The sequence below is a fragment of the Pinus tabuliformis genome, chromosome 8, assembly GCF_031772625.1.
Source record: "Pinus tabuliformis cultivar Carrire ecotype Pingquan chromosome 8, CPIR1, whole genome shotgun sequence".
NCBI classification, from domain to species: domain Eukaryota; kingdom Viridiplantae; phylum Streptophyta; class Pinopsida; order Pinales; family Pinaceae; genus Pinus; species Pinus tabuliformis.
This window is the reverse complement of record NC_142294.1, coordinates 1,172,698,510-1,173,275,225: the sequence shown is the minus strand read 5'-3', so window position 1 is coordinate 1,173,275,225 and position 576,716 is coordinate 1,172,698,510. Positions and strand designations below refer to the sequence as shown.

The following is a 576,716-nucleotide window of genomic DNA, read 5'->3' as shown; positions in this document are numbered from 1 at the left end:
TTGTCTAAAATTGTCCTTTTTGTTGTAGTCCTCAGAGAGATATTTACAACGGCTATCATGCACGTCAAACGAAGATAATATGACCAAGTCACGACCCCTCGAAGTTGGCTGTCCAACTCACCCCAACGGGGTCCATAATCACTTGGTGTTACATCTCCTCGGGTTAGGGTTTTGGTTTTTTAGTGTTTGCTCTTATTGTTCAATAACAAAAAGGCCCTTGAGCCTCATTGTAAGGTAGTTCAGAGGAATGTAGCCACCACATCTCTTCTCAGAGATAAGCTACAATTGCCCTAGCTAGTTCATTTCCATTCCTGTTTGTAAGCATATTTCAGTATTTTACATTAATGAAATAAAGTATTATTTCCACTACATCTCTGTGTTTATGGTTATCTCTATAATTTGTTGCGTTCCTATTTAAATCTCGATCAGTGGTATCAGAGCGGTATGCTTTTTTTATCTATTTTTCTTTGCATGTCCCCAATGAGATTGGGATATAAGGAGTTAGGGCTTGAACTGGTCGAACCTTTGCAAGACCAGCCTCGTAAATCCCTACAGCCTCCCATGGCAGATGAAAAGAAAGGCGAGGGGGTAGGAGATCTTATAAAAATCTTTCTCGAAGAATCCATTGAGCAACAAAGGAACGTGATGATGGACAACTTTTCCCAGATCCTTTAGCGGCTACCCAGGGGTGATGCATCGACTTCCAACAGCTACTTTGGAAATGCCACACCGTTTAAGGTACAAGTTAATTTTGATATCCCCATATTCAAGGGTTAGATAGATGCAGATGTCGTCGATAAATGGTTAAATATACTAGAGGGTTATTTTTCTGTTCATGATTTTTCCAGTCAGGAAAAGATTATTGTCGCTCTTCTCAAAGCAGCCCCGCACGCCGAGGATTGGTGGGAAACCTACTGCAAGCAGAAGGATGAAAGTACAATCTCACTATTTTTAGCCTCACCCACTTGGAATTCCTTCCGGGATGCCATCAAGGAGCAGTACTACCCTGTTGGAATCTATGAGGATCAATACATAAAGTGGAGCACGTTGCAGCAGGGAAGGGACCAAGACGTGCCGAAGTTTACCAATATTTTTCATACCCTTCGCATAAAGTTGGGTATCAAGGATACTGAGCAGCAATTGGTAATCAAATATGCAGCTACCTGCACAAGTACATCCAGGAAGAAATATAATTCTTGAACATCTCCTCACTCGGAACAACATATCGATATGCCGTCAAGGTCGAGCAAAAGTTTAAACAAAAGAAGTGAGACTTTGGATCTGTGAATCCGAAGCAAGGGAAAGGTGCCCCCAAACTACAGAAAAAAGGAAAAAGCCAAGGCAGGGTATCCCAAGACAACCCACCAAAGTTGCAAGCAAAGAATAGTGCCACAAAGCCGAAAAAGGACACAGGAAAGTGGTGTGAGTTCCATAAGAGCTCCACTCACAACATGAGTGTCGGGCCAAGCAATCATTGGTGACCGAGCTAAAGGTTTCAGAATCAGACGGTTCTGACTCTGAGTCAGAACCCGACAAGGGGAATGAAAAAGGGAAGTAGATTATCGATGCGGAGCCCAACGCCACCATTGCCACCATGAAGATCCAGAAGGAGGAACCTGAAGATCCAGAGGAGGAGGAGCATCTCTTACACTCCCATATGTGAGTAAAGGGCTCCCCGCTATAGTTCATTGTCGGCAGCGGGAACCAAAAGAACATCATTTCAGTAGAGGTCATGAAGCGGCTGGGCTTACCAACCATATCACATCCACAACCGTACACCATCAGGTGGCTTCACCAAGGACGGGATCTTCACGTGAGCCAGCAGTGTCGCCTTCCATACAACATCAAGCCCTTCATAGATGAGGTATTATGTGACATTTCTCCCCTTGAATTTTGTGATGTATTATTAGGAAAACTATACTTGTGGAAGCGACATGATGTGTATGAATCAAGGCCTCGTGTTGTTATTGTTACTTTGGGAAATAATTTGTACAAGATACCAGAGGCAGCACCGCCTACCACCATCTATTTGGTTATTGCAAAACAATGCAGTAACCTCATTTCCAAAACCGATAAATTTGTTTTCCTGATGATACACCCTCAAGGAAAGAAGAAGATGGTGGCCACGACCTCTAGACATGGCCCCTCTGCATGACAACTATAGATGGAAAAGGTCGTGGAGGAGTATGAGGGCATCTTCACCTCCCCCGCAGAGGTTCCTCTGCACTGTCACTTCAAGCACTCCATCGATCTAACCCCAGGTGTGCTGCTACCCAATGGACCAATCTATCAGTGCTCCATTCTAGAGAACAATGAAATTAAGAGGTAGATTCAGGAGCTTCTACAAAAAGGTCACATCCGTCTGAGTTCATCACCCTGTGGGAGCCCAATCATGTTGGTACAGAAGAAGGATGGGACTTGGAGACTCTGTATTGACTATCAGGCACTGAACAAGATCATTTTCCGTAATAAGTACCCGATCCCATGGATTGATGACCTCCTGGACCAATTGAAAGGGGGAAAATATTTCAGCAAGATTGATTTGAAGTCAGGATATCACCAGGTACCAATCGAACCCTCCGATGTGTGGAAGACTACCTTCAAAGCCAAGGAGGGCCTTTTCAAATGGTTGGTTATGTCTTTCGGATTGATGAATTCTCCTGCAACCTTCATGAGGCTAATGGAAGACATCTTGCAGCCATTCACCAACTCATTTTTAGTGGTATACTGGGATGACATCCTGATCTTCAGCCAGAGTTGGGAAGAGAACCTCCACCACATCCAACAGGTTCTCCAAACACTGCGGCAACACAAGTTATGTGCCAATTTGGAGAAATGCACTTTTGGCATGACCGAGGTTCAGTATCTGTGATACATTATTAATGAACAGGGGGTGCATGTGGATCTAGACAAGATCCAAGTCATTTGGGATTGGCCATCTCCAACCACTCTGACAGAGCTTCACAGCTTTCTAGATCTTTCCAACTTCTGCCACAGTTCATGTTGGGATTTTCTCATATCACTTGGCCCTTGAGTCAAGTCACCAAGGGAGGAGCGAAAGCAAAATTCTTTTGATCTGAATCTCAATAGAAGGAATTCATAGAGTTGAAAGATCGCCTCTTCTTGGCACCAGTGCTCACATTATAAGACTTGCAATAACCATTTGAGCTCAAGACATATGCCTCTGACTATGCTATTGGGGCAGTCCTTACTCAACACGGGCATCCAGTGGCATATCATAGTGAGACACTTTCAGACACAGTCTAGAAGTATCCCACTTATGACAAAGAGATGTATTCCATTGTGCAGGCTTACCGACAATGGAAGCATTATATTTTGGGGAAGGAAACGGTCATCCACACAGACCACCTACCCCTGCAATTAATATAGACCCAAGGGAAATTGTAGAATGATCACCATTAGAAGTGATCCACATCCCTGCAACAGTTCCATTTGAATATCAAGTATAAGAAGGGAAGCACCAATAATGTTGCAGATTGCCTCAGTCAACCACCGATCATGGCGTTAACCACTGTGCTCAACTCTTGTGGGCACAAGACCTCTGGTTGGCCACTTCTCTACAAAAGTGACCCAGAATTTGGCCACACATACCAGACACCCTTGGAGGGTCATCATGTTCCAGATTTTCATCTCCAAGGTGCCCTGTTATGCCACCTAGGTCACCTTTGTGTTCTTTCTAGTGAGCGTGCCAAGATGATTTCGGAAGCTCACTACAATCAGGCTGCTGGACATTTCAGGGTCGAGAAAATGGTGGCAACACTGCAGAAGTACTTCTATTGGCTGAATCTTCGACATGATGTTGGGAAGTACATCAGAACATGCACTGCCTACGCCATTGCCAAACCAACCATCAAGAAGCAAGGCCTCTACACCCTGCTACCTACCCCTAGACGACCTTGGGAATCCATCTCCATGGATTACATGTCAGGTCTTCCTTCCACTAAGCATGGAAACGACTGTGTTTTTGTGGTCGTCGACACGTTCTCGAAGATGGCAATTATGGTCATCTGTAAGAAGAATATCACAACAGAAGCCACTGCTAAACTCTTATTTCAATGAGTGTGGGTACACTTTGGGATCCCACAGTCTATCATCTCAGATCAAGATAGCAGGTTCCTCAGTACATTTTGGTCTAGTCTCTGGTCAATGCTCCACACCAAACTCACTAAGTCCACATCCTTCTATCCTCAAACTGATGGCTAGACAGAGGTTGTCAACAGGATGATCGTACACATTCTGCACATGTACAACTCAAAGCATCCACGCACATGGGACGAGAACCTCCCCTATGTCCAACACATCTATGACCGAGCTCTCCACAACTCGACTAGCCACAACCCTTTTCAGGTGGGCTTGTGATTTCGGCCACTATGTCCCATTGATGTGGCCATGCCATTTGCAGCTACTCACACAGATTCAGCTCATGTCCAGTCCGAAACAGATAAGGAAAATTGCTTCATTGAGCACATCCAACATATTCGCCAGTAGGTCCATGAAATTCTGGAGAAACTAAATGCCAAGTACAAGCAACGACATGATCAGCATTAGGTGCCACACAAGTTTCAGGTGGGCGACAAATTCTGGTTACATTTGCAAAAGGAACGCCTTACCAGAGTCTATCGGAAACTCAGACCACTCCGATATGGTCCTTACATGATTACGAAGGTTATGGGAGACAATGCATTTGAGCTCAAAATTCCCACATTCCTTGGCTTGCACCCAGTGATCAATGTGGACCACCTTTAGCCATACTTTCCACCATTACTAAACACATCCGACATTACATAATAGCTCACACCCACAGAGTTAAATCTAGATTGAATGGAACAAGTTGCAACTGATCAGATCATGGACACATATATCAAGCACACTCACCAGTAGAATATCCAACTGTATCGATTTTTCAAGGTAGGCCAACTCCTTCACCAGGGCAAGTGACTCACCAGGGACCAAGTTCAGCAGAAGTTCCCTCATCTCATGGAGGAACTCAACGCAATGGGGACCATTGCTTCCTAAGGGGGCAGGAATGATCCAGGTGGATATTGTGGCCACACACCAATTCCACTTGGACCCCCACCATTTCTTCTTTTAGTTTTTCAGCTTCCTTAATTGTAGCACAATTTACTATTTTTAGTAGTTTTTCAGGTCCTAAACTTCTAGAATCGTTTTAAGGCCCTAAACGACGTTTTTTTGGAAATCTACCACCTATGATTTTTGGTCCAAAGTCATCTTTTCTGTCATAGTACTCGGAGAGATATTTCCAACGTGCTATCATGCACGTCAAACAGAGATAATATGACCAAGTCACAACCCCGGGAAGTTGGTTGTCCAACTCACCCCAACGGGGCCCATAAACTCTTGGTGTTACATCTTCTCGGGTTAGGGTTTTGGTTTTTTAGGGTTTTCTCTTATTTTTAAATAACAAAAAGGCCCTTGAGCCTCATTGTAAGGCAGTTCAGAGGCATGTATACACCACATCTCTTCTCAGAGATAAGCTACCATCGCCCTAGCTGGTTTATTTCCATTCCTGTTTGTAAGCATATTTCAGTTTTTACATTAATGAAATGAAGTATTATTTCCACTGCATCTCTATGTTTATGTTTATCTCTATAATTTGTTGTGTTCTTGTTTAAATCCAGATCAATTAGTTTGAGCAAATTCGACAACAGAGGCAGAATATTTGGCAGTAACTGAAGAAACAAAGGAAATTGTGTGGCTCAGGAAAATTCTGGAAGATTTTCAAGTGAAACAAGTGCATTCAACTCCACTCATGATTGACAACAATTCTGCAATAAAGTTGGCCAAGAACCCAAAGTTCCATGATCAAACAAATCCCATCAATATAAAATACCATCTGATTCGACATCATGTTGATGCCAAGAAGATCCATCTATATCATTGTTCCACAAATGATCAAATTTCATACATCTTCACCAAACTTCTTGGAAGAGAGAAGTTTGAAAGATTGACAACAATGAGAATGATGCCTTAACTCACCAACATCACTTCATATTAAAGAGGGGGGGAATATTGACACCTAATAATTGGGATTGGGTGAATATGTGTAAATAGAAAATAAGGAGAGTTGAAATGTGAAGGGACACTAGGAGATGAAGCCCAAGAGTCTCTCCCTCCATGTATATATCTATGATAAACCTTAATGTAAAATCATAATTCATTTAAGGATTTACCTCCTTGTATGAAACATCAATATGTCCATACCATGCTCTAGGAGATTTCTTGAGCTCATATAGCACTCTCTTCAACCCACATACATGGGTTTCCCTCCCATGCGTCTTAAACCCATCTAGTTGCTTGATGTACACCTCAGGTTCTATGACAACGTTCAGGAATTTCGTCTTTACATCCATCTAATGAATCATCCATCCCATTTGTGTTGCAAGTGAGATAAAAACCCTAACGGAAATATACCTAGGCATGAGAGAAAAATTTTCCTCATAATATATTCCCTCTTTTTGAGAAAAAACCATTGATTGTGAACCTGACTTTTAACTTCTTTATGCCACAATCTCCAGTGTGCTTGATCTTGTAGATCAAAAGGGAAACAACTAGTGCCCTATCCAATGGTTTAAGCACCACCTACTAAACATCATTCAACGTGATGGAATTGTACTCCTCCACCATAACCTCCTTCCACACATGGTATTATCAAACCTATTCATAGTTGTAAGGCTCACTATCAATGAGCTAATTCATAAATGCCTTTTACCTTGAATATCTCTCTAGTGGTATCTTGTGTTTGGTGCTTGATATAGGAGCTCGTATAATCTCATGTGCATCTCTCAATGTTTGAAGCACCTCAAAATTTCTTCTCCCAACTTAAGTGGGTGGAGAATCAAGCTCCTAATCATGTTGTTTATCCTTATTCTACAAACTCTCCTCTATACATGTACTTATACTAGTCATTGTATTTGTACTCATGTCATGTGCCTAATATTGTTTTTCAACCTTTGGAGCTTCTGCTTGCTAACTCTAATCAACTATTGGAAACTCGTGAGATCTCCTAAAGGCTTTCTCCTCATGAAATTTAATGTCCCATCTCATGATGATCTTTCAAGTCCCTAGAATATAGATCATGTATGCCTTGGATGTTTCATTGTGTTATCCTCCACAATGTCCCAGGCTGAGAGGAATCGACGAAGGTAACCACAGACCAAGATTTCAGTTTGGTAGCTAGCCCTACCAAACCAGAGAGGGCTCTCTATGTGAGATCACAGCCAAAGAATTGACTGGAATATAAAAGGATTTTAGGCTAGATATGCTAGGCTTAGATAGGTTTTGAAAATTTAGGGTTTTGATGTTGGACAAGGGATGAAAACCAGGTAACTAGGTCAAAGGATCAAAAGGGTAACAACAGCAAAGATATAAAGGAGCAAGGTAGAAATAGTTTTGTGATGGTTTAAGGTTTTTCAGTGTAGTGTAGTGTTCAGAAGAAATAAGAGGTCTTAATGAGCATATATATCATGAATTCATTAAGCAAGAAAGAAAATAACACATAATGATATTCCCATCAAAACAGAGCTTTATGAAAAGAATTATGCTTATAAACTTAAGGAAAAACCACTGAAGAACTAATGAATGGAAAGAGAAGATGAATATATTTCATATGAAACTATAACAAAGAAAATACAAGATCACAAACTCACTACACATGAATTCCTAGATAATAGCTACAACTGTTTCTTTGATTTCCTAAAAATGCTCAAGCACAAGCTACAAGATTTCTCTCCTAAAATGTCCAAACCTTCTCTCTGACTGAGGAAATGATACATATAGGCCAAAATAAATAGTTTCCCCACCCTTAGGGGTCGAATCCATGAGTGGTGGAACAGTTCCCAAGAATATCTCAACCAAAAAGTGAGACTGAGAAGGTTGAATACAAACTCTTCATTTAGACTTTGATTTGAGTTTTTCCTCATTAATGAGGCCTAAGTTATCATAAAAACAACTTACTAAGATAATTTACCCATAATTACATCATCTAGACATCAAAATAGTAAAATTACACCACCCTTTTGACTTTTACCAAAGTCTAACAAGGAATTACAAAACATTACAGACTGAAAATTTTACAAAAATCTCAGAAATATCCAGGTGCACAGTGAGTTGTTGGAGGCCATTTTTTAGTGCCTTGATGAAGTCCAAATATAGATATGAAGTCGGTTATGGAAATACGGGAGATTTTAGATGTCTTTACAATATTTGTGCACTCAAAATGACCCATATTTGGCTGAGACATGGCCATTCTCCCAAGGTGTCTCCGGGTGCGCAGTGAAATGAAAAAAGAGAGGCAGAAACGTGATTTTTGGCCTCTTTTTTGCAAATTTCTAAAAAACAGAGCCATAGACCAGGAAAGTGGGAAAATGGGTTTTGAGAGGGGGTCATAATATTTCCAAAAATTTTGAGTTTCCATCATTTTGAGCCCTGAGGAAGAAGCGCAGCATGAGCTCGATGCGCTCCTAGATAGAAATTGCCAAAAATTACAAGTCTGCACCAATCTGCACCAAAACACAAAATTTTCTTCAAATCATCCCCAAATTTGTCCAGAGACGCCTGATGAGGTATGTTATGCAATCATGGATTCGTCAACAAGAAAATCTAACTTACCCTTCTCCTCTTGGCTGATTAGGATTTCATCTAGTTGGCCTTCAACTCCTTGATTTTTCCCTTGCAAAGTTGATTTTCCTTGTAGTAGTGGATGACCATTTTCCTTTGCAACTTATTATCCCTATTGGCATTTTCAAGTATCTTCTCAAGGTGGAAATTAACTTTGTCAAGCTGAAACTCCCTGTCCTCATTTATTTCCATGGTAATCCTCTCTTCAAAGGTCAATTCTTTGATTGGTGGCTTTTGCTCTCTTTCCCTCTTAAGTGCCTTCCTAAGACCCATTGTCCTTGGTCTCTTCCTTGCCACATTTCCTTCATGCTGCTCAGTGTCCTCATGGTCCACCACTACCTTTCCTTTCATCTCTTTTTTCTCCGCTTTCAAATTTCTCTTTCTCCATGACTAGTTGTTTTTCCTTAAGTTGATTGTTTTCTTGCTCAAGGAATGAAATGATGAATTTGGCACTTGCCAAATTGTCCTTGAGCTCCACGATCTGAGAATCCTTCTCTTTGATTAATTGTTGTAGGTTTTGATGCTCATCTTGTGCCTCCAAGTCAACTACGTCAAAGACATGATCAATGGGCTCCTCATCATGTAAAGAAACCTCATGATGTGATGGTGATCCTTGTTCTGTCGATGTAGTAGGCTTGGCCCCTTCCTCAACTTGAGGAGAAAACACAAGCCTTCTGCCTCTCTAAAATTTCTTGGTCACCTCAAGTCTAGGTGCCTTGGAAGCCTAATCATGTTTTCTTAATGACCCCACCTCCATGGGTTGTGCTGACATGGTTTGGTGATGGCTTGGTGAAGTGGTTATATGCATTTTCAAGGCCGCCTCAATGAAGGTGTCCCATGTCATGTTCTTCTCTACCAACTGATGGAGTACTATAACCTTTATCAACCTATGGTGAAAGAGGCTGGGGTAATTCTCTTTTCCTTTCAATTTCACCCTTTTAGACATTTTGGTTAGGCTCCTATAGCAGTAGCTGCACAAATTGAGAGACTTGGTAGCTCTAAAGTGCATGAGCAGCCTTATGTGGTATTGATATGTCCTGGAAAATTTGCCCTCACATGTGAAGAATTTCATGACAAGCTTCATAAATGGTGCATATATCTCCAACAAGTATCTAAATGGGAAAACATGTGAGTGAGCTCCTTTGTATTGTGATTTCAAGTAGGGTTTGTACTCTTCTCGGTCTAGTTTCATGCCTTTGAACCAATTTTCACCATGGTTTGGTATGCCTGTAGCTTGAGAGATGGCATCCACTGAAAACATGAAATCAATCCCTGCAATGGTTATATTGTATTCTTTCAAGGAGAGGGCAAATATACTTGTAATATTCTCATGATAACCTACTTCCTGCACTCTTTGAAAAAACCCTAAACAATTGACAACTTCAAAGCATTTCATGACAAATGGGGAGGAGGTGATTTCATTGCAAATAGAGGGCTCGAATCTCAGTATCTCTCCCCCCTTGTTGTACTTCCTCTTCTCTGATGGTGATGAGTCAGGCTCCATATTTCAAACCCTAGGTGAAAAGCAAGCAAAAATAGTGAAATTTTTTACTGTGAGGGAATGAGGCAGTATGATGGATTTAGGAGTTGCCTAATTTTTTTAAGGAAATTTAGGAGGGTAGGGGATGATGTCAGTGAGTAGGGGAAGAAGTAATTTTGGGAAATGAGTGAAGGGAGGGGATGGTAAAGGAAAAAACACAGGCCTACCCTAGGAAGAGATAGGGTAGACCAGGGTTTAGAAGAAAATGATAGAAAATGAGGGGAAAAGGTTTTGTGATGAATAGAGATGGTGTATTAGCTGCAAATAGAGGTGTATGGATAAGGAATCTAGGGTTTAGGGTAGAAATTCATCATTTGAGGATAAAAACTATGAAAATCATGTAAATACTACGAGAAGAAGTATTTGATCAATTTCTTGACATATGAGGAAAAAGATGGCATGAAAATGATTAAACTTACTTATTATAGAGCTTGGAGGATGAAATGATTAAAGAGGAGCTTTGAAAAATGGATTTTGGTGGTCGAACACCAATTTTAGACAAATATGCCCTGTGCACAGTGAAGGCATCTTGTGCACAGCATGGTGTCCAGGTGCATAGTGTGGGCTCTTTGTGCACACCGAAGGCCTCCTATGCACAGCGTGTTGTCCAGATGCATAGCGTGGGCTCTTTGTGCATAGCGAGGGCCAATTTTCGCCAGCGAGAGCGATGGAATCATAATTTTTTGCAAAGGAGAGGGGGGAGCTTGATGCTAGGATGGTATACAAGTGCAAATGAGTGTGAATGATCTCCTCCATGTGCTTTTATAATTTTCTTTTTGTGTCTAAGTGATTAATGAGGTAGGATAGCCCACCTCACGAATTCACTTTCTTTTTAGTTTTGTAGCCTTATGAGCTCTTCTTGTAACTTTAGAACCTTAGGAACATTATTACATATAAAAACATAAATTACATTTGAAATCAACTGTTATTAACAAATTTACCTATTTCCACTCCTCATTTGCCAAATTTATACATGAAATGACTGATTTTGTGACCTTAACCCTAATGACCTAATGGTGACACTAAGTTGAATGGAGACCATGATGATGTGACTGAAGTGATGTTAATGATGTTTTCATGTTGGTAAACTCAACTGAGTGATGAAAGTGACTGGCATATGAAATTCTTGAGAGAGTGGAAATAGCCCTAGACACACTAGCCAGTGACCACATTTAATTCTAGAAACCTAGTGACATGATAAAATTTGACCTCGAGACCCTAACAAACCTTGTAAGAGCATATTTGATCACTGGTGACTGACATGACTGACAGGAACTAACACATTATAACTAGAAAAACATCTCCTTTATAGTAAAATCTAGCTTGGCACATTTATCATTTGGAATGTGAAAATAAGTGATACTGCAAAAAATCTTAAAACGACTAGTCTTTGGCTTATTCCCTATAAATGCCTCCTCGAGTATCATATTTCCCAACACCTTATGTGGGACAATATTCTAAATGTAAATTGATGTGTGACATGCTTCTACCCAAAGATATCTAGGCATGTCCTAATCATATAGCATGCATTAGAAAAATTTTGAGGTCTAAAATGGGCCTCCTAAGGAAAACTATAAAAGAATGGTGGAAATAATAAAATAAGATTAGCTTACCTCATTAAATTTTGGAGTGAAAAAAGAAAAATTAATTTTTCAACTTATCTTCTTATGATTTTTCTCAAATTTTGAGCAGGGGCACTCATTAGATACATAATTTAATTTCACATCCAAGGAGTACCCATGTTGACTACTTTCAATGGATATTGCTACACAAAAAATGAGAAATACATTAAAGAAAACATGATTACAATTAGGTTTTTCATGTATTCCAAATTTTTCATGCAGTTGGATCCATTGAAAGTATTCAACATGGGTACTCCAATGAAAAAATAAATTATGTATCCAACAAGTTCGCTTGCTCAAAATTTGAGTAAAATTGTACGAAGATAAGTTGAAAATACAAGTTGAAAAAGTAGTTTTTTCCTTTTTTTATTTTTTTATCATTTTATATTTTTATGGTTGACATCATCATATTCAATTCTATTAGTTCTTAAAAATTTTATTTTGGTTGTAGATTTTTGTTTTGAGGCCCATTTTTTGACCTCAAAATTTCTCTAATGACCCTCACTGCTCCAACTATTGTTATTTTCTTTGGTTCTACAACCCCATTCTGCCACAAGTTATATGGAGTTTTCCATTCTCTCTTGATTCCCTCAACATATAAATCCTTGAATCATTTCTTGATATACTTTCCCCCATTGTCTTCCCAAAGAAGCTTTATCTTCTTTCCTGTCGATTTCTCCACAAGAACCTTAAAATCTTGGAAGTGACTGAATACTTCATTACTTATCTTCAAGAGGTAAATCTAGGTCTTCCTGGAGAATTCATAAATAAAGGTCACAAAATACTCATAGCCTATGAGAAAAATTGTGGGAAATGGACCACAAATATCATAATGTAGCAAATCTAACACACCCTTGGCTCTACTTTCACTCCTTGGAAATGTTTCTTTTGAAAACTTTCCAAGCATGCACCCTCTGCACACGTCATCATGTTTTGTACTTGCCTTTGGAATACCTATAAAGGTCTCTTTGATAAAAGTAATTGATCCATGATGGATATGACACATCCTCCTATGCCATAGCTCTCCCATATCTTTGTTACTATTGCTACTAACCAATGCCTTTGGACATCTAACTGAAACTTATACAACTTGTTTCTTCTCAACCCAATCTCCTTTACTAGCTTCCAATCTTGATGTTTCAGATACACCCATTTTCCTTGAAAGTATGCATCATACCCCTTATCCTAAAGAGAAAAAATTGAAATCAATTCACTCCCATATCTAGCATGTGCAACACATCTATATATGGATACTCTTTCCTAACTCCCTTTGAAATGTTATTGTCCCTCTCCCAACTAGAGTACACTTGGAATTGTTTCCTATTTGTATTTGGAGGCCTATCTCCTCTAATTTGTAGTTGGAGAGATACTCTCTAACTGCTATCATGTGACATGGAACCCCACTATAGATGTAACAAACTCATATGGTGGTCGAGCTAGATAGGAAGTCTATGAGTGAACTCACCCTCAAGTATTAAAGATAGTTCATCAATGTTTGTTGAAGTTGTTGTCTAATACATATTCATATTTTCACCCTTCTTTTTGTTCAAACATTAGCTGACATAGTGTCCCTATTGACCACAACTAAAACAGTTGATTTTACTCAAGTCTTTCTTTTTCTCCTCTCCCTTAGAGTTAGCCCCTTTACTTGAGCCTTTAGTGGATTTTTACTTTCCATCAATAGTAATATTCATGTCATCCTCACCCTTCTGCCCTTTACTATTTCCTCCACTCACAAGCTTCAACCTAAGTTCTTCCTGAGTGAAATCGCTCCAAAGATGATCCCATCCAAGCAGGTCTTGTCATCCAATAATCACTTGGAAGAAGATATCCCACTACTTTGAGAACCCATTCAACGCAGTGCTCACGATCGCGTTATCATGTATTTTCCCTCTAACAACTACTAACTTGTCTTTCACTTGTCTAACCCTGGTGAGATAACTAACAATTACTTCTCCCTTATTTTGTCTGGTATTTCGTAGCTTCTCTCTGAGGGTCAATTTCTTTTTCATAGTTGCACTCTAGGAAAAATTCAAGATGGCATCCAACATCTTCTTACACGTATCCATTCTACAATATGGGGAACAATGTAATGTTTGACCTTGTCTTGGATAATACATATAGCTTTGGCATTCTCCTTGTGGTAGGTCACTAAGTGTGTTGGATCTGTCAGTACGAAAACAACATATGTTGCATATTCCTTCAGTTTGTGCTCCTCCAGCAACAAAAGTATCATGGATTTATAGATACCAGAGTTTGATGCATCGTCAAGTCTATCTTAATTCCTAAAACCTATTGATGCTATATTTGAAACCCTCAAACAATAAACCCCAATAAATCTGAAGAGATTTAAAAATCAACCTGTGTGAAAACCTTTCATTTCTCTTTTAAAAACCCCCATGCTTAGATGAACAATAACCTCAGAGCACTACCATGTGAAACTTTCTAGTTACACTAAGTTGTTATTAACCCAATTAATTATTTTGATTACTTATACACAAAAAAAAATAATTTATCAGATTAAAGTAATGAATAAAAACATGAAAAACATAATTCACCAATTTAAATTTGCATTGGAATACACGAGAAACCAATCACACAAATATTTTCAGATAAATGTCCCTGGAAAAACTCCAGTGTGGGGAGAACTAGTCTTTATTCCAAGGGTTTATATTATTAATATTCAACAAATATTCTATTGATAAATTGCATCAACTACTTGCCTAACACTAGCGAAGCTCTGACAAATAAATAATTTTCACCTATGCTAATCAAATCAACTAGGAAAACCACACAGCTTCCCTTTTGCAAGTCGCACTACCTTTGGAAAATTATCACAAGCCATGGAAATTCATTCTATTAACTCATAGTGACTCCAACAATGCACACTATCTAATATGGAAATTCATACTGCCTTTAGGAAATTTGCAGTGCCTCCAAAAAACAGGCCTTCTTTGCAAATAATAATATGGTCAGAAAAACTCCTTCTAAAACTTAGAAGTTTGAAGTCTTCTCTGATTAAGAATAAACCTGATCTGGATTGGATCATTATAGTTTTTTCATATATCTTGATGCATTTAGAGTGGAAAAAAGTGGAGGAATCAGCTCATAGGGTCATTTTTACTAGCGAGCCCGAGAGCATTTTGAGGCATCAAATGATGATTTTTTGGGGGTAAATGTTTTATGATTTAGTTTTTCACCTTTTCATGCTATTATACACATATAGATATTTCCAACAGTGCAGGAAATTCATCAATCGGATTCCATATGCAAAATTTATGCCACTCAGAAGTTGACCTTCATGTTTTCACATCTATAATTCAAGAGGATGTCACATCAGCCCCCATTAGTCATGGAACAGGGGCTAGCAACTTGTTTGTGATGTAAAATACTCTAGAAGTGTATATATTATAACTTTAGTTACGATTTTATGTAGTCAAACTTAACCACTAGTAGGCTATTGGGTTGTGTTATAACCAGGCCACTAGGTAGAATAGGAATTCCATTCATTCGAGAGAATTTTGTTCCATAGCTGAGCAAAGATAGTCAAGAGAGATAGGAGGTAGAGAAAAAAAAGAGAATTACTTATCTCTTTGTACCTGCAGCAATATTTCCAGACAGAGAAAGAGGGCAAAGCAACCTCACCTTCCAGTTGGGTTTTCTCCCGAAATGGTTTCCAAGAGAGCATATATTATGTCTTATGTATGTGTGTGAGCTTATTTTGTCTTTCTCTAATTTTCTAAATAATTTATATTTGCATGCATGTCCTATTTACAATTAAATTTGTGGATCTTAAAGTTTTAGTAAAATTGTAATAGTGTAGAAATTCAAAATTTTAATATATTATTATCATATCTATTGTGAGGAATAGTTCAGTGGAATATCAGCGGTATTTTATGGATCATTTGGTGTCAGAGAAGGTTTCTTTGGGAATTTGTGGATATTTTCAAGGGATCTAGGTCGACAGAGTCGAAAATCGCAAAACCCTAGTCATGGCTGACGAATCTATAAACAAACCTCGTCATCCTATAGAGGTGAGGTTTTCACGGCTTGAACAACAAGTCGCAAATGTAAGCTGCAATGTAAACCTCCTCATGGTGGCCCTAAGCAATAAGTTGGGGATATTTGGAGAATATGGGGGTTTGAATGTAGAGGACAAATCAGAAATGGCATTGGGAGATTGGGAAGGCATGGAGAACCAACTGAAGAAAGAACCTGGAAAATATCAACCTAGTTCAAGTGTTTTGAATCAATCCCTATTTAAAATGGAAGCAGAAGTCAATATTAAGTTGTACCACAACGAGATAAACACCCTAAAGTTGAACCATTGGTTGTAATAACTAGAAGTTTATTTTAGTGTCCACCAGACTGAGGAAGGGAAAAAAATCTCATTCGCGCAGCTGAAATTAGATGGCCATGCACTGACTTGGTGGGAGAGCCAATAAGAAACCTTGAGGTTGGAGAGAGAACCTCCAATGACTAAGTGGGAGGATTTCAAAACCCTCATTAATTCATAATTTTATCCCATTGGGTACGTGTAGGACCAGTGGATCTGATGGCATTAGTTTAGGCAAAAGTCAGGCAAAAGCATGCAGGAGAACACCACAGAATTCAGAAAGATGGCTATAATGTTGGGTATCTCTCCAAATAACCCATATGTACTACTTAAGTATTTGAGGGGTCTACACCTCCATCTCCATGAGAAAGTGATGTTCAAGCTAAAATCTGTGGACGAGGCTTGTGTATAGGAAAAGTACTTGGAAAACATAGGGCTAAAAAGAGCACAATCAAGTGGATCGAAGCCAAAGGAGCAACAAGAATATTCTAAGGAGGGGAAGCAGAATAAAAAAGGGTGAAAAGATAAAAAGGAGGCAGCTACAACACACCAATACAAAGATCCTAGCAACCACTGCAACATGGATGGCCATACATCGAGAAGTGTTGGAAGTTGCATCTCGAGCTAAACCTGAAGAACAAGAAGAAAGATAATAAGAAGAAGAATATCATGGCTACAAATTTGAGCAATCAAGTTGGAAGAAGCTCTAATATGGATGAGAAGATATTTTGTACATCAATGTAGAAGGAGGTGAATCTGAGCAACCTTCAACAGTAGGAAGAGAAAGAAATGACCAAACTCTTCCATATAAAGATACAGGTCAAGAAGACAAAGATTCATGCTCTATTTGACTCGAGATCGTAGGCAAATCTCATTGCAACAAAGTTGGTCAATAAGTTGGGGCTGGAAGTTCTTGATCATCCAAACCCATATCCATTGGGATGGGTAAATAAGGATGCAGAGATGAAGGTAACTAAATAGTGAAAAAATAGATTTTCTATTAGTGCTTATTTTATTGGTGAAGTATATCTAGATGTGGTTCCCCTTGATGTATGTGGATTCATGTTTGGGATTCCATATATGTACATGGGAGATGCAATATTCATGAGGAGATCCAACCAATACCGACTCGTCAAGGATGAAAATGTGTTCATCATCAATGCGCACAAAGGCAAGTCAAAAATTTCACTGGTAAGTGCCAACCAAGCCAAGAAATTGATAAGTTCCAACAAGAAGTATGTTTTCTTGTTTTTAGGAGAAAGTCAGTCTGAAGAGGAGTCAATAAGAGGCAAGGCATCCCTAGAGGGGTGTACTAAGAAATAGAAAAAAATGGAGCAGTTGTTACATGCATAAAAGGATGTGTTTCAAGGGCCTAAATGATTACCACCTAAGAGAGAAGTGGAACAGGAGATCCAAATATTGTCAGACTCCCCACTGCCAAAAATTGGGTTCTACAGGTAGTCTATTATAGAAGTAAGTGAGGTGAAGAAACAGTTGTAGCAGCTTCTGGAATAGGGTGTCATTTGACCGAGTACATCACCATGTGGGTCACCCATCATCGGTGTGCCAAATAAGGTTGGAACTTGGTGGATGTGTATAGATTGCAAGGCATTGAACAAATTCATGCTTAAGAACAAATACCCCTTTCCTAGGATAGATGATCTATTGGATCAGTTGCAGCAAGCAAAATACTTCACCAAGTTGGAATTGAAGTTTGGATATCACCAAGTTCGAGTCAAAGAAGAAGATACCTAGAAGACCACCTCCAAAACCAAGTAAGGTTTGTATGAGTGGTTAGTCATGACATTTGGCATATGTAATGCACCAACTACATTTATGAGATTAATTAATGATGTACTTCACCCTTTTATAGATTCATTTGTTATTATCTACTTAGATGATATATTGGTATATAGTGCTACTTGGGAGGAGCATATTTCACATTTGACACAAGTGTTGGAACATTGAAGAAGCACTAGCTACTAGAAAATATCAAGAAGTGCGAGTTTTCATAGCAATCCTTGGTGTATTTGGGGTATGTGATTGGTGGAGGATAACTGAAGATAGATCCTTCCAAGATGGAGGCCATCATGAAATGGCCAGTGCTTGCTAATGTTTCTCAAGTTAGGAGTTTCATTAGGGAATCGCAATACCTGAGGAAATTCATAGCCTAATTTTCAGCGATAGAAACACCGCTCCATGCCATAACACCAAGTGGAAAGAGTTTCCAATGGGGAAAATGTCAGCAAAAGGCTTTCAAGGAGCTAAAGAAGAATACTAGTCAAGAACTAGCTCTAGCATTACCAAACTTGTAGCGACCCTTTGAAGTGGAGACAGATGCAAGTGGGTATGTTATGGGAGTTGTCTTGATGTCGAGAGGAAGGCTTGTATGCCACCATTCTGAAGTATGTCATGGGTTTGTTCTTAAGTACCCTACCCACGATAAGGAGCTCTACATTATAGTGCAAGTTGTGAAGAACTGGGAGCACTATCTGATGGGAAAGGAGACATTAATCCACATGGATCACTAGCCGTTACAGTACTTGTAGGCCTAGAGTAAGATACAATAGACCATGCATTACAAGTGGATGGGTTTTTTATAGCATTTTCATTTGGTGATCAATTATCATAATGGTAGCACCAACAAGTTGGTCGTCATGCTTTCAAGGCCACCAACATCAAAGACTACATCTTTGGGGACTCTTATGCACATGGATCCATTCACCCATGATGCATACAGAGAGGCATATTCACAGGATGAGGACTTCAAGGAGGTGTATCAACAATTGTAGAGTCAGAGTCATGTGCATGATGGTGACAACACAGTTGGATTCCATCCCCATGATGGGTTACTCTACAGGATGGATAAGCTATGTATTCTTAAAGGTGAGAAACTGTAGCTGATCAGAGAGGCTCACACCTCCAAGGTTGCAAGGTACTTCAGTTTAGGAAAGACCGTGTCTAATTTGCAGAGGTATGTGTATTGGCCCAATATGCAAGAGTAGGTAGTTAGGTTTGTAAGAGGATGTGTTCTTTTTTGTACCATAAATCCTAGCAACTGGAAACAGGGTCTATATCATCACTTACTTGTACCTACTCATCCTTGGGAAAGCATTTCCATGGACTTTTCTAGAGTTTTATTGACAACTAGGAAGGGACATGACTACATGTTCGTGGTAGTTAACAGGTTCAGAAAGATGTGCGTTCAGATGCCTTGTAAGAAGACCATCAACAAGCATGAAGTAGCAAAGTTTTTCTTTGGATAGGTCTGAGTGCACTTTGGGATACCAAGGAGCATCATTTCATAAAGGGATGCAAGGTTTCTCAATGCATTCTGGACTATATTTTGGGAGAAGATAGACACGAAATTGAAGAGATCTACAACATTCCATCCACAGACAGATGGGTAGACAAAAGTAGTCAATAGGAATTTGGTGCATCTTGTGAGGAGATACAACTAGAAGCATATGAAAACTTGGGATGAAAATATGGTATATATACAACATTCTTATAACAGAGCATCCACACTTCTATATAAAAGTCACCATTTTAAACTTGTTTTGGATATTTTCCACCTTCACCTTTATATATTTCATATGGTCACTGAAGGAGGCGTTGGGGAAGATTTTATAAGAGATGCTTTGAGGGCTAAACATTTTATAGAGAAGATCAAGAAGATCCATCTATAGGTACAAGAAACACCGTAAAAGTTGTGGGAGAAGTATAAGGCTAGGAATGATCGGCACAGAATAGAGAAATCATTCAAGGTGGGAGACAGAGTATGGTTACAGTTGAATACGAAGAGGCTGCAGGGGCCTGGTAAGAAAATCAAGGATCTAAGGTATGGTCCCTTTGAGATACCGTAAAAGGTGGGTGATAATACATATCGACTCATTTTACCACATATGTGCATTTACTCAGTTGTGAATATAGAAAATTTGAAACTCTATGCACCTTCCATGATAGATCAAGAAGAGGAACATGCCTTACGTTTTGTGGAGGATTCAGCACCAGATGCTAAAGCAGAGTTGACAGAAGATGCAGTTTTGTATATGAGACCCAGAACTATAATACAGGTGCAACATGACCTTTGGCAGATTGGGTTGAAAGGACAACTTCTAGGCAAAGCTAAATGGTACACCAAATAGAAGGTGGAGGAAAAATTTCCTCACCTCATTTAGTAGAATCTTTTGGGGACCAAAATCCTCCCAAAATTGGAAGGTGTGATATAGATTGCATCATTGTATTGTTTTTCATCCATCTCTACATATTCGGAGTGGAAAAGAGTGGAGGAATCAACTCATGGCGTTTTTTTTGCTGGAGGGATCCAGTTTGGTAAAATGGGGTTTGAAACCTTTTAGGAGCGTTTTGAGGCATCAAACGAAATATTTTTGGGGTTAAAAATTATCACTTTAGCATAACAAATTTTCATGCCATTCTATGCACAAATATATTTCCAACGACACAGGAAGCGTGTCAATCAGAGTCTGTATGAAAAAGTTATGCCACTCATAATTTGACCTTCTTGTTTTCACACCTATAATTCAAGGGGATGCCACATCATCCCCTTTATTCATGGAAAATGGGCTAGCCACATGTTTGTGATGTAAATTACTCTAGAAGAGACTAGATTATAACTCTAGTTAAGAGTTTACGTAGTCAAACTTAACCACTAGTAGGCTATCAGGTTGTGTTATAACCGGGCCACTAGGAGGAAGAGGCATTCCATTATTTCGAAATAATTTTGTCCTATAGTTGAGCAAATATAGCCAGGAGAGATAGGAGGTAGAGCACACAAAGAGGATTTTTTCACTGTAGCGGCTCATAGGCTGTAGGCATTGCTTCTTTGTACCTGCAACCATATTTCCAGACAAAGAAAGAGAGTGAAGTGGCCTCACCTTCCAGCTGAGTTTTCTTCCAAATGGGTTTCCAAAAGAGCATATATTGTGTCTTATTTGTGTGTGAGAGATTATTTTTTCAGTCTCTAATTTTCTCCATAATTTATATTTTCATGCATGCACTAATTACAGTTAAGTTTACAGTTCTTAAAGTTTTAATAAAATGGAAATAATGTATAAATTCATAATTTTAATATATTATTATCAGATCTATTATGACGAACTGTCCAGTGGATTATCCATAGCAGTTTACGGATCAAAACCCTACAAAAATTTCCTTCATTACTGCTATTAAAACCCTCCTAGTGTCTTATTGAAAACTCACCCAAATTGAATTATCTTTGCGATTTGATCTATCTCCAATGCTACACAAAAATCTCCCTTTATAATCTCTTATTAAAAAATGAATGGCCAATATGAGAAGTTAACTTGATCCAACCAATGGCTAAGATCAACTAAGAAATTTTCTACAAGCTTCTAGAGGTAAATTGATCCTATCTCAACTAATGTCAACTAATTATCCACTTTTTCTAAGTTTCAAGTTAGGAAATATTTAGAAATCACTAATTGAAATAATTAAGATATTTAAATTACATGGGATTCGAGATAATTAATTCCTTTGTCTTCCTAGCCTCAATGACACCTCTCAAGGATATAACACCTATTTGAGATACAATACTTAACAAAGATTAAGGATATTTGAGGGAATTTTAGTCAACATAGGTGGCCAAACTAGATCATGGTGAAGAGGATCATTAATCATTAGTACAAAATGGCTAATTAGTTACTAAAAGACGACTAAAATTTGCATATAAATGACCATTTTCTGTCGGTGACCATTATTAGTTAATTTACACTATCTTATAATGCGACCAACTTTTAGTCATTTTTAGCTTAGTCATTAATTTGTTGTTTCAATTTCATCATCTAGTAGTACATTTAGTTATTAATTTGGTCATTAATTTGATCATTAATTTGGTCATTGATTTAATCATTAATTGCAACAACTAATGACCAAATATACAACAAAATATATTCTATATGATCACCTAAGATTACGAATTAATGACCAAAGAAATATGACCAAAATGTTGGTCGTGTTATAAGATACTATAAATTAGCTACTAATAGTCATATATATGAAAATTTTAGTCATCGTTTGAAACCAATTAATGACCAAAGAAATAAGACTAAATTTTTTTGTATTATAAGATACTGTAATTAGCTACTAATAGTCATATATATGAAAATTTTAGTCTTCATTTATAGTAGTCAATTATCTTTTTTTGGTAGTTTCATATTCATTATATAAATGACTAATTTAGTAGTTTATATTCATTTCATTTACTTTCATTAATAATCATTATAAACAACTAATTTAGTTGTATATCCATTTTATTTGTGTTCATCATTAGTCAAAATAAACTACTAATTTAGTAGTTTTAGATTGATTCTAGGTGTTCATTATTAATCAACATAAATTAATTAGTATGATTTTGTAACTAAAAAAAAAATCATACAATGTGCATGTTTATCTAATATAAAAACACAAACTTACATATGTTAATTACAATACTAAACAATATTAAGTGAAACTATAAATAATTTCAACCAAATAAATTATATTATATGAAATGTCAAGTATTACAGTATGACTTTCCAACTTAATATTGGTTGGACTAAAATTTACACATGAAATGTTGTTTCATTACTTCAAAACATTATCATTGTGTTTCCAAGGTGTTGCAGGTGGATTCAGCAAATCTAAATACTTGACCATCAACCTTTATGTGTGTGTCTTATGCGGTACATTGGCTTTAAGGGTGTCACTAGAATGATTCTCTTCTCTCTCTCTTTTTTGTGTTTTTCGCTCCAGTCTTATTGTTCTCCTCTTTCTTCTGTTATTACTTCTTACCATCAATATTGAGTTCCTTTTCTGAAAATAAAAGAAGATACAGTGCAAAGTGTAAGCCATGAAAGACGATGAACACTATAATTGGTTGAAGGGAAAGTACCCCTAGGGTCCTTTGGGCTAAGACTCTACCAGACTGAAAATTGCTTATTCAAAGAAACACACACACAGCCATCATTTTTACTTTTAAGCAAATTCTAATGTTAAGGGTACGTACCTAAGGTCCTACGTTCGAGAAGGCCTTTAGGGTCCAAACCCTTCTTGGAGTTCCCTTCTTCTTCCTTTGACCTGCAAGACAAACAAATCAAAGAACACAACAGTACATGTACAAATACCTATGTATAAACCATCTTTATGCTATAAAGTTAGTTATAAAAATCTTTAAGTAACCACTTGCATAAGAATTCAAAATAAGAATCTCATAAGCATAAAGAAAGATTGTTTCGGGAACAAAGACGTGTTTCTTTATATATGAAGGCAAATAAAGTACATATAATGGAAAGATATCACCTGAACACCTTCAGCAGGCTCCAAGCAAAGCTTCCTCTCGGATTCGTTCCAGCCTCAAGCCTCCAACAAGAGCTCCTTCCAAGTCTTACTCAATGATGATATCAAGAATGAATGATCACCAATACACATGGAAACAAGGGTTTCCTATGCAAAATGGGGGAAGTGCAGAAAGCACCAAGGACTTCAGACTTGGTCTAAGGGGAAAATCTCAGCATAATAATCTTGCTCTCATTTCTCTCCTCCTTAGGCCTTCCCTTTGATGTCTTTTTATACCATCTCCAAAGTAGTTTTTTAGTTAGGAGTTGGTTGGGAACAGTTGGGCCACGGGCACTAACAGGTGATCCAGCAGGTAAAACCCGCGATCTCCGCCCGAAAATAAGGAATTATATATTTTTTTAAGTGTTTTAATACATACACGCGGGTTGGGTATACACAGACCCGCGTGTACACGCGTTTAACTCAGGGCAATGTCGCGTATAGGGAATAAAACACTGTGTTTTTTTTTAATTTTTGGACCAGGTCTAGAAGGAGGGGTTGCCCTAGGCCATGAGTGCAGCATCACAAACCATAAGAGTGAGATTTGGAGCTATAACAATAATATAAACTAAAGTAGACTATAAGGGATTTATACAACATATACCTCATCATCAGCAATGTCAAAACCATTTTTACCCATAAAAGCAAGAAACATGAACAAGTTTTCTTCAGTTGGGTGATAGTGGCACTATGTGGCCAGATGACCTGTATAAACAAAGAAAATAAAATAACACCATAGAAAAGAACACCTTAGTAACCTAGTATTCAACCTTCAAGGAAATATTAGGCACAATCATGTCAACTAAGTTACATGCTAAAAAGCTCAAGTTGTAGATAACTTGGGAAAACAAATAATCTAAGATGTGATGTTTAATCCTTGTCTTTTTATTCGCAACAACATTTCATTCTATAATGCATGAACTCGGTCAAGCATATAAACAAGATGTGCTCAAATAACAACATGAAAGTAAACTTTTCTAATAGCCATAAAAATATTTTAACACAAACCAACTAAAAGGATTTCAATCAATATGGTGTAATACTGATTTCATCTTCAAGATTTTGTTGTTGTTTAAATGGACATGATATGAATAATTTTTTAATTTCATAGTTAAAAGACAAAAAAATCAAAAGAAATTTTCAAAATACAATCAAACAATAAAAATAAGATAACATGGAATTGGCATTGCAATTATAAAAAATTGTTTACCTATCCACCGATGTCTTGTTTGGCATTCCTAAAACATTTTCTTACCCAAAATAACCAATGAGCTGAAATAATCACAACATTAAAAACAATAGGAATCTCTACTTGAAACATTTCCAAATTTGATGGCTCAGGTGCCTGAAGGATCTCCAACAACAAATGAATCATATCCAAGTCATGCTCTGCATTGTATCCCCGTCCTTTTTCAATCACATTTCCTGTAACTTGCCCACACCAGATTCAAGTAACAATCAAACAAAGGCATTGACATTTGTTTTTATCTTTTATATCTATACATTTTCATTCTAAAAATATTTTAACACAAAACAACTATAATACTAATATTATCTTCAAGTTTTGAATGTTGTTTAAATGGATATGATACCAAGTATGTTCAATTTTATAGTTAACATACAAAACAAAATCAAAGTAAAAGTTAAAAATACAATAAAAAAATAAAGAGAAGATATCATGGAATGGGCGTTGCAATTACAAAAAGAGATTTTACCTGTGCACTAGTATCTGGCATTCCTAAAATTTCTTTCCCAAAATAACCACGAGGTGAAATAATTACAAAATTAGAAAACCTAGGAATCCTTCCTATAAACATTTCCATAGTCGATGGATCAAGTGCCTGAAGGATCTCCAACAACAAATGAATCGTATCCAAGACATTCTCTGCATTGGTCTCCCCATCGTTTTTCCAATCCCATTTCTTGTAATTTACCCACACCAAAGTCTCTAACATTCAAACGAAATATTTACATTTTGTAGAAAAAAATGGAGATTTGTAAAGCATGCTAACTGCATGGTACAAATACTCATAAATATTTGCAGAAAATAATATTAAAAGATTTTATATTTTTGTAAAAATAAAATTGGATATTTTTCAAGTAGGTTAATTGCATGGTACAAAAATTGTTTCCACAAATGTATCCATAAATACGATGGATCTTACTCATAAATATTTGTAGAAGATTTTTCAAGCATGAAACATGTATGGCTTTGGATTCCTAGTTGTGTGAACGTTTGACATATTTGATGCAGATTTGGTTTTGTTCTTATTTATTTGAGAATTGAAGGCCCTTCATCTAGTGAGCCTATAATAAGAGTACATCTACCACCATAAGCCTTACACAAAGTTGGTGGCTAACTGCTTCCATTCCTACAACTTGCTATAGATGAAAAACAATGGAGGTCATACCCAAAGAGTATAAATTTAGAGACTTCGACTGTTAACCCAAACATTGTGAGTGTGAAAGGAACTTTTACTTTTTGGAGCATTTGGAGGGCCTAGAAGGTTTCTCGGAATATTGAAATGGAAATTCCAAGGCTTTAAAGTTGGTTTATTTTGAATGATCACTCTTTATGGTGGCCTCATCCTAATTTATGAAGTAAAAGTCAAGACGACATGGTTCTTGGTCCTTTAATTTTTCAAAAGAGGCATTAACAATATCAAAGACATTTTTTATGCTTAGATATGGGAATGTGTCTCTTTCCCTAAGCTAAAAAAAAGTTCAAGGTAGTCAATCTTCATACAAATTTCATCGAGAAGGTCAAGGTGATCATACCAAACTTACTCTTCATGAAATTAGTCTTGCAATCTTCTACAACCTGGTGGATGGAGTTGAATTGGAACAAGATGGAGGCCTTTAAAAAATGCATGCCAGTGAATAATGCTCACTAGGTTATGCCAACAAATAAAATGGGATAAATTTTTCCTCCTAGAGGTTATCCACTTGGGTGTGTAATACTCATTACACCCATTTCCTAATAGGTTTCTCTCTTAGGGTACAAAGTGTCTTAGGCCATCAACTTCCCTAGAGATCAATAGATTATTAGAGCTAGAATTATATTTCTTGTGTGTAAGAAAAGAAATAATTCTTGTTTAGAGTTTAACAAGGGCCAAGATGCTCAAATTTTTACTTGGGAAAACAAAGAACTTATGTTTTTCTTTAATATTTAGATGCAAATTATTTTTCAAATGAAAAATTTAGTGGGATGTGCCACATCTATGCCAATTGCAAGAATATTTAGGGGATATCTTTACATTATGAGCAAGAAACATTATATTGGCTCTCATACTCCCTCTGCTTTCACTAGGGAATCACAAAGTTCTAGTAGAAGGCCAAGGCATGGAGCTAGTTGTGTTGATCGCTAAAGGTGAGCATCACCATAGCTAGACCATGTAGCCCTCCACCACTACCCCAGATTGATAAGTTGCTAACACTTGCCCTTGTTATTTCAAAGAACAAGAAGCCAACCAAAGATGTTTATCATGTTAATGATGGTTGAATTTACATTATCACAAATTTTTAGGCAACTAATGATGGTTGGGGGCCATTCCTAATGACAAAGAAGATACCCCTTTAATTGCAAGTTTCATCATGATAATTAGTGAATTGTTTGGAAATGTGTGAACACTACTTTTGTGTCTTTATGGAAATACTTTTAGTTTTTTTCATTTATGTCAAGTGGATTTTAAGAAATGTTGCTTCTAAAATGTATGTCCATGTGTCAATTTTGATAGGCTTTATGTTTTTGGGCAGTTTTTATAGATACTAGGGCATTTCACACCATTATATTCAATTGTTGAGGCTACCCAACTGCGCACCATTTTGTGTGACATTACTAATATGTAACATATTTTATTGATAGTTAAAGGAAGCATTTTATACAGAAAAATAATTAGAGAAAAAAACTTTCAACATTACAACTAGGATTCATAATGTTCAAGCATTCTGCCATTGAACATCCATCACATTAGAACTATAGAAATCAATAGGAAAAAATATATGGTAGGACATAATGTCATGATCCTCATTATGCTTGAACATTGAAATTGATGCATATTAACTGCCCATTACTAAAACTCTTCATGATTTTAAGCACGAAATATGTAGTATTATTCCATATGTCATCTGTTATCTAGGTACCAACTAAATGGCACAAATTATTTCCTATCTTGTGGACTTTTAATTCTATCTTATTCAGCACCTTATCGTTTATATATTTTTTCGTTTCCTGTGGATTCCTTGAAGTTCAGAAACTGGTTTTTATAACAAACATATACAATATTTTTGCACAAGTACTTCACCTTGTTGACCACTATCTCAGAACATTCAGTCATAAAGGGGCCTTGCAATTTTGAAAAATAGAGTCAATATATTGCAGTTATATGGGGGGAATTTATATGTATTGGGGGTTCTAAAAAAGGTATCTAGTAAAAATAGGGGACACCTAGTAAAAAAGGGTTTTTTTATTGGAAAGATGTATTGGGAATGGGGTTCAATAGAAGTCTTTTGGAAAAATGTTTGGTGTGAATATGTGACTCTACCGATTTCCTATGGGATAATGTTACTAAGTTGAATCCCATCTAGAGCTACAAGAATCTATTCACAGTGGTAAATGAGGGTGAAGCCTCTCAAACTTATGTGATTTACTAGCACATTTTATACATGAACCCTCTCAATCACATTTTGAGGTGCATGAACCTTCTCAATCACATTTCGAGGTGCATGAACCTGCTCAATTGCAATTGTGCTTTTGGCTCTAAAAGTAGTGACCCAGAAGACTGATAAGACTTTTGTTGCAATTCTATTATCTAAGGAAACACCCAAAATTCAAACACTACATTAGAAGTGGGAGGTTGCAGATGTGTCCATAAAACAACTCAGTGCAGTACACAAGTTCATGACAAACATATCAGGATGGTGCAAATGTGGCCAATCAAATGGTTCTTGATGATATATTTTATTTTCTTAGCTGATACAATTGTCATTAATACTCATTTCCAATTTTATTCTTATAATATTCACTACCAATGTATGCTTTTGTGGCATTATATATTGGATTAGATAATATTTCAACTCCTTGGTCAGAAAAGAGAGTTTGACCATATTTATTCTCTCCATATTATGGATTGTTCAACCAATTTGTGCTCCTACCATCTCCCTGGAATTTAATTCTATTGTACTAATGACCTCTCTCACTCCCCAAATCATTGTCATCAAACATGCCCCATTGAGGATCTAGAGCAATGCTTGCACCATACTCAGAATTGTCATTATTGTTAATTGAAATTGGAGAGTCATGTATACTAGATTGCTTTCTTTTGGTGGATCTTTCTTGGACAATATCCTGAGAGGAGTTCAACATGATTGGCATATGAGGGTAGAAGCTACTTGGTGTAAAAAAAAAAACAAACAAACAAACAAACAAAACAAACAAAACAAACAAAAAACAAAAACAAACAAAAAACAAAAAACAAAACAAAACAAAACATAACAAAACAAAACATAACAAAACAAAAAACAAACAAACAAACAAACAAACAAACAAAACAAACAAAAAACAAAAACAAACAAAAAACAAAACAAAACAAAACAAAACATAACAAAACAAAAAACAAACAAACAAACAAACAAACAAAACAAAACAAAACAAAACAAAAAACAAAAACAAAAACAAAAACAAAAAAACAAAAACAAAAAAAAACAAAAACAAAAAAAAACAAAAACAAAAAACAAAAAACAAAAGCAAAAAACAAAAAACAAAAAAAACAAAAACAAAAACAAAAACAAAAACAAAAAAAACAAAAACAAAATAAAAACAAAAACAAAAACAAAAAAAAACAAAAGCAAAAAAAAAAAAAACAGAGTAGAAATGTCATTTTTTATCAATTTTTATTGAAGCTTTTGCATACAACAGACATTTTCACAAATGTAACACAAGAATGTTACATCAATATGAATTACAAATGTTGCATGCCAAATTGCAAGGAAAATTGCATTCATTTTAGGCAAAAGAAGAATATGAAATTAAGGTCCAGCCAGGACAAATTATGTAGACAAGGTTGTTTAGTCAATACTTAACATGTGCTTCAGAGTGATAGCCAAGGCTAGCTTTGAGAGTGTCCTCCCAAATCTAGTGCTCTCTTGAGATGACATTGAATTCACTGTCTCTTAGGGTTGCAAGGTGGCATTGAAAAACTTAGTTGATTGATTTACTATACTTTGAGAGAGATATCTCCTTTCATCTATACCTTTCTCTACCATCTTGCTACCAAGTGAAATGGGCATTGTCACACTGTGAATGCCATTACCATGTAGTTTTGTAGTCTGCAAACTAGACCTATCACCAGTAAGGTTGTCATACCAAACTCTTTCTCTTGCTCTTCTCGGTGACCATGACTGTCTTCTCAGCCTACTTACAGTAGGAGCTTCAGTTGTACATTGCACAAAGTTGGGGGCTCTAGGTCTACTCCTATTAGCTAAAGTCGTCTTTTATGGCATTGTGGTCCTTAAATTTGGAGGTGTTTCACCTGAAAAAGTAGGTATTAAAGAAGGTTGCAAAGGATTTTTTTTCACTTTAAGAGAATTCCTTGTGGCATTACTAAATTTCTAGATGACGTGAGGCTAGCTTTGCTCACAGAAGAAGGTTCTGGAGGAGGAACTAAATTATTCTGACTTAGTTTTGGCATGGAAGATTGACACAGTGGTTTTGATGACTGCATGGATGACCTTGGTTAGGACTTTGATGTAGACAATATTGACTTTGAAGATGGGTTAGAAGACCTTGAAGAAGCTGCAGAGTTTGGTGTTGTCACTAAAAGTTTCTTTGTTGTTGGCTTTGATCCAGACATAATTGACCTTAACAAGGGGATGAAGACCTTGAAGAAGCTACAGAGTTTGGTGTTGTCACTGAAAGTTTCTTTGTTGTTTGCTTTGATCCAGAAATAATTGACCTTAACAAGGGGATTGAAGACCTTGAAGAAACTTTAGATTCGGTTGGTCTCACTAAAGGTTTTCGTTCGGTTGTGTTTCTTAAACCATTCTTTCCATAGGATGTCTTTGGTGCATAGATTCTTGACCTTGATGAGGGGATGGAAGACCTTGAAGAAGCTACAGATTTTGGTTATGTCACTAATGGTTTCTCTATTATTGCATTTTTTAAAACTTTTATCCCAGAGGAAGGTGTTATCCAATGTGAATTTGAAACCCCCTGTCAAAGTTTTAAATGAAGTTTCTATCTAAAGATTAGGGATTTTCACATTATAGAAAGCCAATCTCGTGTACCAAAAACTTCACAGACATCCAAAAATAGAAACAACCTATTATATGTCAACGTAGAACCAACAAGCAATATGGTAAAATCTAAAATTACCAATCCCTTCAACTAGTAAAGAAAAACAAGAAGAAAACACCCAGAGGACCACAAATAGTAGTACAATAGAGAAAAAGAATAGTATCTTAGAAACTATAATTGCAATGCATAAATTAATATCATATATTCCAATTGTAGCACTGAAAGAAAATTCAAAATAACATAAAAGCATAGACAACACTGTATTACAAAAGTAAACATGCCCCATTGAGGATCTGGAGCAATGCTTGCACCATACTCAGAACTACCATTGCTTCTAATTGAAATTGGAGAGTCATGTATACTAGATTACTTTCTTTTGGTGTCTCTTGTTTGGACAATATCCTAATATGCATTTGACATGATGGTCATATGAGTCTAGAATCTACTTGGTGTAATTTTCCTTAAATTCTTAAAACAACAGAGCATAAATGTCATTGTTTATCAAATTTTTAATCATTTTTTATCAATTAGACTTTATGGCACATGAACTTATCATTTATTTGAAGACAAGAAATACATACCTTTGATTATATGGCTCATGAAATTTTTTTATTTTGTGGGAAGCAATATTTTATTCTTAAATTTTCTGTCAGGGATAGCTATAATATCCAACTTTTGGAGGAGAATTTTTATGATGTATATGACGATTATCCAAGCTTTAGAGATTGTTCAAACTTCGAAGGCAGCAAAAACTTTCTTAGACTGTATGGCACATGAAGATAACATTTATTTGAAGACAAGAAATACATACCTTTGATTATATGGCTCATGAAAGATTTTTATTTTGTGGGAAGCAATATTTTATTCTTAAATGTTCTGTCGGGGATAGCTATAATACCCAACTTTTGGAGGAGAATTTTTAATACCAAGCATGGCTAAAGGCCTTTGTTTGGACTGTTTTGAGCTTTCTTATCTTCTATTATAGGTCAGAGGTTTGATATGAAGTTATCATTGTGTATAAAGGCTTATCTAAGGATCTTTGGGCATGATTTCTAGGTGAATCTCTCCTAAAAGCAAGCCGCACTTGTATGGGTCATCTACAGCTAGGCTGCGGGCCTTATGTACCATGTTTTGGAGGCTGAGAATCTACTTCTAGGAAGCCATAGTCTGTCATGTCTCTTCAGGGGGTTGTGTAGTTGGTTTTTGAATCCTAGAAGAAGGGTTAAGGACAACTAGTATTTGGAGGTTATGTTTGAAGGGAAGCCATAGTCAATAGAAGGTATAGGAGGCAGTGAATGGGGTGTTGTAGCAAATTGTGATTATGCCCTAGCCAGTCCTACCAGAATTGTGTACTTGAAGATTTAGTTTTGGCCCTTCTAGATTTTCACAAAGAGGTTGAGTGTGATATCTCAGGTTTGTCTCTTAGCGTTATACTAAGTCAAGCAGGACATCTAGTAGCTAATTAAAGTTACAAATTTAACAAAGCAAGAAATAATTTTTCTCTTATACAATTCTATAATCTTCAGATCATTGGAGGCATTATCTAGTGCCTAGCGAGTGCATATTGTACATAGATTGTCAAGCTCTGAAGTATATGCAAAGCTGCAAACAAAAGACAAGTTAACTGCGGATTGTGCCAACCAACGAATTTTCTAGCAAAACCTCACCTTTTTATTTATCAAGCACAAGACGAGAAAGGTTAATGTTTTGAAAGATGCATTGAGTGGATGAAGGATGTTGTTGGCTTTAATTAATTATGATGTATATAAGGATGATCCAAGATTTGGGGATTGTTCAAACTTTGAAGGCAACAAAAACCTTCTTAGATAGTATGGCACATGAAGATAACATTTATTTGAAGACAAGAAACACATACCTTTGATTATATGGTTCATGAAAGATTTTTATTTTGTGGGAATAAATATTGCATTCTTAAATGTTTCATTAGGGATAACTATAATACCCAACGTTTGGAGGAGAATTGTTAATACCAAGGATGGCTCAATAGGCTTCCAAATATGTGGATATTGGTCATTTACTTAGTTATCAAGTGGGAACAATGAATATACCAATCCTTATTAGTTGCAGCTAACCAATGGCAAGTTGCAACACATAATAATAGATTTTGTATTGGTTCCACCTAGATATCAAAGAGATAATGACACTAGTGATTATACCTATTTTGGATAGCTTCTCCATGAGTAATGGGGGGGCGTGATTAGATTCTCTCCAGCTATCTAAGTGATGATTCTTGTCAACCGTTGTTTCTTTCATTGAGATCAATATTGCTAAATCTCTATGGAATGAAGAATTGGGCATATTAGTGGTCGATGAGTATAAAAGGAAAGGGATAGGTTATTGTCTTGGAAGGGTTGTTTGATGGGCTAAATTCCTTAGCCAGAAGGTTAAGCCTCCTACTGACAAGCTTGGGCCTTTGTGTGGACTTTTCTAAGCTTTCTTATCTTCTATTATAGGTCTGAGGCTTGAGATGAAGCTGCCACTATGTATAAACATTGATCTAAGGATCTTTGGGCGTTATTTTTATGATGAATCACTCCTAAAAGAAAGCCACACTTTTTTGGATCATCTACAGCCAGTGCATAGGACTTATGTGCCCTATTTTGGGATCGAGAATATATAGCTAGGAATCCATAGTCTTTCATGCATATTCAGGGGGTTGTGTAGTTGGTTTTTGAAGCCTAGAAGAAGGCTTAAGGGTGACGAGTATTTGGAGGGTATGCTTGAAGGGAAGCCATAGTCAATAGAAGTTCTAGAAGGCAATGAATGGGGTGTTGTAGAAAACTGTGTTTATATCCTAACCATTGCTACTAGAATTGCATAGATGTCAATAGTCCTTGGAGCCTGCTCCAAATGCCAAATTTACAACGTTGTTTGTGCCATCTCCTTGTCTAAGGGAAGTGGTATTAGACCTTCACATTTGAAAGTGATTTTGACTTTGAATTATTGTATTCTCTCTCTGTTGAAAATTTGATATTAATGATAAGAATAATTTATAAAGGGTTTTCCCCATCTTGGAGTTTTTCCCTGGCTTGAGCCATATCCTTTTGTTCTCTTGTCTTAGCTTGTCTTCTGCTTCTATCGTTTATGTTCTTTCTTCGGTTACTGTTTATATGATAATGAGTAATGTGATTGATAATGGATTGATAAATGGACTAATATGGATCAGTGAAGTAACTGAGTAGAGAACATTTACCAAACTTTAACATGGTATTAGAGCTAGGTGAGGACAAGCCCAAGAAAGAGAAAATGCAATTAGTAAGAAACTTGTTGACAAGTCTCCATCACATCGAAATTAATAGGCATTCCCAGGCCAAGCTCGTTGAGGAATTAAATCAAATTTTTGGGCATAGTTACAATGAGTAGGTCAAATCTATGATCTTTTGAAAGTCTAATTCTTTATTCTTGTCTGAATTTAGAGACACTCATGTGCATTTGTCTGTGGAAAGCTATTCTATTTTTACATGTTGAAATCTTCTATGACTTTGGAAATAGGGCCGAGCCACCATAGTATCTTGTTTGAAAAGTTACAGTACTTGTTTTGGAGGGACAAAACACTAATCATATAAATGGAGTGATGTCGTACATTCCAAAAGGGATAAAACTAAAAATAAGGTAGTTTCAATAACTAGGTTCAAGAGCATTACCTATCCTGTCGAGATTCATCAGAAAAAAGACACAAAACTGTGACCCAAAAGGTATATTCATAACTTTAGGTATTTTTTCTAGGGATAGAAAAAAAATTATGATGTCTTATGTTAAAGGTCCATGTCCCTTAATCTTTAGTTCTTCTGATAATGAAGATTGGACAAAATTTTAATCATTGTAAATACAATGTTTGGATAGTGTTTAAACATTCATAGCAATAATGTAACTATAATTCATGTCATCTACATCAAATGAAAATTGTGCCCTCGATTGTGAGACCCTGTCGAAAATTTCGAAGTGAGTTCTAGTTTTTGAAATGATGGTAAGATCGAGTCCTAATATGAGTAGAAAATAGTAATTGAAGGAGCCTCCAAGGACCTCAGGTCAGTCTTTGTAAGTTCTTGGTAAGGGTGATTTTCTAAGGCTAACAATTGAAGCCTAATCTGGAAACATTCTAATTCAAAATAAAAACACTACAACAAAGAAGATAGTGGGTCATTGGATTGATATGGTCTTTAATCAATATGAAATCATGCTTGAAACATTGCAGCTCTAAATGTATAGAGGCGTGAAGCAAACAACACTCATTTGAGATATTATCCTAAAGAAATCATTCTACCCTCCTGAAGAACATAACTTTGTCCTAATCTGATGTGAAAACATTTGTGTACATAAAAATTTTGTGGTAAATATGTCCCAAACATTTCAAAATATTTCAATAGAATCAGGCTTATCCTCTCACAAACAAAAATTTCATAACCTTTCTCTCAGTCTCCTACTATAAGAAGAGTATTTTCTAACCTGCGGAGATAGTATGAGTCTCGGTAAAATAAGAATAATGACTTTAGCTCGCACAAACACACACACACACACACACACACACACATATAATATGATCTACTTGAGCCTGTGGAGAATTTTTATTTATAGTATCAATATCGTGATTAAATAAGAGCCTATAGAAAATCCCTAGGTTGTTCATCAAAGAACATTTGGTTATGTTGGAAAGAAGGAAAACTTCATAAATTGGAATCATTTTTGAATTCATCTTGATGCCCTATATCAACCTCATTGAAAGAAGCAAACCTGGAAGATAATCTCAGGCTTGTATAAAGAGGTGTATAGGTTGATAGTGAAGTATAAATCAACAGTCTTGTGGGAACTATTCTTGGTAGGCATCTTCAGTGGCACATTTTTCATGAGTAGACATATTCAAGGATTACAGGAGTACATCACCAGTCCTGAGGACTTGATGAGAAACTGGTTAAATTATTGATTATGAGCTTATGATGCCAATAAATATATATAATACTTCTCCTAATAAACTAAATAAATCAGTTCAAATCCTCCATTGACTTGAGAAATAAGTCAATGGTTGTATTATCTCCATATCACTGACTGTTGGAAACTATAACTGTTCATCATCCAATATCAAATTCTAGAGTATGGTTGAAGATGTTAGATCAGTAAGGACCAGGACTCTGGATCAAAAACCTTGTCATAATCAGATTTGAAGTTGTCTACATCAGTATGTCCTATCAAGAATCTGGAAAGATCTATGATATTTTTGTTTGGAGTCTAACCAAAAGGAAGTCTTGAAGCAATAAAATATTGTAATGAAGGATTGCAACCTTGGAAATTTCTTTGTTTTTTTAAGGACATGGACCAATCCCTTGCAGTAACCTCTATAAACATAAAGAATAGTGGGAGGATCATTGACTTCATGAAGAATGGTTGCATGGATTCAAATGCCTGGATGAGAAGGACCTTCCTGTGATGGATTGGTAGCTGTTATGAATCATCTGGTTGATTGGATGATCTCATGGGAGGAATTCTTCACCCTGGGTGAAGAAGGACCATGATGCTAATTTTCTCTCTGATTTGGAGTAAGGGGATTTACATATGCAATTGTTGTATGATATATATTCATATTAAAATTGAGGAGAAGATTAATGAAGACTTGATGTCCAACTAAAACAAGACTTCTGAGGGAGCTACAAAATCCCTGGCAGAATGTCTTATGCTTAACTTTGATGATTAGCTATATCTCCAAAGTTGCATTATGATTCATTAACTAAAAGAAAAATCTTGGCAAACGAACCAAAGGAATAATGTAGGAAATATAGCATGTTGCAGACAACTCAATATTTAGAGGAAGCCATGGTCTCAGATGCAACCAATATCAGATGATGATCCTCTCATTTATCAAAATGGCAGGGAGATGACTTTTAAAGTCATAGTCCTAGCCTTGATGCACTTCTTCCTTAACATAGATGATTTGTGGAGATCCTGGTGTTCTGATTAAACATTTGATCAAATATATACCTTACTATAAGTTAGGTATGCCTATCTATCTATGACGTACATTTCCTGGAATATGAGCTATCTATGAGAAGAATGAAAAGAGCACATTTAAGCATTGGATCTCTTGGCATCCACCTTTATTTCGTGGATGAATCAAAGATTGAAGATTGTTTCTCTAAGAGCACCATTTAGGTTGAATGTATAAAAAAACATGCATGATTATGAAGCCAGTGGGTTGGGGAAGCTCTTCAATAAACCATTTGAGCATGTGCTGGTAAACCCCGTTGTATATTGTGATTCATATTTTAGAGAATGCACGACAACTCCTTATATTGGGTACCTCTATTTGGATATGGTATAGAGAAAATAAATCAAGATCTATTATTTCTAGTTTCATGTGAATTTTATTGTCATCCATGCATAACCTCTTGGTAAGGAAAAAATTATCTTCCTTTATAGAGAGGCTGGGAGTCATGGATAGACCCTATTAAGAGAGTCTCGATTGAACATTGAGATCTGGGAGCTCCTGGGGTCCTAAGGTACTTCTTGATGTTATGAGTGACCATAGGGTGAGTGGTTCACCTTTCCCTGTAGGTATGCTAGGTACAGGGTGAGTAATCCACCTTCCCCTATGATACCTCATGATGATATATGACACATAGAGTGAGTGGTTCACCTTCCCCTACGATTGATGAGATATTCATAGGATGAGTGGTTCAATTTCTCTTATGGCATATGAGAAGGATGACTGGTTCACCTTCTCTTATGGCATATGAGAAGGATGAGTGGTTCACCTTCTCCTATAGATACCCCAGTGAGAGATGCATATAGGCATCTGCTTGTTGTCACATGTGGACATGTTGGTGGGACATGTTTCGTCCTTTCCCACATGTAGGATGTTAATTCCATAAGATCGATACTTGACATGTCTGTGGGATGTGGTTCACCCTTTCCCCACATGTAGGATCCCTCCTATGATTGTTGGTTGGCATGCATGTAGGACGTGGTTCATCCATTCCCTACTCTTGGTGATTTTCATGTGTGTAGGATGTGGTTTATCCTTTCCCTATGATGTTTGTGATATGTGACTGTAGGATGTGGTTTATCCTTTCCCTACAATGGTTGTGATATGTGACTATAGGATGTGGTTCATCCTTTCCCTATGTGTGGTTGTGAGTAGGATTTATTCTTTCCCTGCTATTGCTCCAGTTTTATCCTACCCATGTAGTCTAGGACACATGGGAAGTGCCTCTCATATGGCCAATGAGTTGGTAAAAGTGGATAGCGACCATAGCACTACCGATGGACACATCGTGTATTGTCATACTCACTATGTCTAGGATGCATGATGCTCAATAACTTCATCACTTGGAATCAATTTCAATTGGGGTTCGACTCCTGGTTATGTGGACTGACATTTTTCAGTGGAAAGTGGCAAGGTATTGTGACTCACACTCGATCAATTCTTCTTCATTATCTATATCAGTGTTCAACAAAGATGAGACGAGATGTGATGAAAGGAGATTTTGGGGGTAAAGCAAAATCCCTTTCACATCAATTTTTTGATCCTGAGGCCTGTGGGTTATGGCCCACAAAACTATCGGAAACGTTCATTCGTGCTTAGGCCTCGAGCCTTTAAAATTTGGGACCATACTTCATATCAGGATAACATGAGAAACACAATGACAATGCACCCGAACACATAAGCCGAATCTCAAATACTATCCACCCACATCTATAACTTCATCGAGTCTGGTTCATCGAGCTACCTCTGCAACGCTCCTCCTCCGATCTCCAATCGTCAATCAGCGCTTATCGCTATCGGCATATCGTAATGTCGCACATCGTCATTCCACTGCCGCTGTCATTTGACTTTCTGATTTGCGATCAGTGATGAGATTGCAACCGTCGATCCTGACTCTTGATCCGACAGTTGACGATTAATTGCACGATCGCAAATCACATTGTTTCAAGGGCCGGTTCCGATAACTCCAGAAGGTTTCTTCCGTTGCGATAAATTGTGATCACTCATCGTGATTAGATCTGGACCGTTGATCTCTGAGATCCAACGGATCCTATACATACTCGTCTATTTCCTCCTTAACTTATTCTCGCTTATTTTGATGGATTTACGCCTTTCTTAGGTTTCCTACTATACTCTGTTTTAAACACACGACACTCATATATCCATATCACTGGATCGCCATCAATCCTACAGTGATCGATGGTCAATCAACACACTTAAAAATGGGATTAAACCATCAACGCATATATATATACAACAGAACTGAAAAGGACATAATACACAGACACAGAAATCCACAGAATACATAATCTATTCACTATACAATATTGAACACAGGCTAAGGCATTTCAGCCTTAGAAAAAAACTCCCTCACGACTACATTTTAACCACTCTAGTTTACACAAGTTTTATTTGTTACTCTCTATCTCTCTCTCTCTCTCTCTATTGAACACACAAGTTCATCATCATCATCATCATCATATATATATATATATATATATATATATATATATATATATATATATATATATATATGTATGTATATATATGTATATATATATATATATAAGGAAACATTGGATCGGATCACTAAAAGGATCCAATCAAATCCTCTCCATGAATCACTCAACTGTCCCTAATTCTCTCTACATGCATACATATGTGGCAGATTACATTTAATTAATTCTTCGAGAGACTTTATCTATTCCATCATTTAAGCTCTGTTTTAAGAGAAATTTCCCTAGTTTTCTCTGATGGTCCATGTCCTCTCGTTCTTCACTTTGGATTCCTCTTTTGATTAAGAGGGGGTTATATGCCCCTGCATCAGACTCCTAAGGCACAAAAATTTATGACCTCCTGGTCATATGCTTCTCCTTGTCCTTAGCAATTCTACCCACTTCTCAGTGGAACTGCCTTCATGATCTTCTGTGAGCTACAACCAACCTCTGCAGTAACAGTCTTCCTCTGCTACATGATACCTCACCAAGCTTTCTCCTGAGCTTAGTATTTTGGCATCCTTCTGGTTCTCTCCTTTGGAACCATTTGAGCACGCCATGCTCTAGGCTTGCTGCAAGTTTTCTCACCCTCTACTACCATTTTCTGCACGACATTAATGACCATAACTCTCCATACTTTATCAACTGTACCTCTTTTCCCTTCTTCCTTCTCACAGGAAAACTTTCCCTGCTCTGATTCCAAATGATGAAAGGAGATTTTGGGGGTAAGGCAAAATCCCTTTCACATAAATTTTTCAATCCTGAGGCCTATGGGTTATGGCCCACAAACCTATCAAAAGTGTTCATTCTCACTTAGGCCTCGAGCCTTTAAAATCTGAGACCATACTTCATATTGGGATAACATGAGAAACACAGGAACAATGTGCTCGGACACATAAGCTGGATCTCAAATACTATCCACCCGCATCTATAACTTCATTGGGTCTGGCTTATCGAGCTACCTTTGCAATGCTCCTCCTCTGATCTCCAATCGGCCCGATCTCCGATCGTCAATCGGCGCTTATCACTATTGGCATATCGCAATGCTGCACATCACCATTCCACTGCTACTGTCATTTGACTTTTTGATTTTCGATCAGTGATTAGATCATGACCGTTGATCCTGACTCTCGATCCAATGGTTAATGATTAATTGCGCAATCGCAAATCGCATTGTTTCAAGGGTCCGTTCCAATAACTCCAGAAGGATTCTGCCAATGCGATAATGTGCGATCGCTCATCGTGATTAGATCTGGACCGTTGATCTCTGAGATCCAATGGATCCTGTGCATACTTGTCTATTTCCTCCTTAACTTATTCTCGCTTATTTTTATGGATTTACGCCTTTCTCAGGTTTCCTACCATACTCTGTTTTAAACACACAACAGTCATATACCGATATCATTGGATCACTATTGATCCTACAGTGAACGATGGTCGGTCAACACACTTACAAACAGGATTAAACCATCAATGCATATATATATATATATATATATATCTATATATATATATATATATATATATATATATATATATATATATATATATATATATATATATATACAACAGAACTGAAAAGGACATAATACACAGACACGAAAATCCACAGAATACATAATCTATTCACTATAAAATATTGAACATGGGCTAAGGCATTTCAACCTTAGAAACAAACTCCCTCACGATTACATTTTAACCACTCTAGTTTACATAAGTTCTATTTGTTACTCTCCTCTCTCTCTCTCTCTCTCTCTCTCTATTGAACATGCAGGTTCATCATCATATATATATATATATATATATATATATATATAAAGGAAACGTTGGATTGGATCACTGAAAGGATCTGATCAAATCCTCTCCATGAATCACTCAATTGTCCCTAATTCTCTCTACATGCATACATATGTGGTAATTACATTTAATTAAGTCTTCGAGAGACTTTATCTATTCCATCATTTAAGCTCTGTTTTAACAGAAATTTCCCTGGTTTGCTCCAATGGTCCATGTCCTCTCGTTCTCTGCTTTGGATTCCTCTTTTGATTAATGGGGGATCATATGCTCCTGCATCAAGATGTAAATATGGTTCATGATGATAGGATGACACAATGAATAGTTAGGTGGAATTCTCCCTAGTTGAGAGGGAGTGTTGAAATTGGAAACTAAGGCCAAATTCCACTTTGGGTAGCTCCTTCAAAGAAGATAATTGTGGCATTGAATTCCTCTTTTCAAGAGGACCAAAATCGACCAAAAGATCACTATATTTGAACGATGAAAAATAATTTTTTGAAATTCAGTTGTTTCCGGGAAAACTAGTGTCTTTTCGATCTACTAGCCCTCTAGGATTGGCAGCTATCCTAGAAACAAACAATCAAAGAAATTTGTGATTTCCTCTATGTATAATAGATACGAGAGATACAAAGTAACCAACCTGGATCTTCTGCTTAACTCCTTGCTTGATCTCTCTCCCCTTTGACAAAGCTTGCAACTCCTCTCCGTACTTATCCCACTTGGAGAGTACCTGTAGAAACACAGTAAAAAAGAACTGTCAAAGCATCTCAATCTATTATATCATAAGCAATGCATAATCAGAAATACAATGGACATAAAATGGCATTCACAAATACACGATTGTATGGAGGAAAACTCAAAGAACTTTATTAAAATAGAGGGGAGAATTACAACCCAGTTGTCTGATCCAACATCATCCTCCTAGAATCAAAGCCCTCTTCACCTCATGAAAAGCAAGATCACCCAACAATACAATGTTCTTTCTCAAAGACACACTATCGGCACTTCCTTGCAAATTACAAAATTCCAAACTCTAGATCTCTTAGATGAGGGATCCATTTATAGATGTCTGCAAGGGTGTGAGTCATCTTTGGTTTTTTGATTAGTGTCATTCCAATTGTTGTTCTTGGTTCCACTTGGAGATTTCTTAGATCTCTTACTCATCCCTGGGCGAATTCAGAGAGGCAAGTGTCATACGAGAAGTTTCTAGAAGATTCCATGAGCATCCACTTAGCAAACTGTCTCAGACATTTGTCCATTCTCACTCATCGCACCCAAAAGAAGGCCTCTTCATTATGCATCACACCTGGCTAGTGTAAGATTCAGTATGCATTGCACCCTCACAGTGGAGCAGTCAATATGGTCCATTTTTGGCCAGTGCTGAGTGAATTTTTAGGTGGAACTTCTAGGGAATGATGTAATCAGTTGACCATGATCCTTTAGGGTATGAAATAACACTTTTAGGGGTTAAAGAGCCCTTGGTTTATCGACATATAAGATTAGGGTTGAAGTGCCCAAATATGTCTATAACAGTTGCCCCCTAAAGCATGAAGTCATAAATATTTTGATGTCGGGTGAAATGCTTTATCATGAGGATCTGAGGTATTCGAACTGGAAGGTGACCTGTATAAGATACAATACAATACATCATTATCATATTATTTTCATGATATAGCTAAGGCGAGAATTCCCATGCTCAGCTTTATAAATTCATTTTCATGCACATAGAACAGATAACCATCTGCGGTTGCAGACTAGTGATTCTTTATATGTAGAGTCATCATCCCTAGCTTGGATGATCATTGTGTAGCTTCTGTGTACATTTGATGTCTTTATATTCCTGAATATATCGCAGCCCAGATGGATGAAACTAGATTCGGGGTCTTCAAACTCGTTCAATCTTCTCCCGATGTACAAGTCGATCCATGTGAAAATATGTCTTGAAGTCGAACATGGATAGACATTGCCTAATTACCAGCCAATAATGTAAGCTATTAAAAAACGTGAGAGGAATCACCGATAATGATAAAGACCCTCAAGGTACTATAGTACAATTCATGTGGTGTGAATTTATGATCTAATGTCGAACACCATAAAAAATCTTTTGGCTGAAGGCCATTGATGTATACTTGTCGCCGGTAGTGAGAAACTTGCCATTGAGGCATGTAAGCTTCAAAGTACTGAAAGGGTTGTTTCTAAGTCAACTTCTTGGATAATGAGCTAATGTAGGCAAGAAGTGACCCGTCGTAGGAGGGCCTTAATGTATCCCACATCAACGACACGAAACGAAGCAAATGATTTTCTGGAGGTGAAAAATGATCTGATGATACAAGGTTCAGGAATGGCGGTCATGAAAAATGGAGGGTGAGGGTATTGCAGTGGATGAGGCATTAACTGGATGGTGAGTTCTATGAATGACTTCTCTTAAACATATTGGCGACACTGAGATGGATTGGTAGCGTTAACCCTGAAAAATGGATGGTATGGAGGACCAATGGTGATATGACCAGTGAACAGAATAACCCAACCCGACTCAATCATGGTGATGGAGTGAAAGTGTCATGTTCAAGAGCGACCTGCTACCAATAAAATTCTTCAAGTTTTCTTCCCTTTTCCCCAGTCATTGCTGACTAGTACCTCTTTATTTTTGTCAAGCTTGAGGAGGATAACATATGCTTGTTCTATAATTTGCCCTTCGAGCAAACCTGTCGCTATGTTTTAGTGAGCCTAGTGACAGTGAAACTCATTCTTGTCTGGGTGGACAAGTTTGTCGCTATTTTTTTAACGAGTTTAATGACAAGGATAACTCGATCCTTTTCATGTTTAGAGAGTTTGAAAAGGGACGAAAAGGAAACTCCAGCAGTTCTTTTTCGTAGCATAATCCCTTAAGTCTGAAAAAGGATAAAATAATACAAAAGGGATGTTTTTCGATAACTTTAGCAAGCCGAAAAGACAAGCACTCAAACTTTTTTGTGAGATAATCCCCCCAGTCCAAAAAAGATTAAAGTATACAGGAGGGATGGCACTTCCAATCACTTTAACGAGCTGGAAAGGCCAATTGCTCGACAATATTTTCATATTTAATGAGTCTGAAAAGAGTTTAAAGTAGACTCGTTTTTTAGGAACGAGTGGTGTTTAGGGTAACAACTGGTTCCGGGTAAGCTTGGAACTTCTCAAAACATGGTGATGTGAAGAGGCTGGCTAACAGGACCACTCATCGCAGCTGTTCCTCAAAAAGGTAAACAATCAAGTGGAAGCATATGATTGGCCAAAAGAATGGAGGTGATGGAAGGAACACAACCAAGGTTCAAAAGGCTGATATTATGGCAATCACAAAGGTTATTTACCAAAGGTAGGTTCATTTTTTAACGAGCTTGAACTCTAGGGGAACATATGCTCAATGGCGGGTTTATTTTTTAACGAGCTTGAACCTTGCGGAAACATTGCTCATGGGTAGTTTTATTTTTTAACGAGCTTGAACGATGCGATAACATTGCTCATTTTCCTTTTTATGTAAGCTAGAAACGCCAAAACTAAAAAGCTAGAAAGCTAGAAAAACTAGAAAGCTAAGGAACTACTGAGGTTAGGTAGGATGGTTTCATCAATAGCTAGACAAAACACTTCCTTTGATTTGTCTATGGTGTAGACAAAGGTGAATGGTTGATTACACCAATCACCTAACCTAAGAAGTTGAAATAGTAAAAAACTAAAAAGCTAAAAAAACGTTAAAAAGCTAAAAAATGAAATTGGTCGTTTTTAGCTTGCATAAAAAGGTTTGCATGCCCCCAGGCATCGAGAAAAGGAGAGTTTCCGATAACCATATGGAAATCACTGTGGTTAAGCAGGATGGTTTTAGTCAGTGGTTAGACAAAACACTTCCTTGGCTTTGTCCGCCAAATAGACAAAGGTGAGTGGTGTGTCAGACCAATCACTTAACTTACAGGGAAATTCATATCTTTTCAGCTGGGTTCGTCCGCCAAATGGACAAGGGTGCATGCCCCCTAAGCTTCGTTACATTCACCGGACTACTCGCAGTAATTAGGTGGATGGAATGAAGGTTGAATAGATATTCTCGACCATTTAGGGATGATGTTTGACTTGAAGTTGTGTTTGAACCAGAAATGAAAGCTGGTCAATAGTGACAATTTTGCCTTCATGCAGGAAACACATCACTCGAAAGAGTGTTGAAACAATAGCTTCCATGTTGTAAACATAGTCATGTCTGAGGAGTAGATTGTAATCTAATGGTCCTTGGACTACCATCACATTCAAGTGAACGGTTTTCCTTCTCAAAGTTATCAGCAACTTAGGAAGGATCCCTAACAGTCGAGTGGTTCCTTTGTTAAAGCCTGAAAAATTCTGTGTAACAGGCATAAGCGATGGCGAACCAAGCGCTTTCCAAGCAGTTGAGGAAAGGATACTCACTGAAGCCCCTTCATCTATGATAGTGCTAGACACGATCATTTTGTAAACTTGTACTATGATCTGGAATGGTACGTAAGAAGGAAGGCGAGATCTCGCTAGTCGATTCCAATTGAAGGAAGTGACTAGACTGCTTGGAGGGGGTACCAAATAAATGGTTGAATTGACCCCTTGAGTAGTAGGAACTGGGGGATTTTCCTCCTATTGTGAAGGAACGACCGGATTGCCCCCAAGTTCATTGAACAATATCGTTCTCACTCTCTTTGGGAATGGTATCATCTGAAGGTGAACTTTCTAAGGTAAAACTGGGTCGATTTCCATCTCGACCTATTGACCTTGGTCCGGTATGGACTCAGAAGATTCACTTTCAATGATAGGCATTTCAACTGATGATTGAGTCATGTCAATTGGATCTTCAACTAGTAAAGGACTTGGGGAGAGTTTCTTGTATCCAGGTGGAAGCCGCTGCGGTGAAGCAGGACGGTTATGCAAGATTCTCTTGGCCTCATCCAAAAAAGGACAACGGGGGAGGGTATGATCCCCTTCACATAACTTGCATGGAATTTTGACCTTTCCTTTTTCCCCATGAACTTCATTTTCACTAGTTGATGGTGTGCTGTCAACATGATCACCAGAGGTTGATGACACTGGACAGTGCGAACGGGGAGACGAGTCTCTCAAGATCCACGGAAGGCAAGGACAATCTTGATGAAAATGGTATCCTCTAGAAATTACACAAGGAAATTTAGGAGATTTAATGTGTGGATTTTCACCAGATGATTCATGGTTTCCCCCTTGCTTAATTGGCTTCTTCTTCTTCTCCTCCTTCCCTTTCTTCTTCTTCTCAGTAACTTGGTTACTAAAATCACTATTTTCACCAAGCGAAGAGGAAGAAGGGGAGGGAGAAACAAATGAAGAAGAAGGCAAAGGGTCAACTTCAATATTAACTGGTTGTTGATTCGATTGTTGATGAATTATGGTGTTTTGAATGATAGAGGTTGAGAATAGCCATACCGATAGACGAATTGTGATTCCTGGAAGGGACAATGAGGCCATATACGTAGCACCAATATTTCGCCAAGAAGAAAAAGGACTAGGATTCCCCTCAAGATGGATTCCTTGATTGGTAGACTCCATTATCTCAACCTAATATCAACGAAGGAACAAGGATGTTATTCCGAATTAAATAAATTTTAACGATGCTTTGACACAACTTTGCTTTTTCAATTTTTAAGAGTCAAGAGAAAGCTAAAGATGACTCTAGTCCCCTTCAATTTTTAATGAGGCTGAAGTGAAAAATGCTCAGATGGACCTTTTCTTTTAAGGAGTTGAAAAGGAACGAAAGTGACTACTCTGGAAATCTAGACTGAGGGATTACCAAACCAATCAAAAAACTGCAATATACACCTTGGTGATAAATTAAAGAGAAATTACCAAGGATTTATGTACGGTAGTCAATCTTCCCAAATGTTATGTTCAGTGCATTGCAATCGATAGGGCGGCAGACATGGCTTCCTATGTATAAAGGATATAAGCCTATTGTGGCCTCCCAATATATACTCGACGGTACAGGGAGCACAAGTCCGTGCTAGCACTTGTCATATCAAAGAGAGGAATCACCCAACCTTTGATGAAAATGATAGTTACTAGATTTTACGACGCTGGAACACGTCTCTAGCCTAGACCTCTAGATGTGTTGCGTTAGGTTCCAAAGTGTTGTTAAGTTCATTGAAATTTATTTTAAAGTTGATCTTGTTTAGAAGTTTGCCTTTCAATGGTTCACCATGTGATGTAGATTAAAATTCCTAAATATGCAATCTACAATGATAAACAATCGTTGTTTATTTTTATCAATGAAAATCCTAGCTACTAAGGAAAGAAGATTATGATTCTTTCAAAGAAAGAGCAAAGAGCACACACTAAATGCACTTTCCTAAATCATTTTTCGCACACAGTCTAAATGCAAATGAAAATGCATGTATTTGTTTTTTGTTCCCCTTAATGTGAATAATGCCAAAAAGGAAAACTAAGTAGAGCAAAGGTCTGAAGTATTTTTACTCAAAGCGACATTTCGACAATTTCTTTTTCAAAATGGAAAGGAAGACTAAACGACATTTTTCAATTTCGAATAGAAAATTCTATAGACACTTCAAATATTAACAAATCAAATCAAATGCATGACAAAAAGTTCAATCGAATATCCAGGGAAGGAAGACTCAATGACACTTCTCTTTTTGACACAAAACGACAGTTACGACACTTTTTGTACCAAAATGACAGATCAATTTAAGTAATGTTTTGACAAAGGATTGTAAATTATGGAAAAATACATAAAAAAAATTACTAATCCTAATCAATGGAGGCTTACCTATATAATGCAAGCAGGCTTCAGTAATGAGGTATTGTTCATAAGCAGCAAAAACAACTAAACAGAGCTGAAAACAAGGACAAAAAACCCCAAATTTCAAGAAGAGAAATAGGATCATTCAGTCATCGCACCTATGCTTCATAGAAACAAGTATGAATCACACTTTCTACACTCGAGAAGTGTGATGCATACTGGTTGAAAGTGACAGATAGTGTGATGGGCCAGGGAGCACAACTGAGGTGGGTTTTGGCTCAAATTTGCAGCTGATTTTAGTGATTTAAGTTGAGCTATGATGGACAGTAAAGAGAAAAGTACAGATGAATGATCTCAAGAGGTTACTAAGCTACCAAAGGGCATCTAGAATGTTTGTAAGTCAGATGTTTGACTCATAAACTAAACCAGAGATTGACTGAAGCAGCATTCATCTACTTTGCAATTGCAGAGCAAGATCATTTTGAAGGCTATCTGGCTAACTTCAGGCTCCGTCTATAGCTTATAAAACCAACAATAAACATCTATTCGATCCCTAGTGGAGTCACCATTTTGTTTCCAAGAAAACTAGTGTCTTTTCAATCTGCTAGCCCTCTAGGATTGGCAGCTATCCTAGAAACAAACAATCAAAGCAATTTGTGATTTCCTCTATGTATAATAGATAAGAGAGACACAAAGGAACCAACCTAGATCTTCCGCTTAACTCCTTGCTTGATCTCTCTCCCCCTTGACAGAGCTTGTAACTCCTCTCCATACTTATCCCGCTTGGAGAGTACCTGTAGAAACACAGTAACAAAGAACTATCAAAGCATCTCGATCTATTATATCATAAGCATTGCAGAATCAGAAATACAATGGACATACAATGACATTCACAAATAACAACATTCACAAATACACGATTGTATGGAGGAAAACTCAAAGAACTTTATTAAAATAGAAGGGAGAATTACAACCTAGCTATCTGATCCAGCATCATCCCCCCAGCATCAAAGCCCTCTTCACCTCATGAAAAGCAAGATCACCCAGCAATACAATGTTCTTTCTCAAAGACACACTATCAGCACTTCCTTTCAAATTACAAAATTCTAGCCTCTAGATCTCTCAGATGAGGGATCCATTTATAGATGTCTGCAAGGGTGTGAGTCATCTCTGGGTTTTTGATTAGTGTCATTCCATTTGTTTTTCTTGGTTCCACTTGGATATTTCTTGGATCTCTTACTCATCCCTGGGTGAATTCAAAGAGGCAAGTGTCGTAGGAGAAGTTTCTAGAAGATTCCATGAGCATCCACTTAGCAAACTGTCTCAGACATTTGTCCATTCTCACTCATCGCACCCCACAGAAGGCCTCTTTAGTATGCATCACACATAGCTAGTGTAGGAGTCGATATGCATCACACCCTCACAGTTGAGCAGTCAGTATGGTCCAGTTTTGGCCAATTCTAATTGATTTTTCAGGTGGAACTTCTGGGGAATGATGTAATCAGTTGACCATGATCCTTTAGGGTATGAAACAAAAATTTTAGGGGTTAAAGAGCCCTTGGTTTATCGACATATAATATTGGGGTCGAAGTGCCCAAATATGTCTATAACATCAGCCCCCTCATGTGTAATTTATCAAGGTTGGCTTGGGGATAATTTTACAAGTGGAACCCCTCTCCACCTCCTATAAAAGGAAGTGTCCTCCAACATAATTTGATCATATCACACAAATTATTTACTCTCTAAAATAGTCGCAAGAGGAAGTTGTTTCTAGCGAAGGAGAAAGGACTAAGTTGTTATCTTGGCAGGGTTGTTGGATGGGCTAAATTCCTTAGCCAGAAGGTTGAGCCTCCTAAGGACAAGTCTAGGCCTTTGTGTTGATTGTTCTAAGCTTTCTTATCTTCTATTACATGTCCAAGGTTTGAGATGGAATTTCCCTTGTGTATAAAGGTTTATCTAAGGATCTTTTGGGTGTGATTTTTATGGTGAATCTCTCCTAAAAGCAAGCCGCACTTGTATGGGTCATCTACAGCCAGGACGCAGGTCTTATGTGCCATGTTTTAGAGGCTAAGAATCTACTTCTAGGAAGTTGCAGTTTGTCTTGTATCTTCAGGGGATTGTGTAGTTGGTTTTGGAAGCCAGAAGAAGGGTTAAGGGAAACTAGTACTTGGAGGTTATGTCTGAAGGGAAGCCATAGTCAATAGAAGGTCTAGGAGGCAGTGAATGGGGTGTTGTAGTAGATTGTGTTTATGCCCTAGCCAGTCCTACCGGAATTGCATAGAAGTCAACAGTCCTTGGAGCTTGCTCAGAACGCAAGATTTGTAGCTTTGTTTGAGCCATCTCCTTGTCTAAGGGCAGTGGTATTAGACCTTCACATTTGCAAGTGATTTTGACTTTGAATTATCATCTTATCTCTTTGTTGAACATTTTATATTAATGATAAGAAGAATTGATAAATGGTTTTCCCCATCTTGGGGTTTTCCCTGGCTTGAGCCATATCCTTGTGTTCTCTTGTCTTGGATTGTCTTCTCATTCTATCATTTATGTTCTTTTGTTAGTTACTGTTTATATGATAATGAGTTATGTGATTGCTAATGGAATCAAATTTGATTGATAAATGGGCTAATATGGATCAGTGAAGTAACTAAGTAGAGAACATGTCCCAAAATTTAATAGAATTTATTGATCTTCTAGTCCCACAAAATTCATGTGTTTGAACCAAATGTCATTTCCCTCAATGAAAGATTTATTTGTTGGTGAATGTATTTAATCTCATTGAGTACTAGATTAGGAGTTCAATCTTGCCATGTTATATCATTTAAGAAATAATTAAGGTCATTTGGGAGGTTCCAAAAATCACCCCCATATGCCTAGTATCTCTTCCTATCAAGTCCCTTCTTTAACAACCCCTAATCCAACTGTTCCCATATAAAGCCTCTCTGTAGTCCTAGTGTGGAATGAATGTTTCCTTTACTATTTCCAATGCTTTCATATCCAAATGTGTTAAAATTGGCAACTAGGGCCGAATTCCACCTTGGGAAAGTTCATTTGATGGAGATGATGATTGCATTAGATTCATCTTTTCGAGAGGTCCAAGATTGATATAAAGATCATCTCATTCAGACAAGCAGAAGTGTGATTTTTAATTTATGACCACCCATGTGCAAATTGTTCAGGTAGGCCTCAGCTAAATGTAGGCTCAAGAAGACCAATGGATGTGTCTCTTCACCCACAACGAATTGTTTAAATAGAAGAGACCTCACACCTCATTTAGACATCAATCCCTCATACATTATTATCTCTCTCTTCATCAGATCGGTTCGTACAAATTGGGCAGCCTCTCTCTCTCTCTCACATGTGGTAAGGAGGACGATTTTCTGGGTAGAAAATTACAAGTTGAATTTCAGAATTCAAGGCTAGCGTTGACCTAGGAGATTTTGACCTATTTTGACTACAGCTTTGAGGAAAGAATTTTAGTTTCTTTAAGTTGCATTGGCTGGCACAGAAATCAAGGATTTTGGAGTTGTTTGATCTGTGTTGACCATAGGTTGGCCGAGTTTGACCAAAGTTTTTGTGACTTCTTTGGGTTTACTTTGACCACTAATGGAGGCTGAATTTGATTTCCTTTGACCAAGCTTCAAAGGAGGTGTTTTACTATTGTTTTGACTAAATTTTACTTTCTAGTCAGGGATAAAGTTTGACTGCAATTGACTGTAGAATTTGACAGGGCTGATTTGATTTTGTATTGGGCTAGTTTATTTGACTTTTGTACTTTATCTCTTTGTTGAACTATTGAATAATAAGAGGAAGATTCGATCAAAGGGTTTTCCCCTGGCATCCGCCAAATATAGTGTCCTCTTGTCTTGGCTTGTCTTCTACATTTGTTTCATGTTCTATCTACATTTACTGTCAATGTAATTAATGGTTAATATGATTGCTATTGGGAATAATTGCAAATTTTTATTGGGCTACTAAAGGAAAATTTACGTAAATTTTGCTAAGCATAGAACATGCCATTGTTATCCAAACTTAACAAGGTGGCCCTACATTGTTGAATATTATAGCCACACATTTTGAAAATGATCTTCTCATGTTGCCCATCAATTGTGTGTCACAATGGTTGTTAAATGTAGGTATCTTAATAGTAACCACATCTCCATATGGCAGGTTATTAATTTATGGCTACCCATCAATCTCTATAGTATGGGGAACATAGCAGGCCTCTTTATTCAAAGCAAGCTTCCCAACAATTTTTGAATCTGAGTCTTGGTCATTACATGTTCTTTTATCTTCGGGTCTGTAAATTCCCTTTCTCCTTGCTTCTTATGAGGATGCCCATGCTTCCATTTTCTTTATCACTTTCATGAAGGTTTTGTTATAAACTTCAAATTTTTTAGCAAATTATCCCTGTCTTAGAAAAAAATTTCCTAGTTACCTTAAACCTTTTGATTTCAATTCGATATTACTTGGTTTTAATCCCACAACCAACCAAGAGCATGGATCTGATACCACTAATATTCCATCTCAAAATTTATTCCAAATGTCATTGTGTCTTTTGAGTTTGTTGGTTTTTCTTTAGTGAGTCTTTGTCAAACATTTTTAGAGTAGATTGATGTCGGAGTATTTCTTGTTTTTCACACATTAATAAGGAGAGAGGAACAAGAAACTTATTACATGAATAACCCAACTCATAAATATAAATTATAGGGAACCCAACATATTACTTTTCCACTGAGAGATGCATGTTGCAGCCCTTTAAAGCATTATTCGTCCATTAATGAAAACCCAGAAATACATAACAACAAGATATAAACAAGAGCATAATGCATAGGTAATATAGAGGAACCTAGAAGGAAGTGGTTGCTAACACAAATGTCAACACAAAGTCATTTTATAAGAATATTCCAGCTCTAGATTGTAGAAATGTGTTTCCTAGGTACACAAACAATACTCAGTCATATAAATCATGACCAATGCAATACATATTAGTCCATAAATGACGAAATTTGTTGTCCCTGGGGTCAATATAGTGCCTGGATAATCAATGTTGGAGTTCTTTGATTGGAAAACAAATTCTAGGAGGTTAGTGGCATATAATTGTAGCTTTAGATTAGTTACTTTCACAAGGGATTTAGCCCACTAGCTAGAATAAATATGGCCTCAATGTTCGGTCCCAGATTCTAAAGATGATTTTTGGCACTAATCCCTAGAATTGCAAGATAGCTCAACCCTCCAGTAAGTTAAGAAACTCGATCCTTAGCAGTACAACTCTCCTTGGCACCTTGAGACCTATAAATCAAATCTAGGAATAGTAGCAACTTCTTCCTTGATTTCAAAGCTCAACCCTTGGAGATACTATAACCTTGCAACCCAAATTATAATCATGATATCGAAGCTTCCTGCAAACAAATATGATTAGATATTCATGAAATAAGCAAACCAAATTCCCTAGGGTGGCAGATGAGATCCATTAAAGAAGGACATATCTAGCTAGGGTGGCAAGGGTACCACTGAAACTAGAGAGAGGTACTTTTTCCTGAAACCCTCAAAATAGAAACTTTCTAGCAAACAATAGAAGAAGATACAAAGTCAGTATTGTCTCCCTGAAACCCTCAAAATATAGGTACCCAGAAAAATTCATTGAAGATGACTGGGAAGCACAACTAAAACCCCATATGTCAAAATTTCTCATATGTTGTTTGAAGATGATGTTCTCTTTAGAGTGGCAGTAGTTAGTGAACTTAGAGAAGCAAACAAAGTACATAGGGGTAGCACTCAATCTTATGTTGAGAAAGGATAATGGAAATCAATCTAGAGAAATCTACCATAGTCATGTATCACAATAGTGATGATAGAAGGGAAATGGATTTAGGCTTTACTACCAAGTTTAAAATATTGAAATTTTCTATGAAGCCCTGGGTTTCCACCTAAAAGAGATTGACTACTCCAATTATTACTTTCTAAAATGATAGAGAAAATAATCTATTGGTTGTGCAATAGGGGAATATCCAAAGGATTCACACTAATATTAATCAAGATTATGAGTGACATCAGTTTATTATATGATAATGGCATGTGTGCTTAAAAGGAATCCACCAAAAAAAAAAAATCTGAAACTATATTTTAGATATCTATGGGAAAGAAAAAGAGACAAAGTAGATATTCACCTAGTAAAAGTAGAAGAAGATCGTAACACCAAAAAAATGAGGAGATTGGGCCCTGAAGGTAATGCCCAATTTTTCAAATGGTCTTGCCTCAAAAGGAGTCTGGAGCATCATGTCCATAGAAGGGATGTGCCAATTAGCTATGATAAAGAAATATATTGATCCCAAGTATATTGAGCCTGAAAACAATTCCAAAGTTATCTAAATCATAGCAAGTTTCACCATTTTACATCATCTCCATTGCACATCATGGAAAGGCCAAATTTCATGGGTCAAATGGATCCCTTCCTTGCCAAAGTCACAAGGGAATCGAGCTTCGATATCACGTACTCCACTGGCTTCAAAATCCCTGTGGCTAAAGGGTTGTATGCAATTGATGCAGACAACAGTACCAGCTTCAAAATCCCTGTGGCCGAAGGGTTGTATGGACATGATGCAGACAACAAGGATGAACCCGTGGCTTCGACCATAGACAATGAAAATGTATGCATAAAAGTCGTAGGTGTTGTATGGAATTGACACAGACAATGAGGATGAACCCGTTGCTTCAGCCATATTTGATGCAAATGTATGCATCAAAGTTGTAGCTATGCAAGCACTTATAGGAATTAATGTCATTGTAAATCTACTATTTCTCACTACAAAAATTAACCCCGGGAACAAGCAGTCAATTAAATTAGAGTTTGGACATATAAAAATTTCAGATTTCACAAAAGCTCTACACCTTTAAACAATTGCTTCGCCATTTTTCTCTTTTGGTTATAATAATAATAATAATAATATTTTTTATTATAATAATAATAATATATAATAAGAGGGTTTTATGGCCTTTACAATGGAAAACAAGATCCTCAATCTCTAAACAAAATTTCTCAATTGACATGAATAAGGATTCAAACCACCACACATATTTTATCTAAAATATATCTAAACTTTAGGTATGTTATGGGTGCTATTTGAGGTTTTTTATATCATAGTTGGGTCTTGGGCCTCTAAATTTAGCCTCAATATAATTAGGAGGATTTTTGCACCATGTATGGAACTTGGAGCCTTAACCATGGTCAAGGAAGGATCATAAGGTGTCTGGGTCATATTTGAATCTTCCCATGATCAATCTTCTTGAACAAGTATTTGAATTTCCACACAGGACATCTCTAGGGAATATTTGACCTCTACGGGAGATTTTTGTCGCCATTGGTATGGTTTACATGTTAACAATGGGTCTTGGGGAATGTACTATCTCAAGGGGAGGAGAAAATAGGGCCTTAGGCCCTAAATAAAGCTTCTATAATTCAAGGAACATGAAGTAACCCTCAAACAACCACATAGATACTCTCTAAAGCATATTAGGATTTCAACTTGGATATGGGAGTCATGGCATGTTATTCTAAATAAAAAGCCACAAGGATTGTTAGTATGTATGGTTTTCTAATAATAGTGTGTACACATTCTAAAAATGTGAATGTTCTATTAGATTTTGTGCACATTTTTGTAATGCATGTATCTTTAGAATTATTTATAAAACAATATGGCTTTAGAGTAATTTAAATGTATATTGGTTGACCAAGTTTAAATGAACATACATTGAATTCAAATTAATAAAATCATTTTCTTTATGAATCTAGTGAAATAATCAACCATGCTATGTAACAACACCACAAAAACCCCATAACAAATAGGGTGTTGTCTCTCTAAGATGTGAGGAACAAATTCCCACTAACCCTTAAAATCGTTCTATATCAATAACTCTCTTGTCCCCTCATCTAAAGGGAATATAAAACTATTATATAAAACTTATACTCTATATTGTATAAAATTGTTATACTTTTAACATTATAGATGGATTCATAGACCCATTAAGGGGGTAGTTGAATCCATCTACCTAAATTTTAACATTGCAGATGGATTTATAAATTTTAATACTATAGATGGATTCAAAGACCACTTTTCCACTAAATTTCAACACTGTAGATGGATTTAGAGACCCCATCTCTAAATCCATCTACAGTGTTAAAATTTAGTGAAATGTAATGCACTTCATAATCAAAATTGCAATTTTCCATTTTCAAAGTGACATAATTAAAAATGACTAGCATAAATGACTAATTCATATACTTGTTGTACTTATTATTTGGTCATATTTTTATTCTTGGACTATAGTAGTCATTTACGTTAATCATTTTTAATTTTGTCACTTATTATCTAGTCATATATTTTAGACATGGACTAAATTAGTCATTTAAGTTAGTCATTTTTAGTTGGGTCACTTATTATCTAGTCGTATATTTTATCCCTAGACTAAATTAGTCATTTAAGTTAGTCATTTTTAGTTGGGTCACTTAAAATTGCTCAAATTTAGTAGTAATTCACTTGAAATAATTGTGGTGACTAACGTTTTTAGTCACGTAGTCACTAATCTCTCATTTTGTACTAGTGAATGATCTAGCTCAAATCTGGTAAGTTTAAGCCAGCTATGTAGGCAAGAAAAGGTTGTGTTACAATGTTTCCTTGGGGTGTTTGTGTGTTACCTCTAAGCGGCGGACCTGCATTATTAAAAAGTTTCGATCGACATTTTCTCTGATATTGCCTCCCGCATTGGGACCAACTTTTCCACCAACACTTATTCTAGCCATGGTAACATGTGGCGGTTCAAAGATTTCATATACATAGGATGAAATGGATAACTGAGAAGAGCTAGAGCCTGAATATGGACTAGGGGGGAGAACCCTGACTCGTCAAGTAGGCGTAAGTAAATGTCCTAAAGGAAAATGCGGATGAAGACCTCGTAGTCTTTACAAATGACCATGGAAAATTTTAGGGGCTAATGTTTCCCGAGTGGACTAATTTTCCATGATTTTTCCACAAAAAAGATTTGCCAATTTCCAATTTTTAAAAAAGATGATTCACCCAATTTTTAGAATATAAAATTATTTACCTTAAAAATCATCAACATTATATAGAGACTATATATAAAATCATTATAAATTTGAATAATTTTCAAATATATCCATAAATATTTTATAGTTTGCATATTGGGGATTATTAAGATTCGCCAATTCCATCCTTAAAATTTTCCTTCCGAATGATGCATGTGGGGCACAATGATGTGCAGACAATAATGGATCTAAGAGGCTAGAGGATAAGAAAGGTGAAAAAGATTAACAAAGAGAAAGCACAACACTAAGTGTAGTGGTGCAAAGTTTTGGAAAATGTAACTGCGTTTGGTCTTCAATAATGTACTCGAGTCATCATGCAATGCACTTTTCAAAAGAATAAAGAAAAGAATTTTTAATATTATCAATGTGACTTATTAAAGCATGGGTTTCATGCTTGGGTCACCTTGCTTTAGGTCAAAGTCTCATTCAGGACTTCTAGGATTTATTCTGAGTCTATAGAGTTATTGTACATTTAAAGAGACCCTTCTTAGGCTTTTGAATCATGTAAAAAGGTTTAGTGTAAATATGAATTATGGAACCTCCACACCATGTTGGCCTAAGAGAAGATATAGTCATCATAAGGACCTTATTTGACCTGAAAAGAAGCCTATAAAAGGAATCTCATCGAATTCATTTGGAGCATAATTCTCACACAAATTTTGAATTCTCTTGTAGCTGGGAGGAAGTGCGAAAATCTCTTGTTTTGGGGAAGAAGTACGAAGTTCTCTTGTAGCTGGGAAAAGGTGCGAAGTTTGTTGCTAGGAAGCCAAAGTGAATGCGAGTTTGGGGATGTCTAAGGAGACAAGGAAAACAGAAATTTTGGTCTCTCTCCCTCTCTCTATTTCATGTCTTGGATTGGTAGATCGAAGTCCAAGTTACTCGAAATAGGTCAAAATTTTTGGAGGTTGACTTGGTGTGGAGGGAAGGTCTGGTCTTGGTATAGGGTGAAGAGTCTCAAAGAACATTATTGAAACGAAGAATTATCTTGACTTGGTTTTCCCCTCAAGGGGGTTTTTCAGTGGCATGTGCCTACTTCTAGTGTCTATTGTTTTATGTGCTACTACTTTTGGTAATTGTTTGATGAACTAAAGAAAGAAGATATAAAGAATCATAATAATAAGAAACATCACAAGTAATTATAAAGAATAAAAAAATATTTACTACCTTTTTGATTCTCTAACATGGTATAATAGCTTTGGTGAAGAAGGAAGAAAAACATAGTCTCAAGCACTTGATCCATTCATAGGTACTATTCCAGGAAGGAGTTTATTATATTCAAGTAAGATGTATAACTTAATTAAGGTTGAGAACAAACTTGAAGGATCCTATAACTTCAGGTCCTAGAAGCAGGCGATTGACCTAATCATTAGATGAAATTTAAGCCTAAAAGTTGCCTCCTAAGGAAAAATAATAAAATAATAGATAAATAACAAAATAAGAGTTATGAATTTTGGAGGGAAAAGAAAAACTATTTTTTCTAATTGTATTTTGGCTTATCTCCTTATATGTTTACTAAAATTTCAAGTGTAGACACTCGTTGGGTGCAGAATTAGATTACAAATCCAACGAGTACCCATTATGCATACTTTTGAGAAGACCCACATTGATAAAAATTGAACATACATTAGAAATGTGTGTTGAACATGCGTTTTTAATGTATATTCATTTGTTATCAACGTGGGTCTTCTCAAAATTGTGCATAATGGGTACTCATTGGATGCGGAATTTAATTCCGCATCCAACAAGTGTCTACACTTGAAATTTGAGTAAACCTATAAGGAAATAAGTCAAAAATACAATTAAAAAAAAAAAAACTTAGTTTTTCTTCTTTTCCCTCCAAAATATTTACATGTACCTTTTTTAAAATTTAAAGGATTTTGATTGGTTTACATATTATGACATGAAAATTTCATGGGAACTTTTAGGTTGAAATTTCCTCTAATGCCTCAAAAAAAATAAGATGACGGACTTGGTAAGAGGAAATGTAAAGAAGCCTACAGAAGAAGCGAGTGATGCCGACAAAGCGAAATACAGGGAATTACAATTGGTGGCCATGACTTTGATGGTAGAAGGGACAAAGTACAATCTTGTCCCATTCATAGCCAACATCGATCATGCTCAGGAAATGTATGAAGCCTTGTCAAATATGTTTACTATTAAGTGTAGAAATTCCCACTATAGATCAACAGATTATGCAATATACTAAAACACAATACAAGATCTACTTCTACAACACTTTGCGGAAGCTTAATCGAATTGAGCAAGATCAAGAGAACACATATAACTAAGAATGAGAAATAAATCACACATAACACAGAAGATATAACCCGGGGAAAGCCTCAACCTAAAACCCCAACTCTGTATTATCATACAAGTGGAAATCTTGTTCAAGTTACAAAAAGAATCAGCTCTCAAGCTATCCTGCTCTCTCTGTAATCAAACAATACAGATCACAGACTGAAGAGACATTGTATATGTCCTCATCAAGCCCTCCAAGCCTCCTATTTCCTTGCGCGGTTTTTCTTGGGGTCCAGTGAAGCCACATGTGTGAATTTGCCTCATCACACTCACTAAACCTAAAGAAGTAGTTGCACAATCCTCAAGGAAAGAATTCCTTCTGCATGTAAGGAATATTCACAATGGAATATTCTAGCAACTGATAGTACACTGCCCCTCCATCTGATCTCAACTGGGTCTCTGTCTGAACTGACATGCATGAGTTATTTATGAGAGAATACTCAGTTATCTGAAGTGCAATAGTTACATGCATGCAAGCATTAACTAACTGAACTTACATTAATTCAACAAACTGTTTGAATTAATCTAACTGGACTTGACTCAGTTAACTAAGTCAACTAATTACAACTCAATATTACAACTCATCCTTATCTCTTTAACTAATGGATAAATTCCTCAATTAATGGAGAAATTGTTGCATGTCCCCACATAGACTTCATGTTTGATTTTCCTTAACTAATTAACTCAAGATGAATTAATTAATTAATTTACAAACAGCTGCTAAGATCAAATTCGAATTTTACTTCACTATTTTAGTTTAGGGACTAACTAAAATAGGAAGGTATCTCGAAATGCTATTTATAGAATGTTATTTTAGCACTTCCATTTTTCTATCCATTGTTGCTAAGATCAACATTGGCTGAACTGCTATTTATAACAGTGCTAGTTTTAGCAATTCTATTTTTAGCATTTTTTGTTGTTATTTTCAACACTCCCTCTCAACAAGAAAGGGATTATTAGTAACCCCAATCCTGTCTCTGTGGAACTCGAACTTCCATTTTGACAATGCCCTAGTCAAAATATCTGCATCTTGTTCCTCAGTCGAAACATACAGCAACAACATGATCCTCTTGACCACACAGTCTCAAAGATGGTGATATCGGATATCAATGTGCTTGGACCTGTCATGGAAAACTAGATTCTCAAAGAGTTTGATACTCTGGTTATTACAGTAGATCGTTGTAGGATCCATCATCTAACCAAACAATCCCACTATAATCTTCCACATCTAAATGGCCTCACATGCAGCCTGACTAGCAGCCATGTATTCAGCCTCTGCTGAGCTAAGTAAAACTGATCTCTATTTCCTGTTGTACCAAGAAACTGCGGCTGAACTAAGGTTGAAGATTCCTCCAGAAGTTCTCTTCCGATCTGATGGACTCCTTGCCCGATCCACATCTGTGAAGCCCTGAAGCTTCACTCCCTCTGTCCATTTGTACCACAATCCGAACTTAGATGTGCCTCTGAGGTATCTCATAACATGCTTCGCTGCCTTCCAAAATAGCTTGGTAGGCTGAACAATAGCTTGACTCAGTTGGTTCACTGCAAAGCATAAGCCGAATCATGTGTTCACTAAATACATAAGTGAACCCACCAGCTGTCGATAAATAGTAGCAGCTACTACCTCACCTAAAGTAGCATCCTCCTTCCTCCAGTTCCCAGCTAGAGGATTTTGCATGGGCTTGCACTTCTCCATGTGAAAGTGCTTGAGTATCTCATTGGCATACTTTCCTTGAGACACAAATACTTCACCATATTTCTGCCACACCTCCATGCTTAGAAAGTAGTGCATAAGTCCCATGTCCTTCATCTCGAACTCTCTTGCAAGGTCCTCCTTGAAGACTGTATCAGCTGATCGCCACCTGTCAAAATCAAATCATCAACATAAAGAACAATGATCAATGGTTTACCTTCTACCATGATGTGGTAAAGGTTCACATCTTCTTCACTCTTGGTGAAGCCCAAACTAGTGAAATAGTTGTTGATCCTAGTGTACCAAGCACAGGGTGCTTGCTTCAGCCCATACAAAGCCCTCTTGAGTCTACACACATGTGACTCACGATCGAAGGTCTCGAAACCCTCTGGCTGCTCAATGTACACCTCCTCCTAAATCTTCACATTGAGGAATGTTGTCTTCACATCCATTTGGTGGATCTTCCACCCCATCTGAGCTGATAGTTCCAACATCGATCTAATCGATGAGTACCTTGCTATGGGAGCAAAAGTCTCATCGTAGTCGATCCCCTCGACCTGTGAGAAACCCTGGGAAACAAACCTTACCTTATGTTTCTCAACACTGCCATCAGCTGTCTGCTTTACCTTGTAAAGCCATCTGGAACTCACCACTGACTTGCCCTGGGGCCTTGGGACAACATCCGACACATTGTTCCGAATGATAGAGTCGTACTCCTCTACCATTGCATCAACCTAGACTAGTTGCTACACTACCTCCTCAAATGAAGAAGGTTCAGTATCTACACACTCCCCAACTAGGGCCATGTACCCAGTGTACCGCTCGGGCGACCTCCTCTGTCTGTGCTAAGAAGATGGTTGTCCCACATTCTCCTGTGCATCCAACATCAACCTGTCAACTTCCCTTGAGCGTTTCCGCCCATATCTAGAAGTATCAACATTAGTGGATATCTCCACTCCCGGATCCTCTTCTTGTGGCTGCTCCGCATCAATCTGAGGCTCCTCATCCTTAGGAACTGAAAGTTCCTCATCTGCATGCAACTCGAGCTCCCTCTCAAGTGATAAGTGCATGGCTTTCTACTCGTCGAACTTTAGATCCCTGCGTACCACAATCCTCTGAGTGGAAGGCAGGTACACCCGATAGTTGTGGGGTGTATCCGTGTACCCCATAAGTATTCCAAACTCAGCTGTTGGGTCTAGCTTCTTCCTCGCATCTTTGGTCACATGAAAGTAAACTAATGATCCAAATATTTGGAAGTGACTTACATCAGGTCGCTTCCCAGAATAGGCCTCCATAGGTGTCTTCATCCCTAGTATACGGTGCAATATTATGTTCTGCAAGTATACTGTTGTATTGCATGCCTCAGCCCACAAATGCAGTGGTATGCATTGGTCATGCAACATCTCTCGAGCTGCTCCCACAATCGATCTGTTCTTCCTTTCGGCCACCCCGTTCTGTTGTGGGTTATGGGGTGTTGTCAATTCCCATTTAATTATTTCTGCAGCGCAGAAATCTTTAAAATGTTGGGAGACATACTCTCCACCATTATCGCTACGCAAGGCTTTTATTTTCTTTCCAGATTCTTTCTCTACCAAGGCTTTAAACTCACAAAACCTCAAGAAGGTCTAATCCTTATTTTGCATAAAGTAGATCTAGCATCTACAAGAAAAATCATCAATAAAAATAACATAGTACCTTTGTTTAGTGGTGGAGGCTGTAGAGAAAGGTCCACATACATCTGAGTGAACTCGCTCCAGGATTGCTCCAGCTCTACTATCTCGATCCAGAAAGGAAGATTTCGAATACTTACCTAAGGTACAACCTTTGCATGTAGTCGTCTGCTCAAGTTTTCCCTTGGGTAATCCAGTAGAAATTTACTGCATGATCTTCAGGGCTCCATGGTGCAAGTGGCCCAGTCTTCTATGCCATAGCTCACCAACATATTGGCTATGCACCATCTCCACTTTGGAACTCAAAGTAGCACAGTCATCTACCTCCAGCTTGTAGAGATTCTTGACTCGAATCCCTATTCGCTTTGTCTGTCCAGTACCAATATGCCTCGGGAATACCATTCCTTTACTAAAGGCTACATCATAGCCTTTATCTTCTAGCCACAAGATTCTTCTTCAGACCTGGTACATACTTTACATTAGTTAAGGTGAGGGGAGCTCCATGCTTCCTCTAAAACACAACCGTAGCTTCACTTGAAACATGGTACTTTCCATCATCGCCCATCTCAATCCACATCTGGAAATACTTCTCCTCCAAGGTACTGAAAAGATTCTTATCACCTGACATGTGGAATGAAGCTCCACTGTCCAAGTACCACACACATCCCACCATGGATGAAACCATGCATGTGATAAGCACGAAATCCAGCTCAAACTGTGAGGTCAGTGCCTCACCATAATATCCCTTTGAGGAACCCTTGTTGGATTCCTTCTGTGGACAGTTTGTAGAATAATGGCCCACTTCATGACAATGAAAGAATCGCACTTTCGATTTGTCAATCTTCTTCCCACCATGGGAAGACCTGGATTTGGGATGGGACGCCATCCCTTTCCCTTTCCTTGCCTTACTAGCTAAGGCTAGTTTTTCCTCATCATCTTGCTTCGATGAGGATACATCTCTGGTGCTTCTTCTTATTTCCTCTTGCATCAAATCTGACCAAAGTCGTTCCCAATCTAGCAGTTTTTCTCTTCCATTAACCGAGCCTTGGTAGCTATGCCATCTCTTAGGAAGACCAAGGAGTGCAAGACTCGCCATGTCATCATCAACGGTCGCGATCCCTACACTTCCAAGCTCATCCCTGCAGGTGGTGAGATTGTTTAGATATTCGCCCTTTTCACACTTGATCTTATGAATCTTGTCTTTCAGTGCCAGCTTCCTATGATCGCTATTGTTCTGATATAAATCTTCAATGTTTTCCACATCGAAAACGGTGTCTCCTTCCCATGGAGGCTTGAGACAATATGGTCTTGAACTCCCTCCAAGAGGATTCTCCTTGCTCTAGCCACACATTTCTTCCATTCCGCCAGTTGAGTAACATTAGTCGGGTTGGGGACTTCTTGATCAATGAATTCCTTTAGACCGTTATCCTATAATACTGCCTACATGTGATCCTTCCAGGCTATATAATTCGAGCTGCCATCAAAGGCATACTCAAGTCTTAAACCATTGAACGCCATAGGTGAAATTGGGATCTGATAAGAACTCGATTTCTATATTCATGAACCACAAAATTCAAACTCCTCCTTCTTGTATACTGTTCTTCTCCTTGATCACCTTTGCTTTGATACCATGTAGAAATTCCCATTGTAGATCAACAGATTATGCAATATACTAAAACACAATACAAGATCCACTTCTACAACACTTTGCGGAAGCTTAATCGAATTAAGCAAGATCAAGAAAACACATATAATTGAGAATGAGAAATAAATCACACATAACACAAAAGATATAACTCGGGGAAAACCTCAGCCTAAAACCCCAACTCTGTATTATCATACAAGTGGAAATCTTGTTCAAGTTACAAAAAGAATCAGCTCTCAAGCTATCCTGCTCTCTCTACAATCAAACAATACAACTCACAGATTGAATAGACACTGTATATGTCCTCCTCAAGCCCTCCAAGCCTCCTATTTCCTTGCGCAGTTTTTCTTGGGGTCCAGTGAAGCCACATGTGTGAATTGGCCTCATCACACTCACTAAACCTAAAGAAGTAATTGCGCAATCCTCAAGGAAAGAATTCCTTCTGCATGCAAGGAATATTCACAATGGAATATTCTAGCAACTGATAGTACATTGCCCCTCCATCTGATCTCAATTGGGTCTCTGTTTGAACTGACATGCATGAGTTATTTATGAGAGAATACTCAGTTATCTGAAGTGTAATAGTTACATGCATGCAAGCATTAACTAACTGAACTTACATTAATTCAACAAACTGTTTGAATTAATCTAACTGGACTTGACTCAATTAACTAAGTCAACTACTTACAACTCATCCTTATCTCTTTAACCGAGGGATAAATTCTTCAACTAATGGAGAAATTTTTGCATGTCCCCACATAGACTTCATGTTTTATTTTCCTTAACTAATTAACTCAAGATGAATTAATTAATTAATTTACAAATAGCTGCTAGGATCAAATTCGAATTTTACTTCACTATTTTAGTTTAGGGACTGACTAAAATAGGAAGGTATCCCGAAATTTTATTTATAGAATTCTATTTTTAGCACTTCCATTTTTCCATCCATTATTGCTAAGATCAACACTGGCTGAACTGCTATTTATAGTAGTTCTACTTTTAGCAATTCTATTTTTAGCATTTCTTGTTGCTATTTTCAACATTAAGAACATTGGTCAAGTTGCAAGTTTGAAGAATGAGCTAAGGTCTACGAAGATGACTAAAGAAGATACTGTAGAAACCTTCTTTGTGAAGATAGCTAGAATAAGGGATGATCTCTTAGTCATTGATGAGATTGTTTCAGACAAAGAACTTGTGATCATTCCTCTATTAGGATTTCCACCCTCTTGGGTTGCCTTTGTTGCAGTCTCAATAGTTGGAAGGTAGCTCCCACCTTTGAATAATTATGGACCACCTGTAGTCAAGAAGAATTAAGGATCTCAATGGTTGCCAATCCTGAAGGAGTATCAAATGCTTATGTTTCTCATCGTAAAGGAAATAGATTGAAGGGACCGAGGGACAAATTTGACATGTCAAAGATATAGTACTATCAATGTCATAAGAAAGGTCACTTCAAAAGTGGTTGTCCTGAGAATCCAAAGAATAAAAAGAGAGGAAAGGATGGAGCCAAACTTGCTATAGAAGGAGACTCAAAGAAAGTCAAACACGAAGAACCCGACATTTGGGACTTACACTATCAAGTCCTTTGCTTGTAGTTTTATATATCTTATTTTATATGTTTTAGAATTTATAGGTTTTTAACATAATTTGGAAAAGAAATTCTTTGTATTGTTTTTATAAGTTTGTAGGTATCCCTCAAGCTTTGGAGGGACTCCCCAACAACTCCCAAATATAATTATCTCATGTCCTTTTAGTTTTGGGTTCATGTGCTCATTTAGTTTTGATTTTATTAAATACTAATCACCTTTCTCCCTTTATTGTCTTGAATAGGAAAAACATATGCAAGAAAGAGGATCTCTCAAGACAACACTAGTCAAGAAACAAAGGAAACACATTTGCAAGAAATATGATCTCTCAAGACAAGGTTAGTCAAGAAACAAAGGTATGCTTTAAATATAGTGATTGAAAGGATTATTTATTTGATGATCTATTACTAACCTTATTGTGACTAGCTGTATTGAATCTTAGTTATTCTTGTTTGAGTGATTCATCTCTTGATAAATATACCTACCCCACTCTTAACAGATTTTGTAGAACCCTAGACAGGTTCTCGAAAACCATAACCAAAGGGTATGTTATTGTGAATTTTTGAAATCCTGGGCTGATTAGGGATATTGTGAAAAACTACTTGAAGTTTTTTATTGATGATGTCATGTTTATGATTTTGGTATGATCGGGAAAACCTAACTCGTTAGGGTGGAATGATAAGGTCTAAAATCCTAAATCTTTGAAGTTTTGGTTATGTTGGGTTTTCTATGTTTCTACATTGGAACCCTAGCTCATTAGGGTTTGGTGTAATGTGTGAGCAAGACCCTTATATTGTATTATAAATGACTTCCTTGGTATGGGTGTGTTTGTTTGATCAAACCCTAGTGTAATCAAGATGTTTGTGTGTGTAACTCTTATTGATATTTGTGAAGTTGGGTTTGACTAACACATGATATGAAATGTATTTAAATGATGAAATCTAGGCATATATAAATATATGTCATTTTGGTTGAAACCCTAGTTTAGTCTAGGTCATACGTATTAATGTTGTTGGACATATGATATTCTTATGAATTCCTAGATACATGTGTTGACCTAGTTATTGACGATCATAAGGATTTAATGGAAGTCCTTGTCTGAGATTCTAGGATGATGATATTGGGAAGCCTGAGGTTTTATAGCTAAACCCTAGTGAAGTTAAAATGTTTGGTATGTGTGATATAAAAATCTGAAATCTATTTAAATGATTGTTGGAAAATGAAAAGCTAGGGTTTTTAAGTTAAATCCTAGTAATGACATTGTCTAATGTGTGTTATATAACAATATGAAATGTATGTATTTAATGATTGTTGAGATTATGAAAATAGAATTCTAGGGTTTTTGAATTGAAACTTAGTCAAAGTAAAATCTCTGAAATATGATGATTTGAAATCTAGGTAAGATCATTAAAATTGTGAAAATGGAATTCTATAGTTTTGGAGTTAAACCTTAGGTGAAGTAGAAATATCTAATATATGATGAGTATATGATAATTTGAGATTTGTGAAAGATTGTTTAAATTTGAATTTTTGGTTGAGATTGATGATTGATCAGAAATATAGGGTTTGCAACTAACCCTAGTGGTAGCTAGTCATGTTAGTGACTAATTGATGGTTGATTGAAAATCTAAGGGTTGGAACTAACCCTAGTGGAAGCTGGTCAGGTTAATGACTAAGTTGTGATTGACTTTGATTGATTCTTTTGTATGAAATCTAGGATTTGTATGAATCCCTAGTGAGAAGTCTAACATATGTATTTTGAAAGGTTGTTAGATGCTTTGTAGATCTATATTTGTGTGAATTGTTTCTAGGGTTTGCTATATGTTGAAGGAAGGTATGTCATACCTTTGGAAGAAACATTGAAACCCTAGATGGAATGAGAAGTGTTATGAAGTAGTCTAGGGTGTGTGACAAAAGTCCCTAGAAAGATGTTGAAGAGTATATGTCTCTTGTTTGTAATTGAGTTTGGGTATATTGTATGTATAATGATGAAATGCTTATGTGATACTGATATGGATAACATCATGTTTCTATAGTTTTGGTTGTACTTTCTATAAGTTTTGCATGTACACAATCTTCAACTTGGTGAAGATACTCATTGATTTGATAAGAATGATGGGGATTATGATAACTCTGATATAGTCGGAAGCCATGAAAGATTCTCCGATGACAAAAAGAAGAAGTTGTTATCCTGAAGAAAGTGTGAATAGAATAGAACTTCCTAAGATTAAGAGGGAGTCTGGATAGTGAGATGCTTTCCAGTTGAGAGGGAGGGCATAGCTTCATGTTAAATGAAGAACAAATTTTGGAGGATATATTGTTGCATGGGAAGTAGGAAGGAAAACATATGATTGAGGAATATTCTAGCAAAGACTCGATTGATAGTCCTACTATGGAAAGTTGAGAAGTAACATCAAAGTTTTTTGGAAAACCCCGAAGGTTTTTATTTGATTATGTACATACGAAATCATATTATTGATTAGGGTTGTGTTTGTACAGATGAATCTCTCAAAGCATGCTGGTTAACAATTAATTTGATTGGGAGAGATTGGTCATTCTTGATCTGTTTGATCAAGGGGTGTTGAGGCTTTGTGAGTGAATCATTTCCTGGTAAGACATCTAGCTGACACTTTGTGTTGATGTCTGAGTCCCAAAGTTGTAAAGATGGTGTTGGTTATTGAGCTTTGTTTCGATAAACACCTGGAGTTTTGGGTTGACAGTTAGAAAGTAAGCCTGAAGGTACTTAAAGGGGATGAAATCTTGAGTCCACCTTAGTCCCACCTAGATAGATTTCCTTGGTCAGGAATCTAGTCCACAAAATTGCAGTGCCTAAACTATTGAGTGACTATTTGGATAGATTTACCTAGTCAGGAATCTAGTCCATGGCATTGCGGTTTGTTGAAAAGTTTGCAACAAGAAATGTAAAAATAGAAATTGCTAAAAATAGAAATTTGGACAGTGTGGAATTTTGGCCACCTTGGGTGAGAGGTGAAACTGCTAAAAATAGAATCTTCTAAAAATAGCATTTCTGGGTTCCTTCCTATTTATAGTAGTCCCTGGTCTATCTATAGGAAGTAAATTCGAATTTGGTCTTACCAGCAGTTTGGAATATTAATTAATTAATTCTCCATGAGTTAATTAGTTAAGGAAAGAAGACTTGAAGCCTTTGTGAGAACATGCAATTATTTCTCCACTGGTTGGGGAATGTGTCCTTGATTTGCTCCACTGATTGAGGAATTAAGGATGAGTTCTATATTGAGAGGATCAGTTGACTTAGTTTAACTTAGTAATGTTCAGTTAGATTAATTTAAAAAGTTTTTAAATTAATGAGATACAGTTTATTGATGCTTGCATGCATGTGACAACTATTACTTTCAGATAATTGTGTATTCACTCATGGATAATTGATGCTTGTTAGTTCTATCAAGAGACCCAGTTGAGATCAGATGTGGGACAGTGTACTATCAGACGCTAGGATATTTCTAATAATTATTCCTTGCATGGGGAAGGAAGCTTCTTCCTTCTATGACTGCGTAGTTGGACCTGAGGTGACAGCAGGTATGATCAGGCCAATTTACATGTGTTTTGTAATTGGACCCCAATCAAAATTGCACAAGGAAATAGGAGCTTGGACTTGAGGTGCAACCTTTATATACAGGGCTAGGTAGTCCATGAGCTTTATCATCAAAGTACAGAGAGAGCAGGATAGCTTTTGAGCTGATTCTTTTTGTATGTTGTTGAGGATTTCCACTTGATTGATAATACAGAGATGGGGTTTTAGGCTGGTGCTTTTCCTGGATAAATTATTCTGTGTTATGTGTGATTGATTCCTTCTTATCAATTATATGTGTTCATGCTTGATGTTGCTCATGTTCAATTAAGCTTCTGCTAAGTTTATGGTAGATGTAGATCTAGTATTATGCTTTAGTACATTGCATATATCAGTTGGATCTGCAAGTGAAATTTCTACATGATATCAGTGAGCTAGCTGATTTGTAGAGAAAATTCTACATGGTATTAGAGCACAGGTGATCAAGGAAGAATAGTATACAAGAAGGAATTCGAAGTTTATTATTCGAGATATAGATCTCAAGTTCTTATCACATCTATTTCATCGATGGCATTCTATGGTTTGAGGCTTGAGTATGCCCTTGATGGCAACTCAAACTATATAGCTTGGAAGGATCGCATGGAGGCAGTATTGGAAGATAATGGCCTTAAGGACTTCATTGATCAAGAAGTCCCTAAGCCTACTGATGCTACTCAACTGGCGGAATGGAAGAAGTGTGTGGCTAGAGCTAGGAGAATTCTCTTGGAGGGAGTGCGAGATCACATTGTCTCGAGCCTCCATGGGAAGGAGACTCCGTTTGTAATGTGGAAAACATTGAAATATTTATATCAGAATAGCAGTGATCAAATGAAGCTGGCACTGAAGGACAAACTTCAAAAGATCAAGTGTGAAAAGGATGAAACGATCTCTATGTATCTGACCAAGCTCATCACATGCAGTGATGAGCTTGCAAGTGTATGGGCCATGACAGCTGATGATGATATGGTGAGTCTAGCACTCCTTGGCCTTCCTAAGAGCTGGCATAGCTACGAAGACTTGGTTAATGGAAGGGAGAAACTGCCAGATTGAGAAAGACTATGGTCGGATTTGATGAAGGAGGAAATCAGACGGAGCACCAGAGACGGTTCTTCATCCATGGAGGATGAGGAGAACGGTGCCTTAATGAGTAAGGCAAAGAAGGGGAAGGAGAAGGTTTCTCTTTCTAAATCTAGTTCTTCCAATGGTGGGAAGAAGGTTGAAAAATCGAAAGTGTGATGTTTTCGTTGTCATGGGGTGGGCCATTATGTTGCAAATTATCCACAGAGGAAATCAAAGAAGGGATCCGGGGAAGGATCTGAAGGTGAGGCACTTGCTTCATAGTTCGAGTTGGATTTCACACTCTTCGCATGCATGGTTTCATCCACGGTGGGAAGTGGTTGGTTTCTTGATAGTGGAGCTTCTTTCCACATGACCGGCGATAAGAGTTTGTTCAGTACTTTGGAGGAGAAAGATCTCCAGATACTCATAGCGATGGGTAATGATGAAAAGTATAATGTCTCAGGTGTAGGCACAGTTATTTTTTAGAGGGAGCATGGAGGTTGCCTTACCTTGACCGATGTCAAGTATGTACCAGGACTGAAGAGAAACTTGGTGTTGATCGTGATGCTGGAAGACAAAGGCTATGATGTAGTCTTTAGTAAGGGAAAGGTTTTCCTTAGACACATCATCACTAGACAAGTGAAGCAGATTGGTTCTCGGGTCAAGAACGTGTATGCTCTTGAGGTTCAAGATGCATGCAAAGCCTTGAGCAGTAAGGCAACTGATGGAGACTTGGTGGTTGAGAGGGAGGGTATGTTACCTCTCAACATGCAATGCCAGAAGAAGTCTCACACGATTGTGGAGGAGCCATGATTGGTGCAGTAGCTTCAGGAGGTTGTGGAGCAACCATAATAGGGGAAGCTCAAAGGAGATTGAGTAGAGACATCTACTCATGCAGAGACCTCTAGTAGGGGGAAACTTCGAGCCAGGTGGGCAGAGGGATCACATGCAGCCATACCTCCAGGTAGGAGGTGGGGCGATATAGAGTGATCGTCCCAAGGAGGAGGGGCAAGATCCTTGAGGTACCCAACCTCTTAGATGAGACCTTGCTATGGGAGCCCTGATGAGGAGTAGTAGGAACTGACTGATTGGGTAGAAACAGATGCGGATGGAGTGGCAGAGAGAGCTACAGTGCAGGGAATCCCAAGACAGTGCAAAGCATACAAGCTGCAACAATGTAAGAGGCACAAGTGTGTTGCACTGTGCAGGGTAGCACAGAGAAGGGTGCAACGGTGCGAGATGCATGGAGATGTTGTTGTAGCACAGAGGTCAGAGAGGGAGCACTTGTTAACAGCAGGTAGAGCTTCAGCATCAAAGTATGTTTCTAGCCCAACAGAGTGGTCAGTTGGGAGTTTTTTTGTTCTGAGTGTTGCTGGAGCAACTGCACTTGGTAGATGTGTTGCATGTAGAACATTCCAGAGTTACAGGATCAGGTTCGAGAGGAATCCTTTCTTGTTGAGAGGGAGTGTTGAAAAGTGTGCAACAAGAAATGTAAAAATAGAAATTGCTAAAAATAGAAGTTTGGCTAGGGTGGAATTTTGGCCACCTTGGGTGAGAGGTGAAACTGCGAAAATTAGCATCTTCTAAAAATAGCATTTCTGGGTTCCTTCCTATTTATAGTAGTTCCTAGTCTATCTATAGGAAGTAAATTCGAATTTGGTCTTACCAGCAGTTTGGAATATTAATTAATTAATTCTCCATGACTTAATTAGTTAAGGAAAAGCAAACTTGAAGTCTTTGTGAGAACATGCAATTATTTCTCCACTGGTTGGGGAATGTGTCCTTGATTTGCTCCACTGATTGAGGAATTAAGGATGAGTTCTATATTGAGAGGATCAGTTGACTTAGTTTAACTTAGTCAAGTTCAGTTAGATTAATTTAACAAGTTGTTAAATTAATGAGATACAGTTTGTTGATGCTTGCATGCATGTGACAACTGTTATTTTCAGATAACTGTGTATTCACTCATGGATAATTGATGCATGTTAGTTCTGTCAGAGACCCAGTTGAGATTAGATGTGGGACAGTGTACTATCAGATGCTAGGATATTTCTAGTAAGTATTCCTTGCATGGGGAAGGAAGCTTCTTCCTTCTATGACTGCGTAGTTGGACCTGAGGTGATAGCAGGTATGATCAGGCCAATTTACATGTGTTTTGTAATTGGACCCCAATCAAAATTGTGCAAGGAAATAGGAGCTTGGACCTAAGGTGCAGCCTTTATATACAGGGCTAGGTAATCCATGAGCTTTATCATCAGAGTACAGAGAGAGCAGGATAGCTTTTGAGCTTATTCTTTTTATATGTTGTTAAGGATTTCCACTTGATTGATAATACAGAGATGGGGTTTTAGGGTGGTGCTTTTCCCGAATAAATTCTTCTGTGTTATGTGTGATTGATTCCTTCTTATCAGTTATATGTGTTCATGCTTAATGTTGCTCATGTTCAATTAAGATTCCGCTAAGTTTATGGTGGATGTAGATCTAGTATTATGCTTTAGTACATTGCATATATCAGTTGGATCTGCAGGTGAAATTTCTACATGATATCAGTGAGCTAGTTGATTTGTAGAGAAAATTATACACGGTGCCTAAAGTTAATCATGGTTCATATAGTTTGAGATCTTCCATTATATTTCTACATTATTAATACCTCCCTAGTTAAGATGGAGTGTTGGAAAATGTAACTATGTTCGGTCTTAAATAGTGTACTTGAGTCAACATGCAATGTACTTGTCAAAAGAATAAAGAAAAGAATTTTTATTATTATCATTGTAACTTATTAAAGCGAGGGTTTCATGCTTAGGTCAACTTGTTTTAGGTCAAAGTCCTAATTAAGGACTTCTAGGATTTTTCTGAGTCTATAGAGTTATTGTACATTTAAAGAGACCCTTCTTGGGATTTTTAATCATGTAAAAAGGTCAAGTATTTATTCAAATACAAATTATGGAACCTCCACACCATGTCATCCTAAGACAAGATATAGTCAGCCTAAGGACCTTATTCGACCCCAAATGAAGCCTATAAAAGGAATCTCATCAAATTAATTTGGAGCATCATTCTCACACAAAGTTTGAATTCTCTTGTAGCTGGGAAGAGGTGTGAAAATATCTTGTTGCTTGGCAGAAGTGCGAAGTTCTCTTGTAGTTGGGAAAAGGTGTGAAGTCTGTTGTTGGTAAACCGAAGTGAATGCAACTTTGGGGAAGTCTAAGGAGACAAGGAAAATTAAAATTTTGGTGTCTCTCTCTCTTTGTTTTGTGTCCTAGATTGGGAGATCGAATTCTTCCAAGTTTCACTATTGCCGGAAGCTTCCAGTTGCCGTTAGTTTCTATCTAGTCGAAGATGCTAGAAAGAGGTCGAAATTCTAGGAGGTTGACTTGGTGTGGAGGGAAGGTTTGGTCTTGGTCTAGGGTGAAGAGTCTCAAATAATACTATTGAAAAGAAGAATTATCATGATTAGCTTTTCCCCTCGAGGGGGCTTTGCCCTGTCATGTGCCTACAAATGGTGTCTATTGTTTTATGTGCTACTACTTTTGGTAATTGCTTGATGAACTAAAGAAAGAAGATATAAAGAATCATAATAATAAGAAACATCACAAGTAATTATCAAGGAAAAGAAAATCTTTACTGCCTTTCTGATTTTCTAACACAAATTGGATTCTAACTATCATTTACTACTAATCTAAGTGAAGAAGTTTCATCCTATAAAAAGAAAATATGACTCCTAGCCTAAAATATAAGCTACACCTTATACAAGCCCTAATTTATGTTTTGATGGCTTTCCAAACAATGTGTGACAACATAAAACATAAACAATAACAATGAAGCCTATTTGGAAAATATGTTTTTATTATAAAATAAATAGAAGTAGATACACCTATGGAGTAGAATATATTGACTTGGGTTGTTATGTTCTCCTTCGTGGGAGGCTCTTATTTTCGTTGGTTGTATGTTGTTGCGGCTTTCCTTTCTCCTAACATGCAAGTGGGAAGAAAATGGAGATGAACTCAGATGGAGATTTCAAATGGCTTAAGATCATAAGTTCCATGATAAAAAATGGCCATAGTTCAATGGTGGAGAAAAACCTCTCTATATATAATAAAATTAGGGTATCTTTAAGGATTCAAATACTATGCCTATGTATATTATTATAGGCGATTAATTTGGTTTGAAAATTCATACATATAGAATGTAGGCAAATATTTAATAAAAAACCTGTAATTTACTATTAAAATTGGTATTTTTCTGGCAAATATCATCCATTTAATCATATATATGTAAACAATAGGCAAATTTTTAACCAAATGGGCAAATGTTTTTTTTTTTAATGTCCAAAAAAAATCAATTAGCGAAATTTCATCCCTAAACTTTGGAATAAATTGTTATATCAGTCTTTGTATGGTCAAATAATAAAATATTTGGTAACCCAAATCAAGAGCTAATCATGTGTATTTATATTTTTGGGAGAGGAAAAGATTAAATAAATGCTCAATAATCTTCATTTAGTTAACTAACTCAAAAAATAATGAGTAATTGAGTTAGTTAAGAAAATTGGGTGGAACAATTAATAAATAAAAATATGTTTGTTAATTATTTCTAGGTGATATGGTCAAATGATATTTTCCCCCAAGGAAAAATCGTAATTTCATCAAAAAAAAATTACATGTTGCAGATGCACTTGGTGCATTCATAAAAATCCCTAATGGATCCCAACATAAACAATCAAATACAATTATTTATTGTAATAGTATTCTATTTTCCCTTTCTTCCCCTTCTTCTTTTTTACATCCTTCCATACCCCTATGGCAGGTTGGATGATGTCTAAATCCAAATTCCTCGAAATAGAGGCGATCTCCTTTTTTGATTTAGAGCTCTCAGATACATGAGTTATTTTAGTTCCCAGAATCCTTTCATTCTTTCTTTCTATTGTTTTGAGTACTAGAGGAGTTGGCATGACTACCATTTTTGTGTTATGGTTGAGTTCTGTTGACTCTGAATGGTGATATGTTAGAGTTGTCATTAAGGGAATTTTTAGGTCTAAAATGGGCCTCCTAAGGAAATTATAAAATAATAGTGGAAATAATAAAATAATATTAGATTACATCATCAAATTTTAGAGGGAAAAAAGAAAAAAACTATTTTTTCAACTTGTATTTTCAACTTATCTCCCTATGGATTTACTCAAATTTGAAGCGGGAAAACTCGTTGGATGCAGAATTTGATTCCTCATCCAAATATTACCCATGTTTCATACTTTCGATGGACCCTACTACACGAAAAATGAGAAATACATGAAAACACATGATTGCAACCATATTTTTCATGTATTTCTCATTTTTCGTGTAGCAGGGTCCATCGAAAGTATGCAACATGTGTACTCCTTGGATGGGGAATTAAATTTTGTATCCAACGACTACTCTCACTCAAAATTTGAGTAAAACCTTAGGGAGATAAGTTGAAAAAGTAGTTTTGTTATTTTATTATTTTTTAATCTTTTTACTTTTTTACCCCAAAAATGGTGAATCATCCCCCATGGCTGACATCATCATCTTTAATCCTATTTGTTCTTATAAAGTTTATTTTGGTTGTACATTTTTCTTAGGAGGCCCATTTTAGACCTCAAAATTTCTCTAATGTGTTTTGTTACTTTCCTCTTCTTCTGTAGTTTGGGGATTCTTTTCATTCACCACTTTCTTAGGGGGCTCATAAATTTGTCAATGCTTTGATTTGGATTGTTGTCTCATCTTCTTATACAATCAAATGAGTTAGAAATAATGATTCAATAATATTTCCTAAGAGAAAAATGAAATTATTAAGGAATAACAAATAAATGATTTATTTAATTATTCCTATGGAAATGGAAAAAATAGGTGAAAATCATTTTAATTATTTTCACATAAACATGAGAATAACATGAAATTAAATGAATTTTTGTGTTATTTCCATGTGGCTAAAATATATGAGAATAATAGGAAATTAAATAAATTTATGGGTTATTTTCATGTGTAAATTAATTAAATGGAAATAATTTAGGAAAAGTGGTTCACTAAATTATTTCCTAGGGTGAAAGTGGGTTTTAATGTGTGAAATAGATACTACATGGTGTATTTTGATCAACATAATGTAAATAGGCTAGGTGATCATTTTTTAGGTGATAACATTCTTATTTATCAAACTCTTGTTTTCTTTTTATGTTTTTTTTTTGCATTGTATTGTTAATATTTTATGTTATGTTTCATTACTTTGCTTTTTATTTTGTTTTCATGTGTATTAATCAAATTCTGCTTACTCTATGTAGGAAACAACTTTTATAGAATGGGTTTTAGAATACCTTTACTCCAAAAAGCCAATAGCAATGTTCCAAAAGTGAATTGAATCTTCAACAATCTTGTGTAGCCCCCACCTTCCTTTTAACTAGTGATTTTATTATATTTAAAAATCCTACTACTATCCAATGTGTAACTTGAATTTTCCCATTTATTTTCTACAGATTTTGAAGAAAATTAATTCTATCCCTTGGAATGTTTGGTCCATAAATATTAGTGATATACCCGCATGTTATTGATCCTAAATTCTACTCTTTTTTTCAAATTTCTTTGAGTGGACATGAATTTTGATAGAGTTATTTCCTCAAGATTCCATAATATAGCTAGACTTCCATAGGCCACACATGCATCTACTTCAATAACTTAATTATTATTCTAGACTACACCTACTATGTTGTCAATCCTTATGCCTCAACCCCTTGTTTTCCAAATCATTACTATTATTGGTCCTTCTTGTAAATTTTTAGTTTTAAGAAGTTTGTGCATGGATTTCCATTTAGACCTCTCATATTCCATTAAAGAACTTTCATCGATAACATTGAGGGGTTCATTGAAAAGATTCCTTCACCAGACTTCACCCTTCTAGAGTTGACCAAAAACTCTCCCATTTCCTAAACCAATTGCTTATTACTCTCTTTTCCTCTTCTCTTTTCTACTTCTCTTTTCATCCTTTATGAATTTTATAGTTTCCGTGTTATTGTGACTTTTGAATTCTAATGAAGAAGAAGGTGGATTCATCTTACCTTTGTGGTTTTGATGTATATTTTGCTAAGACTTTGTGGAGGCATTTTAAATTAGTTCCTCATCCTTTTTTGGGATTGATGGTGGTCATTGTTTCTCTAGGATGTTGTTATCGCTTAGAGATTTAGATTCTTGAGGTCCAATTCCTCAACCTCCTCTATGTTAGTGGGTTCCTCCTATTCTTGGGCTATGTCCACATCCTCTCAATGTTGGTCTTCATTTTGATTATGCAACTTCCTTCAACTAGATCCTCCTTTTTCCTGTTTGGTTCCTTTGTTGGGTTCCTTTTCTCTTCATCATTTTCCTTTTCATTGTTTCTAGAATAGTTTTTAGGTTCAATAGGGTTGAGTATATATATATATATATATATATATATATATATATATATATAGTGTTTTCCCCTGATATGACACCATTTATTTTTATATTCAATATTATTTTATTGGTAACCTTTTCAAACCCATCTTGATCTTTCTTTGTTTGAGGCTTCAACTAATTTTGAATTCGGTAGAGTGGAAAGTCTCTAAATGTATACCAATGCTCGCAAAATTTTAATCATCTAAAAGGAATATGTTCATAATCTATGGGTTGATGTCACATATTGTCTTTATGACTTAAGCATATGTTTCTAGGAAGTGGTTGTGACACATTCATGTACATGAAAATATATGCATACGACATATGCCTCCCTTGTTTCATGGCTTCTGAGCACATGCCAAATGTTCCAAGAGCATTTTTAATACCTTCAAGTATTTCTTGGTCCAAATATTCTTTGGAAAAATGAAACAATTGAATCCATATCAGTGCTACAATGAAATCCTCTTTATCAGGGATGAACCATTTTGTCCAAATCTCGTATATGGTTTGGTTGAATGAAAATTTGTGAAGCATCTTGAAAGACTTTAATTTTGTCTTCCAGAGTATTGAAAATTGTTGTGAAAAATATTTTGGATGCAAGCTTGAGATCTACATCTCCTTTAGGCTACCAGTTCATTCAAATCCACCACATTAGAACTCTCTCTATTGGTTAAATCCCTATAAATTTTCGTATTAGGGCACGGTCTTGCATATATTGGATCTTTTTTACTGTTCTCATGGATGTTATCTCATATTTGGGTGTTTTTTCTGCTTAGGGGATAAATGTTCCTGATTTCTTTTGAAACCCTTTATCTTATTCGATTATTGATTGATTTGATGACCCATTAGAGGAACCCATACTTCCATCTTATTTTAGGATTTGTTCCTTCTCTGGTTCTTTACTTGCACTAATATATTGGGTTTATCATTATTGTGGCTTGGGTAGCCTCTAGCCACTGCAATTTTGTAGGAGGCCACTCCCCCTCCTCCAGGGGAGCATGGTGTATCATGGGAGCATATTGAACTATAAATTGAAACCCTCACACCTTTCTTAAAACCCTAGTTCCACTCCTATCAGTTTGGAAGTAACACAATGTGCTTTTCTCATAAATTATAAATTCACTATGATCTCTGTATACTAAGAGTGTAAAATAGTTGAATATATAGTATTTACAATAACTTAACACTAATAAGAGTAGGGTGATTATGAGTAAATTTTATAGAGTGATGATTGAAACATATGTAGATGTTATTAAGAATGTTTGTAAGGTATAAAAGAGTGAAGATATTTGAGAAATATGGGTAATGATCCATAATATCAAAGAGAACAATGACTACATGCAACAAAAACTAGATGTGTGGATAACCACCATGAAGGTCCACAAAACGTTTGGTGGATGTTATTAAAGATGATGTTATTGGGAGGGCCATTAGGATGATTTACGAAGTCTTTGAAATGGATAATGCTAGCACATTAATGATAGACTGGATTTTCTCGGTCACTAAAGTTTACATTAGTGTCAACTTACATTATAGAAGAGAAAGTACATCAGTTGTTATCAGTAAGTACTAAAAAAAATTATGATTTTTCCATACACATTTGTTGTAATCATATTTCATTTTGGAGCTAGAGCTATCAATCTAGTGGTATGGGAATGAGGGCTTACTCAAACCTTTTCATTATTCCTTTATGTGGAGACAAGAGAATTCAATGTAATATTGAAATATTACTAGAAAAAAATGTCCGTGAATGTTATATATGTTTATATGTTTATTTACTTCATTTATGTTTATGCAAATCAATAACATTTTGTTATGTTCATACTCATAAACAAAATCCTTTTCACATTGGATATTTTTTTTCCAAGATGTTGCAGGTACTAGGTTGATGTGATAGATACATCCTCCCTTAATCTAATATTCAATCATTAGTGGTTAGTTATGTGGTGTAGTTGCACATTTTAGGTGTTTGGGTAGGTACATAGATTAGGTGTGTGAGTTATGTATGTGAATTAAGCATGGGTTAGTTTTGTGGTTTAGCTATGCAAGTTCGATGCATCGGTTTGGCATGGGAGTTGGGTGCTTGGACTATGTATGTGAGTTAGGTGCTTATGCTAGATGCATGTTATTTGCCAACATGGTTTAGATAAATGGATTATATGCTTTGGTTAGGTGTGTGGGTTATTTATATGGTTAGTTGCATGAGTTAAATGCATAAGTTAGTTATGTAGGTTAGGTTTCACAACTAACTACATGGTATCTGTGTGTTAACATTATTAATACCCCTTAAAAACCTGTGTCTGTGTGTTAGCATCATTATTATTATTACTCTTCTTATAAATTATGTTTTCATGTTAACATTAGTATGGTTGTGTGTTATAAATGATCCCATATATGTACCAATGGTGGCATGTATGTGTATATGTATGTGTATGTGTGTGTGTATATATATAGATATATAGATATCCACAACAATAGCTTTTCCATTTCAATAGTTTACTTTGGGCAGAGTTTTTTTTGTGTTATAGATTATGTATATGGATTAAATGAATGAATTACATGCATGTGTTATAGTTGTTTGTTAATTATGTGGATTAGATTATTTATAATCATGGATTATGTGTGTCCATAGCGAGACGCATGACCTGCATCTGTAAGCATATTATTTAATAAATAATTATTCTCATTTAATGAATATTTATTTTTGTTCATTATGAGTAGAATGATCATGTGTCTTAGGAGCATTATAGTTGTGTGTATTATAAATTATCCCCCACACACCAATGGTGGGATATATATATATATATATATATATATATATATATATATATATATATATATATATATATATATATATATATATAGCATCACCCACATTAATAGCTTTTCCACTTCAATAGTTTTTTTTTTTTGTTAGTGTTATAGATTAGGTGCATGGATTAAGTGGATGGTTATATGTGTTGGTATGTCCATGGGTTAAGTGTACGGATTGCATGTGTAAGCATAAAATTTAATACACAATGATTGTCATTTAATGAATATTTTTTTTTGTTCATTGAAATATAATGATAGTGTGTCTCAAAAATAAATTATATAGGTTGTCATTACACATTGTCTTTTAAATTATTTAATTTCAAACAATTCTCAATATTGACTTCATTTTTATTTCATTTTATGATCATGTGAGAAATTAAAAGGTCAAATGTTGCTATTTAATGTTGTTTTTATATTGGTTTTTAAGTTTGCTTGACACAATTTGAATCAATGTGCCTCGAGAAATTAAAAGTAATAATAATAAATAATTTGAGTTAATGTGCCACTTTTTCTGGAGGGTTGAAATATGGCATGCAAGTTTAAATGTGGAGGATAATGAGTAAGTTCCCTATGTGCACAATGGTTGATGTGGAACCTTGTCTAAATGTTGATCAACAAATTATTGTTGGCATATCTCATGGAGGGCATGCTTGCATCTATTATGGTTTATAAAGATTGCAGGGAAACTTAGCTTTGGTGTAGTATTCATCAAAAAACTGTCATGCATGGAAGTGTCATTTTTTACAACTTTCACGTTTCCCAAGGTAGTACATGGCTTCCAATGCTAAGTGGTTCAGGTAATCAAAAATTCAACTTGGTCTTAGAATGCTTATTTTGATGATAGGATTCCATGCTGCATTGAATAATTCTAATCAGAGGTGGAACTGACTCATGACAACTTAGTCAAACTTGGTCAATAGGTGAAACAAGTTTCTAGGTGGTAGAACAGGGGAATATTTTCATAGAATTTGACATGTAATATGTCAAAATTGGTCTTAGGAATGAGAAGAACAAACCCATGTCCCAGTTTATCCAAATTCCCAATGACATTAAAGTCCCAATACAAGGAATGCTGACATATCTAATAATAACGATGTCACAATGCAAGACATAATTTGGTCGGATGAAGAAAGACCCAGATGAAATCAGGTTGAGTTACATCGAACCCACATTGTAGAATTAGAAAATTTATTGAGGCATTAGAGAACTAGAAAAAGGCGGTCAAGTTTGAGTTAGTAAAAGAAAGAATCAATTGAAACTAGCCATTTGACAAGTCAACTAGCCATTAAAGGGTTTGGCTAGTCATTGGAGACTTCATGGACCAAGAATTTGGATAATGGACCAATCAAGTAGTCATTAGAAACAAATTATTCGTCCAAATGACTAAATTGAATTTCCTCCAAGGAAAATAAGTAGAACATTGAACTACTATTATGTATTATTTTTCTTCTTTGACCAAATTGGGCCATCAACAAAGGGATTCATGGGCCAAATTGGGAAATATAGTCAAGTTGACCCCTTGGAGGACAATTAAAAAAATTTAATGAAATATTTTAAGGGAAAAATTATTAAGTTTCCAACTTGTGCATGACTTATAAAGTAATATTTTGAGGGAGAGTCCAACTAGCTATTAGCTAGAAAAAATCTAACCATTGCAAATTTTTCTATAGAAGGTTAGTCTCCCCTCATTGTATTGTTATTTTAGTCATATGATATTGTGTGCCATCAAATAATAAAGAGCTCATTTTTGCAAATAATTGTATATAATTTCTATATACATTGTGTGGAGTCGTTTTTATCTTCATTTTTTTCCTTGATCTTACGCTATTAGGGTTTAATATAATAAAAGTAATAATCAATAAAACTACAAACAAGTTAACAAATCACGCCATTAAGGGGATACATAGTCACATGAAAGGGGTGAACTAGGGGGTAACCCCACTTGGAATTTGTATTTTTTAGGTGGACCAATCTAAATAACTAGACCATTTCAAATCTAAGATTTTAGTCGTGTCGGATTTCATATTTATCTTCACACGCAATCTGAAGATCGAAGATGCCACATTGAAGGGGCCACTTCTAGCTAGGCTAAACTTTATTAAGGGTGTTAAATCAATAATGTGGACAACTTATTTGAGACAAAACCCACTCCCTTGATTTATCAAGCTCGATCAACTTAAAAAGGTGTTGATTTCACATTCCCTCAAGGGTGAGGTAAGTTGGACACAGGAATAAACTAAACAACTTTTCTACAATTTTCAAAATATTTTTCTACACCTTAAAAATATTTCCTTTGATTCTATCTTGTTTAATATTGTTCATTTCACTATTCGAAGTTGAATTTATTTCATTTCCAACCACATTTAAAGTTAAAATTAAAATATAGAAATTCTTGAGCCATTTTCCCAGAGGGTTTTTCCCAAATTCCCAAAAAAAATCAATTTCCATCTTGCTCGAAATTGACTTTTTCAATTGTTATATGTTTAGGAGAGACCTCATAAGTCTCTATTTTTATACTCGATCCTCTCCACCCATAGACATTAAATATAGAAGTGTTTAGGCACTTGCAAGGTCACTGATTTGGGCTTAACAATCACTAATTTTACATAGAATTTATGATATGGTTTTATAGGACACAAACTATTTTGAATCATAAGTCTCTAATAAGTGGTCCAAACTAAAATATAATTACATGTTTGGTTGGATTAAATTTCCTAGACCCAAATCAACTAGTTACATTCCATATTTTTTGTATTTTGGTACTTCTAATTTCCTTGTTTAGTTTTCTATTGTACATCAACATTAAAAACTAGCTAGATAATTTCGAGAGATTAACACCTACACTCCAAGTGACCCCATCTAAAGAACTCATCTTACTTGGGATTATTTAGGGTTATATTTGGGACTCCTCCCTTGGCCATTTAAGTAGTTATTGGATGAAAACAATAGGGGGCTTGAGCCGTGGTGACAATGGATTCTTGCTCTATGTGTGCCCATCTAGTGGTTTCGAAGACCTTAACAACATTTCTAATCAAATCGATAATCATTTTTGGTGTCATTGCTAGGGAGAAGGTCATTTAACCCTAGTTGTACACAACAACACATCTAGTAAGCATTTTATTTTGTATTTGTACTTGATGAGATATTATTTAAGGATTAACTTGCAATATCTCATCCAATGACTTCACTTCAAGAAAACATAAAAATGTATGGCACAAAAGGTTTCTCTCTAAGGTAAAAATTAAAATAAATATTGATGACTCCACACTTATGATTTTATTATTGGTAAGCAAATTGTCCATTTGAGAAATCGAAATTTTAATGTATGAAGTATGGGTTTTAATAATGATTCATATTTTGAACGTATATGTGTTTATTTGGATTTATCATGTGTTCCAAAATATCCACATTCTTCCATAGTTGATTTGTATGTGCATGTCCCTAAGTTTGATGGAAGTCCATGGCTAGCTCTAGATTTCTTAAAATCTTGTATGAATTATATTATTGATACTAACCTTGTCTTTGAGAATGAATTAATGAAATCCTTTGCATTATCAATGCAAGGATATGAAACATAGAAATTGTAATGTATCTTTAAGCCCAAATAGATAAAATCAATCCCCTAATGCATCAAAAGTTTTCAAAGGTGGTGGATCTATGATGGTTATAAGGATGATGATAATTCTTATGATTTCATTTACTTGCAAGGAAGACTTTAGGAAACTATTAATGACTTTATTGCAACATATCGTGAGCTTCCCTCTAATGATATAATTGAGGAAATATAAACAAAGAGGATGCACTCAGTTTCATGTCATGTCAAAGAAAAATATGTTAAGCCTTATGCACAAAATTTAAAGGATATAATGACCATAAAGGCTTTTCCTAATCCTATAACAATCCTGACTCAATAGATGAAGGAATTACAAATGATATTAACTACCATGACTCAAACTAAAAATGCAATGCACCAAAGGTTCTTAGAGATAGAAGAGGATTATGAGGTGAAGAAGAAGAAGATTTCCATGAAGATTCTCAACATTCTCCTCCCTTCCTTGAATAGTTATTGCATGATTTAGAGGAATATGATGAATGGATGACTTACTTGAAAAGGTTCCAAGAAATGGATAAGGTAGATAAAAAGGGAGACATTGTTGAAGAATGAAACCAAGAAACTATTTGTCTCCATCCCTAGAGTGAAGAAATTAGTAAAGAGAGCATGACAAACCCACATTAGAACAAAGAATGGCTCATTTACCTTCAATGTCTCAAAGAACTCAATGAAAAAGAAAACCCTACTATAGATTTGAGTGTCTCACTTCAAGAAGAAAACAATATTAATGAGTCCCACTTCACTGAGGAAGACAAAGTGGTGGAATTAAAAGAACACAAACATTGAGGTAGAAAACAATAGAGAAGAATATCCTTGTTCTTCCAATAAGAATAAACAAATAATTGAAGAACAAAGAGATGAAGAGAGCAATGATGACAAGATCATTCAAGAACCCACCCTGCCTCCTCCATATGAAATCACGGGTTCAACAAGTTACACCCATTTTCAAGAAATTGATTTGTTATGTCACATCTACTAGTGATATGGAAGAGGAGGATTCAAAAAACAAGCATACTTTTCAAGAGGATTGTGACCATGGAGAGATGGACTAAATTTATCATTCCTTAAGGTGGAAAAATGTAAATGGGACTTGAGTTTTTCTCCATTCACAAGTAATCATATCTATGACATAGACACCAAAGAACATCAAACTGTGAAATTTGGGCCACATGATCAACCAAGTTATTCTATGGATAAAATATATCCACTCATATAGGAGCATGAATATGTACCAATGCAATTATTGGGACTTCCATGTTCAAGATACAAAAGAAAATTTTCACCAATTAATATCCCTAACATGTGATTCTTGGTTGTATAAAGATCCGCTTAACAAGGGAACATCTCAACCTTGTTGTAGCGGGTAATCCATAATACATTCAATGTTAAACATATTTCATGAATTCTCAATCTCCCTTGCTAAAGTGGTTAACTATAAGTTGTGAGTTTCAATGTATATTCAATTTTTGTGGATTTCCTATCATTGGTGTGTGTATGTGAATAGAGGTATCCAAGAAAGGAAACAATTTATGCATAGGTTCTAGTTAGAGTCACCGTCAAATCTCTCTTGCCTCTTGATTTCACAAACAACATTAATGAATGGCTTTATGCACACAATGAAAGATGTCAATATATTAGCCCCATTGATTTGTGGATCGAAAAAGTTTGTAGTAGAATAGAGAAACCTTAGCCCTTCTTCAATTTTATTCTACATGATGATCATCCCACTACAAGAGTCTTCCAAGTAATGAATGAGGTTTAAACATATGCCTTTTGCAAGTTTTATGTTTCATTGTTTTGGTTAGAAACCAAACACACAAATAAAATCAATGGTAATGATAAATTCACCTATTTGTTACATTGGTTATATGATTTCACTTAACATGTTTTGCTTCTTTTAAGTAGATTATGATATGATAAATAATCTCTTTACCATGGATAGATTAGATTAAATACTTTGTAGTTTCAATTTTTTCTTGTGTGATTTCATTTCATTGATGTGATGTTTTTACATGCTTTAATCTAGTTACACACTTTTCCATGTCATTTTTATTTATGCCAATTATTTTAATTCCTAGTTTAGTTGTCATTTCATTTTTATTTTTTCCATGTTAGGAAGGTATAGGACTTCAAGTTAAATCTCTCCATATATTTTGTGTCATATTGGATGATATTTTCAAGTGATAGGTAGAAAATTTTGAGTTTCCCACATTCCCTAAGTAGAACATGTGTCTTATAGTTGGAGCCATTTATTATTTTGCATGTTAGAAAGGGTACATAAAATCTCTTACAACATTTTATCACCACCATTGTAAACACAATGTCATAAGTCAAAGTATTGTAACAACCGTGTGAGGTTTAGTTATCCCAGGCCTATGTCTTATTCTTGAGTTTGTATCTTGTTGTCTTGGTCGGACCATGGCTCGTCCCATGTAGTTCACTTTGGGTGAATCTCATCCTACATAATATTGAAAAGCATTCAATAATGTTATGTTGATGGTGCTAGACCCTCCAACATGTTAGGGGATCTCTCCAATAAGAATTCCCAATTAGACCTCAGACCGTTTGGTGTAGGAGCCCCAGCAGTGAGTTGTACGGTAATGCCTTGACTGCGATTTCGCATAGAGGCAAGTAAGATGTCCTTGTTGGTAGCGAGGATGTGATAGCTGCAGTAAGACAAGGAAGGTGCATGAATGGCTCTAGCACGTTGACAGTTGGATGAGTGTGCCCCTTGGAAGCCTGTAATAGTACACGACTGGGAAGGGAACACATGGTTGAAGATGCATCACAAACTTGAAAGCAAGTTAGCTAACAATCCAAAGTGACGGTTAAACCAATCAACACATTTCGGTAAGATTCATACATACTTATACAAAATAGTCCATACATGCATGCGTAAGGAAACATATACATATACCATTTAGAGTAAACAAGATAGTTGAAATACAATATGACATATGCATGAAACGTGCTAGCTTCTTATATTAAGAAGTGTAAGTTCTAGTCATACAATACATCCATGTCCAACCACTACAGTCACAACCGACTGCTCCTCCAAAGAGATATACTAGCTCTGCACAGTGGAGAAGCCAAGGCTCATTACAATACTGTCTAAGCTCTCTTTAAGATAGTCTTATCAAAATCTTGGCTGACTAAAAGCCTCTACAATGAGTTATGAGGGACTATTTATAGCAAAGCGTGGGGTGGCCCTTGACATTCCCCTTTGTGACAGTTCATCTACCCTCATGACTCTTCATCTACTCTATGATTGTTACATCCAACTATTGAACTTATACTTGACAAAAAGTTACATTAAAATGCACATGTACCCATGTGAGACAAAACAACTTGAGCAAGGCATAAAAGACATCACTAACACTCGGACTGTTATGGTGAGACCAACTCTTTGACATCCTTATGATGGTCGATGGTGGCGAACTGATGCCAAACTTGGTCGTCCGTGATGGTGTCTATGCGCTCAATGGTGACATCTTGTTGAAGTGAACTCTTGCCGCCTTTGCATCCGAGTACACTGATATGGCTCCTTCGTCCCACTCGTCTGATAGCCGCATGGTATTCTTTGGTGCAGTCGAACCGGCAACATACTGATGCATAGAGTCCATGATGATCTTCAAGTGTGTGTTGGTGGTCATGTGCACCAACTGTCAAACTACATGTTCAACCCCAGTCAGACTTTCTTTTTGTCTTCGCCTCGATGAGTGTGCCAAATGGGTGGATCGCATGCATGGGCACAATGACATGCATGCTGCTGAATTCTCTTACATGTGATCAACAACACTGCTCACCTTGTCTACTTCATGCGCAGTTTCATCCGTCTGTGCATGTTACGCCCCCTGATGTACATGTTCCTGCTATAACTCATTCTCATGTTTGTGCAGCTCCTGTTCTTCCTCGAGTTGTTGCTTCAACACATACAAATCCTTCTCTTTTACTTTCTCTACCTTTGTGTGATCTTCATGTCGTGTTGTCACCTCATAGCCTCAATCTCCAAAGTTTCTTTCATCACAAGTGGATCTCCTTGAGCTTGCAACTTTGTTCCACCTCTATGTTCTCAACGATATTCCTCTTGCGTTTGTTGCATGCAAGTATGCTACCTTTGGCTACTGCTGATGGTGCTTCTTGCTACGATGTTGCTACCATCTTACCTTGATTTCCTTATCTACAAAAAACTTGATGTATTCGTGGGTAGGCAAGTTCATAGACACTCAATCGACTGCATCCTCAAGTGTGCTCTGAACAGTGTCTTCGACTCTCCTCTCCTAGAAACCATTGGTGCTGCTGGGAGATAGATGACCACCTGCGATACTTAGAGACATGGCAACACTCATTGCAAGCAATCTGTCAGTCGAAAACCAAAATGAACTTCAGAAATGACATGCAGCATACCTGTGTGACTGATCATGAAGGTTGCACAATTTCTACTGGGAGGTCGGGAGACTGACTACCAAAACTGCACAAGGCACAGTCCGAGTTTTTAGGAGGCTGACTCACTGCTGGAAATGTGCAATGCATAGTCTAGCCTGGCATGCTGAGGACTGAAACTGCACAATGCACAATTTCAGTTAGCAATGACATGCAACCAGCAAATTGCGTTGCGCAGTTTCTGGGCTAGCAGGACACTGCCTCCAAGAATTGTGCAATGCAAGTCTGGAGGTCAGTTCTTGGACAAGATTGCGCAATTTTTGGAGGAAAGGGAGAGCCTTCGCTTCTGGAAATGCACAGTTCTAGCCAGGAAAGGCACAGTCTGAGCCAAAGAAACCCAGTCCGGCCGATGGGCAACTGAAAACATGATAAGTCTGAATGCATGGTGAGATGAGTGCAAACGAGAGTGAATGATCATTCATGCAAACAACAAGTGCAGGATTCAGAAAATGGGAAAGCATACATGTGTATGAAGTGCGTCGCCACAACAGCGACTGTCTGTGCAAAACAATGTTATGCGTGCGACAAGAGTGAGATGTAAACGAAAAATGAAACGGTGCTTATACAAGCTAACATACATGCAAATGACATCAAGCGCTCACTGAAATCAAGAAGACAACACTCACACGAAGCGATACACAAAAAGCGACAGAAATGCAACGCAAGACATGAAAAGCAGGTTTATCCCAAAATAGTTGAGTTGAATGTGCCGAAGACTTCTAGATGCAATGTGGGGTGTCAAAGTTGCAAGGTCGATGTGAGGAATGATTTCTGCAGCATTCAGTTGATGAGTTTCGATAAAATTGAGGTTGTGACGCGTATAGCACAAATCTATGAAAAGCGACACTTGGTGGGAGGTTTCTGAAATGATCCTTGCATGTAACCTCTAGATGCTAAAAATAGATCCTTGAATCAAGGGATGCCTTTGAATGCTGCCTTGGGAGAAGCATTCCATGCATGCAAATCAATTTTTCTCAGTCCCAAAGGGAACCAATCAACCTGAAGGCACATGCATCGGTCTGCTCAGCTGAGGGGAAAATATGTACATTTCTAAGAGGGATCCAGGTTGGATGTTGTTGTCTTAGGGGGTCCTAACCCAGGTTCAGAGTTAGTTTTGCCAAATAAATCCCTACACTATTGGCCTTTTCAACATCAACTCGCGGAATGCAGACTGAAGTCTCACCCGAAGCAGTATGGGGGGATGTTGGAACCAAATTTCCACACCCAGAGATGAGTGTGATGTCATTTTATGCCCTAAATCTGCCTTTGCGCAAATCGATAAGCTTTTAAGGCTTATCGATGTAACTCCATTTAATTATTTTATATACCTCTGCGAACGGTTATGACTGTCCATTGTGGACCCTGAATAGGTGGATCAAATACTTACATGCATCAAAGATGACTTATAACTAGTAATTACTCCAATCAGCTTAAGTGTTCAATAACTTCAACGTACAACAAGATATTCTTCGTGTAACCAGTAACAGTAATTGCATTCATGTATTAATATAAATCAGGTAAAGTCATGCATCAATACATCATTATTTCATATACCCATTATAACATAAGGCGCATTCATATAATAGAAGTAAATATATAACACAAGTATTGCTACAACAATATTCTTTATTGATAGTCAGTTCAATCTTACAGACTCAAGGCTTCCTTGCGCACTTAGCTGCAGGGGTCCGCGCACTCAGCTGCAAACTCTACTCTAGACCTCTACGCACATAACTGCAGAGCCTTCCTTCGACTCTAAAACTTCTTTTCTCTTACTCTTACGGACCCATTACATCCATCTTCATCAACAGTACTTGCCTTAAACATCCTAAGACACACCTATTTATACAATCCCATGGTCTGTGGACCATGGATAGATCTTCAAAAGCTGACTCAACTTACATAAAATAAGGGTAAAACCCTTTATGACACTTTAACTATCTACGCGCTCCGCGACCACAACTTGTGGAGACTTTACATTTTATACAACAAAACTTGGGCTTTTGCCCCAAAATTGACCCTAGGAGACCCCATCCCAATAGGCCCCCAACACAAAGATCGTGACTCACCCTCGAGTCACTCTACTGGCATAGAGATCTTACTACGAATACCACCCAACTCTACTTGTGCCACTACTACTTCAGTCACGCTCTGTGTGGCTGCCTGTTTGATCTACTCCGCCAGCTGCTCTGTTGTCGGTCCTACACTATCTTCTTTGAGTTTATGTTGTGTGTTTTGTAGGCTCGCCAACTTCTCCTGAATGTTGGCAAAGATAATGTAGGCCTCATCCAGCCAAGGTCCTAATCTGGCCTTGAGGACCACCTCTTTCTTCTGCGCTGCTTCCACCTATAGATGCTGCTACCTAGCCTCCTGCAACTTAGCAATGCATTGTGCGGCAACAACGGTGCATGTCGTTGCTATAACTTCATCATACTGTTGCTGGAGTTTGCAAGCTTGTGTATTCAAGGCTTGCAGGGTGGGATCTTCCTATAGAGTCGTGACTACCTCCATTGCTTGCTCAAAGAGTTCGGTGTAGTCTGCCACCGTGACATCCACTCTCGCAACTCCATCCTTCACAACGGCTTCACGTTGTTCCATGATCTCTGGTGGAGTTGAAGGCTGTGACTTCAACTCTAACTTTGTGATCTTCAATTTCATCTCAAACTAAACTCTAGCCATTTATGTCTTGGCATCGCACATGCCTGCAGCCAACTTTTTGATTTTCACCTCCAACGACGCTTCCTCTGGTATATGCAGCTCAGGTACGATTTTGCAGGCTTCTGCCACCGTGGCTGCAAGCTGGTCATTTTATGCTTGGACTTTCTTTTGTGCCTCTAGCACCTCTGATTTCTCAATGAATATATGTTTGTTGTTGAATCTGTACTCGCTGATAAGGCTCGGTGCTCCCGGGCCTTAACTTATGCTATCACACCTGCTTGCAGCATGTGAAGAAACTCGCTAGGGAGTGCAGCCAAGTTGAGGCCAATGTTATTCAAAGAGTTGACAATAGCCTTGTTAGAGGCCGCCTCCACGCTCTAAGATCCATTTGTTAGTGCAACTACCCAGAGATCTACTAACTGGACCATCTCGGCCGCTTGAGTGGTCCCTGGTGCCAATCTTCTTGAGGCGGCACTGCTCTACCCTACGCCTACCTGAATCCTATTAGCCTGGATCTGTAGCTCGCCCAAATCCTTCTCGATGTTGCCCAGTTCCTGCCTTTGTTTCCGCTCAAACTGCTGCAGCATTTTTGCTATAGTATCCCACACCTTGTTGTCTATCTCATCCAGGTCGTTGTCTGTTAAAGTGATCGAATCCGGTGACGGCTTTTTCGCCTTTGACTTCTTTTGCGGTCCTTCCTTCCCTTGGTCTCTGTGTCTCTTCATCTGGAAGGGAGTTCTCTCCTACTCCTCCTGACCACCGCCACCCTGCTCTGACCATTCTTCCTCCTCCGTTTGGGGCAAAGGGGACTTATCACTTCGCTCGGAGTTGCACTCTTCCTTCTCTGCCTGCTTCTTTGCGACGCTCTCGTCTTCTACCCTTGCCTTCTCCTCGACCTCTTTCCTCCTTTTCTTAGCCAACTATTGTACCTTCTGTTTGGCCGGGTCCTCCTTCTTCTTCTCCACGGACTTACTAGTCCCTACTTCTAGATTAGAAGGAGAATGCCAATCTATCAGTCAACACTTGACGACCTCCTCAATAACATCATCTCTAGCAAGGTAGGGTAGGTTGAACCATTTTTGCTTCAGATCCTTTTCCGCCCAGATGTATACGCGGTGGAAGTTGGCTTTGATCTCCGCGTACCTTGAAACCTGCTCAAACACGTTTGGTGAAAACCACGGCTTATGGTTGATGGCCATGTGAATGCTCGCCTCCATTAGCACCCAAAATAATTTGGTCTTTGTGACCAGCACAACATCTTTTGTGGCCCATAAAGATGAAAATTTTGCAGCCTCTAACAAATCTTTCTCTACAAGAGGAAATTGGTTGTCCTCCAGCAAATCCCAGGCGACCAACACAATCGAGAGAAACAACCATGAATAGTGGAATGCTTTACTCTCATCCTATGCCTCTCTGTAGTTCGCAAGGAACTCACTACATAGGTAGTGTGCCTAGTTGAACTATATGCCCTCTGCGCACTGTGCTGCCAAAGAAACCATTGGTGCTCACACCTCATCCGCGCGGCACTTTCTCGTAATCTTGCTAGCCAAAATCTATGTGGCAACCTTTACCGCGGGGTCAGTAACTGAGGTAATCGAGTACCCATGCAGCTTCTTCACAAGTTTGAACTTGTCCTTCATCTTCTCTGCAAGGTCACGCTTGCTTGTCTTTCTGCCAAGCTCCTTGGCTGGATTTAACCCTGATTGTGGCAATAGCGTGATCCGATGGGTCAGCATATCAGTGATGGGGATCGGCGCGTTCAGCCACAACCAATCGTCATGCACCAAAAAAAACAACTGCAACGAAACCATTTGTTGGCTTAGGGGGTCCTGACCCAGGTTCAGAGTTAGTTTCGCCAAACAAATCCCTACACTATTGGCCCTTTCGGCATCAACCCGTGGAGCGCAGACTGAAGTCTCACCTGAAGCAGTATGGGGGGATGCTGGAACCAAGTTTCCACACTCAAATATGAGCGTGATGTCATTTTATGCCCCAAATCTACCTTTGCATAGATCGATAAGCCTTTAAGGCTTATCGATGTAACTCCCTTTAATCAGTTTCTATACCTCCACGAATGGTTATGACTGTCCTTCGCGGACCCTGAATAGGTGGATCAAATACTTACACACATCAAAGATGACTTATAACCTAGTAATTACTCTGATCGGCTTAAGTGTTCAATAACTTCAACATACAACAAGATATTCTTCGCGTAAACAGTTAACAGTAATTGCGTTCATGTATTAATATAAATCATGTAAAGTCGTGCATCAATACATCATTATTTCATAAACCCATTATAACATAAGGCGCATTCATATAATAGAAGTAAAGACATAACACAAGTATTTCTGCAACAATATTCTTTATTGATAGTCAATTCAATCTTACAGACTCAATGCTTCCCTGCGCACCTAGTTGTAGGGGTCCGCGCACTTAGCTACAGACTCTACTCCAAGCCTCTATGCACACAGTTGTAGATCTTTCCTTCTACTCTAAGACTTCTTCACTCTTACTCTTACTAACCCATTACATTCGTCTTCATCATTAGTACTTGTCTTAGACATCCTAATACACACCTATTTATACAATCCCATGGTCTACGAAACATGGGTAGATCTTCAAAAGCCGGCTCAACTTACATAAAAGAAGGGTAAAACCCTTTATGACACTTTAACTATCTATGTGCTCCGCGACCAAAACTTGTGGAGACTTTACATTTTATACAAAAATAACTTGGGTTTTTGCCCCAAAATTGACCCTAGGGGACGCTATCCCAACAGCTACCCAGAAGGTTTGTGCAATTTCTAGGATGAGCGACTGATTGCTGCACAGAAGGTTTGCGCAATTTATAGGATGAGCAGCTGACTGCTGCCCAGAAGGTTTGCACAATTTGTGGGCTAAGCAGCTGACTGCTGCCCAGAATTGCACAATTTCTGGGCTGAGCATCCCTGCTGGGAGGAATTTACGCAATTTTCTCAATGAACAGTGACAGGCAGATTTGCTCAATTTTGGAGCCCTGTAGGCTGCCAAACAAATTGCACAATTTCTGGAGGGAAGGCTGTTTGCCCTCCAGAATTGTGTAATTTCTCGAGCGAGTTACTCAGCCTGTAGCTGGACCAAGTCCGGTGAAACAACCTGTGAGGGGGATGCAACAAGATTTGATGGGTAGGCTGTCAATCTGCAAGAAAATCACTGAAGCTTGTTGTTGTAGCAGCTACAACCACCCTCCAAAATTTTGGCCTGCACCAATTTCAGAGCCTCCCTTGGAGAGTTTCACTTAATGACTGCACACACTTAGGTTCACTCCGTGATCGTGTGTGAGTCTTTACATTCATCTTGCTTGTTTATTGCACTCAAGTCTGTGCATGTTGATGTCTAAGTCATGCCTGCAAGTGTTTTTTGTTTATGCTCAAATTCTTTGCTTCATATGTGTTTGTTGTGTTCGCCATGAAGGCATCTGTTGCACTCACACACGGAGTCATATTCACTGTCGCGCAAGCATCATCTCGATCATGAACAATCAATCACAAGTGTCGCGCTTGTTTCTTGCATCGTTGGTCAGTCATGTTGAACATGTGTGTCCAGATGGTTTGGTTGTTTCGTCATCAAGTCATGCGAGTGTGTGTCTGTATGATCATTTATGCATATTTTGATTTTTCACACACTTAATATGTTTTGCGGACGTTCTGACGACCAGACTCCTCACTGACAGCCAGACCATCACCCTGCTTTCGACTCTATCGACTGTCAACTAGAACAGCGCAGAAGTGTAGGTTTTAACCCTATACAGAAATTACCTGCATATGAATTCTAAAACATAGAAAATAAACAATGCAAGAGAAAAACACATATACACAGAGATTTTCCCATGGATCCCAAAACCGGGACTACCAGCTTGATTTTTTATTATGTTTCTTTCAATGTTACAATACATATTTATACATGCTAAAGCATCCAATACCATGGACCGAAAACCATCGCATCCAAAACCATGGACCAAAAACCGTCGTGTCCAAAACCATGTGCGAAAAATCATGCACAAAACCATAGGCAGGTCCGCCCAACCTAACATAGGGTCCAAAACCAAAATTTTCTGGGGCGCTACTCCAAACCCCATAAAGTGGGGTTACATGCACCCGTCAAACCCCTTGTGACTCCCCCCACTACGCAATCGGCGCAACGAAGGGGGGCTTTGCCCCCCCTCTAACCCCCCAGTTAACTACGTGGGCTAGTCGTGGAAATAATATAACACAACCCAACATTCTCCCACTTGTTGTTTTCTTTCCACAGGGGGCCACAAGAGAGCTTAGTCATTTATCCAACCCTGCAACACCCATTGTTTCTCTACACCAAGAGAACTTCTTAGAGCTCACAGATTTTGTTAATGCATCTACAGTATTCTTCAAAGTGTCCACCTTTACCAGCAACACCTTTTTTTCTTCTATCATATCCCTCACAAAGTGATACTGAACATCAATGTGCTTTGTCTTTGAATGATATGCAGGGTTCTTTGCCAAGAAAATTGCACTTTGGCTGTCACAGTCTATCCTTATAGCTCCCTGTACTAACCCCATACTTGAACACAATCTCTGTAATCAAACTTCTTCCTTGCTTGCATGAGTGGTTGCCATGTATTCTGCCTCTGTAGTTGATAGTGCCACTACAGTTTGTTTCTTACTCATCCAACTGACTGCACCTCCAAATAGGTTAAACACATACCCACTTGTAGATCTTCCCCGATCCATATCTCCAACCCAATTTGCATCAATAAAGCCACGAATATCCAACACTCTGTCCAATGCTAGTCTTCCTTGGTAGCACAAACCCTAATCACTAGTGCCACACAAATACCTGAAAACCCACTTCAATGCTATTCAGTGCTTCTTTCCTGGTTTTGACATAAACCTGCTCAATACTCCCACTGCATGTGCAATGTCTGGTCTAATACAAACCATTGCATACATCAGGCTATCGAATGCACTTGCATATGGAACATGGGACATGTCCTCTTCCTCTTCTTGTGTCTTGGGACACTGTTCAGCAGATAACTTTACACCTACAATAATAGGAACATTCACTGGTTTACTATCCGCAATATTAAACCTCTACAATGTTGTCTCGACATACTTCCAATGGTTTAACCAGACCTTCCTCTTTGTCCGATCTCTTTTAATTTCCATGCCCATAATATAGTTTGCAGCACCAAGATCTTTCATGTCGAATTTGGAGGAAAAATGGGTCTTTAAATCCTAGATAACTTCTTTGTGATTCCCAACCAACAACATATCATCCACCTACAAGACCAGATAAATAACGCAGTCATCAATTAATTTAAAATACACACAGTGATCTACTTTGCATCTGGTGAAGCCAAGTCCTCGTATAAATGTATCAAATTTCTGATACCACATCCTTGGTGACTATCTTAACCCATACAGAGACTTCTTTAACTTGCATACCAGTTCTTTCTTACCCTTCACCGCAAAACCTTCAGGTTGTTTCATGTTGATCTCCTCTTCTAGATCCCCGTGAAGAAATGTTGTCTTCACATCCATCTATTCTACCTCAAAATCAAAAGCATCAGCAACAGATAAAAGTAATCTAATAGAAGTTACCTTGGCAACAAAAGAAAAAATATCACCAAAATCAATTCCTGGCACCTGGGAATAACCTTTTACTACCAACCGAGCTTTGTATTTCTCCACTTTTCCTTCTACATTTGTCTTCTTCTTGAACACCCATTTGCTGCCAATGGGTTTCCTTCCAGCCAACAACTCCACCAGATCCCAAGCCTCATTTTTGTGCAAAGATTCCATTTCATCAACCATGGCCTCTTTCCAGAGTTTTCCATCCTCTGAATCTACTGCTTCCTTCACAGTTCTGGGATCATCATCAATGATAGATAAAGCAAAATTTGAACAGAAAGAAGATGGACTATACCTTTCGAGTTGCCTTCTAGAATTTCTCGAACTGATCTATTCACACTCGGAGTTTGTGGCTCTTCATCTTCTAATTCCTCAACTGTTGTAGAGTTTGATTCTTCCTCCTTAAGCTCAAACTCTATCTTCTCAGGTTCCTTTGGTTGGACTTCTTGTTTAATAACATATTTTACCTCTCTGAACACCACATCTCAGTTGTACACAAACTTCCTTGTTACTGGATTCCAAATCTTATAACCCTTTAAACCATCCTTATACCCAATAAAGATGCAATTTTTAGATTTACTATCCAACTTGGTTCATTTCTCCTTTGGAACATGTACATATGCATCACATCCAAATACCCTCATATGTGAAACAGAGGGTTTCTTACCAGTCCCTACCTCTTGTGGAGTCCTATCCTCCAACGCTAATGAAGGCGATCTGTTGACCAGGTAATATGTTGTCTCCACCGGCTCTGCTCAAAATTCCTGTCCTAACCCGGCACCATTGAGTATGCTTCTTGCCCTTTCCATCAACGTCTTATTCATTCTTTCTACAACTCCATTTTTCTCAGGTGTTTATGGAGTAGTTTTCTGCGATGCTATACCACACCTCTTACATAATTCTTCAAATTCCTTACTGCAAAACTCTCCACCGTTATCTGTCCTCAACACATTTATCTTCTTCTCTATCTGATTTTCCACCAGAGCCTTAAATTCTTTATTCCTGTCAAAGACTTCAGATTTCTTCTTAAGGAAATATATCCATGTATTCCTTGAGAAGTCATCTATAAATGATACATAGTACACAGACTTACCCAGTGATGGAACCTTCACAGTTCCAAACACATCATTGTGCACAAGTTCTAATATATGTTTTGCCCTCTTATCATTAGAGTGGAAACTCACCCTATTCTGCTTCCCATATACATAATTTTCACATAAATCAAAATCCAAAGAGTTATTACTCATACCTTCTACCATACCTTTACCATGAAGTATTCGAAGGCCCTTCTCTCCAATATGTCCAAGCCTTTGATGCCACAACATGTTCTTCTCTCCAGAGACAACTAGATTTTCTACTCCAATTTCAAGAACTGCAGAACTGTTGCACCCATCAACAACAGTGCTACCTTGCAACTTGTACAGAGTTCCAATTCGAACTCCTCGCATCAATACCAGTGCCCCTCGAACCATCTTGTAGGTATCCTTCTCGAACACTATTTTTACACCTACATCATCCAGCTTGCTTACAGAAATCAGATTTCTAGCTAATGCAAAAATACGCAGAACACCCGGAAGTGTTCTAACCCTTCCACCTTGCAACTTTAACTATACTTTTCTGCGACCAACGATTCTAGCCTTATTGTCATTCCCCAAGAAGACATCACCACCATCATATTTCTCATACTCGCAGAACCACTCTCTATGGGGAGTGAATTGAAAGGATGCACCTGAGTCAATCAACCATGCCTCATGATCTACATGTGTAATTGAAGAAGCCAAGTACACATCCCCACCTTCATCTAAGGTGGTTTTCACCTCTGCAGAAGGAGAATCATCAGATCCCTTTCCTTTATCGGGAGCTTTAGATTTATAGTCCCTTTTTTAGTGTCCTTCCTTTCCGCATTTCCAACCCACCACCTTTACAGGTCTCATCTCCTCCGTCAGCAAAGGATGAGACTATTTCATCAAACTGCAAGGCAGTTGTATTGCTACCTATTGCAATAACTAGACTATCCCACGAATCTGGTAGAGAACACAACAAACTGATGCACTTACCTTCATCTGAAATTTTAATATCAACATATAATAACTGACTTACCATAGTATTAAATGCGTTCAGATGCTCTATCACCGAGTCTCCATCTTTCATCTTCGGGTTATACAATTTTTTCCGCAGGAACAATTTCTTCACCAGAGACTTAGATTGGTACAAATTCCCTAACTTGTCCCACAAAGCCTTCACCGTAGCTTCCCCTAATACATTCAGCAATACTGAATCTAAGACACACAATCGTATTGTTCTCTTTCTCTTCTCATCCAACTTCTTCCATTCTTCGTCGGACACTCTCATTGGTTTAGTATCCGGATCTACTGCGATCCACTAATCTTTATTCACCAACAGATCCTCCATCTTGAGTTTCCACAACTAAAAACTCTGACCATTAAATTTCTCGATCTCTATCTTTCCACTGCTCACCATATTCTTTCACCACCAGAACCGATTTCGTAGATCTCCCAGTGAATAGGGTCTACCACAAGCCCGAGCGAAACCCTTCAACAACAAAGGTGTCCCCTTGAAGCCAAAACAACTTTGATACCAAATGTAGGTTTTAACCCTGTACAGAAATTACCTGCATACGAATTCTAAAACGCAGAAAATAAACAATGTGAGAGCATAACACATAAAACACATATACACAAAGATTTTCCCCTGGATCCCAAAACCAGGAGTACCAGCTTGATTTTTTGTTATGTTCCTTTCAATGTTACAATACATATTTATACATGTCGAAGCATCCAATACCATGGACCAAAAACCATCGCGTCCAAAACCATGGACCGAAAACCATCGCGTCTAAACCCATGTGCGAAAAATCATGCACAAAACCATAGGTAGGTCCACCCAACCTAACATAGAGTGGGGTTACCAGCCCCCCTCAAACCCCTTGTGACTTCCCCCTCTACGCAATCGACACAACTAAGGGGGGCTCTGCCCCCCCTCTAACCCCGCGGTTAACTACGTGGGCTAGTCGTGGAAAGAATATAACACAACCCAACAAGAGCACCAAGCTATTTCTTTCAAGCTGTGTTGCCTACAGGAAATTCAATCAGCACTCATGCTGGCCACCTGTACAATCAACTGGTTGTTCATCTCAGAAATTGTGCAGTTCTCATGAGCAGGCCTCCTGCTACCCATAAGTCAGCTCAGCTCGGAAATTGTGTAGAGATGATTAGTAGGCTGGCCTCCCAGCATTAATGCCATCTTCCCAACCAGAAACTCCCAGCAGCAGACTGCCTGTTACCTCCAAGAATTGCGCAGTTTCTGCTACCAGTGACCCCAGCATCCAACTGGTAGTTCCCTCTGGGAATTGTGCAAGTCTAACTGCAAATGACCCCAGCAACCAACTTGCAGTTCCCTCTGGAAATTACACAAATCTAGCTACTAGTGACCCCAGCAGCCAACTGGCAGTTCCCTCTGGGAATTGTGCAAGTCTGGCTGCCAGTGATCCCAACAGCCAACTAGTAGCTCCCTCTAGGAATTGCGCATTTTTGGCTGCCAGTCTCCTGGGCAGTTCCCTACAAAAATTGTGCAATCCCTGCCTGCTGACCCATCATGTAGCTCGGCCCATTCCTTTGGAAAATTGCGCAAGTTTGGTTGTCTAGCCCCTGCTGGCTATTCGTTCCAGAAAATGCGCAGAGCATCCCTACCCTACCCTCCTACAACCCGGACTGTCCCTCCTAAAATTTGCGCAATTTTGCCTCCCAACCGAGCCATACCTTGTATACAGTCACTGTCGACTCAAATCTTCTGTCTCCATCCATCAGTGACTCTTGCGCAGTTTTTATCAACAGTTTCCCAGAGCCATCATCTCGCATCATAACCCTGCTGCCTCTCCCAGTCATCCGCATCCAAATGATCATGTGTCATGGTATACTAGGAGGTTTTATATTTAATGTCGTTTCATCATGAGTGACTGCAGGTACAGGTACACCTGCAAACATGTCAATGTAATGAATGGGATGAACGAAGGGAGCATATGCAGATGGACAAGTTCACCAACGGACGAACGAATGAAGCATGTGAAGCAGATGAAAGCAACGAACATGCACCTTCGCGAACAAGTGAGCCTATCAAGCCTTCCAGCATGAAAGCAAGGAACAACATACTAGAGCTTCATCAAGCGAACCAAGGACCATCGAAAACTCCATGGACTTCACCATGCAGAGGTGAAACTATGATACACCATGAAGACATCCATCACTTAGCAGCACTGTAGCTCAACATGCACTCCAGCAGCAGCACAAATGTACTAGCATTGTCTTGTCAAGTCATGTCGAGTCAAGTCATGAGTCATATTGCCCACATCTCCAGTATGGGCTTTTTGTCAATCAATGCGATGTAACGTGGAAGTCTAAGAGACCCAGTTGTTGAACATAAAGTCATGTAATTCAGAAAGTCATGGAAGTCAAACAGTCATGAGGGTAGTTGAACATCCACAAGGGTCAGTTTCACCCTTGGCTATAAATACCCCCCTCATTTGTACATGAAAGGACTTTTTCACCTCAGCTCCTCCAACATAGCCAAGAGAGTCTGTAATCTTTTCTTTGAGGAGTAAGTAGTGGCTCCAACGCCCCGCTGACAGGGTTAGTGATGTATGGTGTAACAATGTGTCTTGGAACTTTTGCTTAATTCAGAAGCTTGTCAACATGCCAACACGTTTTCACACATGTATTGTATTTATTGTAAGACTGATCTTTAACACTTGTAATGCATATTGCTTTAACCATGTGTTCTACATTTGAACTGATTCATTTGTTGTAATGCATAATATATTAATGGAAATGTGTTGTATATATTGTTAATGTTGTCCCGTCTGTGTTGACTGCTCTGTCGGACATCAAACAAAACTTTCACATGAACCTTGTTGTAACAATCGTTGCACTCGTCTCGGACTAATCCGTGAGTGTTGTACGTGTTATCTTACCTTGTATGTTGTGACTGACGCATCCGAGTGGGTTGCTCCACCGGAAGCTGTGTATGTCCTTTGTGTTGTGCGTTCCTAGCCAAGTTGGGACTAATCCCTTTCAACCTGGAACTCACCTTCACCTTTTCCCCCTCACAGTGAAAGAACCATTGACACAAGTACACTTACTCTCACCAGGCACACAAAACTCACTTCTTGAAGACAAAGCAAACCATTCTCCTGTGATGACAAGCAAGATTTGAGGAAAATCCTTAAGATAATGGCAATCGGGCCATCATACCGTATGGCACTCCCACACCAAACGGTGTGAGGTCTAGTTGGGACTTCATACCGGGGTGATCCCTTGAATGTTGGTGGGTCCAACGCCGTCAACATTTCTGACACTAGAAGGAGGGTAGTCAATTGTACATGGATAAAATTCCCCTCACACTCACTCATCAACCATTTGGTCAAGGCAGCAACTCGCAACCCCTCTCTCACGACTCTGTAATTGGTTACTCCTTACCTCCCAGAATTGAACAAGAAATTTCGTATCAACACCTTCGCTCCATCCATACCATCACTCGCCAATTCCCGAAAGAAATTGGACTAATCCCATGCATGCAGTACCTTCTGCATGCATCTAAGAAGCCATAGGCCACTCCCACAGGAGTGGTTGTATCATCGGTGGAAGAAGTAGTCCTTGCTACTCTTGAAGGTTTAGAAGAAGTTATTGAAGACAAAGAGGAACCTCCAATCTTCTCTGAGCACAAACAAGGCACTCTTGTGGTCTTGAGATCAAACTACGGTATAGGAGGTGGATGGGAAGGTAGCGGAGGGAGTGGAGGCGAAGACGAACCGACAGACTCAGATCCAAAACCATCAGATTCCGAAGGAGAGGAAGAAGACAAAGAGGATGAAGAGCACGAAGAGATGGATGACCAAAATCTTGAATGGATTACTCAGGGACCATTGGCTCTCTTGGATGTTCTGCACAAGATGCCGAAGCGAGCAGAGAGAATGAACATCAAGTTTAACCCTAAGAACGTGGTGAAGGCAGAAGACCACTTAAACAACCTCTACCTATAGTTGCAGACCCTTGAGGTACATTATGACGACGTAGCATGTAGATTATTTCCATGTACCTTGGACGGCCGGGCAGCTGCTTGGTATCACAACCTTCCACCCAACTCTATACAGAACTAGGGTTCTTTCAAATATATGTTCCTTGAAAAGTTTGTTGCTGACAAGACTCCAACCATGCTACTCAAAGAATTGGGAAGCCTTAAGTTGGAGGGAAAAGAGAAAGTGAAATATTTCAATCGGAGGTTTACACGTATCTTAAACATGTTTGCAGTAGACACCAAACCTCATGACTCCATCATTGTCGACTATTACACATTTTCACTGCCAACCACCATTGCACAGTTCGTCAAGCGAGATGCGAAGCCAAAATTGTTAGAAAGTTGTGAAGAGGCTATCGTTGTTGAGAAAGACTTGCGCGCCATTGGAGTCATCAAGGATGACGAATCAACAAAAGACTCCAAGGATGCGAGCAGAAAGCCCCAAGCAATGGCGAGCAAGGACAGAGACAAGGAAGCAACTGATATTAAAACCCTCACTCGCTTGGTCAAGAAATTGACCACCGAAATGTCTGAACTAAAGCAACGGAAGACGGACACATTCGTGAACAATCATCCGCCCAGACAGAGATAGGCAAGCAATTCATCGATTGGCTCATCAAGCAACAATCGGTTCGGTTCCCAATTTATGTAGAAGCCTATGTTCCAACTCGAACAATGTGTTGATCCTAAGTATTGTTCCTTCCATGATGAATTTCATCCCGAGAACTCTTGTTCAAATTGGAAGCGAGTTGTTACCTCTATTTGTACCCATACACTTGATGCGGATGGCGACATACATGAGCAACCGGAAGACACTAATGATAACGAAGAGGCTACACCAGATGAAGCACCAAGTTTTGGGCATGTGGTGAATGCATATCAGTGCTCGCAAGTAGTCTCGAAGACAAACACCGAAAAGCAGCCCCAAAAGCAAAATGATTGCTACAATCGTAGGAATAAAGGGGCTCCCCCAAGACTTGAGGAAATGCAAGAGAAAGTGAGACGATTGATAAAGAAGGTAGATCCACCAGCTGCCTCAACAAAAACAAAGCAAGTCCAAGAAGATAGCGGCAGATAAGAACACATCCATGAGCAGCAAGTTGCAAAATAGTCCGCCAAACAACATGAGAATCGGTTCCACCCCGAACACCCCTGTGAGTCTACCACCTCTGGATTACAACATAGTCAATGGCATGAAGGAAACTCAAGCAAACATCAATTTGTTTGAGTTACCCAAAGTCCAGAGCCAGCAAGGTATCATGTTGCACGCATTGGGACAAACAGAAACAAACAGTGCGACCTCTACTAGAAAGGGAGCATGCACACCTCCTTAGGTTGCCCCCAACTACAATGTCCACAACTGTTTGGTTGATTCTGGCATGGCAAACAATGTCATGCCACTCTCCATTGCTAAGAAGATCAATGCACGATGGAGAAAAACACCCGCGAGAATCATCCAACTTGATAAAACATCGGTACCAACCATTGGTGAACTACGAGACGTGATGATCCGACTATCCCATGATAGTCAAGTCCACCAGTGCATCAAAATAATTGTTCTGGACATACCCGAAGCATATGGTTTGCTGCTAAGTAGAGACTGGTCCAATAAGCTAGATGGATACTTTGTTACAGACTGGTCTCACTTGTGACTTCCCTACAAGGGCAAATGAAATAAAATACGAGTGTTATCCAAGAGGTATATGAAACACAATGTCAGTCCCCTTGATGGTGAGAACGAACCATTGGCCTTCGTAGAACTCATGTTTGGAAACTGTTTCCTGGAAAACACATTGGAGTGTTATCTTACACGGCCAACCCCAACCTCATCAGACAATTAGTTGGGACTCCTTCCTCGTCTAACTGATTATAATGAAACTTGTACAGTTTGTTTTTCTGTTAGTAGCAACAACAATAGTAGCAGCAGTACCAACAAAACAAACGGTCCATCTACAGACAAGTTGTGGACCACGAGTCTTCATAAATTAGGAACGCATGATGACTCAAGGAATGAATGCATCTCAGTCATCCAAAACAATGATCTATGCACAATTTCAAGTTGTTTGAAGTTCGGAGTCACAAACAATGATGTTGAAGCACTCATGATGAGCACACGAAAGACCAACACTATGAACAAACAGAGCAACTTGGGGATCCACCATGATCCAAAGATGGCTAATCTCGACAACCAATTGTTGACCGCTTGATCGAACAGTACCAAGATGGGCCTGCACGAGTAGATGATGACTTGAGTACCCACTACATACGAACAATGCAACATGAGATTCCAGGTAAAGGAGAAGACAAGCCATTACAACAAAGAATGGGTAACACATGCATGTTGTTTGTACTCCTTTCACTGAATAGATTGATTAACATTTTAAGTGTTTGGATTATGTTGTCCCTTAAGAAACCAATTTCTTGGTTGTGTAGAAATTGTACTTAAGACATTAATGTTTATAATTATTGTCACTTGTTTTTCACTTAATTGTATGTTGTATTCTCAAATGAAGGACCTGAAAGACTTGGTTTTTAACCCTTAATACTTAGGTGACATGAAAATCTCAGAATGCCATTTGATTGCTAAATATAAATGATGAATGAAGAAAGCTTGAAGAAGTCAGAGACAATATGTTGTTTTACATAGAATATACTATCTATAACACTTCGAGAAGTTAAAGATAATATGTTGTCTTACACGGAAACTATTATCTGTAACTTAGAAGAATTGCAGAGGTAGGAACTTTAAGTATAGGAGCACTCTTTTAAGGGATTTTAACTTCATTTACATAAGCAAATAAAGACCTGCAACTTCATTACCATATACTTAAAGTAAGAAAACATATGATGACACATAACGGAGAAGTCACAAAATCATACCCAACAATGTGTGGAAAACTTCTGATCCTTTCATAAATCAACTGTTTTATCAAGGATACAATGGCCTAGTCCCCAGGTTCTCCAAAGTTCGAACCCTTTCTCTATAAATTTTCCTCCTTTTATACATTATGAGACAGTTGGTAATCACCAAAACTGTCAAACTACTTAACTATATCCTAACTAGCTTAAAGTAAAAGTTATTGCAGAATATTACAATGGAGGGCAAAGACACCTCATTCTCAAGAAAATAAAATAACAGGAAGTAATGAAATTTAGAAAACTGATGATGGTTGTTTGTTATTCAGACATGTGGCTTGGCTGCTGATGAAGTTTCTTTGTTGATGTTTTGATAATGGTTAAACTACTTTAACACAACACAATGGATTTTAAAAAACCCTGTGTGTGGACTTGTGGGCCATGTATATATCATAAATGTTCAGATTAGCTAAAACGCAAGGAAACTCAACCAATCACTGTTGCCGAAAACAAAGGAATAAAGCTCTAAATCATTACATATCGGGTCCACCTGATCCATTAACCCCTGTGCACATTTGAGCGCGATCACCGTCCAATCACTCATCCAATGGATGATCTGATCCTTTGGAACTCAACGACACTTTAAGCCTTTTGAACAAAACCTTATCATGTCCATTTTTTCAACATCCCTTTGACTCCCACATGGACCCGATAAGAAATAAAACTGCTAGTTAAAGATTTATCAGGTCCGATTTTAAAAATAAAACCCAATTACTTTTCAACGCGATATCCATCGGATCTCGTCCCTTTCAATGAATGGTTGCAATTGATTCGAACTTCAACATATTAAACTGCATTTCATACACCATCGCATCCGATTTCCGAAATAAACCTCGTCCATGTTATCCGCATGACTACAGTCAGACCTGTGGCCTGTTGATTGGAAGACCCAGATCTTCTCGCAGGTTTATCACTTTCAAAAGCCATTGATAATATAAAATCAACCATTTCTTTCAAATCCCCACACTTCCTTTTATTTCCGTCATAACATAATATTTGGCTTTTTCTTTCATATTTTTTATTTTCTTTCATTTTGTGATAAAACTGAAAATAAACTTAAATAACAATGGATGCTACAACAGATTACTTGCAAAATTCATCATCACACTTGGTTTTATGATTTAAATCCTCCACATAAGAAATCTGGGAAGATTCGCTTACGCATTGACTTCAGAAACTTGAACCATTCCCGGAGTAAAAACAATTACCCCGTGCCATCATCTGAGCCCATGTTGCACACAGTACCTGAGACAGTAGTGTTGTCTTCACTTGAAGGTTTTCTAGAATGCCACTAGGTTCAAGTAGCAGAGACCGATGGACCAGCAATGGTCCACGAGAAACTTGGCTCACACACCTATAATTTTCAATCACTCGATGGGTGGATTGATAATATTCCTGTCAAACGACCAAGTCCTCAAACATTAGTTCAGTAGGTGGGGTCGCACCTGTGCCTTGTACATAGTAAGCTTGCTGCTTGTTGTTTCATTTGGCTCATTTCGCTTATTATCTTTTCTTTTTCTTTGTTTACTATTTTTGTTTCCAGAAATAAGTGTTGCCAACTACTATGTTCTAGATTTTGAATAGAGTATGTGGTTGAAATTTGAAGAGACTTGTGACACTACAGCGCTTGGTTAGTCTTGTGTCCATTTTCTATGTGCTTGGTTACAACCTTCAGCCGACGAAGTCCTGACGGAAAATTCAAACCATCTGTAAGGGAAGCTTTGGTCCAACCGTGAACCTGTGTCCACACTGGAAAGCCCCATGCTTATACTGAGCCTTCTGCTCCGTGTGATGAAGCTAATCCAATTAGTAGAAACGGAGAAGGGGAAAAATCTAAACGAGCAGACCTATGTCAGAGGTCTTACATGCTTCTTTGAAGGAACAACCTCTTTTGCTCTTAATAAGTTGATCCCTCTTCCGCCCAAAAATAAATAAATTCCTATGCACAGTTCTCTTAAAAAAAAATACAAAGGCGAAAGAAGAGAAAGATTTCCTGCACAGAGACGTGAAGCATGCAACTCCACCGAGGTACTAACCAGGCTCGCTGGCAATGGAGCAATGTGTGTGTTCTTGCGTGACTCCTTCAGGGTATTGTCCAGGCCTGCTGGCAGTGGAGCAACACCAGAGATGAAAACTTATACTCTGAAAATCTTCAACTCGTGAACTAAACTACCCTTCCCAGATTCAAAACACTGAGATCTAAGCTGAACTTTTGATTGTGTTTGACTGAGTTGGCAAAGGGTGAACCATGTATGTCCATGCGGTAAGTGGGGAAACTTAAGTAACCTGCACAGCAATCCAATACTTCCTAAAATAACAAGGCCCTGTGCTAGCAATGAACCAAAACATAGAAGTTGGAGTTCTACTAGTGTGTCGCCAAGTGTTGTAGTGGCTACAACCACCCTCCAAAATTTTGGCCTGCACCAATTTCGGAGCCTCCCTTGGAGAGTTTCACTTGATCACTGCACACGCTCAGGTTCACTCCATGAGCTCGTGTGAGTATTTATATTCGCCTTGCTTGTTTATTGCACTAAAGTCTTTGCATGTTAATGTTTAAGTCATGCTTGCGACCGTGTTTCGTTTATGCTCAAAGTCTTTGATTCGTATGTGTTTGTTGTCTTTGCTATGAAGGCATCTATTGCACTCACACACAGAGTCATATTCACTGTCGCACAAGCGTCATCTTGATCATGAATGAGTGTCACGCTTGTTGCTTGCACCGTCGATCAGTGATGTTTAAAATGTGCGTCTGGATGGTTTGTTCGTTTCGTTATCAATTCATGTGAGTGTGTGTCTATATGATCACTTATGCATATTTCAAATGTTCACACACTTAGTCATTTTTGTTGAAGTTCTGACGACCAGACTCCTCACTGACAGCCGGACCACCACCCTGCTTTCGACTCGATCGACTGTCAACCAGAACAGCGCATAAGCACCAAGATATTTTTTTCAAGTTGTGTTGCCTGCAGGCAATTCAATCAGCACTCATGTTGGCCACCTGGACAGTCGACCGACTGTTCATCTTAGGAATTGCACAGTTCTCATGACCAGGCCTCCCGCTGCCCATCAGAGAGCTCAGCTCAAAAATTGCGCAAAGATGATCAGCAGGCCCACCTCCCGGCCTTAATGCCATTTTCCCAGCCAACAGATCCTAGCAGCAGACTGCTTGTTCCCTCTAGAAATTGCGCAGTTTCTACTTCCAGTGACCCCAACAGCCTACTGGAAGTTCCCTCTGGGAATTGCGCAAGTCTGGTTGCCAGTGACCCCAACAACCAACTGGAAGTTCCCTCTGGGAATTGTTCAAATCTGGCTACCATTGACCCCAACAACCAACTGGCAGTTCCCTCTAGGAATTGCGTAAGTCTGGCTGTCAATAACCCCAGCAGCCAACAGGCAGTTCCCTCTGGGAATTGCGCAGTTATAGCTGCCAGTCTCCTGGGCAGTTCCCCAGAAAAATTGCGCAATCCTTGCCTGCTGACCCCTCATGAAGCCCATCCTTTTCCTTTGGAAAATTGTGTAAGTTTGGTTGTCCAGCCCCTACTGATTGTTTGTTCCGGAAAATGCGTAGAGTGCCAGCATTGCTCTCCTATAGCTCGAACTGTCCCTCCTAAAATTTGTGCAATTTTGCCTCCCAACCAAGCTAGACCTTGCAGACAGTCATTGTTGACTCAGATCGTCTATCTCCATCCCTTAGCAACTATTGCGTAGTTTTCATCAACAGTTTCCCAGAGCCATCATCTCGCATCACGGAATTACTGCCTCTCCCGGTCACCCACATCTGAATGATCATGTGTCATGGTAGACTAGGAAGTTTTGGATTTGATGTCATCTTGTCATGAGTGACTGTAGGTACAAGTACACCCACAAACATGTCAAGACGAAGAACGAGATGAACAAAGGGAGCACATGCCGATGGATAGGTTCACTAATGGGCGAACGAATGAAGCATGCGAAGCGGATGAACACGACAAACATGCACCTTCGCGAACAAGTGAGCCTGTCAATCCTTCCAGCATGAAATCAAGGAACAACATACTAGAGCTTTATCAAGCGAACCAAGGACCATCGAAGACTCCGCGCACTTCACCATGCAGAGGTGAAGCTATGATACACCATGAAGACATCCATCACTTAACAACACTGTAGCTTGACATGCACTCTAGCAATAGCACGGATGTACCAGCATTGTCTTGTCAATTCATGTCGAGTCAAGTCATGAGTCATGTTGCCCACATCTCCACTATGGGCTTGTTGTCAATCAATGTGATGTAATGTGGAAGTCCGAGAGACCCACTTGTTGAACATAGAGTCATGTAAGTTGGAAAGTCATGGAAGTCGAATGGTCATGAGGGTAGTCGAACAGTCACAAGGGTCAGTTTCACCCTTGGCTATAAATACCCCCCTCATCTGTACATGAAAGGACTTTTTCACCTCAGCTCCTCCAACATAGCCAAGAGAGTCTATAATCTTTTCTTTGAGGAGAATTAGTGGCTCCAACGCCCCGGTGATGGGGTTAGTGATGTATGGTGTAACAATGTGTCTTGGAACTTTCGCTTAATTCAAAAGCCTATCAACAAGCCAGCATGTTTTCACACATGTATTGTATTTTTTGTAAGACTGATATTTAACACTTGTAATGCATGTTTCTTTAACCATGTGTTCTACATCTCAACTGATTCATTTGTTGTAGTGCATAATATATTAATGGAAATGTGTTGTATATGCTGTTAATGTTGTCCCATCTGTGTCGACTTGCTCTACCGGACATCAGACAAACATTTCACATGAACCTTGTTGTAACAACTGTTGCACTCATCTTGGACTAATCTGTGAGTGTTGTACATGTTATCTTACCTTGTTTGTTGTGACTAACGCATCCGAGTAGACTGCTCCATTGGAAGCTGTGTATGTCCTTTGTGTTGTGTGTTCCTAGCTGAGTTGGGACTGATCCCTTTCAACATGGACCTCACCTTCACATTTTCCCCCTTACAGTGACAGAATCATTGATACAAGTACACTTACACTCACTAGGCATGCAAACCTCACTTCTCGAAGACAAATCGAACCACTCTCTTGTGCTTGCAAGCAAGATTTGAGGTAAATCCTTAAGATAATGGCAACTGGGCCATCATACCGCATGGGACTCCCACACCAAACAATATGAGGTCTAGTTGGGTCTTGATACTGCGATAATCTCTTGAATGTTGGTGGGTCCAGCACTGTCAACACTTGTGTACTTGACATGGCAAGATAAAGCTAAGACAAAATTTTGGAGGGTCGTTGTAACCACTACAACACTTGGTGACACACTAGTAGAACTTTAGCTCTCTGAATGGACCTTGTTTGTGAAAAGCAAGTCTAACACCTCTGGAAGTATTGTTCAGTTCTCAGTTCGTCTTGGTTTCCACACTTGCTTGATTGTAAGATGTAGCATCTGCCAAGATCTTGGTCCGTTAACACACATTCCAAGCCAAGTCAACACAGTTATTTCGATTGGGGTTGAGGGGTATATTGGTGCACAACCAGTATAATCATTAGATTCTTAGTTTCATCTATGGTGTTTCTTCGCCAGTAGGCCTAGACAGTACCCCAACAGAGTCACATAGGAACACAAGCATCGCTCCGCTGCCAGCGAATCTGGTCAGTACCCCGGCGGAGTTACTTGCATCACCTCTCTGCATAGGAAGCCTTTCTCTTCTTTTGCCTTATTCATTTTCCACTTTTGAATTTTTTCACTCTTTATTTTTTCATTTTTCATTTTCATAACTGTGCATGGCATTTATTCATTTCAGAGGTGGAAGAGGTATCTCGACTTATTGAGAGCAGAAGAGGTTGTTCCTTTAGAGAAGTAGTTTATTATATACATCTAATGTGCTTGTTAAGGTTTTCCACCTCACCTTACTCTACTTGACTGAGCTGCCAAGAGTTAACCCAAAAACAACCGACTAGAGTAGGTGACACTAGTTAGAGCGCAAGCGTTGTGTTTTCAACAAGTTTCACTTCGAATAGTACGTATTTTCCATCAATGTATCATGGACTAAAAGTAACAAGTTCTTCATACAGAGGCAGGATGACATATAACCAAGTAGTGATAGTTGCACAAGGCCTCTTGTACTTTACCCAGCTTGTTTCAAGATTCATGCATGGTTTCACACAAAGCTAATCTATGAACAAAATCAAGCAAAAAAACAACAAAGCCAAGCAGAAGTAGAAGTAAATGTGAAAGCAAAGTGATTAAGCAAATACGCAAGAAGACAAACAAACATGCAAATCAAGAAAGCAAACAAGCATGCAAGCAAGTGAACTGAAAGCAAACACTACTCCTACTCCTAAGCTAACGATGCATGGCCCTGATCACATGAAGTGATATTTCCAATGAAACCACCAACACATTGGTTGACCCATGTTGGTGAAGGCTTGGTTCGCAAGTAACCCAGTTGTATGAACCAGCAAATGTGAAAGATACAACGATGAAAATAGACACACTCTAAGCTTACTGTAGAATTTTCTCTACAAATCAGCTAGCTCACTGATATCATGTAGAAATTTCACCTGCAGATCAAACTGATATATGTAATGTACTAAAGCATAATACTAGATCTACATCTACCATAAAATTTGCAGAAGCTTAATCAAACATGAGCAACATCAAGCATGAACACATATAACTGATAAGAAGGAATCAATCTCACATAACACAGAATATATCACTGGAGAAAGCACCAGCATAAAACCCCAACACTGTATTATCAATCAAGTGGAAATCCTCAACAACATACAAAAAGAATCAGCTCAAAAGCTATCCCGCTCTCTATGTACTCTGATGATAAATCTCATGGACTACCTAGCCATGTATATAAAGACTGCGCCTTAGGTCCAAGCTCCTATTTCCTTGTGCAGTTTTGATTGGGGTCCAATTACAAAACACATGTAAATTGGCCTGATCATACCTGCTGTCAACCTCGGGTCCAACTACGCAATACTGGAGGACTCAAGTTCCTCCTACATGCAAGGAATACTTACTAGAAATATCCTAGCAACTAATAGTACATTGTCCCACATATGATCTCAACTGCGTCTCTGACAGAACTGACATGCATCAGTTATCCATGAGTGAATATACATTTATCTAAAAATAATAGTTGTCACATGCATGCAAGCATCAACAAACTATATCTCATTAATTTAACAACTTGTTAAATTAATGTAACTGAACTTGACTAAGTTAAACTAAGTCAACTGATCCTCTCAATATAGAACTCATCCTTAATTCCTCAATCAGTGGAGAAAATCAAGGACACATTCCCCAATTAGTGGAGAAATAATTGCATGTTCTCACAAAGACTTCAAGTTTGCTTTTCCTTAACTATTTAACTCATTGAGAATTAATATTCCAAACTGTTGGTAAGACCAAATTCAAATTTATTTCCTATAGATAGACCAGGGACTGCTATAAATAGGAAGGGACCCAGAAATGATATTTTTAGAAGATGTTGTTTTTAGCAGTTTCACCTCTCACCCAAGGTGGCCAAAATTCCACACTAGCCAAACTGCTATTTTTAGCAATTTCTATTTTTACATTTTTTGTTGCACATTTTTCAACACTTACAAGTGTCCACAGAAAAAAAAAATGAGTGAAAGCGCATGACATGCACTTTGTGGACTTGCCATGGTATTTTCCTACACTGCGTGCAGATGTTGAGTGTATGCATTCCCTTGACTTTGACATCCAAGAAAACATGAGAAAGGTATACCACCTATGTTGTGCAAGTGTGCTTGCTATGTAGGATTCCTCTAATGCATGAGTGATGGGATCATGTAGTTCGAGTAGAGGAAGTGAAATCTAAGTGTTGGATTGTCCTTCAGTGCATACAGATGAGTCATGAGGAGCCTCAGTTGTTTGAACAATTTCCTGATCAGAAGTGAGACCAACCTTAAGACAGTGAGGGCCTAACATAACCCTCAGCTTGGGCTAAAGTGCCTCGATAGTCTGGAGGGTTTCGACTTCGTTGATAGATAGATCATCGTAGACCAGTGGCTCAGACAAATTAACAACGAATGAATCAACATCGTAATCAGATGATGAGTTAAAGAGATCACAACAGTGAAGATCAGAAAACTCAGGATGTTGGTCGACATTCTCATTATTTGATGAATCACACAGAGGGGTAGATGAGAAGAAAGGATGTTCACCCTCTACGTTTCCGGAAAAAGCAGATGAAAGATCGAGTGGATTTTCAATGAATGATTGGTCCTCTCCGTTGTCAAGTAATGGAACGATATCCTGTGTGTCCTACAAATGATCAACAATGGGTGCATCCATGGATGGAGATGCACATGAAAAATCAGGGATGGCAAGATCATCAAGGATGTCAGGAAAAAAAGGAGGAGGTACAGACAAACAGGGATGGTCCCCTACTATCGATGGATGTTCAAGCTCCCCGTCATGCTCTTCATAAATGGCAGTGTATGTTGGTTGTGCAACACCAACTCCGTTGATAGATCGATCCTCGTTCAAAATGAGTGTAGAGTCTGGAATGGAAGAACACAAGGCAATGTCATCGGGAGGATGAGCAGAATACGAAGACAGAGGTTGAGGTACAAAATACATGTGACACGGTATGGGACTCATAACCAAGTCTGTGCAAAAATCGGAAGGAGCGATGTGGGGAGGTCGTGACGGTTCAACAAATGTGTTCTCATGCTCTCCCAAATCACTCTGCGATGGTGGAGCTGTTTGACGAGGGGATGGTTGAAAATCACTTATGAAAATGACCGTATCCATATGTGATTGCGCAGCTCCATCACCAAAGTATGTTGAGCAGGGTTTGAGCTTTAACTTCTTCTTGGGATGGATTGACTTGTTAAGATAGTACTCGAATATATCCGAAAGATAAGGAAATTTCATCTGGCTCTTTGGAGCTTGAAACTGCAAATCATGGAAGCGCTCCCAAAAATCCATAGGCGATTCATGTGGAGCCTTCCATTGTTGTAACGGTTTTTGGTCAAGATATCCTGGATCAAAATGACAAAAAGTGTCTTCAATGATATCACAAAAGTGCTCAAGTGAGTGCACTCTGTCAGCCGGTAGGCTGCACAACCACCGATGTGGAGATTCGCGAAGTGTGTATGCAAGCAACAAATTGGCCTATTCATCATAACATCCATCATCCTTATGAACCAAGGCAAGGAAGTCATGTAAGAACTCAGGCCAAGCCACTTTTCCTTCACCATCATATGTGTATGTAGATAAGAGATAAAAGAACTCCCTCATGATGGTAAGAGATTTGGCATGCGAAAAACATCGTGGAGGGAGGAGAGTGCAAGCCTCCATGATAGATATGCAAAGGTTCAAAATAGGTTGAGAGGACACAACTTGTTATCTGGCCCTCCTTTTAGTGCCAAAAATGTTGACGATGTTGAACCCGCCAACATGTCAAGGGATCTCCCCGGTAAGAAGTCCCAATTAGACCTCAGACCATTTGGTGTAGGAGTCCTAATAGTGGGTCATACGGTAATGCCTTGACCGCGATTTTGCATAGAGGCAAGTAAGATGTCCCTGTTGGTAGCAAGGGTGTGACAGTTGCAGTAAGACAAGGAAGGTGCATGAATGGTTCTAACACATGGATAGTTGGGTGAGTGCACCCCTTGGAAACCTGTAATAGTACGCGGCTTGGAAGGGAACACACGAGCGAAGATGCATCACAAACTGGAAAGCAAGTTAGCTAACAATCCAAAGTGATGGTTAAACCAATCAACACATTTCAGTAAGATTCATACATACTTATACAGAATAGTCCATACATGCATGCGTAAGCAAACATATACATATACCATTTAGAGTAAACAAGATAGCTGGAATACAAAATGACATATGCATGAAACATGTTGGCTCTGTTATACTAAGAAGTGTAATTTCCAGTCATACAATACATCCATCTCCAACCACTAGTTCTGATAGCAGAACGTTACAGCCACAATCGCCTGCTCCTCCAAAGAGATATACTAGCTCTGTGCAATGGAGAAGCCAAGGCGTGTTACAATATTGTCCAAGCTCTCTCTAAGATAGTCTTATCGGAAGCTTGGCTGACCAAAAGCCTCTACAATAAGTTGGGACTATTTATAACAAAGGGTGGGGTGGCCCTTGACATTCCCATTTGTGACAGTTCATCTACCCTCATGACTCTTCGTCTACTCTATGACTGGTACATCCAACTATCGACACTTGAACTTATACTTGACAAGACATTACATTACAATGCACATGTACCCATGTGAGACAAAAAATCTTGAGCAAGCCATGCAAGACATCAATAACACTCGAACTGTTGTGGTGAGACCAACTCTTTGACATCCTTGTGATGGTTGATGGTGGCGAATTGATGCCAAGATTGGTCATCTGTGATGGTGTTCGTGCGCTCAATGGTGACATCTTGCTGAAGTGAACTCTTGCCACCGTTGCATCTGGGTACACTGATATGGCTCCTGCGTCCCACTCGTATGATAGCATGTGCATGGTCTTCTTGGATGCGGCCGAACCAGAAACACACTAATGCATAATGTCTGTGTTGATCTTCAAGTGTGTGCTAGTGGTCATGCGCACCAACTGTCAAACTGCATGTTCATCCCCAATGAAACTTGCTTCTTTTCTTCACCTCCGTGAGTGTGCCAAATGGGTGGATCTCATGCGTGCACAAAATGACATGCATGTTGTTAAATTCCCTTTCATGCGATCAACATCACTGCTCACCTTGTCTGCTCCGTGCCAGCTATTGGGATGGATCTATAACTTGTACAAGTGCAGTTTCATCTGTATGTGCATGTTGCACCCCTTGATGTACCGGTTCCTTCTGTAACTCATTCTCATGTCTGTGCAACTCATGTTCTTCCTCAAGTTGTTGCTTCAGCACATGCAACTCCTTCTTTGTTATATTCTTTTCCTTCGCGCAATGTTCGTGTGGCGATGTCACCTCATAGCCTCGATCCCCAAAGTTTATTTCATCACAAGTGGATCTGCTTGAGCTTGCAACTTTGTTCCGCCTCTGTGTTGTCAACAACCTTTCTCATGCATTTGTTGCATGCAGGTATGCTGCCTTCAGTTGTTGCTAATGGTGTTTCTTGGTGTGATGCTGCTGCCATATTACCTTTGTTAGGGTCCTATAATTATAGGAAATCTGATGATTCAGATATTATTTGTTGCTCTCATGATGAAGCTTTTGGCTTGTTGACTCACCCCGCTTCCTCTCCATTTTGCATCATCATTTACTTAGCTTCCTACTTTATCACCCACTTTCCTTCTTAATTCATCTGAATATTACCCCAACATAAGTCGAATACCTGCTTTCAAATCATTAAGAATAAGTTTGTGTGACAAAAAGGTTATATATTATAGAGCTTCTGGTTTTAAAGCCTTGGATTTTATTGAAATTTGCATAAAAAATAAGCCTAAAACCTTAGTTCCCGCTCCATCTCCATGTGACCTACATTCACAATACCTAAGCCTAGCACACCTAACACCAAGCACAAGTGGGTAGCCTAGGGCTTATTTTGTCAAAACACAATGTAACTATGGGCTTATATAAACCCATCACGAAGAATGTTCCCTTGTATATATATATATAAAATCCCTCTTTTTACCCCTTGTGAATGTCAGATAAATCCCATAATATATATATATATATATATATATATATATATATATATATACATAATCCCTCTTTTTACCCCTTACTTCACATAACCCTATTAATATAAAGTTTTAGACTTTATATTAATTTCTCCCGGCAAGGCTATACTACCTCTTCCCCCTACAAAGTCAACCAATGGCCCACCCCGCACTAAGAATTAAACCCCTTTAATTTTTATTTGCCTCGAGATTCGTAAAAATAAATGAACGGTTAAAATTCCATATCGCACGCTCAGCTCGTCCAACACTTAACATCCTAAAAGCACACAAAATTAGTTGTTTTCCCAGCCTGCCTTTTTGCTACATGGCAACCCCATGTTATAGCGCGTCCTCCAAAATAATACCACCCTACCACTTGAAAGCGGTGCGATAAACCATTAACTGTTTTGGTTTTGAATCTTATAAATGTTGTGTAGATTATCTTCCGGAGACATCGCATTAGATTTCCTTCAGATCGACGTTTCGAACATGGTTCATCTTCAGGATTTGAAATATTATTTGAAAGATTGTTCTCAATTTTTCTTCACATATATATAGATGAGATGCTTGGCCGACAGATATTAGAATTTATTTATTATTATTATTATTATTATTATTAATATTATTACTTTTTACGGGAATATAGGGTGGATTAATTTCAAGCGAAATACAGAGATATGAGAATGCGGTAATATTTCAGAGCTATCGATGAAACCATACTTGAGGTAAAATTATATAGCTACAGGAAATATGAGACTAAGGTTGTGGAATGAGATTCAAAGGTAAAATGGTTTTACAGTGACATGAAATAAAATTCACGGATGCCATGAATTAATCAGAGAAAATAAAAGGGAAAATTTCACATGAAATTAATGTACAGGTGAGCAAAGATAGCATTCATGTAAATACATTTCACGATAGAAGATTAAAGTTAAATCAATTTACAAGCATGGTGAAATCAATTTACAGGTGTAAAATCATGTTGCAAGAAAAAGTAAAAGAGTAAAGTGAGAATACTCTTCCAACCATACAAATCAACACATGGTTTTGCAAAACCATCTAGGTATTCTACAAGGGTAAAAGGAATTTACATACACATAAAATGAATTTACAAAGGAAGGAGTAATAGAAACAAAACTACACATGGTTTTGTGAATTCATGGAGAGAGAAAACAAAACCACAGATTGGAAACAACACATGGTTTTGTAAAAATTTAATTATAATTTCATTTAAAATGTTTTGGAAATATTATTCAAATATATATATATATTACTATATATTTTCCAAAATATTTTGTGACACTAATGGATGATAAAACAGCAAGGCAGTCAAAGGATCAACCATTAGTGAGAGAAGTCTCAGATTATCAAGTCAGAGGATCAACAAGCAGTTGAGTGAATTACTAAGAAAAAGAGAGATACATCTACATCTGCTAGTTCATCTGCCAGCACATCCACAAATTTGGGTCCACATCCTACTTGCTCCCACTTCCACAGCAACAACATGTGCACATCACATTCCACCAGAACTATTAATCTGCAGCAGTGTTAGAGCTTTTTAGTTCATCTATAGTCTAAAAATGTCCTGTCTATTAGAGACAACATTATTGTAAACAATTTGCAAATTTTGTATAAATACTTCTACTTTTGAAGTATTAGGGGTGGATTGTTTGAGATCAGAAATATTAGTGATATGTTGGAGCATTGTAAGTTCTTTTTAAAGGACTGGAGCATCAATACTAAGAAGACCATTCATAGGATTCTTGTGGCTTAAATACTGGTGATATTTTTCTTATGTTAAAGTGTTTCACTGTCATCTCTTCACTGTAATCATCTAAATTCCAATTGCAAAACAGAAATGTGATGAATAGGATTTACTTTTGAGTACCTTATTCTGACTGCTTTTGCAATCTATATGTTTTCTACTGAAGGCCACACTAAAGAAATCTTGACTTCTCTTTAGTTCTGCCTGATTGACTGAATGCTACACTAAAGAATTCTTAATTTCTCTTTGGTTCTGCTGAAAGTTTTCTTTATTTTGCCATCATCCACTTATTATTCTAAAAGATCCAATAAATATTCCTAACTTGCCCTGGGTTTACTCTGTGAAAAATTGATGCAACCATCCAGTTTACCTTTTGACTCCATTGCCCAATAGATGCTAATTAAATTGAATACAATCAGTCTTCCAAAACCCAAATCAAAACCCAAAACCCAAGTACAATCATAACTAGTCTAAGATTTTCAAGCAACAAAGATAAATTTTACAGAGAGCCCTCTCTCGGAATGGAAGGGATAGATTCCCACCCCAAAGATGGTTTGATGTTAAATTCTTGTGATTTGTCCTATAGCCTTCAAATTACAGGGTGGTAACAACCTTGATGTCCTTGTCTATAAACAACTTGATGTCTTCATGGGTAGGCAAGTTCATAGACACTCGATCCACTACATCCCCAAGTGTGCTTTGAATGGTGTCTTCAACTCTGCTCTCCTGGAAACCATTGGTGTTGCTGAGAGACAGATGAACACCTGCAATACCTAGAGACATGGAAACACTCATGCCAAGCAATCTGTCAATCAAAATCCAAAATGAACTTGAGAACTGACTTGCAACATACTTGTGACTGATCATGAAGATTGCGCAATTTCCGTCGGGAGGTCGGGAGACTGACTACCAAAACTGCGCAAGACACTGTCCAGGCTGTTAGGAGGTCGACTGACTGCTGGAACTACACAACGCACAGTCTATCTTGGCCTGCTAAGGATTGAAACTGCGCTATGCACAATTTCAGTTAGTAGTGAGTGACATGCAACCAGCGCACTTCGTTGCACAGTTTCTGGAGCCAGCATGACACTGCCTCCAAGAATTGTGCAATGCAAGTCTGGGGGTCAGTGATGGGCTAGGCTTGAGCAATTTCTGGAGGGAAGGGAGAGCCTTCGCTTCCGGAAATGCGCAGTGCTACCGGGAAAAGCACGATCTGGGCCAAGGCAACCCAGTCCGACCGATGGGCAACTGAAAACATGAGAAGTATGAATGCGTGGTGAGATGAGTGAAAACAAGAGTGAATGATCATTTATGCAAACAACAAGTGCACGATTCAGAAAAAAGGGAAAGCACGCATGTGTGTGAAGCAAGTCGCTGCAACGACGATCGTTTGTGCAAAACAGTGTCATGCATGCGACAGTAGTGAGATGCAAACGAAAACTAAAACAATGCTTATACAAGCTAACATACATGCAAACAACAACAAGCGCTCACTGAAATCAAGCAAACAGAACTTACACGAGGTGATACACAAAAAGCGACAAAAACGCAACACAAGACATGAAAAGTGAGCTTACCCCAAAACAGTTGAGTTGAATGTGCCGACGACTTCTAAATGCAATGTTGGATGTCAGAACTACAAAGTCGATGTAAGGAATGAGCTCTGCAACGTCTATTTGATGATTTTCGATAAAATCAAGGTTGTGACGCGCAAGCCACAAATATAGGAAAAGTAACACTTGGCGGGAGGTTTCTGAAATGATCCTTGCATGTAACCTCCAACTACTAAAAATAGATCCCTGAATCAAGGAACGTCTTTGCATGCTGCCTTGGGAGAAGAAGTCCATGCATGAAAATCAGTTTTGCTCGGTCCTGGAGGGAACCAGTCAACCTGAAGGCACATACATCGATCTACTCAACTAAGGGGAAAAAATGAGCATTTTTGGGAGGGAGTTGGGCTGGCTGCCCAGAAGGTTTGCACAATTTCTGGGCTAAGCAGTTGAATTCTACCCAGAATTGCACAATTTATGGGCTAAGCAACCCTCCTGGGAGGAATTACGCAATTTTCGGAGGGAAGGCTGGTTGCCCTCTAGAATTGCGCAATTTCTTAAGGGAGCTACTTAGCCTGTAGTTAGACCAAGTCCAGTGAAACAGCCTGTGATGGGCATGTAACAAGCTTTGATGGACATGCTAGCAATCTGCAAGAAAATCACTTAAGCTTGTGTACTTGACAAGGCAAGACATGTTGTGAAAGATTGGTAGGGGGGCTCCAAAACAAAGCTAAGGAAAAATTTTAGAGGGTGGTTGTAGCCGTTACAACATGTTACTATAGGACTCATGGTTTTATGGGAGCCTGCTTTTGTAGAGATGATCATCGATGTATGTGCCAATCCAATGCATGTAAAGGTGCACCTATGTATTTACCACATGGTTATGGTCTATAAAGTCTATAGGTGGCCTTGAATTTGGTGCATTATTCATTAGACAACTCTCATGCATGGAAATCTCATTTTTGAAAATTGTCACATTTCCTAAGGAAGTACATGATTCCCAATGCAAAGTGATCCTAGTGGTCAAAATGTCAACTTGGTCTCAAAATGTTCAGTTTGATGAGAGGAGTCCATGCCACATTGAATTTTTCCAATCATTGGTGGTAATGGTTAGTTACAACTTGGTCAAAATCGGTCAATAGGTCAAATAGGCTTCCATGTGGCAAAACAAGGACATTATCAAGAAAAATGATGTGTTATATCAAAAGTGTTCTACTCAATGAGAGGAACAAAACCTATAATTAATATTTTCCAAATCCTCAAAGGATTTAGAGATCATACACTTGAACATGATGGAATTACAGGACATGTTTCCAAGTGCCATAACAAGGACATAATTTGACATACAATATGTCAAAATTAGTTTATATAATGAGGGAAACGATACCCATGTCTTGGTTTCCCCAAACTCCCAAGAGTGTTAGAGATGCAACACAAGGTAGAATGACATGTAAGATAGTGATGATGTAGTAATGCAAAGACTAATTTGGTTAAATGAAGCAAGAACCAAATGAAATCAGGTCAAGTTATAGCAAACCTAATTGGCAGAAATGACAAATTCATCAAGTCATTGGATAACTAGAAAAAAGTGCTTAAGTTCAAGTTAGTGAAATAAAAAATCAATTTAAACTAGTTGTTGAACAAGTCAATGAGTTGTTAAGATCTAACTAGACATTGGAGACTTCATGAACAAAGAAGTTGAATAATGGACCAAGAAATTAGTCGTTAGAAGACAAATTATTCATCCAAATGACCAGGTCAAATTTCTTCCAAGGAAAGTAAGTGGAACATTGAGCTATTATTATATACTATTTTTCTTCTTTTGGCCATACCAGACCATTAGAAAAGGCTTCGTCAACTAAATTGGTAAATCTAGTCAAGTTGACCCTTTGGAGGGCAATTAAACAATTGTAATGAAATATTCTATGAGAAAAATTACGAAGTCTCCAAATTGTGGATGACTAGTAAAATAATACTTCGAGGAAGAGTCCAACTAGCCATTAGCTAGTTGTTGTCTAGTTCTTTGTTAGGTCCCTATAATCCTAGTGTATTCCCCTTATTTTTATTAGTGTAGTCCCCTATTGTTATTTTTTTTCTCATGTACCCCCCATGTTGTTATTGTTTTTCCCAATAGAAGCCCACTATTGTTATTGTTGTGTCCTTACATTATTATTGTTATGTAGATTCTGATTATATTGTGACCCCTAAGACTCCTATAGATACCAAGGAGGTCTTATCATTTGAATCATCTAAGAATTGTTCATTTTTGTAATGTAAAAAAGTTTTCCCCTTCGAAGAAAATAATTTTTAAGTCATTGATCTATCTTTTCTGTGAGCTGATTGCATAACATTTGGTATCAAAGCTTTGGATTCTAGGGTTTCTCTTCTTCAAACAGACCATCTTGGCATTTTCGCTATAAGTTTTTTTCTACGAGGCTTTAGAAGCTGAAATTTTGACCACGTGGAACTGAAATCTTGGTGAAATTTGTCTACATATTTCGGATCTTGGTTCACTATATTTTTTGATATATGATCTGGGGAAGTTATGGTTTTTGCAGGCTCCAGAATTCCATCTCAAACAGGTGACCTAGGGAAAATCATCATAAATTTTGTTTCAGACATCGGATTTGAATTCTATAAAAATTGGATGAAAGTACATGGACTGTGGTTTTTTTAATAGAAATTTCAGGGTCGAATGTTGAAACTGTGACAGATGGCATCCCGTGCAACTTCTCTCTACTGAACCAGTGCATAATCAGGCCATTGTGGGAGATATGGCATAACTCTATATTGAAGAATCCAATATTGGTCTAACTTGTGGCATTGGAAATATGATTAATAGGGCTACCATAGGACCGAAATGCAGACCTTGGAAATCCAAAATTACAAAGATACAACAATTCCAATATCGAGGTCCAAAAAAAACAAGAAAAATGTGTGCATTTTTTAAATTTTGTCATAACTTTTGTTTGAAAAACCAGTTTGAAGTGATTCAAAGGGAATAGTGAAGCATAAATATAAGTATTTGGTTCTAAAATGCCTCCAAAACAAAAGAATTCTACACCTATTAAGCCCTCAGAAAACTCTACAATGACGCATGACGAGGAAGAATTGTAGCATGATATATCAAAATTATGAGACCAAGTGCAACAAATTTTGGTCTCACAAAGAGCAACCAAAAATGACATGGATGGTTTAAAAGCAAACATGGAAGGTTTGAAAAAAGGCATGAAAGCTGAGATGGATGGTTTGAAAGAAGACATGGAAGGTTTGAAAAAATTGTTGCAAGAACGATTTCTTGGTGGTGACAAGGTAATCCATAAAAATCATGATGTAGACAAAAGAAATATGAATTATAATTTTAGAGACTCAAATATGGTGTTTAAGAACGACCACATTCCAAAGATAGATATGAGGAAGTTTGAATCAAGGATCTCATAACGTGGATACTACAGATGGAGCAATATTTTGATGTAAATAATGTGCAACACACACAAAAGGTACATATTGCATCTTTATATTTAAAAACCAATCAATTTGTATGGTATTGATGTCTATGTTCTTTAAACCACTTGTCAATTGGTCAATTTTTATGGAGGAAATGATAGCACATTATGAGAGTAAAAAGAGAAACACCTTCTTTAGCCAATTGATAAATCTCAAACAAAAGGGTTCAATAACAAAGCACATTGAGGACTTCCAAAAATTGAATATTAGGATAACTGATATCTTAGAGGAGCATAAGGTTGATGTATTCATAGGGACTTTGAAGGATAACATCCAACATGAGGTTCGCCTTTAGGACCCTGATTCATTGGAGAAGACAATAATGGTGGCAAGAAAAGTTGAAAGCAAAATTATGGCAATAAGGAAGTCTACCACCCACAACTATAAAGATGGAAGTGTTGCTACTCCTAGCCCTCCACAACCTACAAGGTTGATGCTACAACAATTGGAGGAAAAAAAAGCAAAAGGGCTTTGTTACAGTTGTGATAGAAAATACACTAAAGGTCATAAGTGTGCTAAGAATAAATTATTCTACATAAATTTGGAAGCGGAGGAAGAAAAAGAACAAGAAACATCAAAAGAGGAGGATATACACCAGGAACCAACCCCAGAGAAAGAAAAAGTGAATCTGACAATATCTTGCAATTCATTGGCAGGAATTACCACTCCTCAAACTATCAAGATAGAAGGATATATCAAGAAGAAAAAGGTAATAGTGTTGATTGATTCAGGTAGTACTCATAATTTCATTCATTGTAAGATAGCCAAAGAATTGAATTGCATTATATATCTGGCACCCAGGGGTTAAGTCATGACTGCAAATGGAGGAACTATAAATTTCTCTGGAAACTTCCATAATACCAAGCTAACCATGGGAGAATATGTATTAAATAGGCCAATGCTTCCATTCCAATGGGTGGTGTTGATGTTGTACTAGGAGTCCAATGGTTACAATTTTTGGAGACAATAACTTTTAATTTTCAAAAACTTTTCTTGAACTCTTTTTGGGAAGGAAATGAAGTTGAATTAAGGGGTATCGCAAGGAAACCAGGAAAGATAATCAGCTCTAATGACATGACAACGATTTTGAAGAATGACCAACGAGGTGTAATTTCACAATTATACTCACTACAGGTTCAAACATCAAAATAATCTATTTCTCCACATCTCCGAAAAGTCTTGGACAATCATTCCAAGGTATTTGAGACTCTCAAAAGCCTCCCACCTATCCGTGATCATGATCATGTTATTCATTTGATTCCAGGATGCGTTCCTCGAAACATCAGACCTTACAGATATCCTTATGCCCAAAAAAGTGAATTGAACATATGGTTGCATAAATGCTAGAGGCTGGTATAATTCAACCTGATCAAAGTTCTTTCTCTACTCCAGTGGTGTTGGTGCACAAGAAGGATGGATCATGGTGTATGTGTATGAATTATAGGGAGCTCAACAAGATCACTATTAAAGATAAATTTGTCATCCCTATCATTGATGAATTGTTGGATGAATTACATGGAGCAATATACTTCACCACGCTAGATCTTAGTTGAGGATATCATCAAATTAGAATGAAGACTAAAAACATTCTGAAAATAACATTCACTACTCATGAGGGTCATTATGAATTTTTGGTCATGCCTTTTGGCCTTACTAATGCAACTTCCACATTTCAAGGTTTGATGAATTCCACTTTCAAACCCTTCCTTAGAAAATTTGTGTAAATATTTTTTGATCATGTACTAGTCTATAACAAGTCTTAGAAAGATCATGTTCAACATGTTGACAGAGTGCTAAAACTATAGGAGGAGAAACAATTGTATGAAAAATCCTCCAAATGATTCTTTGGAGTATAGGAGGTGGAATATTTGGGTTGTTTATTTCTGGTAGCATCGGATATGCTCTAAGCCTCAAAATTTGCAGGGAGGTTTGGACACATGTATTCCACAATACCCAGAAATCATTTGGGAAATTCCACCCGGAATCTGTTTTATTAAAATAATTAATTACTTTTAATGGGTGCTTAAGTCTAAACTTAGGAAATTAAAATAATTAAAGGGTATTAATCAAACTGTGGGTGAAACTTCTAGAAGAAGATGATGATCAAACCAAAACGATCTGAGCCATTGATTAGAATCTAATATGGACCATTGAATCTCAACAAAAGGATTATAAGAGGAGGCTTGAAAGGAATTTGGAAAATACATCGAGTGGAGATCAGAGGATCAAATTTTTGAAGCACAACAGTTGCTAAAAGAGGAAATCAAAGTGATCTTTTGCAGTGAGGGGCAGCGACAGTATCCAGAGGGAAGTTTTCATGGGCCGGAGAGTACAAGGCAAAGAGGGTAGAACAACGTCCAGAGAGGTTGACGCTGGGCCACATAAAGCTACGTTGTGCAAGCGTAGAGCCTGAGAGGGAGATCAAACTCCTGTTGAGGAAATCGAGGTTCAGAAGTCGGGAGCTAGGGTGTGAGACCGGGAGGCTAAGAGCTGAAGTTTCCAGCCAGTAGAGGATCAGAAGGAGGAGGAGCGCAGTCCCAACAGAGGTGACACAAAGACTGCGTCGGATTGGCGTAGTTCTGTGCAAAGGCTAACATAGAAGGGACGCAGAGGCTCATTTCCCTCGAAATCAGAGCCGGTTCTTCCGGTGACAGGGTGAGATCAACTCTCTATTTATTTTCCCCAGTTTCTCTCCATATCGAATAGCCAGTTGAGCATCCAACGAATTGTACTCAAAATTACTTCTACTTAATAATAAAACCCTCAACCGCTGCAGTGGTTTTCCCACATTGGGTTTTTCTAAGGACATTTTTCCAAAAATGGTGTAATATGTTGTGTATTTCTTTCTTGCTTAGTTTCTTGTTTCAACATATAATTTAATTAGTGGATGTTGCAATGTATTAGTTTCGATATTTGTTGTAGAAAGAAATAAGTAATTTGTTCAGTAATTAACAAATAGAAGGAACTTAATCAGTTGCCGCAGTAGAAATTTGGGCTTCCAAATTTTCACATGGTATCAAAGTTGCAGGTGAAACAAGAGAGAAGAGTCGGAAGAGCCCATCACTGAAGAGGAGGGTCGAAGTGTTGCGTAGGCAGCAAATCAAATCCCCAAAGGGATTGTGCAGTCCAGGCCAGGAGAGCAAAGATTTTCGAGGAAGGTCTTTCTCTGAGTGAGTCCACAGAGAGGTAAGACTTCCAAATCGAAGTTTATCAGTGTCAAAGGGAGAAAAGCAACAGTTTCAGCAAAGAGGCATTTTTTTGGTGTGACATAGTTTTCTGCAGTAGTTGTTGGGGAAGAAAATCATCAAAAGGAAGACAAGAGACACTATTGAGGGAATTTCTTCCTCAGATAATTCCTAGCCAGGGAATTCAATTTCTCTATTGCTGAGTAGTAGCAGAGAGGAGAATATCTACTAACCCTAGCAGGGAGTGCGTAGGCCAACCCAGTGTTGCGCAGACGAGAGAGGAAAAAGTTCGACAGTTTCATTAGCAGAGATGGCGGCCAATGGGTTACGAAATCAAGATCGATTGGATGGTGCATCCAACTATGTGATCTAGAAGTCGAGGATGTCATGCCTTATTAATGAACATTTTCTCAAGATATACGTCAAGAGTGTGGTAGCTAAGCCCGCTGATCCAGATTCGCTCAAAAGGTACAAGGGAGAGATGGCAAAGGCCAAGCAGATGATCCTCGATGGAGTGAAGGATCACGTAGTATGTCACATCTTAGGCAAAGGGATTGTCAAGGAGATGTGGGATGCCTTGTCCTTGCTATATCAGGGATCTTCCGTGTAGCGGAAGATGTACTTGGAGCAGAAGATGAGATCCACACAGATGCATAAGGGGGAATGCATTGATCGGTTCCTTGCAATACTTCAGGAAACCCGAGATGAGTTGGCAGCTGTGGGGTTAACACCTCAGCCTACCGAGATGGTGAGGTTGGCTCTAAATTCAGTCTTAGAAGAATGGAAAGTGTTTTTGAAGAGCATCCTGGGCAAAGAACGATTGCTAGATTGGGGAGGGATGTGGGCCGCTCTTCAGCAGGAAGAGATGAGGAGAGACTTAGTCAGGTGCAAACTTAACAATAACAACAACAACAGTGGGACAAAGTCGAAGGAGGAGGATGAAAATGCATCCCTCGCATCTCAGGGGCAGTAGGAGCAGCAGAAGAAGAAGAAAGATATTTCGAAGATCAAGTGCTTCCGATGTGGCAAACTTGGTCACTATGCTACAGAGTGTCCTCTCAAGAAGAAGGACAAAGACGAGAGGCATGATATAAAGGCTATGTTAGTGTCGGTCTTGAAAGCCCTCCATCAGTGATCAAAGCTCTTTGCATTTGCATTAGTAGGTGTCTCATTAGTGTCAAATTTTGCATCCCGTTAGGCATGCCATAACTCTGATGGAGGAGCTGGTCTATTTATACCCCTCTTGGCTTTGCTGGATCAAGTCATATCAGTCATTAAGTTTTTCAAGCTTGTCTTGTTTTGTCTTAAGGTCAAAGGTCCTAGGTCTAGGGTTTTGGTCATTTATCCTTGCAAGGTCATGTCTTTGAAAGTCCTTGAGTGCCCAGCAAGCCAGAGGGAGGATTGTAAACATGTTTCTTTGATATTTTCATCATGTACAGTTCATTTTTAACCTTGGATTTAAAAAACTCTGTTTTTAAAGCCAAGGTCATGTTAAATTTGTGTAAAAAGAATGAAATTCCAAAAAGTTTTCAAAAGGACAGCAGTAACCCTGGTCCCCTTGCCAAAGTCCCTCAGATGATCTACCTGCAAAAAGAATCAAGTCAAAGCACTCAATGAGTCAAAATCAGGATAAAGGAAACCAAAAATCAGTGTTATAAAGTGTCACAAGAAAAAACATTAGAAAGTGGGTTTGTAAATGAAATTTTTTCAAATGAGACTTATAAAAGCTCAAATTCCCTCCTTTCACTCTCATTGTGCATTTTAGAGCTTGCAAGAGAGAAAGAGAGAGTGATTGAGAGAAAGGAGCGAAATTGCAGTGATTTCGGGCAGCAGAGTGGTGCGCGACCCGTCCAGGGCTCCTCCGCAGTTCAGAAATACTACGGGCGCGACCCGTTGGGAGGCCTGCGTGACCCGTTGAACTGTTTGCCCGCAAACTACAATAAAATTCCTCCATCTCCCTTCAAATCTTCTAAATTGATCGAGGTAGGCTCTTTACACATGGTGTTTGAGGATGGTGATGAAATATAAGGCTTTATGTTATGATTTTGATCTCAAATCATGCAAATGAAAAGACTTATATGGCTGCAATATTCATGTGCAAACTGTGCTAGGGTTTATGGTGTTTCAAGCTGTTTTTCCTTTGGTTTGTTTCTGTTGGACACCTAATCCTAATGGGTTAGCGTGGAAGTTGAATGGACATAGTAGTCCAAGAGACCTTGGGATCTGAAACCCAAGAGTCACCTATTGTACTATAAATGTGTATCTTATGTTAATAAAAAAATGCAATCACTGATTTATCTTTCCATCTGTTTCGCTGTCCATGTGAGTTTAACATGGTATCAGAGCCACTTGTTTTTCTGTGGCCTGTTATGTGCATGTCAGTAGCTGCTCCTGCCAGCGCTGTCCAGCGCTGTCCAAGCGATTCTGAGATGCCTATCTCTCAATTTTATTGACTGCGCCCTTTGTCATATGAGTTTTTAAGTAAACATCGCTGTGGTAGGAGCGCTGGTATAACAGCACTGTGATTATTCTCTGACACGTCTTGAAATAGAAAAATACTCTGCCTAGTTAACACTACACATAACGCTCCTCGTCCTGTGCATCGAATGCCATTTCCTCTGCCATTATTCTCTATCCGACGCTGCTGCGCTCTGTCATCTGTACAGAGGTGTCATGAAGACTGCGCACTATCCATAATTATGCTGATGAATGTGCGTTGTTCTCAGTGATTGATATTGAATGCGCATAAACGTTGATGCGTTTCTAATTGAATGCATCTCCAGACAGAGAGCCGTTACCATGGCCTGAGTCCGAGGCGTTTAAACTGTGTGATTTTTTTCCAGAATCTTTCGGCTCTAAAATGGTTTACTTGCATTTTGGTGCCGGCGTCAAGTGAAATTTTCTTTCAATAATTTTTTGGGTTTGAGGGATTACACTGCCATTCCGTCCCTTTGAATGTCCTTCGCTCATTCTGAATAAACCGCTCTGCTATTTCTTCTACGGTGTCTCCCAAATTGGTTAACCGTTCCTGACAAATTGGGCATATCGACGGATGGCCGCTGTCAAGACAATGTTCGTTGGTAATTACAACTGTGGGTAAACCATGTTCTGTTAAGTAATCAGTAGAATGACGATCAATATTGGAAAATACACAGAAGGCGTAGCAGCGGAATTCGAAATCATATGTATTATGGTCTAAATGGTGCATGATCTCAAACCAATTGAACTTTTAATTCCATATAAATTGCACGGTTGTGCGATTTCCATTCTCGCGATCCAGAAAATCCCATATTATGCGAACCAAGATAATGTTTTCTGGCAACTCTGTTGGAAGTTGAGCAGATTGGGGAAAATCGAGCGCTGTTGGGATTGAAGCAGTTGGGACGAGGCCCATGTCATCGCTTACGACCGTCAATCTGACCTTTTGGGGCATGGATTTGGAACCCATAATGAAGATGGCCAAAATGAAAGGGCCGAGTTTGTGAGGGCCGCGCTGCTCAGCACTGAGACCAAGTTTATAGGGGCCGAATTCGTGGATTTATAAGGGCCGAGCTGGGTTGGAGTTCATTGGAAAGTTTCGGTGAGCGGATAAACCATTCCACCTGCTTGACATAAATCAGCTGCCTCCATGACTATTGGACGCTGTCGTTAGATTCGGTCGCTTGAACAGTTCCAGCGCCTCCCGGCTTCTTGTTTCCCGTTCGGAGTAATGTTTGGTATCGACCTCCCTTTTGATAACAATTGGCATTACTCTCCACGTTGGTATCCTCTATTTGATTATTATTCCATGCTTTGTTTGAGTAATACCTTTAAGTATCATTGAAAGTGAAGAAAATAGTGAGGAATTTAACAGTACGAGAAGGGGTTGAGTACTTGTAACGTTGGGCTGCATACAAACCATAATATAGAGACTCGACGGGACTCCAGTTGCAGGGCTTCTCATTTCTTTTCAGTTAAAAAAATGCGTATTGCAAGTGGTGTTTATATAGTATCAAAGTTGGAAGTTTATTACAAAATTCTCGTTGGCATTGTTTCTGCATTTAAGGAACCCATCATTTCAAGTGCAAGTCTCTCACCAATTTGCTAATCTTGACATGTACGAAGTCTATGAAAGTGACAGTATTTTCTCTCTTATGGAGAAGTTTGATTCTTTCCACAGATAACTTGGTTGCTTGTGCCTCGTATTTGCACAAACCAATTTGGTAATAGTACAAAATCTTAAATTGACTCTGTTCAGCAGCAATGGTTAGCAAGTTATCAGGCTGTTGCGCGATTGCTCCATTGTGAATCGTGATACTTGTAAAAAAAAATAATAAATTCCCATTGTGTAAAGCAAGTTGGTATCTGTCTCTTTCTCCTTGCTTTGCCATTTTCTGAGTTGGGTATTCCATAGCTGGAATCTCAGGGCTTGTCTGTTCCAGCGCCCTGATAGCTTTTGGGATTGTGTTTGATACACAAGACGGCAGCAGAACCAGGATAATCAGCAAGAAGGCCCTTACCTCAGAGGAGGCTGCAGGAGCTGGCATCAGAGAAGGGAAAACTATTCCTGAAGGCTTGTTGCTCACAGCAAGATTTTATAATCCTTGAAAATACGAAATTAGAGCTTCATTTTTGTATTTTGTTGCTGCAAGCTATTATTTGTTTGAGGAGCATTGAACATGACAGTTATTTATACGGCAACAGAAGTAACAACTTGCAGAGTCCATCTATATTAAACAATAAAGTTTGAATTTACCATAACGCATTGAATTTTATGTGGGGCATTGGATATCAAAGTCTTTTTAAAGATTTTTGGTGTCATTTATCATATTATATTGAAGACAAAGCGACTGAGAGAGCCACAGGAGGAATTTGTTTTCTGTTCTGGAAGATCATCATTTTCACACCACAGCAAGCCATTTGTAGTTTATGAGATTATGTACAACTCCCACAATTGCAGCTGCTCCACATGCTATCATCAATAGTTACAAGAATGTATTAGCAGTCGCTATTGAAGTTGACTATTCTTTTCCACTGGCCGAGAAAGTGAAGGAGTATTTGAAAAATCCAATTCAATTTAAAGTTGTTGCTTGTTCAATTTACTTGTTCCTATTGTGCAGTTTGGGCATAAATTTATGTGCAACAAACAAATTTGTTTTTCTCAACAGATTCTAATGAGAAGATTGCTTTAATTGTTGGGGTGATTGTCTGCTATTTGTTGCAAGCATTGTGATTATTTAGGGTACATTTTCACTCCAAAACAAGTTTCTAGTGGTGCATTTCTATTGAGAAAAATGGCTACAATTACTGAAGTATTAGAGTTCATGAAAACTCTTATACAATCCACTGTTGATGACACATTACAAATCAGCAAAGGATATCTCTCAGAAATTCAGACATGTTTACAAAATGCACAGGAAAAGATCGATTTTTTGCAGCTTGAATCACAGCTACAGCAAGAAGAGCTACATCAAAATAGACACCATTCTGAACCTGTTTTTGTTCAGAACATTGAGACAACCACCCATCAGCAGCATGTTAATAATGGTACAGTTCATTCAAATAAAGCAGCAGTTGTGTATGTAGATGCAGAAACTCAGTCTGCACTTCCCAAGCCCATCATCAGACCTTGGGAACAGCTTGTCCACAACAAGCACAGAACCGGTCTTGGATATGACAAGGACTTGTCCTTTCATATTCCAGACTATGCCAAGCCCATTCAGTTTCAGAGTGCTGGTTTCATTAATGACAGTTCACCTGCTCCTTATGACAGTTCAGCTTCAACTGTTCCAGATTCTACCCCTCTTCCACAGCAACAACAAAAACAACAGATCGTGAAATGCCAACACTGTGATCGAGTTGGCCATCTGAAAGATCACTGTTTTGATCTTCATCCATGTGAGCACTGTCATAAAACCAGTCATTCTTCACACAGATGCTTCAAAAACAAACGTCCTGCAAGAACGAAGATTCATCTTGGATGGATCGCTTCTTGGCAATGGGCATCAACAGCCAAGAAGATATTCCAAACACATGTTAGAACTTGTTCTAGAGTATTGAACAGTCTTGCAGTTGAGTTTTCTCCATCTTCTCACCTTGTACCTGACAGGGGGGAAATGATGGTCATCTACAAGCTTCAAAGCCACATCAAGCGAGCCTGAGCCACAACCTGCCACACCAGTTTCAGAGTTGTAGCCAGAGAGAAGATGCCTGAACATGCCTTCAGTTGGCAATCTGGGACTTCCTCTAGCAGAAGACTTCAGCTTCTTGCCAGTTTCGGAAGCATTCCAGGAACAGATTGAGAACACTTCCTCTAGCAGAAGACATCAGCTTCTTGCCAGTTTTGGAAGAGTTCAAGGAATTGCATTAAGCATTCCAGAGTTGTTGGTCATCCTTAAACCATCACAGATTGAGAACACTTCCTCTAGCAGAAGACACCAGCTTCTTGCCAGTTTTGGAAGAGTTCAGGAATTGCATTAAGCATTCCAGAGTTGTTGGTCATCCTTAAACCATCACAGATTGAGAACACTTCCTCTAGCAGAAGACACCAGCTTCTTGCCAGTTTTGGAAGAGTTCAAGGAATTGCATTAAGCATTCCAGAGTTGTTGGTCATCCTTAAACCATCACAGATTGAGAACACTTCCTCTAGCAGAAAACTTCAGTTTCTTGCCAGTTTTGGAAGAGTTCCGGGAACTGCACTAAGCGTTCCAGTGTTGGTGGTCATCCTTAAACCACCGCCCTTTTTTACCAACATTTCATAGAGCACATTCAGCCTAGTGCTGCCATGCATTTTTGCACATTTTGTATTACAGCTCTCTTCTTGGACTCATACATAACCCTTCGTATTAAGGGGGGGAATGTTGGACACCTAATCCTAATGGGTTAGCGTGGAAGTTGAATGGACATAGCAGTCCAAGAGACCTTGGGATATGAAACCCAAGAGTCACCTATTGTACTATAAATGTGTATCTTATGTTAATAAAAAAATGCAATCACTGATTTATCTTTCCATCTGTTTCGCTGTCCATGTGAGTTTAACAGTTTCCCTCCCTTCCCTCTTGCTCATATTCATATGTACATCTTATTTTCCCCCATGTCATTTTATAAATGAAATGCAAATTTTTCCCCATCCCTAACCATTAAAAATGAAAACCCTACCCCTTTCCCAAAGCATCAAAAACAAAAAATGAAAACCCTAATTCCCCTCTACCACATGCATGTGCAAAATAACAAAGAACTGTTGGTAAAATGTCAGCATGTTTTGTGCATGGTTTCCCTTTTTTCCCTTATTGAAATTGTATACATATTCCCATATTTACTTTCATGCATGTTTTTCCCATATGCAATAATCTTTGCAAATGATTTCCCTATTACAAATATGTGTTCCTATATGCATATGATTTGCAAAATTTCCCTTGAAATTCCCTGTAATATTTATATATTCCCATTCCTTGTTAAAAGATCCCTCCCCTAACATTTCCCTCATGTTCTGTTCCCCTTGAAACAACATAGATTTCAACACTTTTTGCAGGCAGAGACAGCAGTGTTATTTGTCCACTTTGCTCCTAAACCATGTCAGAAACCGAAACTTATGGGCAAAGTGATGACCATTCATCATCTACAGAGGTTGAGGAACAGAGGAGGCCTCTTAAGGGTGGTAAGGGTGGACATCATAAGCGAGAGGAGCCCACCTCTCTGGCAGAATTACAGGCCTGCCCCATGGCAGTGAGTTGTTTTCAGTATATGTCTTGTTATGATTTCTGTGAGAGAATTTCTCAGATTCAGCATCATAGAGAGTTGGCCCGCTTGTTTGTCTTGCACTTCCGTGATGGACATGTCACTCTGGCAGGGGTGAACTTCACATTGACTCCTGAGGTGATCTCACAGGCTACAGGGATACCAAATGTGGGTGAGGTGTGGCCTAAGCGCAGATTGCTAGATTTTGTTCACTTTGAGCCCTATGTCCGGCCACCATTCGTGAGACTTTTGACAGGTGTTTTTCCATTCAAATTTCTCCGGAGCGAGTATGCTCCCATCATGAGGCTTATTATGCATTATTTTACCTGTGAGGGCAGATTTTCACAGGTGTACTCATATCACATTCGCCTTTTGATGCATTTCACCCGAGTGAGGATGATGAACATCCCGGTCTTCTTGTTTCATAACATTCAGAGGATGGTGCCCATGTTGCAGAAGAAGACCCCGGCCCAGCAGTACAGGAGCCTATGCCATTATGGTTTGATTCAGCTCATAGTCTCACATCAGTTGACTCAGCAGGGCATCTCATGGGAGGAGTTCATCTCCCATGAGTTTTTCACAGTGCCACATCAGCCACATCAGGAGGTCATTCATGAGGAGGGAGGACCATCTCAGCAGCCCGATGCTCCCGTCACCCGACATGTTAGCTCCACTCCTTTGGTCACTTATCAGAAAGGCCCAAGGGCCTTATTTGCAGCAGCTAGGCGAGTACTATCTCCACAACAGGTGGAAGGGGTCTCGCCTTCATCTTCAGCTCAGCGAGTGTTATCTCCACATCAGGTGGAAGGGGCCTCGCTTTCTTCACCAGCACAGGTACTACAGAGGGGCAAAGAGCCCGTGATTCATGAGGATCCGGTGATTGATGTTGAGGTTAGTTCTCCTAGCCAAGAGGCGAAGGAGATCATTCAGCATCTCAGGGCTGAAAATGATGTTTTACAGAGGAGACTTGAGGGTGCTCAATGGACTATTACTTACCTGGAGCAGCGGAACAAACAATTGGAGGATGAGAAAGCGCTTGATGAGCAATGGAGGATTCGTAGCGACCGAGTCTTGAACCGTAGAAGACCCGGTGATCCATTGCCTGCTGACCGAGAGTCAATGCTCATTCAGGAGAATGCTCACTTGGAGACGCTGTTGGCTAAGGCCAACCAAGAGAAAAGGCTGCTGAGAAACATGAAGAATCACTATTGGGCAAGAATGCATGTATGCAAGGCCAAAATGAAAATGTTCCAAAGGAGGTTATCCGAGGCTCTTAAGCGGAAGAAGAAAACCAATCCACTCCGTATCTTGGCTGAGGCATCCCTCAAAGATCATGGCACTCACTAGCATCAGCTACAGCACAAATCCCAAAAATGTTTGAGAATTTTGGGTAATTTTGGAATTTTTTGGAAATTTACAGGTTTTGGCTTCTCAACGGGTCTCACCCCTGGTGAGACCCTTTGTCATCGTAGCTCCGTTTTGCAAAAACTCAGCATTTTTAGATTTTTCATGCACAATTACATATGCCCATGGATGGACTTGAGTTTTTATGGGGTTCTGGGCCTCCAGAAGGTCAAAATACATGCAAAATTTGACTTTTTGACCCTTTTTCGAGTTGCAGAAGCAGTCTTGGGAGAATTGAGTTTTGACTGGGCAAATGAACTCCAAATTCAAAAATTCCAGTTGGGTTGGAAAGTACACTCGCAGACCTTTCCAACGAGCTATCCTGAACCCAATTCGGATACCGAGAAGGCCTCCAAAAAGAGCTCCAAAGTGCGCGACCCGTTGAGGAAATGTTGCCAGATTTGACCAGTTCAGCCCAGAAATTGCAGATTTGACCCTTTTCGACTTTCTGAGGTTAATGATGATCTTGATGGATGTAATTGTGACACTTTTTGGATACTTTTACTCTTGTTTAACATTTCTAGAATATTTATGCATGTAAAGAGTAAAAATTGAATGTATGAACTGATTTCCAAGTTTATAGAGGCAAGTTGTTTTGACTGCCTATTTTGTAGTGCTTAGTTTAGAAGTGGTTCAAACAGCTCCTAGGATAGCGAGCTCGACCCATGGAGGCAGGGAAAGAGGTTAGATCATCTATATTATGTACTTTCTTGCTCATTTTCATGGTTGGACTCTTGAGGGAGAAGCTATCACTGTATTATTTCACTTGTATCTCTGCAATTTTTGGCTAAGGAAGACCAGGGTTTTGCAGTCATCTTTGGGATTCTTGTGGACTCATGTGTTGATGGTGTGTTTTTTCATGTTCTTGTAAGCTTTGTTATGTGATTCATTTCCTTTCTTTACTGCTGCACATTAAACAAATGAAGTGTTAAAGTATGAATTCATGCTAGCCATGCTTTGCTTTTAAATTTGTTTAATTTCAATGTTTTCTTCTGTCTAAAGAGAATTCAAATTCATTGTTTGCTCTCTTTAGCCTTCTTATCTTTCTTTCCTAATCATCCACTTCAGCTAAAGACATCAATACAGGCTCCTACCTCGCCCCAAAGACCCCCTGCAGAAACTGTGTCCAATCCCCGTACCCTAAATTGCAGCTCCTCAATTTGCCACCAAAAACCCCCAAATCAACCTTTATAATCAGTTTACTAGCCTAATATCAGTGTTACCTTGTTGGTCATCTCATCCTATTGAAAATCTACCGAGATTGACCGGAGAGAGCCTTCTCCTACCCCATAGGGCTAGCTACGAGGCTGAATGGTTTGATGTAGCTTTGAGGTTTGCCTTTTCAGCCTGAGGTGAAATTTCAAGTGCTAACATACTGGCGATCATACTGGGGAGAACATCTAATCCTTTGCTCATTGAACGTGTTATTTCATAAGTCTTAGACGGAGCCTGAAGTTACGCCAGGTAGCCTTCGAAACGCTCTTGTTTTACATCAGCACAAGTAGATAAACGCTGCTTCAGTCAATCACCGTGAGCTTGTGAACATAGCACTTCTTTGACATCTTATCCCTGTGTATTTGTTAACTCTGAGCCGTGGATGATAGGTTGAGAGTTTTCACAGGCTGAATGCTTTTTCTTTCCTAGTCATTTTGAGAAAACAAGCTGGCTACAGATCCTAGACCCATTTTCAGATCTCATTCATGCCCAGCTATTTTTGATTATCTTGAAGATTTAGATTTTGACGAAAGCTTTGAGTTGTCTCTGTTTAAAGCTAAGTCTGAAAGTGCGCTCGATTCTCTAGTTCTTGACCCTGATTTTGCAGCTGTTATTGAGTTTGAGAGACATAATAAATTGGTTGAAAATTTCATCTTAAGACATCTTCAGTCAAGTGTTCAAGCTACTACCCTTGCTGATTTTGTTGAGAGTATCTCTGATCACATTGGATCTACTATCACGGCTCACGAAGAATCTTACCCTCCTTATGTTTCAGTTTCACCTATAATCACCTATCCTGAATCAGCAGTCGGTTCTCCTCCTTCGTCTCCCACACCTCCGACTCCCCCAACTCCACAAACTACACCTCCTCTTATAATAATCCCTGCTATCACAGCTCCTCCACTTCATACTCATCCTACTCCCCCTCCGAGAGCAATGGCTGCCCGGTTTGCCCCATTGGTTTTACCTGCAAATCTTCATGATATGCCAGCTGATTACCAAAGTAAAATTCCCATGTTTGATGGCACTCCACAAAGTATTACAGCTCAGCAACATATCGACAAGATGACCACATTTTTTGATCTATATGAGTTAGATGAAGAAGATGTTACCATGCGGTTATTCGTGCAAACATTTGCAGGAGAAGTTAGAAAATGGTTCAGAGGGTTGACAGCCAACAGCATCACTACTTTGGAAGAACTTCAGAATCAGTTTTTAGATCGGTGGGAAATCAGAAAGGATTCGCTTCAAATTAATGCCGAATACAACAACCTCAAGCGCAATCCGGGTGAGTCTGTTCAAGATTACATAATCAGATTCAATACAGTTTATAATGCTATTCCTGATGATTTAAGGCCATCTAGAAAATCAGCACTTCTTAAGTTCCCAGATGGTTTTGATCCGGAGATGGCTTATTCATTGAGAGACAGAGATCCACCTACATTGGAAGAAATGCAGAAAATTGCTGTCAGCGTTGAGGCAAATTTGAATGATAAAAGAGCAATGATGAAGGCAGAAAAGCGAGTCACAATTAAGGAGGAAGCATCCACTTCAAATCAGTTACATCGTGATGTTGAACAGATAAAGAGGGCACTTGAAAAGATCACCCTTGACAAGTCGGAGCCTCAGATTCGTAATCCTAATTTCAGAGGTCAACAGCAGCAACAATATAGGATCAAGCAGCGCGAAACAAAGGCACAAGACACAGCAGTTCAGCAGCAAATGAAACCTCCTTTTCAGCAGAATTTTGTTAGCCAAGAGTCTGAAGATGAAGGTGATAATGTTGGTGAGGAAAATCACTTCTTCACTCCTGATGATATGCCTACATATATTACGGAAGAAGATGAGTTGGTGAGTAATTCTGTCTTTCCCCAAGACGAACATTATATTTTGTCAAATGATACAATACTTGAAGAAGAATCTGAAGAGTATCAAAGAGGCTACTTAAATGCTTTATCAGCTCAGCAAGGACATCAAAGGCAATTGAGAAGCCGAGCTATTCCTATAAATCCCGTGCAGAAGAGGAAAGACATTGCAGCAAAAAATGATTCGGTTTCTTCAAAAGGTAAAGATATAGTCGGTCCATCAACAACTCAAACATCACCAGCAGCAAAGATTGACCAGCCATCAAATGCACCGAAGGATAAAGTTGAAAAAAGAGATAGTCCGGCAAAAGAAGGTGAGAAGTTTCCAGTTTTCAGTTTGGAGAATGAGATTGCAAAGTTGAAGATATCTATTCCTTTAACGGAGGTCATGAAAAACACCACTTATCGAGGTCAAATTTCTAAGTTGCTGAATGTTGATCCAATGCTAGACATGGTGAATGTACAAGATGATCAGCCGGAGTTAATCTTTGGGCTAGCTTTGAATGGTGAGTCTCCCAAAAGTGATATTCCACCATTTTATATCAGTTTGCGTTTGCATGAGTTTGTGTTGCACAATGCCATGTTTGACTCGGGAGCTTCACATAATTTGATGCCAAAAACAATCATGGAGAAGCTGGGACTTGACATCACAAGAAAGTATCATGATCTATATTCATTTGATTCCAGCCGGGTAAGATGTATTGGCTTGATCAAAGACTTAGTGGTGAGCCTAGATCAAATTCCAGCGAAGAATGTTTTGATGGATGTGGTGGTGGCGGATATTCCTCCACGGTTTGGCATGTTGTTGTCGAGGTCATGGGGAGCCAAACTCAAAGGTACAATTCAGCTTGATTTTTCATATGCTACAATTCCAGTTTTCGGTCAAATGAGGAAGTTATATCAGGAACAAAAGATGAAATACATGATCACTAGTAAGGAAAAACCCGTAAATCATCCTGTAAATTATGTACAAACAGATTTAGAATCTTTTGTTTTGTTTGCGGAAAATTTCAATGAGGTAGATAGTCAGTTAGTTCAAGTAGAAGATATACCAGACATTTCAGAAAATTTCAGAGAAGTTTTGAGAAAGGAAAGTGAAGAAAGGTCTGTTGTCATAAGGCCAATTGCAGAAATAAATGGGCAGCAAGCAGAACATGAATCAAAATCAGACTTTCAGCTCCTAGAAGATGATGAAGAGGGTCTTTGGACCATGGATTTTGATGGTGCAGTGGGCAGCGATGGTGCTGGTATAGGTGTGTGGATCCGAAGCCCATTCTCAGCCCAAGATCAAGTTCCAAGCAAGGTACGGGTATGTTCTTATAAATTGGCATTTGATTGTTCAAATAATGAGGCGGAATATGAAGCTCTTATTGCTGGTCTGAAAATCCTTCGGAAGTTGAAGGCAAAGAAGATAGCGGTATATGGCGACTCCGAATTAGTTATCAAGCAAGTGAAAGGTGAATTTCAGGCCAAACATCCTCGTATGAGAGCATATCGGAATGCTGTTTTAGGTATCTTGAAAATATTTTCTGAACATACTTTGACATGTGTGCCCCGGATTCAAAATGGTGTTGCGGATGCATTAGCTAAGGCAGCAAGTAACCTGAAAATACCCATGAATTCCAGTAATAAGTTTGAGATATATGTGAAGCACCGTCCTACAGTTCCAGATAACCAAAGGTGTTGGCAAGTGTTCCAAGATGACGAAGAAATCAAAGACTTTCTGCAAGTTGAGGGTAAATTCGAAGACATTTCAATAGATACGGAAGCTGAAAGAGTGAATCAGATGGATGTGTTGCAGCTCAAGGACAATTACATTCCTAAAGGATTGATTCCTTTGGAGGAATTGTTCGATCAAGATGATGTGGCCCGCAAGCCAACTTTGAGGGCTACAGATGAAGGAGTTGAAGATGTGAACCTTGGGACAGCTGCGAATCCAAAGTTGGTGAAGCTTTCAAAAGCATTGCCGCCTAAGATAAAGCAAGAGTATATCAGATTATTGTCTTTGTATTCTAATGTTTTTGCATGGGATTATTCAGATTTGAAAACTTATGACACAAGCATTATTCAGCATACCATCCCCATAAAGCCAAATCAAAAGCCTTTCCGGCAAAAGTTGAGAAGAATTAATCCTAAATTGCTGCCATTAATAGAGAAGGAAGTCAACAGGTTGTATAAGTCTGGAATCATAGTGCCAATCCGGTTTTCCGATTGAATCTCAAACTTGGTGCCCGTGAGGAAGAAAACCGGTGAGATTCGCTTGTGTATAGACTTTAGAAATCTGAACAAGGTGTCATTAAAGGACAATTATCCGCTGCCCAAGATGGACCACATATTGCAGCGGGTGGTGGGGGCATCTAGGATGTCATTGCTTGATGGTTACTCCGGATATAATCAGATTTTGGTGCACGAAGATGACCGTGGCAAGACAGCATTTACTACTCCATGGGGTACATTCCATTATGCCCAGATGCCGTTTGGATTGAAGAACGCGGGTGCCACATTTCAGCGGGCAATGGACATGGCCTTTGCAAATGAGAAGGATGTCTTTTTAGTTGTTTATCTTGATGATCTGACCGTGTTTTCTAAATCAGATGAAGAGCATTTGTTTCATTTGACTAAGGTGTTCGAAAAGTGCAGAAAATATGGCATCTCATTGAATCCGAAAAAGAGTCTTTTTGCTATGAGCGAAGGCAAGCTACTGGGCCATATCATTTCTAAAGAAGGCATCCGTATAGATCCTGCACGAGTAAAAGCAATTCAGCAAGTGGAGCAGCCCCGTAGCAAGAAAGAAATTTAGTCTTTCAATGGTAAATTGAATTTTCTGTGTCGTTTCATTCCCAATCTTGCTGAACATCTTAGAGAGATAACAAATATGCTAAAGAAGGACAGCGAGCTCAAATGGACCGAAGAGGCGGTGAAATCTTTTAATTTGATAAAGGTAATCTTATCTTCAGCCCCAACTTTGATTAGCCCGGATTATACACAGGATTTCATTTTGTTTTCATTTGCCTCTGAGCATACATTGGCAGTCGTGTTAATGCAAAAGAGAGATGGAGTTGAGAGGCCCATAGCTTTTTTCAGCCGCATCATAAGGGACGGAGCGCTGAATTATAATATCATTGAGAAGCAAGCATTGGCCCTGATCAAAGCATTGAAAGATTTCCGAGTTTACATATTGAATTCTCATGTTTTAGCATATGTTCCTAATGCAGCTGTGAAGGATGTTTTAGTGCAAACAGAACCGGAAGGAAGAAGGGGTAAGTGGATCGTTGCACTCTTAGAATATGATGTAGAAATTAAGCCTACCAAGTTGATTAAAGGTCAAGGTCTAGCTAAGTTGATGGATGAAGCAAACCTTCATGTCCTTGATATAAATCTGATTGCTGCCTTGTCCGATGAAGATGAAGAAAATTCAGTTCTACAGGTGTCCGATATCTTTGTGTCTTCTCCTTGGTATGCTGATATAGTTTATGTGCTTCAAAACTTATCTTCACCTCCTGGGATGCCTAGAAACAAAGCTAGAACATTGAAGCTAAAGGCTGCCAAATTTTGCATTATCAAATCTGCACTTTATTGGAAAGATCCCGGTGGCATCTTGCTGAACTGTTTGGTCGAAGAGGAAGCAAAAACAACAGTAGATGATTTCCATAAAGGTGACTGTGGGGGTCACTTATTTTGGAAGACTACGGCTAATAAGATCTTGAGAGCTGGTTTCTATTGGCCTTCTTTATTTTCTGATGTGTATAAAGCGGTAAAGAGCTGTCATGAATGTCAAATTTTTCAAGGAAAACAGAAATTACAGCCATTGCCTCTCAAGCCGGTGGAAATCAGTGCACCATTTCAGCAGTGGGGCTTGGATTTTATTGGCGAAATCCACCCAACATCTTCCGGGCAGCATCGATGGATCTTGACCGCCACAGATTACTTCACAAAATGGATTGAAGCCATTCCCACCCGGCAGGCCACAGATTTGGTAATTATTTCTTTTCTTGAAAATAATATCTTGTCACGTTTTGGCTGTCCACAAAAGTTGATTACAGACAATGCAGCTGCATTCAAATCGAAGAAGTTGGTTGATTTTTGCTATAAATATAACATCAGCTTGGGGCATTCAACCGCTTATCATCCGCAAGGTAATGGGCTGGATGAATCTTCAAACAAATCTCTAGTGAACATCATAAAGAAATTGCTGGAAATAAATAAGAAGAGCTGGCACAAGAAGTTAATAAACGCATTGTGGGCTGATCGGGTAAGTCAAAAGAAGTCAATTGGTATGTCACCTTTTGAAATTGTTTACGGAGTAGATGCAGTGTTTCCTACTTCACTAAGTGTTCCAGTAGCCAAGTTGTTTCAAGAAGCTAGTGGTGAGGACGATCCTATGCAACGACGGATCAGTCAAATGATTCATTTACAACAGACACGAGAAGAGGTTCACCAGAATTCCCTTAAGTTGCAGGAGCGCATAAAGAAAATCTATGACAAAAAGGCCAAAGCAGATGAGTTTCAGATTGATGATGTTGTGTTACGGTGGGATGCCCGCAATGAAGATAAAGGGAAGCATGGAAAATTCGACAACTTATGGAAGGGTCCTTACAAAATTGCAGCATACCGTGGTCCAAATGCTTTCCTTCTCAAAGAAATGAACGGTGATGAATGTCTTGGTGGGTCGGTGAATGGTCGGCTGCTCAAAAGGTATCATGCTTGAGCATTTTCTGCTCTAATCACTCTCATTATAAATACCATTTCATTTTCTTTCTGCAGCAAGTGTGAAGCTGATTTTCCATCTTCAGTTTGGGGCCCGCGGTGAAGGCTATAATTCTGAAAATGGTGATTAGTTGGTGTGAGTTTTACAAGTTGTTTCATGTCAGTTTATTCTCTGTATAGAGTAAGTGAGTTAGTGTCCAAGATAGTCTTGAATTTCAGTCAATTGTCCAAGTCAAATAAAGTTGTGTTCAAGTTGGTCACATGTGAATAAGTTGACTCCATTGCCCAATGAAAAAAGCACTGGTCTGTTCTCCCATAGGTCTGAGGTTCTTGGTACCTCCAAGGAGCTACCATCCCCATTGGAGCCAATGTTAGTGTCGGTCTTGAAAGCCCTCCATCAGTGATCAAAGCTCTTTGCATTTGCATTAGTAGGTGTCTCATTAGTGTCAAATTTTGCATCCCGTTAGGCATGCCATAACCCTGATGGAGGAGCTGGTCTATTTATACCCCTCTTGGCTTTGCTGGATCAAGTCATATCAGTCATTAAGTTTTTCAAGCTTGTCTTGTTTTGTCTTAAGGTCAAAGGTCCTAGGTCTAGGGTTTTGGTCATTTATCCTTGCAAGGTCATGTCTTTGAAAGTCCTTGAGTGCCCAGCAAGCCAGAGGGAGGATTGTAAACATGTTTCTTTGATATTTTCATCATGTACAGTTCATTTTTAACCTTGGATTTAAAAAATTCTGTTTTTAAAGCCAAGGTCATGTTAAATTTGTGTAAAAAGAATGAAATTCCAAAAAGTCTTCAAAAGGACAGCAGTAACCCTGGTCCCCTTGCCAAAGTCCCTCAGATGATCTACCTGCAAAAAGAATCAAGTCAAAGCACTCAATGAGTCAAAATCAGGATAAAGGAAACCAAAAATCAGTGTTATAAAGTGTCAAAAGAAAAAACATTAGAAAGTGGGTTTGTAAATGAAATTTTTTCAAATGAGACTTATAAAAGCTCAAATTCCCTCCTTTCACTCTCATTGTGCATTTTAGAGCTTGCAAGAGAGAAAGAGAGAGTGATTGAGAGAAAGGAGCGAAATTGCAGTGATTTCGGGCAGCAGAGTGGTGCGCGACCCGTCAAAGGAGGTGCGCGACCTGTTGGGCGGTGCGCGACCCGTCCAGGGCTCCTCCGCAGTTCAGAAATACTATGGGCGCGACCCGTTGGGAGGTGCGCGACCCGTTGAACCGTTTGCCCGCAAACTACAACAAAATTCCTCAATCTCCCTTCAAATCTTCTAAATTGATCGAGGTAGGCTCTTTACACATGGTGTTTGAGGATGGTGATGAAATATAAGGCTTTATGTTATGATTTTGATCTCAAATCATGCAAATGAAAAGACTTATATGGCTGCAATATTCATGTGCAAACTGTGCTAGGGTTTATGGTGTTTCAAGTTGTTTTTCCTTTGGTTTGTTTCCCTCCCTTCCCTCTTGCTCATATTCATATGTACATCTTATTTTCCCCCATGTCATTTTATAAATGAAATGCAAATTTTTCCCCATCCCTAGCCATTAAAAATGAAAACCCTACCCCTTTCCCAAAGCATCAAAAACAAAAAATGAAAACCCTAATTCCCCTCTACCATATGCATGTGCAAAATAACAAAAACTGTTGGTAAAATGTCAGCATGTTTTGTGCATGGTTTCCCTTTTTTCCCTTATTGAAATTGTATACATATTCCCATATTTACTTTCATGCATGTTTTTCCCATATGCAATAATCTTTGCAAATGATTTCCCTATTACAAATATGTGTTCCTATATGCATATGATTTGCAAAATTTCCCTTGAAATTCCCTGTAATATTTATATATTCCCATTCCTTGTTAAAAGATCCCTCCCCTAACATTTCCCTCATGTTCTGTTCCCCTTGAAACAGCATAGATTTCAGCACTTTTTGCAGGCAGAGACAGCAGTGTTATTTGTCCACTTTGCTCCTAAACCATGTCAGAAACCGAAACTTATGAGCAAAGTGATGACCATTCATCATCTACAGAGGTTGAGGAACAGAGGAGGCCTCGTAAGGGTGGTAAGGGTGGACATCATAAGCGAGAGGAGCCCACCTCTCTGGCAGAATTACAGGCCTGCCCCATGGCAGTGAGTTGTTTTCAGTATATGTCTTGTTATGATTTCTGTGAGAGAATTTCTCAGATTCAGCATCATAGAGAGTTGGCCCGCTTGTTTGTCTTGCACCTCCGTGATGGACATGTCACTCTGGCAGGGGTGAACTTCACATTGACTCCTGAGGTGATCTCACAGGCTACAGGGATACCAAATGTGGGTGAGGTGTGGCCTAAGCGCAGATTGCTAGATTTTGTTCACTTTGAGCCCTATGTCCGGCCACCATTCGTGAGACTTTTGACAGGTGTTTTTCCATTCAGATTTCTCCGGAGCGAGTATGCTCCCATCATGAGGCTTATTATGCATTATTTTACCTGTGAGGGCAGATTTTCACAGGTGTACTCATATCACATTCGCCTTTTGATGCATTTCACCCGAGTGAGGATGATGAACATCCCGGTCTTCTTGTTTCATAACATTCAGAGGATGGTGCCCATGTTGCAGAAGAAGACCCCGGCCCAGCAGTACAGGAGCCTATGCCATTATGGTTTGATTCAGCTCATAGTCTCACATCAGTTGACTCAGCAGGGCATCTCATGGGAGGAGTTCATCTCCCGTGAGTTTTTCACAGTGCCACATCAGCCACATCAGGAGGTCATTCATGAGGAGGGAGGACCATCTCAGCAGCCTGATGCTCCCGTCACCCGACATGTTAGCTCCACTCCTTTGGTCACTTATCAGAAAGGCCCAAGGGCCTTATTTGCAGCAGCTAGGCGAGTACTATCTCCACAGCAGGTGGAAGGGGTCTCGCCTTCATCTTCAGCTCAGCGAGTGTTATCTCCACATCAGGTGGAAGGGGCCTCGCTTTCTTCACCAGCACAGGTACTACAGAGGGGCAAAGAGCCCATGATTCATGAGGATCCGGTGATTGATCTTGAGGTTAGTTCTCCTAGCCAAGAGGCGAAGGAGATCATTCAGCATCTCAGGGCTGAAAATGATGTTTTACAGAGGAGACTTGAGGGTGCCCAATGGACTATTACTTACCTGGAGCAGCGGAACAAACAATTGGAGGATGAGAAAGCGCTTGATGAGCTATGGAGGATTCGTAGCGACCGAGTCTTGAACCGTAGAAGACCCGGTGATCCATTGCCTGCTGACCGAGAGTCAATGCTCATTCAGGAGAATGCTCACTTGGAGAGGCTGTTGGCTAAGGCCAACCAAGAGAAAAGGCTGCTGAGAAACATGAAGAATCACTATTGGGCAAGAATGCATGTATGCAAGGCCAAAATGAAAATGTTCCAAAGGAGGTTGTCCGAGGCTCTTAAGCGGAGGAAGAAAACCAATCCACTCCGTATCTTGGCTGAGGCATCCCTCAAAGATCATGGCACTCACTAGCATCAGCTACAGCACAAATCCCAAAAATTTTTGAGAATTTTGGGTAATTTTGGAATTTTTTGGAAATTTACAGGTTTTGGCTTCTCAACGGGTCTCACCCCCGGTGAGACCCTTTGTCATCGTAGCTCCGTTTTGCAAAAACTCAGCATTTTTAGATTTGTCATGCAAAATTACATATGCCCATGGATGGACTTGAGTTTTTATGGGGTTCTGGGCCTCCAGAAGGTCAAAATACATGCAAAATTTGACTTTCTGCCCCTTTTTTGAGTTGCAGAAGCAGTCTTGGGAGAATTGCGTTTTGACTAGGCAAATGAACTCCAAATTCAAAAATTCCAGTTGGGTTGGAAAGTAGACTCGCAGACCTTTCCAACGAGCTATCCTGCACCCAATTCTGATACCGGGAAGGCCTCCAAACAGAGCTCCAAAGTGCGCGACCCGTTGAGAAAAGGGGCGCGACCCGTTGAGGAAATGTTGCCAGATTTGACCAGTTCAGCCCAGAAATTGCAGATTTGACCCTTTTCGACTTTCTGAGGTTAATGATGATCTTGATGGATGTAATTGTGACACTTTTTGGATACTTTTACTCTTGTTTAACATTTCTAGAAGATTTATGCATGTAAAGGGTAAAAATTGAATGTATGAACTGGTTTCCAAGTTTATAGAGGCAAGTTGTTTTGACTGCCTATTTTGTAGTGCTTAGTTTAGAAGTGGTTCAAACAGCTCCTAGGATAGTGAGCTCGACCCATGGAGGCAGGGAAAGAGGTTAGATCATCTATATTATGTACTTTCTTGCTCATTTTCATGGTTGGACTCTTGAGGGAGAAGCTATCATTGTATTATTTCACTTGTATCTCTGCAATTTTTGGCTAAGGAAGACCAGGGTTTTGCAGTCATCTTTGGGATTCTTGTGGACTCATGTGTTGATGGTGTGTTTCTTCATGTTCTTGTAAGCTTTGTTATGTGATTCATTTCCTTTCTTTACTGCTGCACATTAAACAAATGAAGTGTTAAAGTATGAATTCATGCTAGCCATGCTCTGCTTTTAAATTTGTTTAATTTCAATGTTTTCTTCTGTCTAAAGAGAATTCAAATTCATTGTTTGCTCTCTTTAGCCTTCTTATCTTTCTTTCCTAATCATCCACTTCAGCTAAAGACATCAATACAGGCTCCTACCTCGCCCCAAAGACCCCCCTGCAGAAACTGTGTCCAATCCCCGCACCCTAAATTGCAGCTCCTCAATTTGCCACCAAAAACCCCAAAAACCCCCAAATCAACCTTTATAATCAGTTTACTAGCCTAATATCAGTGTTACCTTGTTGGTCATCTCATCCTATTGAAAATCTACCGAGATTGACCGGAGAGAGCCTTCTCCTGCCCCGTAGGGCTAGCTACGAGGCTGAATGGTTTGATGTAGCTTTGAGGTTTGCCTTTTCAGCCTGAGGTGAAATTTCAAGTGCTAACATACTGGCGACCATACTGGGGAGAACATCTAATCCTTTGCTCATTGAACGTGTTATTTCATAAGTCTTAGACGGAGCCTGAAGTTACGCCAGGTAGCCTTCGAAAACGCTCTTGTTTTACATCAGCGCAAGTAGATAAACGCTGCTTCAGTCAATCTCCGTGAGCTTGTGAACATAGCGCTTCTTTGACATCTTATCCCCGTGTATTTGTTAACTCTGAGCCGTGGATGATAGGTTGAGATTTTTCACAGGCTGAATGCTTTTTCTTTCCTAGTCATTTTGAGAAAACAAGCTGGCTACAGATCCTAGACCCATTTTCAGATCTCATTCATGCCCAGCTATTTTTTATTATCTTGAAGATTTAGATTTTGACGAAAGCTTTGAGTTGTCTCTGTTTAAAGCTAAGTCTGAAAGTGCGCTCGATTCTCTAGTTCTTGACCCTGATTTTGCAGCTGTTATTGAGTTTGAGAGACATAATAAATTGGTTGAAAATTTCATCTTAAGACATCTTCAGTCAAGTGTTCAAGCTACTACCCTTGCTGATTTTGTTGAGAGTATCTCTGATCACATTGGATCTACTATCACGGCTCACGAAGAATCTTACCCTCCTTATGTTTCAGTTTCACCTATAATCACCTATCCCGAATCAGCAGTCGGTTCTCCTCCTTCGTCTCCTACACCTCCGACTCCCCAACTCCACAAACTACACCTCCTCTTATAATAATCCCTGCTATCACAGCTCCTCCACTTCATACTCATCCTACTCCCCCTCCGAGAGCAATGGCTGCCCGGTTTGCCCCATTGGTTTTACCTGCAAATCTTCATGATATGCCAGCTGATTACCAAAGTAAAATTCCCATGTTTGATGGCACTCCACAAAGTATTACAGCTCAGCAACATATCGACAAGATGACCACATTTTTTGATCTATATGAGTTAGATGAAGAAGATGTTACCATGCGGTTATTCGTGCAAACATTTGCAGGAGAAGTTAGAAAATGGTTCAGAGGGTTGACAGCCAACAGCATCACTACTTTGGAAGCACTTCAGAATCAGTTTTTAGATCGGTGGGAAATCAGAAAGGATCCGCTTCAAATTAATGCCGAATACAACAACCTCAAGCGTAATCCGGGTGAGTCTGTTCAAGATTACATAATCAGATTCAATACAGTTTATAATGCTATTCCTGATGATTTGAGGCCATCTAGAAAATCAGCACTTCTTAAGTTCCCGGATGGTTTTGATCCGGAGATGGCTTATTCATTGAGAGACAGAGATCCACCTACATTGGAAGAAATGCAGAAAATTGCTGTCAGCGTTGAGGCAAATTTGAATGATAAAAGAGCAAGGATGAAGGCAGAAAAGCGAGTCACAATTAAGGAGGAAGCATCCACTTCAAATCAGTTACATCGTGATGTTGAACAGATAAAGAGGGCACTTGAAAAGATCACCCTTGACAAGCCGGAGCCTCAGATTCGTAATCCTAATTTCAGAGGTCAACAGCAGCAACAATATAGGATCAAGCAGCGCGAAACAAAGGCACAAGACACAGCAGTTCAGCAGCAAATGAAACCTCCTTTTCAGCAGAATTTTGTTAGCCAAGAGTCTGAAGATGAAGGTGATAATGTTGGCGAGGAAAATCACTTCTTCACTCCTGATGATATGCCTACATATATTACGGAAGAAGATGAGTTGGTGAGTAATTCTGTCTTTCCCCAAGACGAACATTATATTTTGTCAAATGATACAATACTTGAAGAAGAATCTGAAGAGTATCAAAGAGGCTACTTAAATGCTTTATCAGCTCAGCAAGGACAGCAAAGGCAATTGAGAAGCCGAGCTATTCCTATAAATCCCGTGCAGAAGAGGAAAGACATTGCAGCAAAAAATGATTCGGTTTCTTCAAAAGGTAAAGATATAGTCGGTCCATCAACAACTCAAACATCACCAGCAGCAAAGATTGACCAGCCATCAAATGCACCGAAGGATAAAGTTGAAAAAAGAGATAATCCGGCAAAAGAAGGTGAGAAGTTTCCAGTTTTCAGTTTGGAGAATGAGATTGCAAAGTTGAAGATATCTATTCCTTTAACGGAGGTCATGAAAAACACCACTTATCGAGGTCAAATTTCTAAGTTGCTGAATGTTGATCCAATGCTAGACATGGTGAATGTACAAGATGATCAGCCGGAGTTAATCTTTGGGCCAGCTTTGAATGGTGAGTCTCCCGAAAGTGATATTCCTCCATTTTATATCAGTTTGCGTTTGCATGAGTTTGTGTTGCACAATGCCATGTTTGACTCGGGAGCTTCACATAATTTGATGCCAAAAACAATCATGGAGAAGCTGGGACTTGACATCACAAGAAAGTATCATGATCTGTATTCATTTGATTCCAGCCGGGTAAGATGTATTGGCTTGATCAAAGACTTAGTGGTGAGCCTAGATCAAATTCCAGCGAAGAATGTTTTGATGGATGTGGTGGTGGCGGATATTCCTCCACGGTTTGGCATGTTGTTGTCGAGGTCATGGGGAGCCAAACTCAAAGGTACAATTCAGCTTGATTTTTCATATGCTACAATTCCAGTTTTCGGTCAAATGAGGAAGTTATATCGGGAACAAAAGATGAAATACATGATCACTAGTAAGGAAAAGCCCGTAAATCATCCTGTAAATTATGTACAAACAGATTTAGAATCTTTTGTTTTGTTTGCGGAAAATTTCAATGAGGTAGATAGTCAGTTAGTTCAAGTAGAAGATATACCAGACATTTCAGAAAATTTCAAAGAAGTTTTGAGAAAGGAAAGTGAAGAAAGGTCTGTTGTCATAAGGCCAATTGCAGAAATAAATGGGCAGCAAGCAGAACATGAATCAAAATCAGACTTTCAGCACCTAGAAGATGATGAAGAGGGTCTTTGGACCATGGATTTTGATGGTGCAGTGGGCAGCGATGGTGCTGGTATAGGTGTGTGGATCCGAAGCCCATTCTCAGCCCAAGATCAAGTTCCAAGCAAGGTACGGGTATGTTCTTATAAATTGGCATTTGATTGTTCAAATAATGAGGCGGAATATGAAGCTCTTATTGCTGGTCTGAAAATCCTTCGGAAGTTGAAGGCAAAGAAGATAGCGGTATATGGCGACTCCGAATTAGTTATCAAGCAAGTGAAAGGTGAATTTCAGGCCAAACATCCTCGTATGAGAGCATATCGGAATGCTGTTTTAGATATCTTGAAAAGATTTTCTGAACATACTTTGACATGTGTGCCCCGGATTCAAAATGGTGTTGCGGATGCATTGGCTAAGGCAGCAAGTAACCTGAAAATACCCATGAATTCCAGCAATAAGTTTGAGATATATGTGAAGCATCGTCCTACAGTTCCAGATAACCAAAGGTGTTGGCAAGTGTTCCAAGATGACGAAGAAATCAAAGATTTTCTGCAAGTTGAGGGTAAATTCGAAGACATTTCAATAGATACGGAAGCTGAAGGAGTGAATCAGATGGATGTGTTGCAGCTCAAGGACAATTACATTCCTAAAGGATTGATTCCTTTGGAGGAATTGTTCGATCAAGATGATGTGGCCCGCAAGCCAACTTTGAGGCCTACAGATGAAGGAGTTGAAGATGTGAACCTTGGGACAGCTGCAAATCCAAAGTTGGTGAAGCTTTCAAAAGCATTGCCGCCTAAGGTAAAGCAAGAGTATATCAGATTATTGTCTTTGTATTCTAATGTTTTTGCATGGGATTATTCAGATTTGAAAACTTATGACACAAGCATTATTCAGCATACCATCCCCATAAAGCCAAATCAAAAGCCTTTCCGGCAAAAGTTGAGAAGAATTAATCCTAAATTGCTGCCATTGATTGAGAAGGAAGTCAACAGGTTGTATAAGTCTGGAATCATAGTGCCAATCCGGTTTTCCGATTGGATCTCAAACTTGGTGCCCGTGAGGAAGAAAACCGGTGAGATTCGCTTGTGTATAGACTTTAGAAATCTGAACAAGGTGTCATTAAAGGACAATTATCCGCTGCCCAAGATGGACCACATATTGCAGCGGGTGGTGGGGGCATCTAGGATGTCATTGCTTGATGGTTACTCCGGATATAATCAGATTTTGGTGCACGAAGATGACCGTGACAAGACAACATTTACTACTCCATGGGGTACATTCCATTATGCCAAGATGCCGTTTGGATTGAAGAACGCGGGTGCCACATTTCAGCGGGCAATGGACATGGCCTTTGCAAATGAGAAGGATGTCTTTTTAGTTGTTTATCTTGATGATCTGACCGTGTTTTCTAAATCAGATGAAGAGCATTTGTTTCATTTGACTAAGGTGTTCGAAAAGTGCAGAAAATATGGCATCTCATTGAATCCGAAAAAGAGTCTTTTTGCTATGAGCGAAGGCAAGCTACTGGGCCATATCATTTCTAAAGAAGGCATCCGTATAGATCCTGCACGAGTAAAAGCAATTCAGCAAGTGGAGCAGCCCCGTAGCAAGAAAGAAATTCAGTCTTTCAATGGTAAATTGAATTTTCTGCGTCGTTTCATTCCCAATCTTGCTGAACATCTTAGAGAGATAACAAATATGCTAAAGAAGGACAGCGAGCTCAAATGGACCGAAGAGGCGGTGAAATCTTTTAATTTGATAAAGGTAATCTTATCTTCAGCCCCAACTTTGATTAGCCCGGATTATACACAGGATTTCATTTTGTTTTCATTTGCCTCTGAGCATACATTGGCAGCCGTGTTAATGCAAAAGAGAGATGGAGTTGAGAGGCCCATAGCTTTTTTCAGCCGCATCATAAGGGACGGAGCGCTGAATTATAATATCATTGAGAAGCAAGCATTGGCCCTGATCAAAGCATTGAAAGATTTCCGAGTTTACATATTGAATTCTCATGTTTTAGCATATGTTCCTAATGCAGCTGTGAAGGATGTTTTAGTGCAAACGGAACCGGAAGGAAGAAGGGGTAAGTGGATCGCTGCACTCTTAGAATATGATGTAGAAATTAAGCCTACCAAGTTGATTAAAGGTCAAGGTCTAGCTAAGTTGATGGCTGAAGCAAACCTTCATGTCCTTGATATAAATCTGATTGCTGCCTTGTCCGATGAAGATGAAGAAAATTCAGTTCTACAGGTGTCCGATATCTTTGTGTCTTCTCCTTGGTATGCTGATATAGTTTATGTGCTTCAAAACTTATCTTCACCTCCTGGGATGCCTAGAAACAAAGCTAGAACATTGAAGCTAAAGGCTGCCAAATTTTGCATTATCAAATCTGCACTTTATTGGAAAGATCCCGGTGGCATCTTGCTGAACTATTTGGTCGAAGAGGAAGCAAAAACAACAGTAGATGATTTCCATAAAGGTGACTGTGGGGGTCACTTATTTTGGAAGACTACGGCTAATAAGATCTTGAGAGCTGGTTTCTATTGGCCTTCTTTATTTTCTGATGTGTATAAAGCGGTAAAGAGCTGTCATGAATGTCAAATTTTTCAAGGAAAACAGAAATTACAGCCATTGCCTCTCAAGCCGGTGGAAATCAGTGCACCTTTTCAGCAGTGGGGCTTGGATTTTATTGGCAAAATCCACCCAGCATCTTCCGGGCAGCATCGATGGATCTTGACCGCCACAGATTACTTCACAAAATGGATTGAAGCCATTCCCACCCGGCAGGCCACAGATTTGGTAATTATTTCTTTTCTTGAAAATAATATCTTGTCACGTTTTGGCTGTCCACAAAAGTTGATTACAGACAATGCAGCTGCATTCAAATCGAAGAAGTTGGTTGATTTTTGCTATAAATATAACATCAGCTTGGGGCATTCAACCGCTTATCATCCGCAAGGTAATGGGCTGGCTGAATCTTCAAACAAATCTCTAGTGAACATCATAAAGAAATTGCTGGAAATAAATAAGAAGAGCTGGCACAAGAAGTTAATAAATGCATTGTGGGCTGATCGGGTAAGTCAAAAGAAGTCAATTGGTATGTCACCTTTTGAAATTGTTTACGGAGTAGATGCAGTGTTTCCTACTTCACTAAGTGTTCCAGTAGCCAAGTTGTTTCAAGAAGCTAGTGGTGAGGACGATCCTATGCAATGACGGATCAGTCAAATGATTCATTTACAGCAGACACGAGAAGAGGTTCACCAGAATTCCCTTAAGTTGCAGGAGCGCATAAAGAAAATCTATGACAAAAAGGCCAAAGCAGATGAGTTTCAGATTGATGATGTTGTGTTACGGTGGGATACCCGCAATGAAGATAAAGGGAAGCATGGAAAATTCGACAACTTATGGAAGGGTCCTTACAAAATTGCAGCATACCGTGGTCCAAATGCTTTCCTTCTCAAAGAAATGAACGATGATGAATGTCTTGGTGGGTCGGTGAATGGCCGGCTGCTCAAAAGGTATCATGCTTGAGCATTTTCTGCTCTAATTACTCTCATTGTAAATACCATTTCATTTTCTTTCTGCAGCAAGTGTGAAGCTGATTTTCCATCTTCAGTTTGGGGCCCGCGGTGAAGGCTATAATTCTGAAAATGGTGATTAGTTGGTGTGAGTTTTACAAGTTGTTTCATATCAGTTTATTCTCTGTATAGAGTAAGTGAGTTAGTGTCGAAGATAGTCTTGAATTTCAGTCAATTGTCCAAGTCAAATAAAGTTGTGTTCAAGTTGGTCACATGTGAATAAGTTGACTCCATTGCCCAATGAAAAAAGCACTGGTCTGTTCTCCCAGAGGTCTGAGGTTCTTGGTACCTCCAAGGAGCTACCATCCCCATTGGAGCCAATGTTAGTGTCGGTCTTGAAAGCCCTCCATCAGTGATCAAAGCTCTTTGCATTTGCATTAGTAGGTGTCTCATTAGTGTCAAATTTTGCATCCCGTTAGGCATGCCATAACCCTGATGGAGGAGCTGGTCTATTTATACCCCTCTTGGCTTTGCTGGATCAAGTCATATCAGTCATTAAGTTTTTCAAGCTTGTCTTGTTTTGTCTTAAGGTCAAAGGTCCTAGGTCTAGGGTTTTGGTCATTTATCCTTGCAAGGTCATGTCTTTGAAAGTCCTTGAGTGCCCAGCAAGCCAGAGGGAGGATTGTAAACATGTTTCTTTGATATTTTCATCATGTACAGTTCATTTTTAACCTTGGATTTAAAAACTCTGTTTTTAAAGCCAAGGTCATGTTAAATTTGTGTAAAAAGAATGAAATTCCAAAAAGTCTTCAAAAGGACAGCAGTAACCCTGGTCCCCTTGCCAAAGTCCCTCAGATGATCTACCTGCAAAAAGAATCAAGTCAAAGCACTCAATGAGTCAAAATCAGGATAAAGGAAACCAAAAATCAGTGTTATAAAGTGTCACAAGAAAAAACATTAGAAAGTGGGTTTGTAAATGAAATTTTTTCAAATGAGACTTATAAAAGCTCAAATTCCCTCCTTTCACTCTCATTGTGCATTTTAGAGCTTGCAAGAGAGAAAGAGAGAGTGATTGAGAGAAAGGAGCGAAATTGCAGTGATTTCGGGCAGCAGAGTGGTGCGCGACCCGTCAAAGGAGGTGCGCGACCTGTTGGGCGGTGCGCGACCCGTCCAGGGCTCCTCCGCAGTTCAGAAATACTACGGGCGCGACCCGTTGGGAGGTGCGCGACCCGTTGGGAGGCCTGCGCGACCCGTTGAACCGTTTGCCCGCAAACTACAACAAAATTCCTCAATCTCCCTTCAAATCTTCTAAATTGATCGAGGTAGGCTCTTTACACATGGTGTTTGAGGATGGTGATGAAATATAAGGCTTTATGTTATGATTTTGATCTCAAATCATGCAAATGAAAAGACTTATATGGCTGCAATATTCATGTGCAAACTGTGCTAGGGTTTATGGTGTTTCAAGCTGTTTTTCCTTTGGTTTGTTTCCCTCCCTTCCCTCTTGCTCATATTCATATGTACATCTTATTTTCCCCCATGTCATTTTATAAATGAAATGCAAATTTTTCCCCATCCCTAACCATTAAAAATGAAAACCCTACCCCTTTCCCAAAGCATCAAAAACAAAAAATGAAAACCCTAATTCCCCTCTACCATATGCATGTGCAAAATAACAAAAAACTGTTGGTAAAATGTCAACATGTTTTGTGCATGGTTTCCCTTTTTTCCCTTATTGAAATTGTATACATATTCCCATATTTACTTTCATGCATGTTTTTCCCATATACAATAATCTTTGCAAATGATTTCCCTATTACAAATATGTGTTCCTATATGCATATGATTTGCAAAATTTCCCTTGAAATTCCCTGTAATATTTATATATTCCCATTCCTTGTTAAAAGATCCCTCCCCTAATATTTCCCTCATGTTCTGTTCCCCTTGAAACAGCATAGATTTCAGCACTTTTTGCAGGCAGAGACAACAGTGTTATTTGTCCACTTTGCTCCTAAACCATGTCAGAAACCGAAACTTATGGGCAAAGTGATGACCATTCATCATCTACAGAGGTTGAGGAATAGAGGAGGCCTCGTAAGGGTGGTAAGGGTGGACATCATAAGCGAGAGGAGCCCACCTCTCTGGCAGAATTACAGGCCTGCCCCATGGCAGTGAGTTGTTTTCAGTATATGTCTTGTTATGATTTCTGTGAGAGAATTTCTCAGATTCAACATCATAGAGAGTTGGCCCACTTGTTTGTCTTGCACCTCCGTGATGGACATGTCACTCTGGCAGGGGTGAACTTCACATTGACTCCTGAGGTGATCTCACAGGCTACAGGGATACTAAATGTGGGTGAGGTGTGGCCTAAGCGCAGATTGCTAGATTTTGTTCACTTTGAGCCCTATGTCCGGCCACCATTCGTGAGACTTTTGACAGGTGTTTTTCCATTCAGATTTCTCCGGAGCGAGTATGCTCCCATCATGAGGCTTATTATGCATTATTTTACCTGTGAGGGCAGATTTTCACAGGTGTACTCATATCACATTCGCCTTTTGATGCATTTCACCCGAGTGAGGATGATGAACACCCCGGTCTTCTTGTTTCATAACATTCAGAGGATGGTGCCCATGTTGCAGAAGAAGACCCCGGCCCAGCAGTACAGGAGCCTATGCCATTATGGTTTGATTCAGCTCATAGTCTCACATCAGTTGACTCAGCAGGGCATCTCATGGGAGGAGTTCATCTCCCATGAGTTTTTCACAGTGCCACATCAGCCACATCAGGAGGTCATTCATGAAGAGGGAGGACCATCTCAGCAGCCCGATGCTCCCGTCACCCGACATGTTAGCTCCACTCATTTGGTCACTTATCAGAAAGGCCCAAGGGCCTTATTTGCAGCAGCTAGGCGAGTACTATCTCCACAGCAGGTGGAAGGGGTCTCGCCTTCATCTTCAGCTCAGCGAGTGTTATCTCCACATCAAGTGGAAGGGGCCTCGCTTTCTTCACCAGCACAGGTACTACAGAGGGGCAAAGAGCCCATGATTCATGAGGATCCGGTGATTGATCTTGAGGTTAGTTCTCCTAGCCAAGAGGCGAAGGAGATCATTCAGCATCTTAGGGCTGAAAATGATGTTTTACAGAGGAGACTTGAGGGTGCTCAATGGACTATTACTTACCTGGAGCAACGGAACAAACAATTGGAGGATTAGAAAGCGCTTGATGAGCAATGGAGGATTCGTAGCGACCGAGTCTTGAACCGTAGAAGACCCGGTGATCCATTGCCTGCTGACCGAGAGTCAATGCTCATTCAGGAGAATGCTCACTTGGAGAGGCTGTTGGCTAAGGCCAACCAAGAGAAAAGGCTGCTGAGAAACATGAAGAATCACTATTGGGCAAGAATGCATGTATGCAAGGCCAAAATGAAAATGTTCCAAAGGAGGTTATCCGAGGCTCTTAAGCGGAGGAAGAAAACCAATCCACTCCGTATCTTGGCTGAGGCATCCCTCAAAGATCATGGCACTCACTAGCATCAGCTACAGCACAAATCCCAAAATTTTTTGAGAATTTTGGGTAATTTTGGAATTTTTTGGAAATTTACAGGTTTTGGCTTCTCAACGGGTCTCATCCCCGGTGAGACCCTTTGTCATCGTAGCTCCGTTTTGCAAAAACTCAGCATTTTTAGATTTGTCATGCAAAATTACATATGCCCATGGATGGACTTGAGTTTTTATGGGGTTCTGGGCCTCCAGAAGGTCAAAATACATGCAAAATTTGACTTTCTGCCCCTTTTTTGAGTTGCAGAAGCAATCTTGGGAGAATTGAGTTTTGACTGGACAAATAAACTCCAAATTCAAATATTCCAGTTGGGTTGGAAAGTCGACTCGCAGACCTTTCCAATGAGCTATCCTGCACCCAATTCTGATACCGGGAAGGCCTCCAAACAGAGCTCCAAAGTGCGCGACCCGTTGAGGAAATGTTGCCAGATTTGACCAGTTCAGCCCAGAAATTGCAGATTTGACCCTTTTCGACTTTCTGAGGTTAATGATGATCTTGATGGATGTAATTGTGACACTTTTTGGATACTTTTACTCTTGTTTAACATTTCTAGAAGATTTATGCATGTAAAGGGTAAAAATTGAATGTATGAACTGGTTTCCAAGTTTATAGAGGCAAGTTGTTTTGACTGCCTATTTTGTAGTGCTTAGTTTAGAAGTGGTTCAAACAGCTCCTAGGATAATGAGCTCGACCCATGGAGGCAGGGAAAGAGGTTAGATCATCTATATTATGTACTTTCTTGCTCATTTTCATGGTTGGACTCTTGAGGGAGAAGCTATCACTGTATTATTTCACTTGTATCTCTGCAATTTTTGGCTAAGGAAGACCAGGGTTTTGCAGTCATCTTTTGGATTCTTGTGGACTCATGTGTTGATGGTGTGTTTCTTCATGTTCTTGTAAGCTTTTTTATGTAATTCATTTCCTTTCTTTACTGCTGCACATTAAACAAATGAAGTGTTAAAGTATGAATTCATGCTAGCCATGCTCTGCTTTTAAATTTGTTTAATTTCAATGTTTTCTTCTGTCTAAAGAGAATTCAAATTCATTGTTTTCTCTCTTTAGCCTTCTTATCTTTCTTTCCTAATCATCCACTTCAGCTAAAGACATCAATACAGGCTCCTACCTCGCCCCAAAGACCCCCCTGCAGAAACTATGTCCAATCCCCGCACCCTAAATTGCAGCTCCTCAATTTGCCACCAAAAACCCCAAAAACCCCCAAATCAACCTTTATAATCAGTTTACTAGCCTAATATCAGTGTTACCTTGTTGGTCATCTCATCCTATTGAAAATCTACCGAGATTGACCGGCGAGAGCCTTCTCCTGCCCCGTAGGGCTAGCTACGAGGCTGAATGGTTTGATGTAGCTTTGAGGTTTGCCTTTTCAGCCTGAGGTGAAATTTCAAGTGCTAACAGGCTACATTCGCATAGATCAAGGAGGAGTTTGCCATGATCGCCCAGAGGTGGGGTGATATAGAACTGTAATTAAAAAGGACTGCAAATGGGCAATATCCTTAAGGAGTCCACCTCTTGGATCAATACCTTGCTACAAGATCCCAAATAAGAAGTACCAGGATGGACCAGTGTTAGCTGGTGCAAAAGGAGTGTCAGAGTGACAGTTGCAGTAGCTAGGAGTGCCAGAAACTTAGCAGCGCATAGTAGAGTTGGCAACACTACAATTGGCACAGTGTAGAGTCAACAACAACGTAGAGGCTTCAGAGGGTCAATGCAGAGACTAACAATAGTTAGAACTCCAGCAACAGATGCATCATACTAAACACCTGTTCAGTAATTTTGGATGCTTTTTCGTTGCTGATGCAGTAGTTGGAGAAGGCCGATGCAGTAGTTGGAGAAGGTTGCAGTGTAGATGCAGTGTTGGCAGTGGCAGGGCCAGCAATAGCACAAATGTATAATTTGAGAGGGATTTGTAGTATAGATGCAGTGTTGGCAGTGGTAGTGTCAGCAGCAGTACAAATGAAACATTTGCGCAGTAGTTGATGGGCAGCGTTGTCAGACATCAACAACACAGAGGGAGATGTTACATAGAAAGTTGATGCTTTAGCAGGTTACATTACTAAAGCACATTCCTCGCTAAGAGGGAGTGTTGATTTTTAGTAGCATTGGATGTGCTCTAAGCCTAAAAATCTGTAGAGAGGCTTGCACACATGTATTCCACAATACCCAAAAATAGTTTTGGGAAATTCCACCCGAAATCAGTTTTATGAAAATAATTAATTATTTTTAATGGGTGCCTAAGTCTAAACTTAGGAAATTAAAATAATTAGAGGTTATTAATCAAACTGTGGGTAAAACTTCTAGAAGAAGACGAAGATCAAGCCAAAACGATTTGAGCCATTGATTAGAATATAATTTGGGCCGTTGGTTATCAACAGAAGGATTATAAGAGGAGGCTTAACAGGCGTTCGGAAAATACATCGAGTGGAGATCAAAAGATTGAATTTCTGAAGCACAACATTTGTCGAAAGAGGAATGCGAAGTGATCTTTTGCAGTGAGGGGCAGAGATAGTATCCGGATGGAAGTTCTCCTGGGCCAAAGAGTACAAGGCAGAGAGGGAAAAACGATGTCCATAGACGCTGACACTCAACCACGCCGTGGCAGCACAAAGCCTGAGAGGGAGATCGAATTCCTGCTAAGAAAATTGAGTTTCAGAAGTCGGTAACCGGGGTGTGAGACCAGGAGGTTAAGAGCTAAAGTTTCCAGCCATCAGAGGATCAAAAGAACAAGGAGTGCAGTCCCAGCAGAGGTGACGCAGAGACTGCATGGGGTTGACACAGTTATGCATAGACGCTGACGCAGAAGGGACACAGAGGCTCATTTCCAGCGAGATCAGAGTCGGTTCTTCCAGTGACAAGGTGAGATCAACTCACTATTTGTTTTGCCCAGTTTCTCTCTGTATCAAATATCCAATTGAGCATCCAACAAATTGTACTCGGAATTACTACTACTTACTAATAAAATCCTCAACTGCTGCATCGGTTTTCCCACATTGGGTTTTTCCGGGGACACTTGTCCAAAAACAATGGTGTAATGTGTTGTGTATTTCTTTCTTGCTCAGTTTCTTGTTTCAACATATAATTTAATTAGTGGAGGTTGTAGTGTATTAGTTTCGATATTTGTTGTAGAAAGCAATAAGTAATTTGTTTAGTAATTAACAATAGAAGGAACTTAATCAATTGCTGCAATATAAATTTGTGCTTCCAAATTTTCACATGGGTCATATTGTATCTCATTAGGGTGTTAAGGTAGACCCTAACAAAATTAAAGCAATTAAGGAATGAAAAATCCCTACAACCATAAATAATCTTTGAGGATTTCTCGAGTTGATAGGGTATTATCACAAGTTTGTTAGGAATTATGTGAGAATAACAACACCTCTAACAACACTACTAAAGAAAAATGCATTTTCTTGGACTCGAGAAGCGACTAAGACCTTTGAACATCTTAAAGAGGCAATGTGCTAAGCACCAGTCTTAGTTACCCCTGACTTCACAAAAACTTTACCATGGAATGTGATGCCTCAGGAAATGGAATTGGTGTTGTTTTAATGCAAGAAGGAAGACCCATTGCTTTTGAAAGTCGTCCAATCAAAGGAAAGTATTTACACAAACATATTTATGAGAAATAAATGTTGGCAATATTACATGCACTAAAACAATGGAGACATTACCTAATGGAAAAACACTTCAAGGTAAAATCGGATCATGATAGTCTTAAATACGTTTTGGAACAAAGATTATCTTTAGAAGAGCAGCAAAAATGGGTCACAAAGATGTTGTTTATGTCTCTGAAATCATGTACAAAAACAAAAGAAAAATGTTGTTGCAGATGCACTCTCAAGAAAGAATGAGGATGTGGAAGCATTGTTTTGTGCTATTCTATTATCCAACTTGATTGGATAACTAAAGCAAGGGATGAATGGAAGAATGGCGAAGAGGTGTGGGCACTCATTCAAAAGTTTCAGCAAGATCCTAGTACATCTAATACATTTAACTGAAAAAATAATTCACTATGGTACAAATATCGCTTATATCTTTGTAAGAATGCCCAGCACAAGAAAAATATTCTTTTGGAATTGCACACCTCCCCCTTAGGAGGGCACTCATGATTTTTGAAAACTTATCACATGGTGAAGAAGGATTTTTTTGGGATGGCCTTAAATCTGATATTCAAAAGTTTGTGGCAGAATGTTTGGTTTGCCAACAAAATAAAATTGAAACAATTAAGGCCTCGAGTCTGTTACAAACTTTAGCCATTCCAAGTCAGCGTTGGGAGAAAGTCTCAATGGATTTTATCACAGGTTTACCCAAGTCTGAAGGAAAGAGTGTCATCATGGTGGTAGTTGATAGACTTACCAAATATGCACACTTTTGTGCATTATCTCATATTTTTAAAGCCACTACAATTGCTATTGCATTTATGGAAACAACTCAAAAGCTACATGGAAACCCAAATATTATTGTAAGTGACAAAGATCCCATTTTCACTGGAAATTTTTGGACGGAATTAATTTTTTGCCTTGGTACTCAACTAGCTCATAGCTCATCTTATCATCCTCAGTCTGGCGGGAAAACTAAGATAGTGAACAAAAGTTTCGAAGAATATATTTGTTGCTTTATATCAGATAAACAAACATAATGGGTCAAGAGGTTACCTCTATCTGAATGGTGGTATAACACTTCCTTCCACACTGCAGCAAAAATGACCCCATTTATGGAACTTTATGGATATCATCCAACATCCATCACATCATCTTTAAGAGAAAATTCTAAGGTTTAAGCAATGGAAGATCACATCGAGCATCAACAATAAGTTCTCCAACTCTTAAAGGATAACCTCACTCTAGCACATAATTGAATGAAACATGTCAATTAGCATCACAGTGAAAGAAGGTTTGATGTAGGAGACTAGGTATTTTTTTACGGCTACAACCATATAAAGAAATGTCCCTCAAGCAACCTAAAAAGGATAATAAATTATCACCTAAGTAATATGGTCCTTACAAGGTGTTGCAAAATATTGGTACTATGGCATACAAATTGGAGCTACTTGCATCTTCTCGAGTACACCCAATTTTCCATGTTTCATGCTTAAAGAAAGTTATCAGTGACAAACTCGTAGTTCAAACAGTGTTGTCAAAACTTGACGAAGAAGGAAAAAGCATATTTGAACCTGAAGCAGTCACAAAAACAAGAACTTGACATCTACAAAATCAATTAATTTTAGAGTATCTCATTATGTGGAAGAACTTAACCGTTGAAGATTCCACATGGGAGGATGATAATTTTATATAGAAGCATCCAAAGCTACTCAAGTGTTGAGGACACTACTTTTTTTAAGGAGAGGGGCATGTTAAGTCCTTATAATACTAGTGTATTCCCCTAATTGTTATTAGTGTAGCCCCCTATTCTTGTTGTGCCCATGTATCCCCCATGTTGTTATTGTTGTGCCCCATAGAAGTCCACTATTGTTATTGTTGTGTCCTTACATTATTATTGTTATGTAGGTTTTGATTATATTGTTACTCCTTAGACTCCTATATATACCAATGAGGTCTTATCATTTGAATCATCCAAGAATTGTTCATTTAAGTAATGTAAAGGAGGTTTCCCCCTCAAAGAGGATAATTTTTAAGTCGTTGATCTATATTTTATGTGAGTTGGTTGCATAACATTCTTGCAAATTGTTGTATAAAAGGTTGTCCTCCCCTCACCGTACTATTGTTTTTTTATATAAGATTTGTGCCATCGAATAATAAAGAGCTCACTTTTACAAACCATTATCTATAATTTTTGTATACAATGTGTGGACTGGTTTTTATCTTCATTTTTTTAATCTTATGCTATTAGAGTTTAATCTAATAAACATAATAATCAATAAAACTACACATAAGTTAACAAATCATGCCATTGAGTGGCTACATAGTCACATGGAAGGGGAAAACTATGGTAAAACCCCACTTGGCCATTTTGTTTTGTAGGTGGATCAATCTAAGTGACTAACCCATTATGTAGGGGAGGTTTGAATCATGTAAGATTTCATATTCGTCTTCACACATGATCTGAAGGTTGAAGATGCCAAAATGAAGGGTTGCTCCTAGCTAGGTTCAAATTTTATTAAGGGTATTAAATTAATAGTGCGGGCGACTTCTCTTTGAGACCAACCCACTCAATTGATTGATCAAGCTCATTCAACTTAAGAAGGTGTTTATTTCACACTCTAGCAAGGGTGAAGTAAGTTGGACATATGTATAAACTGAACAACCACTTTTCTACAAAAATTCAAAATATTTTATTTTAGGCATTAGCTTAGGATTTATTTGCTTGTTGGTTCATTGATTTATTTATCGTGTTAACAAGCATTGAATTGGGGAAATTGAACAAATTTTCCAAATATAACCAAGGATAGGTACAAGAAATATTATTTGGACATTTTATACTTGTCTAGTTGAATTATGTTGTAGATCCAAGTATTTAGTTGTTGTAGCATATAGGATCTGTAACAAAGATAAGGGTTTCAACACTTTTCCAAGTAAGTTAAACCTAAAAAGTCCTTCCTTTGACTCTAACTTGCTTAATAACGATTATTTCACAATTTAGAATTTAATTTATCTCATTCCTAGCCACATTTAAAGTTAAAATTTAGATCTGGAAATTCTTGGGCCATTTTGCCCAAAAGGGTTTAACCCAAATTCCTAAAGAAAAAATTTATAGCTTGCTAGAAAGTGACATTTTAGCAATCATATGTTGAGGAGAGGCATCACATGTCTCTATTTTCATCCTCAAGCCACTCCACCCCTAGATGTAAAATTTGGAAGCGTGGCACATGCAATGTGGCTAATTTGGGGATAATAGGTCGTTGATTCTATTTTTACACAGACTTTACAGTCCAATTTTATAGGACAACAAGCTATTGTGAACCCTAAGTCTCTAACCAGTTGTTCAAACCAAAATATAATTGCCTATTTGTTTAGAGTAAATTATGTAGAACAATTATCTGGTTACACTCCATATTTTTTGTATATTGGTATTTCTAAATCCCCTGTTTTAGTTTTAGGTTGTACAATGACATTAAAAACTAGCCAGATAGTTACAGGAGATTAACACTGCCACTCCAAGTCACCCCATCTAAGGCACTGATCTTACTTGGGATTGCTTTAGGTTATATTTTGGACTCCTCCTTGGCCATTTAGGAGGTTGTTTGATCTAAATAATGGGGGTTTGTGCTAAGGTGATAGTGGTTTTTTTCCCTATGTGTGCCCATCAAATAGGTTTCTAGGACATTAACAACCCTGCTAATTAGATCAAGAACAGGGGCAAAAGATAATCTCCAAGGTGAAGTATGGGAACAAGTGTACAATCAAGAGTGGTTAATCATCCAATTTGGCTTGTATCCATATTAGTGATGCCCAAAACATTAAATGAAAGCACATGATTACAAAAATGGTTATTGTACCTTCTGATGCATGACCCACCTTCCTTTAAGAAATATACTGAATGGGAGACAGCATTGACTAGAGCATAGGTGGAGAGCCCCGAAGTAAAGCTATATGTGGATAATCGTAGGGTCATTGGATGGCTAGTTGACCAATGGGGGGAAAAAAAATCTCCTAGGTTTACCCACTTTTTGTGGGTCACAAGTCACAAACATATGGTATTTTTTTCCTTAATTTTTTTATTTTTAATGTTAATTCTCCAGTAATGGCATATATTTCTGGAGAAACACCAACAATTTCTGAAATAAACAGCCAAGTTTCACCATGAACTAAGGGGTCTTATCAAGAAATGGGTTACTCATCGAGAAACCAAAATCTGGTTACCAACCATGGGATTTGCCAAAATATGATGTCTCAATATCAGGTTTCTGGTAATGAAGCATCACATCACCCACATATATAAGTATCTAAACCTGGTCCAACACCAGCAAAGTTGACGTCATTAACCTCACATCTATTATCACTTCAGTGAGAGAGGAGGATGGGCCATACAATAAAATTCCCACCACGTAAGATTCCTCCTATGAGTGCATCAATAAATTTTAAACAAAAGGAGACGATGTTGATTCGTTATCATAAATCACTTTGTTATGATGTTGTAGGCTTCAGCCTGATCACAACCTTATCTTAAGTTAGTTTGATCCATTTGTGACATAATTGGTTAGAATTGAACAATAATTCCCCATATACTAAATATAACCCCCCATTTCACGTCTTTTCAGTTCATTCCTTGTTTCTAAAAGATAGCCAATCCAAAAAATTGTAATTTTCAACTATTGTCTTTATACAGAATACACACTCATTTTAATGATCAACTCCCAAGTTATTTGTATACTGCATGCTGCTGTTAGTGTACACCCATCTTTTACTTTGCTCTACATAAGTGATAATTTACTATATTTGATTAGAGTCTTGCATTCAATGCATACTCCGTTATCTCTGTCCAGGTCATCTGCATACTCCATGCTGTTAGCGTACGCCCATGTTTTATTATGCATAACATAAGTGATGATTGACAATATTTGGTTATAGTCTTGCATTCAGTGCATGTGCCATTATCTGTGTTCATTGCAATCTTATCTCAATGCCAATCAATATCCATAACGCCAAGAAGTTTACTCAATAAATCCAACCTAATTGAAGAGAACATATTTGCTGTAATTCGTTAATTTCTTGCTGATTTGATCAATTCCTGATTTATCACAACTCTGGTCGTTGTTGGAACAAAGGTTCAAATTATAGTTTATTGCATATCTGAAAGTGCTCCAAAACATATCAAATTGATAAGTTGCCTTTGTTATTGTAAAAAGAAAACAGTATAAAGTTATAAACTCAAAAAGGATTTTGATATAATAACATTAATGTAGAACCTATCAGATAAGTAGCACGGCTACTTTCTTAATCGTCACTAAACAATAACAGCATGAAAAGGATCTGAAAAGAAATTTGATTGATTTCCAAATATGCGTTGCCAACTAGGGTAAAAACTAAGGGAACTGATGATCACTTTATATAGATGCCATTTGCTTTAAACTAATGGCTAATGATTCTCAAGTTCCCCATTTTTAGTAGGTATAAGCCTATTATTATAGCATCTATGATTTCCATATTCATTCCCCAAGAAACAAAAACACTGTAAAACCAGGGATGTAGGACTCTTAGAGGGCATAGAACATAGTTAACAGCACTGTGTTCTGTGTTGTGTGTGATTGTATTAGATAATATATACACTTTATTATGACTGGAGCTTCTGAAGCGGATGTAGTTTCTGCACATTTATTATCTTTTATTACAAGTAAGCTACTTAAGACAACTCGCATTTGGGTGACAAAAGAGTATCTGGGCAGAGGCAAAGCTTTTGAATCACCTTCTTGGTTGTTAACTTGTTCATGTACGATTGCTTAAAATTGGCAATTGACAATCATTCTACACATTCTGTAAACTAATTTTGCAGTTGGTGTACAGTGGTAGGATCTTGTGAATTCTCTGATCTGTTTCTCACACTTGCTCTCCATCGCATGTATTGCAGAAGTGATTTCCCAATCATTGCAGCACCAAGTCCAGTCAAATAGGAAAGTGAAACTGCTAAAACAGCACCCATATGGAGCTGCCACTCGAGGAAAATTGACAAACCAATAAGTAGGCATGCTTGCAAAGAGATTGAATCACATGCATATTAGATGTACATTTGTCTAAATCAAGATTAAAAACAAAGTTCTACAATTATCACAATCAGATAGTTTTATCAAAAATATTACATACCGCTAAGTAAAACAGAAGCATGAAGATAATTACAAATACAAACTGGAATGCAGAATATGTCCAGATATGGCTTTTGCTCACTGCATAAATCAATAAAATAGATTAGAATTGAAAACTTAGTTATCCTGTTACCTTCTATTCGCGTCAATTACTTAGCAGAACTGGTTTCTTATTTCTAAGAGTGTTAATTTAGTGCTTTGTCAGATTGTTTTGTTGTTAATGTTTAACAATTTGAACCGTCACCATAAATAATGGATTGCTTTACTGACATACCCATAGCTGATGCAGTCATTGAGGCAAGGAGGCCCAATACACATGCAGATGGCAAAGCTACTGCAAGAGCTTCTGAACCCATACTATTAACCTGCTTCAAAAATTAAACTTGGTTATCAAAAGAAGATATTGTTGGAAAAACTCAGAAGAGGAAAGTAAGCAGGAGGGTGGAAATTTTGAAAATTTCACCTGGAAACCCAATCCTTAACCAATGAAGAGTTAATCTTCTCTTACCAGAAGAAGTTGAAGAAAAAAGAAGTATGCAAGCATGCTGATGATGACAAGGACAAGTATATCTTGACCAACCCTGTCACAATTCAAGTACATAGCATAATTATGTCAGAGGACAAGGATTTATCAAAATTTAACCAAAAAGACAGATTGTATGAAAAGTGAACCATAGTTTATCAGGACTCAAGATATGCCTACGCCAATGTTGCAAAAAGCAGACAGGAATAACTGGGTGGGGATCAAGAAAATGGACTCAGGAAAAACCCGTGAAATTTTTTTGAAGATTCAGGGAAAAAGTAACAAAGCACTAACAAATGCAAATTATTTAATTTTCTTTTTCAATTAATTTAAAATATAAACATACAATTTATTTTTGGGCAATGTATAAGAGAATTTTACACTGCAGATGATTTTTTCTAATGAACTGTGGCGTTGTTGTTGTTGTTTTTTTTCTGAATTTTTAAAAAATTGCAACTTTTTATTCAAATTTGTCAGTTGGGGATTAATTCAATGTTGACATGGACAAATGACCCTTATCAACTTCACAGGCTTACCCAACAAAAGGCTCAATTAAACCTTTCCCCATTAACATGGCATGCCCTTTGGTTATGGTCCACCTGCCGTAATCTGGCTTTAAGAGTTCAATGAAATGCAACTAATATGCAATTAAGATTGCAGTATGAAATGTAGCTAACTAAATCATAATTAGAGAAGACAAGAACAAGGTTGAGAAATGTAACTGAAAGCAGGCAAAATAGTCCACTGTTGCTATGAGAATTTAACTTGAATCAGACCTTCCCAACACTGTGGAAGAGAAATGATTTGACTCTGATATTACTAATGGAAAATCAACAGTAGATACCAAAAATAATGAACTTGGAACAGCAACAAATGAAGTAACAATGGCCACAAATTTAATGCACAAATGAAACCAGCATAACAATCTGAGCCATTATATTAAAACATGGATCTGAGTACATAAAATCAATGTTCCACCAAGACTCTAGGATGGGGAGACGCAGGTGCGGGGAGATGCACAAAGGGGACGTGTGGGAGTACTCTCAAATTTTAGGAAAATTTAGGGGGGACGGGGGGACGTCAGGGTATATAATTTTTTTCCTTTTTCATATATATATATATCAAATTCATATTCTATAATGAAAACATAAATACAATAATACATACATATTTGAATTAAATAATGAAATAGATTGATCTATACTCATCATCCTTACTAATACATACATGATTCATCCATAGACCACGAGATTCAATAATGAAATATTCTGCTCCATATTCATTATTCATTATTCACCATTCTAGAATCTACATTGATTTAAAAATTAAATTCATCATTCTAGATTCTAAATTGATTTTAAATTTAAATTCATCATTCTAGAATCTAATTAGTACTAAGAAAAATAGACTATAATAGATATTGAAATCTAAAGTCTGGAATAGTAAATTGATATAGCTAAAACTCAAAAACAGTCGAGTGATGAGTCTAAAAGTCACTCTAAAATGCATAGAGGGCTTGGTGCTCTTGATTGAATTCTAATTCCATACCCTTGTACATGACAAAATGCAATGGAAACATTGCAATCCATCGAATCCTGAATTCCTGAAAAAATTGTTAAGTCTGCTGGATTTTGAGTGAGATTTAAAATTCTACTTTCTCCATATGAAATCTAATGAGGTCAGAACCACTCTCAAACATCCTAAGTCATTTCATGGTAATGTTAAAAATTTAAGTAAAAGGAGGAAAATGAAAGATAAAGGAGAACATTACCATGAATTGCATAGCATTCGTAGGGAAATATGGTCAACTACTAGGTTTTCCCTGTCATAAATCATTGTTTACAAGCAAATTTAAGGGGAACGCATAGCCCATTTTGAGGGGGCATCCCCCTTTTGGGGAGTCGCGTCCCCCACATTAGGGAAACGTCCCCCCTGCGTCTCCTCGCGTCTCCCCAAAAGGGGAACGTGGGGAAAAGTTTCCCCAGACGTCCCCTCGTCCCCAGTGCGTGGGGTGCAAGGGGTGCACACACCCAACCTTGGGGGACGTGTCCCCATGGAACACTGCATAAAATGAGATAAAACAATGGAACCTGGGCTTGCCAAGCAAGCTAAGCAAAACCCAGAAATATGCTACTAACCCAAGTAGTAGAGAACTCGTAATGGTGATATTGGTGGTCCAGTAAATCAACCGTTGCTGGCTGACTACTGGAATGATGATTTAAGACCTGAATGCTACCCGAATTAGCCTAAAACTTCACCCATGAATTCCTCTCCCAAAACCCACAAAAACCTGAAAATGGTTTGCTCTGGTCCCAAGTAGTGAAGAAGCCCTCCAACAAGTGTGAATGGCCACATTAGCTAACTGGTGCGCACCACTGCCAAAATCCTCTGCAAGAAGTAACCCTCAACTCAGCAACTGAAGAATTCCCAATTGATCTAAAATTTGCCTCTAGAAAGCTCCAATTCTTCAGGTCTCGCACTCCCAATCTGCGTAGCTGCTATACCTGTGCAGGCTTCCTCTAGTGAGGCCAATGCACTGCCAAAAAACACTTAATTTGGCCCTAAAAATGGCTTTTGATTTGGGGTATCATCGGATGTGCTCTAGCCACGAAATTTGGTGAAGAGGCTAAGGCACATGAAATCTCCAATACCTAAAAAGGGTTTGGGCAGATTTTAAACAGCTTTGGAGATATTAAAATAATTAATATTTTTAATGGAGTCCCTAAATCTAAACTTAGGGAAAATAAAATATTAATGTGTATTAATATAAAATTCTTTTAGAATGGTCCAAAAGTCATGGATCAAGCCAGATCTAATCTTAACCATTGATTAGAGACTTAATTTTGGTCATTGATTTGTCAACAAGAAAAGTATAAGAGGAGGCTTAAGGATCACTTAGAGGACACACTGAGGGAGACCAGTCAATTCAATTTATGGAGCAAGGTTAGCTGAGAAATTGAACCAGTGGTCTGGTGAGAAGTCAGGAGGCAGCAAGTACGGAGCAGAGAGGCAGGATCAACCACTACAGATTAGCACTGAGGCAGGAGACGCAAACACAAGGCTTTTCAGGCAGACGCAGAGGCAACAAAAGACTGCGCAGTCACTTGTTGGGCTTGCGTGAGTGACACAAAGAGGCCCAGGGCTGACGTAGTCAAGCAAGGGTTGACGCAGAGGCTTTGAGAGCCACACAGAGGTCAACTGGGCTGACGTTGGGATTGGAGAAGTGTTGGAGAATTATTTCTCTCTGTGGGTAAGCCAGTTTGGCACCCTGTTGTACAGAAGAATCATTGAATAATAAAATCCTTCCTTGCTGCACTGATTTTCCCACATTGGGTTTTTCCGGGGACTGTTGTCCAAAATATCTATGTCAATGTGTTAATGCTTGTGCATATGTTTGTTTTTGTATTACGGTGTGATATCTGCAGCAGTATTTATTTTAATGTTTATTGAACTAATTTCATAAATAACTTATTGTGGAATAAATATGAAAAATAAATCAGTTGCTGCAGTGATAGAACTTTCACATGGTATCAGAGCAAGTAATCAGAGACAGAAAGGGAAAATCAGTTATGTGTCGAGACCAAGATGCAGAGGCATCCGCATCAGGGGACTCACACAGATTTTCAGAAGATTGCACAAGAGAAAGATTTCGATTTCTCTATGTTGGTTTCCAGGCTGGAAGAAGAAATGGCGTGTATGACTAGTGCTGCACCATCAGAGGTATGGTATATAGACAATGGAGCTTCGTGGCATATGACGGGAATCAAGGAGTGTTTCTCACAATATCGAGAAGAGAAGATGAACTTTCAGATCACCATGGGGAACAAGGCAAAGTGTACTCCAGTAGGGAAGGGTACCATAGTTTTTCAAACAAAATCGGGAAAACGGTTCCGTACTACAAATGAACTGCATGTACCAAGATTGGGGATGAACTTACTTTTCGTGTCGCAACTACAAGGCAAGGGCTATGACGTCTACTTCATCAAGGAGAAGGTATACGTCAAACACCCGAGCTAGAAAAACAAAGTACAGATAGGGATCAAAAGTAATCAGTTGTATAGATTGCAACTAGAATCACCAATGGCACTAATAGGCAGTCATGGAAACAAGGACTTGAACAAACTATGGCACAGAAGAATGGGTCACTTGCACCATGGAGCTCTGAGAATTCGTAGGAGCACTGTAACAGGAGTTCCAGATCTAAGTACGGAACGAGATGATGTATGTAGGGGATGTGTTCTAGGAAAGTATGCCAAAGCAGCATTTCCTAGGAGCAAACACAGGGCCAAGAGCATACTAGGATTAATACACTCTGATATTTGTGGACCTATGTCCGTCAAAGCTCTCAGAGGTGACGAGTATTTCCTTACCTTCATTGATGACCACTCAAGGAAAACTTGGATTTATTTCTGAAAACCAAGGATGAGGTTTTCTGTCGATTCAAGGAGTTCAAGGCTCTAGTGGAGAATCTAAATGGGAAGAAAAGAAAAGTTTTGCAGTCAGATAATGGTGGAGAATATTTTGATAAGGACTTCACTGAGTTTTGCGCTAAGGAGGGCATCAAAAGAGAGTGGACAACTCCATATAATCCAGAGTAGAAAGGGGTAGCAGAAAGAAAGAACAGTTCTATTGTAGAAGCAACTAGGGCCATGATGTATGACCAGGATATGCCAAAATTCCTGTGGGTAGAAGCATGCAACACAACAGTTTATGTTCAGAACAAGACTCCTCATCGAGCAGTGGGCAAGATTAATCCAGAAAAAGTCTTCACAGGGAAGACGCCTGAAGTTATTAATTTCAGGATATTTTGGAGTATAGCATATTGCCTCATACCCGAAGAAAAGAGGAAGAAGCTGGATCAAATTGCGGAAAAGGGATATCTGGTAGGATATAGCGAGAACGCTAAGGCATACAGAATCTATCTTCCAAAGAGTAGGAAGGTAGTACTACAACGAGATGTAAAGTTCATGGAGTACAGGGCTTTCAGAAGATCTCGTGAGATGCCTTCCGAGGAGCAATCAAAAGAGGAGCCATTGGTGAAGCCTCTTCAACCAACAGAAGTAAAGAATTCTTCCTCAGGACAGGAAGATTCTCAGGATGAGGAGGAAGAGCGAACAGAAGCACCTACTAGCAGAGGAAGAACTAGCAAGGAACTTCGTTAGATTCTGTGAGATGCAGAGGACTTCATCGGTGTGCCAAGAAACAATAAGAGGGAGCGAAAACAGCCAGATAGATATCAGGCATTAGTAGCTCAGGATGGAGAGCCTGCTAGTTTCAAGGAGGCAGCTCAACATCAGGTTTGGCTAGATGCGATGGTAGAGGAATACAACTCCAGAATGGTAAATTATGTCTGGGAGGTCGTGCCAAGACCTCAAGACAGATCAATGGTAGGTTCAAGATGGATCTACAAGATCAAATACGCTGCAGATGGCAGTGTTGAGAAATATAAGGCCAAGTTTGTGGCTAAGGGGTATGCTCAAAAGGAAGGGATTGACTATGAGGAGACCTTCACCCTGGTAGCCAGGTATACATCTATTAGGACCGTGATATCTCTTGCAACCCAGATGGGATGGGAGATCCATCAAATGGATGTCAAAACGACATTTCTAAACAAGGTAATAGAAGAGGAGGTATACATTGAACAACCAGAGGGCTTTGAAACTCATGAGAAGAAGTCTCATGTATGCAGATTGAAGAAAGCCTTGTATGAGCTGAAATAGGCACCGAGAGCATGGTATGGTCGAATAGATGGCTACTTGCAAAAAATGGGGTTTGTCAAGAGTGGCGTGGATCCGAATCTCTACTATCTAGTTGTAGAGAACAAGCCGCTAATCTTAGTATTGTATGTGGATGATCTTTTTCTGACAAGATCATCCAGACTCATTGGGGATTGCAAGAAGACTTTAACCACAAAATTTGATATGAAAGATTTGGGACGAATGCACTGCTTCCTAGGGTTGGAAGTTCGACAGCAGAAGGGAGAAATCTTCCTTGGGCAAAGGAGGTATGCAACAAAAATCCTGAAAAGATTCGGGATGGAGCATTGTAGACCTATGGCTACACCAATGATCACCAACTGGAAGAAGATTGATGCATCAGAAGACAAGGATGTTGATCCCACCCTATACAGGCAGCTCATAGGGTCCTTGATGTATTTGGTCAATACCAGACCAGACATTTACTACTCTGTCAACACCCTCAGCCAGTTCATGGTGGAACCAAAGAGGGCACACTGGGCAGCAGCAAAACATGTTCTCAGGTATCTGCAGGGAACAGTGAATTATGGACTCTTGTACACCAGGAGTAAGGATATCAGATTGAGTGGATTTACTGAAGCAGATTGGGCAAGAAGTTCAGTGGATCGGAAAAGTACCTCTGGGTATTGTTTCAACATTGGATTAGGAATGACCTTTCAGTGCAGTGGGAAACAAAAGTCCGTGGCTCTGAGCTCATCTGAGGCAAAATATATGGCGGAAAGCACAGCTTCGTGTGAGGCCATATGGCTTAAAAAACTGCTTGTGAACCTATTCAGAAGGAATATGGAAGTGACCAAGATCATGTATGATAATCAAAGTTGCATCAAGCTCTCTGAGAATCTAGTGTTTCATGATATGTCGAAGCATATTGATATCCAGTGTCACGTTGTCAGGGACTATGTCCAACGAGGAGCTGTACAGTTGAGCTACACTCCTACAAGAGAACAGGTGGCGGACCCCCACCAAGGCCTTTGGAAGGACAAAATTTGACTACTTTAGGGAAAATATGGGGATGGTAAAGAACTTGTTTCAGTAGTAGAAATGGGAGTGATATCTGCAAAGATGCAGAGGGAGTTGCAGTGCAGATGCAATGTTGGGAGAAAGGACTTGCAACACCACGAATGCAGAGCGAGTTGTCGTACAGATGCAGCAGTGGAAGTAGCAGAGCCATGGGCAGCAGTACAGGATGCAGTAATGCAGAGGATGTCGGGCAAGGAGGCTTAGCATCAGCACAGGGACCGACGCTGGATGATCAGGGTGATACTCAGTGAAGAGTATTACTAAAGCACAGTCCTCGCTAAGAGGAAGTGTTGATTTGGTGTAGCATCGGATGTGCTCTAGCCACGAAAATTGGTGAAGAGGCTAAGGCACATGAGATCTCCAATACCCAGATAGGGTTTGGGAAAATTCTAAACAGTTTGGGAGATATTAAAATAATTAATATTTTTAATGGAGTCCCTAAGTCTAAACTTAGAGAAAATAAAATGTTAATGTGTATTAATATAAAACTGTGTTTCCCGGATGCGGGTGTTTGACAGCTTGGAGGGTATGCGGATGGCATTTCACGTGGGCAGGTGTCAGCCCCAACACGCCACGAGTTATGAGGCAGGTCAGGCGAGCTGGTCTCGCACAAGCTTATTAATGGAGGTGTTGACCTCTACTGGTCAACTACCCATGCAGTGCACCTCGTTTTTCTTGATAGAAAGAAGCAGCACCTGATCAGCATGTCCGTGCCATCCTGCCATCATCAGCAGCTTGATTTTTTTGATTGTAAACCCAGTCTGCATGTATTAATTGTAAATAATCTTAGCAGACATGAGTCATGTATATAATTTGCCTAGGTGGACCTAACTTTCTGATGATAATCTACGTCCCGGAAGGTTTTTCGTCTCACCGATCCACGGATCGGCAGAGTTTTCCTTCAAACCTGACCCCAAAGCCGGGATTGATTTTGTCATTAGAACTTTAGGAGAATCCTAGTGTGTTGATCTGCTAGATTATCGTTGTGTCGCAGAGCTGGGTGATTTATGAGGGTCTGTATTAAGTGGGCTTGTCCCCTTGAGATGTAAATTATAAAAGTCATGATGTAATGTGTCTTGAGGGTTGAAAATGTTTTAAATCCCCTCCTGAGTCCTAAGTCCTAGGTCCTAGGTGATGTTTCCGAAGGCTTAGTTCGATGATCCATTTTAAAATGAATTAAAAAATTAAAAAATCAATAAAAATAATAAAATAATAAAAATTAAAAAATAAAGCAAAAAACCCTAACTAATAAAATAATAATATTTTAAGTGAATAAATCGACGGATGAGATCAAGAGATGTCTTGATCCTCATCAACGGTCGAGATCATTTCTACATGGATCACTCGAACTAGCCGTTGGGATCATTTCCTTTATATAGGGTGCTAGGAGTCATTTGAGATCATGTGATCTGTGAGTCTGTACTGAAAAAGCTCTCTTGTAATCTGATTTTCTGGTTAATAAAGAAGTTAACCAGAAGACTTTGGGGTCCAAATCTGGCCGGTGTTACTCTCTGGAATTGCTGTGAGATGTTTATTTTTCTGCATATTTGTTTTCAGCAGTTAATAATAGCTTGTTTTCAGAGTATTGTGAGTACAGGTATCTTGCTCACTTGCTAGGGTTTGAATGTTGTAGGGTTTCTGGAATAATGGCAGGTATCTCCATTATTTCCTGAGATCTAGCAGCATTCTCTCTCTCTTTGCTGATGGTTGCTTGAGATGTGCAGGAAAACCTTTCTGAAGGAAATTGTGGGCGTTTGGGGAAGTTCTAGGCTGAACCAGCCGACTCCCACAGGCTTTTCTTTGCAGAGCCCAGCTGATTTTGCCCTGGGTCAATCATTTAAAGTTTATTTCGTATTTTGCATGAGAGATTTTCTTGCTGTTCACAGCAGAATTCAAGTTTTTCTGATATTTCGAAAATATTACTGTTGTTATTGCTAAATCCGGCATTTCAGGGGCCACAATCTGTAAATTATTAGGCTGATCTAGGGTTTCATATTTTTGTTTTACGCAGCTTTCATTAGGGTTTTGTTTTCGTCTACAGGGTTTTCATCAAGATCAGATTTTCAGGAGTTCGCGGCTGTCCAGATTACAGCAATCCTGTGCTTACAATCGTGGCCATCTTTCAACTGTTGTACTGGCATTTTCATCATTCAGTAAACAAGGATCAAATTTCGGCTCTATTTACATTCAAAACGCAGTAGAACATTGCTTGCTAGCCGGTTTCAGGCTCTGGTTATTAAATCCGTGTATGCCCACACACAGAAAGCAGAAGTTTCTAAACGATACAGCCGCCAGAATCAGCGTGAGGTGAAAGCACGCATTTTTGGCATGACGTATTCACCTAAACCGACAACAGGCAAAGTATCAAGCTGATTTATGTAACCATCTTCGTCGAGCTGTAATCCCATGGTTTCTCCCTGCGTGTCCTCGATTGTCTTTTGGGCCACGTGATTCTGGTAAGGTGATTCGCATCAAGCGGAAGGTGAGGAGCCCGTTCCAAATCGTGTTCAAAACGCTCAGCATAAAGCCCATCGATTTACAAACAGGATACGACTTTGGGACTTTGGCATTCGTCAATTCATCAGTGGTTGCAGTGCCTGTAATCTCCAATAGCCAGGTACGCTTTCACCAGCTCACGTCTTTAGCTTGAATGTCAGCGTTTATCATTTCTCAGCCCGTCGTTTTTTCCTTCAGCCCGTCGTTTTTCCTTCAGCCCGTGAGTTCTGCATTTCAAATTTGATAGAAATATGTATAGCCAGGGTATATGAATCGTAAGGCAAAACTAAAACGCTGCGTATTTGTTTTAGCGGCTCGATCTTGTGGACTTCTGGTTTCCGCGCAGTTAGCAGTTAGGGTCAAAGTATATATATCGACTTTCATTTTTACGTTTGGTTGTTCAGATAAATACGTAGGTTTTATCACATTATATGATGCATAGCGTAAGTAAGCGTAGTTTAATTTTAGAATTAAGTCTTTTGTTAAGTTTTGGTTCATTTTTTGTTAGGTTATTTAAATTTAGATCTTAGGCTTGGTTAGTTTTTAATTCGTGTATAGATTTTAAATTTATGTTTTATATTTTAGATTTTATTTAGATCTTAATTAGATTAGATTTTTTATTTATAAAAAAAGAAATAACAATAAAAAGATTTTATTCAGTTTTTAGACTTAGGGTTATATTTTTGTATAGTTAAATTTCTTAGATTTTAGTTTTAGAATAGATTTTAAATTTTAAATTTTTTTTTTTTTTTTTTTAGATTTTTAATTATCATTTTATAATATTGAAAAATAAAAAATTGAAAAAAGATTTTAAAAATTTTGAAAAAATATTAAAATTTTGTGGAAAATTATTTTGCCAGTTTCAGTTGCTTTCGCGATATATCTTTCATGCTGAGATCTGAAATTTTCAAGTCGAAACACGAAATATGATATCTGGTTAATAATTCATGGTTCTCGTGGTGGTTTAAGGATTTCATCTTTTCAAAAATTTTCAGTTGCCGGATATCATTTTGGTCATGTGATTTAGCTGATGACAAATGATTACTGTTCACGGTTTATGTTTCTATACCATTTAACAAGTAATCATTGCAATAATAACCTCTTAAGGCACTGGTCTCCTCAAATAATCAAATCATTTTAGTGCTTATCTTATTTGTGTCTCGTGTCTCCCGACCAACTGGTCGACAGTTGGTCTCATCATCTCACAGGGTCTACCCCCCTTAGCCGCGGGAGACAGGCTTAAACGGAGGGATCGGGGATCAGAGTGATAGCCCCCAGTCTGAGCGTTGTCGTGCCAATCCGCGCGACAACAGGAGGCATTTACTTCCTCCATCCGTTGCCTGGTTAACTGTGCTATGGCGCTCCATAAGCTAATCGCTCCCGCGGCTTTGTTGCATTCCTCTGCGGCTTCATGGATTGCAGCGTTGTGTGTCTCTCTGAGCTTCTCTGCAAGCGAACTTAGGCCCGTCATTCCCTTTCTGGTTCCGGGGTCTTATGGTTCAATTGATGTTCTGTTTTCGCCTCGCTCAGGGTACTCTTCTCTGTGTATTCACTCTCTCGACAATTCACTGAACATTGCAATGCCGCGCGAACGGCCCAGGATGGGGAGCAGACGTGGAGGCTCCTGTGGCCGCGCGGCCTCTCAGCGATCCTCAGACACGTTGGAACCTGGGCGGAGCAGTCCCCCGGCCACCAGAAGCGGAAGAGGCAGGGGTCGTGGGAGAATTGGGAGGGTTGATTGTGAGCATGCTGCTCATCCCACTGTGCGTTATCGCATCCCGTGTTCTCTCGCCAACTCCACCTTCATAGTCTCAGTCACCATAGAAAAATGTGAAGATAATAGGGGCTCGGGAGCAGCCCATCCTGGAGCACTCGCAGAACAGAGGATGGCGAATCCGGTGGACAATCAGCGCCAGGTCATGGGAGGTGCTTCGCTGATGAATCCGGCTGTCCCTGCAGGTCCAAGTGCGCCAGCTCGTGGTGAACCTACAGGCTCGGCGGTTCCTCATTCTGACTCGGAGGACTCTCTTCAATTCGGGTGCAGGGTCGTCGAGGAGCCTTACACCTCTGAGGATGACTGATCCAGCTGGGTTTTCGCCCTTGCAGTTTCTGAAGTAGGAGCTCGACTCTGTTTTGACTCTCGAAGTTATTGCATGTTTCAGGTCTCTGTCTGTCAATGTGTCGTTTATGTCTACCGTTGTCTAGCTGTGCAAGTTTCGTCTTAGTTTTTGTTCAGCACTGTGTCGTGTCGAAGGTGTAGTCAAAATACTGCTGAAGGTTCACACTGTACTGAAATCATGATCTTTTTGTAACATGCCAAATTCAGGGCAGGACTTTCAAGGCCATGGCCTTGCTGTAATATTTTTTGTATAAATAATAGGAGTAGACAGATTGAGAAAAAAAAATATAAAACTATGTTAGAATAGTCCAAAAGTCATGGATCAAGCCAGATCTAATCTTAGCCATTGATTAGGGACTTAATCTCGATCGTTGATTTGTCAACGAGAAAAGTATAAGAGGAGGCTTAAGAGTCACTTGGAGGACACACTGAGGGAGACCAGTCAGTTCAATTTATGGAGCGGGGTTAGCTGAGAAATTGAACCAGTGATCTGGTGAGAAGTCAGGAGGCAGCAAGTACGGAGCAGATAGGCAGGATCAACCATTGGAGATTAGCGCTGAGGCAGGAGACGCAAATGCAGGGCTTTTCATGTAGACACAGAGGCAACAGAAGACTGCGCAGTCACTTGTTGGGCCTACGTGAGTGACGCAGAGAGGCCCAGGGCTGACGCAGTCAAGCAAGGGTTGACGCAGAGGCTTTGAGAGCCACGCAGAGGTCAGTCGGGCTGACGTTGGGAATGGGAGAAGTGCTGGAGAATTATTTCTCTCTATGGGTAAGCTAGTTTGGCACCCTGTTGTACAAAAGAATTGCTGAATAATAAAATCCTCCCTTGCTGCACCGGTTTCCCCACATTGGGCTTTTCCGGGGACTGTTGTCCAAAATATCTGTCAATTTGTTAATGCTTGTGCATATGTTTGTTTCTGTATTACAGCGTGATATCTGCAGCAATATTTATTTTTATGTTTATTGAAGTAATTTCATAAATAACTTATTGTGGAATAAGTGGGGAAAATAAATCAGTTGCTGCAGTGATAGAATTTTCACAATGGCCCCAAAACACCTCTGCAAATTATCACCAAAAATATGCTCTTCTAGAAAAAGAACAACCCCTATAGATTTTCCCACAAACTCTTCCACAATCTGTGCATTGGCCAAGTCGGCTTCTCTCCCACACCCAAAAATGCGCACTACTCCTCCAGTGGCCGAAAGTGAAGCTCAGATAAAGCCCTGTGATAGACTTCTCTAATTTCTAGCTAGGGAGACACTCGAAGTCCTCCAAATCCAGCTTGGATTTTGCTTGAAACCCTTGTGCTAAACAACACTCCAACCCTTGTGCTAAACAACTAAAAGAGGAGATGAATTATTAAGTGAAATAGTAAAAAAGAATGATGTGGAGTGCCACCTCTTTTCCTTTAAATAAGCCTAGCCCCATGCACCATCCTTGGTAGCCCCCACTTTCCTTCCAAAGTTGCTCTCCCTCTATAGTGGTGCACATTGCTTCCTTATGGCCCACACTTGAGCGTGGGACCTGTTGTCGCTCGAGTTGTACAGGAACCATGACAATGCTCAGGTCAGGGGCTATCACTCTGATCTTTGACCTCTCCATTCTAGTTGTCTCCCAACAACAGGCTATGGGGGGTAGTCCCTATGGAAATGAGATGAAGGAAAACAAGTTGGGAACCAACTTGCCTGGGAGACACAGTTGAGTGGCCTAACCACTTGGTAAAAATTTAGCAAGATTAATGATTTGATTAGATTTAGAGTTTGAGACCAATGCCTTATGGAGTCAAGAGTTCTTGCTTATTATAAATTATGACCAAGTAATCAAATGGACAACCACTGCTTGTATGATTAGCTAACCTATATGCTTATGCAAATCCTAGGATCTAGGTGTGATGCAAGGATCTTGGTTAATTTTAATTATATGCCTAGTCTAGATGTAACCTTCCCTTAACTGTTTTGAAGCTAGGCTCCAAGGTAGGTTGTGGGAAGGAGGCCAACAGGAAGCAAGCAAAAGCCATATTAACGATACCTTTTGTTAAGCTCCTATCACCCGATGCCTCCAACACTACAAAGGCTGTGGCTCTGATGACTGCAAGGTCACCATGTTAACCACCAAAGAGTTGCTAAGCTCCTCAAGCTAGGTGAGAAGGGTGGCCCTATGTTTCTATCAACCAAGCTTATGCTTGGAGGTAAGTTTTAATGCAACTAGTTCCTAGAATGCTTGTGCAATGATGATGAGTGAAATTATCTTGAGTTAAGATTTGTTTGGGCTCTTTAAGTACTTAATGTAAATTATCTTATAGCAAGAGTACTTAACAATAATGATATGACAATCTTAAACAAGATAAATGCTTAAGGATACAAGTGCAAGCTTTCAACTATAGATTAATCCACAAGATGCTTAACCAATTTGTGATAAGAACTTAGAGCAATTTATCCAATTATCAATTAACCAATGGTTACAAGATGTCAACTGCAATTACCAAAGAAGATTCTCAACAAGATTTTTTGTGATCTTATTATTCAATGCTAACTATCAATAGATTTTCAATTGGATTCAATCAATGCTATAACCACAATACATTAAACAACTTTAGACAAGATTAGAAGATTTAGGGCTTGAGTGACTAAGTGCCAAGTTAACAAATTCTCAAATTCAACTCAAGACAAGCCAATGTTAGATCAACTGTAATACTTCATAATTTCAGCACTTATTAGTACTATCTCAGCAGTAGGAAAATCTCTTTAAATCATTAAATTTTCCAAGCATATGAAATAGAAAATTTATCGATGATTAGTCAATGTAAATTTATGATTTTCAGACCTCTTAAGATGTGGCAAATGATCATTATGAAAGTGGTAAGAAAGTTATAAAAGCAGTAAGGAAAACATCTTAGATCCAAGAGATAATAAGCTGATGATGACTAAATTTGATCAATGTGATGCCCAACAATTTGCCAAAGTAAAATATGAGTTTCAAACCACTTTAAGTCTTTAAGATGCAGTGTTCAAAAATAAATCAGATCTGATATAACTTATTGCAACAAGAAGTAAATCAGCAAATCAGTAAGTTATTGATGCTACAACAAGTGCCCAAAATGCCCAGTGTTGTCGCGCGGGTTGACACGACAACGCTCAGACCGGGGGCTGTCACTCTGATCCCCGATCCCTCCGTTTAAGCCTGTCTCCCGCGGCTAAGGGGGGTAGTCCCTGTGATATGATGAGACCAACTGTCGACCAGTTGGTTGGGAGACACGAGATACGATATAAAAACACTCGATGGATTTGATAAATTGCAGACCAGTGCCTTGCGGATTTAATGTTTAAATGATTACTTTTTAAATGATATAGAAACATGGACCATGAACAGCAACCATCTATTATCAGCTAAATCACATGACCAAAACGATATCCGGCAACTGAAATTTTCGAGAAAAATAAATGCTTAAAATCACCAGGAGTCATAAAACATTAGCCAGATATCATATTTCGCATCTCGACTTGAAAATTTTAGATCTCAGTATGAAAGATAATAACACGAAAACCACTGAAACTCGGCAAAATAAAATTTCCGCAATTTTTTTTTTTTTTTAAATCTTTTTTCAATTTTTATTTTTCAATGTTATGGAAATAAATCTAAAAAAATTTAAAATTCTAAAACTAATCTAATTTTAAAACTAAACTAAACAAAAAATTAAATTTAAAATTAAAAAAAATCTAATAAATTTTTTTTTTTTTTTTAAGTAGGGGGGATTTACGCAGTGGGCTAAGTGGGCTTGATTGTGGGAAAAACTCCACAGTTAAGTGCGCTTGAGCCAGAGGAGTTCTGGGATGGGTGACCTCCTGGGAAGTCCTGGTTACCGGGTGCAAGCCCCGGAAGTGATGATTGATGCTATGTGATTCGTTCTCCACATTTCACTAGTTTCAATCCCACTTCTTCACCCCTGTGAGCATCACCCGATGCAATGAGTGCTAAGTGAACTATTCAAAAATCATGAGAAATTAGTCAGTTACGACTACCTCTCATGGAAATGGTCATACGTTTGAATGACTTACTTAACGCAGTTGAATCCCAAAAATGATATCTAATATAATGCACTGCGTAAATCCCCCATACTTAAATTCAAAAAGAGTCAAGGGATCTCTACTTGAATGGTTCATGAGGCACAATACTTGCTAAGGTTTTGCAAATGGGGTAGCAAGCTAAGTGGGCTTGATTGTGGGGAAAAACTCCACAGTTAAGCGCGCTTGAGCCAGAGGAGTTCTGGGATGGGTGACCTCCTGGGAAGTCCTGGTTACCGGGTGCAAGCCCCGGAAGTGATGATTGATGCTATGTGATTCGTTCTCCACATTTCACTAGTTTCAATCCCACTTCTTCACCCCTGTGAGCATCACCCGATGCAATGAGTGCTAAGTGAACTATTCAAAAATCATGAGAAATTAGTCAGTTACGACTACCTCTCATGGAAATGGTCATACGTTTGAATGACTTACTTAACGCAGTTGAATCCCAAAAATGATATCTAAAATAATGCACTGCGTAAATCCCCCATACTTAAATTCAAAAAGAGTCAAGGGATCTCTACTTGAATGGTTCATGAGGCACAATACTTGCTAAGGTTTTGCAAATGGGGTAGCAAGCTAAGTGGGCTTGATTGTGGGGAAAAACTCCACAGTTAAGCGCGCTTGAGCCAGAGGAGTTCTGGGATGGGTGACCTCCTGGGAAGTCCTGGTTACCGGGTGCAAGCCCCGGAAGTGATGATTGATGCTATGTGATTCGTTCTCCACATTTCACTAGTTTCAATCCCACTTCTTCACCCCTGTGAGCATCACCCGATGCAATGAGTGCTAAGTGAACTATTCAAAAATCATGAGAAATTAGTCAGTTACGACTACCTCTCATGGAAATGGTCATACGTTTGAATGACTTACTTAACGCAGTTGAATCCCAAAAATGATATCTAAAAATATTTTTATTTTTTATGTTTTTTTATAACAAAACAAAAAAAAGTCTATTTTAAAATTTATAAATCCTAAAAAAAAAGAACTTCAATAAAAATATAAAACTAAATTTAAAACCTAATCTAAAACCTACGAATCCTTTTTCATTTTTATTTATAATACAATTAAACCAATCTAAAGGATATAAAACGAAATTATAAACAAAACAACAAAAAAAAGCCCTAAATCTAAGACTACGTAACATACGGAAAATTGAAAACGAATTATATGACCACGAAAGATGTTTCGATTACCTTTTCCGTCTGCTTAAATGAGGAACGCTTGACCGCTGAGGAAGATTGAAACGCAGGAAACCGGCATGTAGATGCTTCAAGGGAATACCCGGCCCGGAAACGAAAATGACGGAAATCTTGAGCTGTAAATCGCATATCAGCTAGCATTAAGCAGTCAAAGAAACGTATAACCAAAACGCTGAAAGGTAATGCAGAAAAACGATATCGTAACCCATGTGCAAGCGTAAACACGATGGCGGATGACTGTGGATCGACTGCAAAGGGAAACTCGAAACGCTGGATAGTTTCACGCCTGAAGCTTCTCAAGCAGCTTAGCGTTCGATGGAGAAATCAGTTTCATGAATCGCTGGACAATCCTGCGTTGATAGCAGACGGCGGCCACTATGAATCGATTTTTTCTGCTGGCCCGTCAATAAAATTCGAATTTGCTTCCCTTCTCTTTTTTGTGATGTTTCTGGCTATTGGAGATTACACGCACTGTTGGCAGTTTAGGTGAATCATGCCAAAAATACGTGCTTCTACCTCACGCTGATTCTGGCGATGCGTGTTTTCATACGCTGTCACGCCCTTCTCGATGGCGGATGTATTATTGAAAAATTTCTGGCCAATATATAGTGGATTGTTTTTGGCGGACAGGGATGTGATCATAAAATTTTCTGCTCATAAACCCCTGAAGAGAAACCCTGTACCTGCAGAAACACAAAAATACAAAACCCTAATGAAACCTGTAAAAATCAAAAATTAAAAATAAAACCCTAGACAGCTGATAATTTGTACAGATTTAGCCCCTTAACAGCCAGATTTGACAATAATTGCAGTAATTGTTTTCAATAGAAACAGAAATTTGAACTTTGCTGTAAGCAGAAAGAAAATCTCTCATGTAAAACAGGAAATAAAACTCTTAATGATTAACCCAGGGCCAAAATCAGCTGGGCTCTGCAAAGAAAAGCCCGTGGGAGTCTGCTGGTTCAGCCTAGAACTTCCCCAAACGCCCACGATTCCCTTCAGAAAGGTTGTCCTGCACATCTCAAGCAACCATCAGCAAAGAGAGAGAGAATGCTGCTAGATCTCAGGAAATAATGGAGATACCTGCCATTATCCCAGAAACCCTAGCAACACTCAAACCCTAGCAAGTGAACAAGATACCTGTGCTCACAATACTCTAAAAACAAGCTATAACTAATGGCTGAAAACTGAAATATGCGGAAAATTAAAGATCTCACAGCAATCCCAGAGAGTAACACCAGCACGATTTAGACCCCAAAGTCTTCTTTTATTAACCAGAAATCAGATTACAAGAGAGCTTTTTTCAGTCCAGACTCACAGCTCGGATAAAAACTGTAAAATGACCCCCTAAGACCCTATAAGAGGGAAATGATCCCAACGGCTAGTTTTGGGTGATCCATGTAGAACTGATCTCGACCGTTGATGAGGATCAAGACACCTCTTGATCTCATCCGTCGATTTTATTTAAAAAAGATATTTTGCATGTGTCCACAAAAAATATTATTATTTTATTATTTAGGGTTTTTGCTTTGTTTTATGAATTTTTTATTATTTTTTATTTTTTATTTTTTATTTTTTATTTTTTATTTTATTTTTTATTTTTTTATTTTTTTATTTTTTTTTAATTTTATTTTAATATTTTATTTATTTTCTAAATGGATCATTTGAACCAAACCGTTGGAAACATCCCCTAGGACCTAGGACCTAGGACTTAGGACTCATGAGGGGATTTAAACATTTCTCAACCCTCAAGACACATTACATCATGACTTTTACAATTTACATCTTAAGGGGACGAACCCACTTTAACATAGACCCTCATAGACCACCCAGATCTGCGACACAACTATAATCTAGCAGAGTAACACGCTAGGATTCTCCTAAAGTCCTAATGACGAAATGCATCCCGGCTTTGGGGTCGGGTTTGAAGGAAAACTCTGCCGATCCATGGATCGGTGAGACTAAAAACCTCCCGGGACGCAGATTGTCATTAGAAAGTTAGGTCCACCTAGGCAACTTTACATACATGACTCTGATCTGCTTAGATTATTTACAATTCAAACGTGCAGACTGGGTTTACAACAGGAAAAATCAAGCTGCTGATGATGGCAGGATGGCACGGACATGCTGCTCAGGAGCTACCCCTCTCTGCCAACAGAAAGGAGGTGTACTGCATGGGCAGTTGACCAGTAGGGGTCAACACCCAGAATTAGAAAAAAATTTCCAAAATTGAAAAATTTAGTTTTTGAGTCTTTTAAGGTAAATTTCTCAAAAAATTACAAATTTGCTTCAGTGATTTACACAGAAAATTCCAGCAAGTAAAATTTTAGATTTAAGCTAGATCTTTGATGCCCAAGTGACCAAATTTCTAGAAATTTTAAATTTTTCAATTTTAGAGTATTTTGACTAACTGAATGTGATTTTAGGGCTTATGTATCACAGTTGTGAAACAAAAATTACAGCAGTAGCAAAACAGTGAGAAAACTATGGTTTAGAGAGCAAACCCTAGGCCCAAGGTCTTGTAGATTAATTGCCCAAATTTGCCAAATTTTCTCCAATGTACTTAGCACCTAAAAACACAAGATTTGAGCCAAAATTGTTGAAAAACAATTTGTTAGAGATAAAATGTTCATCTTTTGAAGAAACTCTTGTTTGCAATGAGATCTAGCCCTTATAGGGCTTACGACCTTCTTAATGCTTGCAAAATAGATTCCAAACACTAGCATTTTACGTTGGGTAAGGGCTAGAGCCTTCAAAAAATGAGTTTTTTACCTGATTTGAAAATAAGCAACCTACAAAAATAGCTTGAAAACCCTAGATGTCTAGGGTTTTTGAGGTCTCCAATGCCAATTTCTTCCTCAATCCTGAAACAAATTTAGAATAGAAACCCAAATACCCAATATAAAAAATTTAAATTTCAAAACCCCAAATATATACAAAACACTAAAAAGCCCCAAAACCCAAGTTAGACAAAATAATTTACAAGTTAGATCTACAAAATTATTCACAACATTTACAAATATACAAGGGTTTGAAAATTTTAAATTTTTTAGAAAAAAAATTATAGAGTTTTTTTCTTTGAAGAATGGCTAAAAATACTTTTGAAACCCCAATGTATACTATAGCCTTAGTGAAAATTTAATCTACCATATAAATATTTGGAATACAAGCGACAATGATTCTTGCCCAAGTTTGTGAACTTGGAGGCCAAGGACTAAAGTATCTACAAACACTATGAATTTATCTCAAAAATAATTTGTTAGATCACATGGGGAATCAAATCACCTAAGATTAGCCCAAACTATCAATAGTATGGTTTTATCTCCATCTAATGAAAAACAAATCTTACCAATATTCAGCACAACATAGAGATGTCCGTAGTCAACACATACCACAAATCAATAAGCAAGAACACCTTGAATTGCACCCCAAAGTCTTTATTATGATTGAAAAAATAGTTCCCAGCGGGACAATAGTTACAAAGCTGCTTTAGCAGAAATTTTCTAGCCAGAGATCAAGATGCTAGAGACTCAAATGACTCTCTAATTTATAGATTTATCTTCCAAGTGGAAAAATAATGGTTAGTTTCTTTGATCCTTGTCAAAATAATCTTGGTCGTTGATAAATACTTCAAGATCTTTTAATCTTGGCCCTTGATTTTTTATTTTTGAGGAATTTTCAAACTTATCATTTAATTCCATTTTTATTAGCTCAAAATTAATTATTTTGAGTTAATTTCCTCAAAAATTTGACTTTAACAGTGTGGAAAAAGTTGGAAAAAATCGGGATTAAATCCCCAAAATGCGATTTTTTTGGCTGGCCGATTTCTTGCCGATTTTTTCCCACTTGAAAAAGTCGGGATTAAATCGAAAAAGTCGAGATTAAATCAGGACTTTTTCCAAAAAATCATGAATGAGGTAGTTTCTTTAACGATTTTTTTTTTTTGAAAAATCGGGATTTTATTGAAAAAGTCTGGATTTTTTTAAAAATGAATATTTTTGTATTTTTTTTAATTTTGCCAACTTTTTCAAAAAACTCCCGACTTTAACGACTTTTTCAACTTCTGGACGCTTGCCAATTTAATCCCGACTTCGACTTTTTCCTCATTGCTTTGACTTAACCACGAAAATCCAAGAGTCCAAATTTTCTTAAAATATACAATATTCCCTTGGTAGAGTACCTTTAAAAATTGATTCATTTAGGACCCACGAATTTTTTCACTTGGAGAATTATTTTTCCTGAGACAACTTAATTTTGACTATATTAATTAATTTTCTAGCTTAGGATTTAATTTTATTTTGCTAGAAAAATTAATTAATTTATACATGAGGGGATTTAATTATTTTTCCACCCTCTAATACATAAGATTTTACATTTACAACCCTCAAAGGGGGAATACACATTTGGCTTAGACCTTCAAAATGCATAACCCATCTGCGACACAATATGATCTAGTAGACCAAGTGATTTGTAATAAAATAATTAAGCCAACTAGCTTAAATTATTTCCGAATCATTTTTACATTAGACTCGACTAAAAACCCTAGGACTCACATAACATTTCGACAAGAAATTTCACGTTAGTTTTGGGGGTTTAAGTTGGAGGGGAGAAAACTCTTGAATAACCGTTTAGAAACACAGATAATCAGTGAAGTTAAAAAACCTCCTAGGATGAAAATCATCATCAAAATCATAGGTTTACCTAGGTTGTTACATATACTCAAGGTGTTACTAGGATCATTTACATCATATAACTTGTAGAATGGGGTGACAATGACACATGGACTACTGATAGGTGATCCGATCCAGTTTAAAAACATTTGGTACTTCCACTTCCTTGGAACTTTGACAATTTGAGTGCAACATTTGGCTCCATATGGGGGCGCGTTGCTTCCATGAACTAACATGAGAACCCTAGAATCCCACATCCAAAAAAGCAAAAGTCCATCAAATAGATATCCATTCAACATCAAAATCATTATGCATATATAGAAAATACCACTGTAATAGAAAAATCTACTCTATCAGACTGAAATATAGAAGACATAATATAAATTCATGAAATAAAACTACCTAATAACATAAAATAAAGAGAGTAGGGTTAGAGATGCTATCCAAAAGATTCCCCATGGTATCAGATGTTTTCAACATAGTGCATATTGAACATCTGCCGACTCTCTGGCAAGTCTAAAGGTTGCTTCTTTGATGTGCCATGCCCGATCCTACATATTGTGGGACTTTGTCTTATCCGAATATCGAGCTGCTCTCGACCATCATATGCATCAAACCTCTTTCTTCTCTTCCTCTACCTTTTACTTGTGTTCCTGGTGATCTGTGATGTCAAAAGCAAGACTCTTCTGTTAGTTTTTGTAGCACCGGATGTGTTCTAACCACGAGATTTGGTGGAGAGGCTAGAATACATGTATTCTTCAATACCCAGAAATCATTTCTGAAAATTCCACCTAGAGACAACTTAATTAGATTTATTAGCTAGTTTTTAATATTTCCTAAGTCTAAACTTAGGAAATATGATTAATTAATCAGAATTAATTAAGCCATTGTAAGAATGTTCTAGAAAAGTACATGGATCAATTTCTAGTTAATGCTAGCCATCGATTAAGATTTAATAGTGGTCGTTGAAGTCTCAATGAAGGATTATAAGAAGCAGTCGATGGGGCTGGAGAAGACACACCAAATCAATTGAGCATTCGATTTTGCTGGGAAATCGATTTCTAGTGTAGCAACACTCAGTTGTCAGCGGTGATCCAGTGAGATCAAAGTAGTGAGAGAGGGGCAAAGATAGTGAGGCCAGAGGAAGATTTTTCAGTTCCAGCGAGTACATTGCAGAGAGACAGTGATTGCCACAGAGAGGCAGCGCAGAGCCCTCTAGAGGAGATTTTCATTTTGCTGGGAGAAGTCGAGACTCAGTGCTAGTCCAAATATTTCACTGTTGCATAATAATAAAACCCTCAGCTGCTGCACCGGTTTCCCAAAGTTGGGTTTTTCCGAGGACAATTGTTCAAAAATAATTGTGTTATTTTGTGTGTGTGCTAGTATTTCTTCCGCAGTTTATTTGTGTAGGTTGCAGTGTGATTGATTCAGTATTTGTTGTAGCACACAGTAAATAAATTGTTAAGAATTATTTTAACAATTAGGAGAATTATTTCCAATCGCTGCAATAGGAATCGGGTTTTCGATTTTTCACATCCTGTAGATTTATTGTCTTGATCTTGAATGTGTTCGGGCGAAAGATCTGAAGAGCCTGAAGTATGCCCAACCTTATTCTAAATATACTCTGCTAAAGGTGATACATAAGTGTGATCTTTCTTAATTTCTTTTCCAATCATGGCATTTTCAATCACCCTGTTTTCAATGGGACAAGAGACCTCTTTGCAGTGAGATGAGAATCATTCTTATGGACTAGGAGGCTTATGATCTGTCGTAAGTTCTTTGTTCCTTTCATCATCTGATTCATGCTGAAACTCTTGTATCTGCAGCCTCTCCATCTTTTATAATTTTTCCATTTCTTCCAACCTCCTCTGCATGGAACTCATTTCTTTGGCATGTATTACTATAAATTTTTCTTGATCGATTTTTGTCTCCACGAATCTGTCTTGAAGAGTGAAATGCTTAGCCTCAAGACTTTCATTTCTTGTGTGTGATTGTGCTCCATGGTCTTTATCTTGTCAGAGTAGTTAACCTCCATGGCACAAATTAGTTGTAATTGTCTTTTTTCCATTGTTCTTATTTGTTGTGTGTGATCATCCTTCATGGTCTTAATCAAGTTTTGCAGCCTATCCTTAATGGCATTCATTTGGTTGGAATGCTCATGCTTGATAGTACTGATTTCCTTGGCATGATTTTCCTCCATGGTGATCAAATGGTCTTGCATGGTGGTCATTTGTTTAGAATGGTTAGTCTGCATGATTTCTAGTTCCTCAGCATGTCCTTCCTCTATGGTATCCATCATGTTTTGAAAACTGATCCTTTGATTATACTGAGCAACTTCCATTGCCTGTAACCTGTTCCCCATAGAACTCATTTCTCTGGCATGATCTGCTATTAATTTTGCTTGACTAGATTGCATGTCTTTGATCATTTGAGTTAATTCCTTAACAAGATGCTTATCATTTTCCTTTTCATCGTCAAAATGATTAATCTGGTTACTAGTCCCTGCAATGCCACTACCTAGGATTCCCCTTGCAAAAGCACAAGTAGATTCATCATGAAAACTTTCACAAGTACTGCAATATGGCCAAGATTGATCATTATTATCCTGCAACTCATTCTCGTGAGACTCCTTCATATTAACTAGGTAGTTTTGCATGACAATGACTTGATTTTTATGCTCATCTTGCATACTTTTAATGCTTTGAGCTAGTTCTTTAACATGATCATTTTCCTCTTCTTTAATATCTGGAATCTCAAACTTCCCAGATGCTTTCTTGTCATTTTCTAATTCCTCAACTAAAGCTTGAGCAACCCTTACATTAGCGGGCTTCCCGCACATCAATTCGTAAGAAGTGTCAACGTCAAATGCATCAATGTAATGGTCTAACAAAAGTTTGTCAGGAGGCTTGTAATCTTGAGATAATTCTCTTATAATGCCATTGAACCTCCTATTAAATTCTTTAACAGTTTCATCTTCATTCTTTTTCATACTGTAAATAGCACGAAGTAAACCCTTTTCATCCTTCTTATTTCCATATTCATTGATAAAGGCCTTGATTATAGCTTGCAGAGAATCAAAAGAATCATTAGGAAAATCATGAAACCAATCCATAGCATTATCTTCCAAGGAAAAGACAAAGAGATGCATCTTAATGTCTTCATGATTATAGTTAGTATTGCTGCACCACTTAGCCATACAAAGATTAAATTTCTTGAGATGATCATTAGCATTAATTGCACCATTGCCTTGAAAAGAAGGTAAATTATCAATGGCTTTTTCTGGAATATCATGGGGATAACCCTGAATGTTAGTAAAATTACAAGGGGCAAGCAAGTCATTCATGATGACTTGCTTAAGGGGAAAGGAAGCTAGTGGATGTCAAAGAGAGATATCCATGTTCAAGATAATCAAGAAAACTACAAGAGGCGAGCCTCTAGCAGGAATTCTTGTAAAAAACGAAAGAAGTGGAGTCACCACTTGAACATAAATCTGTCTCCAAAATCCAGAAGGAAAAAACCGAAAAGTTAGTTAGGGAGAAGCAAGTGGATATCAAGGAAGGCTTCCTGTCTGAGAAAATTGAATGCTCACTATAATGTAATCTGTTTAACCGAGCCTAGAGAGCAGGGTTAACCAAGCTATCAATAAGCCTTTATGAATGGATGAATCAGTGGAGTTGCCACCCAAACAGGAAACTAACCCAAATGTTCAGGTGCTAAGGTGCAAACAGAGAAGTGAATAAGGTGATAAGAAGATTAGTGAGAATCAATGAAAATTTCATAAACACCAAGTTCCAATAAATTGTTCCCCGGCAACAGTGCCAAAAATGTTGTGGCGTTGGTAGGACAATGAATGAAGGATGAAGGATCACAAGATGATAGAATGTCGTAAACCTTGGCAATGAGCAAACTCGTCCGTGGCGACGGCGCCAAAAAATGATGTCGCTCGGATTGTATAGGCACCGCGACAATGCTCAGGTCGGGGTGTAATTGCCCACCTATAATTACAAACAAAATGCAAATATTAGCATACATACAGGGCATCCATATGATAGCTACATATGCATGGGCCCGCATGTATTACACTAGTATACATATTGGCTAATACTGGGAAATGTCTAAGTTTAGGTTAATGAATTGATTATCGAAATTAATTCCTATCTCATCGGAATATAATAAATATATCGAGTGGGGCCTTGATATGTATACCACTATATATATATATATGATAAAGATAATGAAATATATATGAAATTTTATTTAATTTATATTTAATTAAAATAAATAAAATCATTTATTTAAATATTAAAATCAATCTTTGTTAAAACTATAAATGAATCAATTTAATTAATTGGAAATTAATTTAATAAAATATTATCAAAATCTAAATTAAATAAATGGACCACCGCCTCTATCCAAAAGGAAGAGAAGGGTCGAGAAAATTGGGGGGTGACAGTGAGAAGAAAAGGGAAACAGTGGAGGAAGGAAGCCGACAACAAGGAGGTAGAGAGGCGGTAGAGTTGAGGATATAAGGGAAGGGAGAAGACCATAACAAGGATTTTTTTTGGGGGAGTTAAAAAGAATTTTGTGAAACAGGGAGGAGATTTAGGGGTGAATCTTGCAGAGAAGGACAAGAATTTCTAACAGAGTGAGACATTGAGCTTGATTATTCTTGGAATTTTGGGCATGGGGGCCAAAAGATTTGTCTTTTGGATCTAGGGACCATACAGGTAGACCCCAGATAGGCTGGGAGGTAAAAAGGCGGTTTGGTAACTGCAGTAGCGAGAACAACCATAGTCCAAAACCCTTTCAACTGATTCCAGGTATTCTTCTGCATTCTATTTAAATTTGGTTTCAAATTTTCACTGTCTAGATTGGCGCAATTTAAGGAATAATTCCAATTCTTTTAGCTAAATTAATGAATTGGGTCTCACAAATTGGTATCAGAACTAGTTTTCAAACCCTTGGGATCTTACAAGCCCTAGAAGTAACTAATCCCTGTAGCTTTGCATAAGCATCCACCGATTAAATTTAGGTTGCAGGCAAATTAGCTCCATATTGTAAGCATGTTCATTCTCCTTGTCTGTAGATGATCTATAATGTTCATTAAAATTAGAACCCTCCAGGTATGCAACTGGAAAAATATGAGGTCGTTTTTCCCATGAATGAATATCGTTTGGGTTAATATTTGCAATCCAAGACTGAGGATACTGTTCAAATGATGCCCATAGGATTTTAGGAAATGCAATATTGCGTTCTGACCCCAACCAGAATTTGAGAACAGAGTCAATTTAATCTTTCCAATCTGACTTTCTACTCAACTTGGCATGGCCCTCCAGGTACGTAATATGCTTTGATATTGTTCACTGATTTCTCTTTCCCATACTATTCTTTTCCTCCTTGTTAAAAACTGATAATTTTGACCAGAATGTGAATCTGTGTTTAAGATTGGAAAATCTTCTCCATCGTAATCTTCATCTCATCTCCTGTCATCCCTGTCCCAATATCTTGAGTTCTGACCCAAACAGACAAAGCCATGGCCAAAGTGGAGAACCTTTGAAATCTAGTTGCTTCCATTGTCATCATTGTTTTTCCTCTTTCCCATCAGTTTATGAATTTCTTTAGTATCCGAGACCCCTTTATTTCCAAATTTCGCTCTCAAGGTATGTTATTGCCATCCTGAATTCCAAAAAGAAAAGTGAGATGAACGTCCCTTGTTATAAAATGAACCACCTAAAGAAGTTTGGTGTTCACCTCTGTCACTGAAAAGATAATTACTTCTGACAACCGTAATAATAAATACAGTGAAACGAATAAGCACAAATACAACCACCAAACACTACGGAATCCCTCGTAGGCAGCTAAACCTTCTGCCGCATTTGAGTTTGTGGCTGACGCCGCCATTCCGTGCGCCTGTTCCCTGAATGTGGCCCTACTCACCTACATAGACCCACTCGCCATCCTCCATACTATTCGATCTCTATTCATACTATGTAACCAGAAGAAAATTTTGTGGCCGCCCTCAACATTGTATCAAGTTAACACGGATCACGTGTCATCAAGGCCCAGACCGTATCGACCTGTGGAGGGAAAGTCGAGACGCACGTCGATTTTCTTCTTTTGTCTAGTCCGTGGAACAAATATTCGTTGACGTATGGCAGTGATGAGATACGCCAAAAAAATGTAGAGGAACGATGAGAAGTGCTTATCTTGATTTCAATATCGAATTGAATATTTTATATATCAAATCTTATATTATGCTTCAAATTATATTAATATAATTCCGTAATATATATTTTTTTAATTATAAATTTATTAAAGAAATGTAATTTGTATTTAAATAAAAAACTTATATATTATGCGGCTACCTTAATCTATGGTAAATGTATTTTAAAGTAGAAATTTATTATATTAACATTTAAAGTTAATGTATTCAGACCTTAAAAGAAAGAGATAAATAATAAAATTTTATATTATGCGGCTACCTTAATCTATGGTAAATGTATTTTAAAGTGGAAATTTATTATATTAACATTTAAAGTTAATATATTCAGACCTTAAAAGAGAGATAATATTAAAATTAGAGTTCTTTCATTCATGATGTTTTCTATGAAGGGACATAAATTCCTTTTAGTAAAATTATCTAGGACATTATTTCAACTATTTACTTTACTATTAAAGCATTTGTGTGAAGATATTTTAGTGATTATAATTTTAAAGCATAAGACAATTGTTAACATCAAAGGTATAGTTGTAATATAGAGGTGTTATTTGTCACTTTATTAGTTTTAAAGGTATTTGTATATACTATATCATTATGTTCAACATACCTTTAGAATAATTGATTTGAATGAAGAATTATTCTTGTTCAATTCATTAGTTTTTATATAGTTTTCTAATAATATGTTATAACATAATTATGCATATCCTAGATTTTAAATATATATATATATTCAATTTTACACCCTACTTTCATCAGTTTTCAAAATGTCGTAATGAATTTTGGTAATTAGACCTTTGGGAAAAATAAAATAATAAAAGGTCAATAACCCCTCCACAACCGCATTTAAGATTAGAAAATGCTAGGCAAATATTACGAAGTGATACTATGTTCTATGACGAACCGTGCGTTGTGATAAGTATTATTGCACATTAGGATAACACACCATGCATTAGGACAAGGAGGTAGCGATACCACCCTCCTTGACCTCAGTACCAGTAAGACCTGCCTGCAGGTAAAAATAGCAAAAAAAAACTATACCCGTATGAAAGCTTGAATTTACGAAAATTATATTTATTAAATCTAAATCATACCTCAGATTTTCATAAATCTTATTATGTATCCAGGAAAAGTTGCGATGGTAAAGACATATCAATGACGACGATGCGACCTCCTTGACCTCAGTACCAGTAAGCCCTGCCTGGAGGTAAAAATAGCAAAAAAAAACTATACCCGTGTGAAAGTTGGATTTACGAAAATTATATTTATTAAATCTAAATCGTACCTCATATTTTCATAAATCTTATTATGTATTCAGGTAAAGTTGCGATGGTAAAGACATATCAACGACGATGATGCGATCGGGTAGCATCGCCATCGCTAACGCCACCACCGTCGTCGTCGTCATCGCCATCGCCATCGCCATCACCACCACCAATACCATCATCAATGCCAATCACTTCAGCACCTGAGTTAACCATTATAATGCGCTCATTGGAAGCCATCTTGGAAACATTAAAAGGGCCACCAATAGCTAATATCAAAGAGGAGCAACCTCAACTTGAAGAAATAAATCCAGCAGAGCCCAAAGGTTCTAATTATAGACAATTGAAAGTAGATATTTCTAGGGAGCTGTAGAAAATTAAACTCCCAAAATTTTCAAGAGGACACGCTGGAGAAGGTGTTGAAGCATGGCTAGAAAGAATGAACGGATGGTTTTCCCTAAGAGAGTACTCTTCTACCTCAAAGACGAAATTGTCGTATTTCAATTAAGGGAAAGTGCCTTGATTTGGTAGGGAAATCTGGAAAAACAATTACACCTCACAACGGATAATGTTCCCTGGGAGTTGTTTGAAGAAAGATTTCGTGCTAAATACTTACCACCTTACTTTTAGGAGCAGCAAGCTGGAGCTTTCCATATGCTAGTTCAAGGTAACAAAACAGTGGAAGAATATGAGATAAGGTTTATGGAACTCGTGAAATATATTCCTTATCTAGACACTGACGAATGTCAAGCTGAGCGCTTTGTATATGGATTAAATCCTTGAATCAGGGCCATGGTCAAAATGTGGAAGCCATTATCAATAACAGAGGCAGTTGAATGTGCCCGTTATGCAGAAGAGCATCTAGGGATAAAAAGGGATGTCAGACCAACAGGACCCTTATAGCCAAGATTCCCCGGGAAAGCTCCCTGAAACTTCTTCAGGGGAAGTAGCTCAAGACCACCTCCTTATGGTAATAGATCTACCCCAATAGGAGTAGGAGCAAGAGCTCCCATGATAGTTAATACTATAGTTGTTGAACCATCATATACAAGCCCATGGAAATCTCGAGGAACTGCTAATAGAGGAAGAAACATGAGAGTAAGTGGCACAAGAGGACAGATCTCTTTGTCTAGAAACTCACAATTTGACTCAAGGGGATCACCCCAAGTTAATTGTTGAGGATGTGGACCACATTTTCAACGTGATTGCCCGGAAGCTTCGTCAAGTATAATGCATAGAATAGGAAAAAAAACCATCATCAAATAACCAAGAAAATCATAGAATCCATGCAGTAGTCAACAATAACCAAGCAGAACATTAGTCCACTATAGTGGAATCCTCAGGTACTATTAACGGTATAAAACTCAAAATTTTATTTGATACTGGTGCGACTGATAGTTTCATTTCATCATATGCATTAAATAAATGTGGGTTGGCAACCTGCAAGAAAAACGATTTCAGACAGGTAGAAATGGCTTCAAGAGAACTTCAATCCATAGACTTAAAGTGTGGAAGAATGCAAAGTTGATCTAGGGGTCTATTCGACTAAGTTAAAAATTTATGTCACAGCCCTAGGGACTTATGACCTCGTCATAGGTATGGATTGGTTAGAAGCTCATCAAGCTTGGGTAGACTGTTATGGGAAAAGAATTCTCTGTATAAATGATGAAGGAGAAACGATCCAAATTCAAGGTATCAAGAGAATGGCGTCTTTACGCTTCATCTCAACAATGCAAATGAAGCGTTGCTTAAAGAAAGGTTGTAAGACATATGCAGTTCAAGAAGTAAGCAAAGAGAAAGGACCGTCCTTAGAACAATATAACCGAATTTCCAGATGTTTTTCCAAAGGAACTACCAGGATTACCTCCTAAAAGAGAGTTAGATCTCACAATAGAATTGAAACCTGGTACAGAACCAATCTCTAAAACACCTTACAGAATGACAACTCTAGAACTTCAAGAATTAAAAATTTAGTTGAAGGAACTGTTGGATATAAGACACATTCGACCCATTATTTCACCTTGGGGTGCTCTTGTCATTTTCGTTAAGAAGGATGGTTCCTTGCAATTATGCATAGACTACCAAGACTTAAATCGAGCTACAGTAAAGAATCGATATCCAATGCCTCGAATTGATGACCTCTTCGACCAAATGAAAGAAGCTGTTGTCTTTTCAAAAATCGATCTATGATTAGGCTATCATCAATTAAGAATTAAGGAAAGCAATATCTCTAAGACTGCATTCTAAACTATGAAAATTCTTGAATCTAACACATCAAAAACCCCTACTGCATTTTCTGGTTTCATAAGGATGGTGTTTCGGAGATCCTCACTATCAGGAATGTGCATTCTTCCATGGAATCGCAAAATTCCATCATTTTCTAGTTCATATCCCTCAAATTTAGGTTCTTTTGGATTTTTACTATTGAACTTGAATTTTACTTTCAAATACCAACTGTCTCTCAAGAGATGTTCTAGTACTCGTTGCCTTAAGTCTACCTTGATAGATATGAGGGAAAATATCCGAGGTCTTCTGCTTAAAGCATCTGCCACTGCATTCTCTTTTCCTTTAATGTATGAAATTCCAAAGTCAACATTACTTAGGAATTCACTCCATCGTCTTTGCCTAGCATTCAAGTCCCTCTGAGTAAACAGATATTGTAAACTTTGATGGTCTCTTTTGAGAATAAAGCTTCTCCCTACTAGATAGTGTCTTCATATCTTTAAAGATATCACTATAGTGGTTAATTCTAAATCGTGAGTGGCGTAGAGTTCTTCATGAGAATTTAACTTTCTCGAAGCATACACTATTATTCCTCTGTATTGCATTAATATTGCACCTAATCCTTGCTTGGATGCATCAGTACACACAATAAAGTCTTTGTCCATATCAGATACTCGTAAGATTGGTGCACTGGTCAACAATCTTTTAAGTTCAAAGAATGCTCTATGACATTCCTCAATCCATTCATATTTAACTCCTTTACGTTGGAGGGTTGTGATAGGCTTTGCAATTTTGGAGAATCCTTCTACAAACCTTCGATAGTAGCCAGCTAAACCCATAAAGCTTCACACTTCATGTGCATTTTTCGGTATTGGCCATTCCATGATTTCCTTTACCTTCTCAGGATCTACTGAGATTCCTTCACCAAATATGATATGACCCAAGTAATGAATCTTCTTCTGAAAGAAATAACACTTGGATAACTTTCCATATAATTGGTGTTCTTTGAGGCAAGATAATACTATCCGCAAATGTTCTTCATGTTCTTTCTCATTTTTGGAATAGATGAGAATATCATCTAAGAATACTTGTACAAAGTGATCGAGATATTTGCGGAAAATGTTGTTCATAAGGTTCATGAACATTGCTGGTGCATTGGTCAACCCAAATGGTACCACAGTGAACTCATAATGCCCAAAGCGTGTTCGTATTGATTTTTGGTAGCATTGGATGTGCTTTAGCCATGAAAATTGGTGGAGAGGCTAAGGCACATGAGATCTCCAAGACCCAGAAATCGTTTGGGGAAATTCCACCCAGATGAAGAGATATTAAAATAATTAATATTTTTAATGGGGTTCCTAAGTCTAAACTTAGGAAAATTAAAATATTAATGTGTATTAATATAATATGTGTGAGAAAGTTCTAAATAACGAGGATCAAGCCAGATCTAATCTTAGTCGTTGATTAAGGACTTAATCTCGGCCGTTGAATCGTCAACAAGAGAAGTATAAGAGGAGGATTGAGGGTCATTTGGAGACACACCAAGACACCAAGAGAGATCAGTGAATTCGATTTTTTGGGGCGAAGTTTGTTGAGGAAATCGAACAAGTGATCACTTGCAATGAGGGGCAGCTCAGCAGGAGGCCGAGGAATACATATCAAAGAGGCAGTAGAGTGCCGGAAGAGGCAACGCAAAGCCTAGGAGGGCTGACACAGAGGCAGCAAGGGTTGACGCAGAGGCTAAGGAGGCTAGCACAGAGGACGTAGAGGGCCAAAGGAGCTGACGCAGAAGACCATAGAGGCTAACACAGATCCTAGGAGGGTTGACGCAGAGGTTAAGGAGGCCAGCACAACGGACGCAAAGGGCCAAATGAGCAGACGCAGAGGCCATAGAGGCTGACGCAGTAGACGCAAAGGACTTCAGATGCTGCACTGAGGTGATTCAGTGGGACAGACTAAGAGTTGATTGGTTGACGTAGATCCAGTGAGGGTGACGCAATCCCTAAGAGAGTGACGCAATTCCAGAGAGTGTGTGGAGTAGCTTTTGCTGTCCAGCACAAGGAATAGCCGAAGTCATTATGGGATCGTTCATCCAGTTGCTGATAAGCCAGAATATCTGTCTCCGAATAGAGGTATTGCTGCCAAGGATATTCTCTAAAGGGTGAGCCATTTTTGGCACCCTAGTTGTATGCAAAATCTTCTTAATAATAAAACCCTCTATATACTGCACCGGTTTTCCTGTATTGGGTTTTTCCAAGGACGATTGTCCAAAAATAACGGTGTCCCTTGTGTTGTCTCAGTTGATTTCAGTTGTTGATCTGTATATTTGTGAAGACTGCGTTTGTGTTTACTTCGATATTTATGCATTTGATATCATTGTCTTGACTCTTATCACCTGGATTTTTTCATGCTTGCCATTAAGGCAAGACCAGGTGCATTCCTCCATACTATTGTACTTGCTCCATTGGATTAATAAAATGGCTCAGCTGGTTCTTACTTCTGGAGTTTTATGAGTATTTGTTGAATGTTTGAATTTTCTGTGTTGTGAATCATTTTTTCTTTATATGTCATTGTTTATCCAAGCTTGGAACATTACAGTGGTATCAAAGCTCAGATCCTAGTTCAGCCGTGGGGATTTTCACATGAGTGAGGAGGACCGACAGAATATTACTTACAGGAGGCAAAGGTACTGGAGCAAGGAGAGGGAGTTGGAGATTACTCCAGACATGGAGGACCGTGGGAAGGTAATGGTGGCAGAAGACATGTGGGAGCCCAAGAGAAGAGAAGAGATTTCCTTTGATAATCTCTTGAACGTTGTGATCGATTTGGCAAAGGGGTAGAAAGAGATGTTGGATGAGATCAAAATGCAGAATCGGGAGTGGAGCACTCACCGGGAGTTTCTATTTGGAGAGACTTCGGGGGCCTCTCAACAGCTTGATCATCTTTCACCCACTGCGCAGCCTCCATCATCGAGTGGGCCAACTTGAGCCACTCTACCGTCTTTCTTACCTTTGGCACAAGGTGAACCGGGTGGAGTTGAGGATCAATCACCTATGGGGGAGCATTTCAGGGAGTGGCATTCCATGGGAGCAGACGTCAAGAAGACACTATCTTTCAAAGACGTTTTCCAGCTCAAACAGAATGAGAAGGGGAAGGGCTATGGAGCCCATGGTATGCAGAACTATGAGTTGCAATGCACCATTGGGAAGATGTACTTTCCCACCTACAATGGCACTACTAAGTGCACAACACGTGCTTGGGTGGAGAAGCTAGACACATATTTCTAGCTCAACAAGATGATGGAGGTAGAGGCCATTAAAATGGCCACATTGCATTTGGAGGGGGAGGCACACGACTGGTGGTTTCATGGCTTGTCCACTTTGGGGCATGCCAACGTGACCTCCTATGAGGACTTCACACAGAGAGTAGTCGAGCGTTTTGATCAGAGGGATCCAGAGGCTCACTTCAGGGAGTTGACCCAACTCAAGCAAACAGGACATCCCAAGCATTATATTTCAGAGTTCCTGAGGGTCTTAGTCATGGTGCCAAATTTTTCAGATGCTAGGAGAGTATACACATTTGTGGAGGGGTTGATAGAGCCACTGCGGGGACTGGTGAAGTCACGCAGACCATCTACTCTTCTAGAGGCATCCCCAAGACCCGGGCACCCTTTCCTCCACGCACTCCCTACCCTTAGAAGGGAAGTGACACTAGAGCGCCCATAGCACAGAGAGCAGCCCAAGGGCAGGGACAGTTGGATGATGAGACCAGGAGAGACCTCAAGAGGAGGAAGTTGTGTTTTACATGTCAAGAGCCTTGGGCACCAAGACATTGGTGCATAGCAGGTAAGGCTAATTACATAGAGGTCTTTTCAAATAGCGATCAAGAGGACGAGGTGGAGTTGGAGCTTGGTGGGGGAGGCAGCGAGGATCCAACAAAGAAGGGGCCACCACCACCACCACCACCACATGGGGGAGCATCTTTTGCACCAACTGGGGGAGTCCTAGCTTCTTTGTGTGGGATTCCCAAATTTTTTACCATGAGGATCAAAGGTACAGTGCAAGGGCAGCATGTCTCAGTTTTAGTAGACAGTGGGGCCACCCACAATTTTATTGATGCTCAGATGGTCCAGAGGAGGGGCATCACCACTACAAAGTTTGAGGGGTTTTCAATTCTAGTACCAGGAGACAAGACTATGCAGTGCACTCGATATGTTCCTTCTCTGACAATGACCATGGGGAACTATTCGATGACAGACCACTTCTTCGTGGTGGATGTACCGGACACCAATGTGGTGATGGGTGTCCAATGGTTGTATTCCCTTGGCCAAGTTACCACCGATTGGAAGCAACTAGTGATGGAGTTTACTGGGCCCAATGATAAGCAGGTGGCTCTTCGGGGCATGCATTCATATCCTCCACAGACAATTTCAGCCCACAGGATGGAGACCGATTTGAGGCATGGAGACATAGCATGGGCAGTGGAGATGAGGATTTCAGAGGCTAGGGGAAGGCCAAGCCACCACATCTAGACATACAGGCAATACTGGATAGATATCCAGTAGTTTTTGGAGACATACCGCCAAGAAAACCACCTGACAGGGGGTTCGAGCACACTATAGAGCCTGGTGTGCAAGCGATGATTACTATAAGGATGAGATTGAGATGGCCATTAGGGAGCTATTGGAATTGGGCCACATTAGACCGAGTTCTAGTCCATTCACTTATTCAATTGTGTTAGTGAAGGAGAAGGATGGAACCTGTTGACCACTCCATGTCAACGACCCATAGCAGTACACCCCCCTTTTCACAAAAGGGATAGCTCTTGATCGACATGTTCCTACCATCCAGCTATCATCGTCAACCTGAGGATCATCTTATAATGTAAACCCAGTCTGCATGTGTATAATGTAAATAATCTCAGCAGATCCGTGTCATGTATGTAATCACCTAGGTAAACCTAGTTTTCTGGTAACGATCTACATTCCAGGAGGTTTTTTGTTTTACCGATCTATTCTCGGATGGTCAACAGAGTTTTTCTTCAGCCTACCCCAAAGCCGGAATGGATTTTGTCATTGGAATCTTAGGGGAGTTCTAGTGTTCTAGATCGAGTCTATGTAAAAGTGATTTGGGAATATTCTTAACTATTTGGTTAGGTTATTTTATTACAAATTGCGTGATCTGCTAGATTATATTTGTGTTGCAGAACTGGGTAGTCTGTGAGGGTCTTTTGTAAATGGGTTTTCCCCCTTGAGATGTAAAAATGTAAAAAATCATGATGTAAAGTGTCTTGAGGGTTAGAAAAATAATTTATCCCCTCATAAGTCTTAGGTCTTAGGTAAATTTAAGTTTTCCAGAGGTAAAATTCGTGGATCCTTTAAAAAATTAAAACTTAACAGGTCCAAGGACTAAAGTTAATTGATTATTTTGCTAAATTTTATGCCTTAGGTCCCTGATGTTAAGTCAAAGTCAAAATTTTGGGGAAATAAATGCAAAATTTTAATTTTTGAATTTATTAAAATGCATTTAATTGAAAAATTCGAAATTTCCTCAACATTTAAAATTTCGACGGATGAGATTAAAAGAAAGTTTGATCCTTGTCAACGGTCGAGATCACTTTGACAAGGATCACTCGAACTAGCCATTGGAGGATTTATCTTTAAATAGGAAGTCATTTGTCAGTGAGCATCATCCGATCTTTTGATCGTGTACTAAACGAAAAGCTCTTTTGTAATCTTTTTTATGAGCAATAAAAAAAGACTTTGGGGTTAATTTCTGCTGGTGTTACTCTTCATGGAAATGCTGTAAGATGTATTATTTTCATGCGTAATTTCTTTTTTGCCATTAATAATAGCTTCTGAAGAGCAATTTGAGTACAGGTATCTTGCTCAGTCGTTGGGGTTTGAATGATAATTTAAGTTTTGAATATAATAGCAGGTATCTCTATTAAATCTGATTTTTATTATTGTTCTCTCGCTCTATCATTGACGGTTGAATTGAGTTTTCCAGGAAAATCCTTGATTATTAGATCCTCGAGCATTCGGGGAACTTTTCGGCTGAACCAATCAACTCCCGATCCATGTTTTCCGAAGAGCCCAATTTGAATTTGATCCCGGGCTTATCATAAAATATTATTTTTATGGGAGATGCATGAAGGGTTTTGAGCTTAGAACCTCCTCTAAAATTCAAAAAAAAATATTTTTTTGTGCTAAATCATTAGATCTGGCTATTGAGAGCCTCAGACCATCAGATCTGGGAGTGGAGTCAGACTCACACTCCCTAGATCTGATAGATCTGTTATTTATGTACATAGATCTGTAATTAATTTTAGTTTTCCGACTTACGGTTTCTGAGGTTTCAATTTTTTGGTATATCGTGATTCTGGGTGTTTGTGTTTTCAGGAACAGGTTGCAGATCTAAAAGTGAAGTTCGATTTTGAAGCCAGATCTAGGCCTTGGAGGGTAAGCTCTGGCCTCAAAAACAACTTTTGTAGGGGCATCATTTTTGCAGTCCAAGGGTTTTAAAAAATATTTTAAATCTGGATATTTCGTGAGGGTTTCATTAACAGATCTGAAGCAATTGGATTCGATATTTTCATTAAAATTTTCGGAAATTTTTTTAAAGGGTCTCTAGGCCACCTGTTTGCTGCCTGGAGTTTTCAATTTCTCTGGTACAGAAATTTCGAAATTTTTTTAGCCCATAGTCTCTTGTTGTTGCCTGCACTCTCTATAAATCTACAGATTTCCTCCTCTCTGATATAAGCAGCTCCATCATTTTCTCATCTTCCATCGTTGCCCTCGGCCCTCATAACCCCGCTCATCTCTCCCTTGCGTCCTTCTCCCTCACGCAATTGCCCATAGCTGCTCCAACCTGCAAAAGACCTCCAAACTCTTCCACGTGTTTTCCCTTACTCTCCACGCTATCCCTTCCATACTCGATAGCTCTCTGCCATTTGTCTACTTATCCTACCCGCAACGTTCTACTGCATAGCCTCCACGAGGTTTCTCTTCCCCCCATCGCACTACGCTTGCATCGATCTCCTTTCTGCAAGTTTTCTTTCCCTGCGTCCTCCCTTTGTCGTCTTTCCTTTCCGCTCCTCGTTAACGTGCGTACATTCCATCTGTTGCTACCTTCGAGCCATCCTCCCTGTCTACGTTCTGTCTTCCGTCGAGCTCTTTCTCCCACTGCTATACCTGCAATCAAACCTTCTTGTCCCGCCCTCCCGCGTTCCCTTTCCCTTCTATCCGTAGCCCTCCATAAGCCGTATCCATGTCCATGCTTTTGCTGCTCCATGAACAGTCCCTCCATCCCCTCACTACAAGCCCGCGTAGCCTTCCTTGCCATCGATCATCCATTCTGCCGTCAGGTTCTTCCTGCATACAAACGCACAAATCATTTCGATTTTTGGGTGTGTTACGTTAGGTTTTATTTGGGTTTATTTCAATTTTAGGTTTGTATATAGTTAGGGTGTCAGCGCATAAATTTTCTAGGTTTCATAATATTTTGATAGCATTTTTTTTTTTTTTCTTTAAGGCCTCATTTTGGTCCCCTTTTTATTTTTAGTTTTAGTTTTCATTATTTTATTTTTGTTTTATCAAAAAAACTAAAACCAAAAATAAAAAGGGGACCAAAATGAGACCTTATAAAAAAAAAAAAAAAAAAAAAAAATTCTAAAAATCCTAAACATTAAAAAATTTTAAATCTAAAAATATAAAATTTCAAAAATCCAAAAACATTAAAATATATATATATATATATAAAACCTTTAAATCCTAAATCTAAATTTTGTGTCTAAGGATTTAAAATAAAACTCAGGGTGTTTTTTTTCTTTTTTGCTTAAACTCTAGAATTTTTAATGTGGCCTATGGCCCATTAAAAATTTTGATTTTTTAACCCTTCGATTAAATTAAATTCCTAAGGAATAATTAAAAAATTTTAACCTAAAGTTCCTTAGTGTCATTTGGTCATTAAATGCAATTTTTATGATTTTCCTATGGTCAAAGTGTGATAAACATTTTTAATCATATTTGGTTGTTGAAGAAAATTTATTAAATCTAGATTTGGGCAGTCAGCGAAAATAATTTTAAATCTAGATTTTCTTGCATATGGATTATTTATGATCGTCGCTTTTCATCATTTTGGATAGCTTGTTTTATTGATGGTTAATTCAAATATCGAAGGCACTGGTCTATAATTGTTTCTATCTTATGGTCCTGTCTTGTCTATTTTGGCGTTTAATCTACAAATCTGATTTAATCGTTTAAATTCATCAAGTTGTCTATCATTAAAATCTCCTAGAGTCTGTTTTTCACAGGCTATCCTCATCCATTTACCTAGGGACTACCCCCCTTGACTTGTCTAGGAGAGAGTTTGAATGGAGTGAGTAAGGATTTAAGAGTGACGGCCTTTACTCTGAGCGTTGTCGTGGTGCCTAGTCACTTTGTGCGACAACAGGACCATCTGCATGTGCATTGACTATAAGGCCCTCAACAAGAAGACACTAAAGAACCAATATCCCATTCTACTTATTGATGAGTTGATGGACAAACTTAGAGGAGCAAACTACTTCTCTAAGATAGATTTGTGGTCTGGATATCATCAGATTCAGGTGAGGGAGCAGGATATTCCGAAGACAACCTTCAGGTGTCATTATGGGCATTTCGAGTTCTTGGTCATGCCTTTTGGGTTGACCAACGCACCTGCTACCTTTCAGTCATGCATGAACCATGTGTTCAAAGGTCAACTAAGGAGATTTGTACTGGTGTTCTTTGATGACATCTTGATCTACAGTAGGACGTGGGAGGAGCACCTGCAACATCTAGAGACAGTGTTGTGTATCTTGGAGGAGCAACAGTTCTACGCCAAGATGTCCAAGTGCGAGTTTGGGTTGACAGAGATGCTCTACTTGGGGCACATCATAGGCGCAAATGGGGTCAAGGTGCACGAGGAGAATATCAAGGCATCTGTACTTATTATCAAAAGTTCGTTAAGGGATTCTCAGAGTTGGCGGCACCCCTTACTAATCTGACTAAGAAGGGGACTTTCGCATGGACAGGTGGGGCTCAGGCAACATTCAACCGCCTCAAGGAGGTGATGAGTTGTTGCCCAATATTAGCACTCCCAGATTTCACAGCCTTTCACATTGGAGTGTGATGCATCGGGTGAGGGGATTGGGGCAGTCTTGTCCCAAAGAGGGCACCCCATTGCTTTTGAGAGTCGGAAGCTCCTACCACATGAGAGGTCATATTCCATATACAACAAGGAGATGTTGGCCATAATGCATGCATTGGCCAAGTTTAGATAGTACCTGGTGGGCAATAAGTTTTGGGTGAAGACGGATCACAACAGTCTTCGCCATTTCATGGGGCAACAAGGCCTCAATGATAGACAACAAAGATGGGTCAGCAAGGTGCAGGCCTATGATTTCAATATTGAGTATGTGCGGGGAAAGCACAATGTGGTGGCAGATGCACTATCCAGGAGACCTGCAGGACTTTCACTCATGAGCATTTGCCATGATTGGAAGGCACAACTATTAGTAGAGTACTCCAAGGATCATCGGGCATGCGAGATCTTGGAGGGAAGCTATGCAAATGAGCGCTACAGGGTGATGGATGAGGTTATATACTACAAAGGGCGCATATTCTTGGTTTCGAGGTCCCAGTTGAGGGAGCGCATCCTTCGTGCAGCTCATGATTCTCCTTTGTCTAGATACCAAGGTTTCAGGAAGACCTATATGGCAGTGACAGCGCAGTTCACTTGGAAAGGCCTCAAAGGGGACGTGTTGAGGCATGTGCAAGAGTGTGAGGCTTGTCAGAGGAACAAAGGCGAGTTGACCCATCCAACAGACTATTGCAGCCTCTTCCCATCCCTGAGGGGAAATGGGAGAGTGTCTCTATGGAAGGATTGTATTTTTATGGTGGTCAACCAGCTGACCAAGTTTGCACATTTCTTTGCCATCCCGACACATATTCAATTTCACAGGTGGTAGAGTTGTTCTTTAGGGAGGTTTTTCGCCTGCACGGGCTCCCTAAGACTATAGTCAGTAACTGAGATAGCAGATTCATGGGGGGGTTTTGGCCGGAGCTTTTCAGGCTAGTTGGCACCGAGCTCACCCCAAGCACCAGTTATCATCCACAAACCGGCGGCCAAACAGAAAGGGTGAACCAGTGGTTAGAAGGCTATCTCAGGAACTATGTCACAGGCCAGCAGAGGGCTTGGATTCGATGGCTGCATTTGGGAGAGTATTGTTACAACACGACACATCATATGTCCATTGTAATGACTCCTTTCCGTGCTTTATATGGTTATGATGCTTTGTCTTTTGCTACCATTGTTTTTGGAAACAGCCAAGCCCCAAAGGCCAAAGATTGAATCCTAGAAAGCCAAGATATCCTCAAGCTCTTAAGGATAACTTGCAAACAGATCAGAATCAACAAAAGATGTATGCTCACAGGCATCAAGTGGAGAGGCATTTCGAGGAAGGGGACTTGGTGTACCTTCGATTGCAGCGATACCGGCAGTCCACTCTAAAGCAAAAGGGGGTCGAGAAGCTGCAACCAAGATTCTTTAGGCTTTACAAGGTGATCATAAGGGTTAGAGAGGTGGCTTACGAGTTGGAGCTACCACGAAGGAGCAGGATCCACAACATTTTCCATTGTTTCATGACCCAAGAGGGTGTTGGGCAACAGGTTATAACAGTTGTGGAGTTGCCTCCACTTGATGATGAAGGGCACCTAGTTTTAGAACCAGAGGCCATCTTGGAGACCAGGGAAAGGAAGCTCAAAAGCAGGATAATCAGAGAATACTTGGTGCGTTGGAAGAGCTTACCAAATGAGGATGCTACTTGGGAAAATGAGCACATACTTGAGCATCTAGCACTGAAGATGCTTGGGGACAAACAACATTTGGGAGGGGAGGATTGTCAGATCCCTTCCTAAATTAATTTGGAATAGAATTAATCACTACATTTTGGGGCCAATTTTGGAGGTGATGGGGCCCATTCAATTTTATTAGGAGGCTTAGACTTTAGTAGAATTTATTTTGGTGTGGTTAAGTTATACGTGGGGGCCACCCACACTAGGAGAATATGCACTCCCTAGTTCGAATTGCATGAGATGGGAAATCAATGCTTAAGTGAGGGACCCATGATGGAGGGAAAATGAAGGGAAAAGTGCTCCACAAAATCTATAAAAGGAAGGCAACTCTCCTCATTTCATTATCTTTGGGCATATTGAATTTCTCTTCAGTTGCTCGAGTTGCTTAGCCAAGTCACTTGCTGTTTAGCAAGAGTTCTTCAAGCGAAGAGCTCACCCTTTCTTTGGGGGACTTTGAGTGCCACCCTAGAGAGGTTCATCTACATTCTTGCGGAGGAGGATTTCATTGTGATTTCCAGCAATTGTATTCATCATCTCCACATGGTGCGTATTTCTGGAGGACGCAGTGAAGGGAGGCCGAGTTGCGATTGTGATATCTTTCAGAGGAGCTTTGGACAGGAGAATTTCAAGGAAGGAGGCATAGGTATTTGGCGGCCATTTCGACAAGTTTTGGAGCTAGAGGAGAGAGATCCTATTCACTGTGACTTTCGCACTTCCTAGGCCAGGCAGAGGCAACATATTGTGCACACGTGGGAGGTGGAGTCTCAGCTATTGAGGCTGATCTTTGTCGAGAGAGTTAAGGGAAGCACTTGTGGAGGAGATTGCTACTTTTCCAGAGCCTTGGAGGAGGATTTTGTTGGTATCTTTGCAAGTCGTGTTCTTGAGCAGTCTTGGAGGGTGTAGGGCCTCTTGGAGGTTGATTTTGGGAAGTTGGATTCAGACCAAACTGTTGATCAGTGGTTGTCATTGATGTCAACCCAAGTTGCACCAGGGGCTACCCCAATCTTTCATGGGAATTTTGACTTGACAAATTACCCTATTCTAAGTCAAGGATCTCCTAGATGGATTCTACTCATTAAGATGTTTCCGTTGATATATGGCACGCCAGGTAATTCTTCACGGTTTGAGACATATTCATGTTTGAAGTTAGTAACCCCAGTTAGTGGGCTAAAATGCTATGGGGTTGTGGCATGGCACTCATAATTGATTGTGGTCATTGAGTAGTCAATAATTAATAATAAAAAAATTGCTCCTAAAATCCCTCCAACGTTCACTTGTTGAGGACCCTCTCAACTCAAGACATTCATATAAATAATGACCCTCATATCCTCCTCTAGTAGGGATTTTGTGGCTTAAAAACAGGTCATCGTGGCATTTTTGCTATAACTTTTTTTCTGCGAAGCTTTAGAAGCTGAAATTAAAAACTATTTGAGCCGAAATTTTGATGAACCTCATGACTGGATTTCAGATCTTGGTTTGCTATATTTTTGGAGATATGAACCGAGGAAGTTAGGGTTGTTGCAGGCTCCCGAATTCCATGTCAAATAGGTGACGTTGGGAAAATCATCATAACTTTCTCTTTGAGCATTGGATTCAAATTTCATAAATAGTCATAGAAAGAGGACGGGCTGTAGTTTGTTGAGTAGTGTTTTTAGGGCCAAAGGTCACAATAGTGACACGTGGCACTTCGTACAAGTTCGCTCTACTAAACTAGTCTATAATCAAGTCATCGTGGGAGATTGGGCATAACTCTTTCTTGAAGAATCCAATCTTGATCAAACCTGTGGGGTTGGAAAGAGGACTCAGAGAGCTACCACAGGACAAAATTTCAGATCCTGAAGATCCGAAATTACATAGTTACAACAAAATCAATATTGAGCTCCTAAAAGGCAAGAAAAAGCATGCATTCAAGGATCACTGCAGTAAGGACAACACATCAACAGTGAAGGGTTAGTTTTGGATATAGTCGTGCATAGAGTCCAAGCCTATATCAAGAGTGGGAGTCTTTTTCTACTGCTACAACAAGTCAACAACAAAAGTGACAAGCACACTTCAGTATTTCCAACAATTGGTATTAGAGGTTGGTTGTTTCAGTAACAGCTTAACCACTGGAAGTCAGTTTTTAGGGCATAGAGATGGGAAAGTCAAAGAAGCAGGTTACAAGGATTTCAAAGGAAGGTACAGGTACAAAAAAGTCTGAAGAAAGTGAGTATTGTGTACCAACCCTTGATTTCGATGCAGATAATTATTTGATATGGGAATCTAGGATGGAAGTACATTTGCAGGCACATGGAGTATGAGAATCAATTGTTTCTGGAGACACATCTACTGACGAAGCTAAAAGGTACAATTCAAAGGCCATGAATGTAATTTTGAATGTTTTGTCAAATTCTGTGAAAACAAAAGTTGGTCAATGTTCAACAGCTAAAGCTCTTTGGGAAAAGCTTCATAGTCTCTATTCAACAAAGCAATCAGGGCAAGATGTTACTGAAAATTCGGATCCTTCTGACTATGATGAATAAATGGGAGAAATGAGTAAAACAAATTTTCAAAATCAAGTGATCAAGGTGATAAAGGAACTCAAAAGTCAAAAGGAAAAGACAAGACTTTTGGAAGCAAAATTGAAGACAGCGAAAAAAATCATCAAAGAAAATGAACAGTCTGAGAAGATGATTAGTAGTCTTAGAACTCAATTGGAAGAAATCAAGAATACAAAGACACGAGACCTCACGAGAGAAGTCTAACAAAAGCAACAAGAACTCGACACAGCATTTGCAGAGATTAGCAGGATCACACAATAGATGCAAGAAGCTGAAACTGAAAGGAAGGAATCTGATCAAAGATACATATCCATTGTTGACCAAAAGCAAAAGGAATTAGAAACATCTTCAGTAGAAATAAGCAGGCTCAAGATTGAAAATGAGAAGCAGAAGGAACAGAAACAGGTTCTCAACAGAGAAGTAGAGAAGACCACTCTTCTCAAGCTACAAGTTGAGGAGGCAAAAAAAGAAGGAAGATACTGAGAAGATGGTTTCAAGAAGGTCTTGCTCAGAAGCAAGAAGAACTTGATGCAACCCGTGATGATATCATCAAACTCAAGGGATCACAAAAAGAACACTTACAAGATAAGACAGATGAAGAAGCAAAAATGAAGGCAATTAAAGATGGTAAAGCTCCAGTTGATGAAGGTACAAGCTCCACATATTTGCAAGATGATTCTAAGAAGGAAGTTGATCAAAGTGAAAAGCCAAAGAAGAATGTTGCAACTCCAAAGAACAAGACCAAAGCAATAAAGAACAAAGGACCACAACAAACTACAACACCGCCTCCAAAAAAGAATGAAAAACCTTCAAGGTATGTTCGTTTATTTAATGGTTATTTTTTTTGATGCGCTAACTATGGACATATGGCCAAGGATTGTAAAGTTATTGACAGGTACAACTATTAAGGACCATCGCATCCGAATGAACCATTCAGGTACGCACATTTATTTAATCGTTATTGCTTTTTATGTATTAACTATGGGCATATGGCTAGGGATTGTGAAGTTTTTGACAGGTACAATCATTATCTGTAAAACCCTTGAAGCAAGTTTGTAGGATCATGAGACAGGTTCCACGACGATTTTGTCAGAAGAGAATACATGCTAGATGGGCCAAACATTGAATGTTTCAAATGCCATAACTATGGCCATAGTGCTCGCGGTTGTAGATATCAAATGGAATCACCAATGGACAACATTGAATGCTTCAAGTGTCATAAATATGGGCACATGGCTCGAGATTGCAGGAATAAGAAGGTCTGGAAAGAAACAGGTACAGGAAGACAAAGCAAATAACAAGTTTTCAGCAGTTATGCTTTCAGGATTTGTAAAAGCAAAAGGTCATGAGGAATTAGCAGTTGCTTCAGATAATGTCTCAAGTCAAGATGGCCCATTAGGTGACTCACTATTTTGAACAATTTGGCTTGTTGACTCCTTAATTTTTGTAGAGGAGGAGTCTATGCAGTAGTATATGGCACAAGTCTACGATTGACAGGAAGGTAGTTTGAACAAGATGGCAATTTCATTACAGGTTAAGGGGAGCAAAACAGTTGAAGGATTACAAATTACCAAGAACAAGGCAAGATTAGTCTACAAAGGATATGCACAAGTTGAAGGAATCAATTTTGAATAAACATTTGCTCCCGTTACCAGAATGGAAGCTATTAGGATGTTTCTCACTTATGCTTGCTCGAGAAAAATCAAGGTCTACCAAATGGATGTTAAGTTAACTTTTCTAAATGGTGAATTGGAGGAAGAAGTTTACATTGAACAACCTGAAGGTTTTCTGCTCTCTGACAAAGAAGACTATGTCTGCAGATTAAAGAAGGCTCTATATGGTCTCAAGCAAGCTCCTAGGGCTTGGTATGCTCGTCTTGACGAATATCTACATCAACAGGGATTCAAGAAAGTGCTGACAACAATTTTTATGTGAAAGTAGATCAAGATAACCTAACAATTATCGAAGTATATGTGGATGATATAATCTTTGGAAGCAGTGATGACAGATTAAGTAAAGACTTTGCCACAAAAATGCAAAGTGAGTTTGAAATGTCTATGCTTGGCGAACTGACATACTTTTTAGGGCTTCATATTTCTCAATAGGATAAAGGAATATTCATATATCAAACCAAGTACATCAAATAAATTCTCAAGAAATTCCAGATGGAAGATTGCAAGCCAGTCCTTACCCCCATGGTAACAGGTTGCAAGTTAAGCTTAGAAGACTCATCAAAGGATGTGGACCAAAGGTTGTATAGATCCATGATTGGTAGCCTCCTATATGTGATAGCGTCCCGGCCAGATGTGATGCAAGCAGTTGGACAAGTAGCACCAAAAGAATCTCATATCATGCTGTCAAAAAAAATCTTCAATATCTTAAGGGCACAACGGAATATGGTCTCTAGTATCCCAAAGGATAAGATCTGGTCATCCAAGCTTATACAGATGTAGATTGGGCGGTAAGTGTTGATGATTGTAAGAGTACCAATCGAGCAGCATTCTACCTAGGTGGTTGCCTTGTCTCATGGTTAAGTAAAAAGCAGTCTTCAATCTCGTTATCCACAGCGGAAGCAGAATACATCGCGACAACAGCTTGTTGTACTCAATTTCTCTGGATGAAGCAAACCTTGCAAGATCTTCAAGTTAAGTTTGATGAGCCTATTCCCATCTTCTGTGATAGCACTAGTGCCATCAATATCTCCAAAAATCCTGTGATGCATTCCAAAACAAAGCACATTCCAATCAAATATCATTTCGTTAGAGAGCATGTCGCCGAAAACAATATCAAGCTTGAATATGTTGGCACAAAGGAACATATTGTTACATCTTTACCAAACCATCACCCTGAGAAGCATTTGAGTATCTTCACCAAAATCTTGGGATTCTCCCAAGTTCTCATTAGAATCTTTCTCTTATCTAACTAAGTAGAAAGGGGGAGTGGAGGTGTGTACAGGTCCGCAGGATGACAGTTTGTCAGGGGGAGTTACCCTTTGCCATTGATGACAAAGGGGGAGAGAAGGCAGTAGGAAGAGGTGTCATGATCGCAGGGGGAGTACTTGTGTTTCCATCAATGCCAAAGGGGGAGATTGTTGATTAGTGGTTGTCATTGATGTCAACCCAAGCAGCACCAGGGGCTACCCCGATCTTGCATGGGCATTTTGACTTGACAACTTACTCTATTCCGAGTCAAGGATCTTCTAGATGGATTCTACTCGTTGAGATGTTTCCGTTGATATATGGCACGCCAAGTAATTCTTCACGGTTTGAGAGATATTCATGTTTGAAGTTAGTAACCCCAATTAGTGGGCTAAAACCCTATGGGGTTGTGGCATGGCACTCATAATTGGTTGTGGTCATTGAATAGTCAATAATTAATAATTAAAAAATTGCTCCTAAAATCCCTCCAATGTTCACTTGTTGAGGACCCTCTCAACTCAAGACATTCATATAAATAATGACTCTCATATCCTCCTCTAGTAGGGATTATGTGGCTTAAAAACAAGTCATCGTGGCATTTTTGCTATAACGTTTTCGATACGAAGCTTTAGAAGCTGAAATTAAAACCCATTTGAGTCGAAATCTTGATGAACCTCGTGACTGAATTTCAGATCTTGGTTCGCTATATTTTCGGAGATATGATCTGAGGAAGTTATGGATTTTGCAAGCTCCCGAATTCCATGTCAAACAGGTGATGTTGGGAAAATCATCATAACTTTCTCTCTGAGCATTGGATTCAAATTTCGTAAATAGTCACAGAAAGAGGACGGACTGTAGTTTGTTGAGTAGGATAGGTGATGTTGGGAAAATCATCATAACTTTCTCTCTGAGCATTGGATTCAAATTTCGTAAATAGTCACAGAAAGAGGAAGGAATGTAGTTTGTTGAGTAGCGTTTTCAGGGCCGAAGGTTGCAACAGTGACATGTGGCACTTCGTACAAGTTTGCTCTATTGAACCAGTCTATAATCGGGTCATCGTGGGAGATTGAGCATAACTCTTTCTTGAAGAATCCAATCTTGATTAGACCTATGGGGCTGGAAAGACGACTCAGAGGGCTACCACAGGACGAAATTTCAAACCCTGGAGATCCGAAATTACATAGATACAACAGATTCAATATCGAGCTCCTAGAAGGCAAGAAAAAGCATGCATTCAAGGATCACTGTAGTAAGGACCACACATCAACAGTCAAGGGTCAGTTTTGGATATAGTCTTGCATAGATCCAGGCCTATATCAAGAGTGGGAGTACTTGTCTACTACTGCAACAAGTCAACAATAAAAGTGACAAGCACACTTCAGTATTTCCAACACAAACCCTTTCTGGGTTTTTATGGGTTTTGGTTAAGGAGCTTGGGGTTAATTTTGCATCATTTTCTGAGCATCAAAGGTGGGGTTTCTAGTAGTTCCTTTCCATCCAGCAGTGTAGTTTTCTAGGTAGTGCAGAGCATTAGAGTAGTCATTATCAGCATTTGATATCATTGTCTTATCTCTTGGATTCTATCATGCTCGTCATTGAGGCAAGCCCAAGTGCATTCCTCCATACTATTTTACTTGATCAATTGGATTAATAAAATGGCTCAACTGTTTCTTACTTCTGGAGTTTTTATGTGTATTCGCTGAATGTTTGAATTTTCTGTGTTGTAAATCGTTTTTGCTTTATATATCATTGTGTTAATTTTAGGTATGTTCTATGCTTAGAGCAATTTATTTCAATTTTCACAGTTAACTCAATATCTTTTCCAGATTAGCAATCACATCAGCATTAAAGTAAATTACAAATAGAACATAAACATAAATCACAGAAGACAAGCCAAGACAAGAGGACACAAGATGCGGCGCTAGCCAGGGACAAACCCCAATGTGGGGAAACCCTTGATCAATTATTTTTATATGTTCTTCAATAGTTCAGCAGAGAGAGAGAGAGAGAGATAGTACGTTTACAACGGAAGTCAACACTTTGACTTATCTAGATAAGAGCATAGATCATCTCTAAGAAGATGATACATGAGATCAGTTGAAGACATGCTGCTTCAACTGATTCTCCAAGGTGACTCCTTCACCTATTGTTGTGCTGCATTTCGTCATCATGCTGCACCTCACCGTGCTGCACCATGCTGCACCCATCATCACTATGCTGCATCTCATCATGCTTCATTAATCATGACTGTACCCATCACTGTACTGCATTATGTGCCATTGCTGCACCATGTTGCCACACTGACCTATGGGTTGGCTGCATCTTGCTTGCTTGTTGTCCCCGGCATGCTTGTTGTCCTTTGCATGCTTGATGTTGCATGCTAGCTGTCCCTTGCATGCTAGCTGTAAAATTGCATGCTTGGTGTATTTGCTACTAAGTACCATACCACTGTCCTAATGTTAGTTCACTCCTAGTGAATCTCAACTTCATCTGATAGCTATCAATCCTCTCATACTACACCCCGGGAATTTTGCTTCAAGCCATAGAGGGCTTTTTTCCACCTGCATACGTGAGATTCCTGATCATGAATCTCAAACCCCTCGGGTTGTTCCAAACCTATGGACCTGCTACATGAGGGGAATGGTGCCCTTGTAAGATTTTCCTTCGGTACATCTCAGACATGTACTTTCATTCTCTTTTTGAATTCAGGCATCCCTGTCACCATCTGACTCACAGACCTCCGATGGTATGTGTCAATGGACATGGTCCCCAATGGACTTGCTGCAACTTGATACAACCCTGAACTCAAAAACATCTTTGAAAATTCTATTTTCAAACACGTAGCTTTCCATCGATGAATGCCACCATGTAACCTTTGACTTCCATTGCCAAAATGGACACCAGGTTCTTCTTGTGATCAGGTACATAAAAGATATTCTGTAAATGAATCGAGTTACCCTCATTCAATTGAGGGGTAACATTCCCTGCACCATTTCCGAGATAGATGACATTGGCTCCAAGTATAATCCCACGATTGTTTCCATCTCTACCAAATTAGAGAGTGCACCCTACTATCCGATGAAGTGCCTTGAAGCACTACAATCAATAAGTCAAATTCCCAAAGAATCTGAAGGAGAGGGTCAATACAAGATAACGCTTCTTTATCTTATCAAAAACAACATTTGATTCTTCATACCTGGGGTTCCTTGCTTTTTTTTATAGTCGGCCATTTCCTTGATGACCTGCATTACCTATCATTCCTTTGATCATTGAAGATGTCCCTGGAATGATTGTTATCTTCATCAAGAGATGTGTCTCTGCGATTTGGACACTCCTTCGCACAATGGCCGAACTTATTGCAACCAAGGCATCTGCCTTTCCTTCCACCCTTAGATCTGGACTTCCCAATGAAGTGATCTTTAGGTAGGCCATTAGAAACTTCCGCTACGCCATTCTGATAATATTCTTTGCTTCGACTTCACCCTCGGTGAATTTGAAGAGGAATGAGGAATCCACTGATCCTTTTGTCCTTTCCCAACTGTCTTCAGTGATTGCTCTTTCACTCTTGCATGGGCATTGTCTTCACCTCAGCTCCAATACCATGTTAATTTTAGGTATGTTCTATGCTTAGAGCAATTTATTTCAATTTTCACAGTTAACTCAATATCCTTTCCAGATTAGCAATTGCATCAGCATTAAAGTAAATTGCAGATAGAACATAAACATAAATCGCAGAAGACAAGCCAAGACAAGAGGATATAAGATGTGGCGCTAGCCAGGGACAAACCCCAATGTGGGGAAACCCTTGATCAATTCTTCTTATATGTTCTTCAATAGTTCAGCAGAGAGAGAGAGATAGTACGTTTACAACAGAAGTCAACACTTTGACTTATCTATATAAGAGCATAGATCATCTCTAGGAAGATGATACATGAGATCAGTTGAAGACAAGCTGCTTCAACTAATTCTCCAAGGTGACTCCTTCACCTATCATTGTGCTGCATTTCGTCATCATGTTGCACCTCATCGTGCTGCACCATGCTGCACCCATCATCACTATGTTGCATCTCATCATGCTTCATTAACCATGACTGTACCCATCATTGTACTGCATTATGTGCATTGCTGCACCATGTTGCCATACTGACCTATGCGCTGGCTGCATCCTGCTTGTTTGTTGTCCCTAGCTTGCTTGTTGTCCCTAGCATGCTTGTTGTCCTTTGCATGCTTGCTGTTGCATGCTAGTTGTCCCTTGCATGCTAGCTCTAACATTGCATGATTGGTGTATTTGCTGCTAAGTACCATACAACTGTCCTAATGTTAGTTAGTTGTCCCTTGCATGATGTTCTTCTTCAGAGACAGATGCTCAAGTTGTTCCTGCAGCTTCGGCAATTTCGGTTGTTCCCAACAGTTCTAGCAATTCCGGCAATTCTGGCTATTCCCGGCACTTTCGACAATTTCGGCAGTTCTGGCTTCTCCCCTCTGCTTCAACTTTCCCAGCAGTTCTGACAATTCCGGAAATTCCGGCTATTCCCAGCAGTTCCCTACAATTCAGGCAATTTCGGCTTTTCCTAGCAGTTCTGACAGTTCCCGGCAGTTCCGGCTTTTCCCGAAAGCTCCAGCGGTTCCGGGCAATTCCGACAGTTCTGGCTTTTCCCGGCAGTTCCCGACAGTTCTTGGCAGTTCCGATAGTTCTGGCTTTTCCCGGCAGTTCCGGCTATTCCCGGCAGTTCCAGCTTCTGCCCTCTGGATTAAGGCAGCGTTATCCGTTAGGATCTTTCCTCCTACTAAAACCCAAAGACAAGTAGAGAAGAAGAGATCCCAAATGTGCTGAAATGACTTGAAGGCCACCTCTATTTATACTAAAACTTTGAGCACAAGTGGGATTTATTTGGTTGCTGGCCGACCTTGACGAATTGTCCCATAACACAAATAAATTCATATCTCCATGAATACTTATCGGAATCGGAAGATCTTTAATCAATCCTACACCTCTCAATGAGAGGGATCCAAGAAAAATATCAGCTTCCATTAATAAGATGACCCACATGGAGTTTGGCCCTAGTTGCCAATTTAAACACATTGTTTGTCCAAGCTTGGAACATCAGAAGGATAATGAAATATATATTATATTTAATTAAAATAAATAAAATCATTTATTTAAATATTAAAATCGATCTTTGTTAAAACTATAAATGAATCAATTTAATAAAATATTATCAAAATCTAAATTAAATAAATGGACCACCACCTCTATCCAAAAGGAAGAGAAGGGTAGAGAATATTGGGGGAATATTGGGGGGTGACAGCGATAAGAAAAGGGAAATGGTGAAGGAAGGAAGCCGACAGTGAGGAGGTAGAGTTGAGGATATAAGGGAAGGGAGAAGACCATAATAGGGATTTGTTTTAGGGGAGTTAAAAAGAATTTTGTGAAACAGGGAGAAGATTTAGGGTGAATCTTGCAAAGAAGGACAAGAATTTCTAATAGAGTGAGACGTTGAGCCTGATTATTCTTGGAATTTTGTGCACGAGGGCCAGAAGATTTGTCTTCTGCGTCTAGGGACCATACAGGTAGACCCCAGATAGGCTGGTAGGTAAAAAAGGCAGTTTGGTAACCGCAGTAGCGGGAACAACTACAGTCCAAAACCCTTTCAACTAATTCCAAGTATTCTTTTGCATTCTATTTTAATTCAGTTTCAAATTTTTACTATTTGGATTGGCACAATTTAAGGAATAATTTCAGTTCTTCTAGCTAAATTAATAAATTGGGTCTTAGACGGGGGCTGTCACCCTGATCCCTAACCTATTTGTTCTAGTTGTCTCCAAACAACATGCTATGGGGGGTAGTCCCTATGGAAATGAAATGAAGGAAAACAAGTTGAGAACCAACATGCCCAGGAGACACAATTGAGTGGCCTAACCACTTGGTAAAAATTTAGCAAGATTACTGATTTGATTTGATTTAGAGTTTGAGACCAATGCCTTATGGAGTCAAGAGTTCTTGCTTATTATAAATTATGACCAAGTAATCGGATGGACAACCACTTCTTGTATGATTAGCTAACCTATATGCTTATGCAAATCCTAGGATCTAGGTGTGATGCAAGGATCTTGGTTAATTTTAATTATATGTCTAGTCTAGATGTAACCTTCCCTTAACTGTTTCGAAGCAAGGCTGTAAGCTAGGTTGTGGGAAGGAAGCCAACAGGAAGCATGCAAAGCCCTAATTAGCGATACTTTCTGTTAGGCTCCTATCACCTGATGCCTCAGGTGCTGCAGAGACTATGGCTCTGAAGATTGCAAGGACACCGTGTTAACCACCGAAAAGTTGCTAAGCTCCTCAAGCTAGGTGAGAAGGGTGGCCCTATGTTTCATTAACCAAGCTTATGTTTGGAGATAAGTTTTAATGCAACTAGTTCCTGGAACTCTTGTGCAATGATGATGAGTGAAATTATCTTGAGCTAAGATTTGTTTGGGCTCTTTAAGTGCTTAATGTAAATTATCTAAAAGCAAGAGTATTTAACACTAATGACATGACAATCTTAAACAAGATAAATGCTTAAGGATACAAGTGTAATCTTTCAACTATAGATTAATCCACAAAATGCTTAACCAATTTGTGATTAGAACTTAGAGCAATTTATCCAATTATCAATTGACCAATGGTTACAAGATGTCAACTGCAATTACCAAAGATGATTCTCAACAAGATATTTTGTGATCTTATTATTCAATGCTAACTATCAAGAGATGCTCAATTGGATTCAATCAATGCTTATAACCACAATATCTTAAACAACTTTAGACAAGATTAGAAGATTTAGGGTTTGAGTGACTAAGTGTCAAGTTAACAAATTCTCAAATTCAACTCAAGACAAGCCAATGTTAGATCAGCTGTAATACTTCAGAAATTCAACACTTATTAGTCTTATCTCAGCAGTAGGAAAATCTCTTTAAATCATTAAATTTGCCAAGCATATGAAACAAAAAATTTCCCAATGATTAGCCAATGTAAATTTATGATTTTCAGACCTCCTAAGATGTAACAAATGACTATTATGACAACGGTAAGAAAATTATAACAGCAGTAAGGAATGATACCTCTCAAACAAGCAGGGGTCCTAGGAGAGAATCCTAAATGGACAGTTGCTAGGTCAAGGGCAACAATGGAGCAATAGCCCACTGTCACCTCAGTTAAAGCTCCCTACTCTTTACGGACTTTCACCGATGGGAGGAGCCCCAGTATGATACGGATCACAAAGATGAATAGATCAAAGATAGGATGAAGGGTGATCCTAGAAGCCTATTCACAAGAAAGACTTGAGATTGTGGCTTGCTTGTCTTGGAAGACAAGATGGAAGGCTCTCTAGGAAGGGTTTGGGGAGAATTTCAAGGGTTAGGTTTTGAGTATGTCTTATAAAGGAGATCCCTAAGCCCTAGAATTCTTGCAGAATGTATTATTCCTAATTAGCCATGGCTAATTGGAATATTCGATTTTGTTCGATTTTTGCCTTCTATAGTTATTTGTAAATAAAAAGTGAGGAAGGGGGACATAACTCACTTTTAGAATAAAAATTCACTTCCTAGTAGCACAACGTTGTGACTTAAAGGGGAGCCAAGGGGGCCAAAGGGGGACGCAGAAATGGAGCCCACGCAGACACATGGAGGAACTGCGCAGGAGGAAAGGAACACGTGGCAAGAGGGGAATCACGCAGGAGGAGGTGAGCCTTGGGATTGAGAGAGGCAAAGGCTATAAAAGAGAGAGGAGCCCCCTCATTTTGATCATTCCAGTTATGAGCATTTGTGATAGTCATTTCGACTTAGAGCACGCTAGCTATTTAGCTAGTCTGCAGCACTGTTTAGTGCATTGAGTGTCTCCGTTCGGAGATCTCACCCTTAGCCCCGGGGGACTTCGAGTGCCTACTCAGGCAAGGTATTTCCATTGGCATTCCAGCAATAGTTTCATCAGCATTTCAGCAGCAGTTTCATCAGCGTTTTGGAGGACTGCGCAACACTGGGAGGAGGACGCAATTCTTTCTGGCAGGAGTCTGGGTTGAGGGTTTGCAGGAGGATTTGTGCTGAGAGGTAGAGCAGGAGATCAGCTCTTGCATATTGGAGAGTTTTGACAGGAGTTTCAGGCAGTTTTCTGGAGGGTTTCATTCAGTGGAAGCGCAGAGCATTGAGGAGTCGCGCAGAACCCCAAGGGGGTGATTTTTGGGTTCGGCCGTTTCAGAAAAGCTTTTTGGGCTTTTCTGGGTTTCTTGAGTAGAGTCTGATTCCAAAGTTTCAGCCTTTTCTGAGGAGGGGAGTAGCCCCAAATCCTCATTTGATTTCTAGCAGCAGCAGCAGCACGGCATTTCTCCAGCAACTTGCACGCAGTTCAGAGAGGGGCCATTCCTTGCTATTCTGAGTGTATTTCTTCACTTGCCTGGTGCAAGTCGAGGTGCCATCTTCCTGAGCACCTCATGTACTCATTCTATTACTCAGTATAATAGAATGGCTTAGCATTTCTCGTCGCATTTCTTGTGTATCTGTGTACATTATTGTTGCTGCACTACTATTATATCTCTGTGATTTTCTCGGCTACTATACCACTTGTGTGTTCTCGTATACTCTTAGACAGAGTCTGGAAAGGGCCAGGTAGCCTCCAGATCTCGTCCTCTTTTCAGAGGCGACATATCTGGTAAATGCCCTCCCAGTCCATCTCTGGTTGGAGTTTGCTTGTATTTGAGGAATATTCCTGATAAGGGATATTACACAGAAACTTGGGTTCCAGGTGATCTTTGAAGAATTAACCTAGATAGTGCATGGGACCACACGGGACCAAGTGGATCCGAGGTTAGGTCAAGAGGATAGGATTTAGCGACCAATGATATACTTGACCTAATTAGGGAGGGGAAAGGAATCAAGGAATGAATTTTCAATGAAAGGCAATGCAAGGATCCCAATGAGGTTTCTAGCCTAAGGGAAACCAAGGGCAAGAATTGGTCTTCGAGTTAGGGCTTGCAATATCTCAAGATCCCACCGTCGGAATCTCATGAAATTTGGAGGGCTTCTTGAGGACACACCAAGGTAGTTATGAACTAAAAATCAAAGTATTTGGATGGTTAGATTGGGAGATAATTGATGCCCTAGGTGACCTATGCAGGCTAGGCCTAGAAAAAGAGGGGAAGGTGAAAGAAATAAGCTTTAAAGTGATCACCAGAGGAGGACCAATGCTTTTTCCTTTGGGAGAGATGGAGTCATGGAAGATTTAGAGTTTGTATTGATTTCCACTCGTCAATGAGACCTAAAATACAACTTCGTTGGGCATTAGGACTTAATGGAAGTGGCTTCAAGGTCATTAATACTCTGTTCAACAATATTTGGTGACTTGTCAAGACAAGGATGTTTCTAGGAACATTCATTCATTCAAGCATGGCCCAATCATGATACAACACTATTTAGAGATTTAATTTCCACAATTTCGTTCCACGAAAAAACAGCGAATTAACCCTAGAATAGCAAAAATCCTAATATCATGAATGCAACAAAATAAAGAATCAAAATGGCATTAACATGTTACTTACATGGCCCACGGGGCTTTGGATTGACGGTGAATGGGTGTGTTGTTAAGGCACTCCTTGCAATAGGTCACTGGTTCAAATCCCCCGTGGGTACTTAGGTTAGTTTTAACTAGAAAAAAAAAAAAACATGGTACTTACATGTAATAAGAATATATCCAATAACCAAGATATGCCAATCATAGAAGCTCCAAGACAAAGTAGAAAATCAAACATCAAAATTCATCCATTCATCCAAAAAGTCGCATCCTCAAAAGATAGCGAAAATCTCACAAGAAGATATGATCCAATCCAAGTGACGATGCTAAAATGAATTCACATCACTTGTATTTATACACTTCTAATGAGTTTGATTTACATAATTAGGCCTACATTAGCCCCTACAATAAAATAATGTGCAAAATAACTCACTTTTGGTGACAAACCCACCAAACTAGCTCATAAACAAAAGAATAAGCCTCCCAAGAAGTCGAATAATGACTAGTTCATGTCGTTGGGCCTTGGAGGAGACCTAATGGAGTCTGTATGTGCCATAATGTGTAGTTGAACTCCCAAAAGTTGTGGACAAGCGGTTGGCCCCTTGTAATAACATATGGTGCTCCAAATGACATGTGGGGGCACACAAGTGTCCTCATGGGTCTCCAAACAAATCGAAGATGCTTGCTGATTTCCTGCAAGGGCTAGGATGATGGTGTAGGTCATGCTGCATCATCGTGCAAGTCCTGGAGCATCTACCAGGTGTATGGAGCAACTCTAGAGTCGGTTGGGCATGATGGATCATGTGCATCCTCCTCGTCAAATGAGTGGAATGTGAGCAATCTCTGAGTGGTTGTGGGGATCCATGAAGTGCAATTTGCTGTTGTGGAGGCCCATGGCTCTCAACGCTCACCCTATATGTGTCAATGTAGCCCTCTGGAAGATTAGGACCCCGCATAGGGAGACCAAACCACAAAACGGAAACCATCTCCAATCCTAAATAAGATCCAATGCATTCCATAGCCTTCCAACTGTTCAAGTGTAATTGGTTCGATCTTCATAATGACATGATCTTTGTAAATAATGTAATAAATTAATTTTGTACATCTTGCTTCATGGGTTTCATGAGCAAGAAGTGTCACTAGGTAAAAGACGACTTCTTGATGTCTTTAGGATTTTATTATTATGTCAAAGAGTCATGTCATGTGTAAAAGCTCTTTAAGAGCCTATGTAAATGTATACAAGTCTTCAACAGTATGTAACAGCCCTCCAAGACCAAGAACAATCCTCCAAATACAAGAACACCAAAGTCTGCAAGCAGAATAATGAAGAGATCTTCATGTCGGCTCGAAAATAAATTAAATGCATAAATTAAAGTGAGGTCATCTTGAGCAAAAGTCACATCGGTTCACAATTACAAGTCGGCTCAAATATGTGGCACAAACCACTATAAATACCCATCTAGGGTCAACGCAAAAAGCCAAGATAGAATTCACATTTTTCTCCTCTTAAATTTTGGATGAAGAGAAGGAGCAGATCCGCATTGCCTTAGGGCAAGTGTTCAAGGGTCTGTCTGCACCTCGGATGGGTTTAAGGGCAGACAGACTAGGTCTCGGATGGACAGAAGGAGCAGGAAGGTGACCTCGCATCTCAGGAAGCAGGGAGACTAGTCTATGAAGATCTCGGATGACTTGCAGGTCCAATACTTCGTATGGGTATAGGCAGAAGCAACCTTGAACTAGGATAAGATATAACCGCAGGCAAACAAGGGTTTGTATGGGACAGTGAGCCGCAAATTTGATAATGACAGTGAAAGCCCTCACTGTCGTCTTGGCTTAACGTGAAGGATCAGAAACCATTACAGTCTCAGCCAAATGAGAAGTAATGATCTCAGTATTACAATCTCGGTAGATCTATCTTAGATCATGTATATGTAAAGAACCTCGGAACCCTTACTATCTCTGTATAGTCTCAGTTCCATTGTCTCGGCTTAAGAGAAATCACAATGATCATATAGTTACAATCTCAGTCTCGGAATACTTATCATGGAACATACTCTCGACATGATCAATGTCTACATGATGATATCTGCAACGAAGTACAGTGATGATCCAAGTATAAAAGGAGACATGATACAACAGTCAAGCTAGATCTCATAGTGGCACACGTACAGTCACAACCCTATCTCAGTTATGATTTTGGTCTTGAAGGTCATGATCTCAATGAAGACAAGAGATCTCAGTGATATAAAGAAGAAGCAGTAATGAAGATCTCAGTGATGCAGCAATGATGGCTTCAATGGTGCAGCAATCATAATGATCTCAATAGTGGTCGAGGAAGAGGATTGAAGTCTTGGTCATGGAGAGGCAGAATGTGTCAAGGGTCATGGTCTTGGTATTCGTCAGTTGGAATCTCTATAAGAAGAATTTCGTGTGGGTTTTCCTCTCCAAGAGGGAGAGGTTTTGGCCCTGGCAGAAAGCCAAATATTTGTGTTCTTGTCTCTTTTGTTTTGATAGTAGTTTGATGAAGCTAACATACACACACTAACAAAGAATGGAAGATCAAGTTAAGATTAATTATATAAATACTTCACAAATTTTTATCATGCTAAGAAGAATCAATTTAATTATGCATAACCTAGATTCTTCAACATGGTATCAGAGGGATTAGTTCACCAGTTAAGGAAAGGGGTAGAAAAGAGACATTCAAAGGCCAAGGCATCAAATTAGCTGAAGGATCTACAATCAAAGAACAAGACCTAGATCTAAGAACCGGCTTACGTCATCAAGTCTACAGCAAAGGGTTTTGAAAGACAATAATTAGAGAATGAAATAACCAGATCTCAAGATGCATAGCAACATCTTTTGTAACACCCACAATCCATATCATGGCATTACAACTCGGATTCTCACTCAAAGAAGCAGATCATCTACAACATAATTTGTATGGGCAGTACTAGATGAAGAATGAAGGTGTTCGATCATGACACTAATTGATGGGTCAATATATCATGGCAAGCAATTACAAGAAGATTTTGCTTCCCAAATACATAAATCAAGGTAGCTCGAAGGCAAAGGAGGCAATCTGCATATCAAGGATCTCATCCGGTGGAAGCATCAAATCTGCCTCATCAACAACCATCATGATCTAGGTGAAGATTTCATCTTCACAATCAAGCAAGTACCTATTAATTTTATAATCAAGTTTGGTTTTATGACTTCATGATTGCAAAAATACCTATATATTGGATGGGTCATCAAGGTTCTTGCGAGGAGTAAGAAGGATTGTCATAATCCTTCTTAAAAAGAGAAGTCAATACATCAAGGTCTCCTTTGAAGTGATGAGAACTCTTAAGGTTCTATAAAGTAAGAAAGGAGACATAAAAAGGATACATGAAATGCTAGAGAATATAATCTTTGAAATACAGTGCAGAAGGTGCCAAAGAATGAAGAAATATCTTCATGATATCTCAACTGAGAGATCTGGGAAAATGATGAACAGAGGATCATCATTGATAAGCAAGGTGACAAGAAGGTCACTTCAATCAACAATTTGTGGTCTCTATGCCAGATAGAGAAAGGTAAGTTGAAAGGACTCAACTAAGTGCATAGGAAAGGTTAACATGATAGAACAGCACTATGAAAAGATTATGGAAAAGGGTTCATATCATCTGAAGGATAGAGGAAACTAAAGGAAATAGGGAGTAATAGATCTCCAGTATGAGTGAGATGGAATCCCTCTCAAAAGGATCCTATCAGAAGTCCTTGCAGATATGATCATAGTAAGAAGATGCATTGTGGCATCATGGAAGCAAGAGCTCATATGGGAATCATGAAGGACATAAGCTCTTGGGAATCTCATTGGACATTAAAGGAAAGGAAGAAGTCATCCAAGACAAAGGAAGCATTTTCCAGATGGGAATATATAAGATCCTGAAGAGTCTCTCAGCGGAGGATCCCCTAGTCTGGGAAGGCAACAAATGCTTCATCAGGAGTTCCAACTTATGGAATTCATGAGATGAAGGACTGATGACATGAGAAAGCAGATCAAGGGATTGAAGATCCTTTCAATAAAGGAAGCTACTAAAAGTAGCAAAGGTAAAACGAGTTATGTATGCTTGTATTTGTTTAATATTGTAATGTCATGTCATATGGTTGCAGGTAACATGGATCAAGCATGATCAAAAGGAAAAGGATCTCCTCCTCTAAAAAGATGCAAAAAGACATAAGTCACATTAGATGAAATCAACATAATATGTCCTCATATGAAGTATGAGGTGGTTGACTACAATTGAAGAACTTTGATTGAAAGCTCCTAGGAATGAAAGATGTGAGGATGGAAGAGATCGTGAATTATGCAACCATGATGAAGGCAATCAACATCCAAAGGATCAGGAAGACTTGACCAAGAAATCTCCCGGAATGATGTGAAGACTCTAATGGAAGTCTGAAAAGATGAAGACCCTTGACAACAAATATCGTTGGGAGATATGTCAACATGTATACAGGATGTTGATACCTACAAGGAGATGTCACTAGAAAAAGGCCATCACCAAAAGGTAACATGTGATTTGTTTTTCGTATCTAACCTCTTGGAAAATTCTAGTTATGTGTGCAGGGCCAAGGTAAGGAGAGTTTTGAAGGATGTCACAACTATGTACCTTGTGAATCACCATTGAAGAAAAGGTGAAGATGGATGGCCCTATGAGAGAAGTCCTAGATGTAAAGCCAAGGAGGATACTTTCCGGGATGACATGACATAGGAGAGTAATGGATGGCTGAACCCTACGTATGAAGAAAATTGATCAGCAATCAACTAGAAGACCCTATAAAGCACTGAGGATAGAGTCCCTAAGTAAGAGGGAGCTTTGGGAGGTTCCTATGAGTAAAGGAACTCAAGCAAGTAAACTTAGAACTCATCCCTGGTTAAGAGGGAGAGTTAGACACAACATTCATGTCTTCAGTTTCGAAGAAAGAATGGAGGATTGTGTAATCATCTGGCATCTGACACTCTTTGAGGATGTGGTAGGGCATCCAAGACAAGAGTGGGCAAGAGGACCGATATTCTTGAGGGCTAGGAACCCAAGATGAGAACAGTCCTAGTAGGGCATACTCGGAGAACACTCGGGTAGGTATGACCCTAAGAGAGACAATAATGATGTGTGTCTATCAGTCATTGGTCTCACCAACATTGTGTTCTGATCTAAGAGGGAGATGGAGTTGTTAGTCAAGGCCTTGCTATATGAAACAATGTTGGTTGAAAAGATGCTATAACAGATGGATTGCAAATCCGATTCTTCTTATAAGAAATTCTTCAAATTGAGAAAGACCAAGTACAATTATGAATACCTCCCTCATTAAGAGGGAGTGTTGAAGAAAGTGTAACTAGGTTCAGTCTTCATAATGACATGATCTTTGTAATGTAATAAATTATTTTCGTATATCTTGCTTCATGGGTTTCATGAGCAAGAAGTGTCACTAGGTAAAATACTTCTTCTTGATGTCTTTAGGATTTTATAATTATGTCAAAGAGTCATGTCATGTGTAAAATCTCTTTAAGAGCGTATGTAAATGTATACAAGTCTTCAACAGTATGTAACAGCGCTCCAAGACCAAGAACAATTCTCCTAGAACAAGCACACCGAAGTCTGCAAGTAAAACAACAAAGAGATCTTAATGTCGGCTCCAAAATAAATTAAATGCATAAATTAAAGTCACGTCGGCTTGAGCAAAAGTCACGTCGGTTCACAATTACAAGTCAGCGCAAATATGTGGCACAAACCAGTATAAATACCTGTCTAGGGTCAGTGCAAAAAGCCAAGATAGAATTCGCATTTTTCTCCTCTAAAATTTTGGATGAAGAGAAGAAGCAGATCCGCATTGCCTTAGGGAAAGTGTTCAAGGGTTTATCTGCACCTTGGATGGGTTTAAGGGCAGACGGACTGTCTCGGATAGACAAAAGGAGCAGGAAGGTGACCTCGCATCTTTGGAAGCAGGCAGACTAGTCTATGAAGATCTCGGATGACTTGAAGGTCCAATACTTCGTATGGGTATAGGCAGAAGCAACCTCGAACTAGGACAAGATATAACCACAGGCAGACAAGGGTTCGGATGGGACAGTGAGCCGCAATTTTGATAATGACAGTGAAAGCCCTCACTGTAGTTTCAGCTTAACGTGAAAGATCAGAAACCATTACAGTCTCGGCCAAATGAGAAGTAATGATCTCAGTATTACAATCTCGGTAGATCTATCTTAGATCATGTATATGGAAAGAACCTCGGAACCCTTGCTATCTCTGTATAGTCTCAGTTCCATTGTCTCGGCTTAAGAGAAATCATAGTGATCATATAGTTACAATCTCAGCCTTGGAATACTTATCATGGAACATACTCTCGGCATGATCAATGTCTAATCTCAGTCTTGGAATACTTATCATGGAACATACTCTCGGCATGATCAATGTCTACATGAAGATCTCTGCAATGAAGTACAGTGATGATCCAAGTATAGAAGGAGACATGATACAACAGTCAAGCCAGATCTCATAGTGGCACATGTACAATCATGACCCTATCTCAGTTATGATTCTGGTCTTGGAGGTCATGATCTCAATGAAGACAAGAGATCTCAGTGATATAAAGAAGAAGCAATAATGAAGATCTCAGTGATGCAGTAGTGATGGCTTCAATGGTGCAACAATCATAATGATCTCAACAGTGGTCCATGAAGAGGATTGATGGCTTGGTCTTGGATAGGCAAAATGTGTCAAGGGTCATGGTCTTGGTATTCATCAGTTGGAATCTCTATAAGATATAAAGAAGCAATAATGAAGATCTCAGTGATGCAGTAGTGATGGCTTCAATGGTGCAACAATCATAATGATCTCAACAGTGGTCCATGAAGAGGATTGATGGCTTGGTCTTGGATAGGCAAAATGTGTCAAGGGTCATGGTCTTGGTATTCATCAGTTGGAATCTCTATAAGAAGAATTTTGTGTGGGTTTTCCTCTCCAAGAGGGAGAGGTTTTGGCCCTGGTAGAAAGCCAAATATTTGTGTTCCTGTCTCTTTTGTTTTAATAGCAGTTTGATGAAGCTAACATACACACACTAATAAAGAATGGAAGATCAAGTTAAGATTAATTATATAAATACTTCACAAATTGCTAACATGCTAAGAAGAATCAATTTAATTATGCATGCCCTAGATTCTTCAACATGGTATCAGAGGGATTGGTTCACCAGTTAAGGAAAGGGGCAGAAAAGACACATTCAGAGGTCAAGGCATCAAATTAGCTGAAGGATCTACAATCAAAGAACAAGACCTATATCTAAGAAGCAACTTACATCATCAAGTCTGCAGCAAAGGGTTTTGAAAGACAACAATCAGAGAATGAAATAGTCAGATCTCAAGATGCATAGCAACAGCTTTGGTAACTCCCACAATCCACATCATGGAATTACAACTTGAATTCTCACTCAGAGAAGCAGATCATCTACAACATGATTTCTATGGACAGTACTCGATGAAGAATGAAGGTGTTCGTTGATAACACTAATTGAAGGGTCACTATATCATGGCAAGCAATCACAACAAGATGTTGCAGCCCAAATACATAAATCAAGATAGCTCGAAGGCAAAGGAGGCAATCTACATAACAAGGATCTCATTCGGTGGAAGCATCAAATCTGCCTCATCAATAGCCATCATGATCTAGGTGAAGATTTCATCTTCACAATCAAGTAAGTACGTATTCATTTTATAATCAAGTTTGGTTTTATGCCTTCATGATTGCAAAAAGACCTATATATTGGATCGGTCATCAAGGTTCTCGCAACGAGTAAGAAGGATTGTCATAATCCTTGTGAAGAAGAGAAGTCAGTACATCAAGGTCTCCTTTGAAGTGATGAGAACTCTTAAGGTTCAATAAAGTAAGAAAGGAGACATAATAAGGATACATGAAATGCTAGAGAATATACTCTCTGAAATAAAGTGCAGAAGGTGCCAAAGAATCAAGAAATATCTTCATGAGATCTCAATTGAGAGATCTAGGAAAATGATGAATAGATGATCATCATTGATAAGCAAGGAGACAAGAAGGTCACCTCAATCAATAGTTTGTGTTCTCTATGCCAAATAGAGAAAGGTAAGTTGAAAGGACTCAACTATGTGCAAAGGAAAGGTTAACAAGACAGAACAACACTATGAAAATATTATGGAAAAGGGTTCATATCATCTGAAGGATAGAGGAAGCTAAAGGAAAGAGGGAGTAATAGATCTCCAGTATGAGTGAGATGGCATCCCTCTCAAAAGGATCTTATCAAAAGTCCTTGCAGATATGATCATAGTAAGAAGATGCATCGTGGCATCATGGAAGCAAGAGCTCGTATGGGAATCATGAAGGACATAAGCTCTTGGGAATCTCATTGGACACTAAAGGAAAGGAAGAAGTCACCCAAGACAAAGGAATCATTTTCCAAATGGGAATATATAAGATCCCGAAGAGTCTCTCAGCGGAGGATCCCCTAGTCTGGGAAATCAACAAATGCTTCATCAGGAGTTCCAACTTATGGAATTCATGAGATGAAGGACTGATGACATGAGCAAGAATATCAAGGGATTGAAGATCTTTTCAATCAAGGAAGTTGTTGGAAGTAGCAAAGGTAAAACAAGGTATGTATGCTTGTATTTGTTTAATATTGTAATGTCATGTCATATGGTTGCAGGTAACATGGATCAAGCATGATCAAAAGGAAAAGGATCTCCTCCTCTGAAAGGATGCAGAAAGACATAAGTCACATTAGATGAAATCAACATAATATGTCCTCATATGAAGTATGAGGTGGTTGACTACAATTGAAGAACTCTGATTGAAAGCTCCTAGGAATGAAAGATGTGAGGATGGAAGAATTCATGAATTATGCAACCATGATGAAGGCAATCAACATCCAGAGGATCAGGAAGGCTCTACCAGGAAATATCCCAAAATGATGTGAAGACTCTGATGGAAGTTTGAAAAGATGAAAACCCTTGACAATAGATATCGTTGGGAGATGTGTCAACATGTATACAGGATGTTGATACCTACAAGGAGATGTCACTAGAAAAAGGCCATCACCAAAAGGTAACATGTGATTTGGTTTTGGTATCTAACCTCTTGGAAAATTTTGGGTATGTGTGCAGGGCGAAGGTAAGGAGAGTTTTTAAGGATGTCACAACTATGTACCTTGTGAATCACCATTGAAGAAAAGGTGAAGATGGATGGCCCTACGAGAGAAGTCCTAGATGTAAAGCCAAGGAGGATAATTTTCGGGATGACATGACAAAGGAGAGTAATGGATGGATGAACCCTACGAATGGAGAAAATTGATCATCAATCAACTAGAAGACCCTATAAAGCATTGATGATAAAGTCCCTGGGTAAGAGGGAGCTCTGGGAGGTTCCTATGAGTAAAGGAACTCGAGCAAGTTTCTAAGTCAAGAGAAACTTGGAACTCGTCCCCGGTTAAGAGGGAGAGTTAGACATGACATTCTTATCTTCAGTTTGGAAGAAAGAATGGAGGTTTGTGTAATCATCTAGCATCCGACACTCTTTAAGGATGTGGTGGGGCATCCAAGACAAGAGCGGACAAGAGGACCGATATTCTTGAGGGATGGGAACCCAAGATGAGAATTGTCCTAGTAGGGCATACTCAGAGAACACTCGAGTGGGTATGACCCTAAGAGAGACAATGATGATGTGTGTCTATCAGTCATTGGTCTCGCCAACATTGTGCTATGATCTAAGAGAGAGATGGAGCTGTTAGTCAAGGCCTTGCTATATGAAACAATGTTGGTTGAAAAGATGCTATAACAGATGGATTGCAAATCTGATTCTTCTTATGAGAAATTCTTCAAATTGAGAAAGACCAAGTACCATTCTGAATACCTCCCTAGCTAAGAGGGAGCGTTGAAGAAAATGTAACTAGGTTCGGTCTTCATAATGACATGATCTTTGTAAATGATGTAATAAATTATTTTTGTATATCTTGCTTCATGGGTTTCATGAGGAAGAAGTGTCACTAGGTAAAAGACTTCATCTTGATATCTTTAGGATTTTATTATAATGTCAAAGAGTCATGTCATGTGTAAAAGCTCCTTAAGGGCCTATGTAAATGTATACAAGTCTTCAACAGTATGTAAGAGCCCTCCAAGACCAAGAACAATCCTCCTAGAACAAGCACACTGAAGTCTGCAATTAAAACAACGAAGAGATATTAATGTCGGCTCCAAAATAAATTAAGTGCATAAATTAAAGTCATGTTGGTTCACAATTACAAGTCGGCTCAAATATGTGGCACAAACCACTATAAATACCCGTCTAGGGTCAGCGCAAAAAGTCGAGATAGAATTCGCATTTTTCTCCTCTAAATTTTGGATGAACAGAAGGAGCATATCCACATTTCCTTAGGGAAAGTGTTCAAGGGTCTGTCTGCACCTCGGATGGGTTTAAGGGCAAACAGGCTAAGTCTTAGATGGACAAAAGGAGCAGGAAGGTGACCTCGCATCTCAGGAAGTAGTTAAACAATTCTATGAAGATCTCGGATGACTTGCAAGTCCAATACTTCATATGGGTATAGGCAGAAGAAATTTTGGACTAGGACAAGATATAACCGCAAGCAAACAAGGGTTCGAATGGGACAGTGAGCCGCAGTTTTGATAATGACAGTGAAATCCCTCACTGTAGTCTTGGCTTAACGTGAAGGATCAGAAACCATTACAGTCGCGACCCAAATGAGAAGTAATGATCTCAGTATTACAATCTTGGTAGATCTACCTCAAATGATGTATATGGAAAGAACCTCAGAGCCCTTACTATCTTTGTATAGTCTCAATTCCATTGTCTCAGCTTAAGAGAAATCACATAGATCATATAGTTACAATCTCAGTCTCGAATACTTATCATGGAACATACTCTCGGCATGATCAATGTCTACATGATGATCTCTGCAACGAAGTACAGTGATGATCCAAGTACAGAAGGAGACATGATACAACAGTCAAGCTAGATCTCATAGTGGCACACGTACGGTCATGACCTTATCTCAGTTATGATTTTGGTCTTGAAGGTCATGATCTCAATGAAGACAAGAGATCTTCGTGATATAAAGAAGAAGCAGTAATGAAGATCTCAGTGATGCAGCAGTGATGGCTTCAATGGTGCAGCAATCATAATGATCTCAGCAGTGGTCGAGGAAGAGGATTGATGTCGTGGTTGTGGAGAGGCAGAATGTGTCAAGGGTCATGGTCTTGGTATTCGTCAGTTGGAATCTCTATAAGAAGAATTTTGCGTGGGTTTTCCTCTCCAAGAGTGAGAGGTTTTGGCCCTGGCAAAAAGCCAAATATTTGTGTTCTTGTCTCTTTTGTTTTGATAGCAGTTTGATGAAGCTAACATACACACACTAATAAAGAATGGAAGATCATGTTAAGATTAATTATATAAATACTTCACAAATTGTTATCATCCTAAGAAGAATCAATTTAATTATGCATGCCTTAGATTCTTCAACACCAACATAACAAGTTATTAAAGAAATTGAGTAAATGAGCTTACCTAATCAGGACCATAGGTGGGGACTTTGTAATGGCCTACCCTTGCATAATGGGCTTCGGGATATGCCAATGTCTCCTAAACTCCTAATGGGGTCAACCAATCATCCTATTAGGTGGTTTCTACCTCTACAGGGGATAATATAATCAAGGTACATCCGTCAAAAGGTGGTGGCATGTGACAGATAGGTGAATGAAGTAGGGGATGAAAAGGGGCAGCCCTGGGTCTCATGCTAGGGTACAAGGGTAGCTAATAAGAGGGAAGCCAACGCTTGGGTTTATAGTGTGTAAGAGGGAGCAATCATGGTACATGAGGTGCCCCGACCTTGATTTTTCCAACTTTCTTTATATGCCTTTTGTATTTTTATGATTTTCTTTGATTAACTACTTGGGCCTCATGGGATTAAAGCATGATGTATAAGATATAACAGCGAATTTCCCACTTTAAGGTAGGGCAGTTCTTCGCCTACCAGGTGTTGAGACAATCATGGGTTCTTATATGATGAAGAAGGTTCATAGAACTTGTTGGAACCAGGGTGATGGCCATGATGATGATGATGGGGTAGAGCTCATGTATTGGCTTTTGCCCACGTGCTAAATGCCTTTGTCCTGACCATCTTTTGTATTTGTTGTACTTTTCCTGTTGAATGTGGCCATATATGCTTTTAACTTTCTTCTGAGCCGCATCAACCTCCTTCCAGGCCATGACCGAAGGTGTGTGGAAGCAGAAGGGGCGAGCTGACCCTATGTGGACCCGATGGAGGAATGTGGACCCAGGTGGGAGAAATGATGGATGGGGTAGTAATGAATGGAAAGAGAGTAATATGAGTAGATAAGGGAGTGGGACCACGCAACCAAGATCTGGATTTCCCATGAAATACAATCCTTGGAACCAAATGGTCAGTAGAAGGGGTCCCACGGGACTAGAATCCAAGGTTAATTCCTGAAAAGGGGTCTAGGGGATAGACACACAAACCTAGCCCATTCTACAATACTCAATGTCCAAATAACAAGGCATACCTTTAGATTCGGGAGGCCCACCTTCAAACATACGATCATGGCAGAGGGATGAGGGACCACATGGCTGGCTCAGGTGGCGGAGAAATGGCATAATGAACTAGCTAATGGCTGCAAGGGGCTGCTGGCTACCGGCCAAGGACCATCTTGGAGAAAAAAAATCTCCTAGGGATATTACCCACAAAATGGTTGGTAACATCTGGCTCCAACTGGGTTGTGATCTCTCGAGGAAGTGGGTAAAGCTACTCGAACAGGAGGTCACGAGAACTCCAGCAATCTCTTGGTTACCATAGACCTGTCACCTACACATATAATAGACGGAAAAAACACGGGGCAACATGCTTTTGCGGTGTCTCATGATCGCACATGCTATATGTTAGGCCATAAAATCAACATAAAATAAAAATATGCAAGTATGCATCTATATACCATGAGAAATATCATATGATATTATTTCTAATGTGGAAATCAGCATGCAATGCATCCTACCCTAACATGCATGAGATAATGCTAATGCTAGGTGTAATCATAAAGCCAGTGCAACCAGCATATCATCATATCAATATACATATGCCTGGCAATTTGACTACTCATGTAACAAATCCCAAAGCGAATGCAAACCCAAACACATGGAGGATGTTGTGGGCAAGGAATGGGAAAATATGGTGCCCACACATAGATAATTATGTGAGAAGAGGTGAGAAAAGGATGTGATCTAGTCTGTGATATCTTTTCTTGCAACCAAAATATAGATATGTCAACAACCAAGCTCATAAAATTTTGATAGATTGAAACCCATGGCATATCACTTCCACCATTGTCGTTATTATTTACATCATAGCTTATGGCCTTCATTGGGTTATGATTAGTGGAAAAGGGAGGCCAACAAGATGGAGAAACACAAGTAGGTTGCACATGATGATTACACTAGAGAGGGGAGGCTATGCAGAGATCAAAACCTTGAGGGTGCGTCCAAGGAGGGAAAGTATAATCGATTAAGGGTTTTTCCTTAACTCAATACTTGGGAGGGGGGAAGGGCTCACAGTTACTTGACATCATATGACTAGGGGAGGGAATTAATTGACGAAGACCCAAGATGGTGACCAATATGAAAAAGGGAGAAAGAATATTGCATTCAATGGGTTGTGCTTTCCCATAATCATGATCTAAAGGCTCAAGTGATTTGAACATAAAATCATACTCGGGAGAAGTGGGAGCCTTATCAATTTCCTTAGTATCAAAGATCAGGTCTATCCTAAATGGAAAGTTGATCACTTCCAACTTTCCCTCTTTATGCAAAGGAAAATGAAGATTCTCCTTCCCGGGGGTATTAATGGGTATGTCATAATAAATAGTGCCTGAGAGGAAGGAAAGACCAATCTCACCCTCATTCTCCTTGTTGGTGTCGTAAATGGAAGCATAATCAAATTGAGGACCAACAGTTTCCCATTTCTCCTTTTCAATGCAGATATAATCTTCAGTGTCACCTTTCAAGGGGCTAATGGGATCATCTCTCTCAAGGTTTTCAAAAGAGGATTCATCGGTAGTAATATCCTTAAGCAAGCTAGGGTTGGTCTCAATTTCACTTTCCATAAATTCATCCATCCCAGTGTTGAAATTTCTAAATCTAACACGTCAGAAATTCTTCTTGCATTATCTAGTTTATTTCACCTAGTTGTTTATTTCTTAACAAGTTATTTAACCATATAAATACTAAAAATAAACACAAAAGTAGTCTCAACCAACTACAAATCATCAACTGAAATAACAGACAAGCACACAAGGGACACCGTTATTTTTGGACAATCGTCCCCTGAAAAACCCAACTTGGAAAAACTGATCAGCAGTTCTGAGGGTTTTATTATTAAGCAGCTTTCTTGAGTACAACTAGGGTGCCAAAATGGCTCACCCAACAAAGATATCTATTTGGCGGTAATGCCTCTCTTTGGAAGCAAATATTCAGCAAGTCTGCTCCACGAAAATCCTTCCAACACTTCTCCGAGGCTCTGAGTTAGCCCTCCTAGCCTTTGCATAGCTCTCGAACCCCTTGCGTCAGCCCTCTGCTGCTTTGTGCTGGCTCTCTGGCCTTCTACGCCACCCACGCAGGCCTTGCTAGCCTCTGCACAGTCCCTCTGGCCCTCTGCGTGGTTCTTGCTGGTTCTGCATAGCCCCCTCAATCACTGCGCTGACCCTCAGGCACTATCCTTGCCTCTCTACTATGTACTCACTGCCCCTCACTGCAACAAATCACTTGTTCGAATTTTCTCAGCAAACCCTGCTCCAGAAAATCGAATTGACTGATCAATCTTGGTGTATCTCCAACTGACCCTCAAGCCTCCTCTTATACTTTTCCTGTTGAGTCTTCAACAACTGAGATTAAGTCTCTAATCAACGACTAAGATTAGATTTGGCTTGATCCATGTCATTTAGAACCTTCTCACCCAGTTTTATATTAATACCCATTAATATTTTAATTTTCCTAACTTTAGACTTAGGAACTCTTAATATCTCTCTAACCAGTTGGAATTTCCCCAAACCATTTCTAGGTCTTGGAGATCTCTTGTGCTTTACCTCCCCACCAATTTTCATGGCTAGAGCACATCCGATGCTACCACAAATCAACACTCCCTCTTAGCGAGGAATGTGTTCTAGTAATGCTCCACCACTAAACATCACTCTGATCATCCAACACTAGTACCTGTGCTGATGCTTGGCCTACTACCCAACATCCACGACATTGTTGCCTCCTATACTGTTTCACATGGCTCTCCCACTGCCACTACTACATCTGCACTGCAACTCCCTCTCAACATATTGCATCATGTTGCCCATAGCACTGCCACTGTTAACAGTTTCACTACAACTCAGCTACCGAGAAGTAAGTTACTGATCTTCCCAAGTCATGACATCCTTGTCGGTCCGAAAGCCTCCTAATGCTGAAGCTACCTCTACCGCTATCCTGTTCTCCCTCTGCTACAAACGCCTTTGTGCCTCTCGCACTGCTGCAGCCTCCTTTGTGCGTCTATGCACTGTTGCAACCACCTCTATGCCTCTCGCATTGTTGCAACCCCCACTGCACTGCTACAGACCACTGCACTCTAACATTGCCTTGTTGCTACATTCGCATCTTGCTTCTACCAACATCCGTCATCCAACTACTATCATTCGGGGCTCCCGTAGCCAGATATGATCCAAGAGTTTGGGTACCTTAAGGATCCTGTCCCTCATATTTTGTAGTCCTCCTGACTACAGCGCGATGTCTCCCCACCTCTTCTCGAGAGGTGCATGAGCACTCAAAGCACAGTCATCATCAGCCTCGACTTCTTTCTCTGCCTTAGCCGAAGCTACCTTGGAGTCAGAAGCCTCTCCCTTATTCTTCTTCCTGAGACACTAGGTTGCATAATGACCCAGCTCCCCACAATGGAAGCACTTCACCTTGGAGATGTCCTTCTTCTTCCTCTTCCCCTGTTGTCCCGCAGATGCCAGAGCTGCATCCTCTTCCTCCTCTTTCTTGATTCGACCTCCTTTGCTGCTACTTCCTGCCTTGGTCAGCCATTTGATCTCTTCTTGGCAAAGAGCTGCCCACATCTCTTCCCATCCTGGAAGATTAGCTCTACCCAAAATGCTTTGGACAAATGTCTCCCAATCCTCGGAGACTGCATTCAGGGCAGTCCTCACCATGAACTCCTGATCCAGCGTGGCCCCTATGGAAGTAAGTTGGTCCTGAATCTCCTGCAACTTGCTGAGGTATAGATCTATCTGCTCCCCCTTCTTCATCTAATACGACCGCACCTAATTCTCTAATAGCATCTTCTGTTGCACGGAAGTGCCCTGATACAATGTCGTCAAAGTATCCCACTTCTCCTTTGTTGTGTTCTTCTCAGAAATATGTGGCACTACATGATCCTTGACCCCGTCAAACATTATGCACTTTGCCTTCACCATTGCATCCTCATACTTCTCATTATCAGTTGGGTCGACTAGGATAGCCACGGTTCTCAAGGTGAAGCCCTTGATGCGATGTCTATCTAAAACAGATAGGATCCTAGCCTTCTAGATGACAAAGTTGGAGGCCCCGTCCAACCTGTCCTGATCCCTCAATCTATTCATTGCCATCTCCACTCCTCCTTCTAGACTCCCCCTGAGGTTCGACTTCCCTCCTAGAAATCTCCCTCTAAGTCCTGATTTCCCTACTAGAAATCTTCCCGCCAACTGTTAATCCGCTCCTCTCCGATCCTCTTTGCAACTGCAACTCAGATCTAGATTTCTTGGCTAGAAATCCGTCAAGGCAGTGACTCCCTCTACCTTTGTTCTGTCCCATTAGATACAGTTTTTCTTTAACAGCAACAACACCCCACCAACTTCCTAATCTACAATCTGCCCACAGTTCCCTATGCCCCAGCAATTGAAGAAACTAAGCCTTCCAGCTCTGCGCAATCCCGGCAAAGGCTGAATCACTCCTCTGGCCAACTTCGTCAAGCCTACCTATCTGAGTAGGATGATGTGGCTCTTCATGAGCCTCTTCTGCCTCTCCGCTAGGCCTTTCTCTGGCTCGAAATGATGACGCAAACCCTCTGCGTCACTACTCCTTTGCTACTTTCTATTTAGATGCAGCTCTGTCTCTCGGGACAACTGCTACTACTGCAAATACTTCTGATTAAGCTGGTGCCTTCAGTCCTCTTGTGATCTACAACCCTCTGATACCATGTTGATATTTCTGAATCTAACACATTAGAAACTCCTCCTGCATTATCTGGTTTATTTCACCTACTTGTTTATTTCTTAACAAATTATTTAACCATACAAATACTGAAAATAAACACAAATGCAGTCTCAACCATCTCCAGATCATCAACTGAAATAACAGACAAACACACAAGGGATGTCGTTATTTTTGGACAATCGTTCCCCGGAAAAAACCAACTTGGCAAAACTAGTGCAACAGTTCTGAGAGTTTTATTATTAAGCAGCTTTCTTGAGTACAACTAGGGTGTCAAAATGGCTCACCCAACAGAGATATCTATCTGGCAGTAATGCCTCTCTTTAGAAGCAAATATTCAACAAGTTTGCTCCACGAAAATCCTTCCAATGCTTCTCCGAGGCTTTGCGTCAGCCCTCCTAGCCTCTGCATAGCTCTGGAACCCCCTGCGTCAACCCTCTGCTGCTTTGCGTTGGCTCTCTGGCCTTCTGCATCACCCACACAGGCCTTGCTAGCCTCTGCACAGTCTCTCTCGCCCTCTGCATCGCTCTTGCTAGCTCTGTGTAGCCTCCTCAATCACTGTGCTGACCCTCAGGCACTATCTCTGCCTCCCTACCATGTACTCACTGCCCCTCACTGCAACTAATCACTTGTTCGAATTTTCTCAGCAAACCCCACTCCAGAAAATCAATCTCACTAATCAATCTTCGTGTATTTCCAACTAACCCTCAAGCGTCCTCTTATACTTTTCTTGTTGAGTCTTCAACGGCCAAGATTAAGTCTCTAATCAACGACGAAGATTAAATTTGGCTTGATCCATGTCATTTAGAACCTTCTCACCCAGTTTTATATTAATACCATTTAATATTTTAATTTTCCTAAGTTTAGACTTAGGAACTCCATTAAAAATATTAATTATTTTAATATCTCTCAAACCGGGTGGAATTTCCCCAAACCATTTCTGGGTCTTGGAGATCTCATGCGCTTTAGCCTCTCCACCAATTTTCATTGCTAGAGCACATCCAATGCTACCACAAATCAACACCCAACACAGTGTCCTCAAAATCATCATTTTCATCATGTGGACCCATGGAGGACTTGTCTTATTGCTCATTACATAGATTCTTAATGTCCTGATGATGCTCGATGAAAGCTTCCTTTTGGATGCTTAATGCATGGTGTACTTGGAAATTTCTAAAAAAGCCCTCAACGAACTCTTCAATAGATGAAATGCTCCTAGGTTCATGATTTTGCAGCCATGAGTTATGACCACCGAGTGATCCCATGAACAACAACATAAGGGCATCTTGGTGGACAACCTTCTCTCTTGAAATATATTTGTTGTCGCACAGATTGTCTGGGCAGCGCGACAACGCTCAGACCGGGGGCTATCACCCTGATCCCCGATCTCTTCGTTTAAGCCGCCTCCCGAGGCTAAGGGGGGTAGACTCTATGGGATAAAGGAAGACCAACTGTGGACCAATTGGGTTGGGAGACACAGCAAGGCAATTTAGCACCCGATTGATTTTAAAAATTAATATACTAGTGCCTTATGGAGTTAATGATTAAATGTTGCAAAAATATGAACCTTGTAAAACAATCATTTATCATCAAATATCCCAAACAATATAAGCTATTTAATAAACTCACAATGCTTTAATAATGATCCAGCAATTAAATTTCTAAAGATTGAATGCTTTAAACAACCATACAATTTAAATGCCAACCAATTATCACTTTCATATAGCTAACTTTTAAATAAACATTTAAGTGCATTTAACTATAAAGAAGTGGAACATAGATACCACAAAAGAAAAAGACATTAAAATGAATTGTCAATTTTTAATCAGTGTTTTTCAAAAATTTTAATTTTTATATATGTCTTATAAAACAAAACTAAACTAAAAAAAACTAAAGTAAATGAAACTTAAAATTACTAAACTAAACTAAATTAATATATACAATTAAAATGAAATTTAAAACTAAAAATTATTAAAGAATCTAATTCTAAAAACCAAATAAAGATTATAAAAAATCTACCCTAAATGAATCAAACTCTAGAATTAACATTTTATGGCTTATATATATATATATTATTTGATTTTTTGAATTTTAAAGCAACATGAAAATTTAATTTAAAACTAAAACCTAAGTAAAAAGAAAATAAAAAATGAAAATCAATCCTAATCATAAAATGGACCAACATCTACATGAAAATTCGAATAAATAAAATAAACATAAAAGGTAAATCTAAACCTAAACTAAACTATGCTAAGTATATCAAATATATGCTAACTTAAATCCTAAATATATAAACGCATGTAAAAAAAAAAAAAAAACCCAAACCTGACCAGAAATCGAAATGCGTTCTTTTTTTTGTGTCTCTACAGGCTAAAGGCGTGAAGAGTTGATGGCGGAGTGAGAGGATGGACGCTGGAGGCTAGTCAAGAGACCGCGTGAGAGATACGTGCAGGCTAGACGGTGCGTATTGGCAACGTGAAGAAGCGTACAGGTGAACGGATGAACTGATGGAAAGATTAGGAGCTCGACCGAGGGATGTGAGGGCTGCGATGATGTCTGCGCAAGTCGAGGGAGATGACATAGGTTTGAGGCAGTGTAGAGCTGCCAGAGGAGTTTGCTGTGACTTGAGGATAGGCAACAGCAACGGAGGAAAGGAGAGGTGGAGGAAGGCTTTGCGTGGAGAAGAGACTTCGACGACAAGCAGAGAAGAGCAATTGCGTGGAGGGTTGAGGATACTGCAGCGAGGGGAATGAAGGCTATTGATGCATGGATCTGGATAACAGCAGCGTGAATGAGCAGTTGTTTGCGTGGTGGCTGAGGATGCATGGAAAGAGAGAAATGGCAAAGGGTATGGCAACAGCGAAAAACTGTGGCTCCTAAAAAAAAATTCAAAATTTTTTCTGCAACAATAAAACCCCAGGCAACAGTGAAAAATGAAAACACAGGTAGCAAACCCGTAGTCCAGAAACTTAATTGAAATTTTAATCCCTTCCTGCTTCAAATTTCCCTGATGAAAGACCCCACAAGAAATTTCCAGATCTGAAGTAAATATTCCTGCCAAAACTGAACCTAAGGCCAGATCTTACCCTATAAGGCCTAGATCTGGCTTCGGACCAACAGTTTTCCTCTGACATGCAACCTGCAAAAACCAAACACCCAAAAGTAAAATGTGCAAGAAACAAAATTAAAACCATCTAAATAATTACAGTAATTACAATTTAAAGGCTCTAAATACCCAGATTTATCGTTATGCCACAGAAATATTTTCAAAATTTTAAACTTAATGTGAGGTGCTTCAGAAAACCCTTCATGCATCTGCAACAAAAATTCTAATGATAAGCCCGGGATTAAAACTGGCTGGGCTCTTTCAAAAAACGCAATCCAGGAGTTGGCTAGTTCAGCCGAGAACTTCCCCTAACACCCAGTGAACTCAAAATTAAGGATATCCTGCACAGCTTAAATCAACCATTAATATAGAGGGAGAAAACAACAGTGAAATTTAGATCAAATGGAGATACCTGCCATTATATTCAGAAATTAAACTATCATTCAAACCCCAGAAATCAGACAAGATACATGTGCCTAAATCAATCTTCATCAAGCTATCATCAATGGTTGAAACTAAATTTACATAGAAAAATAAAACATCTTACAGCATTTCCAGAAGAGTAACACCAGCAAGATTTCAACCCCAAAGTCTTTCTTTATTGCACAAAAAAATGACTACAAGAGAGCTTTCTTTAGCACACGACTCTAAGATCAAATGATCTCAAATGACCCCTGACACCCTATTTAAAGAAAAATTCCAAATGGCTAGTCCGAGTGATCCATGTCAAAATGATCTCGACCGTCGATGAGGATCAAAATCTCTTTTAATCTCATCCGTCGAAATTTTAAATGCATTTTAATATATTAAAAAATTAAAATCTTGCATTTATTTCCTCAACACTTTGACTTATTATTATTTTATTTTATTTTTCAAATTTTTATTTATCTTTTCAATTTATTTTATTTTATTTTTTATTTTTTATTTTTTTATTTATTTTTTATTTTTTATTTTTATTATTTTTTCTTATTTTTACTGAACCCTCGAACTTAGCCTTTGGGAAAAAACACTTAGGACTTAGGACTTATGAGGGGATAAAACATTTTCTAACCCTCAAGACACTTTACATCATGACTTTTACAATTTCACATCTCAAGGGGGAAAACCCATTTGACAGACCCTCATAGACCACCCAATTCTACGAAACAAATATAATCTAGCAGATCAAGCAATTTGTAATAACCTAACCAAACAGTTAGAATTATTTCCAAATTACTTTTACATAGACTCGAAGCACACTAGGATTCCCCTAAGATTCTAATGACAAAATTCATTCCGGCTTTGGGGTTAGGCTGAAAGAAAACTCTGTCGATCATGGATCGGTGAGACAAAAAACCTTCCGAAACGTAAATTATCACTAGAAAATTAGGTTTACCTAGGCAAATACATACATGACACATATCTACTAAGATTATTTACAATTTACACATGTAGACTGGGTTTACAAAATAACATGATCAGGCTAATGATGATAGTCGAATGGCACGGACACGTCGATCAAGCAGCTATCCCTTTTGCGAAAAAAGGGGGTGTACTGCTATGGGTAGTTGACACATAATGGTCAACATCTAGCTCTACTTGGGGACATGTTGCTGCACTATAGGAATGTGAGAATCCAGAATCTACATCCACGCAACACACATTAAAACATAAGTAGTGTCCATCCAAAAAATCATCATATAACATTAAGCACAGGAAAGATATAAGCTCTTCATTTATTAACTATCTAGTAACATGAAAAGTAAATCTAATCCTAAAACAGAAATGAAAATGCTAAAAAAACGAGTAGGGTTAGAAATACAAAGGATGCCCCATGGCATCAGATGTGTTCAATATAGTGTATACTGAGCATTTGCCTGCATTCAGGGAAATCTGTCGGCTGCTTCTCAGATGTGCCATGTCCAATTCTGCATACGGTAGGACATTTCCCTATCCGAAAATCACGCTGCTTGCGGCTGTCTGATGCATCAAATCTTCTTCTCGTTCTCTTTCTTTTGCGATTTTTCTTTGTGGCAGGCTGTATCACTGATGACGTGGAACTTTCTGCTTCAAAGCTCTCAGATGAAGTATGTAAGATATGCGTGACATGTTTTTCTTCATTCTGCATCTACCCTGTCAAGGATGATGGATCAATCTCAGAAGTGCCATGAGTTATAACCTGATCTTCAATGACTGGTGGATTAACCGTGTGAACATCAACTTGATTATTAATTTCCCTTTTATCCAGGTCACCTTCAATTATCCACTTTTCAATGGAACAAAGGACCTCATAATAAGATGGAGCTTGTTGCAACAGATAAGAAGGCTCCTGATCTATTGACATTCCCTAGTTTCTTTCATCATCTAATTCTAAAAACTAAATAAAGATTATAAAAAATCTACCCTAAATGAATCAAACTCTACAATTAACATTTTATGGCTTTTTTTTATTTGATTCTTTGAATCTTAAAGCAACATGAAAATTTAATTTAAAACTAAAACCTAAGTAAAAAGAAAATAAAAATTGAAAATCAATCCTAATCATAAAATGGACCAACATCTACATGAAAATTCGAATAAATAAAATAAACAGAAAAAGTAAATCTAAACCTAAACTATGCTAAGTATATCAAATATATGCTAACTTAAATCCTAAATATATAAACGCATGTAAAAAAAAAAACCAAACCAAACCTAACCAGAAATCGAAATGAGTTCCTTTTTTTGTCTCTGCAAGCTGAAGGCGTGAAGAGTTGATGGCGGAGTGAGAGGATGGACGTTGGAGGCTAGTCGAGAGACCCCGTGAGAGATACATGCAGGCTAGACGGTGCATACTGGCAGCGTGAAGAAGCATACAGGTGAACAGATGAACTGATGGAAAGATTAGGAGCTCGACCGAGGGATGTGAGGGCTGCGATGATGTCTGCGCAAGTCGAGGGAGATGACATAGGTTTGAGGCAGTGTAGAGCTACCAAAGGAGTTTGCTGCGACTTGAGGATAGGCAGCAGCAACGGAGGAAAGGAGAGGTGGAGGAAGGCTTTGCGTGGAGGAGAGACTTCGACAGCAAGCAGAGAAGAGCAGCTGCGTGAAGGGTGGAGGATACTGCAGCGAGGGGAATGAAGGCTATTGATGCGTTGATCTGGATAACAACATCGTGAATGAGCAGTTGTTTGTGTGGTGGCAGAGGATGCATGGACAGAGAGAAATGGCAGAGGGTATGGCAGAAGTGAAAAACTGTGGCTCCTAAAAAAAATTTCAAAATTTTTCTGCAGCAATAAAACCCCAGGCAACAGTGAAAAATGAAAACGCAAGTAGCAGACCCGTAGTCCAGAAAATTAATTGAAACTTTAAACCCTTCCTGCTTCAGATTTCCCTGATGAAAGACCCCATAAGAAATTTTCAGATTTGAAGTAAATATTCCTGCCAAAATTGAACCTAAGGCCAGATCTTACCCTCCAGGGCCTAGATCTGGCTTCGGACCAAGAGTTTTCCTCTGACCTGCAACCTGCAAAAACCAAACACCCAGAGGTAAAATGTGCAAGAAACAAAGTTAAAACCATCTAAATATTTACAGTGATTACAATTTAAAGGCTCTAAATAGCCAGATTTATCGTTATGCCACAAAAATATTTTCAGAATTTTAAACTTAATGTAAGGTGCTTCAGAAATCCCTGCATGCACCTACAACAAAAATTCTAATGATAAGCCCGGGATTAAAACTAGCTAGGCTCTTTCAGAAAACGCAATTTGGGAGTTCGTTGGTTCAGCCAAGAACTTCGCCCAACACTCGGTAAACTCAAAATTAAGGATATCCTGCACAGCTTAAATCACCCATTAACATAGAGGGAGAAAACAACAGTGAAATTCCGATCAAATGGAGATACCTGCCATTATATTCAGAAATTAAACTATCATTCAAACTCCAGAGATCAGACAAGATACCTGTGCCTAAATCAATCTTCATCAAGCTATCATCAATGGCCGAAACTAAATTTATGCAGAAAAATAAAACATCTTACAGCATTTCTAAAAGAGTAACACCAACAAGATTTCAACCCCAAAGTCTTTCTTTATTGCACAAAAAAATGACTACAAGAGAGCTTTCTTTAGCACACGACTCTAAGATCGAATGATCTCAAATGATCCCTGACACCCTATTTCAAGAAAAAATCTCAACGGCTAGTTCGAGTGATCCATGTCAAAATGATTTCGACCGTCGATGAGGATCAAATCTCTTTTAATCTCATCCATCAAAATTTTAAATGAATTTTAATATATTAAAAAATTAAAATCTTGCATTTATTTCCTCAAAACCTTGACTTATTATTATTTTATTATTTATTTTATTTTTCAAATTTTTATTTATCTTTTTTAATTTATTTTTTTTTATTTTTTATTTATTTTTATTTTTTTTTAATTTTATTATTTTTACTGGACCCTCGAACTTAGCCTTTGGGAAAAAATACCTAGGACCTAGGACTTATGAGGGGATAAAACATTTTCTAACCCTCAATACACTTTACATCATGACTTTTACAATTTCACATCTCAAGGGGGAAAACCCATTTGACATAGACCCTCATAGACCACCCAGTTCTGTGACACAAATATAATCTAGCAGATCAAGCAATTTGTAAAAACCTAACCAAATAGTTAGAATTATTTCCAAATTACTTTTACATAGACTCGAAGCACACTAGGATTCCCCTAAGATTCTAATGACAAAATTCATTCCGACTTTGGGGTTAGGTTGAAGGAAAACTCTGTCGATCATGGATCGGTGAGACAAAAAACCTTCCGAAACGTAAATTATCACTAAAAAATTAGATTTACCTAGGCAAATACATACATGACACATATCTGCTAAGATGATTTACAATTTACACATGCAGACTGGGTTTACAAAATAACACAATCACGCTGATGATGATAGTCGAATGGCACGGACACGTCGATCAAGCGCTATCCCTTTTGCGAAAAAAGGGGGTGTACTGCTATGGGTAGTTGACACGTAGTGATCAACAATATGCATTAAATCTCTCTACGTGGTCAATTGCAGAGAGTGGATCACCATCAAGCACCGACACCCCACGTACCTATTGATTTGGGGTAGCATCGGATGTGCTCTAGCCATGAAAATTGGTGGAGAGGCTAAAGCACATGAGATCTCCAAGACCCAGAAATGGTTTGGGAAAAATCTAACCAGTTTGGAAGATATTAAAATAATTAATATTTTTACTAAGTCTAAACTTAGAGAAAATAAAATATTAATGTGAATTAATATAAAACTGAGTTAGAATGGTCCAAAAGTCATGGATCAAGCCTGATCTAATCTTAACCGTTGATTAGGGACTTAATCTCGGTCGTTGATGGACCAACGAGAAAAGTATAAGAAGAGGCTTGAGAGTCAGTTGGCGAACACACTGAGGGAGACCAGTCATTTCGATTTCTGGAGCGGGGTTAGCTAAGAAATTCGAACTAGTGGTCTGGAGATCAGCAAGTACAGAGCAGAGAGTCAGGATCAGCAACAGAAGACCAACATAGAGGCAAGAGAGGCAGACACGAGGCAGCAGAAGACTGCACAGTCACTAGAGGGCCTACATGGGTGACGCAGAGAGGCACGGGGCTGACGTAGACAAGCAAGGGCTGACGTAGAGTGTCTGGGAGCTACCCAGAGGTCAGCTAGGCTAACGTTGGGACTGGGAGAAGTGTTGGAGAATTTTTCTCTCTGTTGAGTAAGCCAGTTTGGCACCCAGTTGTACTGAAGAATTGTTGAATAATAAAATCCTCCCTTGCTGCACCGGTTTCCCCACATTGGGTTTTTCTGGGGACCGTTGCCCAAAATATCTGTGTCGATGTGTTGATTCTTGTGCATGTGTTTGTTCCTGTATTATGGTATGATATCTACAGCAAAATTTATTTTAATGTTTATTGAAGGAATTTCATAAATAACTTATTGAAAATAAGTAGGCAAAGTAAATCAGATGTTGCAGTGATAGAATTTTCACATGGTATCGGAGCAAGTAATCAAAGACAGGAAGGGAAAATCAGTTATGGGTCGAGACCATGATGCAGAGGCATCCACATCAGGGGACTCGCATAGATTTTCAGAAAATTGCACAAGAGATTCTGATTTCTCCATGTTGGCTTCCAGGATGGAAGAAAAAGTGGCTTGTATGACTAGTTTTGCATTATCAGAAGTATGGTATATAGACAGTGGAGCCTCTTGGCATATGACGGGAATCACGGAATATTTTTCAGAGTATCGAGAGGAGAAGATGAACTTTTAGATCTCCATGGGGAACAAGGCAAAGTGTACTCCAGTAGGGAAGGGTACCATAATTTTTCAAACAGAATCGGGAGCACGGTTTTGCACTACAAATGTGATGCATGTACCAGGATTGGGGATGAACTTACTTTCCGTGTCAAAACTTCAAGGCAAGGCTATGACGTCTACTTCATCAAGAAGGTATACGTCAAACACCCGAGCTGGAAAAAGAAAGTGTAGATCGGGATCAAAAGTAATAGGTTGTACAGATTACAACTAGAATCACCAATGGCACTAATAGGCAGTCATGGAGACAAGGACTTGAACGAACTATGGCACAAAAGAATGGGACATTTGCACCATGGGGCTCTAAGAATTCTCAGGAACACTGTAACAGGAGTTCTGGATCTTAGTACGGAACGAGATGATGTATGCAGAGGATGTGCTCTAGGAAAGTATGCCAAGGCAGCATTTCCTAGGAGTAAACACAGGGCCAAGAGTGTATTAGGATTGATACACTCAGATATTTGCGGACCTATGTCCACCAAAGCTCTTAGTGGTGCCGAGTATTTTCTTACCTTCATTGATGACCACTCAAGGAAAACTTGGATTTATTTTCTAAAAACCAAGGACGAGGTTTTCTATCGATTCAAAGAGTTCAAGGCTCTAGTGGAGAATCTGACTGGGAAGAAAATAAAAGTTTTGCGCTCAGATAATGGAGGAGAGTATGTCGATAAGGACTTCATTGATTTTTGCGCTAAGGAGGGCATCAGAAGAGAGTGGACAGCTTCATACAATCTGGAGCAAAATGGAGTAGTAGAAAGAAAGAACAGGACTATTGTAGAAGCAACTAGGGCCATGATGTATGATCAGGATATGCCAAAATTCCAATGGGCAGAAGCATGCAACACAATAGTCTATGTTCAGAACAGGACTCCTCATCGGGCGTTGGGAAAGATTACTCTAGAGAAAGTTTTCACAGGGAAGACACTTTAAGTCAGTGATTTCAGGATATTTGGGAGTTTACCATATTGCCGCATACCCGAGGAAAAGAGGAAAAAGCTAGATCAAACTGCGCAAAAGGGATATCTAGTGGGATATAGCGAGAACAATAAGGCATACAAAATCTATCTTCCAGGGAGAAGGAAGGTAGTGGTTCGACGAGATGTAAAGTTCATGGAGGACAGGGCTTTCAAAAAATCTCGTGAGATGCCTTTTGAGGAGCAGTCAAAAGAAGAGTCGTTAGTTAAACCTCTTCAACCAACAAAAGTAAATAATTCTTCCTCGTATCAGGAAGATTCACAGGATGAGGAGGAGCTAACAAAGGAACCTGCTGGCACAAGAAGAACTAGCAGGGAACTTCGTCACATTCTGCAAGACGCAGAGGACTTCATCTGTGCGCCAAGAAACAATAAGAGGGAGCGAAAATAGCCAGATAGATATCAGGCATTAGTAGCTCAGGATGGGAAGCCTGCGAGATTCCAAGAGGCAGCTCAACATCAGGTTTGGCTAGATGCGATGGTAGAGGAGTACAACTCCATAATGGTGAATGAAGTCTGGGAGGTAGTGCCAAGGCCTCAAGACAGATCAGTAGTAGGTTCGAGATGGATCTACAAGATCAAATATGCTGCAGACGACAGTGTTGAGAAATACAAGGCCAGGTTTGTGGCTAAGGGGTATGCTCAAAAGGAAGGAATTGACTATGAGAAGACCTTCGCTCCAGTAGCCAAGTATACATCTATTAGGACCGTGATATCTCTTGCATCTTAGATGGGGTGGGAGATTCATTAGATGGATGTCAAAACGACTTTTCTGAACGGGGTAATAGAAGAAGAGATATACATTGAACAACCAGAGGGATTTGAGACACATGAGAAGAAGTTTCATGTATGCAAATTGAAGAAAGCCTTGTATGGGCTGAAACAGACACCTAGAGCATGGTATGGTTGAATCGATGGCTACTTGCAGAAGATGGAATTTGTCAAGAATAACGTGGATCCGAATCTCTACTATTTGGTTATAGAGAATGAGCCGCTAATCTTAGTCTTGTATGTGGATGATCTCTTTTTGACAGGATCATCCAGGCTCATTGGGGACTGCAAGAAGAATCTAGCCACACAATTCCATATGAAGGATTTGGGACTAATGCATTACTTCCTAGGGTTGGAAGTTTGGCAGCAGAAGGGATAGATCTTCCTGGGGCAAGGGAGGTATGCTACAGAAATCCTAAAAAGATTCAAGATGGAGGACTGTAGACCCATGGCTACTCCAATGATCACCAACTGGAAGAAGATTGATTCATTAGAAGACAAGGATGTTGATCCCACCCTATACAGGCAGCTCATAGGGTCCCTGATGTATCTGGTCAATACCAGGCCAGACATTTTCTATTTTGTCAACACCCTCTGTCAGTGCATGGTGGAACCGAAGAGGGCGCACTGGGTAGCAGCCAAACACGTTCTCAGGTATTTACAAGGAACAATCGATTATGGACTCTTGTACACAAGGGGTAAGGATATCAGATTGAGTGGATTTACTGATGCAGATTGGGCAAGAAGTTCAGTGGATCGCAAAAGTACCTCTGCATATTGTTTCAACATTGGATCAGGAATGACTTCCTGGTGTAGTAGGAAACAGAAGTCCATGGCTCTGAGCTCATCTGAGGCAGAATATATGGCGGCGAGAACAGCTTCGTGTGAGGCCATATGGCTTAGAAAACTGCTTGTGAACCTATTCAGTAGGGAAATGGAGGTGACCAGGATCATGTATGATAATCAAAGTTGCATCAAGCTCTCTGAGAACCCAGTGTTTCATGATCGGTCAAAGCATATTGATATCCGGTGTCACTTTGTCACAGACTGTGTCCAATGAGGAGCTGTACAGTTGAGCTACACTCCTACAGGAGAATAGGTGGCAGACATCCTCACCAAGGCCCTTGGAAAGAAAAAGTTTGATTACTTCAGGGAAAAGATGGTGATGATAAAGAACTCATTGCAGTGGCAGAAATGGGGGTGATAGCAGCACGGTTGCAGAGGGAGTTGCAATGCGGATGCAGTGTTAAGAGAACAGGACTAGCAACAGCACGAATGCAGAGGGAGCTACCGTACAGATGCAGCAGTGGTAGTAGCAGAGCCATGGGTAGTGGTACAGGATGCAGCAGTGTAGAGGATGTTGGGCAGGGAGGCTTAGCATTAGCACAGAGACCGATGTCGGATGATTAGGGTGATACTCAATAAGGAGTATTACTAGAGCACAGTCCTTGCTATTTGGGGTAGCATCGGATGTGCTCTAGCCACGAAAATTGGTGGAGAGGCTAAAGCACATGATATCTCCAAGACCCAGAAATGGTTTGGGCAGAATCTAATCAGTTTGGAAGATATTAAAATAATTAATATTTTTTATGAGTCCCTAAGTCTAAACTTAGGTAAAATAAAATATTAATATGAATTAATATAAAACTAATTTAGAATGATCCAAAAGTCATGGATCAAGCCTGATCTAATCTTAGCCGTTGATTAGGGATTTAATATCGGTCGTTGATGGACCAACACGAAAAGAATAAGAAGAGGCTCGAGGGTCAATTGGAGAACACACTAAGGGAGACCAGTCAATTCGATTTCTGGAGCAGGGTTAGCTGAGAAATTCGAGCTAGTGGTCTGGAGAGCAGCAGGAAGCAGTGAGTACGGAGCAGAGAGTCAGGATCAGCAACAGAAGACCAGAATAGAGGAAGGAGAGGCAGATGCAGGGCTTTTCAAGCAGACGCTGAGGCAGCAGGAGACCGCGCAATCACTAGAGGGCCTGCGTGGGTGATGCAAAGAGGCCCAGGGCTGACGCAGACAAGCAGGGGCTGACACAGAGTGTTTGGGAGCTACACAGAGGTCAGTCAGGCTGACGTTGGGACTGGAAGAAGTGTTGGAGAATTTTTCTCTCAGTTGGGTAAGCCAGTTTGGCACCCAGTTGTACTAAAGAATTTGTTGAATAATAAAATCCTCCCTTCCTGCACTGATTTTCCCACATTGGGTTTTTCCGGGTACTGTTGTCCAAAATATATGTGTTGATGTGTTGATTCTTGTGCATGTGTTTGTTTCTGTATTATGGTGTGATATCTGCAACAAAATTTATTTTAATGTTTATTAAAGGAATTTCATAAATAACTTATTGAAAATAAGTAGGCAAACTAAATCAGATGTTGCAGTGATAGAATTTTCACATTACCATCCTTCTCTCGACATGATTAGGATGTCTAAGGATGCTAGCAATGTCCAAAGCAGGAAATTTACGAAATAATGACAACCTATTTGAGGTATACATGAAACATATGTAGGAGTCACCAGAGTGAAATTAGAGATGCTTAGATAAACACTTGCTTCACCCAACAAGCATTGACCTTAAAGTTCAATGAAGAACTAGGGGTTCCTTCTTCCAATGGAGTCGCTAAGAATGATATGTCAATATGTTGTATGGGGAACCAAACACACATTTTGTGTCCCCAACCACAATGCCAAAATGTTACCGCTCAAACTAGCAGGGGTCTTAAGAGGGAATCATAAAGGACCAATTGCTAGGTCAAGGGCAACAATGGAGCACTAGCCCACTGTCACCTCAATTAAAACTCCCTACTCTTTACGAACTTTCACCGATGGGAGGAGTCCCGGTATGATATCGATCACAAGGATGAATAGATCAAAGATAGGATGAAGGGTGATCCTAGAAGCCTATTCACAAGAGAGCCTCAAAATTTTGGCTTGCTTGTCTTGGAAGACAAGATGGAAGGCTCTCTAGGAAGGGCTTGGGGAGAATTTCAAGGGTTAAGTTTTGAGTATGTGTCTTATAAAGGAGATCCCTAAGCCCTAGAATTCTTGTGGAAACTTGGGTTCTAGGTGATCTTTGAAGAATTAACCTTGATAGTGCATGGGACCACACAGGACCAAGTGGACCCGAGGTTAGGTCAAGAGGATAGGATTTAGCAACCAATGATATACTTGACCTAATTAGGGAGGGGAAAGGGATCAAGGAATGAATTTTCAATGAAAGGCAATGCAAGGATCCCAGTGAGGCTTCCTGACTAAGCGAAACCAAGGGCAAGAATTGGTCTTCGAGCTAAGGCTTGCGATATCGCAATATCCCATTATCGAAATCTCATGAAATTAGGAGGGCTTCTTAAGGACACAACAGCACAGTTGTGGACAAAAAATCTAAGTATTTGGATGGCTAGATTGTGAAATAATTGATGCCCTAGGTAACCTATGCAAGCTAGGCCTAGAAAAAGAGGGGAAGGTGAAAGAAATAAGCTTTACAATGATCACTAGAGGAGGACTAGTGCTTTGTCCTTTGGGAGAGATGGAGTCATGGAAGATTTAGAGCCTGGATTGATTTCCACTTGTCAAGGAGGCCTAAAAGACAACTTTGTTGGGCATTAAGGCTTAATGGAAGTAGCTCCAAGGCCGTTTATACTTCGTTCAACAATATTTAGTGACTTGTCAAGACAAGGATGTCTCTAGGAAGATTCATTCATTCAAACATGACCCAATCATGATACAACACTATTTAGAGATTTAATTTCCACAATTTCGTTCCTAGAAAAAACAACAAATTAACCCTAGAATAGCGAAAATCCCAATATCATGAATGTAGCAAGTAAAGAATCAAAATAGCATTAAAATAGTACTTACATGTCAGAAGAATATATCCAATCACCAAGACATGTCAATCATAGAAGCTCCAAAACAAACAAGAATAACCAAACATCGAAATTCATCCATGCATCCAAAAAGCCTCATCCTTAAAAGATCACAAAAACCTCACAAGAAGATATGATCCAATCCAAGTGATGATGCTAAAATGAATTCACATCACTTGTATTTATACACTTCCAATGAGTTTGATTTAGATAATTAGGCCTAGATTACCCCCTACAATAAAATAATGTGCAAAATGACTAACTTTTGATGACAAGCCCACCAAACTAGCTCATAAACAAAAGAATAAGCCTCTCAAGGGGTCGAATAATGACTAGTGCATGTCATTGGGCCTTGGAGGGGGACTAATGGAGTCCATATGTGCCATAATGTGTAGTTGAACTCCCAAAAGCAATGGACAAGGGGTTGGCCCCTAGTAATAACCTATGGTGCTCCAAATGACATGTAGGGGCACAAAAGTGTCTTCATGGGTCTCCAAACAAATCAAAGATGCTTGTGGATCACTTGCAAGGGCTAGGATGGTAGTGTAGGTGATGCCACATCATCATGCAAGTCCTGGATCATCTGCCAAGTGTAAGGTGCAACTCTGAGGCCAGTTAGGCATGATGGATCAGGTGCATCATTCTCGTCCAATGAGTGAACCACGAGCAATCTCTGAGTGGTTGTGGGGATCCATGAAGTTCAATCTGCTGCTATGGAGGCTCATGTCTCTCAACGCTCACCCTATATGTGCCAATGTAGCCCTCTGGAGGATTAGGACCCTGTATAGGGAGACTAAACCCAAAAATGGAAACCATCTGCAATCATACATGAGATCTAATGCATCCCCTAGCCTTCCAGTACAAGTTATTAAAGAAATCGAGTAAATGAAATTACCTAATTATGGACCACAAGGGGGGACTTCATATTGGCTTGCCCTTCCATAATGGGCTTCGGGTTGTCCCAATGTCTCCTAAACTCCTAATGGGGTTAACCAAGCATCCTATTAGGTGGTTTCAACCTCTAAAGGGGATAATATAGTCAAGGTATGTCCGTCAAAAGGTGGTGGCATGTGACAGATAGGTAATGAAGTAGGGGATGAGAAGGGGCAACCCTGGGTCACATGTTGGGGTACAAGGATAGCTAATAAAAAGAAAGTCCACACTTGAGTTTATAGTGTGTAGGAGGGATACATGAGGTGCCCCAACCTTGATTTTTCCACCCTTCTTTATATGACTTTTTCCTTTTTATGTTTTTCTTTGATTAACTGCTCAGGGCTCAAGGGGTTAGAGCATGATGTATAAGATATAACAGTGAATTCCCCCCTTTGAGGTGGGGCGATTCATCGCCCACCAGGGGTTGGAACAATCATGGGTTCTTATATGATGAAGAAGGCTCATAGAACCTGTTGGAACCAAGGTGATGGCCATGATGATGGGGTAGAGCTCATGTATTGGCTTTTGCCCATGTGCTGAATGTTTTTGTCTCGACCATCTTTTGCATTTTGTGGTACTTTTCCTGTTGAATGTGGACATATATGCTTTTAACTTTCTTTCCAGCCGCATCAACCTCCTTCCAAGCCATGACCCAAGGTGTGGGGAAGGCGAAGGTGCGCGCTGACCCTATGTGGACCCGATGGAGAAATGTGGACGCAGGTGAGAGAAATGTGGATGGGGTAATAACGAATGGAAAGAGGTTAATATGAGCGGATAAGGGAGCGGGACCACACAACCAAGATCGGGGTTTCACTTGAAATACCATCCTTGGATCCAAATGGTCAGTAGAAGAGATCCCACGGGGCTAGAATCCAAGGTTAATTCCTAAAAGGGGTTTAGGGGATAGAAGCACAGACCTAGCCCATTCTTTCTGCTGAATCCCCCCATTAATCCATACCTAGAAGTGTCCATGATAAACAAACTCAATACTCAATCTGGAAATGACAAGGAATACCTTTAGATTCGGGAGGCCCACCTTCAAACATACAATCAAGGTAGATGAGCGAGGGACAACATGGCTGGCTTAGGTGGCAAAGAAATGGCACAATGAACTAGCTGATAGCTGCAAGGGGTTGCTAGCTGCCGGCTGAGGACCATCTGGGAGAAAAAAATTCTCCTACGGATATTACCCACAAAATGGTGAGTAACAAGAAAAACAATAAGCTAATGATAACTAGCTATGATCAATGAGATGCCCAACAACTTGCCAAAGTAAAATATGAGTTTTAAACCACTTTAAGATGCAATATTCAGAAATAAATCAGATCTGATATAACTTATTACAGCAGCAAGTAAATCAACAAATCAGTAAGTTATTGATGCTACAACAAGTGCCCAAAATGCCCAAAACTAGAAAAAAATTGCCAAAACTGAAAATTTTAGTTTTTGAGCTTTTTAAGGTAAATTATTCAGAAAATTACAGATTTGATTCAGTGATTTATGCAGAAAATTCCAGCAAGCAAAATTTTAGATCTAAGCTAGATCTTTGATGCCCAAGTGGCCAAATTTCTAGAAAATTTAAATTTTGCAATTTTAGAGTATTTTGACCAACTAAATGTGATTTTAGGGCTTATGTATCACTATTATGAAACAAAAATTACAGTAGTAGCAAAACAGTGAGAAAACTAGGGTTTAGAGAGCAAACCCTAGGCCCAAGGCCTTGTAGATTACTTGCCCAAATTTGCCAAATTTTTCCAATGTACTTGGCACCTAAAAACACAAGATTTGAGCCAAAATTGTTGCAAAACAATTTTTTAGAGATAAAATGTCAATCCTTTGAAGAAACTCTTGTTTGCAATTAGATCTAACCCTTGTAGGGCTTATGGCCTTTTTAATGCTTGCAAAATATATTCTAAACACTATCCGTTTAGGTTAGGTAAGGGCTAAGTCCTTCAGAAAATGGGTTTTTTCTCCAATTTGAAAATAAGCAACCTACAAAAATAGCCAGAAAACTCTAGAAGTCTAGGGTTTCTAAAGTGTCCAATGTCAATTTCTTCCTCAATCCTGAAACAAATTTAGATTAGAAACCCAAATACCCAATATAAAAAATTTAAATTTCAAAACCCCAAAACTCCAAATATATACAAAACAATAAAAATCCCCAAAACCCAAATAAGAAAAAATAATTTACAAGTTAGATCTACAAAATTATTCGCATGTTTTACAACTATATGAGGGTTTTGAAAATTTTAAATTTTTGAGAAAAATATTTTGATGGAGTCTTTCATATTCCATTCCTTGAGCCTCATTTTTATGTGCTTTAATCTTTTATGAAGCATGAACATTCTGGTTCCCTGAATCTGAAGATCTTCTGCCCACCATTTTCCAATATTACTGATGAAATCTGGGTGTGAAAGCCAAATATTTTCAAATCTGAAAGGTCTGTTTCAGGGGGTACCTATACCCTGGATCACCATTTGAATTGGCCAGTGGTCTGAGCCTCCAACGGGAAGAACACTTGCTGCTATTTCCTTTTCTAATAGCATTAGATCCTCAGAGATAATGAATCTATCTAACTTGGATGCTACCTGAGACTCCCCACCTCTCTTGTTATTCCAAGTGAAGAGGCCATTGTTAGTTTCCACATCCACTAGTTTCATATTCTCTGAAAAGATTTGAAATGCTAAAGAATCTTTACTAAGTGCTCTAGTTCCACCCTTTTTTCCGAAAGTGATTTTATCATATTGAAATCCCCTCCCAAGATCCAGGGTATTTCGGCATGTCTCTCCCTAAGATTCTCAAGGGAATCTGTTAGCCTGAGTTTCTCCTCTATCCTTTGAGGGCCATACACATTCGTGACTAGATAGGTACTCCTATCCCCTACAGGCTGAATTACTACTGATAAATAGTTCCTTGCAGCCTCTACATCAATTATTTCAATTCTTTGCGGGTTCCAAAGAGTGAGAATACTTCCTGCCGTATTCTCTGCTTTAACTTCTAGATATTCAAACCCACTGAGCCATTTGTTGTGTAGTTGCCTTAACTTTTGAATGGAGCATTTCGTTTCCTGGATAAAAATTATATCTGGAGCAGCCTGTTTCATTCTATTGCTAAGCAATCTCTGTTTTCTTTTACTGCCTAGTCCTCTAATATTCCAAGAAATAAATTTCATGATTAAATATTTGTGAAGGAGTAGTTGGTAAGGTATTTCATCTTACCTGAATCTATCATGAGCTTCCCACACTCCATCAGTAGCTCATTCTGCTTTTTTCTGCCTCTCTTTTTTCCTGGATTTCTGGGTGCTAAACCCGGAGTAGATTTTAACGTTTTCACTCCTTCGCTACTCAGCCTGCTCCTGTTATTAGCTCCCTCTGAACCCTTTTCCTGAGTTTTCCATAAATATAATTGTTGTATTCTATTGAGCTCCTCCTGAGGTAATGATTCTACCCCACCAGATGAACCCTGTAATAAGAATCCTTCCAGATCCAGGTGCTCTCTTTCCAAGATCTCCTATAGCTCAGTTTCCTCCAGTTCCATCTCACTCTGAGTCATTTCTTGGTCCATCTTTGGTTCTGTAACACTCAACATGGTCCCTATCTACTTGTCATTTTCCTGTGTTTGGTCACGATTTTCACCTTTTTCCTTCTCTCCCGTACTTCCTTCAGTTGCTTGATCTTCTGTTGTTCTTTCTTCTTCCTCTTCCAGAACTTGGAACTGGTTCCACCTAACCTGTTGTCCCTCCTTTTGCTGTAGCTTTTGCCCTCTTTTGCTGCCTTTTCCTTTATGTACCACCTTGTGAAAGCTGTCTGAGTCTTTCGTTGCATTAGGTTTGCTCTTATTCTCTGTTTTGCCTAGAGGGCAATCCCTGAGAAGATGGCCATGTTCATGGCATCTATGACATCTGAACGGGATATGCTCGTAGTCCACCGTTTGAACCCATTCTTCATCAAAAACTTCCAATATAACTTCATCCGGAAGAGCTCCTGATAGATCCATTTCAACACATATCCTAGCAAAGGAAGTGTATTTTCCCCTTCTGGTGGCTTCTGAAGCTTTGACAAACCTACCTATTTTATTGCCTATGGCAGCAAACGATTCAGGTTGCCAGTAGTCAAGAGGTAGAGAATAGAGTCTTACCCAAACTGGGACTGAAGTGAACGTTTCTCGTTCCAGGACAAAGTTCATCTTCCATGGCCTCATATAGAGACCTACTGCTGCATAGAAGTAGGGCCCTCCTTCAAACACTTTGTCTTTATCCTCAAGACTAGTGAACACCACGGTAAAGAAACCCTTTGACCCAAGGTGTAGCTCAATGCTCCCTTTAGGTTTCCAGTGGTATTTGATCCATGTTTGTAAAGCTTTTCTGTGGGCCATAGTCCCATGAATTTGCAGATGATTGCGTAGGTTTGCATGTGCTCCCTGTGCGCTTGCAGAGCTGGATTATTTAATACAACTCTGGGTGTTATGTCAGCTTTGGGTTTACAAGGTCCCTTATTCTTTTTCTCTTTTGTTTCCTATTGTTTGTCATCTTCCTCCTTGTCTTTAGTGTTGCTGTTCTGTTTTATTTTTGTAGCTTCTTCCTCCTTTTCCCAGTTACTCGTTCCTTCTCCCGAGACCTTTCTGACTTTTTCTGGGGGCTTCTTGCCCTTGTTGGCCACCACCTCCTTGTAGGAGGGAGGAGATCTCCCTCCTGGGCTTCCCTCCATGGATGAAAACTCCCTCTGCAACTCGAAACCCTGGTCCGTCGTTTATTTTCCCGCTCCGCTCCTCTCCAAACCTTTTCAGTTCCCAAGACTCTTCATGTATTTTATTTTATCACTTGGATAGTAGTATTTCTTTTTATTTTAGCAGAAGTTAAAATACAAAAGTAGTGGTTGTAGGCCTAAGTACCTCCTCTCCTTTTGCAAGTGTGGTTGCAGAACCTACAACAACAAGCCAAAAATATATGTTTTCTTTACTTTAAAAGTTGCTAGGATTTGGTTCATGGTTTCTTGTATACTTTGTTTCTGGATTCTAGAATATACAACCATGTCCCTACATAAGGATTAGATGCATTTTGTAGGTTAGAATAGTTCTTATAAAAATCAACTCATCCTTTCCATCTTGATTTGTTTTTGCTACAACTTGACCACTAGGTTGATGTTCTTTCCAAGAATAAACAGGGGTTGATTGTTGGGTTGCAGGAACTATCAGTGATTTGCAGTGACTAGCACATTTCATCCTACATCCACTTTGTCATTTCCCTTCTCCCCCTTGATCCCTCATATTGTTCCTAAACTCTGCCATCGAGATCATCTTTTCAAGGTCATTGAAGAACACCATGGACATGTACTTTTGTGCAAGATGAGCCTCTGAGGGGTGCTAAGCTTGGAAAGCGGCTTCACATATCCTCCATACATATTCATCCACCTTTTCCCACCTCTAGCACACCTTTTTTGCCCTCGGGATCCTCTCGGATCGAATCCTGTAGCAAAACAGGGCAATCCTGTAGCAGTCTTGAGTATCATGTAGCACTATCTAAACTTGGCCAGATTTTCCTCAAAACCTTGATCTTTGCATTTTGGGATTGAATAATGACCTCCAGGCCTTGAATCCATGGTTGGGGAGGATCAAAGACCACTCCAGACCCATTCCTCCTTCACTGCAAGCACAAATTAAATTTTAGTAGAGTTATGATTTACATGTTGCAAATAGAATGTTGATTTGATTCTTGCAAGTAGAATAGCATGGTTGGTTTCTGCAATTAGCATAGATCTTTACTTCCTGCAATTGTAATTAGTCATTACATCTGATGATTCATTTCTGCAATTAGTGTAGTCCTTTCCTTCCTACAATGGTAGTTAGTCTTTGCATTTGATGAATGATACTTTCCCTTCTGCAAATAGGATAATGTCTTTAGAGTAGATTCTTGTCTCTTCATGCAAGTTTTCTTTGCAAGCTAGTTGAAGGAGTGGTCTTTGTATGCCTTGATTTAATTCAATGACTGAAGGTGACATGAGTAGAGCTTGACCTACTGTGCATATAGCACTGTCACCTCTAAGTTTGTACGAATCTCGGATTGATAATTAAAGTTGGTAGCTCTAGGAGTCTCAACATTCTTGGTGAGATGTTGGGGCTCATCACTTTTTGGCGTCGTCGCTGGGGAGGTTTCTAAGTAGGTGTTGTTTCTACTTTTGAGTTGTTTATCTTTCATTGTTTTGGATCAGAATTATTGGTTCGAAAATTCAAAAAAAAAAGGGAAAAAAAAAATCAAAAACTAAGCTAATTCTTTCATGCCTCGTAGGAATAGGGAAAATCAAGGGAAATTCCTACCAAACCCCCACCCCTTCCAGCAGTTAACCATCGTTCTTCTTTGGTAATTGTGAACTCGCCTTTCTGACCACATGGGAGTTAGACAACCCTCTAAGTGAGCAACCTGAAATTTTTGAAGAAACCATAGGAGAGGAAGAGCCTATATCACATGTTCAAAATATGGTTGGAAATAGACAGCAGGAGTTCTTTCCCATCAGAGAAACTAATGGAAAAGCCAAGATGAAGAATACCATCCCTACTACCCTTCCACACTTCCATGGCCTAGCCTCTGAGGATCCTGACACATTCATGTTTGAGTTTGTTGTGGTTTGCAAGACCTATGACTATACTTCTAATGAACAGAAGTTGAAGCTCTTCCCATCTACCCTCAAGGATGAAGTTCGGTTTATGGGTTTAGTTGGAGGTAGTATCACCACCTGGGCCCAAATGCAACAAGCTTTTAATGATAAGTACAGGGATTATTGTAGGTCTAAATAGACAAAATAGGAAATCTTTAGGATGACCCTAGGACCAGATGAATCCTTAGAAGACTATGAGGAGAGATTCCAACTCAACTATAGGAGGGCTAACTGTACCCTTGACCCTGAGTCACTCAAGCTAGTACTTCTCTGAGGGATTAAGGAGGATGTAATGGAGACCCTCAACATGTTATCTAGAGGAGAAATTTACCAGCTGACCTATGATGACATCAAGATAGTGTTCAAAACAAATTCTAGGGCTTCTAGGAAAAGAGGAAGGTCTAGCCAAGACCTAACTAACTCCTCTCCCTCAACCATCAAACATGAGATAGGGAACATGTTGGAGGATTTCAAGAGTGAAATGTTGCATACTTTTTCCCTATAGATGGACACTATGCATATTAAAAGGAAGCAAGAGGAGGAAGAAAGGGCATTGGTTGTCTTTTTCCCTAAATGTACCAAGAGGCATCCCGAGAATGAATCCCCACTGAACTCCATAGAAGTCTGCTCTGTCTGTGAGGAAAACCATGCAACAGAAAAATGTCCTTCTCTTCCAGGCCTAAAAGTTGTATACCAGGGGGCAGAAAATGGTTTGGATCAACTCTACTTCATTAAACAGAGGCCCCAAGGCCCTCAGCCATATCAACAAGGCATGCAAGGTGCACAATATCCTTCTTATAATCCAAATCAGAATGCACCTTTCCAGCCTTGGTATCCTTCAACTCATCCATCATGGTCCATGACCTCTCCCTGGTCCTATGCTCCTCAATATCCTCCTCAGCCTATCAACCCTCCTTTCCAGCCATATCCACCTCAACCTCCTTAATGGGGTAACCCTTCACAAGGATGGAAGCCACAGGCAACCCAACCTTTTGCCCTGATGCCTCTTCCTCCACCTCAACCACAGCTACCTCACAACAACCCACCTAAACAACCTCAAATTCCTTCCCAACCCAATATGAACCCAAATAATAAGTAGGCACAATAGGTTTACAATGGGGAAGTAACCTATCCTGCTTATGCTATGGAGATTCAGGAAATCAACCTTCGGTCTAGGAAAGTGCTCCCAAAAGCTCACCCACCTTCTCCACCTGAAAATCTCGAAGAAGAGAAGGAGGACAATACTCCTCGAGCCAATGCACCTCCCTACCCTAAAAGGTTGATCCAACCTAAACAACACACCCCAGAAGAGGTTGAACTTATGGGAGAATTGAAGAATTTGTGTGTCAAAATACCCCTACTCCAGGCCATCAAGGATGTCCCTATCTATAACAAGTTTATCAAGGAAGAATGTTTCAAGAGGCCTGGGAGAAAAAGAAGAGATTCCCCCACTATCAATGTTGTTGGGAAATTGTCTGATCTGATGCTTGGGAGGGTGATCTCTCCAAAATATCTAGACCTAGGTAGCCCAGTAGTGGATGTGCACATCAATACTATTGTGGTCCCTAATACTCTGATTGATCTTGGGGCTGCAATCAATGTTATGACCAAGGAAACCATGGAAAAACTCAACCTCCAAGGAGACTTGAGAAAGACCACTACAGTACTACAACTTGTAGATAGATCCACAGTAGCCCCTGAAGGAGTTATCGAGGATGTGATGGTCTCTATCGACTCCTGGGAGTATCCCACAGATTTCCTTGTCCTCCAGCCCAAAACCAAGTTCAATGGTTATCCTCTCATCTTAGGGAGACCTTGGTTAGCCATTGCAGATGCTTACATTAGTTGCAGGGCTGGGAATATGACCATCAAGAATGGGCATCTCTCCAAACATCTTGTGTTATATCCCCTTGCTCAACCATATGTTGAGCATGATTTACCCCTGTGGTAGAGGAGGAAGAAGATATTTATCAGTCATCCCTCTACCCAGTTTTCACATTAGACACCATTGTAGGAAATAGGAAGCTAGATGAAGATGACCTTATTGACCACTTCCTACAGAACCAACCCCCTACCAATGGAAGAATCCCTAGAGAAACCTTAGAGTAATCCATGGATTGATTTATGCTCTGTTGATTCTGGGATAGAACATGCAAAGGTTGTAGAAATCAACCCATCAAGGACTCTAAAGATTAACCCCTCCCTCTCGGTTGAACAAGAAAAGAAATTATGCACTATGTTGAGGCAACATCTGGATGCTTTTTCATGGGACTATAAAGAAATGAAAGGGGTGCATCCCTCAATTTGTACTCATCACATCTACATCAAGGAGGGATGTAGGCTTGTGTACTAGCCCCAGAGGAGGATGAATCTAGCTCTTAAAGATATTGTGAAAGAGGAATTACAAAAGTTGTTGGAAGCAAGGTTCATATACCCTATTTCAGATAGTGAGTAGGTGTCCCATCTTGTCATAGTTCCCAAGAAAAATGGGAAGTGGAGGATCTGTGTTGATTACCGAGAGCTTAACAAGGCTACAAAAAAGGATCGTTTCCCACTAGATGGCCTTGCAGGGAAGAAATTATTTTCCTTCTTAGATGGATTCAGTGGATATAACCAGATTCAAATCAACCTTGAGGACCAAGACAAGACAACATTCACCTACCCATGGGGGACCTTTGCCTATAGGGTCCTTCTGTTGTCGCGCGGATTGGCACGACAACGCTCAGACCGGGGGCTGTCACTCTGATCCCCGATCCCTCCGTTTAAGCCTGTGTCCCGCGGCTAAGGGGGGTAGACCCTGTGAGATGATGTGACCAACTGTCGACCAGTTGGGTTGGGAGACACGAAAGGAAAACAGCACTAAAAAAGATTTTGTTAAGTTTAATAGACCAGTGCCTTGTGAGATTATTCTTAGAATGATTACTTGTTAAATGATATGAAAGGATGAACCATGAACAGCAATCATCTATCATCAGCTAAAAACACAATGCTCTTAGAATGACAAAAACGATATCCAGCAGCTAAAAATTTGAAAAAAGATGAACGCTTTAAATCACCACGAGAATCATAAACCATCAACCAGATATCAATTTCGCATCTCGGCTTGAAAACTTTAGATCTCAGCAATAAAGATATAACGTGAAAGCAACTGAAATCTGGCAAAAATAATTTTCCAAAATGTTAATATTTTTTCAAATTTTTTTTTTTTTTTTTTGTTTGTTTTCTCAATATATGGAAATTAAAAATCTAAAAAGGCTAAAATTCTAAAACTAAATTTTAATCACTAAAAATATAAAACCTAAAATACATTTTTTATTTTTTTATTTTTTTATTTTTTATTTAAAAAAAAAAAAAAAAAAAAACAAAACAAAAATTAAAATCTAATTTTACAAAATTAAACTAATCCTAAACATAAACACATTTTTTTTTTCTTTTTATAGAAAATAAAATAAACTATTTAAAAAAAAGAAATTGAAATCTAAATACATAAATCTGAAAGATACCTACCCATACGCTCTATATTACCCTAGCTATACAATACGCTAACTATATAAAACGAAAAAGCTCCAAAAACTAAACTATATACAATGCACACATATTATCGTGACATCCAATCGACAATGGATCTAACATATGGGTAAAGGCTAAGTTAGCGAAATAATGAAATCGTAACCTTACCCTCCTGTTTACGCCGAGAGATAGAAACGAATTTGCGCAGGCAGATACGAAGACGGCGGAGGCAAAAACGTAACCTTGAGGGTCTTCGACGGCAGAATAAGCGTTTAACTGTGAAGGAGTTTCAGTTCCTGGTGCCTGCGTGAAATACGACTATGACTAAACTGAGCGTCGATCATCTGCGTGAAGAAGGGAATGCGTTCATGCTGCGGGCGGACAGAAAAGATTTGAAGCGGTTTGATATGATGACCTTGCAACCACGCGAGTTCAATAGCGAAATGTGGTTCAAGTGAGTACGCAGGTCTCGTAGGGATCATCCAGCACTCACGACAAAACCGGTCATTTATGCTGAGCCTTTCTTTTGACTGCACGACTGCTTTTCGAATCGACTTAGGCGCGGGATGGTAGTTTTGAAAAGCCGCAAAAATGGAGATGGTGGCAGACGGTATTCACGCTGGATGGCAAACGTTTCACACCCAAAAAAAATATGCGATTTCTGCAATGTATTAATGTGACAGCGGATCTCTTTGGGTGCTGAACTGCAAGCAGCAACGACAAAAGGAAATACGTCCTTGTATGCACATGACCCTCATGCGTTTGCAGGTGAAGAGGCTGAGTGCAAATCGTTTCCTTCTAATCACAAAACTCTCTGCTTTATTTGGAAACCTCTGGAGAAGACCCTATACCTGCAATAAGAAAAACAAAAGCCTGCAGATATATGCAAAAAAAAAAATTTAAGAAAAACCCTAATGAAAACTGAACCAAAATATGGAACCCTAGAACAAAAAAAAAAAATTTGAAACCCTAAGACAGCCCAATAATTTACAGATTGTGGCCCTTGAAATGCCAGATTTAGCTATAACAACAGTAATACTTTCGAAATATCAGAAAAACTTGAACTTCACTGTGAATCATAAAGAAAATCTCTCCATGTAAAACACGCAATAAAATTTAAAAGATTAACCCAGGGCACAATCAGCTGGGCTCTGCACAGAAAAGCCTGTGGGAGTCGGCTGGTTCAGCCTAGAACTTCCCCAAACGCCCACCTGTACCTTTTACCTAAAGATCTCCTGCACACTTCAAGCAAACATCAGTAAAGAGGGCAAGAAATGCTGCAGGATTTCAAGGAATAATGGAGATACCTGCCATTATTCCAGAAACCCTCAACATTCAAACCCTAGCACGTGAGCAAGATACCTGTACTCACAATACTCTGAAAACCAGCTATTATTAACTGCTGAAAACTGAAATATGCAGAAAAAACAATCATCTCACAGCAATTCCGGAGAGTAACACCAGCCAGTTTTGAACCCCAAAGTCTTTTTATTAATCAGAAAATCAGATTTCAAGAGAGCTTTTCAGTACAGACTCACAGATCAGATGACTTGAAATGACCCCCTAAGACCCTATATAAAGGAAATGATCCTAACGGCTAGTTCAAGTGATCCATGTAGAAATGATCTCGACCGTTGATGAGGATCAAGACCTCTCTTAATCTCATCCGTCGATTTATTAACTTAAAATATTATTATTTTATTAGTTAGGGTTTTTGCTTGATTTTTTTAATTTTTTTATTATTTTTCATTATTTTATTATTTTTATTCATTTTAAAATGGATCACTGAACTACACCTTCGGAAACATCACCTAGGACCTAGGACTTAGGACTCATGAGGAGATTTAAAACATTTCTCGACCCTCAGGACACATTACATCAAGACTTTTACAAAATTACATCTTAAGGGACGAACCCATTTAATACAGACCCTCACAAAACACCCAGCTCTGCGACACAACGATAATCTAGCAGATCAACACACTAGGATTCTCCTAAAGTTCTAATGACAAAATCAATCCCGGCTTTGGGGTCAGGTTTGAAGGAAAACTCTGCCGATCCGTGGATCGGTGAGACAAAAAACCTTCCGGGACGTAGATTATCATCAGAAAGTTAGGTCCACCTAGGCAAATTACATACATGACTTCATGTCTGCTAAGATTATTTACAGTTAATACATGCAGACTGGGTTTACAATCAAAAAGATCAAACTGCTGATGATGGCAGGATGGCACGGACATGCTGATCAGGTGCTGCTTCTTTCTGTCAAGAAAAACGGGGTGCACTGCATGGGTAGTTGACCAGTAGGGGTCAACATCTGGCTCTACTTGGGGACACGTTGCTGCTTGCAGGAATGTGAGAATCCAGAATCTGCATCCATACAACACAAAAATAAGTAGCGTCCATCCAAAAATCAGCATATACGTTAAGCACAATAAAGATAAAAGCTCTTCATTTATTAACCATCTAAAACAGAAACGAAAATGCGGAAAAAAACAAGGAGTAGGGACAGAAATACAATACAAAAGATGCCCCACGGCATCAGATGTGTTCAATATAGTGCATACTGAGCATTTGCCTGCTTTCAGGCAAATCTGTCGGCTGCTTGTCGGATGTGCCATGTCCCATTTTGCATATGGTAGGACTCCTTCCTATCCGAAAATCAAGCTGCTCGCGGCCGTCTGATGCGTCAAATCTTCTTCTCATTTTCTTCCTCTTGCGTTTTTTTTTTTGGCAAGATGAATTACTGATGACCTGGAACTTTCTGTTTCGAAACTATCAGATGAAGTGTGTAAGATATGCATGCTAAGTCTTTTGGTGTCTTGCATCTGATTTTTATCGTTTTTAAGATTATCTGGATCACCTTCAATTATCCACCCAATGACCTCCTCATAGTAAGATGGAACTTGTTGCGGCAAATGAGAAGGCTCCTGGTTTCTCTTATCATCTGACCATTGTTGAATCTTTTGAACTTGAATTCTAATGGCATCCGTCTGTCTAGAGTGTTCAATCTTTATAGCACTAATTTGTCTGGCATGATGTTCTTCCATGTCCTTTATTACTTTAACATTCTTTTCCTCTATGTCCATCAAGCAATGCTGCATGAAATTTATTTCTTCTTTATGATTCGCTTGCATGTTAGCCAACTGATTGTTATGATTGAATGTCATAGAGTCAATTTCCCTATCATGATCAGTTTTCATGGTCACCATATTTTCCTCTAAGACTGACATCTTGTTTTGCATGCTTCTAATTTCTGTTTCATATTTAATTTTTATGGCCTCAATTTCCTTAGCATGCTGATTTTGCGTGACCTCCAACTCCCTATTACGTTTTTCCAGGTGGGTGCCTAAAGTTTTAACATCATTAATAAGACTAGTTTGATTGCTTTCCATGTTTCTGACCAGCATCATTAGATCTTGTATAATTTGCTTTTGTTCTTCCCTTTCACTATTATTTGTCCCTGATTTTTCACTATCATGAACTTGATCTACAATATTCCCGGTGGATGACACATTCTGACATGATGAATCATCTTGGGATCTTTCAGCTGGACCTCTTATCAAATTACTTTCATTCTGTTGCACAATTTTAGAGGTAGAAGGCAAGCTGTTTGGACTATCATATCTATCTTTAAAAGCATCGAGAATGTCTTGTAAAGAAGTGAAAAAATCATTAGGAAAATTATTAAACCAATTCAAGGCATCACCCTCTAAAGAATGGACAAATAGACGCATCTTGAAGTCTTCATGATTATATTGAAGAAATCTACAATACAAGATCTTTACACAAGTAAATATGTTTAAATGATGTTTAACAGTGACCAGATCATCACCCGAGAACTTAAGTAATTTAGAAATGGCCTCTTTCGGAAGATCATGGAGATTATTAGTAAAATGACATGGCTTACATGAATAATCCATGATGAACAGTAAGGGATCAAATGGATGATAGAAAGAGATTTCTGCTCAAGAAAATTAAGAGATGAAAGAAGTGGAGTCGCCACTTGAACAACAAATCTGATTCTAAGATCCGAGAAGCAATCAACAAACAGATATGTGGTAGGCTTCTTGTCTGGGAAAAAATAAAAAAAATGGAGTCGCCACCCAAACAAGAAACACACCGAAGAGATGCTGCTGATATGTGATGAAAAGATGCCAAAATATTGAATCTGCCAGCTCAAATGAGAGATGAGAAGATGAGAAGATGCATGAAAAGTCGTTGAAACACCGAGAAAAGGTATCCCCGGCAACGGCGCCAAAAATGTTGTCGCGCGGATTGGCACGACAACGCTCAGACCGGGGGCTGTCACTCTGATCCCCGATCCCTCCGTTTAAGCCTGTCTCCCGCGGCTAAGGGGGGTAGACCCTGTGAGATGATGTGACCAACTGTCGACCAGTTGGGTTGGGAGACACGAAAGGAAAACAGCACTAAAAAAGATTTTGTTAAGTTTAATAGACCAGTGCCTTGTGAGATTATTCTTAGAATGATTACTTGTTAAATGATATGAAAGGATGAACCATGAACAGCAATCATCTATCATCAGCTAAAAACACAATGCTCTTAGAATGACAAAAACGATATCCAGCAGCTAAAAATTTGAAAAAAGATGAACGCTTTAAATCACCACGAGAATCATAAACCATCAACCAGATATCAATTTCGCATCTCGGCTTGAAAACTTTAGATCTCAGCAATAAAGATATAACGTGAAAGCAACTGAAATCTGGCAAAAATAATTTTCCAAAATGTTAATATTTTTTCAATTTTTTTTTTTTTTTTTTTTTTTTTGTTTGTTTGTTTGTTTTCTCAATATTATGGAAATTAAAAATCTAAAAAGGCTAAAATTCTAAAACTAAATTTTAATCACTAAAAATATAAAACCTAAAATACATTTTTTATTTTTTTATTTTTTATTTAAAAAAAAAAACAAAAATTAAAATCTAATTTTACAAAATTAAACTAATCCTAAACATAAACACATTTTTTTTTTCTTTTTATAGAAAATAAAATAAACTATTTAAAAAAAAGAAATTGAAATCTAAATACATAAATCTGAAAGATACCTACCCATACGCTCTATATTACCCTAGCTATACAATACGCTAACTATATAAAACGAAAAAGCTCCAAAAACTAAACTATATACAATGCACACATATTATCGTGACATCCAATCGACAATGGATCTAACATATGGGTAAAGGCTAAGTTAGCGAAATAATGAAATCGTAACCTTACCCTCCTGTTTACGCCGAGAGATAGAAACGAATTTGCGCAGGCAGATACGAAGACGGCGGAGGCAAAAACGTAACCTTGAGGGTCTTCGACGGCAGAATGAGCGTTTAGCTGTGAAGGAGTTTCAGTTCCTGGTGCCTGCGTGAAATACGACTATGACTAAATTGAACGACGATCATCTGCGTGAAGAAGGAAATGCGTTTATGCTGCGGGCGGACAGAAAGGATTTGAAGCGGTTTGATATGATGACCTTGCAACCACGCGAGTTCAATAGCGAAATGTGGTTCAAGTGAGTACGCAGGTCTCGTAGGGATCATCCAGCACTCACGACAAAACCGGTCATTTATGCTGAGCCTTTCTTTTGACTGCACGACTGCTTTTCGAATCGACTTAGGCGCGGGATGGCAGTTTTGAAAGGCCGCAAAAATGGAGATGGTGGCAGACGGTATTCACGCTGGATGGCAAACGTTTCACACCCAAAAAAAATATGCGATTTCTGCAATGTATTAATGTGACAGCGGATCTCTTTGGGTGCTGAACTGCAAGCAGCAACGACAAAAGGAAATACGTCCTTGTATGCACATGACCCTCATGCGTTTGCAGGTGAAGAGGCTGAGTGCAAATCGTTTCCTTCTAATCACAAAACTCTCTGCTTTATTTGGAAACCTCTGGAGAAGACCCTATACCTGCAATAAGAAAAACAAAAGCCTGCAGATATATGCAAAAAAAAAAATTTAAGAAAAACCCTAATGAAAACTGAACCAAAATATGGAACCCTAGAACAAAAAAAAAAAATTTGAAACCCTAAGACAGCGCAATAATTTACAGATTGTGGCCCTTGAAATGCCAGATTTAGCTATAACAACAGTAATACTTTCGAAATATCAGAAAAACTTGAACTTCACTGTGAATCATAAAGAAAATCTCTCCATGTAAAACACGCAATAAAATTTAAAAGATTAACCCAGGGCACAATCAGCTGGGCTCTGCACAGAAAAGCCTGTGGGAGTCGGCTGGTTCAGCGTAGAACTTCCCCAAACGCCCACCTATACCTTTTACCTAAAGATCTCCTGCACACTTCAAGCAAACATCAGTAAAGAGGGCAAGAAATGCTGCAGGATTTCAAGGAATAATGGAGATACCTGCCATTATTCCAGAAACCCTCAACATTCAAACCCTAGCACGTGAGCAAGATACCTGTACTCACAATACTCTGAAAACCAGCTATTATTAACTGCTGAAAACTGAAATATGCAGAAAAAACAATCATCTCACAGCAATTCCGGAAAGTAACACCAGCCAGTTTTGAACCCCAAAGTCTTTTTATTAATCAGAAAATCAGATTTCAAGAGAGCTTTTCAGTACAGACTCACAGATCAGATGACTTGAAATGACCCCCTAAGACCCTATATAAAGGAAATGATCCTAACGGCTAGTTCAAGTGATCCATGTAGAAATGATCTCGACCGTTGATGAGGATCAAGACATCTCTTGATCTCATCCGTCGATTTATTAACTTAAAATATTATTATTTTATTAGTTAGGGTTTTTGCTTGATTTTTTTAATTTTTTTATTATTTTTCATTATTTTATTATTTTTATTCATTTTAAAATGGATCACTGAACTACACCTTCGGAAACATCACCTAGGACCTAGGACTTAGGACTCATGAGGAGATTTAAAACATTTCTCGACCCTCAAGACACATTACATCAAGACTTTTACAAAATTACATCTTAAGGGACAAACCCATTTAATACAGACCCTCACAAAACACCCAGCTCTGCGACACAACGATAATCTAGCAGATCAACACACTAGGATTCTCCTAAAGTTCTAATGACAAAATCAATCTCGGCTTTGGGGTCAGGTTTGAAGGAAAACTCTGCCGATCCGTGGATCGGTGAGACAAAAAACCTTCCGGGACGTAGATTATCATCAGAAAGTTAGGTCCACCTAGGCAAATTACATACATGACTTCATGTCTGCTAAGATTATTTACAGTTAATACATGCAGACTGGGTTTACAATCAAAAAGATCAAACTGCTGATGATGGCAGGATGGCACGGACATGCTGATCAGGTGCTGCTTCTTTCTGTCAAGAAAAACGGGGTGCACTGCATGGGTAGTTGACCAGTAGGGGTCAACACCTTCCATTCAGTTTGTGTAATGCTCCTACTACTTTCCAAAGAGGAGTGTTAAGTACATTTGTTGACCTTGTGCATGATTTTGTTGAGATCAGTGATGATAATATCGGCGATATATAGCCGAATATCGAAAATATCGCGATATTTTTGGCGAGCCGAAATATCGCAGAGAAAATATTGCGATATTTTTGGCTCCCGAAAATATCGTGATATTTCCGAGATATCGCCGATATCTCGGCAAAATATCGCGAGACGACGTAAAATATTGCCGGGCGTGTTTTGCCGCGGCTAGAAAAAGGGAAAATCATTTTTTTTCTTCATTTTTGTTTCTGAGTGTTGGAGAAGGAAGGGGAAGAGTTTCGTGGTGGTTGTCAAGGAGGGTTTGAGGATCAAACAACGATCATCACCACCAACTAAGATTTTTTTGTGGATCAAAGATTGAAGAATAGTGAGACAAACTTCATTTCTTCCATTAACAGGTATGTTCTTAAAAACCCCTATGTTAATGATTTTTTCATAGATTTAGGGTTATGCTTGCTTGCCTCTTTGCCTACCAACATTTTGTTTCTTTGTTTTTTTCCATTTGCTATGATTTTCATGCCCATGAGCCAATGCAAGGGTTTTCTCCATATTTGGACAGCAAGCTTCATTTTTTTTTTCAACTTTCTTATGCACCCTCTTATTGCCATTTTTCATTCACATTGCAAATGAAAATAATGTAGTAATTTTTTTTAAATGAGGTGGTTATTACTTATTATTTTTTGTGTTGGGGGGTTTAATGCCAATTTTTTGTTTTTTTTGTGCCCTAGGTTTGAATTAGTTCACTACAAATGTCAAATATGCCAAAAGCCTTGGACCCATTTTGGGAGTATGGGGAGGCTGTTGGTGGGGCAAATCAGGAATATATATCATGCAAATTGTGTGGGACCAAGATGTCAGGAGGGGTTACACGATTGAAATACCATCTGGGTAGACTCTCTGCACATTATGTAGATGTAATGCCTTGTATGGTTTCTAGTGCAGAGGTTATACAAAAAGCTCTTGAAGCAATTGCTGAACAAGACAGAAAGAAAGCTGCTAGGGAGAGGCCAATGGTCTCAGATAGATAGCTGCTAGTTTTATTTGTTTTGCAACTTTTGCTACATATAAGTTTATAACTCATGATGATGAAATACTTTTAAAGTTTTATATATGTGATGTTATTTTGTTTGAGTCCTTGATTAGACAATTATCAGGGATCAGCAGGATATGTGATGTTATTTTGTTTGAGTCCTTCATTGGACAATTATCAAGGATCAACAGGATTTGGTATCACCTTTGAAGTTTGATGTATCATTTCTATTTGACATCATATATATCAGTGCTTTCTTCATATTTATGTGCCAATGTGTTTAGTTCATGTTGTTATTGCTTTATATGTTTAGAAATCTGAAAAAAATGAATATATTATGCATTTTTTATGCTTGCCAATATTTTCCGATATTTTTGCCAATATTGCCGATAAGATGTTTTCTGGACCCTCGCCGATATTTTGCCAATACCGATATTTTCAACACTGGTTGAGATATACATGGATGATTTCACCCCTTATGGGAATGACTTTCAAGAATCCCTTTCTAATCTATGTAAAGTATTGAGAAAATGTATTGAAATGAACCTCTCATTGAGTCCCGAGAAATGTGAATTTTTTATGAGTGCAAGAACTGTCTTAGGCCATTTCATCTCCAAGGAGGGCATCCAAGTTACCCCAACAAAATTTCCATCATTGAGAAGGTTCCTATCCCTCAGAAACAAAGAGATGTCAGAAGTTTCCTTGGGCTAGCTGGGTATTACAGAAGATTCATCAAGGATTTTAGTAAGTTGGCCTCACCCCTATTTGGACTATTGGCTAAGGATTTAGACTTTTGTTGGACAAACAAGTGCCAAGAGGCATTTGAGAAGATGAAAGAGAAGTTGACCACTGCACCCATCCTTAGAGGGCCTAATTGGGCATTTCCCTTCCATATCCACACCGATGCATTAGATAAAGTTGTAGGAGCAGCCTTAAGACAAGTGGAATACAAACTGCCCTATGCAATATACTTCATCAGTAAGAACCTTTCTAAAGCTGAGCTGAACTATATAGTCACTGAAAAGGAACTTCTAGCTGTGGTGCATTCTCTGAATAAGTTTAGGCACTATATCACTGGATATCAAGTTTTTGTTCACACTGACCATGCAGCCATCAAATATTTAGTTAACAAGCTTGATGTCAATGCTAGAATAATTAGATGGTTGTTATTATTGCAACAATTTGATTTGACTATTGTTGACAAACCAGGAAAGGAGAATGTGGTTGCAGATTTTCTATCAAGACTGACCTTGCCTATAGGAAATGAGGAGATGGTGGATGATCAGCTTTCAGATGAACACCTCTTTTCCATCTCAGTGCTATCTCCTTGGTTTGCTGATATAGCAAATTATTTGGTTGCTAGGAGGTTCCCTCCTAATCTATCCTCCAAGGAGAAAAGCAAGATCATTAGAAAAAGTGCCCCTTTCACTTGGATTGGGGGAAATCTCTTTAAGTTGGGACCAGATTAGATTTTGAGAAGGTGTGTGAGATAAGAGGAGGTCTTTGACATCCTCTCAACATGCCATGATGGACCCTGTGGGGACCATTTTCTCGCTAAGAGGACAGCCTTCAAAGTCCTACAAATTGGTTATTACTGGCCTACTCTACATCGAGATGCAAGAAGGTGTTAGTTTTTGTAGCATCGGATGTGTTCTAGCCTTGAAATTGTGTGGAGGCACTAGAATGCATGAAATCTTCAAAACCCATAAATTGTTTATGGACATTCTGCCTAGAAATGACTTAATTAAATTATTAGTCAATTTTTAAATATTTCCTAACTCTAAACTTAGGGAATATGACTAAGTAATCAGAATTAATTAAGTTATGGTGTGAATGTTCTAGAAACTTGCACGGATCGACTTCGAGTTAATCCTAGCCATTGATTAAGATCTAATCTTGATCGTTGAAGACTCAACAGAGGGTTATAAGAAGAAGTCGATGGGGCTTGGAGAAATCACTTGCGAAGTTTGATTTCATGAGCAGATCGATTTCCTGAGTAGCAGCATTCAGCTGCTGGAGAGAGAGACAGAGAAATCAAAGCAGTAAGAGAGGGGTAGGGACAGTGAGTTCAGAGGAAGGATTCCAGATCCGGTGAGTGCATTTGCAGAGAGTTAGAGAAGCCACAGTGAGGCTGATGCAGAGCAGCATAGTAGCCTCTAGAGGCAAAGTCGAATTGCTAGGGAGAAGCAAAATTTCAGTGCCAGAAGCTTGGCAGAAGTTACAGAGGCCAGGAGAGACGTTTTCCCAGATAGCAGTTAGTCAAATGGCTTGAGGAGAATTTGTTCCAAACTAAGAGTAGTAGCAACTGCGCTAGGGTGACGCAGTGACTACGCAGAGGCAGTTTGGAAGCTCAATTTGAGCTGAGGTCAGTGTCAAGATTTGCCTATGGAGTGAGGAATTTCTCCTCACTAGATTTTCTTGCCAGTATTTCTCTGTAGGATTGCCAGTTTCGGCATCTAGTTGTACTCAGTTTATTTCACTGATGCATAATAATAAAACCCTCAGTTGTTGCACCAGTTTTCCCGAGTTGGGTTTTTCTAGGGACATTGGTCCAAAAACCACTGTGTTATTTTATGTGTGTGTGCTAGTATTTCTTCTAGTGTTTATTTCTTCAGCAATTTTATTTGTGTAGGTTGTAGTGTGATTTATTCAATATTTGCTATAAGAAACAGTAAATAAATTGTTAAATTAAAATAGCAATTAGATGAATAATTTCCAGTTGTTGCAATAGGAATCAGGTTTCCAATATTTCACATGGTATCAAAGCACAAATGATTAGCCGAAGAGCCCAGTAGCGAAGGAAGAGGGAGTTTCTTTATTTATTGAGGAGCAGTAGGTCGAAACCCCAGAGGCAACACAGTCACCTTGGCCAAGAGGTTGAATGCTTGAGGAGAATCAATTTTTTTCTAAGAGAGGGACAAAAAAAATTTGATCTCTACAAATTGAGGGATTCCAGAGGCAGAGGCAGCAGCTAGTATTTTTTTACAGAGCAGATCTCTACTTGGACACAACAGTTTCCTAGAGAAAAACTAGTGTTTGGAAGAAGAAGAGCACACACTGAGGGAAAATTTTCCTCAAGCAACTTCTGTCTCAAGAAGCTCGAATTCCCTTGCAGAGCAGCAGTGGTTGTGAGCAGTTTTTCTCACTCTAGAAGGGAGTGTGAATAGCTTAGTAGCAGCTAAGCAAAAGGGAAGAAAGATTTTCGACATCATCTACGATGGCCACTACGGGACTACAAGATCAAGACAGGTTGGACAATGCTTCCAACTATGTCATCTGGAAGGCAAGGACGTCCTTCCTTCTGGATGAATATGCCCTGAAGCCATATATTGATGCAGTGGTAGCTATTCCCTCCCCAAGATGCAGATCAGCTTAAGGAATACAGAAAGGAGATGGCAAGGGCAAAGAGGTTGATACTTGACGATGTTCGAGATCACATTGTATCACACATAGCAGGCCAGGGAACGACCAAGGAGATGTGGGATACACTTTCCACACTATACCAAGGCACTTCCAAGCAGTGGAAGATGTATTTGGAGGAGAAGCTAAGATGCACCAGGATGCAAAAAGGGGAGCACATAGACCCCTTCCTCACCGGGATTCAGGAGATCCGGGATCAGTTGTGAGTTGTTGGGAAGGGCCTCAAGCCACATAGCAAGTGTGATTGGCACTCAACAGTGTCTCCGAGGAGTGGCAAGTATTCGTCCAAAGCATTTTGGGAAGAGAAACCTTGGCAAGGTGGGACTCCATGTGGGCCAGTAGGAGGAGTTGAGATGATACTTAGTGAAGAGCTCCATCAGTGGAAGAAGTAGTGGATCGAAGCAGGTGAAGGAGGAGGAAAATGTGGCCCTCGTATTGAAGGGTCCCAGTCAGGGACAAGGGGAGCAACGTAAGAACAAGGAGGACCTGTCAAAGGTCAAGTGCTTTAGATGTGGTGAGCTCGGTCACTGCAGTACCCAGTGTCCTCTCAGGAAGAAGGACAAGAAGGAATAGGACTAGCCGGCAGCATCAGCAGAGATTGATAGGCTTTCCTCCAGGCTGGAGGAAGACTTTGCCATGTTTGCTGACATACCCCCAAGAGTGAAATGGGTGTGAACATTTCAGAATCTACACATCAGAAATCCTATTGCAATCACTTGTTTATCATCTCCTACTTGTTTTTACACTCAACAAGTTATTTAATTATTTAAACACTGATGAAAAACACTACCGCAGACTACACTAACATACAGATCATAAACTAAAATAGATATGAAACAAACACACAAGGGACACCGTTATTTTTGGACAAACATCACTGGAAAAACCCAATTGCGGGAAAACCGGTGCAACAGATAGAGGGTTTGTATTATTAAGCAGTAGTTCTGAATACAACTCTGGATGCCCTCTCAGAAATCTAGTTATAGAGATAAAATATACTGGCAGAAACCTACGTGAGATTACCTCACTTCACCTGGCAAAATCCCTCTGATCCGACAACTGAACTGACTATCCCCGGCTACAACTGCATTGACCCTTCGTAATAGCTGTGTGGGCCTACGTGGAGCACTCTGAGACTTAGCATCAGCCCCGCGCTGCCTCTTACTGCCTCTTGGAGCTCTAACATCAGCATTCTCGGCTGATCCTGCTGCTCCACGAATGAATTCAGACTTTTGCAAGAGGACAGTTCTTCCCTGCGCTGACACTACTCAAGCAATGCGTGGACTCTCTTGGCCCAGCGTTAGCCTCCCTTGTTCTGTGCTACCTCTTCTATCGTATCTCTGCCTCTCTCTATTGAGTATTTGGGGTCCCGGAGAAGATCCTCCAACCCCAACTATCCCTGCCCCTCTACTGCAACTCAAATCACCTGTTCGGCTTTCTCAACAAACCTCGCCCCAGAAAAATCGAACTAACTGATCAATATGGTGTATCTCCCACTGACCCTCAAGCCTCCTCTTATACTTTTCCTATTGATGAATCAACGGTCAAGATTAAATCCCTAATCAATGGCTAAGATTAAAACAGACTTGATCCTCATCTCTTAGAAGCTTCTCACCCATATTTTTATAAATACCCATTAATATTTTTCTTTTCCTAAGTTTATACTTAGGAACCCCATTAAAAATATTAATTATTTTAATAACTCCACATCCGGGTGGAATTTCTCCAAACGATTTCTAGGTCTTGGAGATCTCATGTGTCCTAGCCCCTCCACAAAATTTCGGATCTAGAGCACATCCGATGCTACCCAAAATCAACACTCCCTCTTAGCGAGGAATGTGCTCTAGCAATACTTCTCAATAGAAGTATTACACTGATCCACTGCATCGGTCCTCTATGCTGCTGATGCTTGGCCTGTTGCCCTTCATCCACTGCACTACTGCATCTTGTATTGTTGCCCATGACTCTGCCACTGTCACTGCTACATTTGTACTGCAACTCCCTCTCAAAATGATGCATCATGCTGCCCATAGCATTGCCACTGCTAACTGCCTCATGATGTTGAAGCTACCTCCGCTGTTAATTTGTGCTAACCATCTATTGCTCCTGCACTGCTGCAATTTGCTATGTGCCTCTTGCACTGCTACAACATCCATTGCATTGCTTCAGACTTTGGCACTCTAGCTCTGCCATTGTTGCTCCATCACACCTCGCACCAACCGACACCCGTCATTTTTCCACTGTCGTTAAGGACTCCCGTAGCCGTATGTGATCCAAGAGTTTAGGCACCTCAAGGATCCTACCCCAATGTGTAGTCCTCCCGACTACAGCTCTATGTTGCCCCAACTCTTCTCCAAAGGTGCATGAACACGCATGGCACAATCCTCGTCATCATCCTCCTTGTCAGCTTTCGCTAGAGCAACCTTTGAGTCAGAAGCCTCTTCCTTGCCCTTCTTCCAAGGGCACTGAGTGGCGAAATGTCCTACTTCACCACACCTGAAGCATCTGACCTTGGATATATCTTTTTTCTTCCTTTTCTATTGCCCATGTTGTTCCGATGATGCGAGAGTTGCATCCTCCACCTCCTCCTTCTTGACCCAGTCTCCTCTGTCGCTACTTCCTGCATTGGTCAACCTCCCGATCTCTTCCTATCGAAGAGATTCCCACATTTCCTCCCAACTGGAGAGAGAAGCTCTGCCCAAGATACTCTAGACAAATGTCTCCGAGTCTTCAGTGATTGCATTCAGGGCAGTCCTAACCATGAACTCAGGATCTAGTGTAGACCCCACAGAAATCAGTTGGTCTCGAATCCCTTGCAACCTGAGAAGGAAGGGATCGATCTCTTCTCCCTTTTGCATCTGGTACTGTCTCAGCTGATTCTCCAATAGCATATTCCTTTGAACGAAAGTCCCCTGGTACAAGGTGGTCAACATCTCCCACATCTCCCTTTCTATTTCCTTCTCAGCAATTTGTGGAACCACATGATCTTCGACCCTGCCTAGAATCATGCATTTAGCCTTCACCTGGGCCTCCTCGTACTTCTTCAGCGAATCAGCGTCGACCGGAACAATAACTACCTCCAAGGCATAGTCCTTGATGCGATTCTTGTCTAGGACTACCAGGATCCTGGCCTTCCAGATAACAAAATTGGATGCCTCATCCAATCCGTCCTGATCCCTCAGTCCATTCACTGCCATCTCTACTCAACAAATATAGGACTGGTTCTCTTCTCCATCTCCTGTTGGTAATCCAATAAGACTCGGATCTGGATTTCTGCGGCACTAGAAATCCTCTAAGGAACAAGCTCCTCTAAACTCCCTCTGAGTCCTGATTTCCTTCACGGAAATCCTCCGGCCAAATGTCGAATCACTCCTCTCCAATCCTCCTTTACTACTACAACCCGAATCTAGATTTCTTTGGCTAGAAATCTGTCAAGGTAGTGACTCCCTCTACCTTGGCTTTGTCTCCACAGACATTGTTCAGCACCAACAGCAACAGTGTCCCACCAACTCCACTAATCGAATCTGCTCTGCTCCTCCAGCCCTGGAAACTTACTGATTTGAGCCTCTCAGGCTTTGCGCTAGCCTAGAGAGGTGGCGCAGTCACTGCATGAGCTCCTCTCCGGTACTGTGTCACCCTCTACAGGCTCAAAATGCTGACGCAGGCACTACGTGAGCCTCTGCGTCACTTCTCTAGCTCTGCATCATTCCTTTCGCTGCTCCTCTACCTCTGAAACAGCGTTGTCACTCGCAACAGCTGCTTCTCTGCCGCAAATTCATTGGATTTCCCAGTTGATGTCTTCATCGTCCTATGATCTACAATGCTCTGATACCATGTGAAAATTTCTGAATCTACACATCAAAAATCCTACTGAAATCACTAGTTTATCATCTCCTACTTGTTTTTACATTCAACAAGTTATATAATTATTTAAACATTGATGAAAAACACTACTACAGACTACATGACATACAGATCATAAACTAAAATAGATATGAGAGAAACACACAAGGGACACCGTTATTTTTGAAAAAACATCCCCGGAAAAACCCAATGCGGGAAAACCGGTGCAGCAAATAGAGGGTTTGTATTATTAAGCAGTAGTTCTGAATACAACTCTGGATGCCCTCTCGACAATCTAGTTACAGAGATAAAATATTGTAATATTCCTAACCCGGAATATTCCTCAAACCCCAGCAAAACTCCAACCAAATATGTGCAAATGATATAATAACCCAGAAGTGATAAAATAACAGTGGAACAGCATATAATAATGTAAACCGTAAATATAAGCAAATACACAAGAAATGCAGCGAGAAATGCTAAACCATTTTATTATACTGAGCAATAAAATGAGTACAAGAGGTGATTAGACAGATGACACCTCGACCTGCACAAGGAAAGTGAAGAAATACTCTCAGAATGACAAGAATGGCCTCTCTGCTTGGGTGTTGTTGTTATGCTGTTGCTGCTACTAGAAAACAAATGATGATTTGGGGCTGCTCCCCTCCTTGGAAAAAGTTGAAACTCTGGATTTGGGCTATACTCAAGAAACTCAGAAAAACCCAGAAAGCTTTCTTGGAATAGTCGACCCCCGAAAAACACCCTCTTGGGGATTCTGTGCAGTTCTTCAATGCCCTGCGCTGCCATTGAAGAAAACCCCTCTAAACTCTGCCTAAAACACTGCTTGAAACCCTGCCAAAAATCTTCCAATGAGACAAGAGCTGGACCCCTGTTCAATCTCCCAACGTAAATCCACCTGCAAACCCCAATCCAGCACTACAACCAAAAAGAACTGCATCCCTCTCCAAGTGTTGCGCAGTCCTCCAAAATGCCGATGAAACTGCTACTGAAATGCTGATAAAACTACTACTGAAATACTGATGGAAATACCTTGCCCGACTAGGCACTTGAACTCCCCCAGGGCTAACTGTGAGATCTCAGAACAGAGACACTCAATGCACTAAACAATGTTGCAGACCAGCTAAACAACCAGCATGCTCAGAAGTCGAAATGACTAGCTCAAAATGCACATAGCTGAATGATCCAAAATGAGGGGGCTCTTATCTATTTTATAGCCTCTGCCTCTCACAATCCCTAGGCTCACCTCCTCCTGTGTGATTCCCCTCTTGCCATGTGTTCTTCCCTCCTGCGCAGTCCCTCCATGTGTCTACGTGGGCCCCATTTCTGCATCCCCCTTTGGCCCCCTTGGCTCCTCCTTAAGTCACAACATTGTGCTACTAGGAAGTGACATTTTATTCTTAAAGTGAGTTATGTCCCCCATCCTCACTTTTTATTTATAAATAACTATAGAAGGCAAAAATTGGGCAAAATCGAATATTCCAATTAGCCATGGCTAATTAGGAATATTACAGTCTCCCCTAGCAAAATGTTTCTTGTCCTCGAGCAACTGAAGTGATGGACGCTGCAAGATCTTCTGACTCTCCCAAGTGGCATCCTCATCCGGAAAATTCTTCCACCTCACCAAGAATTCCCGGACCATCCTGCTCTGTAGCTGCCTCTCCCTGGTATCAATGATAGCCTCCCGCTGCAATACCAAATGCCCCTCGTCATCCATGGGTGGTAGCTCATCTTTCACTGTCACCTGCTGCCCCAATGCCTTTTTCAAGAATGATACATGGAAAACGTTAAGAATCTTACTGCCTTGGGGCAGTTCCAACTCATATGCAACCTATCCAACCCTGCGTATCACCCTGTATGGCCCATAAAAGCGGGGCTTAAGCTTCTCAGCCCCATTCTGCTTTAGTGACGACTGTCGATATGGCTGTAACCGTAGGTAGACCATGTTCCCTACCTCGAACTGTCTCTCCACCTGACCCCTGTCAGCATACAGCCTCTGCTGGTTTTGTGTTGTGGCCATGTTATCCTTGAGAGCTCGAAGAATATCCTAACTCTCTTGGATCCATATCTTGGCTCTGGGAGCCTTGCTATCACCAAACATCACGTCAGCAAAAGATAAAGGATGATACCCATATAAAGCATAGAATGGTGACATACCAATGGACATGTGAAGTATTGTAGCAGTACTCCCCTAGATGCAGCCACCTCAACCATGTTCGTTGCTGCCCACTGACATAGTTACGCAAGTAGCCCTCTAACCACTTGTTAATTATCTCTGTCTGCCCATCCGTCTGTGAGTGGTAACTAGTACTTGGTGTCAACTCCATCCCCACCAACCGGAAAAGCTCCTGCCAAAACCCGCCCATGAAACAGCTGTCCCTATCACTGACAATGGTCTTAGGAAGGCCATGTAGCCGGAAGATCTCTCTAAAGAACAACTCAGCCACCGGTGCTGCTGTATAGTGTCCGGATATGGCAAGAAAGTGTGCGTACGTTGTCAATCGGTCAACAACGACAAAGATGCAATCCTTGCCCTGTACCATGGGCAACCCTGTGATGAAGTCCATCGAAATACTCTCCCATTTCCCCTCCGGAATGGGAAGAGGCTGCAATAATCCCGCGGGATGGCTCATCTCTCCCTTGTTCCTCTGGCAAACATCGCACTCCCGGATGTGCCGGAGTACGCCCTCCTTGAGGCCCTTCCATGAGAACCTCTCCCTAATGGCCCTATAGGTTTTAGTAAACCCCTGATGTCCTACCAACGGTGAGTCATGCGATGCCTGGAGTATCTTCTTCTTGAGCTGAGACCCCTCAACCAAGAAGATCCGATCCCTGAAATAGATGATCTCATCGACCACCTTGTACCTGTCATCTACCACCTGCCCATCCAGAACCTCACATGCAAACCTGTCCTTGGAGTACTCTACTAAGAGTCGAGCCCTCCAATCTGTATCCAAGCTCATAAGAGACAACGTGGCTAGTCTACGTGAAAGGGCATCTGCTACCACGTTGTTCTTACCCTTCACATACTCAATGTCAAAGTCATATGCTTGGATCTTGTTGATCCACTTCTGTTACCTCTCCTGTAACTGCTTCTCCAAAAAGAACTTGAGGCTGTTGTGATCAGTCCTCACCCTGAACCAGTTACCCACCAAATACTGTCGGTACTTAGCCAACGCATGCATGATGGCCAGCATCTCCTTGTCATATATAGAATACAACCTCTCGTGCGGAAGGAGCTTCCGACTCTCAAAGGCTATAGGGTGACCTCCTTGCATCAACACTACGTCGATTCTCTCTCCCGACGCATCACACTCCAAAACAAAAGGCTGCGTAAAATCTGGCAATGCAAGCACTGGACAGCTGCTCATAACCTCCTTGAGCCTGTCAAAGGCTCGCTGCGCTATATCTGACCAACTGAAAGCCCCCTTCCTTGTCAAATCTGTCAGGGGTGCAGCAAGCTGTGAGAAACCTTTGACGAACTTCTGATAGTAAGTACAAATGCCAATGAATCCTCGAAGTTCCATCACATTTTTCGACTCCGGCCATTCTCTGATGGCCCTGATCTTCTCCCTGTGGACTCTCACTCCGTCCACTCCTATGATGTGTCCCAGATACAACATCTCCGTCAACCCAAACTCACACTTGGAGAGTTTGGCATAGAACTGCTACTCTTGTAAGATATGCAATACCATCTCAATGTGTCGGAGATGCTCCTTCCAAGTCCTGCTGTAAATGAGAATGTCATCAAAGAATACCAACACAAACTTCCTCAGCTGACTACGGAAGATGTGATTCATGCATGACTGAAATGTAGCGGGGACGTTGGTTAGCCCAAAAGGCATCACCAAGAACTCAAACTTCCCATAGTGACACCTGAAGGCGGTCTTAGGAATGTCCTGTTCCCTCACGCAAATCTGATGGTACCCAGATCTCAAGTCAATCTTTGAGAAGAATCGTGCTCCCCTCAACTCGTCCATCAACTCATCGATCCTGGGTATGGAGTCCCTGTTCTTCAGGGTCTTCTTGTTCAAGGCCCTGTAGTCAATGCACATCCTTAATGTACCGTCCTTCTTCTTCACCAACACCACAAAAGAAGCAAAAGGACTTGTGCTCAGTCGAATGTGCCCAAGAGAAAGCAACTCCTGGATAGCCTGCTCAATCTCGTCCCGATAGGCCTTGGGGTGCCTATAGGGGGTGGTGATCACTGCCTGGATGCCCTGCTCAAGCTCTATAGTGTGCTCAAACCCTTGATCCAGTCGCTGTCCTGGTGGAATCTCTCCAAACACTATGGCATACCGATCAAGGATGGACTGGATCTCTGGATGTACTATCTGCCCTGTAGTCCCTACCTCTGATGCACGCAGCTCCACTACCCACTCTATGTCTCCCTTCCGGAACACTGCCTCCACCCGATGAGCCGACACAGTCTAAGGTGGATATGTGTGCTGTCCCCGTATCTTCTCATGCCTCCCTGTCTTCTCATCATCCCACTCCATCTCTAGGGTCTTCCAATCCATCGTGACCTTCCCTAGAGTAATAAGCCATTGAACACCTAGTATCATGTTAGTGTCCGGAATATCGACCACAAAAAAGTGGTCAGTCAATGTGTAGGTGCCCATCGTCACTGAAAGCTCTGGAACATAACAAGCACACGTCATGGTCTGATCTCCTCGGACCAATACTGAAAACCCATCGAAGCTTTCTAGCTGAATACCTCTCCGCTCAACCATCTGTGTATCGATGAAGTTGTGGGTTGCCCCACTGTCAACCAAACTTGATACACGCTAGCCACGTACTGTCCCTCGTACGCGTAGCGTCAGATACTTGGGAACTCCTCGCAATGCTGCCCTCCGGTGGGTGCAAAAGATGCACCACCTGCTGCTGGTGGTGGAGGTGGCAAAGGCCCCTGTATGGCATGACTATCTCCTGCCTCCACATCCTCCTCGTCATCCTCTTCTCCACTGCTCTCGGAGAAGATCTCAATAAAATGTGCTTTGCCAGTAGCACATCTATGTCCTGGTGCCCATGGCTCCTAACAGGTGAAGTACAACCGCTTCTTCTTCAGCTCCTTCCTGGCATCGTTGTCAAGCTGTACTCGTCCTGGATTCCCCTTTGGAGGAGGAATCCTCACATCCTTCCCCTTAGACTGGAAAGTCTGTCTCTGGGGGTAAGGTGTCCGAGTCCTGGGTAAGACATCTTGTAAGTCCCAGGTCCTGCTGATAGCGTCCTGGAGTGTGGCTGGTTTAGTGGATCGGACTAAACCCCGAAGTGGCTCTGCTAACCCCTCAACATACATATAGACCCTTTGTGTCGTGGATAGGTCTGGCACCATCACGGAAACCCTCAAGAAATCTGCAATGTAGGTCTCTGGGCTCCCTGTCTATTTGAGCCTCGTTAGTTCAACGAAATGCTGCTCTGGATCCCTCCGATCAAATCGCTCCATCAGTCTCCTGGTAAACTCGGCATATGTCGTCACTGTGGAGTGCCCCAGTGTAACCATCCCACGAAACCACCAATCCTGGGCCTCGCCATCCGAATGTAATGTTGCCACCTTGATGGCCTCTGCCTCTGACATCTAGTTAAGTTAGAAATAAATGTCCAGCTTCTCCACCCAAGACTTTGTCGAACTGTTTGATGAGCCATCAAACGTAGGCAAGTGGAATCTACTCACTGCATGGTGGGTGTCGCCATCATGGTAATGTCAGTACCCTCTGTGATGGTCGCGGGGTCTGTTATCCCGTTGGAGCTGAACAAAATCTCTGAATGAGAGGGCTTCCCTGAACTCCTGCCCATAGGCCTGGTACTCTGCAAAATAATCGCCCATATGTCCGGGCTCTGCCTCCTGCTGGGCTATGGCCCCCGTGTCTGCTCCTAAGAAAGTGGGCATGGTAGAGCGTGTAGGGGCATGTGAGGCCACCTGCTGCGCAGTATCACGCTACTCTGGCAAGTGATGGGATGCACCTGATCCCTCACCAATGTGGAAAACTCGTGGGCTCTCACGCTGTCTGGCCTCTACTACCGTGAATCTCTACCCCATCACCTCAATCTGCCTCGACAGATCCTGCACATATTTGAGGAGCATGTCCGCAAATCTCTTCCCGTCCTCATTTGCCATCTGCTCTGCGTCCACTACTGGCTCTCTCTATTCTGCATTTACCACAGGTTCCTCCTGTTCTGCGTCCGCCACAGGAACACAGTGTCCCTCTCCATAGGTATTCTCCAACCTACGTTCAGTGTCTCTGTATCTCCTACCTCTGTAACAAATGTAGGGTTTTTCCCCCGGTGTCATAGATTGCTAGCTCCACAAGCTGAGCCAGATCTATGCTCTGATACCACTGTAATATTCCTAACCCGGAATATTCCTCAAACCCCAGCAAAACTCCAACAAAATATGTGCAAATGATATAGTAACCCAGAAGTGATAAAATAACAGTGGAACAACTTATAATAATGTAAACCAGAAATATAAGCAGATACACAAGAAAGGCAGCGAGAAATGCTAAGCCATTTTATTATATTGAGCAATAAAATGAGTAGAAGAGGTGATTAGATAGATGGCACCTCGACTTGCACAAGGCAAGTGAAGAAATACTCTCAGAATGACAAGAATGGCCTCTCTGCGTGGATGTTGTTGCTGCTACTAGAAAACAAATGATGATTTGGGGCTGCTCCCCTCCTCAAAAATAATTGAAACTCTGGATTCGGGATCCACTCAAGAAACCCAGAAAAACCCAGAAAGCTTTCCTGGAATGGCCGACCCCCGAAAAACACCCTCTTGGGGGTTCTGCGCAGTTTCTCAATGCCCTGCACTGCCACTAAAGAAAACCCCACTAAACTCTGCCTGAAACGCTGCCTGAAACCCTGCCAAAAATCCTTCAATGAGACAAGAGCTGGAGCCCTGCTCAATCTCCCAACATAAATCCACCTTCAAACCCCAATCCAGCACTACAACCAAAAAGAATTGCGTCCCTCTCCAAGTGTTGCGTAGTCCTCGAAAATGCCGATGAAACTGCTACTGAAATGCTGATAAAACTACTGCTGAAATACCGATGGAAATACCTTGCCCGAGCAGGCACTCGAAGTCCCCCAGGGCTAAGGGTGAGATCTCCGAATGGAGACACTCAATGCACTAAATAGTGTTGCAGACCAGCTAAACAGCCAGCGTGCTCAGAAGTCGAAACGACTAGCTCAAAATGCACATAACTGAATGATCCAAAATGAGGGGGCTCTTCTCTATTTTATAGCCTCTGCCTCTCACAATCCCTAGGCTCACCTCCTCCTGCGTGATTCCCCTCTTGCCATGTGTTCTTCACTCCTACGTAGTCCCTCCATCAGTCTGCGTGGGCCCCATTTCTGCGTCCCCCCTTTTGGCCCCCTTGGCTCCTCCTTAAGTCACAACATTGTGCTACTAGGAAGTGACTTTTTATTCTTAAAGTGAGTTATGTCCCCTGTCCTCACTTTTTATTTATAAATAACTATAGAAGGCAAAAATTGGGCAAAATCGAATATTCCAATTAGCCATGGCTAATTAGGACTATTACAAATATACTGGCAGAAACCTAAGTGAGATTACTTCACTTCACGAGGAAACATCCCTTCGATCCGGCAACTGAACTGACTATCCCTGGCTACAATTGCATTGCCCCTTCGTAGTAGCTACATGGGCCTCTGTAGAGCACTTTGAGACTCAGCGTCAGCCCTACGCTGCCTCTCACTGCCTCCTGGAGCTTTGACGTCAACCTTATCGGCTGATCCTACTGCTCCATGGCTGAATTCGGACTTCTGCAGGAGGACAGCTCTTCCCTACGCTGGCATTGCGTCAAGCAATGCATGGGCCCTCATGGCCCAGCGACAGCCTCCCTTGGTCTGTGCTGCCTCCTCTAGCGTATCGTTGCCTCTCTCTGCTGAGTATTCGGGGTCTCGAAGAAGATCCTCCAACCCCAACTATCCCTGCCCCTCTGCTGCAACTCAGATCACCTGTTTGCCTTTCTCAACAAACCTCACCCCAGAAAAATCAAACTAAATGATCAATATTGTGTATCTCAAACTGACCCTCAAGCCTCCTCTTATACTTTTCCTGTTGATGAATCAACGATTGAGATTAAATCCCTAATCAACGACTAAGATTAAAACAGACTTGATCCTCATCTCTTAGAAGCTTCTCACCCATACTTTTATTAATACCCATTAATATTTTTATTTTCTTAAGTTTAAACTTAGGAATCCCATTAAAAATATTAATTATTTTAATAACTCCACATCTAAGTGGAATTTCTCCAAATGATTTTTGGGTCTTGGAGATCTCATGTGTCCTAGCCCCTCCACAAAATTTCGGAGCTAGAGCACATCCGATTCTACCCAAAATCAACAATGTGGTGACTTGGTTTTGTAGCCTCATAGTGCTACAGGTGGGCAGCATTCTTGAGGAGGTCCATATCTTGAGTCAATACCTTGCTAGAGGGGCCTATATTGTTTCAGTAGCAGGATGGATCAATGGCAATAGACGAAGATAGATGCCAGAGTGACTGATGCAGAGTCTATTGCAGTGAGATGTTGGGGAGCACAGTGCAAAATTGACAACAGTGCATAGCCATTGATTAGAATCTAGTCTGGGTCATTGAGTGATCAACAAGAGGATTATAACATGAGACTTGATGGGCACTTGGAAAACACACCAGAGGCAGATACTCAGTTACCCGAGTAAATTCGATTTTCTCACGGGTAGAAGTTTGGCCATAGAAAATCGAATCAGAGGGAGAGTTGCAGGTGAGAAAGGGAGAGAGGGCATCAGCGTCCTTCGAGAGTGAAAGACAGCGAGACACAGAGCAGGAACAGGTTCACGCAAAAAGAGGCAGCGCAGAGGCAGGTTGACACAGGGACTGCATGGGCAGCTAGACGCTGGGCCAATCTGGGAAAATTGACGCAGAGGGACGCAGAATGATTCAATGGATAGAAGGGCACCTCACTTGGATCAGAAATTTGTCATGAAGCGTTTGTAAATTTTCTCACTCATGTTTTGTTGGTTGTAATTTGTACATGAGAGTTTGTTGAAGAATAATAAAGAAACCCTCATCTGTTGCACCAGTTTTCCCACATTGGGTTTTTACAGGGACGATTGTCCAAAAATAAATGTGTTATTATGATTGTAATTGTGCCAGTATTTTTTCTTGCATTTACTTTATGCAATATTTTAATTGTGAAGGCTACAATAGAATATATTTCGATATTTTCCATATAACACTGTGAATAACTTATTTCTGAGACAATAAGTAGAAGAAATAATATTAATCACTACAGTAAGATTTCTATTTAGAAATTTTCATAATGATGTGTGGACAAGTGTTTACATTGCAAATAACATCGTTACCAAATGACCACGTGATGACAAAAGCTTCAAGAACAATTGAGACTCAATAAGGTCTCATGACAAATATTGATACTAATCCTACTACGAGGGGTGAAAGCATTGCCCAACGTTATCCTCCAAAACATGGAGTCATGGGAGGACTGTGCAAATCACACTCCCCTAGATGTGCGATGATGACCGTCGGATGCTTACCGGGAAATCAGGGCGATATAGTTTACACTGCCATCCTTAGGGTCTATGAATGGTTAAGTCAGTATATATGACACCGTGGCATACCCCAGTAGAGGACGGATAGGATGGGAACGAAAGAGAATAGGAAGGATAAGATGATTCTAGAATAGCTTGAGAGCCCAATTGGGACAAAGCATAACTATTAAATTTATAAACCTATAAATATTCAAACAAAAAATCAATCTTGAGGTGCAATCCTTACATAATCACACTAATCACTAAAGCAATTACTAATATATTATATAAACCCTAACTTCGGGACAAAGTTTTTTGAAGGGAGGAAGTAATGTAATGACCCATTTTGGATTTATAAGCAAAAAAGTATTAGTAAACATATGATATATGCATATGATAGCTACATATGCATACATCACATGCCTTACGCTAATATACTTATTAAATAATTATGAAAGATGTTTAAATGAAAGATAAAGGGATTAAGCACCTAAAATCATTAAGGGAAATATTGACTAAAATTCAACACTCTCAAAATATACATATTAAAATATTATTGTAATGATAAAGTTATTAAATAAAATTTACACTTCCAATCCTGTTAATGTAAATCCTTATAAATATTCATTTTAATTTAAATATTATAATTAAAATGCTAAAAGTTAAAAAAAATTATTTAATGCAACAAACACTTGATAATATACCTAGGTATAACTATTCATTGTATTTAAATAATATAATAAAATAAATAAAAGTTGAAGTTATGTATTTAACATAACAACCACCTTCTAAATATATAATCACATATACGAATAATCAATTGGAGGTTACACGTAAATATATGACTAAGAAAATAAAAATCTGGGGAGGGCGGTGGATGAGATGGCCACTGCCTAAGAAGACTTATTTATCCATGTACAAAGAGAGATCGAGGGGGAGAACAGAGAGGGAAATTCTGAACTGAGGATTGAAATGTTGGGCTGAGAGATTGGAATTGAGAATTGGATATTTGAGAAATTGTTCTTGAAACTTTTGGGCACGAGGGCCAGAGTACTTCAATTGCAAAGTATTTTGGAGTTGGGTACCAAGGATTGTGCCCAGTTTGGCAAGGAGGTTTCGGTCATTTGATAACAAGAGTGAAATTGGAGCGATGACAACCTGGGATCAACAACAAATTCGAAAAAAAACAGGTATTTATAATGAATTTAATTAATAAGTTTTGGTCCTAAATTTCACTGTCTGCAATGTTAGAAGTAATTTCCTAATTTTCCGAATTTAGAACCCTTAATTACAGATCTATCCCAAGTGAAAAGAGTTTGTGTCTTGATTTCCTGCTCTTTCTGCAAATCCCTTGGCTGCTCTTGCTGAAGGATGGCATGGACCCCTCTTGAGAAAGGTTTGTTATTCAATTTTGTTTTCTGGTCTAGTTTGCAGTCTGCTAAGGTACTATTGTGTTGACATAAAAGGTGTTTTAAATACTCCATTGTTCACTAGTTCATCATCGCTCACTTACAACAACGCTAATGCAACACAAAACTACAATGGATAGCAATAATATCCAGATTCCAGACAAAGCTTACGATCAATACATTTCAGCTACAGAAAAATACTCAAGCAACCCTCACATACACCTTGTCTCAACTCCTAGCAGCCAAACAACTTCACTGAAACTGAAACACAAGATACACTTCACTTAGTTTTATACACCAAACCCCCTACTAATGATACCAACAGTCAATACATGGCAAGATATAGGACATAGACACCCTGATTTCATACATCAATTTCCTGGAAATGAAGCAACTAGAATTAATTCTTCTAACTAATTAAATTATGCAGTTTATTTGTTAAAGAAAAATAACGAATTAATCACACTGCAATTTCATCACAATAAAAACGTTGCAAAAAATAAAAGTTTGGAAACTAAGAAATGTAGAGCACACACACAAAAATATGACATTGTTATTTTTGGAAAATTGTTCCCAGAAAAACCCAATGTGTGAAAACCGGTGCAGCAAATGAAGGTTTTATTATTATGCAACAAAAGAAATTATGAGTACAATTTGCATGCTTAATCTAGCAATCCAATTTGAGAGAAATACTGGCAAAATAGATGTGAGGCCAATACCTCAGCACCACAACAAATTCTGCTCCAAAATTTGGCCAAACTGGGCTACATGAAATTCCCCTACATGAGCCTCTGCGCAGCCTCTATGTAGGCTAATTCGCACTTCCTCCGAAACACACTAAATCTTCCAGCTCTCCCTATCTCTGCCCCTAAAAGTGACTCGCTTGGCCTACTGGATTTTATCCCGGCCCTCAACAGTTGAATCGACTCCTCTTCTGGCTGAATCGAACTCTCGTCTAAACCCTCCTGCGCAAGCCTTGGGTAGCTTCCTGAGGAAAACTCACCCCTCTCAACTGACTCTTCCGAATCTGGAATCCTCCTCCAAAAATCTGCTATTGATCTCCCACTTTCTCCTGCATCCTTCTGGCTAGAATTCTTGTAGCGTAATGTTGCTCTAGGGAAAATCGATTTGCTAAGGAAACTTGCTCTTCCTGTTTGTTTTGCTCCAACCCCATCGACCTCCTCTTATAATGTCTCATTGGCTCACCAACGACCATGATTAGATATGTGAAAATTTGATTACCCGAATCACCACTACAGCAACTGATTAAGTTCCTTCTATTTGTTAATTACTAAACAAATTACTTATTGTTTCCTACAGTAAACATTGAAACTAATACACTGCAGTCTTCACCAATTAAATTATAAGCGGAAACAAGACACTGAGCAAGAAAGAAATACACAACACGTTACACCATCGTTTTTGGACAAAAGTCCCAATAAAAACCCAATGCAGGAAAATCGGTGCAGCAGCTGAGGGTTTTATCATTAACCAGTAGTAATTCTGAGTACAATTCGTTACATGCCCAACTGGCTATCTGATACAAAGAGAAACATGGCAAAACAAATAGTGAGATGATCTCACCCTGTCACTTCTAGAACAGGCTCTGATCTCACTGGAAATGAGCCTCTTCGTCCCTTTGCGTTAGCCTCTGCGCAAACCTGCATCAACCCCAAGCAATCTTTGCGTCACCTCTGTTGGGACTACGTTGCCCCTCCTTCTGATCTTCTACTGGCTAGAAACTTCAACTCTCAGCCTCTCGGTCTCACAACCCACTCCCGACTTCTGAAACTCGATTTCCTCGACAGGAATTCGATCTCCCTCTCAGGGTCTGCGCTACCACAGCATAGCTCTGCATGGCCTAGTGTCAGACTCTCTGGACGATTTTCTTTCCTCTCTGCCTTGTACTCTCCCGCCCAGAAAAACTTCCCTCTGGATACTATCCCTGCCCCTCACTGCAAAAGATCACTTCGAATTCCTCTTTTGGCAACTGTTGTGCTTCAGAAATTCAATCTTCTAATCTCCACTCGATGTGCCTTCCAAATGCCCATCAAGCCTCCTCTTATAATCCTTCTGTTGAGAACCAACGACCCAGATTAGATCCTAATCAATGGCTCAGATCATTTTGGCTTGATCCTCGTCTTCTTCTAAAAGTTTCACCCACAGTTAGATTAATCCCCTTTAATTATTTTAATTTCCTAAGTTTAGACTTAGGCACCCATTAAAAATAATTAATTACTCTAATAAAATTGTCTCGGGGTGGACTTTCCCAAAACGATTTCTACTATTGTGGAATACATGTGTCCTAGCCTCCCTGCAAATTTTGAGGCTAAGAGCACATCCGATGCTACCAGAAATCAACACTCCCTCTTAACGAAGAATGTGCTCTTAGTAATGCATCACCCTTCTCTGTAACATCTCCCTCTTTGTTGTTGATGTCTGTCATCTCTACCCATCAACTACTGTGCAAATTCTGTATTTGTATTGCTGCTGGCAGTGCCACTACCAACACTGCATCTGTACTGCAACTCCCTCTCAAATTTTGCATCTATGCTGCTACTGGCACTACCACTGCCAATATCACATCTGCACTACAACCTTCTCCAATTGTTGTTGCGACTACATCAACAACGGAAAAGCATCCAAAATTATTGAACATGTGTTCAGTATGATGCATCTTGCTGTTGAAGTTCTAACTGCTGCTAGTGTCTGTGCTAACCCTCTGAAGCCTCTGCGTTGGTGCTGACTCTACACTATGCCAACGCTACTCTGCGTTGCTCAGCCTCTGGCACTTCTAGCCACTGCAACTGTCACCCCGACACTCCTCTGCACCAACTGACACTGGTCCATCCTGCTACTTTTGATTTGGGCTCTCGTAGCAAGGAATTGATCCAAGAGGTGGACTCCTCAAGGATCCTGCGCATCTGTAGTACTTTCAAACTACAGTTCTATATCACCCCACCTCTAGGTGATCATGGAAAACTCCTCCTCGATCTGTGCGGATGCAGCCTTCGAATCATGCTTCTCGTCCTTGTCCTTCTTCTTTAGAGGACACTATGTAGCGTAGTGACCAAGTTCGCCACAACGGAAGCACTTTATCTTCGAAATGTCTTTCTTCTTCTTTCGTTGCTCCTGTTGCCCCTTAAATGCGAGGGATGCATTTTCATCCTCCTCCCTCGACTTCGTCCCACTGCTGCTACTATCAATTTTGCACTTGACTAAGTCTCTTCTCATCTCTTCCCGCTGAAGAGCGGCACACTCCCTTCCCAATATGGCAATATTTCTCTGCCCAAGATGCTCTAGACAAACACTTGCCATTCTTCTGACACTGAATTTAGAGCCAACCTCACCATCTCGGTAGGCTGAGGTGTTGACCCCACCGCTGCCAACTCGTCTTGGGTTTCTTGAAGCTTTGCCTAGAACGGATCAATGAGTTCCCCTTTCTGCATCTGCGTGGATCTCATCTTCTGCTCCAAGTACATCTTTTGTTGCTCGGAAGATCCCTAATATAGCGTGGACAAGGCATCCGATATCTCCTTGCCAGTCCCTTTGCCTAAGATGTGACATACTACATGATCCTTCACTCCGTCGAGGATCATCCGCTTGGCCTTCGCCATCTCTCCCTTGTACTTTTTGAGCGGATCTAGATCCGCGGGCTCAGCTACCACACTGTCGACATAGATCTTGAGAAAATGTTCATCCAGAAGGCATGACATCCTCGCCTTCCAGATCACATAGTTGGATGCACCATCCAACTGATCCTGATCTCGTAACCCATTGGCTGCCATCTCTGCCAACGAAAGTGTCGAACTGCTTCCTCTCTCCTTTGCGCAGCACTGGGCTAGCCTACGCACTCCCTGCTAGAGTTAGTAGATCTGCTCCTCTCTGTTGTTGCTCAACAATAGAGAAATCGAATTCCCTAGCTAGGAATTCTTTGAGGAAGAAATTCCCTCAATAGTGTCTCCCTTTTTCCTTCGGACAATTTTTTCCCCAGCAATTGTTGCGGAAAACTATGTCACACCAAAAAACTGCGTCTTCGCTGAAGCTGTTGCGCTGCTCCATCTGACACTGGCAAACTTCGATCTGGAAGTCTTACCTCTCTGTCGACTCATTCTGAGAAACCTTCCTCGAAAATCTTTGCCCTCCTGGCCTAGATTGTGCAATCCCTCTCGGGATTCGATTTGCTGCCTACGCAGCACTTTTGAACTCCCTCCTCTTCAACGTTGGCTCTTCCAGTCTGCTCTCTTGCTTCACCTGTAGCTATGATAACATGTGAAAATTCGATTACCCGAATCACCACTGCAGCAACTGATTAAGTTCCTTCTATTTGTTAATTACTAAACAAAATATTTATTGTTTCCTACAGTAAACACCAAAACTAATACACTGCAATCTCCACCAATTAAATTATAAGCAGAAACAAGAAACTAAGAAAGAAAGAAATACACAACACATTACACTATTGTTCTTGGACAAAAGTCCCTGGAAAAGCCCAATGTGGGAAAATCGGTGCAGCAAGGGTTTTATTATTAAGAAGTAGTAATTCTAAGTACAATTCGTTGGATGCCCAACTGGTTATCTGATACAGAGAAGAATTGGGCAAAACAAACAGTGAGATGATCTCACCCTGTCACTAGAAGAACCGGCTCTGATCGCTGGAAATGAGCCTCTGTGCAGAACTGCATCAACCCCACACAATCTTTGTGTCACCTCTATTGGCACTGCGTTGCCCCTCCTTCTGATCCTCTATTGGATGGAAACTTCAGCTCTTAGCCTCCCAGTACTTCTGAAACACGATTTCCTCAACAGGAATTCGATCTCCCTCTCAGGCTCTGCGCTGCCACAGTGTAGCTCTGCATAGCCCAGCATCAGCCTCTCTGGACGTCATTCTCCCCTCTCTACCTTGTACTCTCCGGCCTAGAAAAACTTACCTCCGAATACTATCCTTTCCCCTCACTACAAAATATCACTTCGAATTCCTCTTCTGGCAACTGTTGTGCTTCAAAAATTCGATCTTCTGATCTCCACTCGATGTCCCTTCCAAATGCCCATCAAGCCTCCTCTTACAATTCTTCTGTTGAGAACCAACGGCCCAGATTAGATCCTAATCAGTGGCTCAGATCATTTTGGCTTGATCCTCATCTTCTTTTAGAAGTTTCACCCATAGTTAAATTAATACCCTTTAATTATATTAATTTCATAAGTTTAGACTTAGGCACTCATTAAAATTAATTAATTATTTTAATAAAACTATCTCTGGGTGGAATTTCCCAAAACGATTTATGGGTATTGTGGAATACATGTGTCCTAGCCTCCCTGTAAATTTTGAGGCTAAGGGCGCATCCAATCCTACCAGAAATCAACAAAATTCTCATCAATGGTTAAGATCATCTCTAAGTCGATCAATGTGAATTTCTAGAGAAAGCTCATCTTTCTCAATTATTTAATGTTAATTAATCATTTTTCCTAAGTTAGACTTATGAACAAATTAATTATTGATTAATTAAATTAATTGAGGCATCCCTAGGTGTTTTCTCCTAAAATGTTTTCTGGATTCTAGATTTTTAGTGTTTCTAAGCCTCTGTGACCAAAGTTGAGACTAGAACACTTGTTCGATGCTACCCACCCATTAAAAACTAACACTCCCTCTTAGCAAGGAAGGTGTTCTAGAAGATCTCATAACATCCTCCCATACACGTTGTTGATGTCTAACAACTATATAAAACTGCCTGTTGACCACTACGTGTCAACGACCCATAGCAGTACACCCCCTTTTTTCGCAAAAGGGATAGCGCTTGATCGACGTGTCCGTGCCATTTGACTATCATCATCAACCCGATCATGTTATGTTGTAAACCCAGTCTACATGTGTAAATTGTAAATAATCTTAGCAGATCTGTATCATGTATGTAATTGCCTAGGTAAACCTAATTTTCTAGTGATGATCTACATTTCGGAAGGTTTTTTGTCTCACCGATCCATGATCGGCAGAGTTTTCCTTCAGCCTAACCCCAAAGCCGGAATGGATTTTGTCATTAGAATCTTAGGGGAGTCCTAGTGTGCTAAATCAAGTCTATGTAAAAGTGATTTGGGAATAATCCTAACTATTTGGTTAGGTTATTTTATTACAAATTGCTTGATCTGCTAGATTATGTTTGTATCGCAGAACTAGGTAGTCTATGAGGGTCTATGTCAAATGGGTTTTCCCCCTTGAGATGTAAAATTGTAAAAGTCATGATGTAAAGTGTCTTGAGGGTTAGAAAAATATTTTATCCCCTCATAAGTCCTAGGTCCTAGGTATTTTTAAATTTTCCAAAGGCTAAATTCGATGGTCCTTTAAAAATTTAAATTTTAAAGGGTCCAGGGACTAAGGTTAAATGATTATTTTGCTAAATTTTATGCCCTTGGTCCCTAGGGTTAAGTCCAAGTCAAAATTTTGAGGTTAATTAAATTGCATTTAATTGATAATTTCGAATTTCCTCATTATTTTAATTTCGACAGATGAGATTAAAAGATTTTTTTAATCCTCATCAACGGTCAAGATCGCTTTGACAAGGATCACTCGAACTAGCTGTTGGGAAATTTTTCTTTAAATAGGAGGTCAGTTGTCATTTGAGATCATTCGATCTGTGAGTCGTGTGCTAAAGAAAGCTCTCTTGTAGTCATTTTTCATGTGCAATAAAGAAAGACTTTGGGGTTGAAATCTTGTTGGTATTACTCTTCTGGAAATGCTGTAAGATGTTTTATTTCTGTGCATAAATTTAATTTCAGCCATTGATGATAGCTTGATGAAGAGTGATTTTAAACACAGGTATCTTGTTTAGTCACTAGGGTTTGAATGGTAGTTAAATTTCTGAATATGATGGCAGGTATCTCCATTTGATCTGGATTTTAGTATCGTTTTCTCCCTCTTTGTTAATGGTTGAAGTAAGTTGTGCAGGAAAATCTTGATTTCAAGATCATCGGGCGTTTGGAGAAGTTCTCGGCTAAACCAGCCAACTCCCGAAGAAGCATTTTCTGAAGAGCCCAGCTAGTTTTGATCCCGGGCTTATCATTAGAATTTTTCTGGTGAATGCATGAAGGGTTTTTTAAAGCACCTCATGCTAAATTTAAAATTCTAAAAAATATTTCTGTGGCATACTGACAAATCTGGCTATTTAGAGCTTTCAAACTGTGAATACTGTAATTATTTAGCTGGTTTTCTAGGTTTTTAGTTTCATCCTTGCATATATTATTTATGGGTTTTCATTTTTTTTTTGCTATTGCAGGTTGCAAATCGAAAGAAAACATTTTGTTCGAAGCCAAATCTAGGTCCTGGAGGGTAAGATCTGGCCTCAGGATTAGTTCTAGCAGGAATATTTACTTCAGATCTGGAAAATTTTGTGGGGTTTTCATCAGGCAATCCGAAGCAAAATGATTTAAGATTTTAATTAAGTTTTCTGAAAATCATTTGTTCAAGGGTTTCTGGGTCACCAGTTTCAGTTTCTTTGCTGCCCAAGGTCAATTTTTTTTTTCTTTTGATAGAAGATCTCAAAATTTTTATGTTGTCTCGCTCCAAGCTTTACACGCTGCCTAAGCTCCTGCGTGCTATCCCGCTGTTGTACCTGCGTTTTTCGAAACCCCTCCAGATCTGCATCCTTCAAGCTGCAGCTCTGCCATCCAATCAACGCATTACCATCAAACTCCTTACGCTGCCACTACCTACGCCGCTTTCTTTCTCACCCATCAGCTCTTCCTCCTTGCGTTTTGTTCTCTATCTTCCTACGTCCATTCACCATTCAAAACCTGTGTCCCTCTCCACGCATTTCCCTTCTGCAATCCCTTCCAAACTCGCAATCCCCTCATTACCTAATGTTACCACACGCAACTCTCACTTCCGCAGCCTTTATTTCTCACACTGCCCCTCTTGCGTTCATCTCCTAAGCTACCCACGTCCACCTCCACACATTACCTTTCCCCTCACGCTGCCACAACTCCCTGCATCTAGTTCTCCTTCACTCACTGTCTCTCCACGCAATCATCCACTGCCATTCGACCGCGCTGTCTGCTTTCCTCCTCTCGCTGACAGTCCAATCTCCCATCGCAGCTTTCCCCGCTGCCTCATTACGCTCCAGCTCCCTCATCCTCCCTTTGTCGTTTCAACCCTCGGACCTGCTATCCATCCTCTCATCGCACTCCTTTCAAGTTCTCGACTACTCCTTTCTCTCATTCACGATGCTATATCAAGTTGCTTTGTCATCCGTTGCTCCCTCCTACCCCGTGGCCATATCTATAAAGTCCTTTTTCTTCACGCAACCTACAAAAGAAGATCCATTCTTCACGTCCATCCTCAGCAATCTCCTCCGCCGCCATCGAGTCCCTCATACGTTGCTTCTCCCGTGAGTTCTTCATCCCTCCCCAAGCGTTGTCTACATCGCCGTCAAGGTCTGTCTGCGCACAAGAGAAAACCAATTCGATACATTCGGATTCATTTTGTTATTTCTCCTTTGTTTATGTTTATGATTAGAGTAAGATTTTTTAATTTGATTTTATTGTTCATGTTAGTTCTTTTAGTTAGATTTTAATTTTAGATTTTTTTTGTATAGGTCAAATTTTTATTTTGATTTAGGTTTGAGTTTTATTTAGAATTTACATTTTATAAATTTTCGCTTTTTATATATATACGATCAGGTGTTAGTTGTTACTTTTCATTTCTTTTAGTTTTAGGATTAGTTTAGCTTAGTTTTATTTTAAATCAATCATAAAAAATAATATAAAATATAAAATATAAAAATCCTAAAAAAGGCATAAAAGTTAATCTTAGGGTTTTGATTCATTTTTGTTTAGATTTTCTATTTAAAATAATATATTTATAAAAAAAATAAAATATTTAAAAATTAAAAAAAATTTGAAAGAAAAGTTTTTCGTGGTATTCGACATAGCTAAATGTGTTTAAATTTTATTTGAAGATTAGCTATCTGAAAGTGGTGATTCATTTTATGAATTGGTTAGCATTTTGTGGTCATTCAAAGTATTCTATCTTTTGAAAATTTAATTGTTGGAGCTTTGCTAAGTTATTAAAATTGATCGTGGTTGCTTGAATGTTTTAATACTCATCGTATGCTAGACATCTCAGTAAATATTTTCAAGCAATTGTTGAAAGATTTGTTCGTATTTATATTTCCTAAGAAAAGGTATTGGTAGTAAACATTTAAAGATCTAATCAAGTTTTAAAATCAATCAAGTGCTTGTTTCCCTCGCTGTGTCTCCCAAGCCAACTGATTACCAGTTGGTCTTCTTTTATCCCATAGGGTCTACCCCCCTTAGCCTAGGGAGACAGCTTAAACAGAGAGATCGAGGATCAGGGTGACAGCCCCCGGTCTGAGCATTATCGCACTGCCTAGACACTCTGCGCGACAACACTGCCACTATCCACCAAGCTACTCCACAACTCTGATTCATGTTGACTTGATAGGGCCTGACCCAGGTTCAGAAATGTTTTAGCCAAACAAATCATGAAACTAACGACCCTTTCGGCAACAGTCCGCGGAGCGCGGACTGAGGTCTCACCCAAGGTAGTATGGGAAGCTGCTGGAACCAAGTTTCTGCACCCCAGGGATGTCTTGATGAGGTCTGGAAAGGTCGCGAGCCAGTCTTTCGCACAAGTATAGTTTCACGCAGCTATCCGACCTTCGCGTCGCCCTAGTATCGAGTGCAAAGAGGCGCTGTCTAGATCTCTTGCCCTTAGTGTGTGTTTATTATAGATCTGACTTACTTCAGTAGTCGTTAGTAATCATTCACTATTCGTATTAAGTGCGCACAAACATAAGTTTTAAAGAGATGCATAAAACCATAACAGAAGAATAACCACACAGATCTACGAGCTAATGCACAATATTTCAGAAACACTTATCTTTTATTAATCTTTTGTTCCAGTACAAGCCAATTCCACCCTGTGCACACAGCTGCAAGGGTCCGCACACACAGCTGCGGACTCTACTAGGCCTCTGCGCACATAGCTGCAGAGCCTCTTCTACTACTATGACCCTCAACTCAGACTTACAGACTTAGATCGAATATTACTTTCAGAAACCCATACACTTAAGATCTCAACCAAAGCTACCTTCTACACTTAGAGCCTCGCTCTATTTATACATTCCCATGGTCCGCGGACCATGGGTACGCTGACACATTTTAGATTAAATTACAATATTTTAGGGCGAACTACCCTTTGACTTGACTCAGTACACTTCGCAGAGCTTTTACAATACCCTTACCCAAAATTGTGGGCTTTAAGCCCCAAAACTGTTACGCGGGGGATCCGCTACCCAACAGGCCCCCAACACAATCATCATGACTCATCCCGAGTCACTCATCGATGTGGCGAGGCGCGCTGCCAAGGCTTCGCGGTCCACCATCCCTGTGAGTGGCACACTACTATCTGTTGCTCCATCCTTGCGTCTTGCAACGCTTCTTCAAGCTCCTGCTCGATTGCCCCTACTAATTCGCTTAGCTGATGATGCTCACTTTGCTCTGCCAGGTTAACAAATAGTGACCCCTCATAGGATTTTAGCTCTAGCTGAGAGGTCAAATGCGTGAACTTTTTCTGCAAGAGCAGCAAGGTTGCGATCTCTGGTCCAGTATACTTAATGTCTGTTGAAGTTTGTGTTGCATTTTTGCAAGAGAGATGCTGCTATCCGCGAGGTCCCAATCTTCAAGTTTCGCCGTGGGCACGCGGCCTAGAGACACACTTTTCAATGACATTCTGTCTTGTATCCCAAGATTCACCATCTTTCCCTTATCGTTCATAGATCGCTTACCAAACCACAGGTTTTGCGGCGACATCCGGACCGGTCCTGCTATCTGTCTGAGAATTTTTTGTACATCTCTCACCGCTGGCGTTGGGCTGAGCGTGGCGGTCTTGGCTGTCAACCTTATGCTGTCCCAAAGGTCCTACGTCTCTTTTGGCAATGTCGCAACCACTGGGCTTACTCTCAAAGCATCGAAGCTAGACGGGTTCATACCTATGGGATACTGCAATAACTTAAGTCTCAAGATGTCACGGTTTGTTCGGTGGATGACCATCTGTGATTTATAGGCCTGTTGAAATTCAAATTCGACCGTTCCCTCCTTTTCTGGCTCATTAATGCGAGACTAGCAGTAGATCATTTCAAATCCAATTCTGACTCCGTGTCTTAATTGTCCGCCGTCTGCTCCTTGTTGTCTTAAATGGACCATCATGTCATGAACAGTGACCTCAACGGTCACTTTCCAGCCTGTCTGCGCAGCAACGCAACCCCTTATGCGCAACCGCGATCCCTGTGATAGGCTCGCCCTACACGGAACCCTCTTTCCACACAGCTCTCCTGCAGATTCGTTTATAAGCCCGCGTCTTCTTTGAACTGCTCGAAGCACTGAGACTGGGCTTCAGTCAGTTAGTCAGACAGTCAGCCCACTCGTGTAGGGCTTCAGGCGATTGCCATTTACTCTTATTGGGAAGGGCTCCCCATTAAGCTTACTAAGCTGGACCGCACCTCCGTCTGTGACCTCTTTGACCACATATGGTCCCAACCAATGCATTTGGAGTTTTCCAGGGAATTTTTCGAACTTTCTGTCATACAGCAATACTAAATCGTTTACTTTGAATGTGCGCAACTTGATATGGCGATCGTGCCAAGCTTTCTCGCGCTATTTTTGTACCTGCTGATGGAATCCCGCCAGAAACTGTTCTTCCTCGACTTCTTCCAGTTGCGCAAGCCTCTCTTCCAAGGCCTCGCGGTCTACCATGCCTATTATTGCGGCTATCCGCAGACTGGGTACAATGTATTCCATTGGCACGATGGCTTCCGTGTCGTAGACTAACCTGAAAGGTGTTTGACCTGTCAATTTTTTGCATGTGGTTTTGTATGCCCATAATACGGCAGGTATGCGCAAGTCCCAATCGTTTCGCTGCGCATTACATACTTTGGTCAGCGCAGTCTCCAGAATTTCGTTGAATGCTTCTACTGTCCCATTAGCTTGCAGGTGGTATGGCGTACTTTGTTGGTGATACACCTGGAACTCCTCAGTGAGTGTGCTGATAGTTTCATTTAGGAAGTGCGTTCCGCGGTCACTCATTATAATTTTTGGGCATCCAAATCGCGTCAACACGTTGTCAAACAAAAATTTCGCAACTATAGCGGCCGTGCAGTCCTTGACCGGCTGTGCTTCTGCCCATCGAGTCAAGTACTCTATCGCGGTGATGATATAGCGCACGCCTGTCTTCCCTTGAGGTTTGATGGGCCCCACAAAGTCTATCGCCCATTTTTCGAATGGCTGCAGCGTCATCTGTGGATTAAGTGTCATCTCATCCCTTCGTGATGGTTTCCCAATCTGTTGACAAACGTCGCAGGCCCGACAGTATGCTTCTGAATCTTGATGTAGGGTTCGCCACCATATGCCAGCGCGAAGAATCTTCTGTGCCGTCGCCTGTCCCGCATAGTGTCCTCTTGCAGCCCCCCCATGTACTTCTGCGAGGATTTGTCCTCGTTCAAATTCAGGTACATATCTTCGTAATATCTTGTCATTTCCCATTTTGTAGAGGTTCCCCACGATAACAGAAAAATCCGTCGCGCATACCACCAATTCTTTCTTCTGCTGAACTGAATATCCCTACGGCGCAGTCCCTGTGGTTAAGAAATGTATTATATCTTCGAAGTGGCCGTCCGTGACGTGCACTGCATAAAGTTGTGCATCAAGTAGTCCTTCCTCCAAATTTGTTGGCTCCTCACCGTTCTCAATTCGTGATAGGTGATTTGGTCCTGCATTTAAACGTCCCGACTTTACGATGACCTCAAAGTCATATTCTTGAAATGGTAACAGCCATCTGCATATGCGCCCCCCCAACACAAGCCTGTTCACCAGGTATTTCAACACGGAATGATCGATACACATTTTGAAGTGCCCACCAAGTAAATAGTGGCCGTATTTCTGGAGCGCATATACCATCGCCAATCCCTCATGCTCAGTAGTAGAGTAGTTCTTTTCGGCTTTGGACAACCACTGACTTGCGAACGCGATTGGGTGATCAATGCCTTCCGCTCCTCCCTGCGTGAGTATAGCGCCTAGCGCAATACACGACGCACCAACAGGTACATGAAATTCGATGTTCCATTTTCGGAAAACCAAAATGGGAGTGGATGCCATTTTTTCCTTTAGAACTTCCAGACTTTTCTTACAGTCATCATTCCAACAATATGTAGCGTCCTTTTTCAACAACTGTTCCATTGGTGCCGTGATTTGTGCATAGCTCTTAATAAACTTTCGATAGTAGCCAGTGTGCCCCAACGTGGTGTGGAGTTGTTTGACACTTCGCGGTGCTTCCAGATTGAGAATGACAGCAATCTTTGCAGGGTCCACCATCAAACCTTGTTTGCAGACCACATGGCCGAGCAAATTTCCAAAGGGGACGAGGAAGGTGCACTTCTTAATATTCAGCACAATCTGGTGTCGTCGGCAAGTATCCAGCATCAACCGTAAGCTCGCTATATGCTTTTTAACTAAACCAAATACAGTCCACTCATCGAAATAGACCTCCAAAAACTTGTGGATAAATTCCTAGAACGCGGCCACCACTACGCGCGAAAATATCGCATGCACGTTCTTCGGTCCAAAGGGCATAACAGTGTACTGAAAACAACCCCATTTGGTGGCGAAGGTTGTCTTGCTCCTATCTTCTGGCGTGATCTTGATCTGATGGTACCCTAAGAACCCATCCGTGAATGAGTAAGCTTCCTGTCCGCAAACATTCTCCAATACTTCATCTGTAAATAGTGTCGGGAATGGATCGTGAACACAGGCATCATTAAGCTTCCTGAGGTCTATGCAGATCCGAATTTCACCCTTCTGTTTTTTCTCCTACACTATCATAGGACTCACCCAGTCGGATTCTTCCACTGGTTCAATAATTCCTGCTACAAGCATTTTGTCCAACTCTTCGCGAACCTTTTCCTTATACTTCGGATTCAAACAGTAAGGTCGCTACTTAACTGGCTTCGCATCCGGTTTCGGGGTAATCTTCATCATACAATACCCTTTAACTCCGTGAGTTTGGTTGGGAACAAGTCTTGATATTCGCAAAGTAGCTCGATGACCTTATCCACCGTGGCATCATCCCAATAATCCCCAAGCGTCGTGTACTTTGGTTCCGCATCTGTACCAATGTTTACCTGCTTTGTTTTTAGTGGCGCAGTGATGTCAGGGTCCTCGATTGCTGGTCCTTGAACTTCGCGACTCCCTTCAGTTTCTGGAATATTAATATTTCGGGGGTCATCATCATCATCCTCCGCTTGTACGTTGTAACATTCTAGGGCATGGCTTAACTGAGGTGACCATTCTAGTTGAACTATTTCCCGTGGTTCCTATGGTATTTTGAAAATGGCGGCTTTCACGGCTTGCAGCGCATCGTCAACAGTATCCGCCCATAGGTCTTCAAATGAAAATGTTAACAAAAATCCTTCGCGCAAGATATCCCATTCGCCTGTACCATGTCGGAGTTCCGTCTCGGTATACCAGTTCCTTGGGATGACATCCAGGGTATGATAGAATAAGTGTACCCATTCAGGCTGAGGTTCTTCTCCATAGGCCTTAGTCCATTTTGTGAGGTGTGTGCACGGGTCATCGCATCCATTGTAATTTTTGGTTATTCGTAGTTCCGGATTCCCAAACCGTAGCCGCATCATCCTCCTGCAGCCACGCCAGTTTTCAAAGTCTCCTTGATGTGTTCCCTAATCATCCACAATCTCTATTACCTCAAAGTCCGTCTGCGTGCTCGCACCTTTGATATCCACTGTTACCCCTTGCAATCTTCCCATGGGAAAAATCTTTTGCTGGTTTGCCATCCGTAATTGAATATGAGACAACTATAACGCGGGCCTGCCCATGTGTTCCCATGCTTGTTTTGGTAACACATTCGCGTCCAAACCCAAGTCTAAGATCACCTAATCCATTTCATATTTGCCAATCTACGTCGTCAATCTCAGTTCCCTCCCAGTGCGCAGTGCATGCCTTCCCAGTTTCTGGACTACGCGCGTTCACCCGGTCCTGCGCACCTAGCGATCAGCTCTTGTAGTCCTTTAACTGCCTTATTGTCATGTAGCAGCTTCATGCATGTCTCTAAAAAGGTAGTAAGCATAGAAGGATCCATTCCTGTCTCTGGTTGATCCTTACTACCTGAAGTAGAGGCCTCCGCAAAGCTCTTCTTAGCTTCCATAAATGTTTCCCTTGCGCGCTCCAAGTCAAACTCAGGTTCCTTCGTAGGAGCCTTGCAAACCCATGTATCTTCCTCAGGCTTCTTCCCCTTATCTTCCCCTGTGGTCGCGCCACTTCTGAGCATCATGTTCACGTTGGGGTCTTCTTCGCATGGTTCGGACCTCATCATTTGGATATTTTGAGTCGGAGTAGGCTGTAGCACCCCTTTCTCACGCATTTGTGCGATCAACGTCGAGCAATCTACCATTTCATGATCAAACTGCTCACAGTACGGACAAGATATTCTCGTTGGGTTGGTACAATCACGAGCGTAGTGCCCTGGTCCTCCGCAATTATAACAGATTAGCTGTTCGCGCCCTCGTCCGGGTCCCATTCCTCCTCGTCCTCGTCCGCGTCCTTAGAATCCACTGCATGTTATTCCTGCGGCCAGATTGAGGCCTCGCATTTCTATCTACATTCGATAGGTTGGAGTCATATCCATCATTAGCTCATAGCTCCAACAGGTCCGCTCATTGTGGCCCACTGATCTACAAAAATTACAAAATAGCTGTTGCGGAGTCTACGTATACTTTTGCAATAGGTGACAGTTGTCTGTGGTGTGCTTTCCTCCCACCTAACAGATCGCGCACCAGAGCGCGGGTGCCGCACTTGGCCCCACCTGAGCCTCTGGTCTCAACGGCATTGGTCCCCCTCCCGCCAAATAGTTCGCAAATACTGGACAGTGATCCTTATCGTGACCCTGGCCTTTACATTTTATGCACCACACTTCTTCGCGCGCTTCCAGTCGGGGTGCCCTATCCTGCTTCAAACTCTGCATCTCCAAGCATAGGTTCTATAGCTGCGCGTGGATTTGTTGGACTCCCAACCCCGGATCTTGTATCGGTGTTTCATGTAACCTCATTGCCATTTCTAAGGCTTCTTCCTGGGTTGAGAGCTTCTGTTGTGACAGCATCGTCCTCAGGTGCGGTGTCAAAGACGCCACAAGCCACGTGCGGCGTTGCGCATCTGTCAGTGTCATATTAGCCTCACGGATCGTACTCTTTAGCCTCTGATCCAGATCCCAGGGGGTTTCGCCTGGAAGCATCGTGATCTCCTTAAATCCAATGATCGACTGCATTTCAGATTTCGGCCGGCTAAATTCTTTGTTCAATGCGATCTGGATCTCCGCTATTCCTGCATTTGGGTGATCATTCGAGTGCTTGATATACCAAGTCAGCACGCAATCCTGCAGCACACTTACCAATGTGGCCCTCTTAATGTTGTCATCCGTAACCCCGTGTGCTTCCCACACTGCTCTTACTACGAACCAAAACTGATCCGGATCTTCGTTCCCTACTCCTCTGAATACAGGCAGCTTGATCGCACTCGCCATGCTAAACTGCTGGTTAGGTGGAGGTGGTGTGGGCGAGGATGGAGGTGAATGAGGTGACGTGGGTGGCGACGTACATGGGGATGGTAACTGCGGAATGCGTTGCCTTATCAAACTGACCGCACTCCTCGGAGAAACCCAAGCGCACTCTTCCTCGCTCACTCGCGGAGGTGAAATTAAAGGACTGTTTCCTAACCCTTCGATACCTTTGTAGACCTTTCTGCTCCGCATCGTTCCACTCATTAATGTATTCGCATCACCCATTTTTCATATAGCAACATCTTAATCTAGGTATTCAAAGATTTGATGTACTTACCTCGCAGTCCTTTGAGAAAACGACTTTCTTCATCGCTGTAGCTTACAATCGTGTCTATCGCAAATTCAATGATAAAGCCTCCTATTATCCGATCGAGCCAATGGTCTACGACCCGCGCGATCTGGTCTTCTGAGGCCTCTAGCCTGCGCACCAACTCCGGAGTCCACGCTATCGATTTATCAAGCTTATACCTTCCCTGGTTGTCGGCGAACCTCACGATCCAATCATACAGCTCTAAAGAGAAGGACGCAAAGAAGATCTTGTGAATTTCCGTATATATGTAGTGATCCAACCACCTCTTCTCAGATATCTGCGGGGTTTTGTTTTTCTATATCACGAACTCGTGAAGCTTTTGGTCCAACCAATCTTCAATTTCCTTCTTTGTAGGGTTCCAGTGTTCCGACATCAGACATCCCTTAGGCAGATCCCGGTCCTGGCAATGGAACCATTTGTTGGCTTGATGGGGATTGACCCAGGTTCAAAAATGTTTTAGCCAAACAAATCCCGAAACTACCGGCCCTTTTGGCAACATTCCGCGGAGCACGGACTGAGGTCTCACCCGAGGTAGTATGGGAGGGTGCTGGAACCAGGTTTCTACACCCTAGGGATGTCTTGATGAGGTATGGAGAGGTCGCGAGCCAGTCTTTCGCACTAGTATAGTTTCACGCAGCTATCCGACCTTCGGTCGCCCTAGTATCGAGCGCGAAGAGGCGTTGTCTAGATCTCTTACCCTTAGTGTGTGTTTATTATAGATCTGACTTAGTTCAGTAGTCGTCAGTAATCATTCACTATTCGTATTAGTGCGCACAAACATAAGTTTTAAAGAGATGCATAAAACCATAGCAAAAGAATAACCACATAGATCTACGGGCTGATGCACAATATTTCAAAAACACTTATCTTTTATTAATCTTTTGTTCCAGTACAATCCAATTCCACCCTGCGCACTTAGCTGCAGGGGTCCACGCACACAGTTGCAGACTCTACTAGGCCTATGCGCACACAGCTACAGAGCCTCTTCTACTACTACGACCCTCGACTCAGACTTACAGACTTAGATCGAATATTACTTTCAGAAACCCATACACTTAAGATCTCAACCAAAGCTACCTTTTACACTTAGAGCCTCGCTCTATTTATACATTCCCATGGTCCACGGACCATGGGTAGGCCGACACATTCTAGATTAAATTACAATATTTTAGGGCGGACTACCCTTTGACTTGACTCATTACACTTCACACTCTGCGCACTTCATGGAGCTTTTACAATACCCTTACCCAAAATTGTGGGCTTTAAGCCCCAAAACCGTTACGTGTGGGATCGCTGCCCAACAATTCATCTGCTACTCTGAGCTGAACCAACACCATATTTGTGTTGTTGCTGACACTGCACTGTACCATCTATACTGCTGCCAATTCTGCACTGCACTACAACTGATCTCATGTTGGTGTTGTTGCTGCAACTAAGAACTAAATCAATTGTTTCCTATGGACTGCAACTGCCTTTTGAGAATCTGACTGATACCAATCTCTGCACTGTACATTGAGAATGTCAACAGTGCAACTGCTCTATGCCCCTCAACATCTGATTGCAACTAGTACTGCAACTATCCCTCAAGATTTGATTGTGCCATCCTAAACATTGATCCATCTGCTACTGAATATTATGGGCCCCTTGTAGCAAGGGTATTGATCCAAGAGGAAACATCAGTTTGATGCTCTCCTCGAAGGATCCTGCCCAGCCTTGCGCAACTCTGGAGTCTAGAGCTCAATGTCTCCCCACCTCTCTCCTAGAGGTAGCTACATACAAAGTGAAATCTTCCTCAAACCTGGAGGACAATTGATCAATCTCTACCGAAGTTGTTGCCTACTCCTACTTCTCCTTCTCTAAGGACATTGGGTATTGTAGTGACCTAACTCACCACACCCAAAGATTTTGATCTTCGACAAATCCTTCTTTTTCTTTTCTCCTCCCTGTGAGCCTTGTCCCTGACTGGGACCTTTCTTTGCCTTTCCCTTCAATGCAAGCACTACGTTCTCCTCCTCCTTCACATTCTTCGATCCTCTATTGCCATCGAGACTACTCTTGACTAGAGCAAGTTGCATCTCCTCCTGCGTGAAATCCACCCACAATCGATCCCAACCAGGTAGTTGATCTCATCCAGTAATGCCTTGAACAAAAGTAGCCCACTCCTTGGTGAAACCAAGGATAGCTACACACACTAGTTCAACTTCTTGTGGCATCTCTCCAACAGCATATGGCTCATTTTGAATATCCTGAATCCTTGTAAGGTAGGGCTAACTCCTTCTCCCTTCTGCATCCTAATGGTCCTCAACTTCTCCTTCAGGAACATCTTCCGATTCTCGGAAGGATTCTAGTATAGTGCTACAAGAGCATCCCACATCTCTTTGGTCGTATTCTTGGTCGCTACGTGTGAGACTACATGATTCTGCACTCCATCGCGGATCAACTGCTTCGCCTTGGCCATCTCCTTATTATAGTTCTCTAGTTGTTGTGGGTTTGTCGGTACGGCTACAATTCTCTCCGCATACATCCTCAGACCATGCTCATCTAGCAAGAAAGTCATCCTAGCTATCTAGATACAATAATTTGAGGCTCCATCTAGCTTATCCTGATCTCAAAGTCTTGCCGAGGCCATTTTCTGCAAAACTCAAAAACAGGAATCTCCTCCTCTCCTTCTTGGCTACTTGCTCTGCAATTCACACTCCTTTTTGGAATGCACAATCCTGCTTGCTAGTTCTGCCTCTGCAACTGGAAATTTCATATATCCTTCAAAAGATTGAATCTGGAAACCCTCTGAGAAAATCCCTCAGTGTTTGGTATTTCTCTTCCACCTGGCGATGAGTCTGCTACTGTAAAACTACTACAAAAACAACTGCGCTCAGATCTGCCCTACGAATTCACTGATATGCTTCCCCTGAACTACTTCTCAGATTCACCACTGCCTACTGGAACTGCTACTAGGATCTATGGATTTTCTTGCCACCTGCACTGGAAAAATTGACCCCTCCGCCCAGTAGTTCAAATTGCCTAGCTGGCTCTACGCAAATCTGGAGATATTGTATTGTTTCTCCCTTTGAACTACAAATTTCTCCCTCTTCGTCTTTGAACTATTGATATGTCAAACTAGCTCTGATAACATGTGAAATTTTCCTTGCAATGCAATAAGTGGAATTAATTGTTCTAACTGATGAACTTATGCAGTTTATTTTTGTTAAAATTAGCAACTAGGGCCAAATTCCACCTTAAGACAACTCATATGATGGAGATGATTATTGCATTGGCTTCCTCTTTTCGAGAGGTCCAATTTTGATATAAAGATCATCTCATTCTGACAAGTAGAAATGGAATTTTGAGTTTATTCTCTCTCATGCACCAATTATCAAGGTTGACCTCAGTCAAATGCAGGCTCATGAAGCCCAATCGATATGTCTCCTCACCCTCAACGAAGTGTATAAATAGGAGTGACCTCTCTCCTCATTTGGACATCACTCATCTCATCACATATCTCTCTCTCCTCTCTTGATTGGTTCGTATAGCTTGGAGGCAGCCTCTACCTACTTCGTACGTGTGACACGAGGATGAATTTCTGGGATTGTCTGTTGGCCAAATTTTAGGAAAACAGACCAGCATTGACCAAGGCTCTTTTGACCAACGTTGACTGCATTTTCCTAGGAAGAAATTCAATTTTTGGAGGCTGCATTTATTGGCACAGATATCACAGAATTTGGGACAGTTTTACAAGGTTGACTTCAGCATTGACTTTAGATTTCACTGCAGAAATTACAACAGTGTTTTCTCTCTCCTTTGACTGGGTTGACCAAACTGTTTTGGGCTGACTTTGACTCTCTTGGAAGGCCGAATTAATCTGTTGTTGACCGAGCTGCTTGGAGGACATTTTGGAGCTGCTTTGACCAACGTTGACTTTCTGGTTAGGGCTGCAATTGATCACTGATTTTGAAAGGACTGTTTTAGGCAAGTTAATTTGATATTTGTACTCTCTCTCTCTGTTGAACTATTGAAGAATAATAAGATTTGATCAAAGGGTTTCCCCACATTTTTCCCTAGCATCCACCACATCTTGTGTACTCTTGTCTTGGCTTGTCTTCTGCACATGTTTTTATGTTATATCTGCGTTTACTATCAATGTGTTTAATTTAATGCTATGAAACCAGATTTGTTGAAATGGGCCGATGTGTCGCGAATCTGACACAATCCCTGCCAATTCGTGTCCGGAAATTGGGACAGGTAGTGTCCGATTGGGACACGATCAAATCCAGATCATGTCCCAATCGAACACGACGTGTCCCGATTTCGGGACACGAATCCTAAAAAGGCAGTCACGTGGCATAAAAAAAGGCGACTTCTTGTTCTTTTATTTCATTTTCACTTCACTCTTTTGTTGTGGGTTTGTTGTGGGTTTGCTGTGAGGGGTTTGGAACAAGGAGCAAAGGGTGTGGGAGCATTTTCAACGAGTTTCAAGAAACAGATAAGTGCATTTCCTCTCTATTTTTTTTGCATTTTTATTACAGCAGTTTGCATATGCATTTCTTTTACAAATTTGTGCATCTTTGGTTTATTTTTTTACAGTATTCATGGCTCAATCAAGTGCAACAGGGAAGGGACAAAGGAAAGGGAAGAATGTCCCTATCGGAGATGCCCCTCTCCCAATTTCATGAGAGTTTGTTGCAATTATTCCCTCTATTGCAGGTAATGTTGAGGGAAGACTTCCTCCTCAATGTCACATTGAGAAATATCCCTTGTGGCAATATGTCACAAGAGAGCAAGGACCAAGCAACAAGGTGAAGGGAGGAGGCAATGTGAATTGAAGATGCAAAGTTTGCCACAATACTTTCACGAACACATATTTCCGTGTGAAAGGCCATTTGTTGGCTTTACCAGGTTCTGGAGTTGGAGCTTGTACAAAAGTGGGTTTACCAAAGAGGAAAGAAATGGGTAGAGAGTCCAATGTTGATATGGCAAATGTGGCTGCAAAATAAAAATAAAATACCAAAAATGATGACCCCCTTCCATTTTTGAGGAAAGGTAGCAACAAATTCCGATTTGAGAGTTCTAGTGGGGGGACAAGCAGCAACAAGAAAGGCAATTTCACTTGGTCCAATGGACAGGATTTTTCTAAAGGAGAAACAGGAAGAGCTTGATCTCACCATTGCCTTTTTTTTCTATCAAAGCTTCATATCCTTTAATGTTGCATGCTCACCTCTATTTATTGAGATGTGCCGAGCTCTAACTCAAGGGGCCCCATCAAGGTATGTGCCTCTTGGTTCAGAGAAGCTTCGAACCACATTGTTAACGAAGGAGAAAAAAGAGGTGCAAAAAATGCTTGACCCTATTAAAGCATCATGGCCAACATCAAGGGTTACCATTGTTTCTGGTGGATGGACAGATCCAGCACGACACCCACTCATCACCTTCATGGTGTCTTCCTTGAATGGACCAGTTTTCTTGAAAGGAGTGGATACACTTGGAGAATAAAGGATGCACAATATATGGGTCAGTGGTTTATTAAAGTTATTGAAGATGTAGGTGTCGATTCTTGTGTGCAAATCATTACAGATAATGCACCTGTTTGCAAGGCTATTGGCATGATTGTGGAAGCTAAATATCCACGAGTGTTTTGAACACATTGCATTGTCCATTCATTGAACTAAGCACTGAAATCCATTGCTTCTGATGTGCTTTGGATTGGTAACATTATTGAGGATGCACTGCATATCCGTAACTTTGTACAAAATCATACAAATGCCCTCACTATCTACAAGGAGTACAACAATCTATCATTGTTGAAGATTGCGGATACACAGTTTGCCTCTTCATTCATCATGTTGAAGAGGTTGAGGGAGGTCAAGACCACTCTTGAGGCCATGGTTATTTCAAAGTTTTGGTCTTTTGGAGAAAGACAGATCAAGTAGCCTCTAAAAGAGTGAAGGACACAATGCTAGATGATGCTTGGTGGGAGAGGGTAGATCTACTTATTCAGATCATGGACCCTATCATTTCTTTGCTTCGATTTGCAGATACAGACCAACCCATCCTAGGAGAGGTTTATGAGGGATGGGATTCCATGATTGAGTCTGTGAGGAGCATTATTTTACAGAGTGAGTGCCCCGAGTATGAGACATCACCAGAGGCCGCCTTCACAACTAAACAGGATATTTTTGTCAGCAGATGGGAAAAGAATTGCACACCTTTACATTGTTTGGCTCACTCATTGAACCCAAAATACTATAGCCATGAGTGGCTGAATGGTGGACCTTCCCGCAGATTCCCTCCTCACATGGATGGTGAAATCTCACAGGGGAGGAAAGATGCATTCAGGCGGGTTTTTCAGGATAGAGCTTTCCTTGATGAAGTGGAGGATGCCTTTGTAGAGTTTTCCACTGGTGTTGGTCGATTTGCAGGATATGATCTGATTAGAGACAGGGAGCTAAGAAGCCCTATTCTTGGTGGGCAAATCATGGGGCAACAAGCCCTCCTCTGCAGCAGTTAGCCATGAGGCTCCTCTCTCAAGTGACTTCATCCTCTTGTTGCGAGAGGAATTGGAGCACATATGGGAATTTGTATAGTGTTAAGAAGAGCAGGATTGAGCAGTCCAAGGCAGAGACAATGGTGTATGTGCACATCAACCTTCGTATTATTTACAGGCAGAGGGAAGAGTGGTTGAAGGGAAAAACAAAGATGTGGGATGTATTTCCTGATGATATGGGTCTGGACAGCAGTTTTGAGTTGGCATTGGCCAACATGGATCTCAATGATCCAGTGCCAGACCCTGTTAGATTTGATGATGGTGATTTTATAGAGGGGTCACCCTCCACACCAGCAGATGCAGAGATGACTATGGATATAGGGGAGGAGGATGCAGCAGAGGAGAGCAGTGGTGACCATGATGATGAGGACAGTGATGCTGATTTTGATGATGACTATGAGGATTGATGACTCATGAGTCATGAGATACCACTGCCTTGAGGCTTGTATACTTGTAGTTGTTTTGTATTTTCTATTTCTATTTGCCATTGGCATTGCACTACCTATGTAACACATTTTGATTTTGATGACTTAATGAGAAAACTACAACTGTCAGTGTCTTTATCTTACTATCTTATCTTTCTCCTATTGGATCATTGATGAATTGAATGTGTATTATGAATTCAGAACTTATGATTTATCATTTATGTGACATGTCACAAATTACAATTGAATTTGAATTTTGTATGTATTATGCATAATGTTACTAACTTACTTTGTAAATAATAAAACTTACATCTAGATGAAGATCTATGTTTGAAATCAATGAATTTGTATCATGAATGAGAATTTGTGTAAGAAATATCTAATTTTTAATATATATAATAAAATAATGTATAACATATCCGAACGTGTCCTATTCCGGGGGTCAACGTGTCCGTATCCGACACTCAAATCCATGTATCCATCGAATCCCGAATCCATGTGTCAGGTGACTTAGAGTTAATGTGATTGCTACTGAACATAATTGGAAATTTTCATTGGGTTGATAAAGAACATTGAAGTAAATTGTGCTAAAGCATAGAACATACCATTGTTATCTAAAATTAACATGGTATCAGAGCTCAGGTGAAGACAAAGCCCAAGCAAGAGTGAGGAAAAGCAATCACTAAGGGAAGTTATTGGACAAGGACTTGGAACTAGTCCCAATGACGACTACATCTATCTACAAATCCGAGGAAAAGCTTAAGAACAAATCCGACTATCATGTATGGAAGATGTCTCTAGATTTGAAATTGGAAGAAAATGATGCCATGGACTATGTCAAAGAAAGAGTAGTTGAGCCTCCTTCAAATGCATCTGCAGTTGCACAAACAAAGTACAAGAAAGGTGAGGTTAAAGCTATGAAAATTATTGTTGATTCTATTCACAAGCCTTTGGTTTCCTATATTTCTAATTTGGAAACATCTAAGGAGATGTATGACAAACTGGTTAGGATGTTTAAAGTAAATAATGCAAATCAAGTTCTCTTTCTCAAGAACAAGTTGAAAGACATCAAGATGGATAGAGGAGAATCCATCCAGTCCTACTTCATGACGATTACCGAGATCAAGAACGATCTCCTTTCTATTGGAGAAGTCATTGGTGATAGGGAGCTCACACTTATTGCACTTGGAGGCCTACCATCCTAAACAATGACAGGGTCCCAGGATTTGATGAATTATTGGATAGATGCACTCAAGAAGAGAAAAGGATGATGAAAAGAGACAAGCCCTCCAATGGAAACAATCCTACCGTCTTCTCGATCCCGGGATTTGATGAATTATTGTGTAATATCCCTTAACAGGAATATTCCTCAAACACAAGCAAACTCCAACCAAAGATGGACTGGGAGGGCATTTACCAGATATGTCGCCTCTGAAAAGAGGACGAGATCCGGAGGCTACCTGGCCCTTTCCAGACTCTGTCTAAGAGTATACGAGAACACACAAGTGGTATAATAGCCGAGAATGCTCAAGAGATACAAATAATAATGATGCAACATATAACAATATAACCATAAGCAAATACTCAAGAAATGCAGAGAGAATGCTGAGCCATTTTATTATACTGAGTAATAGAATGAGTACAGGAGGTGATCAGGAAGATGGCACCTCGACTTGCACCAGGCAAGTGAAGAAATACACTCAGAATAGCAAGGAATGGCCCCTCTCTGAACTGCGTCCAAGCTGCTGGAGAACTGTTGTGCTGTTGCTGCTGCTAGAAATCAAATGAGGATTTGGGGGTGCTCCCCTCCTCAGAAAAGGCTAAAACTCTGGAAACAGACTCTACTTGAAAAACCCATAAAAGCCCAGAAAGCTTTTCTGAAATGGCCAACCCCCGAATCACCCCCTTGGGGTTCTGCGTAGTCCCTCAATGCTCTGCGCTGCCACTAAATGAAACCCTCCGAAAACTGCCTGAAACTCCTGCCAAAACTCTCCAATATGCAAGAGCTGATCCCCTGCTCTACCTCTCAGCACAAATCCTCCTGCAAACCCTCAACCCAAACTCCTGCTAGAAAGAACTGCGTCCTCCTCTCAGTGTTGCGCAGTCCTCCAAAACGTTGATGAAACTGCTGCTGAAATGCTGATGAAACTACTGCTGGAATACTAATGGAAATACTTTGCCCGAGTAGGCACTCGAAGTCCCCCGGGGCTAAGGGTGAGATCTCCGAACGGAGACACTCAATATACTAAACAGTGCTACAGACTAGCTAAACAGCCAGTGTGCTCTAAGTCGAAATGACTATCACAAATGCTCATAACAAGAATGATCAAAATGAGGGGGCTCCTCTCTCTTTTATAGCCTTTGCCTCTCTCAATCCCAAGGCTCACCTCCTCCTGCGTGATTCCCCTCTTGCCACGTGTTTCTTTCCTCCTGCGCAGTTCCTCCATGTGTCTGTGTGGGCTCCATTTCTGCGTCCCCCTTTGGCCCCCTTGGCTCCCCTTTAAGTCACAACGTTGTGCTACTAGGAAGTGACTTTTTATTTTAAAAGTGAGTTATGTCCCCCTTCCTCACTTTTTATTTACAAATAACTATAGAAGGCAAAAATTGAACAAAATCGAATATTCCAATTAGCCATAGCTAATTAGGAATATTACATATTGGCTAGATGCACTCAAGAAGATAAAAGGACAATGAAAAGAGACAAGCCCTCCAATGGAAACAATCTTACCGCCTTCTCTGCTCATGCTAAGAGGAAGAACAATGCTGGTCCAAGAAGACGAGGTCAAGGGTTCAAGTTGGGATTCAAAGAAAGAAGGAAAGGAAGATGCTTCAATTGTAACAGGTTTAGCCACTTTACTAGAGAGTGCCCTCACAAGAACGATACTCCAAGAGATGATGACAACCAGAATAACAACTACAAGGGAAATGGCAGTCAAAGGAACAACAGGTTCAACAACAAAGGAAAGAGGAATGCGTTGCTCGAAATGGAAATGGTCGTCCTCCCAAGAAGTCGAGAAACTCCAGGTATGAAGAAGTTAATGTTGTAAAGAAAAAATAATTTTATCTTATTTCTGCTCTCACTACTGCCTCTCCTCTGGATACATTAGATCATTGGTTGATTGATAGTGGTGTCTCAAGGCACTTCACTGGGTACAAAGAAGCTCTCTCTAACTTGATTGAAAAGAAGACTAATATGGACATTATACTTGGGGATAATGCCACTTATCCCGTGAAAGGAATTGGGACCATTACTCTCCACTTAAATCAAGGTCAAACCCTTCATTTACAAGAAGTATTGTATGTACCTTATTTGAAAAAGAATCTGGTCTCTATTTCTGCAATGGAAGATAAAGGTTTCAAGGTGACATTCATGGATGGGAAAGTTCGTGTTTGGTAAAGAAACCCAAGAGATGCATTCTCTCTTGGATTCAGGGATGAAGGTCTCTATCAAATTGGAGGAAGTCCGTTGGAAGCAATGACTTGTTATACTTCTCTTCAATCTGAATTATGGCACTGGAGATTTGTTCACCCTCATTTCAAAGCCTTACCTGATGTAAGGAAGATGGTCACAGGTATGCCCAAATTTAACTTAGATCATGAAGGTGTTTGTCAGGGTTGTGAAGCTGGAAAACATACAAGGGGACCATTCCCCTCAAGTGAAACTCAAACCACCAATATTCTTCAATTGGCTCATTCTGATCTATCAGGTATGTTGCCCGTGACATCTTTGGGTGGATATTTGTACTATGTTATTTTTGTGGATGACTTCTCTCGCAAAACATGGATCTATTTCTTAAAGAAAAAGGATGAAGTTTTCAAATGGTTCTGCTCTTTCAAAGCCTTGGTTGAGAATCAAACAAGGAAGAAGATCAAAACATTGAGGACCGATAATGGGACCGAATATCATTCAAATAAATTCAAAGACTATTGTAGAGAAGTTGGCATTATGAGGGAGACCACTACTGCATATACTCTTGAACAAAATGGTGTTGCTAGAAGGAAGAATCATACTATCTTAAAAGCCCCCCGTGCCATGCTTCATGATCAAGGTTCTGAAGTTCTTATGGGGAGAAGCTGCCAACACCATTGTGTATGTTCAAAACGGATGCCCACATCAAGCTTTGGACCTCAAGACAACCGAAGAAGTTTTCACCGGTAAGAAACTTGATGTTTCTTATTGTAGAATTTTTGGTTGTCCCATATATTTTCATCTGCCGAAAGAGAAAAGAAACAAACTAGATGCATCTGGGAAGAAAGGAACATTTGTGGGCTATAGTGAACTTCAAAGGCATATAGAATCTATGTGCCTAGTCAAAAGGAAGTTGAATTAAGTCATGATGTCACTTTCAATGAAGATTCTGCTCTTAGGAAAGTCCAAGATCTTCCTATCCCTAGGAAGGACAATAATGATGCTGACGTAGAAAAGCAGGATGAACCTCCATCTGATGAATCAATGCCCGATGTGGAAGGTCTGATGGATCCCATTGATCCACCTCTTAGTGAGCCCACTACTTCAAGAAAAACACCTTTGTGGCTCAAAGATACTCTTGAAGATGTTAAGAGGCGTATTGCACAAAGGGGGACATTTCGTGAAAGCAAGAAGCCGAATATGTACCAAGGGTACTTAGCTGCCATGAGTACCATTGTACAATTTGAGCCTTGCACATTCAAAGAAGTCGTGAAACACCAAGTTTGGAAGGATGCAATGAACGAGGAGTATGAGTCGATCACGAAGAATGATGTTTGGGATGTGGTTCCTAGACCTAAGGACAAGTCAGTGGTCACTTCAAAATGGCTCTACAAGATCAAACATGGAGCTGATGGGAGCGCTCAAAAGTTCAAGGCTAGATTTGTTGCTTCAGGCTTCTCTCAAAAGGAAGGAGTAGACTATGCGGAGATGTTTGCACCGGTTTCCTGATATACCACCATCCGTTCAATCATAGCCCTTGTTGCCTCGCAAGGATGGAGCCTACACCAAATGGATGTCAAAACTGCCTTCTTGCATGGTTAGCTTAAGGAGGAAGTCTAACAACCCGAGGGGTTCAAAGTTCAAGATCGAAAGACACATGTATGCAAGTTGAAGAAAGCCCTCTATGGATTGAAGCAAGCCCCTAGGGCTTGGTATGAGAGGATTGATAGCTATCTTATGAAGTTGGGATTTACAAGGAGCAATGTTGACCTGAACCTATACTTCAAGGTTGAAAAGGACAAGCCCCTCATTCTGGTCCTTTATGTGGATGATCTCTTTCTGACAGGTGATGACCCTCTCATTCATCAATGCAAGAGGGAGTTGGCTTCCGAATTTGAGATGGACCTAGGACTGATGCATTACTTCCTAGGGCTAGAGGTCTGGCAAAAGCCAGGTGAGATTTTCCTTTCTCAAGAAAAATACATTGTGAAGCTACTTGAGAGATGTGGGATGGTGGATTGCAAGTCTGTATCTACTCTGATGTAACTCAACTTTAAGAAGCTATGTGTGTGAAAATTTCTGAATTGAACAAGTCAGAAATCCTACTGCAGTAAATTGATTTGCATTACCTACTTGTGTTCTTCATTTAACAAGTTATTTTCAGAAATATTTAGAAAATATTAATGCAAATACACTGTAGCCTACACCAATATACAGATCAAGTACAGAAAAATAAATGACACAATTATTTTTGGACTAAACATCCCCAGAAAATCCCAATGCGAAAAAATCGGTGCAGCAACTCTGAGGATTTTCTATTATTAAGCAGAAGTTCTGAATACAAATGTTGGTTGCCATCCCGGCAAACTAGTGACAGAGAAATACAATGGCAGAAAACCTGAGTGAGTTTTACCTCACTTCACCTGGCAGATTCTGGCTGATTCGGCAACAAAACTGGCTAGCCCTGGCTACAACTGCGCTGCCCATTCGCAGTAAGTATGTGGGCCTATGTGGAGCTCTCTGAGGCTCGATGTCAGCTCTTCTGCCCACTACGTCAGCTTTCCCAACTATTCTGGCAATTCCTGACAGTTTTGGCTCTCTGCGTGGAAGGCAGTTTTCTCCCTCTACATTGTCCCTTCTGGCTTTGCATCAAGGCTACGTGGGCCTAGACTGGCCCAACGTCAGCTCTCCTAGCTACCGCGCTGACTCCATAAGCTTCTCTCTACCTCTCTATCAGTATTCCCAAACTATCACTACCCCTCAGCTGCAAGATCTCCCCAATCGATTTCCCTCTTGAGAACTTCTCACCTCAGAAAATCGATTTCCTCAATCTCTTTGTGTGTCTTCTCCAACTGACCCTATCCTTTATACTTTTCCTGTTGAGAAATCAACAGCCGAGATTAAGTCTCTAATCAACGACTAAGATTAAATTAGACTTGATCCTTATCTCTTAGAAGCTTCTCACCCATATTTTCATTAATGCCCATTAATATTTTAATTTTCCTAAGTTTAGACTTAGGAACCCCATTAAAAATATTCATTTTTTTTAATTTTCCTAGGTTTAGACTTAGGAACCCCATTAAAAATATTAATTATTTTAATAAAATATAGTCCAGGCGGAATTTCTCCAAACAATTTTTGGGTTGTCCATTCTTGGAGATCTCATGTGTTCTAGCTACATCCGATGCTACCCAAAAATCAACACTCCCTCTTAGCGAGGAATGTTCTCTAGCAATGCTCCCCATCAGAAGTATCACACTGATCCATAGCATCGGTCCTCTGCGCTACTGATGCTCGGCGTGCTGCCCCTCATCCACTACGTTGTTGCAATCTGTATTGCTGCCCATGACAATGCCACTGTCATTGTTGCATCTGTACTGCAACTCCCTCTGAATATGTTGCATCAAGCTGCCCATAGCACTACCACTGCTAACTGTTGCACTGCAACTCAGTTGTTGAGAAGTAAGCAATTGAAAAGTCACCCAAAAGCTAACATGTTGGTCAGTCTAGATGCCCCGTGATGTTGAAGCTACCTCTGTTGCTAATCTGTGCTGACCCTTTGATGCTATTGCGTTGTTGTTGTATCTTCTATGTGCCTCCTGCACTGCTGCAACACTCCACTATGTTGCTTCAGACTTTGGCACTCTAGCTCTGCCACTGTTGCTCCATCATCCCTCGCACCAACTGACTCTCGTCATTCTGCTACTGTCATTAAGGGCTCTTGTAGCCGTATGTGATCCAAGAGTTTGGGCACCTCAAGGATCCTACCCCTTTTTACTGTAGTCCTCTCGACTACAGCTCAATATCACCCCACCTCTTCTCTAGAGGTGCATGAGCACTCATGGAGCAATCCTCATCATCATCCTCTTTGTCAGCTTTCGCTAGAGCAGCCTTTGAGTCAAACTTCTCTTCCTTGCCCTTCTTCCGAGGGCACTGTGTGGCGAAATGACCCATTTCTCCACATCTGAAGCATCTGACTTTGGATATGTCATTTTTCTTCCTCTTCTGCTGCCCTTGTTGTCCCGCTGATGTGAGAGTTGCATCCTCCTCTTCCTCCTTGACTCTGATCCCTTCCCGCCTTGGTCAATCGTCTAATCTCTTCCTGTCAAAGAGCTGCCCACATCTCCTCCCAACTGGGAAGAGAAGCCCTGCCCAAGATGCTTTGGACAAAGGTTTTCTAGTCTTCAGTGACTGCATTCAGGGCAATCCTAACCACACATTCAGGATCTGGTGTAGCCCCTACAAAAGTTAGTTGGTCATGGATCCCTTGCAACCTGAGAAGGAAGGGATCTATTTCTTCTCCCTTCTGCATCTGAAACTGTCTCAGCTGACTCTCAAGCAACATCTTCTGCTGACGGCATTTCCCTTGTATAAAGTGGTTAAGGCCTCCCACATTTCCCTTGTTGTGTCTTTCTCAACAATATGTGGGATCACATGATCCTTGACCCCGTCCAAGATCATGCACTTTGCTTTTGCTTGAGCCTCCTCATACTTCTTGAGAGCATTAGCATCCAACTAGAACAACAACCGTCTTCAAGGCATAATCCTTGATGCAATTTTTGTCCAAAACTGCCAAGATCCTGGCCTTCCAAATCATGAAGTTGGATGTTCCATCCAACCTGTCCTGATCCCTTAGTCCATTAACGACCATCTCTGCTCAAAATAATGTTGAACTGGTTCTCTTCTCCCTCTTTTGCTGCTGCCCTAGCAAAACTCAGATCTAGATTTATTTGGCACTAGAAATCCTCTAAGGAACAAGCTCACTTTGAATTTCGATTTCCTTCACGGAAATCCTTCTACCAGCCACTGTCGACTCACTCCTCTCTGATATCTCTTTGTTGTTGCTCAGCACTGGATCTAGATTTCTTGGCAAGAAATCTTCTGAGGAACTAATTCCCTCTACTTTGCTTCTGCCCCACTAGGTATTGTTCTACACCTACAGAATCAACACCCCACCAACAACTCCAGATGAAATCTAAGCTCCACCTCTAGCCCCAGCAACCGGAGAAAAAAAAAATGACTGAACAATCTCTGCACTAGCCCAGTAATCACTGCGCTTCCCTCTGCAGCAACAGCGTCACATAATCAGATTGACGCAGGCTTTGTGTGAGCCTCCCTTGGTGACTGCATCCCCCTCCTCTGCTCTCTCAGCCAGAAACTGCGTCGTCTCTTGGGAAATCTGCCTTCACACAAATTTTCCTCTGTCCTTTCGATGATGACTTCAGTCCTCCATGATCTGCAATCGCTCTGATACGACGTGAAAATTTCTTAATTGAACAAGTCAGAAATCCTACTGCAGTAAACTGATTTTCATTACCTACTTGTGTTCTTCATTTAACAAGTTATTTTCAGAAATATTCGGAAAATATTAATGCAAATATACACATCAAGTACTAAAAAATAAATGAGACAATCATGCAAAGGACACTTATTTTTGGACTAAACGTCCCTCGAAAAACCCAATGCAGAAAAACCAGTGCAGCAACTCTGAGGATTTTCTATTATTAAGTAGAAGTTCTGAATACAAACGTTGGTTGCCCTCCAGGCAACCAATGACAAAGAAATACAATGGTGGAAAACCTGAGTGAGTTTTACCTCACTTCACCTAGTAAATTTCGGCTGATCCGGCAGCAAAACTGGTTGGCCCCAGCTACAACTGTGTTGCCCCTTCACAGTAACTGCGTGGAGCTCTCTGAGGCTCTGCGTCAGCGCTTCTGCCCACTGCGTCAGCTTTCCCGACTGTTCCGACATTTCCTAGCAGTTCTGGCTCTCCGCATGGAAGGAGACTTTCTCCCTCTGCGTTGTCTCTTCTAGCTTTGTGTCAAGGTTGCGTGGGCCTAAACTGGCCCAGCGTCAGCTATCCTGGCTATTGCGCTGCCTCCACAAGCTTCTCTCTACCTCTCTATCAGTATTCCCGAACTATCACTGCCCCTCAGCTGCAAGATCTCCCCAATCTATTTCCCTCTTGAGAACTTCTCACCTCAGAAAATCGATTTCCTCAATCTCTCTGTGTCTTCTCCAACTGACCCCAAACCTCCATTTATACTTTTCCTGTTGAGAAATCAACGGCCAAGATTAAGTCTCTAATCAATGGCTAAGATTAAATTAGACTTGATCCTTGTCTCTTAGGAGCTTCTCACCCATATTTTCATTAATACCCATTAACATTTTAATTTTCCTAAGTTTAGACTTAGGAACCCCATTAAAAAATATTAACTAATTTAATAAAATACAACCTGGGTCGAATTTCTCCAAATGATTTATGAGTCTTGAATATCTCATGTGTTCTAGCCCCTCCACAAAATTTCAGAGCTAGATCACATCCGATGCTACCCAAAAATCAACAATGTGGAAGTGTTGTTGGCCTGGATTAGCGAACCCTTCTAAATATCACCAACTTGTGGGAGCCCTGATGTTCTTGGTCAACTCTCGTCATGACATATGCTTCACTGTGAACACGTTGAGTCAATTTATGGTTCAGCCTCATCACATTCATTGGATTGCTGCTAAGAATCTCTTGAGATATCTCCGAGGCACAATCCACTATGGACTGAGATACACTACCAGGAACTTGAAGTTGCATGGATATTTAGATGCTGACTGGGCTGGTAGTGTGGTGGATTGTAAGAGAACATTTGGGTGTTGCTTCTCTTTGGGGTCTGCTTCAATATCTTGGATGAGAGGAAAGCAAAAATCGATTGCACTAAGCACCGCCGAGGCTGAATACATTGTTGTGAGTATGGCCTATTGTGAAGTTGTTTGGTTGAGGAAGCTCTTCAGTGAGCTATTTGAGCACGTGCTAGATACCACCATGATCTTCTGCGACAACCAGAGTGGGATTCGCCTATCAGAAAATCCCGTGTTCCACAACCACTCCAAGCACATTAATATCAAGTACCACTTTATCTGGGATATGGTACAATGGGGAGCAATAAGGCTCCAACACATCAGGACAGATGATCAGGTCACAGACATTCTCACGAAGCCTTTGGGGAGGGTCAAATTCTTAATCTCTCGAGAGAGACTTGGAGTCGTGGAACGACCCTCCTATGAGGGTTCCGTATGAGTTGGACACTGAACTCTAGGAGAACCTAGGGGCTTGGGGTACTTCTTGGAGCTATGAGCGACCATAGGGTGAGTGGTTCACCTTCCCCTAGTGGTGCGCTATGTACAAGATGAGTGGTTCACCTTCCCCTGTGATACCCCATGATGGTTGACATGTGTGTCGGGTGAGTGGTTCACCTTCCCCTTCCAAGAAACATGTATGTAGGGTGAGTGGTTCAACTTCCCCTATGATTGACATATGCATAGGATGAGTGGTTCACCTTCTCCTATGGCATATGAGCAGGATGAGAGGTTCAACTTCCCCTGCTAATGCCCAAGCACACATCCTACCCATGGAGTCCAAGACTCGTGGGAAGTACCTCTCATTTGGCCAATGAGTTGGGAAAAGATGGTTAAGGACCATAGCACTACCGATAGATGCATCATGTATTGTCGTACTCCCTATGACTAGAATGCTTGGTGTTCAACAACTTGATCTGGGATCGAGGACTGACTTTTGTCACTGGAGAGTGGTATAATCTTATGACTCACTCTCGATCACTTCTTCATTATTACTTCATGGTTCAGCAGAGCAAGGCAATGATGACAGGCATGGTACAAGATGACAAGATGGCATGATGACAGATGGATTGGCAGGTGGAATTCCCCCTAGTTGAGAGGGATTTTTAAAATTGGCAACTAGGGCCAAATTCCATTAGGACAACTCATATAATGGAGATAATTATTGCATTGGATTCCTCTTTTCGAGAGGTCTAATTTTGACATAAAGATCATCTCATTCTGATAAGAAGAAATGGAATTTTGAATTTATTCTCTCTCATGCACAGATTGTCAAGGTCGACCTCAGTCAAATGTAGACTCATGAAGCCCAATAGATATGTCTCCTCACCCTCAACGAAGTGTATAAATAGGAGTGACCTCTCTCATTTGGACATCACTCATCTCATCACATATCTCTCTCTCTCCTTTCTTGATTGGTTCATATAGCTTGGAAGCAGCCTCTAGCTACTTCGCACATGTGACAGGAGGACGAATTTCTGGGATTGTCTGTTGGCCGAATTTTAGGAAAACAGACCAGTGTTGACCAAGGCTCTTTTGACTAACATTGACTGCGCTTTCTTGGGCAGAAATTCGATTTTTGGAGGTCGCATTTATTGGCACAGATATAGGGGAATTTGGGATAGTTTGACCGGCATTGACTTCAGAGTTGACTGCAGAAATTACAACAGTGTTTTCTCTCTCCTTTGAATGGGTTGGTTGAACGGTTTTGGGCTGACTTTGACTCTTGGAGGGCCAAATTACTAAAAGAATGTTCAATGAATTAATTCACATGGAGCAAACAGCTCAATGATAATACAAAGATATTTACAAGAATAGAAACATCAGGTTTCTATGTAGAATATCGAACAAAACAGTTTCATCTAAGAAACTGCTAAAAGAATAGAAACATCTAAAAGACTGAGCATTACTAAATAGAGATATATTCTAATACCCTCCCTTAATGCTCAATCTATTTACAACACCAATAGACCCGCGAAATTTTACAAATTTATCAGGACCAAGAGGCTTGGTAAAAATATCGGCGGGCTGCTCTGTGGTGGGAACATAGTGCAACTGAACTGAGCCGTCTTCAACCAGCTGTCGAATGTAGTGGCAGTGAGTTTCCACATGCTTTGTTCGTTCATGAAAGACAGGATTCTTGGCAAGTTTGAGCACTCCCTGATTATCACAAAACAAAGAAGTAGGCCCTGTCTGAAAAACATGCATATCTGCAAGCATACGACGAAGCCAAACTGCCTCACAGGCGGCCTTAACTGCTCCCCGATACTCTGCTTCTTTTGAGGAGAGAGCCACTACCTGTTGCTTCTTACTAGTCCAAGTAACAGCTCCAGATCCTAGACTAAACACATACCCAGCTGTAGATTTACGGTCATCAACCGAACCGGCCCAGTCAGAGTCAGTGTAGCCACTGAGAACAGGAGTGGAGCTGTGAGTATATAAGAGGCCATAATCAGAAGTACCACGCACATATCGTAGCACCCGCTTTGCTGCTATCCAATGATCAGCTTTAGGAGCTGACATAAAGCGAGAAATGTAGCTTACTGCAAAACTGATGTCAGGTCTGGTAGCAGTAAGATAGATGAGACTGCCCACTAATTGCCTGAATAAAGTTTCATCCACAAGAGGAGAGGATGACTGTGCTGAAAGTTTGAGCCCTGGTTCCATAGGAGTCGTGGCCGGTTTGCAATCCTGCATTCTGAACCTTTCCACAAGATTTTTGGCATACTTGGACTGAGAAAGAAAGATCTGATTTTCAGTCTGCCACACTTCAACCCCCAGACAGTAATGAAGAAGTCCCAAGTCTGTCATCTCAAAAGTTCTGCATAGATCTTGTTTGATCCCATGGATCAAATGTGCAGAGCTGCCAGTAATGATAAGATCATCCACATAGACAACTACAAACAAGATATCATCATCAGTATGCTTGATATACAGGTTTGCATCAGATGGACTCCGCTGAAAACCCTGATCTGTCAGATACTGATCAATTTTTATGTACCAAGCCCGAGGAGCTTCTTTCAATCCATAGATTGCTTTAACTAACCGACACACTTTCTGTTCTTGACCAGCAACCTTGAATCCTGGAGGCTGCGTCATGTAGACTTCTTCTTGGAGATCACCATTTAGGAAAGCACTTTTTACATCCATCTGATGAACTTTCCAATTGAACTGAGCTGCTAGGGCAAGCACCAGCCTGATAGTACTCATCTTGGCTGTAGGAGCAAAAGTCTCCTCATAGTCGATGCCTTCCTGCTGTGAAAATCCTCGAGCCACAAGCCGAGCTTTATACTTGTCTAAGGTTCCATCAGCTTTGTATTTGACTTTATACACCCATTTGCAGCCTATGGGTTTTTTGTCTGCAGGAAGATCAGAAAGAGTCCATGTGTGATTCTTCTGAAGACTCTGAAATTCTGCTTCCATAGCCTGTTCCCACTCAGATATACCCTTAGCTTCTGAATATGTTTGAGGCTCAAAAGTACTGTGAAGGTTAGCCATAAGAGCAAAATTGACTGTAGACTGTTGTCTGTTCTTATGCCTAGAAGTTCTACCTTCAAGGAGCTCATCATCCCGGAGATCACCTATGGTTTTAGCCCACCATTTTGGCCGAAGAGAAGAAGAACCAATATCAGGATTAGAGGGACCAATATCAGGAGGAAGAGAAGCAGGCTCAAGAGCAATAGGGACAGCAAGAGGGGGATTAGCTTCTGGAGGAAGCTCAGATAGAGTAGTATCAAATCTTGATGCTACATCATCCCTCCCATCAGATGGACTGACTGGAAGAAGAACACTGTGAGGCGGATCCTCAGAACGCTGCTCAGAAGAAGAAGACTGAAAGAATCCTCTGTCTTCATCAAATACTACATCTCGACTGAAGCTAAGTCGACCAGTGGCTATATCTATCAGCCGATAAGCCTTGTGATGATCACTGTAACCTGTCATCATGAGTTTCTGACTTTTGGAATCCAACTTAGATCGCTTAGCAGATGGAATCCAAACATATGCAACTGAGCCAAAAACTTTGAGATGACTGATCTTAGGCTTACGACCAGACCACACTTCTTCAGGAGTCTTCCCTTTAACAGCCTGAGTAGGGGATCGGTTAAGAAGGTAAACAGCAGTAAATACTGCTTCAGCCCAAAATTTGTTTGGAACACTCCGGTGTTGTAACATGGAACGAGCCATTTCAACAACCGTGCGATTGCGACGCTCGACAACACTGTTCTGCTGGGGAGTGTAAGGTGTGGTGAATTGACGTTTGATGCCTTGAATATCACAGAAGTTGGCAAAAGCTGAAGAACAAAATTCCCCCCCATTGTCGGTCCTAAGGGTCATGATATTACAACCAGATTCGTTTTCAACTAAAGTTTTAAACTTCTGAAAGGTACTAAGAGCATCAGATTTATTTTTTAAAAAATACACCCACATCTTTCGACTGAAGTCATCTACAATAAGTAAGAAGTATTTGCAAGCAGTTATAGAAGCTGTATTCATAGGACCACAAATATCAGCATGAAGTAACTGAAGTACCTGGGATGCGCGCCAAGATTCTCCAGTTTTGAATGACGACCGATGTTGCTTTCCCGCTTGACAGGCGCTGCATACCCCCAACTGCTGAGTCTGAATATCAGGTAATCCTGACACAAGTCCCTCCCGAGAGAGCTGAGAGAGATACTGCATATTGAGATGCCCATATCGCTGATGCCATAGAGTACTGATGGGAGAGACACGAGCTGCTAGTGCCACTTCTGGAAAGTCACCGGTGTCAAGTAGCCTGTATAGACCATGGTCCTCGAGGCCAGTAGCAACTGTCAGACTGGTTTCCCTGTCAATGATGGAACACTTGTGTGCACTGAACACAACATCAAGCTGAGGAGAATTCCTCATAATCTGACTGACAGAGAGCAGATTAATCTCCATACCAGGAACATAGTATACATTTAGAAATATGAGCGTGCGTCCACCAGACTGAATTTGAACTGTACCCCTGCCAGCAACAGTGTACTTTTCACCTCCACCAAATACAACTGAATCACTGAAAGGTGAAAAGTCAATAAACCAGTCACGCCTGTGAGAGAAGTGGCGTGATGCACCAGAATCAATGTACCATGCAGAGGAAGGAACATGTTCTGAAGACCTTTTAGCCATAAAGGCGTAAAAGGCAGAATCTGTCTGCTCGGAATGTTCTGCAACATTCGCTGTCTGATGTGACCCTCCCTGTTTCTTTTGTTCAGCAGCAATCCTCTGCCTGCAGTCTTTCTTCATGTGACCGAACTTGTGACAGTAATTACACTGTACACTTTTCTTCCTGTTAGGATCAAAAGACTGAGATGATCCTCTCTGCTGAAAAGACTGAGAGGACTGATATTTTGCAGCAAATGCATTTTCCAAGGGCACTGATGAAGTACCACTACCAAACTGCTGTTTCCACCTATCTTGCTGCAGAAGTTTGGTACATAAATCTGAAAACTTCAGATCAACATTTGTGGTTGTAATGTTGAGTGTTTCAATGAAGTGTTCATAAGATTTTGGTAGACTCTTCAGGGTAATGACTACCATATCTTCTTCCTCCATGGTCCGACCAATGGCGTCGAGCTGATCTCGAATGTCTTTAATTTTGTTGAGATGTTCCTGTAAAGACATATGTTCATCCATCATGATGGAGAACAACTGATTTTTGAGAAAAAAAGCTCTGCTTTTATCAGATGTCTCATGCAATTCTTTCAACTGTTGCCAGATTTCAGCAGCTGTCTTGCCAGAAGGGATCTGTGGTAACTGATCATCAGCGACAGAGAGCTTGAGAAGCATAACAGCCTCTCGATTTCGATCATCAAATTTATCTTGATCGGTCCCGGCTGTACCTGGACGAAGCTCTTTGCCCAAAATGAGTTGATCAAGACGCCTGTACTCAAAAATAGTCAGCAGTCTTTGTTTCCAAATGTTATAGTTGCTGCCATTAAACCGTTGATTTCCTTCTAACATCAGATTGGTAAGTGTGGCCATTTTCACAAAGAGAATACAAAAGTATGACACACAAGAACAATGTAGCTGACTGCTTTAAAGAACAGACTTTCTCCTGTCTAAAACAATAGTAATACTGCTAATACAGTTCTTCCACAAGAGAATGCCGGTCTACCATAAGAGTATACTGATGCAATAAACAGATGTCACAGGTCTGAGTTTGTAATGAACACGGTCAGGATCACAAAAACATTCCGCTGATTGGTAACACACTGCCGGCAACCAGAACCACAAATACAGCAAATACAAATTTTGAACAAATGGACCCACATGTGCTGTCTCAGGTTCACGCTTCTGCTGAATGGTAACCCACTGCCAGCAAACACCACTGATATATACGTCTCAGGTATCGGTCATATGTTTGAAAAATGGACCACGTGAACCATATAAAACTCGTGGTGAATATAACCACGAATTTTATAACACGCGAATGACAAAGAATATATCACGCGTATGAGTTTTATAATCACGGGCTTGACTTTATGACAGAGAATATATCACGGGCTTGACTTTATAACAGAGAATATATCACGGGCTTGACTTTATAAATCCACAGGTTATAATGAATGACGATTGCAAAATATAACAGCGATTGCAAAATATAACGGTGACAATGAACCACGGGTTTCAGATCCACGTGGTTTGACTTATAAATCCACAGGCGCTTGCAAAAGACACAGGATGCGTGATATATATATAGAGCCACGGGTACTTTATAAATCCACGGGTTTCAGATCCACGTGGTTTGACTTATAAATCCACGGACGCTTGCAAAATACACAGGATGCGTGATATATAATGAATACACAGGTTGCGTGATATATATATAGAGCCACGGGTTTCAAATGAATGTCACGGGATGCAAAATGTATTGCCACGGATACATAAGCCACAAGTTTGACAGCGTTTAACAGCAAAAAAAATTGACAGATGCTCGCAGATCGATTTTCAAAACACAACTCCGATTTTCAAACAAACAAATGAGTTTTGAAAGTAGAACACCTGGATCACGAATGCTGAGAAATTCCACGGTGTGGTCGAGTAGCCGCCAGGTGAAGAAGAAGATAGCCGGATCCGTGATTCCAAGCAGAACTGACCAGCCAAAAAAAAATCCCGCTTCCACGAAAACAGTCACCGCCACAAAGTTATTTCTTTAATAAAATGATCATGCAAGAGAAGAATCCATTTCTGTATCGAGATGGACGACTGTAAGCTTTTATCACAGCGAGCAAAGCCGAGGCTAAGACTCAGTGAAGGCTGCCTGGCTTACAGAGGGCTCGACCTTAGAAAGGACTCAAGAGATTACGATGCAAAGAGAATTACTGTTCAAGAAGAATCTCTTAACCTTGCTCCGATACCATAAAGGAATGTTCAATGAATTAATTCACATGGAGCAAACAGCTCAATGATAATACAAAGATATTTACAAGAATAGAAACATCAGGTTTCTATGTAGAATATCGAACAAAACAGTTTCATCTAAGAAACTGCTAAAAGAATAGAAACATCTAAAAGACTGAGCATTACTAAATAGAGATATATTCTAATAATTACTTTGTTGTTGACCGAGCTACTTGGAGGACATTTTGGGGCTTCTTTGACCAATGTTGACTTTCTGGTTAGGGCTGCAGTTGACTGTTGATTTTGACAACACTGTTTTGGGAAAGTTAATTTGATATTTATACTCTCTCTGCTGAACTATTGAACAATAATAAGAAGATTGATCAAAGGGTTTCCCACATTGGGGGTTTTCCCTGGCATCCGCCACATCTTGTGTCCTCTTGCCTTGGATTGTCTTTTGCACATGTTTTTATGTTCTATCTACATTTACTATCAATGTGTTTAAGTTAATGTGATTGCTACCGAATATAATTGGAAATTGTCATTGGGTTGATAAAGAACATTGAAGTAAATTGTGCTAAAGCATAGAACATACCATTGTTATCTAAAATTAACAATTTTGTTACGGCAAAATAACGAATTGATCACACCGCAATTTCTTCACAATAAAAACGTTGCAAAAAATAAAATGTTGGAAACTGAGAAATATAGAACACACACAAAAATATGAAACCATTATTTTTGGACAATTGTCCCCAGAAAAACCCAATGTAAGAAAATTGGTGTAGCAGATGAGGGTTTTATTATTATGAAACAATAGAAATTTGGAGTACAATTTGGATGCTTAATCTAGCAATCCAATCTGAGAGAAGTACTAGAAAAATATTTGAGGCCAATACCTCAGCACCACAACGGATTCTACTTCGAAATCTGGCCAAAATGGACTACACAAAATGCCCATACTTGAGCCTCTATGCAGGCTAATTTGCACTGCGTACGGAACACACTGAATCCTATAGTTCTTCATGTCTTTGCCCCTGAAGTGACTCGCTTGGCCTCTTGGAATTTATCCCACCCCTTGGCAACTGAATCAAATCCTCTTTGGCTGAATTGAACTCTCCTCTAAAGCCTGTCGGCACAAGCCTTGCGCAGCTTCCGGAGGAAAAATCGTCCCTCTCTCAACTGACTCTTCCGGATCTGGAATCCTCCTCCGGAAATTTGCTATTGATCTCCCTCTTGCTCCTTCTTCCTGTTGATTTCTAGTAGCATCGGATGTGCTCTAAGTCTCAAAATTTGCAGGGAGGCTTAGACACATGCATTCTCCAATACCCAGAAATCGTTTTGGGAAATTCCACCCAAAGATAGTTTTATTAAAATAATTAATTATTTTTAATGGGACCCTAAGTCTAAACTTAAGAAATTAAAATAATTAATGGGTATTAATCTAACTGTGGGTGAAACTTCTAGAAGAAGACGAGGATCAAGCCAAAATGATCTAAGCCATTGATTAGAAGTTAATATGGGTCGTTGGTTGTCCAACAGAAAGATATAAGAAGAGGCTTGAGGGGCACTTGGAGAACACACACAGAGGGGAGATCAGAAGTTCAATTTTCTGAAGCAAAGCAGTTGTCAGATAGATTTTTGATAGTGATCTTTTGCAATGAGGAGCAGGGATAGTATTCGAAGGGAAATCTTTCCCGGTTGGAGAATACTCAACAAAGAAGAGAGAGAGAGATCCAATAGAGGCAACGCAAAGCTAGAGAGGCTAACGCAGGGCAACACAGAGGCAACGTAGGCTGATGCAGAGGCAGCACAAAGCCTTGAGGAAGTCCGAAATTTTGCTAAGGAATCGATTGTAGAAGCCAGAAGCAGAGGTGTGAGACCAAGCGGTGCAAATCGAATTTCCTGGGCAACAAATCGATCAACAGGGAGGAGTGAAGTTGTCCCCAGAGAGTGTGATGTTGGGCTGACGCAGTGACTGTGCAAAGGCAGCCAAGGGCAGTTCATTCAGTGGCTGGATGAGCCAGGATTTCCATTGATAGTGTGAGGTAACCTCACTTATCTCTCTGTCAGTGATATTCTCTATAACTGGATTGCCAGGAAGTCATCCAGAGATTGTACTCAGAAATTACTACTGCATAATAATAAAACCCTCAGAACTGCTGCACCGGTTTTCCAACATTGGGTTTTTCCGGGGACATTTGTCCAAAAATAACTGTGTAGATGTGTTGTGTATTTCTTTCTTGTTCAGTTTCTTGTTTCCGCATTTTATTTAAATGGTGAAGGCTACAGTGTATTCATTTCAGTGTTTACTATAGAAAACAGTAAATAATTTGGTTCAGTAATTAACAAATAGAAGAAACATAATCAGTTGTTGCAATAGGAATTTGGGCATCCAAATTTTCACACTTCATTCTAGTTGGAATTCTTCTGATTGAATGTTGCTCTCTGGAAAATTGATCTGCCAAGGAAACTCGCTCTTCCTGTTTGTTTTGCTCCAACCCCATTGACCTCCTCTTATAATCTCTCATTGGCTCACCAATGGCCATGATTAAATCCTCATCAACGGTTAAGATCATCTCTAAGTCGATCCATGTGAGTTTCTAGAGAAATCTCACCTTTCTCAATTAATTCCTATTAATTAATCATTTTTCCTAAGTTAGACTTAGGAAAAAATTAATTATTGATTAATTAACTTAATTGAGGCATCTCTAGGTGTTTTCTCCTGAAATTCTTTTCTAGGTTTTGGAGTTCTAGTGTTTCTAAGCCTCTCTAACCAAAGTCGAGACTAGAACACTTGTCTGACGCTACCCAAACATCAAAAACTAACAACATCAATGTCATAAAGATGCATCAAGACTCCCGTAATATTCCCACTGGAAGATTCTCCCTTTTTTCTTCTTAGGTTTGTGGACTTAGATGATTTAGTCATTGGTCACTTGTCAAAATGTGGGGTAAGGAGTGTTGTAGGAGTGTTTTTATTTTGTTTATCACTAGGAATGACGCAAATGAATGTTGACCACCATATATATACAGTCTCCCTATTAACTGTGCATAACCCAGAAATCATTATAACTACATTTACTATATCATTCTAACACATCACTAGTGTGCACTTTCACTACATAGACAGTCGAGATATTCAAAATAATTACAAGAGCAGAGATGTAGAGAACCTGGTGTGAATATAGGGAAGGTCACACATAAATATACCCATAGTCTCCCATGCAAACTTTCATCATCTGATAAGACAGGTCCATTGCATACACAGTGAAATGACAAAATTAAAGAACTTGGTATTTTCTCCCAGCAACGTAACCTTCAGCATGCCATTCTTTGTTAGTGTAGTTGGAGAAGAATATATATATATATATATATATATATATATATATATATATATATGACCTCTTTCCTAGGTGGCAATTGACAATCCCATTGAAGAATACAGTCTCTGAACTTGCTATAAGAAGGTAACTCAATTTCCCAATGATGAATAGTCAAACTTCTTGCACTAAACCTAACCTTTAAACCTAAATCACCATCGACACTCTTCTATTGATTTGGGGTAGCATCGGATGTGCTCTAGCCACGAAATTTGGTGAAGAGGTTGGAGCACATGAGATCTCCAATACCCAGAAAGGGTTTGGGCAGATTCTAACCAGTTCAGGAGATATTAAAATAATTAATATTTTTAATCGAGTCCCTAAGTCTAAACTTAGGGAAAATAAAATATTAATGTGTATTAATATGAAACTGTGTTAGAATGGTCCAAAAGGCATGGATCAAGCCAGATCTAATCTTAGTCGTTGATTAGGGACTTAATCTCAGCCGTTGATATGTCAACAGGAAAGGTATAAGAGGAGGCTTGAGGGTCACTTGGAGAACACACCAGAGTGATCAGTCATTCTATTCTCTAGAGCGGGGTTTGCTAAGAGAGATAGAATTAGTGATCAGGAGTTGCAGCTGAGGGGCATTGAGTACAGAGACACAGAGAGGTAGAGATAGTGTCGGGAGAGCAGCGCAGTAGCCAGAGAGAGTGACGCAGAGCCAGCCAGGGCTCACGCAGAGGCAGTCGGGGGCTGCGTAGAGCCTCAGAGAGGCCAGCGTTGCTGATGCAGAGGGCCAGAGGGCTAACGCAGGGCCTCCTAAGTCTGACACAGACCCACCAAGGGTGACGCAGAGCCAGCGCTGGGCAGAGAGGGGCTGACGCAGTCCAGAGAGAGGCTGACGCTGGGGTTTTTGGGGCAGATTGGTGCTGAGTAGCTGCCAGAAGAATTATCCGGAGTTTCAGCTAGGAGATTTGTCAGAAACTGAGAGGTATTACTGCCAAGGAAATTCTCTGTTCGGTAGGCCAATTTCGGCACCCAAATTGTACTCTGATATTGCTTAATAAGAAAACCCTCAGATAGCTGCACCGGTTTTCCCACATTGGGTTTTTCCAGGGACATTGGTCCAAAAACAATGGTGTCATATGGTGTGATTGTTTCTATTTCCTTTAGTTGTTGATCTGTAATATGTTGAGCATGCACTAGTGTTTATTTTCAATATTTACATTGTAAATAACTTGTTAAGTAAAGTAACAAGTAGGTAGGAATAAATCAGATAAAGTGCATGGAGGGTTTCTAACTAAGTAGACTTAGAAACTTCAACATCTCCAAGCATACATCTCAGTCCTACAAGCCCAAATTCAGCCCAGCAATGAAGTGCATTCAGTCAAAAACCCAAGGATAAATCAGTCCACTATATGTTCAGAATTTATATATAGTTTCCCAGTGAAGCCTTTCGTCAAACAGTTTGATGTAATACTGTTGTAGGTGTGATTTTCTGAGTTCTGGTTCAAATGAGTCTGCAATGCCCAACAATACTCAAGATATTATCTAAAACAACATCATCATGTTCAGGATTAAGACAACAAGAGTAATCACCACTGAGATGTTAAATCAGCCACAAATAACCACAATCTTCACTGACATATTGCTTTAGGAATGACACAGTAGTTTTCCAGAGAATCACAGACATAGAATTGTATTAACAAACAATAGTACAGACTTCAGTGAACAATAAAACCTGGTATAAACGTTGTCCAAGGAGGCTATGACCCATAGTCAGCTTCAGCACATAAAATACCATCATTCGAACCAGCTACAGGAAAAGCATGAGATATCTGGCATATATCAGCTTGTAAATTTGTCCTTCAACAACAGGTAATTCTCGTCCCTTATCATCATATAAACTCAGACTTTATTGAATGACTCGACCAGCAAATATAGACGAACTCGGCCCACACATAGACTTAAATGTGTGCTACCTTCAGGCTGACAAACACACAGAGGAATGAGCATCTTAATCTCTGCATCCAGCAAGAATGATTGCCACATTTTCTCTAAGTCTGATATTGACCTCCAGCGTTGGTAACACAACCAACTCAGACAAGCAAAGACTTTAACTCTGTCCTTTGTGAAGCATACTCAGCTAGCAATGTATAGCAGAGCACCGCAGCCCACACACAGAGACAAACTCAGCCCTTTAGTGACCAGAACTCGACCTCAAATTAACCCCAAACTCCTGAAGGAAAATCAACCTCCCAGAATGACTAGACATTCTGCTCTAAACACAGATGCCCTTGATCCTCCAATATGTGTCTTGTACCTTATTCAGGGGTTTGATACGTCCTCCAATAATGGGTAGATTTAGCACTTGTTTCTTCAACAACTTAACCATATTAATGGAGGCTAACTTCAAGAAATTTGACCTTCTGTATTCGATTAACAATGTGGTCACCAGGAGATGAAATCAGCTCCAAAAATATGCCTCTAATTGAAAAATGCCACCTACAGGAATCAATCTCCAAAGTGTACAATTCGGCCTTCAAACAAGGAACTCGATCCACCTGAAATGACTAATGCTATTCGACCTTCCATTCAAAGACAAACTCAGCCCCTTTTTTATGGAATGACTTTGCCTCTATATTAGAGAAGCTCTCTTCTTCTGAGAAATGCTGCTCTCAGTCCCATCTAGATTAATAGCTCAATATTTGATGTTCGGCCTCTTTGAATCTATGCTCACCGGCACTTCAATAAACAAGAATATTTGGCCCCCAGTTTATTAAAATTTTGCTCTTGGCTTTTTAAAAGAAATAATTGGGCCTTTGAATAATTTTTACCCCTTTTATTAAAATTTAGTTGAGTAAACAAAAATAACTTGGCCAAGCCCTTGAATAAATAATTCGGCCAAAATAATATTTGCCCCTCCTTTATAAAAAAATTCTTTTGCAATATAGAACAGTTATCACAATGGATTTGGGCTTCATCAAAGATCACCTACAAAACAATAAACTTTGGAGAATTTCACCATGATGAGTCAACTAGGGTGGCTATAGAGAACAACCGAAATTGACAAGATTCTAGCTAGAGTGATTATGGAAGATCACCAAACTAGTTTCTCCTGAAACCCTCGATTTAATTCCATGACCCTTTTTCCGAATTTGATCTGCAATAAACCATCAAGTTCGCAGGATGCATAGCTCTGATACCACAGTAATATCCCGAATACAAATTTAGCAGAACATTGCTTCAGAAATTTAAATTTTATACCATTAATTAAAATAACAAATTTCACAAATTGAACCATAAAAATCAACAACAAACTGGAAATATAATTTGCAATTTCTCAATAGGCAATAAACACATGCAGGAAATCTCAGCTTTACTTATATTAATATAAAACTGATTTTACAAACAACAGGAGGATCGCTGAGATGGAATCCTCCAAATTGGATCTGGCCTCAAGATCCAGCTTCTACAATACTAGATCTGGCCTCCCAAACTGAACTACAACCAATAAGCGCTCTGAATTCTGGATGAATTCACCAAGGGATGAGATGGATTTTCGCCCACTCTCACCAAATCACCCAAGGGTTTCCATCATGGGGCTACTAAAGCAGAGAACTAGGTTCTCCCAACCACACCAAAGACAAATACTCAAATCCCAGATGTCCCAAATGATCTCCTCCTCCTCCTTTTAAAGACCCGATAGATAGATCTCCAATCTTCCAGAAGTATTTTATTTTATTATTTTAGAAGTTTCTCCCTGACTTCACCTTAAGTGACTTTTAATTTATTTCTATTTTACTTTAGTCACTTTTGGCCTTTTCCCCTTAATTAATCTTTTCCATTTTCTTTTATTTTATTAAGTGACTAATTAAAGTCACTTTTAATCTGGGAAAATGGCAAATCGCCTACCATACTTTCTTTGGCCACTAGAAGTCACTTCTCAGCATCCCATCCTGTAGATCTTCTTGTTTGGTTCTAACGAGCTATTATACTAAGGTATTCCATCAAATACTCCTCCCAGAAGGCCACCTTAAGCGTAATTAATTAATTTATGCTAAATAATAACCCTGTTTTATAGGAATTATGAAATACAACAGAACCAAAACCACATTGTGCGGAACTGATCCTGATGATGGAATATGCCAAGTGAACGTCATTGGACCCCATAAAACTCCTCAAACCCCCTCCGAGACCCTTGATGACGTATTACTGCTCCCGTGACGTTGCCATCACGTGCCCTGGAATTCCATCCTGGTTGTACTATAAATGAAATTGAAAATGGGGACATTACAACAGAAGCTCCAGTTTTGACACTACCAAGTTCCTTCATAGGAATGGCATTTCATCAGTAGTTATAGGCTCCTAACTCAGTATACTCATGGCATATTTAACCTTATTACTATAAGCCTTGCATTAGGTTCATTGCATACCTTACTGGTTGTTCAGTGAGTTTAGAATCTACGTATGATTTCTTTGAATGAAATCCTCATAAGTATCCTGCTCATTCAAGTACATAATCATTTCGAAATCTGGGTCACTTCACCACACAAATGATTTTCATCTCATTCGTAAGTGTGAGAAAACTAAATTTGCTGCATAATATTACTGGTTGATGACAAAATTAATGCAAGAACAGTATGCAGCAAATATTTTAGTTCCAAATTTTTATATTTTAGCATGGAGATCTCACACTTGATATCTAACTGTACATGAATTTCACTTGGTATTTCTTAAATTTCTACTCTAAAGTAAAATTCATCATTGATAAACGTTCTTATCAGCATTCTTTTATTTTTATCTGAGATGCCCCATAGCAAAACTGAAATATCTAAAATAAACGATAACCATCTTAAGCAACAAAATAGATGTCACTCAAATCATATTGTTTATACTATATAGGGATGACTTTTCACTGGTTTTAATAACTCTTATAAAGCTACTTATTTCGTAAATTTAGGACAAAACTAAACTTCAGAGAGAAGGAAAAACTTCACAAAGCACCTATAATGGTGCACCTCCAGGTGCCGACGTACTGTTGGTGGATGTCTAGTGTTGGCAGGAGCACTTGGTACTCTCAACAATGTCACAGGTAGGTTCTGAACTTCACTTTTACAGACATCACATGTTCTATTTCCCTTGATGTTAAACCATTTAATCAAACATTCTTCATGTGCAAGTGCAAGTTCACCTTTGCAATTACATTCCATTTTAAAAGCCTTGCCTCCTTCACCAAGAACAACCAGGCAAATCCTGCACACTGCTTCTTCTTCGGGAATGCGCTGACTGCCATCCTCAGTATCTGCACAAACGAGAGATGGGTCAAATAACCTGTATCTCATAATATCAACAATTTGTATTAATAACATTACAATTTTCAAAACATGACTTTCTTCTATGAGGTTTAAGAAAGGACCATTCAGAATAATGTAAATAAAAACGGTACCAATATCCATTACTGAGAATTCCTTTTGGCCAGAAACAGCTCCTGTTTCCATGACATGGCTTGTGGGCCTTACATCCAAGATGCAACCTGTGGAAAGTTTTCTCTTCAAGCTCCATGATATATTATTTAGAGGCGCTGTCAGTGAACGCAAAACATTCCCTCTATATAGCTTCTGCTAGAGAAATGAAAATCCATGAATTAAGCACTTGAAACCTTGAAATTGAAAAGCACATAATACAGTTGTGATTTGAATTAATACTGAGTGAATCCTACATGTAAACAGGATTTAAAAACATCTAACAATTAACATACTCCAAAACATTTTGCCAGCTGGGTGGTTTTAGTTTTCATCTGTTTTTGTCTGCAACTCTATCTGCCTTAAATGCCTCCTAAATATTGCGTCCTGCCCTATTTAGTTTTCATCTGTTTTTGTCTGCAACTCTATCTGCCTTTAATGCCTCCTAAATATCTCGTCCTGCCCTATTTTGTTCAACCGTTTCCTCTTTTCTTGTTTGCTTCACTTTGGAATTGAGAAATCATAGAAGAGAATTATCTAGCATGTAAATCATGAGAGGATAACAAATCTTAAATGTGAGAAACACAATATAGCAAACATGAGGTGAATACGTGTCAAGTTTAATCTTCTCCCTTTGGGGTTATAACTTATAACTCACCAAGCCATGAAGGTTTGCTCAAGCAATCATGACCTGTATGTGAGATCTCTCCCCCAAAGCTGGAGAGGTCACAGTTTTGACTCTGCTGATCCCCTCAGGGTTAGGCTTCACAATCAGGGCCAACAGTTTACCCCATTTACCATCCATCAATCATGGGGAAGTATTTAGAGGGTTTTCCGTGAGTTTTCCTTGGAAAAAAACTTATAACTCACTAAAATCTACAAATATTCTATGCTTCTAAAGTATAAGTTGAAGTGACTTACTGCAACGAGGATTTTCTGAAGTGACTTATGGCCATTCTTTCATACAATGATGTGACACAATATCCCAAGGACCTAGTTGCAATACACCTTTGTCAATGGCACCATCGAAATTTGGTAAATACATGTCTTATCAAGCAACTCGAGCTTCGGACAAGGCCCCATTCAGATCCTTACTTTGTGAAATGGCTGACAGGGCACGAGACCATTATAACAACAACATGCACTTTTATGTTTGCCATTGGTCCAGATATATTGATGCAATCCAGTGTGACATGGCAGACTATCAAGGAATGAGCATCATATTCGGTAAACCTTTTCTCTATGAGAGGAGAAATGTATCATGCTTATGAAGATTATTTAACTTTACATAAGCATGGATGTATACATCATCTACAAAGTTGTGGCTTCCAAATCTTCCATTTTCATTGATGCTTTGTGTTGCTGCATTGGCTAAGTCGCAAGATGAATTATACCATATTCCTTCAATAGACAATCATAAAGACAAAAGAAACAGTGATGTGGGCAATCACAGTGATAATCCTCTTCACGATTATGGGGGCAATGATAATCCTGAATATGATCTAGACGATGATGTGGATTTTGTATATCCTGATTCTGAAAGCAATGCTACCGATGAAGATTATTTCCTTGAAGTTGATAACATGGTAAATTCATCTTCATTATACCTCTGCAACTTCTCTTCAGACATAGAGTCTTCAACATCAAATATTTGGCCACATATCAGGGTGTCACTCTCTCTTCAGCAGCCAATGATACCTCCAGGGTCAACAATTCCTGCACATAATATTTCTACAAGAACACCTAAGGTTGTGTTATCACACCCTCAAATGGGCTTATTATCCGATCCTTTTCGTATATTTAAAGCATTAAGAATCTTCAGAATCATTGATATCATTCATGCCAACTATATCAAAACTGAGGACTTTATCGGCATCAACATATTTTTTGACAATTATGATTCTTCATGGCCTATATTTCTTCAAGGATGTCAACTGAAAATTCACATATCAATTTTGTAAAATGGATTCTAGTCCCACATGGCTGTGTACTTGGACCTCTATTTCCCTTTGTCTTCTCTTGATTGGATCAGTAGAGATTTTGTTCATTTTAAAACAGTATATTATGTACATTTAGAAGAAAATCCATTGATGGTGGGTAACCCCTACGAGAATATTTTTCTCCCCTTTGATCTGCCAGCCAGTTAGCAGCTCTATGATGATCCATGGATAGCTTTACTTCGGAGCTCTCTACTTTTGCTCTTGTCAATGTTCTCTCCCATCTAGCACACTTCTTAAAGGAAGGTGGGTCATCTATCAGAAGGTACACTAACTATTTTTGTAATAATGTGCTTTCGTTTAATGTTAAGGGAATTCTAATATGGATCACAGGTCAAGCTGGATGATTAACTGCTGTTGATTGTACTCTTGTTCCCAAACTTCACCTAGGAGGTTATCCTTTGATCCTAGCCCACTGTGACCTCCCCTAAGGGCTTTCCTTTCCATTGTTTAGGAGAGGCACAAATAGGAGGCACTGATTGATATAGTGTGCCAAAGGTAATTCATACCTATCATTTTCCATCTATCCCTGATATTAATTTCCATTCTTTGGGTTGATTGTTGTCTATCATTAGTATTGGCACCCTATATCCACATCTCTGAGTTAGGGACTGAAAAATTTTCCCTCAGAGGTTGACACAGCAAAAAGAAAGATAAAAGCATATATGGCTTGTTGCCCACCAAAAGTGGATACCCCTAGGAGAGTCTTTCTGTGAAATTTCCTTAATTGCAGTAGCTGGAAATTTAATCTTCTATCTACAAGAGATTATTTGTCTTCAGAATTTTAATATGGCAAACAACGATTAATTCACTATTGCAATCTTCACAAATAAATACAGGAACTGAGAAAAGATGCAGACACACAAAATATGTAATATTCCTAACGGGAAAGATTAAGTGATAACAACAAATAAAGCATAAACATGTAAGCATAAAACTAACACACCAGCATAATGACAAATTTCACTAGAAATTGTAGCAAGAGTTGATTCATTTTATTAACTGAGAAAACAAGGTGCATATAAATGAAGAAGAGGAACTTGGGCCTACTACAGCAAGCTAGTCAAGTCCTAGGTGAAAATGGAGCTGCCCAAGAGCTGGAAACTGCTCTCCCCAAGTCTCTCTGTTGGCCCAATAAATTCTGCTATTGCTGACTAGAATAGAATTGGTGTTTCGGCCCTCTAAATTGCTTAGAAAATTCCAGGAAATTAACTGGAGCCTCCTCACAAGGAACCCAAAATAACCTAGAAAAATCTCATAGACCCAAGTGGTGGAAATGGTCCCGGAGTGAACTGCGCCCTTCTCCAATAATTTTTGTTGCTGGATGCTGACTAGAACACTGATTTCTGCTAGAAATACTGCCCAGAAAATTCTACTAAACTAACCTCAGACTCCTCTCACCAAATCCACAAAAAGCTAGAAAGGGTTTGGCCCAAATCTAAGCTAAAACAGAACCCACAAAGTGATGCAAATTTGTCAGTTAATAAGTAATATGCCCTTCTAAAAGAATGGGGATTTCATAACCGAATATCGCCCAAAAAAATTTGTAAAATTGGCCAGAGATTCCTCTTAATCAACCCACAGAAACCCAGAAAGGGATTGGGCTGAATCCACCGACCTCTAGTGACCCCCAACAAGTGTGAATTGCCCAATCTAGCCAGAAAACGCCCCACAATTTTGATACTACTGAATTATGCCCAAATCTACCACGGGAAATTTCTCCCAGCTCTGGCTAAATTCTCTACTGAGAAATACCTCCTATCTCCAACCCTTATCTCTCTCGATTCCACTTCTCTAAGCCCCTGCGCAGCATTTGGTCAATAGTTTATGCGCCCTTGCCGAAAGATATAAAAATCGACCTAGGTAACAGCCTCCAATTTAACTCGGCAAATCTTTGTCCAAACTCTGGTCTAACAATAAGAAAATTCCCTGCAAAATCTCGGAGCCTCTAACCCACGCTTGCTCCCACAATGTGCTCCACAAAATACCTTTGCGCCCAAGAAAAACGCACTATTGAATAAACCCCTATAATGATGTCCATTGGAAACTCTGAATTGAGCTCCCAAATTTCCTCAATAGGGAGTCACTCGAAGTTCTCTGAAATGAGGGTAGAAGTCCGCTTGGAATTCCTGGTGCTAAACAACAATCTGGCCCTTGTGCTAAACAGCGCCAAGAGAAGATGAAATACGAAGTGTAATAGCCAAAAGATAGTCCACAAAATGAGTCCATCCTCCTTTTATAATTTCTCCTCATGCCTCAACTCCTCTTTTAATATTATTTTATTAGTGGGGGCAATTTTCCACTAAGTTACTTTTGTTGTCATTTAATAAAATAATAGTTTGCCGCTATTCTCCAATAAAATAATACTAGCCACCTTTCTCCAATAATATTTGCCCCTTTTTAATTAATATTACTAAAATTGGGCAAAATTCCTCAGTGATTCCCATGCTCACAAAATTGGGGATATTAGAAAATAATTGACGAGTGTTTTTGGACAAATTGTCCCTGAAAAAAACCCAATGTGGGGAAAACCAATTCAGCAGATAAAGGTTTATATTATTAATAAATCTTCAACAATTTGAGAAATACAACAACTACTTGCCTCTCACTGGAAAAGCTCTAGCAAATAATATTCTCTTTACCAAATCGATCAGGAAACACAAGAGTCTCCCTCTGCAAATGGAATCGGCCCCCTTGTGCAACTGACACTCTTCTTGGGAACTCGCACTGGATCTGCAACTCGCACTAGCTTCTCCACAAATTCGCACTACCTAGGAAAATTAATTTGCTAACAAATCGACCTCTAATGACTCTATGACCCACTCACTCTTCCTCCAAGCAATGTCTTCGGCAACTAGCTACTAAAATGAGCTCCTTTTCCACTCACGTGTTAGTTTTTGTAGCATTGGAGGTTCTCTAGTCTCGAAACTTTGTGGAGAGGCTAAAACACATGAGATCTCCAAAACCCAGAAATCGTTTCTGGAAATTCCACCTAGAGATGGCTCAATTAGATTATTAGCCAATTTTTAAATATTTCCTAAGTCTAAACTTAGGGAATATGGTTAATTAATCAGTATTAATTGAGATAAGGTGAGAATTCTCTAGAAACTCACATGGATCGACAAGGAATTAATTTGGGCCCTTGATTAAGTTCTAATCTTGGCCATTGGTGCTCCAACAGAGGATTATAAGAAGAAGTCGATGGGTAGATGGAGAACACTTGTGGGGTTCGATTTCTTTGGCAATTCCATTTCTAGAGAGCAGCAGCAGTTGCCAGAAAGCCAAAGAAGGACGCGAAGACTGAGAGGGGCAAGAACAGTGAGTCCGAAGGAAAGATTTTCTACATCCAGAGAGCACATTGTAGAGAGGCAGAAGAACCACGATGAGGTTGACGCAAGGGTTGCGCAGAAGCCTCTAAAAGCAGTTCAATTTTGTTCGAGAGAAGCCGAGTTTCAGTTCGAGAGGTCGGGAAAGGGTTCTACAAGGCCAGAGAGACAGTTTCTCAGCCATTGGCAAACAAGACAGCTACAGGATCAACTGATTCAGATTGTGCGCGGATAGAGACTGTGCAAAGGTGACACAGGCCTGCGCAGACCAGTTTGGATGGCTTACTTGGAGCTGCAGTTAAAGCCCAGATTTGTCTATAGGGTGAGGAAAATTCCTCACTATACTTTTGCTAGTACTTTTCTCTGTGGGATTACTAGATTTTGGCATCCAGATTGTACTCAAAATTTCTCTCACAGCTACATAATAATAAAACCCTCAGTTGTTGCACCGATTTTTCCAAGTTGGGTTTTTCCGACGACGATTGTCCAAAAATAACTATGTTAATTATTGTGTGTGCTAGTATTTTCTTAGTTTCAAGTGTTATTTTTCTTTCGTAGTTTATTTGTGAAAATGAAAGTGTGAATTATTTGATATTTGTCATAGCAGATAAATTGTTAAATAAATTAACAATTAGGAAAATAATATCCAGTTGTTGCGATAGATCAAATTTTCACATGGTATCAGAGTGTGATTGATCAGACAGGGAAGCTCAAAAGCGAAAGTAGAAATTCATTGTTCACAGAGAGCAACAGGACAAATTTCTGGAAGTTGCGTAGAGCCTAAGCCAGACAAATCAAATTGTTGGGCAGATCGATTTTTCAGTGCAGGTTGGCAGAAAAAATCAGCTTGCCAGATTCAGTGATTCCAGCAGGAAAAAGGAGTAGCAGCTCAGATTTTCACTGAGCAGATTTCTTGTTTGGGCACAAAGAGTTTTGCAGTAGTTTGCTAGAGCAGAATCCGTGATGGGTGGAAGAGAAAAGCACACATAGAGGGAAAATTTCTCTAAGGGGACTTCGAGTTTTAGAGGTCCGATTTTTCCTGTAGCAGATTGGAAGAAGCTGTGCGCAGATTTTCTCACTCCAGCAGGGAGTGAGTATAGAAAATCCAACAACCAAGCAAAGGGAAAGAGCGAGTTTTCGACAGATTCAGAGATGGCCATAACAGGGCTCAGAGATCAGGATAGGTTGGATGGAGCCTCCAACTCTGACATCTAGAACGCTAGGATGTCCTTCCTTATGGATGAACATGGCCTGGAGACCTATGCAGAAAATGTGGTAGCAGTTCTCCAAGACCCCAATTAGTAGAAGGAGTACAGGAAGGAAATGGCGAAGGCAAAGAGGATGATTTTGGATGGTGTCCGAGATCATATGGTCTCACATGTGGCAGACAAAGGAACGACCAAGGAGATGTGGGATTCTTTATCTAAGCTATTTCAGATTTCTTCTGACCAACGAAAGATGTTTCTCCAGGAGAAGTTGAGGAGTACCAAGATGCAAAAGGTAGAGAGCATAGATGCCTTTCTCAATCACATTCAGGAAGCCTGAGATCAATTGTCAACCTTTGGGAAGGCACCCCAACCCACAAAGCTTGTGCAGTTGGCACTGAATAGTGTCTCAAAGGATGTACAAGTATTTGTCTAGAGTATCTTGGGCAGAGATACCTTGCGGAAGTGGGACAACATGTGGTTTGATCTACAACAAGAGGAGTTGAGGAGGGCTCTCAACGGTAGTAGCAGCAAGGGGCCGAAAAGTGAGGAGGAGAATGTGGCCCTAGCATCTAAGGGTCCCAGTCAGGGGCAGGGGGAGCAGAAGAAGAAGAAAAAGGACATGTCGAAGGTCAAGTGCTTTAGGTGTGGTGAGTTTGGTCGCTGCAACACACAGTGACCTCTTAGGAAGAAGGACAAGCAGGAGAAGCAGACTCAGGCGGCAGTGTTAGCTGAGATAGACAAGATGTCCTCCAGGTTGAAGGAAGACTTCTCTATGATGGCATTCGTACCTCCAAGAGAGAGGTGGGGCAATTTGGAGTTGTAGTTCCAGAGATTGCAGAGATTGGCAGGGTCCATTAACAAGTCCACCTCATGGATCATCATCTGCCTACGAGGGCCTGTTGATTTCGGGTTGCATCGAATGCGCTCTAAGTCTCAAATTTTGTAGGGAGGCTTGGGCACATTTATTCCAAAGAACCCAAAGAGCGTTTTGAAAAATTCCACCCAGAGACAGTTTTATTGAAATGATTAACTATTTTTAATGCAAACCTAAGTCTAAACTTGGGAAAATAAAATAATTAATGGGTATTAATCTAACTGTGGGTGTAACTTCTAGAAGAAGACGAGTATCAAGAAGAAATGATCTTAGACATTGATTAGCTTCTAATCTGGGCCGTTGAATGTCAACGAGGAGATTATTTAACGAAACTTGAGGGTCATTTGGAAAACACACAGAGAGTCAATCAGTCAGATCGAATTGTTGAAGCTAGAGACAACGCAGTGAATTGTAGTGATCACGCAGTGAGGGGCAAAGGGAGTTTTGGCTAGAGGATCTTCTTCAGATCCAAGGATACTCTGCAGAGAGGCAGAAAGACACACAAAGGAGGCAGCACAAAGGCCAGAGAGGGTGACACAGATCTAGAAAGGGCTCACGCAAACCCCACGCAAAGCAACGCATAGGCCTCCATCCAAAAGTCCGAGATTTGCTGGGAGGCTGACGTTTATGAGCCGGGAGGGCTAGAATCAGCTCCTGGAAGAAAATCGATCTTCAACAGGGGTGACATAGAGCCTTAGAGGCTGAATTAGGCCCAACAAGGGCAACGCAGAAGTAGTTGGGGAACACATTGGTTCCGCTGTCGAATCAGTCGGGACTTGTAGTGTAGAGTGAGGTAATCTATATAATTTCTTCTACCAAGTGATATTCTTTGTAACTGGATTGTTGGGAAGGCATCCAATAGTTGTATTCATAAATACTTCAGCTTAATAATAAAACCCTCATATCTACTACACGGGTTTCCCACATTGGGTTTTTCCAGGAACGTTTGTCCAAAAACAACTGTTCATTTGTGTTGTATCTTTCTCTATTGTTCAGTTTCTTGTTTCGGCATATTATTTAAATGTTGTAGGTTGCAATGTATGTATTTCGATGTTTGCCGTAAGAAATTGCAAATAACTTGTTCATGTAAATCTAACAAGTAGAAGAAATATCATCAATGTTGCAGTAGGAATTCCCGGGTTTAAGGAATTTTCACATGGTATCAGAGCAGTGCAAGTGAGACGAGATGAATAGTGCCAGAGAACTCAACACTGAGCAAAGAAGGAGGTCGAAATAGCTGCAGGAGACAGCAGTTCAAATCCCCAGAGGGGTTTTCGTAGTCTAAGCCAAGAGGGTTGAATTTCGAAGCAGTCTCTATCTGAGTGAGTCGACAGAGAGAAGGGCTTCTAGATCGAAATCTTGTCGTGGCAGAGAGAGCAGCGCTGAGCCTCAACGTGAGAAAGAGCTGGTAGGACGCAACTTTTCTTCAAGTCATTTTGCTGGGCAAAAAGACATCAAAAGAAAGAAGAGAAGCACAGTGAGGGAATTTTTCCTCAGTAGACTTCCCACCAAGAAGTTTGTTTTCTTATTAGCTTAGCAGCAGCATTAAGAAAAGAGAGGAGCAGTTCGACATTTTCGTGGCAAAGATGGCAACTAGTGGGCTGAAATATCAGGACAGGTTGGATGGAGCATCCAACTATGTCAACTGGATGACAAGGATGTCATTCCTTCTAGATGAGCATTCTCTCAAGACCTATGTCAACAACGTGGTGGTTGTGCCTACATATCAATATCCGCTAAAGAAGTACAGAGCAGAAATGGCGAAGGCCAAGAGGATGATCCTCGACGAAGTGAAGGATCATGTAGTTTGTCACATCGCTAGCAGAGGGACTGCAAAGGAGATGTGGGATGCGTTGTCTACATTTTATCAGGGATCTTTCGAGCAGCAAAAGATGTACTTAGAGCAGAAATTGAGATTTGCAACGATGCAAAAGGGTGATCCAGGTGGATGTTGGTGGCCACCCACCTATCCCATTTGGACCCCCACAACTGTCTCTTTCAGTCTTTTCAGTTTCCTAAATTGTAGCACAGTTTACTATTTTTAGCAGTTTTTCGGGTCCTAAACTTCCGGAGCCGTTTTGAGGCCCTAAACGACATTTTTTGGGAAATCTACCCCAACGATTTTTCTTTCAAAAAATCATCTTTTCCGTCGTAGTCCTCGGAGAGATATTTCCAACGGGCTATCATGCGCATCAAACGGAGGTAATACGACCAATTCGAGACCCCGGGAAGTTGATGTACCAACTTACCCAAAAACGGGGCCCACAATTTGGCGTTTCATCTTCGAGGGTTAGGTTTTGGAATGTGAAGGGTTTTCCATTGTTTCTCAACAATAAATAGGCCTTCGAGCCTCATTGTAACACAGTTCAGAACAGTTCAGAGGCATGTAGCCACCACATCTCTTCTCAGAGATAAGCTACCATCGCCCTAGCTGGTTTATTTTCATTACTGTTTGTAAGCATATTTCAGTGTTTTACATTAATGAAATGAACTATTATTTCTGCTGCATATTTGTGTTTATGGTTATCTCTGTAATTTGTTGCGTTCCTGTTTAAGTCCGGATCAGTGATATCAGAGCGGTCTGCTTTTTCTCTGTTTTTCTTTGCATGTCCCCAACGAGGTCGGGATATAAGGAGTTAGGGCTTGAACTGGTCGAACCAGCCTCGCAAATCCCGACAGCCTCCCATGGCGGATGAGAAGAAAGACGAGGGGGCAGGAGATCCTATCAAAATCTTTCTCGAAGAAGCCCTCGAGCAACAACGTAACAGGATGATGGACAGCTTTGCCCAGATCCTTCAGCGGCTACCCAGAGGCGACGCATCGACTTCCAACAGCTACTCCGAAAACGCCACAACTTTTAAGGTACAAGTTAATTTTGAAATCCCCATCTTTGAGAGTCAAATAAACGCAGATGCCCTAGATAAATGGTTAAATCTGCTAGATGGGTATTTTTCTGTTCATGAATTTTCAAGTCGGGAAAAGATTGTTTTCGCTCTTCTCAAAGCAGCCCCCCACGTCAAGGACTGGTGGGAAACCTACTGCGAGCAGAAGGATGAAAGTACAAGCTCACTGTTTTCAGCCGCACCCACTTGAAATGACTTCCGGGATGCCATCAAGGAGCAGTACTACCCTGTCAAAAGCTATGAGGACAAATACATCAAATGGACCACACTGCGACAGGGACGAGACCAAGATGTGCCGGAGTTCACAAACATTTTTCATACCCTTCGCACACAATTGGGTATCAAAGATTCTGAGCTGCATCTGGTACTCAAATACCGCGGCTGCCTACACAGATACATCCAGGAAGAGATGGAGTTTTTGAACATCTCCTCACTCGGCACAGCATACCGATACGCTGTCAAAATCGAGCAAAAGTTCAAACAGAAGAAGCGAGACTTTGGATCTGCAAATCCGAAGCCCAAAGGACAAAACCAAGGCGGGGTGACCCAAGACAACCCCTCGAAACCGCAAGAAAAGAACAACACCACGAAGCCGAAGAAGGACACAGGAAAGTGGTGTGAGTTCCACAAGAGTCCCACTCATAACACAAGTGAGTGACGGACCAAGCAATCGCTGGTGGCCGAGTTGAAGGCTTCCGAATTAGATGCATGTTCCGACCCTGAGCCAGAACCTGACAAGGGGAATGGCAAAGGGAAGCAGATCATTGATGCGGAGCCCAGCACCACTGTTGCCACTGCCAAGATCCAGAAGAATGAGCTTGAAGACCCAGAGGAGGGGGAGCGTCTTTTCCACTCACAGATGTGGGTGAAGGGTTCGCCGCTGCAATTCATTGTCGACAGTGGCAGCCAAAAGAACCTCATTTCAGCAGAGGTCGTGAAGCAGTGGGGTCTACCGACTACACCACACCCACAGCCATATAGTATCAGGTGGCTTCATGAAGGACGAGATCTCAAAGTTCGCCAGTAGTGCCGCCTTCCCTACAGCATCAAGCCCTTCACAGATGAGGTATTGTGTGATGTTACACCTCTGGATGTTTGTGATGTACTATTAGGCCAACCATACTTGTGGAAGCGACATGCTGTGTATGAGTCAAGGCCTCGCGTTGTCATTATTTCTTTGGATAATTCTTTATACAGGATACCGGAGGTAGCCCCACCTACTGCCACCTCTTTGATCACTACTAAGAAAGGTAGCAAGCTCATTTCACACACTAGGAAATTTATTTTCTGTCTGGTTTGCTCCCAAAGTAAGGGGAAGATCGTTGCTACATCCATGACCCCCGCAAAGGGTTCCTCCACGCAGCAGCAGCAGCAAAGGGATACAGTCATGACAAAACACAAGAACAAATTCTCCTCACCCACAAGGGTAATACACAAGTTTCAGGTGGGCAACAAAGTCTGGTTGCATCGACAGAGAGAACGCCTTACCAGAACCCATCAGAAACTCAGACCACTCCGACATGGTTCTTACACTAGTACCAAGGCTACGAGAAACAATGCTTGGAAGCACAACATTCCTCCATTCCTTTGCTTGCACCGAGTGTTCAATGTGGACCGTCGTCGACCATGCTTCCCACCATTTCTGGACAAATCCGAGATTGCAGAACAACTCACTAGAGATCCAGCTCAGCAGAAGCTTCCTCATCTCAGGGAGGAACTCAACACAATGGGGACCATTGCTTCCTAAGGGGGGAGGAATGATCCAGGTGGATGTTGGTGGCCACCCACCTATCCCATTTGGACCCCCACAACTGTCTCTTTCAGTCTTTTCAGTTTCCTAAATTGTAGCACAGTTTACTATTTTACGCAGTTTTTCGGGTCCTAAACTTCTGGAGCTGTTTTGAGGCCCTAAACGACGTTTTTTGGGAAATCTACCCCAATGATTTTTCTCTCAAAAAATCATATTTTCCGTCGTAGTCCTCGGAGAGATATTTCCAACGGGCTATCATGCGCATCAAACAGAGATAATACGACCAATTCACGACCCCGGGAATTTGATGTACCAACTTACCCAAAAACGGGGCCCACAATTTGGCGTTTCATCTTCTAGGGTTAGGTTTTGGAAATGTGAAGGGTTTTCCATTGTTTCTCAACAATAAATAGACCTTCGAGCCTCATTGTAACACAGTTCAGAACAGTTCAGAGGCATATAGCCACCACATCTCTTCTTAGAGATAAGCTACCATTGCCCTAGCTGGTTTATTTTCATTACTGTTTGTAAGCATATTTCAGTATTTTACATTAATGAAATGAAGTATTATTTCCGCTGCATATTTGTGTTTACGGTTATCTCTATAATTTGTTGCGTTCCTGTTTAAGTCCGGATCAAAGGGGGAGCACATAGCTCCATTCCTCACGAAGCTTAAGGAAACCGGGGACAAGTTAGCAGTTGTGGGGTCTACACCTCAGGTTCCAAGATGGTGAGACTGACCCTAAACTCAGTGTCAGAAGAGTGGGAAGTCTTTGTCCAGAGCATCTTCAGCAGGGCAGCTTTGCTGAACTGGGATAGCATGTGGGCAGCTCTAAAGCAGGAAGCGTTGAGGAGGGACTTGGTCAAGAGTAAACTTGACGGAAGCACATAGTGGGTCGAAGCCCAAGGAGGAGGAAGAGAATGCAGAGCTCGCATCCAAGGAGCAGTGGGGGCAAAAGAAGGACGTCTCAAAGATCAAATGTTTCAGGTGTGGTGAAATGGGTCACTACACAACACAGTGTCCTCTCAGAAAGAAGAACAAAGATGAGAAACATGATCCGAAGGTTGCTCCTGCTAAGATCGAAGAGAAGGTGTTTTCCATTATAGCAGAGTTACCTCCAAGAAGGAGGTGGGCTGATTTAGAGTTGCAGTTCAAAAGAGGTATAGTTGGGCAGGATCCTTGAGGAGCCCACCTCTCGGATCAATTCCTTGATACGGGAGCCTAGATCAGTAGTAGCAAGATGGACTAAGTCTCAAATAGTGCAGAGGAGTGTTGGAGCGACAGATGCAATGACTAGAACACCAAGTCTGAGCAACATAGTGCAAAGTTGTAGTAGTGCAGGGAAACACAGTGCAGTAGCAGCAGTGGCTTCAGAGGAATAGTGTAGGGCGAGCAGTAGTGTTGGGATAGGGTCCCTAGTGTCAGTTTTGGGGTTAGTTAACCCAAATTTTGTAAAAGATGTAAAGTCTCCATGAAATGTGGATGCCGAGCAAACAGGTAGATAGGAGTCAAAGGGGTCTTAGCCCCTTGTTTGGATAAGTAAATATGTCAATTTTGAGGCTCACCCATGGTCCGCAGACCATGGTATTGTATTGAAAAAAACTATATATAGTTGAGTCGTAGCGAGTCTAAGAGGTAGCGAAGGATACGTAAGTAAAGATAGAGATTGTTTTGGGCAAGTGCTAAGGCAGGAAGGCTCTGCTTCCTATACTTAGGCAAAAGGGGAAGGCTCCTGCAGCTAAGTGCGCAGAAGGCCTTGGTAAGTCCGCAGCTGAGTGCGCGGACCCCTGCAATAAAGGAGTCTGTAATCTGAACGTTGAAGCTTAATAAAGACTGATTCTGAAGAAATACTTTGCATCTGAGCATTATTTGTCAATTACGTTTATGTTATGATCTGTTGGTCTATAATATGTTTCCTGTCGAAAAATGTATAAATGATGCGAAAATCTAATGAATCTATTATATTTATGCCTGTCTTAAGTAATTATCTGTGTTCGCAAAGTTAAGGGTTAATTTGTTACAATTTTTGATGAATTGGATAGCTCTGGGCGAAGGCAGATCTAGGGTTTTTGATTAGTGCGCAAAAGTAGATAAACTGCTTCCTTAGGGTCTATAAAGACTGATCGCAGACCTTCGCAAAGGTCTAGAAGCAGTTTTACTCGGGTTACAGTGTCAGGCCATAGAAAGACACAGATCTGCGCAAACGCAGATCTGAGCTATAAGAGCTTAAGACTCCTTATCACACTATCTCTGGATGCAGAAACCTGGTTCTAGCATCCCCCAATACTGCTTCAGGGGACACTGCAACCTGTGCTATACAGGTTGTTGCTGAAAGGACCAGCAGTTAGGATTTTGTTGGTTAGCGCGAACAAATCTGAACCTGGGTTAGGCCCCCTTAAGCCAACAAATGGTTTCGTTGTCGGGACCAGGATCTATTTAAAGAGATGTGATAAATGGTTCCCTACGAAGAAAGAGATTGACAAGTGGATTAATCGAAACATGCACGCATTCGCAACTCAAGAGAATAGGAGCCCTAAATTGTCCAAGGAGCAGTGGTTGCAGAGATTTTTATACACAAACGAGACTGACGCATTCTTCTATTTCTTCCCTGAAGAACTACATGAGTGGTTGTCTAAATTCACTGATAGTCAAGGGACATGGAGGCTTAACAATCCTATAGTGTGGACTCCTGAGTTGGTGCGACGTCTGGAAGCATCAGAAAGCAAATATCGCGCAGGCTGTGGATCACTGGATTGATCGCACATTGGGAAGCTTTGTGACTTATTTCGCGATTGACAGGAATATTAGTTATAGCGAAGTGGAACGAAAGCTCTTTAAAGGACCAGGAGGTAAGTATCTGAAGTCATCAAAGACTGCAATTAAAAAGTTATGTGAAAAGAGGGTTATGTAGTTACCTTGATGTTTGGGGCTACGCGAAGCGGGAGATTCTTTAGAAGAAACGGAGGATCCAGCCCAGAATATAGTCCGCTCATTGAACCCCCTTCAAGCGACGACGAAGGGACGATGCTAACTACGCCGCAAAGTGCAATTCAATTAATTACGCAGGGTATTCCGAGGATACCTCATCCATCCACTCCACCTCCACCTCATACACCTATGCCTTCACCCCCTCCACCTCCATTTCCACCATTCAACATGGCGAATGTGATGAAGATGCCAATTTTTAAAGGAACAGGGAGCGAAGATCCAAAACAGTTTTGGTTTGTCGCAGGAGCTGTTTGGACAGCACAGCAGATTACAGATGATAATATTAAGAAAGTGCAACTGGTTACAGCCTTACAGGATCGCACATTAACATGGTATATCAAGTATTGCACTGATAACCCCAACGTAACGTTGGAAGATACCCAGCTAGCTCTGAACCGGGAGTTCAGTAAGCCTAAGTCAGAGGCACAGTCAGTAATTGAATTTAAGGAAATCCGACAGAAGATAGATGAGACACCTTGGGACTTTGATCAGAGGTTGAAGTGCCTGATCAGGCAAGCCAATATGGTAATCACAGATTCCCAGCATCGCGACTGGTTTATAGTGTCGCTCTTACCACATTTAAGAGTACCTCTATCACAGCAGAAGATAGAAATGCAAGCGAAAGCCTTAGAGATCGCGATGAGGCTAGATGCATCGCCTATACAGGATACGAACCTTGGAGTGCAACAGATTCATTCACAGCTAGAAAGCCTGCACTTGGAGTTGCAGAGCTTGAAGAAAGGAAAGGAAGCTCAGCCAAAGGTGCGCACTGAGGTCTGGTGTCTGAAGTGTAAGAGCCATGGACATGATAAGGATCATTGCCCGGTCTATAAGAACTATATTATAGGGGGAGGGCCTGTTCCCCTGAAACCAAAGAATAATGTTGGGACGAGCGCGGGAGCTGTGCTATGGTGCACTATCTGTCAGGTTACAGGACAACATACTACTGATAACTACCATTTATTGCAAAAGTTTGTACAGACCCCTCAGCAGTTGTTTTCCAATTTCGGTAAGTCTGTAGGACATGACGAATGCCACTCTAGAAGTTATGAGCTGATGATGGATAGAACCCCTACTTACAGGATGCAGGCAGAGAATCGACCTCAGGATCAAGACACAGGAGCTGCACGTGGAGGATTCCAATGCCGAGGAAGAGGAAGAGGTGGTGGACCAGGTCGAGGGCATGGCCAGGTAATCTCCTATAACTGTGACGAAGCAGTGCAATTCGCGCGAGATTGTACAAATCCCACGCATCCATCATGTCAATATTGTCGACAATTTGACCATGTCATAGAGGAATGTCCGGTCCTTATGGCAAAAATGCAAGAAAAGAAGGCGCAACCACAGCATCCTACACAGAACATTCAGATGATGAGGGTTAAGCCCCGCGAAGAAGATCAAAGCATAAATATCGCGTTGAGAAGTGCTATGACAACTGGTGCAGAGCCTGAGGAAGACGGATGGGTGCGCAAGGCTACTGAGAAGGAAGTAGATTTTGATCTTAATCGCGCTAAGGAGACCTTCATGGAAGCAAAGAAGAACTTCACTGAGGCCTCCACCTCAGGAAGTCAGGAGAAAATGCCAAAGACTAGTGCGACGCAAGAAGTAGATCCTTCAGTACTAGCTACTTTTTTGAAGACTTGTATGAAGTTACTGCGCGATCAGAAAGCAGTAGAAGGATTGCAAGAGTTAATAGACAAGTGCACAAATAAAGAAAAGACTCCCGCTGAACAGTGCACAGTAAGAAAGATTAGTAAGCATAACACACACACGAGGCGTGAGATGAGGCTAACTGCGCAAATAGGTGAATATGAAATGGACCAAGTAATCTTGGATCTGGGGTCTGATGCAAATGTCCTGCCCAAGCAGACATGGGAAAGGATGGGGAGACCTACGTTGCAGTGGTCTCCTATTCAGTTGTGCATGGTGAACCAATAGAAGATTATTCCAATGGGAAGCTTATATGGTGTGATGGTGGACATTGAGGGTGCAAGCATGCTGGCTGACTTTGAGGTCATTGAAATAGTGGATGATAGTAACCCTTACCCTGCGCTACTAGGGATTGACTGGGCTATTGATATGAACGAGGTAATCAACTTGAAGAAGCGGAAGATGACGTTTGAGAAGAAGTCGCTCAGGGTTGTAGTGCCACTAGACCCTACAGAAGGAGCGCGTTATACTGAACCTATCCGCGACTATGTAGAAAGTGATGATGATCTGGATCATATATACAAGATAACAGCGCGAGATGAGGATTGGATCAATCCTACAGCCGATGGACGAATTGCGTGGGACAGGGATAGCTCTTGCACCTCAAATTCGGATGAAGAGCTTGAACACTGGCAGAATCGGTTACATGAAGTATCTACGCTCTGTTGCAACATGATGACCAAGTCACTATGGTGTGTCTCGACTGAGGTAAGAAATCTTCCGCATTATGATGGTTTGACTGATGTGGAGCTGTTTTTGGATGAATTTGAAAGGGAAGTACCGGAGGAGCATCAATTCCAGGCACTGGAATTGGCACTGCGCGCTACGCCTGCCCGTTGGTGGGGTACGCACAAGGAGAACTTTGCTAGATGGAAAGAATACAGGAGAATGATGAAGTTAAGGTTTGGGTATGCTAATACTAGAATGACAGAAAAATATAATGGGAAGGATGATCCGCGTGATCATTTGGCACAATGGACTAAGGACTGGGGAACAGAACCACAACAAGAATGGGTGCATATTTTCTGTCATACGTTAGATACAATCCCAATGAACTGGTATCTGGAGACAGAACTTCGCCATGGAACAGCTGAGTGGGACATTTTAAGGGAGAGTTTTCTATTAACTTTTAGCTTTGAGGATGGTTTTGAGAGCATTGATGAGGCGCTACAAGAAATAAAAGCAACTATATTCAGAACACCAAAGGAACCAATCGAATGGACTCAGCCAGATTGGAGTACACAGCTACACCATGCGCTAGAATGTTATAATGTGACTGTTGAAGAAGAAGAGGATGATCCACAGAATATTACCATTCCAGAAACAAAAGGACAGCGCAAAGTCAAAGGACCGAAGGTGGTGAACCCATATGTATCAGAACCTTTGAAAACTTGACAAGTAAACATTGGCTCTGAAGCAGAGCCTAAGTTCGCAAAGATAAGAGACTATTGGGACGAAGATACGGTTGATAAGGTAGCTGAGCTACTGCGCGAGTACTAGGATTTGTTCCCAACGAAGTTTTCAGATTTGAAAGGGATCATCGAGGATTTAGGTGTTATGAATATCACATTGAAGTCGGATGTGAAGCCTGTTAAGCAGCGACCTTATTGGCTGAATCCAAAATATAAAGAGAAGGTGCGCCAGGAACTAGATAAGATGCTAGATGTCGATATTATTGAGTCTGTAGAAGAATCAGATTGGGTAAGCCCAATGGTGGTCCAAGAAAAGAAACAGAAAGGCGAAATCTACATATGCGTAGATCTGCGAAAGTTGAATGATGCCTGTGTGCATGATCCGTTTCCAACACCATTTACTGACAAAGTATTAGAGAATGTTGGCGGACAGGAGGCGTATTTGTTTACTTATGGTTTTTCGTATGTAAACAAGGATTGATGGTGGACCCTGTGAAGATCGTTGTCATTGTGAATTTGGAGGCACCTAGGAATGTAAAACAACTACGCGCAACATTGGGGTACATTGGGTATTACAGGAAGTTTATTAAGGCATATGCTCAGATAACCGCGCTGATGGAGAAACTATTGAAGAAAGATGTGATGTTTTGCTGGGATGAAGACTGTCAGCGCAGTTTGGATGTCTTGAAGGAGAAAATGGTGACAACACCTATTTTGGTATTTCCCGACTAGAAGAAGGAGTTCCATGTGCATGTAGATGCCTCTTGCATTGCGCTAGGAGCAGTATTAACACAGGCAAGTGAGGGAGAGATTGATCATCTAATAGCTTTCATGAGCAGAAAGTTATCCAAAGCTGAGAAGAATTACTCCACTACAAAGCGCAAAGGGCTGAAGATGGTCTACACGTTGCAAAAGTTTAGCCATTATTTGTTGGATGGACACCTTAAAATGTATACAGATCACTCCGCGCTAAAATACCTAGTCAATAAGCCAGTGTTCAGGGGGGAGATATGCCGATGGTTACTATTGTATTAGGAATATGAATTTGAAGTAATTGTGAAACCTGGAAGGCTGAATGCGAGTCCAGACCATCTGTCTAGGATTGAAACAGGTGAGGAACCAAGTAGTTTGGAGGAAGGATTATCGGACGCGCAACTCTTTGCGGTGCGCGTCGCGGATGATCATTTTGCCGATATCATTCAATTTTTAACAACGAGAACAGCTCCGAAAGGTTATTCCACTCAACAGAAGGAGTTAGTAGTTCGCACTGCGGATTTTTCAGTGATTGCAGGTTATTTGTATAAAATGGGAATGGATGAGACACTGCAAAGGTATGTTCTGGAGTTTGAACGCGCTAGTATCCTAGTTGAAGCCCATGGAGTGGCAGGAGGTCACTACGCAGGAAAGGTGACCGCAAGGAAGATTTTGTGCACTAAGTTATGGTGGCTGACATTACACAAGGATTCTAAGGCATATTGCAAGGCGTGTGATGCATGCCAACGGACGGGGAAGCCTTCGCAAAGGGATGAATTGCCTTTAAATCCTTAGGTTTCGCTACAGGTTTTTGATAAAAGGGCCATTGACTTTATCAGTCCAAATTCCAATACAACCACCAGAAAAGAAGAAGGGTGCGCGGTATATCATTACTGCAACTGAGTATTTAACCAGGTGGGCAGAAGGGCAGCCAGTGAAGGATTGTACAGCGACCACTACTGCAAAAATTTTGTTTGAATATGTCTTAACGCATTTTGGATTCCCTAAAATTTTGATGAGTGATAGGGGTACACATTTCCTGAATGAAACGATCAACGCGATTCTTGAAGAATTCCAAGTGTATCATCAAAAGAGCACGCCCTATCACCCACAGGCAAATGGAACGGTGGAAGCTTTTAACAAGATTTTGGAGCATGCATTGACGAAGGTCTACAATGTGCAGAGGAATGACTGGGACATGCGCGTACCTGCTGTTTTATGGGCTTATAGGACGACCTGCAAGAAGTTGATAGGTCAAACGCCGTTTAGGTTGGTCTATGGAATTGAAGCAGTAATGCCTATGGAGTATATTGTCCCAAGTTTACGTATTGCAGCATTGACAGAGATGGCAGATCGCGAGACCTTGGAGGAACGGCTCGCGCAGATCATGGAGTTAGAAGAAGATTGTTTTCTTGCAGGATTTCACTAGCAAGTGCAAAAGGAACGCGAGAAGGCATGGAATGATCGGCATATTAAGCTACACATGTTTAAGATAGATGATTTAGTGTTGTTATATGACAGCAAGTTCACGAAAATTCCAGAAAAGTTTCAAATGCACTGGTTGGGGAGATCACAGATGGTGCCGTAGTTCAGCTCGCGAAGCTGAATGGGGAACCATTTCATGGAAAAGTGAATGGAAATGGGCTGAAGCTGTACACAGGCGATCCTTCCCCTCCGCAATGACTATATGGAAGTAGGACAGTCATTGTAATCTAGGCACCTGCAAGGGATTGCGGGACTATAAACTACGTCGCCCGACTAAGTGAAGAATGTGGTAGGGAGGCTGCACGACGGATGACAAGAGTGCAACAAGTGAAGCTGCGTTGGAGGAGCTGCGCCATGGAGGATGGTGCCATGCAGATGGGTCCAAAAGTAGTCGTTGGAGTTACTATTCATGATTTGATGACCAAAAAACAGTTAAAAGGAGCGGGTAAGTGCCATTTATGGTGAAAATCTTTGGAGATCTGCCACCAAAGATGCATTTATGATCAGAAATTGGGGGGAACGGTCAAATTTGAATTCAAATCCTCCTATAAATTGAGCATGTTGGTCCACCGAAGAACACTTTGCATTCTGAGAATTGTCTAGGTGCTTTGTTGTTTGAAGCTTATGAGTCATCAATTCTGGGAGGATTTCGTGTCAAGCCCAGCATTTGCAGCCTTACTTGAGTGGAACCAAAAGGTCATTCTCCAACAAATGACTGCCACAAACCCTACAGAAGCCGTGAGTTTTGAAGCTGCCATCTCTGATGTGGCGACCCCTGAGATATCAAGTATGGAAGCTACAACCCTTGTGCCTACCACACCGAGGTCACCTAGGCCGAAGCAATCTGCTGCCAAAGAAAAACAGAAGAAGCTGATGCAGGTGAGACAGTCACCAAGGAAGAACCAGGAGGTACAACAAAGGGAGAAAAAAGATAAACAACTAGAGAAAGTCGTCGATTTGGAGGAAGAATTCCAAGGCATAGAGGAATTGGATGCCGAAGAGGTTGAGCCTATCTCACAGCTCCCCGAGTATATCCCTCTGCGGAAGGGAAAAACCAAGGTTACCAAAGACCCCGATTCCAAGAAATTTACGGTTTCGACACCCCTGTTACTTTAACGGGTGGAATTTGAAGGCACACCATTAGCGCGCATTCCAGTGCTGAAAATGGAAGACTGGGACATCGCGGACCACAAAAGGTTCCCACATTTGGCGACTAGCAAGTATATGATGAAAATTTACTACAAAGAGACTGGGGTTATGCGGTTGGAACCCATGAAGTGGGTGAGAGGTGTTGAGCACGTGGGGTTGTTGCACATGCTCTGCGTACCGCATTTTCATAGATCAATTATCAACACAGTGTGTGTGCGTCATCTCCTCGCGCTAGTGCACAATGGGTGCTTATGGCTTGGGGAGCCCATTCCAATCACAAACATGTTAATTCATCGAATCACAAAGCTGCCCTACAAAGGGGCGGACCCTGCCAAGGAGTTTGGAGGGAAAAGTGGAGAGAAAGAGTTAGCAGACAAGATGAAGGCCGAATATGGGCTCATTAAGAAGTCGCGCAGATATTCTATCCACTCTATTCAGGACCAGGTGGTGCAGTTCGCCGCCCAGATTCTTGCAGGGAAAATCATGAGGAAATGATGCGCAGACGAAGTTCTGGCGCCGGTAGTATCATTAGCTGCCCAGTGCGCGAAGGGATTTCAATACAACTGGGTGAAGTATCTGTGCAAGGAGTTCCTCGCGAACTGTCGCAAAGCTCAGGAAGAGAGCAACTCGTTCCATTATGCGTGGTTTTTATTGTCAATTGTATTAGTAGCATGGAAATTGCTGGTGGACAACCAGTTTCCTTCGCAGGCGGAAGATTTACCAGAAGCAGAAAAGTTCGCTTTGCTGTGGGCCACAAAGGATTCGGAAAATATATCAGACCTGCAGCGGAAGTTGTAGCCAACTACTCCGTCGGAAGTTCGGGAGCAACAAGGGGCAGCGATTAAAGAGAATATAAATACATTGGATACCGCAATCACCGACTATGCAATGATGTTTGACCAAGTCATGGAATTATGGACGAACTTGCAGGAGGACCCGAACTTGCAAACACTGAACACCTATGTCAGGGAGACACAGCGGAAGTATGATGAAGTCCGAGCGATTACGCGCACTTTGGCGCCAGCACAACGCCTTGCGAAGTTACAGGAAGGCAAGCAGCTGCAAACACAAACAGAAAAATTACAAAGAAAAGAGGCCCTTCTAAAGGTCAGATTACAGTCATGGCTAGAGTAAGCCTGCCAGCTTACTGTGTCGCTTCAAGAAAAGCTAAAGGTGTTGCAACAGACACAGAGGACAATGCGCCTAGCAGTGGAAGGCCCGACGACGGAGAAGTTGGTAGAACTGCATCAGGCCACGGTGCAGAGCACTGCTGAAGTTGCGGCATTACAAGTCGAGCTAGGTGGTATCAGCAGCAAGATTGAGGCACCAGCTGAGTGACTCGAGGGAAAGTCACAATATTTGTGTTGGGGGCCTGTTGGGATAGGGTCCCTAGGGTCAGTTTTGGGGTTAGTTAACCCAAATTTTGTAAAAGTTTTGTAAAAGATGTAAAGTCTCCGCGAAATGTGGATGCGAAGCGCGCAGGTAGATAAGAGTCAAAGGGGTCTTAGCCCCTTGTTTGGATAAGTAAATAGGTTAGTTTTGAGGCTCACCCGTGGTCCAAGGACCAAGGTATTGTATTGAAAAAAGCTATATATAGTGTAATATTCCTAATTAGACATGGCTAATTGGAATATTCGATTTTGCCCAATTTTTGCCTTCTATAGTTATTTATAAATAAAAAAAGTGAGGACGAGGGACATAACTCACTTTAAGAATAAAAAGTCACTTCCTAGTAGCACAACGTTGTGACTTAAGGAGGAGCCAAGGGAGCAAAAGTGGGCACGCAGAAATGGGGCCCACGCAGACACATGGAGGGACTGCGCAAGAGGGAAGAACACATGGCAAGAGGGGAATCACGCAGGAGGAGGTGAGCCTAGGGATTGTGAGAGGCAGAGGCTATAAAATAGAGAAGAGCCCCCTCATTTTGGATCATTCAGTTATGTGCATTTTGAGCTAGTCGTTTCAACTTCTGAGCACGCTGGCTATTTAGCTAGTCTGCAGCATTGTTTAGTGCATTGAGTGTCTCCGTTCGGAGATCTCACCCTTAGCCCCGGGGGACTTCGAGTGCCTGCTCGAGCAAGGTATTTCCATCGGTATTTTAGCAGTAGTTTTATCAGCGTTTCAGCAGCAGTTCCATCAGCGTTTTGGAGGACTGCGCAGCACCTGGAAAGGGACGCAGTTCTTTTTGGGTTGTAGTGCTGGATTGGGGTTTGCAGGTGGATTTATGCTGGGTGATTGAGCAAGGGTCCAACTCTTGTCTCTTTGGGGGATTTCTGGCAGGGTTTCAAACAGTGTTTCAGGCAGAGTTTGGAGAGGTTTCTTCAGTGGCAGCACAGGGCATTGAGGAACTGCGCAGAACCCCAAGGGGGTGTTTTTCGGGGTCGGCCATTCTAGGAAAGCTTTCTGGGTTTTTCTGGGTTTCTTGAGTAGAGCTCGAATCCAGAGTTTCAGCTTTTTCCGAGGAGGGGAGCAGCCCCAAATCATCATTTCTTTTCTAGCAGCAGCAGCAACACAGCAACAACATCCACGCAGAGAGGCCATTCTTGTCATTCAGAGGGTATTTCTTCACTTGCCTTGTGCAAGTCAAGGTGCCATCTGTCTGGTCACCTCTTGTACTCATTTTATTACTCAGTATAATAAAATGGCTTAGCATTTCTCGCTACATTTCTTGTGTATTTGCTTATATTTCCGGTTTACATTATTATATGTTGTTCCACTGTTATTTTATCACTTCTGGGTTATTATATCATTTGCACGTACTTGGTTGGAGTTTTTGCTGGGGTTTGGTGAATATTACAGTGGTATCAGAGCACAGATCTAGCTCAGCCTATGGAGCTAGAAATCTATGACACCGGGGAAAAAACCCTACATTTGTTACAGAGGTAGGAGATACATAGACACTGGACGTAGGTTGGAGAATACCTACGGAGAGGGAGACTGTGCCAGTGGTGGACGCAGAACAGGAGGAGCCGGTGGTTGACGCAGAACAGAAAGAGCCGGTGGTGGACGCAGAGCAGATGGTAGACGAGGACGGGAAAAGATTTGCGGACATGCTCCTCAAATCTGTGTAGGATCTGTTGAGGCAGAGTGAGGTGATGGGGTAGAGATTCACAGCAGTAGAGGCCAGACAACGTGAGAGCCCACGAGTTTTCCAGAGTGATGAGGGATCAGGTGCATCCCATCATTTGCCAGAGCAGCGTGATACTGCGCAGCAGGTGGCCTCACATGCCCCTACATGCTCTACCATGCCCAGTTTCTTAGGAGTAGACACGGGGGCCGTAGCCCAGTAGGAGGCAGAGCCCGAGCATATGGGCGATTATTTTGCAGAGTACCAGGCCTATGGGCAGGAGTTCAGGGAAGCCCTCTCATTCAGAGATTTTGTTCAGCTCCAACGGGATAGCAGACCCCATGAACATCACAGAGGGTACCGGCATTACCATGATGGCGACACCCACCGTGCAGTGAGTAGATTCCACTTGCCTACGTTTGATGGCTCATTAAACAGTTTGGCAAAGTCTTGGGTGGAGAAGCTGGACATTTATTTCCAGCTTAACCAGATGTCGGAGGCAGAGGCCATCAAGGTGGCAACATTTCATGGGATGGTTACACTGGGGCACTCCACAGTGACGACATATGCCAACTTTACCAGGAGATTGATGGAGCGATTTGATCAGAGGGGTCCAGAGCAACATTTCGTTGAGCTGACGAGGCTCAAACAGACAGGGAGCCCAGAGACCTACATTGCAGATTTCTTCACGGTCTCCGTGATGGTGCCAGACCTATCCACAGCACGGAGGGTCTATATGTATGTTGAGGGGTTAGCAGAGCCACTTCGGGGTTTAGTCCGATCCACTAAACCAGCCACACTCCAGGACGCTATCAGTAAGACTCGGGACTTACAGGATGTCTTACCCAAGACCCGGACACCTTACCCCCAAAGACAGACTTTTCAGTCTAAGGGGAAGGATGTGAGGATTCCTCCTCCAAAGGGGAATCCAGGACGAGTACAGCTTGACGACGATGCCAGGAGGGAGCTAAAGAAGAAGCAGTTGTGCTTCACCTGTCAGGAGCCATAATGAGGTCTTCTCCGAGAGCAGTGGAGAAGAGGATGACGAGGAGGATGTGGAGGCAGGAGATAGCCATGCCATACAGGGGCCTTTTCCACCCCCACCTCCAGCAACAGATGGTGCATCTTTTCCACCCACCAGAGGGGCCCTTGCAGCATTGCAAGGAGTTCCCAAATATCTGACGCTACGCGTACGAGGGACAGTACGTGGCCAACACGTATCAGTTTTGGTTGACATTGGGGCAACCCACAACTTCATTGATACACAGATGGTTGAGCGGAGAGGTATTCAAACAAAGAGCTTCGATGGGTTTCAGTATTGGTCCCAGGAGATCAGACCATGACGTGTGCTCGTTATGTTCCAGAGCTTTCAGTGACGATGGGCACCTACACATTGACTGACCACCTTTTCGTGGTCGATATTCCGGACACCAACATGATACTGGGTGTTCAGTGGCTTATTACTCTAGGGAAGGTCACAACAGATTGGAAGACCCTAGAGATGGAGAGGGATGATGAAAAGACAGGGAGGCATGAGAAGATATGGGGACAGCACACATATCCGCCTCAGACTGTGTCGGCTCATCGGATGGACACAGTCTTCCGGAAGGAAGACATAGAGTGGGCAGTGGAGCTGCGTGCATCAGAGACAGGGACTACAGGGCAGACGGTACATCCAGAGATCCAGTCCATCTTTGATCGGTATGCCATAGTGTTTGGAGAGATTCCACCGGGACAGCCACCGGATCGGGGGTTTGAGCACACTATCGAGCTTGAGCAGAGCATCCAGGCAGTTATCACCACCCCCTATAGGCACCCCAAGGCCTATCGGGACAAGAATGAGCGGGCTATCCAGGAGTTGCTAACTCTTGGGCACATTCAACTGACCACGAGTCCTTTTGCTTCTTCTGTGGTGTTGGTGAAGAAGAAGGATGGTACATTAAGGATGTGCATCGACTACAGGGCCCTGAACAAGAAGACCCTGAAGAACAAGTACCCCATACCCAGGATCGATGAGTTGATGGACGAGTTGAGGGGAGCACGATTCTTCTCAAAGATTGATTTGAGATCTGGGTACCATCAGATTCGCGTGAGGGAACAGGACATTCCCAAGACCGCCTTCAGGTGTCACTATGGGCACTTTGAGTTCTTGGTGATGCCTTTTGGGCTAACCAACGCCCCCGCTACATTTCAGTCCTGCATGAATCACATCTTCCATAGTCACCTGAGGAAGTTTGTGTTGGTATTCTTTGATGACATTCTCATTTACAGTAGGACTTGGGAGGAGCATCTCCGGCACATTGAGACGGTATTGCATATCTTACAGGAGCAGCAGTTCTATGCCAAACTCTCCAAGTGTGAGTTTGGGTTGATGGAGATGTTGTATCTGGGACACATCATAGGAGTGGACGGAGTGAGAGTCCACAGGGAGAAGATCAAGGCCATCAGAGAATGGCCGGAGCCAAGAAATGTGACAGAACTTCGAGGATTCATTGGCATTTGTACTTACTACCGGAAGTTCGTCAAAGGTTTCTCACAGCTTGCTGCACCCCTGACATATTTGACGAGGAAGGGGGCTTTCAGTTGGTCAGATACAGCGCAGCGAGCCTTTGACAGGCTCAAGGAGGTTATGAGTAGCTGCCCAGTGCTTGCGTTGCCAGATTTTACGTAGCCTTTTGTTTTGGAGTGTGATGCGTCAGGAGGTCACCCTATAGCCTTTGAGAGCCGAAAGCTCCTTCCGCACGAGAGGTTGTATTCTATATACGACAAGGAGATGCTGGCAATCATGCATGCATTGGCTAAGTACCGGCAGTATTTGGTGGGTAACAGGTTCAGGGTGAGGACTGATCACAACAGCGTCAAGTTCTTTTTGGAGTAGAAGCAGCTATAGGAGACGCAGCAGAAGTGGATCAGCAAGATCCAAGCATATGACTTTGACATTGAGTATGTCAAGGGTAAGAACAACGTGGTAGCAGATGATGCCCTTTCACATAGACCAGCCACATTGTCTCTTATGAGCTTGGATACAGACTAAAGGGCTCGACTCTTAGTAGAGTACTCCAAGGACAGGTTTGCATGCGAGGTTCTGGATGGGCAGGTGGCAGATGACAGGTACAAGGTGGTCAATGAGATCATCTATTACAAGGACCGGATCTTCTTGACTGAGGGGTCTCAGCTCAAGAAGAAGATACTCCAGACATCACATGACTCACCGTTGGCAGGACATCAGGGGTTTACCAAAACTTGCAGGGCCATTAGGGAGAGGTTCTCATGGAAGGGCCTCAAGGAGGACGTACTCCAGCACATCCGGGAGTGCGATGTTTGCCAGAGGAACAAGGGAGAGATGAGCCATCCTGCGGGATTATTGCAACCTCTTCCCATTCCGGAGGGGAAATGGGAGAGTATTTCGATGGACTTCATCACAGGGTTGCCCATGGTACAGGGCAAGGATTGCATCTTTGTCGTCGTTGACCGACTGACAAAGTACGCACACTTTTTTGCCATATCCGCACACTATACAGCAGCACAGGTGGCCGAGTTGTTCTTTAGAGAGATCTTCAGGCTACATGGTCTTCCTAAGACCATCATCAGTGATAGGGACAGTCGTTTCATGGGCGGGTTTTGGCAGGAGCTTTTCCGGTTGGTGGGGATGGAGTTGACACCGAGTACCAATTACCACCCACAGACGGATGGGCAGACAGAGATAGTTAACAAGTGGCTAGAGGGCTACTTGCGTAACTATGTCAGTGGGCAGCAGCGAGCATGGTTGAGGTGGTTGCATCTAGGGGAGTACTGCTACAATACTTCACATCACATGTCCATTGGTATGTCACCATTCTATACTTTATATGGGTATCATCCTTTCTCTTTTGCTGACGTGATGTTTGGTGATAGCAAGGCTCCCAGAGCCAAGATATGGATCCAAGAGAGTTAGGGTATTCTCCGAGCTCTCAAGGATAACATGGCTACAGCACAGAACCAGAGAAGTTGTATGCCGACAGGGGTCGGGTAGAGAGACAGTTCGAGGTAGGGGACATGGTCTACCTACGGTTACAGCCATACCAACAATCGTCACTAAAGCATAATGGGGCTAAGAAGCTTAAGCCCCGCTTTTATGGGCCGTACAGGGTGATACGCAGGGTTGGACAGGTTGCATATGAGTTGGAGCTACCCCAAGGCAGCAAGATTCATAACGTTTTTCATGTATCATGCCTGAAAAAGGCATTGGGGCAACAGGTGACAGTGACAAATGAGCTACCACCCATGGATGACGAGGGGCATTTGGTATTGCAGTCGGAGGCTATCATTGATAACAGGGAGAGGCAGCTACGGAGCAGGACGATCTGGGAATTCTTGGTGAGGTGGAAGAATTTGCCAGATGAGGATGCCACTTGGGAGAGTGAGAAGATCTTGCAGCATCCATCACTTCAATTGCTTGAGGACAAGCAACATTTTGCCGGGGGAGACTGTAATATTCCTAATTAGTCGTGGCTAATTGGAATATTCGATTTTGCCCAATTTTTGCCTTCTATAGTTATTTATAAATAAAAAAGTGAGGACGAGGGATATAACTCACTTTAAGAATAAAAAGTCACTTCCTAGTAGCACAACATTGTGACTTAAGGAGGAGCCAAGGGGGCCAAAGGGGGGATGCAGAAATAGGGCCCACACAGACACATGGAGGGACTGCGCAGGAGGGAAGAACACATGGCAAGAGGGGAATCACGCAGGAGGAGGTGAGCCTAGGGATTGTGGGAGGCAGAGGCTATAAAATAGAGAAGAGCCCCCTCATTTTGGATCATTCAAATATGTGCATTTTGAGCTAGTCGTTTCGACTTCTAAGCACGCTAGCTGTTTAGCTAGTCTGCAGCACTGTTTAGTGCATTGAGTGTCTCCGTTTGGAGATCTCACCCTTAGCCCCGAGGGACTTCGAGTGCCTGCTCGGGCAAGGTCTTTCCATCGGTACTTTAGCAGTAGTTTTATCAGCATTTCAGCGGCAGTTCCATCAGCGTTTTGGAGGACTGCGCAGCATCTGGAGAGGGACGCAATTCTTTTTGGGTTGCAGTGTTGGATTGGGGTTTGCAGGTGGATTTATGCTGAGTGATTGAGCAAGGGTCCAGCTCTTGTCTCATTGGGGGATTTTTGGCAGGGTTTCAGGCAGAGTTTGGAGGGGTTTCTTCAGTGGCAGCGCAGGGCATTGAGGAACTGCGCAGAACCCCAAGGGGGTGTTTTTCGGGGGTCGGCCATTCTAGGAAAGCTTTCTGGGTTTTTCTGGGTTTCTTGAGTAGAGCCCGAATCCAGAGTTTCAGCTTTTTCCAAGGGAAGCAGCCCCATATCATCATTTGTTTTCTAGCAGCAACAGCGTCCACGCAAAGAAGCCATTCTTGTCATTCTGAGGGTATTTCTTCACTTGCCTTGTGCAAGTCGAGGTGTCATCTGTCTGATCACCTCTTGTACTCATTTTATTGCTCAGTATAATAAAATGGCTTAGCATTTCTCGCTGCATTTCTTGTGTATTTGCTTATATTTCCGGTTTACATTTTTATATGTTGTTCCACTGTTATTTTATCACTTCTGGGTTATTATGTCATTTGCACGTACTTGGTTGGATTTTTGTTGGGGTTTGGGGAATATTCTGGGTTAGGAATATTACATATAGTTGGGTCATAGCGACTCTAAGAGGTAGCGAAGGATAAGTAAGTAAAGATAGAGATTGTTTTAGGCAAGTGCTAAGGCAAGAAGGCTCTGCTTCCTATACTTAGGCGAAAGGGGAAGGCTCCTGGAGCTGAGTGTGCAAGAGGCCTTGGTAAGTTTGTGTAATCTGAACGTTGAAGCTTAATAAAGACTGATTCAAAAGAAATACTTTGCATCTGAGCATTATTTGTCAATTTTGTTTATGTTATGATTCGTCGCTCTATAATATCTTTCCTATGGAGAGATGTATAAATGTTGCTCAAATCTAATGAATCTATTATATTTATGCATGTCTTAAGTAATTATCTGTGTTCGCGAAGTTAAGGGTTAATTTTGTTATGATTTCTAATGAATTGGATAGATCTGTGTGAAGGCAGATCTAGGGTTATTGATTAGCGTGCAAAAGTAGATAGACTGCTTCCTTAGGGTCTATAAACACTGATCACAGACCTTCGCGAAGGTCTAGAAGCCGTTTTACTCAGGGTACAATATCATGCCATAGAAAGAAACAAATCTGCGTGAAGGCAGATCTGAGCTATAAGAGCTTAAGACCGCTTATCACACTGTCTCTGGATGCAGAAACTTGGTTCTAGCATCCCCCAATACTACTTTGGGTGAGACTGCAGCCTGCGCTATGCAGGTTGTTGCCGAAAGGGCCAGCAGTTAGGGTTTTGTTGGTTGGCGCAAACAAATTTGAACCTGGGTCAGGCCCCCTTAAGCCAACAAGTAGTTAGATATTCAGCATCAAGATGCATCTATATTGAACACTTGTTCAATAATTTGGGTTGTTTTTCGTTGTTGATGCAGTAGCAGCAATAGTTTGCAGTGCAGGGGCAGTTGGCAATGGCAGTACCAGCAGGAGCATAGATGCAGAAATTCAGAGGGAGTTGTAGTACAGATGCAGTATTGACAGTGGCAAGGTCAGCAGCAATATAGATGCAGCATTTGCACAGTAGTTGGTGGGAAGGATGTTAGACATCAACAAGCGTAGAGGGAGATGTTACAAAACAAGGTGATGCTTCAGCAAGTTGCATTGCGACAACACATTCCTTGCTATGAGGGAGTGTTGATTTCTAGTAGCATCGGATGTGCTCTAAGTCTCAATTTTTGCAGGGAGGCTTGGGCACATGTATTCCAAAGAACCCGGAAAGCGTTTTGGGAAATTCCACTCAGAGACAGTTTTATTAAAATAATTAATTATTTTTAATGGGGCCCCAAGTCTAAACTTAGGAAAATAAAATAATTAATGGGTATTAATCTAAGTGTGGGTGTAACATCTTGAAGAAGACGAGGATCAAGCAGAAATGATCTTAGCCATTGATTAGCTTCTAATCTGGGTCGTTGAATGTCAACAAGGAGATTATTTAAAGAAGCTTGAGGATCATTTGGAAAACACACTGAGAGTTGATTAGTCAGATCAAATTGTAGAAGCTAGAGGCAGCGCAGTGATTTGTAGTGATCACACAATGAGGGGCAGAGGGAGTTTTGGCTGCAAGATCTTCTCTGGAGCCAAGGATATTTAGCAGAGAGTCAAAGAAACACACAAAGGAGGCAGCGCAGTGGCCAGAGAGGGTGATGCAGAGCTAGGAAGGGCTCACACAGGCCCCACGTAGAGCAGTGCATAGGCCTCCATGCAGAAGTCCGAGATTTGTTGGGAGGCCGACGTTTCTAAGCCGGGAGGGATGGAATCAGCTCCTGGAAGAAAATTGATCTCCAGCAAAGGTGGCACAGAGCCTTAGAGGTTGACATAAGCCCAACAGGGGTAGCGCAGAAGTAGTCGGGGAACTCGTTGGTTCAACTGTCAGATTAGTCGGGACATGCAATGTAGAGTGAGGTAATATCACTAATTTCTTCTACCAAGTGATATTCTTTGTAACTAAATTTTCGGGAAGGCATCCAGTAGTTGTATTCAAATTTACTTCAGCTTAATAATAGAGCCCTCAGATCTGTTGCACTGGTTTTCCCACATTGGGTTTTTCTGGGGATGTTTGTCCAAAAACAACTGTCATTTGTGTTGTATCTTTCTCTATTGTTCAGTGTCTTGTTTCAGCATATTATTTAAATGGTGTAGGCTAGAGTGTATGTATTTCGATGTTTGTCGTAGGAAACTGCAAATATCTTGTTCATGTAAATCTAACAAGTAGAAGAAATATCATCAGTGCTACAGTAGGAATTCCCGGTTTAAGGAATCTTCACATGGTATCAGAGCAGTGCAAGTGAAACAAGAAGAACAGTGCTAGAGAATCCAACATTAAGCAGAGAAGGAGGTTGAAATAGCTGCAAGGGGCAACAGTTCGAATCCCTAGAGGGGTTTGCGCAGTCCAAGCCAAGAGGGCTGAATTTCGAGGTAGTCTCTCTCTAACTGAGTCAACAGAGAGAAGGGCTTCCAAATCGAAATCTTGTCGTGGCAGAGGGAGCAGCGCTTAGCCTCAGCATGAGAAAGACCTGGTGGGATGCAGTTTTTCTGCAGGTCATTTTGCTGGGTAGAAAGACGTCAGAAGAGAGAAGAGAAGCACAGTGAGGGAATCTTTCCTCAATAGACTGTTGAAGTTTCTACGTTTACTTAGTTTAGAAACCCTTCATGCACCTTTTCTGATTTATTCCTACCTACTTGTTATTTTTTTTAACAAGTTATTTACAAAGTAAATACTGAAAATAAACACCAGTGCATGCTCCACATATTACAGATCAGCAACTAAAAGAAACAAGAACAAACACACCACATGACACCATTATTTTTGGACCAATGTCCTCCGGAAAACCCAATGCGGGAAAACCGGTCCACAATATGAGGGTTTCTTATTAAGCAATATTAGAGTACAATCTGGGTGCCAAAACTGGCCTACCCAACAGAGAATTTCCTTAGCAGCTATACCTCACAGTTTGAGAGAAATCTCCTCGCTGAAACCCCGAAAAATCCTTCTGACAGCTCCCCAGCACAAAATTGCTATGCTACCCTAGTGTCTGCCCAAACTGGACTGCGTCAGCCCCTTTTTATCTCACACTGGCCTTGTATCAGCCTTTCTAGGCCTGCGTCAGCCCCAGGAGGCCCTGCATCAGCTCTAGGAACCTCTGCGTCAGCTGCGCTGGCCACTCTGGTGCTCTACGCAACACTTGGCTACCTCTATGTGGCCCTGCGTGAGCCCTATTAGCTCTTCGGCACCCTCCTTGGCTGCAGCGCTGCTCTCCCGACATAATCTCTGCCTTCTCTATTTCTTTGAACTCAATGCCCCTCAGCTGGTCTCCCGATCACTGATTCTATCTCTCTTAGCAAACCCTGCTCTAGAGAATAGAATGACCGATCATCTATTGTATTTCTCTAAGTGACCCTCAAGCCTCCTCTTATACTTTTCCTGTTGACATCTCAACGGTCGAGATTAAGTCCTTAATCAACGGCTAAGATTAGGTCTAGCTTGATCCATGTTTTTTGGACCATTCTAACACAGATTCATATTAATAAACATTAATATTTAATTCTCCCTAAGTTTAGACTTAGGGGTTCCATTAAAATATTAATTATTATAATACCTCCTGATCTGTTTAAAATCTACCCAAACCCTTTCTGGGTAATGGATATCTCATGTGCCCCAACCTCTCCACCAAATTTCGTGGCTAGAGCACATCCGATGCTACCCCAAATCAACACTCCCTCTTAACGAGGACTGTGCTCTAGCAATACTCCTTCACTGAGTATTACTTTGATTATCCGACATCAGTACATGTGCTGATGCTAGGCCTTCCTACCCACCATCCTCTGCACTACTGCCTCCTATACCGCTGCCTATGGTTCTTCCAGTGTTGCATCTGTACAACAGCTCCCTCTACATCCGTGCTGCTACTGGTCCTTTCTCCAAACACTGCATCTGCACTACACCTCCTCTCATCATGTTGCATCGTGCTACCCACTACTGCACTACAACTTAGTTACTGAGAAGTAAGTAACTGATCCTCCAACTAACCTCCCTATTGGGCTAGAGACATCCACTGATGTTGAAGCTCCCTCTGTCACTGACAAGTGCTCCCTCTCTGACCTCTGCGCTGCTGCAACAACTCCTTGCATCTCGCATCGTTGCACACCTCTCTGTGTGTAATATTCCTAACCCAGAATATACCTCAAACCCCAGCAAAAACTCCAACCAAATATGTGCAAATGATATAATAACCCAAAGTGATAAAATAACAGTGGAACAACATATAATAATGTAAACAGGAAATATATGCAGAGACAAGAAATGCAGCGAGAAAATGCTAAGCCATTTTATTATACTGAGAAATAAAATGAGTACAAGAGGTGATCAGACAGATGGCACCTTGACTTGCACGAGGCAAGTGAAGAAATACTCTCAGAATGACAAGAATGGCCTCTCTGCATGGATGCTGCTACTGTGCTGTTGTTGCTGCTAGGAAAAAAATGATGATTTGGGGCTGCTCCCCTCCTCGGAAAAAGCCGAAACTCTGGATTCGGACTCTACTCAAGAAACCCAGAAAAACCCAAAAAGCTTTCCTGGAATGGCCGACCCCCGAAAACAACCCTCCTGGGGATCTGCGCAGTTCCTCCAAGGCTCTGCGCTACCTCTGAAAACCTCTCTAAATCCTGCGTGAAACTCCACTTGAAAACTCTGCCAAAATCCTCCAATAGGCAAGGGCTGGTCCCCTGCTCACTCACACAACATAAATCCTCCTGCAAACCCCAATCCCCAACAGCTGCCAGAATGAACTGCGTCCCTCTCCTAGTGCTGCGCAGTCCTCCAAATGCTGCTAAAACTGCTGCTGGAATGCTGATGAAACTACTACTGAAACACCAAAGGAAAAACCTTGCCCGAGCAGGCACTCGAAGTCCCCCGGGGCTAAGGGTGAGATCTCCGAACGGAGACACTCGATGCACTAAACAGTGCTGCAGACTAGCTAAACAGCCAGCGTGCTCAGAAGTCGAACGACTAGCTCCAAATGCACATAACTGAATGATCCAAAATGAGGGGGCTCCTATCTATTTTATAGCCTCTGCCTCTCACAATCCCTAGGCTCACCTCCTCCTGCGTGATTCCCCTCTTGCCACGTGTTCTTTTCCTCCTGCGCAGTTCCTCCATGTGTCTGTGTGGGCTCCATTTCTGCGTCCCCCTTTTGCCCCCTTGGCTACCCTTTAAGTCACCACGTTGTGCTACCTAGGAAGTGACTTTTTATTCTAAAGTGAGTTATGTTCCCCCTTCCTCACTTTTTATTTACAAATAACTATAGAAGGCAGAAATCAAATATTCCAATTAGCCATAGCTAATTAGGAATATTACAATGTCCCCCGGCAAAATGTTGCTTGCCCTCAAGCAACTGAAGTGATAGACGTTGTAAGATCTTCTCACTCTCCCAAGTGGCATCCTCATCCGGCAAATTCTTCCACCTCACCAAGAATTCCCGGACCATCCTGCTCCGCAGCTGCCTCTCCCTAGTGTCAATGATAGCCTCCGGCTGCAATACCAAATGCCCCTCATCATCCATGGGTGGTAGCTCATCTGTCACAGTCACACGCTGCCCCAATGCCTTCTTTAGGGATGATACATGAAAAATGTTATGAATCTTGCTGCCTTGGGGCCGCTCCAACTCATATGCAACCTGTCAAATCCTGCGTATCACCTTGTATGGCCCATAAAAGCGGGGCTTGAGCTTCTCAGCCCCCTTCTGCTTCAGTGATGACTGTCGATATGGCTATAATCGTAGGTAGACCATGTCCCCTACCTCGAACTGCCTCTCCACCCAACCACTGTCGGCATACAGCTTCTGCTGGTTTTGCGCTGTAGCCATGTTATCCTTGAGAGCCCGGAGGATATCCTGACTCTCTTGGATCCAAATTGTTATGAAACCAGCTCAAAAAATGATAGAAAAGATAGATCAACGCCTTAGAAGTCAACCTCTTCGAGGGGGCAACCTCCTTTACATTACATAAATATACAATTCTTGGATGATTCAAATGACAAAACCTCCTTTCTATATATAAGAGTCTAAGGAGCCACAATATAACCCAGCCGACCTAACAATAATAATATAAAGCCACAAAAATAACAATTGAGGGATTCTATGGGGCACAGTAATAACAATATGGGGACAATAGGGGCACAACAATATTAATAAGGGATACAACTACAATAGTAATGGGGTAATCACTAGTATTATAGGGACCCAATACAAATCTTGGCTCTAGGAGCCCTACTATCACCAAACATCACGTCGACAAAAGATAAAGGATGATACCCGTATAAGGCATAGAATGGTGACATACCAATGGACATGTGATGTGTAGTATTGTAGCAGTACTCCCCCAAATGCAGCCACTTCAGCCATGCTCGCTACTGCCCACTGACATAGTTACACAAGTAGCCCTCCAACCACTTGTTAACTATCTCCGTCTGCCCGTCCGTCTGTGGGTGATAGCTGGTACTCGGTATCAACTCCGTCCCCACCAATCGGAAAAGCTCCTGCCAAAACCCGCCCATGAAACGGTTGTCCCTGTCACTGACGATGGTCTTAGGAAAACCATGTAGCCTGAGATCTCCCTAAAGAACAGCTCGGCCACCTGTGTTGCTGTATAGTGTGCGGATATGGCAAAGAAGTGTGCATACTTCGTCAGTCGATCAACGACGACAAAGATACAATCCTTGCCCTATACTGTGGGCAACCCTGTGATGAAGTCCATCGAAATGCTCTCCCATTTTCCCTCCGGAATGGGAAGAGGTTGTAATAAACCCGCGAGGATGGCTCATCTCTCCCTTGTTCCTCTGGCAAACATCGCACTCCCAGATGTGCTGGAGCACGTCCTCCTTGAGGCCCTTCCATGAGAACCTCTCTCTAATGGCCCTGTAGGTTTTGGTAAACCCCTGATGTCCTGCCAAAGGTGAATCGTGTGATGCTTGGAGTACCTTCTTCTTGAGCTGAGACCCCTCAGTCAAGAAGATCCGGTCCTTGTAATAGATGATCTCATCGACCACCCTGTACCTGTCATCTGCCACCTACGCATCAAGAATATCACATGCAAACCTGTCCCTGGAGTACTCTACTAAGAGTCGAGCCCTCCAATCTGTATCCAAGCTCATAAGAGACAACGTGGCTGGTCTACGTGAAAGGGCATCTGCTACCACGTTATTCTTACCCTTGACACACTGAATGTCAAAGTCATATGCTTGGATCTTACTGATCCACTTCTGTTGCCTCTCCTGTAGCTACTTCTGCTCCAAAAAGAACTTGACGCTATTGTGATCAGTCCTCACCCTGAACCTGTTGCCTACCAAATACAGTCTATACTTAGCCAATGCATGCATGATGGCCAGCATCTCCTTGTCGTCTATGGAATACAACCTCTCGTGCGGAAGGAGCTTCCGGCTCTCAAATGCTATAGGGTGACCTCCCTGCATCAATACTGCGTCGATCCCCTCTCCCAATGCATCACACTCCAAGACAAATGGCTACGTAAAATCTGGTAACGCCAGCACTGGGCAGCTGCTCATAACCTCCTTGAGCCTGTCAAAGGCTCGCTACGCTGTATCTGACCAACTGAATGCCCCCTTCTTCGTCAAATTTGTCAGGGGTGCAACAAGCTGTGAGAAACCTTTGACAAACTTCCGGTAGTAAGTGCAAATGCCAATGAATCCTCGAAGTTCCGTCACGTTTCTCTGCTATGGCCATTCCCTGATGGCCCTGATCTTCTCCTTGTGGACCCTCACTCCGTCCACCCCTATGATGTGTCCCAGATACAACATCTCCGTCAACCCAAACTCACACTTGGAGAGTTTGGCATAGAATTGCTACTCCTGTAAGATACACAACACTGTCTCAATGCGCTGGAGATGCTCCTCCCAAGTCCTGCTGTAAATGAGAATATCATCGAAGAATACCAACACAAACTTCCTCAAATGACTATGGAAGATGTGATTCATGCAAAACTGAAATGTAGCTGGGGCGTTGGTTAGCCCAAAAGGCATCACCAAGAACTCAAAGTGCCCATAGTGACACTTGAAGGCGGTCTTGGGAATATCCTGCTCCCTCACGCGAATCTGATGGTACCCAGATCTCAAATCAATCTTTGAGAAGAATCATGCTCCCATCATCTCGTCCAACAACTCATCGATCCTGGGTATGGGGTACCTGTTCTTCAGGGTCTTCTTATTCAGGGCCCTGTAGTCAATGCACATCCTCAATGTACCGTCCTTCTTCTTGACCAACACCATAAAAGAAGCAAAAGGACTCGTGCTCGAACGAATGTGCCCAAGTGCCAGCAACTCCTAGATAGCCCGCTCAATCTCGTCCCGATAGGCCTTGGGGTGCCTATAAGGGGTGGTGATCACTGCCTGGATGCCCTACTCAAGCTCGATAGTGTGCTCAAACCCCCGATCCGGTGGTTGTCCTGGTGGAATCTCTCCAAACACTATGGCATACCGATCAAGGATGGACTGGATCTCTGGATGTACCGTCTACCCTATAGTCCCTGCCTCTGATGCACGCAGCTCCACTACCCACTCTATCTCTCCCTTCCGGAAGACTGCCTCCATCCGATGAGCCGACACAGTCTGAGGCCGATATGTGTGATGTCCCCATATCTTCTCATGCCTCCCAGTCTTCTCATCATCCCACTCCATCTCTAGGGTCTTCCAATCTGTCGTGACCTTCCCTAGAGTAATAAGCCACTGGACACCCAGTATCATGTTGGTGTCCGGGATATCGACCACAAAAAAATGGTTAGTCAATGTGTAGGTACCCATCGACACCGAAAGCTCCGGAACATAACAAGCACACGTCATGGTCTAATCTCCTGGGACCAATACTGAAAACCCATCGAAGCTCTCTGTCTGAATACCTCTCCGCTCAACCATCTGTCCATCGATGAAGTTGTGGGTTGCCCCACAGTCAACCAAAACTGATACACGCTGGCCATGTACTGTCCCTCGTACGCGTAGCGTCAGATACTTGGGAACTCCCCGCAATGCGCAACGCGACAAGGGCCCCTCTGGTGGGTGCAAAAGATGCACCACCTGCTGCTGGTGGTGGAGGTGGCAAAGGTCCCTGTATGGTATGGATATCTCCTGCCTCCACATCCTCCTCGTCATCCTCTTCTCCACTGCTCTCGGAGAAGACCTCAATAAAATGTGCTTTGCCAGCAGCACATCTATGTCCTGGTGCCCACGACTCCTGACATGTGAAGCACAACCGCTTCTTCTTCAGCTCCCTCTTGACATCGTCCTCGATCTGCACTCGTCCTGGATTCCCCTTTGGAGGTGGAATCCTCACATCCTTCCCCTTAGACTAAAAAGGTTGTCTTTGGGGGTAAGGTGTCCGGGTCCTGGGTAAGACATCTTATAAGTCTCGGGTTCTGCTGATAGCATCCTGGAGTGTGGTTGGTTTAGTGGATCAGACTAAACCCCAAAGTGGCTCTGCTAACCCCTCAACATACATATAGACCCTCCGTGCCATGGATAGGTCTGGTACCATCATGGAGACCCTCAACAAATCTGCAATGTAGGTCTCTGGGCTCCTGTCTGTTTGAGCCTCGTCAGCTCAACGAAATGGTGCTCTGGATCCCTCCAATCAAATTGCTCCATCAGTCTCTTGGTAAACTCGGCGTAGGTCGTCACTGTGGAGTGCCCCAGTGTAACCATCCCATGAAACCACTAATCCTGGGCCTCGCCATCCAAATGCAACGTTGCCACCTTGATGGCCTCTACCTCCGACATCTGGTTAAGCTAGAAATAGATGTCCAGCTTCTCCACCCAAGACTTTGCCGAACTATTTGATGAGCCATCAAACGTAGGCAAGTGGAATCTGCTCGCTGCACGGTGGGTGTCGCCATCATGGTAATGCCAGTTCCCTCTGTGATGATCACGGGGTTTGCTATCCCACTAGAGCTGAACAAAATCTCTGAATGAGAGGGCTTCCCTGAACTCCTGCCCATAGGCCTGGTACTCTGCAAAATAATCGCCCATATGCCCGAGCTCAGCGTCCTGCTGGGCTACAGCCCCCGTGTCTACTCCTAAGAAGGTGGGCATGGTAGAGCATGTAGGGGCATGTGAGACCCCCTGCTGCGCAGTATCACGCTGCTCTAGCAAGTGATGGGATGCACCTGATCCCTCACCAATCTGAAAAACTCGTGGGCTCTCTCGCTGTCTGGCCTCTACTGCCGTGAATCTCTGCCCCATCACCTCAATCTGCCTTGACAGATCCTGCACTGATTTGAGGAGCATATCCGCAAATCTCTTCCCGTCCTCGTCTGCCATCTGCTCTGCGTCCACTACTGGCTCTCTCTGTTCTGCGTCTACCACAGGTTCCTCTTGTTCTGCGTCTGCCACAGGAACACAATCTCCCTCTCCGTAGGTATTCTCCAACCTACGTCCAGTATCTTTGTACCTCCCACCTCTGTAACAAATGTATGGTTTTTCTCCCGGTGTCATAGATTGCCTCCACAGGCTTAGCCAGATGTATGCTCTGATACCACTGTAATATTCCTAACCCGGAATATACCTCAAACCCCAGAAAAAACTCCAACCAAATATGTGCAAATGATATAATAACCCAGAAGTGATAAAATAACAGTGGAACAACATATAATAATGTAAACCGAAAATATAAGCAGAAACAAGAAATGCAGCGAGAAAATGCTAAGCCATTTTATTATACTGAGAAATAAAATGAGTACAAGAGTTGATCAGATAGATAGCACCTCGACTTGCACGAGGCAAGTGAAGAAATACTCTCAAGATGACAAGAATGGCCTCTCTGCGTGGATGTTGTTGTTGTGTTGTTGCTGCTGCTAGGAAACAAACGATGATTTGGGGCTGCTACCCTCCTTAGAAAACGCTGAAACTCTGGATTCGGGCTCTACTCAAGAAACCCAGAAAAACCCAGAACGCTTTCCTGGAATGGCCGACCCCCAAAAACAACCCTCCTAGGGTTCTGTGCAGTTCCTCTAAGGCTCTGCGCTACCTCTGAAAACCTCTCTAAATTCTGTCTGAAACTCCACCTGAAAACTCTGCCAAAATCCTCCAATAGGCAAGAGTTGGTCCCCTGCTCACTCACACAACATAAATCCTCCTGCAAACCCCAATCCGCAACAGCTGCCAGAATGAACTGCGTCTCTCTCCCAGTGCTACGCAATCCTACAAAACGCTGCTAAAACTGTTGCCGGAATGCTGATGAAACTACTACTGAAACACCAAAAGAAAAACCTTGCCCGAGCAGGCACTCGAAGTCCCCAGGGGCTAAGGGTGAGATCTCCGATGGAGACACTCGATGCACTAAACAGTGCTACAGACTAGCTAAACAGCCAGCATGCTCAGAAGTCGAATGACTAGCTCCAAATGCACATAACTGAATGATCCAAAATGAGGGAGCTCCTGTCTATTTTATAGCCTCTACCTCTCACAATCCCAAGGCTCACCTCCTCCTGCGCGATTCCCCTCTTGCCTACACAGATGTAGAAGGGGGAGCGCATAGATCTGTTCCTCACGAAGCTTCAGGAGACCCGGGACGAGTTAGCAGCTATGGGGTCTACAAGTCAAGGTTCTGAGATATTGAGATTGGCCCTAAACTCAGTCTCAAAAGAGTGGCAAGTCTTTGCTGCGAGCAGCCTAGGCAGGGCAGCTTTGCCAAACTGGGATAGTATGCGGACAGCTCTCGAGCAGGAAGAGCTGAGGAGGGACTTGGTCAAGTGTAAACTGAAAGGAAGTGCAGCAGTGGGTCAAAGCCCAAGTAAGAGGAAGAGAATGCAACCCTCGCATCAAAGTGGTTGCAGGAGCAGCGAAGGTGGAAGAAGGATGTCTCGAAGATCAAATGTTTCAGGTGTGGGGAAATGGGTCACTACGCAACACAATGTCCTCTCAGAAAAAAGGACAAAGATGAGAAACATGATCCAAAGGTTGCTCTCGTGAAGATTGAGGAGGAGTTTGTCATGACAGTCGAGATACCTCCAAGAGGGAGGTGGGTTGATTTAGAGTTGTAGTTCGAAAGAACTATAGTTGGGCAGGATCCTTGAGGAAACCACCTCTCAAATCAATTCCCTACTACGGGAACCCAGATTAGTAGTAGCATGATGGACTGAGTGTCAGATAGCACAGAGGAGTGTTGGAGCGACAGATGCAGTGGCTAGAACGCTAAGTCTAAGCAGCATAGTGCAGAGTTGCAGCATTGCAGGGAAGCACAGTGCAGTAGCAGCAGCAGTGCAGTGGCTTGAGAGGAATAGCGTAGGACTAGCAGCAGTCAGAGCTTCAACACCGAGATGCATCTATACTGAACACTTTTTGAGAAATTTGGGATGTTTTTCCATTGTTGATGCAGTAGCAGCAGCATTTTGCAGTGCAAGGGCAGTTGGCAGTGCCAGTACCAGCAGCAGCACGAATGCAAAAATTCAGAGGGAGTTGTAGTACGGATGTAGTGTTGACAGTGGCAGGGTCAGCAGTAGTAGAGATGCAACATTTGCGCAGTAGTTGGTGAGCAGGATGTCAGACATCAACAAGCGCAAAGGGATATGTTACAGAACAGGGTGATACTTCAGCAGGTTGCATTGCTAGAGCACATTCTTGGCTAAGAGGGAGTGTTGATTTCTGGTAGCATCGGATGTGTTGTAAGTCTTAAATTTTGCAGGCAGGCTTGGGCACATGTATTCCAAAGAACCCAGAAAGCATTTTGGGAAATTGCACCCGGAGATAGTTTTATTAAAATAATTAATTATTTTTAATGGGACCCTAAGTCTAAACTAAGGAAAATAAAATAATTAATGGGTATTAATCTAACTGTGGGTGTAACTTCTAGAAGAAGACGAGGATCAAGCAGAAATGATCTTAGCCATTGATAAGCTTCTAAACTTGGTCGTTGAATGTGAACAAGGAGATTATTTAAGGAAACTTGATCAGTCAAATCGAATCACTGAAGCTAGAGGCAGCGCAGTGATTTGTAGTGATCATGTAGTGAGGGGCAGAGGGAGTTTTCGCTGGAGGATCTTCTTCGGAGCCAAGGATACTCAGCAGAGAGGCAGAGAGAGACACAGAGGAGGCAGCACAGAGGCCAGAGAGGGTGACGCAGAGCCAAGAAGGGCTCACGCAGGCCCCACGCAGAGCAGCACAGAGGCCTCCACGCACAAGTCCGAGATTTGCTGGGAGGCTAACGTTTCTGAGACGGGAAGGTTGGAATCAACTCTTGGAAGAAAATCGATCTCTAGTAGAAGTGACGCAGAACCTTAGAGGCTGATGCAGGCCGAGCAGGGGTAGCGCAGAAGTAGCCGGGGAACTCGTTGGTTCAACTATCAGATCAGTCGAGACTTGCAGTGTAGAGTGAGGTAATCTCACTAATTTCTTCTACCAAGTGATATTCTCTATAACTGGATTGCTGAGAAGGCATCCAGTAGTTGTATTCAAAAATACTTTAGCTTAATAATAAAACCCTCAGATCTGCTGCACCAGTTTTCCCACATTGGGTTTTTTCGAGGACCTTTGTCCAAAAACAGTTGTGTCATTTGTGTTGTATCTTTCTCCATTGTTCAGTTTCTTGTTTCGGCATATTATTTTAATGGTGTAGGTTGCATTGTATGTATTTCGATGTTTGCCGTAGGAAACTGCAAATAACTTGTTCATGTAAATCTAACAAGTAGAAAAAATATCATCAGTGTCGCAGTAGGAATTCTCGAGTTTAAGGAATTTTCACAGGGCCCACAATATTCGGTAGCAGGATAGATCAGTGTCAGCAACGCAGTTAGATTCCAGAGTGACAATTGTAGACTAGTAGCATTTAAGTGCGAGGGAGCGTAGTGCAAAGTTGGCAGCAGTGCAGAGTGGCACAGTGTCAAGTCAGCAGTAGCGCAGATTCCTTGGTGGAAAGTGCAATGGCTAGTAGTAATAAGATGATCAAAAGATAGATGCATCATACTAAACACAGATGATTCAATATTTTGGATGCTTCTCGGTTGCAGTTGTTGCGATTGCAACAACAACAGATGAGAGGGAGTTGTAGTGCAGATGCAAAGTTGGCAACAGTATGGCAATGTCAGCAGCAGCACAGTTGCAGCGTTAGAGTTGCGCAGTGGTTTGTGGGCAATGGCCAAACATCAGCAACGTAATAGAGGGGTGATACAGAGACAGGGTGGTGTAGCAGCAGTGGTGCAGTTTTAGAACACCTTCCTCGCTAAGAGGGAGTGTTAGATTTTGTCGCATCAAAGGTGTTCTAGTCTCGAAAATTTGTGGGGAGGATAAAACGCATGGGATCTCCAAAACCCAGAAACTGTTTCTGGAAATTCCACCTAAAGATGGCTCAATTAAATTATTAACCGATTTCTAAATATTTCCTAAGTCTACACATGGGGAATACAATTATTTAATCAGTGTTAATTGAGATAAGGTGAGAATTCTCTAGAAACTCGCATAGATTGACAGGGAATTAATCTAGGTCCTTGATTAAGTTCTAATCTTGATCGTTGGTGCTCCAACAGAGGATTATAAGAAGAAATCGGTGGGTAGATGGAGAACACACTTGTGGGGTTCGATTTCTTTGGCAGTTTGATTTCTAAAGAGCAGTAGCAATTGCCAGAAAGCCAAAGAAGGATGCAGAGACAGAGAAGGGCAAGTACAGTGAGTCTGAAGGAAAGGTTTTCCAAATTGGAGAGCACATTGCAGAGAGGTAAAAGAACCACAATGAGGCTGATGTAGGGGCTGCGTAGAAGCCTCTAAAGGCAGTTTGATTTCACTGGAAAGAAGTTGAGTTTCAGCTCAAGAGGCAAAGAAAGGGTTCCAGAAGGTCGAAGAGTTTTTCTCAGCTAGTGGCAGATAGGATGCCTACAAGATCAGTGGATTCAGGTTGTGCGTGGGTAGAGACTGCACAAGGGTGACGCTAGCCTCCAAGACCATTTTGGACTGCTCACTTTGAACTGCAGTCAGAACCCTGATTTCCCTGTGGGGTTAGGAAAATTCCTCACTAAATTTTTCCCAGTATTTTTCTCTGTGGGATTGCCAAATTTTGGCATGCAGATTGTACTCAGAATTTCTCTCACTGTTGCATAATAATAAAACCCTTAGCTGCTGCATCAGTTTCCCAAGTTGGGTTTTTCCGAGGACAATTGTCAAAAAATAATTGTGTTAATTATTGTGTTATGAAAATTCCTAGACCTAACAACCTCTGGAATCCTACTGCAACCAGTTGGATCTACTTCAACTAGATCGTAAATTACATTACAAACTTATTTCAGATTTCTACTTGAAATATTGAAGTAAATTACTGAAGTAGCCTACACCAAATTAAATATGATTCTGAAACATAGAAACTGAGTTCCAACCGAGCCAGACCTCGCAGACAGTCACTGTCGACTTGGATTGCCCATCATCATCACACAGTGACTCTTGCAATGTTTTCATCAACAGTGCCCGAAGCCATCATCCCGCCTCACAACCTTGTTGCATCTCTCAATCACCTACATCCGAAAAGATCATGTGTCATGGTAGACTAGGACGTTTTTAGATTTGATGTCGTCTTGTCATGAGTGACTATAGGTACAGGTACACCAACAAACATGGCGCGACGACGAACGGGATGAATGAAGGGAGCACATGCAGAAGGACAAGTTCACCAACGGACGAACAAACGATGCATGCGAAGAGATGTGCTCGTGAATGGATGATCATGCAAAGATGTGTTCGCGGACAGACGAACAAGCAAACATGCAAGATGTGCTCAGGGATAGACGAACATGCACCTTTCGCGAACGGATGAGCCTATCAAGCCTTCCAACATGCAAGCAAGGAGCAACGTGCCAAAGCAACATCAAGCAAACCAACGACCATCGAAGACTCCGTGCACTTTACCATGCGAAGGTGAAGCTATGATACACCATGAAGACATCCATCACCCAGCAGCACAAATGTACCAACATTGTCATGTCGAATCATGTTGTCCACATCTCCATTGTGGGCCATGTTGTCAAATCAATATAATGTAACGTGGAAGTCCAAGAGACCCAGCTGTTGTACAAAAAGTCATGGAAGTCAAACAGTCATGAGGGTAGTCGAACAATCACAAGAGTCAGTTTCACCCTTGGCTATAAATACCCCCTCATTTTTACATGGAAATGACTTTTCACCTCAGCTCCTCCCACATAGGCAAGAGAGTCTGTAATCTTTTCTTTGAGGAGTAAATGTGGCTCCAATGCCCCGCGCTCGGGGTTAGTGATGTATGGTGTAACGATGTGTCTTGGAACTTTCGCTTAACTCAAAAGCCTGCTAACAGGCCAGCACGTTTTCTCACATGTATTGTAACCATTGTAAGACTAATCTTGAACACTTGTAATGCATGTTGCTTTAACCTGTGTTGGTCACTTGAACTTATTTCACTTGTTGTAATACATAATATGTTAATGAAAATGTGTTGTATATGCTGTTAACGTTGTCTCGCCCATGGTGGCTACCCCCCCCCAGACAGCAGACAAACCTTTCACATAAAACTTTTTGTAACAATTGTTACACTTGTGCGGACTCATCCGTTGAGTGTTGTACGTGTTATCCTACCTTGTGTGTTATGACTGCCGCATCCATGTGGACTACTCCTCCGGAAGCTATGCATGTCCTGTTGTGTTGTGTGTTCCTAGCCGAGTTGGGACTTCATCCCAACCAACTTGGGACTCACTCCTACCCTCTCCCTTTACAATGAAAGAACCATTGACACAAATACACTAGCATTCACCAAGCACGCAAACATCACTTCTTGAAGACAAAGCAAACCACTCTCCTATGCTGACAAGCAAGAGTTGAGGCAAATCCTTATGACATGGCAACTGGGCCATCATAGCGAATTGGACTCCCACACCAAACGTCGTGAGGTCTAGTTGGGACTTCACAACGGGGTGATCCCCGGAATGTTGGCGGGTCTAGCACCGTCAACATTTCTAGCGCTAGAAGGAGGGCAGCTAGTTTTATATGGTTGAACATTATCTCACACTCATTCATCAACCATCTGGTCAAGGCAGTAACTCGCACTCCTTCTCACCTACACGCGACTCTACAGTCGGTTATTACTCACCTCCCAGAATTGAACACGAAATTCCATATCAACACCTTTGCTCCGTCCATCCCATCACTCGCTAGTTCGTGAAAGCAGTCGAACTGATCCCAAGCATACAGCATCTTCCATACGCATCAAGGAAACCAAAAGCCACTCCCACAAGAGTTGTTGTGTCATCGGTGGAAGAAGCAATCCTTGCCACACTTGAAGGTTGGCAGAAGCTATTGAAGACGGAGAGGAACCTCCAGTCGTCCGGCAAGGCGAACAAGACACTTGTGATCTTGGGATCAAACTCCAGTACAGGAGGCGGAGGGGAAGGCAACGAAGGAGGCGGAGGCGGAGACGAACCAACGGACTCAGAGCCGGAACTATCGGATTCTGAAAGAGAAGAGGAGGACGAAGAAGAAGAAGAAATGGCTGACCCAAATCTTGAATGGATGACTCAGGGACCATTGGCTCTCCCACTGTTCTACACAAGATGCCGAAGCGAGCAGAGAGAATGAACATCAAGTTCAACCCTGACAGCACGGTGAAGGCAGAAGACCACTTGGACAACTTCTATCTACCACTGCAGACCCTTGAGGTACGATATGACATTGTAGCATGTAGATTGTCCCCATGTACCTTGGATGGTCGTGCAGCTGCATGGTATCACAACCTTCCACCCAACTCTATACAGAACTGGGGTGCATTCAAACACATGTTCCTTGAAAATTTTGTTGATGACAAGACCCCAGCCATGCTACTCAAAGAATTGGGAAGCCTCAAGATGGAGGGAAAAGAGAAAGTGAAAGATTTCAATTAGAGGTTTATACACATATTGAACAAGTTCGCAACGGACACTAAACCTCATGACTCCATCACTGTTGACTACTACACATCCGCACTGCCAACCAGCATTGCGCAGTTTGTCAAGCAAGCTGCGAAACCAACACTCTTAGAAAACTGTGAAGAGGCTATTGTTGTTGAGAAAGACCTGCGCTCAATTGGAGTCATCAAGGATGACGAATCAGCAAAGGACTCCAAGGACACAAGCAGGAAGTCCCAAGCAATGACAAGCAAGGGTAGAGACAAGGAAGCAACTAATATTGAGACCCTCACTCGCCTTGTCAAGAACTTGATTACAAAAATGTCCGAACTCAAACAACGGAAAACGGACACATTTGCAAGCAATCATCCGCCCAGACAAAGACAGGGAAGCAGCTCATCAAGCTGCAACCAGTTTTCTTCCAAAACTACACAGAAGCCTGTGTTCCAACTCGAACAGTGTGTAGATCCTAGGTTTTGTTCTTTCCATGAAGAACGTCATCCCGAGAACTCTTGTTCGGACGAAAGCGAGTCACAAGTGCTTTCTACAGTCATACACTCAATGCGGAAAGAAATATGCAGGAGCAGCTGGAAGACACTGATGATGACGAAGAGGTTGCACCTGATGAGCCATCAAGCTCTGGACATGTGGTGAATGCATATCAGTGCTCGCAAACAATGTCAAAGACAAATACTGAGAAGCAGCCCCAAAAGCAAACTAACCGTTACAATCTTAGGAGTAAAGGGGCTCCCCCCACACTTGAGGAAATGCAAGAGAAGGTGAGATTGTTGATAAGGAAGGCCAACCCACCGGCCGCCCCAAAACAGAAAACACAAAACAAGTCCGGGAAAACAGCGGCAGACAAGGGTGCATCCATGAGCAGCAAGTTGCAGAACACTCCGCCAGGTAACACGAACATTTGTTCTACCTCGAACACCTCGGTAAGTCTACCACCTCTAGACTACAACATTGTTGATGACATGAAGAAAACTTGAGCGAACATCAGTTTGTTCGAGTTAGCAAAGATCTAGAGTCAATGAGATATCCTGTTGCACGCGTTGAGACCGACAGCAACGAACAGCGCAGCTTCTACTAGCAAGGGAGCAAGCACACCTCCCAGATCACTTTCCACTGTGCTCAATACACTCCGGATGGAAGAAGCGAACTCAGGTTGCCCTCCATTCCTGCTATCTTTTGAAATTTTCAATTGCAATGTTCACAACTGCTTGGTTGATTCTGGCGCGACAACCAACGTCATGCCGCCCTTGCAAATAAGATCAATGCACAATGGAGCGAGACCTCCGCGCGGATCATCCAACTTGATCGAACATCCGTGCCAGCCATTGGTGAACTACGAGACATGATCATCCGACTATCTCATGACGTTCGAGTCCACCAATGCATTAATATAGTAGTTGTGGACATACTGGAAGCATATGGTCTACTACTCAGCAGAGACTAATCTAGCAAGCTAGACGGTTACTTTGCTATAGACTGGTCTCACATGTGGCTTTCGTACAAGGGCAAATGCAACCAAATCTGGGTGTTATCCCAGAGGTATATGAAACACAATGTTACTCCCTTTAATGGCAAGAATGAATCACTGGCCTTCGCAGAACTCATGTTTGGCAACTGCCTCCTAGAGACAATTTTGGAGTGTTATCTTGCACGGCCAGCTCCAACCCCACCAGACACGCAACTGGGACTCCTTGCCCAATTGATGGTAATGAACTTGTACAGTTCATTATACCAATAGTAGCAGTAGTAGCAACAACAGTAGTAGCAGTAGTACAAGCATGTCAAACGGTCCGTGTATAAACAAGTTGTGGGCCACGGGTTTTGACGAATCAAAGACACATGACGGCTCAAGGGCCAGGTGTATCTCAGTTGCCCAAAATAACAGAAGATGCACGATTTCAAGCTGCTTGAAGTTCGAGTGCACAAACAACGTTTCCAAGTATGAAGCACTCGTGTTGAACTTACAAAGGACCATCAACCTCAACACAGTCACACTCAAAATGATACTACACTCCGCAGACAGTGTTGATGCTTTCAAGGACATAACAACTGATGAAGGTAAGCATGAGCAACCCCTGAATACTACAGCTGAGGGCGAGAAAGGCAACCCCACCCCCAACGTGTGATTTCCCTCAACAAGCTATATGATTTGCAGAACTTCTGTCAAGGGCCAAGAAACAGCAGAACCCACAGGCCCACCACTACGAATGAACAGAGCAACCTAGGAACCAATCACGATCCGAAGATAGCCAGTCTCGATACAAACTACACACCGCAGCAGCGGCAAGTCTTTGACCACTCGATCAAACAGTACCGGGATGTGTCTACATGGGCAGATGATGACCTAAGTACACACTACACACGAGCGATCCAACACGGGATTCCAGGTAAAGGAGGAGCCAAACCGTTACAACAAAGGCCAGGTAAAACACATATGTCGTTTGAACTCCTTATACAGGAAAAATTGACTGAGACTTTGGATGATTGGATTACTTCCAAATTTTGTCATCATACTTGGGTTTCTAATTTAAATTCTGCACGTAATAAATCTGGGAAAATTTGCTTATGCATTGATTTCAGGAACTTGAACCGCTCCCGGAATAAGAACAACTACCCCGTGCCATCATCCGAGCCTATGTTGCACGCAGTACCTAAAGTAGTGATGTCGTCTTCACTTAAAGGTCTTTTGGAATACCACCAGGTTCTAGTAGCGGAGCCTGGTGGACTTACACTAGTCCACGAGAAGCTTGGACCACACACATATGATTTGCAATCACTTGATGGGAGGATTGACAACTTCCTGTCAACGGCCAAGATCTCAAACATTACTTCCAGTAGGCCGGGCCGCGCCCATGCCATGTACATAGTCTGCTTGTTGCTTGTTGTTTGCATCTTGTTTGCTTTGCTTACTGCCTTTGTTTTTACTTTGTTTGTTATGCTTACTATTTTTGTTCACGTTCGTTTTGTTTGTTTGATATATTACTATTTTTGTTTCCGGAAATAAGTGTTGCCAACTACTACATTTTGGCTTTTGAATAGAGTATGTGGCTGAAATTTGAAGAAACTTGTGACACTGCAGCACTTGGCCAGTCTTGTGTCTGTCTTCTCTATGCTTGGTTATAACCTTCGGCCGATGAAGTCTTGACGGAAAATATGAACCGTCTGCAAGGGAAATTTTGGTCCAACCATGAACCTGTGTCCACACTGGGAATCCCCATGCCTGTACTCGGCCTTCTGCTCTGTGTGTTCAAGCTCATCCAACTAGTAGAAATGGAGAAGGGGAAATCTAAACGAGCAAACCTATGTCAAAGGTCTTACATGCTTCTCTGAAGGAACAACCTCTTATGCTCTCAATAAGTCAGGATCCCTCTTCCGCCCCAAAAATAAATAAGTGCTATACACAGTGCTCTTGAAAACACAAAGCCGAAGAAAGAGAAAGGCTTCCAGCGCAGAGAGGTGAAACATGCAACTCCGTCGGGGTACTAACCAGGTTCGCTGGCAGTGGAGCAATGTGTGTGTTCCTACGTGACTCCATCGGGGTACTATCCAGGCCTGCCGGCAGCGGAGAAACACCAGAGATGAAAACTCATACTCTGAAAATCTTCAACTCGCGAGCTAAACTACCCTTCCCGATTCGAAACACTATGATCATGTTGAAATTTTGATTGTGTTGACTGAGTTAGAAATAGGTGAATCATGTATGTCCATGGGGTAAGTGGGGAATCCGAAGTAACCCGCACAGCGATTCAATACTCCCCGAAAGACCAAGGCCCTGTGCTAGCAATAAACCAAAACAGAGAAGCTGGGGTTCTACCAGTGTGTCGCCAAGTGTTGTAGCAGCTACAACCACCCTCCAAAATTTTGGCTTGCACCCAATTTTGGAGCCTCCCTTGAGAGTTTCACTTGATGACCGTGTTGTCGCACAGAATGACTAGGCAGCGCGACAACGTTCAGAGTAAGGGCTGTCACTCTTAAATCCTTAGTACTTAACTCACTCTGTTTAGACTCTCTCCTAGACAAGTCAACAGGGGTAGTCCCTAAGTGAATAGATGAGGATAGCATGTGAAAAATAGACTCTAGGAGATTTTAATGATGGATAACTTGATGAATTTAAATGATTAAATTAGATTGACAGATTAAACACCAAAGTAAACAAGACACGACCACAAAATAGAAACAATTTTAGACAAGTGCCTTCGATATTTGAATTAACCATCAATAAAACAAGTTACCCAGAACGATTTTCAATATGTGACGAAAAGTGACGATAATCCATATAAATGCCCAACACTGTATCACACAAAATATTCTAGATTTTAAATGATTTTCATTAACTGCCCAAGATCTAGAATTAATTAATTTTCTCTTATTGCCAATATAACTTAAAACATTTATCGCACTAGACTATATGAGAATTTAAGATTTAGCGTTTAACATCAGAAACACCAAGGAATTTAACGCAAATCAACGGGTCAAAAATCAAAAGTTTTAATGGGCCATAGGCCACATTAAAAAAAAATTAACGATTAAGTGAAAAACCCCTTAATTTATTTTATCACAAATTTAAATTTTTAGAATTTTTTAAATGTTTAGAATTTTAAAAGTTTTTTCATCAACCTACAACCAATCAACCTACAAAATGGTGCCCCAGAACTTCCACCAGAACCTCTAGATATTTTCCAGAAAAATTTTAATCGCTCTGCTTCAAATTTCTTCGAAACCCTTAAAAACTCCAAATTTATAAGAAAAAATAAAATTAAAACTCTTGGATTGCAAAATCTCTAGACGGAAAACCTGTTAAAAATGATGTTGATGGACCTCCAGAGATCCAGATCCTACCCTCCGGGGCCTAGATCTGGATTCCTGCACAACCTTCAGCTTTAGATCTGGAGCTGCGATACAACTAGAAACACCCAAATGATATACACAATGACCCAAAAATACTAAACCCTGAAAACCAAAATCAGAAAACTAACTAAAAAAATTTACAGATCTATGCACATAAATAGCAGATCTATCAGATCTAGGGAGTGTGAGTCCAACTTCGCTCCTAGATCTGATGATCTGTGGCTCCCAACAACCAGATCTGATGATTTAGCACATAAAAATTAAATTTTTTTGAATTTTAGAGGAGGTACTAAGCTTAAAACCCTTCATGCATCACCCATAAAAATATTTTATGATAAGCCCGGGATCAAATTTAAGTTGGGCTCTTCAGAAAACGCGGATCGGGAGTTGGCTAGTTCAACCGAGAACTTCCCCAAACGCCCGATGCTCTAATAATCAAGGATTTTCCTGCGAAACTCAATTCAGTCGTCAACATAGAGCGAGAGAACAATAATAAAATTTAGATCTAATAGAGATACCTGCTATTATATTCAAATTTAAATTATCATTCAAACCCCAGCGACTGAGCAAGATACCTGTTCTGCGACACAAATATAATCTAGCAGATCAAGTGATTTGTAATAAAATAGCCTAACCAAATAGTTAAGAATATTCCCAAATCACTTTTACATAGACTCGATCTAGAACACTAGGACTCCCTAAGATTCTAGTGACAAAATCCATTCCGGCTTTGGGGTAGGCTGAAGAAAAACTCTTCTGACCATCCGAGAATGGATCGGTGAGACAAAAAACCTCCCGGAATGTAGATCGTTACCAGAAAACTAGGTTTACCTAGGTGATTACATACACAACACAGATTTGCTGAGATTATTTACATTATACACATGCAGACTGGGTTTACATTATAAGATGATCCTCACGCTGACAATGATAGCTGGATGGCAGGAACACGTCAATCAGGTGCTATCCCTTTTGCAAAAAAGGGGGTGTATTGCTATGGGTCGTTGACACGTAGTGGTCAACATCTGGCTCTACTTGGGGACACGTTGTTGCACTGGAGGAATGTGAGAATCCAGAATCTGCATCCAAGCAACACACAACAAAACATAAGTAGCGTCCATCCAAAAATCATCATATAACGTTAAGCACAGGAAAGATATAAGCTCTTCATTTATTAACTAGTCTAACAACATGAAAAACCAAATCTAACTACAAAATGAAACACTAAAATAACAGGGCATAAGGTTAGAAATACAATACAAAGATGCCCCATGGCATCAGATGCGTTCAATATAGTGCATACTGAGCATTTGCCTGCTTTCAGGCAAATCTGTCGGCTACTTCTCGGATGTGCCATGTCCAATCCTGCATACAGTAGGACTTTTTCCTATCCGAAAATCAAGCTGCTTACGGCCATCTGATGCATCAAATCGCTTTCTCGTTCTCTCTCTTGCATTTTTTCTTTGTCGCAGGCTGTATCAATTTTATCCGGGTCACCTTCAATTAACCACTTTTCAATGGAACAAATGAACTCCTCATAATAAGGTGGAGCTTGTTGCAGCAGATAAGGAGGCTTCTGATCTGTCGATGTCTCCTTGTTTCTTTCATCCCCTGACCGCTGTTGAAATTTCTGTACCTGTATTGTTATGGCATCCATCTCGCTAAAGTGTTCATCCTTCATGGCACTGACTTCCTTGGCATGGTCTTCCTCCATGCGCACTAACTTATTCTGAAGACATATCTGACTAGCTTCCATATCTTTTATTGCTTTGTCATTCTTTGCTTTCATGCCCATGAAACAATTTTGCATATAGTTTATCTCTTTCTTATGATTTGCTTGCATGGTAGCCAACTGATTATTATAATCGAATGTCATGATGGTCATTTCTTCATCCATAGTTAATAACTTGTTTTGCATAGAATTAATTTCCCTGTCATAATTAACTTTCATGGTTTCCATCTCCTTATCTCGCTTGTTCAGGTGGGTGTATAAAGTTCTCATATCCTTGACGTAATCACTTACAAATTTTTCTTAATTAATCTCCATATCTTTTACCATCTGCATTAGTTCTTCTATAATTTGCTTCTCATTTTCTCTTTCATTGTCAACACTGATTTGATAACTTGTTCCTGCTTTTCCACTATCATGGATTTGATCTACAATGGTACAGGTGGATGGCACATTCTGATATGGAGAATTGTCTTGAAATCTTTCATCGACAGCTCGATCATTCACAAGATCGCTTTCATTCGGTTGCTTAATTTTAGGGGCACAAGGCGACCTATCTTGATAACCATATCTATCTTTAAAAGCATTGACAATGTCTTGTAAAGAAGCGAAAGAATCTTCAGGACAATTACTAAACCAATTCAAAGCATCACCCTCTAAAGAAAAGGCAAATAGACGCATTTTGACATCTTCATGATCATATTGGGGAGAACTACAATATATGAGCATTATACGAGAAAACTTGCATAGATGCTTTCTAACAACGACTAAATCACCACCCGAGAAAAAATACAATTTATGAATGGGCACTTCTGGAATATCATGGAGAACATCAGCAAAATGACACGGGGTAAACGAATAATCCATGATGAATAACGAGGGACCAAATGGATGATAGAGAGAGACCTCTGCTCAAGAAAATCAAGAGATCCACAAGAAGCGAGCTTTGAGTAGAAATTCTTGTAGAAATGAAAGAAGTGGAGTCGCCACTTGAACATGAATCTAACTCTAGGATCCAAAAGGCAACAAACAACCGGATATAAGGGAGGGCTTCTTGTTTGAGAAATAATAAATGGAAGAAGTGGAGTCGCCACCCAAACAAAAAACGAACCGAATGTCCAGGTGCTAAAGGTGCAGATGAAACGATTAGCGAGATGACAAAAGATAAGGTGATGAAAAGATCAAATGACGCCAGGAAAAGCTGACCGGTTGACAGGCTAATGAATGGCGGAAAAGATGAAATGATTGAAATGATGAATGATGAAGAAATGTCGTTGAAACGCCGAGAATAAAATGTCCCCGGCAACGACGCCAAAAATGTTGTCGCACAGAATGGCTAGGCAGCACTACAATGCTCAGAGTAAGGGCTGTCACTCTTAAATCCTTACTCACTCCGTTTAGACTCTCTCCTAGACAAGTCAAGGGGGGTAGTCCCTAGGTGAATAGATGAGGATAACCTGTGAAACATAGACTCTAGGAGATTTTAATGATGGATAACTTGATGAATTTAAATGATTAAATCAAATTGACAAATTAAACGCCAAAGTAAACAAAAGACGACCACAAGATAGAAACAATTTTAGACCAGTGCCTTCAATATTAGAATTAACCATCAATAAAACAAGTTACCCAGAACGATTTTCAATATGTGACGAAAAGTGACGATAATCCATATAAATGCCCAACACTGTATCACGCAAAATATTATAAATTTTAAATGATTTTCATTAACTGCCCAAGATCTAGAATTAATTAATTTTCTCTTATCGCCAATATAACTTAAAACATTTATCGCACTAGACTATATGAGAATTTAAGATTTAGTGTTTAACATCAGAAACACCAAGGAATTTAAGACAAATCAACGGGTCAAAAATCAAAATTTTTAATGGGCCATACGCCACATCAAAAAAAAATTAACGATTAAGTGAAAACCCCCTTAATTTATTTTATCACAAATTTAAATTCTTAGAATTTTTAGAATTTTTTAAATGTTTAGAATTTTAAAAGTTTCTTCATTTTTATATTTTGAAAATTTTAAATATTTTCAAAGTAAAAAAAAAAAAACAGAGAGAGATCAAAAATGAAACAAATTAAAACTAAACTAAACTAAAAAAATATAAGATAAATCTAATTCATAGCAACATGTAACAAATAGAAAAAGACAAAAACGCTCCAAGTCAAAAATCAAATGAAATAATACGATAACCCTAACTATTCAAAAATGCAAATAAAATGAAAAGTCAGTGTATTTGTTGTGCGTGTGTGTTGTGCAGGTTGTGGTAATAGAGGACGCGTAGGAGAAAGCAGCGTGGGCAGGTGGGGTTGGACAGAGCTTACGCGAAGGAGGTTTTTTGCAGCGGTAAGATGGTCAATGAGCAAATGGCAGCGATGGAGAGAGCTATCGAGTGTGGACAAGAGGAGAGGAGCTCAATGACGGATAGAGAAGGTGGCAGGCTGCAAGTCAACAAGAGGAGTAGCGAGAGCGAGCAGAGGGTTATGCAGGTTGAGGATAGCATGGACAACGGACAGGAATGAACGGAGAAGGTGAGCAACGTCGGTAGCGGAAGACAGGGGCTGCGGAAAGGGCTGGAGCAAGACTACGGCTAGGAGAATGGGGATGTTGAGGCAGCACGCAGAGATAAAGAGAATGACGCAGCAGATAGAGGCACGTATTTGTTTAATCGAAGGGCAGCAGAGAACTGAAGCAGGCAACGTGCAGCAAGGGTTTGGAAGGACGCGGGTGTAGCAAGGATGGATGCCGCATGAAGGTTAGGCAGCAGCAGGGATGAGATCCACGGGGTTGGAAAGCTGGGCAGCGTATGGAGGATGGTGAGATATGCAGGGTCAGGCAGCGGGAGAATGTTGATAATTACTGAGACAGCGAGGGTTTGGGATAGACGCAGCAAGCTTGGACAGCAGCGAGGAGAAGATTGGAGTTGCGTGGAGGGAGAAAGAAGGCAGCAGATGCAAGAGATGAAAAGCTGCAACGATGAGGAAGAAGGCCAAGGGAAAAATGCAGGAAGACACCAGAGCTTTCTTTTTAGATATTAAAAATTTAAAACCCAAACTCAGACAGAAAACAACAGTAAAAGAAACAAATTCAAAATTTTTTTGCTCAGGAAACCCCAGGCAACCAATCAACTTGCAAAATGGTGCCCCAGAACTTCCACCAGAACCTCTAGATATTTTCCAGAAAAATTTTAATCGCTCTGCTTCAAATTTCTTCGAAACCCTTAAAAAAAAAAAATAAATAAATAAATAAAACTCTTGGATTGCAAAATCTCTAGACGGAAACCCTGCTAAAAATGATGTTGATGGACCTCCAGAGATCCAGATCCTACCCTCTGGGGCCTAGATCTGGATTTCTGCACAACCTTCAACCTTAGATCTGGAGCTGCAATACAACCAGAAACACCCAAACGATATACACAATGATCCAAAAAACACTAAACCCTGAAAACCAAAATCAAAAAACTAACTAAAAAAATTACAAATCTATGCACATAAACAGCAAATCTATCAGATCTAGGGAGTGTGAGTCCGACTCCGCTCCTAGATCTGATGATCTGTGGCTCCCAACAACCAAATCTGATGATTTAGCACATAAAAATTAATTATTTTGAATCTTAGAGGAGGTACTAATCTTGAAACCCTTCATGCATCACCCATAAAAATATCTTATGATAAGCCCAGGAACAAATTTACGCTGGGCTCTTCAGAAAACGCGGATCGGGAGTTGGTTGGTTCAACCGAAAACTTCCCCGAACGCCTGATGATCTAATAATCAAGGATTTTCCTGCAAAACTCAATTCAGCCGTCAACATAGAGCGAGAGAACAATAATAAAATTCAGATCTAATAAAGATATCTGCTATTATAGTCAAATTTCAATTATCATTCAAACCCCAGTGACTGAGCAAGATACCTGTACTCAAATCTCTCTTTATAAGCTATTATTAATGGCAAAAAAGAAATTACGCACGAAAATAATACATCTTACAGCATTTCCATGAAGAGTAACACCAGCAGAAATTTAACCCCAAAGTCTTTCTTTATTGCTCATAAAAAAATTACGAGAGAGAGCTTTTCGCCTAATACACGATCAAAAGATCAGATGATACTGACTGACAAATGACCTCCTATTTAAAGATAAATCCTCCAACCGCTAGTTCAAGTGATCCTTGTCAAAGTGATCTCGACCGTTGATGAGAATGAAAATTTCTTTTAATCTCATCCGTCGAAATTTTAAATATTGAGGAAATTTCGAATTTTTCAATTAAATGCATTTTACTAAATTCAAAAATTAAAATTTTGCATTTATTTCCTCAAAATTTTGACTTTGACTTAACCCCCAGGGACCCAAGGCATAAAATTTGGCAAAATAATCAATTAACCTTAGTCCCTGGGTTTGTTAAGATTTAATTTTTTTAAAGGATCCACAAATTTTACCTCTGGAAAATTTATATTTACCTAAGACCTAGGACCTATGAGGGGATAAATTATTTTTCTAACCCTCAAGACACTTTACATCATGGTTTTTACATTTTTACATCTCAAGGGGGAAAACCCATTTGAAAAAGACCCTCACAGACTACCCAGTTCTGCGACACAAATATAATCTAGCAGATCAAGCAATTTGTAATAAAATAACCTAACCAAATAGTTAGGAATATTCCCAAATCACTTTTACATAGACTCGATCTAGAACACTAGGACTCCCCTAAGATTCCAGTGACAAAATCCATTCCGGCTTTGGGGTAGGCTGAAGGAAAACTCTGCCGACCATCCGAGAATGGATCGGTGAGACAAAAAACCTCCCGGAATGTAGATCGTTACTAGAAAACTAGGTTTACCTAGGTGATTACATACACGACACAGATCTATTGAGATTATTTACATTATACACATGCAGACTGGGTTTACATTATAAGATGATCCTCAAGCTGATGATGATAGCTGGATGGCAACAACACGTCGATCAGGCGTTATCCCTTTTGCAAAAAAGGGGGTGTATTGCTATGGGTCGTTGACACGTAGTGGTCAACAAACTGCACACACTCGGGTTCACTCTGTGAATTCATTTGAGTCTTAGCATTCGCCTTGCTTGTTCATTTCACCAAGTCTTGCATGTTGATGTCAAAGTCATGCTCGCAACCATTGTTATGGTCATGTTCAAACTCTTCGCTTCGCGTGTACTTGTTGTGTTCGCTATAAAAGCACCGGTCGTGCTCACACACGGAGTCACATCCACTATCGCACAAGCGTCGTCACGGTCAATCAACGATCAATCACGCATGTCACGCTTGACGCTTGCACCATTGGCCAGTGATGTTGAACATGTGTGTCTAGTTGGTTTGAGTCGTCACATCGTCAAGTCATGTGGTGTGCGTTTGTAAGATCACATTTGCTTCTTTCACTTGTTCACACACTTAGTCAATTTTCTCACTTTTGACGACCGGACTTCCCTCTGACAGCCGGACCATCGCCCCGCCATCGACTCAATCGACTATCACCCAGAACAGCGCAGAACCACCAAGCAAGTCTTTTCAAGTTGCATTGCTCGCAAGCAATTCAATCAACCTTCATGCTGGCCAACCGAAGAGTCGTACCCGACAACCACCCTGGGACTAACTCCCCTCAAAAATTGCGCAAAGGTTGCTGACCTTGCTTGTTCTGCTCACTGAAGAAATTGCGCAGACAGACCGGACAGACAACCAGTGCCCATCCCCGTCTCCCTCATAAAATTGCGCAGTTTTTCCAGTCAGTCCTCCCGACAGTCGACCGACTTCTCATCCAGGAAATTGCACAGTTTTCATGAGTAGGCCCTCTGCTGCCCAGCAATCTGCTCAGCTCAGAAATTGCGCAGAGATGATCAGTAGGCCGACCTCCCAGCCTCAGTGTAGTTTCTCTCACCAGCAGCTCCCAGCAAGAGACTGCCAGTTTCCTCCAGGAATTGCGCAGTTTCTGCTACCAAGCTCCCGGTAGCTGACTGTCAGTGCCCCCTTGGGAATTGCGTAGTTTCTGCTGCCAGTGACCCAACAGCCAGCTGCCAGTTCCCTCTAGGAATTGCGCAGTTTTGGCTGCCAGGCTCCCGGCCAGTTCCTCCAAAAAACTGCGCAATTTCTGCCTGCTGATCCTCCATGCAGCTCGGCCTATTCCTCTAGAAAATTGCACAAATTTTGCTATCAAGCCCTTGCTGCCCACTCGTTCTGAAAAATGCGCAAATTTTGTCTGCCTTCCCCTCCTGCAACTTGGATTGTCCCTCCCAAAATTTGCGCAGTTTTGACTTCCAACCGAGCCAGACCTCGCGGACAGTCACTGTCGACTTGGATTGCCCATCATCATCACACAATGACTCTTGCGCAATTTTCATCAGTAGTGCTCGGAGCCATCATCCCGCTTCACAACCTTGCTGCCTCTCCCGATCACCTGCATCCGAAAAGATCATGTGTCATGGTAGACTAGAACGTTTTTAGATTTGATGTCGTATCGTCATGAGTGACTGTAGGTACAGGTACACCAACAAACATGGCACAATGATGAACGGGATGAACGAAGGGAGCACATGCAGAAGGACAAGTTCACCAATGGACAAACGAACGATGCATGCGAAGAGATGTGTTCGTGAACGAATGATCAAGCAAAGATGTGTTCGCGGATGGAAGGATGAGCAAACATGCAAGATGTGCTCAGGGACGGACGAACATGCACCTTTCGCAAACAAATGAGCCTGTCAAGCCTTCCAGCATACAAGCAAGGAGCAACGTGCCAAAGCAACATCAAGCGAACCAACGACCATCGAAGACTTCGCACACTTTGCCATGCGGAGGTGAAGCTGTGATACACCATGAAGACATCCATCACCCAGCAGCACTGCAGCTCGACATGCACTCCAGCAGCAGCACGAATGTACCAGCATTGTCATGTCAAGTCATGTTGTCCACATCTCCATTGTGGGTCATGTTGTCAAATCAATGTAATGTAACGTGGAAGTCCAAGAGACCCACTTGTTGTACAAAAAGTCATGGAGTCAAACAGTCATGAGGGTAGTCGAATAGCCACAAGAGTCAGTTTCACCCTTGGCTATAAATACCCCCTCATTTGTACATGGAAAGGACTTTTCACCTCAGCTCCTCCCACATAGCCAAGAGAGTCTGTAATCTTTTCTTAGACGAGTAAGTAGTGGCTCCAATGCCCCGCGCTCGAGGTTAGTGATGTATGGTGTAACGATGTGCCTTGGAACTTTCGCTTAATTCAGAAGTCTGCTAACATGCCAGCACATTTTCTCACATGTATTGTAATTGTTGTAAGACTAATCTTGAACACTTGTAATGCATGTTGCTTTAACCTGTGTTGAACACTTGAACTTATTTCACTTGTTGTAATACATAATCTGTTAATGAAAATGTGTTGTATATGTTGTTAACGTTGTCTCACCCGTGGTGGCTACCCCCCCCGAACAGCAGACAAACCTTTCACATAAAACTTGCTGTAACAAACGTTACACTCGTGCGGACTCATCTGCTGAGTGTTGTACATGTTATCCTACCTTGTGTGTTGTGACTGCCGCATCCATGTGGACTGCTCCTCCGGAAGTTGTGCACGTCCTATTGTGTTGTGTGTTCTTAGCCGAGTTAGGACTTCATCCCAACCAACTTGGGACTCACTCCTACCCTCTCCCTTTACAGTGAAAGAACCATTGACACAAGTACACTAACATTCACTAGGCACGCAAACGTCACTTCTCGAAGGCAAAGCAGACCACTCTCCCGTGCTGACAAGCAAGAGTTGAGGCAAATCCTTAAGACAATGGCAACCGGGCCATCATACTGGATGGGACTTGATGCAAGGTCTAGTTGGGACTTCATACCGGGGTGATCCCCTGAATGTTGGCGGGTCTAGCACCGTCAACAAGATCATATGTTAGAAGGTGGGCAAGCCAACCCAAAAGGTATGTTTTTCATTGACCAATTGAGTGCTTATGCTTGGTTTTCATTTGGGCATCTTTGGCATGGATTATATGGTGACTTGGAAGAAGGAAGGGCTTTGATCGTGGCTTTGTTCCTTGACCTTAGATGGGGCATTAATCCTCAGTCCTAGTCCCATGGGATATCCCCTATCGACCTATGGCTTTAGGAAGAGCACTACTTAGGAAACCCTAATTTTGGTAGCATGGTCTCGTTTTCTTGTTCCACAATTTTCACTCCCCTTCGTGTTGATTTGGGGTAGCATCGGATGTGCTCTAGCCATGAAAATTGGTGGAGAGGCGAAAGCACATGAGATCTCCAAGACCCAAAAATGTTTTGGGGAAATTCCACCCGGTTAGAGAAAAATTAAAATAATTAATATTTTTAATGGGTTCCTAAGTCTAAACTTAGGAAAATAAAAATATTAATGGGTATGAATATAAAACTGGGTGAGAATGTTCTAAATGACATGGACCAAAGCAAATCTAATCTTAGCCGTTTATTAGAGATTTAATCTCGGCTGTTGAAGACTCAACAGGAAAAAGTATAAGAGGAGGCTTGAGGGTCAGTTGGGGATACACCAAGATTAATCAGTCAGTTCGATTTTTTGGAGAGGGGTTTGCTGAAAAAATTTGAACAAGTGATTAGAGTTGCAGCGAGGGGCAGTGAGTGCATAGCGGAGAGGCAGAGATAGTGTCGAAGGACCAGCGCAGAGGCAGAGAATAGCTAGCAGGAGCCACGTAAAGGGCCAGAGGGATTGCGCAGAGGCTACCAGGGCCTGCGTGAGTGACGCAAAGGGCCAGAGAGCCTGTGCAAAGCATCAGAAGGATGACACAGAGGCTTCCACACTGAAGCAGAGGCCAAGAGGGCTAACGCAGAGGCTTCCACGCTGAAGCGGAGGCCAAGAGGGCTAACACAGAGCCTCAGAGAGGCATTGGAGAGATTTTCGTGGAGCAAACTTGCCGAATATCTACTTCCAAAGAGAGGTATTACTACCAGATTGATTTCTCTATCGGGTGAGCCAGTTTGGCACCCAATTGTACTCAAGAAAGTTGCTTAATAATAAAACCCTGAGAACTGTTGCACCAGTTTTCCCAGGTTGTGTTTTTCCAGGGATAATTGTCTAAAAATAACAATGTCCTTTGCGTGTTTGTCTATTCTTTCAGTTGAGGATCTATAGATGGTTGAGACTGTACTTGTGTTTATTTCCAATATTTATATGGTTAAATAACTTGTTAAGTGATTAAACAAGTAGGTGAAATAAACCAGATAGTGCAGGAAGAATTTCTAACGGGTTAGACTTAGAAATTTCAACATGGTATCAGAGCGTTGCAGATCACAGGATAGCTGAAGGCACCAGCTGAAATCAAAAAATTTGCAGCAGAAACAGTTGTCCCGAGAGACGGAAGTTGTTCCTAAGCAGAGAGCAGCAGAAAGGAGTGACGCGGAGGGCCTACGTCATCAAGTTGGAGCCAGAGAGAGGGCCAACGCAGAAAAAGTGAGAGGCAGAAGAGACTCACGAAGAGCCACATCATCCTGCTCAGCGAGGTAGGGGTGACGCAGTTGGCCAGAGGAGCGATTTAGCCTTGCCAGGATTGTGCAGAGCTAAGTGGCTCAATTTCTTCAGTTGTTACGGCTTAAGAGCTGTGGGCATATTGTGGATTGTGAAGCTAGTGGGGTGTTGTTGTTGTTGAAGCAGAATAGTACCTAACGAGCCAAAACCAAGGTAGAGGGAGTCGCTACCTAGGCGAATTTCTAGACAAGAAATCCAAATCAGTGTTGCAAAAGCAAAGGGGATCGGAAAGGAGTGATTCAACTGTTGGCAGAAGGATTTCCAGGAGGGAAATCGAGACTCGAGAGTCTAGGAGAGGATTTCCAGGAGGGAAATTGAGACTCAGAGGGAGTCTAGAAGAGAACTTCCAGGAGGGAAGTAGAGACTCAGAGGGAGTCAAAGAGAAGAGCAGAGATGGCAATGAACGAACTGAGGGATTAGGACAGGTTGGATGGGGCATCCAACTTTGTCATTTGGAAGGCCAGGATCCTGTCTATTCTGGATAGACATCGCATCAAGGCCTTCGCCTTGAGAACCGTGGCTATCCCAGTCGACCCAGCTGATAATGAAAGGTATGAGGATGCAATGGCCAAGGCAAAGTGCATAATCCTTGATGGGGTCAAGGATCATGTAGTTCAGCATATTGCCGAGAAGAATACGGCAAAGGAGATGTGGGATACCTTGACGACATTGTATCAAGGCACTTCCGTGCAGAGGAGGATGCTACTGGAGAATCAATTGCAATCATATCAGATGCAGAAGGGGGAGCAGATAGATCTATTCCTCAACAGGTTGCAGGAGATTCGGGACCAACTTACTTCCATAGGGGTCACACCGGATCAGGAGTTCATGTTGAGGATTGCCCTAAACACAGTCTCCGAGGAATGGGAGACATTTGTCCAGAGCATTTTGGACAGAGCGAATCTTCCAAGTTGGGAAGAGATGTGGGCAGCTCTTCGCCAAGAAGAGATCAGACGGCTGACCAAGACGGGAAGTAGCAGCAAAGGTGGTCGAATCAAGAAAGAGGAGGAGGATGAGGCTCTGGCATCTACGGGACAGCAGGGGAAGAGAAAGAAGAAGGACATCTCCAAGATAAAGTGCTTCCTTGTGGGGAGCTGGGCCATTATGCAAACAAGTGTCCCAAGAAGAAGAATAAGGGAGAGGCTTCTGACTCTAAGGCAGCGCCGGCTAAGGCGTAGAAGGAAGGAGAGAATGATGACGATTGTGCCATGAGTTCTCATACACCTCTAGAGAAGAGGTGGGGAGACATAGAGTTGTAGTCAGGAGGACTACAGGAGATGTAGGGGTAGGATCCTTGAGGTACCCAAACTCTTGGATCATATCTGGCTACGGGAACCCCGAGAGACAGTAGCAAGATGACGGATGTCGGTAGAAGCAAGATGCGGATGGAGCGGCAGAACAATGCTAGAGTGCAGGGATCTGTAGCAGCGCAGTGAGGGTTGCAGCAGTGCGGGAGGCACAGAGATGGTTGCAGCAGTGGAGGAAGGCACAGAGGTGTTTACAGAGCGAAAGGCACAAAGTTGTTGCAGCAACTTAGAGGCAGCAAAGGGAGCATAGGATAATAGCATAGGGAGCTTCAGCATCAGGGGGGCTTCTAGCCTGACAAGGATGTCAGTAGTTAGGTAGATCAGTCACTTACTTCTCACTAACTGAGTTGCAGTGCAGCAGTAGAATTGGTAGTGCTATGGGCAACACGATGCAGCATGATGAGAGAGAGTTGCAGCGCAGATGCAGTGTTGGGAGGAAGGACCAGCAGCAACACGGATGCAGAGGGAGCTGTAGTACAGATGTGGCAATGGCAGTGGTGAGCCATAGGCAGCAGTACAGGAGGCAGCAGTGCAGAGGATGTTTGGCAGAAGGCCAAGCATCAACACAAGTACCGGTGTTGAATGATCAGGGTGATATTCAGTGGTGGACCATTACTAAAGCACATTCCTCGCTAAGAGGGAGTGTTGATTTGGGGTAGCATCGGATGTGCTCTAGCCATGAAAATTGGTGGAGAGGCTAAAGCAAATGAGATCTCGAAGACCCATAAACGGTTTGGGGAAATTCCACCCGATTAGAGAGATATTAAAATAATTAATATTTTTAATGGGTTCCTAAGTCTAAACTTAGGAAAATAAAAATATTAATGGGTATTAATATAAAACTGGGTGAGAAGGTTCTAAATGACATGGATCAAGCCAAATCTAATCTTAGCCGTTGATTAGAGATTTAATCTTGGCCGTTGAAGACTCAACAGAAAAAGTATAAGAGGAGGCTTGAGGGTCAATTGGAGATACACCAAGATTGATTAGTCAGTTCGATTTTCTGGAGCGGGGTTCGCTGAGAAAATTCAAACAAGTGATCAGAGTTGCAGCAAGGGGCAGTGAGTGCATACCAGAGAGGCAAAGATAGTATCGAAGAACCAGTTCAGAGGTAGAGAAGAGCCAGCAAGAGCCATGTAGAGGGCCAGAGGGATTGCACAGAGGTTACCAGGGCCTACGTGAGTGACGCAAAGGGCGAGAGAGCCTGTGCAGAGCATCAGAAGGCTAGCGCAGAGGGTTCCAGGTTGACGCAAAGGCTAGGAGGGCTAATGCAAAGCCTCAAAGAAGCGTTGGAGAGATTTTCGTGGAGCAGACTTGCCGAATATCCAAAGAGAGGTATTACTGCCAGATTGATTTCTCTGTCGGGTGAGCCAATTTGGCACCCAGTTGTACTCAAGAAAGTTTCTTAATAATAAAACCCTCATAACTGCTGCACCGGTTTTCCCAAGTTGGGTTTTTCCGAGGACAATTGTCCAAAAATAATGGTGTCCCTTGTGTCTTTGTCTTTCAGTTGATGATCTGTAGATGGTTGAGACTGTACTTGTGTTTATTTTCAGTATTTATATGGTTAAATAACTAGTTAAGTAATTAAACAAGTAGGTGAAATAAACCAGATAGCGCAGGAAGAATTTCTAATAGGTTAGACTTAGAAATTTCAACACTTCGTACATTACAAGCCCTATTTCACCATTTCCTTTCTCTGGTTCCACATGAACACTGGGTCCACAAGGCACTAACACACCCCCTCCCCTTGTCCACATATCTTGGTCGAGCTTGGAAATGTTGCCACTGAGGTTGATGTAGCTAAAAGAAAGTTAAAAGCATATCATGGCCACAAGCAAGATACAAAAGAAAGAAAATCATAAAATGCAAAAGATGGCCAAGAAATTTATATAGCACGTGGGAAAAATCCAAACATGAGCTCTACCAATTATCATTATGGCAAGCACCCTAGTTCCTAGGGCCATGAGTGCCCATCACATCATTAAAGGAACCCATGCACCTCCAAACCCCTAGTGGGCAATGAAATAGCCCACCTTTAAGGGGGTATTAATTGCTTTTCATCATACACAATATTCTCTCATGTCCTGGAGCTTCAAGCAATAATAAAAAGAAAATCAATAAAAAGTAAAAGGCAAATAAAGAAAGGTGCAAAAACAAAGGTTGGGGTAATTCATGTAACCACGATTGCTTCCTTCTCACATTTGTATATCCAATATGTGGACTTCCTCATTATTTCTAGCCTTGTACCCATGGTGTTTGACCATGAGAGCCCTTTGCCCCCACTCCATTCCATCATCATTCACATGTCACCTATTAATTGAAGGATGTACTAGGGACATGTCTTTCCCCTTAAGGGCTAAGAATGTGAAAATTCGGAAACCCGAATCCTACTACATCAATTGGAAATAATTCTCCTAATTAAATTAATTTTAACAATTTATTTACTGTTTTCTACAACAAACACTGAATCAAACACACTACAACTTACACAAATAAACTGCAAAAGAAATAAGTGTTGGAAGAAATACTAGCACACGCACATAAATAACACAGTTATTTTGGACCAATGTCCCCAGAAAAACCCAACCTGGGAAAATTGGTGCAACAACTAGGGGTTTTATTGTTATGCAACAGTGAAATAATCTGAACACAACTGGATGCCGAAATTGGCAATCCTACAAAGAAATACTCGCAAGAAAAAAATCTAGTGAGGAATTTCCTCACTCCACAAGAAAATCCAAGCTCTGACCTCAACTCAGATTGAGTCATCCAAACTGGCTCTGCACAGTCACTGCATCACCCTAGTGCAGTTGCTCCTGCACTCAACTCGAAACAACTTCTCCTTAAGTCGTATGATCAGCTATTGTCTGAGAAATGTCTCTCCTGTCCTCTGGAACCTTTTCCCATCTTCTGGCAAAGAAACTCTGCTTCTCCCCAGCAATTTCGAAATTGCCTCTAGTGGCTACTACGCTGCTCTACGTCAGCCTCTCTGTGGCTCTTCTGCCTCTTTGCAAATGCACTCACCAGATCTGAAATCCTTCCTCTGGCTTCACTGTCCATGCCCCTCTCTCACTGCTTCGATTTCTCTGGCTCTCTCTCTCTGGCAACTGCATGTTGTTACTCAGGAAATCGATCTTCTCATGAAATCAAACTGCTCAAGTGATTTCTCCAATCCCCATCGACTTCTTATAATCCTCTGTTGAGAATTCAACAACCAAGATTAGATCTTAAACGATGGCTAGGATTAACATGAAGTCAATCCTTGTGAGTTTCTAGAACATTCACACCATAACTTAATTAATTCTTATTATTTAGTCATATTCCCTAAGTTTAGACTCATGAAATATTTAAAAATTGACTAATAATCTAATTAAGTCATTTCTAGGTGTAATTTTTTGAAACAATTTATGGGTTTTGGAGATCTCATGCATTCTAGACCCTCCACAAAATTTCAAGGCTAGAACACATACGATGCTACAGACACTCCCTCTTAGCGAGGAATGTGTTCTAGTGTTGCTGCCCCCCATAGCAACACCCTGTCTCTGCATCATCTCTTGTCACGTTGTTGATGTTTGGCTGCTACTGCCCCCCAACCACTGTGCAACTCTGATATCTACTGCATATGTATTGTTGTTGATCCTGCTGAACTGCTGCCAACACTGCATTTGCACTTCAACTCCCTCTTCATCTGTTGCTACTGCAACTGCAACATCTGCAACTAAAAAGAATCCTAAATACTAAATTAACTGTGATCAGTATGATGTATTTGTCACCCGAGTCTTTGACTACTGCTAGTATCTGTGTTGTCACTGAGGCATCTGTGTTGCTACTAACTCTGCACTACTGCCAATTTTGCACTGCTCTCCCCAACATCTGGCTGCAACTATACTCTGCATTTGTCCCTTTGGCATCTAACTGCATCTACTGCCACTGATCCATCCTGCTACCGAAATATTATGGGCCCCCGTAGCAAGGAATTGATTCAAGAGGTGGACTTCCTCAAGAATCCTGCCCATCTGCAGCACTCTGGGACTACAACACCAAATCACCCCATCTTGCTCTTGGAGGTATGTCAGCAAACATAGCGAAATCTTCCTCCTTCCTGGAGGATAGCCTATCGATCTCTACTGACGCTGCCTGTTGGTCCTGCTTCTCCTCCTTGTGCTTATTCCTAAGAGGATACTAGGGGTTGTAATGACCAAGCTCATCACATCTGAAGCACTTGACCTTCGACATGTCCTTCTTCTTCTTTCGCTGCTCCCCTTGTCCCTCACTAGAACCCTTCGATGCGAGGGCCACATTCTCCTCCTCCTTCACCAGCGTCGATCCGCTGTTGTTGTTGCTACTAGAGTTCTTCACTAGGTCTCATCTCAACTCTCCCTGTTGCAAATCGGCCCACATCCTGTCCCACCTTTGCAAGGTTTCTCTACCCAAGATACTTTGGACAAATACCTGCCACTCCTCTGAGACAATGTTGAGTGCCAATCGCACTATCTCTGTGGGTTGAGGCACTGCGACAACAGCAGACAACTGGTCTCAGATCTCCTGAATCCTGGCGCAAAGGGGGTCTATGCATTCTATGGGGCACAATAATAACAATATGGGGACAACATGGGCACAACAATAATAATAAGTGGTACAATGACAATAACAATAAGGGAATACACTAGTATTATAGGGACCTAACAACCATAGAAGTGAGCTACTGTATATTAATTCGAGTCACTAATATTAAGTGATGTCACATAATAACAAAGTATAGACAGCAATCCTATCATAATCCAAGTATGGACAATTGCGTTCACTGTGGAATAGATAGTGACACTAATACAATGATGCCACAGACCATGCCTCAAAGTTTATACGAAACCTCAGAGCCTTCTACGAACCTTGTCACAGAGATACGAACCATGCTTCAGAGCCTTCTACGAAAGTGCGAGTTCTGTTTACCAAGAGGAGGAATATTTATGCCAATTTATAGATGTTCATGTGTGTGAAGGGACACAATTCTTAGGGCAGGCCGACATCAGGCCGACTTGAATCTTTGGAGGGAAATAAGAAATTAAAATTTGCTCAAATAATATTTAAATATATTCCTCTTTAATGATTGATTGCCCACGTATTAATAACAATATCTTTTGAGTAATTTGAATTCTTCTTTGGGGCTTCTCGTGGGGCAGATGGGTTTCTATTGGGTCTTAGGGTTTCTCATGGGAAATTTGTCCCATAGCTGCCCCAATTTTCAACACTTGCAAGAAGATAAACATATACTATGTGGACAATATTTGACAATATTGTGCTTGACTATCATATACCCATAATGCTGGAATAGGTTTGCATTTTGCCAACCAGATGTTAAGTTTCTTGTCTTCGTGGAAGGGGAGGTGGTCCGTAGTACTATGTAATGAATAAAATATATATTTCCATAAATGAGGTATTGTTCATTACATATCACTAGAGGTTATTGTCACTAAATATGCTAAAAATAGCAGCAAGAAATTTCAAAAGAAATACATAGACGTTACAACAAATAACAAATATAAAATGTATCAATTACTTTAACTTTGCTAGTTACATTGAATGACACGATCATTTTTTTGTTGATGATATGGGTGCACATGCAGTATGGGATCGATTTATGGCCACTGATGACTAAGTCTAATACCCTGATTACAGTCAGTGATATAGGGGAAATAACGAGTCATCTATATCCATGCCTAAGATATAAATGCTTGTGGGTTTCAAATCAGATATATGCAAGTTATTATTTCCTGCCTTATTGTCTTTTAGGTTTCATTTACATACAGCTATACTGTAAAATAATATACGTCCTTTTAAAGACAAACACCAATCTAACAAGTATTGGGTAATCATTGTCACAAAGTACTTAAAAACACATGCATGTGGACCGAAAGGTCCAGCATACACATGTCATTGCAAAAAAGGTATAGAGAGGATCCTATAAACTCCAGAAAGATGCACAAAAGATGATAACATGAAATCCGAAATAATCTTATAAAGTTAACGAGGGAAAAGAAAATTCATGTTTAATGGTTAATATGATCATAAAAACTTTAGTAAAATCTCTGTATTAATAAACATTGACTTGCGTCTTTGCAGTCAAATGTTTATTGGAGTATCAACTCTCCAATGCTAGAGTCCAAATTTAATAAAGTCACTTTATATTAAGTGACTTAATAAAGTGTCATTAGTTGCAGTGATTACATGAGGTAGGTATCATAAAATGTCGAATACTACCAATATAAGAAGATCTAAAATTCCATTTATAATAACATATTATATTCCACATCTCCCCTGGATATGTGTATTTCATTTTTTGACAATGTTTTGGCTTGGTGTACTAAGATACTGTACAAATATAGGACCAAACAGAAAAAGGAAAAATATTAAGTTTATCAGAAAATCCAACCTTGTGCATGATAAAAGAGGAAAAACAAGCAGGTATTGTTTCTTCCCCCAGCTTTCTCTCTGGAAACCTTTCCCACAAAACAACCTGCATATCTTTCATGTGTTTGAATTTTCAAGTGTTACTTGTTATACATTAGTTGTAGACAAGGCAAACCTATCATGGAGAGATACATATCCAAAATACTATATTTGTGTTCTAATAAAGCTTTAAAACCATTTATGCCTTTAATAATCTCAGTGAGTATAGTTGGAATACAAGGGATTACAAACTTACAAGGTGAGAAGATTGCTGGGCTGTGGGCATGCCATTAGTTGACTCAGAAGTTGGAGATAATAATACAATTGGTGAAACTGGCATTGAAGATGTCCTTTTCACCGGCAATGGTACAATTACTCTTGCTATATAAAATGATTTTGAAACATGAAGTCTATGATTGCTTCCATTATAGAGTGTTGATTGTGACATTGCATCAGGAGATATGAGAACACTTATTTCTTCCTCTGAATCAGGTGCAATGTGCCTGACGCTTGGTTGTGTTACATGTCCTCCAGTGGAAAATCTATTTATCTGTGATGACCCCGGTGTTGATAGGGGGTCTGAATTTAGAGATCTGTTGTCACAATTTTCCACGGATCCTGGTTGATCATGTAGAATAGACGTGATTCCTTTGTGACACAAGTTTCTCTTTTGTTCACTTTCCTGCATATACAAATAACAATGTTAACTTCATGAAACCTATTGTTGCCGCTCCAGAACTGTGTAAAAGATTCCAAAACAAGGTTGTCTTAACAGTTCAGAAAGAGCTGGTCAGATATGTGTTAACTCAAAATCTTAAGGGTGACTGAATAAATGATTCTTTAGGCCACAGCAAACAAGATAAGTCTACATTATTGAATTTTGAAATAACCATCAAGAAGCATGCTACTATGTAAGAAAAAAACTCGGGGAAGAATCCCTCACATTTCAAGTTGGCAATAGTATTTTCTTAATTGATTGAATATCTTTATTCTAGACTTGTTCCCAGAAAGAAGAATTTTGAATCTGATTTCCAGAATATCTGAGAATATCTCTCTTCAACAAAACAACAGTAAAAGCTTGGCATAATAATCAAATGCATAATGGACATAACACAATAGATCAGACAACTCAACGACGTTCTTTCTTGTTGAAGCTGGAAAGAAGACAAGGCTTGTACCTATTCCACATTCCTGAAAATGTTTATTTTCAGGACTAGAAAGCTTTTCAATCTTGTAAGCAGTGTTTGTTGAATCAATAAAATTGAATAGAAGGAGATTTTTGCATGTTAATATAAAAAATAAATGTATTTTATTTTACCCTCCTTTATCTGGACTCTGAATAATTTTGACTGCATCTGTTCATCAGTGCACAAAGAATGTGGAATTACTGCAAATATTACACTGCTGCTTTGTTAAACTGCATTGACTCTAGACAACGTTGGGTTCTCTTGCATAAGATGCCATTTATGGATGAAAAATAAAAACTTTTGCAAGGGGTCAAATAAAGATACAGATATAGGATTTCATCTATAATTCTTCCTTCTCCCTTTGATGTACTCCTTATGTGCACTTGGACACCTGCCTTCCAAACAAGACATGAAGAAGGTGATAAGGGAGGAAACCTACAAGAAATAGATCAAGAACACTTGAATCACCCACCCCATTACTACCTTAATCCTAAAATGGATTTATACTTCAAGTGCTTCATGCAGCTGAGAGATGGTCTCATTGTCAGACGTCTGTATATGTGGAGACATTAGATGTCTGTATATGTGGAGACATTAGATGTGTCACGGCAAAATCTAGCAGCCTTTGGAGGGGGAAACCCTACAAGGCATAAACTTGACCAAGAGACAACAATGGGGTAGTGGCCCACTGTCACCATAGCCAAAAACCCCTTCTCTTTATGGATTTTCACCAATGGGAGGAGTCCCAATATGGACACAAGGATTCAAGTGTCCTACATGGGCATGTTGACCCCCCTGAACAAGACACATTAGGACATGTTATATATTATTTTATTAAATATATATATATATATATATATATATATTAAGAATTAGATATTTCTTACACAAATTTTCATTCATGATACAAATTCATTGATTCAAACATTGATCTTCATCTAGATGTCAGTTTTACAAAGTAACATTCCATACAAATACAATTGTGACAAATTCATCAATGATCCAGTAGGAGAAAGACAAGAAACTGCAGTTTTCTCATTAAGTCATCAAAATCAAAATGTGTTACATAGGTAGTAGCAAGGCCAATGGCAAATAGAAATAGGCTAATAGCAAATACAAAACAACTACAAGTACAAGGCAGTAGGTAGCTCATGAGTCATCAATCATCATCAAAATCAGCATCAATGATCACTGTCATGGTCACCACTGCTCTCCTCTGTGGCATCCTCCTCCTTTGTATCCAATGTCATCTCTGCTTCTACTGGTGTGGAGGATGACCCCTCAACAGTATCACCATCATCAAAAGTGACAGGGTCTAGCACTGGCTCATTAAGATCCAAGTTGGCCAATTCCAACTCAACATTATTGTCCAAACCCATATCATCAGGAAAGACATCCCACATCTTTGTCTTTCCCTTCAACCACTCATCCCTCTGCATGTAGATAAGACGAATCGCCTACAAAATTCTCCCAAACCCTTTGTAATTCATTCCCACAGACCCACAGCAAGAGAGACAGAGAAAAGTGAGGGAGAAATTGTTGAAGGAAATGTAACTAGGTTCGGTCTTCATAATGTACTTTTGATATTGTATTTATTCAAGAAAAGAAATATTATTTTTATAATATATGTCAATGAGTTTCTTGCTCATTGAAATAGGTCTAGCACATGTTAAAGTGCTATAGGTGAGTCAAATAGTCAAAAGAAAATGTTGAAGACCTTAAGGGCATGTTACACCATGTATATGTTTGTATAAGAGTCAAAGAATATCCCTCCAAGCAAATTCAAGTCTCCTCCAAAGAAAAGGCACCATCAAAGAAGCTATCTGAAGCAAAGACATCAAGTTGGCCTACAAACAGCTAGTCGGCCTTCAAGTCGGCCTAGAGGGGGGACAGACCTCTATATATAGAGGCTGTCCACTACTCTAAAGAGAACGCATTCACATCTTTGAAATCTGCGAAGTAAGGAGGCAAAAAAAGGGTAGTTGAAGGACGAAAGAAGAGTCTCCAAGGGCAGAAAAGTAGGAGAAGTCATCACTGAAGGGTTAAGGACTGTTTTCTAGGGTAAATATAGTCACACGTGTGAGAAAAAGGAAGGACAATCTGCGTTATATCAGCAGTAAGGTCACAGTCACATGTTCATTATTGGTTGGGCTAGAAAGTTAGGCCTAAAAGGTCTCCTACTCAAGCGAAGGTAAGCCTCTCTCAAGCGAAGGTGAAAGGACCCTAATTTGGAAGGGTACCTGCCACACATGCGAGAATCTAGGGCTGTTGTACAGTCACTTCAGTCTACACCTACATTTCAAGAAACATCTCATTTGGTTGAAAGAAGGAAGGTGTCTACATAAGTGAAGGATATCTCTAAGTATAGAAGAGAAGCATCTCATCTAGAGCTCACCTAAACAAGATCTAACAACAGTTGAAAGAAGGATGAAGTGCCAAGTAACAAAGTGCTGGAAGAAGGAAGACTAAGTTCCGGGGAAAAAAGTGCAGAAAGGAAGAAGGAATTGGGGGAACAAAGTGAAGAAAGGAGGAAGGACTTGAGTTGTGCTTGGAGGACATTCTAGTTAGGGGTCTAAGGTTTGGCATTGATCAATAAGAAGCTTCAATAAGAGAAACTTACTAAAGGGTTTTCCTCTCAAGAGAAGAGAGGTTTTGGCCCAGGCAGAGAGACAACATCTTGTGTTCTTGTTCTTATGTTTTTGGTAGTAGTTTGATGAAGTACACACACATGTATTAATCAAAAGAAGAAGGAGAATAAGCTAACAAGAAAAGTAAAAAGACTCCACAAATTGTTATCAAATAAAGAAGAATCACACTACACCTAATTGCCCTCGATTGTTCAACATAAATGACCCAAAACCGGCCTTTATGGGACATCAAATCAAGGGACATGATCGAACACGATCGAGGCACGATCAGACACGATCGGAGGACATGTATCCCACTAAATCATGTTTGATTTGACCGATTCAGGACACGCAGGCGGTTTAGGACGAATCTGGTTTCTTAGGATAAAGGTCATCGATGTATGATATTCTAGGTATAAAGTGTTACATGATTTGGCTAGACCTTCTACAAGAAAGACACAACAAAGGCTCAAGGCTCCAATAGGAGGCAATTCACTTTCTATGTAGAGGCCTAGGGCTACAAGCACAAGACCTAGGGTTTGAGAAATTTGTTGAGTGTTGGAGTATCCAAAGGTCAAGGCTCATGAAACCTTCAAGAAGCCCCTAAGTTGAAGGAAGATAAAACTAGGGTTTCCCTCTTAGGGAAAACAACTAGGGCAAGAGATTTTATGGATGAAATTGAAGTGGATGCCCACCAAAAGGATAGATTTGTGGCAAAGACTATCCTCTTGATGTTTAGGCTCTCCAATCCCCAAACTCACCTTGCCTAGGATTTTGCACAAACCCCTTGTTTACTACCTTAGCCTTAAAGGGGTTGAAATTCAAAGGAGAGAGAAAATGGAAAAGAAAGGTAAATGGTCACTAACCAATTGGACCAGTCCCTTATCCCTTGGGAGTATGGAGTCAATGATTCAAATTATGCAAATAGCTTCAGAGGAGGCTGAAATTTTGATGCCCTAGATACCAAATTTAAACAATTACCTATCCAATGGAAGAAGAATTTTTCATGGGAGAGCTACCAAGAGTTCATCACTAAGGACATTCATTTACATGCTATGTATGAGTAATGCATGCAATAGATCATCTAGATTTAGCATTCAATAGATATTCAACAAATTAGGGCACAAGTGCAATTACTAGAATCAACAAAATTCCATACATTAGACATGCAAGAGATAGATATTCAACTTTCAAGTCCACTTACAAGATAACATGCAAAGAATTCATTCCATTCATCCAAAGAATAGCTCCAAATTGCAATAATTTAGCTCCAAATATCAAAATGCATCAAAGATCCAAATATCTCCACAAGTTCAAGAGGCCCAAAATAATCCAAGAGTGATGTGATGGTGATAAGTCACAATGAAGCCTCCTATATTTATATGAGGAGGATAAGTAGCTATTTTAGCTTAAAATCCCCTACAAATCATAAATAATGTGCCTCTACAAGCTAGGTCACAAGCCAACTTAGTAGCTAATGTGAAAAAACAAAAATTCTCCACAAGTGTGAGCTGAAATAGAGTAAAGCTATGACTTCATGCAAGTGTACGCCCTTCTAGGGCTAGAGGGAAAATGGTGCCCAAACAAGTGTAGAAGCCCTCTAAAATTACCATCTAGGGGTTGGCCCCTAGATCTCTCTCATAATCATCTTGTCGACCCCAATTTTGGGTTTGGGGCACAAAAATGGGTCTCATTGGTCTCTGGCTTGTGAAAATTCCTTGAAATGAAGCAACTAGAAATTTATTCTTCTAACTGAATAACTGTTCAGTTTATTTGCTATGGCAAACAACAAATAAATCACACTACAATTTCTTCACCATAAAATTAAAATATGTTGCGGAAAATAAAACAAGAACTGAGAAAATAGACCACACACACAATAAAAATGACATTGTTATTTTTAGACAAATGTCCCTGTTAGTTTTTGGTAGCATTAGAAGTGCTCTAGCCTTGAAAATTGGTGGAGAGGCTACGGCACATGAGCTATAAAGAACCCAGAAACCGTTTGGTGAAATTCCGCCCGGGTTGTATTTTATTAAAATAATTAATATTTTTAATGGAGTTCCTAAGTCTAAACTTAGGGAAATTAAAATATTAATGGGTATTAATCAAAATATGGGTGAGAATGATCTAGAAGGCGGATCAAGTCATGTTTTAATGTAATGTCCCAAATGAGAAAATTTTGGAACAAGCTTTTCACATAAAATTTATCATACATTTAACAGAAAATTGTCATTTAAAAATAAGCCAATAGAACAATGCAAGGTTACTTGGGAGTAGGAGCGGGAACGGGAGCGACATTTTCAGAAGCTCCCGATTTGGAAGCGATTCCAGGAGCGTTTTTTATATAATATATATTTTTTTATATTTTTTATATTTTGATGCATATATGTCAACAAAATCATGTAGAATGATGAATTAGATATAAAAAACATAAAAAAACATAGATTGAACCATATAACAACAATCATCTAGAAGTTATAATCTTCATCAACCATGTCCACAAGTTAGTAACATACAACATATTGAGTCTCATGATTCATCAATATTAAAGTTTCAAGCTTTCAAAATTCAATATATAACATTTATCATCATTGATCACCAAAGTTGTACTTGTAAGCTAAGTGTAACCATTACAACAAATAATATCTAACATGAAATGAAATGTTATAAAATGAAATGAAATGAAACAACTTTCAACTTTCATGAAGCATCATATTCATAACTCATTGTTAATGAGTTATAATGGCCAACTTCAAACTTCAAACTTAAATTGTCATATATTGTTTACAAAAAAATATCATAATAAATATGAAAGAGTCAATAGTTATAAAAACTACTAGAAACTAAAAAAGACAAGTAAACCTATTATCTATTGCTAATGCTTGGGCCTCTTGCCACCACGAGAAATGTCTAATTTTTTAGTCTTGTTGGAAAATCAGGATCTTTCTCATTAATATCACCCTCTAAGCATTAATATCCAGAGGTATCTTTGTCATTACCTCTGGATCTATATAGGTATCTTTGTCATTAATATCACCCGCTAAGCATTAACATAAGATAGAAAAAACATAGCATGTCAAGTCAAGGTTTTGTTTGAGTGATGCGTAACATCTAGGTACATAGAGGGATTGGTGCCCTTGATTAGATATGACTTCCATACCCTAATACATGACAAAATCCAATGGAAACATTGCAATCCCCAATCCTGAAATCCTGAAAAACTGATAAGTCTGCTAGATTTTGAATGAAATCTAAAATTCTACTTTCTCCATATGAAATCCAATGAGGTCGAAACCACTGTCAAACATCCTGAGTCGTTTCATGGTAACGTTAAAAATTTAAGTAAAATGATGAAAATGAAGATTAAGGAGAATGTCACTTTTACTTTAAGAATTTAACATTACCATGAATCGCATATCAATACTAGGGCCATAGGCTTGATCATTAGGTTGCCCCACACAGAACTTATTTGTTTCTTTGAAAACAAATTGCATTTGGAATATTACTACAAAAGAAAATTTGCAAAAAAAACTAAACGCTCCTAAAAAGGTAGGGAGCGTTTTTTTATTAGGGAGCGTGCTCCCGAGGCACTTTGGAGTTGCTCTCGCTCGGAGCGCGGATTGGGAGCAGGAGCATGAGGGGTGGGGGACGGGGGCGGCTCCCCCGCAACCCTGGAACAATGCAATCACATAACACACTGAACAAAAAATTCTCAGCTTTATTATATAAGAAGAATTGGTGTTTACATGCAAATACAACCCATATAGCTGAGATATATGGCCTCAGACAAATCTACAATAATACCGCAATCGGCCTCAAAAACAAATTGAAAAAAACCAATACACTGCAACCTATGAACCCTGAATGGATTCACCAAGGGAAGAGATGGGTGCTCGCCCACTCTCACTGAATCACCCGAGGGTTTCCGTCCTGGGGCTACTGCTGGAGTAGAGAACTGGGTTCTCAACCTCACATACAAGAAACAATATCAAAAACTAAGATGTCCTCCAATGGCCTCCTCGTCTTTTATAGATCTGATGGACCCCTCTAGAACCTTCTATTTTATTATTATTTTAATCATGGAGCACTTTTCCCTCTTTTATTTTAATTAAAATATTCTTTTTAATGCAGAATAGGGTAAATTAGACACCATGTCTCCTCAGGTCACTGAAACTCACATCCAAAAATCCCATCATGTAGATCTTCTCGTTCCGGTTCCAACGGGCTATTAGACTGAAGTGTTTCATTAATTAATCTCCCTGGAATGCCACCTCGAACATAATTAATTAAGTTATGCCCAGTGATAATGCTGATTTTTTAAAGTTGTCAAAATGCAACGAAACGAAAGGAAAATTGTGCTAATGATAGAATATGCCCAATGAATGCCATCAAATCCCATAAAAACTCCTCAAAACTCCATCAGGACCCCTGATGACATAAATTTGCTCCACTGGCCTGGCCATCCCATGTCTTAGAAATCCACCTTGGTTGTACTATGAAGAAGAATAAAAATGGGGACATGACATTTAATCTTAGTCGTTGATTAGAGACTTAATCTCGGCCGTTGAAGACTCAACAAGAAAAATATAAAATGGAGGCTTGGGGTTCATTTGGAAACACACACACAGAGAAAATTGATCTACAGTTCGATTTCTGGGGCTAGGAAGCTGAGAAATTCAAACTAAGTGATCATTCAGCAGCAGAGGGGCAGTGAGAATCCGGGAGAAGGAATTTGCGGAGAATATTGACAAAGAGGTGGAGAGATATTGCAGAGAGGCAGCACAGTAGCCAGGAGAATTGACAATGGGCCAGTCTGGGCCCACGCAGTCCCGACACAGAGCCAGAAAGGCCTGCGCAGAGCAGAAAAGCTGCCTATCACGCAGAATCCAGAACTGTCGGGAACAGCCGGAACTGTTGGAAACTGACGGAACAGCCGGTATAGCTGACGTAAAGGGAAGAAGAGGTAACGCAGGGCTGATGTAGTGCCTACATAGGGCCAACCCAAAAATCGTCGGGGTTAGCCAGTCTTATGCCGGATTAGCCGGAATTTTGCAGGGTGAAGTGAGGTAAAACTCACTCAGATTTTCCACCAGTATTTTCTCTGTAAAGGATTGCTAGATGAGTATCCTAGATTTGTATTCAAATATTTCTCCTGCATAATGATAAACCCTCAGAACTACTGCACCGGTTTTCCTGCATTGGGCTTTTCTGGGGACTATTGTGTCCTATGTATCTTGTTCTTTGCTCTATTTTTTGTTTCATGAGATCAAATATTAATTATTGTAGGCTGCAGAAGTAATTTGCTTTAGTGTTCAGAAGAATAACTTGATGAATGTAATTTAAAAATCAAGTAGGTGAAGTAGATTCAGATTTGATGTAGTAGGGGTTCCTTCAAAGTAGGAATTTTCACAATCCTCGGGAAAACCTAATGTGGGAAAACGGGTGTAACAAATAAGAGTTTTATTATTATTATGCAACGATGAAAATCTTAGTACAATCTAGATGCCCAAACTTGGAAATCCTTAGCAAATAATATGGCTAAAATTATTAGAGAGAATTTTCTCTCTCTCCACGAGCAATCCCGACACAACCTGCTTCAGAAAAATGTCCCTCAAGAACCCTTGTGCAAACCACTACGTAATGCTTGCATAGACCCTCACACGCACAACCTGAATCTGCCTCTGATCAAATCATTCCGCATGCTGCTGCCTCTAGAAGTGATCCTCCGACCCTCTAGAAAATTTTCCCGACCTCTAGAAACTGAATTGACCTCCTACTCAGCCAAATTGAACTACCTCACTGAAGCAGCCTGTGTAGCCTCTAGTGGAATAACTCAACCTCTTTGTTGCTTCCTCTTCGAAACTGGAAACTCCTCCAGCATCACTGTTTATCTCTGAATCCCTTCTAAATCGAACTCTTATGCCTTGCTCAGCTATTGTTGTTGGATAGCTCGATCTACCAAGGAACTCGCCTCCCAAGTATACCTTCTCCATCGCCTTAGAGTTGCTCTTGTAATCTCTTTTTGGTGAACCAACAGCCATGATTAGATCCCCATCAACGGCTAAGATCATTTCCAAATCGATCCGTGTGAGTTTCTAGAGAAATCTCACCATTCTCAATTAATTATTGTTAATTAATCACTTTTCCTAAGTTAGACTTAAGAAATATTTAGTTATTGATCAGTTAACTTAATTAAGCCATCTCTAGGTGTTTTCTCCTTAAACCTTTTTTGGGTTCTGGGGATCTTGTGTTCCTTGGCCTCTCTGACCAAATTCGAGACTAGAATACTTGTCCGGTGCTACAAAAATTAACACTCCCTGTTAGGGAGGAAGGTGTTCTCTCACTCTGTCTTCATAACATCCTCCATAGACAACATTGATGTCTAACAACTGTGATGATTTGTTAATGTTCACTATGCTGCTTCGCAACTCTGAGCTAACGCACCTTGCATCTATGTTGTTGTTCACAGTGCGTTGTGCTTCCTGCACTGCTGCCAACTCCGTTCTACCAAACAACTGATCTCATGTTGTTAGTGTTGCAACTACTGCAACTAAGAAATATATTCTGAATCAATTGTCTCTATACTGGCTCTACATTTGTCTCTTGAGTCTCTGACTGCTACTAGCCTCTACACTGTCCACTAAGTAATTGTCTATGTTGCAACCGCTTTGCACCCCTAAGCATCTGACTGTAACTAGTACTACAACTCTCCCTCAAGATTTGACTATGCCATCCTTAACACTGACCCATCTGCTACTGAATATTATGGGCCCTTGTAGCAAAGGTATTGATCCATGTGAGGAAACACTTGTTCGATTGTAGCCTCTATGGTTCTTGCCCAAACCTGCAACTCTAAAGCACTACGTGTTGATTTCTAGTAGCATCGGATGTGCTCGAAATGTCAAATTTTGCAGGGAGGCTGGGGCTCATGCATTCCAAGAACCCAGAATGCATTTTGCGAAATTCCACCAGTAGACAATTTTATTAAAATAATTAATTATTTTTAATGGGACTTGTTGACCACTACGTGTCAACTACCCTTAGCAGTACACCCCCTTTTCTTCGCAAAAGGGATAGAGCTTGATCGATGTGTCTGTGCCATTCATCATCGACCTGACCACATTATGCTGTAAACCCAATCTGCATGTGTGAATTGTAAATAATCTTAGCAGATCTGAGTCATGTATGTAAATTTCCTAGGTGGACCTAATTTTCTAGTGATAATCTACGTTCCGGAAGGTTTTTTGTCACACCGATCCATGATCGACAGAGTTTTCCTTCAGCCTAACCCCAAAGCCGGAATGAATTTTGTCATTATAATCTTAGGAGAATCCTAGTGCGTTGATTTGCTAGATTATATTTGGTCGCAGAACTAGGTAGTCTATGAGGGTCTATGTCAAATGAGTTTCCCCCTTGAGATGTAAAATTGTAAAAGTCATGATGTAAAGTGTCTTGAGGGTTAGAAAATGTTTTAATCCCCTCGTAAGTCCTAAGTCTTAGGTCTTAGGTGATTTTTCCAAAGGCCAAGTTCGAGGATCCAAAAATAAAAATTAAAAATAACTAAAAAATAAAAAAATAATAATAAATTAAAAAAAAAAAAATTAAAAATAAAATTAAAAAATAAATAGAAAACTTGAAAAATAAAATTAAATAATAAAATAATAATAAGTCAAATTTTTGAGTAAATAAATGCAGAATTTTAATTGTTTAATATATTAAAATGCATTTAAAAATTCGACGGATGAGATTAAAAGAAATCTTGATCCTCATCGACGGTCGAGATTAGTTTGACATGGATCACTCAAACTAGCCGTTGGGAATTTTTTCTTTAAATAGGGTGCTAGGGGTCATTTGAGATCAGATTTGATCCGAGAGTCTGGTGCTAAAGAAAGCTCTCTTGTAGTCATTTTTTGTGCAATAAAGAAAGACTTTGGGGTTAAAAATCTTGCTGGTGTTACTCTTCTGGAAATGTTGTAAGATCTTTTATTCTTTCTGCATAATTTTATTTTCAGCTATTGATTTTAGCTTGATGAAGATTGATTCAGGCACAGGTATCTTGTCTGATCTCTAGGGTTTGAATGATAGTTTAGATTCTGAAATATAATGGCAAGTATCTCCATTTGATCTGGATTTCTCTATCGTTTTTTCCCTCTATGTTAATGGTTGACTTTAAGTTGTGCAGGAAACCTTAGTTTTGAGTTTACCAGGCGTTAGGGGAAGTTCTCTGCTGAACCAGCCAACTCCCGGATTGCGTTTTCTGAAAGAGCCCAACTAGTTTTAATCCCGGGCTTATCATCTGAAATTTTTTGATGAATGCATGCAGGGTTTTTTGAAGTATCTCACATTAAAATTAAATTCTGAAAATATTACTGTGAATTATTGACAAATCTCGCTGCTTAAGAATCGAAAATCTGTAAATACTATAATTATTTAGCTGGTTCTAGGGTTTTTAGGTTTTGTTTCTGGCACATTTTATTTCTGAGTGTTCGGTTTTTTTTTTTTTTTTTGCAAGTTGCAGGTACAGATTTTGAAAAATTTTCAGGGTTTCTATCAGGAAATCTGAAGCAGGAAGGGTTTTAAATTTTAATTAAGTTTCTGGACTACGGTTTCAATTTCCATGCTGCTCAGGGCTTCATTTTCATTGCAGGAAAAAATTTGGAAATTTTTTTAAGGAGACTGAGTAAAGTTCCTCACGCTGCTACTTTTTTTTTCAACGCTAAGTCGTGGCTCTCATCTACTCTCCACGCCCTCAGATCGGCCACCATCCATCTCTCCTACGCAGCCTCTGTCCACCATCAAGCTGCACGTACTGTCTCTCTGCAAGCAAAATTGTCAAAAAATTTCCAGCTCCACGCTGCGTCCTTCATTCATCCCCATTCACGCTGCGTTTTCTTCATTCAAAATCCCGCAATCCTTTCTTTCCTCACACGTTTTTCACCCTTTGCTCTTCCCCACAGCTCCTTCTCCTCACGCTTTCTCCCTCACCTGCCCACGCAACAGCCTTCCCTACCATGCAGACCCTGCAATACGTGTGTCTTCCTCCCGCGCGCAGTCACTCCACACACCTGCAAACACCCAAACAACAAACCTGCAAGTTAGAAACTCTCCACGTTGCCTTGTTCCTGTTCCTGTTTCTTCCGCCGTCTCACCTGCGTATTTTTCTTCCACTGTCACACCTGCAGCAGACATGCGTTCACACAAACAGTAAAAAAAAGGGGGAAAAACAAAAATTTCAATTTTCGTTTAGTATTTTTTTTTATGCGTTAATGTAGGTTAGGCATAAAGCTTGTTCTCCATTTAGATTTTTATTAGAATTAATTCTTTCTTTTGTTTTCTTTTTTCTTATATATATATATAGTTTAGAATTTTAAGTTTCGTTGTATTTAAATTTAATTAGATTTAGATTTTATATTGTGTATATAGATAAGAAGTTTGATCTTAGTTTTAGATTTAGGTTTTATTTTATAATATTTAGTTTCATTTTATTTGTATATATTTAAACTTCATTTTCATTTAGTTTAGATTTAGATATTTTGATCTATTTTGATTAAAAAAAAAAATGTTTTAAAAATAAAAAGGGTTTTGATTGGTTCTTTTTAGGCTTAACTTTTAATTTTTTTAATTTTTTAGTTTAGTTTAGGACTTTAGTTTCTTTTTTAGAATTAGATTTTTTTTAATAAATTTTAGTTTTGTTTTCTTTAAAATAATAATAATAAATAAATAAATACATAAAAAATAAATAAATAAATAAATCAATTTTCATAAATTAAATTAGATTTTGATTTTAGTTTTAGATTTTTGTTTTAGTTTAGATACGTTTCCCTTTTAGTCATGTTTCAAAAAAATAAAAATTTTAAATTTTTGTTTCACATAAAAGTTTAAGTTTTAGATTTTAATTTAGATTTGATTTTATTTTTTCTATAGTTTAGTTTAGTTTTATTTTTTTTATATATCAAAAATCAAATAAAAAATAAAAAATTCATAAAAGATAAAAAGTTCCCTTTTTTTTTATTTTTGTTAGACTTTAGTTAGGACTTCAGTTTTGTTTAAATTTTAGATTTAAAATTTTATTAAAAAAAATATAAAAAATTATTTTATGGTTTTAGATCATATTTTAATTTAGGATTTCAATTTTGTTCTATTTTGATTTTTTTAGCTTAGAATCATAAAAAATATTTAAAAATTAAAATGTTTTGAAAAGGCTTAACAAAAAATTGAAAATTTCATTTTTGGCGACTTTTGCAATATTTATGTTCCATTTCTCTATAGCTAAATGCACTTAAATGTTTAGTTAAAGTTAGCTATGTGAAAGTGGTAACTGATCAGCATTTAAATTTTATGATCATTTAAAGCATTTAATTTTTCTTGAAGTTTAATTGCTGGATCATCATTAAAGCATTGTGAATTTACTGGATATCTTGCATTGCTTGGGTTTGATGATAAATGATTGTTTTACAAAATTCATATCTTCTGCAACATCTAATAAATAATCATTTAATCATTAACTCCATAAGGCACTGGTCCATTAACTTAATAAAATCAATTAAGTGCTTGTTTCCCCTCGTGTCTCCCAACCCAACTGGTCCACAGTTGGTCATCCATTGTCCCATAGGGTCTACCCCCCTTAGCCGCAGGAGACAGGCTTAAACGGAGAGATCGGGGCTCAGGGTGACAGCCCCCGGTCTGAGCGTTGTTGTAACAATCTGTGCGACAATAGGACCCTAAGTCTAAACTTGGGAAATTAAAATAATTAATGGGTATAAATCTAACTGTGGGTGTAACTTCTAGAAGAAGACGAGGATAAAGCAGAAATGATCTTAGCCATTGATTAGCTTCTAATCTGGGTCGTTGAATGTCAACGAGAAGATTATTTATGGAGGCTTTGTTGAAGTTTCTCAGTTTACTTAGTTTAGAAACCCTTCATGCACTTTTTCTGATTTATTCCTACCTACATGTTATTTTTCTTTAACAAGTTATTTACAAAGTAAATACTAAAAATAAACACCAGTGCATGCTCAACATATTACAGATCAGCAACTAAAAGAAACAAGAACAAACACACCACATGACACCATTATTTTTGGACCAATGTCCCCGAAAAAACCCAATGCAGGAAAACTGGTGCAGCTACCTGAGGGTTTTCTTATTAAGCAATATCATAGTACAATCTGGGTGCCGAAACTCGCCTACCCAACAGAGAATTTCTTTAGCAGCTATACCTCACAGTTTGAGAGAAATCTCCTAGCTGAAACCCCGGAAAATCCTTTCGGCAGCTCCTCAACACAAAACTGCTCTGCAACCCCAGCGTCTGCCCAATCTGAACTACGTCAGCGCCACTCTATCTCACGCTGGCCCTGTGTCAGCCTTTCTAGGCCTGCATCAGCCCCGTAGGCTTTGCGTCAGCTCTGGGAGCCTTTGCATCAGCTGTGTTGGCCCCTCTGGTGCTCTGAGCAGCACTTGGCTGCCTCTGCGTCGCCCTGCGTGAGCCCTTGTTCGCTCTTCATCACCCTCCTTGGCTGCTGCGCTGCTCTCCCGGCACAATCTCTGCCTTCTCTGTTTCTATGTACTCAATGCCCCTCAATTGCTCTCCCGAACACTGATTCTATCTCTCTTAGCAAACCCCGCTCTAGAGAATAGAATGACTAATCGCTTTGGTGTATTTCTCCAAGTGACCCTCAAGCCTCCTCTTATACTTTTCTTGTTGACATCTCAATGGCCGAGATTAAGTCCCTAATCAACGGCTAAGATTAGATCTGGCTTGATCCATGTCTTTTGGGTATTGGAGATCTCATGTGCCCCAACCTCTCCACCAAATTTCGTGGCTAGCGCACATCCGATGCTACCCCAAATCAACACTCCCTCTTAGCGAGGATTGTGCTCTAGCAATACTCCTTTACTGAGTATTACTTTGATCATCCGGCATCGGTACCTGTGCTGAGGCTAGGCCTTCCTGCCCACCATCCTCTACACTGCTGCCTCCTATACCATTGCCCATGGTTCTGCCACTACCACTACTGCATCTGTACGACAACTCCCTCTGCATCCGTGCTACTGCTGGTCCTTTCTCCCAGCACTGCATCTGCATTGATCCTCCAACTGACCTCCCTGTTGGGCTAGAGACTGTTACTAAGATTAGATCTAGCTTGATCCATGTCTTTTGGACCATTCTAACACAGATTCATATTAATACACATTAATATTTTATTTTCCCTAAGTACGACAGCTCCCTCTGCCTCCGTGCTACTGCTGGTCCTTTCTCCCAACACTGCATCTGCACTGATCCTCCAACTGACCTCCCTGTTGGGCTAGAGACAGTTACTAAGATTAGATCTGGCTCAATCCATGTCTTTTGGACCATTCTAACATAGATTCATATTAATACACATTAATATTTTATTTTCCCTAAGTTTGGACTTGGGGACTCCATTAAAATATTAATTATTTTAATATCCCCTGATCTGTTTAGAATCTACCCAAACCCTTTCTGAGTATTGGAGATCTCATGTGCCCCAACCTCTCCACCAAATTTCGTGGCTAGAGCACATTCGATGCTACCCCAAATCAACAGGCTTGAGGATCATTTGGAAAACACACACAGAGTTGATCAGTCACATCGAATTGCTTAAGCTAGAGGCAGCGTAGTGATTTGTAGTGATCAAGCAGAGAGGGGTAGAGAGTGTTTTGGCTGGAGGATCTTCTTCGGAGCTAAGAATAGTCAGCAGAGAGGCAGAGAGACACACAGAGGAGGCAATGCAGAGGCCAGAAAGGGTGACACAGAGCCAGAACGGGCTCAAGCAGGCCCCCTGTAGAGCAGCGCAGAGCCTCCTACGCAGAAGTCCGAATTTGCTAAGGAGGCTGACGTTTCTGAGTCGAGAGGGCTGGAACTAGCTCCAAAGGGCAAATTGATCTCCCGCAGAGGTGACGCAAAGCCTTAGAGGCTGATTCAGGCCCAACAGGGGAAGTGCAGAAGTAGTCGTGGAACTCCTTGGTTCAGTTGCCAGATCAACCGGGACTTACAGTGTAGAGTGAGGTAATCTCACTAGTTTCTCTTGCCAAGTGATATTCTCTGTAACTGGGCATAATATGCTCGAGGAAATGGCAGAGCAAGTTCAGCCCATCAAACAGGATTTGAAAGTGGCACAAGATAGGCAGAAACTCTATGCAGATCAACATAGGGTGCACAAAGAGTTCCAAGTTGGAGAACATGTTTATCTAAGAATCAAACCCAAGAAGAGCTCCTTAAAAATTGGTTCATATGCCAAGTTCTCACCATGGCATTGTCAGCCTTTTGAGATCCTTGAGAGGATCAGACTAGTGGCCTATAGGTTGGCCTTACCTCCATCAATTAAAGTTCATGATGTTTTCCATGTTTCTTTGCTTAAAAGGTATGTAAAGGATTGTTATCATGTGATAGATTGGTCTATGCTACAGATGGAACCAAAGGGAGATTTCTAGCCAGAGCCATTGTGCATTTTAGACCAGAGGAGTCTCATGCTCTGGAATCGAACCATATAGTAAGTCAAAGTGCAGTGGTTAATTTTTGGTATGTTCTATGCTAGAGCAATTTATTTAAATTTTCACAATTGGCAATCACATCAGCATTATGATAAACTGCAGATAGAACATAAATATAAAACGCAGAAGACAAGCCAAGACAAGAGGACACAAGATATGGCGCAAGCCAGGGACAAACCCCACAATGTGTGGGGAAACCCTTTGATCAAATCTTCTTTTATCTTCAAAGTTCAGCAGAGAGAGAGAGATAGAGTACAATGATTTTAAGTCAATACTTGACTTGCCAAATAGGAGATCAGACATCAGAGATCCTCACCTTGAAGATGACACAATGAGGTTGCAGATCTGATCCCAAGGACTGAAGATATGTAGCAGATGAACAGCTCAGTCAGTTACCCATATTACTGAAGCTTTCCTTCCATGAGACTCTCCTTCCTTTGCTGCTTCACTGATCATGTCAAGGCTGCTAATCTGGTACCTTTCATAAGGACTGGTGCATGGCAGACCTGGTCATTTGTTAGGGCACCCTCTGAGAGCCACAACACCTTAACCATGCCCCACAGTTCACCTGATTACTGCAGCTAGCTTTCATACAATCCTCCAATGATACGCTGCCTTATAGGGCTGCTTACCTTCTGAACGCAGCTACTAGATAAAGGCCTCCAACTGCTGGCTATGGCCTGCGGCCTAGCCTAGCAGTGGACAGTTGGACTGCAACTACGTTCCTTCAAACAGTGATTCAAACAGCCCTTACATAGCAGCCTCAATCTCCTCTTTATAACGGATTCTCCTTCCCTTTAAATCGAGCTTAGGAGCAATACTAACATGCTCAAACAGCCTTGCTGTCACCTACAGCAATGTGACATTATCATTGATCCTTCATGCTGTAATATAGTTACCTTGCTGCGTTTTAGATTCACTTTCCTGCTGCGTCTAAGGGTCCTTTCATACTGTGATAAGGTCTCCTTTAACTACAGCCTTCCTCCTTTATTTGCTGCTGATTATGACCTCCTTTAGGACTGTGACTAGGGCAGCACTAGCCCTACTTTGACAGCGGATTAGGGCACACCTGCACTGCAGCTTAAACTCCTTGTTTGGACTGCGGTTTAAGGCACAGTTTTACAGCTGCTTGAGACCTCCATTTTCGGTGACTGGAACCTCCTTCTTTGACTGCGGATAAGGCAGATTTTGACTGTGGATAAGGAGCTGTGCATAGGGTCAATAGACAGCGGATTCAGGCCTTCATTTAGGGTCTATATTAGCCCTCCTTTCATCTGCAGATTGAGCCTCTTGAGACAGCGTATAGGGGCTTATTCATGCTGCACATAAGTCTCCTCTTATCTGCATTTAGATCTTCTTATAAGCCTGCGGCTAGGGCATCATCTGCACTGCGGCTAGGGCACAACTGAACTGTGGCTAGGGCATCAGCTACTGCGGCTAGGGCATCAGCAAATGTATATTTTAGGTGTCCCTCCTTCTCCAAAAACCCAAGACGTGGAGAGGAGGAGAACACACCAAGAATGTGTGTTAAAATGACTTCAAATCCTCACCAATTTATACTAGAACGTAGATGATGAATAGACACATCTATTGGGCTTCTGAGCCTACTCAAGTTGCTGGTCGGCTTGGTAATAATTATATAAACAAAATAAATTCATATCTCCATAAATACTTATCGGAATCGGATGATCTTTGGATCAATCCTACACCTCTCGACGAGAGGGATCCAATAAAAATATCAGCTGTCATAAATAAGCTGATCCACATGGAGTTTGGCCCTAGTTGCCAATTTAACAAAGCACTTTGAGCCAGAGGAAGCCACATGGGAAATGGTTGATGCCATGAAAGCTAATTAACCTATTCTATTTGTTGGTTAAAGCAAATGTGCGCATGATTATAAATATTGTATAGAGTTGTGTATATAAAGCTCCATAAAACAGTATGTGTTTGTATTTTTGTTCTTGTGTTGCATATGAGCATAAAAACACCGAGGGCGATGTTCCCTCAAGGGGGAGGGGTTTGTGACAACCCCAACCATGGTGCTCTCATGAAAAATGCATTGTAAATATTTTTACAAAAAAATAAAAATTAAAAAGGGGACTAAGTCAAGGGACACAGATTCCAAAGTTGAGGAGGAGGTTGCCTGCTTGGGATCAATGAGGTTTCTTGTGCAGAAATCTGAACTGGTTTTGGACAACCATACAATGTTGGTTGGTGATCTTTAATGAGCTGATTAGGAATTAAATTGGGCTGCAAAAGAAGTGTGCAAGCCCATGTTGCCTTGGAAAACACTCACAACGAAGACAGGGCAAAATTTATGAAGGATGGCAGTGCTGACAGTAAGGATGGGAAGTCAATTCCTGTGCAGAATGTTGGAATTTCTAAGTCTAACTATTAAAAACCCTTCATGTACTTTTCTTATTTATTTCTGCCTACTTGTTCTGACTAATTAACAAGTTATTTACCATGTAAACACTGAAAATAAATACAAGTACATGATCAACACATTACAGATCATCAACTGAAGTAAAGAAAACAAGCACACAAGTGACACCGTTGTTTTTGGACCAATGTCCCCAGAAAAACCCAATGCGGGAAAATCGGTGCAGCTATCTGAGGGTTTTATTATTATGCAGTTTCTGAATACAATCTGGGTGCCAAAACTAGCTCACCCAACATAGAATAATCTCGGTAGTAGTACCTCTCAGTCGGAGACAGATGTTCCGGCTGAAACCCTGTATAAATACTCCGACAGCTCCCAGCTCCAATCTACCCCACGAAAACCCCAGCGTCTGCCTCTAGGGACTGCATCAGCCCTTCCTGGCCCAGTGTCAGCCCAATAACCCCTGCGTCAACCTCTAGAGGCACTACGTCATCCCTTAGAGCCTTTGTGTCACCCACTCTGGCTCTCTAAGGCATTGCGCAGCTCCTGGTTGCCTGCCCTGGATGGCTCTGCATGAACCTCTGGCTGGCTCTGCGTGCCTCTCTCCCGGCTTCTGCGCTAATCCTCCTGGTACTATATCTGCCTCTCTGCTTCTATATTCACTGCCCCTCAGCTGCAACTCTGATCACTCTTTCAACTTCATCAGCAAACCCCGCCACAAAAAATCGAAATCTTGATCAACTCTGTGTGTTCTCCAAGTGACCCTCAACTCTCCTTTTATACTTTTCTCATTGACAATTCAACAACCGAGATTAAGTCCCTAATCAACGGCTAAGATTAATTTTGCGTTGATCAATGACTTTTGGACCATTCTAACACAGTTTTATATTAATACACATTAATATTTTATTTTCCCTAAGTTTAGACTTAGGGACTCCATTAAAAATATTAATTATTTTAATATCTCCCAAACTGTTTAGAAACTACCCAAACCATTTCTGGGTATTGGAGATGTGCCTTAGCCTCTCCACCAAGTTTCGAGGCTAGAGCACATCCGATGCTACCCCAAATCAACACTCCCTCTTAGTGAGGACTGTGCTCTAGTAATACTCCTAACTGAGTATCACCCTGATCATCCTGCATCAGTGCTTATGCTGATGCTAGGCCTGCTGCCCAACATCCTCTGAAGCTACTGCATCATGTACTACTACCCATGGCCCTACCACTGCCACTGTTGCATCTGTACAACAACTCCCTCTGCATCCGTGCTGCTACCCATGGATCTGCTACTGCCACTGTTGCATCTGCACTGCAATCCCTCTCATCATTTTGCATTGTGCTTCCCATAGCACTGCCATTGCTAACTGTTGCACTGCAACTCAGTTACTGAGAAGTAAGTAACTGATCTCCCAACTCTGACATCTCTGTCAGGTTAGAGACACTCTCGATGCTAAAACTCCCTTTCTCACTGACAAGTGCTCCCTCTCGGACCTCTGCGCTACTGCAACAACTCTATGCATCTCGCTCTGCTGCCTCACGCTGTCCTGGGAATTCTGCACTGTAGCTCCCTTTGACGCTCCATCTACATCCGTCTCTACTGACATCCACCAATACTTCGAGGCTCCCGTAGCAAGGTATAATCCAAGAGGCTGGGTACCTCAAGGATCTTGCCCCTCATTGCCTTTAGTCCATCTAACTATAGCTCGATGTCCCCCGACTTCCTCTCAAGTGGCGTATGAGCACTCATGGCACAGTCATCATCTGTCTCCACTTCCTTCTCTGCCCTTGCTGGCGCGGCCTTAGTCTCGGAAGCCTCTCCTTTGCTCTTCTTCCTCGAACACTGGCTTGCATAGTGACCCAGTTCCCCACAATTGAAGCATTTGACCGTGGAGAGGTCCTTCTTTCGTTTCTCCTGCTTTCCCTCAGATGCTAGGGCAGCATCCTCCTCCTTGATTCTAATTCCCTTGTCGTTGTTTTCCACCTTGCTCAGCCTTCTGATCTCTTCTTGGCGAAGAGTCGCCCACATTTCCTCCCAATCTAGAAGGGTCGCCCTACCCAGTATGCTCTGGACAAACACCTCCCAGTCTTCAGAGACTGCATTCAAGGTTGTTCTCACCATCAATTCTTGATCCGGCGTGGCCCCTATGGAAGTCAGCTGATCCTAGATCTCCTTCAATCGACCGAGGAAGGTGTCGATCTGCTCCCCTTTCTGCATCTGGTATGACTGCCGCTGATTTTCAAGTAGCATCCTTCTCTACACAGAAGTGTGCTAGTACAATTTCTTTAGGACCTCCCACATCTCATTTGCCATGTCCTTTTCGGCAATATGTGGTACTACATGGTATTTGACCCCGTCAAGGATGATGCTCTTGGCCCTTGCCATTGCCTCCTCGTACTTGTTGTTCTCATCTGGGTCAACTGGGATCGGTATCGTCCTTAAGACAAAGTGCTTGACACGATTTCTATCTAGAACGGACAAGATTCTGGCCTTCCAAACTACGAAGTTTGACGCTTCGTCCAGTCTGTCCTGGTCTCTTACCCCATTCACTACCATCTCGCTTCTCCTCTACTTCCCTCCTGGAAGTTCTTAGTGTGACTCCCTTTGAGCCTCGATTTCCCTCCTGGAAACCCTTCTGCCAACGTCGAGATGCCCCCACTGCGATTGTTAGTGTAGCTACACCAATGATCCGGATTTCATGGCTAGAAATCCTCGGTAGCAACTCCCTCCTCCTTGGTCTTGCCCTGTTAGGTACTGTTCTGACTACAATACCACACTAGCTTCACTCTGCAGTTTACCCACAGCCTCCTAAGCCCCAGCATACTGAAGTTTAGAGCTTCTAGGCTCTGCGCAATCTCGACACCAGCAAAATCCGCACCTCCTGGCCATGGGCGTCAATCCTTCCTGACTAAGAAAGATGACTGGGCACTACGTAGGTCGACTCTGCTCCCCTCTACCACTGCGTTGATCCTCTTCCCGGCTCAAACTTGATGACACAGGCACTGCGTCACCCCTTCCTTGCTGCTTCTCTGCTAGGAACAACTTCTGTCACTCGAGACAGTTGTTTTCTGTTGTTGTTGCTCTACTCAGCTGATGTCCTCAGTTCTCTTGTGATCTACAACCATCCTCTGATACCATGTTGGAATTTCTAAGTCTAACTGTTAGAAACACTTCATGTACTTTTCTGATTTATTTTTGCCTACTTGTTCTAATTAATTAACATGTTATTTACCATGTAAATACTGAAAATAAATACAAGTACATGCTCAACACATTACAGATCATCAACTGAAGTAAACAAAACAAGCACATAAGTGACACTGTTGTTTTTGGACCAATGTCCCCGGAAAAACCCAATGCGAGAAAACTGGTGCAACTATCTGAGGGTTTTATTATTATTCAGTTTCTTAATACAATCTGGGTGCCAAAACCGGCTCACCCAACAGAGAATAATCTCGGCAATAGTACCTCTCAGTCGAAGACAGATGTTCCGGCTGAAAACCTGGATAAACACTCCGACAGCTCCTAGCTCTAATCTGCCCCACGAAAACCCCAGCGTCTGCCTCTAGGGACTACGTCAGCCCAATAACCCCTGCATCAACCCAATAACCCTTGCGTCAACCTCTGGAGGCACTGCGGCAACCCTTAGAGCCTCTACATCACCCACGCTGGCTCTCTGAGGCACTGCACAGCTCCTTGCTGCATCTGCGTGAACCCTGGCTGGCTCTACGTTCCTCTCTCCCGACTTCTGCGCTGATCCTTCTAATACTATCTCTGCCTTTCTGCTTCTGTATCCACTACCCCTCAGCTGCAAATTTGATCACTCTTTTGACTTCCTCAGCAAACCCTGCCCCAGAAAATCGAAATCTTGATCAACTCGGTGTGTTCTCCAAGTGACCCTCAAGCCTCCTTTTATACTTTTCTCGTTGACAATTCAACGACCAAGATTAAGTCCCTAATCAACGACTAAGATTAATTCTGGTTTGATCCATGACTTTTGGATCATTCTAACACAGTTTTATATTAATACACATTAATATTTTATTTTTCTTAAGTTTAGACTTAGGGACTCCATTAAAAATATTAATTATTTTAATATCTCTCAAATTGTTTAGAATCTGCCCAAACCATTTCTGGGTATTGGAGATCTCATGTGCCTTAGCCTCTCCACCAAGTTTCAAGGCTAGAGCACATCTGATGCTGCCCCAAATCAACACAGAAAAGTAAACAACAAAAGAAAAAATGGAATTCGAACTCATCTAGGAGCAATTACAAAGAGCAAGGAGCTCGACTTCATGGAATATTTCCCACAGACAGAGAACAGCATAGGAAGAGGAGGAACAACTAGGAAAGTTGCAAAGGAGAAGAGAAGAGAATACAATGAATTGAATTTGGTTGGCAAGATTGGTATACAGATGGTTTCTCCTTAGTGAGGAGCAATGCCTCTGGAGTCCCTATAAAGCCAGAGGGTGGAGATGGGCTTTCTCTAGATTCCCTTAGTGGTGTGGATGGAGGATTGTATCCTTGGATTCTTGGAGGGAGGGACTCTGAAACCTTCTTGTTGTTGGATGTACAGTGGGTTTTGGATTCCCCTAAGTGGGTGGAACCACTGTGTTTTTATTTAAAGGGAGGAGATTTACCCTCTGGATTCCCTGTGTTTTATTTGACTACTGAGTGGTTGGTGGGTGGAGGAAGGAGATCTTTTGGAGTCCCTGTTTCAGTTGGTTGTTGATGCTTTGATCCATGAAGCAAGCCCCTCAGTCTCTGGAATCTGGCTCGGGGTTGACAACTGCAAGTGAGCTTGGCTGCAGCTATCTACAGGTGGATGGAGAGTCCTTGTTCTAGACCCAGTTGCCCAAATCTTACAAGATAAGTGTCCTTGTGTATTTACAATGCCAACGAATATGTGTTGCATTTTTGCGATTGAAATAATGTTTATATGTGCAATGAACATGTATGTTGCATTTCTAACTCAAACTGGTGTTGCAGAGCAAGGTTTATTGCCACATTCTGTCCTTATGATTCTGAATGGTATCATGTGCAAAGTCTTTACATAATAATCAAGATCATGTTGCATTTTTGGTTGAAATGGTGTGTTTATGGAATACATGAATATATCTCTGATATGACAGAATGAATAACATACACAGTAAAGCCTTGAAGGCATTAAAAAGGGTCCATAAGGATCTGAAACAAACCATGACAGTATTCAACACAAGAATCTCTTTTATTTATGAATAATGGTTACAATGGAGATGCCTGGTTGACAGGGTCTGTATACATATGTTGGCTATAAGCCTTTTACAATTTACAAGGCATTGTGTTAATGTTAAGGATCATTTCCTCTCTTAACCATAATAACCCTTGATTCCGCAGTAGAGGCTACTCCAGCCTTCCATTTTTAGCAGTCATGGAGGTCTTTGACAAGCTCCATAGGGTAGCTAGCAAAGGCGCTGCAAGCTATAGGGCCACCAGGAACCATTGGGGGTTCCTTGACATGTGGTAGGGGAGGTGGAAGTCCCTCAGTAATTCACTACCTGTCCATAGCAAAGGGCGACCGAAATTTTTCCAACACCGACATGTGTGGAATTTCCTATCCAAGAACGGGGAACACCGAGGGGTCGGGAACTCGTTGGAGTGGCTGTGTCACAAGCTCAAGAGGATAGCACCAGTGGGTGCTTAACAGGCCATGGTGGCCATGGAAAAATGTTGGCATAGGTCTAGTCGGTCGCACACCAATCACAGCCAAGCCATGGATGAATCCATGTTCAAAGGGTTAATTTATGCTCAGAGCATGTTGCGGCAAGATCAAGCGGGTCTTAGTTTATAAGTTTATTCGGATAAGTCTATAAGACAAGTCAGATTGGAAAACCTAGACGTGGCAGCCATAGATTGGCTGTCGAGATTTTTGCCATATTGCTATTGGCCGAAGGGAAGGTGACGTGTTCGAAGTCTCTAGCCCAGAAGTTTAGTTTGCACCACAAAGGGGGTTGGAAGGGATAACATCAACTGGGATGCACTAGCATCCAAGCTAGCCCAACAGTTACGCCATTCGCTGAGAGGTGGGCCACTTAACAAGTTGACCTAGCGGGCTAATTCCCAGTCGTTCATGAGGATACGTGAGGAAAGGGCGTTGGGATGACAGGGCATCAACCCAGCTAGGCCTCCAACTTGGAAGTGGATGGATGTCCCACTAGCTAGGAGTTGGGCCCTCATAATAGTTTCCACATGTCCCAAAGGCCTTGTCCTAGAGGTGCAAGGGGAGCACCCATGGGAAGCGCTGGGGTGAAGGGATCGGGATGACGTGTTCTGGTGGTCCCTGCTACCGCTCAAACTAGCAGGGGTCCTAAAGGGGGATCCTTGAAGGTCAACTACTAGGCTAAGGGCAACAAATGGAGCAATAGCCCACTGTCACCTTCGCTAAGGCTCCCTGCTCTTTACGAACTCACCGAAGGGAGGAGACCCGATATGATGAGGATCACTAAATGGATAGACCAATGATAGGGTGAGGGGTGATCCTAGAAGCCTATTTACAAGAGAGGCTCATATATGTGGCTTGCTTTCTTTGGAAGCAAGGTTTAAAGCTCTCAAGAAAGGGCTTAAGGGGAATTTCAAGGTTTAGGTTTAAGTTATGTATCTTATAATTGAGGTTCCTAAGCCTTGGAATTCTTGTGAAAGCTTGGATTCCTAGTGATCTTTGAAGAATTAACCTTGATAGTGCATGGGACCACAAGGGACCAAGTGGACCCGTGGTTTGGCCAAGGGGATAGGATTTAGCAATGAATGATATGCTTGACCTAATTAAGGAGGGGAAAGAGATCAAAGAATGAATTTTCAATGAAAGGCAATGCAAGGATCCTAGTGAGGTTTCTAGCCTAAGGGAAATCAAGGGAACGAATAGGTCTTCCAGCTAGGGCTTGTGATATCTCAAGATCCCACCATCGGAATCTCATGAAATTCAGAGGGCTTCTTGAGGACACACCAACGCAGTTGTGGACCAAAAATCTAAGTATTTGGATGGATAGCTCGTGAGATAATTGATGCCCTAGGTGACCCAAAGGATTAGACCTGGAGAAGAGGAAAGGGGAGAAGGAAAATAGGTTTAAGGTGATCACCTTTGGGTGGACCGGTGTGTAATCCTTTGGGGAGATTGGATTCAGGTAGAATTGGATGGATAGCTCGTGAGATAATTGATGCCCTAGGTGACCCAAAGGATTAGACCTAGAGAAGAGGAAAGGGGAGAAGGAAAATAGGTTTAAGGTGATCACCTTTGGGTGGACCGGTGCCTAATCCTTTGGGGAGATTGGAGTCAGGTAGAATTATGACTATGGACCTTTGAATTTTCTAAGTCAAGGAGGCCTCAAAGACAACTTCGCTTGGCACTAGGGCAGCAGCAAAGGCAGCCTCAAGGACTTTATGCTTCATTTTGCAAGGTAAATAGTTTGTCAAGATGAATTTTAGTAATGAAACATCCCTAATAAACATTCATTCATTATACATGGCCCATACATGAAGCATTCACTATCCAGAAACAAAATTTCCACAACTTTGCATAAGAGATGTAGCAAATAATAGTATAGCGAAATCCTAGCAATAATGAATGTGACAAAATTAGAAAGAAAAAATAATATTAAAATGTACTTACATGTATAAGAATATATCCAACCATCCAAAAACTTGCCATCAAGAAGCTCCAAGACATATGAAAATTATCCAAACATCAAAATTCATTCCATGCTCCAAAAATTCGTCCTCCAAGAAGGATAGCGAAAATCTCTAAAGAGATACTAGTTCCAAATCCAAGTGATGATGAGAAATGAACTCTCATCATTTGTATTTATACACTCCTAATGAGTTTGATTTAGCTACTTGAGCCTACATTAGCCCCTAAAATAAAAATAATGTGCAAATAACTAACTTTTGGTGACAAGCCCACCAAACTAGCTCATAAACAAAATAATAAGCCTCTCAAGAGGTCGAATGATCAATAATACATGTCGTTGGGCCCTCTAAGAAGCCTGATGAAGTCCATAAGTGACATAATGATGAATAGGACTCCCAAAAGTAATGGACAAGGGATTGGCCCCTTGCTCTCCATATAATAAACCTGTAGTGCTCCCAATGGGTGTGAGGGCACACAAGTGACCTCATGGGTCTCCAAGTAAGTCGAAGATGCTTGTAGACCATCTGTAAGGGCTCAGATGATGGTGTGAGTGATACCACATTAATATACAAGTCCTGGGTCATCTACCAAGTGCATGGTACAATTGTGGGGCTGGCTGGGCAAAGGTGAACCAAGGTGCATCTTCCTTGTCCAATAGGTGAATCTCAAGCAACTTCTGAACATCCCTAGGGATCCATGGAGTGTTGTCTACTGCTGTGAAGACCCGTGGCTCTCAACACACACCCTACATGTGCCAATGTAACCCTCTGGAGGGATAGGACCCCGTATAGGGAGGCTAAACCCAAAATGGAGACCACCTGCAATCCTGCATAAAATCCAATGCATCCCCTAGCCTTCCAGTACAGCAAGTCATCAAGGAAATCGAGTAAAAGAGCTTACTAAACCACAGAAAACAGGTGGGCACTTCATAATGGCATGCGCTTCCATAGTGGGCTCTGGCATGTGCTAATGTCTCCGAGCTCCAAATGGGGTTAACCAAGTATCCTATTAGGTGGTTTCTACTTCTAAACGGGATAGTATGTCCAAGGTACATCCTTTAGAGGGTGGTGGCATGTGATAAATATATGAATGGAGTAGGGGATGAAAAGGGGCAGCCCCAGGCCACATGCTGGGGTACAAGGGTAGCTAATAAAAGGGAAGCCCACACTTGGGTATATAATGTATAGAAGGGAGCAATAATGGTACATGAGGATTTTTCCAACCTTCTTTATATGCCTTTTGCCTTTTATGATTTTTCTTTAATTCACTGCTTGGGGCTCAAGCGATAAGAGCATGATGTGTGAGATATAGCAACGGATAACCCCTTTAAGGTAGGGCGGTTCATTGTCCACCAGGGGTTGGGACAATCATGGGTTCCTAAATGATAAAGGAGACTCATCTAGGGCCTGTAGGAACAAGGGTGATGGCCATGATGATGGGGTAGAGCTCATGTATTGGATTTTGCCCACATGCTAAATGTGTTTGTCCCAGGCATTTTTTGCATTTTGTGGTACATTTTCCTGTTGAATGTGGCCAATCATACTTTTACTTTTCTTTTCAGCTGCATCAACCTATGGGGCATCATTCCAAGCCCGACCCAAGGTGTGGGCAAGGGGAAGGGAAAGGCTAGCCCTATGTGGACCCTGTGGAGGAATGTGGACCCAGGTGGGAGAAATAATGCATTGGGTTATAATGAGTGGAAGGGGGTTGATATATATGGATGAGGGAGTAGAACCACGCAACCAAAATTAGGTTTTCCCATGTAGCACCATCCCTAAATCCCAAGGGTCGGTAAAAGAGATCCCGCGAGACTAGGATCCAAGGTTAACATCCAAAAGAGGTCTAGGGGACAAGAGCACAAACCTAGCCCACTCTTTCCACCGAATCACCACATTAATCCATGCCCAGAAGTGTCCATGATAAGCAAACTACAATACTCAATTACCAAATTACAAGACATACCTTTGGGTTCAGGAGGCCCACCTTCAAACATACGATCATGACAGATGGGTGAGGGACCACATAACTGGCTCAGGTGGTGGAGAAATGGCACAACGAGCTAGTTGGTGGCTGCAAAGGGTTGTTGGCTGCCAGCTAAGGACCATCTTAGAGAAAAAATTTCGCCTAGGGATATCACCCACAAAATGGTGGGTAACAATTCCCACCAAGAGGTATAAGGGAATGCAATGGAGGAAAGAGTCGGGACCAAGGCATCGAGATGACGTGTCCCGAAGGGTCCCGCCCTGTTGGTTAAAGAGTGGAGCTTAACGAAAGCGTCAGGATGACATGGCGCTACAACCACGTGGGCTAATCGGAAGCTGCAGTCTACAACGAGGTGGCCCATAGCCTCCACCTGTCCCGAAGGTCCCATCCCGAACATGCATGAAGGGTAGCCAAAAGAGTGCTAGGGTAAAAGCGTCGAGATGATGTGGCGGTCGGAGACAAGGGGGCCCTCTTAATGTCATGAGGTCGTCAATAGAAACCGTAAGCGGGTTTGGAAACTGGAAACTACCTATTTTGAGAGGTGCCTTGGCAATTTAGGGGTATGGCTTAACCCTATCGGAATGGTCATGGGTCGTAGATCTGACAATCGGTGGTTTGCACTTACCGCTCATTTCGGGGGGGGGTCACCCCTTCCTATATTTTGTGCAGAGATCTGCCCAAAAAGTGCAGAGTATTTATGTGAATCGAGTGGGGTCGTGGATCGACGGCGGAGCATCACCACTAGTGATCTGACGGTGTGCGCGCCCCCCCGGGGTGATGTCGGGGGGAAAGGGACCCCCCACGCACACCATTGATCTAATTTTATGATCGACAACAGGGATTGCATCACACCCCCCCTCCTTATGGCATCGGCGTGGGGTTGACCCCCCGCGCAAGCTGTAGATCTACCACAGCAAATCTTGATTGTTGGATTAGCTAGTTGATGGTGGGGTCTGCTAGATCGAGGCCTCATGGTAGAGTTCTATTGGTTCCATGGACTGGGAATGGTAGGACCCATAGAACGCTGGTGACGTGGCCATTGGCAATAGGCTCCGGTGATGTAATGTAAGGCCTAGGGTCCAGCGTCGACCACGTGATTGGGTGTTGGTTGATTTATATATATATATTGGTTGGTATTATATGAACTTTGGTCGTCGAGACTACGACAAGAGGCCAGATAAATAAATGATTATAAATAGATAAATAAACAAATGTATAAATGATTGTGGAAGGAGTAAAGGATTTAAGAGACAAAAAAATGTAATCCCATCTCTCTAACTGCTACAAGAGGAATTGGGTTAGAGATGACATTCATTCCACTAGGAGAGTAAGGTGGGGTGTTTGGTTACAATCATGCAACCCTTGAAAGCTTTCCACCATCAACTATAGAACCTTTCTTAAAATGTCATCATTATAGGGGGGAACAAGAGCAGTTATCCTTGTGATCTCACTAAGGCAAGAAGCAATTTCAAGTCTTACCTCCTTACAAGGGTGTTCCATAAACTTGTGCTAGATCAAGGAAAGCATTGATGGCTTCAAGGCCCAACTCAATATCCTCCAATCAGATTGCTCTACCTTGGTCAAACATGTGTCTAACTTTCCTAATCTAGAGAGGACATCCCCTATCTTCATAAACTTCAAATGTGACCCCAGTACAAACAACCAATTTCTTGCTTCCTTTTCTTTTTGTAGGTCCCTTAGTTGTTGGTGTTGAAGAGCAGCATGGACTCCTTTTGAGAAGGGTTTGCTTGTGTACATTTTTACAAACATATTACACATAGATAATGCAAAATTACAAACTACAATTTCCCTTAGCAAGATTACCCAATAAAGGCCAAGAAAGCTCTTCGAACATTTAACATTATTTACCCATAGCACAAGAAAACACCAAATAACTCAACCATTTATTTATTACTATTAATCATGATCAACAATTTACATGCTAATTCTTGGTTGCAAGATACAAGGGTTTGGAACTTGGAACTATAGTTTGATGCGAGTTGTATCCTCCTGGGTCACCTAGAATACTCCAAAATTTTGTTTTCACAGTGAACTCGACCTAGAACTAAAGACGAGTTGAAATAACACGAGCTTCACAAATGGAGATGCATTGCAACAAGGAACTCAACCCTCACAGGGTATTTAACCCACGAAATTATCTTTGGCTCGACCCTACTCAAAATCCTGCACAAAACTCATGGCTAGGGTTTATGCCACAAATTTCCGCTAAATCAGCCCTGGGTTTCTTGCCCTCAATTTTGACCTACTCTTTTTTTGTCCAAGACTCCACTGCAACCAAGAAAGGGTTCGGCACCTGATGAGTAGCTCAACATTCATACTTTCTCCATATAAAATTCAACCCTTCAATTACACAGTTTCAACCTCTCCAAAGCTACTCGAACTATTGGTACAAACTCAGTTCTTTTGATTAATTTTTTAGCTGCCTATAGGACTCAATCGTGGCCCTAATGGCTCGTTCTTCTGCCTAGGTATAAAATGAAATTTCAGCTCTCGTAATTTCAACAACGCGGCCCTCTACATCATAGAAGAAGTGGTGGCGATCTGTTTCTCCCCAATCGAGCCATTCTAGATTTGTGTGTACAGTTAAGAATTGTCCCCTCTCGAAAGGCTGAAGACTAAGGAATTGTCAAAGACTTGGGCTAGTTGAAGGGTCTGATTATAGTAGGACGATTCCATGGTATTTTTAATTACTCCCGCATGGAATACATCTCCATAATAGTGCAAGACAATATGAATGGTTTGATTGTCTAAGCAGTCAGTAGATCCAATGCCACATTTTCTTAAGGGATATCGGATGCTTGAATTTCCTTTGCCCACAATATTCAATCTTCCTGGTTGAACTCAAACCACAAGAGGAAATTAATTTAGCTTAGGGTAAATGCTCTTGGCTTCTCCAAGGAACTCAAGCCCCTGCAATGGGACTCAACTTCACCTCAACACAACAAACAATTTGGTCTTGTCTTCCTAAATTCAAACCAAACAACTCAGCTTGCCACAAAAATGAAATCATGCTAGGGTTTTCAGTGTGACCCTCAACACTTGTATAGAAACTCATCCCATGACAACCAAAGATTATTTGGACTCCTTGCACTAGGGTTTCGACTTGAAACAAAGTTTCACGTTCACTTGGCAAAGATGATAAGCCTCTTGCGCTAAACCCCTCAAGCTAGTTGGAAAACTAGCTCTAATACCACTTTAATATTCCTTTGTAATTATTTTATAAATTTCGATCATTTTTCTCTTCTGATTTCTTCAGAAATTTTCCACAAAAAAATATTTTTGCTAACCAAAATAAATCAACCAGAGGCAGAGATATGTAGCAATAAACTCAACCAGTTATTTTATTGATCATATCAAGAAAGTACATGCTTGACAACCTTTTCTAAATGCCAAAATTGATTTACTAGAAACCTGGTTGATGGTGATGTGAGCTTCTGCAAAATTTCGGACTCCTAGAGACTATTGCAATTTGATCTTCCTTGCTTCATTAAATACCAATGGAGAACCTGAAGTGGTTCTCCCTCTTGACTAGCTAGGGTGGGTGTTTCACCATCGAAACTAGTTTTACTATAATATCCCTAGGGAGGATAGTTTCACCCCCAAAGAAGATCTACACTAGGGTTACCAACCCCCATACAAAGCTCAATGAGCCCACAAAATCAATTAACCAAATCATCCACACATCCCCACAGATGAGCTCTTGCTTCTCTTTTTATTATGATGGCTTATCAAAATACCATGGTCAATACCATGGGTTGTCCGAAATTCGAATACCACGGGTCATCATTTTTCTTAGTAAAGTGACTTTATAATATTCTCTTTTCTTAGTCACTTTTAATTAATTCCCTCATAGTCTGCAATTTAATTTTAATTTGTGGCCTAGGCTACTGAGATGCTCTTTGTTCCCAATGCCCAGAAAAAGGGACAATACAGCACCCCACTCTGGGGAACGCATCCCCATGGAACACTGCATTTTAGAGATGCTTGGCACTATATTTGAGCAGTCAGATTGTATATTTTGTGGAAACTTCATTGTGAAGTTTTCAGTGGTACTTTGTTCTCTATCTCTCTTTTGGAGAGTGTCTTTTTGATGAGTTAGATGTCCAGTTTAAAGCTAGGAGCACTCTCCTTGGAAGAGATTCAAAACGTTGTTCGTTTGAAGTGCAGTCTGACCTAAAGACTTTTTCCTTGTCCTTCAGGTAAACTCGCACCAGTTTGTATATCATTGTTGTACTATAATTTCTGTAAATATAAAAAGCATTTAACCAAAAAGTTAAAAAAGAAAAAGAGAAAATAAAAAAACTTGTCTAAATAACAAACCCAAAGAACAGGCACGAGTTGGAAGTCATGTTCCATTGTCCACTGTAGATAATAACTGGGAAAGAATTTCCACGGGTGCTGTCGCTTGCCTACCAAAAATAACAAAGCAAAATGACCAAATACTTGCAGAATATAGTGGATAAGTAAAATTCATTCCCATGGCATGAACTATAAAAGCAAGTGATTTCACTAACATCAGTATCTCTCAATCATTCTCTAAAGACAACTTGCAAAAATACATTACCAGGTAAAGAGAATATTCTGGGAAGGACCTTCTCAAAATTCTAGGCAGTCAACCAAATTTCAACAATGGAAATCAGCCAGAGACAGATTGACAAATAGAGAGAATAAAATAAATTATGGACAGCAGTAAGATCCTTAGCTGCAAAACAGTCCTTCCCAGAAGAACTACTGTAAAAGCAAAAACAAAAAGAATTAGTTTTGTGCACTATCTTTTAACATAAACTCCAACCTTTTTGGCCAGGGTGGGGTCAATCACCTGGTATATGTGTCTTGGAGATTCTTAGGTAATTAAGAAAGGCTGCAAGCATCAGAACATTGGGTATCAAACCTGGGCCAGTTGAAGTAAACTGAAACAACAAGGCCCGCAGCACTATTTTGCATATTTGGGACCTCAAGAGTAAAGTCACAGAGCAACCCAACAGCATGAAACGGACCACTTGGCATGAAATTGTGTCTGGGAATTAAACCTTGGTAGGGACAGCAAACACCCAGCTTTACCAACTAACCAAGAGACAGCAAAGTTATTTATGGACTCATGCAAGGTTGCACAATTTATTTACCACACAAATAGCATTCTTAGTAGCTCACAGACTTTTGAAATAGGCGTAAGAAGACAACCAACCTCTTGAGCACAAGCATCCTCGGCGTCAACAGATGTCGAAGTTCCTTCATCATCATCAAGATCAGAATTATGGTTCTGTACATGTTCCTGGCCAATATCTACCACCTCCATCTTCACCCACACCAAGTTTAGTTATGTTTATGGATCCAATGAAACCTTAGATCAGCGTTTATTCGTCCAGCCTCCCCAAATCTAAGAATCTCCACCGTTACATACGACCATTAATTTGCTCTTGTCCCGCAGCAAAAATATACTGAAAAATATCAACCTCAAAGCTATTACTGACTATAGTAAACTCTGCACCAATAGTACCAATTCTCCACTGACAGATATCAACCTCAAAGCAATTACTGACAATAGTGAACCCTGCAGCAATGGTATCAACTCCCCATTGACAAATGTCAACCTGAAAGCAAGTACTGAGCACAGTGAACCCTGCAGCAATACTATCAACTCCCCATTCACAAATATCAACCTGAAAGCAATTACTGAGCACAGTGAATTCTTATATAATCCCTTCCACGTAAAACAAAACCACAAGAAATTGAAACCCTTTAAATTTCACATGGGCAATTTGTTGATTAGTAAGCCTAACCCTTTGGTAAGGCTAAGTACTGTTATCACCTCAGCAGGTCATTTCGTACATTTAAAACCAGATACAAGTCTTGCACCATCATTTACCATTTAGAACGTGAGCTGTCACATTCACGGTGTAACTATTTATACAAAAAGATTGTCTGTGAACTAATAAATTAAAATCAAAGTTGAATCAAATACTTTTAAAAATAAAAACAAGCACAGTGCTTATTTTTATCTGATTAAATTATATTAGTGCACAAAGAATCATAAACATTATTTTGTGGAATGAATAATGTAAACAATGATAGTGCTGGCGTCAATAATTTGAATTGTCGGCAATTATTTAAAGTAAATTTGGACGTCCCATTTTTAAAAAATAAAAAACAACTTGGATTTTGATGGGAAAAAGGCAAAACCAGTCAAGTTGCATATTGCACAGTAAAATATTATGTTAGGGTATTCATATGTTATAATAAAAATTTAATTAGATATTATAACTAAATAAAATAATAAGGAATGGATTATATTTTTTAATTGTATTTTAAATAATTGGGGATTTGTAATCCGATATGATAATTCTAAATAAAATAATAAGGAATAGGTTATATTTTTTATTGTATTTTAAATAAGCTAAGACTACATACTAGGGATATTTTTTTCTTGTCAGAAAAAGAAAAAGGCTAAGACAATATACTAAGGGTATTTTTTATAATAGCTTTAGTATGTTAAAATAATAATAATAATAATAATAAAAAGAAAAAGAAAAAAGTCAAGACTAATTAATATTTAAAAATTGAAAATAAGTAATATATGATAATTTTTTTGAAATAATTTTTTACATATTTAAAAAGTCAACTTTGGACATGTATATGACAATCTTTTTTGTCGATGTCTATTTTATTGTACATTGTTTCATGTTGTTGGTTGTATGAAATTTAAGTTCTAGAATACGTTACTAACTTTGAGGTTATTATGCAAAAAAATAAGTTAAATTTGGACATCTCATTTTTTAAAAATAAAAAAATAACTTGGAATTTGATGGGAAAAAGGTAAAACCAGTGAAATTGCATATTGCACAGTAAAACATTATGTTAAGGTATTCCTATGTTATAATAAAAATTCAATTAGATAAAATAACTCTAAATAAAATAATAAGGAGTGTGTTATATTTTTTTATTGTATTTTAAATAATCGGGGATTAGTAATTATAGGGCAATTTTTCCTATCAGAAAAAGAAAAAACTAAGACTACATACAATGAGTATTTTCTTCCTATCAGAAAAAGAAAAGGCTATGACCACATTTTTTATAGTAGCTTTAATCATAGACCACGTCCAGTTAAAACATTTTATAAAAAATATCAATCTTATTGGATAGTTGAATAGAATAGAGGCTTTATGGCGTAGCAGGAGGAACATTATTTCTCATATTGGCAGGGAAAAGAACAAAAAAGCAGATGCATTATCCAAAATCGGCCTATCTTCTCCCCAAGGTATTTGGAGAATGCAAATCATGGTGGACAATACCTCCTACCAGATTCAAGATTTTTGCTTACTGGGTACATAATGTCTTTCTTATGAAGAATATCTGGTATGTACCTTTTCTCCTTTGTTGTGTTCTTTTCTATTGTGAAGATATTCTCATATTTTTGTCACAGGGACAGTTTGATCTCTTTCTTTGTTCTTATATATTCTCTTTCCTCAACATGTTCATATGAAGCCGACCAGGGTATCTATGTATGTCCTCATCCACTATGTTGTGGCATTATTCCACACCTTTGTCATTGCTGTTGGTTTTATATTTCTCCCATCTCATATATATGCATTTGGATGTATTACCTATTTTGATGAATATAATACAAATATATAGCTTTTTTTCAGTGCTGAAAAAAATGTTAAAATAATAATAATAAAAAGAAGAAGAAAGTCAAGACAATATAATCTTTAAAAATTGAAGTTAAGTAATATATGATAATTTTTTTGAAATAATTTTACATATTTAAAAAGTCAACTTTGGACATGTATATGACAATCTCTTTTGTTGGTGTCTATTTTATTGTACAATGTTCGTATCAAGTTTAAGTTCTAGAATATGTTACTAAGTTTGAGGTTATTATGGACAAAAAAGTTCAAGTCACAAACTAAGAATCTCTTATTGCATAAGTGATCATTGAGATCAAAGTTGAAGATATCTTATTAGGAGAGTCATGATCAAGTTCATGGTTTATAAAAAGAGTAATCTAGCTCTTAATTTCCTTAAGATAATTAAAATTCCAAAAATGAATATGAAACATTTAAGGAAATGAATAATGTAGGTTATAGGTTTATATATATATATATATATATATATATACTATTATGAATTTCCTCAATTTTTTTAAGTTTGTTGTTAGAGTGTATTTCTCTATGGATTGACTTGTAGTTAATTGTTAAAATTCTACAAAACTAAGTGAGTGGAAGATATTTGTAAATCTTCATATTTCAAGAAGTGATATTTGGCCATAAAATCTAAATGACAATTTAAATCAAAAGATCAAAAGTTGTAACATGACAAAAGATATAAAATCTCACTTATTTAGGGACAAAAACTTGTAACAATAATTTCTATAAAATTATGGAATAAGAACATTAGTATTGACAAATTAGAACCAACACATCTCCAAATTTCTTACAATATAGACGTTGAGCTTCATCTTGATCATTCAATTTAGTAATAAATATTACAAAAAAACTTAAAAAACCATTAATAAAAAATGTAAAACATAGTTTTAAGATCTTAACCTAAAAGCAAATAAATAAATTTATATAATCAAATATTCTTATAAAATAAATTTCAATACATATTTCAAACCCAATATATTGGCCACATTTAAAAAATAAATAAATAAAATAAATACTTTAATAATTTCAACAACTAACTCTAATAACCCATAGTTATTTATGTGTAACAAATATCAAACAATCTTTTTCTTTTTAAAAAAACAACAAAACATTCAATATAAATTAATACACTCAAACTATTTAACAAAGTTCATGAATGGAACAAAATTTATGTATTAAAGAAATATCAAGCCAAAAAAACAAATAATATATAAATCAATACACTCAAACTATTTAACAAAGGTCATGAATGGAACAAAATTTATGTATTAAAGAAATATCAAGCCATAAAAAAGTTAACAAGCCAAAAAAACAAATAATATATAAATCATATTAAAGAATTATATAATTTAGAATGATGAGTGGAGTTGATATTAATTGGTCTCAATTTGTCTTTTCTTGTAAAGTTATATTTTTATCCATTTTTAGTAATTAATATCTTCAAGTATATACAGTGTGTATATATATATGGTTTTTTTTTAAATTCTTTGTGCTCAAGAACTTTATTTCTTATTTTGGTTTGTAATATATTCTTATTATTCTCTATTTAATTGGAATTGTGATAATTGACAATACGAAACAATATGAGTTACAAAACATTGAACAAAATTATTAAATTGTGAAAGGCTCTAACCACTCTAAGTCATTCTTCCATAGATTTGTGTGGCATGACTTCTATTTTGAATTGTATTGGAATTAGTATTATTTGATATGTAAATTGAAAATTGTCTTTGTTCTTAAGAAAGGTTGATACATATATCAATTAAGGTATCAACTCCTTTGATTTAGATGTCCATAAGGTGTTCTTGTAGCACCAATTATCCTTATTATACTTTAGTGTTTTCTTTATTCATTTTTGGTATTATGTTTTTTTCATACCCTAGTTTTTTTAATCACTAAGTTCTTATTAGTAAAGAAATATAGGTTTTTCATCATTTGTAGACATTTAAATATATTCTTCAACTAGATTTGCATATTTCTTTGTGGTGATATTGATTGGACTTGTATTGGTTTCCTTCTCAGTGATTTGGATTTAATGTTAAAAGACTTCTCTAATTCCTTAGGTTCAATCATTGTTTTTTTATTAATTGATACTTTGTGATGTGTAAGTTGTTCTAGCTTGTCTGTAGTATTTTCTTATCAAAGGGTTTAACTTCTTAATCTATGTAAGTAAATTTTGATTATTATTCCTTAAGCATACAAGTTCTTCATTATTTTGTGGCTCGTTGACTTTATTTTTAATGTCTTGGTTCTCTATATTCTTATCCTTTAATCTTTTATTTATTCAAAAACCTTTAACTAAAGTTTTTTGCAATAGAATTTTCTTCATTTTTTTTTTATAAACTCTAGTTGAGTTTCTCTTTGAGATCTTGAATCTTTTGTTCTAACTTTTGTTTTCACTATTTTGTATTCTTTGACTTCTTATTTTTACAGGTGACTTTTGCTATGATGTTCTAGGCAAGAAATTTCCTCATCTTTTCCTATAATTTATTGGAAAATATTTTTTTAAATATTTATATTTTCCTTATTTTTAAGCTAATTTATCTTTTAATTTTTTAATTTATAACTATATTTATATACTTAAATAATTGATCAAAATAAAAATTATATAACAATACAAGAAAATATTATTTTAATTTTTTTTTAAACTTAAATTATTTAAGTTTTCTTTAAATTATTTATAAATTTCATATTTAATATATTTTTATTTAATAATTATTTAGTACAAAAGTATAAAAATACTATGAAATAATTCAGTTTGGTAACTTCTTTTACTAACTTCTTTCCTATACCTTAATTTCTAACTTCTTTCCTATACCTTAATTTTAATAAAATTGAAAATTGTAATATTATATATAACATTTTAAATACGCTGTCAATTTTTTTCACTCATACCAATTTCTCCTACTATGTTCACATGTTAAAGTGAAATATTATCATGTACGTTTTATGAAGTGCTTTATGAAACCTCTTAATTTATCTCTCAAATGGAACGCTGCATTTAGAAATGGTGCTATTTGAATTTTTGTTGGGGATTGGTTGATTAATAGTAAGGGTTATGAAATTTTTAAATTTGAATTGTTTTAATGTTCCAATTTTTAGAATATTTGGGAGTTAGTTTTTTAAAGCTTTTTTGTTGAGTGAAAATAATGATTCAAGATATCATTATTACTCCGTTATAATAAGTTTTTATAGATTGAGGATTACATTAGAGTTTCTTAAATGATAATTGATAGTGGTTTTTAACAGTGGCATATTGCGTTAATTGTATGTGAGAGTAATCTATTTTCAGTAGTATTATTTCGGCAATGTGGTGTAATCTTTCATGTAATGACCAAAAACATTTTGTCTTTAAATTAAATTTATTATATGGTGTAATCTTTTATGGTAACTACTAAAATCATTTTGTCTTCAAATTAAATTTATTGTGTTATTGTTGACATTTTTTCTTTTTATTTTTTGATGAAAAAAATCTTTATATTTTAGAGAGGAAATATACATATCACAATCTCATTGGGACTTGAAAAAACAAATGAGCTAACACGAAACATTGTTCATCAAGGCATATATGCCCTTTCCTTGTTCTCAATCTGATACAAGTCTTATAAAAAACTAATTATCAACCTATAAAAAAAATAAAATGTCCGTATATAGTCTAGAAAACAACATAACATTTCTTTGTTGATCTTACATAAAGATTAAAAAAGGGAAGAAAAAGTCCTAGATGATTTGATCATCATAGAACTTATGAGAAATCAGAGCCCCATAAAGAAGGATCTAAGTATCTTTGGACAACTCATCTACCTTTTTGTTGATCTCTCTATATATGATTGAAGGAAATCCATTCAAAATATTGGATATTGTTGAAGATAGCAACAAGAAATGCTAAAAATAGCAATTCTATAAATAGCAGTTCAGCCAGTGTTGAACTTAGCAACAATGGATGAAAAATGAAAGTGCTAAAAATAGCTTTTCTATAAATAGCATTTCGAGATACCTTCCTACTTTAGTCAGTCCCTAAACTATAATAGGAAGTAAAATTCGAATTTGATATTAACAGCAGTTTGTAAATTAATTAATTAATTCATATTGAGTTAATTAGTTAAGGAAAATCAAACTTGAAGTCTATGTGGGGACATGCAACAGTTTCTCCATTAATTGAGGATTTTATCCATCAGTTAAAGAGATAAGGATGAGTTCTAAATTGAGTTGTAATTAGTTGGCTCAGTTAACTGAGTCAAGTCCAGTTAGATTGATTTAAACAATTTGTTTAAATTAATGTAAGTTCAGTTAGTTAATGCATGCTTGCATATAACTACTGCTCTTCAGATAACTGAATATTCTCTCATACATAACTCATGCATGTCAATTCAGATAGAGACCCAGTTGAGATCAGATGGAGGGACAGTGTACTGTTAGTTGCTAGGATATTCCTTGGTGAATATTCCTTGCATGCAAAAGGATTTCTATCCAAGAGAATTGTGTTGTTACTTCTTCTTGTTCAGTGAGTGTGATGAGGCCAATTCACACATGTGGCTTCACTGGACCCCAAGAAAAATTGTGCAAAGAAATAGGGGCTTGGAGGACTTGAGGAGGATATATACTTGTCTATTCAGTCTATGAGCTTCATGTTTTGATTACAGAGAGAGCAGGATAGCTTTTGAGCTGATTCTTTTTGTAACTTGGACAAGATTTCCTTTTGTATGATACAGAGTTGGGGTTTTAGGCTGGTGCTTTCCCCTGGTTATATCTTCTGTATTATGTGTGATTGATTTCTTCTTATTAGTTATATGTGTTCTTATTGATGTTGCTCAATTCGATTAAGCTTCCGCATAATTGTTTGTAGAAGTAGATCAAGTATTTTGCTTTAGTATATTGCATTATCAGGTGATCTATAGGTGGGAATTTCTACATGGTATCAGAGCAAAGGTGATCAAGGAAGAACAATATACAAGAAGGGAGAAGTTCGAAGTTTGTGATTCCTGAATATAGAAATCAAGTTCTTATCACATCTCTATTTCACCTATGGCGTTCAGTGGTTTAAGACTCGAGTATGCCCTTGATGGCAGCTCGAATTATATAGCCTGGAAGGATCGCATGGAAGTAGTATTAGAGGATAACGGTCTAAAGGACTTCATTGATCAAGAAGTCCCCAAGCCGACTGATGATACTCAACTAGCGGAAGGAAAAAGTGTGTGGCTAGAGCAAGGAGAATCCTCCTAGAGGGAGTTCGAGACCACGGTGTCTTGAGCCTCCATGGGAAGGAGACTTTGTTTTCGATGTGGAAAACATTGAAAGATATTTATCAGAATAGCAGCGATCAGAGGAATTTGGCGCTAAAAGACAAGCTTCGTAAGATGAAGTGTGAAAAGGGCGACACAATCTCTATATATCTGAACAAGCTCACCACCTGCAGGGATGAGCTTGGAAGTGTATGGATAGTGACAACGGATGATGACATGGTTCTTGCACTCCTCGGTCTTCCTAAGAGCTGGCATAGCTACCAAGACTCGGTTAATGGAAGAGAAAAACTGCCTGATTGGGAACAACTTTGGTCGGATCTGATGCAGGAAGAGATAAGAAGAAGCACCAGATATGGATCCTCATCGAAGCAAGATGATGAGGAAAATCTAGCCTTAGCGAGTAAGGAAAAGAAGGGGAAAGGGAAGGTATCCCAATCCAAATCTGGTTCTTCCTATGGTGGGAAGAAGTTTGACAAATCAAAAGTGTGATGCTTTCATTGTCATGAAGTGGACCATTATGCTACTAATTGTCCACAGAAGAAATCCAAGAAGGGTTCCTCAAAGGGATCTGATGGTAATGCACTAGCCTCATAGTTTGAGTTGGATTTCTCTCTTATCACATGCATGGTTCCATCCATGGTGGGATGTGTTTGGTACCTGGACAGTGGAGCCTCTTTCCACATGTCAGGTGACAAGAATCATTTCAGTACCTTGGAGGAGAAGGATCTCCAGATGCGGATCGAGATGGGCGATGATGGAAAGTACTGTGTCTCAAGTGAAGGTACGGTTGTGTTTCAGAGGGAGCATGGAGCTCCCCTCACCCTGACTAATGTAAAGTATGTACCAGGTCTGAAGAAGAATCTTGTGTCCATTGTTGTGCTAGAAGATAAAGGCTATGATGTAGTCTTTAGCAAAGGAAAGGTATTCCTGAGGCATATCGGCACTGGACAGACAAAGCGAATAGGGATTCGAGTCAAGAATCTCTACAAGTTGGAGGTAGATGACTGTGCTGCTTTGAGTTCCAAAGCAGAGATGGTGTAGAGCCAAGATGTTGGCGAGCTATGGCATAGAAGACTGGGCCACTTGCACCATGGAGCCCTGAAGATCATGCAACAGATTTCTACTGGATTACCCAAGGGAAAACTTGAGCAGATGAGTACATGCAAAGGTTGTACCTTGGGTAAGTATGTGAAATCTTCCTTTCCAGATCGAGATAGTAGAGCTAGAGCAATCCTGGAGCGAGTTCACTCAGATGTTTGTGGACCTTTCTCTACAGCCTCCACCGCTAAACAAAGGTACTATGTTATTTTTATTGATGATTTTTCTCGTAGATGCTAGATCTACTTTATGCAAAAGAAGGATCAGACCTTCTTGAGGTTTTGTGAGTTTAAAGCCTTGGCAGAGAAAGAATCAGGAAAGAAAATAAAATCCTTGCGTAGCGAAAATGGTGGAGAGTATGTCTCCCAGCAGTTTAAGGACTTCTGCGCTGCAGAAGGAATTAAACGGGAATTGACGACACCCCATAACCCACAGCAGAATGGGGTGGCCGAAAGGAAGAACAGATCGATTGTGGGAGCAGCTCGAGCAATGTTGCATGACTAAAGCCTACCACTGCATTTGTGAGCTGAGGCATGCAATACAACAGTATACTGTGCAGAACAGAAGCCCGCACCGTACACTGGGGATGAAGACACTTATGGAGGCCTATTTCGGGAAGCGACCTAATGTAAGTCACGTTCGAATCTTTGGATCATCAGTTTATTGTCATGTGACCAAAGATGCCAGGCAGAAGCTAGACCCAACAGCTGAGTTGGGAATACGTATGGGGTACACTGATACACCTCACAACTATCGGGTGTACCTGCCTTCCACTAAGAGGATTGTGGTACGCAGGGATCTGAAGTTCGATGAGCAAAAAGCCATGTGCTTATCACTTGAGAGGGAGCTCGAGTTGCATGCAGATGAGGAACCTTCTTTTCCTAAGGATGAGGAGCCTCAGATTGATGTGGAGCAGCCGCATGCAGAGGATCCGAGAGTGGAGACATCCACTCATGCTGATACTTCCAGAGATGGGCGGAAATGCTCAAGGGAAGTTGACAGGTTGATGTTGGATGCGCAGGAGAATGTGGGACAACCATCTTCTCAGCACAGACAGAGGAGGTCACTAGAGCGGTACACTGGTTACATGGCCCTGGTTGGGGAGTGTGTAGATTTCGAGCCTTCTTCATTCGAGGAGGCAGTGCAGCAGCCAGTGTGGGTTGATGCAATGGTGGAGGAGTATGACTCCATCATGCGGAACTGTGTTTGGGATGTTGTCCCAAGACCTCAGGACAAGTCAGTAGTGAGTTCCAAATGGCTTTACAAGGTAAAGCAGGCAACTAATGGCAGTGTTGAGAAACACAAGGCAAGGTTTGTTGCCCGAGGTTTCTCACAGGTCGAGGGGATCGACTACGATGAGACTTTTGCTCCTGTAGCAAGGTACTCATCGATTAGATCGATATTGGCACTATCAGCTCAGATGGGGTGGAAGATCCACCAAATGGATGTGAAGACAACATTCCTCAATGGGACGATTGAGGAGGAGGTGTACATTGAGCAGCCAGAAGGTTTCGAAACCTTCGATAGTGAGTCGCATGTGTGCAGACTCAAGAGGGATCTATATGGGTTGAAGCAAGCACCCCATGCTTGGTACACCAGGATCGACAATTATTTCACCGGATTGGGCTTCACCAAGAGTGAAGCAGATGCGAACCTTTACCACATCATGGTAGAAGGTAAGCCATTGATCATTGTACTTTATGTCGATGATCTGATTTTGACAGGTGATGATCAGCTAATACAGTCTTGCAAGAGAGTTCGAGATGAAGGACATGGGCCTTATGCACTACTTTCTAGGCATGTAGGTGTGGCAGAAAGAGGGGAAGTATTTGTGTCTCAAGGCAAGTATGCTAATGAGATACTCAGGCGCTTTCACATGGAGAAGTGCAAGCCCATGCAGACTCCTCTAGCTGGGAACTGGAGGAAGGAGGATGCTACTTCAGGTGAGGTAGTAGCTGCTACTGTTTATCGGCAGCTGGTGGGTTCACTTATGTATCTGGTGAACACACAACCTGACTTATGCTTTGCGGTGAACCAGCTGAGTCAAGCTATGGTTCAGCCTACCAAGCTGTTTTGGAAGGCAACGAAGCATGTGTTGAGATACCTCAGAGGCACATCTCAGTTTGGATTGTGGTATAGACAGACAAAGGGAGTGAAGCTTCAAGGCTTCACAGATGCGGATTGGGCAAGGAGTCCATCAGACAGGAAGAGCACTTCTGGAGGAATCTTCAACCTTGGTTCAGCTGCAGTTTCCTGGTACAGCAGGAAACAAAGATCAGTTGCACTTAGCTCAGCAGAGGCTGAATACATGGCTGTTAGTCAGGCTACATGTGAGGCCATTTGGATGCGGAAGATTCTAGTGGGATTGTTTGGTCAGAGGATGGATCCTACAGTGATCTACTGTGATAATCAAAGTTGCATCAAACTCTCTGAGAATCTAATTTTTCATGACAGGTCCAAGCACATTGATATCCGGTATCACCATCTTCGAGACTGTGTTGTCAAGAGGATCATGTTGTTGATGTATGTTTCAACCGACGAACAGGATACAAATATTATGACAAAGGCATTGTCAAAATGCAAGTTCGAGTTCCACAGAGACAGGATTGTGGTTACTGATAATCCCTTTCTTGTTGAGAGGGAGTGTTGAAGATAGCAACAAGAAATGCTAAAAATAGAAAATGCTAAAAATAGCACTGCTATAAATAGCAGTTCAGCTAGTGTTGAACTTAGCAACAATGGATGAAAAGTGAAAGTGCTAAAAATAGCTTTTCTATAAATAGCATTTCGGGATACCTTCCTATTTTAGTTAGTCCCTAAACTATAATAGGAAGTAAAATTCGAATTTGATATTAACAATAGTTTGTAAATTAATTAATTAATTCATCTTGAGTTAATTAGTTAAGGAAAATCAAACTTGAAGTCTATGTGGGGACATGCAACAGTTTCTCCATTAATTGAGGATTTTATCCATCAGCTAAAGAGATAAGGATGAGATCTAAATTGAGTTGTAATTGGTTGGCTCAGTTAACTGAGTCAAGTCCAGTTAGATTGATTTAAACAATTTGTTTAAATTAATGTAAGTTCAGTTAGTTAATGCATGCTTGCATATAACTACTGCTCTTCAAATAATTGAATATTCTCTCATACATAACTCATGCATATTAGTTCAAACAGAGACCCAGTTGAGATCAGATGGAGGGATAGTGTACTGTCAGTTGCTAGGATATTCCTTGGTGAATATTCCTTGCATGCAGAAGGATTTCTATCCAAGAGAATTGTGTTGTTACTTCTTCTTGTTTAGTGAGTGTGATGAGGCCAATTCACACATGTGGCTTCACTCGACCCCAAGAAAAATTGCGCAAAGAAATGGGGCTTGAAGGACTTGAGGAGGATATATACTTGTCTATTCAGTCTATAAGCTTCATGTTTTGATCATAGAGAGAGCAAGATAGCTTTTGAGCTGATTCTTTTTGTAACTTGGACAAGATTTCCACTTGTATGATAATACAGAGTTGGGGTTTTAGGCTGGTGCTTTCCCCTGGTTATATCTTCTGTGTTATGTGTGATTGATTTCTTCTTATCAGTTATATGTGTTCTTATTGATGTTGCTCAATTCGATTAAGCTTCCGCATAATTGTTTGTAGAAGTAGATCAAGTATTTTGCTTTAGTATATTGCATTATCAAGTGATCTACAGGTGGGAATTTCTACACATATATTCTTCAATCTAGATCAACAAGGACTGAAGATGAACATTTCGAACTTTAAAATTGTATTTTTACCACTCTATAACCACTTCAAAGACACCCATAATCTAGAGATTAGAAACACCACAATGCTTAGTTTGTTGTAATTAAGTCATCAAAGCTATGAAATATGCTTTCATACTTGATCCATGTCCAGGGGAATATATGAAATGGAATAATGAGAGGAATGCAAATATAAAACTGCCCCATACCACATTTGGGTGGGAGGATTTGGATAGCCCCTTGAAGAATCCTGACTGGATCTTGTAGTCCAAAATAGGCATAAATGGGTTGTGGAAGGTTTACATTCAAATTCTCTAGTTACTTTAATAATCATATATGAAATGACTTCCACCCTGATATAAGTATCTTAAAAATGCATAGTTTACATGCCCACCAAATACTGTAGATAAATAATTAAGGGAAGGTCCCATAACATATCATTGCTACATCACAAAGACAATTTTTAACACATTCTTCTAAACTAAGTGGGGACTATTGATCTAGATTAGATCATTATATTGTTTTTCATCCATCTTGATACTTTCAAGATGGAAAAATTAGGGAAATCAACTTACAAGAGCAATTTTAGTGGCATGACTCAGTTTGGAGAAGTGGGGTTGGAAATATTTTGGGACTAGTTTGAGGCCTTAAACGATGTTTTTAATGTTAATTTTTCATAGAGCTACATTGTTCTTTGCTTTGATAATTGCATTTCTTCATTAACACATTAATTTCACCCCATAACATTATAACATTATTCAGATTGACATCATTATTCATCAGCATATGCAACTATGTAGAAAGAACGATATCATCATCATCAATGCAATGGAACATAAAGGGACAATAGAAGAAAAACATGCACACATAGAGACACCAGGATTGATTGGAGACCAAGGAAAAACCCACTACGGGGAAGACCCTTGCAAATTCTTCTTCTTCTTATATCATCATCAAATTATTTAGCAAAAGAGAGTACAATGATCCATATCTTCATCAATGCAACAAAAACAACTAGAACATCCATGACATGACCCTAAACATGTTTGTACTCAAAAACCCTGATTCTGAGGACTGTAATGCATTGTCACTGACTGTACTCAACTGCTGAATATGGTTGTCACTGAGTGGAATCTTCGAAATACTGATACTTCATCTTTTGGTCTCATATGCACGTTGATACACCGTGTGTGTCCGTCTGAGACGGATCTGGACGCTCCCTGGAGAACTGGATGCGTGTGTATGGGGACCAAACTGGACTATGGAAACCCTAGCCTCCCAAATGCATCATGAGACACTGTGTGCGAGTGCCTGAGACAGATCTAGATGCTCCCTAGAGAACTATATGTGTACGTTTGAGGACCAAATTGGACTGTGGAAACCCTAACCTCCCGGATGCATCCCGAGACATTGTGTGCGATCGTTTGAGTTAGATCTAGACGCTTCATGGAGAACTAGATGTGTGCATATAGGGACGAAAATCCTTAGTTACGAGTGTGTTTCTGAGACTCAAAAACCCTAGACACGTGTGAGCTTCAACCATGTAGTTTCATACCCTTTATGTGAGATTTCCTCCATCAGACCTGTGTGAACCAAACAATAGAAGAGAGAAGAGAGTGCTTGATGATTGTGTCCAAATGAGCTTGAGGTAAATTATATATATAGACTTCCATGACGGTCCACTTGATGTTGAGATTGATTTGTCCAATTGTACATGTGCTTAGGGCCGACCTAATCCAATATACATGAGTAAATAAATAAATTCAAAAACCAACTTCTACTTGTCCAAATAAGGTGATCTTTAGGTTGATTTTGGTCCTCTCAAAAAGAGGAATCTATTGCAATTATTATCTTCATCATATGAGTTGTCCAAAGTGGAATTTGACCGCAATTGCATAATTTTAACACTCCCTCTCAACTAGGGAGAATTCCACCTACCAATATTTGTCCATCGATCAATATGTCATTATGGTATCTTCAAGTGTCATCACATATCATCATTGATCATATTTGTTATGTATTTGTCATTCCATGACCATCTCAAGTGTCTCATCATCACAAATCATCAATGTACATCTCGATCTATCCCTTTCTTAGTCCTGCTTATCTCTTAATTTTTTTCTGTTCGTATGTTGAACATTCTCGAATCTAAAAGAAGAAGAATTTGTTATCAGAGGGGAGCTAAAGCTACCATCCTCTATCCATCAGAATACTACCCGGAATCTCTACAACGGGCTACTACCTGGAATATCATCATCAATCATCATCAAAGAGCATATCATCAAGGAGCACATCTCAACCTGGAACCACATTGGGGAGCACATCTTGACCCTAGGATCACATTAGGGAGCTCAATACCAATCCGTAACTGCATAGGGTTAGCTCAACCCATCCTATTGCCTATTTATCTTCCCATCAATGACCCTGAATAGTCATGTGGTAGAACACTTGCATCATAATTGACTTGGGTTGTACACCCTAAGTACACTCTCAACCCGTTGGCCAAACAGGGAGCAATATTCCTGACAAGCCATGCTTATGGGTATGATGCCAACTGGGGTATACTCTGCAAAGACTAGACATGGGAGCAGCATTCTCTGACCCTATGAATATAGGGGAGTAGCATCTCCAACCCTATGGGTACCAGATAGGGTTCATACCCTATTGTCCAGAGTTCCCTCAACCCCAGGAGCCCTCTATCTCAATTCCTTACCCTCAGAGCTCAGATAGGGAGGAATAGTTGGCTTAGTGTCCTTGATCAGCGCTACTCTCATCATACTCAAATATGGTATTTGATTGTCTCAATATAATTTGTTTCCTGTTCATACAAGATATCAAATCAAATATCATGTTATATCATAAATAATCATATAAATCACAAAAGGATACCATAATCATCCTCCCTCTTCAAGGAGGTGTTAATCACAAGCCTACGCTTATCTCGAACAATTGCACTGTCTCAAAATATGGAAGTATCTCATTCCTAACTATATATATATATATATATATATATATATATATATATATATATATATATATATATATGGGATTCTCTGTCATCGCAATGTATCCATGTCATATTCAGATCTTGATTAGATGGATCTCTAAGGAGCTTCTACATCCTGCCTCGCAGCTAGCCATGCTAGTAACATCATACTCAATCTCGGTCGAGTGTAAATCTATGGACCTTTCATCAATAATATCATGGCATCTCTCATATTAAGGAAACACTCATTTGTTCTCATCAACAATAATCTCTATTAACAAAAATACATCCATGCAATCACATATCATAGGAGAAATATCTTAGCCTAAAAAATAGAACATCTCATGTAGATATTTCAAAGGATGCTCAGTGGCAATTATATGTAAATGAAGCGGCTCAAACATGAATTTATTCAGGTTCTATGCATGTCATTTATATAAAGATGTTCAAAGAAGGAACATTAATGCTTCAATCAACTATCAGATGCCATGTCAAGTTCAAAAACATCTTGAACTTTAAATTGGAGCGTCAAAGGATTTGCATTTCCATTATTCAAAAACATTTTTCATTAGCTTTGCAATATAGAATTTCTTTTCCAAATTCTAGAAATCGAATCATCATGCCATGGTACATCATTTCGAGCTTCAAAAGCCATCTCCCTCTTACTTAGATCATCATAGGCTCATCACCTGTCAAGAGTAGACCATCGAGATATAAAACCAAAACCATAATCAAAATCAAAGCCATACCTTGGAACTCATCATCCTGACTTCATCAGATAAATGTCAAATATGGACATATCTAGATTGGGGAGCTTGTTTCATGTAATTCTCTCTTTGCAGACATAATTCCTTACTAAGCCAACATAATCAGCTTTACATAAACCAATGTTGTACCATCACATTGACAAGGTTGGCTCATCAAAGTTTAGAAGCCAGAGCAAAACTATTATGAAAGTGATCAATATCACAGTATCAATTCTTTCAACCAGGTGACAGGTAGAGCTCATATCAATTTTTGACTTCAGATACTATCATGCAAACAAGTTGTCATCTATCATGCAATACTAATCCAAACTTCATCAAGTCATTCTCATAATCATAATACAAGTCATTTTTGTCACTAGATACAAAGGCATATGCAAGTTCCATCTTCATACTCAATCACAACTATCAATTGTGCAAGGAACAAGGAGGCCAATACCAAACCATTTTCGAATACCCATATAAGTCATTGGAAGTCATTATGTTCATATATCATTGTCATAAAGGAGAACCATCGATCTTCAAATCGAATAATCATCAGATCAAAACCAAATTTGTTATCATAGAGAGATTTGTATTCCAAAACATATATTAATCATCAAGTCCAAGTTCTAAGTCATTGTCAAGCATCATGTAAAAACTTTAAACATTACTCATTGATATTAGACAACCAAATCATGTCAAACTCTTGTAGCACAAACTTCAAACATAATGACACACACACACACACACACACACACACACACACATATATATATATACATGTATGTCTCGGTCACCTGCAAACACTAGTTTAGTCTTCATGTTCATATTATATCAAACATTCAAACTTTTCCTACTCACAAATCTTACTATTATCTGCAACACATCTGTAGTAATGACATCCTCCAGGTGAACATTTGATTTCATGCACAATACTTCATTTTTCTGTGATTAGTAATTTGACCCAACAACTTCATAAATTATTTTACAGTGGCAGAATATGTCAGAGACACCTTGATTCAGAGTTCAGACAACTTCAAAAAACTTCAGATGATGGTCAATTGTAGTCAAACCCTGGACGCTCCCTTCAAGTTAGCATGGGAGTGTTTTAGCTTCTTGGACGCTATCTTGGCCTCAGCATGCGTGCATCCAAGGATGAAATCTCCCAATTCTGTGCTTGCATCCGAAACAAAAACCCTATTTTTTGTATGAGAGTTAGATCTAAGACTTTGTTGCAGATCAATAATTTCAGATGCAAGTAAATCATACTTCAACAATACATAATGCAAATAGTAATATGAGCAAGAATATTGAGAAGATATTCTCCCTCTGACAGGGAATCTACTTCATTCATCTTCATTCATGTCATCAACTTGTCTCTACTAGTGTCATGCAACAATAGATCTATTAGATCACAAACATATATCTATCATGGTCATCAACATCATGTCATCAATCTTTCATCAAGGATTAGACTTGAAATATTAGGGTTGCAGACAGATGTGACATCATATCATGAACATAATAACACTTTCTATCAAGTCACTCCATCAAATTAGGGCATTTAGTTTTACCATATGCCATCAAGACATAGCCACAGGTAGTAAGAGATCTAGAATACCAATCTCATAGTTATACCTCTGTCATCATGGTTACCATGCTTACCATTATCAATAGGATCAAGTTAGGTCAAAACAACAAGAGTGTCAATCTCTCTTTCCATTAGCTTTCATCGTGCTTATCACAAGCATTATCAATAGTATTATGATTAAGAATTAATGAGCTAACCTTCTACGTGAAATTCATCATTTCTTATGCATGTCAAGTATCAAGGGTATCATCTACTAGAGTCAAGGTGCTAGCATTCGTTATAGGATCAAGATATCCAACAAATATATGTGAGCCAAACACCAAGTATATCAATGTATCAACATCAGGTGCACCATTTCATCGTAGGAACCATAAATCCAAGTCACTTTCATATGCATGTATGAGCCATTAAACAAAGATACATTCTCATCATACCGTAGGGCTTACCTAGCCATCCAATGTTGCAGCTGAAATACAACATACCATGCATACCTTGCGGTATTCAAATACTTGTGCACCCTCTCATTAGACATAGGTAGCTTGTAGCACTTTTTCATATAGTGTCTCTTTACCTTTACCAGCTCTAGCCATCTTTCCTACATTCCAAATGATCCTCAATAAGGATCCACTCATCACATATCATCAAGGAGGTTAGAAACATCCATATACTCAAATACATATGCAGGAAGTATAAACAATAAACATAATAATCAAATCCATGCGTTTAGACAAAAGTAAGAGAAATCATAAGTCAAGAAATACTTATCTTCAATGAGAGGTGATCCTCTTCCTCTTGAACCAACCTTCAAGAGCCATTAATGTACATACCAATGTTGCCTTCAATAAATCAACCAGGCCCACTAGGGATTATCCCATCTAGGGCTTCATTGAATCTTTCACAAGTGCTTGAGAATATTCAAATTGACCATGCTAGGTTTCATCATATTTTTCCATCATCCAGGGTTTCTCTCAAACACTAAGCCTAATAAGCAAGTTTCCTAGGGTTTTCTTCAAAACCTATAATTATTTTAGGTCTCCACCATCCTCTTCTTGCTTCCATCAATGGTGTCATCATTGGGGTGATCTCCATGGATTTTCTTCAGCCCACCTCGATTACCATGTTAATTTTTCATAGAGCTGCATTGTTCTTTGCTTTGATAATTGCATTTCTTCATTAACAAAATAAGTTCACCCCATAACATTGTAACATTATTCATATTTACATCATTATTCATCAACACATGCAACTATGTAGAAAGAACAATATCATCATCATCAATGCAGCGTAATATAATGGAACAATAGAAGAAAAACATGCACACATAGAGACACCAGGATTGGTCGGAGACCCAGGGAAAAACCCACTACGGGGAAAACCCTTGCAAATTCTTCTTCTTATTAGATCATCATCAAATGATTCGGAAAAAGAGAGTACAATGATCCATATCTTCACCAATGCAACAAAAACAACTAGAACATCCATGACACGACCTTAAACATGCTTGTACTGAAAAACCTTGATTATGAGGACTATAATGCATTGTCACTGACTGTAGTCAAGTGCTGAATATGGTTGTCATAGAGTGGAATCTTCAGAATATTCATACTTTATATTTTGGTCCAAAACGCATGTTAAGACATTGTGTGTGTGCATCCAAGACAAATATGGATGCTCTCTGGAGAACTATATGCGTGCGTCTGGGGACCAAACTGGACTGCAGAAACCCTAGACTCCTGGACGCATCCTAAGACAATGTGTGTGAGCATCTGAGACAGATCTAGATGCTTCCTAGAGAACTGGATGTGTGCATCTAGGGACCAAACTAGACTGCAAAAACCCTAGCCTCCCGGACGCATCCTGAGACACTATGTGCGAGCGTCTGAGATAGATCTAGATTCTCCCTGAAGAACTGGATGTGTGCGTATAGGGACAAAAATTCTTATTTATGAGTATGTGTCCGAGACTCGAAAACCATAGACACGTGCGAGCTTTGACCCTGTAGTTTCAGACCCTTTGCGCGAGATTTCCTCCATTAGACCTGTGCGAACCAAACAATAGAAGTGAGAAGAGAGTGCTTGATGATTGTGTCCAAATGAACTTCACGTCTCTTCTATATATAGGCTTCCATGAGGGTCCACTTGATGTTGAGGCCGACCTGTCCAATTGTACATGTGCTTAGGGTCAACCTAATCCAATATACATGAGTAAATAAATAAATTCAATAACCAACTTCTACTTGTCCAAATAGGTGATCTTTAGGTCAATTTTGGTCCTCTCAAAAAGAGGAACCTATTGCAATTATTATATTCATAATATGAGCTATCCAAAGTATAATTTGACCGCAGTTGCATAATTTTAACATTTAAGGGGTAAAACTTTGTCACTTAAGCTTAGACCCTATTATTCTATTTTACACATAGAGGAATTACTAATAGTGTAAGAATGATAAGTCGAGTTTGTATGCAAATTTATACCTCCTAGAAGTTGGCATATCGTGATTGAGCTCCATAATTTGAGAGGATGATTTTGGTCCCCAAAATATTATTGAATGAGGCAAGGAAACTTTCCTCTACCTTCTCCCTAGAGTACCATTTAGCATTGCCTAGAAGTTTCCCTTTCAACTCAATCAGCCAAAGATCATGCTACCCCTATCTTGTAGTTTTGGACATCTTCTACGAAATTATATCCTCTGTAAACTTTGGCTAACTAGTCGGTGTTGTCTATAGAAGGTAGTACCTACTTCTTTTTTTTATCAAGCACGAAAGGCTCATAGAATTTCAAATTTTCCACATTCATTATTGAGTAAATGCACATATTTGGGGGTATACCAAGTCTATAGGCATTATCTCCCACCTTTTCCAATATCTCAAAGGGACCATATTGCAAAGCCTTGATTTTCTTACTAGGACCTTATAGCATCTCCTCATTCGACTATAACCATAATATGTCTCCCACCTTGAATAAAGTCTCTATTTTGTGTTGATCATGCCTATCCTTGTACTTTCCCTGTGACTTCTTCAATGTCTCTTATACTTGTAGATGTATTTTCCTGATCTTCTCCACAAATTTATATGCCCTTAAAGCATCCCCTATGAGATCCTCCCTCACTCCTCCTTATTGTCCATATCCAATAATCAAAGTCGAAGGTAGCAAATATCCAAAACAAGTTTCAAAAGGAGACTTACCAATATAAGTGTAGACTGCATTGTTATAAGAGTGTTGTATATATAGCAGATTTTAATCTCAAGTCTTCAAATGCTTCTGATTGACATAACTCCTTAAAAGTTGCACCAAAGTCCTATTGCCCACTTATATTTGCACATTTGTCTGTGGATAGAATGTTGTAGACCTCTTCAACGTCATGCACATTTTCTCCCACAATGTAGTCCAAAATGCATTGAGAAATATTATGTCCATGTATGAAATGATGCTTCTTGTTCCCAAAGTGCACCTAATGATGATCTTTTTACATGGGATGGGAATGGAAATTTTGTTGAACCTATCAACTACCATGAACATATAGTCATGTCCTTTCTTGGTTGTTGTCAAATCTCCCACAAAGTAAATGGAAATGCTTTCCCATGGGATGTATGGGTATAGGTAAGGGATGGTATAGACGCCATTTCTTGTTACTAGGCTTTTTGGTACAAAAAAACATGCATCCTCTTATGAACCTAGCTACATCTTCTTGCATCTTAAGCTAGTACACATACCTCTTTAAGTTGACCACCATTTTCCTTACACAAAAATACCCTACAACCTTTTAGGTGTGAGCCTCTCTGATTAGCTACAACCACCCACTTTTAGGAACACATAACTTGTCCAACCTGTATAGTAACCCATTATGGATATGGTAGCCAATTGTGTTGTCACCATCATGCACATGACTCACCATCCTAGGACCACTCTCGACATCCAATCACCATAGTAAATATTTGCATTCACCAAACAATGGAATATTATCAATCCAAACCCATGAATCTAAGTTGTAAATAAAACTAACCCCCCCCCCCACCCCCATCGCATGATTTTTCTTAGAAACTTCTTGTTTATACTAGTTTGAATTTTTTTACTTTTGAATTAAGGCTACAAAAGTGCCCCACATTGCTTGTAAAACCTTAAAAGCTTGACATCAAACATTCTTTTTTTAAACCTCTACCATGACCATGGGCTAGGGAGGATGACACGTAAGGAATTATAAGCATATTCAAAATTTAAATAATCTATTCAACTAAATGAATGAATGGAGTTTTTTTTAATATTGCTATAACTCAAGATCAGTTGTTGGTTCTGAAGTTACCAATGCATATGCCAATATATCATATGTTATGCTATAGGTTATATGACTTCATTACAAAACAAATGATATGTTTTCCATGAATAAGGGCTCAATTTAAAATCATATTTTAAATGTGGATGATTGAAAAATGCAAAAAAAAAAACATTTTTTGGTTCAGAAGCATTGGTTTATATTCAAGCAATTGTACAATATGTTGACAATGCTCTTGAATTTGGTATTAAACTTTGAAATTTTGATACACCAACAAAAAATATCAACAAAAACCAAGCTTGTGTTGTAACAACATGTGCGCTATATTCTTTGGTATTATGGCTTGGGGTTGATTTAATTTATGTGCTATGATACTTTGGCTTGTTTCCAATATGGGATAGCTAAGTTGATTTGGCAAGGGGATATGTGCATGGTTATATTATGGTTGAATGGTTATGGTTATGAAGTCATGCATATATGTCATGGTCAATGGTTATAAATGGGATGATATGACACTTATATTTTTGGCATACAAGTCGTGCACATTAGTATATGGTTGTTGCGTTGAATTGGCATAGCATTATGGTGACATGACACATCTATTGGTAATGGATTATGATGGCACACATGTTATGTTTTTTTATGCATTGTTTGTGTTAGTTTGACATAACATGGTTTATTTGTATGGCATGAAATGATATTGGAAGGTGGAAAATTTAATGCATACCTCTGTCATGCACTTTATTGACAGTTGATATTGCTAGGGTTTTGGGTAATTGATGGTTCAGGTTGCATGTGTTTGGGGGATTTTTGGGTTTTGTACGACAACACAACTATAATCTTGAGTTTTTCCTTCACTCTATTGTTGCTATCAATGTGACTAACTTTTGTTTCCATCTTTTGTCGACATGAAGTAGTTTCCCGAAAAAACTCTCCATGGGAGACTTAAGCTCGTTCTATCAGACATTTAGCTAGACAAATGGACCACATGTTGGACTCTGTGTTCATTTGAGCAGTTAGAAATTGAGTTTTTTGCACAACATCTTCAAGTATTTCCATCTCAGCTTATGGTTAATGCAAACAAATTTCTTGGGTTTATTGATAATTTTGTGTTGACTTATTGACATCCATCCATAACTTGAGCATTTTCCTTTTCAATATGGAAATACAAAAGCCATTGTGTGCTATTTGATGAATTATTTTGCTCTTTGGTATATTTAGTGGAAGTTTCTCATGCCCTATAGTCATTATGAGGTTGTTTACATAGCTTTCCTTATTCTTTATTATCAATACACACTCACAATTTGTTTCCAATTTTTTACTCCTGTTGTTGGTGTCTGAGAAAAAAAATAAAGAACACAGAACTTCTGCTATCATCCTCTGTTGTGTATAAAATAAGAGAACCCTTGTTCTCTGTTTGGATACTTTCAATGGTTCGCTTTGATTCGTCAATTTTTGAAATATATTATGTGCCCAAGTTGTTTGTATATTTTTAAATGCATTTTTGTTAGACACAAAGAAAATTTCAACCAAAATTTGAATACTTTTCAAGGGTTTTTCTCCGGTCTTTTAATGTATAAAAAAACCCCTATATCATGTAGACATTCTAAGAAATGCAGAATTCTATTCTCAATTCCAATGACATATAACAAAACCCTATTCCATATACTATCGCCGGTAAATAATAAAATCACCCATTTAAGTTCAACCCACACTAGGAGTTCAAATATATTCCTATGATCACTCATGTTGTCATCTTTGGGTTTGTAAATTTTATTTAGTTGTCTCGAATCATTGAAGATTTGGGTAGAGGTTAAATATTTTGCACCTTACACAAGGTTTTATTATTCTTATGTGAAATGTATTTACCTTACTTGAAAAGTCAATTTAAAATATGTTGCACTATTACATTTGGGCGGAAATTCTGACAACAGAATCCGACAGAACGGATAAAATTGGAAAAAGTGTCAGAAGTTAAATGTGTGTGTGTCTATATATATATTCTAAAATCCCGACGCCCATCGAATATCAGATGGGAGTTATTTAAAGGTCAAATATTCGATGGAATGTACTATCCCGTTGATTATTTGACGTTTTTCCTATATCCCTCCTATCGTCGAATATCCAACGAGAGTTCTTTTACCGTCGAATATCTGATGCTATATATAATATGAAAATGTATTCTTCAATTTCCGACAAATGGCAAATAATCATTACATAATGTTCAATTCCACCATTAATGGATTTTTCCGCTGACACCGCTTTACGTTGAGTTTAACTAATTAAAATAAATATAACATTAATATTATAATTATATAAAATTATCAATATATATATATATATATATAGAGAGAGAGAGAGAGAGAGAGAGAGAGAGAGAGAGAGAGAGAGAGAGAGAAAGAGAGAGAGAGAGAGGCCTAACATCATATAAATTTGATATAATTGTTAGCTATATATATATATATATATTATATATATATATATATATATATATATATATATATATATTAGTTGTGATTGTTTTGAAAGGTTGTAGACTTATTTTGAAGTTAATTTTTGAACAAAATCATCACTGAAAGTTTGATGACAAAATGTAACAACTCCTCGTTAAAAGTTCATGTAATAAAAGTAAATAAAGGAAAAATAAGACCACGGTTAAGGGACACGTATTCCAAGTTTAATGTTGGGCAAATATATCATAGTAGGCATCACTTGATTTGTTTATGGCTAAGGGAAATTGGTAAAAGAAACAGATAAGGCATTAAAAAGGTAAAAGGTATTTTTTGGCACATTTATGTATAAAAATAAGGGAAAATACGAGAAAAGGAAGGTGAAAGGTCACAGGTTGCATGTGAGAAGGAAATTGAAGGAAAATAATGGAAAATGAAGAAAATAGAGGCCACATTGATAAAAAGGCTTCTGAGGATCAGTTTGTAACTTTTATTCAGTTAAGTTTTGGAGCTCTCTTATTATTCTCTCTCTCTCACTCTTGGACACTTAGAGTTTTCTTGGAGCATTATAGCTTTGGATCAAGGAAGGAAAAGCAAACAAAGGAAGGACAAGGAAAGGAAAGGAAAGTGAAGATCAAGCAAGGAGGAGTAGGATCAAGTAGCTTCAACAGGAATACTTGCAGGTAACATATTGCGTGTGAGATTTCCTATCTCGTTTTGACATGCATGGCTTTGCATGTTAGTATATGGTTCTCTTGTTGTCGATGGTATGATTTTTTTGGGTTATGACAGTGGTTTTCAGCCTTGCCTTTCTTTTTTCCAGATATCCATGGTGTGATGGGATTGTTTTCTCGGTTTTGAGCTTTGGAATTGCCAGATGGTTTCGGAATCTGGGGCAGAGGTGGTCTCAGGAAAATTCCCAAAGGCTTAGGAATCCCTTGACCGGTTTTGGTGGGATACATGGTAAAGCCTGAGGGTGGAGTCTCAATTTAGGGCCTAGTGATTTGGTGTGGATTGTGGTAAAGCCTGAGAGACCGGTGTCTCGGTTTAGGGCCTAGTGATCTGGTGTGGATTGCGGTAAAGCCTGAGAGACTGGTGTCTCGATTTATGGCCTAGTGATCCGGTGTGGATTGCGGTAAAGCCTAAGAGACAAGGAGATGGAAAATTCCTCAAGGATAGTGATGGAGTCTGGAGGCATTCCTAGCTCGGTTTGGTTTTGTGATCTTGATGTCGGTTTTGGTGAGATCACGGTTTGGTGAGGGTGGAGGTGGTTTAACCTTTGCATTGCCTTGATTGTTTTTGGATTGGTTTATCCATGAGATCCCACATTCATGCTTGGATTATGGCACAAGGGTGATTGGCTGAAAGAAATAGTTGGTTCAACCATGTCTATGGTCGGGTGGTACGTGGAAGTCCCGAACCTGGTCAACTTTGCCTATGTTTAATAAAAGTTAAGTTCTCTTGCTTTTGTACTTTTATTATGTGCCCTTAATAGTTGTTATCTCATTGTTATTTACATGGTTTAATATTGGTTATAAGCATGGTTATATGACTGGTTATTGTCATGGTTATTTCATGTATTTACTTGTAACTGAAACAATAATGGATGCAAGACCTAATTGATGTCAAAACAGTTAAGGGAAGAGGGCGGTGATCCTTCTTGTCAAATATTATATGAGTTGTCAGTCATTTATGCTCTGTCTTGTATTCATGTCCTGTAGATTGCATTGATGCCAAGTGTTTGACAGAATGTCAGTCCCGTTTGGGGATGGTCAAGCCTAGTCCCGAAGACAATTTTTGATTTGTAATTCTTGTGGTCATGTAATTTATGGAATCTGAAAGCTACATGGTTTTCTGGGTAGTGACCTGAATTATGGGCTTGAAAAGTGTCACAAATCCTAGAGTCGCACGCACAGGTCTGAGGAGGAAAGTCCCCAGATGCACGCATACCCATGTTGTGCATGCGTCTGAAGGTTTTCAGACACACCCTTGTCCATATCAAGGGAGAATCTAGGGGTTTAGTGGTCTAAAATCTTAGTGGGACCCAGGGGCTGGTCAGGGGAATGACTGGGATGCATTCTGGGAGTCTTGTAGCAAGTGCAGAAGGTCTGGTATGGTGTGTTTTTGTCAGTTCCACTTCCTTAAGGTCACTTAGGAGGTCGAATCATATCATAGTAACTTATTGTCACATGTTTACCCTGGTTTGTCGGTTACTTGGGTATATGTGGGAGGATAGTCATTATAGAGGGGTATCAAAGCATGGTTCACCCCTCAGACTGGATAGGATGTGTGTTGGTCATGCTTTCATGTCGGTTGCATATGTGTTTCTTGTGTTGTAATACCATGTGCTTGTTGCATTGCATGGTGATTAATCATGGTTACAATGAGGTCGCCCTGGGAAGTTGATGGTGTTGTTTTGGAGTGCGTCGTCATGAGTGTATGGTTGATTATGCATTGTTTATGCACATTAATATTCACGTGTGGTCAAGTGTACATTGATGTGGTGGTTGTTGTCATGCATGAGGTCATGGTATGTGTAGTTGATATGGTCATGCATTAATGATTGGACTCTAGCTAGAATGATGGTTATATGGTTATATTCTTATGTGTTATATTTATATATGTTGTCATAATTATGTTATACATGTATTACGCTGATTTTTTGACCTTGTAGATGAGGTATCCTCCCTGAATTATGCTAAGGTACGTTGGTTTGTTGTGATTTGGTTTAGCTAACATGATACACCTTGTAGGAAGAATATCAAATATGACTAGCAAGATGGTAGACTACAATTCCCGAGACTCTCCCTATGGATCATATAAGCAGCGTGGTGTTGGGAACTCTTCTGATTTGGCAGATACACTGAGAAGTTTAAATGCAGAAATAAAGAGTTGTAAGGCAGACAATGACAGAATCCTACAGGTACAAGAGAAACAAGCAGAGGTAAATGCAGTGATGCTTCAGAGTTTGTCATAATTGCAGCGACAAGGACCACTTCGGATCGGCCATGAGAGGGAGAACAAAACTAATGGGGCATATGGCAGTAGGTCTCATGGTGAGTATAGGTTGGATGGAGAGGATACGATCAGAGATGGCAGGTTTTTGGATACTCTGGATATGAGAGGTGATGGACGCATGTACTATTATAGTTTTGGTTCTAATAGGCATTATGTGTGTCATCGTTATCATCCTTATAGAAGGAGTGGCAAGGGATATTTTTCATACGAGTTTAAGAAAGCAAAGCCACCTACATTCGATGGAGAGATGAAGAAATCACAGGATGCAGAGGCATGGTTGGTTGGTATGAGGAAGCTCTTCAGATTGCATGGTTATTCAAAGAACATGAAAGAAAAGATAGCCACATTCAGTATTAAAGGGAAGGCGGATATCTGGTGGGAGGATGTGAAGAATGTTAAAGGTATTCAGGAGGATGACTTGACTTGGAATGATTTTGAGAGGCTCTTCAAGAAGAAGTATTTGTCAGAAAGGTACTATGATGACAAAGCTAAGGAGTTTTATGAGTTGCAGATGGTTCCATGACAAATGATGAGTATATTAGCAGGTTCTTGGAGTTGTTGAGATATGTTCCTTACCTTAAGGAGAAGGCCAAGGTTCAGAGATTCATCAAAGGAATTCTAGTAGTATACATAGACCGGATTGAGTTCAATGAGCCTAGATCGTTGGAGGAGGCCATCTGAAAGTTGAAACATTGTTATGAGTAGTCGAAGCAAAAAGTTGAGCCTAAGCATGACTTGAAAGGAAATGATAAATTTAAAGGAAAATGGCCACCAAAGCGGGGAAGACCTTAAGATGCAGGTGAGAAAGAAAATGTGATCCCTTACAAGAAGTTCAATACAATTGAGAGGGGACATGGAGAGAAACAGATTAGAGTCGATGGTAGAGCACCTTTACAGCGTTGGATATGTTGCAAGGATCATCATAAGAGGGATTGTTCGCTGTATCAGGGTGGTATACATCATATCTATAATGCTCAGGAGGCACATATAGTTGGGGATATTGGTCATAGCATTCCTCAAATTTATGCAGTTGTGGACAACATGCAGGAGGATCATAAGGCATCTATCATTGAGATGGACTGTAAGATTTGTGATCAAGTTGTTTCTATTTTGATTGATCCTGGATCTAATTATAGTTATATTAATCCTGACTTGGTGGATAAGTGTGGTTTGAGAGAAGAAGTTCATGCAAAATCTTAGTTGGTGCAGTTGGCTACATGTACACAGAAGAGAGTTCACCACTGGGTAAGAGCTTGTGCATTTGAGTTAAATGGCATGCCTACAACAACACATTTGAATGTACTGTCGTTGGGATTGTATAACATGATTTTGGGTATGGATTGGTTGTACCTTCGTAGGACCAAAGTGGATTGCTTAGACAAGGCCATTGAATGCCTAAATGATAATGGGGAAAAGAAAATGTTGCAGGGAAAGAAGAAGACTACATCAGTGAGGATGGTTACTGCTATGCAGACTAAGCGTAGTTGCAGAAAAGGTTGTGTGATGTTTGCAGTGCATATATCTAGTGATAAGGGTAAAGACATTGAGGATGCAGAAATATTCAAAAGGTACCCTGTATTGCAGTAGTGTCAGGATGTGTCCCTAGTCGAGATTAAAGAGTTACCTCCTCACAGGGAAGTATATTTCTATATTAAGTTGGTGCCAAGGGCAACACCAATGTCGAAGGCACCTTACAGGATGAGTACCCCAGAGCTAGTAGAGTTGAAATTGTAGTTAAAGGAGATCTTGACAAGGGATACATTAGGCCAAGTGTATCACCTTGGGGTGCACCAATGTTGTTCATAAATAAGAAAGATGATGCTCTCGGATTGTGCATTGATTACAGGCAGCTACACAAGGTAGCAATCAAGAACTGGTACTCATTGTCAAGGATTGTTTATTTTTTTGATCAGTTGAAGGGAGCAATAATGTTCTCTAAGATTGACTTGAGATCAGGATACCATCAGGTACGCATCAAGGAAGAGGATATCTACAATACTACCTTTAGGACTAGGTATAGGCATTATGAGTTTGTTGTAGTTCCATTCGGTTTGATTAATTCCCCAACTACATTTATGTGTTCGATGAATAATGCGTTGCATCCTTATTTGGACAAGTTTTTTATTGTATTCATTGATGACATCTTGATATACTCAAAGAATGAAGAAGAGCATGCCGAGCATTTAGCGGTAGTGTTGAGATTGCTAAGAGAGCATCAGTTGTATGCCAAGCTTAGCAAGTGCAACTTCTTTGAGACATAGGTGCATTACTTGGGACCTGTTGTTTCCGAGGAAGGCATAGTAGTAGATCATATAAGGGCCATCATGGAGTGGGAAACTTCTAAGAATGTGGTTTAGGTGAGATCATTCATGGGATTGGCAGGTTACTACAGGAGGTTCATCAGAAAATTCTCACACATTGCATATCGTATGACATCCTTACAGAGGAAAGGCAAGAATTTTGAATGGACAAAAGAATGTACAACTAGTTTTGAGTAGCTGAAGCAGTTGTTGACCAATGCTCCAGTCCTTAAGATTACAATTCTGAATAAAGAGTTTGTAGTGTGTATAGATGCATGTAAAAGAGGACTTGGTGGGGTCCTTATGTAGGAGGGACAGGTGGTGTGTTATGAGTCCAGGAAGTTGAATGAGCACGAGCATAACTACATGATTCATGATCTTGAGTTGGCAACTATTATTCATGCCTTGAAGATGTGGATGCATTATCTTCTTGGCAGGAGATATGTATTGATGAGAGATCACAGTGGGTTGAGATACTTGTTTGATGAGTTGAATCTAAATTCCAAGAAAGCTAGATGATTGGCTACCCTTAGTGAGTTTGACATCGAGATTAGATACATTAAGGGAAAGGAGAACTAGGTTGTAGATGCTCTTAGCAGGAAGCTATAGGTGAATCATATAACAGCTATGATCTCTTATGGGACAAAGTTACAGGATAGGATCTTGTAGGCAAGACAACGGAATGAAAAATACATGGATATTATGCACAAGTTACAATAGAGTATAGGTATAGGTACAAGTACAAGTACAGGTGATCAAGATGCAAACTATCATCTCACGATAGATGGTTTGGTGAGATTCAGGGATAGGATCTATGTGTCGGATTACAGTGAGCTCAAGAAGCTTACCTTGAGGGAGTTTCACGTCAAGTCATACTCGAGTCACCCAAGATATCGGAAGATGTTTATGGCGGTGAAGAAGTTCAACTATTGGCCAAATCTAAAGAAGGAAGTGGTAGACTTCATGGCTAGATGTTTGGATAGTCAGCAGGTAAAGGCAAAGTGTAAGCATCTAGGTGGTCTACTACAACCTATTCCGATTCCAGAATGGAAATGGGAGGTCATTTCCATGGATTTCATTACAGGTCTTCTGAGGATAGTGAGACAACATGATTCTTTTATGGTCATGGTCAACAGGTTGAGCAAGGTAGCTCACTTCATTCCAGTGAAGATGACATATTTAACTAGTGAGGAGGTAAAAGCTTTCATTAGGGAGACCATGAGATTACATGGTGTTCTGAAGATCGTGTCAGATAGGGATGAAAAGTTCACTTCCAAGTTTTGGAAGGAGTTGTTTGCAGGTTTGGGTATAGAGTTGGCCTTTAGTACAACCTATCATCCACAGACAGATGGACAGACAGAGAGGGTCAAAAAGATCTTAGAGGATATGTTGAGGATGTACATGATGCACTAGTAGAGAAGATGGGAGGAGTATCTTCCATTGGTCGAGTTTTCATACAACAATTATTATCAGGAGTCATTGAGGATGAGCCCTTTCGAGGCACTATATGGGCAGAGTTGTAATACTCCCATCAATTAGAGTGATCTGGTGAACATGGTGCTTATTGGACCAGATATGTTGGAAGACATGGAATAGGAAATGTAGGCTATAAAGAAGAATCTAAAGGCAACACATGATAGACAAAAGGGTTATGCGAACTAGCATAGGGAATTCAAGGAGTTTAAGGTTGGGAATCATGTGTATTTGTGCATCAAACCCAAGAAGAACTCTTTGAGGATTTGATCATGTGCCTAGTTGGCACCACAGTATTGCGAGCATTTTGATATCCTTGAGAGGATTGGACTAGTGGTCTATTGACTTGCACTGCCTCCAACAATGAAATTCCATGATGTTTTCCATGTTTCATTGATTAAAAGGTATATAAAGGATGTTGATGATGTTATCGATTGGTTTGTATTGTAGGTGGAGCAAGAAGGAGAATTCCAGCTGGAGCCTCAGTGCATATTGCAGCGGAAGCAACTCATGCACAGGAACCGAGCCATAGAGCAAGTTAAAGTGCAGTGGAAGCACTTTGAGCCCGAAGAAGCTAAATGGGAGATGGGGACCATGTATCCTTCTTTGTTTTCCATTGGAGGCAAAGCAATTTTGGTATATGTCTTATTGATGTTTTGGTATATGTACATATGTATATGGATGTAAATACCACTACAAATTGTGTTATAAAGCTCCAATAAGCGGTATGGGTAATATCTTATCATGTTGTCATGATGTTTTGCTTTTGATCAGGTCTTTCATTGCAAATACTACAACGAGCTAAATTATAAATCACCATGGGAAATATGTTTTCTTTTCAACGGTTTTACTAAGGTCTTGGTGTGGTTTAAAACCAAGGAAAGTGTTCCCAAAGGGGAAGGGGTATGTAACAGTCCCTGGTTAAAAGTTCATGTAATAAAAGTTAATAAAGGCAAAATAAGACCATAGTTAAGGAACACGTATTTCAAGCTAAATGTTGGCCAAAGATATCCTAGTGGGCATCACTGGATGTGTTTATGGCTAAGGGAAATTGACAAAGGCATTAAAAAAGGCAAAATGTACTTTTTGGCACATTTATTTATGAAAATAAGGGAAAATAGGAGAAAAGTAAGGTGAAAAGTCACATGTTGCATGTGAGGAGGAAATTGAAGGAAAATAATGTAAAATGAAGAAAATAGAGGGCACATTCATAAAAAGGATTTTGAGCATCTGTTTGTAACCTTTTGCCAGTTCAGTTTTGGATCTCTCTCTCACACTCTTGGGCACTTAGAGTTTTCTTGGAGCATTCTAGCTTTGGACCAAGGAAGGGAAAATCAAGCAAAGGAAGGACAAGGAAAGGAAAGGAAAGTGAAGATTAAGCAAGGGGGAGCAAGATCGAAAACTTCAGTAGGAATATTTGCAGGTAACATATTGCATGTGTGATTTTCTAGCTGGTTTTGACATGCATGGATTTGCATGTTGGTATATGGTTCGCTTGCTATCGGTGGCATGGTTTTTCGAGGTTATGACAGTGGTTTTCAGCGTTGCCTTTCCTTTTTCTAGATAGTCGTGGTGTGATAGGATGGTTTTCTCGGTTTTGAGCTTTGGAATTATCGGATGGTTTCAGAATCTGGGGCGGAGGTGTTCTCAGGAAAATGATCAAAGGCCTAGTAATCCCTTGACTGGTTTTGGTGGGATACACAGTAAATCCTGAGGGTGGAGTCTCAGTTTAGGGCCTAGTGATCCAGTGCGGATTACGATAAATCCTGAGAGGCTGGTGTCTCGGTTTAGGGCCTAGTGATCTGGTGTGGATTACGGTAAATCTGAGAGATAGGGAGATGGAAAATTCCTCAAGGATAGTGATGGAGTCCAGAGGCATTCCTAGCTTGGTTTGGTTTTGTGATCTCAGTGCCGATTTTGGTGAGATCACAGTTTGGTGAGGGTGGAGGTGGTTTAACCTCTGGATTCTGTTGATTGTTTTTGGATTGGTTTATCCATGAGATCCCACATTCATGCTTGGAATATGGCATGGGGGTGATTGGCTGAAAGAAAGATTTGGTTCAGCCATGTCTACGGTTGGGTGGTACGTGGAAGTTCTGAACCTGGTCGGCTTTGCCTATGTTTAATAAAAGCTAAGTTCTCTTTCTTTTGTACTTGTTATTATGTGGCCTTAATAGTTGCTATGTCATTGTTATTTACATGGTTTAATTTTGGTTATTGTCATGGTTATTTCATGTGTTTACTTAAAACTGAAAGGATAATGGATGCAAGACCTAATTGATATCAAAACAGTTAAGGGAAGACGGTGGTGATTCTTATTGTCAATGTTGGGTTGTGTTATATTCTTTCCAAGTAGTTAACAGGGGGTTTGAGGTGTACCCATAACCCCACTTTATGGGGTCCGTTGGTTTTGGACCCTATGTTAGGTTGGGCGGACCCACCTATGGTTTTGTGCATGGTTTTCGCACATGTTCTTGGACGCGATGGTTTTCGGTCCATGGTATTGGATGCTTCGACATGTATAAATATGTATTATAACATTAAAAGGAACATAATGAAAAATCAAGCTGGCAGTCCCGGTTTTGGGATCCAGGGGAAAATCTCTGTGTATATGTGTTTTATGTGTTATTCTCTTGCATTGTTTATTTTATGTGTTTTAGAATTTGTATGTAGGTAATTTCTGTACGGGGTTAAAACCTACATTTGGTATCAGAGCAGATTTGGCTTCAAGGGGACGCCTTTGTTGCTGAGGGGTTTCGCTCGGGCTTGTGGTAGACCCTGTTCAGTGGGAGATCTGTGAGATCGATTTTGGTGGTGAAAGAAGATGGCGAGCAGTGGAAAGATAGAGATCGAGAAATTTAATGGTCAGAGTTTTGAGTTGTGGAAACTCAAGATGGAGGATTTGTTGGTGGATAAAGATCAGTGGATCACGGTAGATCCAGGTACTAAACCAACGGGAGTGTCCGATGAAGAATGGAAGAAGTTGGATCAGAAGGCAAAGAGCACAATACGATTGTGTGTCTCAGATTCATTATTGCTGAATGTATCTGGGGAAGCTACAACAAAGGCTTTGTGGGACAAGTTAGGGACACTTTGTACCAATCTAAGTCTCTGGTGAATAAACTGTTCCTGCGGAAAAAGCTGTATAACTTGAGGATGAAAGATGGAGACTCGGTGACAGAGCATCTAAACGCATTTAATACCGTGGTAAGTCAGTTAGCATCTGTTGATATTAAAATTTCAGATGAAGATAAGTGCATCAATTTGTTGTGTTCTCTACCAGATTCATGGGATAGTTTGGTTATTGCAATAGGTAGCAATGCAACTACCTTGCAGTTTGATGAAATAGTCTCAGCCTTGTTGACGGAGGAGATGAGACGGAAAAATATGGAGAGCCAAAATGGTGATGCCTTGTCTGTACGAGGACAGTCCCAGAATAGAAACAAAAATAAGTCATTGAGTGGGAGATCTAAATCTCCAGGAAAACCTGTAAAGGTGGTGTGCTGGAAATGCAGAAAGGAAGGCCACTTCAAAAGGGACTGTAAATCTAAAGCTCCTGACAAAGGAAAGGGATCTAATGAGGCTCCTTCTGCAGAGGCAAAAACCACCTTAGATGAAGGTGGGGATGTGTACTTGGCTTCTTCAAGTACACATGTAGATCATGAGGCATGGTTGATTGACTCAGGTGCATCCTTTCACTTCACTCCCCATAGACAGTGGTTTTGTGAGTATGAGAAATATGATGGTGGTGATGTCTTCTTGGGGGATGACAGGAAGGCTAGAATCATTGGTCGTGGAAAAGTAAAGTTGAAGCTACAAGGTGGAAGGGTTAGAACACTTCCGGGTGTTCTGCATATTCCTGCATTAGCCAGAAATCTGATTTCTGTTAGTAAGCTGGATGATGCAGGTGTAAAAACAGTGTTCGAGAAGGATACCTGCAAGATGGTTCGGGGAGCACTGGTATTGATGCGGGGAGTTCGGATTGGAACTCTGTACAAGCTGCAAGGTAGCACTGTTGTTGATGGGTGCAACAGTTTCGTGGTTCCTGAAAGTGGAGCAGAAAATCTAGTGGTCTCTAGAGAAAAGACCATGCTGTGGCATCAAAGGCTTGGACATATTGGAGAGAAGGGCCTTCGAATACTTCATGGTAAAGGTATGGTAGAAGGTATCAGTAATAGCTCTTTGGATTTTGATTTCTGTGACAATTGTATATACGGGAAGCAGAATCGGGTGAGTTTCCCCTCTGGTGGTAAGAGGGCAAAACATATATTAGAGCTTGTGCACAGTGATGTGTTTGGACCTGTGAAGGTTCCATCACTGGGTAAGTATGTGTACTATGTATCATTTATAGATGACTTCTCAAGGAATACATGGATATATTTCCTTAAGAATAAATCTAAAGTATTTGATAGGTTTAAATAATTTAAGGCTCTAGTGGAAAACCAGACGCAGAAGAAAATAAAGGTGTTGAGGACATATAATGGTGGAGAGTTTTGTAGTAAGGAATTTGAAGAATTATGCAAGAAGTGTGGTATAGCACGACAGAAGACTACCCCATATACACCTCAGCAAAATGGAGTTGCAAAAAGAATGAACAAGACGTTGATGGAAAGGGCAAGAAGTATGCTCAGTGGTGCCGGGTTAGGACAGTAATTCTGGGCAGAGGTGGTGGATACTGCATGTTACCTGGTCAACAGGTCACCTTCATCAGCGTTGGAGGATAAGACTCCACAAGAAGTATGGACTGGTAAGAAACCCTCTCTTTCACATCTGAGGATATTTGGATGTGATGCATAAGTACATGTTCCAAAGGAGAAACGAACCAAGTTGGATAGTAAATCTGAAAAGTGCATCTTTATTGGGTATAAGGATGGTTTAAAAGGTTATAAGCTTTGGAACCCAGTCACACGGAAGGTTGTGTACAATCGAGATGTGGTGTTCAGAGAGGTAAAAGATGTTATTAAACATGAAGTCCAACCAAAGGAACCTGAGAAGATAGAGTTTGAGCTAAAGGAGGAAGAATCAGACTCTACAGCAGAGGAGGAATCAGAAGATGAAGAGCCACAAACTCCGGCTGTGAGAAGATCAGTTCGAGAAAGAAGGCATCCATAAAGGTATAGTCCATCTGCTTTCTGTTCAAATTTTGCTTTGTCTGTTACTGATGATGATCCCAGAACTATGAAGGAAACAGTGGATTCAGAGGATGGAAAACTTTTGAAAGAGGCCATGGTTGATGAAATGGCATCTTTGCAAAAAACTGAGGCTTGGGATCTGGTGGAGTTGCCGGCTGGAAGGAAACCCATAGGCAGTAAATGGGTGTTCAAGAAGAAGACAAATGTAAAAGGAAAGGTGGAGAAATACAAAGCTCGGTTGGTAGCAAAAGGTTATTCCCAGGTGCCGGGAATTGATTTTGGTGATATTTTTTCTCCTGTTGCCAAGGTAACTTCTATTAGATTACTTTTATCTGTTGCTGCTACTTTTGATTTTGAGGTAGAACAGATGGATGTGAAGACAAAATTTCTTCACGGGGATCTGGAAGAGGAAATATACATGAAGCAACCTGAAGGCTTTGCGGTGAAGGGTATGAAAGAACTGGTAGGCAAGTTAAAGAAGTCTCTATATGGATTAAAACAGTCACCAAGGATGTGGTATTAGAAATTTGATACATTTATATGGGGACTTGGCTTCACCAGAAGCAAAGCAGATCACTGTGTGTATTTTAAATTAATTGGTGACCGTGTTATTTATCTGGTCTTGTATGTGGATGATATGTTGCTGGTTGGAAATGACAAAGAAATTATCCAGGATTTGAAGACCCAATTGTCCTCCAAATTCGACATGAAAGATCTTGGTGCTGCAAACTATATTTTGGGCATGGAAATTAAAATAAATCGGGCAAAGAGGAAGCTCTGGTTAAACCAGAGGAAGTATGTCGAGACAATACTACAGAGGTTTAATATGCAGGATAGTAAACCGATGAAGGTTCCTATTCCTGTAGGTGTGAGGTTATCTGCTGAACAGTGTCCCAAGACACAAGAAGAGGAAGAGGACATGTCCCGTGTTCGATATGAAAGTGCAGTTGGTAGCCTGATGTATGCAATGGTCTGTACTAGACCAGACATTGCACATGTAGTGGGAGTATTGAGCAGGTTTATGTCAAAACCAGGAAAGGAGCATTGGACAGCAGTGAAGCGGGTTTTTAGGTATTTGCGTGGTACTAGTGATTATGGTTTGTGCTACCAAGGAAGACCAGGATTAGATAGAGTGTTGGATATTCTTGGCTTTGTTGATGCAGACTGGGCTGGAGATCTAGATCAAAGAAGATCTACAAGTGGGTATGTGTTTATCCTATTTGGAGGTGCAGTCAGTTGGATGAGTAAGAAACAATCTATAGTGGCACTATCAACTACAAAGGCAGAATACATGGCAGCCACTCATGCAAGAAAGGAAGCAGTTTGGTTGCAGAGATTGTGTTCAAGTATGGGGTTAGTACAAGAAGCTATAAGGATAGACTGTGACAACCAAAGTGCAATTTTCTTGGCAAAGAACACTGCATGTCATTCAAAGACAAAGCACATTGATGTTTAGTATCACTTTGTGAGGGATATGATAGAAGACAAAAAAGTGTTGCTGGTAAAGGTGGACACTTTGAAGAATACTGCAGATGCATTGACAAAATCTGTGAGCTCTGAGAAGTTCTCTTGGTGTAGAGAGACAATGGGCGTTTCAGGGCTGGAAAAATGACTAAGCTCTCTTGTGGCCCCCTGTGGAAAGAAAACAACAAGTGGGAGAATGTTGGGTTGTGTTATATTCTTTCCACGTAGTTAACAGGGGGTTTGAGAAATTTTGGTTTTGGACCCTATGTTAGGTTGGGCGGACCCACCTATGGTTTTGTGCATGATTTTCGCACATGTTTTTGGACGCGATGGTTTTCGGTCCATGGTATTGGATGCTTCGGCATGTATAAATATGTATTATAACATTGAAAGGAACATAATGAAAAATCAAGCTGGTAGTCCCGGTTTTGGGATCCAGGGGAAAATCTCTGTGTATATGTGTTTTATGTGTTATGCTCTCGCATTGTTTATTTTATGTGTTTTAGAATTCATATGCAAGTAATTTCTTTACGGGGTTAAAACCTACAGTCAAATATCATATGAGTTATCATTCATTTATGCTCTATCTTTTATTCATGTCATGTAGATGGAATTGATGCTAAGTGTTTGACAAAATGTCAGTCTCGGTTGGGGATGGTCAGGCCTAGTCCTGGAGTTAGTTTTTGATTTGTAATTCTTTTGGTCATGTAATTTATGGGTTCTGAAAGCTACAGGGGTTTCTGGGAATTGACCTAGATTTTGGGCTTGAAAAGTGGCACAAAACCCGGAGTTGCAGGCACATGTGTGAGAAGAAAAGTCCCCATACGCTTGCATACCCATGTTGTGCATGCGTCAGGACGTTTTCATACGCATCTGTGTCCATATCAAGGGAGCATCCGGGGGTTTAGTGTTCTAAAAGCTCAGTGGGACCCAGGGGCTAGTAAGGGGAATGACTAGTATGCATTTTGGGAGTCTAGTATGGTGTGTTTCAGTTGGTTCCACTTCCTTAAGGTCACTTACAAGGTCGAATCATATCATAGTAACTTCTCGTCATATGTTTACCCCGGTTGACCGGTTACTTGGGTAGATGTGGGAGGAGAGTCGTTACACAAAAAATGTCACATAACATTCCTCAAGGAGACTAAGGATACGTGGGATTGACATCAAGGGATTCTGAGGATCGAAAATGCTATTGCCCTTGTAGAAATTGCAAGGGCTTGAGGCCAAGGAGAATTATAATAAAATCAGCTAAAAAGAATTTTAGAGACTGACACGTTGAAGGCAAACATGACTATCCTCCATTTGTAAGTTATTTATTATATGTCTTTGTATTGTAGATAATTTTTGTAAACGTTTATATGTATATTGTATTTTAGATTGCATGTCTTTGTATTGTAAATTTTATTGTCTTTGTATTGTAAATATATTTTATAATATTATTTTGGGAGGTGTTTGACCTATGTTTTCATCTTGATGTGGACTACAAATATTATTTGATTATTTTCGTTATGGTCGATTAAGGGGTTAGGTCGAGTTAGGGGTTAATTACTTTATGGGCTTAGGGATAAGGGGTTATTGTTTAAGGGTTTAGGGATTAGGGGTTAAGGTCTTAGGGCTTAGGGGAATGGGGTTAAGGTGTTAGGGGGTTAATTTGGACTATAGGATTTAAAGGTTAATCATGGGTTTTATGGAGCATATTAATAAGTTTTTAAAGTATATTATGAAAAATATGACATTATAATGATGAATGCTAAATAAGATCATTACGTTTTTTATTATGGTCGTGACTATATATCTTAGAAAGTATATCATTTCCTACATGTCAATAAAAGTAACATATTTCTTAGATTTTTTCAACATGTTCTTAAATATCTTGTTAAATTGCACAAGCATCATCATTTGGGATGTCAACTCCATGCACGATTTTGAAGGGGAGCACCTATTGGGGAAAGGTAGAATGAGAAAAGTGATATGTAAGTAGATAGTGGATATTTATAGCACATTTGACATCTTTTTTGTTTTTTATGTACATCTTATTTATATAATTTTTAGTCTTCGTGCATAATCCATTATTATGGGATGCAATACATTTATACATTGTGAACAATCAATATTGGATGGAGGTATGTATTGAACGATGAAAACAAGCTAATAATGGTAGGTTATCATGGTATTGTGTGTCTACATTGGTCAAAGAGCCTCAATGTAGTGGAGATACAAATCTTACATAGAGGGAAATTGATTTATCATATGTTTTAAAAGATTATCAGGCAAGCATATTCACCCATACTAAGTTTCTTTACAATTATATTGATACATATGGCGTGTTTTTTTCTTAATTTTCGAATTTTGCAAGTATAAATATGAATTCTTATCAATTGACAATGCATTTTTTATGTGTTTGATGTATTACGATTGAAACCCCACAACAAAATGTGGTTCAATGGCCACAAATTTTGCATCAAAAGGTTGGATGAAAAGATGAAAACTTTTGATAGTGAGATAACTGCAGTATTTCAAGTTATCAATGTTTCCTCTAGACGTGATAAACATCCAAAACTCTCTAACAATCAATACCATGGGTACCTACATGATATACTTGAGTGTGACTTTGAATCCTTCAAAATAGTTGTGTTTGATGTCAAATGGTTTAGGCTATGAATCAATGAACGTGACCCTGATAGAACTGCTATTAAGCATGTTAACATATTTACGATGGTTGATACAAGGAATCTTGAGCCAATTTCAAAGCTATATGTTCTTACAAGCCAATGTGAATATGTGTTTTACGTAGACGTTCCAGGTAAATCGGGTTCATCATATGTTGTTAGTTATGATCCTAGAGGAAGGCCCGTAAAGCTTAATGTAGTGAAAGAAGATGAAATTGAAGAAGAAGATGATGTAGAGGAGCAGGGGGTTCATGTAGTGTCATAAGAAGACATCGAAGAAGTTCAAGGAATACATGTTAACTGAGACAATGTTAATTTGGATGAACTGTATGATATTGACGTTGTGTTAGATGAAGAACTTGAAGAAGTTGAACCAAATGTAGAAGAGCATTATAGACGATGATGATGATGCTGATATGGTGAATCCTTTGTACAATAATTTTGAACTGGATGATAGAAATGATGAATTGGATGAATAAGAAAATTAATGGTATCAAAATGTTGAAAAGTACAAGGCATGTATTTATATGTTTTCAGTTGGTTTGTTCTTCTTCGTTAACCTTAAATTTTTATTTTCCTAGTTTTTATGTTTGAATGTTACTACGTTTCTTTCAAATATATTATAGTAGATAGATTGGGTATCGGGGAATTGAGAGTGATGTGAGGGGAGGGGAGGGGCCATATGAGCTTCCACCTTCATATGGTTGGCCTTGTTAAGTAGAGAATATATTATTCTTGAAACAAAGAGAAGCTCATTTACGTTTATACCATCATTTCCAATTTTGACTTTTGTTCATTAAGAAGATGTACTGAGTGAGTTGAGCGACATGTGAACCAGGTGAATCGGTTGTCAGGAAGACATGCAAAGTAAGGTCAGCCTGTGACTTCCCATGAAGTGAGTTTCCACTAGGGTGTCTCATAATGATTTTTAGAAAATTGTCTAAATTAATGTTTAAGTGTTAAAAGTTAGTTTATAATTGATTAATTATGCAGTATGCACGTACTAACAAATTATATATTTTGTTGTTTTTGATGATCTAATGATTTGTGTTGACATATTTGCATAGTAGGGTGAACGCCTGCGCCCTTGGCGAACCCACATGGAGGTGCGCCTGGGGGTGTCGCATGTTGGGCATGCCAGGACGCCCACTTGGTAGCGTCGCCCATGCAACGAGTTGGTGGTTCGATCCAAATTGGAAAGGGGTGCTCACATAAAATAAGTAAGGTAGGCCCATGATTGTTAATGAACAGAGTTACCACAAGGGGGTCTCATAATTTTTTTTAGAAAATTGATTAAATTCATGTTTAGATGTTAAAATTTGGTTTCAAAATTGATTTCTTATGCAACATGGTACTAAAAAATGATTATATTTTGTTGTCATTAATGAGCTAATAATTTGTGTTCACATATTTGCATAGCATGGCGAATGCCCATGCCCTGGGCGTGCCTGCACAAAGGAGGGGTGCCCAGGCGCCCATGGATGTGTCACATGCTGGGCATGTGAGGGTGACCGTGCGACGAGTTGGTTGGTCGACCCAATTTCACAAGGGGAACTCGAAAAACATAAATAATGTCAACCCATGCCTGCCCATGAACAAAGTTACCACAAGGGGGTCTCATAATGATTTTTAGAAAATGAACTAAATTCATGTTTAGGTGTTAAAATTCGGTTTATAATTGATTGATAATGCAACATGGTACTAACAAATGATAATATGCTCTTGTCATTAATGAGCTAATTTTTTTTACTAGTTTTCACATCAGGGCAAACGCTTGTACCTTATGTGCACGCACACAAAGATGGGGCACCCAGGTACCCATGGGGCGTTGTATGTTGGGCATGCCGGGGCCCCCGCCTCGTAAGGGCACCCATGTGACGAGTTGGTGGGTTAGCTCGACTTGGAAAGGGACATCCGCAGAAAAGAAGTAAGGTTAGGTCATGACTGCCCATGAATAGAGTTCCCACAAGGGGGTCTCATAATGATTTTTAGAAAATTAACTAAATTAATGTTTGGGTCTTAAAATTCGATTTATAATTGATTTATTATGCATCATGGTACTAATAAATGATAATATTTTCTTTTCATTGATGATCTAATGATTTGTGTTCATTGATTTGCACAACAGGGCGAACACTCACACCCTGGGTGTGCCTGCACGAAGGCGGGGTGCCTGGGCACCCATGGTGCCTCGCTTGCTTGGCACACCAGGGCGCTTGCCTAGTAGGGGCCCCTGTACGATGAGTTGGTGGGTCATCCCGATTTGAAAAGAGGCGCCTATAGAAAAGAAGTAAGGTCAACCCATGACTTCCCATGAACAGAGTTCCCACCAAGGTGTCTCATAATGATTTTTAGAAAATTGACTAAATTAATGTTTGGGTGTTAAAAGCCAATTTATAATTGATTGATTATGCAACATGGTACTAACAAATGATAATATTTTGTTGTAATTGATGAGATAATTATTCGTGTTCACTGATTTTTACAGTAGGGCGAATGCTCGCATGAAGGCGAGGCGCTTGGGTGCCCATGGGGGCATCGCGTGCTGGGCACGCCAGGGCCCCCCTTAGTAGGGGCGCCGATGCGATGAGTTAGTGGGTCAAGCCGACTTGGCAAGGGGCGCCTGCAAAAAAGAAGTAATGTCAACCCATGACTACCCATGAACAAAGTTCATACAAGAAGGTATCATAATGATTTTTAGGAAATTGACTAAATTCATGTTTAGGTGTTAAAAGTGGGTTTATAATTGATTGATTATGCAACATGGTATAATAAATGATAATATTTTGTTGTCATTGACGATTTAATGGTTTGTGTCCACTGATTTTCACAATAGGGCAAACACCCATACCCTGGGTGTGCTCACTCGAAGGCGGGTCACCCAGGCGCTCGTGGGGTGTCGCATGCTAGGCACACCAGGGAGCCTGCACAAAAGGGGTGCCCATGTGACATGTTGGTGGGTCGCACTGACTTGGAAAGGGGTGCTTGCAAAAAAGAAGTAAGGTCGACTCATGAACAGAGTTCCCACAAGGGGGTCTCAAAATGATTTTTAGAAAATTAATTTGGGTGTTAAAAGTTGGTTTATAATTGATTGATTATGCAACATGGTACTAAAAAATGATAATATTATGTTGTCATTGATGAACCAATGATTTGTGTTCACTGATTTTCACAACAGGGAAAATGCTCGTGCCCTAGGCATGCCCGCACGAAGGTGGGGTCCCCCGACTCCCATTAGGCGTCACGTGTTGGCCACTCTAGGGTGTCCACCCAGCAGGGGTGCCCATGCAATGAGTTTGTGGGTTAGATCAACTTGGAAAGGGGTGCCTGCAGAAAATAAGTAAGGTTGACCCATCACTACCCATGAATAGAGTTGCAACCAAGGGGTCTCATAATTATTTTTTATAAAATTGACTAAATTAATATCCGGGTGTTAAAAGTGGGTTTATAATTGATTGATTATGCAACATGGTACTAAAAATGATAATATTTTGTTGTCATTGATGAGCTAATGATTTGTGTTTACTAATTTGCACAACAGGGTGAATGCCCGCACCTTGGGTGCGCCCGCACGAAGTTGGGGCACTTGGATGCCAATGGGGCCGTCGTGTGTTAGGCATGGTAGAGTGCCCTCTCAGTAGGGGTGCCTGTGTGATGAGTTGGTGGGTCGACTCATCTGGAAAGGGGCACATGCACAAAAGAAGTAATGTCGGCTCGTAAATGCCCATGACTTGACAATGGGGCCAACATTGAAATTTTGTTAGTTTGTGCTCGTATGCACTGAAATTTCACATGGTTATGGTAGATGCATGCATTAACGATATGGGAGGGATTTGAGATTCAAATACGACTCATAGAAAGAATTCGAAAATCAAACAACAAAATTATAACATATATAAATGTAAAGGAGATGAAATTATTTATTATTATTTACCAGTTGTGAGATTATAATGTACTTCATAGTCCAGAGGTTGAGAAAACTCCTTACCCTTCAATTTGAGAAAACTTCTTACACTTCATCATCATATTTTTCATCATTGTCATCATCATCATCATCTTTATCATCTTCATCAACATCAACATCATCATCGTCATCATCATCATGTTTTTCATCCACATCATCTTTAACATCATCATCATTGTTGTCATTGGCATCATCATCATCGTCGTCATTAACATCATTGTCGTTGTCGTCATCAACATCATTTATATGAAAAGGAATGATTCCTCAATGAATCACACATAATTTATTATATGTCTCTTATGCTCGTACTTCCAATCTTTAAGGATATGAGTTGTGCCATGAATGTAAAAATGATGGCTAGATAGGAACCAATTATCATTGATATCATGATTATTGTTACTTGTTGCGGGCCTACCCCTAAGTACCAGTCAACCACTTAACATTTACCAATTAGTTGAAATTAAGCTTTAATTAATTGACCCTGCATAGTGTTACCTGTGAAAGGGGCCAACTTTGAAATATTTTCAGTCTTTGCTTGTATGCATTGAAATTTGACATAGTTATAATAGATACATGCATTGAAGACATGGGAGGGTTTGAAGACTCATATATGACTCACACAAAGAATTCAACAAACAAATGGTAAAATTATAACAAAAATATCAAGGAGATGAAATTATCCATCTAAAATATTCATGTTATTGGGTGCTTACCATGTTAGACCTTGAGACCTATTCAATGGTTCATAACTAACTTATTCATGGTGGCTATATCCCTCCTGGATGTGAATTTTAAGCTAAAATGATCATATGTGTTGGTTCAATGAATTATTAATGGTTCTTGAGACTGAAAAGCAATTATTATCACTAGAGGTTGTTATCTACTTACCTAGACTATGATTAAGGACCCAAGACTCATTTGAAACACCAAAAATAAAAATAATTAAATATACATATCAAAAAAGGGGGCTTTCCTTTCAATCATCATCCATGTCATTGTCATCATTGTCATCGTCATCATTATCATCATCAATTCCATCATTGTCATCTTTGTCATCATGTTGATCCTCTATAAATCGTGGGCTCTTATATATCATGGAAAGTAACAACAAATTTCCCACAAGGGGGTCTCATAATGATTTTTAGAAAATTGACAAAACTAATGTTTAAGTGTTAAAAGTCGATTTATAATTGATTGATTATGCAACATGGTACTAATAAATGATAGTATTTTGTTGTCATTGATGAGGTAAAGATTTGTGTTGAATTATATATTTGTTTCTCTACTACCAGTGGGCGTCACCATTATTCTCATTGCCATCGTCATCATCTGAAAGTGTTATCATTTGATTGTATAATTTATTATTTTTCGCTATATATTCTTTGCAAGTTTCAGTGGATCTATTTCCAAAGGGCAGCAAAAGTCTCTTGCATTAGTCGTGATGTGACTTGAGAACGGGGCCAACGTTGATTTTTATTTTTATTTATTTAACTTATTTTTTTGTTTGTTTTTTGTTTTGTTTTGTTTTGGTTTGTTTGTTTGTTTGTTTGTTTTCTTCAGTTTGTGCTCATGTGCACTAAAATTTGACATGGATATGGTAGATGCATGCGTTGACAATATGGGAGGGTTTTGAGACTCAAATATGACTCTTAGAAATATGTTGACAATGAAACGACAAAATTATAACATATATAAATGTCAAGGAGATGAAATTATTTCTTACTATTTACGAGTTGCAGGCTTATAATGTACTTCATAGTCCAGAGGTTGAGAAAACTCCTTACCCTTCCATTTGATAAAAATTCTTACCCTTCATCATCATATTTTTCATTATCGTCGTCATCAACATCATCATAATCACGACCATCTTTGTCATATTCATCAACATCATCATCGTCATATTTTTCATCCACATCATCATTAACATCATCATCATCATCATCATCGTCATCGTCATCATCATCATCACCATCAAGATCATCGTATTCGTCATCTTCATCATCATCATTGTCGACATCATTTATATGGAAAGGAATTATGCCTCCATGAATCACACATAATTTATTATATCATCCTTATGCTCCTACTTCCAGTCTTTAAGGATATGAGTCATGCCATGAATGTAAAAATGATGGCTAGCTAGGAACCAATTATCATTGATGTTAAGCTTGATGTTACTTGTTGCGGGCCTAATCCTAAGTACCAATCCCCCACTTAACATTTACTAATTAATTGAAATTATGCTTTAATTAATTGACCCCACACAAAGTGACTTGTGAAAGGGGCCAACATTGAAATTTTTCCAGTTTGTGCTTGTATGCACTGAAATCTGACATGGTTATAGTTGATACATGTGTTGACAATATGGGAGGGTTTGAAGACTCGAATTCTTGAATTGTATAAAATTACTCAAGGAATTAATTATTATTATTATTTTCTAAAACAAGTTTTCACCAAGTTGATAAAATGAACAATATGTTTTGAGTTATTATTATTTTCTCATTATATTTTAAACAATTAGTCCAAACATGTTTCATTCCATTCGTCATGGTGTTAAGTATTTTTGAATCTTTTCTTCAACCCATTATATCTTATTTTGTGTTTCTACTTCTTTTGGTTTCATGCCCACTTGGACAATTTTTTGACTCAATAGGTTCCTTGAGGTCTATTCTCCACCCTTATAGCTTTTATCCTTTCTTGGTTCTCTTAGTCATTGGGTAAACCTAGCAATATTATATTCATCATGTATTTTTATAGATTGAGTTTCATAGGCTTAATGCCCACCCAAACACACATGCACTTTATGATTTGGAACTCTCACTCCCAACTCTCTTATGTCACATCACCTTCTATACCTCCTATACACTTCACCCTCTGATATCAACAATTATATCTTTGGGTTTCAAATGATCTTTAACATTTACCCTAGCCATTTCTCCACCTAGGATTTAATTTTCAACATTTACCCTATTCATTTCCCCACCTAAGATTTAATTTTTATATGTCTATGAAAGTATCTTGATTTTCTATTTCTTCATGCTTTTGTGCAATGATGACTTTCCAAATGAGGAATAATGTAGCCTCTTTACTATCATTTAGTTATTGTTCAACGCATTGATTAAGCTCTACATTGACAACTTGGGAGTTCCACCCTAACTTCAAACTTGATACTAAAATTTCCTTATCCAAATATGATGGACAAATGCATAAACACGTTTTGGATTATTGGATTTATATCTTAATACTTGCTTTATAGACATACATAAATATAATCAATTGACATTTGTTTCTTTCTAGAAACTACTTAAATTATGTTTCCACCTTTCTCTCTTTATGTCCTTTTTACCTCGAACCTCTCTCCCCCCTCCAACTCCATCTCTTTCTCACCATCCCTCTCTCATTCTATCTCTTCCTATCTCTCTCTCTCTCTCTCTCTCTCTGCGCTCCAACTCCATCACTATCTCCATCCCTCTCTCCTTCTCTTCCCCCTTCTCTCCATCTCTCCTTATGTTTCTCTCTATATGACCCCCAAACAAACATACTCTATCTCCATCTCTCCCTTGTCACTCCCTCTCTCTCTTTTTCCACTTTTCTCTCTCTATGTATTTCTTCTTCTAGCCCTTTCTCCCCCTCCAACTCCATATACGTGTCCCTCCCTCTTTCCTCTCTATCCCTCCCTCTCTCCTCCTCTCTCTAAAGTCCTGTCTCTCATCCTTCCTCTCTCTCCCTTTTTCTCCTACTTCCCTCTTTCTCTCTGCCCTCCAACCCCGTTACTATCTCCCTCCCACTCTCCTTCTCTCTGTCCCCCTCTCCCCACCATCCATATTTTTTTCTCCCTCCCTCCCTCTCTTACCCTTCTCTCCCTCTCTTACTGCTCTCCTTCTCTCTCTCTCTCTCAATTCCTTCTCTCCCCTCTCCTCCACTCTATCTCCACCTCTCCGTTGTCACTCCCTCTATCTCTCCACCTTTATGTATTTGTTATTCCCTCCATACATATCTAGAGTTTTAATATATCATGATATATTAATATATATTATAATATGAAAAAGTTAATATTATATTAAATTTAATATTGTATAAAAAAAAATAAAAAATAAAAAATTAAATTGAAGAAAAAAATAAAATAAAAAACAATGAAACACAACACATATATAATATCCATATATATAACATAATAATTAAAACAAAACCCAAACCATGTTAACCTGTCGTGCAACCCCTTGCCCAAGCCCGAGCCCGTCTCCACCCACCTCCGAGTTGTAAGAGGAAGTTGAGCCTCCTCCATCGCCCCTTGCCTACCTCCGCCCACCTCAGAGCTGCAAGAGGAAGAGCTTGATCCATCATCCCGACAGAGCCCTCACCCACCTCCACCCACCTCTAATCTGCAAGAGGAAGAGCTTCTGTCATCACGAAAGAGCCCTCACCCACCTCCACCCACCTCTAATTTGCAAGAGGAAGAGCCTCTGCCATCACGACAGGACCTGAGGGAGAGCCTGGATTGATAGCTTGAGGGCTTGAGGAAGAGCAACGCAAGAGGACAAAGACCCTGCATTTGTTGTCGAAATGTATTTTGTAAGTGTCAGTTTATTGGCGTTATATAGGCTTGAATTTCGTGTATATATATGATCAGAACAAATCATTTCAATAGAATTATTTTCTATTCCCTGTAGCTTCTTTTGTAAACTAGACCCTAGGTCTAGTATCAAATTCCTTCAAACGTAATATATGTGTTCCAAGATAAGTACACCTTGAATGTTGTTATAAGAAACTTGAGATAACCCTAATTGGATCAAAGAGAATGACTAAGGAAGGGTCCTTCTGGTTGGGGCTTCTTCAAAACAACAAGTTCTCAAAATAACTTTAGAACAAGAGTCACAAGTCGCCTCCTTGTCACACTGTCTAGTATATTTTAAGAATAAGACTATTCCAAGGTCGACTTTAAGGGTGACTAAGCATGTTCAGATTATATATGTATATGTGCCTCAAGAATGATTCCCAAGTTCTCACCCTCTTTATAGGTTTGTGAATTGTAGCTTGATTACTTTTCTTTAAGACAAGCCTAATAACTTGTATTAGGTCTCTTTTATGGGTCTCGAACTTCTTTAGGATGACTGTGGGTCCTCCTTGTAAACCTTTCACATAATACTTATGCCCAGAACTTGATGGAGGAGTCTTGGCTTCCTCTCTAAGTGAATAAAACTTCAAATCAAACCCTCTGAAATATATTTATGCCTAGAATTTGGTACAGGAGACTTGACTCCTCTTTAAACTAGGTTTATAAGGCCTTAAATGAACTCAGACTTGATTTCTTCCTTTCTCAAGTGTGAGAAAACTTCAAAATGTTTTCCAAATAGTGATTCGGTTAACCATATATGCACAATGCTTCTGAAATTCGGATCTCTGAGAAAATGGACAAGGGGAAATGGATTGGAGGAGAGCACTCTACATGGAGAGGTATAATTATGTTGTTGTATTAATACTTTCTATAGAATATCAATTTAGGACTGAATTTGTCATAAGATCAACCTCACTCAATGTTGGTGCATTAGTCCATGTTCTAATCTCACCTTTACACACATCCAAGAGCATACGATTTTTATCATGGGTTTCCTTGACTAGCACCATGTTTCCAATTAAAACTCATCTTGAGATTTAATTGTTGAGAGTATTAGGAACCCTCCTAGATTGAGTTTGCATTGTGATCAACATTCTCTTATCTCATTTATTATAAGCAATCCCTAAGTGGGTTGTCATAATTTCACTTAAATATTTTCTTTTGCACACAATTTTTTGCTACTAATTTCCATTTGCTTATTTTTTCTTTTGGTATTTTCCAACCACACACATGGAATCCATTGCCATAAATGGGGAGGCATACATTTGATGTTCAATGAAATTATTATCCCTTTTCCTTTTTTCTATATTTTTAACATATGTTCCCGTGTATCTAAGAACTCATTTTCTTGCAATGTGAACATTTTCCTCTACTTTGTATTATAACAATTGTTTTCAATATTTTAAGAAATCACAAATAGAAAGAAAAAAGAAAAGAAAATAAAAGAATGAATAAAGGGGAAATAATTTGAAGTTTGAACCCTTGTTATGTTGAACACAAAGTTTTAACCATGAATTACCCCTTCATGAGTTCACAAACATGTCCACATTTCCAAAACCCACTTAGGCCTTTTCTTCGTTGCCCTCCTGGCTACTTTGCTCCTCTTTCTCGCTCTTGATCAGATCAGAAAAATTGTTGTGTGTTGTATGTCACTAATGAGATCAAGCTTCTCCTTTGATATGCTTCTTGAGGGCTAAATTATGCCTCTTCTAGGCCAACTTGTCCTTTTGGTAGCTCCTAGAATAATTTTTTTACATAAAACATATTTCCTTTCTTTGATACATGAGCCCTTCAAGGGAATTTACTTCATGACCTCTACTTTGACTCTTCTTCACAACCCTAGAGCACTCAATGGATGCTTTGACCTATGACAAATAACTTATGGGCAAAAAACCCATTTCATAATAAAATAATTTTCTTTTTACATATAAACTTTCTTTTTACAAGTACAATAATCACGTCCGCCTGGGGTAGCTGAAGTGGCGATGGTCGTGGAATGAACTCTCATTGAACCAGAGATCTTGGGTTCGAATCTTGTGCTACCCTCCCCCCGTAGTTGGGTGAATAATGGAAATGCAAACTCGAAAATCAGAGAGTCCTACCAAGCTTACAAAAAAAAAGTACAATAATTACATTTAATCATGACATCATTATAATTATGAATACGAAAACTAGTTACATCTTCAACAAATCTTACTTCAAACCCTAACAATGTTCTTTTTCCATAACCTTGAAAAATTCCTCAAAATTGTAATTCAACCAAATTATAAAACAACTTACAGTGACGACAATGTTCTTTAATAGAGCACATGGGGAGGTTAAAGGGAGGAGTATGTGAAGCAGACTTGTCTCTGATCAATGCTACATCAATGTAACCTACTTTTTTGGATGAATTATTTTCAGTATTTCCTATATGAATATTAGTTGTGCTAGCTTCTAAGGCTTTAAATATTTTTTTCCCTTTATGTTAAGTAAGTTTTGACGGTTCATATAGAGAAATATTAGTTATAGTTCTCTTCATGTCTTTGACCAAGTCATATTCTAGAGTTTCAATCTAAACATTTTTGTTTGAGGTAGAAGTTACATGCTATGAGATGGTTATAATAATTGATGGGTTACACTTGAATATCATCTTATGCTTTGTCAGGTTGCACATAAACAACATGTTAATTTTACAATGCCTGAATGTTTGTAAAAGGAACATTTAATTCCAACAAAACAAAATTTCATTCCAACAAAACAAAATTTAATAATGCTTGAATTTCTATACCAAGTAGTCATAAAAATAATGCCAGATTAAATAAAAAACATGGAGTTCTAATTTTGCGCATTTACAAGGGGCAATGCCTTCATTAATGGCCCAGACATAATTTGACTCCCTAAGCTAGTACTCATTCTAGAGACACTTCTTCCATGGAAATACCCACTCTCAGAATAACTCCCTGAATCAAGCCGCACACGAGCATGCTTTGAAGCTAAGTGGGTGTAATAACATGTAGGCACTATAAAAAATAGTATGGAAAACAAAATCATATATATATATATATATATATATATATATATATATATATATATATATAGAGAGAGAGAGAGAGAGAGAGAGAGAGAGAGAGAGAGTTACCAATTGATACAGACCAAGTGCACCTTTCATCCCTAGAACACCATAATAGATTCATCAAAATTACACATGTAGGTAGGTGCTATAAAAAACAGTATGGAAATAAAAAAATAAAAAAATCGTATATATATATATATATATATATATATATATATATATATATATATATATATAGATATAAGAGTTACCAATTGATACAGACCAAGTGCACCTTGCATACCTAGAACAACATAATGGATTAATCAAAATTACACAAAAACCAAAGTAAAGTGTGCTCTATAGACACTCTACTACCAACAATCAGGTCTTCTCTTGACTAACTAGCTCAGGATGATAAAATAATACCCACAATCAAATTGTATAGGGAAATCACCTCTATAAAAATGAGTATGAGGATCATGCCCACAAAAAGCTTAGGCTACTAGGCATTTGCTCTGTAACCAAAAGGAAAAGTAGCCATAAGTAAGAGAACATATAATAGATTTAATTTTAATACAAATGTCAATTCTCCTCACCTATTCTATCTCAGTATTAGGTACACATGCACAAGCGAAATGAGAATTGATTTCTAGCATCACATAGACATTCAAATTGTGGCAATCAAAAACAATAATTCTAATGAAAATTTGGACAAAATTTGATCATGTTTTATGTGTTATTAATTTTAAAGATAGAAAATTTTAAACATGCTCAATAAATTGCTCTCCTTATTAGGAGATAAAGCATTAAGAGTTTGAATCATCGTGAGGCCTTCCCAATACCAATCCAGCCACCAAACAATCCAGAAAAAGACTTCCCAAGACCAATCCAACCACCAAACAAGCTAGACAAAGACTTCCCAAGATCAAACCAACCACCAAACAATATTCCTTGAACAAAAAGAAGATATCCATTGAATCAACAAGGTTGAACTTACCAAGAAAGTAATTTCTCTAAATTTTGGCTTCATCAACTATGCAACTTTGGCTTCCAAATATGCGAACCTACAGTAACCCAAGAATTACAGAAATTCACACAAGTCGGCCAATAATAGTAGGAGATCAAACTTCTTTCTTTTGTTGATATTATTCTTTTCCTCTCTAGGGTGATTTATTATATTCTAGCCTCCTCACACTACTTTTATATCACAGATCAAATGCCAAGATGTGTGTCACTAGAGGAGGTCAAAGTCTTCTTATTTATAGTCTTCACAAGGGATAGAGTGGGCCTCTCTAGGAGGACTTTATCATGGATGGCCAACTTGGTCATGGGGTATTTCTAGACTTTTCTAAACATCAAAATAATATTTTCTTTCTTAATATAAGAGCCCAATTGGGTCTATTACATCATGACATAAACTTTAACTCAAGACAAAACCTTAGATCACTCAATGGGTGCTTAGACCCAGGAAGCAAGAACTTTGACCATGAAACCCATGCTTTAATAAATCAATTTTCTTTTACAATATTTTTACTTTTTCTTTTGATAAATACATAATATATACATCATGTCACGAGCCAAATACAATTATGAAGACCAATACTAGTTATAAATTTCAATAGGAACTTTGCATGTTACATACCTTCAATGTTTTCTAGTTTAGATTACTCAACTAAACTTGTCTCTCCTTCTTTTGCACTTCACATTTCTTCTTATCTGCAAACTTTCTCTGAAATGAGGTGCATGTGTTATGTATCTCAAAGGAGGTCGAATGTCTACTTTATATAGCCTTCCAAGAGCTCTTTAAGTCCAAGGCCAACTTCAGCTAGCTAGCTGACCTGTTCTTGGGAGCACTATAAACATTTTTCCAAAATACAAAATGATTTTCTTTCTTTGATACAAGTGCCCAAATGGGTCTTTACATAATGACAATGACCTTTTGACTCAAGACAATCCTATAGGCATGAAATGGATGCATGACCTATTGACCAAAGACTCAAGCATGAAACCCATGCTTTATAAAATTTTATTTTTACAATTTTCTTTCTTCTTTTGATCAATATATAATAATTACATCATGACATGAGACAAATGACAATTATGAAGACTAAAACTAGTTACATTTCCCAATAGACATGAGCATGTTGAGTAAATTAAGCCATATGAGCAACACCAATTATGTTTCCATTTTGAGTTTCTCACTCAATTTGGGACAAAGTTTCATTTGATACATGATGAAAACAAGAGAACTATGGTTCATGATATATGTTGCATGATGACATTGTCCAGTCCTCCAAGTGTAGTGAAACAAGATCTCCAAGGGAAGTGAAATAAGATCTCTTCAAGATGAGGGATCTTCTAGACTTTTGTGCTCACCATGGCAACCTGCAACACCTCCTACAATTTTGGTCCTGACGAAATCCCAGAAACCCTAGGGTATTCACACGTGTGAACATTATAAGACAAATTACAAACTTTTGAAATCTTGATGTGGCTCTCAATAGATCGAAGATCCATCTTTATATAGCCTTTTAGACATACATTTCTAATTTCAAAATAATTTTTCTTTCCTTGATACAATTTCCTGAAAGGGACTTTTACAATATGACAAGGACTCTTGACTCATGACAAACACTAGGAGCACTCAATGGATGCTTGACCTAATGAAAAAGTGACTTGAGCATGAAATCCATGCTTTACGAAAATCATTTTCTTTCTTCTTTTGATAGATACATAAGAATTACATCATGACATGAGTTAAATGACAATCAATAGACCGAAAATAGTTACATTCTTCAACATATCGAAGTATCTGGGTAACTTTTTGTATTGGAATATTAAATGCTATCAAAATTATGTTGAGTTCTCAAGTTATCAAGTGAGTTAATTGGTTAGGATGATTAGGTTCTCAAGTTCTCAATTCTTTAAATATTACTTGAATATTTTAAATGCAAAGAACTTGTAACTCACTTGTACTATTATAATTGTTAACACGGAAAAATCGTACACACATTAGGACAATCCAGATGACGCCAAAAATCATTCAACATAACATACAGGTGAAGGCTTTCCAACTAAAAACATTATGAAGTATACAAATCAAAATTATCCAAAGGTCTCAAGTATAAAATTTACCCTAGCGATAGCACAACTTTTCCTTCAATAGCTGTGCAGTCACGAGAAAGTTCGACTCAACAGTCTGGGACCACTTCACACACTTGGAAGATGGGATTCCCTGACATGCACTAGTCAAGGACAACTAATTTTGAGTTGACTTTGAGGTATGTAGCCCCCAAGGGATCCTATTGTCCTACTCATAAGGCATTTTCTCATTAATGGACCAAGAGGAGGAAGAGGAATTCAAAATTCTATATAAACAAGCCATTGTAGGACCAAAAACAAGGCAATGTTATGCTGGAAAAATTGCTCCCAAGCAATCCTGCATTCCATTATTAAGGAAGAAGTAGAGCATAGTTATGTTGGAAAAAATTCTCCTTAGCAATCCAACATTCTAATGGAAGAGGATTTCACCATTGAGAGAGTCTTCATACTTCTTTGAGAGAGAGGAGAAACTTGCAAATAGATTGAGGAAAGGAACCTCCTTGTTGAGTATTTTTTAGCACCATTGCTCAAAGAATTATCTCCAAGTGTTTAGCATTCATCAATTGTATCTCTTCTACATTCAACAGTTAATAAAGGGATCCCTTTTCCATTACTTTGTTGACTTCTTTATTTCATTAAGCATTGTTTATGTGTTTATCTTATAGTTTTTAATTATATTTATGCATGCATTATTTTCACCATCTACAATGCTTTATTTCCTCATCTTTTTCCACTAACAATAACCAACTATATATGTTTTCTTTATAGGGAACAACCAACTGCTAAGAAGGTGTCTTTTGGTACTCGATAACAACAAAAACACTACCTTAAATTTGGTGGCTCCACTAGTTTATTTTCTTTACTTTAACGGTTGTTTTTGCATTACCTTCTTTATACATTATCATTTCTTAGTGCATTCATCACCTCTCTGGAATTTTTGCAGGACCTACAGGAATTGTTTTTAGCTGGAAAGCCTGACTATTCAATTTTTTCGCAGGCGCGACTTTTGTCAAGACAAACATGCATGCACATCTGTGCACAGGAAAACTCTCGCGATTTATAGAGAGAATAAAAAACATTGTAATTTTTCTTTCCTAGGTGATTGACATCCTTTATTGAATTGCTTTCACCTCTGCAATTTTTTTCCAGTTAGTTAAGATTTCCTAGTTGCTTTACTAATCACTATTAGTAGAGTAATGATTTGACTTTCACCCTATGAGTGCCATCAGTTAAAGATTTATTAAACTAAAGGTATTACAAACTCATGTGCTGGTGTGTGTGTGTTCTGTGTTATTGAAACAACGGATCGATCAGATTGCCAATACACAGAAATGAAATGGAAAGACAACAGAGAAATACAGTAAGCAACACAAAGACACAAACAGTTTTAATAAGGAGTTCACCCTATTCTCTAGGGCTACGTCTCCGGTCCAGCTTCAGTGGTGGCCTTGTTTTATTGTGTCTTTCAGCAGAGAGATTACAATACAGGGACTCAATATGAGTTCTCCTGAAGCAAATTTCGCTTGGCAGGGTGGTTCTTGGATTCCCCAAGCCACTTGGAGTACACAAAATCTTCTTCTGCCTACCAGCTCTGTGACCCTTGGTCTACAGTGGAAAGAGCCAAATGTGATGCTCAGTTTGGATAGATTCCTCTATGGGAAGGCTTGAGTCTTTAAACTCTCTGGTGCTCGACGCTACCTGTGGTCAACTCGGCCCTCTGTCTCTTCTGCTTGGCTTTACTGTTCTCTGTGTTCAGTCCTCCTCTCAGGGTTCACTATTCACTGTCTCTCTTGGTCGCTTGGATTCTCCTCAATTCGGATTCCCAATCTGACTGATTTGATTGTCTCTATTCATGGCTTTAGCCATTCGATCCCTATGCCTGTTCGGTTCCTCTTCCGCTTGTCGACTTGCCTTCTACAGCTGCACTTGGAGTTCCCTGCATTCGCCGTCATCATGAATGCTTAGGGAGTGGCCACTTGTCCTCCTCTAATTGGTGCCAGCATGCTTCGTCGGTTCGTTTCTTTAGTTACACCGTGGATGCATCCTTCCTCCACTGTGGTGGTCAAACGGATTCCATATCCCTTTAGAATGCGGCTTAATTCCTCGTCGATTTCACTTCTTTCCATTGGGCATAATCTCAGCCGTCCGATCTGGGCCCTCCAGATCCGATGCCATACGCACGTTTCACGCGGTTGACTTGCTCGATCGATAGCGCGCGATCAATGACGGTTTTCTCTCACCTCTGCCTGCCACACGTCGATCGGTGTATGGAATCGCTCCGCTCCTATCCAAAACCTCTTACCGTTCAAGGGTGCCCTGATCAAAACCACCGGTTTCCAGAGCGCAGGTCCCGCCTTTGTACTTTAGCACTTTTACCTTTTCTCGCCCGTGGTCCTTCGTTCCCCCACGTGACCGGGTGCTCGGGCTTTCCCATTTTGGCCCTGTTCACTTAGCGATGTGCGATTAATCGCACATCAAAAACTTCGCCCTTTTCCCATTCCGGGGCTCCCAGGGGCTACTTTGGCCTCTTGCGCGGTCTCCATGGGCCTCGGTCAGCGCGCTTTGACCGAGGTCCTCGTCGTTCCACGTCGGCTGCCATGGCCACTGGTTCAGGGTGTTTTTGATACTATTTTGGATTTCATTAGAGATTTGTTCGACCTGATTCAGTCATGGTTCTTGACAGTCTTTCTATGGATCCAATTCGGATCACGACCTCCCTACTGAAAAAGCTTTTGGACCACCAAAAGTTGGTTTTCAAGCATCGACTAAGTGAGGATATTGTTTCTTCACTTGTCCAATCTCAATCCACTTTGCGCTGCTCAGCTTTGAACCTTTGAGCCCAATCCTGAGGTATTCAACTTCTCCCCTGCGCATTGTCCTCACCTTCCTGTCCAACACTGTGTCTTCCTGCAACTCATTGAGGTATTTAGGTAGCAGGTCATCAATAGAAGGCAATTGACTTTGCTCTTCAGGGTCCTCAATCATTGAAGGTTCAAACAATCTCAAACAATCTGCATTTACGACTGAGTAGATGTGCATGTAAGCTGGTAGATCAAGGCGAAACACATTTTCACCAATCTTCTCAAGTATCCTGAAAGGTCCATACCTGATAGGCTTTAGATTTTTACCTTCACCTTGCATCCTGTCCTTGCTGATATACAGCCAGACTTGGTCTCCAACTTGAAAACTATGCTCCATCCGATGCTTATCATGCCTAGCCTTATACTTGGCCTGGCTCTTTTCCAGCTGTTCCTGTACTGCTTGATGGATCTCCTGGATCTGTTCAATGAACCTGGTTGCCTTATCCACATCACTGTGCCCATCAACCATGGTATCTTTACCAAAGACAAAATCCAAAGGAGACCTTAGTGTGAAACCAAAGCAGGTCTCAAAAGGAGATCTCTGTGTAGAAGAGTGTTTGGCTCTGTTGTAAGCATGCTGCACATAACACAAGTGTTCATCCCAAAGCTTAGGATGTTTGTTGCAATAACCTCTCAGTAACTAGATCACAGTCCTGTTTACTACTTCTGTCTGGCCATCTGTTTGTGGATGAAAAGCGGTGCTTTTCTTTAACTTGGTGTCCATCAGTTCGCACAGACTAGACCAAAACTTCCCCACAAATCGGGTGTCTCGATCAGATACAATGGAAGTGGGTAATCCGAAATGAACCCATACATGTTCAAAGAACAATTTTGTAGTCTGTTCAGCTGTGACCTGTTTACTACAAGGTATCAAAATGCACATTTTGCTGAACCTATCCACAACAACATATAGACAATCATGACCTTTCCTAGATTTAGGCAGTCCTCCTACAAAATCCATGGAAACGACTTCCCAAGGGTGAGAAGGAACTGGCAATGGAGTGTACAAGCCTAGTTTTCTATTACTGGGCTTGCTTTTAGCACACATGGCACACCCTCTTACATATCTAGAAATTGTCTCATTCATTTTCGGCCAATAGCAGAATCTTTGTAGCGCAACTGTTTTGCTTACCCCAAGTGACCTGATATCAGAGAAGTGTGTGCTTCCCTAATTATCTTTATCCTCTCAGTTTGTGGAATGCAGAGTTTCCCACAATGGTATAAGAGTCGGTCCTTTATATGATAGTCCAATTCTTCTACTCTTTTGCCTTGACACAAAGTTGCATATATGTCTTTAAAATCCATATCCTGAGCATATTGTTCTATGTAGCTTTCATGTAGTACATAATTATGCTTAAGTATGGTAGATGCATTTATAATGGGTCTAGATAACATGTTTGCAACCTTGTTATGTATGCCCTTTTTATATCTGATGACTAAGTGAAACTGTTGTAGAAAACCCATCCACCTGTAATGTCTTGACTGTTGCAACTTAGTTTGGGAGTGTAGATATTGAAGTGACTGATGATCAGTATGTATTACTATCTCTTTGCCCATTAAGTAATGTTTCCACTTTTTCACACTTTGAACTAATTCATACAATTCTTTATCATATGTAGGATAGTTAACTACTACAGGATTAAAAGTCTCAGAATGATAGCATATGGGTTTGCCGTGCTGTGTCAACACTGCTCCCATGGCATAGTCACTGGCATCAGTTTGGATCTCAAATGGTCTTTGCAAATCTGGCAGTGCTAGTATAGGTGCTATACTTATTTTGTCTTTCAAGGTGTCGAAGGCTTTCTGATGTTTGCCTCCCCACTGAAACACCTTATTCAATCTTGTTAAAGCATGTAAGGGAGCTGCAATCATGGAGAAGTTAGAGATGAACTTCCTCCAATATTGTGCTACTCCTAAGAAGCTTCTCACTTCTGTAGCAGACCTGGGTTTAGGCCAGTTTACAATGACTGCCACTTTAGAGGGATCTATTTTCAATTCACCTCCCCCTACTATGTGACCCAAGTAGTTTAGAGATGTTTTGCCAAATTCACATTTTGAGAGTTTAACATAAAGTTTTTCTCTTTTCAAAACATCTAATGTCTTCTTAACATGCTTTAAATGTTCTTCCCACGTTTTACTAAAAATCAGAATGTCATCCAGATACACAATAACAAAATCATCAAGAAAAGGTCTGAGTACATCATTCATTAATCTCATGAAAGTAGCAGGAGCATTAGTTAAGCCAAAAGGCATAACTAGCCATTCATACAATCCCTGCTTTATTTTGAAAGCAGTCTTCCATGCATCTTGCTCTGTAACTCTGACCTGATGGTATCCACTGTGCAAATCCAACTTGGTGAAATAAACAGCTTCTTTTAATTGATCCAAGAGATCATCTATGTGAGGAAGGGGATAATGATTCTTGATTTTTATCTTATTCAGTGCTCGGTAATCAATGCACATTCTCCACGAGCCATATTTCTTTCTCACCAAAATGATTGGTGACCCACATGGTGATGTGTTAGGCTTGATGAAGCCCTTCTCGAGCAACTCCTGCACCTGCTTCTTGATTTCAACATTCTATAAAGCAGACAACCTGTACATCCCAATGTTAGGCAATGGAACATCTTGTTGCAAAATAATATCATGTACTATTCCCTTTTTGGGTGGCAGACCTTTAGGTTCTTGAAACAAGACATCATACTCTGAAACAACCTTTTCTATATCAACTTGCTGTTCAAAATTACAGCCCTCAAATACATTGGTTTTATCAGGTTTCTTTTCCTTTACAACCATCAGTAAGAATTGTTTGCATGAATTAATCATTCTTTTCATCTGTCCTGAGTTTATGAGAGTATAATTATTCTTGAGCTTATGAGCTCTTACAAAGTATTCGATTCCATCTTTAACCAATAGATACTTGTTCTCAGCTCTATATAAAATAGCCTTTCTATTGTACAAGTAAGGACTTCCTAAAACAATTCCACATATATCCAAAGGAATTATGTCTAACTCAACCTCATCTACAAATGCTGACCCAAAAGAAAATCTGAGTTTGCACTGTCTAGTCACTTGTAGTTGTGCTTTATCATTCAACCATCCTAATGGGTATGGTTTCTTGTGAGGCGTAGTTGCTAATCCCAATTTCTTTATAATTGCTTCAGAAATCAAATTTACTTGAGAGTCACTATCAAACAAAGTATCAATCTTTTGATTTTTGGAAATAACTCGAATATGGAAAAGCTCATGTCTTTTTCTCTCATTTTCTTCATCAATAACAGATTGAGCAGAATTACTGGTAGATGCTTCAGAATTCTTACCTTTTATACATGTGGCTGCTATGGTTGTTTCATCTCCCGAGCCTGACCCCAAATCTCTCTGAATAGCTACAACTGTCTTCTTCTTCTTTCCCTCGGACTTCTTAGGTCTCAGCTCTGGATGCAGAATCCAACAATGCTCATCATCATGCCCCTCCTTTTTACAGTGAGTGCATGAAGCTTTGGCTTTCTATGCAGTGTTAGCTTTCCTTACTTTCCACTTATGTTTTCTTTTCTCCTTGCTCTTGCTTACAGTGGGTTGGGATGGTCCCCCAACTTTTGGATTGCCATTCTTTCCTCTAGCCTCTAAATGAGTAGCTTGTACACACCTCATCTATACTAGTGGGATTAAACATGAGGATGGTATGCCTCATGTAGATGTGTAGACCACCAATGTACTTCAAAAGAGTCTCTAGTGAGTCTAGTGAGATACCCAACGTCAATGCTCTCTTTCTGAACTCTTGAGTATACCCTTGTACACTTTGCCCCTTCAACTGCCGAAGAGTTTGCCAACTCATCATGGCCTGCTGCATGTAGGCCAATGGATAGAACTGTTTCCTGATTTCAGAAACGAAATCACTCCAGACATAGATGGTCTTACCATGGATTTGCATATCAGCTTGGGTTCTACCTTCCCACCAAACCAAGGCAGTGCCTCCTAGGCGTAGGCTTGCCAGCTGAATCTTACTCTTGTCTGAGTTTATGTTCTGTACCCTGCAATACACATCAATTTGTCTAATCCAATTGTCTAATTTTTTAACCTTTAACTCTCCATCATATATAGGCAAATCAAATTTAACATCTAACTTAATCAAAGATGATTTCTTATTATGTACAGGGCTATTAGGAGGTGTGAGAAAGTTTTCCTATTTCCCTTTTCGTTTGGAGTTGTCATGGAAGTGAGACCCATTTTCTTCTTTCTCTTGCTTAGAGCCTGATGCATCTTCCACCTTTTGCTTTCTAAAGTCTCGGTACATTTATTCAACCATGGACTTCATAACTAGGAAACTCTCTATGAATTGAGGGTCTAGTCCCATAGGACTTTCTTCTGACATGGTCTTTCGAGGATAGACTCTCCCAGTTTCAGGATTAGCTTCCACCAACTCTCCTTCTCCTAATTTGAGCTTTGATCTTGTGAGCATTCACAACTATACCAACACAAGCTTGTCTAACCTTACAACCTTACTGCTCTGATACCACTTGATCTGATATTCACCCTATGAGTGCCATCAGTTAAAGATTCATTAAACTAAAGGTATTACAGACTCATGTGCTGGTGTGTGTGTGTTTTGTGTTATTGAAACAACAGAGAGCAGATTGCCAATACACAGAAATGAAATGGAAAGATAGCAGAGAAAAATAGTAAGCAACAAAAATACATAAACAGTTTTAATAAGGAGTTCACCCTATTCTCCAGGGCTATGTCTCCGGTCCAGCTTCAGTGGTGGCCTTGTTTTATTGTGTCTTTCAGCAGAGAGATTACAATACGGGACTCAATATGAGTTCTCCTGAAGTAGATTTCGCTTGGCAGGGTGGTTCTTGGATTCCCCAAGCCACTTGGAGTACACAGACTCTTCTTCTGCCTACCAGCTCTGTGACCCTTGGTCTACAGTGGAAAGAGCCAAATGTGATGCTCAGTCTGGACAGATTCCTCTATGGGAAGGCTTGAATCTTCAAGCTCTTTGGTGCTTGACGCTGCCTATGGTCAGCTCGGCCCTCTGTCTCTTCTGCTTGGCTTTACTGTTATCTATGTTCAGTCCTCCTCTCAGGGTTCACTGTTCACTGTCTCTCTTGGTCGCTTGGATTCTCCTCAATTCGGATTCCAAATCTGATTGATTCGACTATCTCTGTTCATGGCTTTAGCCATTCGATCCCTATGCCTGTTCGGTTCCTCTTCCGCCTGTCGACTCGCCTTCTGCAGCTATGCTTGGAGTTCCCTGCGTTCGGCGTCATCATGAATGCTCAGGGAGTGGCCACTTGTCCTCCTCTAATTGGTGCCAGCATGCTTCGTCGGTTCGTTTCTTCAGCTACGCCGTGGATGCATCCTTCCTCCACCATGGCGGTCAAACAGATTCCAAATCCCTTTAGAACGCGGCTTAATTCCTTGTCCATTCCGCTTCTTTCCGTCGGGCGGTGTTAGGCCCCTATCCTACTAGTGTAACCCCTTATTGTTATTAGTATAACCCACTTATTATATTGATGTACCCATGTAGTGCCCATATTGTTACTATTGTGCCCCATAGAAGCCCACTATTGTTATTATTGTGCCCTTACATTATTATTGTTATGTCGACTCTGATTATGTTATAACCCCTTAGACTCCTATATATAGAAAGGAGGTCTTTTCATTTGTATCATCAAAGAATTGTTCATTTATGTAATGTAAAGGAGGTTTCCCCCTCGAAGAGGCTGAATTCTAAGGCGTTGATCTATCTTTTCTATCTTTTCTTGAGCTGGTTTCATAACATTTGGTATCAGAGCTTTAGATTCTAGGGTTTCGCTGCTCCAAACAGGTCATCGTGGCATTTTCGCTATAACTTTTTTTCTGTGACGTTTCAGAAGTTGCAAAAAAACCCATTTGAGAAGAAATCACGCTGAACCTTGGGTCCAAATTTCAGAGCTTTTCACGTGATATTTGCGGAGATATGATCTGAGGAAGTTGGTCTTTTTGCAGACTCCTGAATTACATTCAAAACAGGTGACCTGGGGAAAATCGTCATAACTTTCTCTCTGGGGATCAAATTGAAATTTTGTAAGAAGGTACAGAAAGAGGACGAACTGTAGTTTCTTGTATGGATTTTTCAGATCCAAAGGTTGAAACAGTGACACGTGGCACTTCATACAATTTTTCTCTTCTGGAAAGGTCTATAATCAGGTCATCTTGGGAGATTGTGCATAACTCTTTCTTAGAGAATCCAATTTGGATCAGACTGGTGGCATTGGAAAGAGGACACATAGGGCTACTATAGTTCACAATTTCAGAACTTAAAGATTTGAAAGTACAGAGTTACAGTCATTTCAAGGTCGAGCTCCTAAAATCAAGAAAAAGCAAGATGAGGAAGTTTGATGGCAAGGATCTAGTAAATTGGATACTTCAGATGGAGCAATATTTTGATCTACATGGTGTACAACTATTACAAAAGGTATGTATTGCATCTTCATATTTAGAACCAGATCAATTTTTATGGTATGAAGGGCTTTGTTCTCGTAAAAAACTGGTTACGTGGTCAATTTTCATGGAGGAAATGATAGCACATTATGAGGATACAAAGAGCAACACCTTCTTTAGAGAAACACCACAATAATTGGAAAGAGTAAAAGGGATTTTTGACATAATGGAAAGCAAAATTATGGAAATTAGGAAGCATACCCCTCACAACTATAAAGATGGAAGTGTTGTTTCTCCCAGCCTTCCACAACCTACAAGGGTTACACCACAACAATTGGAAGAAAAAAGAGAAAAAGGGCTTTGTTACAATTGTGATAGCAAATGCACTAAAGGTCATAGGTGTGCTGAGAAGAAATTATTTTACATAGAATATGAAGAGGAGGAAGAAAAAAACCAAGAAACATCAAAAGAAGAGGATATATGCCAGGACACCACCCCAGAGAAAGAAGAAATGAATCAGACCATATCTTGTAAAGCATTGGCAAGAATTACCACTCCTCAAACTCTCAAGATAGAAGGACACATCAAGAAGAAAAATGTTCAAGAAGTGAAAGATCACATCGAGCATCAAGAAATGAATCTGACCATATCTTGTAAAGGACTGGAAGAAATTACCACTCCTCAAAAGATAGAAGGACATATCAAGAAGAAAAAGGTTCAAGCAGAGAAAGATCACATCGAGCATCAACAACAAGTTCTCCAACTTTTAAAGGATAACACCACTTCGGTGCAAAATCAAACGAAACAACAGGTAGATCAACATCGTAGTGAAAAATGTTTTGATGTAGGTGATTGGGTATTTTTACTGCTACATCTCAAGCAAGCTATTTATGAGAAGGAAATGTTGGCAATACTACGTGCACTTAAAAAATGGCGACCTTACCGAATGGGAAGACTCTTCAAGGATGAGGATGTGGAAGCATTGTTTTGTGCTATTTATATTATCCAACCAGATTGGATAAACGAAGCAAGGGATGAATGGAAGAAGGACGAAGAAGTATGGCCACTTATTCAAAAGTTGCAAAAGATCCCAATTCAAGCAATATTGCCAGAAATTGAAGAGGAAGGAAAAATCATATTGGAACCTAGAGCAGTCACAGAAACAAGAACCCGACAGCTATGAAATCGATCAATTTCAGAGTATCTCATCAAGTGGAAGAACTTACCCGCTGAATATTCCACATGGGAGGACAAGAATTTTATACAAAAGCATCAAGAACTACTCAAGTGTTGAGGACAACGCTTTTTGAAGGAGAGGGGCATGTTAGGCCCCTATCCTACTAGTGTAACCCCTTATTGTTATTAGTATAACCCACTTATTATATTGATGTACCCATGTAGTGCCCATATTGTTACTATTGTGCCCCATAGAAGCCCACTATTGTTATTATTGTGCCCTTACATTATTATTGTTATGTCGGCTCTGATTATGTTATAACCCCTTAGACTCCTATATATAGAAAGGAGGTCTTTTCATTTGTATCATCAAAGAATTGTTCATTTATGTAATGTAAAGGAGGTTGCCCCCTCAAAGAGGCTGAATTCTAAGGCGTTGATCTATCTTTTCTATCTTTTCTTGAGCTGGTTTCATAACAGGCGGAATCTCAACCGTCCGATCTGGGCCCTCCAGATCCGACGCCATACGCACATTTCGCGCGGTTGACTTGCTCGACCGATAGCGCGCGATCAACAACAATTTTCTCTCACCTCCGCCTGCCATGCGTTGATCGGTGTATGGAATCGCTCCGCTCATGTCCAAAACCTCTTACCGTTCAAGGGCACCCCGATCAAAATCGTCGGTTTCTAGAGCGTGGGTCCCACCTTTGTACTTTAGCGCTTTTACCTTTTCCTGCCCGCGGTCCTCTGGTTCCCCCATGCGACCGGGTGCTCGGGCTTTCCCATTTTGGCCCTGTTCGCTTAGCGATGCGCAATTAATCACGCATCAAAAACTTCGCCCTTTTCCCATTCCAGGGCTCCCAGGGGCTACTTTGGCCTCCTGTGCAGTCTCCATGGGCCTCGGTCAGTGCGCTTTGACCGAGGTCCTCGTCGTTCCACGTCGACTGCCATGGCCACTGGTTCATGGTGTTTTTGATACCGTTTTGGATTTCATTAGAGATTTGTTCGACCTGATTCAGTCATGGTTCTTGACAGTCTTTCTATGGATCCAATTCGGATCAAGTAATTAAACTATCTTTGATTTTTATTTACATTTCAAACATAACTTAATTAGGGGGAAAAGTAAGTGGCCACATTCCACATATATTTTTCAATACGTTTTTCTATTTTTAACAAACTACATAGATTAATTAGTAAAGGAGTAAGTGGCCCATTATCCACATATTTTGTTACTAACCAAAGCATTTTTGTTTCATGAGTTTTGAAGACTAGGACCAAGTGGTACTACAAAAAGTAAGTAATCTTTGCTTCTCTTGGGTCTTTTAGATGAACTTGGGTTTGCATATGAAATATTTCTTAAAGCACTTGAGTTTTCCATATTCCTTTAGGTAGACGTAGTGTAATAGGAATCTATTGTTGCAAAAAATCTGTGGTCTGGATCCAGTTCCAAGAGAAAGTTCCCACTAGTTGGAATAAGTCTCATTTTTAGACTGGTTAAAAAGGGTTGTTGGGGCATCCTGAGCATATAAATTTTTAATCAGGGATGACTAGCCTATGGGACATCTTTGGGGATAATGGCCTATGGAAATATATTATGATGGCTAAATACATTCCTCAAGGAGATTTGGAGGAGTGGATCCAAGAGGATCTCCATCGAGGTCTTTTATTTCAGTGATATGGCAGAGTTTAAGGTCAATGATCCCTTGGTTATGTAGCAACCTTCTCTAGGTTGTCGGGGATGGGCAGAGAATTCAAGTGGGGTTGGATGCAATTAAAGGCATGCATGGATTTCATCTCCTATCAGTTCCTTTAGTCAATTTTCTCAATCAGCAAGGATTCAACAATTTGGCCAGCATTGGGAGGGGACATCAATTGCCTCTATCTATCGTTTCTTGGCCTCATGCTCAAGACATTGGCATCCCTGCATTCCTAGAGGTTGAATGGGAATCACACAAGGTAATATCTGTCAGGTTAGTATTCTATAGACTCCACGTCTGGATAAACTTGTGTGGGGCAGACATTTGTTCGATGGAAGAATTGTTGTATCAAAAGCATATGAGCATATCATTTCTTGCTCACAATCCCTCCCTTTTGTTGAGCTGATTGTTAGGCTGTGGGGTTGGGAGGTGCCTCTTAAGATTTTATGCTTTACATGGTTAATTCTCCATAACCGCATTCTCACATGGGACACCCTTCTGAAGAAGGGTTTTATCGTACTTAGCAAATGTTCCCCCCGTATGGCAGCGACGAAGGATTGTCTTCATCTTTTCATTCTCTGCCCTTTTGCAAGGGACATCTAGAAGCACGTGACTTCTCTTTTAGGTATACATATTAAGCTGATATGTCCTCGGTGGCTGATTGGATATGCTCTTGGGAACGCCAAAATCAGGCTTATAGAGTTGTTCCTCTCTATATTTTTGGGGTATTTGGCGTGCATGTAATGAATATATATTTGAAGGATCATCCCCAAATGCACTGTTGTCTTCCCTCCACATCGTTACACTCTTTATGGAGATTGGACCATGGGTCCCCAAGGTTTCCCCTTGGACTGTAATTTTTGTTGATCTGGATAATATTCATCCTATTTGTTATTTTGATGGGGCTTCTGCTGGAGGGTGATGTGGGTGCGACAACACACTTTGGCATTATGGGGTGCTTTACAGGTGGCCTAGTGGCTTTGTTTTGATAGCATTCAGGTGGTCGAGGATTCCCTTTCCACTATCCGATGGATCCAAGGTAGTTTCGTTGTTCAGATTCCAACTCTTCTTAATTGGATGCAACACATTTTTGTCCTTAAGGCTATTTTCTTGGAGGTCACCTTTCAACACATTTACAGAGAATAAAACATTGAAGTTGATTCCCTCTCAAAGTGTGCTCTGTCTCTTCAGCCCAGATATATGCACTTTGAACAGGTTGTGGAAGGTTTTATTCAAAGGCAGGGTTCTTTTGTAATTTTTGAAGCTCTCGATCTCTAGTGGGGATTCATTCGGGCCTTCTAGAGGTTTGCATAGTGGATGGAAATGCATCCTTTTTCTTTATTTTTTCTTTATTTTCCATGATTGGCAGTATGTGCATCTGGTCCATTTTCCTATATGATGCGATTGAAGTCGTAATTGTGTTTTAGGGTAATCGAGAGTATAATAGGGTCATTCGATGATCGATCTAGAGTGCTTCATGTTTGATTTCTCTCTTTGGGTAGCCAACGATCATCATCTGCCCTATTTTTGTTGATATTTCTATGGGTATGTCTTTGGTCATGTACATATTCTCTCTTGAGCAACCATATTATTTTTCTGCTTTATTTTTGTTGATATGCAAGGTAAGTTATTGATGAGATAGAATACAATGATATGAACTATTATTTTGCAGTAAAAAGTGAACAATATATAAGCAGATGTAAAACATTTCATTTTTGAAAATGCTCTGCTTTTTCCTTGAAAAAAAATAGCATAATAGGAAAAGAGTAAGTGGCCCATTATCCACAAATTATTTCTTTTTCAAGCAAGGAACAATAAAAAATTAGTGTAATTAGAAGGTATTATAAAGGATCATCAAATATCCACATCTTATCACACTTTGTATGTTCACTTTTGCCACTTGCACACACATTACACGTCACACAATAAGCTTCTATAAGCATTGTAAAAAAGGGCATCCAATTTCTAGAGATTTTTGTACTTAGTTTCTTTTGGCTAACATGACCACACCATAAGTGATGCAAGACTCCTAAAAGAAACCATAACTTGAACCAATTAAATTTCCCCATAGGGAGTGTAACAACCCCGGAATTAAAAAATGCAACTAATTAGATCAATTATGCGATTTACAATCAACACATCTCTATTCAACTAATTAGCATAGAATTTTTGAGAAATATGAGAAAAAGGAGTAGAGATGAGATTCCTTACTTTGAATTTCAGAGTTGATTGCTAATTGAATCTCGCTAACTGCAACAAAGTTTTGGGGACGACTCTCCACCCAACCGTAGGCTCAACTACACATAATTCTTTTATAGATGGCCACCCCCAAGCCCTCAATCAACGTATTGCTATCAGGGAATCATTTGTCTCACAACACTTTTCTCCCAAGAGAATGGATGATGGAATGATCTCTCATCTTCCTCATCGTCTATTAAATAGACCAAACATTGGAAAGGGAACCGCATGCACACATTCCATGTGTCAACATGCAACTTTTATTCTTTTATTTTAAGTTTTACTTAAGTTAATTTTTCTCTTAATTTATTTATTTCTTATTTTATTCATTTTTACTTTTTTGATAACTTACTTATTTTTACTATTTTTATAGTTCTCTTAGTTAACTCTTTCTTATTTTATTTTACTTTTTATTAACTTTACTTATTGTTACTATTTTATAGTTTACTTTTATATATACTTATTTAGAACTCTAGTTTTGTTATTTAATATTTTATTTGTTATTATTATATTTCTTCGTTATTTATTATCTATTTACTATTATTATCTTTTCTTTATTGTTTATATTTTAATATTATATTATTATTATTATTAGGGGACATTACATACTCCCCCTCTTTAAGGAACTTCGTCCTGAAGTTAAATTGAATCATTTAACATTTTATTTATTTAGTTATTTATTACTTCATGTTTTCTCTACACCCTTTGCTGAACTAGTATAACCAGCAAGCATCAGAAGTTTTTACAACACCCGAGAAATCTCAAATAATCTCTGTCCTTTTTCCCACTTTCGGAACTAGGCATAAGCCTCATCGGTCTGTATCCTAGCCCAAGGCTGGCCCGAAGGCTTGCGCCTGACTCAGACCTCATCTACCCCAAGGCAGGCATCCAGTCCCAATACTCAATGACTCCGGGCATCTCGCAAGGCTGACCCATTCCCTCCACACTTACTAAGGTGCACAACCCCTAGGCATCGAAGTTCTTACACCCCCACCAGAATTTGGCATCCCAATCCAATATCAGGCACCTAGCCTACAATATCAGGCACTTGGCCTCTTGAAGATGGTCCCATAGCCCTTCAAGAGCTATACAAGACAAAGGAACCACTGGCATATGTAGTGTTGATTGAGTTTGTCCCCAACCCATATGGTGTTACATATTCTACCTCACAGGTATGGGCTCCTACGAGATCATAAAATAAACCGGCCCTCTCGACCCATTTGTGGATTTCCTGTCCATCACCACATCTCAACATACATCCAATGCATTAGCAATATCCATAATATCACAGAAAATAATCCACATGCCAACTCTTGCATTTCATCGTGATAACATAACATCATTGCTAATCATCACATTTTGAATAGTAAAGTATTGGATACTCTTGCATATCATAAAATCAACATGCGATTACCACACAAAATACCCTCATAAATTATAGCATCAACATATCAACATCAAAGACATATCATGACATCACATAATAAACAAAGCACATGTCAATATAACCTCATATCATAACATCATAAACACTATGCCACATTATGCATATCATATCCATCATGAGCATGCAACATCATTATCATAACAAAATAAACAAATAAGAACAACATGTGCATCGTTATCCTCATACCATCATATTGTGAAACCTCATCCAACATTATACTCAATTACTCTATTTGACATGACAGTTAACTAAACCATAATTGAAATCATAGTGTACAATTTATATGTATCAATAAAATTTAAAAATAAGACGTGATCTAGATGCTCCATAAAAGTATCTACCTTAGCTAAGTTATGCACTCCTATCTAGATCATCACACAATTTAATCAAATAGATAAGGAAAGTCATTAAAAATAACATCTGCATCTTCCCAGGTTGCTGACCCTAGGCTATAGTGGTCCCACTAGGCCTTGACTTTCTAAAACTCACGATTTCTAAGTCAATGAACCCACGGTCCAGTATATATAATGGTTCGATTGGAAGGACTCCTTCCTTGGAAATTCGCGTACTCCAAAGTGGTGGCTTGGTGGCCCTCCTGGCAATGGTTTACAATGGCATGAATTCGATGTTGGGTCTGTGGTTTTTCTCTTTTTTCTTGATGTCCTTGTTGTCTAAGCCCAACTTGATACTTCAGATAATCCCTTCTATAATGTCAACCCCCACATTCCCAGAATTCTAATTTAACTTGATCCCCTATTTTTCCTTGTCCTTGTCCACCAATTCCTCTACCCCCACTATTAGTTTTCTAAAGTAGGGTTGACCCCTACGTCCTCCTGGAGGCGACCGAAAAGTTGCACTAGCAATCCGGTCAACATTGTTTTGTCTTTCCTGGAATCCATCTGGGTGCCCCCTTGGTCTAGTTACCCTCGTTGTGGGGTGTTCCCTCTCTGTATTCCCATCATCCACCATTCATTTTTTCATATTTATCGTCCTCAGGACTTGTTTGGATAAACTAGTGGTTGCTGCCATAGTGGTGGGTTTCCACATGGCAACTTATGCACGGACCAAAGGATCGATTCCATGCAAGAATCTTAGCTTTACATTTATCATCTTCCATATAGTCCACATGATGGACCAACGCATAGAATTCAGCTTCATAGTCCTCGATAGATCTACCATTCTGCCGCACCGCATGGAAAGCCCCTACTTGTTGGTGTTTTTACTCCTCTAATAGGTACCTGGTTCTGAAGGCTTCCTCAAACATTTCCCAAGTAACTTGTAATGGGGTGACTTGCATGTTTGTTTCTTCATTTACCCACCATAATAGAGCTTCTCCTTTTAGTAGACTCATTGTTATTTGGGCCTTTTCCCTTGAAGTGTATGCCTTAAAATCTAAGTGTTCTTTTGACACCAATTACCCATGCTTCTGCTTTTGAACCCCCCTCTTGACCTGTGAACTCTGGTAATTTGGATTTTTGGACTTCTTTCATAATATCAAGGTTTGTTTGTCCATCTTTGGCATTGAACTGAGAATTTAGGTCTTGTCTCTGTTTTCATTCCAACTCTCCTCCTTTACCTTGATCATTTCTTTGACCTTGTCCTTGGCTTGTGACCCAATCCTTAAAGATATTTGTCATTTCCCCAAGGGAACGTAATATAGCTTGCTCAGCTGGGGTTCCAATCTCTGTAGTGGCGGGAGGTGGGGTTTCCACCTTAGGGGTGACTTGGGTTTGTCTTTGACACTTAGGAGCCATGATCTCCCCTGTATCGAATCAAGTTTGAATTCTACATCACTTCAAATGTTACATTTATCCAATACAACATTGGATAGAAAATTCACACTTACAAAAAGAATAGCCCATTGCAACCATGTAATAAGCATTCATAAAAAAAAATCATTAAATGATAGTTTCAAAATCATTCATTATTCTCTAATCATAATTCATAAAATAATTAAAATAACTAAAACCCTAATTTCATACATAGTACCATAAAGTATCAATAAATTTAAGTTGCTCACAATTTTATACAATGTATGTTAGTTAATTGGGCTTGTTTTAGATGTATAGAAAGAAATAATTGTTATCTTCCATTTATTTGTTATAAAAGTTAATTTAAAAAACACCAAATACTATTAAACATTTTAATATCCTATATATATCACTATGTAAAATCAAATTCCTTATCACAAAATATCTTTCAAACCTTTTTACCATAAATCAACCATTCTTTATATTTTATTTAAATAAAAACAACTCATATTAAAATTTAATATGAAAACCAAGACATTAAAATCCCACTGGGAGACTTTGGGTTCGAATCCCACTGTCATCAATTGTAGTGCATTTGAATCCTCTGAGAACCCGTGACACAAACTTCCCTCAGTGTAAGCTATGCCGACCATATGCTGAGAATTTATACATACCCCATATGAAAAATAGATGGGGGGAATTTGATTGTAGCTTATTATTGGATGCCCGCCTACGGGCAGAGTCATTACAAGAAGTTATGGCTCAAGAAAATGGGGTTAGAAGATGATGCACCTGCCATAGCGCCCCCCGAGGGCAGTGTTTTGTTGTGGACAAGCCGACGTATGCTGTGAATTGTTCGCCGTTGGAGCTGAGAGGGAGTTGTTTCAGATGGATTCTTTGATGATAAAGTTAATAAGTTCATGCAGCCTATGAATAATTTGATGGAGGTAGAAGATGCACAGTTATTTAATCCCATGAACAAAAACAACCCCTGGATGTGACGAGAATGTGCACTGATTGTAATACCATCAAGATTACGCTCTAGAGAAACAACCTGTAGGGACCCAAGTCTTTGTGTAATGCTTGCAGAATGTGGTACAAGAATTTGGGGAAGTGGCCCATAGGAAACTTGGAACACCCATTGTCACCACCAACGTTGCCAATTTCTCCCACGACCAAGTTGATCATCAAGCTTACCAAGCACAATCGGGAAGGCGAGGCGGGGAAGACAAAGCTGGGATTTCTTTCTTCATCCCCCACCAGACTGGGCTCTATTTCTTTGTCCTCTCCTTCATGATCGTAGTCGGAGGCTCCCGAGTCTCGGTAGTCGGAAAATTCTAACGACGAATGATAATCGAAATGGTAGCAGTCGGAGGCTCTCGAGTCTCGGTAGCGGGAAAAGTTTAACTACAGATCATAATCGAAATGGTAGCAGTCGAAAAGGGGCATCTTATGGATAAATCGAAACAATAGCAGTGAGAGAGAGTGAGAGAGAACATTGGACGCTAATTTCCTTGTGCCCATGTCTCAATCATATATATATATTACATTAGGGAATAAAAATAATAGAAAATATGTTTTCATATATTCAATATACGTAACACTGAAAGGGCTCATAGATCTCAATTGTTGCAACTTGCTCTGATACCATATGGAACAACTCTGAAATTAAAACATTGCAACTAATTAGATCAATTATGTGATTTACAATTAACGCATCTCTGTTCAACTAATTAGCATGGAATTTTTTAGAAATAGGAGCAAATGCAACTTACCTGTAGTGATGCTATTCCTTACTTGTAATTTCAGAGTTGATCGTTATTTGAATCTTGCTAACCACAACAAAGTTTTGGGGACGACTCTCCACCCAACCGTAGGCTTATCTGCACATAATTCTTCTACAACTGGCCACCCCAAGCCCTCAATCAACGTACTACTGCCAGGGAATCCTTTGTCTCACAACACTTTTCTCCCAAGAGAATGGATGATGGAATGATCTCTGATCTTCCTCATTGTCTATTAAATAGACTAAACATTGGAAAGGGAACCGCATGCACACATTCCATGTATCAACATGCAACTTTTATTTTTTTATTTTAAGTTTTACTTAATTTTTCTCTTAATTTATTTTTTTCTTATTTTATTTCTTTTTACTTTTTTGATAACTTTACTTATTTTTACTATTTTTATAGTTCTCTTAGTTAATTCTTTCTTATTTTATTTTACTTTTTGTTAACTTTACTTATTGTTACTATTTTATAGTTTGCTTTTCTATATACTTATTTAGAACTCTAGTTTTGTTATTTACTATTTTATTTGTTATTATTATATTTCTTCATTATTATTATCTATTTACTATTATTATATTTTCTTTATTGTTTATTATTTATTTGTTTATATTTTAATATTATATTAAATTTATTATTATTATTATTATTATTATTATTATTATTAGGGGACATTACATACACAAAAGAAGTTATAGTTCAGGTTAGGACCATTGGGGGTAGGCATCCCATAAGCTGCCATGGTCATATTACATCTTTGAAACATATAAGTTGACTTTTAGGGTGCTTAAAATCCTTCATCATCCCACAGAAAAGACTGTATGAGCACATCAGAGACTCGATTTAGAGGGGGTTCAACTTAGGTCCAGTGTGTGCGATACTATTTGGGGCTACCCAACCTGTCTAGTGCTCGGTACTGCTATATGACTACCAAGAAGATAAAGACTCAAATGCTCACATGGGACAAAGGTATCTTAGTGGCCAAAATTAGGGCATCGTTCCCGACACATGGAGGTGCGGGGAGCACTAAATCCTCATCTATTAACTTGTTTGATTCTTCAGCTACTGGAAAGCGTCGTTTGTTCTCTCGAGACATTGCTTCACTACCCATCAAAATATATCTTTGCAAGTCCCAGTTACTTTGAGAGTGGTAAGGAAAAATAGGTCTTCATAGGATCCTTTATCATACACAAAAACAAACGAAAACCATTTTTTGTTTGATTGATCACATAACATAAGTTAAAGGGAAAGTAATCATTTTATTTTTCACTTTGTTTTATGTATGTGATTTACTTGGTTTGATACTTATCTCTTTCCTCATCACACCAAGTGATATACACTCTACTCGACACCATAGGGGACCCCACGACTCCCTGTCGCTCAAAATGTTTCCAAAAACTCCTCTCATTACCATGAGGTGTGTCTAGTCTCTCATCGTTTAGGTGTAGAAGACACCACACAACCACCATTATAAGATCATCCTTTATCAGTGAAAATTTAATTGGGAACCCTCCTTGTCAAAATACTCCTTTCACTACCCCTCGAGGGACTCCACATGCTACCCTTCAGGGGACCCCTAATGCTACCCCTCATGGGATCCCTTGCAATATTCCTCCTGAGAGTCCATGTTGTTCTCACCATTGTAACTAATCTCATCAAGGAACCCCTTTACATATAACTGTTCAAAATCATTTTTCAATGGAAAAAAACTTCCAAATCTCATTTTTAGCTTCCTTAATTCTCCCTAATTTAAGTCAGTTAACCAATGACCCTATCGCACATGGCCAGAATTGGCCACCCATGCCAACCAAGTTACCTTCAAATGTGCCAAAATTTGAAGGGAAATAAGGATAATATCTATGGAACCATGTTATCACCTTTCAACTTTAGTGTTCATTCAACAATATCATGGAAGACACTATTCACGTGTGACTGTTTCAACGTGCCCTCATAGGGCTCGCAACAAAGTGGTATATAGGCCAAACCATATGGGAACTTCGGTTATCTAGCCACAATATTCCTTACATTTTTTCAACTCCATGTCCGCCAAGACTCAGGACTGAAAGTTCTAATCCATTTCGAGAAAACATCTACTACAGACATATCAGACCACATCCATGAATGGCAAAAACGTGGTAGCTTGTGCAAATCTCATCTGGAAGAAAAAATCCTCCTTGACCTGTTTTTGAGATCCCTCACCTCATAAATCTCAAAATATGTGGCACTCACCACAAATGAGGAGGATATCAACAAAGGTCAACAATTGGAGCTCATATACACACAATACGGATACCTCTACGATGTTACCAGGAATTTCTAATGTTGCAGATGGGTTTATCAATAACATATCCCAAAATCAAACAAGAAACACCTTCCAGTACTTTTGAAATACGTAAAAAAACAACCATTTGGTGCCACGCATGCAACACCGCCACCTCAAAAACAAGATATTATCCTTGTCAACCTACGCCCATGGTGAATCATGCTATACACGCTAATCAATACCCTCCCACGCAAGGTGGCCCATATACTCCCACACAGGGAAATATGTACCTCCCTAGGAATGTCGAAGTGGTTTCCACTTCCCAGAACACGTATGCCAGCCAAGGATAGGGGAGTCAGTATTTCCCTTTTCCAACACCTCAACAGAATAACCCACTAGCACAAACTAATGCAGTGGTTAATTTTATGCAACCTTCTCTCCCCCAAAAACAACAATCATTTGAATAGCTAAACACGACTAACCCACCCAACGCTGCTAATAAAAAAGGAAAGAGTAAGCCAAAGGTAGAGCCTACATGGGGTGGAAACAATCAACAACAACCTTTGTGGGCATCGGTTGGGGGAAACCCCAACCGGAATCCAAACCAGGGACAAACTAATAATAACCCACAAAGGAAAAACAAGAACCCAAGTCTACGAACTAACCCTCAACTTCCTGAGTTGAAGAGGATGAAGGATACTGGAGGGAAAGGGGGAAAAACCAACAAAAAACAGTAATGCATAATAATTTCCCCCATCAAGGAGTGGTAAATACTCAACATGAACCCTCCCAACAATAATATCAAAATCCTCCTGGAGGAAGTTCCCAAAATACCTCAAGTCGTGACATTTACATGGCAAGGGAAGACACTCTCTTGCAAACACGGAACCAAGATTACAAAACTCTACCAGAAAATAACCCTTCTATGTCAACCACTGCAGCACCTACAACACCTTTGACAATCCATCAATACCCTATAGAACCCATCGCAAAAATGGTTAAAAGGCCTTTACAGTGAACGAGACATAAATCAAAGGTTGCTCACAACTACATTATAGTCGATGACTTAGCTCAATATCCATCAACTATGTTAGCATTGGAAGTCCTGCAAACATGGCCAACCCAACGAAAAGCCTTACTTTCCACATTAGGAGCAATTGAGCCTGTCGATTCCCGCTTAATGGCTTTTGATTTGGATAATTCTGCCTCGCGTCTTCCATTCATAGTCGCCTTCCAAGTTCCAGTTACAATCCATAATATCACCATTCATTGTTGCATAGTTGATGAAGGAGAATCTACATGTATTATGTCCAAAACAGCTTGGCAAAAATTTTGATCTCTCGAACTCAAACCGTTTGACATTACCCTCAGAGCATACGGCAGGCACCCTTCGACTCCCGTAGGACTATTCCAGGACATTCTAGTACAACTCACCAGTAAAACTGTGCTCATTGACATAGAAGTCTTGGACAAATAGTTGGATTACAATATCCTTCTTGGACGCAGTTACATGAATGCAATGACTGCAGTGGCATCTTCGGTATTCAGAATAATGGTGTTCCCTCATGATGGGAAAATTGTTACGGTTGACCAACTCAAATACTACGAGAAAAAGGTACCCACCACCCCATATGGTGTGCTACCTTTGGTAGGATCTTTCCCTGAGGTGATCACAACCTACATTGAATTTGAACCTAAACAATTTAAACCATCGATGCTCCTCGGTACATACCGTGGAGATCCCCCTTTGCTAGAGGCCACTCCTGCAGCCACAGGAGCTCCAATGTGGATGACGAGTTCAGCAAACACCCCCTTAGAGTCAGGAACTAGTTCCAAACACCATTAGTGTTGCAATCACTAGTTCGACATTCCTACCATATACTATCACCTAAACACCCTTCTTATACCCTCCACCGGGTTTTGTCTCGCACCAAATCATGGAAACACTCACACTGCCAAATATGTCTCTTGCGATAACAATATGGTATTTGGCCCCTCAATCCATGTCAGTAAACTCAGGTATCACCTTCATATACATAATTCCTATAGCCCCTCCTCAGGAAACCACCCCACAACGAGGAACGGTTGCATCAACACTAGTTGGTGCTAACATGAGGGATAAGCAAAAAGGAAAGAAGGGGGAGGCCTCAAAATCTTCCTCTTCCAAGATACCTCCACCCTATGATTTGTGTGAAGTAGTTGGGCACCCTACCGATATGTTCCCCAAGGTAGAGGAGTCAAAATATTTTCTGCATGCCCCAAAAACGCCAAAACCCCTGCCTCCACCTACTAGAGAGAAGGCCACACCAGCACACAATAAGGAATTGTGCACTAACCATGCATGCACTATATGCGCAAAGTACAAGAATTACACTCATCATTGCCCTGAAATCCCTCGATATCGAGATGCATTGAGTGCACTCGCTCAATCAAATATTGTGGCTCCATCACTTCCTGCCACACCAATGTTGGATGATGGATCCAAAACCATCTTTTGTGTTTTTGAGGAAGAAGCTTCATGCTCATATCCATATGTGCCTTATGTGATGAACCTGACCATCTAGCTAATCAGTGTCTTGAGTTGCGGGCATTTAAGAAATGTTACCCTGCTCCTTAACTTGTCCCTAAAAACTGACCCAGGCACAAATGCCATAGTTTTCACCTTTGTACACGCAATCATCATACTCGGTTTTTCCCAACCCTTCCCTGATACCATGAAACATTGGCTTTTATGTGCCAATTCATTTCTAAAAACTCAACATCTATCCAAACAGATCCCCAATCTCAGGATAGCGCCATGGCAGTGAGGGATGATGGATCCAGAACCATCTTTTGCATGTTTGAGGAAAAAACACCGAATGCGGTTCATTCAGGCACCCAACACCATATTACTTCCTACCCCAGGTCAAAATCAAGGAGGACAAAACAACCTCTGGCAGTATTGTCAAAACCTCCCCACACATGCGCCCTATGTGACAAAATTGACCATTTGATAAATCAATGTCAGGAATTGAGAAGATGTCTTTCGTTTGTTGGTTCATATTTCTCAACCTTTACCACCACCATTCCTTGCACATGGTAAACAATCATGTCGGTCGATAGTACCTCCCCATTCATGGATCACCCCATTTTATAGCTCCCCACACACTATTAGGATCCATGACCATTTACTCAGGCCTGGGATCCATCTCATTCGCATGTCTTGAAGATCAACCTCATTCTCCTCTTCTTTACTTATTTCTTACCAGTCATTTCTCTTGGGTCACCCCATTTATTTTTTGTCAGATCAAGATGAATGCAGCCCCACATTCTACATTTGGCCTACCATCCCTCCACATGGCATATCCCATTTGTTTCACTTCATTTGCCTCATTAAACTCACATTTAGACCAACCAATGGGCCGCCCTCCCTCAGAAACACCCTACTTGCATCATTGTGAAAGTCGTCATTTTTCACAGGGCACCCATCTCTGTGTATGTACATCCCAAACCACCTTTATATTATTTTGGCAAGTGTAAAAATATTTTTTAGGGAAAGGGTACCCACCCATATTTTCATGTCCTGTACCTGATGACAGTCCTTAGTAACCCTTGGTTGGGGCTTGCTTACCACCACATCATTCATTGATCATTGATTACGCCAGTCAGAACATACTTATACCTACCCTGGATGTTGTACCGACTCAAGGGAAATTCCCCACAGAAGAATTGTTTTGACTACCGCCATCATTATAGCTCCAACCTCGAGAAGTTGTCTATATCCCTTCATACTGCCAACTTTCATTATGATGCCTAGTTGACCCACCATATTAAAGTTGTCTTTATCCATCTTGATTCCCCAAATCAACATTTTGGCTGGTTGGCGCTTCTTTCTTGTTGACCTCAACACCCATCTTATAGGATCGAAGCAATACCTTAGGTGCTCCCCCCTTAATGGGCATCCTCAAGTGGCATAGTGGGAATCACTATCGCCCATTGATTTCATCGAACTCCCTCACATTAGACACCAACATAAGTTTTTGATGTCAAGGTAATATCATACGTAGAGACCATTGCCATCCTCTCATTTAGTCGAAGACCCATGCATCACTTAGCACCTCGTTTTACAATGATTACATTTTGATGAATGGGATGTACCCAAAGTCAAAGACCCATGCATCCATAAACACCTCACTTAGTAGTGCTTCAATTTTGATGCATGGGGGGAACCTAATTCAATCTACTTGTTAGAAGCACCCTGGAGGGCGTACACAATTATCATCATCAACCATCAACATTTCAACCAGAAAACGCTCACTTGAAAGGAATATTTCATATATGATTGTAATACTTAGTCACTAGTCATCATAATGATCATCGGACATGCCCACCTCATATAGATATTTTTTTATCAGCATTCCTTTAGAGCATGGTTATATTTTATCCTTAGTCAAGGTTTTTCCTTACTCATCTTCCCAACAAGTTATTTTTTCTCTCAAGAAGTTGATCAGACTCTCAGTCTGAAAAGAAAAACATGATGTATTTCGGCTATATGATTTTTCCTAACCTCATACATCACGGGTCAACTGTTAACACGTAAAAATCGTACACACATTTTTGCAATTCAGATGATGCCCAAAGTCGTCCAACATAATGTATAAGTGAAGACTTCCCAACTGAAAACATCATGAAGTATAAAAATAAAAAATTCTCAAAAGATATCAAGTATAAAATTTACCTGCGCGGCCAGTCCAAAGGCAGAAATTAGCGACCACACAAATTTTCCTTTGATAGCCACATGGCCAAGAGAAAGACCAACTCAGTTGTCCAGGACCACTTCACACACTTAGAAGATGGGATTCCCTGACATGTACCAGTTAAGGACAACTGATTTCGACTCGACTTGGAGATATGCAGCCCCCAAGGAATCCTCTTGTCCTACTCATAAGTCATTTTCTCATTAATGGACCAAGAGGGGGAAGATGAATTCAAAATTCTATATAAAAAGGCCATTGGAAGACCAAAAACATTGTAATGTTATGCTGGCAAAATTTCTCCCAAACAATCCTACATTCCACTGTTAAGGAAGAATTAGAGCATAGTTATCTTGGTAAAATTGCTCCTTAGTAATCCAACGTTCTAGTGGAAGAGGATTTCACCATTGAGAGAGTCTTCATACTTCTTTGAGAGAGAGGAGATGCTTGCAAAGAGATTGAGTAAAGGAACCTCCTTATTGAGGATTTTTGAGCACCATTGCTCAAAGAATTCTCTCCAAATGTTTAGCATTAATCAATTGTATCTCTTCTACATTCAATAGTCAATAAAGGGATCCATTTTCCATTACTTTGTTGACTTGTTTGCTTCATTAAGCATTGTTTATGTGTTTATCTTCTAGTTTTAATTTATGTTTATGTATGCATTATTTTCACTACTTATAGTGCTTTGTTTCCTCATGTTTTTCAACTAACAACAACCAACTATCTGTGTTTTATTTGTAGGGAACAACCATATGCTAAGAAGGTGTCTTTTGGTACCCCATAGCAACAAAAACACTACCACAATCATGTTCTTGTGGTTTTGTCGAGACGTTTCTCAAAATCCCTTATGACACTCACTAATAGTTTCTCTAATTTGTGAAGTGTTATAGGACGTTCAACTAAATAGGTATTTGTTAGATCTATCTTTTTCGAGTGATGAAAGTTCAGGTGGGATAGAATAAATTGACCAAACATCTGTTACATCGTCTAGCAGGCGAAGATGATCTAAGTGGCTCCAGAGACACTCAAAGATCCAAGAGGTCTAAGGAAAAGCTAAAAAATAAAAGTTCTTGGATTGCAATGAAAATAGGTTCGGATCGAAGAGCTCGTCGCAAGATTTCTGTCGGCGCAAACAACATCTCAACATGAGTTCGTAGGTGAAAGTTATGGTCAAATTAGGCCCACTGGCTAAATTTTGCAAGAGAACCAACTAAATTTGGAGGTTCGGCTAAATCTGGCAGAAGCTACTAAATTTGGCGGCCTAGCGAGGCAAAAATTTGACACTTATTGGCAATGGATTTTGGCAGCTGGAACGTGCAAATTTTTTGCCTCTTTAATTTGTTCGGTAAACCCAAAAATATGGTCGAAAAATCTTGTTAAATTAGTTTTTTTATAACTAAAAAAATATTAAAAAAGGGTCAGTTGACCAATTGTCAAATGCGGCCAACCAGGCCCCCAAGCCATATTATATTATAAAAAACAAGAAATGTGGGTTGGCAGGACGCCACCCCTGCCAACCGAATATAATATATATACATTAATGGGGGGCCGACGGGAGTTGAACCTGCGCCAACCACGTGGGGCGGCCCGCCCCATGCGGTGGCCCATATCATAACCACCGCCCAAATAAAAGTGTTAATCATATATTTCAAACGCCACGACAAACACAAACAACGGGCCAACATTAACATTGCCGATAGTTAATTGGGGGAGCCCCACTGGTTTGACCCCAAGACCTCCGCCCTCCTAATCAACCCGCCAACCGGTGTGCCAGACATGCACCATTGATAATGTTGCCCAAGTTTTTATATAAAACCTGCAATTTCTCATTCGACCAAGGGAGGAAAGGAAGGCTGAACAAAACAGTGAGTGCGCCCGTTGAGGTGCGAAACCCTGACGTGAGGGAGCCATGACTAGGGCGGAACTCTGTCAGCACGAATTTCAAGAAATATTCTCAGGGAATCTTTGTAGGAATATTCTTTGATGCTTGAGGAATCTTTACATTCCCTTGGAGCCATTTTTTCATATTGATAGAATAATGCCAAATTTATACTCAAACAAACCAGAATTTTGCTAGGAGTTTGATGTTGTGATTATTTTTTAGATATGGGCAGCAGAATTTCAAGCAGTGAGTAGTGAAGAATATTTGTGGAATCATGTAGAATCTAAAAGATTCCCTAAGGGTCAAATTTTGATAGTTTCAGAACCAGGCCACCCTTAAACTCATTTTACTCAGTTTCTCGCAAGGCGTGCGGTGGTGAAGTTAGATTTATCACCTGAGCAACATAATTCCAGTCAATCAATGAGAAGGATTCTTGGATTAATCTTTTAGATTCCCGAGGGTCCAGATTTTGACGGTGTCAAAAAGGAGCTGAGTTTACAGTCATTTGACACGATTTCGCACCATGAATTCAACGGTGCAATTCATTTCTTCAGCAGAGTTGTGCATTTTCAAGCCATCCCCGAAAGTGGAGGTTTATGATGTAGTGATGCCATGTATTTCTTTTGATTTGTTGAGATGATGATTTTGATGTTGAGATCCTTGTTTACCATTCTGTTGGAGGATACTTGCATACCACTTCATGTGAGAATTTGATATCTTGTCATGCTAAAGGAGGGCCCATATGAGTGAGAGTTCCTATAGGAGAACGTCTCATGGAGAGACATGTCACTCTAGTTGAGGGAGTTTATCCTTGTAATGACAAAGAATACACCATGTAATCATCATCATCTTGCAACATTTAATGAAGCGGCCTCCCCACTCTTGACACCGGGCCCGAAGATGTAACCCACACTGGGTGAAATTCATTATCAAGTTGTTTGTGTTCTTTGATTTGATGGTTTTCATTATGTTTCCTCTTCTTTAAAATATGCACTTGTGGTTTTTCATATTTCACATACAATTTTTCTAACATCACAGAAGTAAAAGATCTTGGTTAATTCCAGTAGCGTAGAGAATATGGATCAAGTTTGTTATCATAGCGGTCTTCTCGCTGATGTGAATTGCGAGTGTGAATGATAACCAGAGATTGAATATGGAAAAAGAAGGAAAATGGAGAACAACGGAGATCTCTACGAGGCCTTCTACATGATGGCCAACATAGTAGATTTAATGTATGCAAATTATGAGGAGAAGATGGAAAGAGAAGAATAGGAGAAAGAAAGAGTAGAGGACGATGCTCCATCTACCTCCTCGAGTGAATATTTTCCTTCTTCTTCATCTTCTCATCATTCAAATGAGGAGATCAATCAAAGCCTTCAAGTAGAGAATGCTGAATTGAGGAGACTTATATGAGAAGAAAAAGAGGAGAAGCAAATATTGCAACTTCAGATTTGAGGCACGAAAGAGGTCTTGGAAGAGTTAAATCATAATGAAGGCTTAGCAAAGCCATCATCACTTGATTCATAATTGAAAATCGAGGTACATAATGTTGAATATTCTTCAGTTTCATTTCCACATGAGGTTATTTCTATTGGATGCCTTGAGGTACCCATTTCAGTAACTAACCCGATAGTCCTTACCAAGATGGGATACACTGAAGGAGAGTGGTCGAAGGTAGTATAAGCTTCCACAATCCTCCCATGACAGTGCACATTGCAGAGGAAGAGCTAAGGAAAGCTCCCATGATAGTGCACATTGCAGAGGAAGAGCTAAGTCAAGTTATCATCTATAGGATTACACCAGAGACAACAAAGATATGTATAAAAAGTATCATTATTATAAAGTTAATTTTTATTTCAAGCATATTGTTAATGATGAGCAGAAATCATGGCGTAGAAAACCATGTAGTTTTTGTGGCTTGCAGAATGACTTGGTTGTCGAGTGCTGGAAGAGAATGGCAATAAGAAAGAGGACAAGACGTGAAAGGACTTCTCCCTGTCAGGGAAGGAAGAATGTTAATTAGGTCTGGAGGAAGAAGAGTTTTTGCATCCATTGCAACAGAGATGGAAATCAAATAGTCACATGTTGGTGGCTCCATCCAGAGCAACATCTCAAGGACAAAGCGTCTGTGCAGGAACTAGTAAGAAAAGTTGTTCAACAAGCGAATCAACTTGAGGATGATGACCAATTCACTTTGATGAGTGAGAGATGGTTTTACTAGATACAGTAACTTGTCATGACGAAATTTTGTAAATCATATGTTGCGATATAACTGTAAAAGTGATGATATGTTTTCCATCGCTTATTAAAGCAACGATGATGTTTTTGGACTTTTTATTGATAGTCGGGGTATTGGTTTCTATTATGATGTACACTTAACCAAAGAGTGTGTGTTATAAACTCTTGAAAAGTATGGGGATGATTGGGTCATGTAAATGAACATGTGTTTTACAAATATTGTATTGCAGTTTTGTAGAGGATGCAGGTGTTGATTCATCACTATTGGCTCCGAAGAACAAGGGTGAAGGAGAAGGACCTGTGGCATGTCAGGACACTTGTTGTGCATACAATGTAACACAACAGATACATATCATGTTCATGCTTTTGGAGGACCAAAATATCATCAGTGGGGAGGAATGATCCAGGTGGCTCCAGAGACACTCAAAGATCCAAGAGGGCTCAGGAAAAGTTCAAAATTAAAATTTCTTGGATTGCAATTAAACCATGTTTAGATCGAATAGATTGTTGCAATATTTCCAACAATGTAAACGGCACCTCAATCTGAGTTTGTATGCGAAAGTTATGGCCAATCAAAGTTTTGGTCAAATTAGGTCCATTGGCTAAATTTGGCAGGAACACTGACTAAATTTGGAGGTCCGCTAAAATTTGAGATATGACTAAATTTGGTAGCAACTAATGAGGCAAAGATTTGGAACTTATCGGCGATGGATTCAGATGGCCGTAACGAGCGAATTTGTTTCCTCTTTAATTTATTCGATAAACCCAAAAATCTGTTCAGAAAATTTTGTTCAATTCATTTTTTATAACCAAAAAAATATTAAAAAAGGGGTGTTGACTGACGGTCAAATCCAACCAACCGGGCCCCAAAACCATATTATATTATAAAAAACAAGAGATGTGGGTTGGAATAAAGTATATATACATTAATGGGGGGCCTGTTGAGAACAGGTCCCTTGGGTCAATTTTGGGGTTAAAAGCCCAAGTTTTGGGGTAGAAAGCCCGAATTTTGTATAAAGGAATGTAAAGTCTCCGCATTTTGTGGTCGCGGAGCACGAAGATATCAAGAGTCAAAAAGGGTTTCCACCCTTAGTTTAGATAGGTTGTGTTGGCTTGATGAGATCCGCCCTTGGTCCGCGGACCATGGGATTGTATAAAAAGGAGGTCTTAAAGGAGTCTAAGATAATATAGTTGATAGATAGTCATTGATGAGTCTGTGAAGAGCTAAGAGCAAGAGTCTTAGCATAGGAAAGAGGCTCTGCAGCTGAGTGCGCAAAGGCCTAGGGTAGAAGTCTGCAACTGAGTGCATGGACCCCTGCAACTGTGTCCGTAGGGCAGTTAAAGTCTGTACTGGAAAATATGAACAATCAATAAAGAGATGTGTTCTGAAATTACTGTGCATTTTACTTCTGTCAATTGAATGCGACTATGTTATGTTAAGCATTGGGTTTATGTTTTATTGCTAATTTGATGCGCTAATATATATGTTTTCCTCTATTATATGTGTTAGTCCTTACAATTTCCTAGGCTGGAAAGGAAATCGAGAAGGGTAACCTCAAACCACTTTAGCTCAGTAGCTAGCCCCACTGAGAATGAGAGGGATCTCTCTAATTCTCTTATCAGTGATATGACTTTAAATAAAATGAGTTTAGGCTAGATATATATATATATTTATTTGTTTGTTTGTGAAAATTTGGGTTTTAGGGTTTGCTAAAGTTAGGGTTTGGAGCCACAAATAGGTCTAGGTTGTAGGAGTGCAGGAGAAAATATGAGAAGGAGATAGATATCAGAAGCCATGGTGTATTTAGAATATTGTCAGTGTAGTATAGAAGAGAAAATGTATAAGAAACTAATGAGCATAAGTAAACATGATTTCATTAACTTAGGAAGACATAAACATAACTATGAAAACCATATAAACAAAGCTTGGGAAATAAAAAATTTGTATATTTCACTGTAAGGCATCCATAGAAAGAAGATATATCATGTGGATAAAGATGTTTTAACCTTTAGAAAACAAATAGAATGAAGAATAAACACCATGAACTCACTGGGCTAGAGTTCCTTGAAAATAGTTGCAATTGTCTCTGTATTAGCTGAAAAGATGATTACATGCAAGCCTCCTCCAAAAAAAGTTCAACCTTCTTCTACTGAAGAGAAATGATACATATAGACTCTCCTAGACCACTTGCCCACCTTTAGGATTCGAATTCCTTGGTGGAGGAATTGACTCCAAGATTCTCTCAACCAACAGGTGAGGGTGAGAAGGTGAAAGTCAAACACTTCATGGAGGGTTTGTTTAGGAGTTTGCTTCCTTTATGAGGCCTAATAAACATAAAAAATCCTATGATGTACATTTATTCATGCCTACATCACCTAGCCTCAAAACTAGTGCCATTACATAAAGAGGTTTGACTTTGACTAAGTCAAACTGGAAGCTAGAAATTTTACACAGTGAAATTTACAAATTAAAACATAGAGAAGTGGAGAAGTGCAGCACCGACTTTGAGCTGATTTTGAGGTGCCTTCCAGAAGTCAAAATGAAAATATGAGAGAACATTCAACTAGCCCTGCAAGTATAGTTTCTAGAAAAGTTTTAATTTTTGAATTTGGACCATGGGAAGGCCTTAAAAAATCCATTCTCCCAAGGTCGCTCCAGGTGCGCAACGCCTGTCAAAAAAGGGTCCAAAATGCTAGTTTTTTGCCACTTTTTTGCACTTTTCTCCAAAACTGAGTCACCTCTGTAAAATCTGAGCAAATGGGTTTTTAGAGGATGGCAAGAGATTTCCAAAAATGTATACATTTCTTGAAATAGATGCATGAGGAAAAAGCGCACTGCCAAGGCACTGCATTTCTGGAGCTGCTGATTTTCTGAATTTAGCTAAAAAATTCTCAAAAAACTAAAAGTGCTCAGAATTTGCTCAAAATTGGCTGGAAGCTGTAAAAATATGTTTTTTAAACCTTCATAGATTCTTCAGCAAGCATCTCCAGGTTTCCCTCATCCTTTTGGTCTTTTTTGGCTTCCTTGAGCTTGTTTTCAAGCTGCTTTACCTTGACATTGGCGATCATGTTTTGAGCCTGGTAGTGGTGTGCCATATGTCTAAGAAAATGATTATCTCTATTTTCCTTCTCAAGTAGCTTCTCCAAGTGTTGATTCACCCTATTGAGCCAATACTCCTTGTCTTGATTGATTTCAAGAGCAATTATGTCTTCTAGGTCTATGTCTTCATTCAACATGATGTTTTCTTCCTCTTCTTGCAATGCCTTCTTTAGGCCCTTTGTTCTTGGCCTTTTCCTCTTACCTTTCCCTTTTGATCCTTCAGGCTTGCTTGATTCTATGATTTCTTTTCCCTTGCCAACCTGCTGCAATAACTTGGCTTGTTCTTTTTCCATGATCAATTCCTTTGCTTTGAGTTGACTATTCTCCTGTTCAAGGAATGAAATGATGTATCTAGCTCTTGCCATATTGAGTGTAAGCTCCTTGATTTGATAGTCTTTATCTCTGATTGTCTATTGCATGCTTGAAGTTTGATCCTCTGCCTCTAAATCAACTAGCTCAAACTCATGCTCAATTGTGTCTTTATCTTTCACTGTCGGTCCCTGCTTTGTCGATGAAGAAGGCTTGGCCCCTTTCTCATCATGAGAAGAAAACACAAGCCTCTGTCCTCTCTTGTATACCTTAGTCACCTCAGGCTTAGGTACTTGAGTTTTCTCAACTGATTTGCTAGAGGACCCCACTTCCATTTGCTGTTTTGGTATGCTAGAGGTTTGAGCTGCTACATTGGCTTCATGCCATTTCAGGGCGGTTTCCAAAAAGGTTTCCCAAGTCATACCTTTCTCTGCAAGCTGGTGAAGGACTATAGTCTTGATCAGACTATGATGAAACAGGCTTGGGTAGTGCTCCTTGTTCTTCATTTGTATTTTCTCTGACATTTTGGAAATGCTCCTGAATAGGTAGTTACACATGTTGAGTGGCTTTTGAGAGGTGAAGTGCATTAGGAGGCGAAAATGATAAGCATACAACCTGGAGAATCTTCCTTCACATGTAAAGAACTTCATGATAATATTCATCAAAGGGGCATATTTCTCCAATAAGTATCTGAAAGGCATAGTGTGATCATGTTTTTCCCTGTATGGTGTTTTTAAGAAGGGCTTGTAATATTCAAGATCTAGGTTCATTCCCTTGAACCAATATTCACCATTTTTCGGTAGCCCTGTTGCAAGTGAGATGGAGGCCACTGAAAAAATGAATTCAACACCAAAAATAACAACACTTTCACCCTTCAACTGAGTTGCCACCCAATCTGTTAACTGCTCCTGAAAACCCACCTCACTCACCCTTTTGCAAAACTCCAAGCAATGTACATCTTCAAAGCACTGTTTGATGAAAGGATATGAGTTGATTTCATTGCAATTTGATGGCTCATATCTGAGGATTTTCCCTCCCTTATGATGTCTTTTCCTCTCTGGTGAAGATTCTACCTCCATGATGACAAAAAACCCTAGCAGTAGGAAATGAGAAAAAGTGTGAGGTATGAATGGAAAATGAAGTGATGTGAAGGTGGAGTTTGACAAAATGATAGAGGAGGTTTTTAAAGAGGTGGAAATGAACTTTGGAAGCTGATGAAAATGAGTGAAAAAGTAGTGGAAGAGTGATCTGCTTGCAAGGAGGAAAAACAAAGTTTGTAATGAAAAATGCCCAAAAACCTCTAGGAATGAACTAGGGTTTTACTTTTGGAGAGGTAAAATTTTGCTTTGAGGTTGATTGAGTGGTTAAAATGGTTTATTAAACATGTATACAGGTGTAGGGAAACATTTTACATGTTTAGAAACCAAAAAATAAAAATGGCCATTATCACCCTATCATTTCCCATGAAAAATTTCACTACAAACCCTAATTTGAAGAATCATTGGCATGAGATGATTTTGAAAAGAAAATGAGGGAGAATGATGGTGTACTTACTTGTTGCTTGGCTTAGAAATCAATGAAATTAAGTTTGCAAGCCAAAAAATGGAATTTGGGAGAGATTTGGGTGTTTTATGGACACTTTGCCTCGTGCGCAACACAGTTTCTCTGTGCGCAACGCCTAGTCTCTGTGCGCAATGCCTTTTTCCTGTGCGCAATGCCTTGTTCCTGTGTGTAGCACAATTTCTCTGTGCACAGCTCCTTGTTTCTGTGCGCAATGCCTTGTTCCTGTGCGTAGCACAGTTTCTTTGTGCGCAGCGCCTTGTTCTTGTGCACAACACCTCAAGGTTTTTTTCCAAATTTGCCTAAGAAACTAACTTTTTCTCTCTTTTGGATGGGAGAGCTCGATACTCAAGAGTGAATAGGAGGTAAATGAACCAAGTTTGGGGGCTTTTGAGTTTATATAGGCAAAATTATTTCTCTTTTTAAAAAAGAAATGGGACCCACAAACCTTTGAAAACTGATTTTTCACTTTTGAAAACAGAGTTACCTTTACAACTGAAACCTGAGCTGCCTTTTCACTTTCTTGAGTGCTGGAACTTCTTCTTCTGGAACTTTTTGACCATGAGAACATGATGAATGTGTGATAACTCACAAATCAATACCCAAGAGCTGCTTGTCATGCTCTATTCACTGCTGGATTTATTCATGAAAATGATGGACCTTGGAAACCCTAGTGACCTAATGGATGACCTGAAACTAAATGGAATGATGATGATGAATGAATTGCTTTTATTATGAAACCTTCATAGAAATGTGACAGGTGACCAACATGAGTGAATTTTCAAAAGACTGACCTCATTTCTTAACTGACCAAATAGTGACCAAATTTTACTGTGTAAACCTAGTGACATGAAAAATTTGATTTTGATAGTCCTGAAAAGCATTGTAAAAGCACATTTGATCTAGGTGACAGCCTAAAAAGACTGACACTAACAATATGAACGCAAATAGAGATATATGTTTACGCGAAGACAATCTTAATTTCATGGTAGAATTGGTGAACACTTAAGATAATTCAGGAAACTATATAAAAAAGTAGTTATAGAGGCATGTAAGTGCCTGAATCGCTTGTTAGGGTTACGCGAAGGATGATCGTAGACCTTCACAAAAGTTCTGAAAGACTAATAAAGGAGTACATCAATAAGCCCTAAAGTCTTATCGATCTGCACGAAGGTAGAGTTAAAGTGTAAAACCAACATCACAACCATATTAGGGTGTGAAAACTTGGTTCCTGCATTCCCCCCATACTGCTTCAGGTGAGACTTCAGTCCACGTTCTGGGGGTTGATGCCGAAAGGGCCAGTAGTGTAGGGATTTGCTTGGCTGACTAACACTGGACCTGGGTCAGGGCCCATCAAGCCAACAAATGGTTCCATTGCCAGGACCGGGATTTGCATAACGATATGTGTGATGTCGCATCATTGGAATCCAACTAAGAAGGAGATTGAAGACTGGTTGGATAGAAAGATCCACGAATTCGTGGCGCAATAAAATAGGAATCCATGATTGATGAAAGAACAATGATTGGATAGATATCTGTACACAGATATACATGAAATCTTCTTCTATTCCTTCTTGGTTGAATTATACGAGTGGATCGCGAAGTTGGCAGACAACCAAGGGAGGTGGAGGCTTGACGGTCCAATTGTCTGGACCCTGGAGTTAGTGTGGAAATTGGAAGCCTTTAAAGATAAGATCATGCGTTCTGTTGATCATTGGTTCGATCGTATCATAGGAGGGTTTGTGACAGGGTTCGGGGTTGATACTTCAGTTAGTTATAGCGAAGCAGAGCGCCGCTTCTTCAAGGAGCCATGAGGTAAATATTTGAAATCGTTAAATACTTGGATTAAGATGCTCTTGTCTAAAAAATGGGTTATGAATTACCTTGATGTTTGGGGCTACGCGAAGTGGAAGGACTTTCAGGGATGGAGGAAGAAAAGGTCCTGAATATAGCCTGCTGATTGAGCCTCCTCTGAGTGACGACGAAGGAGCAGCATAAGCTTCTCCGCTAAGTGCTATTCAGTTGATAAGACAAGGGTTCCCATGAATACCTACACCACCTCCATCCTCATCTCATCCATCCACATTGTCTCCATCCTCAAGTCCATCGCTTACCCCTTCACCCACAAAACCGCCACCTCCACAACCATTCAACATGGCGAACTCCGTAAAGCTACCTGTGTTCAAGGGCGTAGAAAATGAAGATCCAGACCAGTTTTGGTTCGTCGCGAAGGCTGTATGGGAAGCTCAGGGTATCACAGATGATCAAATGAAGAAATAAACTTTGGTTAGTGCTTTGCAGGACTGCGCATTAATGTGGTACATTAAGTACAATACTGATAACTCGACATCTGCGTTGGCAGATATCCAAACTGCGCTAAATAGGGAATTCATTAGACCTAAGTCTCAAGTGCAATCCATTGTGGGATTCAATGAGATCATGATGAAGCCTGGAGAGACACCTTGGGATTTGGATCAAAGATTGAAGTGTACGATCCGTGAAGCCAACATGAATTTGACTAATGGATAGCATCGTGAATGGTTTGTGGCCTCGCTCCTGCCTCACCTAAGGGTTGCGTTATCACAACAGAAGATTGGGACCCAGGTGGAATCTCTGGAAATCACGATGAGATTGCACGAGACACCAATGCAGGATGCTAATATGGGGGTTCAGCAGATTCACGCGCAGTTGCAGAACCTTTGCCTCAAAATGCAAAGCCTGAAGAAAGACAAAACAACTCGGCCATAGACGCGCGAAGAAGTATGGTGCCTGAAATGCAAAGGTCAGGGGCATGACAAGGATCACTGTCCAGTCTTTGCGAATTATTTTGCATCCAGGGGATTGATGCCTCTGAGGTCGGAGGTTGTAGCAGGGCCAAGTATAGGGCCCATGCTATGGTGTGCTATCTGCCAGTAGTTGGGAAACATGTGATTGACAATTCGCATTTGCTGCAGAAATTCATACAGACACCACAACAACTCTTCTGCAATGTCTGTCAATCAGTGGGGCATGACGAGTCTAATTTTCATAGTTATGAATTAATGATGGACAGGACAGCTGCATACGGGGTGCAGATAGAAACGCGACCTCCAGACTAAGGCGCTAGAGGAGTGCGAGGTGAGTATCAGGGGCGCGATCGAGGCCGAGGTGGAGGTGGACTTGGTAGAGGTTGAGGGCAGCTTATCTATCACAATTGTGGAGGACTAGGACACTATGTGAGAGACTGCTTGAATATGATGTGGATTTCATGCCGCTATTGTACTCAGTTTGACCATGCGATGGAGGATTGCCTTATATTGTTGGCTAAGATTCGTGAAAAGGGGGTGCAACCTCCACAGCCGACTCAAAACCTACAGATGATGAGGGCTGAGCCTCGTGAGGAAGACCCTAAGGTAAAAATTATGCTGCGTAGTGGAATGACGACTGGTGAGGATAAAGGGAAGAAGCCTATAGAAGGTGAGTGGGTCTGAAAAGCACTAGAAAAGGAGATTAGGTTTGATCTGGAACGCAAAAAAGAAAAGCTTCGCTGAGGCCTCTACCTCAGGAAGTCAGGGGAAACCGATTGAAGAAATGGACCCGTCCATGATTACCACATTCTTAGAGACCTGCATGAAACTACTACGCGATAGCAAGGCAGTAAAGGGCCTGTAGGAATTGATCAATCGATGCGCTGGCAAGGAAAACACTACTGACAAACCGCGTGTAGTCAGAAATCTTGGTAAGCATAAGGCAAGGACTGGACATGAGATGAGACTCACCACGCAGATAGGAGAATACGAAATGGACCAAGTTATCTTGGATCTAGGGTCCGACACGAATGTTTTGCTGAAACAAACATGGGAAAGAATGGGGAGACCTGCGCTATAGTGGTCTTTGATTCAGTTAAGGATGGAGAATCAACATAAAATCATCCCAATGGGGAGGTTGCAGGGGGTAACAGTTGACATCAAAGGCATGAGTGCACTAGCGGATTTTGAAGTAATAGAGATTGTGGATGATAGCAATCCCTACCCCGCGCTCCTTGGGATCGATTGGGCCACTGATATGAATGGGGTAATCAACCTGAAGAAGCGAAAGATGATATTTGAGAAGAAATCGCTCCGCGTAGTGGTGCCACTGGATCCTGCAGAAGGATCGTGCTATACAGAACCGGTCCGCGATTATGAAAGTGATGACGATTTGGACTAGATTTACAAGATAATGGCGTGAGATTAGGATTGGGTGAATCTGATAGTAGAAAAACGTATTGCATGGGACCGTGAGAGCTCCTTCACATCATATTTAGACGAGGAACTGGAGCACTGGTAGAATCGAATGCATGAAGTATCTACGCTACGCTGTGATATGATGACCAAGTCGTTGCACTGTGTATCATTAGAGGTAAGAAATCTGCCTCACTATGATGACTTAACTGATTTTGATCACTTTTTGGATGCATTTGAAAGGGAAGTACCAGAGAAGCATCGCTTCCAGGCATTAGATTGGGTGTTGTGTGCTACACCCGCAAGATGGTGGGGTACGCACAAGGACAATTTTGAGGATTGGCGTGAATATAGAAGAATGATGAGGATACACTTTGGCCACCCGAAGGTACGACTAACAGAAAAGTATGATGGGAGAAATGATCCGCACGGTCATTTGGTCAAATGGACTGAAGTATATGGAGCGAAGCCTTAACCAGAGTGGGTCCATCTGTTTTGTCATACCTTGGATGTTATACCAATGAATTGGTACTTGGAGACAGAACTCTGTCATGGCACTGAAGAATGGGATGTTTTGCGCCAAAGATTTCTGATGACGTTTAGTTTTGAGGATGGATTTGAATCTATCAATGAAGCATTGCAGGAGGTTAAGACAACCATCTTTAGTATACCACATGATCCTCTAGACCTGATTCAACCTGATTGGACTACCTAGCTGAGCCACGTGCTACAGTGTTACAATGTAACAACGGAAAAGAAGACGAAGACTCGAGAAAGATTAATATCTCGGAGACTGAAGGTCACTGCAGAGTTGAAGGACCATAACTAGAGAACCTCGACATAATAGAGTGTTACATGGAAAAGTGTGTATGCAAAACTGCTAATCCCACTAAGGTGTGGTAGCTACCTTAGAAACAAACAAAGTAAAGCTACTTTCATTTTTCCTTTATGAAATATAGATGAGAGAAGAATAAAGGAGACCAACCTCTGTCTTGCGCTTGGCTCCTAGTTTGATTCCTCTCTCTTCTGATAGTCCTTTGCTACTTGTTTCCTTGTACACCCAGCTTCACAGAGTACCTGTAGAATCAAAGTAGCATAAAACTATACAATAACATGGATCTATTATCATAAACAATCTAGGATCAGATGTAAATTGACCATACAAATGCATAAAACATAAACGACACAAGAGTATGGAGGAAAACTTGAATAGCTTTTATTGATAATCAAGAAAGAGCCAAGAGAGTTACAACCAGTTGTTCTGACCCAACATCATCCTCTCAGCAAGTAAGCCCTTCTTCACCTCATGCAAAGCTTAGATCACCCAACACTATGATGTTGCCTCAAGAAACCAACATCAATTCCTTACAAGATGCAAAATTCCAGCCTTTGGATCTCTGGGATGAGGGATCCATATATAGATAACTGTAAGGGAGATGAGTCAGCTTGTGATTTGATTAGTGTCTCCCCTCTGATAGTTCTTACTTCCACTTGGAGATTGATGATCTCTTACTCATCCTTGGTCGAATTCAGAGAGGCAAGTGTCACAGGAGAAGTTTCTGGAAGATTCCATGCTCCTCCACCTCGCGGATTGACACTGCCATTTGTCACTTCTCGCCCATCGCACCCCATAGAAGGGATTTTTGAAATGCAACGCACCCACATAGTGTAATTAGGTGAGATGCAACGCACTTTTCCTATGGAGCAGGTGAAGTGATCCTGTTTTGACTAGTTCTGAGTAGTTTTTCATGGAGAACTTCTGGGAGAAGCTGTAATCAGTTGACCTTGTTCCTTTAGGGGTTAGAACAACACTTTTAGGGACTTAGGAGCCCTTGGTTTATGGACATTTTATGCTTGGGGTTGCAGTGCCCAAAAATGTCTATAACATAGAGTTGCTCAGAACTAGACAGGTGAACATTGGCACAGAGGCAGAGCTGAAGTTTGTAAATATTGGGGACTACTGGGACGACGTGACAATAGATAAGGTCGCCGAACTGCTCCGCGAATATCAGGATTTGTTCCCCACGAATTTTTCTGATCTAAAAGGAATAATAGGAGACCTGGGTGTCATGAAGATCACCCTAAAACTAGACACGAAACCTGTGAAACAAAAACCTTACCGCCTCAAGCCGAAGTATAAAGAAAGGGTCCACTTAGAATTAGAAAATATGCTCGTGACATGTATTATTGAACTAGTGGAAGAACCTGATTAGATAAGCCCAATAGTGGTTCAGGAAAAGAAGCATAAGGAAGAAATAAGGATATGCGTAGATCTCAGGAAGTTGAATGATGCCTGCGTGTAGATCCCTTCCCAATCTCTTTCACCGAAGAGGTCCTGGATAATGTTGGTGGCCAAGAAGCATATTCGTTCACTGATGGGTTCTATTGGTACCATCAAATCAAGATCACGCCAGAGGATAGAAGTAAGACAACCTTCCTAACTGAATGGGGATGCTTCTAGTATACGGTGATGCTTTTGGGCTGAAGAACGTGCTGGTGATATTTTTGTGCATAGTCATCACAAAGTTCAAGGATTTTATTCATAAATTTATGGAAGTATACTTTTATGATTAGACAGTGTTCGGAATAGTGAAGCGCCATGTGGCAAGTCTGCGGTTGATGCTAAATACATGCTGGAGGTACCAGATCGTGCTCAATATGAAGAAATGTTTGTTTTGTGTCCCTTTTGGGATCTTGCTAGGCCATCTGGTATGTAGACAAGGCTTGATGGTAGACCCAGCTAATATCACGGTCATAATCAATTTGGAGGTGCCAAGGAGTGTGAAATAGTGATGTGCAACATTGGGGCATATGGGATACTATAGGAAATTCATTAAGAGATATGCCCAGATTACCGTGCTGATGGAAACATTGTTAAAAAAGGATGTTACGTTCTGTTGGAATGAAGAATGCCAGAAGAGCTTGGATGTGCTAAAGGAGAAGATGGTCATCGTGTCGATCATGGTCTTCCCGGATTGGAAGAAGGAATTTCATGTGCATGTGGATGCATCATGTATTGCACTAGGAGCAGCACTGACATAGGCTAGAGAAGGGGACTTGGATCATCCTATAGCGTTTGCAAATAGGAAGCTGTCCAAAGTGGAGAAAAATTATTTCACAATAGAGCGCGAAGGATTAGCTATGGTGTACACTTTCCAGAAGTTCAGGCACTATTTGTTGGGCGAACACTTTAATATGTATACAGACCATTCTGCGTTGAAATACCTAGTCAAAAAGCCTATGTTGGGGGGAAAGATATGCAAGTGGATGTTGTTGTTACAGGATATGATTTTGAAGTTATTGTGAAACCAGGACGCTTGAATGTTGGGCCGGATCATCTGTCGCGCATTGAAATGGGAGATGAACCTACTAATTTGGAGGAGGGGATACCTGATGCACAAATATTTGTAGTGCACATTGTGGATAGTCACTTTGAAGATATTATCCACTTCTTGATGACAGGAATGATCCAGACGGTTATACAAGTCAACAGAAGAAGGAACTGGTAGTGCACACGACAAATTTTTCTGTCATTGTAGGGAACTTGTACAAAATGGGGTCAGATGAAATATTGCGACATTATGTGCCATAGTTTGAACGAAATAGCATCCTCGCTGAGGTTAATGATGGAGCCGCGAGAGGTCATTATGCAGGAAAAGCAACAACGTAGAAGATTCTATGGGTTGGGTTATGGTGACTGACCTTGCATAAGGATTCAAAAGCGTATTGTAGGGCATGTGACGCATGCCAAAGGATGGGCAAACCCTCGCGCAGGGATGAGCTGCCACTGAATTTGTAGATATCACTACAACCCTTCGAGAAGTGGGCAACTGACTTTGTAGGATCAATTCAGCCTCTAGGGAAGAATATGGGTGCGCGATATATAATCACTGCGATGGAGTATTTAACCAGATGGGTGGAGGCGCAGCTTGTGAAGGACTGTACAAGCGCGACAACAACAAATTTATCTTTGAGTACGTATTGACACGTTTTGGTTGTCCAAAAATTATAATGAGAAATCATAGTACACACTTTCTCAATGAGACGATCAGCGCGATGATGGAGGAATTTCAGGTTTCCCATCAGAAGAGCATGCCATATAACCCGCAGGCTAATGGAATAGTAGAAGTGTTTAATAAAATACTAGAGAACACGCTCACAAAGATTTGCAATGCTCAAAGAAACGACTGGGATGTTTGCATGCCCGTGGTGCTATGGGCTTACAAGACGACTTGCAAGAAGCTGACTCGAAAAACGCCGTTCAGACTGGTTTATGGCATAGAAGCTGTGATGCTGATGGAGTACATTGTACCTAGTTTGCGCATAGCAGCATTCACAGGAATGGCAGATCGCGGAGCCCTGTAAGAGTGGCTCGCACAGCTAATAGAACTTGAGGAGGATAGATTTGTAGTTGGATTTGATCAACAAGTTCAAAAGGAGCGCGAAAAGGCGTGGCATGATCGACACAAGAAACTGCGCACCTTCAACGTAAATGATCTGGTTTTGTTATATGACAGAAAGTTTGATAAATTTCCAGGAAAATTTCGGATGCATTGTCTGGGGCCCTATGTCATCAAGGAGATTACCGATGGTGGAGCAGTTCAATTGGTAAAATTGAATGGAGAACCATTCCCAGGACAGGTGAATGGCAACCGATTAAAGCCATACACCGACGACCCGGCTAGATGAATACATGATGGCAACACAGTCTTAGAGCTCTAGGCAACTAAAAGGAGGCGAGAGACTATAAAATACACTACCGTGGTTGGGGAGCTACGCGATTGGGGAATTGCACGGATGAAGGAATGTCACAGTGTTAGCAAAAACGCGCAGGGAGTTGCGCTATCCAAGAACAGACCACACAGGGCAGCCAGAAAGTGACCATTATGGTCACTGTTCATGACTTGACAGTGGGAAAACGGCCAAATGGAGCAGGGGGGGCGACATTTAAGTCGGAATTTAAGGGCAAGATCTGTGAAAATCTACCGCCAATCCAGCATTTATGAACGAGTTATGGGGGGAACGGTCAGATTTGAATTTGAAAATTCCTATAAATTACAGGTGGTTTCCCAGCAAAAAACACTTGGCATTTTGAGAATTGAGGTATTAAGCTCTCAGGTGCATATGAACCCTGAGATATTTGAAGCCCTGATAGCGAGTTCAGTGTTTGAGAAGTTTCCAATGGAGATGCAGGTGTTGTTGTCTAGCATTATGTCAGCGCCCGCAGAAACCGTGAGTGCAGGAGAAGTAATGGCAGCTGAAGGAACAGCCTCGGTGGTATTAATGGAAGCTGAGGGAGCTGCCTCGAAGGTATTAATGGAAGCTGAGGGAGCTGCCCCATAGGTTGAAAGCATCGAAGTACCAACAGAAGTGCCTAAATCACCGAGGACACCCAGGCTGAGGCCTACGCCAACCAAGGAGGGTCCAAAATCAAAGAAGGATAAGCAGAAAGCACAACAACCAGTGCACGCATCACCCAGAAAGCACCCATAGACGGGAAAGCCCACTGCATAGGAGAAGGGCAAGGTGATTGACCTAGAGCCTGAAGCTGATGTTGAAGAACTCCATGTGGGTGCAGACGAAATTGATATGGAGGGGGCGAAGGACATTGATGTGGAGGGGTCTGACCCCATTTCTAAACTTCCCAAGTACATTCCTCTGTGCAGAGGAAAGACAAAGGTTCCAAAGGATATTGATGAAAGTAAGGTCACACTGCACACACCCTTACTACTGGACCAAATCATTTTTGAAGGACCGTGCCTAGGGCACATCCCCCTTTTAAAATTGGAGGACTGGGATTTGGTTGATGCAGAATGCTTTCCCCATTTAGCGATGGACCAACTCATGCACCGCGTCTTCTACAAAGACTCTGGTGTGACCACGCTAGAGCCAAGGAAGTGGGTAAAAGGGGTGGATAAGGCGGGTCTATTAAACATGCTGTGGGTACCGCATTACAACCGCACACCCATAACCATGGTAGTGATCAAGCAGCTGCTGTGCTTGGTGCACGATGGGTGTCTATGGCTAGAAGAGCCAATACCCATCACTGACATGCTGATCCATAGGATCACTCGGCTGCCACACTCGAGAGAAAATCCGGCCATGGCATTTGGCGGAAAGACAGGTGAGCACAACGTCACTAAAGCTATGAAGGACAAATTCAAACTCGCTAAGAAGCCGTGTGTCTACGCCATCACAAGTATAACTGACCCCACAATCAAAGTAACAACGCAAATCTTTGGAGGAGAGTTTATGTGGAAGTGTCGCGTAGACGAAGTGCCGACACCAATAGTAGCCTTAGCGGCCCAGTGCGCAAAGGGCGTACAATTTAACTAGGCACGCTACCTCTACGGGAGTTCCTCGAGGATAGAGAGGCATAGGATCACAAGAAAAAATTCCACTATGCATGGCTGCTGCTATCCATAATGTTGGTTGCATGGGGGTTACTAGAGGATAGCTAGTGTCCTTCGGTCACGCTCGACCTACCGGAAGCAGTGAAGTTCGCTTCGTTATGGGTTGTGAAGGACCCTCAAAGGGCGAAGGACAACAATATCTTTTGGATCTTGATGGAGATAAGTATCCATATGGCCATCAACCGTAAACCGTGGTTGTCGCCAACCATTTTTGAGAAGCTGCAAAAGTATGTGGAGTTCAAGGCCGACTTCTACCATGTCTCGATACAAGCATGAAAGGATCCTGAGCAGAAATGGCATGACCTGCCATACCTTGCCATAGATGACGCGATTACAACGGTCCTCGACCGCTAGCCGGTAGATTGGCGCACTACCTCAGAATTGACAGCTGGGTCTAGCAAGACCGAAACGTAGCAAAAAAAGGAAGAGGCCAAGCTGAAGATGGAACAGTTGGAGGCAAAAAGAAAATAGGAGGCTGAGGACAAGGCCAAGGCAGAGCGCACCTTCGCGAAGCAAACGAGAGGATAGGTGGAAGAAGAGGAGTGCGACTTTCACAGGAGTCAAAAGTCGCTTTCCCCGGAGATAGAGGAGGAGGACCAATATTCAGAACAGGGACGAGTGGACCTAGAGACTACTCTATTCCGTGTTAAGCACAATAGAGATTCTGAGAAGGTAGGGCCGTGAAAGAAGTCTAAGGCCAACAAGACTTCTCTCAATTTGATCACCTTAACATAAGTTGATTTGAATGATATCAATGATATGGTAAGGGATGCCACTGCGGAACTGCTGCAACAGTTCAAGCTACAACATAAGTAGGCCTTGGGTGCCATTGATATGGGTCTGCGCAAGCTACAAATCCAGGCATCGTAGGTCCAGACCAGCATGGGACGAAGCAGTGCGACGTCAACTAGTTTGGCGCCCGGCACATCAGAAGCAGCAGGGATGGTGCGCACACTGGATCCCCGGGAAATAGTGTTGTTAGAGGGAGCGCTAACCATAGAGACTGAAGCTAACAGGCCCACTGTCAGCACCCTCAAAGGAGTTGGGCTCAATTTGGCTACGCTTCCCAGTGAGGTGCTTCACATTTTGCAGGATGGCATGATCGCAAAACTTTGGGCCCGCGAACAGCGTGCGTTACAGGTAATCAGTGAGCAGAAAGTCAACAACGCTCAGATGACTGTACAAAGAGATTCCGCTATTGACCTCATCAAAGCCATCACAGACAAAAATGAGCGCATGGCCAAGGTAGTGGCTGAGGCATGCAGGTCTGTCCCAGAGCTGGATATTCCTGATGATGAGACAATAGATGTGTGAATTTGGAAGTTCACTACTAGAGTGCGAGATGCCAAAACAGAGTTGGAAAAGGTTCAATTTGACCTGAACCTGAAGATTGCAGAACTGCAGTTGAAGGCCCAGCCTCCGACCCCGCCAAAATTCAGAGAGGAGTGCGAGATAGCTGTGAAAGACACCATGGAAGCAGTGAACAATGTAGTAAAGGATTACACTGCACTCTTCGAGTAGTTACTCGAAGTAGTCACCAGCCTACAAGAGGACCCTAATGTATAGAGGCTGGAAATGGAGGTGCGGGAGCTGCAACAATGATATGAAAAAGTTAAAGTGACAACACACATTGTCGCCATCACACAAAGGTTAGCAAAGTTGCAGGAGGCAAAGGTGCTAAAAGAGCAGGTGGACGTAGCTCAGCACAAGGAAGCAATGCTGAAGGCTCACTTGAAGCCTTCGTTGGACGAGGCATATTTGATCATGACCATTATTGAAGGAAAGCTGGCTAGTCTGCAGGCAACTCAATAGAAGATACAGTCAGATAGTGTAGGGCCAGTGACGGAGCAGCTGGTCGAGGAGATGAAGCAAGCAACAACACATTGCACTGTCGAAGTTGCAGTAGTCCAAATGGAGATGGGAGGTCTTTGCGAAAAGATTTCCGTGCTAGCCGAGTGACTTGAGGGCGAGTCACCATGTTTATGTTGGGGGCCTATTGGGAACAAGTCCCTTGGGGTAAATTTTGGGGTTAAAAGCCCAAGTTTTGGGGTAGAAAGCCTAAATTTTGTATAAAGGAATGTAAAGCCTTCGCATTTTGTGGTCATGGAGCACGAAGATATCAAGAGTCAAAAAGGGGTTTTGCCCTTAGTTTAGATAGGTTGTTTCGACTTGATGAGAGCCGCCCTTGGTCCATGAACCATGGGATTGTATAAAAAGGAGGTCTTAGAGGAGTCTAAGATAATATAGTTCATAGATAGTCATTGATGAGTCTGTGAAGAGCTAAGAGTGAGAGTCTTAGCGTAGGAAAGAGGCTCTGCAACTGAGTGCGCAGAGGCCTAGGGTAGAAGTCCACAGCTGAGTGTGCGGACCCCTACAGCTATGTGCGCAGGGCAGTTAGAGTATGTACTGGAAAATCTGAACCATTAATAAAGAGAAGTATTATGAAATTACTGTGCATTTTACTTCTGTCAATTGCATGCGATTATGTTATGTTAAGCACTGGGTTTATGTTTTATTGCTAATTTGATGCGCGAATATATATGTTTTCCTCCGTTATATGAAAACAGGTAGAGATATGTGTTTATGCAAAGACAATATTAATTGCATCGTAGAATTGGTGAACACTTAAGATAATTCGGGAAACTATATAGAAAAGTAGTTATAGAGGCGCGTAAGTGCCTGAATTGCTTGTTAGGGTTACACAAAGGACAATCGTAGACCTTCGTGGAAGTTCTAAAAGACTAATAAAGGAGTACTTTGATAAGCCCTAAAGGCCTATCGATCCGTATGAAGGCAGAGTTAAAGTGTAAAACCGACATCACAACCATCTCAGGGTGCAAAAACTTGGTTCATGCATCCACCCATACTACTTCGGGTGAGACTTCAGTCCGCGCTTTGCGAGTTGATGTCAAAAGGGCCAGTAGTGTAGGGATTTGCTTGGCTGACTAACGCTGAACCTGGGACAGGGCCCATTAATCCAACAAGGCCGACGGGAGTTGAACCTGCGCTGACCATGCAGGTCGGCCCACCCCATGTGGTGGTCCTATATCATAACCACCTCCCAAATAAAAAGCATAAACAATATATTTGAAACGTCATGCCAAACACAAACAACGGGCCAAAATTAACATCGTCGACAGTTAATGGGGGAGTCCCGTAGGTTTGACCCCGGGATCTTCGCCCTCCTAATCAACCCACCGAATGGTGTTCCAATTGGGCACCATTCATAATTCTGCCGAAGTTTTTATATAGAACTCATAATTTCTCATTCGCCCATAGGAATAAAGGAAGGTTGAACGGAATGGTGAGCATGTCTGTCGAGGAAACCCGACGTGCGGGAACCATGACCAGGGCAGAACTCTGCCGGCATGAATTTTGAGAAATATTCTTAGGCAATCTTTACAAGAATATTCTTTGATGCTTGAGGAATCTTTAGATTCCCTTGGAGCCAAATTTTCACAGTGATATAATCATGCCAAATTTATACTCAAACGAACCATAATTTTTCTAGGAGTTTGATGGTGTGATCAGTTTTCGGATATGAGGAACAAAATTTCAAGCAGTCAGTAGTGAAGAATCTTTGTGGAATCATGAGGAATCTAAAAGATTCCCTAAGGGCTGAATTTTGACAGTTTCAGAACCAGACCGAATTTATACTCATTTTACTCAGTTTCTCGCAACAGAGTGCAAAGGTGAAGTCAAAATTTTCACTTGAGCAACAAAATTCCAGTCAACCAACGAGAAGGAATCTTGGGGCAATCTTTGAGATTACCGAGGGTCCAGATTTTGACAATGTCAGAAAGGGGTCGAGTTTATAGTCATTTGACACGATTTCACGTCACAAATTCAATGGTGTAGTCCATTTCTTTAGCAGAGATGTGCATTTTCAGGCCATCCCCGTAAGTGGATGTATATGATGCAGTGACGCCATGCCTTTCTTTTGATTTGCTGAGATGATGATTTTGATGTTGAGATTGTTGTTTACCATTTGATTGGAGGATACTTTTATGCCACTTAATGTGAGAATTTGATATCTTGTCATGCTAAAGGAGGGTGCATGTGAGTGAGAGTTCCTATAGGAGAACATCTCGTGTAGAGACATTTCACTCTAGTTGAGGGAGTTTATCCTTGTAATGACAAAGAATACACCATGTAATCATCATAATCTTGTAACTTTTGATGAAGCAGCCTCCCCACTCTTGACACCGGGCTTGGAGACATAACCCACACTGGGTGAACTCCGTTATCAAGTTGTGTGTGTTCTTTGATTTGATGGGTGTCATTATGTTTCCTCTTCTTTAAAATATGCACTTGTGGTTTTTCATACTCTTTCACATACAATTCTACTAACATCACACAAGTAAAATATCTTGGTTAATTCCGGTAGTGGAGGGAATCTAGATCAAAAGATCAACTAGAGGTGAAAAGATTAGAAGAAAATTCAATAGATGCCTGGAAAGTTTTCTCACTAAAGTGGGGTCTGTTCTTATGATAATGAGAACATATATGACATCGAGGTGCCCTTGAGGTACAAATATATAGTGAAACAATGGGCACCCAAGGATCTTCTTAAAATAAATATTTGATTTTTCTGTCAATGAAAGGATATACCACATTGCCCCATCATCATTACATGGCTTGGGGCTATTTTCCATGGATGACATAAAGGTATTTTATGGAGGATTAACTAAATTGATGGAGTATGTTAGACCCTATTAAAACTATAATGAGTGGGTACAAATAGTCCAATATACCAAAAGTATGCAAAGATATGGAGTGGATGCAAATTATATACTACTAAAAGACAATGATAAAAATGAAGATGCAACTATGTATATTGATGGAAGGCCAAAAGCAGCAGGAAATATTGCAGGGTTTATAAATACTACATGACGCATCACCACAAATAAGGAACCCAATTTCATATTCGAGGGACGTGAAGGAAATCATGAATTCGTATGTGCCATTAAATCAATAGCTGTAGGGGAAGAGTTGCCCATTGATTACAGTTTGAATAAAATAAACACAAATATTTTTATTATGGGGGCAACATGTATTCAATTTTACCCAACTTTTAAGCAATGCCTATTGTATGTTATGATTTCCATTTACTACATTATATTGTTATACATCTTGTAAGTTGAGGAACATTTTAATACATCATGGTTAAAATATTGTGTCAGGTTGATCAAGGTAATAGGGGACCAATCTCACAATAGATAAAAATCAATGTAGTTGTACGTAAAATAATATAACCATGAGATATATATACAAGTAGCATTTTATCCATTATGGAGTAAGTCAAATTCATATTTTTAGGCATCATATAACTAAATGAAATATTCACTATGCATATGAAAAACTTGAGAAAATGCATTCCTTCATCCTTTTCAAAGTATTGTTTCTATAAAATATGGAATATATACTAATCTTGTCATAATGCTTGTTACAAGATCCTTCCAAGATGATGAAGTTTTTCTAAATTTAGAACCTTTTATATTGGCCATGATGTAATGTGAAGTTTCTATATAAATTTAGATGTATGTTAGTAGTGGTTTTCTTATTAATATGATGATGATTAAATGTGGATGAATTACAAATTACACTTATTTGATAAACAAGGTGATAAGGGGAAGGCACTAGCTTTAGAGTAGTCCATAGATGCTCATGAGGAATAGGTTACTAAAGAAGAAAATTTTATGTCCGCCGATCCAATCCAAACAATAAATAAGCTTCAAATGAAAGAAAACATGAAACTTAATTCTTTAATTCTGGTTGAGCCTCAGAAAAATGAGATAAAAGGCGAGATCATATTCTTCATGTAACAAGTTCATCAGTATCGAGTGAGAAACTCATTTAATTTTCCCATTTATTTGTTTATGATTTAGTTATATTATCCTTTATAAGAAAAATCTTTATTTTATAGGAGTTTTTGGTGGAGTACAGTCCTCATGCTACGACTATGGGGGTCGGCGTTGGTAGCAACGTTGATGCTCCACTTGTGAGTGAGTCACCAGTCATTGAGACTAGTACACCCGCTCAACCACCCACAACAAGATCTACACCCCCTGAACAACGTATGCCAGGATCTACACATGATGTTGTGGATGCAAATCATGATCCGATTTCACAATTTGAAGTGAACTTTCCTGGATCTTCCCATGTTACTAGCATAATAACACTATCGATCACATTTTTGGTAGATGATGACAATGTCCCCATGAAAATAGAGAAACTTTTAGGTATTTAAGAAGTGTTTTAAATATTAAGTACAACCTAAATGAAATTAATGTATAGTCTATGATTATTTTAAACTAATGATAATATCGTTTTGTAGGAAATGATGTATTATATAAGCTCTTGTATGACATAACCTTCGAAATATTGGGACGATGATTCACATAAACTAGAAATCCCAAAGTTCCAAGTTAAAATATGAACTTATTAACAGGATGGTTCACCTGTTTGGTGAGGGTACCTTCAACAAATATGGAGTTACCTCAAAGGCAGGCCTACATTTAAAATATTTACGGGACCAATATAGGTCTCAATTGGAAAGGGCCAGGTCACATGATCACCCTCCATCAATTCTAGAGATGGAGTGGAGAGCGCTTGTGGCAGATGCACATGAGAAGGCACTTTGAAAAGCAGGGAAGACTCCACCCGGACTAGGAAGGTATGAGGCACTTTTAATAATGTAATTATGATGCTTTATCATCATTACAACATCTAATTAAGTTGTTAAATGTTTTAAATATAGGCTCCCATATATTTCCAAAGCCATAAAGGCTAGAATAGCCAAACATGGGAAACATCATCTTGGCCTCGGGGTTACTTGAAATTGGCCACGAAAATGGTAAGTATATAAAAAAAATAATTTGCATCCAAATTATAAATTCTTAACAATTTTAATTTAATATAACAAAAGAAGAAAAATTCATGTTCTCATGCAAAATTACAAGGGTCACAATTCAAAGAGGATCCCACGAAGAAATACCTAAAGCTTAATTTCAAGCATGACTATCAAGTCGTGGTTGAATATAGGACAAGTTTGGCATCTTCACAGTCTTCCACCACCCAACCTAACACTCAAGCAAATAAAAACAATGAATATTATTTATAAATAATTACTTGTACAATCTATTGTTTATTATTTTTGGCCATAAAGTAATGTGATTGATTTTAAAAAGTAGGCAATAAATGTAGATACAACACATGATCCTATTGACAGTGGAGTGCTTGATCTTGAGACTAATGTTCAACTTGGTACTGCAGTTATTTCATGTTTTATAAAAAAATTGTAGTATGGAATACAATTAAAAATATTTAAATGCAAATGGTGTATTAATTATAACCTTTCTTGTTTCTACACCAGAGCATGTACATGATGAGGCCAAAGAAGAGGAGGAACATATGGCCACATCCGAAAGTATTTTGCTTCCCTCCACTACTGAAGCAGGTAAAGAACACTCTACTACTCTTTTTATTAATAAAACATTTGTAATAATAATAACTATAAATATGAATTTAGCATTTCTTTCTTATTGTAGTTGATGCTTGGCCCCACTTGTAGCAACATAGTCGTAGGACTAGGTCAACAACAAGACATATTACATCAGAGACCACAACAACTGAAGGGGGCCAAGATCAAGACATCCTTTCTAACTACATATTAAAAAAGAGAAATAAACTTGATAAAAAATGACTACACTTTTTTATTTAGAGCCCGATTTTTTGAGTACCACATTTTTGGATGATAGAGTTAATGCCTCATGGCATGTGCACATGTAACTTAGACTATCTTAATAAAAACTTGCGATTTTTTGAGATGAAATATTTTGTGTTTATTTTGAAAACATATTTTTGATGATAATTTTTTTGAGATGAAGTATTTTGTGTCTATGATTAATGAATGAATGAATGAATGAATTTTATATGTTAATAAATAATTTCTATATGTTTCTTTATTTACATGACCTTGTTTCATATTATGTAAACATATTTTTTTATGATAAAATTGATTGAGATGAAATATTTCATGGATTTACGAATGAATGAATGAATGAATGTTTTCTATTTGTTTTTTTTTTATGTATCCTAATGTCTTTCTTTCAACCATTTCCTATATAGTATATAGATTGGGTACTAGGGAATTGGGAGTGACGTGGGGGGAGGGGGGGCATGAGAGATTTCACCTTCATGTGTTTGGCCAAGTTTAGTAGATAATAAATCAGGATTTGGATAATATTGGAACAAAACACCCTCGATCCAACAATGAAACAACAAAGTCAATGTTGACTTCATTGTTGTTTCATCGGGTGGAGGGAGGTTTGCTCCAAGATTAAACTACTACAATGATTTATTAGTGAAACCAAGAGGAGATCATTCAAGTATTAATGCACATAATTCCTTTTAATTATTATTTATTCATGCAATTAAATTTAATATTTGGTAAAAAATTAATGTAAGTTTTCCTCATTGGTCTCATGAATATGTGTAGGGAAACTAGTATCAATTTAGATGTTGAAGTGGAACAACTATCTGAAGCAAATACCTCAAAATGGTAAGGATTTAGGTGAGACAACAAAATTTGTTTGATATTTGTGTTGTATGTCTTGGACGAGTGGGAGTTCCATAAAGGTTTATAAGAAATATGAAACTTTTCCATGAAAAAAATTCATGTAATATTTGTCTTTCTTTGACCATTGTGTTTGTATTTGAGTGAAAGACCATAAACTATGATTTTTCATGCAGGACAGTAGGAGAAACTCTTACTATATTAATTGGGCATAAGGCATTGGTATGATTTTTCTTCTATTTTATTAATTATTTATCTCATCTAAATTATCCTCCTTCCTTTGTTTTGTAGTTACTTTCATTCACATATTTGGATTTGAAATATTAAATAGGGTTGGAGTCATATACGTGAAAAAAAATCATTGAATTACTGCTTAACTTTAGCCCACCAAGTGCTTGGCTACTAGGTGCGTGATTTAGTTTTACATTGCATTTTATTTCAAGAAATCTAGTGATTGATCTTCCTAACAAGATTCTTTATGATTCAAAACCCTAAACATAAGATAATAATACAAGGCAAATTTAAAATAATTTTAATGAAAACGTTTTACTACAAATCTTATATTTTTAGATATACTTGGAGTTGCTCCTTTTATACACCTTTTATAGTTTCCTTTATTGACAAGTTCCTTCTAAATTTTAACCTTTATGCCTGCAATTATTATTGACAAGTACAAAATATGTGATACTAAAAGCATGATGTTAATTTTTTCAATCTAGGGTTTCTAAGCAACAATGGAGGATGAAATCCTAGGGTTAACAAATGCCAAATATAGGACTAGGTACTTAATGTTAGATACAACTTATTATTCTCATCTAATCATACTTGACATATACCCTAGTCACAAAATCTACACAAAGATTCTTGTCTTCTTATGCCACTTACACAGGTCAACGAATTCTATCTTGATCAATGGTGACTATATCTTTGAAGATAAGTCAGATGTGCCTTTAAGAGATTTGATCTAAGGTCTCTTTTGCTCAGAATTAGAATAGGAGGCTCAACTCCCTTTTCAAGATAATGAATGCTTGAATTTATGTCCTTTTGAAGTGTGTTTATACCCAGAACAAGAGGATATCTAGATTTGTTTCTTTATAAGACTAAAATTACTCCTTCTATATTTCCAATTAGGCCATTATCCCAGATTTGATTTGAGACCAATGAGAGAACTGATCTGCACTTGCAATATGACAATATAAACAAGCAACATGCTCAAAATTTTGATGTCTTGATGCACATGTGTAGAGTATGGTTTTTGGAATTATTTCAATAAGACTTAAGCTCAGAATGAGGTCATTAATACCATCGATCTTGGATCTCTTTTGTAACAACCCCTGGTTTATTTTCCATGTAAAAAAGTATATAATACCAAGGTCATGGGACACATATTCCAAGCTGAATGTTGGAAAAACACTATAGTGGGCATCACTTTCGGTTTATTATTGGCTAAGGAAATTGACAAAGGCATTGGAAAATGCAAAGAGGCATTAATTGGAATTTATTTATGAAAATAAAGGAAAATAGGAGAAAACGAAGGTGAAGAGACACAAATTTTCATGTGAGGGAAATTGAAGGAAAATGAAGAAACTAGAGGCGTCAATGATAAAAAGGCTTGTGAGGGTCAGTTCACAGTCTTTTTTCAGTTTAGTTTTGGGGCTCTCCCTTTATTCTCTCATTCTCTCGCACTCTTGCACACTTAGAGCATTCTTGGAGCATGCTTGGATCACTCTAGGATTCACTTGGATTTGGAGAAAGCAATCAAAGGACAACCAAGGAAAGAAAGGAAGCATAAGGAGACAGTTGGATCAACAATTGCAGTTGGATTTATTTGCAGGTAACATGTTGCATGTATGATCTCCTTTTTGGTTTATGGATGCATGATGCATGCATGCATTTCTTTGGATATTTTTTTTCATTGGCATGGATATTTGCTTGGATCAACAATGGTTTCAACCTTGCTTTTCCATTTCCTGGATAACCATGATGTTGTGGATTTTTCCACTTTTATTTTTTTGATTGGTGCTCATGTTCCTTATGGATGTGGGTTGGAACAAGTGATCTGGAAACCCTAGAATAGCTTGGGGTTAGTTATTAGTCCTAGAGCCTTGGTTGGGATAAACACTATGTATCCCTTGGTTGGTTGAGTTACTTGTCCCGAGAGCCGGGTTAGACAAATGCTATGGAGCTCGGGAAGGATATGGGTTGAATTACTAGTTCCTAGAGCCTTAGATAATTGGGGTAGAGGCTGATCTGGTTGGTGTTAGTGATGTCCAACCATAGAGGTGGAATCATTGTGGTTGAGGGTTGAGTTGATTTAGCCTTTGGAAGCCTTGGTTGGTTTTGTCTTGGTTTATTCCATGAGATCCCACATTCATTCTTGGAATATGGCATGGGGGTGATTGGCTGAAAGAAATATTTGGTTCAACTCAATCTATGATCGGGTGGTACGTGGAAGTCCCTATCTTGGTTGGTATTTTACATATGTTAATATGTGTTATTATTTATTGATGATAAATGAGCATAATTGTTGATTTAATATTGTTTACATGACTGGTTTTTCATGGCTTTATTTCTGGTTAAGTATATGCTACATGCATGGTGTATTTATTATTATACAATGTGCTCTTGATCTAGATCTAATTCATGGTTTGAAAGGCTCTTGATTATTTTGTATGGAAGCATGAGCTAATACATGTTTGTTTTATCAAGTATGCGAGGGAGGCCTGCCTTCTTGATGAACATTAATGAAATTAATGTAATCAGTGACCAAACCATGCATCCATGAATTATAGGTACTATGTACACAAAGTGTTTGTAAAAATGAATAACATGTGCTGGCAAGTTAGACCCCATTTCTGTAACCGCACCTTGAAATGTAGGTCATGCATAATAACTCTTAGCTCATGTTTACCCTAGTAAGTATTTTAAAGTTGGTAAATGTAGAGTTGGGTGTTACATCTTTTATGCATAGGTGTATCCTCTTTCAATAGTGCTTTCCGTTCCCTTTGAAAAGGTGACAATGGAAAACCTTTTAGGGCTTCCAATAGAGGCTCATGCACATGCCTTTCAACTTGACTATGATCACTCAAAACTTTCCCAAAACGAAGGCTTGATAAATGAATTTTGAAGACTTCAGATCTTGTAAAAGTACCTCATACCTTCGCTCACATTGTCAATATGCTTGGAATTTCTTGAGCTCATCAAATAGCCATTCATTCCATCATGATCAGAGTCCTTAGGCTCTCAATCTTCTTGAGTAAGTATGAGGTTATGTCATAGAGAATAGGTCTAGTAGAGTGCATCCAAAACTTTGCTTTCTTGTTTGATAGGTTTGGTCCAAGGAGAGAAGGCCTTCTAGCTATTCGGTCATCAAGAAAAGTGCTTATATACCTCCAAAAACCCTTGCTCCTTTCTGTGTATACTATCAACCTTATCTTTGCAATTATGGCTAGTATTTATGCCCATATTTTTTTTCTTATTGTCTTCATAAATTCAGACTAGGGAATTCTCTCTTCTTGAGATGTGATGGTGCCAAGTTGATCTTTTCTTCCCTCACTTCAAAACCTGGATTTTCTACCATGTTGATAAATCTAGGGCAGAGAGTTAGTTTAAATATTAACTTGATTTCTCTTTAATCTTTGACACTTTCTTGAGATTTAGATCCTTTCGTGGCTTTGGTCACAAATCAATGTGATAGGTCATTCATAGATTTATAGCCGAATACAATCATCACAAGTTCATAACTGATCCATTTTTGCTAGCACAGATAGGTTGGTAGATCATCACTTTGGTTCACATATATAGAGAGATAAGTAGGGTTAGGATATACACTAGGGACATGCTATCCCACCTAGGCTTGATAACCCCTATTCACTAACCTCAAATACAAGGAGGGTGTAGAATACCATATATTTGATAAATTCGTGGTATAAGTCAATTAACTCCGTTAGGAACACCAAGAGCCTATAATCAGATTCTCGTGTTAAAATAAGCCTTTACACAATCTGTGCCCATGATAAGTCAACCATCTACTACTTTGTATCCCTATCCCACTCCACCATACACTACCACACTCCTAATTTAGGTGCTAGCTACTCCTGCTTCAATGCCTAATCACAAAAATTTGTGATTATGATGACAATTTAAGTACATATGTGTGTAATGTCCATGATGGGACGTATGAATTGTCCTCCCCAAATTTCCCATCAATGATTATAACCTTGAATGGGTTAGCACTGGTATATTTCATTATCTCAAAATAACCTGAAATATGAAAATTTACAATTTTTGTCATCATCACTTCACACTATCTCATGGATGACCCTTTATACAGATTATATGCATGAATTTATGGAAGTCCATCCCCTCTACCTATCCTATGATTGATTGTGACAAAAAGTGAATACAAGACAATTGAAAAATCTTTGTTGACAATCTCCCCTACTTATAAATTGTACTTTGTTCAACTGTTCACACAATCAATCATAGGCTAGGTAGAGGGGATGACCCGCCAAAATTTCATGCATATAATTTGTAGGAGTCATCTATGAGGCAGTATGAAGTGATGATGACATACATGGTAAATTTTCATCTGCCAGGTCATTTTGAGATGGTGATGACAGACTAGTGCTAGCCTATTCAAGGTTATAATCATTGATGGGAAATGTGCGGAGGACAATTCATACATCCCATCATGGACATTACACTCATATGTACTTAAATTGTCATCATAATCACAAACTGCTGTGAATTGAAAAATAATATGTGATAGAATTTTGTTAGACTAATATAGATTAGAAAATGCAAGCAATATATAGTTTAGTTACAATAAATATAGTAGAAAATATAGCAGCCATTCCAATGGTGTCAACTAGTGCACGAGGTAAAGAAAACTATAATGCTATTTTTATTAATGAATAATAACAAAAATATCAATTTAACATTTCTTTCTTGTTACAACTGATGATCCACCCCTCTTGTGGCAGCCTCGACAATGTCATGAGTACACGACCAAACCATCAAAAATAAAGAAAAAGAAAAAGAAATGATTGTACTAGTTATATCATTAGAAATATCACTTACCATATTATGAAAACATATTTTTGATGATAATTTTTTTTGAGATGAGGTATTTTGTGTCTATGATTAATGAATGTTGTATGTTAATGAATAATTGTTATATGTATCTTTATGTACATGACCTTGTTTCATATCATGTAAACTTTTTTTTTATGATAAAATTTATTGAGATGAAATATTTTGTGGATTTACGAATGAATGAATGTTTTCTATTTGTTTTTTATGTATCTTAATGTCTTTCTTTCAACCATTTCCTATATAGTAGATAGATTGGGTATTAGGGAATTGAGAGTGATGTAAGGGGTGGAGGGGACATGAGAGCTTCCACCTTCACATGGTTGGCCCTGTTTAGTAGAGAATAAATTAGGATTTGGATAATCTTGGAGAAAAACACCCTCAATCCAACAGAGCAACAACAAAGTCAATGTTGACTTCGTTGCTGCTTCGTCAAGTGGAGGGAGGTTTGCTCCAAGATTAAACTACTCCAACAATTTATTCTTGAAACCAAGAGGAGCTCATTTAGGTATTCATGCATGCAAGTCCTTTTAATTATTACTTATTCATGTAATTAAATTTAATATTTGGTCAAATTTAATCCAAGTTTGCCTCATTGGCATCATGAATATGTTTATGATAACTAGTATCAATTTAGATGTTGACGTGGAACAACTATCTGAAGAAAATAACTCAAAATGGTAAGGGTTTAGGTGATACAACAAAATTTGTTTGATATTTGTGTTGTATGTCCTGACTGAGTGGGAGTTACATAAAGGTTTATAAGAAATAAAAAACTTTTCCAGGAAAAAATTTCATGTAATATTTGTCTTTCTTTGACCATTGTGTTCGTATTTGAGTGAAAGACCATATACTGTCATTTTTCATGCAGGGCAGTAGGAGAAACTCTTACTCTATTAATTAGGCATAAGGTACTGGTACAATTTTTCTTCTATTTTCTTAATTATTTATCTCATCTAACTTCTCCTCCTTCCTTTTTTTTAGGGAATTTAATTCACATATATGGATTTGAAAGATTAACTAGGGTTGGAGTCATATACGTGAAAAAAGACTCATCAAATTACTGCTCAACTTTAGCCCACCAAGTGCTTGGCTACCAAGTGCATAATTTAGTTTTGCGTTGCATTTGATTTCAAGCAATTTTTTATTTCTACATTGCAAATCTTCCAAGACCATAGATGTTGAGAAAAATTAGGGCAAACAAAATTAGGGTTTCTTTTATAATGTTTTCTCTTGTTATATTGATAGTTCTTGTGATATAATGTTAGTTCATCATCATCATTATTATTTTGTGTTCATCATCAAGACAATGCCAATAAAGAATATCATAATGCAAATAAGAACATTAGAAATAGGCTCCATGCCAAGGAAAAACCCCTCCATAGGGGAAAAACCCAAAAAATTCTCTTCTTATAGAAATTCAAGGAAGATTTCCAAGACCTTTGATCAAGACAACTCACCAAGTGATAGGCAAACCACCCAAACAACAATGATTCTCTCTATAACTCGGTCTGCTGCTCTTCTCTAGCTAGAAATTTGAACAAAGATAGCTTTCTTCCCATACGTGAGAGCTTTCCAAACAAAGAATCGATGCACAAGCCCAACAAAAACAAATTATTACTTTCTTCGCTATCCTTCTCCTCTTTCCCGCTCTGAATTTTCACTCCTTGAAGAGAGCGAATTACTTGTGTGACTCAAATGAGGTCGAATATCTTTCCTTTATATAGTATTTTGGTGGGGTTCATTTGCCTCTTGCGGGGCTGACTTGATGGGTTGGCCGACCACACTCAAGGAAATTTTTTTCCTTTAAGAACACTAAGTTATGCAGGATCAACAAAGAACTAGAATAAAACCAACAATATAATGTTCTTTAGTAGATGGTTTTTTTCACCTATTGTACTTTTCATCCTTTGACAAGGAAGTTTAGTTTTGAATTACTCAACCTCCTTCTAGAGCTAACTAACATAGTGACTCATTCTTCACTATGATTTAATAGAATTTCAATAGTATTTCTACATAATGATATTTCCCCATAAAAAAAACCCATGGAGGTCTCATCTATATGTAAAATATACAAGTCTAGAAATCTAACCCCTCACAAGAAAACTAGATTTTCTAATTTCCTAAAATTAGCCATTATTAATCACCTATGTGGCATCCTTTCCTTTTTTTCAATGTAAGTTTTGAACAAAGCATTACTCAACATCCCTATGTGTCACCTTTTTTATATTTCCAAATAAATATTATTCCTAATTACCAAATTAAAATATAAAATATTTTTTTCCACTCCAATAGTGGGTATTTTGTAAGTGAATTAATATCAACAAGTCCACTTACATTTGTACTAGTTTAAGTAGAATTTGGAAGGATTAGTGTTGGGGAGTAAGGATTACACACCACTAATGCATGTCCTATATCATAACTATGAAATAAGGACTCCATCCCCTTACTCCCATTATTCCCAAGGTGGAGGTATTCAACTCACATATTTTACAAAGTGGGACTCCTTGCGTTTTTCAATGCATCCTAATTATGTTCCACACCCATATATTGTCAAGCTATCAAGGCTTTTCCCTATGCCTTGCACATGCATGCACCCACACATATCAAATAGATCGAGGCATAACATATCATCTTTACACTTCAATTTCTTCGGATCACAAATTATGCTTCATGGATATTGTGATCATACTCCCACCTTGGGGTTCTCCCCAACAATTCTAATCACATGATTGGTTCTTGCATCATAAATATTAGTGTAGTTGTATAATAACACTAGTATGTATAAAGTCATGTACCTCATCAACATGTCATCAAATAAGACTATGGTTATTTAATCATGATTCCACACTATGTATTTAGGCTTCCACAATCTTCCCCTTTATGCAATTAGCTCCACTGAGGAGTTTTACAGGTCTCCTCAACTTGCCATAGCTCACACTTGCTTAACATAATTAGTAATTAGTTCTCACCATGTGATTAAAATGACACCATCTAAGTATCCAAGTCATAAATCATTAATTCATAAAGTAAAAATATTGTCATCATCATTACATCAAAATACTTAACTCAATAAGTAGGAATACAAAATACTTCTCATTAACAAATAACATTCCTTGTCATATGTATAGATAAACAATTAATATGATGACCATAGAACTTATAAACCAACCTTAGATTAACCTCCTAATCCCATAAAAAATAGTTAAACAAGAAGAGGCATTATATATACAGTCCAAATGTATGATACATCCAATGACAATATCAACTCCATGTGTCTATGTTGTGTGTGTTGTGGTGTATGTGCATAATAGAAAACCCTTAGTTATTTGATGAGATAAGGTAGACAAAGAGTGGGTAAAAAAATATTTATGTAGTTATTCCTTTCTCCTTGGCATGTATACTAACTAAATACTAATTGAAACATAAATTCAAATGAAAAAGAAACTCAATGGGGGTGGGGGGAGGGAGAAAATAAGTTATTTATTTACCAATGGAAATACAAGAGAATAAAAAATATATTACTCAAGGAGAGTCTTAGAAAATGGGTCTCTAATATCTCGCTAAATTTGACTTCCATTTGACCAAAATTTAATTAATTTTCCTAGCCTAGCATAGGCACCTTTTTCTAAATCCTAACATTTTTTGCGCATATTTAGGTTTGGTAATTACCAAGCCTTTTTTTTACTAGGTCTATGTTTTCTTTTGAACCTCATAACTTTTGAACTGGGAGACCATTTTGGGTGATTTTTTTTTCTTGGGTTCATTTTCTATCGATCTAATTTCTCAGCCATTTACCACTCATATCCTAACATTGTATGGACTTGTATGAATATGTGCAACCTCGTACAACTAGGTATGGCCACCATTTCTTTGCAAACAAATTTTTTCTCAACAATTTCAAAGTTTTCTCTACAATCTCACTCATTTTTTCTCAGATTTAAGGTTGATTTTCTCTTGGGGGTGAATTTCTCTTTGCTTGAACCATGTATGGACTATATGGACTCTAATTTGTAGTGTAAAACCCCATTTTTTATTTGTTGGACTCATTTTTTCTATTGTACGACTAGTTTCCTTGCTATTGGGTTAACTCATCTACTTTATGGATGTAATTTCTCAATGTATAGATCATATTTGCGATGTGAAAATTAGATTTGTAGTATTTGTAATTATACAATTGTTGATTCTCTTAGGTAAATTGTATATAGCGAATTTCTCTTTTTGTGATGTTGGTACGCAAATGAAAATTTCTCTCTATGTACTAACATGTAATAAGACAAATTGTAGAGATTCAATAACATTGTATTAATATGGAAATTTCTCTTTGACTATATGGCCACCTTCATTCAAGTATATGACCTACCACCTCTGATTGGTCTTTTCCAAAACATACAAACTCATATATGGGAATATTTTGTTGCTAGGAATTTGCATCTGGGGATTTTTTACCACCGTTGGACCATTTTTGATGATTTATCCAATTTTTTGTAGATGGGGTGTGTGTTTGCACTGATCTCTTCAATTATTTGTAGATAGAGAGGAGTTCTTTTGCTATGATATCTCATATGCTTTGCAAGTATAGCTTTTTGGGCATTCTTTGTTGCTAAGAACTTGAATTTCTTCATAGAATTTTCTTGAGATCTGATAGATGAGTGGTATATTTTTTCCCTAGAGCCATGGGGCTTTACTTTCTCACCTTCTTATTGCAAATCTGACAGCTCATTAGATGCATCCTTCATTGGATTGTAGCATTATTTTAGTGGATCCATGCATAATGCTTCATCCTTGATAATTTGTTTGGTTACCAACACTGTGTGGGGTATTTCACTTACTTATTGTAGATCTGATACAAATTGTTGAACATGAGCACATTTATGAGTGTTTTTAGCACTAGTATTGGTACTTCTCTCATATTTATTCAACTATGTATGATGGTGACAATGTTCAAACTTATTTAGGAGCGTTTCTTGTTGTTGGTGATTGTGTTTATATTTCTTTAGAAGTGTTGTTTTGTTACTAGCGATAGCATTCAGGATTTTTAAGAGTGTTGCTTGCTACTAGTGATGATGTTCAAACTTCTTTAAGAGTGTTGCCGTACCATGGTTGGTTATCCTTTGCAGTCATAACGACTTAAGGGGAAATTTTATGTTATTTGTTTTACTCCAAGCTAACTTTACATAGGGGTGTTGGTGTTGGCATTATGACAAATGTGTTGTCCTTGATGGAACCTACTTAATAAAGATAATAACATGATAACAAGATGAGTATTCAGGCTAGTACAAATGTGGGAGAAAGGCTGGACAAAACAATATCAGTTCAGAGATAGAGGAATGATAAAAATAAAGTTTGAAGAAGTATATGTGGGTTATGTGAATCAAATCCGTGTATATATGTGAGTATGGTGAAGCAAATTAGCGTACAATTTCTGCACCATGGTATTCTAAATACCAAGGGTCTTTACCATGGTATTGGCCCATAGTAATGAACGCAAAAAAGGATATTTGATCCCGTCAAAGAATACCATCGACATAACCACAGAATTGGCCTAAGGTATTGGCTAAGACCTAAGCTATATAAGGAGATGGATATCTAAGTGTGCATGACATGAGTTATTGATGAATTGTTTGATTTGAAATAAGTGTGCACCTGGGAGTATGATGATGGATAAGATCTTATAGATATGAAATGAATACACATTGAATAATTTTCTTATGGGTTAATAGATTTATGATGATGATGTTACGATGTGTGTATTTTACAATGTGTGCTGAGATTTGGGAACTGTTGTGCAACGAAGGAATTATTTAGTAGTTATAGTTCTATAGGCAGTTTTTCTTCAGGAATAACGCGTACATATGTGGATCAGATTTTGGGTAGTTGCATATAGATTCTGTAGATTAGACAGATCTGTATGAAGTTATTCCTCTTGAAAGGTGCGTAGATACGCGGAATTGTCTTATAAGAGTGACATACATATGCTAGGGTTTGCCATATATAATGTTTGATCAGTGCTATTGTGTTTGTTGTCTGTATGTCCATGAAGTCTTCCATGATGATCTATGTTTTATAGTGCTTATTGAGGTTGATCTGATTATGTTATGAAAATATGCTGCTTTGTATTTGAATCAAAGATTTGTGACAATGTCAATATGTGTTTCAGTGATTTAGTTTCAAGGTTCAGTATTTTGAGATCTGTACGTCGGTTATCTAAAGTGAAAGCACTTATATACACATGTATGTCTCATAACAATAATGTATATATTATGACATAAGGTTGAACAGGGTTTGCAGTGACAAAATCAGGTTTCTATGATCAATAGTAGGTGCTCTAACATTATGATGAAGAGTATACAATGAATTGAAATGATATAGATGCTTTGGTTGATTGAGATTCGATATTTAGTTTATTCAACACTTTGGTGATTAAGTTGGTTAAATGATTCGATACAAGTGTTTGTTTCAGTTTTGTTGTCTGATATTTGGAATGGATCCAGTTTGAAATATTCTGAAAAGTGATCCACAATGAACAAAGAATAAGGGGGTTACATCTCCCTTCCAATAGAAGCTGGAAAACATGAGAATGTTGTAGCCTTGGGTAGGTGGGTGCCTATGTGCTGGTATGAGTTTGTGCCAATACAAGATTGTAAGATGTTTTATTTATAATAAAATATAAAGACAAAGATGAAAGAAACGATGATTTTTTCCCACATTGGGTTTCCACCTAAAAATATTGTGTTTATGTGTTTGTTGTGTCAGGTGATTTATTTTTTTCTTATTGCACATGATTACTAATGATTATTGAAGTATTGATATACTAGTCCATGTTAAACAGATGGTGAATTAATTGAAATAGTTAGTGAATTGGATATACGCTAGTTTTCTTCATCACAATCGCATACATATGCATGTTTAATTCATAACAGTCATGTACATACATATGAATAAGAAAATAAAAGTTTAAGTAGTTTAAAATACTGATTCACCCTCCCAGCTTAGTATTTTTCTAACAATTGGTATCAGAGTAGGTCTTTTAGAAGAAGCTTGATTGCTTGAAGGAAGATTCATCAATATGAGAAACCAAGAAGGATCAACATCTATCAGGCCACCATTATTCAATGGATCCAATTTGGTTTTATGGAAAGTCGGAACAAGATCTTACCTTCAGTCACTTGAAGCAGATGTTTGGGGAATATTTGAAGGAGGCTATCGATATCCATCCTCTATTCCCACATATGAAGCATAAAAGAAAAATATGAGACCAATGCAAAGGTTGTTAATGCTTTGTTAGGAAGCTTGGTAGAATCATAATTTGTCAAAGTCATGCAACTGGATACTGCAAAAGCTATATGGGACAAGATCATCCAAAGTTACGAAGGTGACACCAAGGTAATAATTGCCAAATTTAAAAATTTTAGAATTCAATATGAAACTCTCAAAATGCATAATGATGAAAGTATTGCAATTTTATTTCTTAGGGTAGATGAGATCGTGAATTCTATGAGAAATCTTGGTGATGAAATAAAAGAATCATCATTGGTTGAGAAAATCTTAAGATCTCTAACGCCAAAGTTCAATTCGAAAGTCTATATCATTGAAGAAATGTAGGATTTGAAGAATCTTACTATTGAAATTATTCAAGAGATTCTAATAGCCTATGAAATGAGAAAAGGGGGTCCCTCAAATATCCGAGAAGCTGCATTCAAAGCTACTTCTAAAGGAAAGGAAAAGGAGGAGCTCAAGGAATCAGGTTATGTTTCAGATGAAGAAGAGGCAAATTTTGTAAAGAAACTCCAAGTAATAACTGGAAAATTTAGGGGTAAGATTCCTTTAAAATGTTTTGCTTGTGGAAGAGTTGGTCATTATGCTGCTAAATGCCCTTATAGAGAAAACCATGAGAAAGGTAAGGATGCTACAAAA

The 576,716-nt window shown here is 40.0% G+C and overlaps 1 protein-coding gene across 3 annotated transcripts; it reads right to left on the bottom strand.

Moving 5' to 3' along the window:
* Nucleotides 1–168,601: 168,601 nt before the first annotated feature.
* LOC149239530 (uncharacterized) lies at nucleotides 168,602–454,222 on the bottom strand. Of its 3 annotated transcripts, XM_089373448.1 has the most exons (9): nucleotides 453,675–454,222; nucleotides 419,366–419,791; nucleotides 419,093–419,176; nucleotides 347,068–347,239; nucleotides 346,626–346,923; nucleotides 169,878–169,950; nucleotides 169,644–169,734; nucleotides 169,371–169,450; nucleotides 168,602–169,215 (listed from the first exon to the last, which is right to left on the bottom strand). In XM_089373448.1, the coding sequence occupies exons 1-9, from the start codon at nucleotides 453,783–453,785 to the stop codon at nucleotides 169,051–169,053; spliced, it is 1,500 nt and encodes a 499-aa protein (XP_089229574.1). In that variant the 5' UTR covers nucleotides 453,786–454,222; the 3' UTR covers nucleotides 168,602–169,050. The 3 variants fall into 3 exon arrangements, with proteins under 3 accessions (XP_089229574.1, XP_089229575.1, XP_089229576.1); XM_089373449.1 differs by lacking the exon at nucleotides 419,093–419,176 and having other exon boundaries at nucleotides 168,608–169,215; nucleotides 347,068–347,242; nucleotides 453,675–454,218; XM_089373450.1 differs by lacking the exon at nucleotides 419,093–419,176 and having other exon boundaries at nucleotides 168,625–169,215; nucleotides 453,675–454,216.
* Between the last annotated feature and the right edge of the window lie 122,494 nt (nucleotides 454,223–576,716).

Coding starts and splice junctions, on each gene's coding strand:
- LOC149239530 (XM_089373448.1), bottom strand. CDS start 453,785: ATGGAGGTGGTAGATATTGGCCAGGAACATGTACAGAACCATAATTCT. Junction 347,240..419,092: donor CCTCTTTTATCATGCACAAG/GTTGGATTTTCT, acceptor TTTCTCTAGCAG/AAGCTATATAGAGGGAATGT. Junction 169,216..169,370: donor TGCTTCTGTTTTACTTAGCG/GTATGTAATATT, acceptor CTCGAGTGGCAG/CTCCATATGGGTGCTGTTTT.